At 40.1% G+C, this 441,559-nt stretch overlaps 7 protein-coding genes and 3 long non-coding RNA genes across 13 annotated transcripts; 4 read left to right on the top strand and 6 right to left on the bottom strand.

Moving 5' to 3' along the window:
• Positions 1-6,126: 6,126 nt before the first annotated feature.
• Positions 6,127-11,968, bottom strand: LOC309712817. Its single transcript, XR_014278384.1, has 3 exons — positions 11,729-11,968; positions 6,657-6,841; positions 6,127-6,558 (listed from the first exon to the last, which is right to left on the bottom strand). It is a non-coding gene; the product is annotated as an uncharacterized lncRNA (long non-coding RNA).
• Positions 11,969-18,460: 6,492 nt separating this feature from the next.
• On the bottom strand, positions 18,461-28,273 carry slc35g1 (solute carrier family 35 member G1). Its single transcript, XM_082543402.1, has 5 exons — positions 27,635-28,273; positions 26,066-26,246; positions 24,576-24,710; positions 24,218-24,414; positions 18,461-22,801 (listed from the first exon to the last, which is right to left on the bottom strand). Exons 1-5 carry the CDS (start codon positions 27,948-27,950, stop codon positions 22,389-22,391), a joined length of 1,242 nt encoding a protein of 413 aa, XP_082399528.1. The 5' UTR covers positions 27,951-28,273; the 3' UTR covers positions 18,461-22,388.
• A 512-nt stretch (positions 28,274-28,785) lies between these two features.
• Positions 28,786-47,278, bottom strand: lgi1b (leucine-rich, glioma inactivated 1b). The gene is made up of 10 exons (XM_082543326.1): positions 46,567-47,278; positions 46,403-46,474; positions 44,144-44,215; positions 43,562-43,633; positions 38,244-38,315; positions 33,903-34,072; positions 33,650-33,814; positions 32,790-33,010; positions 31,491-31,737; positions 28,786-30,518 (listed from the first exon to the last, which is right to left on the bottom strand). Exons 1-10 carry the CDS (start codon positions 46,815-46,817, stop codon positions 30,169-30,171), a joined length of 1,692 nt encoding a protein of 563 aa, XP_082399452.1. The 5' UTR covers positions 46,818-47,278; the 3' UTR covers positions 28,786-30,168.
• A 1,176-nt stretch (positions 47,279-48,454) lies between these two features.
• On the top strand, positions 48,455-68,490 carry fra10ac1 (FRA10A associated CGG repeat 1). The gene is made up of 14 exons (XM_082542990.1): positions 48,455-48,542; positions 50,546-50,625; positions 50,824-50,916; positions 51,145-51,190; positions 51,361-51,437; positions 51,627-51,710; positions 51,857-51,941; positions 54,191-54,236; positions 62,647-62,760; positions 65,049-65,091; positions 65,511-65,644; positions 66,241-66,291; positions 67,237-67,321; positions 67,945-68,490. Exons 1-14 carry the CDS (start codon positions 48,525-48,527, stop codon positions 67,985-67,987), a joined length of 999 nt encoding a protein of 332 aa, XP_082399116.1. The 5' UTR covers positions 48,455-48,524; the 3' UTR covers positions 67,988-68,490.
• A 1,011-nt stretch (positions 68,491-69,501) lies between these two features.
• pde6c (phosphodiesterase 6C, cGMP-specific, cone, alpha prime) lies at positions 69,502-83,053 on the bottom strand. Its single transcript, XM_082545276.1, has 23 exons — positions 82,814-83,053; positions 80,043-80,875; positions 79,301-79,453; positions 78,353-78,442; positions 78,072-78,212; positions 77,903-77,977; positions 77,722-77,786; positions 76,781-76,847; positions 76,505-76,552; positions 76,263-76,412; positions 75,863-76,006; positions 75,478-75,543; positions 75,203-75,358; positions 74,594-74,701; positions 74,388-74,497; positions 74,219-74,306; positions 74,027-74,127; positions 73,786-73,893; positions 73,561-73,624; positions 73,177-73,251; positions 72,968-73,051; positions 71,752-71,905; positions 69,502-71,662 (listed from the first exon to the last, which is right to left on the bottom strand). The coding sequence occupies exons 2-23, from the start codon at positions 80,508-80,510 to the stop codon at positions 71,610-71,612; spliced, it is 2,568 nt and encodes an 855-aa protein (XP_082401402.1). The 5' UTR covers positions 80,511-80,875; positions 82,814-83,053; the 3' UTR covers positions 69,502-71,609.
• A 3,858-nt stretch (positions 83,054-86,911) lies between these two features.
• On the top strand, positions 86,912-89,487 carry rbp4 (retinol binding protein 4, plasma). Its single transcript, XM_082545116.1, has 6 exons — positions 86,912-87,046; positions 87,329-87,431; positions 87,542-87,678; positions 87,791-87,897; positions 88,452-88,664; positions 88,917-89,487. Exons 2-6 carry the CDS (start codon positions 87,330-87,332, stop codon positions 88,952-88,954), a joined length of 597 nt encoding a protein of 198 aa, XP_082401242.1. The 5' UTR covers positions 86,912-87,046; position 87,329; the 3' UTR covers positions 88,955-89,487.
• A 663-nt stretch (positions 89,488-90,150) lies between these two features.
• Positions 90,151-100,394, bottom strand: cep55l (centrosomal protein 55 like). 2 transcript variants are annotated; one of them, XM_082543400.1, is made up of 12 exons: positions 100,282-100,394; positions 99,542-99,761; positions 99,289-99,396; positions 98,299-98,454; positions 94,774-94,827; positions 94,475-94,619; positions 93,960-94,105; positions 93,450-93,643; positions 93,041-93,164; positions 92,646-92,717; positions 92,201-92,326; positions 90,151-92,056 (listed from the first exon to the last, which is right to left on the bottom strand). In XM_082543400.1, the coding sequence occupies exons 2-12, from the start codon at positions 99,728-99,730 to the stop codon at positions 91,844-91,846; spliced, it is 1,527 nt and encodes a 508-aa protein (XP_082399526.1). In that variant the 5' UTR covers positions 99,731-99,761; positions 100,282-100,394; the 3' UTR covers positions 90,151-91,843. The 2 variants fall into 2 exon arrangements, with proteins under 2 accessions (XP_082399526.1, XP_082399527.1); XM_082543401.1 differs by lacking the exon at positions 100,282-100,394 and adding an exon at positions 100,067-100,248.
• Positions 100,395-115,943: 15,549 nt separating this feature from the next.
• LOC309713454 lies at positions 115,944-117,284 on the top strand. The gene is made up of 3 exons (XR_014278586.1): positions 115,944-116,312; positions 116,396-116,476; positions 116,965-117,284. It is a non-coding gene; the product is annotated as an uncharacterized lncRNA (long non-coding RNA).
• A 37,498-nt stretch (positions 117,285-154,782) lies between these two features.
• On the bottom strand, positions 154,783-382,116 carry nrg3b (neuregulin 3b). 2 transcript variants are annotated; one of them, XM_082543324.1, is made up of 9 exons: positions 380,463-382,116; positions 274,538-274,673; positions 202,365-202,438; positions 186,384-186,410; positions 181,609-181,711; positions 179,343-179,469; positions 168,920-169,029; positions 159,093-159,275; positions 154,783-156,000 (listed from the first exon to the last, which is right to left on the bottom strand). In XM_082543324.1, exons 1-9 carry the CDS (start codon positions 381,295-381,297, stop codon positions 155,259-155,261), a joined length of 2,337 nt encoding a protein of 778 aa, XP_082399450.1. In that variant the 5' UTR covers positions 381,298-382,116; the 3' UTR covers positions 154,783-155,258. The 2 variants fall into 2 exon arrangements, with proteins under 2 accessions (XP_082399450.1, XP_082399451.1); XM_082543325.1 differs by lacking the exon at positions 186,384-186,410.
• LOC309712500 lies at positions 218,452-222,465 on the top strand. Of its 2 annotated transcripts, none has more exons than XR_014278306.1 (4): positions 218,452-218,745; positions 219,248-219,286; positions 221,047-221,136; positions 221,752-222,465. It is a non-coding gene; the product is annotated as an uncharacterized lncRNA (long non-coding RNA). The 2 variants fall into 2 exon arrangements; XR_014278307.1 differs by having other exon boundaries at positions 218,452-218,883.
• Positions 382,117-441,559: the final 59,443 nt, after the last annotated feature.

Raw genomic sequence — 441,559 nt, 5'->3', positions numbered from 1 at the left:
CTTTTTAAATGAGCTTTGTCCCAGAGAACCAGTGGCTTCTGGGTATCGTGCTCACATGTGGCTTCCTCTCTGCGGGACCGAGCTTTAACCTGCATTTGTTGTTGGCATGGTGAACTGTGCTCCCAGGCAATAGTTTCTTGAAAGTGTTCCTGAAACCATGCAGTGATTTCCACGAGACAATCATGCCTGTTTTTACTGCAGTGCCACCGGAGGGCCTGAAGATCGCAGGCATCCAATACCGATTTTCACCCTTGCGCACAGAGATTTCTCCAGTTTGTACGATTATATCATGCACTGCACTTGATGAGATGTTCAAAGTCTTCACAATTTTATATTAAAGAACGTTATTCTGAAACTGTGATGAACTTCTGCTCATCTTTACTTCTGAAACTGTGCCTCTCTAACACACCCATCATTTTATATCCAATTATGTTAACAATCTGTTGCCAATTAACCGAATTAGTTGTAAAATGTTCCCCCAGCTGTTTCTTCTTAGTACCACTTACTATTCCAGCCTTCTGTTGCTCCCATCCCAACTTTTTTGAGACATGCTGATCCCATCAAACACAAAATAATAATAAATTTATAAGATCTGATAAATTTTCAGTGTTCTATTGTGAATTTGAAAAAATGGGTTTGCGAAATATACAAATTGTTGCATTACGGTTTTGCATGGATTTCTAACTTTGTTGAAACTCTGGTTGTACAAACAGCATGAACTGTGGGAAGACTCATTTTACACTCATCAACCCAGCTGAAGCAATGGCAATAAAACAGTTTATCTTCATCTCTTAAGGTATAGCACTTGTGCAATGTGCTCATGCACATAGTTGTGTTCATGAACAATTCATTTTATGGCTAGCAATAATCACAAAACATTGTTCAATAAATCAGGACTCTTGGATCTCTCTAAAGTGACATAAAGAAAAATTCATTTCACTTTTTTTGCTAGCACAGTTGCAATAAAGTGAGAACATTTATGAACCATGTTACTATGAAATATATCCTTAACAGATATAGTCAACCACAACATGTACACATACTAATTGTGTGGTGTATGGTATCGTCATGGTGGCCAGCAGTGAATAAATCCAAAAACTAGCGTCCAAAGCCTCACAATTAGAGTGACCACAGCCCTTTATTCCCTGCCAAAATGTGTGGGCCTCAGCAGGAATGTGGGACCGACACAGAGAGGGTGGACCAGCAAGACATTTAGAGTGTGAGTTTGCGGGAGAGAAAAAGGACTACTGATACAAACACATATCAAGGTGAATGTGTTTCGTGTCTTTTCAAAGCTCCATGCTACTTTCAATCAAACAGAACTTTGGCTAAAGGGATGAAAAAGGACAAGTGCTCCATTCATAAGCTGCAGTGATATCTAACCACCATACCACAACTGCTGCTTTGCAGCTTAACAGTTGCTTTTTTGATCGGACTGATTTGATAACTGAATACAGGAAATCTTATAACCTTTAAAGAAGCCACAGTTACAGAAGGCACTGCTTGATTTTTCCTCGCTTTACTCAATACCAAACAGATTTCACACAAACGAAACAGACAGTGCACCAATGACACGGCATTACTCTTATCAGTGCTGCAGAGAACAGTTTAAAAGAATAAAAACTAGCTACCAGGATATGCCAAGACGCAGGATTCCCTAAATACAATTTTAAAATAAGTAGACTTTACAGTTTACATTTAGAGACAGATTTACTCAACAGGTAAAAATACCGTGTGAGCACAATCCTCAAATAGTGCTTAGAGGTGTGGTTAGTTTTTACAGATCATTTACAAAAGTTATTCTGTTTTCTAAACATGGGTACGGTCTGTTCATTTCAATATCAAGTGCAAAAATTAAGAAAAATTAATTTTTCCCTATAAACTATTCGAGCAATTTGCAGTAAAACACATAGTGCCCACATGCAATCTTGTCATTGTGCTCTCTTTGTAAATATCGACAGAACTTAAATATAAAAAAGACTTTTTTTAAAAATATTTTAACACTATAATATAGCAGCTTCTGAAAAGACAAACATGCTTTATATAATATAATAATTTAATGAATCCTAGCAAATAATGTTAATATTGTGCTTATTAATCGAAACTCCAACACATGGACACAAACTGCCTGGAGCAGTCTTTGACATTTGCTCTACTGACATGGCGATGAGATGAGACAAATTTTCACCTCACTTGTGTAATATTTTCCAGAAAAGCCTCAGCTACTGTATGTTTAGGCTAAGAAAATCCAATTCAACCCCCAGGAGCTGATATTACTATCACTAGCAGCAAGTTGTCATGGTACTAGATACGATTATTTTTATTACTTTGACAAAGATCGTTATGGCAGTCTGCGCCAATGAGAATCTCTCGAACCTATATGCGTCACAGTTAACCAACTGGTTTAACCAGACACATCAAAAGTTTATAAAATGTGCAACATTAGTCACCTGCCAGAGTAGTTCCCGCTACAGTATCTGTTGTAACGTGGTCACTCCTGCTAGATATGAACTCAAATGAAATGTTTCACATTGCATTTTCTAAATAATGACTACAAAAAGTGTTAATTATAACACAATATTACTAAATATTCCTGCAAACCTGTGTGTGCCTGCCTCTATTCACAACTGCTCTAAATCCCTAATCAAGTTTTGCCTGTATGATGTGTAGAGCACCTGCTATTGAACTTGGGTGTGGTTTAACAAACTCTACAGCAAGTCATGACAATGACAGTAATCAAAACAACACAAAAAAAATGAAAAATGGAAGAGCGGAGAAATTAAATATGCAGAAGACATCTTCAAAAATATAGAAAGCACTAGTATCATAAATAGAAACCACGTGTTCATCATCTGCTGCTTAATGTAAGTGTATGAACAAACTGTCTTATATCTAAACTGTGACACATGTTAGGGCATGAACCTGTCCAAATATGTGTCATGAGGGCAGTGCTGGGATAACACTTCGATTACTCAAGGCAAAAACCTGCACGCTGTAGCTTTAAATCCTGAGCCATGTGCATGATAGACAGCTGTTGTTGCCATCAAATCACTCTGAAATTAGCAACAGGATAGCATTTCCACACAGCGGTTGCTTAAAATGGATCTGTGTGCAAACAAAGTGAGATTTGGCATTCAACTCATGACTTATACAACAACTAAATTGTTCCTATGCGTTCAAGAAAGGTGAGATTTACAGACTAGAAATGGCTGTTAAACAGACAAAATCTCCGCAGAAAGTGAGGGTAAAAAAACAACCGTGCACTCAAACACACACATAAACACGCACTGTTTAAAGTAGCTCTCGTTATCAACTGAACTGTGACCCTGGCTGGGAGAGTAAATGGCTCATCCAGCCTAAATCTCAGCCTAGAGCTAAAAGCGCAGACACACCCGCGCTGGAAATCAGGTCACATACTGTGACAAGTGCACTGACCAAGAAAGCACTCAATCACTTCTACTTCACTTGTTATTAAAATATTTTCCAGCAATCCTCATACCAAGCTTCTCATTTAACTTAAAAAAAGAAGAAAAAAGCTAAGATTACAGCATTTGATTGGAATTATAATGAGGCAATACTTACATTTAAAGTTAGATACGTGGCTCTGGGTGCTTTCTGCGTTCTAATTCTCCCGATTTACCAGGTGATTCAGGATTCCCGCTTGCTGTCTATCGGAAAGAGAGAGAGACAGAGACCAGATCAATGCAAGAGAGCAAGTGTGTGAGTGTTAAACAGAGCGAGAGTGTGACAACAAATGACATGAGGGATGGCCTTTAAACACCAAGTTCAGCAGCTAATCAAAAATGTTTTCTTGAGTCTGAGCATGGTTCCCAGAAGTTTTGCTTTCACATCCAAGTGAATGACACAATGTAAAAGCTGGCAGCGGCACAGTTTCCTCATTGTGAAATATTTGTGAATGGCTTCTTCTGTCAAGAGGTATGCACTATATGTCAGTGTTTTGTTTTGGGTTTTTTTTTTTCTTTTTTTTTGGGGGGGGGGGGGGGGGGGGGGATAAATGATGATCACTTCTTATCTCTAAAGTGAAACTACTTCTATGCCTACAGTATATTCGTTAGGACATTAATCTTTGTAGAATAAAAAACAAAGTGGGCCTGTTTCTCAACCTAAAGTCACATCCTGAAGTTTTCTTAGTGCCATAAGGCTCCCAGAAACCAATACCGAATATTTACAGTTTTAGACATGATGACAAACAATAAAGTAAAAAGTTCAACAATTGAATGAACTCTTGCAGTTATTGAAAGCTCGCATTTGTTAACACGACCCAAGGAAAACTTGTGAACATCAACCACAACAGTGCAAAGGCTGAAGGTTTCTTTCTATATACAACTCTATCCAATAGGATTCATTATTTCCCATGCTGCAATAAAGTGCAACACATGGTGATGAAAGCAAAAGGGTATGATCTCAGCACCTCTGAAAGTCCTGAAAAAAAAACAAACTGGTCTAATCACAGTCAGATGGTTGACAAAGAGCTGAGTATGTGTTTTTATGTGCGTTGGCTGTTCCCTCGTTTATCTCAACAGTCTGGCTTACAAAGCGGAGCGCATGAAATATCGAGTAATTGTCAAAAATACAGCCACTGATAGCTTTTGCTTATCAATCAACTTAAAATTAAAAATTTAGTCAATAGAAAAAAAATTTTTTAAGTAGACTCTGGCACAGAGTTTAACAGTTGCACACGATTTGTAGATATTTAGCAGCTGGATTTTCCCAACCCAGTCTTCCACAACAGCTTTTCGGAATTTAGCCTCTTCTTCTGTGTCTTTGTAGAATCCCAAACAGACTCGTTTCATGTTGAGATCAGCGCTCTGTTTTGGCCATGACATCCATCACAGGACTCCTTCCTATTGCTGTCACTAAAATGGTTCTGTAGATCTTAACATTACTAGATATATCAAAAAAATAGTATGTCTCTAGTCCACATTATTCTGTAAACTTATCTGGAACATTGATACATAGTACTAAAGATTTTTTTTTTCCACGTGGTACAAAATTGAGACCCATTTACTTTAAAAAATGAAGTTAAAAAATTTATGTCAAATTATTGTATTACCATTTTAAAGGCACTTCTCATATCAACCAGTCAAAGGAGACCTATTATTCTTCTCCTTACTTTCTGGCATATCCATTCATCTATCCATATATATGAGTATGAAATTCTTTGAAAGTTTTAGGTTGTTCTCCTTTCTAAACATGGCCTTGTGCGACGTCAGTTTGAGTGAAAATCTTAAATATGACAGACAAGTTTGTCTGCCAACCAGCTGGTCAAACCTTCTGCCTGCAAAGCAAATCCAATCAGAACAAATGCTGGCCATAGGAGTGCGTGACCTTGAAGGTAGCTAAAGCAGCTTATTTCGGGCACTAGATGAGGGGCTACAACTTAAGCACATAAGGATTATTTTGAACTGCAAGTTATACAAAGCTACTTTCATACTCGGAACATATGTGTTGAAGACAGAAGCAGTTAAACAGGTTTGGTATTATTAAATGAAATGTGAAATACATTTCCTTGAGATCTAAAGTTACAGTCGATTAATGGCCAGATAAATTATTTAGAAAAAAAGCCAATGGCCTGATATTGGATTCAGAGTTAGAAATATAATGACAATTGGACAGATTTTAGATTGAAGAAGTATGAATCATGTGTCACTATATACTGCTATGTTAGCTTAATGCCATAATTGAAATTTGACATTTCAAAGTAAGCAACTTTCTTAACTGAAGACATTCCACCTATCAAAATTGTGGATTTGAACACTAATGCTCCTTTTGTGTAACAACTCTTTGTTTCATACATATTAAACAAAAGGAGCTGCAATTTAGCTAAATGAGTTTGTCTCAGGAGGTAGAACAGCCTCTGAATCTCTGGCCTCAATCACTCTATGTGAATCCCCTCAAGAGGGGGCTTGAGTGTTGCATAAAAGCCTTTTTTTTTTTTTTTTTTTGTAATTTTCATTCAGGAGGGATTATTTCACAACTCATCCACACGATGACTCACAGCCCAGGATGTGATTAGATTCACCCTTAAATGGAGCACAGGAATGCAAATGCCAATCAGTGAGGTAGAAAGTCACAGAGTGGGTAGTGGTTTACAAAAAAAAAAAGAAGAAAAAAAGCTCTTTACACTTGATTACTACTATACGATTACTTTTTAAACAAACTTTAATATTGCTTAGTAATTGGGAAAAGGACAATCAGAGAAAATGGAACTGAAGAAGTTTGAACATAAAACGAGATCTACATTCAAACAGACCTGAAATGCCACTTATCCTCCTGAGCCTCTAAAATACTCTCCTAAATACTGCCCAGGGAGGTTTAACATTGGATCTTTAGCATTCCAACAGCACAAAGAGTAGACCAAGGAGAGAAGGAATCCCCTCCTCTGTTGTGCAGGGCGGGGGGTGGTCGCAGAAAAAAAGAAAAAGGATGTCACAAGAGTACAAAAGGATGACGCATCACCCAACTGTACACAGTAAAAATCCAGGTTTCAAGCAGATTATTTCTTTAGTCACAAATACCTCGCTGATGCCAAGAGAACTGTAAAGAAAAAGAACAAGAAACACAAGGTTGAGGTGCCATAATGGGAAAGTTAAAAAGAGTCTTCTGGAAACCAACAGAATCATGAAATCACTTACTTTTGAAGAACTCAGGACATACTTTAGACTATATAAGTTCAAGCAAATGTTTAATAATGATGTGGAGCTGTGCTGGAAATTCAAACTGTGCTATACAGCCAAGTGCAAGATCCAGTAACAGAAACTCCTCCTGCAGTTTGCACTCTTTGGGACAAAGAACACCCCTCCTTCTCTCTAACATGGGGCTGGAGAAGAAAAGATGCATCATATGACTACAGCGAATACAATAGAATCACATTCCTTAAAGGTTTTCACAGTTGAAAAATGAAAGAAGAAAAGAAGGTTGGAGTTGGTGGGAAGATTTAAAAATAATATGCATTTCACAATGTAACAGAAACCACATCTGACAAATAAAGAATGAATGTTTCTATTTACAACATGTGCAAGGCATCTTTATTTGTGGGTCGGTTTTTTTGTTGTTGTGGGGGTTTTCTTTGCATTTTGGGCAGAGAAGTACTGATCTGGCTCAAGAAATAGGCATTCATCCATAAGATGACGTGGTTCCGGTTCCACCCCGAAAAAGGTTGTGTTACAACTATGCTAATGCCCGAAGGTAATCAAAAGAAAAATCTTCTGTAGTGCTTCTGCTGCTAAAACATTACGATATTACACAATTTTATCTTTAAAAAATGTAAAGATAGGGAACTGACCTATACCAGGCAGGCAGAACTTGGCCAAATTTGGAGCAGAAATTTGAAATTGATTTCCACTTGGCCTGTAAATAACAATACACTGCAGTTTATCCATAACCAGAATAACAGGATACGATCTCCCTTCATTACAGTAATTTAAGGCGTGTATCAACAATTATTCAAATCAACTACTGTTAAACATTTGGGACCTAAAATGAATCACAGTCCAGATTCTGATGGGTGTTTATATAACAAGAGCGCAGGTTATGGTTACGATGACTTTAATGAGCGAAAGTGGGAAGGTTTCGGATTCATCCGAAGAGGAAACCTACGTACACCGAATCCGTCATGAACAATCAAAGCTAAAGAACGGAATTTCTTTGATTCTTTAAGATTGGACTAAAACCCATCCACCAGATCAGCTTATAAACAAGCAGACAAGTGCTTGAGAAACAGGAATATGAATTGGATTATGGATTAAAGTGTGAACCTTCCCGTCATTAAAATATATTGCTGTCAAATTGACCTAGATAGTGCCCAAAGAGCGAAACAGAAATTCAAGTCTGTAGTCTTTCGCAGGTTAATTTTAATTTTACAGTGACTCCGTCTGTCAGTAAGCAAGTGGCTGGTTTCACTGAGAACAGAACAGACTTTTCATGCAAAGGATCTGGAGAACATATGGCTTTGATTAGAGGGCAGGGCAGAGAGAGACGCCAGTGGAAACTGCAGAAAGAGAAAAAGGTGCTGTGTGAGTGCATGTGTGTGCATATATCTGGTTGTGTGTCCAACGGTTAGAGGGCTGCTTCCAAGAATGTTGTCACGGTGGATGAGCCCACGCACACTAGTGTAGATGTGGCGTGAGCGTGTGCTCGTAAACAATGGCACAATAAAAGATGACTCAGAAGTGGGATTGCTTTGTAAATATGTGTGTGTTTTTGCGCGCGTGTATCAGCAGCAACACAAAGAGCGCTGTGGTGGCATGACAAATGTACCACCGTGGCCATACAGCGCTTTGCATATGCTACAAAACTTTCACTATAGCCTTGTGTTCTCTGTACAACAACATCAACGTGCTTCTGACTTAAAATCAAATGAACTTCATCTGTGAAGTCTCCTCCCTGTAATCTGCTTTTTTTTCTCCAAAGCACATAAAGTTTTTGGGAAAAGGCCAATAACTGTGTGAGAAAATATATGCTTTAGCTACAGCACCAGTCAGGATCTCTGTAAAGTATTTATTCTGTGCAGATAATTAGTTAATTCCCAGTTGTTGTCAAGACAAGCCCAAATCAAGGTAAGTTCAAACCTGACAATCTGAGTTAATGGAAAACTGGTTTAACACTCAGACCTGTTGCATAGGATCTGGACTGGTTGTATTGGTTTCACTAGACAAGACCGAACAAATGACATAAGCTTAGTGACACATCGAATAAAGCAGCGTTTACAAATCTTCAGCCCCATGGTTGAGCTCAACATTTTGAGGACTGTGAGCCTCATCATCCAGTGGCCCAGCCCTACTGGCACACAGCAAGCATTAATAGTCCGGTATGGCATTTGTGAGTTTGGCGTAGTGACACATGGAGCTGGAGTTTCTCCACCAAGAGCAGATATCTGAATCAGACATTGGTCTCATTCTGATTCAAATAGTGAGATCAGACATGGGTTATATGGGACAGATCGATTTTATTCCAATCTGTGTTTAACATGCAAGTGGTGCACTGGTTTGGAGGTGTTTCACGTCTGCTATGCCAGCACCTTTTGTCTGTATTAGAGGTGGAACGATCGACCGGCCAGGGACCGGAGTCGGCTGTTTTCCAATGTTCTTGGCCCGGACCGGTCGACCGGCTGGTCAGCCTCACGTATGCCCCATTACAAGCTGGTCTATTTCATGCAGCATACACATGCTTTATACACTGGCCCCAGCTGTTTGTGCGTATTTCACTGAAATAACTCTGCATGGTGATGGTTTGTAGAGGCAAGAGAGTGATTTCCCAGCAAAAGACAAGCAAGGAAAGTGTTTGTAAGTAACCCAATGTGCAGCATAAGTCATAGACACTCATATACACTTTATCAGTACTGGACTGGACCCCTTTTTTGGCTTCAGAATTGACTTAATTCTTCATAGCACAGATTCAGGATGGTGCAGGAAACATTCCTGCAAGATTGTGGTCCATATTGACATGATAACGTCACCCATTTGCTGCAGAATTGTTAGTTCGACATCTGTGATGACAAGCTCTCGTTCCACAATATCACAAAGGTGCTCTTTTGGACTGAGATCTGGTGACAGTGAAGGCCATTTCAGTACAGTGAACTCACTGTCTTCTCCAAGAAACCAGTTTGAGATGATTTGAGCTTTCAAGTCATGTAATGTGTTATCCTGGTGGAAGCAGCCATTAGAAGGGATGGACATGAACAGCAAAAATATTCAGGTAGGCTGCAGAGTTTAAATGTGGCAAAAACACATCCCCGCACTTCTACACCACCCCCGGTAGTCTGAACTGTTGATACAAGGTAGGATGGATTGATACGTTCATGTCATGTACACCAAATTCTGGCCTTACCATCTGAATGTAGCAGCAGAAATCAAAACTAATCACACCCGGCAACGTTTTCCCAATCATCCATTGTCCAGTTTCGATGAGCCTGTGTGATTTCTTGTACTTAGCTGACAGGAGTAGCATCTGGTGTTGTCTTCCGCTTCTGTAGCCCATCTGCCTCAATGTTTAGCATGTTGAGCAATCAGTGACGTTTTTCTGCATACTTTGGCTGTAAGGAGGGGTTATTTGAGTTACTGCTGCCTCCCTGTCAGGTCAAGGCAGTCTGGTCATTCCATTCTCCTTTGACCTCTGACATCAACAAGGAATTTTTGCTCAGAGAATTGCCACTCCATGGATGTTTTCTCTTTTTTAGACCATTCTCTGTAAATCCTAGAGATGGTTGTGCGGAGAAATCCCAGTAGATCCCCTTTTTATAAAATACTCAGATCAATAACCATCATTCTCATGAATCATTATACTTTCAGCAGGTTGCCTTGACAATGTTTACAGGCCTAATTGCACAGAGTCTCTGCTATGTGATTGACTGATAAGTAATTTGCACTAAGGGGCAGTTGAACAGGTGCACATACTAATGATGATATGTTGAAAAACAAAAACTGGTCCAGTGGTCCTTCCTCACATGTAGCAATCCAGAGTAAATAGTTTGCCTCAGACACCGCACCACATGCTTTAGGTGAAGGAGCAACCTGGAATGCAAGCATGCATGGACACACCAGACACATCTGCAGGATCAAACAGACTTTGCACTTAGGAAAGTAGAAGGTTAAAGACCAGCTAATATCAGGTCTGACTGAGTCAGGCAAGGATCTCTGTACTTTACTTCCTCTGTACATGCCTGAGTTTATGGATGGGAGGATGCACAAGTAAACACCAGTTTTTTAAAAACAAGTCCAACCAGACCATTCTTGTCTCTCTCAGATTTCTATCTCAAGACACCATGTTCCCCAACTCCAGTCATGTGCCATGATGTGATGACGAAACACACAAACTGGGTGGAACTTAAATAAATATACAAAAACAAACCATATTAATGTGCGAAGAGGAAAAAGTTGTATTTGTAAAATAAACCATCCCCTCTTTACGAACGCTGTGACGTTCAGTTCTGTCAATATCCATCTCGTTCAATTTCATGGTGATTTTTTTTCCTCTGGCCAGAAAAAGATCTACTTACTAGCTCAAAAACACCACACACTACTGATGTAGAAGTATGTATCTCACTATATGCTTGCATTTCTCACTGTGGCATGTTGTGTGCACTATTATCCTTATATATCCTTGCATATTTATTTATTTTCAAATGTATGTGTGTCCTTCCTGTTTCTCGTTCATTTGAATGCGGAACAGATTCACCTGAAGCAGCATCACATGCAACTGAGGTTGAGGTCGCTTTTGCCTAGGGGTGTCTGGGGGTGGGGGTGTAAACAGTGACCTCACCTGTCATACTCAAAAATAACACACGTGAGAGGACACACACCTCAAGTAAAAGATCAATAATAATAATAATAATAATAATAATAATACATTAAAAAACACAAAGCTAACTTTAGATATAAATAAGTTATCCATACAAAACACTGCAGATTAAAGCACACGTGCTGCTTCTACTCGTTAGAAGCCAGTAGAAGCCCATTTTTAACACAGAAAGGTGAAACAATGTCAGCCTACATTCATTTCTAGCACTCGGTTCAAACAATGCAACAAGTTTTATTAACGGGCTTATTTGGGTACATGCTGAACTCCTGGCCATCAGTTTGGGAACCACGGATGCTACGAGCCAACTTTACAAACAAGCCGCGCGCCCTCAACCAAAACACTCACCATAGGTTACCTAAACTCAACGTGAGTTGACTGTTTGAGGACACCGTGACACAAACTTACTTACCAGCCGTGTCAGATCCACTCAGCATCCACCTAAACGCCGCACGAAGACATGTACGGCGCACTTTGTGCAAAGTTTTCGGTGACCGACTCGCTTCACAACTCTCGCCGATACAGTTGATGGAGCAGCTCGTGCTGCGGTGGGAAAAACCGCTTTCTGCTGTGCTGCATTCAGTGGCCCTCGGAATACTGCACTCCAAATGCATGCGCAACACTAAGACAGGGATATCAAACTCATTTTACATAGTGGGCTAAATACAGCCCACTTTGATGCTAAGTGGGCTGGATGTTAAGTGGAAGTCTCTCATTGTAAAAAAGTTTAATTACACATTTAATCCTTAGATATCTTAATATAACAAAACGTGTAATTTCAACAGGACATCTCTACTTGATAAACAAAAGCTGCTGTAGAAAATTAAAGACATCTGGCAGTATGACTCTTTGTGTTTAAGTTGTAAGAAATACTCGTGTAAAACTATATAAAACTTATTTAGTTATTGAGTTATAAAATAGAAAGTATTTGTTAATTCACTAAAATATAACAACATACATTTCTATTGTAAGTGGAAAAAAGAGGAACTTTACTGTCATTTCTTTTTCTTTCTTCTTCTTCTTCTTTTTTTTTTTTTTACCAAATTACTTTGGTGTAGCATGGGTTTATCTTTGTCTGTAAAGATAAAACTATAAAACTTTTCAAACTATAGTTCAAAGTCCAAAATTTATGTCTTCCTTCACGTTTGCTAAAGCTGTCCAGTTGGACAAGATTGGAGTATTTGCATAGCCAATTCTGGCACCCACACCTTATGTTTGACACCCCTGATTATAGAAAGTATATCAAAAGAACATCCTGGGCTTTCTAGTGGTACCACATTCATGGGGGTTTAACTTACAGACAAGACGGAAATTTGTTTTTAAAATGCTTTTATGGGAACGAATTAGGTTAAGTAATAACATTTTTGTAGCTACTATGATTCTATTGCTACAAACCAAATTGATTCCTCAATTTGAGATTATGAATGTCAATTTAGCAGGATTTGAGAAATGCACAGTAAATTTAACCCTTTCAAAGCAAAACTTTTATTCATTGTTCTTTGTGGTGGACAGCAGGACATACTGCCTCTCATCAAGAGATGAGATGGAGGATGGCCAGTCAAGAGTGGGAAAGTGAAAGCTCAGACAAGAACCAGCTTTTAAGTAGCGTGAGCAGGAGTAAAAGTGATGGTACCTATCATCCATTGTGGATACAAAGCAATGTGTAACCTAGGGCTCTAAAGTTTTATAGCATTACAGTGTGTAGAAGGTGAAATAAAAGCCTTTCAAACTGAATTCGCACACATATACAAACACACTTGTATAAATGTAGAGTACATAACCAGCTAAAAGTCTGACTTCTCAAACAATTTGCTCTGCTCATGAATTTATTTTATTTATTTACTTTGCTAAAAGTGCAAATCCACCTCCCCTTTCTTTTGTCAATTCAGTTTCAAACAGACTGAAACCAAGGCGACCTGATTACCAGATTTATCAAAATATGCCAGAAAACACAAACCAGAGGGAGGTGCTCGTCGCTGAAGGCAGCCTCAAAGCTAAAAACGTTCTTTAGCACATCTGTGCCCATGGCATGACTCGGATACCCTAGCATCAAGCTATACTGGGTCCTAGTTATAGCCATTTCAATAAATCAGGACAGATTCTTCAAGATCAGGCAGTCCATCAATGAAACAAATGATCTTGATGTCTCTGATAAGGGTAAAAGAATAAAGCCCTCTGGAAGGCGATCTGCCTCAATCTGCCGGGATCATGGAGGGCCTGTGGAGATGAGCAGATGATTCCCTTCACAGGCTGGCGTCATGTTCTGAAGTTTGTGCCAGATCCCCCAACTTAGCCTACACAATACTTATCCTTAATGAACTCCAGGTGTTGTTGTTTTGCGCCAGCTTGTGCTCCTCAAAAGCCAGTATGTCCTCCTGACCTTTCACTTTCCTGCTCTACTGTCTGGCCCACCTTGACTTTATCTCCTGATAAGTGTGACTAAGTCAGTCCTTTCTCACTGACTCAGCCCTCTGTCATCAATGTTAATGGATCTAACAGCCTAATTATGGTGACCATTTGGTGTGCAGGGAGCAGTTGAATCAAAAAGCTCGCCTACGACAAGTTATTTGTTAAAATCATCTTTAGGTATTCAGATGTGTTTCCTTCATTTAACTGTTTCTTTCAAACACAATACTTAAATTAGCTATGAAATGAGATGGCAAATCTAAACATGTTAGTCTAGTTAATATAAGTACACTGGGTTGGGTCAACCACGCTTTTGCCTTCAGATCTGCCCAGATGATTTGTGGCCCAGATTCAGGATGATGCTGGAAACATTCCTCTGAGATGTTGGTCCATATTGACATCTTTACATCACACAGTTGCTGCTTATTTGTCAGCTGCACATCCATGTCATGAATCTCCCATTGCGTCACATACCAAAGGTGCTCTACTGGATTAAGATCTGGTGGCGGTTAGTTGAGTACAGTAAACTCACTGCAGCCTTTGAGAAGGCAGGGCATAAAAGGATGCACATTATTAGCAACAACTCTCAGGTATATTGTGACATTTCAATGATGCTCATTTGACAAAGTCTGCATGTCTAAATGCACTGATCCATGTTATTGGGTGATTACATAGGCATGTTAACAGCAGCTGAAACACTATACCCAAAAAAGTGGCCAGTGAGTCGTTTGTTAGTAATCAAATCAAATCAAATCAAATCACTTTTTATTGTCACATCACATGTGCAGGCACACTGGCACAGCACATGCGAGTGAAATTCTTGTGTGCGAGCCCCACAAGCAACAGAGATGTGCAAACACAACAACACAAATGAGCAAAATACAAGAATGGCTAATCTGAAACTAATAAATATATGTACAATATATAATAGTATATGCATTTCTGGATGTGTATACTAAATATTTTCCTACGTGTGTGTGTGTGTGTGTGTGTGTGTGTGTGTGTGTGTGTGTATACACATTTTTACAAATTAAATAGTAAAAAAAATAATAATAAAATATATAAAATATACAGAGGTTTGTAGTTGGATATTGTGCAAAACAAGTGGCATTTATATACAGTATGTAGTGCATAATGTTGAAGTTCCAGTAGTGAAGCTGAGGTGTCTATGACGTGTTCAGCAGTCTGATGGCCTGATGGAAAAAGCTGTCTCTCAGTCTGCTGGTACGGGACCGGATGCTGCAGAACCTCCTTCCTGATGGAAGCAGTCTGAACAGTTTATGGCTGGGGTGACTGGAGTCCTTGATGATCCTCCCCGCTTTCCTCAGGCAGCGCTTCCTGTAGATGTCTTGGAGGGAGGGAAGCTCACCTCCAATTATCCGTTCAGAGCACCGCACTACTCGCTGGAGAGCTTTGCAGTTGTAGGCGGTGCTGTTGCCATACCAGGTGGTGATGCATCCAGTGAGGATGCTCTCAATGGCACAGCGATAGAAGGTCCTGAGGATGCGGGGGCTCATGCCGAATCTTTTCAGTCTCCTGAGAAAGAAGAGGCGCTGCTGCGCCTTCTTCACTGTTTTGTTTGTGTGTACTGACCACGTAAGATCCTCAGCTAGATGTACTCCAAGGAACCGGAAGCTGCTCACTCTCTCCACAGCAGCGCCGTTGATGGTGATGGGGGTGTGTACTTCTCTGCACCTCCGGAAGTCCACTATCAACTCCTTTGTCTTTGCGACGTTGAGGGTGAGATGGTTGTCTTGACACCAGTGGGTCAGGGCGCTGACCTCCTCCCTGTAAGCCGTCTCATCACCGTTGGTGATAAGACCCACCACTGTAGTGTCGTCCGCAAACTTCACAATGATGTTGGAGTTGTTAGTGGCCGTGCAGTCGTAGGTGTAGAGTGAGTACAGGAGAGGGCTCAGTACACACCCCTGTGGAGCGCCAGTGTTCAGTGTGATGGGGGATGAGGTGATGCTGCCCAGTCTGACCACCTGGCGTCTGTCAGACAGGAAGCTAAGGATCCAGCTGCAGAGGGAGCTGCTCAGTCCTAGATCCTGCAGTTTCCTGTCCAGCTTCGAGGGAACGATGGTATTGAATGCTGAGCTGTAATCTACAAACAGCATCCTCACATACGTGTCTCTCTTCTCCAGGTGTGACAGGGCAGTGTGTAGTGTCAGGGCTATGGCATCATCAGTGGACCTGTTGTGGCGGTATGCGAACTGTAGAGGGTCCAGTGAGTCGGGTAGTGCAGAGCAGATGAAGTCCCTGACCAGCTTCTCGAAGCATTTGCTCACGATGGGGGTCAGGGCTACAGGTCGCCAGTCGTTCAATGAGGAGATGGTGGAGGATTTGGGTACAGGGACGATGGTGGCCATTTTGAAGCAGGCTGGGACTACAGACAGAGAGAGGGAAAGGTTGAAGATGTGTGTGAACACTCCAGCCAGCTGAGCCGCGCATGACTTGAGGACGCGGCCGGGAATCCCGTCCGGACCAGTAGCTTTGCGCGCGTTCACCTTCCTGAAGCACTTCCGCACATCCTCCTCAGACACAGTGTGCGCACTGACGTCATCCGCGGTGCGCACACTGTCCGGTCTCATGGTGTTCGCTGTGTCGAATCTAGCGTAGAATACGTTTAGATCCTCACACAGGAGGCCGTGGTCTGCGGTGTGCTGGTTTTCCCTCTATAGTCTGCGATCTTGTTTAGTCCCTGCCACATACTCCGAGGGTTGTCAAACTGTTGCTCCACCCTGTCCCTGTACTCACGTTTGGCTGCTTTGATCGTCTTCCGGAGTTGGTAATGTGCGTGTTTGTAGTCCGATGTGTTCGCGGAGGCAAAGGCGGTGTTCCGTGCCGCCAGTGCCGCGCGAACATCTCCGTTAATCCAGGGTTTTTGATTTGGGAAGGATTTAACTGTTCTGGATGGGACGACATCTTCCACGCATTTCCTGATAAATCCACAGACTGAGTCTGTGTACTCATCAATGTCTCTAGCGGCCACGTGAAACATTTCCCAGTCCGCGTGATCAAAACAGTACTCTGTGTGACTCAATAAAATTGCAAAACAATGAGTGCCACTGTTTGGCTCGTATCTCAGTTAGAGTTGGCAGTATGTTATCTTAGGCGGGACCAAGATCCGATAAAAATCCTGCCAAAGTAAAGGTCCAAAGCCAAAAATTCACTTATCTCATTCTTTTTATAATTATTATTATTATTATTATTTCACCTCTTTTTCATCCATTCCTTATCTGCTCAAGAATTTGCTCTACTAAAAGTTTACTTTACTAAAAGTGCTAAAGTTTGAGAGCTGCATCCGTGCTGTATTTCTTCTTTGCCTGCTCTCGTCATGACTGTTTTTTTAAACACATCAAGCCAAACCGCAGTATTTCCCGTAACTGCAATATGGCCAATAGCACCTGAAGGCAGCATTGCTTTCCCTCATTTAGCCAACTGAGCCGTAGACAGGAGGACAATAACACTTCTCCTCTGTAGCAGGCCTACTGTGTGTGTGTGTGTGTGTGTCACTCTATTGGAATGTCTGGCAGCAGTTCCTTACCGTAGCCAGTCATTCACTTATTTATGCCGCATGTCCTATACATTGTTGCTACTAGCCCAGAATGATTCACTCCAGTCAAACGTTTGCAAAGCTCTTTACGACCATTTGGTTTAACTCAGGGGGCAATCGCAGAAATCATTTTGACAGCCGACTCCGGTAAATAGCTGCCCCGGTGCAGCGTCTGTCCGCATGCTCCATCAGCTGCCATCCTTTGATGTGTCTCACACACAGAGATCTCACCTCGGCGAAACAGCCGGATCACTGTGAGGCACTAGTTCAATCAAAAGACGAATAGTTTTGGAATCGCGCAATGCTTTCTTCCGACAGATAAAGGCGGGATTCATGGGAGTGTCTTGATTGTGTCATTGTTTTAAACGATTATCGTCGCCCGGGACTTGAAATGAGCGGTGGCCCGAAAAGCACGTGCTCAGCGTATTACTGCATCTATTTCAACTTGGAAAATGAGGGATTTTTTCCCAATCCCCCCCTCTCCTCACCCACTCCATTGATGGGAAATCTGATGCCATCCGACAGGAATGTGCAACCCTTCCATCCCTCCAACTCTCCTCCACCCAGGAGCGTGCAAAGTGCAAAACCTTTGGGAATCCCTGGTTCCCTGATGATTAAAAAAAAAAAAGGGGAGAAAACAAAAGAGAGCGGGTAGCTCTTCCAACAAGTCAAATGTGACTTAAAGCTTCCCCACACTACTTTAAAATCTGATAAAAAATCTTTATCCTTTTGAAAATTAAAATCGGAAATCTAACTGAAGCATTAAATGCAATGCAGGATTTCTTGGGGAGAATATTATCTCCCGTATTTTTGTGGAATATAAGGAATATAAAAAAATGAATAAATAATAAGAAGCAGATAAAGGAAAGACACACCACTCTTTTCATATTTACATATGTTTCAGATATCTTAAAAAAAGAAAAGAAAAAGAAAACAGTTTTTATGCTTAACTGAAGCGACAGTCAGTACATACACATATCCCAGAGGGCACAGTCTCACTTTGCTGTGGAAAAGTCCTCCCATTTCTCACGGAGTTATCCAGGAAACCTTAGCACGTGGGCAAAAAAGCCTCTAGGCCTCGACAAACTCAGGCATGCTTTGAGTGTCATGACTGCCCGGAACAAACAGCGACAATTTTTATTTTTTTTTAAGCACTGTTTTTCCTGGATTCTGTTGCAGGCGCAGGGCTGCTCCATTCTTCCACAGGTGCTGGAACTTTGTAGATACATCTCATCTGCAGTGCTGGACCAGGTGTTTCGTGGAAGATGACTTTTGAAACATAGGTCTGAAGATACCATGTAGGGAGGAATGGATTATGTTACTGACTTGATGCCTGTGAGACACTAGAAAACACAAGTGAAATCGTACTCCACAACCATTGCTTTTCTTTTTAATCACTCTCTCACAATGTGAAGCCCGTACTATGCGCCTGTGGCACTTTTACTTTAACTGTTGTTTATTCACTGTAGAGTGGACTACTTTTATTCCTCATCCTCGTCTACCCATCCACAGTTTTAAAGTGGCACTACTGATGCGTTCAAGGGCACGTCCTTATTTTTGTGGATCCTGCCCTCTGCCGTCAGAACATAACCGTTACATATGCATGACCGTCTTGCTGTCCCGGTGATGTCATAATGAAGAGACTGATTGTAGCTGAAGCACAAACGCAACTAATAGCAGAGTGGAAACGGAGCCATCTGCTGCTGTGATGAAACATATTTATCCAGATGCTGGATCTCTCCAGATACCTTGCTGGATGACACTGCCTCTTTGGGGCGTTTTTTGCCTTTAATTTGCCAATTTATTCTTTACCTCAAAAACAAAGAGCTACTCTGTTTTAGTTCAGCCTTTTCACACTTCACCTAGCTCGGTGCCTGGCTGAAGAATTACCCTGCAACTGTGCCTAAACCCAAGGCACAAGTCTTTGCTTTTTGCAAGATATGAATTCTACTGTGGTACCAATGCAACTCTGTTATCATGCATGGAAAAACACAGCCCTCACAACTGTGTGTTGTGTGATAAACAAAAGCCACAGTATGAACACACAAGTGTTCACTCAGCCAGGTGCTATTCTGAGCAGTACAGCTACCTGACTCAGTGGTTTGTTGAAAGCTTCTTTGCCCGTGGCCTGGTTTGTACCATTGTCGCCTATTGAGCCGTTAGTGGAGCATCATGGCTAACACCACGGGTGTTTGGACAATAGTTTAAGTAGAAACAAAACCTCTACACAGTTTGGGTGCTTTCCGCAAACTTCTGTCATATTTAAATGATTTAATAAGAAGTGATGATCAAGTGCTTTATGAGAGAAAAGACAGGAGGCAGAGGGTAAGACTTATAAATTTAAATAAGATTTATTTTCAAGTTATAATATACTAAAAAGTTATTCATCACTGTGTGGAAATACATACATCTGAGCTTCTGTAAAACATTGCAGAAATAATAATAATAATAATAATAATAATAATAATAATAGTATAAAAACAGCTTCAGTAGGTTTTTAAGGCTTGTAGGTCCTGAGACTGTTCACCTTACCAGCTCATGAAAAACAACACATTGTGCTCACACTACCAGCATTCATGCCATTTAAACTAATAATAATAATAATAATAAATTCATTGTAAAACCAAAACACACTTAAGAAAATTAACTTGTGGACATTTGATGTGACCGTCACATGCATGAACAACTGACAAATGTCACAGTGCCTTTATTTTCTACTAGTTCCTTAAAAAAAAACAAAAAAAAAAAACAGAGTGAGACAGCTAATATGTTTTTTTGAATCAGTAATTAATTTTGGCAATAAAACTGAGTTCTTCTTCTTTACATAATATCTCAGAGCACGGCTGGGATTTACTTCAACCACAGCAAATTCTGTAGATAAAATGCATTTTTATATTGCACACAAAGTTTGTTGCTTTAGTCTTCTACAGCTCACTGTGTCATGTCCTACAGGACCAACATGAGCCAGCTGGACTTCTTATACAACACAAGGAAATAGTTGTCGCATTGCATAGAAGCAACAGTGTGCACACTAACATTTACTGCATAAGTGGAATAATTATAGCAGGAACGGGTGTTGACTGTGCAAGTTGTGCTGCAGACACAGTTCTCCACAAGTTGAAAAAAAAAAAAAAAAATCCAGAAAGAGGAGAGTGTGAAAAACAGCAAAGACAGCACCGCAGGATATAGCGTAGCAGTCTAGCACCACTAATTGCTTTCCCTTTCCAGCTGTATTGGACCCAATTAAATTGTGTCAAATACGGGACTGCAGTTGCGAAAATGACCTCACTGGTCGTGCCACTGGGAAACTTGTTGTTAAATGTTAGAAATACCAAAATAATTTCTACCAGATACAAAACATAGAGACAGCTGTGCTGGAGAGCCAGATTTCTAGACATAAATCATACATCAGAGGCAGAAAAAACACTCTTTAAGCGTGAAAGAAAAAAACAAACTACTGCTTTTAGCAGAGAAGCTTTTATATTTGTGCTTTAAAATATTTAAAGTCTCTAGAACTTTTGCTGGAATTTTATAAATCAACTAAAAATCCCAAAACTGCTTTACCAGCTGAACGCCTCTGGACTGAAGATACAATGGATCCACTTATAATCACAGGGCGAGTGCAAACGTCCAGAATCTTAGATGCTAGTATTGAGTTGCTAAGGCTATCATTAAAATAAAACAAAGAAACGAAAAAGAAAAAACCCTACTAGGCCAAAACCAGAACATGTGCCTTTATATAGAAGACTGAGTCTAACTGTTTGCAGATATTCACCTGAGTAATGAGGGGTTGAGCACGGTTATATTAACAAAACTGCACTTCATTGTGCCGTTTTACCTCTCATTATTTAGCTTTACCTCCTTGAAATAAATGAGCAAGATTTCATTGTAAGACACTTGAAGCGATCTTTGTGCGCAGTTGTTTACCAGCTGATTTGCTGAATTATTGTGACAGCTTACTCACACTTGCTCTGCGCTCTGGCAGAGACAAAGCGCAAATGACATCCCACTTCGAGCATCACAGAAAATATATTTTTGAACTGATTATGCACTAATTGCCTGCTAAAATGGCACAAGGTGATGACAGGATCTGACTCTCGTGTTGATAAAGAAATCAGTGCAGCCTATCGCAGGGGTGGGGCTTAGTGTTTTAGCTACAAAATTCTCTTAGCACCCTAATTCTTATTCATTTTCATGTGTATTTGCACAGTTATCTGAGAGTATCTTAGGACATGCTACTGGTTACTGAGCCGCTCTATTAAGGAAAGCTTTCCTACATAAGGCACTTTAAATATTGCACAGTGCACAGCTAGAGGTTGGGCTGCAAAGTTGAAGACAGGGAACCTGGAGAAAAATGCACAGGGAGGACATACAAGTGGTCCACTGACTAGCACTAGGAGTGCTAACCAACATCACACCCTGCTGAGAAATCCCTGAGAAAATAGTACAGCATGACAGTGTTGGAATTTATTGTATTGTTTGTAGTGACTAACTGCATTAAAGTGCTTTTCTTGAGTTTGTGGTTTTTTTGTTGTCATTGTCGATGGCAGAGCGATCATAGTCGTAGTCTTAGCATGAACAGATTCAAACATTTTTCTTTTTTTTGAGTAAAATCATAATAAAAATCTAAATTTGCACACTTTTTAGTACAATATGGTTATGCCATCCTCTCTTTGGCTATTTTATTCAGGTTAAAGTAAAAGGGGAGTAAATGGGATGTCCTTCATTGTATTTATACTGTGTACATATACACACAAGTTCCAGGGATCAGCGTACAGTTTTTAGGAGAAGTCTTTTTTCTCGTTTCTTTAAAAAAACCTAAACCTGTTGATTAATTTAAAAAAAGATACAAGCATTAAATTGCACAGGTTGACTCTTAGAATCAATGTGTATAGATGCACTGACTTCATTTCTGAATACATCACAAGCCAAAACAGCCCCATATTAGATTGGGTCTGATCTATTTCTGCTTCTAACTCTATAAAGAGCTTAAACTTCCACTCAGGTTTGCATATAAATAACAAGTAAAATAAGAAGTAAATTAAGACCATATGATGGTAAAGAGAAAAAAAAAAATCAATACTTAAACTGACGATACGTCTGCTCATCAGTTCCTACGGGAACTATTATACCACTTCCTTATTGCTACTCCACTGGTGCTCACCGCTATGCACAGCGCTCCGCCGAGGCTCCACCATGTTGGTGCGCGGCTAAAGAAAATGAACTGGTAGATGAACGCCAGCACCACCTCCACAGTTTTCATCAGGGCTACGGGTCCGGCCTTCTCAACCTGCAGAGCCTTTATGAGGAAGGTCTGGCCTGCGATACCCAGGATGGCGATCAACATCAGCAACCAGCGGTCGCGGCCACAGAATGGGATTTTCCATTCACCCAGGACGGATACGGTGATGATGCACTCGATTAACCCGATGACAGCGTAGTACCACACGGAGACGTAGTAGTGGACACTCTTGCCCAGCTTGCGAAGAATAACAAATGTACACGCAGCTCCAATTGCTCCTATACATAAATTAACCATTGAGAGAGACACAGAATGAATCAATCAATCTGCAGGATAATAAGAATGAACAAATCCATAAGAACCACTTTAGACTTGAAGGACAGCTAAAGGGTATGTTCGGCTCTATTGCTTCAGAGCTACAAAGCTATTATTAAACTGATAGAATTACTTGAATTAATGAGGTTAAATGTTGTCCTAAACCCGTATGTTTCAGGTTCATCGTGTGACATTTTGGATCACATTATTACTTATTGTTATGTAGTATTAACATCTATGCATTTCTAATCATTCCTGCTGATTCAAAGATTTAAATTTCGAAATGAATGAGTCCATAAAAAGTTTGCCAAACTGTTAGTCAGTGAGAATCCAATATGGGTATCATGCTTTGAAACCTAATGGACCTCTTTTACAGAAACTAATAAGCTGCTACAAAAGAAAGGAGACAGCTTTGAGCCCAGCCACAATTGACTGGAAACAATTTATCACCCATGTTTAGCATTCAGTCGAGCAGCAACGTGCTGGCTCTTAAAAAACATACCATATAAAGCCAACATGGAAGTGCCAAAAATGGCAGTTCCTTGAGTGGCCACTTGAGGCGGACTCTAATAAAAGTCCATCCACACAGACCCCAGTGTAACTTCACTGGTATGAAAACAAACAATTTTCATCAACATGGCCAATTTTTCCCTTCACTTTCATGTTTAAATCACTTCAGGGTTTCTTTTCATGCATTATGCCACTAGAGCATAGGTGTCAAACTCTGGCCCGCGGGCCAAATTTGGCCCGCAGCCTAATTACATTTGGCCCGCGAAGCCATACCAAATTACTATTAGAGCTGGCCTACTGGTATTATACAGCTAATATATATATATATATATATATATATATATATCGTTTAGTGTTAGGCTTTGCTTGTTCCATATTCAGTTTTTCAGCAAAACTTGTTCGAGTCCATAACAAAAGATTCATTCTTATATCTGGAGGAAGATTTTTCAATAAATATTAATGTTAGCCCGTGACTTTGTTCCAGTTTTGAATTTTGGCCCACTGTGTATTTGAGTTTGACACCCCTGCACTAGAGAGTGGCATAGGAGGCTCTTGTGTAATTTGGAAAACCTTTTCACTCTGCAACTGAGTGTCAGTAAACAGTAGATGGATAATCCTAAGGTCCAGATACATCTCTTAGGTCTTATGTCAAGTCTTTGCCAAAATGTTTCCTGTTTCATTAGGACGTGACTTTCAGATACTGTTCATCTTATCTACCACATATCCATTTGTCCTCCATTCATTTTGCACTCCACCCTCTCATCCAAATGTGGTTCAGTTCCCCTGGTTGCCATGGTCAACTTGACCATGAGAGCAAACAAAATCCTCAGCAAAATACTCAGTGTAAATGTTTGGATAAATCATATCACCTCCAAATGCAGCAAAAGTCCCCTTGATGTGGTTCGTGTAGTCGCCCTCAATGCCATGAACATTCTCGCCGAAGAGAAATGGCGGTCGGGCAATGAGGATGACTCCGGTGAGGGTAAAAACAGTGAAAACACAGTCCCAGATTGTACATTTCTCCTTCAGGAAGATCCAAGCCAAGAGGGAGGTAAAGACTGGATTACTGGAGGCAGGGTTCAATGAGAGAAAGAGTTAAAAAGGAAAAAAAAAAAGCATGGAAAAAGTGTAAATGTAGCTGATGAATTCAAGGAGGATGCAATGCATCTGTAGTGTTAACATAATCTGAAGTGATCTGTAATAAATGAGCTTTGAAGCAGCTCTCACCTGAATGTGATAACGGTGGCATCTGCCAGCGGCATCAGCTGAACTGCATAGAAGAGCAGGATCATGGCATTGGAACCAAGGAAACCCCGAAGCATCAAAACTAAACGTTTATCTCTGGGACCAAGAAAACCTGTCCTGGAGGAGCACAGATATGAGGATGATGGATGAAGGGATGGCTGAATGGAAGGATGACTACAATGACTGATAGAGGAAGTAATAAACTGAAATTTCAGGGAGGGACAGATGGAGAAAATGCAAGTACCGTAGGGAGTTAAGGGATGACAAATTAGTGGATGGCTAAGGAAAATGATACATTTAGGTAATGTGGGAATGACAGTGATGGATGCATGAGTGGATGCTGCTGAAAACAGGGAAGAGAGACAGATCTGTAAATGATAAATCAAAGTTAAAATGTATGTGGAGGATGAACAGAAGGATGGGTGAGAAGGTTCAATGCCTTTTTTAAGTTATATTTCTCAGTATTAAAGGAATCAAGCCAAGCTAGTGGAATAAATTGACAGGGGGAAAAAAAGAATTCAATTTTATTTATACGCCTCCAAATAACAACAACAGTTGCCTCAAGGCACTATATATTGTAAGGTACCCTACAATAATACATACAGAGAAAAACCCAACAATCATATGACTCCCTATGAGCAAGCACTGTTCCTGTTAAAACTCCCTTTTAACAGGAAGAAACCTACGGCAGGACCAGGCAGTCATCTGCCGTGACTGGTTGGGGTGAGAGGAGGAAGACAGGACAAAAGATATGCTGTGGAAGAGAGCCAGAGATTAATAACAAGTATGGGCACAAGCTAGATTTACTCTTTCCCCAAAGGGAGGGAGCATTTAATCGTTTCTGTTTGTCTGTCTGTCTATTAGTAGTCTAGGGTCCACAGTTTTTAAGATATCAGTTTCAAATTTTCTCTGATGACAGACACCAATAACTGCTTGAGATTAATTCCCTTTGGCCAAAAATCGGGCCAAGGTTAAGGTAACACCAAATGTGAAAAAAATCTGTTTGATTATATTTTGTTTGCCTGTTGGCATATTAGTCTATGTATGTGTAAAAATTACACCTCAAGTGGTTTGTTTAATATACTTGACTATACTTAAGCTCTGATTATGAAATGGGGAGTTAATTTTAGGTGGCTATATAACTTGATGTGGGAGTATTATTCAAAACCCTTTCCCACACTGAATTTAAATGCACATTTTTCCATCAACAACAGTGAGGGGAATAAAACAAATCTCTAACAATATTTTGTAAACCTCATGTTTGGACCGTGAAGTCAGTAAATCTGGTTAAAGGCGATAAAATGACAGATAAATTACAGGTGAGGATATGCGCCATCTCTTTGACTGTATCCTATTATAATCTGCTCAAACCAAAAAGATTGTTGGTTTGAAAATGTACAAACAAATACTGGTCTTAATTATTTCATATAGTATACAGCGTGTGTAAATCTTAAACCAGCTATTGTGCTTACTTGTGATAGATGATTACTGGTGCGACAAACAGCATCTGAAAGAAGCATCGTATGGCACTGATCTCTATAGCATGAATTCCCTCTATAGTTTTCACCAAGAGGTTGATGATGGAGAAGAAAACTGTGGACAGGAAAGCATAGAACAAGCCAAGACCTGGGCATCTATTTGGTTTCTCTGGGCCTGTGGAAAAAGAGAAAAGAAGGCATTAGTTTAAGTAAGTCTTAAGACAAAAGAATGTAAGAGAAGGGCCATGAGAGGAAAATCACTTACATTTTTAATTATAAAAATGTATTATGTTGTTCTTAATACAGCACTCCATATTGGATGGCGAAGCGAGGAGCAGAATATGTTATTGAACCCCATGTGGCCTGGGTAATTCAGCTGCAAAGATCACAAACAAAAGATATGCCAAATTGTGGGCTGTGGTGTTTGCAAACCCTGACTGTGAAACAACTGATACGTGTGCAGGGATAGACTTTCAGCCCGAGGTTAAACAAGTATTTTTATTTGTACTCACCAGTCCGTTTGCTTTCCAAACTTTGTACCAAGCCACAAGCGAGGAAGAAGATTGACAATGTTTAGTCACAGTAAAGCAGTACTGTAAGACTTGTTGTCATAGAATCATTTTATGTTAGGAATTTTCTTTGATTTTAACTACATAATAGTTTAATTACATACTTTAAGTCAACCTCTGTAGAAACTTAAGTGTACAGCTGGACCAGATGGGAGTTCAATTTTATACCCTGTGCTGTTCTACCCTAGCAATTATGCATCAAATACAAAAGTAACCAAAAAGTAATAAACTAAAACTGGTATGTAAAGGTCCTGAGGAAATGTCTTACTTCCTTGTCAATTTCTAATATAAACCCCCTTCTTCCTTGTACAGGATTATACCAGAGGGAAGACAGGACCAAGCCCTATACAAGTTAAACTAGTTTTAGAAAATTGACATCAGCAGCCATATGTATAAACCACCTCCTGTTTAAAAATAGGCACGTTTTTGGTTAGTTTTTTTTCTTTTGGAAAAGTGCACAGTCATGCATCCGTTTTATAGCACGATGGAAAATGTTAAGCTGGCTTATGAAACAACTGAGCCACCAGCTTCACCAGTCAACTAGGTTCACTACTGGGCAGAATCACTGTAAGGGGAACATTTTTCTTAATCATATTTTAAGTATAATTTGGTGTACAACTTTATTTAACATTACCGTTTTATTCTGAAATAAATAACATACAATGAAAATGGGCTGTTTTAACGGATGTTTTATTATCAAATACCCCCCCCCCCCTCCCAAAAAAAAGATGTTATAAGTTTATATAAAAATTGCGCGTAATCCAATTTGACTGTATTACAGTGTATAGGCCAATAGCATACACGTGATATCGCCGCTATCACCGATACGTGACGTTGAACGATTGTATAACGTGGTGCTACGCAGGAAGTCACTGTTTGTGTATTAGTATATTATTTATTCACACGACGAAGTTTATCTGCAGGAGAAAGTCGTAAAAACGGGGGATGCTGACTACTTTATGCTAACTGTAAGTGCATGCGCGTGCGCTTCTACCTTCTGGGGATGGGGACTTGTTTCTGACGCAAAACGCCGGTGGGCACGACGTTTTCTCCTCGCCGCTGCTTTCCAGTGAATTTCCTCTTGCGCCCTCCAGTTGCTCATCATCATCATCTTCTTCTTCATCATACTCGCACGAAGCTCGGCCCTTGCTCCGCAGATGAATCCTCTCTGGTGCCCGGTCGTTTGTGCCGGGCTCTTGTCGGTCGTAGGCGCTGTTTTTGTCATGGCTGTCATCTTTGTAAAACGCCACCGTAACGTCGTCCTCTACGGATAAAGCCCGCTCGTGCGTGCAGTGGTTACAGTCTGCCATGCTAAGATGCGACGGCTGAGCGGTAGCATGCCTCAGTGAGAGTACCGCGCGACTTCCCCGGTGTCCTGAGTGACTGAGAAGACGAGGTTAATGAGTAATCTTATCTCAGGGGGCAGGTTGCTAACGACTGTGCGGTGTTCAGTTTAGCCACAGGGGGGCAGAAGTGGACTCAAACCAAGTCTCCTACCTAGGCAACTAAAATGTTCCTAAAAGTCCATGCCCATTTCATACACTTACATTTTTGATTAAAGAAGTTCTGCATACTGGTGAACTAACCATTACAGAAATATAGATTTTGTCATTTCCGATACTGTTATTGTAATGGCAGCTGTGGCATAAACCGTGCAATGGTTGGCGATCTCTCTCTCCACACAAGCAAAAGTTTACAAGTTCTATTTGTTTGTATGTCTGTATTTATTTTATTACTTGCATCCTCGAACAGAAAAATGAGTTTTAGTGTTTGTCATTCATTTCTGAATGTGAGCCTAGTTCACAATAATAATGAGATTTCAGGATTTTATTTATTTAGCTTGAATTAATTTTGACAATATTTTTTTTTTATCAAGAAACACATTTTACTCAGTAATAGATTGGTATCCTTGTGAAAACAGTAATGTTAAATCCTTTATTCCCACCACCATGTGGTGTCCCAATACAGTTTTCACCTCAGGACTGGATGCCACTGTGGTTAAAAAAAAAAAAAAAAAAAAAAAAAAAAAAGGAACACTTTTTTATTATCAAGTGAAGAGAATCAGCTGAATACAAATCAAATCATAAAGACTAAATTCATTCAGTTTGTAAGTATAATTGAACAAAAAACAATACGAGAAGTTGCTTGCTGATTTAGTATTTTATTACCACTGTACATAAAATAAAATGCGAAAAGAAGGCAAAGGGACATGTAATATCCTCTATCCTTACTCAACTAGATAAAAGTGACACAAGTAAGTCTACAGCAGAAGTATCACGTTACACCAAATCTTATCACTATATCTACACCAAAAAAAGAAGCATCGAGTGTGGTCCCCTCTACATACAAAAGTAACATAATTTACACAATATTGTAAAAACGTAAACATTATTTTTTTGGCAAATTGTTCTCAGTGAAGTTTTTAATTGTCATCAAACTTCTTTTGTGTCAGAATAAGAGGCGCACATGAAAGCATAGGTAGTATGTGCGGCACAGTGGTTGGCTTTTCGTTGCAGAGTAAAGACAACAATGGCTTTGTCAACGGGGGAGAAAAGGGGTAAGGTTGCAGTGAAAGAGAAAGGGCTGGGTGACACAGTGGGATGCTTCTAGCGAGGCATTCATCAGAAATCAACGCCATGAGTGTGTTGCGCACACAGTCTTGTTCAACTGAGAGCAGAGAGGAAGCAGTTCTTTTTTTTTTAAACTCAGTTTCTCACAGTGTTTAGCAGATTTGTCGTTCCATTTATTGAAGTGAAATAATTACAAGCTGCCAACTAGCTGCCATGGAAAAGACACGGTTCTTAGCAAGTAGTCCAATTTTTACCTGCATTTGGTTGAAAGTAGTATTATTATGAAGCTCAGGTGTCAAATACTGACAAAATGCTTTATTGCTAAGTACAGCACTACATCTATAATCATAGATTTAAAGGTGAAAAGGGGGTTTTGTACATTTGTCAGATTGTCTGTTTTCTGTAAGGTATCTGTCAAGCCTGTCAGTTGAATGGCTCATGTGACAGGATGAATGAGACTAACCTACACAAGCAAATAAATCAAGTACTTAAACACAACACAGCTATTAGTATTGTAGGTTAATGTCCCATAGTCTATAATGTATTTTCCATTATAGACCCCATTTCCAAAAACAAAAACAACAACAACAAAACATGAATGGTAATCAGCACTATCAAAATCCTATAGGAGAAACAAAACTGTATGTAGATTAATAGCAAACTCATGTGTGAATGTCTTCTGCCTTTGGAGTTGAATAATAGACAAAGAAGATCACTGACTTCACAACTTTAAATGGAAAATAAGGCATTTCCAAATATTAAGGGATTGAGATATAAATACAGGACTTGCAGACCACTGCAGCTGATCACAAAATATTTATAAGTTTAGCTACAAACTAATCTACCAGGATTTTGACAAATCTCTCTTTTTGTTTGAGCAAAGGTGGAAATTGTTGATTGATTAAAATGGGACTGACGAGAGCGACAATCTCGGGGAAAAGGCATTTAGACGATGGGCCTAATTGCTCAGATCGATCATGAGGTGCTCGTATATCTGAGTTTTTCCCTTGAAGCTAGATGCCAGTAGGAACACCCGGTCGTCAATGGAAACCAGAGAAAATCCCCGAGGCGCCTGGATATTCAGCTCCTGAGATGGGACAAACTGGCCCCTCTTGGTGTCCCATTGGTAGACCTGCGTCAGTGAGTAATCGCTGCCCAAGATGGCATACTGCCAGTTGCCGGTGGAGACGGGCTGGAACACCATAGAGCCACGGGAAGGAAATGTCTGGACCTCTTTGAACATGGCACCGTCCCAGCGCATCACCTTGGAGTCCCCGATGAATCTTGTCAAGCATATAAACAGATCACCTTTGAAAAGGACAAAGATTTCAAGAGGCCGTTTAGTTTAGACATTCAGCCACTAAATGCGGATCTGACACAGGAAAGCTCACAAAAAAAACATTATGTAATCCCAAATATAATTCATTGTTTGCTACAAATATTTATTCAGCTGTGGGAGACATTTCGAGCTACATTATTCATGCACATTCACTCATTTTATATTCACACATTGTGTGCTGTGATCTTGAGTCGTGTCTTCCCTGTCTGCTCACATAGCAGAGTTGGGCTGATCTCAGCCTTATGCACTGTTTTGGGAGAAAGAAGAAGTGGATGCAGATGTTACTCTGGGATTGATGACAGATAAAGCTTTCTCTCAGTTTTTCTTTCAGCCCTAACTAGGCTAGCTGTTATGGCAAACCCATAATATTCTCATAATATTATGTATACACCCCAGATTGCCTGTTTAGAGAAGGCTGAGCGTGTCTCCTGGTAGGCAGAGCGCCTGGTGTACCACATTTCTCTCTGCTGGGAGGTCTAAGGTGAGGGAGAAACCATAAAGTTGGAATTGCAAATTAATTCCCTGTCATTTGTCTTTGGAGACCTGTGTCCAGTACGCATACGGAAGCTGTTGTAAACCTCGAAAGAAAACTGCTTTCCTTGAACTAACTTTTCCCTGACATCAGCTAATAGCCACTAATAGGTAACCTGTTAATATGAGAGAGAAACCCCCACCCCACACTATCATAATGTTTTACAGTCTGATTTGTGTGCAGGTTTTATGGCAGTGACATTGCCTCTTATCGCCTTCAAAATAAATGCCGACGATATGCAGCGGGAAAATAAAGAGTAATAAATCAAGTCTAAGAAAGTAGGTCATAAATGTTTTTATTAACCACACTTAAAAAAAAAGTTGAGTCCAATATTAAGCATGTGGTGCACTAAACTTAATGGATGCAACTAGAAGTTTGCACAGTGTCCTTTTGCTTGCATGGATCTCACCTTGAACTCGGAAGTGTTTGATGGAGAAGACGTCCTCCATGTCCGGTATGTCAGTCCTGCGGTCAAACTTTTTCTGGCTCCTGTTCCACTGGTACACGACAGGCCTCTGGGAGCTACTTGACAAAATCAGGTGGGGTTTGTTGGAGATCTCTAGATATTCTACATCTGTATCCCTGTACCAAGGGTGGAGTGACTGGTGGGAATAAAATCCATTGCCGTTCCATTTGTACACCGTTGTGGAGCCCGCCTACAGGAAGAACATGTACAAAACATCAGCTCAAGCCAACTACATTCAAAACCTGAACAAGCATTTTAATTAAGTACTCAATAGTGATTTACAGTTGAAAACAATTATAGCTCAACATGAAAAAAAATTAGGCAACAAACTTCAAATTTTGCATGAAGCCAAACACCAGAGTGTGGTGGTGTGTCTGTGCTTGTGTGCCTGAGTTGTCCCCAAGCATATGTGAGAGCATATGTGAACATTTGGCAATACAAGCTAATCAGCAGGAGCAGACACAGACCGACATGCTGCAGAGAAGGACGCCCGGGGAAGGACTGGCTGACGTGGTGGGAAGAGTAGATTAGAGGATATTTATTCATACAGGGGCTGGATGCAGTAATAAGGACATGTCTACAGTATTGTTGTTGTTTTTAAGTCAAGTCAAAATTGATATCTGTTTGCACATTTTAACAACCCCAGCTGACCAAAGTACTGTACAAGTTATATAGAATATACAGTATATACAATGATGGCTAAATCAACAATAACTATGCACTAAAAATCAAATAAAAGAAGTAAATAACACTGTGTTTGCACACTAAAAGCCAGGATACTCTGCTCAACTAGATTTGAAAGCAAGCGAGAACAAATAGATTTTAAAAGGTGTTTTAAAATGATTGAGGGACGTGGCAGTTCTTAAGTAAAAAGGTAAGTTGTTCCAAAGATTAGGAGCCACCACTGAAAAGGCCCTAACGCCTCTGCTTTGAAGCCTGATTCTAGGAGAGTTCAAGAGCCGCTGGTTCAAAGCCCTCTGTGCTTTGAACCAGCGGTTCAAACCAGCGGTTTGAACCTACTGGACCCTACAGTCCAGTAGGACTGTAGGGTTTCAAAAGTTCTGTTAAGTAAGGGAGTGCTAACCCACTGAGACTTTAAAAATCAAGTAATGCAATTTTAAATTGAACCCTGAAATAGATTCATTTAAAAAATAAACCGTCACTAGCGAAATGCAAATTTATGCCACCTGCCATGAAATACTTTGTTGATTTTGAGTGACAGTGAAAGAAAACAGGCCCAACCTTAGAGCTGTCAGCGATGACAAAGAAAGACTCTCCGTCGATCATGAAGGTCTCGATGTCGTTGGGTTTGCGAATTTTTAGGATGTCAATGTCCTGGATCTTGATGAACTTGCTGGCGGAGGTGTCATGCTTGTAAATGTGTGAGCCCCCAAACAACTGGGCCACAATGACAAAGAGGTGGTTCTCAATTAGCATGGGCTTGCAGACGACAGTTGAGGTGCCTAAAGAGTAAAAGAGAGAACAAAATACACATTCAGTACATGCACAGAACCCAAGCAACTGTTTGTACTAGAATGTAAGAACAATTAGGCTCACTAACCTTTTTTTCATCCAATAAAGAGTGTCTAACTACAAATACTACATGAAACCCGTAGTTCCTTTTTTCAAGTACATTTATCTAAACCTTATCAAAACCATTTAATGACGTAATGTGGTAACTCTGAGGTTAAAGTAAATCTCTGTGACTGATAAAAATATTATGTGCATCACTGTTGGCAAAGATCTGACTGACACAAAGTAGTGCTAGGATCTGATATCTTTCTACATCCAGGCACTCCATTTATGCCTGGATGCAGAGGAAATTTTCTGCATTAGCGGGTATGCTGTGTCAAACATCTCTTATTATACTGCTGGCTTAAACGGGTAATTATTTTGAATGGGAACTAGTAATTACATCAATCAGATATATACTCAACTGCAGTCACTTGAAAAAATGTATTGTGAAGTTCTACAGGGAAGCCAACTCTGACTGAGACCAATATAATCCATACAGGGTTTCTTATACATTTACATACTACACATTGAGGTCATTCCAGGTGAGAATATTTACACATTCTCGTACTGACTTGAGAAAAACTCACTTTCAATGGTGTCATATGTTCTGAAGGTCATCTCCACGTGATCCCATTCTAAGAAGCTGCATGTCCCAGCAAAAGGCTGGGCAAACACGACATATTGTTCATTACCAAGAGTGAAGGCATCCACCGAAATGGACTCAAACTTCAGTGACTGATAGGTGGCAAACTCTGAAAGGTGGGACATAACAATTAAATAGACATGAAAGAAAGATGCTGTAGATGCTGTGATACAAGGAGATGTGCAAGAGGAAGGTACCTGCTGCGATGCAGTCAAAAGAGTGAGGCAGCAGGTCGTTGATCTTCTTCCCCTGGTGAATGGGTGGGCCACTGCAGTAGATTTGGTCTAGAGTGGCATTGGTGTGGTGCATCCACTCCACCAACCACTTGAGCTTGCAGTCACAGATCAAATTGTTGCCTCGCAGATCCCTACATGAATGGATCACAAGTAAAATACAGTTCAATTTTCTTTATACAGTTTCCTCAAGGTGCTTTACATTGTAAGGTTAAGACCCTCCAATAACACAAACAAAACCCCAACAACCAGATGGGCTCAATCAGCAATCAGTGGGAAGGAAAACTCCACAGAACCAGAACCTGCCATGACAATCAAGTAAAACACTAACGTTACAACATGAAATCGTTAATATTTATTCTTTATTTCTTGCTTTCTTTATTCTTTTTAAAACTTACAGGCCTCTTATTTCCAAGAACTGTTCAGTTTGCTAAACCACAGCACGTGTCCCATCTCCTGGGTAGTCTCTGCTTATCACACACTCTCAGTTTGAATAGCTATTAAGCTTGAATGTGGAGTCTAGTGAATCTAGAGACACAGGAATTAATCTAGCTGATTGTGTCAGTGTGACCTAAGCCAGTATCTAGTTCTTTTGTTGTGTAATTGACTTGCTGACCATTTACCCTGACATTGTAGCATCTTAACCCAGCCTTTCCTTTCTCTAGATTTCTCAACCGCAGTATGTAATAGCTTCCTCTATAATGATTTACTTTCTCAGACTATTCTCTCATTTTCCTTCTTGCACAGTTATTGTTTCTTTCTTTGAAAAGAAGGAGAAATACTAATATTGTTAGGTGACGGCTGTGTGCAGACAGGAATAGGACCCAAGGTGCAGACTCCGGAGACAGAACGTAAACCAAAACAGCTTTAATGCTGAACGCAAACATAACATAACTGGAACAAAACTCAAAATAAACTAACACCAGTGGATGGGCAAAACACACAGCAAAATAAACGGTAGATCGCAACACGGACACAGAGAAACACAGGGCTTAAATACACAGAGGGAGCAATCAGGGAATGAGTAACAGGAGGGAAACACAGCTGGGGCAAATCAGAACTGACGAGACCAAAGAAGCGTAAACTGAACACACTGAGAAAAGACAGAGACCTTCAAAGTAAAACAGGAAATACAACACAGACTCACATGCAGGCACTACAGAGGGAACAGAGACGTGGGACCAGGGCAGACACAAACACTGACTGAACACGGGGATATAGGAACTAAGGATACACATAGACGCAAACTAGACAAGGGGATACAGGTGATAGGGGAGACAGAGCAACTAAAGAAGACAGAGACATAAACCATAAGACAGAACTCAAAGAAACCAAAAACTAGAAAGTATAAATAATATAATAAACTCAAAAACCCTGGGTCAACGACCCAGGCATCCTAACAGTACCCCCCCCCCTTAAGGGCTGGCTTCCAGACAGCCCAAACCAAAACATCAAAACAAAAAAAACAAAAACAACCCAACCAGGGTGGGCGGCGGGGGAAACAGGATGGAGGGCTCGAAACAAACCAAACAAGGAGCCAGAAACAAAAAAAGAACAAACAACGGAGCCCGGAAAGCAACAGAACAAAACACAGGAACAAAGTCCAAAACAACAGCACCAAGGCCCAGGCATAGTCCAAAAGCAAACAAACAAAAGGGCTCACGAAAGGCGCATAGGCCCAGGCAACAGTGTCGAAAAAGTTCAGGGGGCCAGCCCGGAGGCTGACGGCACAACAGTCCAAACCCGGGCAGGTCAGGGGGGCGGCCCGGAGGCTGATGGTCCAAGAGCCCAGTAAACAGGTCAGGAGGCCGGCCAGGCGGGAGGCACCGACGGCGACCGAGCAGATCAGGAGGCCGGCCGGGCGGGAGGCACCGACGGCGACGTAGTTCAGGGGGCCGTCCATGACGGCGGCGTAGGTCAAGGAGCCGGCCATGACGGCAACAACATCCAGTCATCGGCCGGGCAGGACGTGCAGGACGAGCAGGCTGGACAGGGCGAGCAGGACGAGCAGGACGCGCAGGCCGGACAGGACGCGCAGGCCGGACAGGACGCGCAGGCCGGACAGGACGTGCAGGAACAGACAGCATGGAGACCTCAGGAGCAGACGAAGCTGAACACTCGAAGGCCGGACCAGGCGGAGCTACAGAGGCCGGACCAGACGGAGCTGCCGACTCGGAGGCCGGACCAGGCGGAGCTGCGGAGGCCGGACCAGGCGGAGCTGCGGAGGCCGGACCAGACGGAACTGCAGACTCGGAGGCCGGACCAGGCGGTGGAGCTGGTGGTGGCTGAATGGCCTCGCCAGAACCATCAGCAGACACTGGGACGTGCTGGCTGGGTCCTCCCGGACCCCCAGCTGACGAGGCAAGAGGCTGAACGGGCCCCTCGGATCCTCCAGCAGGAAGAGATGGCTGAAGCGGGCCCCTCGGATCCTCCAGCAGGAAGAGATGGCTGAAGCGGTTCCTCGGACCCTCCAGCGGAGACAGGTGGCTGAACGGGCCCCTCGGGCCCTCCGGCTGACGTGGCGTGAGGCTGAACGGGCCCCTCGGGCCCTCCGGCTGACGTGGCGTGAGGCTGAACGGGCCCCTCGGGCCCTCCGGCTGACGTGGCGTGAGGCTGAACGGGCCCCCCGGGCCCTCCGGCTGACGTGGCGTGAGGCTGAACGGGCCCCCCGGGCCCTCCGGCTGACGTGGCGTGAGGCTGAACGGGCCCCTCGGGCCCTCCGGCTGACGTGGCGTGAGGCTGAACGGGCTCCCCGGGCCCTCCGGCTGACGTGGCGTGAGGCTGAACGGGCTCCCCGGGCCCTCCGGCTGACGTGGCGTGAGGCTGAACGGGCTCCCCGGGCCCTCCGGCTGACGAGGCGTGAGGCTGAACGGGCCCCTCGGACCCTCCAGCGAAGACAGGTGGCTGAACGGGCCCCTCGGACCCTCCAGCGGAGACAGGTGGCTGAACGGGCCCCTCGGACCCTCCAGCGGAGACAGGTGGCTGAACGGGCCCCTCGGACCCTCCAGCGGAGACAGGAAGCTGAATGGATGACCGAGGAGAGGAGCGACGGTGGCGTCGCTTCCTTTTAGATGAGGGAACAGGAACCCGTGGAGAAACGGAGACCTCCTCCTCATCCTCCGACCACACAGCCGCCAGAAAAAAGGCAGGCGAACGGACAGGCGAACAAGGTCCCGGCTGGCGTGTGGAAGGGGAGGAAGCCTGCAGTGACGATGAGGCAGAGTGTGCGTTGTCCTGCGGCAGCGGTGGGGAAGATGTAGTGAGGGAGAGAGCAAGCTCACTCGCCCTGACTTGCTCTCTCCAGGCAGTTATGGTGTTCCCCAACTCAGTGTCCTTAGCAAACTGGCTAAGCCGGGGATTATGCCGAACGATGGCCTCCACCGCGCTCAGCCCCACTGCCATGGTCCTTAAATCCGGGGACTGGGCGATGCGGTCGAGCAGGCTCACCAGCCGCTCCATCTCGCCGTTGAACTCTGAGAAAAAGGAGTCTGCAGGGTCCATGTTCTGGTCGCGATCTTCTGTTAGGTGACGGCTGTGTGCAGACAGGAATAGGACCCAAGGTGCAGACTCCGGAGACAGAACGTAAACCAAAACAGCTTTAATGCTGAACGCAAACATAACATAACTGGAACAAAACTCAAAATAAACTAACACCAGTGGATGGGCAAAACACACAGCAAAATAAACGGTAGATCGCAACACGGACACAGAGAAACACAGGGCTTAAATACACAGAGGGAGCAATCAGGGAATGAGTAACAGGAGGGAAACACAGCTGGGGCAAATCAGAACTGACGAGACCAAAGAAGCGTAAACTGAACACACTGAGATAAGACAGAGACCTTCAAAGTAAAACAGGAAACACATAACACAGACTCACATGCAGGCACTACAGAGGGAACAGAGACGTGGGACCAGGGCAGACACAAACACTGACTGAACACGGGGATATAGGAACTAAGGATACACATAGACGCGAACTAGACAAGGGGATACAGGTGATAGGGGAGACAGAGCAACTAAAGAAGACAGAGACATAAACCATAAGACAGAACTCAAAGAAACCAAAAACTAGAAAGTATAAATAATATAATAAACTCAAAAACCCTGAGTCAACGACCCAGGCATCCTAACAAATATAGATTTAGTAACTACTTATGTTTTTCAAACTGTGTGAAAAGGACTAAACATACAGCATATAAATAGTAATCAAACACAAATACAATGAACCCTTGATGACCATATTAGTAATAACTAAAGTGTATATTTGCATTGTGAGGATGGATTAAGGAAAAACAGACTCACACTTTGGTCAAAGCATCCATGCCCTTAAAAACATCTTTGGGCAGTGTCTCAAGGTTGTTGTAAGCCAGACTCCTAATCAGCAAAAAGGAAAAAAATAATAAACAAAGTGATTACATTAGATGTAGAGTGCAACTCTTCTGACATATCCATTTCCCTTAATGTATTTTTCATTGGTTGGTGGAACAGAATGACTTGAGAAACAGAATAAAACCAAGGACATTACAAACAAATAAACATGTCACAAAACCTGACTACTTCTAGATTCCTCTCATGACATGTAACAGGTGCTTGAAATGGAAGGCAGTAAAAAACACATAAACGAATTAAGATGCAATATGTTTACTTTACTATACTATTTGTCCCAGATGTGGGATTTTTCTTTTGATACAGCAGTTTGTTTGTTTTTTAAATGTAAAAATTTAAATTAAAAAAGAGCAATCACACCGATCTGTCCTTCACATACCTGAATTGTGCATTACTGTTCTGTGTATTTTGTTCTGTTAACACTGGTCACACTTGTGTTCAATTTATTTCAAATCTTCTAAAAATATACAGTTCATTTAGCAAAGAAAAGAAAAAAAGTACTATACAAAATAAAACAAAATACATTTCAATATTGCTTCACCTGTTCTGATTCACTTACATATTAAAAAGGAATGGGAAGAAGTGCACACTTATTTAATCCCGCCTCCTCGCCATAAGTTATCAGTTAATATTTATTTAGCTTCCTTACTGATACAAACCGCAGTAATAACAATGAAAATATTTCTAATATAACGTATATGACACATACAGTACAAATTATCAGAGCATTATGTTTTTGTAGCTCTATAAGCCTCCACACAACAAAGCCAATACTTCCAGTTTTGAAAAGTTAATTATACAAATATAAAATCATATCTTTATAACTATCTTTGAACTGCTTTATGTTTGGCCAACTCCACACTCAAATTGTTCCACAGTTTCACTCCATGCATAGAAAAACAAAAACTTGTTGTTTTTTGTTCCTGGTATTACTCAAACTCACAGCTTTCAAGAAGAAATCCATTAAATTACGGTATAGCTTCCTTGTCTCAAAAAACAAAAAGAAAAAACATGTGTTGAATGTCACCTGGTAGTTCTGAACTGCTTTTTTTTTTTTGAAGAATAAAAAGAGAATCTAATGTACTTTTATAGTCATTGCCCCAGACCTCTGCACAACAGCTTATAGAATATGGAGTGATACAGTCTAATGCCTCCTTTGTCTTGTTCAGTATTGCAATGTTTCTTAATACTCTGGAATGAATATATCTTATCTGTGCTCTCTAATTAAGTATCTCATCTATTATTACCCAAAGAAATCTATTATATTGACTCTTTCAAAATGAACACCATTTATTTGAGTTTTTACATTTATACTTAATCTGCTCTTTCCAAAGAACAGTTTTATTAGGTAGTTTTATTCAAATGTAACAGTAATTTGTTTTTAATCATGCCCAAGCTTTAATTTAATTATTTCATTAGTTACCTCATCAAATAAATGCAGCAGATCCTCACCAGTGCAGAAAATGTTTATATCATCAGGAACAGTACCATTTTAACACTCTGGACACTTCACACATGTCATTGATAAATTAAAGAATCTAGGGCCCAAAACTGACCCCTGGGGTACACCACAGGCAATGTCCATGCATACAGAGCAACAACCATTTAATTTCACAAACTGCTTCCTGTCTCTTAAATAACTCCCAACCCAATTTAAAACTACCCCCCGACACTATAATGATACAGTTTTCTTACTAATATATCCCGATCTATTGTGTCAAATGCTTAAATCTATGAATTATCCAGCCACATATTGCTTTTTGTCTATAGAATTTGTGATGTATTCTATTGAATCTAATAGTGCCAGTGATGTTGATCTGTTTGATCTGAGCCCTCAGGCTCTCGGTGAGCAGTTTATGTTTATCTATATGTTTTTCCAGTCGATTGTTATACAGTTTTTCAAGATTTTCTAAGAATTGACATAGTAAAGAAACAGACCTGTAGTTTTTGAAATGGTGTTTGTTGTCAGATTTGTATAAAGGTTTATCTCTTGCTATTTTCATTCTGTCTGAAAATATACCAGTTTGAAATGATAAATTCCAAATTAAATCTTAAAATAGCCTTAAGAGCTTTCTTAACTACTGACTTATCAATATCATTAAAATCCAAGGATTTCTTATTTTTACATGTTTTAACCATTTCAAAAACAACAGCTACATGGACCATGGAATAATGATTTCTGTCTATCAAGGTATCCAGTTTTTCCTCTGTTATCTCAGGTTCAGTGATGGTGTAGACCTACGTTATACAACGCTGGTCAGTATTTCTCATATCCTTTTAATATTATTTTTATTTACTCATGTTTTCTATTATATTGCATTATTGGACAGTTTGTATTATACAGTAATGTAAATAATCTAAGGAATTCATCATACTTACTTGGCATCTTGTTTTTGATATATTTCACCTGTTTCTGTTTCATGAAATGGTTTTTAAAAGCATTTATTGATTCCTCTGTTCTGAATCGTGTGTACTTTTTTTCTGTCCATATTTTTAATCTTGTAATTCCTATCACAGACTGTAAAAACAGGAAGATGGTCACTGATGTCATTAATCAGAAGTGCGCTTACTGTCTTATTTTCAGTGTCATTTGTAAAAATGTTGTCTATGAGAGTGGCTCAATGTGATGTGATTCTAGTAGATCTGGTTACTTTAGGGACCAGGTTCATGCAGTACATTGTGTTAATAAAGTATATACGTGAATTCATAACCCTTCAGTTCAAAGTCCATTCCTTTATCCATGTTAATACAAGTTTCAGATATGGTAATGACACTGAATTGATGTAAAAACTGGTTTAGATAATCCTTGTTATTAATAAAATTTGTATATAGACTTCTACAGTTAAACTAGATAATTGACCATCTCACCCCAGCCCCCTGGTTGTACTGTTGATTTGTATAGTAGCAGCAGTTGTTATTGATAGAAGAGAAGAAGTTGCCTGGGTCTATTTCATATTCCAAGTTCTGTGTTAATTAAATGTTTTGACTTCAAGTTGATCATGTTCTGCACGTATGTATCTGACTGATGCAGTTGTTTTTTTCCCCCCAGATGTAGCCGAGTTGTTCCTTTCAGAGTATGTCATAAGTGAGTGTGTGGTTGTTTGTTACCTTGTATATAGTCTAGCTTCTCCGGTGCTGTCAAATGCAGGGTATTTTTTTGGCCAACAGTACAAAAAAACCTACAACAAAAACAAACCCTGGAGCTAGAGACTGAACTTCAAAACACACAGAGAGATGTGAATGAAATGAAATGTTGGCGTAATCCATGAACACTGCATTATTTATATGAAAGTTGGTTCTCCAAGGAAGAGAGACCTTTTAACTTTACAGTTTATGCAAGAATGCACTAAGCAAACACATGAGGTTAGAGCAGAGTGGAAAGGATTCCAATATAACTCCTTGCAGATGCCCTTTAATAATGTATTTACTGTGTGTGATGCTCTTAAAGTGTCCTCTGATACTGCATGTGGTATCAGCGTTTGTTTACTTTTTTCTAGAAGGGAACCGAAAAAGGGCATCTTCACTGACATGCTATGGCACTTTCTGAGTCATGTTAGCAATATAAAAAAATCTTAGCTGACAGTTTTAGCGCTTCATATTTTATTGCATACATTGTTATTGGAAAATGATTTAATTCTAGAGCAGTGATCCCCTACTGGAGCTTGGATCTGACCTTCCCTTTGCAGTGAATTATCTTGCCTACAGGAAAACTCCATTTGTAAAGTTATAACTTTGACAAAAGCAATTAAACTCGTTACCTAGATAATTATTCTTATATAGACAAGGTTTTATTATGTTGCTTTTATCAGAATATCTGTTGGTCTACAGTACCACACCATGGATTTGTTAACTCTGGCCTGATTCAGGTATTACTGTTTTTGAAGAGGGCTGGTGGACAATGTATCCTCTGTTTGATTGGTTTAAGTTTATTCATGTGTCTGAGTTTCCCAATTGTTATTCCCTGTTGTATTTTTCTATTCATTTTTCTGATGTCTTGTCTTTAGTTTTACTTCCCCTCTTGTCTCACTGTTACTGATTGTCTTTCTTTTTCTTCCCCCAGCTGTTTGCACTCCCCTGATTACCTTCACGTGTATAAATAGTCCTGCCTTTCCACTCAGTCTTTGTTGCAGTATCTGTTTACCTTTCTTGCATGTTTGCTGCCTGTTTTGTAGAAGTTTGGTAAAACTTGATTCTTAATTCTTCATCCATAGCACATTGAAGTGGATTCACTTTCAGTGTAAATCTTTTTAAAAACCATTTGCTTGTGATTTCTTGTAGATCAAACTATTTTCTATACTTTGCTGATGTTGGGATAAATGTTTTAATCTCTCCTATTTGACTTTTATTCCTCTTCATAACAATATATAGTTTAAAAGATGGTGGTGATCATAAGGATGATGAAGGGATGACAAGGAAGACCAATATGCTAAAATCTTGTTTGCCCTGTGCTGCATGATGTTAAAGGGAAAACATGTTGGAGAGTCACAGAGTGATAGGTCACCCGGTTTAAGGTTACAGCACAGTTATATTTAACTTGACCGATAAGTCACTCGCGCTCTCACCTACCTTTAGTTCTGGCAGGCTTTGAGGTGACATTGTCACTGTGTTTAGAAAAAACACTGTTAAGAATGTGTTAGCATATTTCGTATAGTTTTGTTCTACAGGACAGAATAGTGGTTTTATAAATTGTCTAGGCAGATTTTGAGCAGTTGTATCCAATATTCACACTAATAGCTTCTTTTTTTGGTTTTAGAAAAATCAAACTTTGACAAAATCAAGTCTATTTTACTGTCTAAAATATATGAACAGCTTATCTGCAATGAAACATCCAGACCTGCCCTTCTGCAACCTGATCCAGCTGATATCTTCAGTCACCTTGAGAAATGATTACTGGCAGCAGCGCTTTTGCCTACCTTTTCATTCCAGACAGTGACAAAGTGAAACGGGGACAGAAAAGGCAAACTGATGGAGGGTATGTCAGGATACCTCGAAAAATAATGTTCAGTTACTTTTTACCTCAGATTACTCGAAAAGTGAAACAGACGTGTGAAAGGGACAATGCAGATGTTAATGTGAAGAAAGGAAAAAGCCACAAGTTCTAAGAAAATAGAAAGGAACAAACGAGAGATGGGACTATTCCCTGGACAGGGATTAAGGAGAAGATAAGTAAAGACTGGAGGAAGAAAGAGGATAACAAGAACTGAGTTAAAGTTTTTTCAAACCAAAATACTTACAGATGTACTAGAGCTTTCAGGCCCCGGAAAGCATATGGGGATATTTCAGCAATTTTGTTGTTTTCAATAAATCTGTGAATGAGAAGCAGAATGAATGAGAGTAAGTCATGAAATCCTACACACAATGAATACTGACATCTATTGTGGTCCTGTAAGAAGATGAGATGTTTACTGCAATCAGGCTATGGAGAGTTTTACATGATCGCTAAGGCTAGTAAAACACTGGGAAAACATGTCAAAGTAAATTATACTGTAAACACATTCAAAATGCAAACAAGTGTTTTCAGCCATTTAACTAGCTGTGGTTGTAGTTGGATGGAGCACCCAAACAGGGAACATTAGTGTAAACATGCTTATGGGTAAAGCCTCATCGTTCAGATAGATTTATATGCCATCATGTAACCAAGCATGCACTACAGTAAGGTTTTGAGTGCAATATTTCCGCACAGGTTCACATAGTGCTGTTATTAATCAGCATGTGCCTCATATTTGTTTAATACAAAAAATATGCAATTATGATACAGTGTTTCATACAACAGCACACAAATGTTTTCTGCACATGAATTAAAAACAGTTACTTACAGGTATTCAAGATGTGGTAAACCTTGAAATGCATCCTCATCAATCAGGTCAAATGAGTTTGCTGTGAACAATCTGTGAAGGAAAAACAAACCAAAAAAGACATAGATAGATAGATAGATAGATAGATAGATAGCTCTCATAAGAATAACATCAAAATTTGATATCACTTTTCTGCGTTCATACTTCAATAGATTTTTGACAACACCGCTGGCTGAAATGCAATAATATGACATTATATGAGATAATATTTCTCATAAAAAATGGCAAATATGACAGTCTTTTACAGACAGTTTCAAACACTCACTGTTGCACCTCTCTCCTGACCTCCTCCATACATGAATAGAGATGAATGAAACATTTCAAATTTAGATTCATCACTCTGTAACACAGATCGCTGCGGTTTTTCAGTTCATTTCTTGTGTAATTTGGCATACCTGAATCTTTTTCTGTTTCCCTATGAAATGCTCTTGACAGCCACCCTTCCATGACATTTCTGATGAGGCTTCAGTGAACAGACGGATCAACTAAAGGGCCAGATGCATTTTTCAGGTTCTGTCAGGTCTTGGCACACTGTGCAGTGTGTCCTTTACAAAGTGTGTCCACAGGAAACAAATTATGCACCTTTGTGGCAGGCTAGTATAACAGTGCCTAAAAATGAAATTTAAAAGTAGCTCAACAACAAAAGAAACATTCCTCTGAAAAGGGTCAGGTAGAATGACTGGAATGAAAATGAGTGAAAAAGCAGCCAATCTCCAACGTAAACTTTTGAAAGGTCTTCGGAAAGCCTGGAAAACTGTTGATGAAGACCACTTTAAAAATTATAAAGATATTATATAGATAAAGTCTGGTTCTTTGGAAGCAAAATATAAAGGATGGAAGCGTTTAGACTAATGCAAATTGCCATATTTAAAGCAACTGTACATAGATTTTTCTTAACAGCTGGTTGTTTGTGTTTCACAACTTAACTGAGATGAACTCCAACAAGATATTGATTTGTGTGGGCTGTGCACAATAAGAAAAGGTCATGGATGTTTACGTAATGTCAATGGCAGTAAGTCTATTGCAAAAAGCAGAGAAATTGGACAACACTCATTCACTACTTCTACCCACTGTGTATGTGGTCAATGAATGACTCAGATTAAACAGAGAAACAACCACTCACTCCTACATGTTTCTCATAAGAAATGGCAAAGAATCAAGAATCGTGTCCATCGGCAACATATTGTACACCTCATCTCCACCAGATTATTAAAAATCTTAAAGGGTTTTTGTTTATTATTAAGCTGGCATTTGGTTACTGTACAGAGCGGCTCTTTTCTTTTAAATATTGAACAAAAGTACCATCAGTATTATTTATTATTATGTCAAGGTTGAAATATTACAATCCTAAGATGTTAAAGTCTTTAAAATGAGGAAGCCAGTTACCCTGACATTTGGCTAATGCAGACTACAAAACAGTGGCACTGATCAAGCATGCCTTAATGGAGGTTAAGATGCTTCAAGTCACCTTTGCAGGGAAAAATAACAGATGAGGCAGTCCACTTATTCACTCATCTTCAGTTACCTCTCTCCTAACAGTCACGAGCTCGGTCTTCAGATGCGTGATGCTACGTCCTCCTACGTTTGAGGCTTCGTGCACATTTAGCCTCGACTTCACCGTCATCTGAGAGAATGAAGGAACCGGTGCCAGGAAAGCTAGACTGACGCTTGACAGCATGTTATTATGTGCGGCGTAGAGTACAGTTAAGTCTGACCTTGCTGTTAATTTGTGGATTTGCAAGAACGCATTTGCTCAATAGACTCAAGTCCTGTCAAGATACTAAATAATGAAGGCCATTAATCAACAGCACTGTTAGGAGAAGGTGAACACTCATGTGCACGCCTGTTATTTGACTACAGATTAGGGCTGAATTCTTCAGGAGAATAAGAGAACATGCTCATTGTTTATCTCAGCCACCCTGTTTCTAAAGAAGATATGCACACACACACACTGTTCCTCTTGCTGTTAGTTGCTCTAGCCATGTGGTCTATTGCATAATCCAGACACCATTACAGAGAATTCCCCCTTTAAAGCTGAATCTAAGCCTGTGTGCAAGTTGCCTGTTAAGACACAACCTTACTTTTAAATCAAGGAAGCAGTGAGACAGACAGGCAGACATAAATTATAAATAGACAGATAAATAAATAGGCAGACAGATTGACAGATACATAAATTGATAGATACATAGATAAATAGATAGATTAAAAGCTATTACTCACAGCAGGTGTAGGGTAGGTGTGTGCGCAAAGCTTCCTCCAGTAATTTCATTAAATCCAGACTTGACAAAAGATCTGATTAAAAGGAGAAACAAATCAAAGTGGAAATATGACACAGAATGTATTAAGCTTTCTGACACTTCACCACTTCATGCAGCATCACTTACAGTGAAACGACGTCGGATGGGAAAGTGTGGGGCACAGATCGGACACTCTCACATAGGGCATTATCTTTTGTGCAGGTGCATCCGTGGGGGCATCTGGGCTGCCTCACTCTCCGTCCGTCAGCTAAAGCCAAGCTGACAACAACGACCCAAACCAAGAGCGTCCATCCTTTCCGTCTTCTCCATCCCCTCACTTCTCTGCTCGGGTATCCCATTCCTTCTGTCCCGAGCCGAGTACTTCCACTCACGAACATGCAACTTACAAGCAAAATCTGCGACGTGTAAAGCCAATCGGGAAATATTAACTTGACGCTTTCAGATTGTTTTCTCGTTTTGCTTTTAAAAGCCGAGGTCCTCTGTTTTGTTTGCTCTTAATAGAGCGCTCTGAGGCTGTCTTCTATGCTTCTAGCGTCTCAATAGGAAGGCACGAGTCCAGTGGATTTGTTCTGCAAGGGGCAGGATTACAAATGCGGGGCAGATGGGACATAATAGCAGAAAACATCTCAGATTTTTGTCGTGCCTAAGTAACAGGCAAGGGTAAAAATCTGGCTTTTTGGAGTTGTCCCGTAGCCTAAATGCTTTGCTAAAAGAAAAAAAAGAAAAAAAGAAGAAGAAGATGACCTTAGAGAGAGAAAGCGAGTGGAAGAAAGAAAGAAAGAAAGAGAGATGGAGGGGGGGAGAGGGGGAGAGAGGCCCCAAGGTGCGCTTTTTTTTTTTTTTTATCAGCGGTGCCAGCTATTATTTATGCGCGCTTCAGAGCCGTGCATGGCTAATGGGGGAGCAGCTATTCATGAGGCGCTCTGTGCAAATGCACCTGCCCCACTCATTCAAATGCTGCCTCTTTTCTTTCCTTCTCTGGCATAATAATGACATTAAATGTGAAAATATACGGTTAAATATACATCAAAAAGACTACTCAATCAGATATTTGTGCATAAGAAATGGCTGGTAAAGTCTGATCTCCAGACTATCATTACACAGGGGGGAAAAATGTAGAGCAGTATTTTATATTATGTTCATTAAAATGAATGTCGTGGAATAGCATACACGGTGAAACATATCATAGGATTTCATGAATAAAATATTTTCAAATAAAAATTTCCATCCGTTTGGATTGCGTGGTTTTTAAACTCGTTTTAAATCCTTATTAAAACAGACTGTTTGCCTGACATGTATGCAAAAAGCCTTTTGTGTTGTTTATCCAACTGGATGAGTACGCCTATGTGTGTTTAAATAGCTAATAGGACGACATATTTTTTCAGTAATAAATGACGAGAGCTGTGCCGTTTCTTTCCTGGATGAGGTCCTTTGATGGGTTCGGTGGGTTACATGGGAAGTCAGGGAACACTGCATTTTTGTTCCCGGATTGACTCATAACCCCGAGTCCGAATTAAACTCAAAACATTCACACAGTACAATGCCCTCTTTATTTTCCGTCCACAATTCAAATACATCCTCCAGTGTCACTCAGCGGAAGTGAACGATATGAATCAATTGCCGGTTGATCCGTGTAACTGGGCCATTTGTTCTAAAATGAATGTCGATGCTCGATGTTGTACTGCACCCCCTTTCATCCCCAATAGATTATTCATCTCACCTGGTGACGCTGACTTGCCCCCTGATAAATGGCTAATTAGATAAATTGGGTGATGGACAAACTGATAAATTAGAAAAGAATTAGATGCCCGATTAAAGAAACTGTTATCAGCCAATTACACTTACACAGAATTAGACTTTAGAGCCTCGTTATTGACTACAAACCAATGTAAGCTTTAAAATCATAGAAAAAAAGGAAATGATAAATTATTCTTGGACTTATTTCTTGATTTTTCTCAGATTCTTCTAAATATAATTCGTGTAGGTCTGCGTCATCATACCGCGACTTACTTCCTACGTCATCACATGGCGATTACATTTTGTAAACAGTCAGCGGCAGTTCATAGGGAGGAAAAAAAGAAGCCATGGATGATCTTGTGAAGGTAAACTTTTATACATGCGATATAGTCGCGTCTCTTCTTTTGCAAACAAGGCTGTGAGGACGCGTTCGCGTAGTTGTTAGCAGCCAGTTATCCCCCTCACAGATACGTGTGTCGGTGCTGCCTACTAACGCCGTGTTGGTTCCTGACTGCTTCACTGGTCACAGTCAGGGATGAGCGGTGTCTGTGGCGCGTGACAGGTCCAAAGCGGTCAAAGCACGAGCTAAAGCGCGTGCCTGCGTGAAATTCACAGCAGTCAGAGTCGCCGTGCACCTGCTACAGTGTCATAGCTCGTTTCTGATGACGGGACCTCCAAAATATCTCACTTTATTCACTATTTCATCCATCATTGAGCACTTGCTCTGCCACACCGAGTGAGGGAAAGCTATAGTCTCTCGTTGTAACAGTTACTCCATTTGTCTTCTTTTAGCCAGACATTTGGTGACTTTGAGAGATAAATTACACAAAAAAAATTTTTTTACATCATTAAAATGTGATTTCCGATTTCTGGGTGTGTTCTATGGGTAATATCGTTGCTTATATTGATAAATAGGCTTCAGCCAAATAGATTTCTGAAGGGGTTACATATAACATAAAGAAATGACCTGTTTTGAAAGTATTTTTATGACTCTGCATTATTGTACCAACCTTTTGTTCAACATTATTATCAGTACAGACCGTTCTGGCCACTTTAAATGTCTCTATAGAGGTATTTTGTTATATTTGTTGCACTTTTATTGCTACACCCAAGGCAGGATCTTTCTTGACAAAGACATTTTTAATGTCAAGGAAACTTTTCACATGGATAAATAAAGGCTAAATAAAATTTACATTTCCAAATATTGATTGCAGCTTCTACTTGTGACAGGAATGTGTTTTCTGGGTAGAAATGACTTTATATCATCGAGCTATGCAGACATGTTTGACAGATTACAGGCCAACCGGATATTATTTTTTTCAGCAGACAATCACTTTTGGGGCGAGACACTGGGTCAAATTCATCCCATATCCATTAAGATGAACTTTTAGATCAACCAGTCTGGGTTAAATAAATGAAGAGATGATTTTATGGAAGCTCGAAACATTCATGAGACATGAAAACTGTCTGTGTTCCCACTAAATTTGGAGGCCGGCACTTGTGGAATAAAATAGAATGGGATCATTCTAGTTTTTATGTTTTCATGTCTTAATTATATCGGACAATTATGTGATAATAGATGCTTTTCTCCAAAAAACAGTGTTGTGAATACCTAAAAACCTAACAATAAAATCTCTCTCCTACTCTCTGTTTATTCATGTCAGACAGGAAACTTGTAGACACTTATTATAAAGGAATGCTTGGCCTGAGACAAAATTGACCTGGATCAAACTATAAAGGCATAGAATATGTTCTAGTTAACTTAAACCTGACCTGTTATGCTTCCTGTTTTCTTTATTTTCTGTTATATTTATACCCTTACAGTATTAAACATGATTAATGTTTGAAAGAATGAGGTGAGACTGCTGCAGCCGAGTTTCTGTTTTATGTTTTTTCCCCCACCTTTGGGTCTCTATGGTGTGAAAGTGAGGAGCCATCTATAATATGGTTAATTTAAGCACATAGGAGCTCAGTCCACCTGCTGTTTGAACCCATTCTTTATCAACAATCAAAAGAAAGTTGACTTAAACTGATGGGGTCTGTTTTGTTTCAGACACAGAAAGCACTGATCAGAGGAAATATGCAAAAATGCCCTCCCTCATTCAGAAATGCATACTTTAATGGTTTTATATATATGTGTGTGTGTATATGTGTGCAGCAGATGTTAATACATAGTATCATGTTTACTCTAAGATCAGTCATTACCCTATTTGTGTCACAAGTTGCAATACATGTCTCACAGTTAGGATGTACAGTACAAGTGTACGCATGCATTTTTTAACTAATATGCCTAATTTTGCCAGAAAGTGTGTGGATGATTCACAAATCATCAGATATGATTCACAAATCACTTCCTGTGTTTCCTCAGGTTCACGGGGGCGGCGGTTATGACTCTGACTTCAGTGATGAAGATGGACAGGGAGAATCCTCACAGAGAGGCCTTAAAAGGTCAAATGAAGGCTACAGAATTATTTAGGCTCAATGATACTTTTTCGCTTTATTCACATTTGGCTCAACTGAACTCCTGGTACTGTATCTGTGCTGACCAAATGAGATGGGATTGTACAGATGATAATATGAATAAACACAAGTGTTTTTAATCCATTTTTTTCACAAGCTTTCTGCTATTATGTGTACCTTCTACAGGAAACATGAGGAGGAAATCTTACAGAAGCCGTTTCAGAAAGGTCGCCACTCTAAGGTGGCTCACCGCAGCTTGCACTCAAATGAAGTGGACAGGTATGGTGACTAATAGCAGATCGAATAAGTGCTAATAGCTTTTAGCTGCTCGCATTTTACCTATGCACACTACAGTTAATGTCAATTCTTATGGGCCAATCTGATTAAATGCTCTCAGTGGATTGTTTTTTCTTTGCAAGCTATCACACATGATCTTCTTTTGTTTTTTTGTCTTTTTTTGATTAAAAATGCATCATTTATATTTATATATATTTTTGTTTTGTTTAGAGAAGAAGCCCGGAACAGACGAGCCCATCTGATATCCATGAACGCCGTATCCTTTCTCAATTTATCATTTCTTTCGGCTGTGAGTAGACGACGAAGAGGCTGATGAAACGTAACTTTTTAAGATATTAAAATGTGATGCGGTGGGAAATTTTAGGCTGTTTACAGTTGCAAAAGTTAACATTGAACAACAGAATGACCTTAAGCAGATGTCTCCAGTTTGAGCGGCACAAGAAGTTTGTCGGTGATTACATACTGTACTACGGGGGACAGATGGTTGACTTCAAGCGCTCAGTGTGAGTAATCTTACTCACAGTCAACTCTGGGGAACAGTCAGCTTCTGTCACTCCAGGCAAAATAATGGCAATATGTCTATACATCACTGCAATCCAGTTAATCATTTCATTAAAATTGATAGTTGCAGAAGTTGTTTTTCGGTTTATGCGCGCTCATAAACGTTGTCATTTTACATTTATTCCCCGTAGAGCCAAGGACAAAACAGATCTAGACGTGCTGCGTGAAAACCATCGTTTCCTCTGGAGGGATGAGGACGAGGAGGACATGACATGGTGATCAACTTAGTGGCATCAGTAATAATGAATTAGTTTTTTACCTGTTCAGTTCTCTTCCGAAAAGTCTATACGTTACATTAGAAGTTAGTTAATGATGTGTGTGCTGATTTTCTTAGTTGCTTGTGGGGTTTTTTCTGTGGCAGGGAGAAAGAATTGGCCAAAAAGTATTATGACAAGCTGTTTAAAGAATACTGCATAGCTGACCTCAGCAGATACAAGGAAAACAAGGTGAGAGGAATGGAAATATAATTGATTTCTTATTAATTTTTAAACAGTAATACAGCTTATGTAAAGCAGTTTCTGTATGATATGATAGCATTTTTGAATATTTGAAAGCATTTAAAAATTGTCATATAAAAAAAGGCAGTTTCACACAAGGTGCAGGAATTAAAACCTTAAATTACAGTTCAAATGAAGGTAGCACTTCATGATACCATGCTTAACCCCTGGGGGGTCTTGGGTCGATTTGTGGCTCTAGGTCCGATAGTGTATGCATTTTTCTAAGACCCCCCAGGGGTTAATAAATTATACATTTATAGTTAAATAAACTTTAGTATAAAGTTGATATAAAGTGAATGCTAATGTTAGCTAATCATGAGTAATATTCATGTTACTTATGTAGTTTTATTTATTGCATTATGTCAACGAATGGATTATAATTACAGTCTGACAACTTAAGCACACATGACATTTACTATACTGTAGTAAACTACATGTGTCAGTTATTACCAAAAGGTAATAACTCAAGTTTAGCCCCCTATAGCATGTCTTAGTAACACACTTGGGCCATTATTTTCCCCAAAATCTAACCAAGCAGCCAGTTAAAATCAAAGTAAACAGAAGGTAAAACAGGGAAAGGATCAGGACACATCTCCAGGTTCACAATGTTGTGACTGCTTGCACAGTTAGGTTCAGAATCTGTTGGAGAGACAGAGGCTTTCCTCTGAACGTCACAGCAGTTGCCTTTAAATCAAACACTCAAGATGTGATGGAAGTGCCGACTTCAGCTTTAATTCGGAGGCTTTTACACAAATGTTTTCATTTCTTTTATGCAGAGTCTCTCATATTTGGAGGATCAAAATTAATTGGACAAACTGACATCATTTTAAATATAAATATTGTTTTTAATACTTGGACGAAACTCCTTTAGAGTCCATGACTGCCTGAAGCCTAGAACCCACTGATGTCACCAAATGCTGTTTCTATTCTTGAGATGCTCTCCCAGGATTTTACTGTAGCCTCCACGGTTTGCTGCTTGTTTGTGAGTCTCTCTGCGTTCAGCTTTATCTTCATTAAACTGAAAAACATGCTGCATTGAGTTGAGATCAGATGAAACTCTCAGGGTGCTTTTGCACCATACTTTGGGTCATTATCCATTTGTACTGTGAAGCACTGTCAAAGCCATCTTCTGTGGGTCTTTCAGGCTTTTTAGTGTTGCTGAGCTGTCCACTACTCCTAAACTTTCTACTGTCCCCCTGATAGGTTAATGTTATTTTTTGTCAATTAAAATAAGTCCACAGATCAGTCGCATCTCGATTGTTTGATTTCAAATCCACTCTGGTGGTATACGCAGTCAAAACTACAAAAATTATGAACCAATTTCTAAATCCTAGAAATCGATTTATCACTAACGCACCTACATGCGCTATAAGATAACATTACAGTGCCTGTAGATACCTCAGCAATCAGCGTTACAAGGACCTGCTCCAGTATTCCAAAAAAGATTACACTAATTATCCCTGCAGTGTTGCCATGTGTAAAGGTTAATATTACCTAAGTCTCACTAATCTCCATAATAGCGAGCCCATTTTAGCCTGAAGTTGGGGGTATGATGTGTTCTGGCGCTCTGCTCTGTCTCCAGTGATCGCTGAGCCTTTTTGGAGCGAGGCCAATGTTTAAAACTGATGAAAAGTGGCACACGTGGGGCCAACTCAGTATCTCCTGCATTTGTGCTGATGAGTTTTCTGTGCACACATCTCTTTTACGCTTACACCTCCGACATGGCGCACAATACACAATACCTGGAATTATCTATGTTTATCGGAGGCACTGTAGGTAAATTGAAACATTTCAATTTAAAAAGTCCAAGCCGCTAAACACTAAAAGGTTGTGCACTTGATTTATTCACTAGTTATTCTAAAACGCCTACGAATAAAAATATAAAGGGCGAGTTGCAATACGTGGGGTCAAAAGGACACCACTTACTATAGATGTGTTTACATTAACAAGTTAATGTGCATGCACAGCATTTAATAATAAGAGTGCATGGGTGAATAAACACAAATATATGCAGTCCTTATATTCTCAGTTGTTTTTCTGATCCAACTGCCTTCGAAAACTAATAAGCATTAAAAGGTGGGAACAACACAGCTATGGCTTGCAAGCTATATGGATGGAAATGGATCTGATGCTTTAGTTGGTTTCGTGTATATGATTTTGCTCATTTATGCTCATTTAAAAAAATCTGTGCCCAACAGTTTGGATTTCGATGGCGGACAGAGAATGAAGTCGTCTCTGGAAAAGGTATGGCATACACCTGTTATATGCTTGCATGGTCCTGCTAATGTTGCTGTGTCAAGCACTTGCATTTGATTCGTAGTGAGAATAAGGAAGAGAATAAGCTGGAAAACAGCCTGGAGAGGTGGAGGTATGCTGCGGGGAGAGGAGGGATGCAAGTCAGTTGAAGCAACACAGAGTAGGTGTGTGTGTGTGTGTGTGTGAAAAGGGGACGGGTGCAACAGTCATGCTGCAAGGAGCAAAGGTAGTGAAGGTAGAATAAAATACCTGGGGTCAACCATCCAAAATAATGCAGAGCTCACAGGGTGGAGTGGGTGGAGACGAGTGTCAGGGGTGATTTGTGACAGAAGGAAGAACAAAAGGTAGAAAGAAGCCAAGCTGGAGATGCTTATATTTTTAAATGGGAGTGATCATGATGGACAAGATTAGAAATTAGGCACTTTATATTGTAAGGTAAAGACCCTACAATAATACAGTAATACGCAATATTAGCCTCCTAAGACCCGAACTCTTCCACGTCATGCATTTTTAATTTCTCTTTGGTATTTGGGCTGATTGGGGCCCGATGAGTGTAAAAACAAAGAATTACCAGATTATTTTTTTTTTACCTTATTTTTGTTTTTAAGAAAAATAAGAGCCACATATGAGGATATTCATTTAAAATTTTGATAGAACAGTAGCAGTATAATGTCCTTGTAAGTGGATATCAGGCCCTTGTAGAGCAAAATTGAGTATTTTGGTCTAAATAACCCACATATGTAGGTCCTAGGAGGTTAATAATGAACCCCAGTAATCAGACTACCCCCTTTGAGCAAGGCGACGGTGGGACGGGAAAAACTCCCGCTTAACAGGAAGAAACCTCCAGCAGAACCAGGCTGAGGGAGGGGAAGCCATCTGCCACGACTGGTTGAGTGAGGGGAGGAAGACAGGAAAGGCAGCATGTAGGATATGCAGGGCGGTGGTGGTGATAGGGTGAAGGGAGGAAGATGATCTGCTGTGACGAGCCCTAAGGGGAGAAGTGATCTTAAATTGCAGTAAAAAGCATACTTGTTGAGCAAAGAGATCCGATTTAATCAAGAGGCTGGAACCGAATCCTTATTGCATAATATTCTATGTAATGCTGACATAAAGTCCGGATTCAGGGAGGTGTTGGAGATATTTTAATCACTATTTGTGACGTTTTTGCTTGCAGTGATGCTCTAAATTCACATTTTAGTGAACCTCAGTGAACCATAGTGAAGTGGGATTATAGCTTTCTCACCCACACCTCACATCCTTCTCCACTAGATGGAGACAGAGATAAAGACAATTCACACAGCAGTACATCAGCTATGATTGGTGCTTCCCTTCAGGAGTCTCTCCACATGTCAGGCTCTTTAAAAAAATCTGCCTGCTGCAATTTGGTTTGACTTTATGGCTCTCCAGAATGGCGTCATAAATCTTTAAACGATTTGACCTTTCATCTGAATTTTCTTTCCGTGTTTGCTTGTGGCTTCCCATCTTAAGCAGCCGCGGATTAATCTGTCCATTGATACCCAACACTGTAGCTTTCTGATAGCGCTGGACTAGCTTGATGGTTTGGCAGTGGTTCCATGATTACTGTTGCTATTATTGCTCAGGATTAGTACAACACCTCTCTGTCTACCGCTGCGTTTGTGTGACAGTGGTATTTATAAGTTTACCTGGAAGGACAATAGCTGCTGCTCAGCAAGGGAGCCTGCCTTGACAGCTCATTAATAAAGTGAGCTTCACACACATACACAATCTCATATACACACATACACATATGCAGAGTCATTTAACATTTAAATTATTATTATAATTATGTTTATACCAGTACAACCTCACAAACACACAAACAGCGTGTCTGGGAAAGCTGACTAAACCAATATGTTGTTCCGGATTAAGACAGTGTAATCTTGGACTCTGACAGTTCAAGCCATGTAGCAGTACTCTACAGGAAGTGGGATTAGATTAGGTCAGATGCACTGCACTTTAGCTGCCTCAGCTGTGATTTGTGGACATTAATAATTACTAGAGACATGCTCCTTAAGTACTGTTTAGAGCATGGGACTCTAAACCCTCTCCAGTGAGATCAATACTAAATAAATTCTGTAAGTTGGGCCTGACGCCCCCGTTCAGACGTGAAGAATACACTGGTGCAAATCTTTGTCATGGATTGAGTGTAACATGAGTTTGATTTGATTTGTAAGCTGATATAGGGTGTCATCAATCACAGACACTTGAATCTTGGCAACAATCTGTTGGCGAGTCATCAACGTGAATGTTTTTGATTTATTGTTCAATTACCAGCAGTTCCACTTGGACTAAGTGTTGCTAGTCCGAGCTCGTGTAGTACTGCTTCCCGTCAATTAAACTGATCTTGTACCACCTCCGATGGCCACTTTTTACTTTTGCTCTGGCATGAATACCTTTTTTGGAAACCATCCCCTTATCATCGCTGCTTTCTGTGCACCTCAGATCATGCTGGTGGATAATGCAATAAGGTTGGATCACGAAGAACACTGACCTTTCTTTTCATTGCTATAGTGTTATATTGGATCAAGGAGTGCACAGTACCAAAAGGTTTCATTCTCTCTTCTTTTTGGGGGGGTTCACAGGTTATCCTCCCACTGGAATCTTGCTGCCGATTTTTTTGAAGAATGAGATGTACTTCTAGTCCTTGCTGATAACTTTCTCTCATCTCAGTGCCTTTATACTTCTGAAAGTTCCACATGAATTCCTGTAGTTGAATATAACAGAAAGCTACAAATGTCTCATATTAACAGATCTTAAAGGTACTTTCTTGGTTTTCTTTTTTGTCATTTGTGTTTGGGAGAGTAGCATGAAAACTTCTAGAGTTATACTTGGTTGCATACAAGCGAGTATAACTGTGGACTGTGGCTTTCCATGGAGGGTACATGGACATGTATTCACCCTCTGCCTATGAGATAGATATGGATAGCATTGCAATAGTGACATATTCATATAAACAATGAGCAAAGTTTCAGAAAATGAGTCGAGACTGCTATGAACATCTTTTTTTTTTTTCGTGCTCTTGACTGCAAACACACAAGCATGAACCACTTGCTGTTCATTTTTAAATATGCGGGGCAGCCAATCAGAAGACAGTTACTTTAAAGTTCAAGAATAAAAACATAAACAAAATAGCTGAGGCTAGGTTGTTGTAGGTGGGCCTCCTGTCAGGGTACATACTGACACAGCAGGAGTTAGGTTTGACCCAGCTTCTGCTGCCTTGGAATAAATGCCACTGGTAGCCGAAATGTGAAGCCACTTTTAGCAATATACTACTGTCACACTTCAATGAGTGGTTGAAGACTGGCAAAACAAAATTAGGGCCAGGTCTGCGACTGCTTGCAATCACTGCCGTTAAAACCACATTAAGATGTTATTAGTTTGCAATTGATTGCATGCAATTGCTAACTTGACCCCAATCTGTTTATGATAATAGGGCAATGAACTGTGTTGTATTGCAAAAATCTGCTGTTTAGACACAGAAATTGATGTTTCTAACATTCAGAGTTTAGCCAGAAATTCCTCCACAAGTGTTATATAATATCAAATTAAAATTACTGCTGGGATCTGCTAAGTCAAGTCAACTACTGTAAAGCTGTTCTCACTGGCGCACATTGCCAATAATCAGCTGGGGTCAATCTGTGTGCGTTTGTAAATGAGATTATTTGCAAACCTTCACCAATCTGTCACAGAGAGTCACAATCAGTCGCAGTCAGTCTGCAACTGTTTTGAGACAAGTTGCCTCCCAACTGGCAACCTATGCAACTGTTTTGCGTTTGAAAGCTGTCGACCACACGCTGTGGGTGTTGCAGGCTCAAACTGTGGGCGACCAACTGATCACTGCAGCAACTTGCAGTGAAAAAATTCAGTGCAGTTACCAGGCAACCACAGATTGGTTGATTTAATTATTTTACGGTCGCAAAAAGGGTGCCATGACATGCTGATTTAGTTGATATGATAATCAGTTTCCTTTTTTTGGCTTTTCATTGTTTGGTGTCACATTTTTACTTATTTCATTTTGCTCTGTCCTGGATTTTCTACTGTTTGCTTATCTAAACGTTTGATCCTGCCTCTGCTCCATCTACATTTATTTGTTGTTGTCAGGTTCATATAAAGCAACTACTCCACCCTTAAATGAGCAAATTCAAATAATGTTATATACTATCCTACATCCTGGTGGTTTCCTTTCAATTTAAATAAAACAAAAGTGACAAGCCAATTTAATTTAAGGGGTGAGATCGTTTCTGTTGCTTTAAATGATTCCTTCGGCTCGGCCTGTGTTCTAGGCAGGCTTTGCACGTAGTAAGTATATCCTGCTGGGCTCTCATTTGCCAGACAAAATACATCAGCTCCAGAGAAGTAACTGAGTGTATTTTAAGTGTGAGAAGTGGAAGCTCATTATCCGACAGTGCTCAAAGCTTTCAGAGTTTCCCAGTCTAACAGCGGCCAGTGTCACTGTCTCCATTCCTATTGTTTCAAAGTGTGAGTGTCAGAGTGTACCCTACAAATGTCAAAATTTGAATATTTCTCTGTGTTTTAAAGAGGGACACATAGATGTAACACAGATATTCTTGTGCAGATAGAGTATAGAATGCTTTCATAGTACTTTGTAATGCTATTTAGTCTGAGCAGTGAACTCAAAGTCATTGTGGAAGACAGACCCCATAAAAACAAAAAGCAGGCTAAACCTGATCAAGCATCAGAGGTAGGAGTGGGTGGTCAGAGAAGCATCCATCTGATTCCTAGTTACATTTCCAATATTTGAAAAGTCTCCCTGAGGGAACCATATATTTTCCACAGGCTGCACTTTTATTGAAGGCATTTTACTTTGGGAATAGGCAAGGTTAGAGTCCTGGTGAGTATCAAGATTTAGCTGAAAAACAACAGCGGATGCAGACACTCACAGTGACCACCTGAAGTCTGCATCCTCACAGGCTTTTCAGTCACTAAATGATCTGAAGGGTCATTTTGAGTTATTTAAGAGTACAGTACAGTCCATGTACCTTTGAACAGAGTCAGCTCACTGTGCAGCAGTAGAAGCTGTTGCATGTGACAAGCAGTTTTGTGATGATCGTGATATTAAACAAACAGGTCAGCATTATGGGAAACTTGCGTATTTGCTTTTGCTTACAGCCCTGACCCTAAGAAACAGGAGTTGACGTGTATCATCTCTCTGTCTGTTTGTCTTATGGCAATAAAGTCCGCCTGCCAGCATCTCTTCATCTCTATTCATCAGTCTGTTTGCTGCCTCTTAGGAGTAGCAGTCTAAGCAGCCTCTCTCTCTGTCTCTCTGCTAACATCCTCCAGCTCATCTGGGTGGGGGGGACACAAAGGTGTTCCCAAGCCAGCCGAGAGAGCATGTCCTAGGTGTGCCCTCGCCTAGGAGGCGTCCAAGATGCCAAACGACCTCGACTGGCTCCATTTAATAATGAGAAGTACCGGCTCTACTCCAAACCTTTGCCGAATGACTGAGCTCCTTACCTTATTTCTAAGGGAGAACTCAGCCACCCTTTAAAGCCAATTACTCGATCTCATTCTTTTGGTCACTACCCAGAGCTCGTAGCCATAGGTGAGGGTGTGAACATAGCTCAACCAGTAAATCGACAGCGTCGCTGTTTTCACCACGAGCGACTGCTACAGTGCCCGCATCACTGCTGGCACCACACCAGTCCGTCTGTCAATCTCCCGCTCCACCCTCCCCTCGCTTGGGAACAACTCCTCCGCTTGGGGCACCAATTCGTCCAGACCCAGAGTGGGCACTCCACCTTTATCTGGCGTCACACTTGGAGGTGCTAATTCTCATTCCCACTGTCCTCACAAGTGACCTCGAACCGTTCCGCTGCGAGTTTCACGCCACCTTCTCATGAAGCCAACATAGCCAGATAGTCCACAAAACACAGAGATGAGATCCTGAGCCCACAAACGCAGAGACGCTCCGCAACCTGGCTGCGCCTAGAAATTCTGTCCATAGAAAATCAAAATCCCTTCATCTTACTAATTAAAAAGTAAAAGAAAACAAACTACAAGCATTGGTATTTGTGATTTTAAGAAAAAGTTTTTATGGGATTGATGTGTTAGACTTTTAAGTGTGTTCAGTGACTTCGCTCAGCTGGATGCCTGCCAAGCCCTTATAAGAAGAGAAAAACTGTCCATGTTTGTGCTCGGTTGGTTGTGTCCTGTAAATAGTTTTTCATAATAGTGGTCTTTGGCCAGAGTCCTTTTCTGGCTGCAGGGGATTTTTAATGAATTATTTTTTTTATTTTTTACTGCAGCACCGCTAGTGACCACAGGGGAAAATGAACAGCAAGACTAAGGTGTGGTTCTGTGTGCAGCTCTGCTAATGTGTGTTTCCAGAAGTTCCACACGGTGCTAATCTAAGTTAATTGGCTCCCTTGTTGTAGCTTTACATGAAAGTGGATTGGATCTTTTTTGTCTAACCCAGCGCGGCACGTCCGGTCTGATAGCAATCCCTTTGATAGAAGGGGGGAAAAACCCAGACAAATGTGTCATTTCGCATCATCGTGTGGACTTGGCAGTTATCCAAGAGTGAATAAAAAGTGAATGCACGCTAGTTCAGGTCACTCCCTTTTACATCATTAAGTTAGTGTTAATCGTGCACCCATCTGTCCTGTGGTAATTATCCGTCTTGATCTCGGGTCGCTGGCTGGTGGCATTATTAACCAATGACGTAGGAGGACCGGAGTTTCCTCTCCTAACTGGATTCATCGGCTTTTTTCTTTTTCTCTTTCATGTGGCACGTGAGGCTCACCTGATGTGTAAAAAAAAAATACCTGGCGCCTCTCAACAGTTGAAATCCTTCTTTTCTTTCACCAGAAAATCCGATATAGCTCGCATCCATCCGTCAGTTTTTTTTAAAAGCTTACCGCAGTTGGCTTTGGGTAAAAAGAAGCGGTGTGCCACCCCGGTCAGGCCACCACAGTTTTATCACTGTGTATAAAACTTGTTTTATAAAGCAGCAATTCTCTCTGCATCCCAGTTTTTTGTTTTAAACCAGTTTTCCAAATACAGTACCAGGGACTTGTTGTAAGGTTTCAAGTGTGAAATTTCTGGGCCCAGGGACTGAAAACTATCAGAAATACGTTGACAAACTACTTCCTGGCCTTGATTGTATTTAGTTTTTGACATTTATTTGTCAAAGAAATTGCCTGGAAACAGATTTATATTGGCTCCACTCTCCCAGGGTCACATTTGTGTGTAGCTGGAGGGCTCCACACATTCGAACGCTCCATGTTGTAACCTTCGAATAAATCACATTCTTCTCTGTTTTACACTGAGCTGCTTCTCAAAGGGAGCAAGGGGAATCAGAATGATGTTCAAGGGCGCTTCTTTATTTTTAATATGCAAAGCAGAACCCTTTAGAGACTTTCTTTACACATGTTACGTCCGGCTTTAACAACAGATAAGAAAATCATTTTTTTCCATAGGCATCGTGATCGTCATTGAGGTCACAGGAACAGGATATGCTGACATTTTCGAGTAATATAAATACTTTTAGTGACATCCTGACGTTCTCTGTGACATCACCGAGGAGTTGATATTTGTGTTTTGACTGGAAATTGTTGGATTCTTTCACGGGTCTCTTTTGTAAGTACAGTGTCTTCCCCTGACACATAAACTCAAGTAAACCTCATTTGAACCGTAGCCAGAAGTGTCTTCTTCTAAGCTGACGTCACTGGATCTTAATCTCATACAGCACGTGAAGAGAGAGTCCGCCCTACGGCTCAAAGTGGCCCGAGTCCACGAGCCCTGCGTCATCTCACCTGAATGTTTACAGAGTCGCAATCCTTTCCAGGTGAGGGCAGGCATCACTTTCCTTTCACGGAGTTAGGAATTCGTGCCAAGACTGGATGGCTCTGACGCATTCGCTCCCTCTGCTGCAATCTGGAGGAACCCCGGAGACCAGATCAATGCCACCTTAAGCTCCTCTGGGGATAACAGGCAGCCTGTACAGCGGCTGGAGGGAGGCCTGAAGGGATGAGACGAGGGGAAGAAAGGGAGATGAGAAGGAGAAAGGGGATAAGGAGGAAGGGGTGTAGAGATAGACTGCGGTGGGTAAAAGTGAGCAGCAGGGTTTGAAGGTTGTCTGACAGAATCTTTTTGGAGATTCTTAGTCTGTCACTACTAAAACACATCCTTCTTATTCTGTTCGCTTTTCTAGTGTAAAGGTTAGAATTTCACACGATAATTCACAAGTTGCCTGCAGTTTGTTCGAGCCCTCACTCAGTAATTATATCAATTAAAAATGCATTTCTTTGCTTCATGAATTGGTGTTAACAAGAGAGCTTACAGAAAAAAGCGGGCATGAGTGTAAACATGTGAAATATTCAGATTTGTACATGTGAGCTTCTTCACGTTCCAGGTCAGTTCCAGTGTGGAAACAAGCACTGCGAGAAGGAGGAAGGCCTCAAAAGCTGGGAGGTGAATTTTGCCTACGTTGAACACGGGGAGAAGAGAAACGCACTGGTCAAACTCAGTAAGGAAAAAAAGAAGAGAATTATCTCTTTATTTTATAGCCTCATTTTTTGGAAAAGGTGTGGCTGTGGCCCAGCAAATGGTCCCTATCTATGACCTTAGTCATAATGATCCCCCTTCAGGTTATTATACTGCTGAAAATAATTACTGTAGTTGGAGGAGTCAGTTAAGCAGGAAATGAAAGACTTTTAACAAGCTGGTCTTACAGGTCACGTCCAGGTTCTTTCTCCTCACAAGAAAAAATAAATCCCACTTTGTGCCAAATTAAAATTCATTCTTTAGACAGTCCCTATTGTTTAAACAGTAATGAAACGTGATTTGGCAACCCCAGTGCCTCAGCTTTACTGAAAAAATATGATCCATAAGGATGATGATGCATTGGTTCATGAGCAGAGTTATTAGGAATCTTTTTTTGTGTTTTGGGAGAAAAACATGAGCTCCACCGGGTTCTTTCGTGCTTTCTTCTCTGTAGTTTATACACAGATGATTCATTTTTATCAACAGCATTCCCTTTGTATTAGAGGTGGGAATCACCATACAACTCGCGATACGATATTATCACAATACTTAACGCATGATACGATATTATTGCGATTTTTTAAAAATATTTTGCGATATTTAAATTCTGCACATAAAGGTAAACTTTATCAATATTCATTTTATCTAATATCAAAGTCTCACACTCAGTCTTTCTCTCATTTCAGTCAGTTTTATTGCTGACAAACTGAACGGTTTGTATTACAGTCTATTCCAACTTAACTGAATGCAACCATCTGGTACAATTATAGCTATTCTGAACTATGCAATTTATGAAAACTATGCAGCCCCTTCAGCAACTGAAGAATTTGAAAGTAAATTAAAAAAATATATAATTTTACATTAAATAAAAAAGTTTTAAACTTAATTAAAATTAAACATGTCTTAAATTAAAATAAGTAAACTGTCATGTTTATTGCTGCCAAAAAAAAAGTTAAACACATTTGGACAGTGAAGGAATGTCAGGACTCTTGCTCAGAAAAAGGATCAACATGCTCTGAAGTCAACATGCTCTGACTCCAGAGCATGTTGACTTCAGAGAAAAAATTGTTTGTAACAAAATATCGATTTCTGCTGTCCCTGTATCGATACATTATTAGCAAACAAAATATCACGATACTACACAGTATCGATTTTTTTCCCCCACCCCTACTTTGTATGTGCGCAATACTGTTATAGACTGCTGAGCAAAAATCTTGAGCCACCGCTATTTTCTTTATATGTAGCGAGGAAAATGGGTCCATAGATCTATTAAAAATGTGCAAAAAAGAGAGAGTTTGTACAGTTCTAACAAGCTTGAAAGTCAATATTTGGTGTGACCACCTTTATTCTTCAACACAGCCTGAACTCTCTTATTCGGGCTTTCTTCTCTTTTCTTTAAGTAGTCTTCACGAATAGTTCCCCAGGCTTCTTGAAGGACATTCAAGGCTCTTCTTCAGATGTTGGCTGCTTTTGTTCTGTTCTCTGTCCAGATCATCCCTTTCCTTTTGTCCAGTTTGATTGAATTTTTTTTTAAGGACACATTGCATAACATGCTGGGATATGCCAAGGTTTAAGCTAATAGCTTCCAGCAAAAATATTACTACTTAATGACTCTTAACATTTTTTTATTAGATAGCGATGGTGGAGACAGAGGAGGGAAGACACGCAGCAAAGGGCCACAGGTCAGATTCGAACCCAGGCTCAAGTTACTGCGTCTTGAACGGTGTTAGCTTTGATCAAATTGTGTCATTTTTGCTTTTTTCATCAATTCGACTAAGGAAATGACAATTAGTTATGTGTTTTTGCGACGGGATACATATTTAACAATTTTAAATCTGTCCTTTGATAAAGCTGTGTGTCATGTATAGGTACTAATATTGGTCCATCGGTTGGGTGAGGTGACTTTTCCCACATGGGAATTATTCAGAGTTCAGTGTTAAATTGCTTGAAAAAAAACAAACGTTCCTCTGGAAATGGAAGCTTCTTGGAAGCCAAATATAAAGAAATGAAGGGTGACTCAAGACTTTTGAAGACTCAGCACTGCATATGAATCAGGTTGAACATTTTCTAAGTGTACACCGGGGTGATGCTGCAGTTACTGTATCTTCTATAGAAGCATCATTTTCAACCACTAGTAGTTACAAAAAGTGTGAGCAACAACACAGAAGCACCCTGACACTGTCACTATAATAACAATCGCAGGAGTAACAGTGGATCTATTTTTAGAGCCGCTACAATAGATGTGAATATGTCGTGTTGTTTCTGTTCTAGGACTTTGCCCTGAATGTTCTTTCAAACTCAACTACCATCACAAGTAAGCCGACTTTCACTTCGCCTTTTTCATGAACATGTAGCTCTGTTTGCCCGTGAAGACTGATTTCTGAGAGTGCGCTCGTCTGCTAAAAGTAGGCCAGTTCACCATGGACAGTCAGCACGTGTTGTTTTGTTGCTTGCAGAGGTTTAGAATTCAAAACATGATTCATATCTCCTGTCTGACCTTACCAGAGTGTCATGATTTTATCACAGTTTTTTGAATCTGGAAGCAGCTGTGTGCATTATAGCGTCGCTTTAGCTGCTGAAGGATGGCTGGAAGTCTTGTATTAGATGTTTTCATTAAAGCCGCAGTTTACTCGTGTTTTGGATGTGCCATTCAACCCACACGAAGGGTTTCACGTAATAGCATTTGAAACAGTGACTTGGCTGACGGTTTGGTCAATTTGTGATTCTGTTCAGGAGGAAGGAGGTGAAAGCAAAAGCAAAGACTGAAATGCTCTTGGATCAGAACCAGAAGCCAGCGAAAGCAAAAGCAAAGAAGAAAAAGAGATCGTCGTCACATTCGAAGAAGCACAAACACAAGAAGCACCGAGGTAAAACTCCTCTGCTCTTCTTTCTGAATAAACGTTCCTTTAGAACAGTAATAGGATGAAAAAAATACCCTTGGGAGCAACCTTGTTTGCATTATGTTCTTCGAAATTATGTAATACCAACTTTTCTTTTGTGTTTGACATTTAGTTTTTTTTGTTGTTGCCATAATTTCCATTTGATCTCATCTTATTTTATTACAAGAGCTCCAAGCTTTAAAACTGCTATTATTTGTTCTGTTTTTTCCTCTTTCACTAAATTGTTTGTGCAGCAAAAACATTCATAACTAAAAACATACAGTTTATCCTCCCCCACCACATTAAACTGGAAGTACTGCACCCATAGGTGGTGCTGTAGGAGTCAGGTTTATGTTTTTAGCAATTATGCAAAATGTGTTGCCAGCAGGGAAGTTGCATGCAGAGTGCCCTCTGGTGGACAGAATGTGCAATGTTAACGCTCATAACACAGTTGAAGGGTGTCTCTCCACTGTGGGGCCAACAGTGTGGCAAGTCATGCACATAGTATTTTTAAAGTGTTCATTAAGGTCAGCAAAGGCCGGTAGCTGTGACTCTGATCGTTGCCTCTCTGTGTTTCTCTATAGATCGCTCCACCTCTTCCAGCAGCTCAGAGGAATTGCAAAACTCGGATAAAGGTAATGTCACGATGGCCTGATGCACACAGACCCACAAACAGCATGAAGTGAGGTATGACTTTGCCCCCTTGTCCCTGTTCTGTTTGTTCAGCCAAGGTCTGGCTGGATAAATGTGTTGGTAGGTGGAGGTGTACACTCTGAGGTTATGTCACTGAGTTCCACATGCAGGTCCATACACAAAAACTCTTATGCTTTCTTTCTGCATCACACATGCTCAAAGCAATTGTATAAGGTTGGAGAAGATTAAATTTCCGACTCTGGTATTTAGTGTAATGTATAAGCAGCACTTTCAAAGAGGGGGGAGAGATTTTTAATATCAGGGAAGCACTTTGTGCCCTAGAAACTTTATATTAATGCCAGGGAAAATGAATGGAAAAATATGCTGCTTTGGCCCAGTATAGCATCACATAATTAGTGGCTTATGCTGATAACATATTTGTCTACTACAACCTGCCAAAACTTGTTTCTGAATAAATTTGTGAAGGAGGAAATAGGCCACGTTCTTGAAGAAGAACTATTTTGTTTCTGCAGGGTTTAGAGTTTACTTCCTAAACATTCACTGGTTGATCAGAGGCTATATGAGTGACAAATTAAAGGAAAACATCAACTCTTTATATTTATATTAATAAAGGGTTTCAGTGGGTGTGTTATGCGCATGATGGAGGTGATTTGGGTCAAAACACTCCACTCCTCTAACTGAGGTCTTTCTCTATTTAAAGACCTAAAGAGGTGATCGTGGCTCAAGAGTTTGGAGTTCGCCTTGTAATCGGAAGGTTGCCGGTTCGAGCCCCAGCTCAGACAGTCTCGGTCGTTGTGTCCTTGGGCAAGACACTTCACCCGTTGCCTACTGGTGGTCAGAGTGTCCAAAGGTGCAAAGGTTACCGGTTGACCCAGTTTTTCTTTGCTGTGAGTGCGACTGACTGCTCTCTGAAACTCTCCTACTAGACTCTGACGCTGGGGATGAGCCAGAGGACCAATCAGAAGGCGACCACTGGCGAGGACCTGCCCCTGCAGTGGAGGAAAAGTCGAGGTGAGGTTAACAGTTAGTGCTCGTTTTAAGCTTCCCGTTTGTCACAGTTACATGGGTTACTGCTGTCTATATAGCACTATGAGAGCTGCTTGCACACACTGCGTAAAGCTGCTCACAAAATCTTGGACACGTTTATGTCAACTTCCACCGAGCTTTGATAGGATAATGATGGTAATGCTTCTGAGCCATTTCACTGGCAGCAAATGGCTTATTACTCGAAATATTGGCTGTGCTAGTTTGGGTTTTATAATCCGTGTAATGAATATTATTGATGTTATTATAAAATAACGTCAGGGAGAACATAAAGACCTGCCTCTTACAAATCTGACATTCGTATAGATTGGGTTCTACTTTCAGTCAAGAAAGCGATAGTGAGTAACTTAAGTGCATTTCAGGTCTGTTTGCTTTGTTTAAAAATGTTCAGTCTCTCTTGCTTCTGCCCCTCACTGTGTATTTGTTTGTGTTCTGGATCAGTGTTGTCAACATCATTTTATGCTGTATAGAGAACTGACACTGACCGAGTTATGCTGGGGTCCCCCCATAAGAAGCATCTAACAGTTTGTGTCAGTATCATGCATGACAGGAACTTACATTTCTGTGTTTTGCTTGTTGTGTCTCTTCAGGGAGGAAGAGTTTGATGAGTACTTTGAAGACATGTTTCTTTGAATCTGCTGGAATCAGTGGCTTCCCTGCTGCGACTACACTTCTGTGTCTTCTGAATACTTAAAGGTGTTCTGTTTGAGTCTTGACTGTATGTAGGTTTATTTCACTGCGAGTTCCATTACTGCCAATGAAATAAACATCGTGTTTACATGGCCTGTCCCTGTCACCTTCTCTTTATATCTGTTTTTGTTTTTAATGTTGCAAATTTTACCATTTTAATGTCCCTTTTTACGACCCAGCACATACAGGAAATGCTCTTTTTCTTTCCAGCCGTGGAGCTTGCCCCTTGCTTATGATGCATAACTTAATTAAGTCTTAATTCAATAACCTTGTCCCTAAGTCCCATTTGCAACTAAACCTGCATATATGATTGTTTTGTGAAGTGTTGCATAAGAGTCAAACCTTCTGCTCCTTAAAAAAAAAAAGGATTATCTTTAACTGCAGAGGGGAACTACATGTTGCTGGGGATTAAAGACCTTGGCTTAAATAAAGACAATTACCACATACTGCTCTGTCTGTGTCCTTTTTTACTTTCTGCTTTCTCGGGAGCACTCTTTCACTGTGTGATTCATGGCAATGTAAGCTAACAGGTAGTTAAGTACAGTCCACTGAGCAATAACAGCTTGTTTTGGAGTTTAGGCAGGATGCGATTCAGCCTGCAGCTACACTTGTACACCTTTTCAGCTGATCAATTGTGCTGTCAAAGTCCGTTTTCTTGGATATGTTGCTTATGTTTTTCCCTCGTGATTTAGAAGTTGAAAAGTAGCACCAATTTTTCGCTCTCATTGAAGAACCCAGAAAAAGTCCAGTCTGTATTCAAGTCCAAGTTTCCACAAAATAGATTCTCCTCAAACTAGATATTGGTTACTTGTGTCTTAACATCAGCTGAATCTCAGCCATCCGAGTTATAATAAGACACTAACTTTTTATTCCAGTAGAGGTGGACTGTGAAGAGAGTTGCACTCGCCGACCTCTAAACTCTCCGGGGATCGAAGGGTCGCGTTGGCGCAGAAGCGTGCGGCGAAATGATAAATTACTGCTCTGTGTTTCATGTCACATATTTCACATTGTCAGTGGAGGCCTCAGCAGCATCCTGTCCTCTCTATGCAACGCACACGCTGGATTGCACTGCTGCAGCCGCTTTTAATTGTGTTATTTTCCTACACTTCGATGTGCAATTTCCAGCTTTCTCCAGGCGGAATTTGCACACAGCAGGTCACAGGCACAACACTGAGCAGAAAAGTGAGATGGTACTGAATCGGGCAGGGATCACAACCAATCCACTGATCCTCTTTCCCCAATGGCTCATCCAGCTTTGGAGCCTCTAAGATCCCCCGGTGATATATGGCTTTCCGACGAGCACTGTCGCAGCTAAGCCCAGAGGATCTCAGGTTCACTCTCTGCCTGTGTTTAATTTTAATCGGCATAACTCAACTTGCGAAGAAGAGAGAAAACGTCGCCTCTGCACGTGCTGTCCTATTTTCAAGCCCAAAAAAGCGATGCTCTTTACTCTTTTGCATCCATAATATCCTTTATTTGCTTACACATATTACATCTCATGACTCATACAGAGGTCATTTCATACATCAAATGATAGAGCTCTAATGTCTGAATGACAGTTGATGGATTAAGTAGAAAGTATATAGTGCTTTTTTGTGTCACACAAATGATCCAAAAGAAAAGCCAAGGGGCTGTTTTTTTTTTTTACATAACTGGAGACAGAACTGATGGTGTAAGATTTCATATAAAATGTGTGCAGCAAGATAAGATTATGAAATCACTGAAACATATCTCTCACATTTCGTAAATGTTTGTTTTCTTGCACAGTTTTGGATCCAGGGATTACAACGGCTCCTCGCTTCACCTCAAGCAGCAGACAAGGTAGTTTCCAGGTACTCCCAAAGCCCTTCTGATAGGATCAAGTGCCTCTGATTGATGCCACATTGATTAGAGGAGACATTGCGTAACAGGGAGATGAAAGCCACAGCCGCAGTGCTAACAAGAAAGTGCACTCTGCTTGCACTGTAAACTCTTACGTTTTCAGCCCAGATCGGTTCAATTTGGTTTTACGTGGGTGGCATAGATTTACACTGAGTTGAGCAGTTATTGCCTTATTTGTCTCACGGTTACATCAATGAAGAAAGAAGGAGAAGACTTTGGCCTGTACCACCGTACAATCAATGATGCTCTAGCTGCATCTTCACAAAAACAAGTCTCTGCACATATATATGATAAGCCTTTTTTTTTACCTCCTCAGTAAGACGGTTATTTAAAGCTGTGTGGATCGCAAACACTGGCAGGCAATCAAATCCTCTTACAGAAGAGGTAGATCTACTGCAACGCTCGCCTGCTTACAAGAAGCAAAAGTTGCCTTTACAACCTTCAATAAGTTTATACAATTTACATTTTACAATTCCTATGCCATAAACTATAAACATGTGAAATCATTCACATTTAAAAAGACTTTTAAATGGAATCGATAAGAAATTGTAAGTTCAATCTTAATACCCGTGTAGTAAAATTGTGTCTTTTCCCAGTTCAGCGCAGCTCAGAGGAATTCATCAAAGCTGACGATAAAGTTCAAAACACAGACTCGACGTCTGGATGTGATTCTAGTGATAATTTGTCCTCTTTCAAAGCTCCCCTCCATCCTCCTTCCAAGACAGTCCAAGTACAAAATACTCAAATAATCAAAAAAAAATATAAGTATATATAGATATAGTTGCATATTAAAATACAAACACCTTCACACAGCTTCTTAGTGCCTTTTGAGGTAAGAGACATCGGTCTTTATTTCAAGACAGTGCGTTTCTCACTATTACATGCATTCCTTGCTTTTCACCACTAAAGCATTAACAGATCCCTCAGATTGCAGCTTTCCTACTCTTAATGTGAAGGAATTCATTTCATACATTCCCTTTAGCCCCTTTCCTCAGGTCCGTAGCCATGACGTTACATTACCCTCACTTTATCACGTCTGCCACTGTCAAAATAGCAGCAGCTAAGTGCGTTGTGCGACCTACAGTATTAAAATATACTGCGTGTTAACTGACTGCCAACAGGAGCGCTCTCTGAATTGTCTACTGCAGCACTGTACATGCTTTGGCATGTGTACACCCCACACGCTGCACCCTATCTGAACTACACATAACTAGTTTTTCCTTCCTGAATATTTAAGTTTATCCAGCCACACTTTTAAAACATGTCAGAAATATTTTTGGTTAACGCTAAGGAATTTTTGCGACAGTATGATTTTTCTTTAAAAATGTCCACAGCATTGTTCAGCAGGAAGGAGAAACGTGTCTTTCAAAGTCGAACAGCTTCTCTTCCAGGTTTCACGGTGAAGTCTCTGACTCTTCCCTCCTTGAAGAAAAGGTTAGGTGGGTCTATTCCAAACTGCAGTGCAGACCAGACCTGGCAGGCTACACAGAACCAGACTAGACCATACAGGGCTGGACCGGACTACATGAATGAAACAGCGAAAAACCAGAACTATAGCGGTGTAGGCGAGACCACACCGAGGAAAAAGCTTCGATGAGATGAGCTTTCAGACCAGGAAAGACTAGTGTTGTCTAGATTAGTCCTAAACAGACTGTTTCAGTTCAGATCCAAGCACTGGTGGAACTTAACAGATGGTGCACGTCTTTGATTTCCCTCCTTCGCCGCCGCCACCACCAGCTAAATATACAAAGAAGAAAAAAAGAAAAAAGAAAGATGAACTCTTCTGTCGAGCCAACAGATTAATGATCGCACAAAGATATTCTTACCTTTCTTGGCTTCCTCTTCTTCTAGTTTCTTCTTCTCATCCTCAATGGCCTTCATCTTCGCGTTGTATACTTCAGCCAGCTCGTTCCAGTGTGCCCTGTTATTGTTCAGGCCGTCAAACATAGGCTGGATCTCTTTGTGGAACCTTGAGAATTCCTGGGAAAAGAAAAACAAATGAAATGTAAGTATGTGTTACTTATGTTATATAATAACTGGAAGAATGCAGTTTTTTCCCCCCTCTTGCACTAATATGTTCTGCCTCTTACAGCACCGGCCTGCAAGGACAGCAGATTCATGGATGTAGCCTATGTGTTTATTCTAGTGTAAATACCATCTGGTGACAAATTAACAGCAACACTAATTACTTATACACGCTTTCCAGTGATGTAGAACTGGTGCCCAAACTTGAACCGAGAAAGAAATGGCTGGGCTTAAAGTCAGAACCAGAAAGCATGCTGGGTATTTGAAGGACGCCTGCTATAAATTTACTGATCAGGTACAGACAGAGTCCTTTGTTTCTTTGTGCCATGATTAGGAAAAATCCCAAAGGTGATCACTCAGAACATGCCTGTGTCTCTTCTCTGTGGACAAACAGACCCAAACCACACCAGCACGGTGTCCCCAAAGGTCCTGTAGTTTCTTTAAATTTCTTCACCTGTCGTGTAGCTGGCCTTCTGGGCTCAACAGGTAATCTCAATACATCCTGTTACACAACCTAAGATGGTTGATGCTGCTGTGCTGCTTTCTGTAAAGCTAATAATGACACTGCGTGTGAAATTGCCAGTTTGCAATCGGCACCAATGTTTTTGCTCCTGCGCTGTGCAGTGACGTTTTGGTGTATCGTTTTGGTGTTCAACTTTATCACCACAGAGTCCTCTCTGTTCTAATTATTATTTATGAAATATGGGAACACTTACACCTGGCTTTTCATCGAGCTGTTCAGGAGGGCTTGAAAATAAATATTATTGCCTTGGAAACACTATAAAGGCTCCGAGTAAAATTAATGACTGTGCTAAGTTATTTTTGTTTGGCTCTGCCTTTCTTAAAGGCCCCTCACAGTAGGATTACACAGTTGCAGTAGTATTAGCGCTTGTTTAAAAATACAGATAAACTACTGCAACATAGACCAGACTTCCTTTCTTGTCTGTTTCACTACCAGCCTCCACTAGTCATCTTTTGGCACGGCGGCACAGTGTAAAAAAAAAAAAAAGTTTTCACCTTGTACACAAATGAGCACACAAAGTCGATGAAACCACACTGCATCTTGGGGAGCTGTTCGGCACAGTTTCTGTCCATCATGGGCTGAGAGAGACAAGAGGAAGAGTTTTCAGGTGAAAGAGGGTCAAACAGTTGCTCTGTAATGCTAAAAAACAAACCAAAACGTGAACGGACAAGAAGAAAGCCACAGGAGGGGGTGCGGCTCTTACAATTGGTTGCTGGTCCAAAACACTTCTCTCCAAATCGCCCTGTTCCCAGAACTCAGCAGCCACCATCAGAGCCACCTGCAGACAAAACAGGGCGACAAACAGAACAAAGCGTGATGATGCAGGGAAATCAAAGGCACGCAGTGGCGGAAGTACAGCATGAGCGCGTCGAGTTATTTTCAGTACTCTTCAAACTACACATGGGATTTCACCGGCTCAGGTCAGGATGTCTTCTAGCAGCTATAAATATGGAACTTTTTTACTGATATCAAACAGAATAACACAAATAGCTTATTTCTTCCCGTATTAGTGAGAGTTTTTATTTTCTTGTGAACTTCACCTGATATTTTGAAATCAGGCCATGTCAGCGCTGCAAAGGTCACCCACCTTGCTCTGTACCTCCCAGGGCTTGGTGATGGCTGACAAGTCACAACCTGTCATCATCATGGCCCTGAAGGTGTGAGACAAACACACAGTCAGAGGGACAAAGAAAAAAAAACAGGACGTGCAACACGCTGATGATTTGCCGTGGCCTGCTGTCTCAGAAATCTCCTCATCTTTCTAAAATCAACTTGACAGACTTTTCTCAGCACGTTAAATCAGTTTACATACATGACGATTTCCTTCCTGATGGGGTTGGTGGAAACAAAAGCCGTGGCCTCTTTTTCGTCTGTCATTGGCTCCGTGGCATTCACGATGTTTTGGAACATGGTTCTCTTTCTGTGTGGAGAGAAACAGGTCACATCAACTGGGCTGCTTTTTTACAGCTTTTGCGATCACGTCTTCGACTAGCCGTTGTTTTACGTCTCGCATTAACTGTGGCTGCAAAACGGCCGATCTGCAGCAAACCTACTTGAAGTAAAGCGCCAGATCTGTGGCGATGATGCAGACGTCGAACAAGTGCTGCACATTCTCAAACTGACGCTTCTGGAGGTTGCAGAAGATGTTCAAGCTCTGCGGGAGATCATAAATAGTGATCAAACGCGTGTGTTTTTCCTTTTTAAATATCACAACTGAAATTACTGGACAAGAAAAAATGTCGTACCTCCTCCCCCATTAGAGTCTTGCTGTACTCCAAATGGTGTCTCTCCATGATGGAGGAGCCATGAAGTCTGGCCAGAGGAGATGAACTCCTACAGGGGGAAAAAAGAGACAGTTTAGACACTGGTCCATATATTGCCAAACACGATCATAAAAGAGTCGGTTTGACTTGCTTTGTCTGGTAGAGGTTGTTGGTTCCTCTGTGGTCGATATCATGGCAGAAAGCAGCGGCCACCATGGCAAAGGCATCGAGATCAGTGTAGTATTTCCTTAGCTTTCCTGTCTGTAGTAGAAGAAAGAGTCAAATAAGAGCTTAGAAAAGTTTAAAAGGCTTGTGCTTAATCTATGTAGCAAGAACTAGATGTTGTGCAGGCCTTACCTGCAGCAGGCAGAACATAGTGTGGCCTACGTTGAAACCGTGCCTCCAGTTGTGGTAGGTAATGGCACGATAACCCTTCCTCACGGTGTACATCCACCTGGTCAGTGTCTGAGGGGGAAAGGGAGGGTTCGGATTTAAAAACAAAGCAAAAAGGAGAGGAAATTGTATAGCTGGTGCACTTTCTTTTCATGCCTAAGGAAAGCAACTCTTGCCCTACAGCACTACAGAGAATCACTCATATTTGTAACTGCAGTACAGCATGGCACGCTTCGACAGTCTAATTAAGGATCGCATCCACTTCTTTGTTCCCAGTGAAACAGAGCCATGGCAGCTTGCCTGTTGCCAAAAAAGATTCACAGATGATGGCACGAACATTCTGTGTCCCCAAGGCTCGTCTCTTCTCTCATTATTAATAAAATAGCAGCAGTTTTAAGTTCCAAAGGATTTGGAACATGATGATCATCTTTATGTTTGCATCAGAACTTTGCTTCGGGAGCATTTAAGGACAAGAACGCCACGTCGAGAAATGATAAAAGAACTGGGAGAGCAGTTCGAGCGCGTCTTGTTTGAACAGGTTTATCAAAGCAAGCGTCTGATTATAGGACTCACTTCTGCGGGAACTTTAAACTTCTCGACGACTCCGAGTTCGAAGAACATGCGAATGCCGGCTTTGATGAGGTCGAACTCGGTCACGGGGAAGTCGCTGAAGGAGAACAGGTACAGATTCTCGCCGTTGACGTTGTCTGCCACCGGGATGTTTGCCCTCTGAACAGAAACACATGACATGCGTGGCTTATTCCCTGAAATGCTTACAGTGTCTTTCTTGTGGACCAACTTTATTTTGGTTCAAACTAAATGAAACGATTGACTGATGAGCAGCTCACCAACAGTTTGTACATCTCTTTCTGGTCGCAGTCTTCAGGATCAGCATCAAACTTCTCCTTGGTGTTCTGGTTGTAAACGAGAGAACAAGCATTTCAGCTGACATTTACATTGCATGTTATGTTATACTTTCAGAGATTTCAGACAAGTACTCCCAGAAGTACCCTTGTAAACTCTTGTCAAATCTTCTCTTGCCAAGTGGATATATCATCCATTAGACCTCCTATCAGTTCCCTAATAGCTGGTAATGTAGGACTGCTACTCAATAAGCTTTTCACAGTGCATTACCTTTTGACTACTTTAAATCCCTGCTTAAATTGCTTCTCGAACAAATGCGGAGAGGTCAGAGGTAAGTTTCGGGAAAGAAAAAGGCAAGGTGACGCTAACCAGAATGGACTGCAGCTCATCTGTGGTACATCTGGTCTGGTACATGAGCATCTCCTGGGCGATATCCTTCCTCCACTCCATACGGTTCAGCTTGTCATAGGTGTCACAGTTCAGCACTGACCAGCCGAGGAACTGTGTCAGGGCCTGGTGCAAACAACGAGATCAAGAAAGCATGAGAAAAAAGAAGCAGGATCTACTGAGCTGTGACCCCGCATAACCCTGATTTACATCAAACTCCTGTAAAAACACTTTCCCTCGTGTAATATATGCGTAGTAATACAGCCAACATGCAAATTCATGCAGTTTTCTGCTACAGAGAAGGAGTGCTAAAGATTTACATACAAACAACAACATGACATTGTGTGTGAGGGTCACAGCGAGGGTGAGAGAGGACGCCAACCTCAGTGATCTGTTCGTCATATTCATCGAACGGTTTGCCGTCTTTCCTGTTGAAGAACGTGGCGATGCCCACGATTTCTTCCTTCTTGTTGACGATGGGCAGCGACAGGACGTTTTTGATGACAAACCCCGTCTCGTCCACAGCCTCTTTCTGAAAGACACGGCGATGTGTTTTATACGTTTTATGTTTTCGTGTAATGTGCATTAACCATCCAAGCACAAAGAGAGGAAAAAGTCCCGCACCTGGAAAGTGAAGTAGTCGTCTGCAGCCACATTCATCATGTTGCAAATCTGCAAGCAGTCACAAAAAAATATTTTCACATGTATCAACAGTTTTAATCAATCTATCTTTGATTGTTGCATGTGGCCTTTAAAGTTTGCAGATTGTATTCCACATAAATGCACCGGTTATATGCACAACTGGTTTTTAATCAGACCGCATCAGTTGTTGTTGGGTACACAGGTTACTTTCATTCTTTGCTCGTTTTGGTAATTCAGCTAAAAAGAAAATGTACTTACAAAGCCATTCTCTGCCACATAGGTTGGTAGGCCGCTAACCAAAGCCCAGTGATCGGCTGGGGGACCACTGCAAAAAGAAGCACACGCAGCAAGGTGAATTTGAGTGAGACACATATTAAACAGTGGGCACTCTTTCAAAGCAGACTTACTCATATACACCTTCTTGTTAGTCTTCAAATAACATTCATCAGACACCCCCCCAGAATTACTTCTTATCTAAATAGAAGATTAATGTTGTGGGCAAGCGTGACTGCTTCATCTATTTTAAAATGTACTGACTACCTGCAATTTTGACCATTTTGTACATGGACTAGCTAGGACTTTTATTTTGAAAAATATAGCCTCTCAAATTTATAATGTTCTCAATTACAAGTCAAGGACACATACTCGCAAAAAAATTATTTGCTCCCATAAACATGAGGTAATAGTTTTGAGTAAAATGCAACTGAAATATAAAAATGAAATGTTTATTTCTTAAAATAATTCATTCTTGTGGTAAACTGACTCAAGTAAGTTTTATTTGACCAGATTCCAGTCGATTTAAAGTTGTAGTTTGCACTTATGTAACACAATTACCAGGACAATTCACATGTAATCAAATTGTTTATTAAAGTAATTGTACTCAATTTAATTAGTAGTTTGACTTGTTGTTAAATTACTAATTAAATTACAAATGAATATCATGATCCTAACGCACTGCTGTGCCAAGACGAGCTCTTTAAACTCTCTATAGGCTCCTCGTTAGTGACTTTATTTTTTTTTATTATTCATTTTGGGTAATGTAGTGATGCCAGAGCTGACAGGCGGGAAGGAGAAGAAGTGATAAAGAGCAGAAAATTACTTACTTAAAGTCAGCGGTTTTGGGAAGTGCACTTTGGCTTTTATGTTGTATATTGAAATGAAATGTTTGAGTGCATTTGTATGTAGCCGGTGTTGCTCACGGTATGACTTTGATTTCTTCTTTGCCTTCCAGGAGGTAGTCAATGATCTTGTAAAAGTTGACTTCCTGTACAAAAAGCAAATGATCTTGATGATGATCTTTGCAAAAAAAAATGTAATTAGGTAAAAATGCCACATGGAAAAAGAGAGCTGATTTAATGAAGATATAAATGAAAGTCTTACCCTGCCGTCTGGTGTTTTGGGTCCTTTATAAGGTTCCACATCTCCAAGTTTCACCGGCCATTCATCATAAAATTCCTGGAGGAAAATAAAACCCAGGAAATGACTGCATCGGGTTATTTATGTGTGCAGCTACCTAACTGCATAACTGAATCAATTCTGCAAAACCAACCTTCTCTTTGGTCATGTCCAACAGACCGACTGAGTATCTTTCACACTGTAGATAGGTCCTTACGGTGTACAGTGCTTTGTGGAACTGTCTCTCAATGTCTGTCAACTCCTCAAACACTTTACTGGCTGACCAGAGCAGCACCTAAAGTCAGAAGTAAAAACGTGAATGCAGGAAAGCATGTGGGGGAAATGCTTGTTTTTGTTTTTTCTTTAAATACAGATTTTAAAGGAGACAGAATCATCAGTGATTTTAGACTGAACACACGGCACAGTTGGGTTTACCTGACTTCTCCTGGATTCCACATTCCACATGTAGGCTGTGTAGTGCTGCAGGGCGACGACTTGAGCAAAGTTCATGTACTTGTGGAAGAGCTAAGGACCAAATCAGATTAGACAGCAGGTTCAAAGCTGTGACACATGAGAACCTTTACTGCTACAGTGCAACTTCGCAACACGATTTTGCGTATAACGGTAACTGTGTAGGAATAATATGATAGAAAGCAGGTGAAATCTCATTTCACTTTGATCCTAAGTGCGTGGGTTTTTTTTTTTCTTAAATGCTGGAAATTACTTTTGTATGGTGCAAGATTTTCATCTTAGGAGTTAAAGGCTTTGCCCTGCACATCATCAACCAATTCTCTCCTTCTGAAAATCATCACTGTTACCAGACACTATCGCCAGACTCCCAAGAGTCTGTAAAAAAACCACAATTTCCTTCTGACCCAGTTTAATCTTCCAGTAATTGTACCTCATTGTGAGCGTATGGCTTCAGAGGCAGTAGTGAATGGTCTCTGATGCAGACTACAGAGATAACAGAATCATATTTAAATCTTTATGCCTTACTTAAACGTTAGTGCTCGAAAGCAATCGCACCGAGTCACTCAGGTCTGATTGGCTCCCACTGACATAATTGAAGTGTTTTGCACCCCACTGGTAAGATGTAATTACGCCAATAACCTTTATTTAGCTGCACAGTTCAAACGGCTTGAGCGCAGTAAAAGAAGTAAAAGAAGAGCAACTATGCATGTGTTTAACACAATTACTGCCAAATAAGATGCAGTTTAGACGTTAAGACAAAGAGGGCGTAATAATCGTTTGATGACACTCTAATAACATTATGTAATGCCACACGCTGAAAGCCATTAGGGATAAACCCATATATATGTATGTATATATATATATATATATATATATATATATATACACACACACTTAAGCTTGTATCCTTACCGCCTCATCTTCTGGAGTGAAATGCTCTGCTCCTATTTTGTTTAGCGCCATGACGACTCCAAGGCACTCTTTTTCAGCCATCAGAGGGAAGGTCATCATGCATTTGGTCTTGTATCCAGTCTGTTTGTCCACGAAGTCAGAGAAGTTTTTATTCTGAGGGGAGAGAAAAAGCAAATAACTTTCAGCACATCTTATTAAACCAAACTATTTATTTGAAACTACAAAGGCCGTGAAATTTTCATATGTTCATCAACTACCAAAACCTTTCATTTTCAAACAAACAACTACATTACATTTTTATATAATTAGTAACTGTCTTCAGTTAGAAGATGAAAACAATCAGTGCTGCAGGCACATTTTTGCAGTAGGTGCAGACACATGACAAATAATTCTGATATTTACCTGGTTTAGAAAAAACATGGCACGATGTGAAAAATATGTGAAAAATATATGTTTCCTCTCTGTTATTAGCTTATTTCGGTATTTACTATAGCAGGACCCTTATTAAATATAAATAATACAGGGAAGATGAATATAAATGTAGGAAATAGATACAAACTATGATATTGCCTCTTTTATATAGTAGCTGATTTCTGTATGAAAGCCTTTATTTAAAAAAAAGAAAAAAATATTTTATTTAGTCATTATTGTTATTATTTATTTATTTTTAACCTAGATTATTACTTTTTCTTTGAGTTTGTTTTGTTTATTTATTTTAGCACAAAACGTCACAACTCCTCACCGTTGACACATCAGGAACATTCTGCGTTTTTTTGGAGGTGGCGGTAAAACCGACAACACCGATATCCAGAGGAAACACGATTTCGGTCTGCGGATCGACCAGGTTAGCCTCATACTTGGAGGTCGGAGTCACGTCAAAGAGGCTGGTGGCGAGCTCAAGTGTTCCGTTTCTGCCTCGACACATGTAGTAACTGAGCCTGTCAGCCTGTATGATGAGGGCCACTCTCTGCAGCACTTTGTGGAGGGCCTGCTCCATGTTCTCCGGCTTCTGCAGCTCCTTGACGAGCTCGAAAATGATGGCGGATTCTAGCACGGCGTTAACATCCTTGAACGAAGCGGTGTCTTTGATGTCCACGTTGGCCGAAAAGGCGGCGGTGAGAGCTTCAGCGCGCAGCTTCTTATCAAAGTACTCTTTTGCAAACTGCGGGTTGTTTTCCAGATATTTTTCCACACTATCCTTGTCTGCCATTTTTTCTTTCTTTTTTATGCCACAGTCCCCCCCTTTTTTGTTTTTGTTTCTTTTAAAAAAGCATCACCTGCAGGGAAAAAAGTGCCAAGCTGGAGGGTAGGAGCTGTGCTGGGGCCTGCAGGGGTGGATGGATCAATAGTGTCCGTTTGAGCCTCTGTGCATCCTCCTCCGCGGTCCCCAAAGGGAGTAACGCATCTCGTGGCAACCGACAGACAGAACAGGGCAGAGTGCGGCTAAGAGGCTGAAAGGATCAAAGTGGCGCTAATTAACGTGACGTCATGACATTAAACCTCCTGCTTTAAGCGTCCTTAGGCCGCAAATCCCAGCCTGATCATTTTATATTGGGCAATCCTTGCTATGTGAAGCTGGAGGGAGGAGAAACAGATTGTTGTCAGGTCAGATGTCAGACTGGGCATGGTGGAGAGGTAAAGAATAACAAAAGGGAGCTGTCACTGAAGAAACAGGGTGTCAGGCATTTTCGCGAGAAACTAAAGTCCACAGACCTTAGTTACCTTTAGGACAGGAACTAGCAACACAGGTGTTACCAATAATGCTAATTTATCCCCTGCGGTTCAATAGGACAGAAGCTTCATTAACGTCTTAGTAAGATGCTGTTACCTGTATTTATCTGATTCGGTTAAAAATAGCTGCCATGAAATTGGTTGATACTTGCATCCCTGCAGCTGTAGGGGGATTAAATAGCTGGCCAGCACCCCAACTAAAAATTTGCCCCCAAAATAAGTGTTTTTTTGCCCTAATATTCATTTCTAGCTGTATATAAGAGTCACATCAGTGAGGATCCATCGTCTAGTGGTTTACACATTCAGCAAACAGGTGAAAGGTTGCTGGTTTGATTCCAGCCTGAGACACAAATCCCCTGTGGGGTTGTGTCAGGAAGGGCATCCGGCGTCCAACTCTGCCAAAACAAAACATGCAGAGCTGCATGCTGTGGTGACCCCGTGTGACAGCGAGCAGCTGAAAGTAGCTTTCTACGAGATACACAGCAGTATTCTATCACTTCCTCCACCAACCTACAGGCAAGCCATTCCCAAATTCAGTTTTATTTATACGGCACCAAATTACTACAACCGTCTCACCTCAAGGTGCTTTGAGATATAGACCCTATGATGATACAGAGACAACAAAAAACAGTCAGATCAAGTCACATCAAGAGTGCTGTGGCCCACTCAAAAACCACAAACTCTCATGGGGCCCACTCAATCTTAAATCTTCACTCTAATCAAAATACAAGACAAAGTGATGTTTTACCTTGAAAATATTATTTAATAAGCATAAACAACACAGACTGTTGGCTATAAATTACTGGCTAGTGCTACCCAGTAGTAATGTTGATATCAATGCAACACCAAGCAAATGCAGAGCCAGTATTGCTGATATCAATACTGATAGTAAAACCTTTAACTTCAAAAGGCAGCTTGTGTAACTGTGTTATGATCTATTACATGAATCATCAGCAGTTCGCACATTTTGAACACATTTTAAATGACCATCAAATCAATGTGACTTTTACTTTCCACAACAATTAGTTAACACAACAAAACAGCTTTTTCGGTGCTTATTATATTTTGAAACTGTGTTTTTTGGGTTGGGAGTTTTTTGGTTTTGTCTCTTAAGCACTTTGGGTCATTTTTCATAGTGAGTGTTTGAGGTATATTATTGTAATTTCCAAATAAAATAATTAATTCAACACAACTCAGTGGCCTACATCCTGAAATAATAGGATAGAGACTGGTATCCTATTATATTGATTGATACTATTGTGCTAGTATCACTACTACCAATACCTGCATCGGTATTGATACTATCAATATTTAAATAGATCTGCCCAGCTATACTACCCAATGCATGAACCACTCACCACTGGGACACAAACTCCAATAAATCTAGGTCAGAGTAATGAGTAATATCAAAAACTAAACATCTCCAATTACCAGTTTTAATTCACTTTTTATATAAATAAATACATTTATGTAAATATGTAACGGTGCATACTGAGTAAGCAGTTTTGAACTAAATTTATGTTTTTCTGCAGTCCACCAGGAGCCCGGCCCACACTTTGGGAATCCCTGCTACAGGCTAATGTGCAGTCACTGTTAACTTTATGAATTAAATTGAGGGCTTTCCTAGCGAGCCAACCTTGCTTTAGGTTTGTCACTGTTGTGTTATTGTGGTTGCTGCTACAGTGGAGGAAGTAGTTTACTTAAATAGCATCAGTCTCTGGCAGCGATTGTGTCCCTGGCCATAATCGTCTATTTAAAGCTCACAGTGTGTGGGCAGCCTACCTGCGCTCTAATGAAACCTTCGTGGAGGCATCAGTGCTGGAACTGGAAATTGGTCAATTAGCTGAACTTGGATGGGTACAAAACAACCATGGCTGGCTATTATTAACCGAACGCCACTGTCTGGTTAGCTGCTGGCAGGTCTTTGAGAAAAGGAGTGTCCCATTTTTTTTTCTACTTATTTATTTATTTTTTTGTTTCTGCTGTAAGGATTAAGGAGACAAGCCTATCAAAAGTGAGAACTACAAAAGGTGTGTGTGTGGGCGTGCGGATTTAGCAGGGTTTGTGGAAATAAATTAGACTAGTCAATTTCACAGCGGGAGGAGGTGGTTGGCTTCTAGTGTGTGGAGGAGGAAGGACAGGCAGACAGAAAATCAGCTATCAGATGGGTATTTTCTTGGTTGTGTATTCATATGTGTTTTCTACAAATATATAAAAAAACATTTTTATTATATTTTGTGTGTTTTGAGTACTTTTCAGGATATGACACTGTGGACAAAAGGACCAGTTATTTTGATCTCTCTGCAATTCCATTCATTCAGTAGTAGTTCAGTAGCTGAACATTTGATACCAACATAATTCAGGTCCTGTCGGAATGTATTTGCACATTTATTAGACGAAGCACTGTGAGATCAAACATGTCCAAACACAAATTTTCTAACCATTGCACTTTATCTGCCCACCAGCACGGACGGAAAGCAGCTAGCTAGTACAGGCCTCAGGTGCATAAGCATTATTAGGAATTGTTTCTTTCTGGATACAAAGACACCAAATTTGTCAGTCTAATATACTTTTTCTTTCAAATATGCCCTCATTTTATTCATTATCCTTTCTTTTATTTCCTTTTTTGTAAGATTTTTTCACCTTTGATTAATAAGCACACACTACTCAGGTGTTTGTTTGTTACTTTTACATGATCCATGCATACTAGCAAACAGAAGGAGATGTTTTTATGTGCAGTGCATGCTACTGTAACAAATCTTTTTGATCTTTCTGATAGTAGTAGGATATCAATGAGGAGGTAAAGTTGTGTTTAAAGGAGTCATTCTTCGTGACATGGCAGTATGCATTGCCAGCGGATTATCATTTAAGCACATTTTTATCTATTAAAGCCATCCGTCTTTTTAGTCAGTTCAGGTTTGCATCTTGGCTGGAGCCTATCCCAGATGTCATAGGGCGAAAGGTGGTGTACACCTTTGACAAGTTGCCCATCTATCATAAGGGCTAACACAGAGAGACAGAAAAGCACTCACACCTACAGCTAATTTATAATCACCAATTAACCCAACAGCATGTTTTGGACTGTGGGAGGAAGCTGGAGAACCTGGAGAGAACCCACACAGGTACAGAGAGAACACGCAAATGCCAAACAGAAAACCCACCTGGCAGCTCAATGGATTCACATCCAGGATCTTCTCAATGTTCTTCATCCATTGGTGCTAACCATGCCCTCTATTAAACATAAACCTATATTTAGAAAAGGATCGGCCATGGCAAATTATGCACACACCAGGCAGCTCAGCTGTCACACATGAAGTCACACTGTCAAAGTTAAATCAGTTTTGATTAACACCAGGTATCTTCAGGAGTCCTGAATTTGTCACAGCTTTTATTTTATTATTAGCTCATCTAGCCAAAGGACCCATGAGCTTGTGGAATCCATTGTGTGTCAAGAGAACGAAACAGTATTAGTTTGAATTTAATCAAAATTACATACAAGGATCTTATACAGAGTCTTCAGCCAAATTGTGCCCAAAGTCCAGGTCATATTGTTATTTTACAGACACATTTTCACTCCTCAGACTATTGGCTTGTATGTTTATATGTGTCTATGTGCTATCTCCATACAATCTGGGGCATGGTTAACATTAGATTCTTGATGTTAATAAAATGTGGATACCATAACTGCATATCGTGATCATGGAGTGTTTTTACTACCACTTCTAAAGACCCTAATGATATCACACGTAGATGATATTCTTAATGTAACACTAACTATTACCTTTTGTTAATGTCCACATATGGTAACATTACCAATAACAAATAAATCATGAACAGAATTTGTAGCAAAATCAGAATGATTTTATAAATAATGCAGACAGCCGATTTGTGTTGATAATTATTCATTCACTGTTTGACATCATTGTGTTTTTGGACCTTAAGCTTCACAGATGTGAACTTGTTTTACCTTGGTTACACAATGTGTCCTCTCCCCCCAACCCCCACGTGCACTATCCTTTATATATCCCAAAAGGTTGATTATGTACATCTGGACGTAGCGTTTTCAGTGGGAGAAATGTTTCGTCACTCATCCGAGTGACTTCTTCAGTCTCTGTGCTCAGTATCCTTTATACGCTTACATAGGTTCAAGCTTCAAGGTTCTTTATTTGTCACATGCATAGTTATACAAGTATAACACACGCTCCTCGACATGTGCAAAAATGGGGGGTGGGGGTGGGGGTGGTAGAGGAAGAACATTATATATATAGTATATACATTAGGTGAATGTGCAGTAGTAGCAGCAAGCAGGTGAATTCTGTACATATGTAGAGGAATAGAATAATAACAGAAAAGACAGCAATTAAAAAAAAGATACTATAAAATAATTATGAATGCCAGTAATTGGAACATAAGAAAGTTGTAAGCATTTTGCTAAATAGGTCGATTAATGATTAAAAACCACTGCACTTAATGGATCCTTGTGAATGATTGATCTGTTTGGATAAGATGAGATGAGATTTGCAAATTGCACTCCTAATCATTTAATCGTGATCAAATCTGTACAATGTATATCCAATACATCTTGACATTGTCAGTCCTACATTTTGGCCCTTAAGGGCACAGGTAGGGGTGGAATTTGATTGGATTATGTTACAAGGGGACATACTACTCTACCCAAATTCAATCGGCGCGTGTTCAGTGCTTTTGCCCTCTTCAAAGCTCCAAAGTTCAGATGGGGACTGTGGATGTAGCCATGAGGTGTTTTACTCAAGTTCCAATTTTATACAGGGATTTTTACTAACTTACTTTTCCATGAGAAAAAAGAAACTCGCTCTTACTTCAAGCACTACATTCCTATTCACCAGCACACAATAAATGTTTAACGCACAGACAAATCTGGCAGTGCAATGTATATAGCTTCTTGGCCAGCGTTCACAACTGTGAAATGTTACAGCACCTCTGGCCAAATTCCAGGAGCTATTATTTCTACTCAAGAGTGATTGCCCTGTTTTTCAGCTGGCCAGCTCTTTGGTTATGCAATCTGCAGATGTTTGGCTTCACTTTTGCTCTTCTTTATTCAGCTGAGCTCTCAGAAGACCGGTTTTACGATCTTAGTGAAAAACAACAGCATCGATGTATTTAAAAGAAAAAGCCCCAGCAGACGAAAAACAGACCTGTCTTAGAGAGTAGAGTAGGTATTTCTTTTTTATGCCAAAGTGTATTTTAACTGTGCAAACCTTTCAAAAAAACAAAATAATACAAGCGTGAAACATTTGGGAAACATTGTTCATGCCTGATGGCAATCGAGCACGATCCACTTTCTTCAGCACAAGAACCAATCGATAAGCTTCTTTTGTGTTCAGCTATGATCGACAGCATTAAGCGCTCTGGATTTCATTGACATGGATTAATCCCAAAGGTTAAAATACATAAAGATCAGCTTCCATATATGTTGTGCTAACAGTTCCTATCATTATTGACCTCCGTTTGAAACTTCAGACTTTGCTTTTAGAAAAGACGTAATCACCTTTCTTTCGCATTGATTATTTTCTGCCGAGCGTGGACTCTGAGCTCCAGTTACACAAACACGGAGCTGGAAGATGAAAACAACTGATGCAATAACACAGATGCTGGTCAAAGCGTGTTTTATGATTTCTTTGGCAAATACAGAAAGAACCCTCCCCCCTCAAAAAAAGATATACATGTAGATCCGATCTTTCTGGTTCTACCAGTCATTGCATTGATAAAAATAGGAATCCTTTAGCAATAAGTGAAAAAACAGATATTGTGGTGGAGATTGGGAGGGGTGGTCCACCAAATGTGCAGAACACATAAATCAATAGGAGTGGGGTCTGCGGTTATGTAAATGTTTGTCCAATGGAAGGCAAACTCGCTGTGGGGAAAGCAGGGGCGCTCTGGGTCTCCAGAAGTTATTATGTAATACTGGCCAGCTGTATTTAAGGCCAGTCCAGACTGAAAATCAGAGGATTTCTTTGGAGTCTTTGTGGTATCAAGGTACACACTCACATGGATTGTTTTTTGGGGGGTTTTGCTTTTACATTTTCAGTCAAATATTTAAAGATATATCATTTTTTCTGGTATTGGTTTTATTTTTTAAACACTATTGTAGCCCTGTGGAAGTACTTTTTGGAGTTTCATCACATTCTGCTCGTCTTGAGGACTTGCAGTGCAGTGTGCATGTCTGTATTTCTGTTGTTGTTCTCCATTATGCCTCCTTTTTTTCTCTAACTGTCTGTGGTCTGTGCCTTCTTTCTCTTCTTCTTTCCTCGGAGGTAGAATGCTTCGGTACGTTGTAGCCCTCTCTCTCCTGGCACTGTCCTGGGCACAGGACTGCCAGGTAGCCAACATCAACGTCATGCAGAATTTCGACAAAACTAGGGTGAGTTGAAAAATATTAACTACGTTGTTATTTAAAAAAAATGTTTTACATAATTTCTGAGTAGTACTATTCCACTGTGATTTTTCTTTAATGTGTTCTTCTACTCGTAGTATGCAGGGACGTGGTATGCTGTAGGGAAGAAGGATCCAGAAGGCCTGTTCTTGCTTGATAACGTCATAGCCCAGATAAATATTGAAGAAGATGGCAAAATGACTGCCACCGCCCAAGGCAGAGTCATCATCCTCAAGTAGGCTCTGTTCTGTGGAGGCTTTTGCTTTGAACGTGTGCAATTTGCAATATGAGATTTTTTTTTGTCTCGCATTTTTTGTAATGACTTATTCTCTCTGTTTGACCTCTAGCAACTGGGAGATGTGTGCCCACATGTTTGCCACATTCGAGGAGACTGCTGACCCTGCAAAGTTTAAGATGAAGTATTGGGGAGCTGCATCCTACTTGCAGACAGGAAGTAAGTTATGAAGTGAAAAGCACCTTTAGCTTTCATGTTGAATCAAATTTGTCTTTGTTCAGACTTTAAAAAGAAATCCTTTCAACAATGAACGACCAGACACTGTAATTGTTACTTGATAGTCACCACCAAGGGGGTTTTGACCTTAAGCCAACTGATAATATAACATAATTATCAACTGCTGCACTTAATTCGTGACCCTGGACACTGGAAAATGAATAGTGTTTTGTTGAGTTCAATTTTAACGTCAGGGGGTATGACTATGTATTTACTGTGTTATTAAAGAAAAAGGAGGTTAAGTAATAATTTTAGACACGGGATGCAATCACTAAAACATCAGTATCCACCACTGGATCAAACAGCTGTATTATTAATATTACTTTAATGTTTTTTTAAGTGAAAAAATATACATATATATATATATTTTTTTTTTCTGTTATTTTGGCTTCATACTTTCTTTGTTGTTTTTTGTTTTTCTCAGTATGTAAGTTGAAAATTTGTAAATGAATGGTTTTGCAAAAGTAACCTCTCCTCCACACTCTCCGTGCTCTTAGATGATGACCACTGGGTTATTGACACTGACTATGACAACTACGCAGTCCACTACTCCTGCAGACTAGTGGACGCTGATGGCACTTGCCTAGATGGGTACTCCTTCATATTCTCTCGTCACTCAACTGGCCTAAGGCCAGAAGACCAGCCAGTTGTCCTCCAGAAGAAGACAGACCTCTGTCTGTTGGGTAAATACAGACGGGTTGCACACACCGGTGAGTTGACTATGCTTTGATTCTTTGATCTGTGGCTTTTATCAGTCCGTCATTCAATAGGGTAAAAGACCAAGTGAATAATTGACTAAATTAAAAGGTGAAAATTCTTGTGGTCAGTGTCTGCCCGGCCTATATTGCCAATATTTTCAGAAATATAGGAAAATAAAATGCTCAGTACTAACGCATGCAGGAGATAAAGATGTTTAAGCTACCATATAGTTAATAATGCTACTTATCTCCCTTGTGTTGCAGGCTTCTGTGAGAGTGGCACATCTCTTGACCCACAGTGACACTTTGCTGATCTTGGATTGAATCCCACTGCTTAGTCACCTCTTCTGTCTCCATCTCTATTATAAAAAAGCAGCACATTCTTCTTTAAAAATGAACCAAAATTGAACTATGAACAGCCACATTTATATAGCTGCAATCTCAAATTAAAAGGAAAGATGGTTGTTATTGTTCTCTTCCTATATTCCCTCATGAGTACCATTAAAACAATCAGAATGACAGAATTATGCAATCAGCCAATCAGCTCTCTCTCAATGTGACAAACAATTATCTGTTAACCTGGATTTTTAGCAGTACTGCAGCTCTGGGTAAGAACCACTATGTTTATTATAAAGAAAACACTGGTTCAGTGTTCTAATGAATGCACAGTATCTTGTAGTCCTCGAGGAGATATTGTTTTTTAACTATACATACACAGATACACATTAGCTCATGTGCTATATATTTATAGGGTCATAAAAGAGCAGTTAAGTTGTTTCTTCTTCATATGACGTTTGCTTCTTGATCCAGTTTTTGAAATAAAACATTCATACCACTGTGGCTCACTTCATTCTTTATTGCCCTTTAAATATTTATCTACGTTCCTGGATCGCAAATAATGAATTCGTGTCGTTGCTTTTGGATTCTGTCAGACAAAACACATCAAAAGTACAGCCAAGTAGAATTTTTTGCTTTTTTAAATCTTTTATAATTGCGCTACAAGAAAACAAAGCAAAAGGGGAAAAACACAATGGTACAAATTAAGCTTCTAGCTATGGCTTCTTATATGTTTGTTAAGCAACTAGCATGGAAAAGTGGGAAAATATATTTATAATTTACACATACTGCACATTCTGATCAGTGGTGAACATCAGTTTATTTAATATGATTTTTGTGGAAAACAAGAAAATGATGCTACCATCTTTTTTTTTTTTTTTTTTGTAAATGGGTACGAATTGCTAAATTAGTAAGCATGGGGTGTGAACTTCTTTATGCTTCTGCAAGTGAAGTTGCCATAAAAAGAAATAACACAAGAATCCCTGCTTTAGCCGATAAGCTTTGTGAACACTGTACATGCAAAATAGCAACATGCTAGCTGACATTTGCATAGGTTAAAGTTTGCCTGGAAAACAACTGATCTTGTTGTATAGATTGATATGAACCCCTCCAAAATATCAACAACTAAATAAAAGAAAGAAAAACTAAACAGGGGAAGATGTGCTGGGAAGAGATTTACATCTTTATTGCACATTTTTTGTACAGTACAGTACAGATCATGGCAAAACTACTTTGGTGTACATGATTGAAATAAATCAGGTTTAAAACAAAAAAACAAAAAAACAAAAACAAAAAACAGGTAAACTTATTGATAAAAGTTGGACTCTTGGATCTTCTATGAGAGCTAGCCCAAATAAAAACAACCACATATAAGATGCACAGCAGTGTTCGTTTCATGTCAACTGGTCACACTGCCAAGGCTGCAAGAATAGACACCTTAACCTCTTTTTCCCCCCTACCGGGAGGACCTTTGGTAATCCCTGCCTTAAATAGTTTAGTACAAGGAATTAACTCATGCAATCTAATTCCAGCTTTAAATGGCCGCAGGCTTGAAAAGTCAAGGTGGAGATGGAAGTGAGCTTCACTTGAACAGGAAAGAATACAGGGACAACCACCCACATGTGACTAGATAAGCTCCCGACTGCTGTACATTTTAAGTCTGGTTCAGTTCAGGCAAATAAAAACTTGGTCATGGTTTGGGATACTTTACACAGCTGTTTACACGTTAAACAGAGAAATGCTTTAGCAATTGCACAAACATCACTGACATAACCGAAAACACATGGCTAATTAGGTAACATAACACTTTCGCATAAAGCCAGGCAAAAAGAAACATGACTACTGCTGCCGATGATGATGGAGGGAAAAGAAGAGGAGTTTAGAAAGTGTGTGTTTAGCCGTTTCATCAGTGGAGTATATTAGACAGGCTTGTAAACTTTTATGCAAAATAACATAAACAATAGTCCCTCGATAGAAAGAAGGCCATTACAAAAGCAAAACATTGTCTGGTGATACACACTGAAGCAAAATAAAACTAAATCACTGAAAAGAGACAGTAGTTCACCAATTAAAAACAAAAACAAGAATAAATACTGTGATATACACACACACACACACACATTTACACACCAAAACAACATTGATTCACCAAGAGTTTAACAAACAGCAAAATCTAAACAGAGACCCCAGATGTAACTATATGGATGGAGTATTAAAGTTTTTTTTTTTTTTTTAAAAACTGTAAATAAGAAGATGTTTGGTGATTTTCTAATGGCAAAAAGAGCTGAAGTACATGTTCGAGCGATTTGCATGTTAAGAGTATCCTGCAAATCCCTTCTATTTAAAAAAAAAACGTATCTACACAAGCATTCAAGTATCGCACCTGTTTGGATATTGAATGAGAAAAAGAAAAAAAACAGAGTAAAAAAGCCAAAATACTGTTATAAAATAAATTTAAAAATCATTTTTTAATGGACACCGTAGACCCCATCATTCTTGGAAAATAATGCACAATATGTCCCATGATTTCTTACATAAATGAATATTTTATACATTTATGTTAAATGATCATTAAGGCGGTATTTCTAACTTTGCGATAAAAGAACAGGATCGAATGCAAGTGGTCTCCAGTGACTTCAAGAAATATCTTATACTCTGTTATCAGTGCTATGTTTGTAGAGTCAGTGTCTAAAACTGCCTGTTCATTGTTTTATTTTACCTAGATTCAAAAACACAAATTTCCTGAATGAATCAGAAATCTTGTAGAGTGATCTTGTGTTTGTTTTTACCCCTTTGAGTAAGCGGAGGTCCGGACATGCACACTGAGAATCACTCATCTATGCTGATGTGTTAGCTTACGCAAAGCAGTAATCGATGTGAGTCAGCAGCTCCCTGTGACGACTGGTGGGATAAGGGGCCCGACACTTTGGGCACTCCAGGAAACTCTCGTCCAGGAGGTTGGTGACTTTAGATGGGGATGTAGGGCCAAGAGGGTTTTCAATAGTGAGACGCTCAAACTCGAGGCTATTATACGAGCTGGGCTCTGAAAAGCGAGCATTTGGCTGCTTCTGAAACACAAAACATGACAATACATTCATTTAGCAGAAGCCCTGGTGCTTTAATTGGATACAAAAATGGGACTGAAGTCTTGCATGCCAGTGTTCAACAAGAGCCATCACATTTCTTCCCCATTATTAAAGTCTAACACTTACAGCAGATTCCAGCTTTGCAATCTGATCACGGGCCTTGCGAAGTTCCTTCAGCACCTTATGTAACTGGTGCTGCATGCTCTGACGATCAATTTTTTCATTCTCAAAGTCCTTGGCAGAGAGTTGGATCTTAGGAGGGGCAGAAATAAACAGGAAGTAGAGACAAGTGGGAACGGTTTGGATTGCAACTCTTAAAAAACACAGCTCAAAACTGTTACAACTCCACATCACATACTACCCAGAAGGGCCGTGCTGACAGAATTTCCACTCATAAGTGGGTGGTGAACATTAAGGTTGTGCAATCAGTAATTACTGATCTCAGTTTTTTTGACTTCTCACAGTTCCTAGTGATTATATATTTGTTTTAATAAATCCAGCCACTCAATTACAAAACAAAGACTTCTATTAATAGGAACAATTTGGGTAACATATAAACACAGAGTGTTACCTGTTGCTCCAGTGCTGCAATTCTTCTCTGCTCTTCCTTCTGGCTCAGGACGGACTTCTGCAGCATATTTACCTGTGAAGCACATGATCAAGGCAAGGCAAACACACTTGTATAGCACCATTAAAGAGTAACACACATGCTATCATTCAGTTCTTTTCTTTTCAGATAACCCTGGAGCTGTATTTTATTTAAATATGCTGGTACATCTATTGTGCTCTTGCACTTTATTTATTAAATATAATTGCTAACGGATGAGGTCTTTCCATTTTATATGCAACCCTATAAATGCAGACTTTTTTATGCATTACAAATGTTTTGAAAGAAAAACTTTGATAAATAAGTAAATATTACTGAATACTGACTAAAGGAGACAAATCACTGAATGGGAATCTCACCTGCAACAGAAGCTCAGCAGATCTCTTCTTCTCCTCCTCCAATCTGATATCCATAGTCTCCAGTTCCACCCTCATTCTGTCTGCACGCTCAGACGACACCTTTCTCTCCTCACAGACTGCATGTCTGGATGAATGGTTTATTTATTCCATAAAAGTATCAACAATATTCATATTTGTAGTACTTAGCAGCAGTTAAAGCCATTAACAGTCACTATGTGTGGATTCTTAAGGGCTCTTCAGTGTCACCCCTCTGTATTCAAGAACCTGGGCTTGTAAAGTACTTTGCATAAGTTGCAAAGCCAGTTGGAATCCATAAATAAACCAACCAACTGTTTATTCAAAGGAAGTGTCCCATTTAACTTTTAGTTTGGCCACATCCGCTTTAGTTAGGTGCTAGGACTTTCTTTACCTGTTGCTAAGTCGCTCTGCCTGAAGATCCATCTTGGCCTCCTCCAGCTCTTTGCACTTGTCTTTGTACTTCCTCAGTAAGGACGACAGCTCGCTGCACTTGTCGTCATACTTCTTCTGCAGTCCCAACATCTCCTCCTGAACCCTGGTGACCTGCTCCCGCTGAGAGTGCAGCTCAGCCTGAGCTTTCAAGGCCTACCAGGTGCGGACAAGCCAAATTGTAGGATATTTTATACATTTCGCCTTCTTCATTCTTTAAAGGAACGCTTTAGCTCAATTACAAAGACATCTGAATTCAAGAAATGCTTAGTGAAACTAGCCCAGTTGCTTTCTTTTAAATAGATGTGAATTTCAGTGAATTTGCACATTGTTTGATAGAGACTGAAAGTATTATCAGCATGAGCAGCACAAGCCACAACATGGAGAATATATAAAGAAAGGGGAGCAAGCTGGCAAAGTTGTTAATCAAAATGAGTAAATGGTGATTACATGAAATCTGTTTGGCATTTACCTGCTCCCGATGGACACCGAGCTCCTGTCTGGCTCTGGTAACCTGCTCTTTTTGGCTCTCCAGGTCTTTCTGCATCCCAGACACCAAGTGGTCATATTGGCTTTTCAGCTGAGATTCCTTTTCTGGATCTGCCAAGTTGGCAGGAGCTGAGACAAGAAGTGTTAGCAAGCAAATGAAGAAACATTATTTGCAGTGAAAATGTTAGGATTATCTTTGTGAAAGCTGTATGGAAAGCTCAATCCTGACCGCTACTGGATTTGAACACATTTTTATTCTGACATTATTACCCATTAAATCATTTTCTAATTCAAAGCCTGTTGCTGCATTTTATTTAACTTAAAAAACAAAAAGTACATTCATTTTCCTGGCTTGCCCCTTTCACTTTCCATGCCACATGTGTCTCAAAAAAAGCTGCTTGTTAGGCCAAAAGAAAGTTTTCCATTTACTGTATGATTGTTGTGAATAATAAAGGAATAGTGAGCAAAGCCAATTCAGTTCCCCCCCACACTTCCTACCCTCTGGACTGGCCTCTTGTTTGGTTTGTTGCTGCTTTGCCTGAGCCAGCTGCTGCTCCAGCTCTAAAGTACGGGCCAGGACAGACTGCACATAGGCCTCTCTCTGCTGGTCGTACACCAGCCACTGCTGGTTCTTCTCCAGAGCCTGGTAGGGAGAGAGGCACAGCCTACAATGACAAACTGCATCCTATACACGATATGTGAACTTTTCAGCTGCTCAAATTCATGAGCACATCATTCGGTAGCAGGATATACATGATACGGTTACAAATAGGTGAACATCATCTTGCTGGACTCACATCTTTCAGTTGATCTTGTATCATTACGAGGTTTGCAGCAGGTGCCTGTCCATTCTGAAAAGAGAAAACGTCTTTAGGTTCACTCGAGTTGGCATCAACACTTACATCTGATCTAGCCATCATAAAAATGTTAATACTTTCATTAAGAAAAGATTGGGTTTCATTTGTATTAGCAAATCCTAATGATAAAAGGTCTATCCAATATGCATCCGAGCTGTGGAGCTGCTGTCTGCACCTGTGCTTTCCTTTTACTATAATTGTTCTGGACATAGCAGAGTCTTAAAGCTGAATTTTTTTTTTTAAAAAGGGGGCTCAATTCAAGGCAGCCAAAGCTCACGGAAAACAAAGAGACCCTGTCATTCCTCCAGCAATACAAGAACCAAATCACGTGATGATTGTAGCTTGTTTGTCTGTCCATTTGCCAGGAGATCGCACAAAAACCGAAGACAATGAAACTTGGTGGAGAATTGCAGCGTGCAAAGGGAAAACAGAAGGAGGCACTCTCAGAGCATCCTCTGGTTTTATAGTACTGCAGGTCAGCTGAGTTGTATGTGCTGCATTTGTGTTATTCAGTTTATCCAGCTTCAAGGGCAAATACTCACACACTAAAAACTTCAGGTTATACAAGGTTGAGACAACAAAGGTGTAGCGGGTTTAGGTTTTTCCATCTTCTAAATGAGAATGAAAAGAAAAACACTATCGATAGTTATCAGCACAAGCACTGGTTTTAATAGACTATGAGAGACGAGGCTATCAAATCTGGTGCAAATTCTATTCATCGCTAGAGACACAGTCATCTCCCAATTCTGTCACCCTAACTCTGATGCCTACATGGCCGATCCCACCAGCAGATCCTATAAAACCTTCACAGAGATGTTGGAGTTTGCATCTAAATGATCATCTCTGTGCTAAAGCTCTGCGAGGAACGTGATGGATTTGAATGTGCAGCCCATAAACTATGCCCACTAACAACTTTTCCAAATTCAAGAAGAAGAGAAATAGGTGGCGTGGTCAGATTATATGTAGTAATTTAAAACCTGCTAAACGAAGTGGAGAGTATTGCTGTAAAAAAAACAAAAACATAACCTTGAAGATATTAAGACATAAGATTTAAAAAAAAACAAAAAAAACAAACCCATAAAGCTCTGCATGAAAAGACTACAAAGGCAACAAGTACCAACTACTCCTCCCACATATCAAGTAACTCAAGTATTGCACTGTAATGCTTTCCAGCCTTGGACTCAAGTTAGACTTGAAACAGTATAAAAACAATTTAAGAGCATTTACATTCAACCAGCATTACAACTCTTCTTGCGACCTTCATGAGTAACAAAAAAAGGAAAAAAGAAGAAGAAAGAAATAAGAAATCTCTGGGCTTCTTGTAAAAAAAGAAACAGAAAACTACTTTTGATTTTGAGTAATATTTGACCCACAATGGAGAGCAAGGAGATAAAAAAAATAAATTTTGTGATAGTGCTGTTTTGTACATCACTGAATAATGTTTTCTGTGTGTGTGTGTGTGTGTGTGTGTGTGTAACGGATTATGATTAAAACGGCAGGAGTTTGATAAAATATACTGCGGGTGAACTCCATTTAAAACACAGGCTGAATTGATTTTTACATTTGTAGTACTATGAGCAGGGCTTCAGCACCCCCATCTCTAGAAAGGTACTTTTGTCCATAAAGGGAGGTATGACATGACTGAGTCTTCCTCAAGTCCCTACTTGTGATTTTTGCCACCAAAGCCTCTTCAGAAGCCAAGAGGAATCCTGATGGGCAGCAGGACCAGCTGCACTCAAAGCATCAAAGGGCTACATTTAAGAGCCTACAGTGACAAGGGAAGTGGCACCTGCAGACCCACTGAAGGCTCTCACACTGCTGAATATGAATCATTTGATGCTTTAGTCAAAGTGCTATTTGAACAAAGATGCTATTTTGTCTTTCATGACACTATTGTAACGGCTGTGATGCTACCAGGGGTGTTAATAGTTGGCAAAGAAGACAAAGGGAAAAAACATTTTCATTATAAGCAACGTGTAATGTGAGACTTTCATTAAAACAAATTATTAAATCTGCTGCAGCTAATGTCAGATGATGAAGAATATAATTGGAGGTCACACAGTGCCACCTAATGGACAAATAAACAGCTGCACTTGGATTTTCAAACAAACTTCATCTCATGAAGTAGTTATTGAAGAAAAATAAATAAATAAAAGAAGAGAAAAAGCTCCTGGTGAAATGTGAGGGAAAAAAATGAAAATGAAAGTCTAAGGTGCATCAACCTCAGATCAAAACAAAAGCCTTATCATGAGCAAATATTACACATATTTTACTTTTAGTCAGCCTCCAGTTTTGTAACACAAGTCAAGCAACAGCTAAAGCTGAATTTAATTTGACCAGATTGTTACAAAACAAAAGAAATAGCTCTACTGCATCAGCACTATAGATACAGAAGAAGGGAAAAAAATAAATCAGAGGAGGATATTAGAATGGGAGGCAGAGGACAGAAAGCTGTTGCAGGATTTAATCCGAGACCAGGGGGAAAATTTGCTGTCAGAGGAAGGGATATAACTACTCAAGCAACTCTGTTCCTTTGCGATTTCTTCCAAAAAGAGGGCGCAACTTTTTCCTCAAGTTTTTCTCTTTTTCTTCACACTCAAATAAAATGATTTGTGCTAGCCCAGGCGTACTCATAAATGCAGTCACGGTAAAAAAGAAAGTGCATGTTGGGTTTTACAAATTAAGACAATTAAAAAAAAAGTCAGGTTCTTTTCAAGTTCTACATTTTTAAAAAGCCTCAGATAAAAAAAACAAGATGTGATTTACACCGTGTATTTTTTTAACAAAAAGGAAGCCAAACTGTAGAAACACTGTGTGGGAAAAACTGAATAGAACTTGCGATTGAGTAGCTTGTAAAACCACATTTAACAGCAAAAGATTGAAGTAATTGCTTTCTGCATAACTTTATCAGTCTCTTACATCATTGTATCTGAACTTTATGTGATTTCAACACACTGATTCCTTTCTTTCTTAGCTATTCTGTTGCAGATTTGGGACTATTGTTCTTCTGCGTAAGCCAATTTAGGCCAAGCTTTAACTGTCAGACAGATGGTCAATTCGATCACTGCAAAGCGCCCAGGCTCTGTGACTACAAAACAAGCCCAAATCATCACTCCTCTATCACCATGCTTGACAGCTGATACGAGGAGTTGGTGCTGATACGTTTGGTTTTCACCAAATGTGGCGCTGTGCATTTGGTCTTGTCCCTCCAAAGTCTTGTTATTTGCTCAGATCTAATTTTGCAAAACTAAATTGTGGTTTTTTTTAACAGCTTCTCTGAGCATTGCAAAGACTTACCTTAGGGGACAGTGGTATGCACTTATCAGTGTAATAAAACGAATACCACTGTAGTAATAGATATAAAAAACAACTAGAGTAGAGTACAGATTAGTAAGGCAACTGGCCGTTTGTAAAATGAGACACTGACCCTGGCTAATAAAATCAGAGGTTATAATATCAACCTACCGCCACCTGAGTTTCCAGAGTCTGACATCGGGCAGAAACAGTGACCAGCTTGTTTTTCAGATTCTCCGTCTCTTGTGACAAACTCTGGAACAACGTGTCTCTCTGCTCTGCTTCTTTCCTCCGCTGCTCCAGCTGGGCTTGCAGCGACGCCACCACCTGAAATGCACACAAAACAACACGAAGCAAACAACAACTTGACTAGCCTCCAAAACAACCTGTAGCCAAAACAACACAATTCTCTTCAAGCAGGGATGGTTTGTGTTTTCCAGGCAATTATCCCCTTCACACAACTAACATAGCACAGCTGGCTGATCCACACAGCAGCTCCAATTTCTTTCTTTCTTTTATTGGTGCATTTCTTAATGAAGGTTAACAACCGCAAGGCAAATGTGATTAATGTCTGGGTTACATAAAATATTGATATTCTATTTGTCAGAGTGTGTCATTTCCATGTTTCCAGCTAGCCCAAATTAAACTCCAACAAAACTTCAAAAATAGACAAGAGCAAAGTCTACAGCATAGCAGTAACTTGTTTTGAATGTTAATCCACGCAAAAAGACCCACTGCAGACAGATAGCTTATGAGTCAAGTGAACAGCTCATAACACCATGTGTTAGTATGCCGTTTCTGTTAGTCGTCAAAACTTCACTTTGCTGAGCTGCTGTCAAGATGAGATAGAAGCCATTTCCCCCCAACTGTTTTTGTGGCAGCTTACTGGAATTCTAGTACAGTCTTTTTCCTCTCTCTTTTTGACAGTTGTCTGCTGCTAGCAATACATATGCCACCAATACAATGCCACGAATGCAACATATCTTGAAAAGTCGAGTACTTTCAAAGATACAGCTGCAAGTCTATCTTGTCACTCTGAGCAGAAAAGTGTCCAACTATCTGACCACGTTCACAGAGGACTTCTTGATGGATAGAGCTATAAGAGTCGACTGTATATGTGATTTTTAACTGTGTATTTCTGTAGAGAGGTGTTGTGTGTACCTCTCCTCCTTTAGCTGACAGCTGCTGTCTCAGAGTTTCCAGCTCCTGCTCTTTCACCAGCAACTGCTGGTTGTTCCTCTCTCTCAAGGTCTCAAGGGAAAGAATCCTCTGAAACAACCAATATTATACACACACACACACATATATATATATATATATATATATATATATATATATATATATATATATATAAAAAACAAGGAAGTGCTACAGGTGCTTAATGTTACTGAGAAAGCCAAGATTTCCTTTTTACCTCCAGCAGCTTGCTTTTGTCCGCATCAGGCGGGTTGATGTGCCGTTTGGCCAGGTCATCAATCTTTTTTCTCAGGTGAACATTTTCTTTCTTGACTTTTTCCAGCTCTGCCTCAGCCTTGGAGCCAGAGCTGCTGGATTTGAAACCCAACTTGGCAACTATGGTCTCTTTGGCACTTTTAGATGTCATGGCTGCTTCTGTTGTTACTAAGTGCAGTGCTCTGGGAAGAAAAGTAAAGTGACTGTGCTGGTGTTGAATCCACCAGAAGGTACGCAGTTTAATTTCAATCAAAGAATTTCGTGCAAGCACTCCAAGTGAAGAGCAGCTCAAAACACACCCTCAGCTAAGAACACAGCGAAATGAAAAACAGAGACAGAAGTGGAACTGACTATTAATAATACATTTTACAAAAGCAAGTTGAGTCAAAATCGACACACCCGTCGTGCTTTCAATGAACATCAAAATTTCCTACATTTTTTTTTCCAAATTTCATTTATTGAAATAGGTTTAATTCCTCACATTTACCTTACATAGTGCCAGGAAAAGAAAATCCTTTCATGCTAATTAAACATGAGAAAAATAAAATAAAAACATGACAGTTCTACCAATTCTCGTGCGCATGTCAATGGTAGCTAGCAAACACAAATTAACGTAATATTATTTTTTCTGTCGTACATGTAGTGTTGAAAACAAACGCTATAGGCATGCACACACAACCAAAGAAAATATTTAATACTTACAAAGAGAACACGGAGACGGAAGTTATCCACTAAATATCGTCTGTTTTGTGGCGAGACCGTTTTAAAACGACACTTTCGTTTCCTGAAGTTTGAATTGGAGCGCGCTGACGTCACACCCGTGACGTGCGCCGCGGTGCGCATGCTTATGTAGCCTTGGATATCCCGGATAGTGAAGTGTTGGGCGGTTCAACGGGGGCAAAATAATCTCTGTAAAGGTAATTTGAAACGCTATTTATTTAATGTCATGCATTTACATACTAGAACCCTCAGAAGTCTAACCAGTTTGGAAGTAGAGTCATAGTTTATTTATTTAGCTTTTTAGCCAACGGCTCCTCGTTTCGTTAGCCCGGGCTGTCTGCTGCACTTTATCAAACGAACAGACAGATTAGCGCTAGTTTGGCTTGTTGAACCTGCATGTCAGAAACAACAGGCTCTTGCCTTTACAATATACGAAATATTTAAAGGCCATTTTATTGAAAGCTCCGAGACTTATGATTTCTCAGTGGTTGATACTGAAGTAACATTGGAAATCTATTCGGATCAGATACTGTATATGAACAGTTATCTGAATACATCTTTTTTAAAACCTCCACTTCAATGGGTTTAAAATAAATGAGATTTAATTGACAATGAGGAATTTCAGCTTTAGGCCATTTAGCATTTCGGATTTAAAAACACTTTCCACTGGGTTCAACTAATGTTGTGGTGTGCAATAAAGAGCCATTTTTAAATTTCATCCATCCATCCATTCGCTTCCGCTTATCCTTTTCAGGGTCGCGGGGGGCGCTGGAGCCTATCCCAGCTGTCATAGGGCGAGAGGCAGGGTACACCCTGGATAGGTCGCCAGTCTGTCGCAGGGCTAACACATAGGGACAGACAACCATTCACACTCACATTCACTCGCACATTCACACCTAGTGACAATTTTGGATTATCCAATTAACCTATCCCCACAAGCTGCATGTCTTTGGACGGTGGGAGGAAGCCGGAGTACCCGGAGAGAACCCACGCAAACACGGGGAGAACATGCAAACTCCACACAGAAAGACCCCGGCCTGATGGTGGAATTGAACTCAGGACCTTCTTGCTGTGCGGCAACAGTGCTAACCACCGTGCCACCGTGCTGCTTTTTTAAATTTATTATTATTATTATTGTTATTACTATTATTATTTTGCCTAATAACCATCAGTTAATCTGTGATTAATTTCATTCACAAGGCCTAGTTTGAGGGAATCCATCCATCTTTTTCTGGTTATCCAATTCAGGGTTCCAGGGGGGCTGCAGCCTACACCCGCTGTCATGGGGTGAAAACAGACCTTGGGCAAGTTTTTCTATCGCAGGGATAACACATAGAGAACTAACTTAGAATCACTATTTAACCTAACATGCATGTCTTTAGACTTGGGGAGGAGTACCTGAGCAGAACCCATGCAAGCACAGGCAGAACATGCACTAGTAGATTCAAACGCTGGACCCTCTTGCTGTCAGGCGATGGTGCTAACCACCACTGCACAATCATGCTTAGCAGCTTAAAGAAATTTTGTGTGCAATTATTCTTGGTCTCAAACTGAGCAAGCTTTCTAATCTTAGTGCATCTTGAAGCATTGCCCTCAGCTTTACACTCCTGAAGCCATCTTGATTGTAGACTTGAGCAGTCATAACTCCTGGCGAGCATTAGACTGGCTAGATATGGTGAAGGCTTTTTCTTTTCCTTACCACAAAAATAATTCCGCAACTATGTATTTCAGGGTTATTTCTGTGCTCTTCAAGGCCTTTGTGGTGCTACTGTTCATTTTATATTTTTATTTTTTAACTGTAATGATGCTCTTTAACGTCACTCGGGGCCACATACTGAAAGATCCCGTGAGCAGCTACTAAATGCAAATTCAGCACTTGGAAGTCAACTCCTGACTTTTTGTTTCCTTAATCTATTTAGGAAATGGCAAAGAATCCCCGGACATCTGACCACGACTGTCTTTTGAGATTGTAAAAATCAGGGGAAAGTGTCTGTATTTTCCAAATAGATAACCCATTATTCAAACCCCTTGAATTATAGCTGGTCACATTTTGATTGCCTCATTTCAAGCCCATTGTTGTTGTGTACAGAGGTTGTGTACAGAAAAAAATATGCCACTGTATATTTTTTTCTTTTTAAATAACCTTGTTTTAAACAGCAGCGAAAAACAGCACTCAATATTTCAGCTCATGCCTTCATCAGAGTAAACAAACGTAATGAGGAGTCGGTAAACATGAAATAATCAGCCTTGTCACTCATATCAAGCACCGATTCTTGCAGTCAGTTTCGCACACATGCTTTCTGATTCTTGCTGCATTTCATGTAAGATCAGAAGATTCTGTGAGAATCTGGCAAAATGTGTCCAATAAATTTCCACTATCTCTAAACTCTGTAACTCTTTAACACATATTTCATCAAGCCGATATGTGCACACCGATCACGAGCAAAAATCGGTTTATAAATGCGAATGTAATTATTAAGTCATCCAAAAAGACTTTGCTTTTCCAAAGTAATGCACCCAGATTGCCAATTTGCATTTGGGAATTTATTGTCAGCCAGGAAATAAATGTGTGTCTCTGTTCCAGAAAATGTGAAGTTGGGCTCGTTTTCTCTGCACTTTCTGTTCTGGGATCTAAAGTTTTACTTTTTGCCTTGTTTTGTTCTCCCACATACACGATCTACAACCACAGGGGTCTTTAAGCATATAAATAACTCTACTAGTAGGGCAAGTAATGCACTTCCAAACAAAAAACAGTCCTGAATTGAATCTTTTTTATTCTTTATGCTCAAAATGTTTCTTCAGTGGGCTATTGTGGAAATGCGTCGGATCTTTTCAAACAAGATAAATCTAAAAAGCCCTTCAAGGTTTTCTTTGAATTTATTTGAAGTAAAGGGCAAATTCTTCAAAATTCAATATGGATTTGATCGAACAAAGGTGAAAACTTAAATACGCAGAGTATTTGTGCAAGTAAATACACAGCAATGGTTTTATTTGATATACTGCTAGCAGCCAATAAGGCTTCACTCTAAAAACAGTCAAATCATTTTACTAAGATAAGACCTTGTTGGACACTTGACCTTGCATCCTAACCAAAAACACAATTTTTATTAATCTGGAAAAAATGGTGAAGAGGCAGCTAGGTTTTAAATTCCTTACAAGAAAACAGCTTGAAATCAATAGAGCTTTCTTATCAGTGGTCAAGTGTAGCTAGTGGTGGACAATTGTGAAGTCTACTGTTTATTTTCAACACAGCATGGATTTCATATGTGAGCACAAGTTGAACCAAAGTTGCACAACGTTAACTTTGACTTCATACAAGTGAACAGAAAATGTCTTCAGAAACAGATTATTGCGTTAATTCAGGCAAGCCACAAAACCCACCTCAGCACACAGTCAGTGCTGTCTACAGCTGCCCACACTGGAAGTGAATTGCTCATCATGCATTGCTTTGAGGCTGACAGCTGGTTGATTTCTGACATTTTGGGCTTTGGTTAGGAAGGTGACACTCTGACGTACTTACTACCGGGTCATATGTCAATTATACTTTATATTTTATACTTTTACTACATTTACTATGGTTTTTATGTTACTATGCTGCTTCTTGTTTTATTGCTGCTGGCCTCTGTGAGCTACCAAACAAATTTTGTTGTATAACTACAATTAGGGCTGTTCGATATAACGATATATATCGGATGACAATATAAAAACGTCTATCGTTTCATTTTAGGCTATCATTTGTTTCATGGTGTCCCAAAATAAACTGTTTACGGCAATATTTTTTCATCGTTTTGATGGTCACTGTAGTGGCTCTATTAATTTCTTAAAGTTCTCTCTTTCTCTTATATTTTATATAACCACACTACAGACGGACAAGCGCCTGTTTTTATATGGTAACAGCATCACGTGTCCGCTTGTTTCTGTTCCACATAAACCTTTCACAATAAAGCTCAAGATCCTGTTGAGACTTTTCAAAATAAACTGAATCACGTGAAAGAGCAGATTATTATGAGAAGTAAAAAAGAGCTGCCAGGTGCTAAAAAATAAACCTTAGACTCAAACGTTAGAACAGGCTTTTCCCCGCAGCACGCTGTGTAATGAATGCTCACAAAGAAAACAGCGGCCTTTACAACTTATGTCTAAAAATGTATCGTTTCATGCATCGGTTAAAACACTGGACTCCAGCTACATGACGCGCAGCTGGAAACACTTCCCGCAAGACGAGCTGCCCGAGATTCACAGAATTTACAGAAAATGTTACCTTTTTGTGATTTATATCGTTATCGATGATAGAATTCTTATATCGGGATATGAGATTTTGGTCATATCGCACAGCCCTAACTACAATGACAATAAAGTTCCTTATCTTATCTTATAATTAAAGGTATTCTTTACTCCCACTGGTAATCCCTTCAGTTGCTTGTCAATCTATCATAGATCCTAACCACATCTGGTTGCCAGCGGGTATTTTACTCATGGTTGGCTCTCTTCCACAGTGTGTTTTTTATCCTGTCTTCCTCACATTCAGCTGATCACAGGAGATGGCTGCTCCTCCCTGAGCCTGGTGCTACTGAGGGAGGAGCAGCCATCCTCCCTACTGGTAGTTCTTCCTTTCAACTGTCACCAAGTGCTTGCTTAAAAGTGGTTGTTTAATTTTGGGGATTTCTCTCTATTATTGTAGGGTCTTTACTGTACAATACTGTATGTTGTTGTAATTTGGCACTATATTAAAAAACTGAATTGAATTAAAGTTCATTCACTTGATCTGGTTTCCAGTTGCCACATTTCTGCAAATCACTTTCAGTTTGTATATAGCTTAATGGGTGATTTTCACATTGGGAACGATATTTAGGTGTCCTTAGTCCGCTTGCAGTTGCTGTTTTAAGGTTCAAGCCGCATTGTAACCTACCCCTCCATTGCTGTTCCTCTTTTCTTTTGTCGGAATCTATTTTTTTCTACTCTGGGGTCTTGCTGCTATTTTTCCTACCTTAGCCTTTGAGAAAGGCAGTAGGTCCCAGTCTAGACCCATGCTGTCAGATATACTCTATTGGTCCTGATTGAAACATTTTAGACTGTTGTTTCTGTTCTCTCTACTTTATTTGATTGATAGTATTGATGGGTATCCTGTGTTCTGCATGATGTAAACTTCTAGTAGATAACTATTCATAGCTGTAATTATGGTGTTTGTTTTCAAGTGGTTTCTTACCATTTATTGTTATAGGAAAATTGGTGAAATAAGTTTTTTTTCAATTATAAAATGTCTTTTAATTAGTTGGCTGCTTTCTCTTTCAGCTTATGTGGATAAGCATGAGGCCTTCTCACACCAGTAATTGCATTCATCGTCCCAAGATACAGTCAAAACAAGGTGTCTATAGTTCTGGCCCTTGGAGATAAGCAGAGAGATGGAGAATTGCAAAAGTACCAATCAGTATGGAGCTCCAAAGGTCTGGAGCTAGATCTGCCATGCCAAAGCCAGAAAACTCTTCCCTGCAGGTTTACTCAGCCAGTTAATTAAAGACAACAGTAAGACAACAGAATGGCAAGAAACATGTCTCCACATTAGGGAATCTGTAAAAGGACTTTCCGGATGGAGTTAAACATGTCGGTTCATTTTCAACATCTGTTCCTTGACTGATTAGCAGAACTGTCTGTCCCCAAGTTTCCTCATCACAGCCAGGGAGGAACTCGGCTCGTGGATCAGTCCCCTGGTGAGCCATGTCTGCATCATCAGCAGAGTGCACGCACCTCTACCATTTTGCAGCAGAACTCCTGCTGCTCTGCATCACTGACTGGCCTTGCTCCTATCGCCTGGAGCTGGGTTTCTGACCTGAGCGAGGTACACTTCTACACACAGCCTTTCAGCGGAAGAGATTTTGTGCCCACAAAGAGCCATAATGCGTGAGCCAAATCATCCTGATTAGATCAGATCAGATGAAACAAATGAAATTGGCCTGAAGGAAGTAAATAGTGAGAATTTTGCACGATCTCCTGTGTTCCTATTCTATATTTTGCTCCTGTACTGAAAACACAAAGGGGTGGAAGAGCTTAAATTTTAAATTTTTTCCTGTGAGCATTATTCAAGTTAGGTAGTCTGGGTAGGATGTCCCCAAGTCTTGTGGCTCTGTAAAGTTACATAATAAAAAAACCCCATCTTCAGACACCCTTAGTTCTGAAATATTACAAAGAAAAACGCCAAACCATATGTGCATAATAAAAATATTTAGCATAAACTTTGGATTCAAACCTGCAGTACTTCTGCAAAGTGAATTTCTTCATCGCCCGATTTGGTGTAAATGACCAAGAAAAGATTGAGATGGTAAACACTGAGCCGTTGTACCGGAAATAAAAACTTAACTGACACCATTGACTGTGACATCAGCTCAGCTGTGAAAGACTATGACAAATATAAATTTTACAGAGGAATCCACCTACAGATCAGCAGGCTGCCTGTCCAGGCTGAAAATGAAAACCGCGACGCATTCCGCCGCAGATGAATTCTAGTAAATCACTGACATTTCCTGTCTGCACGACAGAGCATTTTTAATGTCTATCACTTTGTTTGTCTATTAATTGCTTGAAATATGTGTTTCTTTCTCTGACAATGCACCACCTTTATAGTTATTTCTTGGCTCCTGACAAGAAATAACTTGCTGGCTTCTTGCTTACTGCAAGAAGAAAGAAGATAACAGTGATTTTTAGCTGAATTCTTGTGCACCAAAGCGAAAAGGTCCTGAAAGTCTTTTTTTTTTCTTTAAAGCAGCTTATTACTGTGACTGATGGCGTCCTGCATCAAGATGTATTTTTTTCATAACCTGTGATTCTGTGCTTTTCTCATGAGTTTGTCTTGGACAGGGCTCAGATGATGAAAAACAATGACATGCAGTTCTTGTGCATCAATCAGGAATTTAGCAGCATTTAGTGACAGCTGTGAGCTTTTTGCCTGTCAAACATATTTGACGAGCCATCAGGCAGCCTTCACACCTCCAACGACCCCAACAATAGAGGCACTTTGGACACTCATTCCCCCACCTCTCCCCCCTCCATAGAGCCATCACCACCTTCAAACTGTTCACCTGCAACACCCGCCCCCTCACCCCACACAAAAGAGGATTTCACACCACCTCCTCCGACCACAACTCTTCATATTCATGAAGCAGATGTGAGGAAGCAGTTTAGGAGTCTGAATGCTCAGAAAGCTCCCGGCCCAGACGGTGTGTCTCCTGCCACCCTCAGACACTGTGCAAACGAGCTGGCCCCAGTGTTTTCTGGCATCTTCAACTCCTCACTGCAGGCATGTCATGTGCCTGCCTGCTTCAAGTCCTCTACCATAATCCCTGTCCCCAAGAAACCTAGGATCACTGGACTAAATGACTACAGACCCGTGGCTCTGACATCTGTGGTCATGAAGTCATTTGAGCGCCTAGTTCTCTCCCATCTCAAGACCCTCACGGCCCCCCTCCTGGACCCCCTGCAGTTTGCATATAGAGCCAACAGGTCTGTAGACGACGCCATCAACATGGCCCTTCACTTCATCCTGCAGCATCTGGACTCCCCAGGAACCTACGCCAGGATCCTGTTTGTGGACTTCAGCTCTGCCTTCAACACCATCCTTCCAGACCATCTCCGAGGCAAGCTTTCCCAGATGAATGTGCCTGATCCCATCTGCCGGTGGATCACTGACTTCCTGACGGACAGGAAGCAGCACGTGAGGCTGGGAAAGAATGTCTCGGACTCCCGGACCATCAGCACCGGCTCCCCTCAGGGCTGTGTTCTTTCTCCTCTGCTCTTCTCCCTGTACACCAACTGCTGCACCTCCACCCACCAGTCTGTCAAGCTAATCAAGTTCGCAGATGACACCACCGTCATTGGGCTCATCTCGGACGGGGACGAGTCTGCCTACAGGAGGGAGGTTGAACGTCTGGTGTCTTGGTGCAGCCACAACAACCTGGTGCTGAATGCCCAGAAGACAGTGGAGATTATTGTGGACTTCAGGAAGCACACAGCCCCACTCCCCCCCATCATCCTGACTGACACCCCCATCACCTCTGTGGACTCATTCCGCTTCCTGGGTACCACCATCACCCAGGACCTGAAGTGGGAGCCCACCATCACCTCCGTCATCAAGAAAGCCCAGCAGAGGATGTACTTCCTGAGGCAGCTGAAGAAATTCAACCTGCCAACACGGACGATGATGCAATTCTACACTGCAATCATCGAGTCCATCCTCACCTCCTCCATCACCGTGTGGTACGCTGGAGCCACTATCAGGGACAAACAGAGACTGCAGCGTGTTGTGCGCTCTGCTGAGAAGGTGATTGGCTGCAGACTCCCATCTCTGCAGGACCTGTACACCTCCAGGACACTGCGGCGTGCAGCCCGGATCTCAGCTGACCCTTCTCACCCTGGACACAGTCTGTTTGACCTGCTCCCCTCAGGCAGGAGGCTCCGGTCCATTCGCACCAGAACCTCTCGCCACAAGAACAGTTTCTTCCCCTCTGCTGTTGGACACATGAACAATAACCACATGACTGTCCCCGCCACTAACACATGACCCTACGCTGTGTCACTGCATCATTTCATGTTTGGCACTGATCACCACCTGCACTCATGTATATATCTTTCTACGTAGCACTCATAATTCTTATTCTCATGTATATATCTCATGTATATCTCATGCACATATCTTTCTTTCTACATAGCACTTTAATTCTTATTGTCTGCACTGAAGCACCGCAGCAATTTCCTAATGTTGTAAACCTCAACATCTGGCAATAAACCCATTCTGATTCTGATTCTGATTCTGATATTTAGATTTTTGTTTATATTTAGCATTGTAGAAAATCTGAAAGGCAATTTTAGGAGCTACATTAGTTATGTGAGTACAGGTGAGGAGTTGAGGACCTAATAGGAGTACAAGGCAAGAAAAATTTCAACAAAAATACAAAAAGCTCCAAAAAGGGAATAGTAAATGTACTTGTGCTCACAGTATATAGCACCTTTTGTATTCTGTGCACTCAAAGAGCTTTTTACTACAAGCTACATTCACACAGTGCTTTATCCTATGCCTTTAAGCACTTTTTTAAATGTCACACGCACAGTCACTCTGATGGGTGCCATTATGGGTTCACTATTTTGCCCAAGAACACTTCAGCATCCAAAGTGGAAGAGCCAGGGATTGCACCACAGATGATTGGTGGAGAACCCACTCTACCTCTGAAACCACATCCAAACAGAAAACCAAAAGCCATCAGAACATTACTCAACAATACAAACTTTAAGATAAAACTTGTGGGTTTGACAGTAAAATACTGGCAGCGGGCTCTCCAGCACTTTACTTTTAAATTGTACAGTGACCAGACTGTAATTTATGTACTTTTTTTAAAAAACTGCTGCTAAAATAAATATAGTGACAAAAGGTTTGATATTCTTTTCAGCACATCACGTTATTTTAGTACAACCATAAACTATGTACACAAATGGCAAAATGTTGATCCATACCGAAAGCTTACCTTATGTATCAGTGCCAAAAGCTCCTCAGTGTTCACTAATGATTGCATTAGCAACAATCAAGCTAACCTTAACCTTGCTAGCAGATGATAAGCAGTGATATATGTTTAACGTTGCTTTTAATGCCAAATTTAAAGTTTCTAAACATAAAGACTAAAAAATTTAAACTTACAACCACTAGAAAACCTTTCACTCACTGCTGAAAATTCTCAGGACTGTTAGAAACCCATTATGCATTTGTAAATTTAAAATTTGTATTATAGGCTCTATATTAACTAAACTGCCACAAGCTCCCAGAATGCATTGTTATTTACAGCATATGACAGTGTGGAGGTAAGCATCAACGACACAGAGCTCTCAGTTCTCACTCCTTTATTCGTCTCCAACATCAACTGCGCATATCGCGCCATAAAACACAGGAACACACTTCCTATACACTGGGTGTGAGTGGAGCCCTCTAGTGGTCCACCACACATGCCCCCCCCCCGAACACCTAGCAGAACTAGTCCAGGACCCGGGGCTTAAGCAAACGGCCGGAATGGCTGAACTGGGGGGGTGGGGAACTGACAGAGGGCAACCCAGCCCGGGAGCGAGGCTGGCACTGACGGTCAGAAAAAGCTACAGACGACTCGGACTCCGTTGATTTTGGGTCGCTCCTGGGGGAAAAAACAGAATCCATCAGCCCGGTGGCAGGTGGGCGGCCGCGGCGAGGGGCCTGGGCCGGGACCACCTGATCCTCTTGCATAACATGTGCAGGCTTAAGTCTGTCAACAGAGACAACTTCCTGCCGACCGCCAAAGTCCAAAATGAAATGTTTGTTGCCTGGTTTAAGAACCCTGTATGGCCCGTCATATGGTGGACGCAGCAGAGTCCTATGGGCATCGTGCCTGACGAAAACGAAATGAGCAGAGTCCAACGAACTCGGAACAAAAGTGTCAGGCAGGCAGTGGTGCACAGGACCAGGAACAGGAAATGAGTCTCTTGGGGGGCGAAAAGGCAACAAAGAGGTATCGAAACATGGGGGAGGGCTCTCAGGTAAGAATTCCCCGGGGACCCGGAGAGGCTGGCCGAGGACCAGTTCAGCCGGGAAAACCCCGAGGTCTTCTTTAACCGCGCTACGCAATCCCAGCAAAACCCACGGAAGACGGTCGACCCAGTCGCCACTTGTTAAGGAAGCCCGGAGCGCGGCCTTAAGTGACCGGTGAAACCGTTCGCACATCCCATTAGCTTGCGGGTGGTATGCTGTGGTGCGGTGGACCTTGACTTCCAGGCCGTCAGCCATAGCAGACCAAAGCTCGGAAACAAACTGGGGGCCCCTGTCCGAGGTAATGTCAGCAGGGGGGCCGAAACGTGAAACCCACGTTGACAAAAATGCCCTGGCCACCGTCGCCGCTGCCGTGGACGCCAGGGGTACCGCCTCCGGCCACCTGGTTGTGCGGTCCACCACAGTCAAAAGGTGCGTGAAACCCTGTGACTGCGGCAAGGAACCAACCAGGTCCACATGAACATGATCGAAACGCCTACCCGGGACACGGAAAGGTTCGAGGGGTGCCTGTGTGTGCCGGTGGATTTTCGAGCGTTGGCATGGGATACAAACTGCCGCCCATTCTTTCACCAGCTTGTGAAGGCCCGGCCAAACAAACCTGGCGCTGACCAGCTTGACCGAGGCCCGGACGCCGGGATGAGAGAGGGCATGCACCGAGTCAAAAACACGACGACGCCACAAAAGGGGAACCACCGGGCGGGGGCGGCCGGTGGAAACGTCGCAAAGAAGGTGCGGACCGCCATCCCACACCGGGGTGTCCTCCAGCACGAGGCCCGTTTTTGTTGACTGAAGGGCAAGGACGTCCGGGTCAGCACGTTGCTCGGCGGCCATGGCAGCGTAGTCGATGCCGACATACACCGGAGAAACCAACACACGTGAGAGACAGTCAGCGACGTGATTGGACTTACCAGCCACATGCTGAATGTCTGTGGTAAACTCTGAAATGGCCGCCAACTGGCGCTGCTGGCGTGCGCTCCATGGGTCAGAGACCTTGGACATCGCAAACGTCAAAGGTTTGTGGTCAATGTACGCAGTAAAGTTGCGACCCTCGAGGAAAAAACGAAAATGTCGTGTCGCGAGATGCAGGGCCAGCAACTCCCTGTCAAAAACACTGTACTTGCGTTCAGCATCCCGGAGCGTACGACTGAAAAAGGCAAGCGGTTGCCAGAGACCTGAAACCCGCTGTTCCAACACCCCACCCACTGCCACGTCAGAGGCGTCGGTGAGGGCATAGCGCCGAAGAAGCAGCTCTTTGAGGGCGGCGTAGTTCCCTTGGGCGGGTGGGTCCCGGAGAAGCGCCATCGCGCGACGGGTGGCCAGCGGGTCGAGCGAGGCCACCACATGGTGATACTTCGTGTCGTCAGCCGAGATGCCGCGAAGGGCGAACTGAGCCTCCACGTGTACAAACCATGATGGGGGGTCATGGAGCCAAAAGTCTGGCAGTTTCAGCGCCACAGCGAACGTAGCTGCAACAGGAGGCGGAGGTCCGGCGGCCGCTGATGCATCCATAGGGGAGTCTGCGTTATCTACGGCCCGTTGCATGCTCGAGTCAGGGGTCACCAATGTGGAGGTAAGCATCAACGACACAGAGCTCTCAGTTCTCACTCCTTCTTTATTCGTCTCCAACATCAACTGCGCATATCGCTCCACAAAACACAGGAACACACTTCCTATACACTGGGTGTGAGTGGAGCCCTCTAGTGGTCCACCACAACAGTACTTTTGAAAGACAGCCTGCTTACTGTAAAATCACGTTAGAATTCATACAGCAATTTGTTACAGTACAGATGGCATAACAAAGGCAATACATGATTAGGAAATAGGAAGGGAATGAGACACAGGCGTATACAATTGATAGGAATAAAAAGAATAAGGGAGGAGAGGGCAGCAAAACTAACACAGGACATGAAAGAAAACTAACCTTTAAAGTTAAACAGGCCATCAAGTAGCTAAATCATGAATGCAACAAGACAAAGACAGGCAAAAAAGAAGCACTAAGGAGACCAGTACTGCTACTAAAAAACACAAAAAAACCCCAAGATGATGCAAAAACTAAAACTCATTACTGAAATACAGATGAAACGTACACACACAATAAAGGCTAAATAGAACTGAGACTTATAATATCCTAAAACAACAAATTAAGAGAGAGCGAGCAGAGATTCAAATCAACCAATCGGATGATGAAATTCAGATGCATCGTATGTCATCACTCTGTCACTTTGAGTCAGTTAAGCAGTAGTCGGTAACCATGGTGATGGCTTTCTGTGTGGCTGACTGTAACCAGCTGTCATAAGTTCTCTGAAATGGGCTTGGCACTTCTCTTGCAAAACAGCTTATCCAAACTGTAACTCAACTCGACCTAGTTTAATAACCCAGAGTACCCTAAGAAGTTGATCAGTGTTTTTCCGTTTTTTGTGGGGGTCCTTCGTGTTAAAATTGTGTGTCATGGGTTGCGGTCTCTAAGAATCCTCGATCGAATTATAAATGATCTCTACGGGTAGTTAAATAGCACTCCTCTAATTCAAATGCCTACAGATCACAAATTGTAAGTCTGTCAACTTCGAAAAAAAGACATTGTTTGGAAGAAAATGAATTTTCCTTCCATTTGGTGCTAAAAATTAAGCCTGCAGAGTAGAAACTGTGGGCTCAGCAGCAGGTCAGAGAGGGGAAAAAAAAGAAAATAGATATTCTGCTTCTCCAGCTCTGTTGGTTAATTTGTGCGTAGTATCAGGTGCAGTTTTAAATCTGAAAAAATCAATTGGAACTACTTCGATTTCAGTTCTTAATTCATGAGGCAAATAAGCAGAAACGGATGGATAATGCATCCACACAACCAGGAAAATATAACCAATCAGAATAGAAGTCAAAACATTTAAGATTGAACTCATAATACTTGTATCAACATAAGGTCTGCTAATAAGGACAATACAAAACAGTGACACATTTACTATGGCAATTACACATACAACAATTAATTAAACATTCCAGTGATATTAAGAGTTTATTACTGTATAAGTGAGAAGCGCTTACTTGCATACTGTGTATTATTTATGTTCAGCCAGTTATTAAAAGTCTTTCAGAGCTCAAGTTGTAATTATATATTATGTGGGGTGATGACTTGCAACGAATAAATTAATAATTGTTTGTCATTATCGTCGCTTTTGCTTCCTTTATTGTTATTTAAGTCCAGCTTTCACGCCCTTCATCGCTCTCCCATCACTCCTTCTTCCATCATCACCCTCTGCAGCCTTCTCTCTCCCTGCCTTTCATTACTTTGGCTCTCTTACACTTCATCTCTCTCTCCCATCATGCCTGAAAGACTTACGAAAAAAATACGTCTGGCTAATCACCAAAATGCACACAGGGCAACATCTATTAAAAATGCAACTTTAACTGACGCAGTTTTCATATCATCTAACTCTTCACCAGTCCTTAGAAGGGCTGGTGGCCGCCCCAGCTGACACTGGACACAAGGCAGAGTACACCCAGGACAAGATGCCCATCAAGTCATCATCCTCGCATTCATACAGACTTCTGATTTGAAGCCACTAACTTCACCTAACATGCATGTCACATAATGTATGAACTCCTGCAGAAATAAACGCCCACTACAGCGGGGAAAGCACTCCACAGTTTAGTGCCCCAGGTTCACGTTCACACCCAGGTAACGGTACTACCCACTGTACTGCTGTTAAATAAAATACATGAATTTAAATGTAATTTCTCAGCGAATGTGAGCGACATTTGTTTATCCTTCTCAAAGAAGCACATTCATCCACACCTCCTTATATACGGTGTCCTTGTGAACTCACAGTTCCTGTTTGAAACCTTCCCAGTCTAATGATTAAATTATTGCTCTTCACCCTCCACAAAACCAGCCACAGCCATGCATGTTATGACACTGTGCACACTAACAAGCCAGGCTGGAGGAAAGCAGAGTGAAGAGAAAGAAGCTGGAAAGATTGAGATGTGACTCAGGCCATGAGTTTGCAATCAATTAGGGGCCTAATAGATATTCCCCAGGCCTCTATGTTTCAAGGAGAAAAAGGAAACTTATTTTCAATACCCTGACAGCTTGATTAAATGTTCCACCCAATGACATTAGAAAAGGACCGGGATGGATATTTTTGTGTTGCTGTAAAATAAGCAGCCATTATCACACCAATGTAATAATAATGTTCCACAGAAATGCTCATTACAAAGCATAATTAATGAACAACCAAATCCTGCCAAGCCCAACTCCAATGGATTCCAGGCTTGATTTCCCCATGCTGTTCCATGTGGGCAAATTTAACTGAGATAAGGCTAATGAACTGCTCTGCTTTCTGCTAGAGAAAAACGAAGCTCACGCTGTTTGAGACTTCTTTTTACACTTTCGACAGCCAGAGAATAAATTAAAGGAAGTTATATTGTGTCTGGTTTGCTTTTTTCCCCACCCGACTGTAGATGAACCAAGTCCAAGTCTGACTCGTCAAGGACCAAATCTCAAATATTCCCTTCAAAATGTTAAAGAGAAAGTGTAGAATATAGTCTTGAAGGGGAAAATTAAGAACACACTTAGATATGATGAGGCCTGAAATTTAGAGTCAAAATGATACTTAAATTTTATTTTTTAATTTAATACAGAATGTTTCATTTTATAATATTAACCTATCAGTTTGAATAAATCTGTGGAGGCGATTTCAGAATACTTTTTCCTTTATTAATGAAAGCATGCGCTCAAGCTGCATCTTCTGCAAAGGTCTGTGCAAAAGCTTTCCCTGCACGATGTGAGAATTTTCTAAAGGGCTTTGCGTGGTGTCAGGAATACTTGACTTGCTCAGATTTTAAGTGGCACACAAAATTATCAGCAAGGTTTAGGTCAGGTCACTGCGACTGCTACTTCTCCTCCGAGATAGCTACAAGGCAGACTTCTTGAGTTCTTTAGTACTAGTCTCGACAGTGTAGACAGAATTGTTTTCACCTTTTGAGTTTGTGTGTGATGATATCAAACTATGATGAGGACCTGGGAGGTTTGAAGTACTTTGGCAGGTGTCTTTTTCTCTCGCTGTCTGTCTCGCTGTTTCTCAACACAACAGTGCCACAAATATACAGTTGTAGCCCAGATGAAAAATATCATACTTATTCTCTTTATATTAACTGTCCACATCAACAAGCGTCGTATTTCCTATGACCATTGAATGCACCTCTCAGTTCACCCCACGTGAGGGCACCTAGCTCAGCAACCAATCAGAGCCTACCCAGGCCGCATTGACCCTGTCAGCCAGGAAGTGAGGTGGAGGTGCATGGTGTCCCGGGTTTTTCTTATCTCAGCAAGAGGAGTGGAGGCATCTGCTACTCAAACCGAGAAATCCACAGACAAAAGAGAGGAAAACTCAGGATTGAGAGGAAGGAAAGCCAGCCTACTTACCTGCTGGAAGTCCGGAGTCGAGTGGCTGGATGAAGGAGAGAGGCAACGTCGGTAAGACGAGTGTTATTCTGATGGAAAAAACTTGTAGAGACTTACCGTCGCGATCATGCTAATGCTAGCTCGGTGTCTCACAGGCTAACCACTCACCTTTCATCCGGAGAGCTGCTGCAATTCCAACGCCAGTGTGTGTTGGGCTTTTGTGAAACAGAGCAACGGTGAGCAACATGTTCTTAGCTGCTCTAAAGCTAAATTTTGTCAGTTCACTGTGAGTTTAAAGTAATCTAGAGGGTAATTTTTAGTGCATTTCTCTCTCACGAATAGGCCTATAGCGTGGAGAAATTAAGCACACTGCTTTAATGCCTCTGAACTGAACTCATATGTATATTTTGTTGCTTATTTGCACATAGTTCTGAATTTGTTATGGTGTATTGTATTTTGAGTGTCAATGGTTACTTACCATAAGTATTGTTTAATTAATGTTTACATGAATAGAGAAATATTTGAGCAACTTAGATGTTTAGTTCTCATATTTGATATGCTTGAAAATTGAATGTTGTACAACAGAACTGTGAGATTTGATAAGATTTAAGATGTTGATGCAATGAATATGAGGTGATGCAATATTTTGATTTTGTATTTTAACCTTAAACAATGCATCTGAAACAGACTGATTAGAATGTACATTTTATGACCTGGATTATAGGTCAGGTTTTTTGGAGAGGACGGAAAAGTCCAAGGACCAGGACGATATTCTGGTTGTGATAGATGGCGAGCCAACCACTTTGAGGACGATCTACCCCAAAGAAGATACACACCACACACTCATACATTCCAGTTACATTCACAAGGACCTTTGAAGTTGGCTATCGCCAGCTTAACTCTAAATTCTTAAAGGGCCCCAACGAGTACTTTTATTTTGTTGAGTGTGCACACTATTTATTTTATTTTATACTTTATCTGTACAAATTGGACAAATACCTGTTATACTTTGTAACAATACAAGAGTGGCTACTCAAAAGTTAACATTGTGTCCAGGTCATTATTGCTGCTCAATACTTTGGCTCCATACGAATTTGGTGTCTTCTGATTCTGGCCAGGGTCTTATTACGAGCCCAAGTAATTATTGCGCTGTAATTCACCTTTATACCTTAAAGTTGGTTACACAGTCATGAAACTTTAAGTTATGGTGGGTAAGATCAAAAGCAAGACAGTTCAAAAATTTGTATAGTCTGAGCCATGTGTACTGAGCACTCCTCTAATAATTTAGTAATGACAGTTGAGTACTCCAAAGATGGCAAGTTTTGGTGTTCATCTTCTAATGCTGTGATTACTTTGGGCTGCCCGATTGTTTCTTTGGATGGAACTTTTCCAGTCCTAGAGGGACCCGTAATGCTAGCTTTCAGTCTAGCCCTCATTTGACTGTGACCAAGCCCCATATGACATTCTGACACTTTTACTTAATTCTGATGCCACATTATCTGGGTAAACTGAGGACAGGGTCATATTAAAAGTAAGTAAATAATGGCTACAAGTGGATGGGAAGTGCCCTCAAGAAGCCTGTCATTTTAAATTTTTGGTGTTTCATAATTACAAGTAAAGTAAGGAACATTTATATATGTTACATAAAAAAAAAAACCCAAATTGTATTTATCTCAGATGATCTGCAGCCTTTTTAAGCTTCACTTTAGTACCTCTAATCTGATTTAACCTATGGCACACACAGTAAGTTACATAGTGTCACATCATCTCACTATTATTGAAATCAGTATGCAGTTTTAAGTTCATCTCTGTTTATCAGACCAGCTGAATGTGTAATGGCTTTAAGTCTTTATATAGTTGAAGTGAAGTTTCCTTTGGCGATTTGTGTGCAAACTTGAAAATTGACAAGCTGCCATGAATAGACAGCTGCAGAGCTCCTTAACTACAGCAACATAAATATATGCTAGATTTTCTTCAGGCAAGGGCCAATAAAATCTACTGAGAAGGATTTCTGCAAATGTACAGATCTGATGTCTAAAGCTGCAACAAATATCGCCCATATGATCTTCACTGCCCTATGCATAGCCAAGAAAACAGTCCTCATGAACTGGAAAAATAAAAATAATCTTAATTCTAACCAATATAGAAATTATCTATTAGATTACATTAGTCTTGACACAGCCTCTGCCACCACATTAGATCAATTGCTCTGGGCCCCTTTTATCAGCTCCATCACCTAGTGGGGGTGGGGGGTCATAGTTTGGTCCCGCCTTCACTGTTGTGATTGGTGAGGGGGTAGGGACAGGCTTAGGGCGTCGGGGGGTTCCCCGGAGGCATCTTCCTTGGGGGGCTCAACCCGGGGTAGCGGTCACGTCCGGTTGGGGGCTCTGTTGGCTCTCAGGTGACTGTTTCCTCGCGGCTGCGTGCAGCGGGGCTAGGGGAGGGTCTGTGCTGACGGACGTGGGTTACTGACCTGGCAACCTGGCTGCCCCTGGGTGGGTCCGGGATGGGCGTGAGGTTCTGGGGGCACTCCGTCTCTGGGCTGGGGCCCGGGCCGGGCCTCGGGGGCTTGGGTCCTGGTTGGTGTGTTGCCGGGGTTGTGGGCGGGTGGGTGCATGGGGGCCCGGCCCTGGAGCAGGGTGCCGCCGGTGCGTCGAGCCGCCTGGGGGGCTCTTCAACTGGTGGGGGGGATGGTCACATCTTGCAGGAGCTTTCTTCTCTTCAGGAACTCTCTGCAGGAGGGGGAGATACAGGAGAGGTGGAGGAAGATCTCAGCCTGGGCGTCTACCGTCTTATGTAGTCTGGAAGATGTGTGGATGGTGGGGTGGGTGCAGTTTTCTCTGTGGTGGGGTTGGGTGGACTGTCCAGGGCTCTGTGGAGCCGGAGGGCGCTACTGCACTGGGCCCCGGTCTGATGGGCCTGGGCCCCCCTTCCCTGGCGGGTCGCGGAGGGTGGGAGTGCCTACTGGGGTCAGCGGGGGAGCTGGCCCCAGGGAGGGGTTACCTGCCCCTCCCTTCCTTCCCTCCCCATCTCCAGCTGCCTCCCTCTTCCCGCTCCTCCACAACCACCCACACATGCAGGGCCTTGGAGTGGGGGTATGTCACCAGGGTGCAGAGGAGGCTACCCCCCCCCCCCCCTGTCCCCTTCTGGCTGCCTCTGCCTCAATTTTATCCCACAACTTAGACATTCACATTATTCACACTCTCATTACACATACATATAGGATCTTGGGGGTGGGCACAATCACGGAGTCCAAATTACCATCAGGGTGTATACCTCACCCCTGACGTCGTTGCCCACCTCTCAATTTTAAATACACTTAGTCATTGAGGGCTAGCAGGAGGGACTATGCGCTTACCTGCTGCTCCTTGGCAGGTAGTTCCATGCCCTCCTGGGTTTTAATTGCACCTTAGAACACATATGCATCAACACTACAATGAGCGGGTGGAGGGAGGTTTGGAGTCTTCTCCCACCCCCATTCTCTGCGGCCTGCTGGAGCGGGAGGGCTAGTAGGAGGAGTTGGCCGTCCGACTGCGGTCTGGGGTGTGGGGCCTCCCTGCTGCTGCGGAGTCGGGGTGGTCTGCCTCTCCCCACCGCAGGGAAAAGGGTAACACCACCTGGGTCTGGGTGCAATTCCCCCCTCCAGGGGCAAGGGTACCTAGACCCGGTTTGTAGAGTACGCTTGGGGAGTGTGATCGTGTGTACAGCGTCTCTTTATGTCTGTCTCCATGTTGGTTGAGTGTGGAGTGAGTGCATATGAGAGCATGAGGGTGGGAATGGATGTTTGTGTCTGTGTGTGCCTGTATGTCTGTGTCTATATGTCAGGTTGGGTATCAGACGCCACCTCTCTGGGGACACCTCAGGCCCTCCAAGGTTTGGAGGCCTATCTCCACCCACCACCACTTCCCCTGCCGGTGGCGGACTCCCTCAGGTGTCGGTGTGTTGGTGGTTCTTTGTGTCTGGGGGTGGGCGTCCGGGTACACACCGGCTCACTCCTTGGCGGCCGCTTGTCGGGGCCTGGGGCCTGGGGCTCGCTCGGGCCCCTTTGGAGGTGGGGTGCCCCCGGCCTCTCGGCCTGGGGCTCGGTCACTCAGGCACAGCTGGGGGCCGGCGGAGCTCACGGGCGCGTCACTGCAACTCCCCCTGACTTCTGCTCCGCGGCTGCTGGGCGAGCCCTCATCTGGGACTCTCCTCAGCTCTTACTGGAACAGTGGCGCGGCTGCCCCTCTGTTGGTCTTCCATGGTCTCTTGTGTTCTGGGGGCCTCTGGATGTCTGGAGTTTTGATCTCCTCCATACCCGCTTCACACCCTGGAGGACGGGGCTGTGGCCCCCCCACACTCCCTAGCAGATCATTACATGGAGAAACCTTTGGAATGCAAGCATGCTGATCCACACAGGTATGCACACATGGGTATTCACAGACGCGGACTAAAGCTTTCTTGGCTGCTACCTCAAAGCACACTGTGCGCTGTCTATCTTGCGTGCTGCACAATATCGTTTATTATTTAGTAAATATTGATATCTATGACTAGCTAGTTTATTGTGACGGTGCTTTGTTTTCTCTATTATTATGTTGCTCTTTGTTGTTTGCTGTCTCCTCTGTTTGTTTTTTTTGTTTGTTTTTTTTTTTTTCCTCCATACAGGTGACCCAGGAGTTCTTTTTTTTTTCTCTCTCTTCCCCCCCCTTCTCACCGTCTCTTCTCCCCTTTGGTTTTCTTTCTTTCTCTCCCCCTCTTTCTCTCATTCATTCCCCCTGTCCTATTTATTAAAAAAAAAAAAAATGACAAAGGATGAACTGAAGCTCTGCCATCACGTAATGTCGCATACTGCTGTTTCTGATGTCATTTAGAAAAAAAAAAAAAAGCCTGTCATTTTAAATTTTTGTGTTTTTAGCGCGATAATTAATCTATTAAAGTTGGCTGAACTAAGAGTTTATAAGATCTTCGTGTCTCTACCCTTATTTTCTGTACGGAATGGCTATAAGAGTGCCGATTGACATCTGTATTATGCGATAAGCCATAAGTGTGGGAGTTTAAGGAAACATACATTGAATCATATTTAATAGTAGAACCTTTGCCTATCTATATTTTACATGATGCCTCTGTCTATATGATGTCTTGATCTTATGAAACACATTCATCACGTTATTACTAAACATTTATATCTATCCCCAAGGCACCATTTTTCTTCTTCTTAGCAGCATGAAAATGAGCTTGACCCTTCTATAGCTAGATTGCTCATCATTAACAGTATGCAGTGTATTACCATTGTGCTGTATATCCTGAATAACAGCCATGCAATTTACTGCACTCAGGTTCTATTTAAAGGACTGAGAGTCCAGGTTTGAGAGTCCAACTGAGTTGTATAACTGTAATTTATAGGAGGCAGGGTTGGAGGGTCAGCTGCCAAACAGCACTGCATTAATGAGATTTGATCAAACCCCCAGCACAGACGGTAAGCACGCACTGACATTAAGAAGTTAATGTTATTTGAGTAGTTTTCAGCAGCCTTCTTTTCCCCTGACTCTGCACGTAGTAAGGTCCACAGCTATGCACTGAGCTGTACACACATCTAATAAAGGTTGAAGACATGGAGCAGGGCTTTGAAGTCTTTATTTGAAACAGTTGTCAAACTGTAAAAGCAAGAGAAAAAACTGGCGATGGAGAGATTCAAAGAAAAAGAGATAGTTCTGATAAAGTAGGATTTGCAAAAATAGCTATTAACTGCCACGGAAACACAATAGGGTAATTAACTACACGGGTTAAAAAGAGTAATTATCAATTAACCCAACATTAATGTAACAGCTACTTACTGTATTCACAAAACAATAGTGACATACAGGTAGTTGCTGGCTTGCTTAGCGGTAAATTGATAAAAAACATGGCTAATCAGCAATCACATAACACCTCAGGTATACCAAAAAGAGTGCCTCTAAAGACTATTCTAGTAAGGGCATTCAGGGTTGGAGTGTAGATGATTTGCTGCTTAATATTTCATTGAGATTCCCTGCCTCTGCTGTCTGAGTTCATGAAGGTTTAGCTTTTAACAGGAGATTAAAAATTAAATGAATGAGCAAGTAAAATACTACACTTAAATATTAGGCAAATCTTTAAAAGGCTAGAATTACTGGTTATGTGATCGAAACAGAGAAAGGTTAAAAAGAAAGGTGAAAGAAACTATGCTATTTAAGCTAGCTAAAATAGTTAGCATTTGAAGGCTAGCTACAAATGCTGAAAAACAGTTTGAATAACTGGTAGACCTAAGAAAGGGTGAAAGGGATGTTAATGTTTGTATTTTGGAATTTATTAGAGTTGTGGAAACAAGTAGTTTACGTGAAGTTCATTTACAATAGCAGAATCCCCCCCATTTTGCTACTGTGTATACCTATGCCTAACAAGATTTAACTTCTGCTGCTTTCAACATAATTATAGTCAATTTGTTTGTCTTTTATGTTATCCAAATTGCTTCTTTCTGTAATTGTTGTCAAGGGTTTTAATTTGACGTGCTACGCTTCACCCCATCTATCAACACTAAATGAGATATGGCAAAATTAAAGGTTAATACAATAATTTAGGTAATGTAGTCTAGCAGATATTTAACTCAACTTTGGCCAGAAATTTTATCTAAACACTAACTTTTCATTTGAACAAATGTCCACTTCATATTAAATAACATTTATCTTAAAGTCAGTTCAAACGAACATATCTGGATTAGGTTAAGTAGGACTGTGTGGGTACACTGGACAAAAAGATGGAAAACTTGGTTTGCAGTGGTGACTGTTTTATGTAGGAGTAAAGCAAGATTGTTTTAAAATCTAAATCTGCCCCATCCAGCATTGCCCATAAATTAATCAGAACCTACTTCCTCTATTGTTTATTCCATTGTTCTTGAGAATTTTAAATGAGCTGTAAACATGAAACTGAAAAACAAGCGAGCTGTGCGTGATCGATAGTACGATCAGCAGCCAGCGGAGAGCGGTTTACACTATCACAACTGGCTCACACATTACTGAGAAATCTTAGTAGGTATAGCCCACTACACTCACTGAAACCGAATGAAGTTAAATACCTTGAAAGATGACAAAAGACCAAAGATCAAATATTAAGGAAACACGTTTTGCTTCAGAGATTATTCATGAGATTTTCCTTCTGCTCCACATTTGTTCTGACGCTTCTCTTTGTCTGAGGTGATTCAACCTAAGTCTAAGTTGAATTAAGGACATTCATTTCTTTTTCATTTCCCTTTGTCCTTCTTAATAAAAATGTACCTTGAAATCATTGTTTTACCTGTTTGAGAATTCATGCTAGATAATCTTTTCTTTTGAATGGTGATCTGGCAACTCTCGGTGGTGGAGATTTTTTTTCTATTAAGAGGATGAAAGATTATTGTACGATTCTTGCAACAGTGAAAAGAGACCTTAGGCAGCCGGCGTTATTAGTGTGAAAAGTGAACCTTGTCTACCTCAGTGTGTCTTGACTAGTCAGTCTCAACCACAATCAGTGAGCTCTCTAAGCCCTTTCTTTCACCAATCCTCCGTAACTCTAGTTGATTTGGCTGTAATCGTAATGACCGTGAAGAAAGTACTAGGTTTGCATGTACTAAGAAAGGCACAAATCACAGTGATGATGCATATGCAGAATTGTGCCCAATTACCAACACCTCTCATGCAAATGTGGTTGTTGCAATTTTGATGCTCTCTGAGGCTGGATTGTGCACGAAACACCTCATTAAATGGAAGAACAAAGAAGGATAATCATGGAAGGCCTGAAAACACCCAAAGAATGTTTAGTTCATTATGTCACTGCTGGTCATTTTAATATATTATATTGCTGATTGCTGATGTTTTTTCCTACATTTTTGTCCACATCATCTTTTTGTACCCTCCAAATGCAGGTACTCACATATACCATTAAATTGCTGTAATTAGAAGTTAAAGCTCAACTTTAATGCTGTGTTAGATGCTAGAATATTCCTTTTGGAGCTATAGTGGTGTTTCATAATTACAAGTAAAGTAAGGAACATTTATATATGTTACATAAAAAAAAACCCAAACTGTATTTATCTCAGATGATCTGCAGCCTTTTTAAGCTTCACTTTAGTACCTCTAATCTGATTTAACCTATGGCACACACAGTAAGTTACATAGTGTCACATCATCTCACTATTATTGAAATCAGTATGCAGTTTTAAGTTCATCTCTGTTTATCAGACCAGCTGAATGTGTAATGGCTTTAAGTCTTTATATAGTTGAAGTGAAGTTTCCTTTGGCGATTTGTGTGCAAACTTGAAAATTGACAAGCTGCCATGAATAGACAGCTGCAGAGCTCCTTAACTACAGCAACATAAATATATGCTAGATTTTCTTCAGGCAAGGGCCAATAAAATCTACTGAGAAGGATTTCTGCAAATGTACAGATCTGATGTCTAAAGCTGCAACAAGTTGCTCACTTTTTGATGAGACTCGGATGAGCTGCTTAATGTTGTAATACCAGCACATGGTCTAACGTTAATACAGTCTAGCTTGTCAGTCCTGCAGCTAGTCTAAAGTGATTCAGCATAGACAGAACACTCAATGATTATTAATGAGGGGAAAAATATATATATATTCCTCTCTTTCTGCTCCTCATTCACTCCCTGTTTGTCTCGTCAGTGCATTTGAAATGTCTGAAGCAAAGTGTGTCCATAGTGACACACTTTGAATGTCAAATATTACTGCGCGCTGATGAAATGTTTACAGCCTTGCTGTCAACTTCATGTATGTGCAATAGCCAAATGGTTACATAAACATGTAAAACAATTTATGATGCATAACCAGACTGGGTAGTATATCAATTTTTTAAACATAGCATTTCAAATGGGGTTTTATGTTCTTATATAAGTAACCTAAGACCACAACTTAAGAAGGCATATGCAGACAGAGCAAATACAAATTAGGAAAACATCTTCATATCAACATATTACATGCCAGAAGTGTTCACAACATCAGCAAGGTCGGCATGTTTGACAATGAAATTTCATTGGATGCAAAAACGGATAAATCCATTTGGGCTTGTTATTCAATGCTTTATGATTCCTTAGGTTGTTGGTTTGTTAATGGTGCTAAGAATATGTATGTTTTTTTTTAATTTAACATATCTTATGTGTGCATCCACAGTGGACTGGTAAACATACAGGGAGTACAGAATTATTAGGCAAATGAGTATTCTGTCCACATCATCCTCTTCATGCATGTTGTCTTACTCCAAGCTGTATAGGCTCGAAAGCCTACTACCAATTAAGCATATTAGGTGATGTGCATCTCTGTAATGAGAAGGGGTGTGGTCTAATGACATCAACACCCTATATCAGGTGTGCATAATTATTAGGCAATGTCCTTTCCTTTGGCAAAATGGGTCAAAAGAAGGACTTGACAGGCTCAGAAAAGTCAAAAATAGTGAGATATCGTGCAGAGGGATGCAGCAGTCTCAAAATTGCAAAGCTTCTGAAGCGTGATCATCGAACAATCAAGCGTTTCATTCAAAATAGTCAACAGGGTCACAAGAAGCGTGTGGAAAAACCAAGGCGCAAAATAACTGCCCATGAACTGAGAAAAGTCAAGCGTGCAGCTGCCAAGATGCCACTTGCCACCAGTTTGGCCATATTTCAGAGCTGCAACATCACTGGAGTGCCCAAAAGCACAAGGTGTGCAATACTCAGAGACATGGCCAAGGTAAGAAAGGCTGAAAGACGACCACCACTGAACAAGACACACAAGCTGAAACGTCAAGACTGGGCCAAGAAATATCTCAAGACTGATTTTTCTAAGGTTTTATGGACTGATGAAATGAGAGTGAGTCTTGATGGGCCAGATGGATGGGCCCGTGGCTGGATTGGTAAAGGGCAGAGAGCTCCAGTCCGACTCAGACGCCAGCAAGGTGGAGGTGGAGTACTGGTTTTGGTTGGTATCATCAAAGATGAGCTTGTGGGGCCTTTTCGGGTTGAGGATGGAGTCAAGCTCAACTCCCAGTCCTACTGCCAGTTTCTGGAAGACACCTTCTTCAAGCAGTGGTACAGGAAGAAGTCTGCATCCTTCAAGTAAAACATGATTTTCATGCAGGACAATGCTCCATCACACGCGTCCAAGTACTCCACAGCGTGGCTGGCAAGAAAGGGTATAAAAGAAGAAAAACTAATGACATGGCCACCTTGTTCACCTGATCTGAACCCCATTGAGAACCTGTGGTCCATCATCAAATGTGAGATTTACAAGGAGGGAAAACAGTACACCTCTCTGAACAGTGTCTGGGAGGCTGTGGTTGCTGCTGCACGCAATGTTGATGGTGAACAGATCAAAACACTGACAGAATCCATGGATGGCAGGCTTTTGAGTGTCCTTGCAAAGAAAGGTGGCTATATTGGTCGCTGATTTGTTTTTGTTTTGTTTTTGAATGTCAGAAATGTATATTTGTGAATGTGGAGATGTTATATTGGTTTCACTGGTAAAAATAAATAATTGAAATGGGTATATATTTGTTTTTTGTTAAGTTGCCTAATAATTATGCACAGTAATAGTCACCTGCACACACAGATATCCCCCTAAAATAGCTAAAACTAAAAACAAACTAAAAACTACTTCCAAAAACATTCAGCTTTGATATTAATGAGTTTTTTGAGTTCATTGAGAACACTTGCCTAATAATTCTGCACTCCCTGTATATGACAACTTTCAGCATTTAATTGTATGTCATAAAATGAAGATTTGAATTGCCAGCCTAAAAATACACAAAAAGCAAAGGTTAGGATTACAGCAGACAAATGTGTTAATTATCAGTAGTAGCAGCTGCTCCTTTATGCACAAGGGGTTGCAATAGTTGGTAGCTCCTCGTGTTCGATTTGAGTTTTTAGCATGACCTCTTGCTTGCCAAGTGAATACAGGAAGTGCAGAATTATTAGGCAAGTTGTATTTTTGAGGAATAATTTTATTATTGAACAACAACCATGTTCTCAATGAACCCATCATGTTTTTCTTGAAGGATGCAGACTTCTTCCTGTACCACTGCTTGAAGAAGGTGTCTTCCAGAAACTGGCAGTAGGACTGGGAGTTGAGCTTGACTCCATCCTCAACCCGAAAAGGCCCCACAAGCTCATCTTTGATGATACCAGCCCAAACCAGTACTCCACCTCCACCTTGCTGGCGTCTGAGTCGGACTGGAGCTCTCTGCCCTTTACCAATCCAGCCACGGGCCCATCCATCTGGCCCATCAAGACTCACTCTCATTTCATCAGTCCATAAAACCTTAGAAAAACCAGTCTTGAGATATTTCTTGGCTCAGTCTTGACGTTTCAGCTTGTGTGTCTTGTTCAGTGGTGGTCGTCTTTCAGCCTTTCTTACCTTGGCCATGTCTCTGAGTATTGCACACCTTGTGCTTTTGGGCACTCCAGTGATGTTGCAGCTCTGAAATATGGCCAAACTGGTGGCAAGTGGCATCTTGGCAGCTGCACGCTTGACTTTTCTCAGTTCATGGGCAGTTATTTTGCGCCTCGGTTTTTCCACACGCTTCTTGTGACCCTGTTGACTATTTTGAATGAAACGCTTGATTGTTCGATGATCACGCTTCAGAAGCTTTGCAATTTTGAGACTGCTGCATCCCTCTGCAAGATATCTCACTATTTTTGACTTTTCTGAGCCTGTCAAGTCCTTCTTTTGACCCATTTTGCCAAAGGAAAGGACGTTGCCTAATAATTATGCACACCTGATATAGGGTGTTGATGTCATTACACCACACCCCTTCTCATTACAGAGATGCACATCACCTAATATGCTTAACTGGTAGTAGGCTTTCGAGCCTATACAGCTTGGAGTAAGACAACATGCATGAAGAGGATGATGTGGACAAAATACTCATTTGCCTAATAATTCTGCACTCCCTGTATTGTGTGTTGGAGGACATAAAGTTGTGAATTTTCACGACACATTTCTTTTTGTAGCCATTTTAGTGTATTTTAAATAAAATTTGAATTGTGTTTTAAAATAAAAAAATACTTTGAAATCAACAGATAGCAAGCTCGATCAGTCTGTCTTTCTTAATAACTACATAATATTAAACTTTTCATCATTACTTCTTTTCCCTATATTTACTACTAATTTGCAATTTTCTCCTTTAGTTTCATCAAAAAATGTTGCTGTTTCTGCTCGACTCAACTCTTGAATGATATTTGGTGCTAGTTTTGAGGCAGCATCCATATTGATTAATTGCCATTTAAATTGTTTCATTTACCTGATTGGTCAGATCACATTGCTGTGAGATTTTTGATGAGATTTAATTGATTACATACCTGATTTGCCATGACAAGTAAGAAGATGAGTTATGGGGGAGCACACACAAAGCCAAAGAAGTAATACTGTACCTAATCACCTGCTAAATCGCTACAGTTTTGGTTCGTTTCTGATACTCTCTAATCACTTGCTACATCTTCTATTTAAACTGCACAATCCTCTTTCCAGGGTTTTTATAATCCGGTTATATGGAGAATGACTTGGCAAGCTTTAAAATTCTCCTGTGGGTTAAATGTCTAATTTTACTACACACAATACACATCCCACATTTTGAGAAATACCCAACACATTTAGCAGAACAAGTGAAACACTTTGAACCTCCCGAAAAGGCAAACTGGTGTGTTAAGGAGTTGTTACTTGGCAGAGGATTGCTTGAGAGTCTTACATTCTCCCACAGAACATGCTGTTAACTTGTGCCTAACTACACAATGTGCCAATGTTATCTCTTATCCAGTAAAAAGCAGCATTAAATCCTCTGCAAAATGAGGTGTTTTCATCATTAACGCTTCTCCTGGCAAGGTCTACATGCACCTCCCTTCACTGGTGGCCTATTCTTCAGCAGTGTGACTTTTCCCTTCCTTCTACATCAATTTCAAATTCTCGACACTTAACCTTGTCAGGATGGAAAAGATTACCAGAAAGATACCACCACTGAGTTGCCAAGGGCAGCTCTGCTGTGGGTACAAATGTGATATTTTTGCAATTGTTGGACCTGATCTCATCCAGTAAATTTATTAATATCTGTTGTCTGTTATCATAAACCTCATTTGAAATGAGGATGGAATAAAGCAGTGAAAGAACGGAGGTGACTTGCATCATAATAATTGAATTGAAACCCCAAAGATTCTACTAATCTCCAAATTTCCTCTTTACTGAGAACAGTTTGTACCAAAAAAACCCTTTATATTGAATTAAAACTAGTTTTTAATATAAATTTTATGTTTTTTTCCCTCTTTTATTTACCAACCCGAGACTCAGATTTGCTGTCAGACACTAAAAGAATAAAGATTTACATGGGTACTGCTTAATGAATCACCCCAAATATGTGATTGTCTTTTTGTCCAAACTGTCATCACACAAACAACTCACTCAATGGCCACTTTGATTACCTTGCTTCTACATGGTCGGACACCTTTTATCTTCAGAATTGCTTTAATTCTTCATGGCATTGAGTCAACAAGGTGCTGGAAACATTCCTCAGAGATTTTGCTCACAGTTACTGCAGATTTGTGAGCTGCACATTCATGACGCAAATATCCCATTCCACCAAATCACAGGGGTGCTCTACTGGATTCAGATCTTGGAGGCTTGGAGGCTAAGTGAGGGCAGTGAACTAGTGAACTAATTGTGATGTTCAAAAAACCAGTTTGAGATACTGTGAGCTTTGTGACATCTGTGTTATCCTGCTGGAAGAAGGCAGAAGGTGGATACACAGTGTTTATACAGGAATGGGCATGGTCAGCAACAATACTCAGATAGGCTGTGGTATTTAAATGGAATTCAAGGGCTCAGAGTGTGCCAAAAAAATATCCCCACACTGTTACATCACCAGCAGTCTGAAGCCTTAATGCAAAGCAGGATGGATCCATGATCTCATGTTGTATATGTCAGATTCTAACAGCACGATGCAGGTGTCACAGCAGAAATTGAGACACACCAGACCAGCCAGTGTTTTTCCAATCGTCTGTTGTCCAGTTTTGATGAACCAGTGTAAACTGTTGCATCGATTTCTGACTCTTAGCTGACAGGAGTAACATGTGGTGTGGTCTCCTGCTGCCATAGCTCACTGCTGCAATTTGCATATTTTCTCTCTTTTGGACCATTCTGTAAACCCTAGAGTTGATCGTCCAGGAAAGTTTCTGAAAGACTCAGACAAGCCATCTGACATCTACAGTCATGCCATGTAAGTCCCTTAATTACCTTCCCCCCCGATCTGATTCTTACTTTGAACTTAAGCAGAGCATTTTGACTGTTTTGTCTTCATACCTAAAGGTACTGAGTTGCTGCCATGTGATTGGCTAATCAGATTTGTACTAACAAGCAGTTTAACAGGTGTACCTATTAAAGTGGGCAGCAAGTCTATAGTGCTTGTTTTTTTTAAATAAAAAAAATCTTTTAATATACTCCTTTACATTACAACATCCAAATTCACTGTTATGACTTTTAAATTTGGATAATCTTTTAAAAAAGCTTAACATAAGGATCTTAAATGTATCTAAAATAAGTGTGTTTTTATTGGGCTGCTGAACCAACATGAGAAATTCAGATATTTTCGAATGAATTTCCTTGACTATTGACTTTAGCCATCTCACCAAAAGGGAACCTTAAGAAGATTACTAACAAGGATAATTAGCATTGCCTGTAAGTGGTTTTATTTTTATAATGAAATTCTTTTTGGCTCATCAGTTAGCTTTACACTAATAAGGTGACGCAGAACAAAATAGTAGATTGTTTATGAATGGCCACATGAATTGTGTTTTACTTGGTGAAGGCATCATAGGGGAAATTACCCTGGAGCATAGCATAGACAGCTACGCTTTGCCAACGTTAAATTTATACAGGACTGAAGAATCTTATATCAAGCACCTATTATTACTTTTTCCACGCAGAGCTCTCTTTATTTGTTTTAAATTGACAAGAAGTGACATGACATGTGTCATGTCAATCTCATTTTTCTCTACAACTTTATAAAACAACTCGCTTCTTGTTGTTTTACCGCAGAGAGGGACTATCGCAGTGAAGCTATTAGTACCCACATGTTGTCACTGCCATGCGGGAAACCACACTTTTCACCTGCAGTGAACTCCGAATGGAGGCAGACGTGCCAGCTCTTTCATATGAGGGATTCTCGCGACCAGCTTCTCTCATCTCGTCGCCCCTGTTGCCCCAGATTTCTGCTCTGGCTTGGCAGGCGTTTTCCAAAACCTGCAGAAAATTCTCTGTGAAAAATGACCAGCAAGAAGAAATTAAAGAGAAAAAGAAATCACAGGAAAGAGGTGCGAAAACTGCCTGAGGGGAGCAGAATCATTTGACTTGAAGATTTAGCTGACCAGAGATTTAGCAAGCAAAGCACACCTGAATTGTGAAGAAAGCACAGAAAGTTCTCTCTCTGCATATGGACCACCCAGCCCCTCTCTATCCTTCTCTTACGCTTTATGTTGAATGTCTTTATCATCGGGCTCATTGGGAATGAATCCGATGAGCCTGTTTAAAAGATCACTGAACCAACAGAGAGGAAACACACTGCGTAGACTCAAACTGTTAAACGTCTACAGTGCAGTGTGCATCGGTACTGATTCCCCTCCACAGTAGCCGCAGCACTCCCTCCCACTAAAGTCAGAGCCCAGCAGAGTTCCTTTGCTGCCCTTCAAGACATTTTACTTTCCACGATCCTTCCACAGGTGACTTTCCTCATATCAGCCCCCAGCTGACTTGACAGGAAGCAGACAATGTCATTAAAAACACACTGCATCTGCCGAGGGGGTGGGGGGGAGGAATGTTAAGTGTCCTGAGATCTGCCACTTAATGTGACAAGGGCATTTCAACACACGGCACAGAAAAGGGGACTTCAGCCTAAATGATGCTGCACCGTAGGCCATGCTGTGAGCTTTACCTCTAAATGTTCTTCAATTATCTTTTTTTCTCTCTCACAAGTTCTGTATTCAGGGAGATAAATTAAAAACACAGTTTAAATAACCTTGTAATTTTTAGGCCACTGCGTCACTGCTAAATCGTGGCCTACATGGTTAATACTACAAAGAATACTACATTTTTTTACTTTCTTTTGGCATATATTAATTTTTTCCCATTATCTCTAATGACAACATGTAGTAGTGTATTAAACAACTCATTTGCACAGCTCAGGACATGAATTTTGATCATTTCCAGCATCCCAACCTCTGCACCAGGACCAGGAATAACACAGTTGTTATTATCAGTCAAGTTAACCTTCCCTGTCACCTCCTCAGCTGCTTCTTTTCGGGCCGCTGTGCTGAAATCCAGGCACAACTAATGTCAGCATTTGCATCTGATGAACACATTATCTCACTGGCACAACCGTTTCCCCAATTTAGAGTAATCCCACAAATGTAATCAATAAATAAATAAGCCAACCTTAAAGTTATTCTACATACATACATATTCTACATTCAAACTGTTAAATCATTGAATTTTAAATGGATCCACTGGCCTGCTGTTTGTAAGCCTATAAATACAGCCTTACAATAAATACTTACTTGCTTTGCTAAGTTACTAAGTAGTCTGGCTCTGCCTCAAGGCAACACATTTCTCTGTCATTATTGAGGTTTTCAGGTAATCTGGAGGGTATCGTGAGACGAAGTACTTCTGGCACTAACCATCAATAAAACTTTACATTAAACAAGCAAAGTATAACATGTTGATTCATGAGCTTTAGTGGATTTAATAAAGAGCCACTCCAGCTGTTTCCCCCTGTTCCCAGACTTTATACTAAAGATAAGCTACAGTAATCTGTGGCTGGCTGTAGCTTTATAATGGGCACATATGAAAGAGGCTATATTAATCCTCTCATCTGACTCACTCACATGTATAATGTTCAAATGTTTTTTTTCTAGAGTAGAACGAATTTACTTTTGAAAAGTTAATATTTTCCTGGAAACACATTGAACTTGTCTGTCTGTCTGTCTGTCTGTATGTAGTAAAGATTTTTCTTTACTGTAGTTAGCAATTGCATTTTTATCCAGGTCTATTTATTTTGTAGGTATACTGCTGACCTTTTATTTGATTTTACATCTTTATTAATTCTGCTTGTGCCTATCGTGAAAGAAAGACTGCATGTACGATGTTGACATTTGGCATTTAGTATCTGAATGCAATTCTTTTCGCAACCATCCAATTTGAAGCTTTGAACCTTCTAGAGGAATACCAATACCATTTCCCCTCCAGGTCTGATGAGAGTACCTCATACTTCCTTCTGTGGATCTACTGATGCTGAATACTGATCTGAGTGTATATATATTAGTCATGCTGCCATCATGCGTGAGTGAATTTACTGAATGTGAATGCTAGTATGTATATTTAGCATGTAGGGTCTCAAGCTGTCGCTCCCAGTGAGCAACCTTCCTTAAAGTTACCTTTGATTAAGGATTTAAATAATCCTAATCCTGGCCCAACAAATGACTTAAATTACAATTATGCAAATAGGAATGTATACACAAATGTTTTGTGATTTTCTTTCTTTCTTTCTTTTTGTTAGTCACTCTGTCCACATTCATATTGATAAGAAGCTCCTCAGCTGTTTTGGATTTTCTGCTTTCTAGACGCTTCCACCATGTGGCCTTGCTGATATCTTGAATTCTAGCCATGCACGGAGGATAAATCAAGGTCACACTCACATCACATGGAATTTTCTGTGTGTGCAAAAGCATGTGGCCATTAAGTACAAGGCACTATCAAGTGAATCCTAGTGTGGCCATTTCTTTGATAGTCAGTGTCCAGATGTATACATGAATGCAGTGCTCAGAGGTCCTGCTGGTATGCAGCAGTAAGATAGCCAAAGAAGATCGCCTATCAAAATGAAAGCATGAAGAATTTTCTAATTGTATTCACAAAATCAAAATAATAAAATATGAAGGGTGTAGTATGTTAATTCTTGCAATTCATTATTATCAGGATGTCCAAAAAACTCGCTGAAAAGCCTTCAGCTAATCCAAAATGCTGCAGCAAGAGTCCTGACAAGGACTAGCAAGAGAGAGCATATTTCTCCTGTTTTGGCTTCTCTTCATTGGCTTCCTGTTAAATCCAGAATTGAATTCAAAGGTCTTAAATAATCAGGCCACATCTTATCTTATTGACCTTTAGTACCATATCACCCTATTAGAGCACTTCGCTCTTACTCTGCAGGCCTACTTGTTGTTCCTAGAGTATTTAAACGTAGAATGGGAGGCAGAGCCTTCAGTTTTCAGGACCCTCATCTGTGGAACCAGCTTCCAGTTTGGATTCGGGAGACAGACACTATCTCTACTTTTAAGATTAGGCTTAAAACTTTCCTTTTTGCTAAAGCAAATAGTTAGGGCTGGACCAGGTGACCCTGAATCCTCCCTTAGTTATGCTGCAATAGACGTAGGCTGCCGGGTACCGGCGACTTTTGTTGTGATTTGGCGCTATATAAATAAAATTGAATTGAATTGAATTGAATTGAATTGAATTGATGATTTCGCTTAGCATTAGCATTCCACAAACCCACTTGTCTCTCAATTGTTCCCGAATCAGGATTAACCACTCCAACTAAGTGAAATATGACATTGGTAGTCATTTTGCATACTACCCAAGCTTTGATGCCCTCCTCATCTGTGTCACTGCGGGACAGGAATTGAGTTTCCTCTGGAAGATAGACACATGCTGCTCCCTGTCATGTTTGTCAACAACCCCTACTGATACTGCAATGATGGGATATTGCCAATCTTGGGGAGACTTCTTCGAAAAAGGATTTTATGACTGAATAAAAAGATCATCCTACATATATGTGAGCATTAACTAAATCGGTCAATGAGTGGAATATATCTTCATAGGTTAAGCTGAAAGGTGTTTTAACATTACAAAATTATTTGACTAGGCCAACAGTAAACCTGGTGTGGTCATCTGCTGCTTCAAACTTCAATGTGTTGTGTATTCAGAGATGCTCTTCTGCATATCTGGTTATTTGATTTACTTTTGGCTTTCCTGTTTGGCCATTCCTTGTTGACCTCAAATGTCAGCAATCCAGTTTCTGCTATATTTTCTCTTTTTTGGACCAAAATGCATTAAGTTGCTGTAATGTGATTGGCTGATTAGGTATTTGCATTAACGCGCAGTTGAAAAGGTATGCATAACAAAACAGCCAGTGAATGTATAAACCCAACAGGGACCACATGATTAGTTCAACGGACAGAAATTTTTTAGTCCGTAAACAGACTTCAAAGGCAACAAAAGGCCTCTTTTGAATTTACTTTGTCCAAAAAATAAAGTGTGGATCTTACTATTGTGCAATGCTGCTGCATCATCAGTTTAGTCAGAGTAAAAAAAAAAACGTCCTGCTTCTAATTATTGAATGATATGAATAATCTACACAGAGAGATGTAATTCTGTAATAAAAGCGCCGTGCAAGTGATTATGCGAGAAAAAGAAGCTTTGTTCTGTATTGCGATCTGAGCATCTCAGTGTGAGTTCGGGAGAAAAGTTGGACTAAATCAATTTTATGTTTGTTAGAGGACAGCTTATTAATCGAGAAAGCTCATGTAAGCCATTCACATCTAATGCCTCGCTAATTCCCAACATTTGTTATCATGTGACCTTCTTGTTTCTGTCTCATATCAGCTAAATCATCACCATGACAAATGATTACCCTGATAGTTTTTTTTTTCTTCCAATTTCATTTGAGCATCAGTGCAACTAGAGAGAACCTTATGTTCCTGGAAACGGTTTGTTTTGAATAAATGACAGACTGCGTTTATGAACTGCGCTGGAGTTGTTACAGAGTGGTTGGAGTGGATTGAGGGCCTACAAAGTGCATGATCTCCAACAGAGATTTTTATTGAAAATCCTGCTTGCGGTAAGGCAACAAATTATTTTCAAACAGAATATAATGCTGCTGCGATTAGGCTTCCTTTAAACCACGCCGCCTTTTGTTTTGCAAATTGTGATCAAGTACCCTTGTTCACTAAAGGAGATAATATATGGCTAAAGATTAAGTATAAATGATTTTCTGTTCTGTAAATATTGAGGGAATACAAAGAATATTTCAGATCTTCTGCATACTGCAATTAAATCTTGCATAAGGAGAGAACTGTAAATGTGATATAGAAATGCAAACACGTGTACCCTCAGTATTGCCATTAAATAGAATAAATGCGCTTTCCTGCAACATCTGCTTTAAAACATTAATTTGTTTGGTAAATTATGACTTCTGGATAAACATAACATTAGTTCTTGAGAAAACTTTTTTTTGTAGCAGCAAATAACTCGTAACACATCGGCTACAATAAACTCTGTAGAGCTATCAGTCGAATGTTTTTGTCATTGCTTTGTCAGATTTTCCTGTACTTCACTGAGATATCCAGCAACAAAACATGAGTGGAGTTCACTGAAAGGATCAGAGGCATCTACTGACCCATAAGGGTGCTGTTCAGCATAACCATGAAGGAAGAGGCTCTGAGGGTCTGCTGGCACAGCGGCGCTGACAAACTTCCGATTGCACTGGTGACAGAATTTATCATTCTTCAGCAGAAAAATTGGATCCCATCTGAGATGACTGTTGAGGAGATGACAAACATGCTGGTTGAGCAGAGCAAATGCACTCAGAGAAGTGCAGCTCAGGGAGTTTGAACTTAGAGGAGGCTGATGATGCTGATGCTATGTCCCTTTCCATGCTAACGTGAGAGGTCAACGAGAGCACTGCCATGACAGACAGTGACTCCAAACCACAAAAGTTGCTCAGCTCACCCAAGTGAACTCCCCGTGTTTACAGCATAATAAACTCAGAAGTGTGCAGCAGCAGGTGTCTAGATAAATACACTAACACGGAATTATGCAGCAAAGAAAAAAATAATAAATAAATCTAAATATGTCTTATATTTAGATTCCTGAAAGTAGCCACCGTTTGCTTTGTTGTCAGCTCTGACTTCTCTCAATGAGCTTCATGATGTAGTCACCTGAAATGGTTTTCACTTCACAGGTGTGCCTTGTCAGGGTTCATTTGTGGAATTTCTTGCCTTCTTAATGGGGTTTAGACCATCAGTTATGTTGTGCAGAAGTCAGGTTGGTACACAGCTGACAGCCCTATTTGACAACTATTAGAATTCGAATTATGGCAAAAACCAATCAGCTAAGTAAAGAGAAACGACAGTCCATCATTACTTTAAGAACTGAAGGTCAGTCAGTCCGGAAAATTGCTAAAACTTTGAATGTGTCCCAAAGTGCAGTCGCAGAAACCATCAAGTGCTACAGTGGAACTGGCTCACGTGAGGACTGCCCTAGGAAAGGAAGCCCAAGAGTCACCTCTGCTGCTGCTGAGGATACATTAATCCGAGTCACCAGCCTCAAAAATCGCAAGTTAACAGCACCGTAGATTACATCCATTAGGTTTAATATGATGTCAGCTCACTTTTAGTACAACTTCAACCCTTCCAAAAAAGTTTTCCAAAACATTTACAAGTATGTTCATGGGTTATGCATAGTGCCGACATGGGACAGTTTGCAATTTTGTTGTACTATTGTATAAGGTATGACTGTGCAATAACAATAAAGACGTATCTTATCTTATCTTACCTTAGACCATTATTCCAGAAGAGCATTTGTGAGATCAGACACTGATGTTAGATGAGAAGGCCCAACTCACAGTCTTCACTCTGTTTTATCGGGTTGAAGTCCGGACTCTGTGTAGGCCAGTGAATTTCTTCCACATCAGACTAGCTAATCTGTCTTTATGACCCTTGCTTTGTGCACTGGTGTGAAGTCATGTTGGAACAGGAAAGGGTCATCCCCAAACTGTTCCCACAAAGTTGGGGGTACAAAATTGTCCAAAATGTTTTGGTATGCAATGATTGACTCGCTTTCACTTTGTTATAATACCAGTAATAGTTTACTGTGGGATGTTTAGCAGTGATGAATTTAAATGACTGGACACCGTCACCTATCACGGTACCAGGTGGGAATTCACTGTTCTCCTGAGGGTGACCCATTCATTCACAATGTTTGCAGAAGCAGTTTGCATGCCCAGTTGCTTGATTTACAACTGCTTGATGTACAACTGTGGCCATGGAAGCAATTAGAACACTCGAATTCAATGATTTGGATATGTGAGTGAAAACTTTTGGAAATATAGTCTATGTAGTGATAAGTGATATCTGTGACAGGATCCTGTTCTCTTACACTATGGAGTGCATGACATGATATGGGTCCTATTCCCTTTTAGGCATGGGACACTGCAAATCAATAAAAAGTTGTATGGAATGATCACCTTTATCCTGAATGTTTCAGTCCTCACTGGACTGGTCTCTTCCAGGAGAAAAATGACCCCATTCAGACCATTAAACAGCTTTTTAAATATGAACCAAACATTATGCTCACAGTAACCAGATCTCAGCAAAATACTTGACAGCACTTTGTTTACCACAGGCATCTAAACATCAAATGAAGGAATATCTTTTGGAAGAATGGTTTTCCATCCTGACAGTAGCGCTCCAAAAACTTGGAGAATCCTCACCAGGTGGCATTAAATCTGTCGGTGCAGTTGGTGTTACTCTCGCTTTGTCACAGTTCTTCTTACACTGGTGATGCAAATGCAGAGTGAGTGCCTTATTACACATTTTATAAACACCTTAAGGGGTGTAAACACGGGAGGATATAAGCAACAGTGTGGCGTTCAGAGAACGTAAAATATTAATGCAGTTTAACAATATGCAGCTAAGACAGGTGACTGTTAGCAATATGAAGCGGGCAGGTACCGGGTGAACAAATCTAATTATAATCTAGCGTCAAACTGTCAGCAACAAGGAGACGGGCTCCAAGGAAATCTCTTCATATCTGAAAGGAGCTTTTTTCACATAAACAGTAAATAAATACTGCAATGTAAAGCCTGTAATGTGCCTTACTCCTATTATTTAAAACTTGGAATACACCATAAAAATGTATATTAAAAAAAATAAATATATAACTAAAAATCCAAAGAGGCTGGTCTAATAAGTTCCCAGTAAATAGCAACATGAATGATTATTTCAATAGGGAGAGATCACTTGGAAGAATTAAAGATCATTTACTGAGATAGATAAATGAATGTATTTTGCAATTAGATGACCCATGATCATCCCAGCAGTGATAGGATTTAGGGCAGGATCCCCAGGAGTCTAGAAATTGGTGGTGGTGAAGACGAAGACTGAGGCTTGGAAGGAGCTCTGACGGAGGTGTGAGGTGGAGAATGACATGTGGGAAAGCAGTAGTCAAGTAAAGCAACTTATTGAACTCATGCATTAGCTTCATTTTATTATATTATTTTGTTTGAAGTTTGGGGAACAGATCAGCATTCAAACTGTAAAGGAGGCCTAAAAGTCACAAATCTTAAGCTATGTTTTGTACTTGCAGATCTTCTCTATAGATGACACCAGGGAAGAAGGTAACATGGTAGCCAAGTAATTAAAGCCTTTGTCTCCCTGAATGATTGAATAGGAATAATTCTGTTATAAATAGCACATTAAAACTATCAGCTCATATTTCACACCTGCAGTGTTACAACTGTTGACAAATCGTGCATGTATAAAGTAACTTGTCTGAACTTGTGCACTTTAAAGGAGCCTCTTCTAACACTGGTGGCTTCTTGCACAGTGTCATGCAGCAATGACAGTAAATTGAAAAAGCTGTCAAGCTGTCATATCAGCCTTTCAGTACGAACAATACTTTTTAATGTAGCGGGGTGACGACTATTTTTAGAACTTGTCTTATATTTGTAGCTCTCGCTCCGTAAAAAGGTACCACTTCCTAAATTCAGAAAGCACATAGCAGACAACTGCTTAAATAAACATGAACAAGGGAAGCCAGCGGCACAAAAGGAGGGAGCAAAGAAAGGGGAGACGCACTCGAGCTCACATAGGTGCAGCTGCATGTGTATTCCAACTTGTGCACCACAAGGGATGACAATGAAAAATCCAAACACAGATTCAGCATTTAAAATATATTAAAAAGAGACCAGAGATAAGGAAAAAAATATCACTACATGTCTAGAAAATAGAACCAGATTTGACTGACGGAAACAGACTGCAACGCATACAACATTTTGAGGAATATCCTTGAAGTTATAAATAAAAACCAAAACGTTCAAGTTTGCTGTATAATGCACCTTAAAACTGCAAGCTGTGCGGCTGGGGGTGTCAGGATTATGCATGTAATATGCATTATCAACCATCCAAAATGGTGTGACTTGTGCTGCTGGGTTAATGGGTGGTGTGTCATTGCAAAGTAAAGAAAGTCTCCACGGGAGACAATGCTTCAGCTTGTATTGCATTGTGCCATCTGGGTTATGTCTGATTGCACTCAGTTCATGCACTGTGACATCCCCCGTTCCCTCTCCTGGACTGATTGATTCGCTGTGGCAGTGGCTGTGTAAGTCTTAAAAAAAGTTAGCTCAGGTAGTACACACCACAGGTTCTCACAGGTGCTTTATTTATGAAGGTGACTTCAGTTCCTATATCATCATAAAATCATACTGATTTCCTGTCTTCTTCTTATTGGGTCTCACTCTATTTGCATGGCACGTCTGTATTTTACGGCTACAGTTAAGAACTTGTAGATTTGAAGAGCCTGCACTTGATGCAATCTTGTAAAAAGTGAGTGGCTCAAGCTGTAATTTCCCTTGCAGACAAACAGCAATTGGTTCTATGTGTTACAGTGTAAGATTGCTCACAAAAGCCTTCCATCATACATCCATTGTGACATGTGGAGTCCAGGGAATGCAGCGGGGCTTTTACAGCCATCTAGAGTGTGTGTCCAGCACTTAAGCACACGGTCATCTGATTTGTGCTTTCCCTGTCCGCTGGTAGTGATCCTACTGTACCCTTCATTTTCAGCACTCATTATTATCTGTTCTGAAGCAGCAACATCTGTCATATTGATCCTTCTTAAAGCAAATGAGCCAAAGGCTTATCTAGTCGAACTCTGTCAAGATTTGATGAGTAGGAGGTTGTTATGTTGACACATTAGTAAAAATGGAAAGAAGAGAAAAACTGCAGTTTTCAAACACACACACACACACACACACACACACACACACACATACATATGTATATATACATATGTATGTGTGTGTGTGTGTGTGTGCGTGTGTGTGTGTGTTAAAATTGTGGATGATTAAGGACGCCACTGCTTTAAGTGACAAGGAGGGCACTGACAGATGGCTACACCGCTATCTGTCTCCAAGATGCTTCAAAGCGCAGTGGCTACATCCATCGTTTTTCTATGACTCCCACACCACCAAGCAAAAAAGGGAAAAATATGCTAAATAAATTCTTTTTTCTTTGCTCACACTTTTTCCTCTTTTTAATTCCACGAACTGGCAGTGAGATAATCCCTCTTCAGACTACTCTAGACCTTTGTCTAACATACATTAAGCATCATGAGTGTAATTGACCACCTAACCACATAAAATCCATTTTCGGCTCAGTTCATATTTTTGTAAAAGTGCTTGAAAATGTGGTCATCACTGCTGAACTCAGTGCATCTTTTTTTTCCCCCCCTGCAGCAAATACAAAACCTATTTCAAAAGCAGATACAATGTGAAAATGTCCTAATGCAATAATGATGTAGCTCTTCAAAAATGATTTATTTCTTCATGATAATAACTGTTAATGAGTATTTGGAGTATATATACAGTATGTCTGCTGTGGTCACCAAAATAACATTTTCCCTTTTATTAATTAGCTTCTGGGTCTAAATTAATAAGGAAAAACACATTAAAATAGTCTGTGTAATCACTTGTGAGATTAACAAAGTCTGATAATACTCCTGATTGTAGACTGACATTAAACCAACACAGCTCCAGTTTGTACAATTTTCATGTAAATTTAACATTTAGTAACACCTTCAAACATTTGTTATTTAAATGAAACCCCAAAACTCCTGGTTAACATTTGATATTGCATATTAAGTATATTGGTTGCTGATAACTCTGAGTCTCAGAGTCTATGGGACAGATCAGCAGGTGAAGCCAAACCTACACTACTGCTTATCACACTGTTTTGATTCTAACACTGAGACTCACCCATGTCAGCAGTGTTCCTGCAAATGCAGGCTGTATAGCAGATAAGCGTGATGGAAAACTCGAACATCAGCTGCGAGCAGAAGAGTATGGAGTGAAGAGAAAAGAGTGATGGGCTGCAGATGTAAACTGAGGGGAAACAGATTACCCTCGGCTATGGACTACTGGAGAAAACTGGCTGAAGTTAAGCAGCATGAGTGGGCAGGTTGCAGAGGTTAGGTCGCATACTGATGATTGGGAATAGAGACTTATGCTCAGTATGCAGCAGTTTAGACAACAGCAAGACTTGACAACCTGACAAGAAGTGCCAAGAGATTCTGCCTTAAATAGACTCGAGCAATTAGGAGCAGCTGCTGAGTAATGAGGACAATACAGGGCGGGTGAGGTTGTGAAAATCCAGATAAACTCAGGTGCTATCATGATGTGTGAGGACTAGATGGCAGCATGATTAGAAATAAAGTTTGTCTTATAAGGACTCCTGTATGATGGACCCAAAGCAGACAGCTAGCTTAGCAGAAAAGCTGGAAATCATAGACTGTATTTAAAAGATGGCTGTAACAACTGTGACATCACCTAGTGGTTGCTGAAGATTTGACCTTTTTTTTTTATAACTAAAGGTGACATATAAGAGGTAGATGTGACCAATAAATCAAGCTAGTTTGACTCTAATAGGGATTATAGTTCACAACATAACCATTTTGTTCTATTCATTAAAACCGGCACTTATTCATTAAGTATTTTCTCACATAATATATTAAGGGTCATTTACTTGTGGCCTTCTTTTTGCAAACAGTGGCAAACAGATGGGTACCGGTATCGGTTCTGACATAAACGGTAGTAACCAGACCGAAAAGCAGCGCACATTTCGGTGCTTTATTTCGGTGCTTTTTTTTCCTGAGATGTCGTACACTTTGGATTCTAGCCAATCATTTTACCTTTCCAAGGATAGTAGGCGGGCCTAGGTACGTACGTTCTTTTAGAGCAGAGCTACAGATTAAAAATGCCCAAGGCGAAGCGGTCAAAGTCTGGCTGTACTTCACAGCAAAAGATGCAAACTCAGCAGCCTGCCACAAGTGCTTTAAGGTGATACTGTGATACTGTCCAAAGGAGGTAACACCTCAAATCTGATGAAACACCTGGCGACGTATAGCATTTTGTTAAAAGCCGAGAAATGCGCCGTATTTGATAGCTTGCTGCGAGACCTCACACCGAGCACATCTACTGCGGGTGTGGTGCCTGTTATCAAACCTGGAGTTAGCAATATCCCCCAAAAACCTGAAGAGTACAGTCCTGGACCCTAGCCCTGCCAGTGTAGCAGAAATGATGACGGATGATGATGGCAGCAGCAGCCGTTCTTCTCTGCGTGAGTAGCTTAATGTTGTTCGTGTGTAAGCTAACCACGTTATTAAATTAATGCATGTAAGGTGAACTAGCAAACATGATCATAGCTACATGCGGCTGTCTTCTTGTTTGATGGCAGATACTCCCTTCACCCTGGCCAAAAATGCTAAAATGACCAAAGAAAAAGTGGAAAACAGCTGAACATGAGAGGTTTTTGGACCGATTTTGTGTTCTCCATTCTTTATGCACCGGTTTGAGCACCGTTTAAGCACCGGCACCGTTTCAAAAGTACCGGTTTGGTACTGGTATCGGATAAAACCTAAACGATACCCATCCCTAGTGGTCACACTCTGCTGGCTGCTAAAAGCAAAGGTGGATTAAAGCACTTTTGCACTGACATCACTTTTCAGCTTGCTAATTTTTACCTTTTTAAAAGAACAAAAAAAAAGTATGTCTGAAACTGAAGTGCAAAAGTAACAAGCCATGTCTTGTTATTTCTTGACTGGAAGCAATATGGTCCTGAGGTCCTTTTTGTCAATGTTTTTCAAAGCTTGCAATGTAACTGGAGGAGCTACATCCGCTTGCTGTTGGTTGCAGCTTCGTAATTACTAGACAAAATTGACACTGGTATTAGTCTTTTTCTTTAAAAAACAAGGATATTTCTCAGAAATCCATGCTTATGTTATAAATTGGTTATTAAAAAAAGACTGTAAATGCTGAAACAGTAGAGATGCACTGTGAAGATTGATACTGAATTTAACATTGAGCCTGATTGCATCAATTAACACAAACTGCCTCCACCATGAAACAGTTGCTAGAAATCACTGAATGTAGAAATACAGAATTTGACAGAAATATTTCCACGCTTTCTCTCTCTCTGATCATATGACATCACTCCACTTTGAACTCAGCAGTTCTGAAGTCTGCATCTTGACAGCCTGTGCATAGGGAACATCCTGATTATAGCACAGCCCCAACCAGAGTCAGGAGGTCAGGACCACAATCTGTCTTGCAGGCTGACTTCAGAGTCTCTCAGGATCAGAGGGATGCAGCTTGTGGATGCCCCATCAATGACAGCAACCCTAAGGGTTTCTTTGTATGTGATGGGGGTGGGATACATGAAGTGTCCCTGTCATTCCTGCACATCAGAAGTATAATAGCGTATTAAAGAGTCTTCTGAAGAGTAATTTTTCTGGGAAAATTCCCCTGTGGCAAGCATATGTAGTCTAAACTCCTGTATTAAGTCTGGGCATACATCTCCCAGCAAAGGTTTGGACTTACATTTGAATGAAAAGCACATTTGTTTTCATCTAAACTGATCAAACATCTTGAAAATAATAAGTCATAAAATAATAGAGTTCTTAATGTTTTTACTAGAACGTCTTTGTAGTTGTATAGGGGTCCATTTTCAGCACAAAAATACTCCCAACAATGATGCCTTGTTACTTATTGCAGCTTTATCACGTTAAAATGCTAACTAAGCACACTAACAGGAGTAAAAACAGTTTCTTACAAAGTATAGCTAATACTATTTGTGTTTGAAGGATTGAGGGCTGTTTCATGCACAAAGGTTCCCAAATATTTCACATGAGAATGTGAACTGCTCCCTTTCCTTTTCCAGCAAAATATCTGGTTTTATTCAAAACAGCTGCTAGATGACAACCTGCGAGGCATTTGTTTCTCTGACTAGAGACTCTGATGTATTTGTCCTCTTGCTCAGTTGTGCAACTCTGGTTAGAGCCAAGTTGTGCTGTTCTGTGAAGGGCACAATACAAACCATTATATGGAAGCTTCACTTTTTTTTGGCAATTTACTCCCTGCGGAGTAGCCTGCATTTTAAGAATACTGTGATGGGCTTTGTGATGGGAGATGATAGTTCCCAAATTTATTGCTTATTTAATCAGCAGAACAATTTTCAGCTGCGCTAACATAATTGGAAAATGTTTTTCTAATGATCAATCAGCCTTTTAACAATGATAAACTTGCATTAGGTACCACAATGTTCCACTGGAACGCAGGAGTTGATTGCTGAAAATGGGCCTCTGCACTGCGTAGGTATTCCATTAAAAAAAAGAAGCTCTATGATTAATGATTCCTTTAATCATGAATTGTCATTTCCAATACTTGTGATTACTTTCAGATTATATTAGATATAAACAAATATTTTCCTTTACAAACACAAGTGTATTTCAAAGTGACCCAAAACCTTTGAGCGCTTTGTGCTTAATTTTAGTTAAAAAAAGAAAGTAATTATAATTCATTTCCCTAAACAGTACCTGTCTTTGTAAAGGTAACAAAATATAACAGTGACAACACTAAAACAACATCTTAAAGTACCACACTGGCTACATATATGGAGCTAATTGGGAAAAGAGCTTTGTGGGTATTGATCCAACCTCTTGTTAATAGCGTGGCCATGTAGGGATGAAACACACTACTCTGTCTGTCAGCCTCTTTTTTTCACCTTTGTTATTTCTCCTTTGCCAAGAGAATATTTTACACTGGTGGGGGTAGCATACAGTCATTTGAAAAATAATTCAGTAGCTTGTAGAAACACCAATAACTTGCAGCAGTCGTTCTCTGTATGACTTTATTAGTCTCTCACATCATTGTACATACCACCACTCTTAGCAGTTCGTATGAGGTTTTTGTGCTGAAAGCCTCCATTTGTTTTTTGCAAAGTAGTGATGTGCATTTTGGCCACACACATCTCCACTTTGGTCTTGTCTGTCAAAAAGTCATTGTTCTAGAACTCCAGTGGTTTGTTCTTATGCAACTTTGCAAACCAAGGCTGTGCTGCGTGTTCCTTTTAGAGAGAAGAGGCTTTCTCCCGGCAATCCTTCCAAACATGTCATACTTACTCAGTCTTTTTGTAGTTGTACTTTCATGAACTTTAACATTTAACATGCTAACTGACGCCTGAAGAAACTTAGATGTAGCTCTTGGGGTTGTTGCAGTTTCTCCAAGCATTGCACAACCCCAAGAGCTTGCGGTGTATGGGGACATCCACTCCTAGGAAGATTGTGGGATTGTGCTAACACACAACTGAATGCTCCTGACTAGCAAACTGAGAAAGCTTCTACTTTTATAAAAGTGCTAACACTTGCTGATGATTAATTAATGAAGATGTGTTTGATTAGCAGAACTTGGTTAATGCTTTGACTCTGATTCTTATGGAACCAGTAGGGGTCCATAGAGTCTTGTGAAAACTTGACTTCAGACCCACTTTCCACCTCTTTGGTCCACCTGTGTTATCTAAATTACTACCTTGAACCTTTTTTATTCCTATTTTTGAAAGGTACCTTGTACTTATTATGTTGTCTGGCTTTGCAGCTAACAGCAACAGCACACTGCAGGCTAACATGCTTGGGAGCACCCTGTTTTGTCTTAGATGTAATATGAACATGGACCTACCCTAGGCCTGTGGCCTGATGAATCACTAAGGATGCAACAACTTTATCCACAAGTATTTACCTTGAGAACTGATTGACATACATGCTGCCTGGTATGTCACTTGATGATGTATGTGCCCGTAGGAGCGTCATGATTGAAAACCAGCCCAAAAACGCTGCACATTACTCAAGATATACATTTTTTGAGGACCCATTTTTTACCCCTTTAAAAGCAGGAAATTTAAACCGTCAACTTCAAGGAAGCAGCAGCGTCCAACCAAATGAACCAAATGAACAGTGTGTTTTCGGATGTCTTAATTAGTTCTCCGCCATCCATATGTTTGGGCTGGTCATTAAGCGAGTGTAGTGTCAAACTTTGTCTGAAAAATAGTACATGATCTGACAATGGTGTGCCTAATGATCTGAGCGTGCTTTAAGATGTATAATGTTTTTGCACTGTGGTTTTTAGAAACCTCCACAAAATAAGCCTGCTGTTTTTGTTCACTATGGAGCTCATCACTCACACTCTCCCTCTTTATATTACTAGTGCATGAATGCCATTTTTAGGAAGAAGTGTAATGCTGCAGTGGCATTATTAAAACTCCTGTCTTGACTTTTGGTTTGAGCAAGTGAAGCAAATGATCACATACATTTTACTTTATGGTTTCACACTGAAAGAATAACAGAAGTTTTGCCATCAGTGTAAGAAATTTTGTGGGGAAAAAAAATTGCTTAATAATTCTGACCCGCAATGTCAGGACAGCAGTGTAGCGAGGGGGAGCAAATGGACTATTGTTGCTAACATAACAATAGCACTGCCCCATTGATAAACTCCCAGCATTTTAGCAGCTGCATTGTTCTGATAATCCCTCTACATTTAAATGGAAGACTACACAAGATATTATACTGCAAGAATGCCTTACGGATAAAAAACAAAAAAACAAGCCCTTGTCTGAAATCACATGGATAATTGACCAAGCTGGGATATCACAGTGACATGGTAGCAGGACAGCTAGATTACCGTTTAATAAGGAGAAAAAAAATCAGCTGTCAAAAACCATAATTGTTAAATGCCAAGTCTTGTCAGCTCCTCAGACTGAAAGAGAAAGGTCTTCTCTCCGCTCGCCATTTTGAGCCATTGTTCAACAATCATGCAGCGATGCCACCTCTTATGTTAATAGCAGCGGACACAAAGACAAGATTGGCTGGGTTTTGTCACGCTGTCTTATCTTGACTCTCTTTTTCCACCTATAATTCTAAAATGTAATACTCTGGCATTGTTTATATGTGCAGCATTTACCCATCTTCAACAACTTGTATTAATTATACTATGAGTATAAAACATTCTTGAAAATGACAACTGGGGCTGAACAATTAAGCAAATGCCAAAGTGGCAATAATTACTATTCTGGGAATGACCACTTGATCCTGGGATCAATAAGTATCAAAAATGGGATCAAAGAACACTTTTATTACATTTAGATTAATTTTTTCGCTTTTTAAAAAATGTAATTCACCTGTTTTGATTGTACTTATTAAGCAATGCATTGCAGCTGTAGCAAGTAGTCATCTGCTCAACATCACCAATGAATCTGAGTCAGAGCTGCACTTTGTTTTTGGTGGTACTGACTTTTTAAGCATTTTTTTCATGCAGTCATCAGGCTAATAGGACGGCTTGCTCTGGGTGAGTGAATTTTTTAGCATTATTAGCACTAATTAGCTCTTCATCTGTGATTCATCTGTATCAATAAGCCGAACTCAATTCTGTTCAGTGTTAATTTTATCTCTTTATAAGCTTATTGGTGTGGCGCTCCAGAACATCCCAGTTCCCTGGTGAAAACTAATTGCCCACTCCTGATCAATAGACTCCTTTCTCTCTCCTCACTCGTTTATTAGCTCTGAAGCCCATTGTCCAACCGTAGACAGTATGAAAGATAGATATAGCTAGCATGACATCACCCACTGGTTACTGAAGTCCCGCTGAGATGACCATTTTCACCATCGCCATCTTACAAAATAGCCATTTGTATTGAAAACATGTGTGCCATAGCTAAGCGCTATCGTGAAGCTAAACATAGCTCCCCTGCCACCTTGCATTTGATTGGTCTTGAACATAACTCTTCCTGCCATATGGGGCAGTTTATCTAAACTGCTGTCTCAGATGATGCATTGCAGTTCATCGCTCAGCACAATAACACCTGCTTGTCTGAATGATTATTTTTACTGTTAAATGTATTTTATGAACAAGCTAATATGACAGCCTTAAAAATACAAAATGATGTTTATGGTAAAACTTCAGTTATAAACTCTCTACTATAATATTTATAATTGTTATATTGTTTAGAGGATGATTACGAAGGAGAATTTGATTCTTTTAAACAAATAATGAACAGATTGCAGTATATAAACATTAGCAACATTAGCATGTTTGTTGGCATTGCTAAATAAACTGTCAAAGTATCCAAGTTTTGTGTTTGTGCTCCATATTACCTTTGGGTAGTCAACACTAGACTCGTGACTGTCATTAGCCAGTGCGCTTTCTTAGCACAGTGACCCTCCATACTGAACCATTGTTTCACCAAGATTTATAAAACAGACATTTTTCTTTGTCCAATATTACCCAAAATGAGTGATTGAGTCCATTAACTCAGAAAAAAAAATGTTTGCAGAGGTCAAGGCAGAAAGCTGTTCTCCCATCGAACTTCTATATGTCCAGAAATCTTTTGCCACAGCTTTTCTCTTCTGGTAGTCTTCAGATAGAATGCAAGTGTAAGCCAGTTCCACATTGGCTTTATTTATGCTAATACTTATCATCTTGATTGATCAACCAAGCATTGTGACATGTAAAAGGAGGGAACCACGTGTAACCGGAGGTAGATTGGCTCGTCTACTAATCAAAAGGTCAGCAGTTCAATCCCCAGCTGCTCTAGTCTACATGCCAAAATATACTTGGGCAAGATCCTGAACACTGAGTTCGCATTCGTCAGAGTGTGAATGTGAAGGTTAGTTTAAAAGCATTTAAGCACAGAAAAAGTCATTTCTATAAATGAATGGGCGAATGAGGCGTTTAATAAGAAAGCACTTTAGGTACTCCAATAAAGTAGAAAAGTGCTATACAAGTATCAGTGCATTTACCATTTGCATAATTACGATTGCATTCCGTTTGGGTTACTTCTGGTCTTGTACATGCCAGTTCATTGAAACTGTGAGTTCTTATGCAGACATTAAAAACAGATACAGGAAGCTTCAGCTTCAAAAACATACTGCAGGAGATCCTATCTTAGCTACTAAATCTGCTGCATTCACAATGTCAGCAGCTGTCACTTAAGAACAAACAAAACATATTTCCTTTCAGGAGAGAAACTTCCACTATCAACATGGCCACTGGCAATGTTAAATATCACCTGATACCCCACATCGAGGGGAGCCTGTGAGAGATGCTAGGAGACATCCACACTGGTAGCTCTGCATTACACATGCTGGCCTGCTGTCATCATAATCTCTGTGCCATCTGGCGGGGAACTTCACAGTCCCCTTGCACCCCTGGTTCATTAGTATTCCTCTCACATTGAGCAGGAGAGACCAGTGCGTATGTGACATTCCTCAGAAACATAAAAGAGTCAACACCTGCGAGGATTAATTGAAGAGTTACAGGGTAAGGGCCCACCTCCAACAAACCGACTCATTTTAGGCAGTGAGAACACTTAATTTTTCATCCTCCTCATTTATGTGCTGCTGTCCCTTCACAATGCCAGCGTCTTCTCCCGTTTCCCACAAAATGGATCCACTACTTTTGTTACATGTGGACTACTGATATTAGCTGATTAAGTCTGGGTGAGTGCTGCCTGGATCCCTGGCTCAGATGTTTTAGAGGGAGAACCCTGTCTGCAAACAGTGAGACTGCGACTCTTTAAAAAGATGCTTCAAACAGTGCTTCCAGCATTCACTGTGAGCTGTGATCAAAGACTGATCCCGGCCTTTTCAAATCCACACGGCCTCTCATTAGTGCCACATGGGAAGAGCCTTCTCTGACAGCAATCTATTATTTCCAGCTTTATATTTGACTACAATCGTGAGCTGATTAGAAAGCTTGCCATTGTGTCGTTGTGATTTTCACATTGGTCGTTATGTAATTTTTTCAATAAGAAGATCAGTTAGCATGTGGTTCAGAGCTTGTATGTAAGTAGCATGGCCTCGCAGCTGGCAGTTTTCCATGAGATATGATCAGGGATTTTCAGAGCTTTGGTGTCCAGTGTTGACTGTATCCACTTCAAGTGTTTGGTGGATTATTGGATAGAGACACTTCAGGCTTCTTTGCTAAAACAGCAAAACAGTATCTACAGATTTTTTTAAACACTACCTAAACTAACTTAAATAAAAAAATAGATGCTACATTTTCACTAACAGAAAATGTGCAAAATGTGACAAACTAATCTGCTCAACATCTAAAATGGTAGAATATAAGGTAATTTGGCAATCCCAAAGTGCTATTCACAGATATTAGGCCATTTGAATTAGATAGACAAATTAGGGCCATGGTAAATTCCTCGGCCACCATTTCCTTGGTGTGCCATTGCATTGATACTCTGCTGAAACACCACTCGTCCAAAAGATATTTCCCACTCTGCTGTTTTGCTGATGGTAGTGAAGAGTGTGCCTAAGACAAAATCTCTCATCGTATTCATCTGGGTTGAGATAGAGTGACTGCAAAGGTCATAACAAACAATTCACATCATTTTCATACTCATCAAATCATTCAGTGACCCTTTCTGCCATATGAGTTGGGGCACTGTCTTTCTGGAAGAGACTATTCCATCAGGATAAAAATGTTTCATCACAGGATAAATATAATCACTCAAAACAATGCTGCATTGATTTGCAGTGACCATTCTGTCTAAATGTAGCCACACCATGCTAGCAAAATACTCCCTTGAGTTGATAGTTTTTCCTTCTATATTATTTGGGTTGGTCCAGTGTGCACCCAATGCCTGCATTTTAGCTTAATGATGACTCTGCGTACAGCATAGTTGTTACTTTAAATGGTAAGGGTAATATACTACATTTGCTTCACGCTATTTCCTGCAAATATCACTTTGTTGCTGATGGTAAAGCATGAAACGCTGATGGATAAATGTGCATCCGAATGATGCATTCAGAAATGTGATGAACTGTATTTTAGTAGGCAATCGTGTTCCATCATTAGTCTTATTTCATGTTTAGAGTGCTGTGAAACACGTCAGTCCATAATCTTTTGCATGCTATGAAGGAAACAGCATGCCCACTATAACTTATACCCTCTATGGAAATATCAGCATTTAATGTGCTCTTTACTTTATTTATTCACTTTAAAAATAAGAAAAGAAATACAACTGTATTCGCACACCCGGGCACCTTTTGTGATCAGGTAAATATCCTATGCAAATCTCCATCAGCATCTGAAAATTCAGTGAAAAGTATAGTAAATTCTGTCTTACCAGCTTTTACTGTATGCATTTGCATTTAGGATGCAAGTTATTTTCTATTTATGGTAATTTTATCTTTCCTTTGCAGCTGTCTTGGCTCTATTTCTCATCAGGGATCAATGAAGTTCATTTTAATCTTCACAAAAGCCTTCTTATAGACTTAAGATAGTTTTATTCTGCAAAAAAAAAAAAAAGTGATGAAGAAATCTCAGTAATACCCATTTGTAAGTGCTGTACAATCTACCTTGCCAGCAGTCATTGCAAACCTGAAAGGGAGGAAAGTGAGATATAGTGAATTTGACGTAAATGAGGCATAAATAAAGAATTGCGTTCAGCTTGTATGCTGCCGTGCTTCATTTCCAACCACAAACCTCATGGCCATTGTTAGAATTCATCACTGTGGAAGGAGGTCTTCTTTTGTGCTCATAGCCTATGGATACGGCCCAAGGTTTATCATAGGAAATAATGAATAATGAGCATAATTCTGCACTCAGTGAGAACATGGAAAATCTTTGAAGAACTCTTATCATTCACAGTATCTGAGTCACCTTTTTCTTCACATACACAATCGTTCCATTACCAAAGCTTTCCCCATTATCCTCGGCTCAATTTACATATTTTTTTGTGAGATCCATTATGGAAAACCTGCGTGCACACACATGCACAAGCAAAAAACACCAACCAAAAAACAGTAAATTTTAGATTTAAAGGGAAAGGTACCATTCATCACCACGGAAACTTTGTATGTTGATACGGCAATCAATACTCCTATACCACTCTCTATATTTTGAAGTTTCGTGGTTGTGGCTCCAACTATAACACACTGGCAAGTTCACCAGTCATCTCTTTCATTTTAACATCATAGGGTATGAAGGTGTTTGGTTATATGCCTCAGAGGTAAAGGGCTGTGGTAATATTGATATGGTTCAGCACTTGTAGCAAGAGCAGTAGTAGCAGCTTAGCTGTGCTCTGAAGTTTATAGTTTAGTTTGTGTTTTGCCATGTTTGTTACCCCCAATGCTCTTTTTATCTGTGTTTTGTCTTTTGCTCTTCCTGTTTAAGGGCAGTTCTTCCTCCCCGCATTTGCCAAGTACTTGCTAAAAGTGTGATTGTTGGATTGTGTACTAACAAAACACCTTTATCATATTAAGAAGGCCTTTATTGTTAACCAGTGAGCTACATAAATAGAATTTCACTGAACCAAACCAGAATCTTTATACACTTATTAAGTTTGATTTCTAGTCCCAAAAGCTCCCATGGTTTGCAAAAACAAATCAGTTCCAATAAAATGATAAAATATTACGTTTAACATTTGAAAAAGAGGAGTTAGCTCACTAGTTTTTGTCTGAAGGTGATGCACGATACTGTTCTGACTTCAGTATTTAAAAAAACTGACCCATTGGGTTGGTCATCATTTTGTTACTGTGTGGTTTGAATTACTCGCTATGCCAAAGTTGTAATCTTAAGCTAACACTGAAATCTTTTCTGAAGCATTCAAGTATTTGTTGTCTTGGACACTGTGAGCCCAAAGGCTGTAGAGTTTTAAAAAGATGTGTCGCACATCTGTAAGAGGGCTTTCCTCTGTTAAATAAAACAAAGGATTGCAACACGTTAAAAAGCCAACAGCTTAAACAAGTGAAGTAGGAGCTTGGAACCAGCAAAAGCTTGATATATTATCATTCGACAAGCGGATTACTGAACATACAGTACCTAAACCAACTTGACCCTTCCATTGTGAAGGACGGATAATCCCTCACAAAACACTTAGTGACAGCCCTGTGACAGTCTATCCACAGGCCGAGCTGTAGTTGTTGCTTATTTAATGGCAATATATAAATAAGTTCATTAAAACGGGCTCCCAAGTTAACAGCTACAAACTTTAAAAACAACAGCAAGTGTTGCCATTTTTAGTCTGGCAAAATCCCATCAGCAAGAGACCAGAAGGCTGCACGATGGCTTACTAAAGCAGCCAAACATGGTGCACTGCTTTACTTATAAAGAATCTTGTTTTTGGTGCTTCCTGCATTTCCTGGTGATACCCTGTTTATTTTCAACTACCTGCTTATTTGCAACTACAGTTTCACATACAGTAGAAAGTGCAGCAAAGAGAACTCGTATGTTTGAAATCTGATGTATTTCCAACAAATGCAACGATCTCCTGACAGCTTTGTCGTTACTTGTAATCGTTCGACTCGACTTCGATATTTGTCCAGATTTATTTCAGAATGCCGATTAAGTCACGAAAATGGATTAAGATGAATAAAGCCCATAATTAACACTGTTATCTTAGTCTTTATTTTGTCACAATTGTATGTCAAATATATATATGTCTATATGACATATATTATATGACATATATAATTTCATTTCTTTACAATAGAGAAACAACATAGAGATAACACACTATTTTGGTTTCTAAGTAGAAGCTCCTTGTAATAGTGGCATTTTTTTCAATACACTGTTTAAGTCAAGCTCCCACTCAAGTCATGGTTTTGTTTTCCTTTTGAGTCACATTTATTCACAATGTGTGTTTGTTTGTCTCTTTTCCTTTTGTAATTCGATGTCTTTTGTGTCAATATTTTTCCCCCCTCGGGAATTCAATCTGTTCGTGTTCTTTCGAAAACTGATGGCCATCTGTTATTGGTCCATGTGGCCACACAGATGGTCCCACCTGCTAGCCATACTGAGCCACCAGCAAAGGTATACATTTATTGGAAACGGTGTCTTCTCTTTACAGAGTTAATCCAATCAGCTCGCAGAGGGCTTGGCATAAGTGTTTCCAATTCCTCTGCAGATGGGTCCTTTGGTGGCCAAGTCTGCTCCTCCGTACACAAGAGATGTCTGACCTTGGCAATGTCCCCGGGTTCCTCTTTGGCCTGCTGCCTTCCATCCTCTGGTCCCGCTGCCTGTGTGCAGAACTCTGGGGGAATACTGGACACTTTTCCCCTCTGACTCGCGTGCCGTCTTCTCAAGAGTGTTTGTGCCACCGTGGTGGATCTCACTGTGAGACCCAGACCTTTTCATGGGGCTGCAAAGGCTTTTCTGTTTTAACTCCTGCGCGAGTTCCACTGTAATTTCAAAGGAGCAGGGTGTTTGAGGAGAGCCGAGATTCTTCTCCAACCCCAGGAGAGAAGCGGCGGCGGCGGGGGGGCTAACGCTGCTGGGCATGACACTGGTCGCCAGCACGACGCTTTCAGGGGGAGAGGGAGGATTGCTAACGGGAAGGCCCGTCTTTCCAGCCAGCACGGGGTGCCACTTGAAGAGCCCCGCTTGGTTCCGGTCACTCGTGACCGGGTGGCCGGCCTCAAGGTCACACGTTTGGAGCGAAGGGATGATGGGCACAGATCGGGTGCGGAGGGAGGGTGGCAGGAAGGTCGTACCTTTATCGAGGCGGGTGCAGGGAACCTCAGTCCATCCTTTCCTGGCTGTGAAGTGAGAGAGTGAGGTCCTGCTCAGGAGGGCGCCGACCCTTCCGCCGGCAGAATCACACCTTTGGGCAAAGAGAAAAGGATGGAAATGTCAGGGTGAGGAAGTCATTTATAATTTGACCTTTTCATCTTAGACACTTTCCTAATTTTAAATGAATAGAAAAGCCCGAGCAATAGAGAATATGAAGTTACCTTCCATATTTAGAACACCAAGATGACATTCGTTGTGTTTTAGAAAGATGCCAGTCTGTCAAGGCTTCACCGTATCATTTCACACCGGCACAAAAATATCTTGTACCAAACAAAATGATCACTATTTAGGTATTGTTGTTTCATAATCTACGTGTAATTATGTATAATCCTTGGCATGAGCGGCGTCTACTGTTGCTGCATGAATGTTTAACTGAGAAATCCCTCTGCTCATCACTGCCTTATCAGAGATTTAAGGCTTTAGCAGTACAGCAGGTGGATTCCTGACCCGCCCTGTGTGACTGTTGTATGTAGAAACAATACACGGCTTCACACGGCTTCTAATTTCATTTTATTGTAGTTTTCACACAGCAAGCAACTAATCAGATGGGCCCACGATGTAACATTAAGCAGGGTTGAACGGGGGAGTAAGTCTCAGCAGGTGCATTTGCATGATGATGCATCCTCCTTCAAACGTAGAGAGCGGAAGCAGATAAGCTTGAAAGGCATTATCGTCGGCCATGACAGTAACACGGCAGAGAGGGGAAACTTATCTGGAGTCAAGTGGGCAAGTTTGTGTATGTTTGTTAAAGTTGTTACTGAAGCCTCGACTCCCATTTAGAATCGCATCCAGTGTTATTGTCAGCCTTGAAAGATTGTTGGCAGCGTAACCAAGTTTAAAAAATTGAATTACCACCCCACCCTCCTCCCCCACCCTTGGTATTAGAAGGGCAAAAGCAAGCTGGAGGTAAATCCGACAGATCAAAACAAAACCTAAAAATAACTCCAATAGCAAATTTGCTTTCAATTCCTCCGCTAACCGTGATGGGTAAATATGTTTTGACACCAGATGATGAAACTGACAATACTCTGTGGGGATTTGTTGTCACAAAACGGAAAACGTAGAAGAGTGCTCTCGCGTCTGTTTGTGGTTCTCGCCTCTTTATTAGCACTTTCCACCGCGCCGGACTCGGTGCCTCCATCTTTACTTCTCGGCTCAGTCCTCCTCCTCCTTTCCTCACTTTCCCCTCTCGCGTTCTCTCACTCTCCTTTCCACCTCCCGTCTCTCATTTCCAGAGATGAGAGGGTGTATCCATGGCAACACGGGAGACATGGGGGCTGGAGGAGGAGGAGGAGGAGGAGGAGGAGAGGGCTGTAAGCTTGGTGTTGCGTGGCTTGTAAGTCGAGAAATAGGTCATTTCAACCACCAGAAGGCCAGCGAAAGCCATATTTGAGTGATGGATGTGTGGGGGAATTATCAGTGGCTAATGAGATCTAAATTGTTACTACACAAATGCAATTTTATCCCCAAGAAGATGACAAGCCCTCCTATTTCAGCTCCTCTCCTAAACATTTGACAAAGTGCGGCAGATTTAATTGCCTATAGCTTTACAGATTTCACCGTTGTGAAAAAGAATTCTCGTCAGCTTCTTTATTAGTGTGTTTCGTTACTCCTTATAAGTGCGAGCGTGCATGTTTGTGAGTGTGTGTGTGTTTAGAGGGAAACTGCTCCTGAAGGATCTTTCTGCACAACCATTTGAAAGAATTGCTGAGCTCCGTGGAGCTTTGTTTAAAAATGTAAATTATGGAAATAGGTCACATAAAGAGTTTGGCAGCTTGCAGTGTAACTTACTGTAATGCTCAATCAGGTTGGCATGCTAATAGGAACATTGCTAGGCACTTTAAAGTGTGTGAAATGCACAGGGGACACTGCTGCTTTAATGACAGACGTTTCTGTTAACAGTGCTATTGCTCAAGTTCCACACAGTGACAGCAAATTAGGCTGCTTCTGAGTCATATGCTAAACAGGACTGTCTTACGCAGGATTAAGATGCTCTTGTCTGCATCTGTAAATAAAACCTACACTTATTTAATGTTTACAGTGTTTTGAAGGAGAAATGCCAGTGGAGCTGCTTGACATTATGCATCAATGCACCGAGGAATACAAGCACCTCAGTGATAAATATTTTCCGTCTTTGGTGGTCGTTACGCAACAATCAGCCTGAAAAAAGGGCAAAAGAAAAGTTATAACTAATGCGAAAAGCTTTGTTTTAACATAAAAAAATCAGTATGTCAGAGAGGATTTCACATCACATCACATTTTAGCAAGCGTGACCAGTCTGTACTTTTTAAATGTGTTTTAAGTCTGCAGACTAGGCTGTGCCAAAAGTCCCTCTCGCTTCGAATGCCTCCTGAAACAGCACCAGTAGCTGCGCTTCGCTCGGGATGGCCGTCAAAATAGGCCAGCTCGCTTCACTCGACATCAGCGGGAGCATGGGGGCAATTCAAGATGTGCAAAAGCCTGGAAGTAATCCATTTCAACATGTAGCCTGTTCTAAGAGGCCGCAGTCATCTAATGTACTTTATACTCAGCTTGTAAATTACAGAAATTTAATCATTTTGTTGATATGTGAACTATGATGCTTCCCATGCTTGATCATTAGCCAAAATCAAACCGTTTTGGATAGCTAGAAATTCGTGTGAACCCGTGCATCATTTGGTAATTAGCTTTGGCACAGCCGTTGTATTTTTAACCCTGTTAACACATGCAGATAAAACAAATTTTCATTCACAGCAGCAGCCCAGTGGCAGCGAGGATTACACACATCTTTCCCAGCACCATGATACTGTTGCGCTTTTGGGATCAAGTGTGTTCTCCAAATTAATTGTGACAGTCCCAGCTGAAAGAGGAGGGGGGTAGGGGGGGCACTGCAGATCTCATTTATTTCCCTGGATCACATTTCATAGGCTGGTTCACGGATTTGAACTGAGAGTCTTCCAGTCATAAACTCATTTCTCCCTAAATTATCCCTCTGCCACTCCGACTTAACCTTAGTTAGTCCAGAGGTCTGTATCACTGAACCGGCTATTTGACCTCGGCGTGGAGGGAGGCGAAGAGAATTTCCTCTTTGCTGGCTCAAACAAACATGACAAAACTAATAACGAGACAAAGAAATAGTTTCACCTTCTTATGGACTCCATGTCCGATGACTCATCCTCCTGCAAGTGTTTGTAGACATGCCCCGCCACTCTGGATCCGTCAATAAGATTTGTGGGTATTTTGTGTTTCCCTCTGGAAATGGGTGGAGTCCTGAAGTAATTAGTCTCTCTCCGTTGTAGGGCTGGGCTGAGTGAGAGCGAACTACTCCTGAAACCAGACAGCATGCAAAAGAGATGGGTCAAAATCATTAGGTAAAGACCGTTCACTAATTCATCTGTTGTATCAGCTATAGATGTCCTTTCTAGGGTTTCATGATGTAAAAATGGTCTGGAGTAAATCGACCTTTGTGCTTGAGACTTGAAAGGGGAAAAAACAAAATCCAATCCCACCTTCAATTGACTCGACGCGGAAATTACCCTGGTATCGAAGCTTATGAGACAGATGAATCAGATACACGTGAAAGGAATCGTAAGTTATCAATAAGCAATACAATTTACATAAGAATGGAATCATTTCCATTCATCCATCCATTTTCATCTGCTTATCTAATTCAGGCTGAAAGGCTTGGTACACGGCAGACAGGTTGCCAGTCTATCTCAGGGCTAATGCAGACAGACAGACAAACATCCAACCTCACATTCGCACCTATGGCCAATTTAAAATCACCAATTAACCTAACATGCTTTGGATTGTGGGAGGAATCCGGAGCACCCAGAGAGAACCCACGCAGGCACAGAGATAACATGCAAACTCCACACTCTTCCCACCCCCGCAAGAGAGGAGGGAAGGAACTATGGGAGAAATCTCAAGCTGTGTCTTAAAGGGAAACACGAATGCGCTTGAAACGCCACCCCCCTCCAAAAAATATCTTTAGTGTAAATGTTTTAATTTCAAGATTAGTATGCATTCCCTACGCTTTCTTTTTTTCACTCCCTTCTACCTGTTGAAAAGGGGGCTTAGATTAATTCACATTCACAAAGTGCACATGTAGCATAGAAAGATGGTTTTCATGCCAAGCATTCGTTCATTCATTCTTGGAATTGGCTCACCTACGAAGAATGCAGCTGTTTTTTCATATTACAAAAATACACCCGTGCTTTCCCTGCAATATGTGCTGTGAAAAGGTCTAATCCCAAGGAAAATGTGGAGGTTAGCAGTGTGATGATGCTCTGTTTTTGTTGCCTGTGAATGTAAAGATGCAGGACTAGTTTCTCCCTGGGTTTTATTGAACAAATCTCACAGAGATTTTGCCTCGAACCAGGTGCCGGAGAAGAGGCTGTGTACTTACTGCGGTGCATTCTAGGAGAGGTGTGTTACACTATTAAACACATACTTTTTCATGTACTTTGAGGGCTGCTTTAGAATTAAAAGATTAATATAAAAAGTTTTTTACATACATGCTTAAATGAAAAACCCTTTGCTGCTTGAGAGGAAACAGTGCAAAAGTCTTGAGTCTCTCCTGGTTTTTAATGTCAATATTTTAAGTTGGTATTTGGTACGACCACCTTTATTCTTCAACACAGCAATAGGGAAGCCTTCTTTGAGTAACCTCACCTATCGTTATGAGCTTTGGTTAGTGACTGAAAGAACTAGATCGCGGATACATGCGGCGGGAATGAGCTTTCTCCAAAGGGTGGCTGGCCTCACCCTTAGAGACAGGGTGAGGAGTTAGGCCATCCGGGAGGGGCTCAGAGTAGAGCCGCTGCTCCTCCACATCGAAAAGAGACAGTTGAGGTGGTTCAGGCATCTGACAAGGATGCCTCCTGGGCGCATCTTGAGTGAGGTGTTCTGGGCATATCCCACCTCTGGGCAGACCCAGGACATGCTGGAGAGATTATATCACTCGGCTGGCCTGGGACCGCCTTGGTGTTCCCCCGGATACGCTGGAGGAGGTGGCTGGGGAGAGGCCAGTCTGGGCTTCTCTGCTTATCCTGTGGCCCCTGCGAGCTTCACCCGGAAGAAAATGGATGGATGGATTCATGGACCGAACATTCAACATTTTAAACAATCATTTTTGAATTAACATCTGTGTTTACACATTTTATTGTCAGTGATGGATGCTGGAAGCTGGGAATCACCAAGAAGACAATGTCACTCCTACTTGTAGAATTTGATTATTTCCATAATTTTTGATTTAGCCATTCAACGCAAATTACAGGATAATTTACAGTTTTAATGTTACATTTTAAAGTGTCATTTTGATCCAAAGAGCCATGCACTAGCATGGTTAAGCAAGTGCTAACATGCAAACGAAGTTTCCATACAGACCTTTATCGTCCAGAACATATAGAAAACACTGCTTTAGTGTTTTCTTTCTGTGAACTTCAAATAAATGCCATGTATTGTTAGGGGTTATCCTGCACCTTGAAAATGACCTCTAGCTTACATACTGATATTCTACTGCTGTTAATGATAGAAGCAGCTGCCTTTAGAGACTGAGCTTCCTGTTTAGGCACACAGTTTTTAAATTGGTCTGTGGGCAGTAGGTGGTCTGCCTCAAAGCAGATCCCTGGATGTCTGCAGTAATGAATCAAATCAAATCAAATCAAATCACTTTTTATTGTCACATCACATGTGCAGGCACACTGGCACAGCACATGCGAGTGAAATTCTTGTGTGCGAGCCCCACAAGCAACAGAGATGTGCAAACACAACAACACAAACGAGCAAAATACAAGAATGGCCAACCTGAAACTAATAAATATATGTACAATATATAATAGTGTATGCATTTCTGGATGTGTATACTAAATATTTTCCTACGTGTGTGTGTGTGTGTGTGTGTGTGTGTGTGTGTGTGTATACACATTTTTACAAATTAAATAGTAAAAAAATAAAATAAAATAATAATAATAATAATAAAATATATAAAATATACAGAGTTGAATATGTGCAAAACAAGTGGCATTTATATACAGTGTGGAGTGCATAATGTTGAAGTTCCAGTAGTGAAGCTGAGGTGTCTATGACGTGTTCAGCAGTCTGATGGCCTGATGGAAAAAGCTGTCTCTCAGTCTGCTGGTTCGGGACCGGATGCTGCAGAACCTCCTTCCTGATGGAAGCAGTCTGAACAGTTTATGGCTGGGGTGACTGGAGTCCTTGATGATCCTCCCCGCTTTCCTCAGGCACCGCTTCCTGTAGATGTCTTGGAGGGAGGGAAGCTCACCTCCAATTATCCGTTCAGAGCACCGCACTACTCGCTGGAGAGCTTTGCAGTTGTAGGCGGTGCTGTTGCCATACCAGGTGGTGATGCATCCAGTGAGGATGCTCTCAATGGCACAGCGATAGAAGGTCCTGAGGATGCGGGGGCTCATGCCGAATCTTTTCAGTCTCCTGAGAAAGAAGAGGCGCTGCTGCGCCTTCTTCACTGTTTTGTTTGTGTGTACTGACCACGTAAGATCCTCAGCCAGGTGTACGCCAAGGAACCGGAAGCTGCTCACTCTCTCCACAGCAGCGCCGTTGATGGTGATGGGGGTGTGTACTTCTCTGCACCTCCGGAAGTCCACTATCAACTCCTTTGTCTTTGCGACGTTGAGGGTGAGATGGTTGTCTTGACACCAGTGGGTCAGGGCGCTGACCTCCTCCCTGTAAGCCGTCTCATCACCGTTGGTGATAAGACCCACCACTGTAGTGTCGTCCGCAAACTTCACAATGATGTTGGAGCTGTTAGTGGCTGTGCAGTCGTAGGTGTAGAGTGAGTACAGGAGAGGGCTCAGTACACACCCCTGTGGAGCACCAGTGTTCAGTGTGATGGGGGATGAGGTGATGCTGCCCAGTCTGACCACCTGGCGTCTGTCAGACAGGAAGCTAAGGATCCAGCTGCAGAGGGAGCTGCTCAGTCCTAGATCCTGCAGTTTCCTGTCCAGCTTCGAGGGAACGATGGTATTGAATGCTGAGCTGTAATCTACAAACAGCATCCTCACATACGTGTCTCTCTTCTCCAGGTGTGACAGGGCAGTGTGTAGTGTCAGGGCTATGGCATCATCAGTGGACCTGTTGTGGCGGTATGCAAACTGTAGAGGGTCCAGTGAGTCGGGTAGTGCAGAGCAGATGAAGTCCCTGACCAGCTTCTCGAAGCATTTGCTTACGATGGGGGTCAGGGCTACAGGTCGCCAGTCGTTCAATGAGGAGATGGTGGAGGATTTGGGTACAGGGACGATGGTGGCAATGGTATTAAATCCAAGGTACACCGAGCCATAATGCAATCTGATGTGTGAGCACATCATGCAAAGACAAACAGCTCCCAATGAATATGTAATCACAAAATACACTCAATTATTTTGATGTTATTATGAATTTCTTTAAGACACCGTGGCTACCCTGATCGTTGCTTACCAGCAAATCCTCTGTGATCAATATGTCAGTTGATTGTCCTAGTTAATCTGAACCACTGAAAAGAGCTGAAACATATTATTATTGTCGTGTAAATAACTTTTTTTTGTATTGAACCATTAAACAAAAATCAGCACCACACGCTCTCACAGCTTGATTTTGGCTCTTGAATAATTTGGCGCAGCACAAAAATAGCTTGTGTATGAAGTGCTGCATTGTTTGATTCTTCTTGTTATTGAAATAGTAATCAAGATGTTCAAACTTTAGGATTTTCTTGCCAGTCATTAAACTGAACTCCCTGATTCCTTTTCTTTCATGCAGTCCAGTGGATGACTGCTTAATAATTGATAAACCACTGGAACACTGAAAAAAACAACAACAAAAAAACGCTCTGCTACAGTAATTTGCTGATGTCCGTGGCTGTGGAACAAAAAGCATACACAATGTTGGCTCTAGTGTTTGCTGGCTTTTATATCGACTGATGTTGTAAAAAGTTGATATGAATACAGCTAAATATTGTCCGTTTTGTTGGCTATTAGCGTGCTGATTTTTTTTAAATTAGGATTAACTGGAAAAAACATGAAAACATGATTTTTTTGGGGCTGTTGTAATTACTGAATGATAAAAGTTGAACCTTTTAAAACGGAAAGGCAGCTGCTTATCTCCACAATTCAACAAGACTGTGCAACCCCCTGATGTTAAATGGGTAAGCCTGGTTGGTAGGGTAATCCAGTACTTATTTAAACCACTTCCTCCCTCTGTTAATGCCTTTACCGGACATATCGCAGAGAGAGAGAAACGGCAGGAAAACAGAGGGGGATGGCATGTGACAAAGAACCTGAGGTGAGTTAAAAAAATGGAAAAAGTATGCCACATTTTCAGAGTAAACACCATTTTCTACTAAACCAGCAGGAAACACCCACATAGCACTTCTGATATTCACTATGGATACTGATTATGTCCCCTACTCAACATGTACAAGCCACACGTGGCGGCTTTCAGCACATTGATTAGGCTTCTTACTACAATTTTCTCATAATACCATCATGACAAAGGAATCATTGTAATCAACTGAATTTAAGTGAAAACAGCAATTGACTTGTGTCAGCAGGAGTCCACTGTTTTCATCAAAGCAACTCGTACATATTACCGCATTCAATAGGACACGCAAGTGCGAAGTTACGAATCGAAATGATTTTTGCCCTCTAAACATTTGATGAACGATGGTTGCCTTGAGCTTTTTTTCTGCAATCAACAGGCGTGTAGTTCATTTAACTGCAGGAGCAGAAGAGCAGGAAAAACAAGCTCAATACATCCTTTGTCAAATATTATATCAGGTGAACAAAATAAAGATTTAATTGCTTTTGGCGCTGATGTGCTAGATAACACATGGCACAAGGTTTTAAGTTCATATTTAACCAGCATTGTAATGCCAATTATTCTTGGCTGAATGACTTAAATCATGGAAATCAGGGCTGAAAAATCTCAGTTCTGGAGTCAGAAATTCCCAGCTGCCATCAAAGGCAGCATACCCACGAATAGGCTGAGTATGACAGGGCAATATGGGCAAAAATATTTATCACGATATATAAATTGAAAATTTGCGATAACGATATAACTGATGATATAATTAACACGAGACAAAATAATTTACAACTCTGCAACTTTATTAGTGCAAAAAAACAAAACCAAAAAACCTATCAATGTATTTTCACTTAAACAAGCAGCTGTTTTTTAATGCAAATTCCTTGCTGACAGTTTAACCATTTCCAGTGAAAATTGGCCGACATATCCTCAGCATAACCATGTATAATATCCACAAAACTTAAAAAGAGGTTATACAAACACAATACGTTGAAGCACAGTACGTATCACTCCGCGAGGCTCCTGCCTACGATACCTGTAATGCTCCGACAATCCATCAAGCGGTGCGGCTTCATAGCTTATCAAAGTCATACTAAAACATTTTTTGACAGATTTTCGAGCGCCGTGTATCACATAAAATCGGTTCAAGGTCAGTAAGCACAACCAGAATTCATACACCGGATTATAAGGGGCACTGTCGCTTTTTCAGAAAATCAAAGGATTTTAAGTGTGCCGTCTTTTCTGAAAAACACGGTAATAACGACGGCCTACTTGCATGCTCTACCAAAAATTGTGCTTTGGTGTGTATCTGACGGACGAAAGCTAAACCAATTCCACACCACTGAGGTTGCAGCATTTTTACAAACCAATTCTGGTTCATCCGTTTCATTCAACGATCCGTTTTTGCCCTTCTCATTCTGCAATGGTAGTCCTCAAAGGATTAATTCTACTTAAGTTGATTTACCTTACAAGAGATCTGGATTCACACGAGATTCATAATCACCAGAGAATCCATCTTACTAAGTTTGTCAACTACTGCATGCAATCAAAGGCGCACTGAAGTCGGTGAAATGGGAGTCCTATGAGGAACTATGGGGTGTATAAGGTCAACTAAAGGTCTGGTTTACCTTTAATAATGGATCTTATATGTAATCACCTAACAAAGTATTTGTTAACTATCTTTAGGAGTCCTTTATATGCATATTTTCTTTAAGAAATCTTGCTAGCTTTCAAAGCTTTCAAGGTCTTCCGAATCTGTTGTTTTCTTCCCCTCATTGATGTTCCTTGGTTGTCCTGTGGCTTGTTGATCTGCTGTTTGAGTTTAGTCCATGGTGGGGCTATTGCGCAGATGGTTCAGTCAATCACCTGTCTTTTTTGAAGAAGACTGTCCTAACTATTTTTCACAGAGAAGCTCTCTGCAACAAACCATGTTTCAAAAATGTTGATAAGATCTTCTGGATTTTCCACTAGTGCAAACGTTGGATGATATTTATGGGTTTTAAACAAATATCTTCTATTGCAGACATTTCCATTGACTGCAAGGCAAGATATTGCTAATGCCTTTGGTGACGTGTATTAAAGGATAACGTTTGCTTGTGCAAAACAACAAATCCTGTCAGCCTTAAATGTGCTTAATGCTAATTACAGAAGGTTCAGATGCACTAACGTATTAATGCTAAGTTGGTTAAAGATTACGTTACAGCTGTTTTAGAATCGTATTGTGACATTTAACAAAATCTCAGCTCAACAGAGGCAATCTGCATTACAAATGAATCAGTTTGCATATAATCCAGCCTAATTATAAACCAATGAGACACAGGTAACCATTTTCAGCAGTATTGATAGGCCATATTGACACATGTTTATGGTGCAGTTCTCCTGATAGCTCACGTTGTGGTCCACTTTCAGGTCAATAGCTGAAAGCATCTCAACATCATCCATCACAGTCTAGTTCTCCCCTGCCTCGGCCTACTTTGAGAGCAAGCTGAACAGATGATTGACTGTCAGCTGCCCTTCATGAGGCACCTGCACGACACTGCGGAGAATAAAACACCAGAGGGAGATGGTACCATCCCCGCAGCCACATATGACAACCTTTTTTTGTAAAAAACTTTCCTCTTTGACACAGCACTGGTCCATTAAAACAGAATAACTGCTGCCACAGTGGGGCTTTCACTAAAGGTGGCATCGCAGTCAGCCACACATAAAAAAAAACCTTCCTCGGCATATAGAGACAAGCTCGCCATTCACCGTTTTCTACCCTAACATAGGCTCTTTTAATCTCTGTACATTCTGTATTCTGTGCTTTTGATGCAGAATATGGAAAATCCATCACGCTAAACCAAAAATAATGAGGGTTTAAATAAATATGTTAAAACTTATGCACAACAGTTGTGTTTAAAAGTATTGAGTCACCCCGATTTCTTTCTATTTCTCTTTTAATGAGCCAGATTTTCTTGTAATTTTATGAAAGTGGTGGTTTTTTTTGTCTAGCCACAACACTGACCTATAAATTCATTCAAGCATAAAAAAGGCACCTGACTCAAGGGGTGAATCAGCATTTTGTCCACACATAACAACTTGGCAAAAAACTATTTGCAGCTAGCTGCAAAAATAGATAATTTGCTTCCCTTTCTTTTGTTGAATCTATGGAAAATGTGAACGCTAATGCAGTTTGACAAGTCATAAAACAGTATTAGAACTATTTAACCAGTATAAATGGAGGAGATCCAGAACATTGAGTGTCTACAACCATCTTTAAAACATGGTGGAGGCTCTGTGGTGGTTTGGGGCTAAATTTCAGCCAGTGGCGTTGCCGATCTTGTCAAAACTGATTGAAAAATAATTACATTTCAATCCAGCGTGTAATACCATCTGGAAAGCATCTGATTGGAAACGGCTTTATATTTTAGCATGAAAATGATTCAAAACATATTCCCAGTGAAGTTCAAGTATACCTGAAAAGAAAGAGCACACAATGGAGCACTATCAGTCATAGACTGATCTGGCCAGAGCCCAGACCTCAATAATACTGCAGCAGTGGGAACATCTTGACAGAGAACAGAACAAAAGGCAGCCAACATCCAAAGAAGAGCTTTGAATTTCCTTCAACAAGCCTGGAGAACTATTTTTGAAGACTCCTGAAAGAAGCTAGAAAGCCTTGCGTTTGCCTGTTTGTGCTTCATTTCCATGCATGTTTGCAAGTTTTAATCACTGCAATTATGTACCATTTCCCACGCAAAAATACAAAGAAAAGGGTGGCTCAAGACTTTTGCACAGTGCTATATCTTGCATTGTAACATAATGTGCAGCTCCAACACTGTTATTCAGATTTGGTACCAATCATCTCAGGTAACAGGCAACAAGTATGAGGATCAACAATCCGTGTAATAGCTTCTAAGGAAAATAAACTTCTTTGAAAAGATGGCAGGCTTACATGTCGTGTGACTGAATAGCATTAACTGTCAAAGTGTGCCTGCATCCATATCATCAAAGCAAATGAAACGTCTCTGTAAACAGCTCAGATGAGGCCATTGTAGCGCGGCCTATATCCACATCCCTGTGTTCTTCTGAGGATTGGAAACTGCAGCATTTGGTACTGAGTGCTGTGATCACAAAGCAACCCTGCTTGCGATATCCCTCGTAGCAAAAAGCAAAAACGCTGTTCATTTCCTTGAATCTTCTGTCATTTGAAGGATGGCATAAAAATTGGGCTGAGTCAGTGTTTAACTCTGGACATTAAATTCACTTCTCCTTGGAGGAGTGTTATTATGTTCGCTCCTATCTGCGTTCAACTAGTCATTTCAGGAGATGCCCGAGGACACATTTAATTACTTTGAACAATTTACTTGAATGCCATGTAAATAAAGACGTCTCCATCCTCAACTAGCTTGACAGCCTCTACTCTGTTTTTTCTTTTTTATGTCATGCTCGCTGAACCAATAATCATACAATAAAATGCACGCAGATATAAGATCTAACCTCTATGTGTATGTGATCTGTTTTCTTTTGTTAGCGGCCTCGACGATATACATATTACACTACATGGGATGATTAAATTTTTCACCTCACTGCCCCTTATGGCTCAAACATGCTGACTCAGCCCCAGATATGAAACAGGGCAGGAAAAAAAAAAGAGCATGTCATAATTGTACCTGAAGCGTTTCCCTTTAGACAGTGCTTTGCTGAGAATAGGTGGAGCTACTGTTGATGCCCCTGGTGCCACTTTGCCGCCCTTAACAGACGATCCGTGAGAAGTGCAACTCTGCAAGAAATAAAGAAAGTTGCGCAGGCAGTTAGTGAAACTCAGATACTCAATTAGTTATACTCAGCAAAAGACCCGGAAATGTAGCTAGATTCCACTGCTGTAACGATTAAAATGAAAAACAAAATGTCCAATGTAAGTAGCTATGTAAGTACACAGAAGTGAAGCTTAGGATATAACACATAAGGCTGATAATTCTCTATGAGTTTAGCAGCAATCCCCAGTCAGGTCGAGCGTGTTCTCTCGCTGATGTATCCCCGGTTAGTCAGGCAGAGCGTCTTTAATTGCATTTTACATTTTAAAGCGGCAGATTAGGAGGGGACACTTTGTGAATAAACTCCACACTGGCCCTCACAGCACTCCTGATTCACTCAAGAATTAATCCAACACAAGATTACATTAATGGTTTCCTAAAGAAATTGCCCTCTCAATTCTTTCCCTTTATTCTTATCAAAATTAACACTATTATCTTACAACAGGCTGCAGTCAGAGCTCTGGCACAGTGACCGTGAACGCCCCGAGACCCCCTCTGTGAAACACTTAAGTCATGAGATAATTCTGTCATTCCAGTTACAGCTCTCTCTCTCTTTCGCTGTCTGATTGTACATCACTAAAGCAATTGCATGTGACTTAGTGCTGGGTTCACGGTTCTCATGAATGATAAGCCTCTTTTTTTCCCCATACACCGTTTGGCTCCCAGAAGAAGCTGTTACCGCTGCTCACTAGTTGTGCAAGAAAATAGTATCATTTGGCCACCCTCTCATATACCCTGCGGGGGGAGAACACCTCACTTTGTGAAACAATTGCCATGGCAAAGCTTCCTGGGGGAAGATATCTATGTCAGGAGATAAAATAAATAGCTGTTGGCAGTCTGCCATGCCATTCAGGTCTGCCACTGGCAGACAGTGGCGTAGCCCATTGGCGTAACCCAGTTTGCTTGTTCCCTCCCATCACAATTTTGCCTTGTTTCATGCCACTTGTGAACCTTGGATAAACACAGCGCAATGTTCACACACAAGGAAAATACAAGAGAAGGAGAGAGTGACAGGAAAAAACCCTCCCCCATCAATATGTTGACTATCACCTTCATATTAAGAAGTAAAGCAAACCTATGCATTCAGAGCAGCCATAATCCCCCTTGTATTACGATCAAATCACAGGTCCTGAACTGTGCATAATAGGATATTTGACCATTCTTCAACAAGGACAGTCTTTGAGCTAGCAGCTCAAAACTGCATGTACGTTTACTGAAAGAGCATGTCTTAACACTTCAGGCCAAGGTGTGAAGATTTTTAATGGACAACAAATGCGACTCTACCCCGTATTTAAATGTTAACAAGTTCATTCAAATTATGCACTGCCATGCTCAGATTTGGATTTAACATTCAGGCTGCACTGTCCTTTCCTTTTAATAGTCGCTGAGATACCTGTAGAAGTTATCATATCTCCCCTTCAGCTGACACAACACCCCTGCTGAACAAGCGGCTAATAGCCCTGATCCATTTCGTACTCATAATTGTACTCTGCTTGATTATCTGATGGCAGAAGCACAGCTTCAATACTTTACACTTTCACACTTTCTGAGACATACTACATGGGTGCTAATTGAAGCTGTTCCATCAAACCTTTCCCAGATGTTTGAAGTTCATTAAACAACGTCAATCTGATAAAAACTAATGAATCAAAATGAACGATTCTCTAATTATCTCGAGAAAGTCTTTGGCAAACAAAATTAGACGAAAAACACATTACTTCATAATATTAATAATAATAATGAAATAATAATAAAACCGACTATGGTTCAAGAGAACCTAGCCTTGAATCACACCGGAGCATTCATTAAAATATTCTGATATGATGAAGTATTTATATAGCATGCTCACTCCTGAGAGGGACTCTTCTTAGAAGACTAGTTAGTTAGAACCACTCAAGCTTCAAGCTGATGCCCTCGTTGCCTGTATGACCCTATTCCTTCATGTCAGCGCATGTCTGTTGCTGTGCAGCCTGTCTCATGGGTGTATAAGCCATCTCTTTCATTTGACACATATTATTACCACAGAGGTGTTGATTCAAATAACAGTGGACACAGAGGGGTGTTTCAGTATGTACTTACAGTTCATTTTCTCTTTTTCGTTTCATTTCCTTTCCTTTGTAAAATACTTAATATATACAAGTCCCAGCTGTTTACAAGTGTGTATTTGAAGTAACTGTTCATGTGGAAATGTATACTCTGAATTGCAGATGGAAGAAACATATGCACAGAAATAGCTACAGATGTGCATATAATGCTTCATGTTCCACTTCAGGTGCCCTATCAAAACATCAAAAAATAATAATCATCTGTATTTCTTAAGGGGTGGTTAAAATGATGGCTATTTACTTGGGCAACCTCCTGTAGTCATGTAAAATATAAACCCTTAAATCTTTTCGGAAAGATGGTCATCGCCTCAGGCATAACAAGGAAAATGGTGGAGAAGGTTGCTGTCAATACAGGTTTGCATGCATGTGCTTAACATATAGCTAATACACTATTCTTACATGTTCACAAGACATTTTATTAGATACATCTTGCTAGTAGCGGTTTGTTTCTTTGGCAAAGCTAGCTTAATTCTTCATGGCTTGGATTCGATGAGGACATAAAAACATTTCTCTGACATTTTGGTCTATATTGACATGAAAGCATCACACAGTTGCTTCAGATTTGTTCCACCGCATCGCAGAAGAGTTCTGGTGGCCGTGGAGGCCATTTGAGTATAGTGAGTACAGTACAGTTTGTAATGAATCAAATTGAAAGCACTTTGTACTAAGGGGCCTAAAGTATGCCAAGAAAATATCTTGGTTTGAAAGAGGAGTAAAAGAGGCCATTTATGTCCACTGTGAGCGACCATCTTTGAACAGAGGCGGTGGCTTATGACACAAACTTTCTGAAATCTATAATCCAGTCCCTTCCCAGACGCCTTAACGCCCACTCACATCTCGGGGCATCTGACCTCAGGAAATCACATGATAGGGTGGGGCCAGGTTTCACAATGAGCTCACCCAAAACCTTGACTGATTGTGACCTACACCCGTTTTCACACCTTGGCTCGTGTGATTAGGTAGAGGATCATTAGGGTGTCGATTTGTCCCTCTTGGGGGGAAACTCCCACAGGGTTTAAACCTGGGACTCTCCACTATTTGACCCTAGAACTGAAGAAGCTTCTCAGATGAGAGGTGAAACGTCTTCAAGTTCAGACGCTTTTCTTTCCAAGCTCCTTAGACTACGATGACCTGGATGACTGAGAACCTTCACAGACAAGAAAGTATCTCCCACACCATTATACCAGCAGCCTGAACTCTTGATCCAAGGCAGGTTGGATCGATGCTTTCATGGTATTTACGCAAAACTCGGACCCTGCCAACAGCAAAAATCGAGGCTCATCAGACCAAGAAACACTTTTCCAATCTTCTACTGTCCACTTTAGGTATGCCTATGCAAATGTTATGCTCGGTTTCTTGACAGGAGTGGCACCTGATGTGGTATTCTGCCACTGTAGCCCATCTGCTTCAAGGTTCAATGTTGTGTGCATTCTGCATACTTTAGTTCTGACGAATGATTGTTTACTAGTGATCAGTTACTGTTGCCTTCCTGCTCAAAGCAGTCTGGCCATTCTCCTCTGCCCTCTGGCATCAACACCATCAATTTTCACCCAGAGAACCGCAGCTCACTGGAAGTTTTCTCTTTTTCAGACCATTCTCTGTAAACCCTAGAGATGGTTGTTTTGGAAAATCCCAGTAGAGCACCAGATTTTGAAATACTCAACCATGCCACATTTAAAGTAATTGAAACTGCCTTTCATCCTCATTCAGACACTCAGTTTGATCTTCAGCAGGTTGCCTTGACCATGTCCATGCATGTTCTTAACATATGGCTAATGCACCATAAGGGTCTAATATAACCCAAATCATTATATTTTCCTAAAGCTAATCTCTCCATAATTTCCATCTTGATGTGGATTTTGTAGGTTTTTACACAGCTTTACTGGCGTCGCCACCATTTACATCAAATGCACACCGTTTCAAGAGTGTGCCTCTTAGGAGTGACGTTATGCTTTGAATACAAGAGTTAAATTTATTCTATAAGGAGTGTGAAGGTGACCAGGTGTATATTTTTAAAAAGAGCTGAGGGTTTAATTTGCCTTGCATATGCTTTCATCATGTCAGCATATATGTCTTTAGTGATCACACCTAGAGGGGAAATGCCTTTTTCTTTAATCCCAGAATTCAAAGAGTGAATAACAACTGAGCGCCGCATTAGTTTATTAGAGACTTCAAATGGAAGACAATGACTAAAAAAGGACTTCAGTTTTATCCTCCCCTCTTGCACCTGCCTTGTCAGAGCCAGACATTTTTTTCTAGCTCGCTGCACTCATCCTCCATCCTACTGCCTTGAACACATGCACAAAAACCCCCATTGTGCTTTGACGCTGGGTTATGCTGCATACACCAAATGTTTTGAGCCTATTTAAGAACACTCTGCTCTGTTCTTCCTTTGAAAGTATTTTCATTTTGTCTGTGTAACTTTAAAGAAAATAGAGATATTGTAGGACTACACCACCCACACCCACATGTCCTCTCCCTAGATGGTTACAAGCTGAGGGAGTGGGTGGAGAGAAGCTGTGGTCTGGGGTCATTGTGTCAAATCTGTGGAAAAACAGGTTTCACTTGTTAATCTTTCGTTGGTCTGTACAGCTCATGCCCCCTCCTGGGTGCTTATAGCCAGTGATCTTTCACATCCCACCTTAAGCTTCCCTCACACTGTTCCATTATAGCTTGTGTTTCCGTGTTGTCTTTGCCTTCCTCCTGGCTTCCTTCCTTTGTCTAGCATTCAATGCATTTCGTGGTTGGATGCAGGGCTTCACTGCCTCACCCGCTGAGCCCTAACACATTCCCGATACCACCATCTGAGTCTCCCCTTTTTTAGGTTGCTGTTGTGCTGGTTATTGTGCTTATATGAAAGCATTTTTTTAATATTACTTAAACACAACTACTTAACAGCTTTTTTAACATTTGCATCAAAGGTGGTACAGCGTCTTAGCGATCAGCTGCCCAGAGCCATGATTTTCAAATGACACCCTCGAAAAGCTTTCAGATGGTGCCAACTGCAGATCCGTGGGTGGGGTTAGCTTAAGGGGTGTTTGTTTCAGTGGGTGACACCAGACAGTGTTGAATTATTAAAGAAGCCTCCATATACAGTGGTGTGAAAAAGTGTTTGCCTTCTTACCAATTTCCTAGTTTTTTGCATATTTGTGACACTTGCATGTTTCAGATCACCAGACTCATTTTAATATTATACAAAGATAATCTGAGGAAATACTAAATGCAGTTTTTAAATGATGATTTCATTCATTAAGGGAGAAAAGGTTTCCAAAACTACCTGGTCCTATTTCGAATTAACTGTGATTAACCTTTTTTTTTGAAAATCTGAGTTCAGTTTCAGTAAATACATTCAGGGATGATTACTGGCAGACCTGCTGAATTAAGGAATCACTTACATAGAACCTGTCTGACAAAGGAAAGCAGCATAATAGATCTCTAAAAGCAACACATCATGCCACAATCTAAAGAAACACACGAGAAACAAAATCACAGACATCTACCGGTGTGGAAAGCTATTTCTAAGCCTTCGAGCTCCAGTGGATCACAGTGAGAGCCATTACACACAAATGGAGAAAACTTGGAACAGTGGCGAAGCTTTCCAGGAAAGACTGGACTACCAAAATTCCTACAAAAGCACATCGACGACTTATCCAGGAGTAGGGATGGCTACCGGTATCCGGTGCCATACCGGTGCCATAGCGTTTTTTAAAAGCCGAGAAATGCACCGAGTTACCAACATCCCCAAAGAACCTGAAGAGTAGAGTCCTGGCCCGTAGCCCTGCCAGTGTAGCAGAAATGATGACGGGTGATGATGGCAGCAGCAGCCGTTCTTCTCTGCGTGAGTAGCTTAATGTTGTCCGTGTGTAATTTACGTTGAGTAGGCTAACCACGTTATTAAATTAATGCATGTAAGGTGAACTAGCAAACACCGTCGTAGTTACATGCGGCTGTCTTCTTGTTTGATGGCAGATGCTCCCTTCACCCTGGCCAAAAATGCTAAAATGACCAAAGAAAAAGTGGAAAACAGTTAAACATGAGAGGTTTTTGGACAAAGTTTGTGTTTTTTCCATTGATTAAGGACTGCTTCCAGCCAAGAGTGATACCATATATGCCCTATAGCTGCAGAAAAGGCTAACATTGTTATCTTTTTACAAAAAAACAGCTGACCATGAGAGGTTTTTGGACCAACTTTGTGTTCTCCTTTCTTTAAGCACCGGTTCGAGCACCGTTTAAGCACCGGCACCTTTTCAAAAGTGCCGGTTTGGCACCAGTATCGGATAAAACCTAAACGATACCCATCCCTATCCAGGAGGTCACAAAAGAAAGTAAAACAACATTAATGAACCGTAGGGTTCACATGTTTCAGTTAAGGCCAGAGTTCAGGACACTCTGCAAAAATGGTATCCATTGAAGAGAACATAAAGGCTTGTCTCAGATTTGCCAAAAAACATCTTCATTAATGTGGCTGAATTACAACGATTCTGCAAAGATGAGTGGGCCAAAATTCCTCCACAAGCGCTGTAAAAGACTCATTGGCAGTTATCGAAAAGGCTTGATTGCAGTTGTTGCTGCTTAGGGTGGCAAACCAGTTATTAGGTTTAGGGGCCAATCATTTTTTTCACACAGGGACACGTAGGCTTGGATTTTTTTTTACCCTTAATAAACAGCTTCATTTAGAAACTGCAGTTTGTGTTTACCTGTGTTATCTTTGACTAATATTTAAATTTCTTTGATGATGTGAAACATTTAAGGGTGAAAAACATACAGAAAATAAAGAAATCAGTATTATAGTATTAATCAGTATTAATAACCTTGCTACCTTAGTACCCATACATATTAAAATGAGATTTGTGGAAGCTGTAAACTATTTATGTTTCAGAAGTAGAAACGTCAAATCTATAATTGATCTCTCTATCGTTTTAGCATTGATACATGAAGGACTACTACTCCATATAACTTCCTGAAATGATAAAAGAAAGACTGCACACTGAACTTCTTTAAAAACAAAAACAAACAAAAAAATCCATCTAATTAAATAAAGAAAGTAGGAACGCATTATGCCAAGCGGTCGCACTCTTTGATGAAACCTTTACAAGTGTGCAGTAGAGTGCAATTACCCCTCTGTGGAGACATTAGCGTTATCAGTGCCATCCATGTCTTCTCTCTGCTTTTTCTAAGAATGTCTGGGTCACTTGTTTCCTCTGCAGTGTCTGCTGCTGCTGCAGGCTGTGGTGGCTTCTAATGAATTCTGAGCCACTTTTTCTTCTATGGTTTGCCATTTTTTTTCTTAACCAAGAATTATTTGCCCGCCTGGATGAAATTTTCTTCCTAGAGCTGATGCTATGTGTTTATTAGTTGATAAATTATTACATAATATTAGTCTCCTTCAGTTTTTGAGTTGGTTGAGGGTTATGTAGTTCAAATTTGCAAAATCCAACTTTTTAAACACATGAACCTGCTGTAATGTACAGTTTTGTGCTCATTGTGGATTATGACTGTGCTGCTGTGCTTGGATGTTGAATTCAGGATTCATGATCCAGAGTATGGGCACAACTTTACATTCTTCTATTTAAAGAGGTCAGAATTCCAGCAACGTTTACTATGTAGATCAACTTCATTGGCTGGGGACTTTTACTATCAAAAGAGTCATTTTTAGGTAAATGTAAAACACCCAAAATCTTATTTATTTAGCCTGTTATGTATAATTGAGGTAAATCTTTTTGCGTATTTTGTTGTTGTTGTTAATAGTTATGATAATGCAGTACTTTAACTTGGCATTTTGATTATAATAGCACCGTGTTTCTGCCATTTGGCAGTGGCACAAAGTTGTTGTTTTTGTGCCCTTTGCTGCTTCAGTTTTATTTAGATCTTTTTTTAATGTTTATATTACATAGTGAAGAACAATCACAACCACAATTCACAAGTTTCACAAACTTTTTATTGGCAAATAAATAAAAATTGCCAATAAAAGTGCTCAAAAGTGTAGAACTGCAATAACTAAAATTGTTATCACTCACTTATTTTTTTAACCACCAGAATGGAATAATTGTGAAGGAAGAAATGTCTGGCAGAGCAGCTATAACCTGTGTTTTGCAAATTAAAAGAATCCTGCTCTGATATATAAAAAAAACAGCAGCCAGTGAAAGTGAAAGTAACCAGACGTTTCATAATATTTTACTTAATTTTAATTTTAGTTTGATTTAAGTCCAGCAACACATCAAACATACTAGTTTACCAGCAAATATGGTGAAAGCCAACAAATGTGTCTATTGTTAAATTCTCTATTCCCCTCCACAACTTTTTTTTCCCCTCAATTTTTAGTCCATAGCCGATGGGACTCAGGACTAGACATTTAAGTGCATACATTCATGCTAACCACCAAAATTGAGATTCTGCATAACTGATAAGATATATACATGTATACATCAAAAAGCACCAATCCCATATGTAACCATCATCACCATATACAACAGTTACCCCTTATTTAGCCAGGGAAAACAACTGGCCTGAACTTACATGACTTATGTCTAATGTACAGTGCTGTGAAAAAGTCTCGAGCCACCTATCATTTCTTTATATTTTGCTTCAACGGAGTGATGCTTGGTTGAAATTGCAATTGTTCTGCATGCTTTCCGAGGTTTTCCTTTCATCATTAGCTGCTTTTTAACTTGTTTCCACTTCAGTTCTCGTGCCTGATCATTCCCAGAGGAATCTTTCTTTGTCCGTTTGTTTATTTGTAAAGCCAATTAACACTGACATATAAATCATTCAAGCATAAAAAAATGCACCTAACTTAAGGAATGAACCTGTGTTGTGTCCACTCATAACAGCCGACTTAGCAAATATACATTTTTAAATTTTATCTCTATGCACTTTTTACTAGGAGCCTGTCAAAAAGAACACCCGCTTTCTTTGGTTGAATCGACAAAAATGCCAAAGATAACAGTTTGGCAGGCACAAAATAGGAGTTTTGCACAAATAATGTGATTCCCAAAGGTCTGTTAGCCAAATACCTGGCATATCTGGGCATGGTGTGCAGTGTGTCCTTTTAAAAAACGAGGAAACTGGACAAGAGGCTGACAAAAGAAGAAGTGGCAGGCCTAAAAATGATCTACAGCAGATAAACAGCATCTAAAGGTCATGTACTTAAGGAAAAACTCCAACGACCTTATATAGGACCTGAGAGAGGCATCTGGCCCTTTACTTGTTCCATTTACTGTTCACTGAAATGATCTTGATGCATGGCTGTCGAGAAGCCATTCTTAAGGAAGAGAAACCAGGAAAAAAAGGTGTATTATGCCAAATTACACAAGACCTGGACAGAATATTGGTGGTAGAATTATGCACAGTACTGTATCCTTGTACACCGTAAAACAATGTTCATAGTTACTGCTTACTAAGTTAAATATTTTGAGCTTTGTCACTTCTGACATTTTCTACCTTTCCTTGATTTGATTTGCTCCACTTTAAAGTGGAGCGCTTCTACTCCTTCAACATCAGTATACAGTATGTGTCTGACGTCACGATGTAAGTGCATGTGGAGAGGGATAATAGGAAAGCAATCAATCAATCAGTGTAAGCCCTGTTAGGCTATTGAGAGTATTATGCATGCAGTCGTAGATTGTATTTGTTATTATTGCTGTATGTGGTTGTTTCTGGAAAGCATTGGTTTTCGAGGAATGTCTAACTAACTCAAAATTTAAAGTTTAGCAGCCGGCTTCAAACCAATCACTTTAAAATGTTATTTGTGATATTACTAAAATGAATATGCACAAGCACAATCACATTTAGCTATCAATAAAGTTCTGCTGGATTTCTTTAGAATTCAGGATCCTTGACACCAAAACAGATTATAATTTCTACTCTGCAGTTTGTCACAGGAATCTGTCACAGTGAACATGGCAGGCAGATTTTTCCTCTGTAATGTGTGATGCATTTATTTTAAGCTATAATTCCCCACTGCCTCTCAGCCTATGTCAGATACGAGTGTGAACAAAAGACTCGAGCCAGTAGAGAGATTATTAAGACGTATTTTAGATCATAAATCATCCTGTCAGGAACTCAAAAGACTATAATGTGTATATGAAGTACTGTATATATAAAGAAGAAGATGGTGACAATGATGATTAGGGTGTGACTGGAAATGAATAAATACATCATTGATCAAGACGCACCTTTTGGAGCTGAAGGCTGTATTGAAGTCTGGGGGTAGATTTGGACATGAGGCCGGAGGCATTGACGGTACAGTCTCTGAGGCTGCGGCTGTCGGAGAAATGAGCCTGGAGTTTCTCCCTGTGTCTCCTGTGGAGGAAATGTGCCGGTGAAAAAGGGAGAACAAATGTAAGTCTACAACAAAACTAAAGAAATAATCCAGAACAATGGATAGACTGATGACAATACAGCATGCAATTAGGAAAACAAAGGGATTTCTATGAGGCAGAAAAAACCTCCCTACAATAGCTGCATTTGCTCTGCTGAAGATTCATTCTTCTTTTTCGTTGTTACACAGTTTAATAACGGTTTCTTTTTAGGTCATATTCTTCACACGCATCTAATGGCAACGTTGTTACATTTATTGACTTGTTACCATTTATTTCTGAGACTCACTTACAGATCACACATAGTAGACAAGATAGGCCCTGTCAATGAATTTCACATCTACTCACTGAAGACAGACACACACATATGTGCGAATTGTGACGATGAACTAATATATGCATTTTTTGTTATGCAGCGATAAAACATCCTTTGACAGTTTGAGGTTTTTAAAACGGTGAAATTTAACATTTCTGGAACAAACCATAGCTGAAAGTGACATTCAGCGTTCAACTGTGATTACTTTTCCGAGGTGAAACTTAAGGTGGTAAATGTGCGCCACAAAAATAGCTTTAAAATGAACAAAAAATGCATGAAAATAAAATTTAAAACTACATGAATTTAATCAAGGAAAGTTAAAGTAAAAGCGATAAATACAAAGGTTTTATTGATTTACTATGAAAGCCAAAGTTTGGATTCTCTCATCTTTGCAGGGAGAGAGGGAGAATTCACATGCAGTGATATCCATACATACAGCAAGAAGCCTTAAGTTATAGCAGTGGGAACAGATATAACCTAAGGAATTGAAGTAAAGTCAAGTTTGCTGACATGAGCAGACATTCCACTTTTCTTAAACTACTTAATTTTAGTTGTTCTGCCACATTTTTACCTACTCTGGCTTTTCTCTTTACCACACATACACACAAAAAATGAAACAGCAAAACGTGACAAAAAAAAAGTCAAATTCTTCTGCTATGATAAATTTTTTTTAAAAAAGGAAAAAAGATGATACCGTTCTTTCATTTCGGATTAAAATTTGATTGCATTAAAATGACTTTTGGATTAAATTTTAATTCACCATTAAATGTTCATTTTTAAATTCTAGAATGCAAAATTCTGTCTGCAGCTGAGACTCATTAAGTGTTTCCTGCATAAAGGATGATGGCGAGAAGTAAAAAAAAAACTTTTTAAAAATGTGGAAAGCAACAAATCGTTGCATTGGTTTACAGGGTTAACAAACTATAATCCAACCACCTAATGGCTTGGAGGGATTAAAACGTGCTGCAGGAACCCACTCTAATAAATAATAATAATGACGTTATACCACCTGAAAGCAACCTTTCTGAAAACTTTACTAATCTTTTCTGAGAAGTACTGATACAAACAAAATTTCGCATTTTTTCTTGAGAGGAAAAACAACCACGGAGTTTGAAAAGCTATTTATCCACGGTAGCCTGGCGCACAGCTATTTTTTTTGAAGGAAAGATACTTATTATCACAGGACTTGTGATTTTGGATAATTTTCAGTACATTAATTCTATCTGTGAGCCAGGACTATCTGTTCATGTTGACCAATATGTGCTGCACTGCTCAGGGCACTACACTACTCAAAAATAAAACCACCTTTTTTTGTTTTTGTTTAGCAAGCTTAATTTAGCCAGCACAGCATTCATTCACTCCTACTGAATGAATATACATACACACACTCTTCCAGTTCTTTCCCTCTGCTTTCTTTTTCCTTCTTCTTTGGTGCCATGCATAATTGACTTTGGTGGTCTGCTTCTGAGCCACCAGGAAACCCTCTTATCTTGTCACACACATGTACACGTGCACTTAGGGTCTACTGTACTTGAACTTGGTCTGTCTCTTGCCATATCTGAGTATTTTGTTTTGTGTGAAGCATTTTGTGACACACCTGCTTGCTAAAACCACTTTCAAATAAATCTTACATGAGTATCTGTCCCAAATGCATCCTACACTATTTAGATTTGTTGCCTTGCTAAAACATCCTCTAGCTGACTCACACTTAGAATTTCATTGGGCTCCATGCCATGATAGTAAAGTGCTCTTTCTGCACAGCCGGGGGCATACGCTACTAATGTGGTTCTCGCTGGCATCACTCACTTGTTGTGGCGGTAGAGAGCCATACATGCCACTCCAAGAAGACAGATCCCCGAGGCAATGCTGAAGATGGACAGCACCTGCCTCTGGTAGGTGTCACCACTCTCTGTGGAGGAGAGAATACAGTTCAGTCCAATGAATTTCTGCTGTGACATAAACGATATGGACTATGGTTGCGATTGAGCTGAGAGGAAGAGATGGATCATGATGAATTAACATACCAAATACACATAAAGGGTGGAATGACATACACTCGAAACCGCGCGCAGACATCTGCCCACAATCTGCATTTGCATAAAGCGACCAATGCTGCTGTCAGTAAATGTCACTGTTTGAGGAAGAGATAGGGACATGGCAGACACAGGCAGGGCTCAGTGACGTGCTAACTGAAGTGTGATAATCATTTCGTTCAGACAAACCCAGCAGGGACCGATGGACTGTCTGCACAGCAGGACCAGCACTTGGTGTGTACGTGCATGCAAGGGTTGCATATGTGTCAGCATTCAGAGACTGATGGCGACAGGAAATTAGCAGCAAATGAATGCTCCCGGAGCTTCTTGTCAGACCCCTGCACGTCAGCGGCAGAGGCTTAAGGTCACAAGCAGCTGGGACAAGTTGTAGTTGATCCCAGCAAATATCTGTCTCACTGAGCAACTGGATTGTGGCGCTGAAATACTTAGCACGGTGCACGGTGTGGAGTTCAAGGGCACGCACCCACTGGCTTAGCAGAAACTCTCATGACAATACTATCTCATGATCAAAATGAGCACAATCCATAACCAGCAACTCATATCACTAATCCACAAAAGTCGCTGAGAGTTTGAGACACTTCTCTGATCCACCAGCATCCATGACCTTACGGGCAACGTCCTGTGGCATTACTTGATCACTCAAAAACAACAAATCCCCCTGTGTCTGATTTTACTACCTTGACATCTGCAGGGGAAAGTGCAGAGAACATCACCGCAACCTGCTCCTGACCTTTAAGGGCTTGTCTGTGGCTTTTGATGTTGTCAACAGAGAACTGTCCTGGGAGGTCTTCTTGAGCCGTACTTGTCGGTCCAGGTTTATCAACTTCCCTCAACTCTTGTTTTTGAGGGCAGATACTGCTGGAGAGCGTTTTTGTTCAAAGCTAACGTTTGAGTGCAACCATGCCTTCTGTTTTGCACCGTTTTTTTCCCCTCGCCCCACCGCTTTCTTCCTCTGCATTACATCAGTGCTGCATCAACACAATTTTTGATAGTATGATGTAACTGAGTTCAAACAGGAGAGAAACCTTTTTAAAATTAGAGTGCTTCTGGCAACAGATAAAGATAAAATCTGAACATATCCTGGAGTGACAGTATGTGAATATATATATAAACATTGGAGGTCCAAACTACCCACTCAGCTCCCATAGAAGGGAAGCAGGATGAATTAAATATAGAAGTGATCCATAGAAATGCTGCAGGAGTGGCCTGCTGTGGCCTGCTGTGGCACATGATTGCTTATTTAACCAATAAATAGTGGGGGTTAGCTTGGTTAGGCTGGATCACATTTTTTACTGTTAAAACAATAAATGTTCTGAAATGAGAAATTATTGAGTTGGAAAAAATAGTCAATCGACAATATACTGTGTAATGACGCAAATATAACTATGTATATATATGAAAAAACCCAATATAAGCTCCTGAATTACTGAATTGTATAGTCTGCTTCTATCCTATAATTTTAAAGGGATTTAAAAAAAAATGTGTTTGTTTATTGCTGTGCAGGTAGAAGAGGAGAAATGTCCTGCAGCTGCTCAGTAAAAGTTGGCTTTTTTCTTTGTTTATAAGTAATGTGCCACTTGGAAATCCATGTCCCTGTAAAGCCTCCAGCCTTTACCATCAGTGAAATGACCTCTGCATGGTTGCATATCTGAAAGATATTGAAAAATTTTTTTCCTGCTCCTGCATTATCAGTGCTCATGTGGAGCACCACCTGAGACAGGCCTTTGCCTTCCCCCCCCCCCCCCCCCCCCTTTTTTTTTTTGAGGGATGAAAAAGGCTTTTCCATAATGTGAACATAAAAACAGCTGTCTACAAAGCTCTGCTGAATGGCTGCAAGGAAAACCGACATGCAGTCTGTATATAAAACCATTACAGGCCTTTCATGCCAGATGCCTACAAGGCATTCTTGAAATTAGATGCGACAGCACGTTATAAAAGAACCCCACCAAAGTGAAGAGTCTTAGCTATATTGGCTAAGCCGTGTTATTTTGACTCAAAGACAAGACAATCCCATATGGCCGCTATGCCAGCGATGCACTCTACACTTGACAAGAATAACGTGCTATAATGAAGTTCATGCTAAAGAATCCATGAGAAAATGGGGTATTCAGCCTGCAAAACATCAGAGTCAACTATTCTGAGTCACAAAGAGCTTCAGTTGCTGGGCTAAAAAAAAAAAAGCAAGAAAATCAAAAGACAAGATTACTTTTAGAGCGCTCAATTCTACTTCAAACGGAGCTTTGCTGTAGTCTGACAGGCTGTCTCAGACTGTCACATATCAGACTTATATAACAAGCTATCAAACAATTCATTGATAAAGAAAAGACGAACTCATGATGGAACACAATGAATAAGAAACCCAACCAAAAAAAAAAATAATAATCCTATCTGTACCTCTGTCTGTCACCTGTCCGGCTATCAATTGATCAGTCCTGCTCTCATTTTCTCTAATGCATCCGCCCACCTCCAGTAGCATTCTGAACTAATTTAGTCCCCCAGATTAAAGTTACTGAAGTGAGGAATGCTGTTTGCAGGGCATACATCCTCTCCCTCCCTCTATTTCCTGGAGCTAGCGTGTGATGTGACAGCAGTGTATGAAGCCATGTTAATGGAAAACTTCATAGCATGCAGTGTTAGTTTTTATGTATGCACAAAAGCAAGGCAGAAAGTGGAAAAAAAGATGGGAAAAGAGAAAATGAAAAACGGTGTTGCAGTGTATGTGTGTGTAGTCTGGGGTGATGAGACTGTCTCTCGCCTCCCTTGTTTTTTTTCTCTTAGTTTGTTGACAGTCTGTAGGAAAGTAGAGAAGTACCTAAAGTAACTCCAATGAAAATCCAGAGAATTAAAAAAAAATCTATATGCACTGCTTCTCATTTCAGTATTTGACCTTCTGTGGATTTTTATATTTTATATTATACTTTAGATCCTATTGTTAAACTTGACTAAACATCTACACCAGAAAAAGGCTCAGCCTCCTAATTGAACTTGGTTTGGTTTTAGGTTATTTAATCTAAAAAAAGAATAATGTACTCATGAATACACATTGATTAGTCTGTAATTATGTTCTCTAACAAAATGATACATTCACATAAAGTTTGGATTAACCCATTACATATACACTGGGTTGAGATGGCCAGGAAAAACAGCAGTGCCTACTGAAAGAAAACTTCAGGATATCTTTAACAACTCACCTCACTATTACTGTCACTGGACAGAAGTGACCTACACCGACTCATCGAACCATATCAGTGAGTAGATGTGAATGCTCGGGCTATTGATAGCTGAGGTTAACAGCATACTGACAACCTACACTCACTGCAGATGAACGGCAGCCAGAGGTTTGGAAGTGACTCAGCAGTAAAAATGTAAAATACAACAAAATATTTTATTTGTGGTTTATTCAAGTGTTAATATTCAAATATGTTAAAACATGCCGGCCAAAGCAGTTATCGAGTGCAGTCTAAATTTGACATTTCTAATCTCTCTTAGCTAACTAAAATGTGTTTGGCCTAAAGGGGCCACTGTAGTTAGGGTTATGGCTAGGTGCTTGAATTGGAAGAGGTAAAAAAAAACTGAATTCAAATGACTGCAATCTGTGATCTACTGACATCCAGTTGTGAGATTTTACACACTGTACCTTTAAGAGTACTGACGGAGACTTGCTTGAACATGGTCGACACTATCTGAAGAATAGAAACTAAATTGCTTCTACTTTTAAAATGAGGGTAAGTTCAATTTTAACTTTCTACAGAACGACTACTAAATTTTAGTAATCATTAACTTCATAATGTAAGGGGCTTTTGTCTTTGTAGCTACTTAACAGCTTGTCAGTAACACACTGTTGTTGCTGTTGTTGTAGATGCTGCTGTGTGTCTGAAAACTATCCGTCCACTGCATATGTGTCAGTTCAGTCATGCAAACAAAATATTTTGTTCATTATAAGCATCGCACAATTCAGAACGCTGTAAGCTTCTATACAAGACTTTTCTGTTGTTGGGCTTCTTGTTTTACTATCTGCTTAAGACTTAGTGAATTATACATAGAGCTGTGTCTTATATTCAAACACAACAAGTACAGAAAACCAAATGTATTATGTAAATCTGCAAATCAAAACTGCAGATTCAACTTGGAATATTTTTGTCAAAATAGAACTTGGTGATATTATTTGCTTCTTGAACATTTCGACTAACTTCATGGAAACCGCGATCATTTTGGACATCGCTACCGAGATATGAAATTTTCACATAGTACACAGTAGGCAAGTAGACACGGATTTATACAGTACATGAATCGCTTTCTTTGCTCCATACTCATTACATCACTCCTCTCTAACGGTACTGTTCTTCATGCAGACAGAATACACCTAATTCACCACCACGGTGTTTCCATGGCGACTAGCCCACATTAATTTTCCAAGGTGAGCGGCCTTGTTGTGCTGGTTGTGTGTGTTTTGTATGCAGTATTTCACAGACGTGAGGCACACGGAAAGATTGAGCACTCGGCACAGTCAATGAAAAGTTGTCTTACCCATGAACTCGATCCCAAGTTCATCCGCTGTTCCATTCAAGGCGGGATAGCATGAGAAATGAGGGTGGGGAAAAGAGAGAGAGACAGAGCATAAAATAATTACAACATGATGCGCCTCAGTTTTTTTTTTTCTCAGAATTCACCTTAGGGGTGAGACACTTGGTGCAACTACACGGTACAGTTGGCTTTGCTGGCTTTTTCTAACACGGCTTCCTCTTTTGCACCAGGTAATGAGCCAGCCAGCCTCGGATGCTTGGAATGCTTTTCCATGATACTCACACAGCTTGCAGTGGCTTTGATTGAAGCAAGAAAACAACGCAGATGTGGGGGCTGAGAGGATTAGAGGAAGGATCATGAAAATAAAGTTGGAAATGACATATCATGTGGCTTTATGTCATTGATGTTGCTTTGCACAGGCCTTTTATATTGATTTGAGCCTGAGGCATTGCAGTAATTGTCCTCTTCTGTCTCCAAGCATAGCTTTTCACTATTCACAATCTGGTTGCTTTAGGATGCGTCACTCTAACACACACACACGCTCAAATGCATGTGTAACCCAGTGTTAAGAACGGGATTAAAAGTATAAATAAATATTGATAAAAACAAAATTAATTATAATAAATACTGATAAAAAGCATGTAAACATAAGTTTAATATGTACATATGTATATGTGGTATATAGATGGTGTGGGGGCAGGACTTAGTCCTTTAGAGTGTGTTTGTCAGATCCACTGAGCGACCAATCATTGGCCGGTCTGACCCTCCCCCAGTCTGTGCGCTGCTCAGACACCTGCGTGTGCCTTCGTGTGCCAGTCAGATACGCCAGAGACACAGACGGTGAAAGATCAGTTTACCCGTGCGGCAAAGAAGCTAGCTGGATAGAGAAAGTCCTTTTTTCGGCAAGAATAATAAGAGTGATACTGTATTCCAGAGGCCGTGAGCCAACGTGAGCACTGTGAAGCCCCGTGTAGCATTTGTTGCTTCGCATGGTAAGTCCCAGGCAGCACACGTGCGCTAGCATAGCATGCTACTTGCCGCTAGCTCTGATGCTAACTTCCGTTAGCCATTTTGCAATGAAAGTGCCTTTTCCGAGGCTAAAGCAATTAGCACTGAGTCTGCTGCACTTTATATGAGATGTTCTTTAAAGGTTTATGTCACATTACTGTGGTATTGATGTATAATGTATGGTGTTGTGCGATGTTATGTTAGCACATGTTCCCTTTTCTCATGGTGCTAATTATAGTTCTGCACACTAAGTATTAGCAATGTGAAATTAAGTGCCTTCACCTGCACTTTACTTAGCTGAAACTTGATAAGTCTCAAGCCAATGTGTATTTTTAATGCACTGCTGAGCTATTTTGTATTGTTTTAAATGTGTGTTTCCTATGCACTTTTTCCCTTTGAAATGAGAATAATTTGTTGTACAACATAGAATATTTTGAAGAAAATTTAGAAGCACTACAAGCAACCAGTAGTAATAATAAGTTACAGGCATGATAGCTTAAATGTTGAACTACTGTGTTCTGGCCTGGTCCCCAGGTCAGGTTTTTTCCTTTGCTTATTTGGATTGGATTGGTTTTGAGGACCTGAGAAGAATCGAGGATCCCTTTTCCAGTACTGGATGGCGAGCCCAGCCCAAAGAGCCGGATGAACTGGTAGATTGTAACCCGACTGGTTACAAACACACTGAGTGACTACTGAACATTGAAAGACTGAAATTGACTTTTAAAAAAAAAGACACAAAAGACAATATATCCTTAGGTCGACCATTTGTGGGGTTTATTTTATTTTGTTTTCAAGAAGCGCGCTCTACTTTTGTTAAATGTGCACAACTTTAATAATTGTTAATAAATGCAATTGTGTTTTCTGCACCTACTGTGTACAAGTCCTCTGTTGTCATACACCCTTGGCTCCTACGAATCTAGAACATGTCTGATCTGGTCCATATTTCCCTTCTGTCCGCGTACTGTGGTTAAAGGTAACTATACTGCCCGCACTACATGCAAAGAAGGCAAGAAGTAGCACTAACAGGTCTAGTATTGCACCACCAGTGTTACATAAGTAAAAGTGGCGAGCCAGCCAGGAGCCTAGAGTGTTGTGTGACAACATTGGAATCCTCTTTGACCTTTGATCAAATGCTCACATACTGTGAAAATGGATTTTGTCGAGAAGTATGCCGTTAAAGTACCAAATGCCATTATTGTTAGCGGTGTTACAGATAGAGAGAAAGACAAAGAGGTATTTGAGTTTCTGGAGCAACATGGTACTATTCGTAGAGTACTCGCTGTCGATGATGACTCTTCTGCATTCCACAAAAGCCAGATTGTAGAGTTCGAGTCCGGTGCAGCCGTTGAAATATTAGCACCTAAGCTGCCTTACCTCTTACAGTCCACTGACAATCCAGATGTCAGTTACCGCATTCGAGCCTTAACTGACGTCTATACTAAGACCGTAGGGGGCAGTGTTACTGAGGCTTACATTAGCAACCTGAAGGGTTTAGCCAAGTTAAGTGGGAAGGATTTCGAAGAAGTGTTGCGGGAGGCCCTATCCACAATAGGGAACACCATTGAAGCTGCTGAGACAGCTGAGAGAAACCCTGAAAATGATGCTGCTGATCAGACTTGCCCTGTGGTAGGATCCACACAACTTGGAGCCTCACCTTCAGTCTTAACTGAACTGCCTCACCCTCCTGAACCCATTCAGGGCACATTCCAACGCCCCATGAGACCAAACTTGACACCTCAAATGTTGAGTCCAACTGACCTCAACCCACCAGAGGTTCAGAAAGTAGTAGTCGAGCATGTTGTCAAGAGTGTTGAAAAGACATCACATGCTCACTCTACATTAAGACTCAGAGCTTTCTCTGGCAAGATGCCCAGACCTTACAGCGAAGCTGACTATGAAACATGGCGTTCTCATGTTGACTTGTTGATGGAAGATGCTTCTTTGTCCGAGTTGGGAAAAACTCGTAAGATTCTTGAAAGTCTCCTTGCTCCCGCTTCTGATGTCATCCGCCCTCTTGGGCCAGAAGCCACTCCTGCAGACTATCTTAAACTTCTGGATTCAGCTTTTGGCACCGTCGAAGATGGTGAGGAACTGTTTGTACGCTTCATGAACACCCTCCAAGATCATGGTGAAAAGCCCTCTGCTTATCTGCTTCGTTTGCAGGTGGCAGTCAATCACACCGTGCGCAGAGGTGGGCTTGAACCACATGAAGTAAATAAGCAGCTTCTTAAACAGTTTTACAGAGGCTGCTGGGATGATAACTTGCTAACGGAGTTGCAATTGGAGCTAAAGCATAAGGAGCCGCCCACTTATGCAGAGCTATTGCTTCTCCTGCGTACTGCAGAAAACCGACAAGAAGTTAAAAACACGCGAATGAAGAAACACTTTAGCGCCACGAAACCAAAAGCAGTGTCTCATGAACAGACGGTCACTGAAACAAATGCAGATGTTCGCCAAGCACAGTCAGATAGTCTAGAAGAGCTGAAAAAACAAGTTGCCGATCTAAAAAGCCAATTAGCTGCCGTTTTGAAGCCAAAGAAACAAGCAACACTGAAGACAGTTCGAACAAGGAAACCTGAAAATAAAAAACCTGACCATGCCAAACCTGAAGACTCACCTCCACCCAGCCGCCCCAGTACTAGGCCCAAGCCCTGGTATTGCTTCCGCTGTGGGGAAGATGGACATATAGTAGCCACTTGTGAGTCAGAGCCCAATCCTGCCCTTGTAGTTGCAAAACGAAGGGAATTAAGAGTGAGAAGGCAGATATGGGACAGGCAGAATGACCAGCTTTCTTTAAACTAAATTCTGCCTCCGTTGCGGGACAAATGGAGGCTGATGCTTTGTCAACCCGTCCCACCCAGGTTAAACAAAAAGCTTCACCTAAAAAGCGTGCCAGCCTAAAGTCACACACAAGATCAGATTCCTTCGACTTTCCTAAAGGTCTAATTGGTACGAAGAGTACTGCACAAGTGAAAGTTAATGGTCACACAGTGAGTTGTTTGCTAGATACTGGTTCCCAGGTGACTACAGTCCCCGAGTCCTACTATCGTCAGCATTTGTCCTCTCATGAGATTAAGCCATTGTTTGAACTTTTAGAAGTTGAGGGTGCCAACGGTCAGTCTGTGCCTTACTTAGGCTACATTGAACTGCATGTCACTTTCCCAAAGGACTTCCTTGGCATTGAAGCTGAAGTGCCGACACTTGCCTTAGTTGTCCCCGATGTGCGCACAGCTTCTCAGTCCTTAGTGCTAATTGGGACAAACACATTAGATGTACTTTATGAGCTGTACTCTAACACATGCCATGAACTGCAGCTGAACCTGCCATATGGCTATAGGGCAGTTCTAAAAGTTCTTGAGTCACGACACAAACAGTCCAAAGACAGTAGTCTTGGTTTAGTGACGATGCACAACAAAGAGCCACAGTTGATTCCAGCAGGCCAAACCGTTGTTCTAGATGGTGCTGTAGCTGTGTCAGCCGGTAACGGTGAAAAGTCTGTCTTGTTAGAGTATCCACGAATGTCAGCCTTACCTGGTGACATCCTTGTGAAACCTTGTCTCATAGACCTACCTGAACGAGCACCTTACCTTGTACCAGTTATACTCACCAATGAATCCGAACATGATGTGACAATCCCTCTAAATTGTGTCATCGGAGAAGTCAGTGCATATCAAAGAGTTCTATCTCACGAACACTCAGTGAGAACTCCAAGATCCCGAACTGAGCAGAAGTCAAATGTAACATATAACTTTGACTCTTCCCCTATTAGCGCTGAATGGAAGGAGCGCATAACCGAAAAACTAAGCCAAATGCCCGAAGTGTTTGCACAGAATGATCTTGACTTTGGAAAGACGGATCAAGTGAAACACACAATCAGATTGTCAGATGAAACACCGTTCAAGCATAGAGCGCGTCCCATACATCCGAACGACCTGGAGGCAGTCCGTAAGCACCTCAAAGAACTGCAAGAAGCTGGCGTGATCAGGGAATCTACCTCCCCTTTCTCTTCACCCATTGTAGTCGTGCGGAAGAAAAATGGTGAAGTCCGCCTCTGTATCGACTACAGAAAGCTTAACGCGCAGACTATAAAAGATGCTTACGCTCTCCCCAATTTGGAGGAAACGTTTTCCACCTTGATCGGGTCACAATGGTTCTCTGTCCTGGATTTAAAATCTGGGTACTACCAAATTGAGATGGAGGAGCTGGACAAACCAAAGACGGCGTTCGTATGTCCCATCGGCTTTTGGGAATTTAATAGAATGCCCCAAGGCATTACAAACGCCCCCAGCACATTCCAGCGGCTCATGGAGAAATGTATGGGCGACATGAACCTGCGCGAAGTGATCGTGTTTCTCGATGACATCATTGTATTCTCCAAGACACTTGAAGAACATGAGGCTCGCTTAATGAAAGTTCTTGATCGCCTGAAAGAATATGGGCTCAAACTCTCACCCGAAAAATGCAAATTTTTCCAAACTTCTGTCAGATATCTTGGGCATATTGTGTCCAGCAAGGGAGTGGAGACTGACCCTGAAAAGGTGGAAGCCTTAAGTACCTGGCCTGTGCCCCGTGATCTTAAACAGCTCCGCTCATTCTTAGGCTTTTCAGGGTACTACAGGCGGTTCATTAAGAACTATTCGAGTATCGTTAAGCCCCTCACTGACTTAACATCAGGCTACCCTCCTTTGCGCAAAAGCACAAAGCCTAAAGCTAAGTCTGTCCAGTACCATGACCCCAAGACACCTTTCGGCGAGCGATGGACTCCCTCTTGTGATCTTGCTTTCAAAACCATCATTGAAAAGCTCAGTACTGCGCCTGTATTGGGTTTTGCCGACCCTAAACTGCCATATACGCTCCATACCGACGCCAGCACTACAGGGCTTGGCGCCGCGCTCTATCAAGAGCAGAATGGCCAGACTAGGGTGATAGCTTATGCAAGCCGTGGGTTGTCTAGGAGTGAATCTCGTTATCCCGCCCATAAGTTAGAGTTCTTAGCTTTGAAGTGGGCAGTAACGGAAAAGTTTGCAGATTACTTATATGGAAATCAGTTTACTGTCGTAACAGACAATAATCCTCTGACGTACATATTAACTACTGCTAAGATGGATGCCATGAGTTACAGATGGCTAGCTGCCCTGTCAACGTTTAGCTTTAAGCTCCAGTACAGAGCAGGCAAGCTTAACTCAGATGCAGATGGCCTTTCTAGACGGCCACATGGCGAGTTGCTTAACGACGCAGTGTCCCAAAAAGAGCTCGACCGCATACAGCAGTTCACACAGACTCACCTGTCCCTACCTGACAGCAGTTTAAGTCCTGAAGTAGTGTCTGCCATTTGTGAGAAACACCTTGTATGCAGCTCTCAAAATGACACCATCCCTTTGGTTCACTCGCTAGCCATTTCTGCAGCTGCCATTCCAGGTGACTTTGTCAATGAAAATGACTGTGGTGGTCTTCCTGTTATACCCCATATGTCCCTTGAACAGATCACAAACGAACAAAGAACAGACCCTTGTCTGAGGGAAGTTATTGCACAAATTGAAACTGGAGAAAAGGTCCCACCAACTGTGCGAGCTGAACTTCCTGACATCAACCTTCTACTCCGAGAGCTCAATCGATTGGAGATGCACAATAACATCCTGTATCGAACTCGCCAAGATGGAGGAGATGTTACCTACCAGCTTGTCTTACCTGAACAGCTCCGTGACTCAGTCTTCCAAAGCCTCCACTGTGACATGGGCCACTTAGGCACTGAACGTACCTTAGATCTTGCCCGAACAAGGTTCTATTGGCCTCGCATGGCAGCATATATAGAACATAAGATCAAAACATGCAACCGCTGTGTAAGACGTAAAACTCCTCCAGAAAAAGCAGCTCCATTAGTGAATATCAAATCCACCAGACCCCTTGAACTAGTCTGCATGGACTTCCTGTCCATTGAGCCTGATCGAAGTAATGTAAAGGATGTGCTTGTATTAACCGATCATTTCACGAAATATTCATTAGCCATCCCTACCAGCAATCAGAAAGCTCAGACCGTTGCAAAAGCCCTTTGGGACAACTTCATAGTCCACTACGGGATACCCGAACGATTGCATAGCGATCAAGGTCCCGACTTCGAGTCCCACATTATCCAAGAGCTTTGCAAGATCATGGGCATTCGTAAAATCCGGACAACACCCTATCACCCCAGAGGAAACCCGGTAGAACGTTTCAATAGAACGTTACTAAGTATGCTAGGTACTCTTGAGGAAAAGGACAAAACTCAGTGGCACAACTATGTCAAACCACTCGTTCATGCGTACAATTGTACGAAAAATGATACAACCGGTTTTGCCCCATATGAGTTAATGTTTGGCCGTCAGCCAAGATTGCCAGTCGATCTAGCATTTGGGCTGCCCTTTAACAACAAAAGTTTCAAGTCGCATTCTCAGTACATAACAAAACTAAAGGCAACTCTACAAGAGACCTACAAACTAGCAACAGACCATGCTAACAAAATGGCAGAAAGAAACAAAACAAGATTTGATATGCGAGTGAAACCCTCAAAACTAGAGCCAGGTGACAGAGTTTTGGTGCGTGCAGTCCGTCTCAGAGGCAAGCACAAGCTAGCCGACAAGTGGGAGACTGATATTCACGTTGTGGTGAACCAAGCAGGTGACTTGCCCGTCTACAGTATAAAACCCCTAACAAAAGAGGGCCCAGTCCGCACAGTCCACCGCGATCTCTTGCTCCCTTGTGGTTTTCTTGCCCCTGTTGAAGAGAAACCTGTCCAACCAACTCATGTACGCAAACCAAAAACAAGGCAATCACCTAAACAACATGAGGAATGTGATCATTCAGAACTGGAAGATGAGGATATCTGTTGGTTCAGAGAGGAACCTCTTCAAGAGCCCATAAAGGTCACTCGAGTCTATGAGATTCCCCAGCCAAAGACACACCCTAATGATCACGATCATACTGAAACTCATTTGCCTGGAGGAGACAACTTACATGAACATGACAACTTGATTGGAGCTGACAATTTAACCGGATGTGACAACTTACCTGAATGTGGAAATCCACTTGGATATGGAAGCCTAGAGGAGAGTGAAACCATGGTGGAACACTCAACCACTGACAATGAAAGCGAGAGTGATGCCAACTTACCCGATGGATCTACCTGTGATGGGCCAGTGGAAGAAGACAACTCAAATGATAATCAAGCAAACTCAAGTCAGCCAAATACTGAGAGTGAAGCCACAGCGACTGTAAGGCGCTCAGAGAGAACAAGAACCCAACCAGAACGACTGCAATATAGTCGGTTGGGAAATCCTCTCGTTTCCATTGCCCAGTCCCTGTTTCAAGGTCTAAGCCTGGCTTTTACCAGTGCCTTGACAGAACAAGATTCTGTGGTCATCCCCATGAAGGCTGGTTCCCCTGTCATTACCGTTTAGCTATCCCATGCAAAGGGACTTGCATGATTCTAAGAGGGGATAGTGTAACCCAGTGTTAAGAACGGGATTAAAAGTATAAATAAATATTGATAAAAACAAAATTAATTATAATAAATACTGATAAAAAGCATGTAAACATAAGTTTAATATGTACATATGTATATGTGGTATATAGATGGTGTGGGGGCAGGACTTAGTCCTTTAGAGTGTGTTTGTCAGATCCACTGAGCGACCAATCATTGGCCGGTCTGACCCTCCCCCAGTCTGTGCGCTGCTCAGACACCTGCGTGTGCCTTCGTGTGCCAGTCAGATACGCCAGAGACACAGACGGTGAAAGATCAGTTTACCCGTGCGGCAAAGAAGCTAGCTGGATAGAGAAAGTCCTTTTTTCGGCAAGAATAATAAGAGTGATACTGTATTCCAGAGGCCGTGAGCCAACGTGAGCACTGTGAAGCCCCGTGTAGCATTTGTTGCTTCGCATGGTAAGTCCCAGGCAGCACACGTGCGCTAGCATAGCATGCTACTTGCCGCTAGCTCTGATGCTAACTTCCGTTAGCCATTTTGCAATGAAAGTGCCTTTTCCGAGGCTAAAGCAATTAGCACTGAGTCTGCTGCACTTTATATGAGATGTTCTTTAAAGGTTTATGTCACATTACTGTGGTATTGATGTATAATGTATGGTGTTGTGCGATGTTATGTTAGCACATGTTCCCTTTTCTCATGGTGCTAATTATAGTTCTGCACACTAAGTATTAGCAATGTGAAATTAAGTGCCTTCACCTGCACTTTACTTAGCTGAAACTTGATAAGTCTCAAGCCAATGTGTATTTTTAATGCACTGCTGAGCTATTTTGTATTGTTTTAAATGTGTGTTTCCTATGCACTTTTTCCCTTTGAAATGAGAATAATTTGTTGTACAACATAGAATATTTTGAAGAAAATTTAGAAGCACTACAAGCAACCAGTAGTAATAATAAGTTACAGGCATGATAGCTTAAATGTTGAACTACTGTGTTCTGGCCTGGTCCCCAGGTCAGGTTTTTTCCTTTGCTTATTTGGATTGGATTGGTTTTGAGGACCTGAGAAGAATCGAGGATCCCTTTTCCAGTACTGGATGGCGAGCCCAGCCCAAAGAGCCGGATGAACTGGTAGATTGTAACCCGACTGGTTACAAACACACTGAGTGACTACTGAACATTGAAAGACTGAAATTGACTTTTAAAAAAAAAGACACAAAAGACAATATATCCTTAGGTCGACCATTTGTGGGGTTTATTTTATTTTGTTTTCAAGAAGCGCGCTCTACTTTTGTTAAATGTGCACAACTTTAATAATTGTTAATAAATGCAATTGTGTTTTCTGCACCTACTGTGTACAAGTCCTCTGTTGTCATACACCCTTGGCTCCTACGAATCTAGAACATGTCTGATCTGGTCCATATTTCCCTTCTGTCCGCGTACTGTGGTTAAAGGTAACTATACTGCCCGCACTACATGCAAAGAAGGCAAGAAGTAGCACTAACAGGTCTAGTATTGCACCACCAGTGTTACACATGTGTACCCACACAATATGGTATAAGCTTGCACGTGTTTTTGGTCTTTTCTGCACAGGCACACACTTTGACATTCACCCTCTCTTTCACTCTCCTCCAAAGACACACAGTCTTTCTTCATTCAGTTATGTCTTTTCCCACAATCCCAGCGCTGGGGGAAACAGATAAAAAGGAGCACTCGTGTTCTTTCCATCCTGGCAGTGCCCCCTTTTCATGTCACTGTAATGTAATCTTATTTAAATTAAAATGAAACCCTCACTAGTAATTGCTTTTCTGACAGAGGTGGTCTGAGTTTTAAATAGAAGATGGCTTGCCAAGCCCTGACAGATTATGTGTTGGAACCTCTAAAAAAATGTCTATAAAATAGGGGGAAAACTCTTGTTGCCACAAAGAGTTCGGAGATATAACTGTGAAATCAAGATATGGCTACCACTTTTCTTACTTTTTTTTTTTTTTACACTTTTCTGACTCGCCCTTCTTAAAAAAAAAAAAAAATGAATGCAGCATCTTTCTGACGTTACTTGATCTGTATTATACATTCAAGCCTTTTCCTGTGATTGCCCATGGCAACAGCCAACCCTTCTCCACTCTAAATCGCCCTGACTGTCATAGCCTGTGCAGATGATGTCATTACAACTCTGATACACATCCCTTCCTCTGGCATTGCCTTGTCTGGAGACATTCACCAATCATAATATGTGCAGGCTCCCAATCCTTCGCACTGGCAACTCGAAGCACCCGGGGGAATCATTCACGGCATCTTATGGGAGCCTTGAGCAAGCTTGGAGAATACCTGTGCATCATGTCAGATGCTTTTGGCCCGATTAAGAGGCAAGAATCTGGCTGGTGGGAGAGACAATGGCAGGAGTGAATCAAATCCTTAATCCCCTCCCTCACTTGGGTGAGAAGGGAACTGCAGAGTCAATGTGTGTCTGTGTCTGTTATTGAATTCGATATCCTGTGTAGCTACTTACTCCAGGCATAATATCTACAGAAGATCAATAGTTCAAATTAGAGGATTGCCTCCTTCCTCTTTGTGAGTAAACCGGGTAAAAACCAAAAAGGCCCATCTTTCCTCCGCCTCCTCTTCAGTCTTCTACCGAAATATCCCCTCTGTAGTCTCAGAAGTGCGACTTGCCCAACTGAACACCATTAGTGGGATGCTCTAAACTTTTTCATGGTTAAAAGAGAAACTCAATCCACATCCTCAAGCAGTTATAAACTAAATTGCTACCTTCCTACTCTGCCATCGCTCCACTTAAAGACTCCACCACTTCCCCTGTGCACCAATATGTTAAACTCCAGCATTATTTCCAAAGCTGAGTTCACTGCAGTACAGCTCGAGTGTTACAGAGAGGACTTAATTCTTTTAGTCCATGTGGTTCTGTCATGTGCAGGATGGACTCGGTTGTAGAAAAAAAAAATCAATATTGTGATTATTTTGATTAATAGCGAGATTACTTACTACTACATTTACTTTTTCTTTTTTTTACACTGGATTATTTTTCCTTTATCAATGTATATAATTTAAGTAATAAAAATAATTTTTAAAAAGTCCCTGTTAACTGTAGTCTCCATCATGGGAGTTTTGTGGGTGCAGACAGTGGCAACAACATGTCCACGAGGCAATTTTGTTATGTGACCTGACAGACCTGCACAAAAGTCACAAGCAGAGAGCGAGTGAGGGCTGAGTGACACAAGTGTATTCTGACTATTACTTCGTCTCAATAGATCTTGTTGACCCAAGACTCCTTTTTTCGCCATGTTGCCTGGAACTGAATTAAACAAGGAGCAGGTCTGGGCTTTCAGGGAGGGGCCACAGCACTATTGTGATAACGACTGACGCATGATAATCGCTTTATCTCAATTACCTTGTTTTCATAATCATTGGAGCCAAAAATCATAATTGAAATTAAAATTTGATTAAACTCTAACACGCCTTCGCCTGTGATTCTCTATCTACTTCTGTGAGGACGTGTGAATGAGTGAGTGACTGAGCGGCACTGTGGTCCAAACTGCTCTTTTGAGTATTTTACCAGTCGATACGAAGAAAAAGGATAAGGGGCAAGAAATGATTTGTGACTGTAAGGTGCTCAGATATTGATCCAAAATGAAAGCTGAAAGCAGAAAAGCGTGGCATGGCCCGGCAAAAAAACTACAGTTGCTTATTTGTACACACGCTGAATTTCATCAGCGCTTAAGATTTAGCTGTTGTTGGTATATGCATGTATGTTTGTGCTGTATGTTATTACATGATTTGGATTTTGGAGGCAGGATAATCCTCCAAACCCTTGGTAATCTGGGTAAATTTTAGATGAGTGTGTATCAACACAGATCAAAACTAGGCTCCATTCCCCTCCGACTCTCAAATCTTCCTGTGTTATTGGTCACGGTCACTGGAAGCTGTTTTCTGTGGTTAACTGTTGTGGCCATTGAGAGGTTATGCAAGACAAATTCACAATAAAGCTGTCAGTTTCTTTTTTTTTTTCTTTTTCTTGTGAAGGTCAGGGGTGTACTCGGTGCACCGTCTTAACCTACTACTGAAGATTTCTTCAGTAGCTTGTTTGTACAGAGCATTTTATTGATTCTATTTTCCAGCACAAGAGAAGCATTCTGATTAAAAACGCTAAGCAATTTTTTGATTTTCCATACTCCCTGATATATAAAGCTCTTCCAGCACTCCTCTGATCATTTCTATTTGTAGATTGGAAGCCTCTGAACAGTGCATTCAGTGTGAGAAGGAAAAAAATAAAAAGGCTTTTGGCCCATTGTCCACATCTAATAAACATTGACGCCAGCTTGCTAATGGCTAATACATTTGTCTAAAGGGTTCATAAGATGAATGGGGGTGGACTGACCACCAGAAAGATCAGTAATTTTCCTGGTAGGTTAGTCTTTAGCTGATTAGCCCTTTATCTTGAACCTGCCATTAGCCTATTTACACTCACTGGCCACTTTTTTTTAGGTATATCTGTTCAACTGCTTGTCAACACAAATATCTAATCAGCCAATCAGGTGGCAGCAACTCATATAGGCATGTAGACATGGTCAAGATGACCTGCTGAAGTTCAATCAGAACATCAGAATAGGGAAGGTGAGTTAAGTGACAGCATGGTTGTTGTGCCAAACCTGTTTGAGTATTTCAGAAACTGCTGATCTATTGGGATATTACCACACAACCATCTTTAGAGTTTACAGAGAATGTTCTGATAAAGAGAAACTTCCCACTGAGCGGCAACTTTTCTGGGTAAAAATGTCTCATTGATGCCAGAGGTCAGAGGAGAATGGCTGGACTGCTTCAAACTCAGACAACATTAAGTCAAATAACCACTCATTGTGACTAGAGTATGCTGAAGTAGATCTCTGAACACAAAACATATTGACCCTTGAAACAAATGGGCTAAAACAGCAGAAGACCGCACCGCTGCGCCCCTACTCCTCTTGTCATGTAAAAACAGGAAACAGAGGTTATAATTTGTGAAGGCTCACTAAAATTAGATGATACAGGACTGGAAAAACCTTGTCTGGTCTGATGAGTCTTGAAGTTGGCTGCAACATTTGGATGAGAAAGTCGGAATTTGGCATAAACAACATAAAAGCTTCACGCTTGGATTAATCCTGCCTTGTATCAACAGCTCTGGCTGCTGTTGGTGTAAGGGGGAATATTTTCTTGACACACTTTGGGCCCCTCAGTATGATATGAGCCTCTATTAAATGCTGCTGACAATGTTTATCTCTTTGTGACCACAGTCTTCTGATGGCTCTTTGCAGCAGAATGTCACAAACCTCAAATCATCTCAAACTGGTCTCTTGAACATTAAAAGAGACATGACATGAGTTCAGTGTACGAAAAAAAAACTACTAAAAATGTTAGTAGTTATTATGAAAGCAGTCGTACAGCCAAACATGGAGGAGCATGTGGCTCGTGGTTCAGATATAGGAGAAACAAAATTGTGCCAAACCCTGCAACACGAGGTAATGGATTTATTTAAGTGATGGGGTGCAAGTGATGACAGTTGCAAGAGGCAATTTTCTCTTAAACTGCTCATCAGTCTTTTCCGCATTACAGCCTAGCATGTAATGCTAGGATACCTAGCTGACGATGTAAACAAACAGGTGAACGTGGCTCTGAACAAGAATGGTGATCAATCAGATCCATCGGCGGGGCCCTGTTCATGTCTGTCGTCTGTTTATGAAGTAACAACATCATTTATATGATCAGGTTGGACAAAAGTACCGTTCGCATTGCAAGAAATCAAACATTTCTATCAATGCAAGGCACTTTATCACAAATGTAATGAATGCACGTATTAGAGGTAAGTCAAATTAGATATGAATTAATTTACCACCTTTAAGCGATAAATATTTCTAAACTGTATTTTTGACAGAATTGTTGATAAATATTTTGCTGATTTCATAAAAATCCAAATGTGGTCATTTGTGTGAGCTTAATTTTGTGTTATCAGATGGGGCAGTTCTCTAGGTTGCTTATTGTTGCTGGTTGACTCCTGACTGAATGACACAGTGAAACTGTTACAGTAAGAGCAGCAACTCCTTAACAGCTTAACAGCTCAGGGATTGCTTCCACAGCCTGGGAGATCCTTGCTCTGAAGTGTTGTGCTTCCCTCATGCTAATTAAACTGATTTATAGGTCTACCTATAGCCACTGTAAAAGATGCTCGCCCCTGAAATGCAAGTTTTTGTCTTCTGAACGATACGGTGTAAAAACTTTACCTTTTTGTTTCATATTTTGCCTTCTGAGGCATATTGTCTTATATATTTCAATAAATCTACAAGTACCACGGCTGTGTTGTAATTCACTGGTTTGTTTGAGAGTCCGTTTTTATCCAAAGCACAGTAGAATTCGGCTTATTTTAAATAGCATCATAAAAATCTCTTGAGCTGGACACGCTGGAAAATTAATGTCTGCCTATAGAACATAAAACAAATCCCAGTGTGAAAACTGTGTGCCATGCGAGAGCATAAAACAAGCTTTGTGACACTGGCTTGTGACTCCATTAATGGACTCTCAGCGGGCCTGATGGAATCAAACAGACGGCAATAGGAGTTAAGTTTTCTCTTTGACTCTTGGTGCGGAGGAGACGAGTCACTCCATAAAACAGTGTGAATTTGTAAAACTGCACTCTCACGGGAACGGCTCTGGGCCTCCAGTTTTTCTTCTTTGTACCTGTGACTTTTGCTTTATTTTTTTTTTTTAAGTACACCACACAGCTGTCATCACTTTAGGGGAACAGTTTTTCACGAACACCAGGAAAGTGAATACTTTCCTTCCTTTAGGCTAAATAAAAGCATGATTATAAAACATGCAAGGGATTTTTCATGCATCTATATGAGGGACATTCATGTAGGCCAATGAAAATAAATCTATCGGGATACACATTTTACCCGGTAACTAAATAATATCTTTGACTGCAGTAATAACTGCTTGCATTAATATTTAAATGAAAACCCCCACGTTTGACACAATATCCAATGTGTGATCACCTCTGTAGATATAGTAGGAGATATTAAAGTAAATGAAAAAAATATCTTTTCTTTATTGAATGAATTCAGTGCCGTAATACCCTTGCTTTTTTATTTTCAATGCACACGTAGCAGAAAAACTTTAGCATGAATCTTAACCTTTTACCCCGCTAAGCTGAACATTTTTCTTTGACCACCTTTGTCAACTTAAGGAGCGCCTGGAGGTTCTCTGCATTTGTATACTTCAAAATGACTGAACCATATTGGAAATGTTAGTTTTTTCAATATAAAGTCCCACACAATACTTTAATCACATAGTATTACTGTACAAGACCAACAGACTTAAACAGATAACAGTTAATCTAAGGCTAATTTGTCTTACTGATAAATATAGTACAGTAAGAGATTTGCACAAGGGCATGTAGCGTGCACTTGTTATGAATTTGTTTTTATGTTTCAGATCAATACACCAAGACTGAAAAATAAAGGGTAGAATAGGGAGCGTACTTGGATCTGACAAGATAGCATCTGTCTTGGGAACAAACTGGTCACAGCGTAGTCCATGGTAGCCCTCTTTACACCTGTCAGAGAGAGAGGGAAAAAAAGAGACACAGAGCGAGGTTTGAGATTAGAGGCAAGACAAACAGAGCAAAAAGTACCAGTATGAACTATCAGCTGAAGGGACTTTTAGATAAAGAAAGTTGAAAACAGGAAGAGCCTAGACAGATGAATGAATGGATTGCTAAAAAAAAAAAGTGGAGTGGAGTGCTCGCTAAGGACCGAGGTGGTCAAGGGAGATACACAGCAACTGTGGAGAGGGGTGGAGTGAGGACAGAGACAGAGAGGGGAAGATAGTTGGGCAGGCCCAAGAAGTGCCTGCAGTCTCACTGATAGCACATGACTGGCAGGAATGCCACGTCCCAGAGGAAGAAAATGGGATACTGGGAGTGGATAGTACTTGGCATGGATGCAGCAATGCAAGATTTTCAAGGGAAGGGAAGCTGCCATAGTTTGAACAATCATATAAACAAAGTCCTGGCATGGTCCAAATATTTACCTTCATCATCAAATAAATATGCCTCTACTGCTGATTCCTGCAGATCCTTGAGCAACTGTTATATACCTACTAAAATTATGACAGTTGATGACTGATTGGGGATATTTAGCAATACAAATATCAATTTTACTTTATTGGCCAAATCGGACCTGTAGAATGCACAAATGAATGAATGAAAACATACATATAGTTTCATAATTTAAAAAAAAGCGTGACAAACTATATTCATCAAGTTTTTCAAAACAACTCATAGTTATGAGGAACCAAGTTTGGCACAATCCTCAATAGCTTTTGTCTCCAAGAGACTTAAATACTTTTATTTCTGTCTTCAATAGTGGGCACAGTGCGGGGACATTCAGTAGGCTGATCCATCCCTCTGCTCTTTCAAAGATTAGGTGAGACAATTGGAGGATTTGCTTTGATGTGCCGTTTCGACATAAACTTGTACATGAGCGAGGGACATGTCAGAGTTGTCTATACTTTCGCCATTCCATCATTCGGTGCTTTATTGTTGGTAGACGATGGGGGATTAACACCGCCACAATATCCATCAATATCTGTCCACCATGTTTCCAGCAGTGCCAAACAACCCCACCCAGCAGCACTGTCCACCACCCACCACCCCAATGCAGTTTAATGCATTGGATGAGTGACACGCAGAAGTGGACCATTCAGTCTCTCTTAGCTTGGCTTGAAATAAATTAATAAATAAATAAAAAGAAAAAGTGAACCATATTTTTGAAGAAAAAAAAAAGAGTAAGCAGCAATGGAAATGGGAAAGTCAGAAAAATTGTTATAAGGTTGTAAAAAATTCCTCTGTTTTTAGGTCTTTGGTGGACGTTTATACTCCATAACTCAGCTCAATAGGTGCAGTTTTCCATCTTTATGTAAATGCTTCTACATGGTAATGTTTATTTTGTAGCCAAATTATTGAATCTGCACCGATTTGGTGAGTCTGCAAAAAGGCCAGTGAAATTTCTGCATAAGTTTAGGACACAGAAAATAAGAAGCAGTGTTTTGCAAAACGTTAAAATTTTATATGTATTTTGAAAAAACAGTATATCAAATGCTGAAAACATTCATTCGAATTTCTAAAAGCTGTGTCTGAGGCATATTTATGCGTCTTTCTAATGCAAAATATTTCCCTATTCTTGCTTGATGTAAAATTTCAGCTTTTCAATACTTCAGGGCTTTCTTTGTCATATTTCTTATTTCAGTGAAAGCGGTGTTTTCAACAGGTGGCAGGTCTGCACCTGGATTCTACTAAAGTACAGAGCCATTTGTCATGGTTCTGGGATTTTGAAATCTAAGCTTTAGTTTGTTGGGACTAGGTTATTGTTAAATTCTCTCGTTGATTATAGTTGTCTAATTTTGCTGTTCTTATAGCTGTTTTTTTTTCTTTTCACTTCTGTCAGTCTAATATGGTTTATCATTTCTAGTCACTTCCCGTTCTTTATATTCTAGTTTGTATTTTTATTCTGTATCTTCATTTTGCATTAGGTTCATGGTCATAATGTTTAGTCCTTAGTTGTTGTTGCTTTGTATTTTTTGTTATTCATGCTAGCTTCATCGCTTTGATGTCTCCTTGTATCTTGTTGTCAAGTCTTTGTCTTGGTGTCATATTACTTCCTGTTTTATGCTGATAGCCATATGTCTCTTGGGCCATGTTTTACGTTCTCCTACCAATGTTTCATTATCAAAAAAAAAAAAAAAAAAATGTTTCATTATCTGATTAAGTCCAGCTGTGTCTAGTTTCCCAGGCGTCTCCATTCTGCCCCAGTCACCCTTATGTTTATAAATCGTTGCTGTCTCCCTTTGTCAGATTGCCTGTGTTCCAAACTTGTTTTGTTCTCTCTGTTTGCTAAGCCTTATGTGCTTTTGCTTAAGCCTTTTGAACCCTTCAGTTGATTTTCTGTTTTGGACCTCCACAGTCTTACTACTCAACCTGAATAAAGGCTGATTTTCTGTTTATCATGTTCTAGATCAGCAGCCTGCATTTGGGTCCTTTTCTGCACCGCATGACACTATGCTGTTGCAAATGTGTACCACTCAGCATTATTGGGGCCTTGCTGTGTGCACTAATCTGATCTAGCTATCGAGCTGTTTACTGTTAACAAGCAAACATGTATATGAGAGCCTAGTTTAATTTTCTTTTAGGGGTGCATCATTCATGATTTCCAAAAATTGTTTTTATATTTTTATTCATGAGATCATGGGGCAGTTTTCTGCTTCACCTCAGTTCATCTTTACCAACCTCTGGCCCAGTTTTGTCTTAACATATGCTTGTTTCTGTGCACGGTAGAGACAAGTATCCACTTGCATGTGAAGACAGAAGGTGGCATTGGATTTCAGAAGTGGTTCTAGAGCCCATGCATTGATTTCTACCACAGAATTGTGTTTTGTTTTAATGCATTGCAGCCTGGAGGTATACAGATGATGGCTATTCAATACTGGTCTTCGGTCTTGACCTCTGCGTACCAGGATCGACATAAAATTCTACATTGTTTATTTTTCTTTTATTTTATTACATTTTATTTTCAATTCAGACTTTAATGATTTTAAATTTTCATCACAGTTTGTTTTTATTGTTTTTTTGCACATCATCTCAACTATTTTTGGGAACTCCTTTTTGGGTTTGGTTTGCTGTCCACTAAATTTATCTGTAATTGTTGCTTTATGTGAATGAGCTAATTGCTAAAGGTTTTAATCTGTCGTTTGCAGTCCGGACATCTGTAACTGTTCAACTTTTTTGCATATTGTGTGCACTGACAGATGCCCTGATAAATTGATCTTCACTACAAACCACCCCTTTCACATCAAAGTTATTATTATGCTAAGTTGCACTGAAATGTATAAAAACATCTTGAATTACGGGGGTTGTCAAAAGTCAGTTTGAAAAGCTTTTGACATCTGTGTTGCCTTCATAACGAACAACATCGCTGTCAAGCTGCAAGGTAAGATCGTTGAAAGGGCCATTTTGGTGTTATGTGGCAGTAAAAACCTCTCTAACTGCACCTTTAAATAGCGAGACTCATTACCGTTCAAATGATGTGTGAAAAATACCCTTGAATTAAACCCTCTAAATCTTAAAACTCTGACTCTTTGTGTCATTTCATTTCCAGAGTAATAAGCAAAACACACAAAACCTCTATAGTCCTCTGCTCAAGAAACCAAAGGAGGATGAAGGACTCCATTCTCTCTTGTCATTGTCTCTCCTACAGCCAGACTCCTGCCTCTTAATCAGCCTGAAAAATGACTAATTCAAAACTGAGGATTCTCCAAACTCTGCAAATCTTTCTTTCATACAAATATACACAACTACACAAAGATTCTCGCAGCGTGGCTCACGGCCCTATCAATACCCTGCACTAGCTCTAAACATCTGAAACATCGAATATATTAGGCAAAAACCACAGCAGAAATGCTTGTATAACTCCCAAGAACATTTTAGGGAAGAACTATTCCGTGATAGATAACTAGATGCAAAAATGTTTGTGGTGAAGAGCATCAGGTGGATTCTTACAATCATCATCTACTCACTATGCATTTTAGGAGACAAAAGAGACAAAAGCCAACCTAATTTAAGTGATCGCAAATGAAAGCTTTGAGAAATCATATTAAATCCAACACCCATCTAAAAATTATCATTAATCACCATAGAGATAGACTATTAAATCTGATTGAACATTTTACAGTGAAAATGGAATATGCAAAAGAACATGCCATGCGATGCGTAAAGCAGCAGTCCAAATGACTGATGCAAACAGCTTAGATTTATTACCACATTAAAGCAGCTCGGTATGTGAGGTTTGCAATGAGAAGGGCGTGGACACGAAATGTTATTTTGCATCAAATGTTAATGTGACGTTTCCATTACCTTTATGTTAAGAACTTATTAAACACATACCAAAGGAAATGAACCCACTCTCACTCCAACAGCGCCAAATATGACACTTTTCAAAGCCGCTTGTGTAAAAAAAATATGCACAATGCATCCAGTGACACTGGTGCTGTGACTCAATAGCTAATAGTAATCTTCCTGAAACGCTGCGTAGGGGAATTTGTGAAGGGTCCTTTAGCATTACATTAAAAATGCAAAGGGTGCCTTTAAGTGTGCGAGGGTTAATGCTGTGAATGGATGTATTTTAACCTAATCCATGATCTTTTCTTAAATGAAATTGTTTTGTTGCATAAACCAAACAGCCAATAAAAGCAAAACTAAACAGAACTGTCATTCGCACTACAGCTATTCCCTTCTACTCTTTTCTCTGGACCTTATCGCTTCATCAAACAGACCATTAGCTCCAATATTAGTCCAATATTGCTGCGAGTGCTGATTGAAGGAACTATGAGAAACGCTTCCTCTCTCCAACGCCAACGCCTTTTGATAAAATGACAGATTGTGGCACATTTTTAGCAGCCAAACAGAAACTTAGAGAATAGCTACGTTCTTGATTTCCTTGTTTAGCTGTGAGAGATATGCACTGTCCTTTTGTTTTTGTCAGTATGACAATCTTAGTCAAACAATGATGTTCAGAGAGGGAACTGAGATGGCGAGCAAGATTTCAAGGGTACGCTTTCCCTCCCCTCCCGCCGCTTGGCTCTGCCCTGCATCACACCTTCTATCCCTGGGTGTGAGCTGAGACGCCTTGTTAGTATTCTGAATCACAACCCCAAAGGCAGAATGCCTGTCTGGCTATCTGTTTACATCTGGGCTTCCTGTCTGTTTGTCTACATCTCTCTCTCTTCCTGTCATCTTTGTAGTACTGTGAAATAAGCTCAGAATTCCTCAATGAAATATGAACAATGCTTTGTAAATGTGTTTGCAGGAAAATGGCGTTGAATGCCTGAATGGATGATAAACAATGTGAGATAATGACATGCTTTGAGTATATGTCTGGGTTTTGTATCTCCAAAGAGGGAGGGAAAAGGGAGGAAAAATCTCATATCTATGTTTGCGTGCATTGTTGGGATTCAAAAGGTGGGAATATCTCAAAGTGAAGTGTGTGTCTGTGTGTGTTTGCTTATACCCTGTAGTCACTGTGTATATGAACAGCAGCTATAGACTCAGAGCGTGTTTTCCCCTACTGCTCCAGAGCTGTCTTTGACTACCCAGCTGCTTTTAACACATGTTCCAGTCACAGAAAAAATACACCTCTGAGTCTGGAGGATGACAGGAGGGTGGGGAGCTCTGCCTCATAACTAATCACCATTCTGCCTGTTAATTAGCAGGAAGAAAAATGAAGGATAGTTTCAGTGCAAGGGGAGGGAATGGAGGTTCAAGGAGGAGATAAGGGAAGGGAGTGTGATCATGTCAACCAAACTTCATTTACCTTCTGACACCAGTGCATATTAGCTTCCGCATGTTCTATAAAATAACTCCATATGCTACTGCTGATGAGGCACAGAGGAGGTGCCAAAGCCTACTGTCAGGGGATAGCACTTTCTGACACGATGAATGATTAAGGCTTTGAACCTATGTTGCCGCTATAGGTTGCCTGGCTAAGCAGGTGAGCCACATGCCAAATGGCTGCAGGGGCTTGGGTTTGATTTCACACCGGACTGTTTCTTGTGAGTCATTGGCCCTTGCTCTGGCTTAATGTTCTTAAATGTTCTGCCCAGTAAAGGCAAAATAACCCCCCAAAAGAGGATTTCAACTTATATGTGGTTAAACCCATCATGTATTTTCATAAGCACACTGTCAGTAATAGTTTTAACTAGATAAATTGTTTATTACTGAATTTAACAGGGGATTAATAGCTTGCTTTTTTACTAACATCTGTTCACAGGCAGCTGTAATGATGTGGCAATTTCTGTTGTGCAGTTTATGGAGTTCTTTAATTGACATTAAAGTTTTACAAGTCATTTTAGCTGAAATTACCTTTGAAGCTGCAGTTATGAGTGCTAATGCAACCAGCTAGCTTTTATTAGCAAAGCTGCTAAGCTAATCTAACCTGCTGTAATCTGATATTTACTGTACAAACTCAAGTGTGGCGATTCGATCTAACGCTCAAAAATAAGCAAGGAGCTCCTGAAATACAAATTTCAGAAGATTTCATTCCAATCTTGACTGTAACAACTGTACGTTAAGAATTTTGTTGAACTCCATCCAGAAAAAAGGAGGATGTCTTAAACTATACAAATGTAAACATTGCTTCTAGCAATGGACTAACAAATATACATGACCTTTTTTGATATGTATTCTTATTAACAGACACCCCCCCCCCCCCCCCCCTCCTTAAACTAAATTCTTTTATAAGATAGCATACAACATCCTGTAAGGATCAATACTATGATTGTATCACCTTTCACTTGAAATCTGGAGCTGAACACACCTATAGTCTCTAGCTCAGTATAAAATGTATCTGTGCCTGAGACAATTAGTCCACATGTGACTAAAGCTGGCTAACCCAGAACTGCAGGAAATTACAATTTCCAGCTGTTAGATGTTGGATCATTTTGCCACAGTGAAATTAACAACTTTTTACGCTGGCATGAACAGATGCCTTAGAAAAATTAGCAAACATGAGAGGGAGAGACGCCGCATGTTACCGAAATTTGGCGCTTTATCTCGTCTGTTCACAATAATTGCATGTAAACTTAAAGTATCTACATATAATCTGTAACACAGGTAATGTTGGACCGGACCAGGTTTTCCCTAATTACCTGACTTCTTGGAAATGATTTTCTTCAGGCTCACTATCAAAGGCAATCATTATTTGGCAGCAGGGGTTCTCGCCACACTCAATAGACACATTTATCACACTGCACCGAGTCTTTTGACTCGCTGCCACGTTTCATATGGCACACCAACTGGTGCGGTTGATGTTTTCAAGTATTACTGAATTGGGCGTTACCCCTAATTTCCATAACTTGACCTACAAGGCACGCATAATAAAATCAAGATTTGCATATGCATTGAAGCACAGATGCAATATGGCATTAAGTTAATTGCTAAATATTGAAATAAATTATTTAAAATCTATTCACTGTGTGGGGCTGGTGAATGCTGTGGTATTTTAATTTGCTCAGTTTTGAGATACAGCACCTGCTGCAGTCCATGATATAGTCCTGTTGAGTGTATGAATGCATTACAGAAGGAGGCTGAGGGCATGCGGCTGATTTAAGCCACATTTGCTTTCCACCACAGTCTAATTTTTACCACTGGGAAGGTCAGGATGACTGACAGAAATCCATTTTATTATCCATTCTTATAAGCGGAAAAAAGCAGACCTCAGGAATTTCTTTTATAATAAGAAACACACACACACAGACGCACACTCTCATACACACAAACAAACAAACATGTACACACGCAACCATCATTGCTTCACTCTCAATATCAAAGCATAATCAGTGGCTGACACTTCTCTCATTGTTATTGATGAGCTTATGGGGGAAGAATAGGTATGAGCTGGCTGCAGTGTGCCCCGATTGTTCTAAGCTGAAAAATAAATAACAATAATGCCAAAACGTCTCCAATGAAGACAGTCTTTTACCTGTATCTCGGCGCGCAGCGGCACATTGTGCGATCTGTCTTTTGCAGTGGTGGAGCAGAGCAGGTAGAGACATCATTTATACCTTGAGAGAGGTTTTATAGATGTCTACTGTTACATGTGAGCTGTTTACATACATAAGTAATATGCAGCTGCTGGGATGTGCCTATCCTCGAAACGCATATGACAAAAAGAAAAGTACAGGAACTTTTGTTTGAGTTAAATGTATATAATGCTACTGTAGTAGTAATAGTAGTAGTAGTAGACTATTTGGCGTAATGAATGTAAACAACTTAATTAAGGTGATGACATAACAATCTGTTAATAAGCTGTTTCACTGTCTGTGGACGTGTAAAGTCTGTATGATGTACGATTAGATCCATAATATAATGGTGTGATTAGGATATACATTGTCAAGCCAAAGAATTACAGGGTCAGAAATTGCACATGAAAACACAGCCACAGTAATTATGGCTTCATTAAGGTTCTCACTAATGAGCCACTTTACTGCTGAAGTAAATACATGGTGAATATAGTTAAGTGAGGTTATAGTGTCCTCATTTCTCTTCCCCCCCTTTTTGGATGGTATCCTGAATACATTTTCCATCCCTGCTAAATAGTGTTTACAGTACACTACATTTCCTTGAGCTGTACCCTGGTGTAATTGCTGCTGCGATGTCCCCATTTTGGTGTAGGCACCATTACATTTTTATCAGCTAAGACAGTAAACAAGGGTGCCGCGACCATCTCATCCATCAAGTAAAAAAAAAGAAATCTACCCATCAAATGTGAACTAACAAGCAAAGCAAAACATTGCAGTAAGCGCGGGGGCATAAAAAGAAAACCAGCACATGACGCTCTGGTCTGGCGTGCCCTATCCAAATGCTCCAAGAAGTCATTAAGCTCTTGGAGGATGAAGACATCCCAGCTTGTTTGCCTCTCACATAAGCAGGGCTGAACTTGAAACTGGGAGCTGGCACTGTATCACGCAGGAGTGTGCACTACATCATAACGGAGCTCCCAAGATGCAAGGCTGTAACAGGTGCTGTTTCAAAGCACTAGAGATAACAGAGAGGAAGAAAAAGGGCGAGGGGAGACGGACACAGTGAGAGAGAAGGGATGCTGCTAAAGGAGATGTACTCCTCTTCACCTTCAGAGATGTCTTTTTGCTTTTATTTGCGAACGGGAGTATGTTTGTGCATGGGCATGCAATTTGGAAAAAACAAAAAAAACAAAAAACCCAAGCAGAAACAAACTGGGAAATTCTAATTCTGTTTTGAAAAGATGAATATTTAAAGCTATACTCCTCAAGCATAGGGATGGATTTACCAGTCGTCCATATGGATTAAATATTCATAAGATTTGCACTTCTAGTCCTAGTATTATTAACCCTTAGGTCTTAAGGTTTTTGCACTTCTAGTGATTAAAAAAATAAACATTTACTAGAATTAAAGCTATGTATTTCCCTACTGAACTAAAGGAAAATAAACACAACCAAGTCCATTGTTTCAACTATCTTGAATATCGAGTAACAGCCATCTCTGAATGCATTTTCTTATGCTTTCTTTTGTGAACGGATCAATTTTTGAGCAAGGTTTAGAGAGAAAACCAGGAAAGGGCTTTGTCATTTGGCTCTCAGGGGTCAGGTTTTGCATTTTACAGGCTCAATAATTGGGGCATTTAGAAATAAGTGTAACAAATTTCTCCATTGAGTGATTTCATAATGGAGCCAGGCATCAAAACAATTCATAATGAATTTGCACACCAACCATCACCAGAGAATCGCCACCGGGATACATCCACATTACTTATTTTTGTTCTTGCTACTTAACCCCTCCCACCCCTCCGACTCTTTGCTATCCAGGCCACTTAGTCACCGTACTCCACACTATGGGTAATATCATGTATTTTTCCTAACAAGGAAAAGGTAAGGAGGAGTTTAACAGTGACTAAAATGCACAAACAATTTCAACTTCAACTGTGCTTGTTTATACAGTATGGCACATTAGGACTTCTAAGCCGTTAGCAGTGATAACTGTGTGAATATTTGGACTGAGATAATCCTTGCTATTTTAAAGATACCACAGAGCTTGAGAGCCATCAAAACAATATCTCCCTGAACCACCAGAGACGTGTCTGTGACTTTTATTATTCATTAGGCTTCTCTTTCCTGCAAGCGACTGCCAGCACCAGACAGCCACAACACATCCTTTTGGCTGTCTCCACTTCTGATGCAGGGGCATTACAAATTTAGCAGGGGGGTTTGAACTGTACCTTGAGAGGACATAATGTGATTATTAATAATAATAATATCAATAATAAAGAAAGATGACTAGAGAGGGGGGAAAACCCACTCAGGGCCTGCACCGTAAACGAGGTGCGTAAAAGCGTATTCTCTTTGATATTATTTACATGGCCCTTTAGGAACGGCGCCAGTGGAAAAAAAGCGATTAAGTTCAACTGTGTTGCTTTAACCCAGCAACTGGAGAAAAGCCATTCTTGAGACCATACATTGCTTGTGAATGATTTTTTGTGTCTGGCTAAAAGGTGCCAAGAATTGTAGCATCATCACAGCAGGAGTGAGAGTAGGGTTGCCAACCGTCCCTTAAAATACGGAATCGTCCCGTATTTAGAAACAAAAGTACACGTCCCGTATTGAGCTAATAAGGGACGCACTTTGTCCCGTAATACAGTGAGAATCAAAAGTAGTCTATAAATGTTAATTGAATTAACGCTTTGTTGGAAAGCATAATTCCCAGCCCCTCTCCTGCTTTGTGACCAATGAGCTGACAGCACACTTATGACAATTCGAGTATGACAATTCAGATTACCGCTCATCTCATTGGTCGATGAAAGGTTGCTTACGGAGAAAATACCGGAAGACAACAGATGACCACAATAGTGATGGGATTTCCGGCTCTTTTTAGAGACCCGGCTCTTTCGGTTCGGCTCACTAAAAAGAGCCGGCTCTTTCGGCTCCGAACCGGCTCTTCAGGTTGTTTTGTTGCTTTAATTAATTTATTATTAACAATAATATAAAATTATGCACAAAAGGAATTACTAACGTAAAAACAAGTGGTTTTATTTATATATGTTTATATATAAATATATGCGGTGGCCCCTAGAGACAAAACACGTACAAACTCCAAAACACATTTCTAGCATGAACTGAACTTCCAAAGCCGAGCTACTAGATCACTTAAATTACACAATTGAAAGCATGTGTGTATTGTTTGTGTATTTATACACAGGCACTCATATATATATTCAAATAATTTAAAAAAAAGTTCATTTACCTGTTATTACCACACACCAAATCCGGTTGTTGGTACTTGCTGGCTTGTGTAGCCACAAGATAACAAAGGCTCAACATTGCGCCTAGCATCCTGGAGCACTTCTGTTGTCTTTTGTACGTGTTTTGAGTTTTTATGTGCTTCTGAGTTTTTACGTGCTTTGGAGTTTGTATGTGTTTTTACGTGTTTTGGAGTTTGTACGTGTTTTTACGTGTTTTGGAGTTTGTACATGCTTCAGAGTTCGTACGTGATTTGAAGTTTGTATGTGCTTTGTCTCTAGGGGCCACCGTAAATATACTTTTATTTATTCACTCCACATAAAATGTAATAAATAAATCATATAATACAAAAATCAACTATTCACATTTCAAGTTTTAACTATTTAAATTTCCAGCTTTTTCCTTTCACAAATTTAAAGTGAAAAGAACACAAAACACTGCAAACCACAACACAATTAAATATAAATTATAATATGAAAACTAAAAGAACATGCATATTCTCTGTCATATGGACCTGCATGAATAAACTTTCTCAATCCTTTATCATCTGCAACCGAAAATAGTTGTGGATGATTACTATACCTTTCTAATGTTGTTGTCCCTGCCTCTCTTTCTCTCTCTCTGGCTCTGTTTCTGTGCTACTGAGTGTAACTACCGCCCCTCCCCCCTCTGCCCAGCGTAAAGCACAAGGCTCGCGTGCGGAGTGAAGTGGAAAAAAAGTGCGAGAGAGAGGGTGAGAGAAAGAAAAAAAAAAAAACCCCACGTGACGGCTCGCGTCGTTCACGTCAAAGAGTCGGCTCTAAGAGCCATTTCGTTCGCGAACGACCCATCACTAGACCACAACAAGAAGCATGGCCAACAGGGAAACAAACGCCGACACTGCGGTGCAAGTCTCGGACGACAGTACACCTAAAGCTGGGCAGACACTGTGCGATTTTCAGTCACGTTATTCAGCTCCTGCTCAAACTGCACGATTGACTCGCAGGGGTTAGAAGTTGGTAGGTCACGATGCAGGTCTCACACTATACCGCCCGATGCTCTGATGCGACCTGAGTGCTCACACTGTGCCTCCATAACATGAAGGTTATAACAGAAAATCTGTCGCTCTCTCTCTCTCTGTCTTTCACTCACACAGACACACACACCACCACCATCAACTTTGCTAAATTGCTAATGAAAAACATGATCAGGCAGCTGTGAATGAGCAGCAATGTAAATCCAACTATTTTCACGGTTGTTGTGGTCGTGATAATTTTGTGATGCCACATCGAAAAGGCTCGGATGAGCTTTCCAAAGTTCTACAAGTTGTGCCTCCATCACTTGTGTCCAGATCACACGCTGCACAGCCGTGCTGCTCCGTCTTTTTCACCGACGTTTACGTGTTTGCGCGTGAGCAGTGTGAGCGGCTCACGAGCGATTGATGATCGGGAGCTGCTCGAGGTGTTAATCGCTTCTCGTTACCCCACGTATACTACACGATGCACGATGAGGGCCAAAATCGGGCCGATCACCAAATCGGTCGCACGACTCAAAAATCGGCTCAAAATGGGCCAAAAATCGCACAGTGTAAGCCCAGCATTAGAGCAGCAATGTTTGTTCGCTCAGAGAAAGAAAAATAGGCTGCAAAAGCACAGGGAGGAATGGGAAAAGGAAAACACCTGGCTGGGAAAATACACCATAACACCTTTAAAGCACACTGCACTGTGTGCCGGCGCACTTTTTCCATAGGCATGCTTCTAGTGGTGGGCACATGAAGAACATGAGGGGCGTGAAAGCTCGGGGAACCCTTAACCAATTTCTTGTCCACCAGGCCACGGCAGAAGCAGATATGGAATGTAAACACTGGTTTGTTGTTTAAACCCTCTGGTTAAGGTTAATATGGGCATGTGCAGTGAATATCAGCGCTATGTGGCCAGAAGTGTGATAATATAACTTATTTTGTGTAATAAACAACTGCAAGGATAGATGATTACAACAAATAGATCACTAATACATAAAAGTAATACATAGATGAATAATGATGGTGAGTTATGATGCGTAATCATGGGAACAAGTGGGTTTACAAACCTGATTAGCTTTAGAAAAGCTGAAATAATACCTCAACTGAAGCCAGTTGTACTAAATGCACTAAATGTGCACAGTTACAAGAATGATTTTGTTCTATTGTTTTCTATTAATTTATATAATTTTAAGTTAAGCAGGACAGAGTTCTTTTAAAGAAAGATTTACTTATATCCTCAAAAGCTAAGCATGACAGGCTTCTGTTTAAGAAAGAGACCTGTTTTACTGTGTTAATGTTGTCATTTTGAGCTAAAAATAAACGGCTAAATGATCATTTGTTTCCCATGTGTTCATATCACAAAGAATATGCATCTGCTTAAATCAAATTCAAGTCAAATGGTTAAAAAATAATTTCACACACAAAAAAAAGAGCTACCACACTGGGAAGGGTGAAGACAACTGGGTTGCCCGGCCCTGGCCACGAGGTGTCCCTTATTTATTTTTCAGGGAGTTGGCAACCCTAAGTGAGAGTGACCTAAATAATTCACCTCCTCTCTGTAATAGTCAAAGATGTATGTAGCATCATAGTCTTGTCTAGACAGATCACATCAAGTGGGAGAGCTTTGTCAAAAAGTTGGTGATACTTTTAGGATTGAGAGAAAACATGATGGGCGGATTTAAATCTTAATGCGCTTAAAAATGTTGGAACTTGTGTACATTTTACAAGCATTTACTTCACATGTTTTAAACGCAAACAAAGTAGTAGCTTTATTAAAAAAATATTATTTATGTTTAAATCATTTATTTAAAAAAAACACACTTTGCAAGATTTTGTGTAGGATGGTGCTCATTGTTGTGTTATAAAATCTTTGCCACCACATCAATCTTTAAAAATCTCTATTTCCCTGCATTATCTTTTAATAAGGTGTTGCTGCAAACAAATAACGGAGAAGAAATTACCTTTATCCGATAAAGTGCTTTAGCTTGTAAATAAGTGCGACATTAAATGCAGATGTCTCTTGGATATCATAGCCCGAGAGGGATGTTTTGTTGTAGACTAGCAATTTAGTCTTGAAGAAGAGGGCATTGCCATTTAAACGTGATTATACTGTGATTATAGGATGAGAGAGTATAGGGAGAGAAACTGATCTGCTTATACATTACATTTGACTAACACTTGACACAAAGTATCAGCAGTTCTTTAAACACTGTCATCTCCAGGAGACGAAACATTAACCCCCTGTGTATCACAGCTTATTTTTGATTTTACCTTTTTATAAGAGATTCAGTACTGGCTTTCCTGTTTTACGCTTTTTTCCAGATATATAGGGAGTGCAGCGTCTCTCTTTTTTGGCCTGTGTGTGTTTTGGTACTACGCTTTAGGCTAGGGCTGTTCGATATAACGATATATATCGGATGACGATATAAAAACGTCTATCGTTTCATTTTACGCGTTTGTTTCGTGGTGTCGCAAAATAAACTGTTTACGGCAATATTTTTTCATTATTTTGATGGTCACTGTAGTGGCTATATTAATTTCTTAATCAATGCCACTAAATTCTTGGATGACACACTACACCAAATAAACATATGATATATGGATACTGTAGTTACAATACATTAATCTTGCAAAAAAAAGTGCTTAAGTAAGTACTTACAGTAAGCCTAGTGGCTATCTTCAGTCTGTCACACGCTTCTGTTCCATCTTTATGTTTACACTAACATTCATGCTTCTAATTAGTAAGTATGAATGCAGTCACCATCATATGCCACATTTAATTAATTTTTACATTAGAAATGGGTGGAAAAAAACTGACACTTAGAATGCACTCAAGAGCTTTAAGTATCATCTGTACAGGATTATGCTGTGGTTTTCTCTGTAAACATCAATATAATGATGTATGCTTAGTCTCCCTTCTTGGCCTACACAGTCCCAAATTTGTCTCTGGGTTTTAGATCTGGGGGATCACTCTGCTCTGTCATGCGCAGCAGAGTGCAAAAGCCACAGTGCAACATAGCTCCAGGTGCTAATGCTAATCGGCATTCGTATCAGAAGCTCATCAAGAGGTCAGGTCGAGTTAACCTTTTCCCTGAGACAGCCGAGCCCCCCTCCTCTGCGCCGCGCGCAGGCCAGCCTTCTCCTGAAGATGGATATTGCATTTTCAAGAGCTTTATTAAAAGGTGTTTCTTAAAGGAAAGCGGACACTGCTGCCTTTTCTGTCCAGCATTTTGGATGCTGTTGACATCTACAACCTTAATCCTGTCGGTGGCATTCAGCATGATTGAACTCAAATCATTGTAAATGCTAATGGACTTTAAAGGGCCTCTGCATACTCGCCATAAAAATACACGCGCGGTGACAAATACTCAGCCGCACACTGAAAGTGTACAACACTGTCAAGGTAGAGCTTTGTCTGTAGATGAACTGTCTTGAAGTCAAACCCTCCAGCTCAGCTACAGTATCATCTGTAAAAGATGGATTAGAGTTCCCTATAACTACTCTCTCACTGAGGCACAATGTAATAATGTGAGTGTGTATGTGTGTGTGTGTGGGTGTGCTAGAGAGAAGAGGGCACATCTTAAAGTGACTGCACACAGCTACCGTGCCTACTCTGGTACGTTTACTTCTGCAACCTGCCTACACTGAAAAAAATGTTTTTTTGGCCCTGTAATTATTATTTCAATTAGCTATATAAATTTTACAAAAAAATACAAATTCAGTGCTATTACTCTAAAATAGCAGTTTTTCTTGTAGTGCATTACTTGAGGATTGTTTGTAATTATGTGTCCTCAGTTTTGTATGTAAATTGAATCATTCGATCCAAGTAATATTCACTAAACCAATTCATTGGCTTAATTAGTTGATATTTCCAAGTAAAATGTAATGGAGTGACATCAGTGAATATGGCCACCTTCTCTGCATTCGGAGCATGACGTCAAAGCCCCTCCCCACATTTGAGCGGTCTTTCTTCAGACATACCATGGTTCACATTTCGACGGTTGGCAGACTTGACGGAAATGGGAAGAAGTAGAACCATGAATGTAAGTTTTAAGCGGAACAAACTTTGTACGTTCCTGTTGGCTCACCTACTTAAGTCAGTTTCTCCGCACTGAAAGAAGCTGCGCTAGCAAATAGTGTATTTTCCTGCTAGACTTGCTGACTAACTTTCCTGGCAGGAGGTATGTCCAGAATTTCCCACAGCACTTTACAGCTTAGATGGCCACCTAAACAACACACGCCTGCTGCCTTAACTAACGTCTTTGTGAATAAAACGACCACGGTCCAGTTTAAAATAATTGCTGCACAGCTGCCATGAGGTGTATTTTGAAAAATAACAAAACAAAAAACGATATACGCACTCGATTTCACTCAAGTCTTCATATTGACCTGTTTTAAATTTGCCACCGAACTAACATATGTAAAAAAAAAAAAAAAAAAAAAAAAAAATTAATATCAGTGTGCATCCTTGAGTTAGTAGAAATTAGTTGAAAAGCATATAGATAACCTTTTTTCTTTTTTTTTTCTTTCTTTTTTTTTTTACAGAACATAGGACCTTCTGACTGCTAATTTGAACTCCACAAGGTAAGATCAAATTAGTAACGATTAGGTTTAACTTGTCACATAATTTGTCTGTTTAAGGTGCCACAACATGAGATGGATGTGTAAGATATGTAGCTTTGAGTCAGAGAAGAGGTTGGGATTGTTAAAACACTACAGACTAAAGCATGGAAATGGTGGTCGCAGCCAGTCAGTCCCTTGTCTTCACACTGATTGCCCTTGCTCGTTTAAAACATTTAATGCCCTTAAGACCCATTTGTCTCGACACCATGTGAAGATGGTCACACAAAGTGGACCTCTTTCATTTACTTGTCTACTTTGCTGCTCTGTTTTTTTTAATTCAGAGAAGCAGTATTTTGAGCATCTTAACAACCACTTAAGGAAGTTTGAAGTAGTTGCATGTGTCTTCAAAGACTGCAACTTCAGTACAAATATTTATTCCACCTTTGCTACACATAGACACAGAAAACACCAGTCACACACCCTTGAGGATTTTAAAACTGAAGTATTAAAAAGCAAACCTAATGAACCCATGTTTGCTCAGGATGAGACCTATGTGGAAGAGAGCTTAGAGCTTTGGGATGGGGAACCACAGGAGTTGTCTCAAGATATAAAAGAGAAATTTGGCCATCTATTTTTAAAGTTAGAAAGCATGTTCAATGTCCCAAACAAATGCATTGATGAAATAGTAGATGAGCTTCAGTTTATATCCACCTCTGCATCTGGTCCACTTTTAAGAGATGTGGTGGTGTCCACCTTGAAAAGCCATAACTGTGATCTGGATCCAGCCATTATCTCAGATTTAGTGAAAAATCTTTGTGAGACACACCCTATAAGTACTGCCTTGGGGACAGGTGGCCCTTTCACAACTTATTACAAGAGAAGAGAATTTATGAAGAAGCATTTTTCAGTTGTTGAACCAGAAGAACACATACTTGATAAAAAAAAAAGGGCAAAACCTTCCAGTATGTCCCAATATTGCCCTCCTTGGTGCAGGTCCTAAGTAAGTCTTTTCAAGAAAACACATTTGAAGGTGAAAAAAAAACTGAAAATGACTTTAAGTACCAGACATTTCGTGATGGATCTCACTATCAAAACAACAAGTTTTTCTCTGTAGAGGAGAACAGAGTGAGTCTCATCCTGTACATTGATGACTTTGAGGTATGTAATCCTCTTGGGACATCTCGAAAAAAGCACAAAGTCACAGCTGTCTATTGGGTGTTGGGAAACATTCCGGTGCAGTTACGTTCCACATTGACATCAATCTACCTTGCAATTCTGTGTAAGGCTGAAGACACCAAGCAGTTTGGATTCCAGCGAGTTTTAGAGCCACTGTTAACAGATATCCAAAGCTTGGAGAAAGATGGTCTTTTTGTTCCAGCGTTAGGGAAAGCCATTAAAGGGACTGTGGTCAGTGTGGTGGCAGATAATTTGGGGGCGCACTCTGTGGCAGGATTTGTTGACTGGTTAATATTGTGATAGGAGGTACTGATATGTTGCAAAAAATTCATTTGCATGTCCAGTGATGAGGCAGAAAACTTTCCTCACTGGGCAGAGACAGTTTCTGGACCCACAGATTATGACATGCACTGGACTCTTGTCTTAACACACATCGTTGAGAAATTCATGTTAAGTTGTACACTTCACAACGTTAGAATGTAGCTGCAGGCTTACATTCTCCATGGGTAACTTTCTGTTTACATCTGTATGTGCTGTTATGTATGTATGTTACATATGTTATGTTGTGTATTTTCTGCAATAAATTTTCTTTTTGGGTTTAATAGCATCATGTCGATGGCAGAAGGGACATTATCATTCGTTGCTTAGTTGAGTATCTTGGAGAGAGTGGAGAGGAGCTGATCAAAGACCATCAGGTATCTGATGATCATAATGACTGTATTAAAATTGTCTAACCTTATAATCTGGTCTTCACTTGTGATGATATATTGAAGGTCAAAGATTCTCTACACTCGTGATGTTTTTTAAAAAAGACTCAAGATTAATATTTTCAATCAGGCTTTTAACTAATTCCTTAAATCTTTATGCTCTTACCCTTTATTTTTTAAATCATATTTAATCTTTATCTTATCTGCCTTAAACTTTAACTTGCCTTTTGTCTGGTTTTTTTCTGACTATTTAACGATCACTTATTAACTTTATTTTATGAGCAAAAGAGTATTTAATTTGATTATACCTTTATAACCTATTTTAATGATTTAATGGTTCTGGTCTACCAACACGCGTGCCGTCCCATGGACAGCTCCAGGCTGGATGGCCCCCAAAAGGGATTTTCTTTGTCTCAGGGTCAGCCTCTGTGAAGCACGTTCTGTAACTTTACATATGAAAAGTGCCATATGAATATTGTTTGATTTGAGTATACTAAATTGAGTATACCTCTTTTTTATTTTTACATTTTTTTTCTCTTAACCTTTTCTTTTACTTGGAATCTATTCTAGTTATTTCTAATTGTGGTTTGTTTGTTTTCACAGGAGGACGTCAGCCAAGAAGCATTGAAAGAGGACTGCAGTAATCACATGATGAAGATCATCGTAATCCATCCCAATGTGGCACAGGAAAACCAAGATCCTGTGAACGTGTCGGTCATCATTGAGGGGACAGAAATTCTGGAGGACTGCGGAAGTGTGACAAACGCTTGCCTCCTGCTCATGGGTGTCATCTATGCTGTCAACTTAAGTTACCCACTGAAACTGAAATATACGTTTGAGGTATTTCAGAAGCTGTTTCTTGAGCTTGACATCCTTAAAATGTCACCAAAGGTCCAGTCTCTCCACAAGAAACTTTTAGCGTGAGTGTTCCAGTGTTATTTGTGCTTTTGTCCAGTACAATTAATTTGTTTGCATTTTGTCTGTTTTCTGACAGTAATTTCAAATGTTGCTCAGTTTTATACAAGTTCTTTCTGTCCTGAACGTTCTGAGAATGTCTGCAAAGGTAGTGATTGCAACTGTTAATGGACAGAGTTGATGTATGTGTTCTGAAAGTTGATTAGAAGAAAGGGGACAGTGCACACTGAGTTTTTGAATAGCATGTTTTTTTTTTTTTTTGTATATGTGTATATGCTCTGTTTTGAAATTTGCGATCAAGAAGTTCTATGGCCATGTTTTTTGTGGTTATAATGTTATGTAGATATTTTAAATATATCTATGCCATTTCAACTGTGAAATAAAAGTGTCTCTTAAGCTGCAAATATTTGTTTTGGAAAATATTGATTTATTATTTAATAGAATAATAAGAATATTTATTCAATTCGATTAATATTAACTAGTACATTCATAATAAATATTACTTAATAATTACATAGAATATAACAAAGAAAAGATGAGTAAGAAACACAAAGAAATATCAGCAATGTTCACTTGGGTTTTGTAATTGGATGCAATGGTATTCTGAGTAAAAGTTACAACCTATAGATGAGTATTGCCAGTGCAATTTACTTGTGTATTTCACATAAAAAATAGATGGTTCTAGTAAGTAAATATTACTTAGAAATAGCCCGAGTAAAGATTACAAGCACTTTCTGTGTGGAAAAAGTTGCCTAGCTTTTTTTAAGTAAATGTCACTCCAATTTTTTTTCAGTGTACAAGTGTGAGAGGTTTAAAGGAGTCTGCTCTGATAGAGACAACTGGAACAGCTTACACTGCTCCCTAAAAAAAAGCAAACAAGTGTCTTGGGGGGGGGAGGGATTGCTCTTGTTGTGATCAATCTGACTGCCTTAGCCAACCAACCTTGAATAGATGGCCACATTTCACCCTGCAGGCAGACACAACTATGCAGCACAATGTCGCGCAGACTGAATGACATCCCACCCCGGCTTAAAATCTGCCATCAACCTCTTCTTTTCCCTTATGCCCATACAATTGTTTACACAATATCTCACAGCATAATAGAGGCTAAACGCTTCCTAAATGTGTCGAGATCATAAATGTGTGCAAGTAAACAACACAGTTTATAAGACCTGGATCTTGTTAGCCTCTTTATTACACCTGTGGTTACTTGAAAAACGCCCGTGACGATGGCTGCAAATAGAAAACACTGTCAAACTCCAAAGACCGATTGCTGCAATCACCCAGCGAGAATTATAGTTATCACAAACAGAGACCTTTCATAGGCATAACAAAGACTTAGCAACAGCAATATCGCTGCCAGTGTGAGAGGCCCAAAACAATGTATCAAAGAAATATGAAAAAAACAGCCACACGTTTCAGCTGCTTTGGAGAGGCGAGATATCAAAGAAACTTGCAGATCAGTGAGGCTGGGTAGGTGCTGCACTCTCGAGAATTTTCATGTCATAAGGAACTGTCAGGTTCTTCGATGCAGAACACGGCATTCCCACTGTGGAACTAGTGAAACCGATCTCACGGAGGGAGCGAGATCCGCGTCGAATATTCACGATCAGTACTTCTTGGCATCGCTTTAAAAGCAGCGGGTACAGTACCGGTAATTTCCGGTCATTAAAACACGCAAGATTAAACAGGTGTGCTCTAACACAAACCACAATCCCTTCGCAAACATCACCAACTGAGTTTGATGCTTAAATGTAACCTAGCAACAAGCGAGAGCAAACTAAACAGCAAATGAAAACAGAGCACAAGAAAAGAAGGAAAATGTTCTGAACTGGTTACAGTGTGTCCAGTGTTACCACGGCAGTCAAAGCACCAGTTCTCAAGGACATCTTGTGCATACCTACAGTATGTGATACTACTGTGTGCTGTTAGAACTGATGCATCTTTATTTTATTTTCCTCATTATCCATTCTCAAGCTTGCAAATTTTTAAATATAGATGTTGTACTCAAGATGCCGCCTACTGTACTTGACTGAAACCTGTAAGAAATGCACATAATCTAATGGACTTGCTGTATTCAAAAATCACACATCCGTTGCTTACTGATGACCTTTCGATAAACACCGATTGCTTAACAGTTGGCATTTATTAAATTTAATGCTAGTATGAATAGTACTGTAGCTCACAAATGTTGCATAAGAGCAGGAAAAGATGCAGGAGCAGAGCATACTTAGAACATCTTGTTTCCACTCTTGCAGCGGTCTGAATGCCCTTGAGGGATGTTTTTAAAATGACAGGTATGCCTCCTTCTTTGTTCATACCAGCTCTTATAAGCTCCTTTAAATATTTAACATCATGCATCGACTTCATTTAGCATTCGGACAGTGTATTTGAAAGATCCCAATTAAAAAAGTTTAGACTTTTAGCCATAGTAAAAGACTCATGCAGTTAGAATTAACCATGCTGTAAGGTCATGGTTTTTGCACAGCACTGAGCCCCAAGATGCAGCTGGGAAACATAACAAATATGGTCTTTAGGCAGTGAGAAAACAAATTCCATCTAAAAGATTTAAGAAATGGATTTCATTCACAGTTAGAAGTGAAAAACAAGGCACCAGACCAAAGTTATAGCTGCAAAGCTAATTGGAGGAGAATTGAGCTGGAGAAATAACCTCGCAGTCTCACTGCCGATGTCAGCCATTATAGATTTTCTGTGTGGACAGTGATATATATTTACTATACACTCTAAATACACCAATGTTTTATGATTTACCTATTGGCGAGTTTTTGTGTGAGCAAAGTCTATTTTTTAACTCCAGGATGGCTATGAATTGGTATCGATTAAATTCTAATTCAATTCCCCTCGTTTTGCTGTTATTGCCAGCAGAAGCTCAGATGCACCGCCTGTCTAGGCAAATGTAGCTCGAGCACAGAAATAGATGACCTCTGTTGCTTTAATTACCCTCAGCCCATCCAGTGTGGTGAGTCTGACTTGCTGGACTATATATTTACATTAACGGCATTAAGGATGGAAAACTGGCATATCGAACTGCCAAAAAAAAAGAAAAAGAAAAGAAAAATCTCAATTATCTTGCTTAGAAATAATTCAGCTGACAATTATCACCTAGTGAATGTTTCACAGTTGATTTGAGCTGCTTTTCAATGAAATTACACCATTTTGTCAGAGAGCATTGCACTGCAGCGAGAGCCAGATGATTCTCTCCTCCGTTTGTTTCACTCCCCGGTATCAAAACAAACTCAAATCCTATATCCATCTGAGGTAAGCTGGGCTCCAACTATATAGTTGTCAGTGGATTCGCTTCCATGTTTAGCCTTTGGTTAAATTCATTATAACCATCTCTCTCGTAGTTTGAATCATGGCTAAAAGGAAGAGCATGAAAGTGATGGGCAAAAGAAGTGAAATTGAAGGCTGGGTGACTCTGGGAATTTTAAGAGGGAAACCGTCAACGTAGGGTGCATCAGTGTCAGTCAAGCTCCATCCCCAATGATGGCGGCTAATTAGATTTTCCTATGCTCAACAAATCATGCTGATGGGGAGAAACATTTTGCAACTCAATAGCCAGCTGACATGTACTGATAGCATTGTCAGCAGAGTCAGCTGTGCTGCCTGCTAACATGGTTCAAGTGGAGGATTATGAATGATATTACAGATGCATGTTCTGTTTACATGCAGTGACAGATTCCATGAGGGGAAAAATGCCTATAATGAGAAATGAATGAATAAATGGATGAGCGATATCATACTGCATGTTCAGAGGCATCAGCTAATTTCTTTATATTATTGGTACTATTATTTCCTTACATCATCTGTCTGTCTGTCTCTCTATTCATATCTATCTGTGCTGTTTGCTCTAAATTATTCATCTCTTCTCCAGTCACATCCTTGTTTGACCTTGATGATGCAGACAGTGTTTCAAACACTTTAAAGGAATTTAGTTCAAAATGAGCCCAAAGACTCTGCCTTGCTGGATGCACTGCCGGAGTGGTAAAAATCTTCAGTTGTAGCTCTGACTTGGCTCGAGTTTTCATTTGGATTCCAAGATGTGGCAATTCACAACAGATACTTGGCTTTTCCTTCATAGTCACATTAATGAGGACAAATAAAAATAACAGACACTAAAATGGTCAAATTCACAGAAGCCAAATGACCTGGAAATTGTGGAAGGACAGACTCTTCCACACTATACAGTACATTCAAACAATAATATTTATTTCATAGCTGATGGTATTTTAGAGGGGGCAATTCTGCAGAAAAGCACTGTGTTTTTCAGCTTCAACTGCAACTGTCAACTCATGCACATAATTTCTCCCTCAACTGCTTTATCTTGCTTGTGAGGTGCTGCTAGGTACTAATTACTTTCTTATGCGCTGCTGATTAGCTCTGCCTTGAAGTCAAAGCTCCAGAGTGTGTATGTGTAAATTTGTGAGTGTATTCATATGTATGGGTTCTAATCGCTTCTATTTGACTGCAAAAAGAAAAATGACAGTTTTTTACAAAGATGACAAATCAAGGTTTGTCCTGCAATTTTTTGATGCAAGATCATGTGTGACTGGGGGAAAATCAATCATGCTGACTTAACAAGAAGTGTCCCTCACTCAGTTCTTTCACTTCGAACGAGTAATGATGAGATTACATTGTCTGGTAATCAACGATAACCTTTAGTGTGTCTCTACCAATCTATCTGTTTGTTCACATCTCTGACAGTGACTTATTAACCTAGAGCAGCTGCAGTGACAGGTATCTGATTAGCAACCAAATTATTCTGAAGGGTTTTCTGTTGTTTTTTTCATTGTGTAGGATGATTATTTATTTATGTGAGCAATTTCTTGGCTTTCTTTGCTATATGTTTATAATATTCTTGTAGGCTAACGTGCTTCCTCAGGCAGTTGGCAAAATTCTTCTACTTAAGTTAAGCCACCGACATATTTGTACTAAAATAAACCAGCCTCTTTCATTTGTAGGAATTTAGCATTTCTTCAGTTAAGTATTGTTATTGCACTAAATTACGCTAAATAAAGAACTTTATGGTACTGTGGAAAAGTCTTGAGCCACCCACCATTTTCTTTTATATGTACACATCTTCATATTTTACTTCCAAAACTGGAAGTTTTTCTAATTTTTTCCCCCCAAAGTGATCTTGAGCTTTCGTTCTCCAGATTTTCTGAAGGTCTGACGCTTTCTTTCAACAATAGCTGCTTTTCCCTTATTTTCAGTCCAGTCCTTATACCGGACCATTTTCAGAGGAATGCTCTTTGCCTTAACACTGACAATATGAATTTTTTAAGCGTAAAAAAAGTGTTGTGTCTGCATATTTAGGCACATAAGACAAAACACAACTTGGTCCATTGAATCGATAAAAAATGACAACAGTAGGACAGTTTGATAAGCGTAAAATAGTATTTATGAACCAGCATCGTGGTTCCTGAAGAAGTACTAGATGAGAACTTAGCATAGCTTTTTCTCTTGTTTGGCGTGTCCTTAAATTACTGGACAAGTTGAGGATAAATGAAGAAGTGATAGGGCTAAGAATCTATCTGCAACAGATGGACACTATCTGAAAGTCATGCTGAAAGATACATCTGGCACTTCAGTTGATCCATCTACTGTGCCTCATCAGAAATGGTCTCAGTGGTAGGGTGGCTTTTAAGAAGCCATTCTTAAGAGCCACCCTACCTGAGCTTTTTTTGTTTTGTTTACCAAATTACAAAAGAACTGGACTGAAAATTGGTGTGAGAAGGTTTATGGAGTGATAAATCCAAATGTAAAAGAGGTCAGACAGTGAGGCCTACAGCCATCAGTGAAAAATGATGGTGGCTATGTCTTGGTTAGGGGTCGAATTTCAACCAGTGGTGTTGTGGTCTCGTCAAAACTGATGGAATTATGAGTTCAGAAAAGTACCGTCAGATTTCAGTCTGCAATGGCTGCATTTTTTTCATACATCAATGATCCCACAAACACTGCCGATGCAGTAAAAGCTCACCTGCATAGAAAATATACTGTCAATCATGGATTGGCCTCAGCAGAGCCCAGACCTTAACATTATTGAAGCACTGTGGGATCATGTGTTCAGAGAACAGAACAAAAGGCAGCCAACTTTTAAAGAAGAGCTTTGAATGTCCTTCAAGAAGCCTGGAGTACTATTCTGAAATAAATTACCAGAAACCTGTGTTGAAGAATAAAGGTGGTCATATTAAATACTCCCATTTTTGCCTCATTAACTGCATTTCCATGCATGTTTACACATATTTGAATAAACACCTATTTTAATTTTTTTCTGTCTCTTTCTGGTAAGCAAACGCCATCACTTAAAAATAAATCGTGACGTATCGGGCTGATAAAAAAAACGTTAACTGCAATTTCTGGGGTGTAAAAGTTACCACGTAGCGCATTAGCTATGAGGTGGGAAAGTATTCAAAATAAGGTCACAATGGAAAAACACAACAATCTCTTTTACTGAAAAGCAAGATTATCTCAGAGGATTTTCAACCATGTTATTCTTTACATGACAGCCTCCGTTAAACAGGTGAGCAAAATAACAAAGAATACTTTATCAAGGCAATTATCTGAGCAGAACTGCACTGGTGAATGTATTCCACTCTTGACTTCTCTTTGATGAAAGCAGCAGGAGCCTTCTCACTCCCTCCTTCTTATCACACTGTCAAGGCAGCTTGCCTGCTCCCACACTGTGCTTGCCAGCAGAAAGGGCACTGCTCGTTAATGCCAGTGAGCTGGAAATGAGTCACAGCACCTTGTCACGTGGCTGATCTGTACCCCGACGGCACCCTCTGCTCGGGAACTAAAGAACATGGTTTTCCCCGCTCGTTGACATTCAGTGCTGCTTTCATGACTGTTGTTCTCATCAAATTGAGGGAAAAGAGCAAGTGTGCACATGGAATAAGACGTGCTGAATTGAACTGCAAGGTTGGCGGTGTGGCTACTGGATCCTCTGGTCTTACATATTGCAGTCTTCAGTAAAAAATATGCACTCTATGGACTTCGCAATGAAAAATGGTGTGTAAAAGGTGAAAAAATAAACACTTCTCTTTTTTTGGGCTTCATCCGAGCTCGTATATGGTACAAACACCGGGGAGTCGTGCAACATAACTTTAGTTGTGCGTCGGTGTGGTGAGATTATATAAACATTCATTCTCTCACAGTTGATTTGTTTCAACCGGCTCCGTGTTTTCATGTGGGGGCTTGGGAAACATTTGATATAATCAGGTTATCTTCCACAGTTTTCCAATGTTCTGTGTGGAATATAGAGACAGTTTTCTCAGTGACTTCACATCAGTGCCATATCTTGTGCAGGCTTTGAGGGACCACGCTCACCTTGAATTCTGTGCTAATCTCCAATGGCGTGTTTTTCAAATGCGCTGAAGACGAATCTGCACAATCTGAACTCGGACACTGTTTCTTAGCCTCTCTTTTCTCAACAACCGTGAAAACATTACGTCTGTCACACTAAGTCGAATCTTCATAAAACCCCAAGCATAACACAAAGATAGAAAGCCATCTAACGGGCCGAGCACTGAAAAAGGACTTCTGTATTGCTGCATCTCACAGTAAAAGACCTCGCTAGAACCATGAGTATGAATTAATGTAAATTACTTTCCAAGTGCTAGTCCTGTCCGCTGCAACATAAAAATAGCATAATAAAAGTAGAAGCCTAAAGGCAGAGTTTAAATACAGAAAGCTCCCGCATTAAAGCAGAAAACTCAGGATCAGAAGCTGCTATCATTTCCAATGTTGGCCTGTTCTTAACACAAGAGTCAAACAGCAACAAAGTCAAATTTATAAATTATTGATGCAACTGTAGGTTTACTTCACCACACCAAATCATACCAACTCAGTGGTCTTCTGGTCTAAATGCAAGTTGATGCTAGAAAAGCATTGTGTAATATTCTGTAATGCAATTACTGCAGATATTAATTATTACTTGGCATTGCTGCTGCTAACTTCTTCTAAACGGTTATAAATTAGGCTTTTAAAAACACCTTTATGAGCCCAGCTTATCTAACATCCTTACTAACGTGAACAGATGGTGATGGACTCACAGCTGATTCACTCTGTGTGGCCATTTCTCAAGCTGAACACAATGTCTTTTTATTCAATCCTAACTCGATGTTAGTGTTGTAGCTAAGCAGTCATGTTACATATCAATATTAAAGCATTCTGAAGCACTACTAGGAAACTGTGTTTGTAGACACATGAACCAGCGTCTTTAATCATGGCAGCTTTCTTATTTTCCCAATTTCAATGCTTCATAACATAATGACTTTACTGTAGTTCGCAAATCCTGTTTGCAAACCAATATTATTATTCAACTTACTCCAGGAAGCCCTAATGTTGCTTTAAATCCAGGAAATAGTCTGCCACAATGATATATTTAAATATGTATGCATGCATGTGTTTAGTAGCCATTACAGATAAACATTGTAGTAATTTCATGGACCTCACTGTGTTAGGGCCCTGGAAAGTTAGCTACACTATTCCACTTTGTACAACATCCCAGATTCATGAAGTCACATTACCATTACCAAGGCCAGGCCCTCAAAATAATACATGAGAAAATGATATGAGACAGCAATTAGTTTGATCATAATTGTAAATTCATAAAAACTACTTAGACAAATTATTTTGTGAGTTTGCATTCATTGCTTTCTAGAAGTTAATATGTGGTAAATGCACATTTAGCCCTTTTTTTGTATCCACTTCCTCTAATTTTAACTGATTTCCTTTCCATTCTTTGAATTTATATTCAGAATTAGGAAATGAACACTTAACTTTAACTCTGTCAGTGCACCAGTGTAGCTGTCAAGCACCACTCAAGCAAATCTGTGGGGATTACCAAAAAAGAAGCCTTTTCATTTTTATTGTGCGCCGTCCTCTCTCGGGAATAGGTGACCCAAATTCTGAGTGAGAGTGTAAGCATTCTTTGATAATCTGTTAAAAACACTGTTATATAATCTTTAAGAATGCATAGGTTTGATCATGGGAAATTTGTGAGACTAACACAGCAACATTTATAGATTTCCCCCCGAGGAGTTTTCCTAATGACACAGTTATTGAATAGAATATCTTAGTTAAATGCTAAATTATGCACGGCTAACATGCTGATCCTTTCAATCTGTTATGGTAGAACGTTATCAATTGCTAATTGATGCTAATACCAAAACACAGCTGTCTTTAGTTTTGTTGGAAATTGGTCTTAAACCAAAATTTTGACATTCTTGATTAAAGTAATATTAATAATAATTATATACCAATCTGGCTATTATTGTTATTGAGATCTGGAGCAAAGTGGTGGACAGCTGGCAGTATGACTCCTAGAGGCACACTATTAACATGCCACATTTTTAAAGCCTTTCAGCAAACTAAAACTATAGATGTCAACTCTGCTTAGTGGTCTATCTGTCATGGTCCGGGTGTGTGGCTGTAAAATTTCACTGAAGGTCTGGACCTCCCTGGTATCCACCCATGGGCAGGGCCTGCAGCTTCCCTCACCTGAAGCTGATTGAGGCAATCAGGTTGGAGATTTAAGCTGCTTGCTGACACTGTTTCCTCGCCAGTTCGTCAACTACCCTATTTACTCCTGGAAATTCCATCACACTGAACCACTCATCTTGGAAATCTGGTTAACCCGCCTGCTTTCAGAATCATCTCCTTGCCTCACCTGCCTGCCCTCCTGCCCTTACACCATCTCGGGACCTTCACCGCCCAGGACAGCTGCCACACACCACCAAACCCACCTGGACCGCACCACCTCTCCTTCAACGCTTCCACCTCCCACCTGCACAGTAAGACGAAGATTTCCATAGCTTCCACCCTCTCCAGAACTCCTCATTGGCTACCGCTCAAACACTGCTCTCCTCTCTTCCAGTGCGTACCTAATCACCAGCCAGCTGCCGTTGCTTTCTTGGACCTGTCCCCTTGCTTATCCCTCTCCCCTGGCCAAGACCCTCACGCCCCATGTGTCAAGCCTTAAGTCAAGTACTATTGCAAACGTCAATTTTGTGCTAGTTAATAAACCTTTGTTAAACCCTTTCCTCTGCCTCCGCTTTGGGTTTTCTGCACGTGGGTTTGATTTTTGGTACTCGGCCTCCGGCCGTTTTGTGACACTAGCTTGCTTTAGTCCTCAGAAAAGTGGCTGTGTTTTGGCATTGCTTCCATTTTTCAAAGATAACTTTGCCTGTGATCTTTCCCTTTTGTTTGTCTTTGAAATAAGCTTACTACACGCAGCAGATCAAATACAGAAAGCACAGTGGGCTTACTGAAAGCGAATTGTTAAGAGGTAAATGGTAAATGGCCTGTATTTATATAGCGCTTTACTAGTCCCTAAGGACCCCAAAGCGCTTTACATATCCAGTCATCCACCCATTCACACACACATTCACACACTGGTGATGGCAAGCTACATTGTAGCCACAGCCACCCTGGGGCGCACTGACAGAGGCGAGGCTGCCGGACACTGGCGCCACCCGGCCCTCTGACCACCACCAGTAGGCAACGGGTGAAGTGTCTTGCCCAAGGACACAACGACCGAGACTGTCCAAGCCGGGGCTCGAACCGGCAACCTTCCGATTACAAGGCGAACTCCCAACTCTTGAGCCACGATCGCCCCCGAGGAGTACTACTTACTTTACAGACCAGATCAATTTTTCTATGCTGCGAAATATAATTTCTTAGAAGGATCAGCAGTGGGTATAAAAGAGTTGGGGTCGGATCACAAACATTCAAAGAGACTGGAAAATATAAACTAGCCCTGGCTGAGTGTAAACAAATGGAGCAGGAATTTCTTGATCTTTTGAGATAGTGGAGGTGAATTGAAATCAAGAAAAGTGCCCAGTTTAAAAAGATAACACAGGGAGCTGTTTAAAGAAAGGATGAATGGTGTAATATGTCTTCTAAATTGAGAAAGCACAGTCGACTTACTGTAAGCTGTGTATTCTCAGCCAGGTGTAATGGAATGATTGAAGGATAAAGGCCTTGAATTGTGAAAGGCCTGCTTGTTAGAAACAAATTCAGTGTTTGTGGTTAAAAGAAGCTGCTTGGCTAGATTCATCAAGGTATTATTTTAAAATCTGCAGCACTTAATAGCGTTACAATACTGGTAGTTTGAAAGCTTTTAAAGGTTACAACAAAACTACACAGCAACTCTGATTACTGCTGTAAGAAAAATAAAAGTTTGCTGTATTGCCTGGTTGCCTTTGCCCTTCCAAAAATGAGCTCATTGGTCCTAATAAAGTCTGTGCTTTGTCCTTGAGCTCTTTCTTGTAAAGCAGGAAGGCAGAAGGCTGGGAGACAGTAAACAAATAAACAAATGATAAAATTTTTAAAGAGACTGAATAAACAGCCCTTAACTGATTTTTCTTAAAAATATTCAAAACAAGTAAACTATGGTCAAGGACTGACGCTGGGCCTATATTAAAAATGTGTTTTTACTGCATTTATTATCTGCGACTGCATCACAGTTAGAAATATTTAACTACATGTAAAGTGCTTAGGCTATACGATATATAGCAAGAACTAGTGTTGGCTAGTATACATATACATGCACTCACCATCATTAAGACACACTAATAGTTTAATAATAAAAAGCAAGCATGCAAGGTCAGCAGAAAGCCTGTGAACTGTATGGACGGAGTCTTATTGTTATTTATGTCACATTCTTGATGTGTCTGTGGCATCTTCCCTCTTTTTTTAATCCTCCATCTGTCTTTATTGTTCTTGAATATAGCTACATACAAAGTATGCTATACTGTATGCTAATATGCTGCTGTTCTAGAAGTTAGAAGATGGTTGAAAGGCCAAGCTAACTGTGACGTGAAGTACAAAACATAATGCATTATAACGTAATGGATAGTCTGTTTTATGATCCATATATGCAAACATGGCAGGGAAAGCGGGTTAACGTGTTTTGATCCATATTAATCTCCATTTAGGCCCTAATCACGTGTTTTAAGCGAGCAGTACAACCTACAAAACCACCTCAGTCCTCCAATGAGCCACTGAGTAACTGGAGCAGATTGGGATAAAGGCTTCACTCCCATTGTTTTTGAGACACCTTACATATTAATTTCTACCACCTACAGTATATTTTCAAACCTGTACAACTGGGCTCAGCAGTCTCATAGTGCGAACAGGTTTCTCTAATTATTGTGTTTCTAGCCAAGAGGTCATGAAACTGAGAAACTAGTGAAACAGCTGAAAATACTGAAACATATAACTATGGTATTACCGCAAAGCAGCCACAGCACGAGCACTTATCTCTCTCTCTCTTTTCCCTCATAGTGCCTACAGTGTGGTAATAAAACAAGCCATAACATTTAGAGTTAACTATCAAATATGTGCTATACATGCTTCTCTACATAAATTACACTGAGGGCTCTACAGAAATACTTAAATAAATGAATATGTGTAAGCAGACTTCAACAAAGTCACTCACATGGCAAACATCATTAAAATCTAGGGCTGTAAACAGAAAGCCAGCAACACAGCTGAAATGGAAATCCCAAAAGCATCCAAACTTGCACGCATGGTCCACAATAGATTGGCTCAGAGCCTAATTGGTCAGTAAACAAAAATAGATCTTTATTTTGAAATGAAAGTAGGAGTCTTTCCTTTGCTGTGCCATAATGTAATGTGTATATATAAGCTAATTAATTAATACATCGATTCTTTACTCCAAAGAGGATAAAAACAAAAAAACCAAGACAGTCTAAGGATGCCATACATCATGGTGGTTTAGGTGGTCAGTGTAACTTAATTACTGATGAAAGCAAATGAATTTAATCTGAGTCAGTTTAAACCACATATTTGAAAATACGTTTGGCTGCTCTGTATAAAATGAAATTTTCCTTCTGATTAGAATTAAGACCCTAAATATTAAGCTTTCAGTACTCATGCACGTCAACATTTAGATGTAAAGTCTGTTGAAATGTGAGTTATTACATTAGATCCGTATCTCAGATTATGTGAAGGTTAGCCATAGAAATGTGCTTGATCAACATTACACATCAGCAAACGGAATCAAGCTTTGTGCAAATTAGTAATGTTAAATATTCTGAGCTGCTAATGATCAGATTACTAGATGCGAACCCAGGATCCCTGCGGCATGCGTCGAAAGTACGGGATTGGTGGCATGAAAGCAGATGAAATCTCATTTAAGCAGTGAGGCGATTATTCATGGGTTAACCTAGCTTAATGTAATGCAAGAAAATAATGCTTATACAATCAGCTAATTCAAATGACCCAAAACATCCGTCTATACACATGAGGATAGCATGCTCAAATAAACTGCATTAAGCAAACAAACAAACAAAAAAATGAATATACATATATACAGTTATTAGATGATGTGTGTAATTGTGCCAGGACTAGAGGACTAAGCATCAGCACTTTAGGGATCTACTGTATTTCAGTGACTGTTTTGGTTATATGACCTTCGACTTTGGTTTTGAGTGCAATCAAACCTGATTCTAACTATGGCAGACACCGAGCCATGTAGCTGTCCAAAAGCTAATCAGCAAACACACAAAGTCAGCGGGAAGCCTGCGAATTGCATTAGCCTGTATACGCTTACTTTATTAGGCACACCTGTTCAACTGCTCATTAATGCAAATATCTAATCAGCCATTCATACGGCACCAAGTCTACACTCCCAGTGTATCTAGGCATGCAGACATGGTTAAGGCGATCTGCTGAAGTACCAGAATGAAGAAGAAAGATGATTTAAGTGCCGGTGATACGGTGATATTCTGATGTTCTATAAAAGAGAAAATATCCAGAGAGTGGCAGTTCTCTGGATGGAAATGCCAGAGGTCGGAGAAGAATAGCCGGTCTGCTTTTAGCTGATAAGGAAGCAACAATAACTGAAATGACCCCTTGATACACCCAAGGTATGGATAAGAGCATCTCTGAATGCACAACACATTGTTTGGATGTACAGCAGCAGAAGACCACACCAGGTACCACATTCAGATGGCAAGGTTACAATATGATGGAAACAATGTGAAAGCATGGGCCTAATGAATTGTCCAGGGAGTGTATGTTAATACTTTGTGTCTGTCCAGTGTACAAAAATGTGGTAGCTTGAGATCTTAATTGGCCTTGAAAAAAAACCATTTTCTTTCAAAAGCTCTCCTACGTAAGTGAATCAGTACGACAGTTTTAGGTTTTTGTGTTGTTGTTGTTGTTGTTTTTTTGTTGTTGTTTTTTTTTTCCATTTTTAAAGTGGAAAATCTGTAAAGGATGTTTTCTTTGTGTTTGGCACATACTCATTATGTTACTGACAATAGAGAGAGACTTATAAAAACGAACTATAGCCGCATCCCATCTTGAAAAATCTCTGGCCTGATAATTAGAAGTGATGTGGGAAGTTGCCATAGCAACTCTGTAATCCACATCATGTATCTCTATTCACAGACACAGCACAGGTGATAGCCAATGAAATAATTATGCAAATGCAGCCCTGCATATTTAACACCTACCAAATTGATTTCCTATGCACCTGACGAAGTCAAGCGTACAGCATTCTTGTCTTGATAGACTAGCGAAGGAAAAAAAAAAGTCTTTCCTAGGAAATCATTTGTGAGACGAGGTGCTAGAAAAAAAACGTGTTTGAATATGACATTGAAGCACTAATTGAGCAGGAAATACTGCATCAATCAGAAAACAAAACAAAAAACAAATAGTTAAGTGGTCTTTCTTTCCCCACCACAGCCAATATGACAAAAAATGTGAAAATGAAATCTTCCAACTTCACTCAGTGCTCCTTTACACACAGATTGGAGGATGTAAAGTGAAAATTAATGAGATAAGAGGAAACCTAATTAAGTACAAAGCCAGTGGAGGGTGTCTGGGGGATTGCATGGCTTCTAAGCAAGAAATTTCCTTCACATCTGCAGGTCAAAGCTTAGTTTAACCTGACAGGGTGATAACATCAACGTGACATCCATATTTTGGAGCGCTGGTTTGCAATTTTGTCTTGGTGTGACAATATAAGCAAGCTCCCAAAGTATCCTCTTATCCAGGAGGTGACACAAATATCCACTCCATCAACTCAACTCAACACAACTCAAAATGAAAATTGCGAAAGTAATACCACTATATAAAAGTAATGACAAACACAGTTTTACCAATTATAGGCCTAGTTCTCTACTGCCTCAATTCTCAAAAATTCTAGAAAAACTTTTTAATTCAAGATTAGAAAAATTCCTTGAAAAACATCAAATAATAAATGTTGGTCAGTATGGTTTCAGAACGCAAAGAACCACTTCAATGGCGATAATTGAGGCAGTAGAAGAAATTACTGATACACTGGATAAAAATAAATATGCAGTTGGTATTTTTGTTGACCTCAAAAAGGCCTTCGACACAATCAATCACTCAATTTTACTGGATAAATTGGAAAGATATGGTATTCGAGGGAAAGCTGGTAACTGGTTAAAAAGTTACCTAACAGGTCGGGAACAATATGTTAGCATTACCATTCAGAGAAACTTGGTATTACATGTGGTGTTCCCCAAGGGTCAGTGTTGGGACCAAAACTTTTCAATGTATACATAAATGATATTTTTGATGTTTCTCAAGTACTTAAACTCATACTGTTCGCAGATGACACCAACATATTTTTCAGTAGCGATGATTATACTGATCTTGTAATGACTGTAAACAGGGAGCTAAAATTAATAAAAAAATGGATGGACATAAATAAATTATCATTAAATATAAATAAAACTAAAGCAATGTTTTTTGGTAATTTAAAATATAATATAGAATTACCAATTATCATTGAAGGTGTACCAATTGATAATGTGAGTGAAAACAAATTTTTGGGAGTTATAATTGATAACAAAATTTCATGGAAACCCCACGTCAGACACATAAAAACCAAAATTTCCAGAAGCCTCGCAGTTTTGAACAAAGTGAAACAATTCCTTGATAAAGATGCACTTCGTACTCTGTACTGTACCCTGGTTCTTCCATATCTTACATATTGTGTGGAAGTGTGGGGAAATACATATAAAAATACAACTAATCCATTAGTCACAGTACAGAAACGAGCACTGCGTATTATTCACAAGGCTGGTTATCTAGATCATGCTCACAAATTCTTTCTTCAGGCAAAGTTACTTAAATTCCAGGATCTGGTTAATTACAATACATCCATAATTTTGTATAAAGCTTTTACTAAACTTTTACCGGCAAATTTACAAACTAGATTTGAAATTCGAGAAAAGGTTTATAATGTGAGAGGCTTTGGAGAATTCAAATTACCCAGAACTCGAACAACCCGTAAAGGCTTTTGTGTGTCTGTATGTGGTGTGAAAATCTGGAACAGTCTGAGTTTACAATTGAAACAATGCAAAAATATTCATAGATTTAAATTTCTCTACAAACAGTTGGTCTGGTCACAGTATACTCAATGATGGGTTTAGTGTGCTCTGTAATGTCTGTCCTCTTACCATTGCTGGTATGGATTCCAAAATAAAAAATAAAAAATAAAGTGTGCGTATGTATGTACATATATGTACTTGTGTGTGTAGATATATATGTATGTATATGTATGTGTGTCTGTTACTTGTAGTTATTACTGCCTGTTACCTGTGGTAATGCAATTTATAATTTATATATTCTGTATTCAGTTATGAAGGCTCTAATTGTTGGTTGCGAGCTGCCGCTTAGATGCTTGTATCTGCCCGGGGCTGTTGATGGGTCTGTATGCAATGATGGGCGTAGCTGCGGGAAGTTTATTGTTTTTTTTTGTTGATGAGTGAGTATAGGGGTGGGATTTAATAAGTTTTCTTCGTCCCACTCCTTTTTCAGGCAAGTTTTGTTTTCTGTTTTGTGTATTTTATGTTCAATATAGGTATTTGTTGTGCCTGAAAATGAATAAATAAATGAAATGAAATGAAATGAATGTGCAGAGGGTGCCCCAAGTAGCTCTTATCAACACCCTAACACATCCCCTTTTGCCAGCCTGCACTCTGGATGTAAACCCCTCAGTCACCTCACCATGCATGGCGCACAGCCAAAAGTGTCAGCAAACAGCCTGAAGAGCATTCAGTTCGGGAGGTTGAAGCCACACTGGCTCGTTTATGGGTGGCAACAGGTTAGATTAATGTTGTTTAGATAAACCCTAATTATTTTAATTTTAGAAATATACAAAAAAAAACATAATATGTTTTTACAACTGTTATTTTTAATAGCTTGTTGCCATTTGAATGTATGAAGTGGTCGAACAAGGAAAATCCTGGCATACTCAATATTTTCTCCCTTTCAGTAAATCCTGGAAAATGACTCTTCACCTGCCGGTGAGGAGGAAACATACCGGCTATACTGTATCTTTGGGAGTGATAACAGCTTCTAACAGCCATTCGGTGGGCTGATATAACTTCTGAAAAAGGTGACTAAATGTGTATTAAACCGCAGTGCCAAACAGGCGGCGCTGTGCACTCCTCTTTGAGTAATGTGGGGTAAAAACCACAGCGTTCAGCTGTTTTAGAAAATTACTTTATACTGTATCTTGTGAAAACATCAATCCATCCATTTTCTTATCTGCGTAAGGGGGCTGGAGCCTATCCCAGCTGACGTTGGGCGAGATGTGAAGTGCACCTAAGAGAGCCAGACCGTTAAAGGACCCCGTCTGAAAACCAAGCCATGCATTTTTGACCTGTTTTAAAGACTTATGTGATCAGAAACAGCACATGATGAGAGGTTTAACTGGCAAAGTTAAGCTGGTTTGGTTTGCTGACAAAAGCAAACATTTTAATATAACATAGGCTTATCTTCTAAACCCTGATAATAAAATAACAAAACTGCTAAACAGTATTGACGCAAGAAAGATAATTATGACAAACTGAATTAAACTAATTACTTATTAATAGTGAAGGCAACAAGAAAAAGGCATAATTATACATGCCTGACTGACTAGTTTATAATACATTAATGTCTACATGTTATTTTTGGCCAGGAAACTACGCCAGACAATTGATGTTGCAGCTCTGTGTTTTGACTTTAATCTGGGTGGGGTTCTCCCTGGCTTGGATCGCATGCGTATAAGTTACTTTGAGCTTGTTTATTACTATGTGCTGATGTGCCCGTGCCCATCATGACTGATCTCTTCCTTTTTCACAACCTCCCTTTTACTGGCAGACAACCGGCTAATGAATAATTTAAACCGCTGCTAACGTCCTCAGCTTAGACAGAGAAAATTGTTTCGGAAACACATGAATGTTTAAAGACAAGTCACTGAACCTCTCTGGTGTCTGGAGGGGCCTCACTGGTGTCATTAATTTGTGCCCAAACTGCTATCAGAAGGTTGAAGCAACAGCACGAGGCTCCATGCAAATTCAGCAGAAGAAAGAAAATCCCTTTGATTTGTTGGGTGGAATTGTTTGTTCGTGTGCTGATACCTTTCCAGACTGATACAAATGAGTGAGGAGCTTTACATTTCAGTGCAAAATGCCAGGCTGCAGTCGGCTGCAAGGGGGAGGGGTTGGTGGGCGGGTGAATTTTAAGCCACCTCTTAGCATTGTTGGCTGTGTCTCTGCTTGGTTTGGCAAGAGTCCCTGTAAGCTCTGCATACAAGGATTCAGTGTGCATGTCCATAAAAACAAACTTTTTTATCACAGCCCCACTGCTGTGCAGGGTATTTATGTCAACATCAAATGAAACGAGAAATGAGATGATAAAATTAATGCTTGCCTCTTTCACCGCTTGACATAGCGGATGGTGATGGTTTCAAACGTGATGCATTTCGGCTTTTATTGCAGGAAAGCTTTGTATAAATCAGATGTTTTATTTGAAATGCAAACGAACAGCTCTAGATTACGTTTAAATAAATAAGTGGACGAGGAAAAAGTGGGCTATAGAGTCTGTGTTAAGCTTTCCATTTGTCAAAAGAGAACCAGATTATTATTGCTATAATATAACTCTTACAGATGCTGAACGAGGCCTGCGCTCTTCTACTGACATCTGTAAATACAGTGTTTAAAATACACACACAACACGAGCTCCTTTTATGTCATTTCAAACCTTTAATTAACAGTCGGGCTGCTCAGTCTCAAGTAACATTTCAAGCTCCATCCTTTTTGCCATTTTCGTGCCCCAAAGTGTCTTAAACTACACAAAAGTCTCTGGGAAAAGTTCAGAGCTAAGATGAGCATCTCTCCCGGCGCATTCTCAGATATTTAGGGTGTCTGTCATAAATTATTGAGTGCCGTCTAACCACTCACAGAAGGTAGAGCAACTTTAGAAAGCAAGAACTTTGTGTTTGTCTTTATCTCTGATGCCATCTGTATATAAAACTGATGTTTGGAGCAATATTAGCGTAAGCTGCCCGACTGTCTTATATTATGCAAAATAAAAACTGCAAGACGGACAAGGACACAGAAGAGAATGAAATTATTTCGATTCCTTGAATAAATCATTGGGTTGCTTCTGTCAAGTCTTTACTAATTTAAATGAGCTATTTCTATTGCTTTCCTCCCCCCACTTCCTCCTCTCCATCATGTAAAGGTGCTACGATTGCACAGCTATCATGTACAGCAGAGCCGTCACAGAAATGACTGTGCATCACTTAGAAAGAATATGGACTGGATTTCTGCCTATTTTGGCTTCATTAGTGCAGACTATAGTTAAAAGCTTTCTATCTGCACCTCAATTTCCTATCAAAGGTCTTTTGATCTTGCGATTCCACAACATTCTTTTATTCTATTGAGCAATTTTTCTCACCAGCTGTAACCCTAGCTATTACTTTAGGGTGAACAAAAAAGCTCCCAGGGAACGGTTGACACTGAAACACTCTGAACTCGGCAGATTAACCTTTCTTGGCCTAATACAGTATAAAGGGCTATGGGGCACCGCTGCCCAGATGTGTCTCACTCATCCACACGTAATTTTTGCTGTAAGAAGAAGAAACCACTGCAACGCTGTGGATATTCACGTCTGATTATAACATTACATAACTACTGCACTGCTTCTGTGTTTAATACCACTCCAAGAAAAAATATTCTCTAATCTTACCAGCATGTGTGAGTGCAGATCAGAGGAATAACAGATGACATGAGACAAGTGTGCCTCATATTTATATTCTGACTAATCTTAGTCGTGCCGGTTCCTTGCACTGACTATATGTAATGTAAACTGTATGCTTGAATACAAAAATAAAAGAATCCAGCAATTAGTTTGAAACCATAACAAAAAAAATAGTTCCTTTGTTATTGCTCTTGGAAAAATACTGATCATTTCTGATACAATCTAACGACTAATCCTCGTTTTTCTTGTTATATTTTCGCAGTAAATATATAGAAACATATTTTGTCGTATCGCAATTATTGAGATGCCGCTTTGTGCAAAAGTTTATTAAATTCTTGGCTGTGCTGCTTTGTGCTGTGTTGTTGTCTAGTCCCAACAATAATGAAAAGCAATTCCATATGATCATGGTCGTCTTCTAAAAAACTAATTTCATTTCTCCATTCCATTTGGTTTCAGTTAAAATATTCATCATGTATGGATGTCCCAGTCATATTTTTCTGGCTTTGATTTTGGAGTGAGAGTCAACTATAATAAATCACTGTGAGAGCAACCTTCTCTGTAAAATACATAATCACTTGCAAGCATATGCACATATATGGAAAAAGCGAATATCTTCCATTGTTTAAATAACAGCAATTCGATACACAATATTTACTGATAAAATCCATTCTAGTCTACATAAATCGGCTTCTCGCTGCATATTCTGGTGATTTTTTTTCAAAGCATGATTTAAACATAAGCATATGGGCTCACTAATTATATTCTGTTAATGTACTGTAACATAAAGAATAACATTTCACTGGTAAACACTTTTAAATAATCCAGATGTAATCCCACTTGCTGCTCACAGGATGATTCCGGCATACGACAGATATCAACTTACATTTGGGCTTCATGTGCAAGCAGACAAAATAAGCATTGATAGAAGCCCATAATTAAAAATTAAGTATAATTTTGAAAGAAAATTCCTTTTTTTCTAAAAATCACATTCAATTCAATAGTATCTAAAATAGTTTGTTCTTTACGAGTGAAAACCTTTCATGTCAGCTTGAAAGTGAGACGATATATGACCATTTAAACATATAAAATAATTTTCAATAATATGACATTCAGCAAATTAAAACTGATATCAGCCTAAAGCAAATAAGTAAGTAATATTATGTCAGCACAATGTCAAAGTAAACATGGTCATGAGTTATCCAGGTTTTTTTCCTTCATATCCGGCGTGTTCATCGTTTATATAACACTGTAGATGGCTTTAGATAAAAGGCAAAATAAGAATAATCAGCATAACTCATTTGAAAATTACATGTTTCTTTCAACAGCAGAACTATAGCGGAAAGAGCATACTATACTTCACATATGTTCAAAGACATTTACTCTTATCCACATTTTGGTTTCCTGTCTTTTACACTCACGATCAACAGGGCTCCATGAATGCTAAAATATTCAGTGTTTATGAAACCTTTGAAGAAGCTCCGTAGAGTTTTTGACCACTATCTGCACTAGGAAACAATTACTAATGGGACTTTTCACAAGTGCATTGCCATGCTGTTTGTCTCTTGTGCTCAGCCAACACAAGAGTAATGTGATGGACAGTTTTGCTGACTGCAGAGGCGGCATTGGAAATGCGACACGGAATGTAAATGACAACAGAGTGGAACAGAATAAATGTACAAAATTCACGTCTTGTATAAACAGTAGGTTGGAGAGTGCAAAGAGGAGCATCTGCTTTCCACTAGATAGCATACAAACGCTATGGTGGTCAGGGAGAAGGTCTACAAGCTGACAATTTGTGTAATTTTGACAGCCTAGCAACTGAAAGTGGATCACGGAAACCTAATGAGAGGACAGTTTGAAAGATGAGATATATTATACAATCCAAGCAGTTGCTATGGGGAGGGCATCTAATTTGACAGCAAAGTTAGGTTATACAGTACTTCCATATAAACAGAAAAGTAGGATCCCTTATTGAGACGTGAAAAAAAATCTCTTACATGACACATACAGGAACTCTTCCACCCAAATATAGGACTTCGAGTTGCACTACATGGTACATTAACAGAAGAGTGTCTTTTCTTGAGCAGAGGCTGAAAGAGGCAGACTGTAGGACAAGGATGAGTGGGTTCCAGGAGGTATGCGCCTTACATAACAATACAAGATGAACTCTGGCAACAGTGTTATGTGATTAGGAAGAACATTTTCTCCTGTATGTGAGGAAGATCTTTGGGTTTTAAGATAACCTTCTAGCGTAGCTTCCGTGCTATTGTCCACATAATCACATGCTTAACCGGTCAAAGGGAAAAAGGTTGATATCTCATTGTTGCAGTGATGCGCAACTGTGTAATTCTGTTCAGTTGTATTACAAAGGGATCCTGTCACAAATGTGACTCTGGAGCTATAGATTTTTGGGTCAATTTTCAAGGCAGCCAGAAACTCTGCTCTACTTTAATATTTCCTCAGAGAAGATTAAGATAAGCATCTTCGTTCGTGTCCTAAATTCAATGAAATGACAGCCCCTACTGCGCCCCTGGTTCTGAAGGGAGAGAAAAGCAGGGCTGTGATACGCCTTGCTTAAGCAAACGGGGACTCAATTTTGAACAGATGTGACCTAGGTCAGATTTTGCTAAGACTACCCTCAATCCAAGACTTTATATGAGGAAAACCCTCAAAAAGGACGGGGATAACTTGGATGAGTGGAAGTGTTTTCACAAGGAAGTAGTTACCCTGCGGTTCCTTTCAATATGAGTTCTTTTCCACAGTCATGCCAGGATACATTCATTGACAAGTCTCGATACATAAAAATCGGATTTTGCTCGCAGCTTTACTGCACTGTCAATATCAGAAATGAATGAGATTGACCTCGTATTTGTGATTCGAATCCAGTACTGGAGCACAATGTGTGTGTGATATATGTCAAGATATCATCACATAGAGCAGGAAAAATAATGACCAAACTCAAAGGCGCACTAAACTGTGGATATGAAGTTCAATTTAAATTCATGCCTCGCGCCCCATAAAAGAAGTTAAAGTCACGTACACGGGAACCAACAGCACCATGAAAACCAATTTGTTATTTAAAAAAAAAAAGAAATATCACCAACAACAAATCTAAAACTACGAGATCCAAGTATATATTTTTTGTTTATATTTATTTTGAGCATAGAAAGCTCAATAGGTGACGTGCAGAGACATTTCACTTGCTCATTACGTGGTTTTCAGCGAACGGTCTCAACATCTGGACGTCACACAAATTTTATAGAGAGAATCAAGGAGCTCTCTGGGGCCGATTCAAACTCTCCTGCATTGTATTGATCTGCCACTGACATGGCTCCTAATGGAGGGTGATAAAGTAACTTTAAACCTGCTGTAACCTGCCAGTGTATCACTGTAAAAACAGAGAGTGGCAAACGAGAGCAGCAGGGGGAAAGCAAAGAGATGAAGATTTCCAATTTTTTAGTACTCCCATTAAAGAGACCTTTTATGGATTGTTTTTCTTTTGTTGCGAGGATGACAATAGCAAAGCATTTCACCACAGAGAGCAACAAATGGGGAACGCTGAGGGGGGTCTTTTGTGATCTCCTAAAAATGTAATCTCGACGTGGTGGTTACTTTCCACTTAAGCCTTAAATATGCATGCGTTGAGCTTGGCGAGGGAAAAATAGTCGGCCTTTTTGTTTGTTTACCATGTCTCACGGGAATTTTTGTAAAATGGCTGAAGAAAGCTAATTGCCTTTTTGTTACTCCTAACCTTTCACATTTGAATGCATGTAACTTCCTGCAATTACACTGTGTGCCAAAGGATATGTGATTTTTCCCATTAGAGTTCCGTAATCTTTTCCTTTTGGAGTAAGCCTACAGTGATGAGAGGTATGCAAGCCCAGCAGCGTAATGCAATTAAAAACCAATGTTATTTGAAAAATTTCTGTCTTTACAAAATATTATAGCTGTGAGGGGCTGAGTTACCATCACCAATCACACGTGTCACTTGCAAAATAGTAGTGTAATTATTATCGATTCCCACAGAGGAAGTCAGATTTCAAATTTACTCTCCTGCTGCAGGGATAAGCGTCTTGTTCAAGGATGCATAAGCTCTTGTTTGTCCAGTTGAACAATCATTTCTCTGGCCCTCCAGCTATCCTATATAAAAATGACCACATATTTATTTCTTATATAAGAACAATGTAAGAAAGGAAAATACTTGTTTACCTCTTTTATAAAGCTGGACAACTGAGAATAGATTAAATAAAAGTGGTCAATATTGAGCACACAGAGGCAAAAAAACATACCAACACTTCATCAGTAATATGGGCCGAGCTGTATAAACATTTGATCGCACATTTCCCACGATGTAACTTTATAACATTTCATGTGTCTCAAATGCCCAACTGAATAACTCCTTTTGCAATATAAGCTAAACATTAAAGTTCTAACCCCAAGACAATATATTATTATCTTTTCATAGGAAGTGAAAAGCAAATAAAATAACAGTATGGCTCTTTTCACATTCACTACACTCACGTGAAAAAGAGAGTTTTTACTGGACTCCATGCAGTGCTATGAAAAAATACTGCTTCTGTTAGAGTTAAGGGGTTAAGTAGCAGCAAGGTGCAACTAATGAAATACATCTGATTAACTGATCATCAGCAAGTGCAACCATGTCTGTAAAAGCACAAAGTCTGGCAGTTTGCCGCACTGGAGCATCCAAGTGTCTGTTAACACGATGCTACAATCTTCCCAAGAGTGGGCGTCCCAGCAAATTCACCCCAAGGTCAGACAGTGCAACGCTCAGAGAAACTCCAAAAACCAAACAGATACTTCTCAGACTCTACAGGCCTCAGTTTATGACAGGACAATTAGATAAAGACTGAACAAGGATGGCTTGTTTGGAAGGGCTGACAGGAGAAAGCCTTTTTCCGATAAAAGGGACATGGCAGCATGGCTTAGGCTTGCAGTGTTTCATCTAAACAAACCACAAGACTTCTGGAATAATCTCCTTTAAACAGACGAGACCAAAGTGGAAAGGTTTGACCAGGAAGCACTGTGCCATATTTGCACTGTGGCACATTATGTGAGCATAAACACCTCACATGCACTGTGATGGTGTAGGGGTAATGATTAGGGCATGTTTTGTACAATTTGACAGGACAACGATCCCAAGCAAACCACGAAATCAGCAGCAGAGTGGCCGAAAAAAAAAGAATGGAGGCATCCCAATGGCTCATTTCGATTAGGTTGGAGTCCAGACCTCAAACCCCTCACACTGCAATGCTGTGGCAGGACCTTAAGAGAGCTGTGCATATATGAATGCCTGCAAACGTCAATGAGCTGAAGGAACGTTGCGAAGAAGAGAGGGCCAAAATTCCTCCGTAATTATTTGAGAGACTGATAAAGTGAGAGACTGATAAAGTGAGAGACTGATAAAGTGATGCAGAAACAGATAACTTCAAATTACTGCTGCCTTCAACAAGCTAATGAATCATAACAACTGCCATGTTAAACACCATTTGATGTCAAACCTGAATGAGTCAGACATTTGCCTTCCCCTATGCAGCTCCACTTGAGAAAATTCAGGGATGCAGTTCGTGTGTGAAAAAGACTACTATACAAATTATTTTTTTTAAACCACACACTGGGTACCCAAAGGTACAGTTAGATTGTGTCCTCAAATTTTCCCTCAAGGATAATACACCATATCAGCAGGGGAGCATTAGTAAAAGTTTTATCAACACATTGTTGGAGTAAGCTCTGGATGTAACAGGTATTTTTCAAGAAATTATCCCAAAGAGTAATATGTGGTATGATCACAGTTTTGTTTTTGCATTGTGCAAAAAGTTAAAAAAGAAAAAACACAGTTTTAGTCATCTAATGGTAGGCAGAATTTCATTTTGCAAGAGCTTCAATTTGTTTAAGGTTACTACCAATTATTCAAAGGTCACAGCAATTCATTTTAAACAGAAATGAATTGTGACACTGAAGGATAGTTCTAAAGAAGATGGATACCGGGTAGCAGGCATTTCATCGCTCAAGTCAGAATTAGTTCTGTTATTAGTTGGGTAAAATCATATAGCAGAGCTCTCATACATCTGCAGTAGCTCACAGTGAAAAGCACTTAAGTGAAATAAATGTTTGGTACGTGTAGCACGCACGTCATAAATAAATACTCTATGTGTGTGCACATTAAGCCTGTTGATGATGTGTTTTGGTATGAAAGACTGACAAACATTTGAAAATAATTCCCATGGAAACTGCAAAGAAAATGAAACTTTTCCATTAATTTGAATTTTTTCTTTTTTTTTTTTTTTAGCTGCAAACTGTTTAGCCTGATAATGCAAGTGCAATAATTCTATTTATTATTAGGAAGTCAGCAAAGGTGTTTTCACACATGTATGATATGACTGTCAAGCAAAGGTGCCACACTTTTCTTCAAATTCATATTTCTTCCATATCTCCCAGACTGACTGCAAACACTTTTGAAACTCAAACATTCATTGAGCTTTGCTTGAGCATAGAAATAACACATGAATCCTTAAATTGACTGCTAAACACAACCTCACCATTTTCTGCAGTGCTATCGATGGCACCCACTCTTTTTTTTGTGTGTAGTTTTCCTGCAGTGTTACATGGACGCCTGATAAACAGCAGATTTCTATTAAGATGATGTATAAAGTTTTTATTTGTCCTCTACACCGCTCTGTCAGGCTCTTTCACAGCGTAATAACATTCACTTTGCTCGGTTTAGCTTCCAAAATGTTTAGGTTCAACATACATCATGCTTCACACTATCACCACCTGGCAAAATAACCAGGAGCATCTTTCCATCCTTCTTACTTCTTGTCCACGCTTCTCTCGCTTCCTCCACTTGACACTCTTTTTGTAAAGCAACTACACTAAATCCATATCTGCCCCACCGCCACATTTGACCTTCTCTGCTCGCTTTCTTCTGTATTTCCCTGTCAATCCACCTGACTCCTTGCTGTCTGAAGCCTTGCAAATGGAATGAACTCGAGTTCATGTTGCTCTAAGTAAGTGGCTCAAATCTGGCTTGTCTGATGACCTGTCTCACTCTTACTTGCTCCTCACTTTCTTATCAACATTTCTTTCAGATGGCACCTTATCCCACTTTGTGTAATTCCAATCCCATGCTTCTAACCCCAGCAAATTAGTCTCCCTACTGTATATCTCACATGCCTCTAAACTCTCTTAATTCTGGAGGCTGTGTCACACACACTCCCAAGAAGTTTAACAACATTCAAGGCTTTTTCTACCAGCTACCCACAACTCCTGTCCTCAATTCCCCTCACCACTTCCTCTGCTGACCTGACTGACTTTGGTGTAAATTATCTACCTTCTTTCTCCACAGATGAGGTCCTGAAACTGATCCGCAGTCTTGCCACTCTTCCCGATTGCTATCATCAGCACCTCTTTGACGGCGGACCGATTACAATCTGCCTTCAACTCAGGTGAAGCGCTACTATGGGAACACTTCACAAAAAATGGAACTTTACAAGCTTCAGGAAAGTTATTGAATATAAATAACATGATTCTTATTATACACTAAAATATTTCCAGTAAAACCTAGTGGCATCATAATATATCAGCCAGCAGAGAGAAGAAAAAGCATATGTGGGCAATCATTTATAGACTATATAGTCATTTATTTTAGTTAGACCTACATATGTTGAATGAATGTTTGAAATAATTACTAATCATGAAAAAATCTTCATCGCAAGTAACTTAAGATACTGTACCATTGTCAAGTTTGATTTATGGTCCTGAATTTGTATTAGATTTTGTAGCTCCCAAGGTATGCAGAGAGTTGCATTGTGGGAATTCAAGCCATGCAAATGTTACAGAGAGGCACTTGTGTGCAGTCCTCCAGCTGCAGGTAACCCTTGCATTATGCAAGGGTTACCTGCAGACTGGTTGAAAAATTGGCCTGGTCACGACAGGGAAAGAACACAGCAAGGCTCACCACTGATGATGGTGGTGATGAAGTGCAAAAAACAGGAATAAAAATAGTAAAGAACATGCGAGGAAAGCCTATACAGTGACTGCAGGGGACTGTTTTAATAGCTTTTTTTACACTAGATTTTACTTTGCTTCAAAAAAGATCATTGTAAGTTCGGACCTCTGTTTTTCCCTCAGTAGGCAGTGAGCTAAAGGAGAGCAAACAAAAGTGGCCCAGACTACTGGGTGTGCTACATATTTCACAGTGTCGCCAAGAGGCAGTACCCAAAATGCAGATGTGGGTCTGCAAAGCTATGTACCACGTCTGGACCTTGAGTCGCACCAGTATACAACCCTTACCAATTATGCTTGGTTAACTTAAGCAAACGGCAATATTAACGAAACACAGTCGTTTCGAGTCTCAAAAAGAGTCACAAGCTTTTAACATTGTAAGATTCATAAATGTGGTATTTCTTGCTTGGGTGTTGCATTGGATTGCATTATGCACTATATTTAAGATCTGCACATTCTTCTATCTGCCACCGTGCATTTCAGTGATAATGACTTCCCTCTGTGAAAAGCTCATGAATGAAAATAAAAAAATATATCAGTTTAAATCAAGTACACCTTGAGATAAAATATTAACCATCTGCATGGATATTTCCATAATGATAAGACATGATATTATGTTTAGAAAACTAAACTAAATATCGACTTGACCCAGCAAAGGTGGGTTGGGGTGAAATGACCTGTTAGGCATTCGAGCCCAAACAACTGCCTCAGAGAGAAAAAAAGAAAAAAAACATAGCTTATATAAAGAATGTTAAGCAAATCATACACCCACCCAAGCAGAAGTCAACAGGGAATGTCAGTGGCCTATGGTAACCATGCTCAAACCAACATGGACCATAACCAACCAGCTCAAACAGGAGTAACTTTATTAATGTTCTCTTTCACCCACAGTGTACTGAGCAACATGAAAACAATCAGTAATTAGAAAACAATATAGCAATTTGACAGCAGAGGCTACACCGCTTTATAGCTGTGAAACATTCTGAACGTAGCCAGCGCACTCTCTTTAAACTCATGCAAACAATGGCTCACCAACGTGTAGCTATTACACATTTTTTTTAAGAAACATCTTGTTATGTTCATTATATTGTTCATTTGAACAGTCACATGGTCACAATCGCACAGTGCGCCTTTTCTTGCATCTAACAAGCGCGATGCTTTTTGAAGCTATGTGTGATTTTGTTTCCTCCGAGTTATTAGTAACTTGCTTTTTATCTCTGTGTCATCTCTGCATTTTAAGACACTGGCGTCTGTCGCATTTTCATCACTTCGGTTCGCGCGCACGTATTTTGAAGGGAGGTTTCAAATATTAAATTACATGTGGTTAATTCGATTTCAGAGAACGCACTAGTAAAAACTCTTTTGAAAAAAGTGTTGCTTTTTTATAACACATTAAAATGCATGTGTGTAAAAATGGAGACGTTAAAAGGAGAAAAAAAGGAAAAATGTCTGTGCATATATCCATGAGAGTCGTGTGTGTGTGTGTGTGTGTGTGTGTGTGTGTGTGCAATACTGTGAGATTCTGTAGAGGCGACTGACAGATACACTGCATGGCAGTAGATAAAAGAGACCGCCTGACAAGGTGGGAGTTAAAGTAGGTTGTGCGATGTACTGAATAAACGGAGACTGGACTTAAATACTGAGACAGTGTCTGCTTCCCTAATACTTGTGGGAGGTTTGGGGGGGGACAAGGGTGGGCTGTTATTTTTTGGTTCTTTTGTTCCCAAATTGTAACTACACTACGCATGTATTTTCTGGATATTAAGGCTGCATATTCGTGCATGGCTGATTTATGTGTGTGGGTTTAGTGTTCAAGAGGCCACCGCAGCAATTCCTGAGGATTCAGCTTCTGAATCAAAATGACAGGATAACTAATACAAATATCTTAAATTATAACCAGGCTTTTGTATAATGCTTAGATGCAGCTGGCAAAAAGTCACTGTTATTGAAAGAAGTGTATTGCCTCCTTTGATGTTGCATACCACAATTACAGTGACAAGAGCACATCTATGTAGTGTAAGTGACTGAAAGGAAAGAGAACTAGCATAGCAGGATAAAGCTAAACTTTCGTGACTGTGGAAAATAATCTAAATTTGTCTAAAAGTTCTTTGTTATTTGGGTTTTAGCAAAGCCAGCTGAAGGTTAGTATGACCGAGAGCAAAAAAAATAAACTACAAGCTACACTTGAGTCAAAGAAAACAAAGACTAATGCAGATCCCTGGTCAAAATAGAAAGTCATTTGTTAGTTTCATTATAGCTGTCTCAGTGGTCCTGTAGACTGCACTCTGAGGCAGATTTGGCGAGTTGATAGATACTGAGAAAATAAGTGGGCTCAAGATTAGAAATTGGTCTGTCATTTTTCAGACTTCACTGTTGCTGATGAGCTTTTTTTTTGTAACAGCAGCTTAAACTTGCTACTTTTTCAATTAAGGAACAAAAATGACAAAAAGGACCTCTCAGAATACTATTTATTTATTTATTTATTTATTTATTTTTAACTGAAAAATGTGAAATATTTCTTAAAGCACGTCTGGGAACAGCAACCGTAAAGTTCGGGACGATTTGCAAATCATCTACATAAACCGATGTAGAAAAACGACTAAGAGAAAAACAAATCGGTGTAAGTAGAAACTCAGTAGTATATACTGTAAGTGTGTAAGTATTGAACAGAAGAAAGAAATGTCAAATTGATTTTGTAGTCTTGCTTGTGAGAATGGAACCAGCTAAGCTCCGAGGCAGCTGACTGTATTCATAACTAGGCTGTGACTTCCATCTCCCCCTTCTTGTCGGTGCCAATTGACACTCGACACTGCAAAGGCTGCTTTTGTCTCTACTGACATTTCAGCCATATCAGTGATGTTACACCGCCACTTAATTGCTAACTATAGCTGGGCACTAACTGAAGCTTCATTGTGTCACTTTCTACGAGATTTATCCATCCCAGCAGTCAAATGTGAAATCCCTTTTAGAGTTTTGGCTGGGAGTGATGGTTAGTGCAGATTATCTGGTATAATAAAAGCTTATTCACTCGAACTGACATGGACTGTTCTGGGCTATACTGATAATATGACTGCTAGTTACCAGGATCTGAAAGAGGCTTTTAAAGAGAATCGGTGCATCTCACCTGCCGCTGCAAAGTCTGCTTGTTTTTCCCTTATCGCTGCATATTAAGTTATGACATATTAATGCATAATGTATGTGAGATTAGAGGTCTTGACTTTATTGCATCAGTGACATTTCAGGAGTCAGGAGGATCATCTTCAGTATATAACTGTGTATGACAGCTACTTTTTTCTAATTAGTGAGCAAGAGATTTGAGATTGAAGATGTTGAAAAATGTAAAAATCAGTGGATTCTGAGATTTAATTAATTTTGAGAATGGATTTTAAAATTTTCCTCATGTGGCTCCAGTATTTAAAAAGCATCTGTTTTTCTCAGTCTACCATGAAATTATGTGCTCTCTCTGTGCTCATACGCCCCCCATCTCCCTTTTTGTGTGGAACCATTATTCATCTTATCACTCATTTTGCCACACAGTTGTTAATTATTTTGTTTTACAAGCAAAGTTTTATTAAAGTAGTTAAGTGCCGCGAAATGGATTATTTTGCCATCTTTCACCACACTGTCTATCGATTTATGTGTCAGCTAAGGTAATTGGATCATTGATCTGTTCATTCATCCCTTTATTTGTCTTGCCACATGGTGGAAAACTGTTCCCTCTTCAAAGTTTTGCTGAATTATAAAGCCTATGTTTTGTGTAATTACGTTCGGGCCTATCGAGCTGAAACTTAAGTAAACATTTTGGGTTTCATACACACAGATTATCATCATAACATCATATCATCAGCATTAATTAAGACTCTGATTCTGTTAGCTGCGCTGCTATTAATTACATTCATAAAAGCATTTTTTAAAGCACTTGATATTTCACTGTTAAATATGAAATAAATATTGATCACACAAACATTGTGACAATTCTTTATGCTACACATGTTCTCGTAGAGTCCTGTACAGTCTTGTTTGGGTTCCGGTGATTTGGACAACTACTGTGTTAAAAACACTCAAACTTGCCCAAACTTTCACTATTTATAGACAAACACCAGCCCAGAATTTTGCTCAGCTTCAAGTATTCAGCGAGAGTTTTAGAGGGTGGGTGCACACTCATTTGCACACATTTGCATGTGATTAGCACTTCAAACCTACAAACTTGAAAGGCTTTCCTTGTCAAGACACTCTAATCTTCCTCTCTCTCTCTCTTCGTCTCCCTCTCTGTCGTACTCTTTCCCAGGTCTCTGCTCTCTCACACAAGTAACGATTAAGTAGCTTGGGACATCAATTAGAAAGTTTAGCCTTCTGTTCACACTTATGACAGTTTCTAGGATATTGAAATCAATAATATGCTGGTGTTTGTCTTCAGCGTATTTCAGCTTAGAGCCTGAGCCGCATCAGAATCAAAAAAACAGAAATAAACATTTGAATTTCAAAGCAACCCAGTGTTTAAGTTAATATAACCAATAGGCAGCTGAAATGATTGCCTCCTAGAAGTGTAAATGGCTAAATGGTACTGTTACAATGTAGCCTTGGTTCTCTGAGTTCCATATTCCATTGTTATGAGATAACTATTAAAGATACTTTGAACTGAGATATTGCAGCCTGATATCCCAGTCCATTACAAAGTAAACAAATGAATTATTTAACGTACATATTTCCAGGTCACTGCCCTTGGCTCTTGTGATGGCCAAGCTGAGCGACCCACTTGCAAGATGCTAAACTGACCAAGGAAATAATGCTGGGTTGTCTACTGCCGAGACACACCCAGCACTTGCAAAGAAGAGGCTGGCTGCCACATTAAGTCAGGAAATGTACTTGTGTGTGTAGATATATATGTATGTATATGTATGTGTGTCTGTTACTTGTAGTTATTACTGCCTGTTACCTGTGGTAATGCAATTTATAATTTATATATTCTGTATTCAGTTATGAAGGCTCTAATTGTTGGTTGCGAGCTGCCGCTTAGATGCTTGTATCTGCCCGGGGCTGTTGATGGGTCTGTATGCAATGATGGGCGTAGCTGCGGGAAGTTTATTGTTTTTTTTTGTTGATGAGTGAGTATAGGGGTGGGATTTAATAAGTTTTCTTCGTCCCACTCCTTTTTCAGGCAAGTTTTGTTTTTTGTTTTGTGTATTTTATGTTCAATATAGGTATTTGTTGTGCCTGAAAATGAATAAATAAATGAAATGAAATGAATGAAATCGGACTCACAAAATCTCGTTGAAACTGTACAAATGGCCAACAGGGGAGCTCCCTTCCCTAATTCCCATGAGGTGGCTAAACCTTGGGTTGAATGAGCCCAGACTCCAGACAGAATGGGAAAACTCAGGAATGCAAATGCCTGTTCTCCTCAAAACACCAGGGTTGAAGCAGATGAAAAGTTAGTCGGTCTTCCTAATAGTGTCAGAGCACCTGATGTACTCTGATCCGAACACGGCACAGAGTAGCCTCATTTGGCTTCCAGCTGGGACTGCAAAAACTGCAGGATGGCCTGCACTGGAGCCTTCTGGGGCATGTCTGGTGAACTGAACACCAGGTGGTGAACACTGCTCAGTGGTACCAGTAGGCAAGCCAGGAGACCTGTGCTCGAGACTTGTGGACAGTTTAGCTCTAGCATCTGTAGGCTTGAAGTGTTTTCTTCACCAGATCATTGTCATTTCTTTAGCATGGACTCAATAGAGAACTTGCTTTAGGACAGTGAATAAAGGAATGTGTAGATGACGGTGTAGGGGCAATGGATGTGAAAAGGGTGGATCTCTGCACTTTTAAAAAGATGTCACATCTATTCAACCATATGAGGATGGAATCTGTAAGTTGGACTAAATTCTCAGAGACGTACAACAACCTTTCAATCACAGGTCAACACATTTTAGATTGACACACCCTGTATCTAACTCAGCACAGGTGCTTTATAGGTAAGCCATGGGGTGTGACCAGGAAAGCTGTAGTGTCTTAAAGAAGTATCCACATGGCCTTGACTAGCAGGATGAACTATGGTTTAAAATTCACCTAGTAATTTCAAGATGAATTGTAATCAGCTATTTTCCATTTTTCTGTTATCAAATTTCATTACAAACTTGGTATTCAGTCGGGGGAGATTTCTGATCTATTCTTTCGATTGCAGACAGCTGTTTCAGTTTAGTATCTGAGTGTGTGGTTTTTAGCTCATGCTTTCCTGCAAAACTTACTTTTCTCTCTCATGATCTACAATGCAAATTAACTAAATCGACTGTACGCGTGTGTCTGCGCATGCGAAACAGCAGAGGTGTGGACTCGAGTCACATGACTTGGACTCGAGTCAGACTCGAGTCATTAATTTTATGACTTTAGACTTGACTTGAAATAATGTTCTAAGACTTGTGACTTGACTTGGACTTTTACACCAATGACTTGGGACTTGAATTGGACTTGAACCGGTTTACTTGAAAAGACTTGATATTTTACCCCAAATATAAAATTTAACATGCATATTATATAGAGATTGAAAATGTGACGTCATTCACGGGTAGAACCGCAAAGGATTCTGGGAACTCGTGGCAAGCGGTACTAGCGCACGCAGGCTTTCAATTGAAACCAGTCACACAGCGATAAAAAGAAACACAAAAATGTCAAGAAGCTGTTGTATTATTAACTGCAATAGCTGGTCGCATGACAGCCACGGGAAGCCGACGGGTAAAGAGATCGGTTGTTATCGGATTACGTCGTTGAAGAGAAATTGTTCGAGCCATGTTTCCGAAGTAACAAAGAGGCGACTGGATTGCAGCCATTCAAAGACCAATTATAACGTCCCAGAACACTCCAGCTCACATGTTAGTCTGCTCCAAGCATTTACACAAAGGTCAGTCTGCTGTTGTAGTTAATGCGTCATTTTTCTTAACATAATTGGTGATATAGGTTACAAGCAAGTCTGGCGCTGAACAGAAATTGTCGCGCTATGCTCCTTTGTTTATTGTGCATAAATAGTGAATTGTCCTGACAGAATATTGTGTTTCGCTTCTGTTATTATGGTACATTGACAAAAACATATACTTTTATTCACAGGGTAAAACAGTTGTTTTGTATCACTAATTGTCCAGTGCGATTACAGCATACAGTATTATTGTCACTGCTACATTTCTGTGATGCTACCAGAAATTATTTCCACTACTAATTAATTACCGTTGAGCTCAAAGGTCCTATTAATAAACGGTCAACGAATGTGTATTTATGACGACGATTTGTGAGACTGGTAAACTTATGATACGTACGATGGTCTTTCGTTCTACACGGTGCATTTCAAGGTCCTGCACCCATCCGTCGGTAAACTGTACCTGGGCTTGTTGCAGTGACCGGAAGTTACTAAACTTCATGAGTGTATGCACTCACTCCAAGAAGCGTATAATTATAAATATGCATATAAATATGCTACGATGAGATAGCTGACTTCATCTAACTAGCAAATGTTTTCCAGGCTACGTTGGTGATGCAGTTTTTTTTTAAATTATATTTTTTTTAAAATATCATTTATTTATGTATGATATTTTTGTCATGCGATTTTAAAGCCGGTCCTACAAGCGCATCCAAGAATAACATGCAGCTTATCTCAGAACTGTCGGTGAAAATTATTCTTGGAGCTAGGTTTAATTGAGCTGCATTTTAAAGAGGTGCAATTTCACAATTTGTGTATATTTTCTAAGTTCACTATTTTGTCATGTGTTGAGAAAAACACAGATTTAAAAATTACATGGTCTAATATTTACATTTAGCATATAACTGCAACATGCTTTTTTTCGTTTTTTTTTTAAAGACTCGAAAGGACTTGAAATTCAAAATTTCAGACTTGTGACTTTACTTGGACTTTTACACCAGTGACTTGAGACTCGACTCTGACTTGCCTGACATTACTTGAGACTTGACTTGAGACTTGAGGATAAAGACTTGAGACTTACTTGAGACTTGCAAAACAATGACTTGGTCCCACCTCTGCGAAACAGAGAGGGACTAGAATGCAGTACTTACTTTACAATCAACTACTCAAGATGGCCTAATTGTTATTACTTTGTAACCATCATCATTATGCAACTCTGATGAAGTATTTCAGGTACAGTTACCTCCTGCTTTCTTTAATCACTTTCAATTTAAAACACACTCACACGTACATGCACATGTAAATAGAGTATATAGATTTCTTTTTACCATACTACTGGGAAACTCATTAACTCCATTATTGCACTGAGAAACAAGTATGAATATGATTTAGCTGAGACACATAAAAATCCAACTTTTTATCTGCCTTTTAAAAAAAAAAAATCATATTATACAAGATTTCTTTTTTTTTTTTTTACAAAATGACAACATCTAATTATAATATGGCAGGAACTTTCATGAACTGAGTTACACTGAGATTAACAGAAACTGCAGTGACAAGTACCAGACTGGCACACTTGATGGAGTTGAAGCTTTGTTGGTATTTTTTCAACATCTAAAAAACCCCAAAGGCATTTCAAGACATGTAATCACTGTCACGCTCTCCTGATAAAAATGTTTCCATCCACTGAACTGTTTGAAAGATGCAGACTTTGACAACATTACCCCATTTCTTGTCACAAGTTCAGACAGCTGCTTCAGCTGAAGATAACTTCTCAGCAAGGACAAAAAAATATTGGTCTTATGGTCTTTATGTGGCTTTTACAAAAACAAACAAATGGGGGAATTCTCCTTAAACGGTAATGAACTAATATTCATATACTACATTGTATTGAGGTCTTTCATAGAAATTCAGTAGGCACTCTATGAAAGGCACTTTAGCATAACTGATTGAATGAAAGTAAGCATCCGGCGCACAGTACATGCTAAGTTAAGCTCAAGTAACAGAATCACCAATAAAAAACAAAAACATACTGACAGATTACCAGTGCAGGGCAGTCCCAGAGAGGCCAAGGCAATCCCTTAGTTCGCTGACAACTACGTACTGAGGTCAAGCAGAACACGGCCCATTAACTGCTATCTCCATTCATCAGAGATTGCTTGTAACAGATAAGCGACCTGGAATTAATTTTGAGCTTTTTTTATAACAATGAAGACAAGCTCAGAATTCCCACACTCTCAACAAGCATACAAGTAAATTCTCTGATCCCAGTTATTGATGCAATGTCACCCAAAATGTCAGCCTTAACAGTCAGCAGGTTGCTGTTATTAGGAGCTTGTTTTCAAACCCCTCTTTAGCTTGTTTTACTGCCTGTTGTGCTTTCATTTTAACCACGATATAAATGTACTGCGGTCAACAATATTAAATGTTTCTGGTGCTCACAAGCTGCTAAAACGAATAACTGACCATTCAAATAAAATGTTACCACACAAGGTAGGACACTTTGCAAACTGTGCTGCATCTTATGTAACAGTGAATGTCATTCACATGGACATAGCGTTAATCTCTGTCTTTACGCATAATATTGTGTGTATGCGTTAAGTGCATATTTGGACCCCCTGTAATAAAATGAGTGAGATAGCAACAGTGTTTTCACCTAATGCACAAAGCTGATGGCACCTTAATGACCTCCACTTGATAAAATCTGCTAGTGGCAGCTGGTAAAGTCAACCATTGTCAGATGTAAAAAGGAGGCCTAAAAATTCTAGGTTGCATAAGCGCCACTGCCATCATTGTGAACTGGACATCGAAGATATAGCAACCCTAACTTTAGAGTAAGTGACTTTGTAAACAAGTTCCTTTAAAGTATGAATATTACAGTGAAGCATAAAAACATAACACTTTAGATGACATGCTGATAAACTTACTGCAGACCTCTTCTTCTGTTGAGTACTTTGTAATGACACACATGAAATACAGTGATGGGCTCCCTAGTAATCATTAACAAGAGCTGCGATTGCTTAGACTGATATGTTTAATTAAAATTCACTATGCTTCTTCAGATGTGAGGAAATCTGCAGTCTTGGGTGTTGTAAGATTAAATCTTTAACTTACATTGGTAATTGCACATAATCAATTTCAAAAATGTTACCCGTATATCAACCAGTATTACATTCAGTCCCGTCTTTAAAAGTTGTTGCAGTACAGTGTTCACATTAAAATAAGTTGTGCTTCCTTCTCTAACTTGTTTAAATTCCAATAGTTATTATATAGTAATTTAGGTAAAGTCATTTATTATAAATGTGTGAAATATGTAAATCTGCTTTAAGAGAATCTAATCAAGAGCTTGTTTTTTCATGTAACTGGTTAAATTAGGTTATACCACACGTTTTTTCTTAGATTTCTGCCAAAATTTGGGTTTTTTTTCTTAAACTATTTAAAAAAAAAACCCCGACACATTAAAGAAATATGAACACAGTAACCCGCATGTCTTGTCGCTATTTAACTGCTATTTCCTCTTCTCCACGTTAGCTTTGTTAGTCAACATCAATCTTGTATCGACAAATAATTTCCATCCCCAGTTTGCTTGTTGTTTTGCGGAGAACATGTATTAGACTAGTCCGTTGCTTGATAATTGATCTCAGGCTGAGACAGGTTAAGGTGGAACAATGGGATTTCTTTCTCTCTCTTTCTCTCCATCTCGTTGTGTGTGCGACTTTCCTTAATTAAATTCAAATTCAATTCAGGAGTGTTCTATCAATAAACATGGACGGTTCTCGTGGTGCACTACCAAAGCGAATCCTCTCGTGGAAATGTAGCGTGCATATATCAGGAAAAATAAAGAAACATTGTCAGATCATTTGATGATAAAATACCTCGTCGGGTTTCTTTTTCTTTCTTTTTTTTAACCATTTTTCTCTTCTTTGTTTTTTTCCTCTCCTCAGTTTGCTCAGTCCTCTGCCTTATGTTTCCCAACAGACCAATGTACTTATCCTATTTGACACCCTTCTGAGGATAAAATGTGCAAGTTGCAGCTCAGTTAAAGTCCATAAAGATGCTACAAATAGGACTGTAATTTACTTGTGACAGGGAGGGAAAAAAGGGAATCACAAGGGAGACTGTAGGGAAAATGAAGGCGGTGTTTATCAATATAATAGAGGGAAAAGAAAAGCTTGTTATTTTTATGCTGTTTAACGTAATGTTATTTGATGGCCCCTTGCCCTTATATAATGAAAAAAATACAACACTTTATGGATATGCACTTGAAAATATTACTATGTCAACATAAGGACACCCCCCCAAAAACAAAGTAGAATAGGTCTCTTCTAAGTATAATTATGAAATAAGTGGAGCTCCCTCTGCTGGGGTAGAGGTGGCAATTCTTAGCACAGTTGATGAATATATTTCAAGGTTTGGCATGCACCTGAATCCCAAACTATCATCTGATACCCATGTGATGGAAGGGAGCTACATGCATACTCCCACTATTCCCCGATTAAAATATTATAGATCTACATGTAGTTGTTATACCACATGTCCCTTTCCATTGCTTTTCCTGATATCCTAATTACAGAGTATAATACACAGAAGTCTAGGCAGCTCTTCAGAAACCTTCAAGAAGACCCCATGTGCATGCGATGGCTACAGAGATATCAAAGTCTGCTGTCAAACGATCTTCTGTGCTCAAGCATGATGATGCAGCCAAACCGAGTCTACGCTGTGTCCACTGCTGAAAATCATTTAGTCTAAACATCAGTAATGAGAAGCAGCTGTTATCCTTCACCAGCTGAGCTCATGTCGAAATTGCAAGTAAAGAGCTGCAGGCAACTAACTAGAGCTCTACTGCTGCCTTCAAATCCAATACAGTCTCTTTGCAGCGGTTACAATCAAATGCTCTGTAATTGCTTCTTTATCAAAGGTCTTAGGGTACATTTGATGTGGGAAAGGGAGAGTGGAGAGAGATGCTGTGTTGATGTATGCGTTGGTTGTTGTTAATTTAGCTTTTGCAAATGTGATTGTGGACGTTCCTTTTTTTGAGATGCATGTTTGCCAATAACGAAAGGCTATAGTGATGTGAGTTGAAAGAAATATTTCTAATATTAGCTTTTTTATTATTTTGAGGGACGGCGTGCATTTATGCATTGTCCGCGGGTAAGACGTCTTAAAGTCAAAATGAAATTTGTTCTCGCCTCAAAAGTTCCAAGAGAAGAACCATTTTAGCCAAGAAAATGGTTTCTTTTCAAACAAATGCCCAACAACTTCCAAACTCGTTATTCTACTCTGCTGTGCTACCAAACTAACAGCCAGCTGCTTGAATGAAAGCACATAAACACTGTGATGAAAAATTGCTTGATTACTATGTGATGAAATGTAACATTAAGCAGTGCAGGTGGCGGGTCACTGATACTGGACTGTTTAAGCAATACACTTCACTTAAACACACACTGCCGGCAGCTCTTGTAGATGTTCATTTACCAAATATGGTAAACTGTAGCTATTACATAGAAGAAGACTCCTCACACCTGATGATTCACACATTAGAAGCCATGTTGCTTTGGATTCTTCTTCTCTGCTACCTTGGAGACACGTGCTGTTACCCTTTGGTTAAGTCAAAAGCTTTCAGCAGTTGATGGTTAATAACTGCTTTGCATTTTGAGTTGCAGACCTCGTAAGGTACGTTTCTCACACATATGAGAAACCATATTTATGTTAATTTAGCATAAAAGTGCAGATACATAATCAATGAGATTATCACAGTAATTCAAGTAAACCTATGTGTCAAAGAATTATGAGACATTCAGCTTAATGTTAAAGTAAAACAATGAAGTATATATATTTTTCCACTCAATATCAGAAAGTTGTGGCATATCACATGTTTTGTCAGCAAACAGACATATCTCTCAGCTACTCATTTGTAAGCCTTCCTGCAAGAAAGTAAACTCTTTTATTTGTCTTCTTCATCTTATCTTTATTTGCTAAAGACATTCCCAGTTCGGTTAATTCAACTTGGTTTGTGCCATTCTTTCTTACTGAACAGCAGTTTTCTGAATTTAAATAACCCTCAGAAATCAAATCATCACTGCTGAAAAATATACATTTCTGACTTACTGATGACGGAAATATTTACCTATTAAGTGCAAAACCATGAAAACAAACACCAAGGATATATATGCAGAGTTAATGAAATTCATATAGCATCATATCTTTATCGCTTCAGTTGAAAAATCAGTCCTCGAATACTATATTAAACAAAAAAACATATACTGCTTGCAAATGTAAAATTCTAAAAAGCAAATTAATTAATCTTTAAACTGAGCTGAATATGTAAAACAGCAAATGTAGATTAACATTTTGTGAAAGCTGTAACTGACTTCAGCCTTGGTGAATTATCTTAACAACATGTCTGTCCCATGCTCATTAGTCTTTTATATGGAAAAAAACCAAGTCTTTGTTAGCTGAACATGGACATGGACTTTTATCTGCAGCGTTTGTGATGGGCCTGCATAATTTAAAATATAATGCTGAAAGAAGCAAGACGAATGCAAGGGCGGAAAAATTAGTCATCTATTAGTAATAGGATATATGTAGAATGACTAATGTCTGACTTGGAGTCAAAGCCAAATGTTTTGGAAAAAATATCCCTTATTATGAGATAATGAGAAACAGAAACTGTATTTCTTCCTGGTCAGGAAGATATAACACATGGGAAGTCTAAATATACTTTCAGTTAATAGATGAGAATTTATTGGTATTGCCAAGCATTGCTGTTCAGTACTCATGTTCTGTGCTTTATAATCCAATTCCTCACAATTGAACATGTGCAGAGAAATGACACTAAATAAAGTTTTGTAGTCAGGCAATGCTGGTCTAAACTAGCTTTACTGCCCTTCGTCAGTTTACCCAGGAATCAAGCTAGCTGGCATGAGAATCAAGTCTACAGGTTCACAACACTGCTCATAAAAATGACAAAACATACCTGGTAGGAATCTCGCCATTCTCTGTTTCAAGGTTATGTTCTTGGGCAGCGCTGCATGACTTCCAAGGTTATTCCTATTTTGAGATTGTGACTACTTGGTACTTTTGAATCTGTAATGGAGCCTGGATCCAAGCTTGGTTATAATTTTGGGGAGCGGACAAAGGAAGAGAAATGTGGAGTGCAAAAAGATTATGTTGGCATGGCAAGAAACCATGCATTTTCAATGTTTTATAGCATGTGCCATAGTTTGGGTCAATACAGCTGTATGTCCTTCCTCATTACAGTATGTTAACAGTTTTCGACATCTCCTGAACTGATGTGCCTTCTTTGATGCTGAAAATGTCTCTTAACAGCAATGGTCCTTGATGTGATTGCAAGTTTAGTTTGATGTGACCTTTTAGAGAAGATCGATCGGTGTGCTATTTCTAAAATATTTTTACAGGCTTTGTGATCACAATAAATGCGGTCCGTAGCTCATTTCAGAGTTGGGTGGCCCGGGAGCGTACTGATAAGCACAGAACCGAATTACAGTTTTTCTACCTGACGTTTTGACTCTGAAACTCAGAGGGGACCGCCTGTTTGAATCAGAAACCTGATGTGCCAATTGAGCTGAGATCCGAGGCCAAGTGATGGCCCTATCAGGAACTGTTGCCAACAGGTAAGTCTGCTCCCACGTGTGGTTGCTTTCATACGGCTGCTAGGGGCGGGTGGTGGTGGTAGGTGGTAGGTGTAAGGGGGGTGGGGGGGGACATGGCCCATTGGCTTTAAGCCTGGAGTACATCCTCCCTAGCAGGATGGATCAGCAAAGGAATGGCAGCATCGTGGATTAGTGCAGCCTGTCAAGGTCTGATGGTGCAGTGACAATTTAATCGCTGAACTGGCTCCCCATAGAAAAAGGAAGATGGGAAGAGGAAAAACAGGAAGGGAAAGTTAGGAGACTGTGGTCTTCATTTATATGATTCATTTTGTCATATCAGATTCTGATAATACTGCTGTCAACGTCTCCCGGGTCCTGGAAGAAAAAAACCAAACAAACAGGCTCATGGAGACAGCAGACAGTCTCAGCCTATCCTTAAGCTTAGCCCTACAGAGAAACTACCAGTGTAGAAACAGCTTTCTTACTCATCAGGAACAAAGAAATGCATTTCATTTGTGAGACTTGTTGTTCTTCGTTATATCAGTATAGATGAACATTCAGCATGAACACACACAAACACACCGAATACATCTTTTTTGAAATTCTAGCTTTAAAAGCTACAAATAGTTCTCTGTCTGCACAGATGGGGTTTCGAAGGAACAGACATAAAACAAATCAATGTTCTTTTAAATATGATCGAATGCCTTATGCCAGCACAGCTTTGAATGAAGCAATCAAATGTGCAAATATTTCATGAATTATTTACGACTGCAGTCATTCATACCATTAGGGGGCAATTATTTTAATGTCTGATCAGTCAGAATCAGTGCAGAAAGTAGAATGCAAACAATAGAGCATTTGAATTTAGCTGCCATTGCAGTCTCACTATAAGTGAGTCAACAATTATTTTTTTCAGCTTCTGGCTTCACACTAATGAGGCAAGAAGTTACCATGGTAATAGTAGACACGAGCTACCTTTCCTTGCCAGGCTTTTAAAGCGCACGCTCAAGCACAAAGACACACACACACACACACGCACAGAGAGACACACACATGCACAGGGGAGAGGGACTTCATTGTCCAAGCTGAGGAGAATAAAAGCGACACCATTAAATACGTACTAATACTGAAAGGCGTGGTAAAACATACAGACGTGGGCTGCAGTCTGATTTTTTTTCCCCCTCTTGATCATCATTATTAAAAGCAGCAATTAACAGCTCTTTGCCTTTTCAGTGTCTGACATCCAAACTGAATTTCCTTGACTTTAAGTAAACATAGCATTCATGACAAATCTGAACTGCTGAAATGTATGCATTTAAGCCTTTCCATCATATTAATGTCTTAGACTCTGTCTGGAGATGTTACCAATTTAAATCCACTATAGCAATAATTTTACTATATTAAATTAACTGGAGAAATTACACTGGTAAACAGCCATTGTTTAAATGACCTATTAGAATATATATATATATATATATATATATGTATATATATATATATATATATATATATATATATATATATATATATATATATATATATATATATATATATATATATTCGGGGTGCAACGATACGCAAAATTCACGGTTCGGTTCGTTTCGATACTTTGGTGTCACGGTTTGATATTTTTTCGATACAAAAAAATGTTCATGCCTTTTTAATTTGTTATTTGTTAAAATTATAAATATATATTTTAATTCAAAAGTACAGTTTTTAAATTTAATGTTGCTGAAACAACAAAATCATAAAAAACAAAATCTATCTGATCGAGGAATCACTCATCTTTGGAAAAGAGAGTTTATTACAGAGAAATGGCTCTTTCCAAAATAAAAGCTATACTATTCGCTTCTTCTGGGCTATACTCTCAGCAGCATATTAAACATATCAGGTCCCCATAAGGAGAATCATGTGCTAACGGCTGTCTAAATGACTCGGGTAAAGTTTGTAGCATGCGTGCTTGTTGTTTTTGTCTGCTTTCACTTGTCTTTGCACTAGGATGATGTCGGCGTAAATGTGCAGTCATATTCGTTGTGTTCCCACTAGTGCTGTCAGCGTTAATCTCGTTAAAATGACATTAACGCCATAACGCGGCAAATCCCCGTTAACGAGTTACTGTGGATGGCCCCGTTCGTGGGGCTGGACGACGTCAACACGTTAACAAGCTAACTGCGCTAACGCACTAATTCCCACCGATTGAGCATTGCGTGGCACATCCGACATACTGTTTTACTTTTGTCCATGACGTGCTTACCATCAGGGTCATACGTCACATGAAAACCAAGATAGTTCCAAATGCCAGATCTGAATGAGGGTGGGGGAGGTTCAATTTCAGGTAGCGTTGAGTCAGTTGCCATGTTGCAACGAGCTTAGCTTCTGTCTCGCTAACTTGCGTTGCGCTCAGTGGATCTGCACTTGACAGTGCAGCCTAGGCGGAGTAGTCGAACGCAGATCCACTGAGCGCTCAACACAGACAGCATTGTCAGAAGAAAAGTTAAAATAAATAAAAAATGTTGTATTGTTCGATACATATGCGTACCGAACCGAAAGCACTGTATCGAACGGTTCAATATCGATACGAGTATCGTTGCACCCCTAATATATATGTAACTGGAACAATAACAATAATGCAAACCATTTATATATTTACTCTCATGCTACTCTTCATTCTGTTTCAACTATAAAGCTAACTTGCAGTAGCTTTGCATCATCTTTGCAACACAAGCCAGCCTCTGTGTAATATGCTGTTGAAACAATACCCATACAAGTTAGGATTCATTCTTTTGAAAGGAAGCAATTTTTTTCTTTCAGTGAACATCGACTATTGCTGCTACTGAAATCTGCAAGCAAAACCTTCTATCCAGAAAAGAAATTGGTTTCAACGCATGGGACAAGAACGCAGCAGAAAGAATACTGGTCTGAAAAAGCTGATGTACTGCACACAAGTCCACATACAGCAGCCCGGAATTCATGCTTGCTGTATTTCATGCCCAAAGCATGCACAGCATCCTGAATATTATTCCTATTGCTGTGTGTTACCAAACTATGACACAGTGCTGCAGGTGGTGGCCAAAGAACTGCATTGGATTTTCATTGCAACTAATATATTCCGCAATGCCCTCCAACCAAACAAACTCTCTCTGAGCAAGGAGAAGAGAGAGAAAGTGCTTCCAAGTTTTCAGTCATAACTGTATACGCTTGTGACTCTGTGTTGTGAGTGTTACTCAACCCAGAACAGTTAGCATGCACCATTATTCATGGAGTGTGGTTTGTTGAAGTAACTGTCAGGCTCTGGCAAGTCCATCCTGCACTGGCATAGCCTAAGTATCCCAAAATTCTGCAGTAGGGCCTATGTAACACTGAATTCTTCCACTGCAAGGATCACTGGATTATGGACTATCATTACCATGGGCATCCTCTATTCTAGAACAGTACTTAAGGTGCAGTTTTATTCTAAGACCTACACCACTACCTGCCCAACTGCTGTGGTGCTGAATATAGCACTAAGAAAAAGATGACATGATTGCATATGACAGCCATCTCTGCTACACCTCTTGATAATATATTCCTCCTCCTTTTTTTACATGGAGTTCTTTTTTTTCTGTTACAGAATATATATGCTTTCTACCTTTGTGCACTTAGTGAGCTTGACATCTCATGGTAAAAAAAAAGCGTGTTATCGTTTTCATGTGGCAATTCATGTTAAATGCTAAATGTATGAAACAAGTATCTATGAAACAAACAAACACTGAATAAATCTTTTTCATTTCAGACCTATTTGTTAGTCACACTATTAGAAAAAATTAAATTTTGCAAGGAGAATGGGAAGCTCTTTAAGACCGGGAAAAATAGTGGCTGTCTGGTGATTACATGAAATTTCTTTTGCATTCAGCAACCAACTACAAGTGGTTGTGATAACCAACTGGTTACCAAGAAGTTGTATAGCAACACCCATCAACTTCTGGGCAACCTTGCAATTGAAAGTCAAGTCAAGTGTCCAAATCACCCAGTGGGAGGCAATCTGTATGGTGGCCCTGAGAGGTCAAATGTAATGCAACTTAAAAAAAACACCAGCAAATAGAAAAAAGCTGCAAAAGAACACAAAAGGAATGTGTTTTTGGTGTGATAATAATGTGACAGACCAACTGTGGCAGTGATAGAAACCAAAACGTGAAGGATTGTACTGAGATGTGCTTGAAAGAAGCGGAGGATTCTTTAGTGCTGTGAGGGGGGAAAAGGACCGAAGGTAATATGTGATTTAATATCATGATTTGAATAATACAGATACAGGTTTACTGTTAGCGTGTCACCTCCGCAGCTGAACTCTTCTGTTGTTTTCATTCAACCTCCAATTTGTTTTGTGCGGCTTTGAGGCAGTTTTTTATTCACTGGTCTTTTTCTAAGTTGCAGTGCGTCTGACCTCTCGAGGCCACAGTAAACAATCACTGGCAAAGTTCACAAATAACTGCAGTCCAGTTTAAACACATACTGAACACATTATAATCAATCTGAGTTAGATTGTGCAACTTGTCTGTGACACATTTCTTTGGAGTTGGGGACTTGATTCAGCTGGTTGCCAACTGATTGTAGTCTGGTTATATGCCTATATGAAAGCAACGTGAAAAGTGCCTCATTTGTGGTTAATTTGCAGGAACTGCAGAATTTCAGTTTCTTAATTTCATAGGACAAAGTTTACAAGTTCATTGTACATGAATGAATTAACTTTTTCATGCCATTGTTTTCCAGCTGCTGTTTTCCCTAATGTGACTGCAGCATAGCACATACCATTTACCATGGTTGGAGTTTGAGATAAATGTTTTAAAGCTTCATCCCATCCAGAAGAAAAGATACCCACTTCAGTATTTTGGTCATTTGCCTGCGCCACTAAACCAAGTAAAATTTTTGGTCCCCTTAGGAAAAACGGGCCGCTGATCTATCAGCAACATTAAAATCGCTGACAGCTGAAGTGAGTAACATTGATCATACTCAATGAATTGTTCTGCACGGAAATTCTGTGCCCTGGAACTCATGTGGATGTCAGTTTTCCACCTCCACATCCCCATCATAATGCCACTGCCATAGCAGGACAATGCGCCAGCCACGCCCCAAAAACTGACCTGGGAAAAATGAGTTCAAAGCAATAAAGAGTTCAAAGATTTGATCCAGCTTTCAAAATTGCCAAATCTCAACATAATTAAGCATTCAAGAGATGCCCTGCAGCCACATTCATGGAGGTCCCAACCTACAGTCCACATGATCCAAAGCATCAGCTGCCAAGAACCCAGTGCCAGACACCGTACCCAGAGGTCCTGCGCTCTGTCCTGGCCGTCACAGCTTTTCCAGTAGTGGGTCTACAACATATTAGGCATGTCACAGTAAATGCCAAACATGTTCTGGTTTGATCTGTGAGAAATTCTTTTGCCATCTTCTACAAATAAAAGAAGAAAACCTTTTGTAAGGGTTTTTTTGTTATCTCTTTTGTGATAATCCTGAATGTGACTAGGCTGTCATGTGTTGAGCCTCACAAGACTTTTGAATTCTTGTACATTTATTGTACAAAAGGCACGGCACTGATGTGAAAGTAGGTCTTAAACTCGCATTTGCATGTTTATTTTGGGAGCCTTATTAGCATTGGCAAACATGAACATCCGGCAGAGTGGTGGGAGAAGGGGCTAGGAGGAGGAGAGCAGAGGAAATGTTTCATAACAAATTAAATTGATTCCTAAGTTCAAAACGGTGTTTCCCTACAATAATTCAAATGTTTAGAGACGATTCTGACATCTTTAGCTGTCACATGTTGGAAAATATCCAACCGGCTCTGAGGCCCTGGAGGTCTGGAAGAAAGCATGACATCAAACAAGGCAGCGATCTTTAAACCTTTCCTTTTTCTGTATTTTAGTGGGAGAGGTCACAGTTCTCAGATCAGGACACTGATATGACTTTCCTTGAAGGGCTGATCGATCAGCAGCAGCATCTCCAGCACCTTAAACCTGACTGTGAAACGCCAGCCTCGTATATTTATTTATCTATTTTTCTTGTTTTCTGCAATGTGCGAATTTACTTTCGTGAACAATATCTGTGACAGGAAGAAGGCAAGAAGATAACTATGTATAGACTATAAGACGAAGATGATGGAATAGCAGCGTCTTTATGTGTCTTTGTTTGTTTGTGGGGTTTTTTTTAGCTTTCAGCTGGTTGTTATGGTTTAATCCTCAAAAAATAAAACTGCGGGCCACCATTTTCAGCAAACAAGCTCACACAAGCTTATTGTACACTACAACTTCAGCATGAAATGACTGAGTAGAAGATCAAACGTAAACAAATAACTTAACAAGCCATAAATGCAGCCACACGGTTGAGGAATCTGTGCATTAAACAGGAAAGAAAGTATTTGTAAATTTTGGATTAACATTTGTTGTCACAAACAATGGGATGTTCCTGCTGTGAATATTTAAACACACATTTGCTGTATTTCATGTAACTTTCTGTATCATTATAAGTTAAAAATTATATTCACGTTTCTTAAAATGCATTTTAAAACATCTGATTTCAACTTCAACTTGCAAATTTTGTCTTTATGTCACCGCGCTGCTTTGAACTTGTTGTGACCCCCCCAAGAGCTCAGAAATCACCTTATGCAGCTTTAACGAAGAATGGGAGTTTTCATTTATTCCACATGACTTCCTGCAAGCTTTGATGTAATTTCTGTCTTAGATCAGAAGCCCACTTGGACGCCCCTCCCAGTAGCAATATCATTAAAACACAATCCACTTGGCAGTGATTTATTTATTTATTTATTTATTTATTTATTTATTTTTTGAGTGAAATGATCATATTTTTTTCTGACTTACTGCTTGGACTTCTCTCTGGAAAAAAACAACAACCTTTCAATAAAAGTACTCACAAACCTGTAATCATTCTTTCACACAACAGGCACTCCGCTGTGTCTCTAGGTCAGGCCCTCCAGTCATTCCTGAGTCCTATATTCATCATTCAGCTGTCGCTAATTATAGCCCAGAGTGTAGTTGCAACAAGTCTTCAGGGTGTCTTGATGCTGTCACACAGGTGACATGCTCGAAATTATTGTAGCTGCCACAATAATATGACATGAAACACACACTGCATTGAGCTTGCATCATTTAATAATTCCCAGCATCAGCTGTATACTTTTTTTTTAAGTTAACACAACTTATAATTACACTATCAACTAAACTGCCAGTATATTCTGAAATAAGAATAATTTTACATTTAAACACTTTCTAGTCATTTCCTATGAACATTATGCTTGTTTTATTTCATATTTCATATGTTATATTTTACAATACATTGAATATTGAATATTTGGCTAAAACCTGATACAGAAATTTGCAAATTTGTCAAATTCTGTAGCTGTTTAACGTCTTAACAAAATGTTATCAAGAATCACTTTTTTTTCTCATTTACGGAAAACCTTTTAACTAAAGCAGCACCTTGACTCTCTACCTCAGTACTCAGTGAAATTTCGTGACATGTACATTCCAAAAATCCAAATAAATGTTAGGCCCTCACTGAAGGCGGTTCTGACTATGAAACGGGGATCGACAGCTGCCTGTTCCAGCTCAAGACAGCCTTCACCAGATTTGCAGGTCAGATGGGTGTTGAGGCGCAGCGAGAAGCAGAATGTGACAGGATATCCACACAGAAGCTGTGGGGAGAGTGATGGAGGGCTTCTGCAGGTTCACCTGTGCCTTAACAAGATTTCTCTGGGTCCTATGGAAGCCTTGTCACAACTTTTTTCCCTCTAGGTAGATATTGATTGCCAGAGGCTCTCCTTTGGCACAGCTGAACTGAACAAGTAAGTTTGGACTTTGCAGATATTTAAATCACAGAACAAAGGACGGCATCGTTGCAAAAAAATGAATTATGCTCAGTAACCAATATCCAGTAATGGGTCATTTAAAGCCAGAACTGATATTTAAATCAGACTTGATTAACCACCCACATTGACTTTTTATAGCCAGTTTATGTTTTTTTTCCCCTCGTAAAACATTGTATGTTCTGTTTTGAGAACACCAGTCAATTCTTTAAATTTAGCTTCCAGGGAGCCAGACTTTCTTGTAATAGTTTAAAGTGGACTAGAGCAATAATTCTCCAGGCTTTCTAAAGATCTTTCAGAGTTTGTTCTTTGACCATTTTCAGGTTTTTTTTGTTCATTTGTTAAATCACTTAAACTAAACTGTTAATCATTCAGGCAGAGAAAAGGTACCTAACTCCAAGGATGAACCAGCGTTTTATATATAACAGACAACAAAGAAGCCATTTTAAATTGTAACTTTTGGCACTTTGTTACTAGGAGCCTGCCACAAAAACACATAATTTGTCCCAATTTCAAAATGGCAAAGATAACACACTTTGGCAGGCATAATTTTTTTTGCTTCAATAAGGTGACTCCCAGACAGCTGTTAGCTAAAAACGTGGCATATCTCAACACTATTTGGAGTGAGTCCTTTAAAAGATTTAGGGAACTTCGGGACAAAAGAAATGGCAGCCCTAAAAGAAAGTCACAGGTATGGCACATTACAAAAGAACTGGACTGAAAAATCAGACACAGCAGGTCTTACAGACTGCTAAATCCAAACTGTGTCCAACAAGTATGGAGGATGTCAGGAGTGAGGGCGGTGCAGCCATCTGGAGTTGCATTTTAGTCAATAGTTTTGAGCATTTTTTCAAATTGGAGTTATGAATGCAGAAAAGCACCGCCAGATTTTGATCCACTATGCAATGGAAAGCTTTCACTGCCGACGGCTTCTTCTTACAAGAGGAGTGGAATGTCCTTCAAGAAGAATAGTTCCTGAAGCCTACTTAAAGAAATTACAAGAAAGCTTGCCCAAGAGAGCTTTGTTGGAGAAGAAAGGTGGTCATTCAAGTTTGTTAGAACTGTAGAAACTCTGTTTTGTGTGTGTGTGTGTGTGTGTGTGTGCAGATAGATCAATAACCTGCTTCACCTGTGGAAATAGAAACAAAGAGGTGGCTCAAGACTTCTGCACAGTACTGTATAAACAAGTGATACTTTTTATCTATTACAAATGTGAAGCAAATTAATTAAACTGCATGAGAGAGACACACAGTAGATGCTTTCTGATGCAGGTGAATAATTTTTAATGTCAAAGGCATTAAAAATACCCTGGGGCTGCATTGATTTCCTCAATAAGTTTAATTGAGTTAATTGACACCAGTTTACTTATTCCTGTCTGGTTACATGATGTGTCAAGGGTGTACTTGCTTGCTACCTTTATTTATTCTCTTGTGCAGTCACAGAGTGAGTGTCAGGCAGAGTAAAACAAAAGGAATACAGCAAAGATGATCATGTCACAAACGAAAGGCAAAAAAGAAAAATCAAGGAAAAAATCAATTTCTTTCAAGTGAGATCAAAGAAGGATATAACAAGAGCTGCTTCTTAACACTTACCATTAAAATGTGGTGCAGACTGAGGGGCCATGTCAGACAAAAAAATTTTTTCCAAGCTTAATACGGAAGGAGAAAGGCCTTTTATAAGATTGCTATCATCATTACTACTTTTGTCAGAGCAAAGTGAAGACAGAGGTTTCGTCACGTTCACTGCTCCGTGGTTGAATCTGCAACTTTTTTTCAGAGAATTAGCATCTGTTCAGCTAAAGTATATCCGATCCCTCTTCTAGTGGTTCAGGTGATAACAGATCTTAATTTATTGTGCATTTGCACATTGATCTTCCCGTTTCATGGGTTTCATCACTTCCAGAACTAATTTAGCTGGACTGAGTGAAAACGAGTTGAGACTAGTGAATGAATTGTTGATGGATTGGGGGGGGACAAAGAGCGTTTCAGTGCCGAGACAGAAACACGGTGCAGCCTTCAAACTCACCTGCAGTGTCTGTGAACCCCAGCCACGGTTTCAATGATCGAACACTCTCCCTCATTCAGACAAAAGGCTAGGTCCTTGTCTTCCACACATGGCTTGAAGACCTCCGAACGAAGGCTGGGATGTGTTGGGGCGAGCGCTGAAGAAAGACAAGAGGAAACCAATTTAGTTCAAATTGAACAGTTTTATATATTTTTAAAAAAATCCTCTCATTCTTTAGCAACTTAAATCAACAGGAACATTTTTCTAAACTTCTTTCATGTGAAGTGGCAAATGTCATTCAGCAGCGATTTACTTATTTGTAATGAAACAACCACTCTTGTTAGATTGGAAGAGAAGATTTCATTCCTCGCTCCCTTGCGAATCTCAGTGGGCTAAAAGCAAGATAGCCCAGGGAATGATTGTGTTTTATTAAGGACTGATTAAAATTGGTGTTTTCAGCTTGAAGAGACAAAGAGAGGAAAGTAATGATGACTGAATTAACACTTGCACTGTTTTTGGTGTATGTGCTCGCATCATTATTAAATACCATGTATTATGCCTGCTTTTTTGTTGCAAATGAAGCCGTTTAACCACAACTTCTAAGTGAAATTCCCGTTCTGCTGCTTTAGTAAACATAGCTGAAAAACTCGGGAATATATTAACGAGGTAAGGCAGAGAGATGTGAATACGTTAGCGCTGCGCTACCCAGAGACACAACACAGAGTGATGGGCTTGGTGATGCAACTTTGATTTTCTTCTTCTAGTCTGACCCTGAGCTGCTCTCACATAAAGAGCATGGCTGCTGTGTACGAGCACCGCAATGCAGGGTTCTCCACCCTGTGAAATATGCACAGCTGTCAGACATGTCAGCACCACAACTATTACGTGCAACCACGTGCAAAATTTGTCCAAACACTATCAGAATTACCCAAGCACACATGTGTGTGCACAATGACACAGAGCACTGGCAATTGGATTGACTAGTATTATACCCCAATACCTTGCCAATACAACTGGATTACTCATCTGATTCTGCTTTCATCCATTTATGTGGTGCACAGACACACCTTTTTAACACCATGTTCTGGTAATTGTAATTCCTTTTGTATGAAGCTCCCACATCTTTCATGCCTGATCCTCTGTACGCTGTGCAGCACGCTTTGGCTGGCAAGTGGCATTTTTACAGCTGTGCCTCTAGTCACCATGCGCACACGGAGGGCTAAAAACTTGATAATCTGTTTGTTGTGCCCCAGTGTCCAGTTCAATCGATGTTTTGTTTATGGCTATTGATTGATAAATCTGGGGCTCTTGATGTAAGGCCCAAGAGCTGATGAGAGATCAGAGAGAACACAAGGAGATATGTGTTGCTCCTGAGGCTACCCGAGACTCTTCTATGTCAGAGTAAAAACTTTGGAAGACATTATTTAAACTACTTATTGTGGCGGTTTAAATGTAAACTCTTTAGTAGTAAAAAATACCACTGGTATCTTATAAGGTAGACACAAACACAGTAGAAAAGTAAAACATTTTTTTACTCTACAAAAGTAGGCCTCAAACCAAAGTTGACTCTTTCACTCTCTAGGCTTTAAAAGACACAGGGATTATATGGTGTATTATTAATTCCACAAACTCCCAGAGTGAATCATTAAAAGGTTATCTATTCAAAGATGTAACTTTATTAATAGAAAATAGAACACAACGTCCCCCTGTGGTATGCACATCCCTCACAATAATTGTCACGGCTTTTAAAGCCTCCTGGATATTTTATTCAGAAAGCAGCAGACAGTGACTACACGTGAGAAGTACCACAATTGATATTCAAAGACAACACCCACTATGCCAGGTCAGTGGTTCAGCTCTAAGCATGTGAGGCAGAGGGTTCCAGCTAAAGAGGAAATTGATTTTGTGCTGTAAGGCTAACCGTTGATATATTTACAATAGAAAGCCAAGGTCATCCAGATACCAAACACCTCCAAGTACCTGCAACACAAGGAATCCGATCTGTGCTGGAAAAAAATCAAAAACTTTATTCTTCAAAGTTGCCATTGTATTTTATGCGAAGCAGTCTCTACAGCAAGCTTTTCCTGATATATCATTAGTTTATCATTTCCTGCATGAGAAGTGGCTCAAGCATAGCACTGCTTCCAGCTTCCAGTTTGGATTCGGGAGACAGACACTATCTCTACTTTTAAGATTAGTCTTAAAACTTTCCTTTTTGCTAAAGCATATAGTTAGGGCTGGACCAGGTGACCCTGAATCCTCCCTTTATGCTGCCATGGGCATAGGCTGCAGGGGGATTCCCATGATGTTTTTCCTTTTTAGTCACCTTTTTCACTCACTTGGTGTTAGTAGACCTCTCTGCATTGAATCATACTTGTTATTAATCTCTTTCTGTCGCCAAAGTGCGGCTCATAGGGGCTCATTTGATCGTTGGGTTTTCTCTGTATGTATTATTGTTGGTGCTGTTATTATTACCAGCACCTTGAGGTGGCTACTGTTGTGATTTGGCGCTATATAAATAAATTTGAATTGAATTGAATTGAATTCTTAAATCCCATGTTGGTAATGGAGCTGAAAAGTAGGAATTGACACATACACATATATATATTATTTATTCTCCAAGAGAAAAAGCTCTCAACAGCACAGTCCAAAAGCACCTTCTGTATACTATTTCAATTTTTCAGACAGACAATGTGTCAGTTTCACACCCAGAAGGGGAGAGGCTGACATAAGCTCCTAAAATTAAACATATTATGGCAAAAAGATTTCCATAATAGCTGATTTTCAAAATTTTGTGTGGGCTGCAGTGATTCATCCAAACCTATAAGATGTGGCAGTGAATGCAAGCATTTCAACACGTTGTCCGTTTCTTTAAAATACAATGAAAAATGTCTCAACCGTCAATCTACAACTACCTAACAAAAAACAAACAAACAAACAAACACATAGGTTTTTTTTGTTAAAGTCTTTAAGGATTACATCTACTCTCTTAGCCCCCTTGTCCAAATCAGGAAACAAGTCATCTTCAGATATGTTCGTCCTTGAGCGGTACACGCTGTCAATTTCTTATGGGTTTCCATTTCATCATCCTTGACAGGCAAGAATTGGTTTCAAAAAAATCTGCAGCATAGCAAGCACAACTCAGGGACTTTTGAATGAGCACATGTCAAGCTGGAAACAAGAGCAAGTTAATAAAGGGATTAGAGGGTTTCTTGTTATCAAAACAAGAAAGTGATAATCTGTGTTTGAGTTTTTGGATATTATGTTTACTGCATTGCCATTCCTTGACATTCAAAGAATTAACCCTGAAAAAGTCTGTGTAAATTCGTTGGCTGGTACAAGTACTTTAATGAGTTAAGGACATTTTTCATATCAAACCAGTAGTGGGAGCGTATCACACTTTTTTCAAATTAATCTTCATCTTCATTATAGAGGTAACAGCTGATAAATGAGGTGTCCCTCGCTTTTAGTTTTTATTAAGATTTAATGTCATGACTAATTATGACAACCACACAAGTTAGTATGACGTTCATTTATCAACACTTTTAATGAAGCATTTTACAAAATAACCCCCCTGCAAAGCAAGCCTCTAGCAAACTCTATGAACCTATGTATGCTAGGTAGCTGTAAAAACCATGGTGGAAAATGTGCTAATAAATGGCAGCTGCAGTGGGAGCATGATTCATCCTGGACTCTTTGAAATCATTTTCACGTCTCTCACTCTCCCCGTTGCACAAAGGCAATCCAGATTGCTCAATCCCTTGGTAACTTTCAAGGAATCTACTGGCTGGGGATCACAGATTCAAATGATGCTTGAAAGATCAGAGTTATCTGGGAAGAATACCAAGGCTAGTGCTTTTTCTCTCCCTCAATACAATTAAGTTGAAGTGTATAACTTCAGTAAGTTCAAGAATTTGCACATAATCGTTCTTCACATTAGAAAACATGCCGGGAATGTAAAGATATGCTGGTCTAAAATAAATGTAAAGCAACTCCACTTCCATAACAAAAGCAAAGTCTCTGGAGCTAACATTTAAACTGTGCAATTCAGACACATCATGACTTTAGATGTAGTAAAACGGAAAGTTGGTGTTATAAACTCGGGCAAAGTCAGCCTTCAGATTATATGCTACACGTTGTAGCATCCACATTGGCGTGAAAAGGGGGGTCTCAGGGGTTTCTGCAGTCCTGTGCAAAGCTAAGTACACCCTTACTGCTTCCATAGCAATTAAGAGGGTAAGTAGCAGCCAGGCACTGCCAATCTAATGCACTTCATTTTTTGGATCATCAGCGAGTGTGACTACCTCTATAAAAGCAAAGATTTTGGCAGTTTGCTGGTCTGGAGCATTCAGGTACGTGTCAACACAATGCAACAGTCTTCCCAGCAATTTTACCCTAAAAGTCAGAGCAACTGCAAAAACTGCCTCAGTTAGCATATTAAATGGTTCATTACAGTATAATTAGAAATGTACTGAAGAAGTATGGCTTGTCAGGAGAAAGCCTCTTCTTTCTAAAAAGATTATGGCAGCATAGCTAAGGTGTCCAACGTTTTATCAAAACAAACCACGAGACTTCTGGAATAATATCATTTGGAAAGACAAGAATCAAAGTGGAGATGTCTGGCCATCACAAACCCATCACAGCATATCAGCACAAACACCTCAGACTAACTGTCAAGCACAGAAGTGTAGAGATGATGACTGGGGCTGGTTTTGCAGGCACAAGACCTGGACATCTTCTAGTCATAGAGTTGACCATGGACTCTTTATACCAAAGTATGCTACAGTGAAGCATGAGGGCATCTGTCCAAGAGCTAAAGCAAATTAGGTCATGCAGCAGGTCAATGATGCAGCAGAATGGCCAAAAAAAAATCTAGGTGTTGCAATGACCCAGTCCAGTCCAGACCTCGAATAGATGCTGCGGTGGAACCTGAAGGAATATTGTTGAAGAATGGTTCAAAACTCCTCTACAAGGATATACAAGCTGATAAAGTCATGCAGAAAACAAAAAATGCAGAAAAAGGTGATTCTAGTAGCTATTGAATTAGATTGCGTGCTTAACTTCTCATGACTATAAAAAAGCTTTCTGGGGGTAACTAACATCTACAATGTTTGCCTTTACTCTTTCATAGTAAGCATAAAATAATGTTCCATAACATAAGCATCATTCTTAACCAGTGCACTCACCTTGACATATGAAAATTTGACCTGCCCGTGAAGAATGAGCTCTAACACCGTTTTTTTCAGGCAGGTAGAATTGTTCTGCATCACTTTTCAATGCCCTATAATTATCTTAAATGGAATAACTGGAGAATGATTCATTTGTAATGGTTTGCTGCTGTTATTGTCGGTGGCATATGTCACTTCAGTTTCACAGTGCCATGTTCATTTTTTAGTTCCAATGCTTGAATCCCCTCAACTGTTAATTATAGTGCAGCTGAAAGCTGTGGTTATATATTTCGATTTTTGCAGCTTAGCTTCAAATTCACATTGTGGCATCATCAACTTTAAAAAAGGAATTGCACTGTTCTGGTCTCCATATTTAGTATATACTCTGTAGACATTTGCAAGACTTTACACACAGTGCAGTGGAATGCATAAACACCAGCACGTCTCATAGTATAGACAGCATCTTTGTTATATACAACACAAGAGACAATTCTATTTACAACTGTAGCATTTTCCTTCTATGGCTTCCTTCTAATGCGCTCATTAGTGTTCTTGTGCTGAGTCTCATCCCTCAGGAGACTGTGGTTGGGAGAGAACCAGCTGTGTTTACTGCAGCACACATCAAAGAGGGCCTTACAACGTAAAGGGAAAGTCTTAAGGGGGCCTGCTGATTGCCTACCCATCATGCACTGCTGCCTTTTGGACAGAACCATATTCAAGACTGTATACAGTAGAGTGCAGTGTGTATGGACAGCACAATGGCTCTGACAATGCCATCTATCATAATGGTTTGGTGCTTGGATTTTTTCCCTCGGAAGCAGCACTTTAAACTTTGAAGCAAAAAATATATATATATATAATAATAATTTCTGGATTAATTCAAGGGAGAATAAATACTGATTGCACTGCTTTTCCTCATGGGATACATTAAAAGCCCAGTAGCTTATGCTTATCTCAAGATTCAAGTAACACAATAAGTATGAAAAATAGATAAACCAACTACATTAAACAACGCTTCAAAGCTTTTGCAAATGTATGTAATATGGAGGGCAATATGAAGGGAGATTTCCTTCTTTGTGAGAGTTTTTTGTGGTGGGTGGATCAAGGCAGTTAATCAAAAATGATTTTCAATTGTTTTGTTTTATTTAGATTCCAATGATGATGTGCTGTATGCACGTCTGAGCTTGAATAAGCAGGTGAAAAATATTGATTTGAATAAACATAGCTTTGGTAGAGAAATTAAACATTCCTGTCAGTTGTTATTGATTAATAAGTAGTGTAGGGTTTTTGCCTGCTACCAGAAGCTTGAGAAAGAGAATCTGCGGATAAAGCTGCTGGACCTGAGCCATCATTCGCTCTTGTGATGGCCCGTGCCAGTGTCCGAGATGAGCAAGGCTGCCCTGGGCCTTGCTTGCTTACTGTGGAGGAGGCTGTGGACACTGACAGTCGCCCTTGTGAAATGAGACCCATTATGCAAAACAGAGTAAGTCAGTTTTGTTTTCAAGCACTGTGAGACACAGAGTTGTTTTTTTCTTCTTGGATTTATTAACTCTCCCCAAAGTAATTTATTCCATCTGCAACATATGATACAAAATATGCTATATACTGTTTGTTACATAAGCCTAATATATGCATGGACAGTGAATACAGCAGGATGATGAAAAGTACAAACTTTAGCCATTTATTTTTGTCATAAAAAAGCCCTGATGAACACATACTCAGCTACAGGTCAGAGAGACAGCAGAGGTCACACTCGTACACAGGCAAATGCACATACATACTGAACTATGTCATGCATGATCATAAGATTACAAGCCTTAGGAGACCTTCTGTTCCCAACATGACAGAAAACAAACAGTCGTTGACCCCCGGGACAGTTGGTTAAAGGTGGCAGTCACTATGTGTAAGCAGGGTTGAAGAGCACAGGGCCTTGGTTACCATGACAGCCCAGTGACAGGCACTTGGTGGACCATTTGTCACAGGTACTCAGGCCGCCCTTCATTCTAGTCCAATGTGAACTGACCTTAAAGTCCCAAAGCTGTGAACCACTATAAACAGTGTGCAGTATTTGGTTCATAATGTAATAGAAAAATCCACTTACATACATCAAATATTCCTTTATTTTCTGGCCACTGAGACATTTTTTAGTCTAGTCATTATCTACATGTAGTAGCATCACTTCTTGAAGAACTAAAAAGGCTTTTGAAAGTGTGCCAGGCCCAAAGCAGCAGGTTAATAAAGTAGACTCCAGAAAACATCACACATGCATTAAACCTCAAGGGAGCAATTCAGCCCCTAATGAAAAGCTTTAATAATCTACATTATCTTCTGACCCTGTGTCACAGGAAGCTTGATTAAACCGCGGATGACCACACAAAACACACACAACAACTCAGCCCCTGCAGTTTCAAAGCCATCTTTCTCCCAAACCAGCTCCAAACAAGTCATAAAGCGACGTTAAAAATTCACTCCACACCACACGCAGCAAAGTGCAAGTATTTTGCATCCAGGAGATCGAACCCGAAAGTCCAAATTGCCTATACCGCGCTCGACCCTAGCTTGTTGTCTGATGTGTACTGTAGCTCTGCTGGAGTTGAACATGTCTGCACTGTCAGACATAAGCAACATCTCCAGCAGACGAGGATGTGCAAACATTAGCGCAGCCAGGACCGGCATGTAAAGTATGCAATCTCATAAAAGTATGTGTGACAAAATCCAAGGAAAAGTAGAAGGGTGTCTCGGAATCTATCTGAAATTAACAGGCTTTTATCAGTTTCAGAAACCCTGGCTACGTCGCCCAAGGCCTTAATTGGCTTAAAAGATAATTTGCCACCTCAGTTGCACAGTTCTCTCACTCAGTGGTGGTTATGAAGCCTCAATACAAACCAGAGGATGTGAATACATGATTTCACTTCTTTAAACCTGCAGTTCTTATTGTTTCTGAACGTAATCTGCCAGATGTAACCGACTCCCCATTTAAGACTGGAATTAGTAATGATGTTTATAAGAATACTCAAACACATAACAATATTATTAGATGCAATTCCTCCTGAGCTAATTTGTCTTCACAACCCATATGCAGTAATATGGAAGGAGACAGATAATTTATCCTGATTCATTGATTGTAATTTGGGGTGTAATTAACATAATATACCACCAGGAGGGACAAAATGATCTTACTGCTTATGATCTCATGGAATGAAGCAAACATGCAGTTTGCTATACTGTAGCTGGTACTTTATTCTAATGTTTTTAGCCATATTTCTTTATTTTGAGACAGAAAAGAGATGGAGATGAACTGTAATAGCAGTATGTCCAGTAGGTCCATGAACACACAGAGAAATGGATATGTGCCTCTACCTTGCGTTGTGGATGATGTACTAATCATTAACGTGTCATTATTTCCATTATTTACAGAGGAAAAACAGCAGCTGGGGAAACAGATCTGAATATTTCAAATACATATTTAATGAGGGCGAACTCCTTAGGGCTTTTGCCACAGCAATAACATTAAAATTAAACTTGGATTCCAGGAAAGGACCACAAAAAGTGACCCAGAAATCAAAGCTTTCTGGAGTCAAGATACATAATTGTGGTATTGCTTGAGGAAGGATTAAGTAATTAATATTCATTTTTTTTACACATAGAACATCATGAATTAGGCTGTGAAAGCAATGGAAAACAAACAAATGTGCGAGAAGCCACGAACGCAGTCTTGAAAGAACATTAGATATATATTCATGTTTAAAAATGAGCTTAGGTATTACCTGGTGTGGCCTATTCATAATTAAAAGTTAAGAAAAAACAACGCTGAACTCTGAATAGCACAGGTTTAATTTGGCAATTACCAGTGTTAGTCAAAAGTTACAAATTAAGACATTTAAATTAATATCTGCAGTCGCCATGTGTGTAATTTTGCACATTACATGCCCATCAATAGGTTTTTTAATTTATTTCCATGAGAAGTCCTTTTGTTTTTCCACGACAATTCATTAGCAATGCTAAGAAAAGCATTTATTAAAAGCTGAATATTTGGCTTGTGTCTTAATGTGCAGCTAACTGTTACCACACTACGTCCTGTCTTGGCAATGTCTATCTCCATCTGCCTTTTTTTTTTAAAGACTATATTTAAAAAGATACCATAAAAATTTAATCCTGGGGGTTCTAGAGGATTATGCTGTGCCAGCAGAAACTGGCACAGACTAAGAGGTGCAGTCGGACAAGTACCTAATTGTGTCTTCATCGGCTTACTGTAACATCTTCACTGACGTGATGACTGAAGCAAGAAAATGCAGATTTTTATGAACTGAAGAAATGTTATCAGCATTATGATCACTACACATTTTTAGGATAATGCTCTGCAAAAATACACATATACATATACATATACACACACACATATATATATATATATATATATATATATACATATATACACATACACACACATACATATACATATATATTTCTCTTCAATCAGTATTCACTGCGCTCTCTCTGTGTGGCCAAGAAGCATATGGCTTTGAAAATAAGTCAAAATACTGTGTTCTTCCCCTCTCTTTGCCTCCCTCTCTCTTTATGGTTAATCCAACAAGATGCAAGCAATTATTCACACCTGAGAGGGCAACATGAAAGGAGGGGCTGTATGCAAAGCATGAGAATATGATAAGAAAAACAACCAGACACCATTTAAAAATTCTCCTTGGCCTCATCACCATACTGCACTCTTTCCTTGCCAATCAAGCTCCTCAAGGGAACTCTGTGAAGTTAAAAATATCTAACATCAACATGCATCCTCATCGCCGCTGGAATACGAGTAAGAGAAGAGGAATTAAATGATTCACCTACACAGACCAGAGAGTGGCTTCCTGTCAGTGCAGTTGATTAAAATTCCTGGGACTAAGAACGCAGGGTGTGATGTACGACGAGCAGGTGGTGTGGGTTTAATATGCATGAGCAGACAGCTCCTGCATCTGCAGATTGGCAGTCACTGAGCTTGTCTGTCCACTCCCTTGGCATCTCTCTTGGCATATGGAGCTGCTGAGGGCATACATGAGCATAGCAGGGGGGCTGGTCTTAGCGCCCACTGATACACATTTCACTTTTTGTGACTCTTGAGATCAGTAGGATGGCTACTAGTTACTTTTGGTGGCTTTGGTCTGCTCAACATAGCTAAGATAAAGAAGGAGAAGAGCATTTTTCCTCCTGTTTATTTTATTGATTTTTAACAAACAGCAGGAAACATCAAAAGGGGAAGGATTAGAGAAGCCTGTGTAAAAATTGACTTAGATGTGGTTGGGGACTTAGGCTTACTCAAAGGAAGATGTGATTAGCCCCTGCACTCTCTCGACTGGTGATTCTGTTGATATGAAAAACAAACACAGTCCCACTATACAATTTGAAGAGTGGAAATATGAGCATAGGAACTTCTTTGACACATAAACTGTGACTTGGAAAGGTTGTTTGAGTTGCTGTATAAAATCTGATTCACATGCTTCTTTGTTTGTTTAGACACACTGAAAAGCAATATTTTTCAGCTTTTTTTCCCCTGTCCCTGTTATTTCAGTCATTTGCTGCGAGATCCAGTAGGAGGAGAGGTGCAGTAGGGGGTGTGGCACTGGCGACGCAGCAGCGCACTGTAATTTTGATGTCAGGTTTGTCCACAGTTTTTGGAAACAGCTGCCTGTCTGCAGGTCAATAGGCCACTGCGTATGCCACACCCACATTTTGTTATATTGTCATTATATTGTGGGAGAGCACTGTGACAACTACCATCAAAATCTGAAAATCACACAAACCCACTTTACTCATGCCTGAGTGACTGTTACACTTTTGCATCCCTCAACTAGCTGGACATAAAATGAACAACAACAACAACAAAAAGCACAGTCAGAAAAAAAATTCTTACATGTATGAGCTTATATCACCAATGTTTGAGCTCGAAATACGAGATAAAGCATTATAATAACGATAGTAACTTGTTGGTTGCACATTTTGATGCAATTTTCCTGTTCCACCACGTCCCAAAGGTGCTCTATTAGATTTAGAGCTGGTGGCTGTCGAGGTCATTTGAGTACAGCAAACTTAAAGCCATGTTCAAGAAACCAGTTTGAAATAATTTGAGGTCTGGGGCATTGTGGATTACCCTGCTGGAAGCAGCCATCATACGATGGTCCACTGTGGTCATAAAGGGTGGACATTGCCAGCAATAATACTCGGCTAGGGTGTGGCATTTAAATTATGCTCAGTTGGTGCTAATAGACCCAAAGTGTGCCAAATCCACACCATCACACCTATAGTGCCAAACCTGAACATTTGACACAAGACAGGATTTATCCATTATTTCATGTGGTTTCCTAAATTCTCATGCTACCATCCAAATAACACAGCAGAATTTGAGACGCATCACATCAGGCAAGCTTTTCCATCAATGCAAACTGTAGTCTGACTTTCCTGTTCTGAGCTGGCAGGAGTTGCACTGCAGGTGGTCTTCTGCTGTTGTAGGCCATCTGGTTCAAGATTATACATGTTGTGTGGTCAGAAATGCTCTCCTGCATACCTAAGTTGTAACAAGTGGTTATTTGGGGTACTTTTGCCTCAGTTTAAAGCAATCTGGCCATTCTCTTCTGAAGGGATTTTAACCAGAGAAATGCTGCTCATTGGATATTTTCTCTGTTTTGGACCATTGTCTGTAAACTCTAGAGATGACTGCATGGAATCCCAGTAGATCAGCAGTTTCTGAAATAGTCTGACTAGTCTGTCTAGGCACCAACATCACTTAAATTACCTTCCTTCTCCATTCTGATGCTCTGTTTAAAACTCAGGAGTTTGTCTTGACTATGTCTATGTGCTTAACTACACTGAGTTGCTGATTTGTATTTGGCAGTTGAACAGGTGTCAGGCCTGTATATGGCTTACAAATCAATTAGCAAAAATGACTGTATGTCATTTTGTTGCAAAATGTAAAACAGCAGTCTACAGATAATGATGGTCATTTTAAGGCATTTGCAAACTTGTTTTCTTACTACCACATTTAGCCATCGCACAACATCAACACAACATCAACTAGCATTCATATAAAACTGAAAAAATGATGAGGCCCGCTAGCAGTTTTGATTCTGCCCTTGGGGAACTGTTCGGTGCAGTGAGAGTTGAGTATTAACTCGAGAGCTATGGCTATAATGATGCAGTCTAACTCAACTCCTATCTCATACAGAGCAGCTAGTATGCTGTCCAAAAGTTCCCTTTTCATCAATGCGTGGATGGAAGGGGCATTTCAATTGAATGCATATCGAGTCACTTGCACTGTGAAAGCATGTGCTCCATTTTGACTACTGCTGTAAGTAAGTTTGGAAAAACAGCCACAGAGGCCCTTCATGTTCTCATGTCCCTTGATTGCTCTCTCAGGAAAAATAACAGCGTCAGATGTTTCGGGGGGGAAAACGTAAGTTCACCTGACAAAGCCATTAACGTCAATAAAGCGAATCGGTCAGGTGAATGGATCTGTCAGCAAAACGTTAGACTTGATAGTGAGTGCTGTCCGTTTTCTGTTTCCTACCAACTGTCAGCACTTGCCAGACCATGAGAGTAATCATCCAATAATGAATATGGTTCGCCAAGTACGTATTTGAACCCAAAGAGATAAGTCAGGAAACACTTTGATGAGTTTCTTTTAGAGATGATTAAAAAGAACATACTTTGTTGTTTGATGTGGAAGATTGGCCCCAGCACCTTGATCAAAAAAACGTGTTTTTTGTCCAATAAAGTGGTCATTAAATAGGCAAAGGTTTGCAACATATAGTTAACAAAAAATACCTATTTATTACAGTGGAATATTGGGTATTCATGGAAAAACCTAACATCGAGTTATATTTCCCAAAGAATCCTAACCTCGATATAAACATAAAGAAGTGCATGATTATTATTATTTTTGGTGAGCTAGGTATGGGAAATTAGCGACATATATAAGTCCACACCTGCAAAAGAATCCTTCAGAAATAGATCTGTCAATACAATGAATTGGAACTAATTGGATTACATTAATGATAACTAGCTTGGAAAAACTCACCAGGGGACATCAGTTAATCCTAATTATAAATCCCTCTAACTGTGTGGCTCATGGACAAAGAAAAGCCCCGATGAGTCTCGTTTTTCTTTAATTGAGGCCGTTTTCCCCTGTTACCACATTCTGCCTGAAACAGCCATCCATATCTTTGAGGTGTCTTTCTCCCTCTCTCACTCACTCTCTCTCTCTCTCACAGTGTATCCATCACTGATGAGGCCAACACACTGACTTACTATAACCTCCACCCTAATTGCTACTTGCCTAACCCTAAACTTCACCTCAAGCTAACCTTATTCTAACCTTTAAAATTGTGTTGACCTTAGACTTTAATTATTTAAGTTGTGTGCTTTTTGTCCCCACAAGAAGACATGTTCCTATTAAGTGGCCATAAACACATTCAGGTCCCCACTACATGAGTAATTCTTGAACCCCAGGACCACACACACACACACACACGCACACACGCACAAAGAAAAATAGTGTCAGGAAATTTTCCCTGGCATTATCGCCCCAAAGCTCAACAAAAATAAACACAGGTAGAAAAAAAAGCAGAAACACCCTCACTCGCAAATGCCTGCTGCTCTCAATGGAGCATTGGGAACAGGATTACATGCCTTTCAGACTGCTCACTCACAGCAGAAAGACACAGCTCTGATCCAATCAGGGTGACACAGGCGGAAACAAGGCAAAGGATCTGGCCTGGCCTCCCTCAGGAGGCAACTTGTTATCAGTACTACTTGACAAAAAAGGAGAAAACATTGACAAAACACTGATAATGTGACCGTTTTAAAATGATATAGCAAAAAGATATGTGGGAGGAGATGATTGGCTACAAGATTGTGAGACATAGTAAGGTAATACTCACCACTTTATTCGTGGATATGTACCTAAAGGCACTACTTTGAAGAAAAGCTGCCAAACGCATACTGTGTGGTATCTCTAACTGAATAGAGAAGCCAGACTGGCACTGGGAATGTGGTGGGTATGCAGTGGGACTGGCAGTGCTGGCCCTGACAGTGGATCAGTGAAATCCTGTTTAGCCCCCCCCCCCGGCCTTCAGGGAGTGCCTGCCATCTAATTCAAGCCAAATCATGGCCTGTTTAACACCTCACCACCTGCTACAATTATTTGTATTTATGTGTATGTGGAAGAGAAAGACAGAAACAGGGTGTGTATGTATATGTGTGTGTGCTTTAAAAAATAGCTTGGTAGCTGAAGGTCTAGCGGCTTTTTTCTCGAAGATAAAGAATGGCTGTTGGAGACGCACATGTTGTCAAAAATGTCTCTTAATTGGATGGTTTCAGCATGGCTAACATGGGGATTTATTCTTTCCATTTTTATGAAAGACATGCAGCATGAAAGCATCCAATGATCAATGGAGATGCTTTCACCTGTCACATAGGAACTGTTAAAAATCCCTGTAAAACAAATCGCTTCCCCAAAATATTCTTCTCCCTTCCACTCTATGGTCCCCATCAAACAACGTATCAAAACATTAAACCTGACCAACAAAAGAAATTTGTACGTGAATGATGGTTGCTTTCAGAAAGTGGTTCTCTTTGGTGCATATCATTCCCTAACAGACATTCATCAAAGAAGTTTTGCTTAGAGCCATTTGGGGAAACATACAAACAGTCCTCTCATTCCTCCACACAACGTTTCCTCCGCTTGATGTGTCACATTCAATGGAAGCCACAGGCAAATATATTTTAACGACTGGATGTCTGTCATCAAATTACAGCAAAAGGCTTTCTCTTGAGGAAACAAAAGGTAGAGAATCCAAGCTTCGTGGGTATGCAATCTTGTTAGGTTTCCTGCATTTTTCTTTCTTTTTTTTCTCCATTGAATTTGGCACGTTTGCAGCAGAATATAAGGCAAGTTGCTCAAAGCTGAGAACAGAAAACTCCCTAGCTGAAGCACAAGATAAAGTGCTTTGAATAGCAAACAAACAGAGCTTTGCAAGAGAGTGGCTAGGGATGAATCAGTGACAATTGTTCCTGACACTCACAGTCACCTTAAACTGTGACCATGTAACAGGAAAATGGTTTATCCTAGCAAAGTGCAACAGAAATGTACAAATCAACATTTGTTTCATTCCAGGATTCCAGCATCTACATTCATACTAGCAAAATATAGCAGACATATATATATATATATACTATAAAATTAATCATAATAATAAATAAATCCTTATATTACTATAATGTATGAGTTAATCTAAATTATGCTTCAGTAACAAAAGAACCATTACATTTTTTTTATCAACTAATTGTGGAAAAATGAAATTCTTAATGCTCAATGCTCAACAAAGTGGGCTGTATCTCTGCATTATTGTAATTGCAAGTACTTTTATAAGCTGAGAAATAGGAATGCAGAAAAAGGACAGCAAAGAGCAAAATGGAAAATGGCATACTGAACTTTCGATAAACAATTACATAAGTCAAAATTGACTGTAACATCAAAATGCTCTTAAAAACCGTATTAAGCATTTTTCTTTGTTAACATTAATATTATCCCAGCAAATAAATGATGCCAACATTGCATTATTGAGGGAAATGCTCTAGCTGAATCTCACTTCGTCGCTACTGACAAACAGGAAAGCAGCTCAGCTTAAGAAATGACAAAATGTGCAGTGCACCTTAATCCAGTTACACCACAACAGCAGCTGACATTACCAGCCCGAATGCAACATAAAGTAGGGCCTTCCTTTGTGCCTCCAGACCAATTGCAGCAATTTTTGTGGCAAAAGACACATTTAGAAATAACAGCTTCCATAAATAAGCCGCCAAGCCTGATGCTGATTTTAGATAATGGTTAATGTGGCCTTTGACTTGACAGGACTGCTTCACTGTGACACCCCAACCAGCCTGAAGTCTTTATTCCTGTCAGAAGGGTGGGCGGGGAGGTGGGGTGTTTAAGCAAAAACTGGGAACTTCTGCCAGAAACTCTACTTGTCATGTTTACTATTTTCATTCTAGCAGATGTAAAGGTCAAGTACGACTGTGCCATGTTAAGATAATGGACACGGGTGTGCACTGGCTGGGAGCAACTACATGCAATCAGTTTCAAATATTGCATTGATATTTTATTTACTGGGCCACGCTTTTTGGCAGCAGATAGAATATAAAAAGCACACAAACTGTGGTTGACACTACTAATAAAATAGTAATATTTATGAGTAAAAACAGTGGCAAAGTAAAGAAAGAAATCCCTTTCAAAGCACAGCCATGTAACAAAGGAGGATGAAACGCCACCACATTGCAACACTACTGTCTGCCTTGCCCAGGCTCAAACAAACAACAAATACTGCTGGTGGTAGTTACAGTAATTCCCATGCTCCAGTGGTCTTTTTTTGGGTAGTTTTCCCAAATTGACATTTTTAGCACTTGTAGCAAATCAAGCTTTTAGTAGGCTTTGACTCCTATCGAAGTGTCACAGTGCTTAAGCTAGCAAGCCTATGTATTTATTATTGTCATTATTATTATTAGTAGTAGTAGTAGTAGTATTACACAGAATTTGTTGCACATATATCAGTATAAAGGCTTCTTTCTTGAAAAACCAAAATCAAATGATATGTCCATTTTCTCCCATGTCACTCTAAAAGACATATATACTGCCTTCAAACTATGACAGCCATCCACAGCTAAACGCAAGTAAGACAGACGAGCTAGTAGAGGATTTTCACCAAAGCCACTGACACCTTTCATCGCAAAACACATAAATAACAAACTGGTCAGACTGACTGGGTTGACAGAAGCGTTAGAATTTTCTGCTTGGGAGGTTCGGTCCTTTCAGTGTTTATACAATGCTAAAGACTGTCAATCACTAGCTGCCTGTGCCCCAGAAGTGTACTAAGGATGCAACATAAAAACTGTAAGTCAAAGGAAGGTTTGTCAAACCATGTAAAGGGGTTCTGCATACCGTTGGTAGGATTACTGAACCGTAAAAGAATAAATAAATGAGGTGTGTTTATATGAAAAAACTGGGTGTAAGTATGCTTTTGAAAAACAATCTAACTGCAGTGTGTTAGAACACTGTAGCGTGTCCGCCTCACCGAGAACAACACACAGCATATTACTTGCTCATTTGTGTTGACAGCAATCAGACTGCGCAATGGTTCCAATCAAAACAGCCCCAGACTCAGCCAATTAACAGTGTGCTGAGGCAGGATGCTTTCAGTGCCTTTATAAACTATTCAGAATTTATTCTAAGTTCACAGTTTTAAATTCTCTGCATCTGCACCGAGGCTGCATTGTATTCATTCTCCCAAATCTTGAAAGTCTTGTCTGGCTTGCTGCACAAGTACAGGATATATCCAGGTCCTAATCTTTTCAGTACATTTCAGTTTCTCCTTTAGATTACTGTGCACAGTGTTTTGACACTTTAGGTGTGTGGGTTCTTATCCCAGATATCTCATAATTTTGGTTGAGATTTTAATCATTTACATGTCATCTTAACTCATGGTAACAATATCTTCTGAGTTATTATTAATAAGATTTTTTGAACAAAAATAGTGGCAGTAAATTTCAGCACTATGTACCATAATGGTTGACTGAGGCCTATCACATACAGTACAGTTTGGTCTATATAAGCAAGCTAAGGCGTAATAGTGTAATATGTGATAAGCTTTGAGGCAAATACTGTATATGACCTGTATATGATATATAACACTTAACTTATGTACATGTTGTCTGGCCATTAAGTGCAAACCAAAAACCAACATCCATTAATGTCTTTACATCTCAGTCATAACAAAATTGAAGATAACTTTGCATTAATGCTAGCATAAAGGTTCCTGCATATAGTGTGTGTGGTACAAGAACCAGTGGGACAAATTTACAGAGAAACTTAGACTCTGAAGGTCCAACAGTTCAAGCAACTGACTGAACTGCATTATGTACTATCTAGCATTGTTCCTCAGTGTAATGGTAGATCAGAGTGTGGCAAAAACAGACACGAATAACATCAGATTTCTGCACTGTGAGGTATATCACAAACGCATTACTTGCAGACATTAATTTTTAATTTCATATAATTTTGTTGCTCGGTGCCTGCAATAAGGAAAACCAACACACTTAGTTTAATTTTATCCAGTCCCACAGTCCCATATGAATCGAGTTAGCTGCTGTAGAAACTAAATCCTACATTAACAAGCTTACAGCCTGTACTTCATGCCTGAAAGTGGCTCTTTGAGGCAACATTCGCAGCATGCTCTCAGATGATATGCATTACTTTGACCACCAGCTGGTATCGAAATAAACAGGGCTAATGTATGTACACTGTTCAGCTCGAGAAGTCACACAGCACACAGAAACGCGCAGGAACGCGGCAGTGAATCAACAGAATGCCATTTGCATCTTGCTTATGGCTGTTGTTGTAGTTCAACACATATCTGTCAGAGTTGGACATAGTTTCTAAATCACAAAGAATACACCCTACAGTAAAGCTGTGTGCAGCTTTAAGTGAACCAGATTTGTGCACAGACGCACACACACACTCAAACAGCAGCCAGGCCCTCTGCAGCCATCAATTCACAGCAGTGAAGCAGACTGCAGGCTGCTCCGCTCTCTCTTCCCCTGTACCAGAATTAATTTCTCCCCAGAGCTGATAGGCTACGCTCTACTGCAGCCAATCCATATAATTAGGCCGTCAGCAATGTAAACCCCTGGCTCAGACTTCAAGTCCATTTCAATATTAGGTGCAGACATGACAATGGCTTCATCAAATGTGAGTTTTTCCTGTAGTAATTTGATAAATTGTTCTTTCTTATCCTTCAACAATATGTGGTTTATCTCTTCACACAACTTGCTAATGTTTCAGTTCTGTTACACTAGTTCCACTTTTTGGGCTAAGGGGAATTGTAATCTTCTTCTGCTACACAGAACGCTAGATGTGTCCCATCTTCCTTTGGGTTTTATGATGCATTTCGATGCTCATAACTAATGAATCACTTGAAAATGTTTTAATGGGCATTTAATATCGGTGGATGTGGAAACCAAAGTGTCCGCCCTCAACATTTTCTCCCTCCCCATTCTCAGCCCACTTACATAAGTATTTTTTCTTGCTGAGCCAATTATGTTGAGTTTTGACGGCTGATCTCACTCCATATGGCGACAGCTCTGTTAATCGCCACCTCCAAGAGAACTGCTGCATGACAGTCTGCGTGTCAAAATCACCATCAAAACGGTGAGGCGTGGAAAGGGGAGGGTGGGAGATGAATGGAATGTGTGTTTGTGCATGTGTACATGTGTGTGTGTGTGTGTTTGGGGGGACAGGAGGCGGGTAGCGAGGAGAAAGGAAAAATTAACCAGAGAAAACAAAGTCAATGAGGCATGAAGGAGGCTCCCCTCTCCTGTGTTTTGTCGAGGTAGTCATGCCTCCTCATTCACCGTTACCACCACTCCAGTGGAGAGGGGAGAAAACTGCAGCTTGGGAGGAGGGAGGGGAGGGCGGACTGGTGGAAAAACAGTGAGGCTGTAACAGGATTCTATGTGTTTGGATTTTACTTGGTCTGGTTATGGCTGCTCACTGAAGCAACACTTGACAGAACAGGCCTCCAATCCTCTGAGCAGAGATTCACTTGTATAGTGCATTTGCATTTCCACCAGTCACAGTGGATCTCCTTGGATTGAAAAACACCTTCGGGATGGCATGTCAAGAGAGCATGTTGAACACAACGCTACAATATCATGGTTCGAGGCTATTACAATCACAATGGCCTGCTTTGTGCGTTGACTGATTACCACTGAAGAAGTGGGAAACAGCCTACATCACCTTAAATCGGCCTCCTACACATATTTGCTATGGTAATAGCTATATGACACTTAGCGGACAAAAGACACAGTTTCGTCGAAGAAATGCGACATTGTAACTATAGGTGAAACATTGTGGCTGCTTCTAAAATCCACCACATGGTTTTTGCATATTTTTTGTCCTCTACTTTTCCCTAGAGAAAACCAGCATCTAATACAACCTTTACTTAAAGAGATTACAAAATTAATACTTGTCTGCACGTGTATTTCTTTACAATTCCCAGTGAACTTGCTTAAGCACAAAGGCATTATCCATATCATAAAGGTCTTGCCTCTGAATGTGATGCGATTAAAGAGAAACACAAGAACATTTGCATAATTACCTCGACGGGAAGTTGATTGGCTGGTTGTTGCATGCTTAACAAACTACAAGTGGCAGCTTGTGCTTCTGATTTGGATGGCAGCGGGGGGTGGGAGGTGTTTGCAACATATACAAAAGCGTGACAACGATTTATTTGGCTTCTAATTATCACGACTTTTTTGATAAGCGTAACCTTTAGAGGCAGCTGGCAAAAGATGAGCATAAGTCTAGATACCTCTACTGACACAATCGAGTTCTATTAGCATTCTGATTTTGCAACAACTATAACAAAATATATGCAGTATATGTAAGAATTAAAACTGAAGAAACCAAATAAGTGGAGGTGAGATCTGAATATAGTATAGTTGATTGGTATGAGCTGCACAGAGTCTGAACCACTCGAATTGGTTTAACTGCTTTGATCCACTAGTCTGTGGGCACTGCAGATAGGAATTATATGTTATACCGATGAGGTGTAAAGTGAAGCAGCATAAATAAATCAAGATACAGCAAGAAGTTTCACCACAGAACAAAGTGTTAACCTAGGATTGGTAGAATGTGATATCAGTTACGACCACTAACCTCTAGGGCTAGTCTCTAAAATCACTTACTACCTACAGAAAATGGACTTTTTAGTGAGTTTACCATTTTCGCCAACCCAAAAATTAGTGTACACCCGAACACATTGTGTATAGAACTCTCATGCACTGTGCCTAACTCTTTAACCTTTGAAAACCTATTAGGAGTAACCTTTGAAGTTATGTCCTTAACCAAGCAGTTTCTGTCATATTTCAGGCCTGTTTATAGAACAAAACGACAGGGTTTGCATCACAAGTTAGTGAGGATGGTCACTGCCTATGCAGCTACCATTGCAAAAGTATTGTAATGGTTGTCAAACCTCGTCTTTATTGATATATTTACTAGTGTGTCAAAACTCACCATTGAAGGTACTTGGGAGGATGTCAAATGTCTTCTTTATGGGAGGAAAGAGTTAAAGAAAAAGAGTAGACAGATTAGAGGAAAGAGAGCAATGCCTCACAGCACAACCTGCCACAAACTATTAGCATTTATTAATTTGGAAAAGTATGCATGTCACTATTTATTTTTTACTCCATCACTTTTATCACTGATATAATTAACAGCATTTAGCTCTATAAAAACTACAGCTGTAGTAGCAAAATTATACATTAGTTCTTTTATTCTTTGTAGACTGTAAATGTTTTTAATTTCCAACAGAGTTATGACATCTTTTCCAATGAATTATTTTTTTAGCGGTAGCTTTTTTTTTTTTTTTTTTTTTTTTTTTAAAAGCTACTGCATTATATAATTTCTATTTTTATTCATTTTTTTATGTCAGGTACAGTAGAAGTATAAAAGTATACTACAATCGCACAGGACACAACCTTCCATTGACTTCATACTTTGCCAACTGCTTGTGGCGATTTCCATCTTTAGGCTGTTTGAACATGAATAATCATTTTCTCTGAACCATGTCCAGCATAACCTTTCTGATTCCGTGAGTGAAGTTTACTAAAAACACCCAGAAGCGGCTCAGTGATGTGAACATTTTGAATGCTAGGTAAGCAGAAAGTACATGACACTGTTTAGTCAGTGCGCACTGAGGGTTAAAGTCCGACTGAGTCACTATGGCTCATGTCAGAAGGCCTTAGAGTTTGCCACCTCACACAACACACAGGCGTAAGGTCAGTGTCAATGCCCTGCCAAGTGCTGACCTTTGATCAGTTAGAGGAGTGTAAAAACTGCCCAAAGGTCTCCCTGGGTATATCTCAGAGCAGGGGAAGGAAAGGACAATGACAACAGCCTTTAACTACCCCAGCAAGACTCTCTCTGCCAGTAAAAACGTTAAAATGCTTTGTCAACATAGAGTAGTGGTCTGAATCAAAGCACAACATGAGCCTATTGCCAAAGCCAAGTACTACACATCTATTCTCATTACCAGGCCAACAAATATTGCCATTTTGTCAAAGCTTATGAAATCACTGCTAAGATGTCCTTCGGTGTCACTGCTTTTTAGTTTCACTTGTATTAGTTCATGTTAACCATACACACTGAAAAATGGTACTAAAGGGTACAAAGTGCACTGGAATGTGGTGTCAAGGGGTTCTGCCCATGCTTATCTGAAGTCTTGAATCTGACTGCAACAATGTAACAGTGCGCTTAGAAAATACTACAGTGAGCTTTTATTTTTGGTGTTCATATGGGTTTTCTTTCATATACTATTGTAAGTTTTTCGATTTCTCTGAAATATGATGCATATACAGGGAGAAAAGGGAAAATTATACATGTGGCAAGCTTATGGCGGCTATAGCGAAGATATTTTAATTGGATTTTCTTTGAAAACAGATGTTTCCGTCTCTTGGCCCCAACACATTGAGCTTGCAGTGTGCGCAGTACATAATTTCTGTCAGTAAGAGTCTCTCATCGGAAATAACAACAAAAGGCATTGTTTGATGGTGGAATTGTGGGAGTCACTTGTTTCATTACCACTGCTGATGAAAATCTGATGAGTCTCATTTTCAGTTGGATATTATTGTCGCTTTTCTAATTCACTCGTTTTCGTGTGAATGCTCGGCCACTAGCCTTTTAAGTCACATATTATTGCAATGACTACCACTGAGAGTAATTTCTAATTGTGGAGCATTAACACTGCAAACACTTCCTTTAACTAGCAGGGCTGTAAACATTATGGACAGATTGTTTTTAACCCAAACTATGACCTTTCCATAGACCAAAACAGAAAGAAAAAGTCAAAGCAGAAACAAAATAACAGCAAGCGAAAACAAACCTTCCAAAAGAGAGATGAACCACAGCCTCCTAGATGGCAATCAATTGGTTTACACCACCTCCACCCCTCCTGCGGACTTGATTGTGCTTTCAAACAGGACTGTTAGCTTTCGCTGTCCAATATTGCTGAGGCACAGACAACAAAAGATACCCTGGGCATATCCCAGGGATGCTTTGAGAAAACATCAGAATTAGCAAGGACAGAATAGGTTTTCTGATGCGACTCTGGCAGAAATCATCTTCTTGAAAGCTGTAACTTAAACCTGTATATTCATGTTCTGTCAACAAAATATATAACACTGGCCTTTTTAAATCAATTTTAATGCCAACATGTTCCATATGAAACCTTTAAACTGCTTTAAACAGTCAGTCGCGGAGTGACTGCTGTTAAAAAAAAAAACAGAGTCATATCATTTTCACCTCACACACTGTTTAAATTCCCATCGCACATAATCAGATAATCTTCCATCCACAGCAACTACAGCAGGGAGGCATGATATTGCTCCCCGTGTGCAGCTAAATGAATATTCACCCACGTGTCCAAGTTTTTTTTGGGGTCGTTTTTGCTTGATGTGATTTTCACCGGACCGTTGCGACACAAAAAGCTGCACAGGCAGGCACCTGTAAGCATTAGCATTTGAATATTTAGAATAGGAGTGGAATTTCCTTTTAGTTAGTTATTTCAGTGGGGAAAAAGGTCAGCAATTATTAGGAATAAAGCATCAGCTCAATTACATCTGTAAAAGCCTGATTTTGAAAAAGTATTATAGTTCAGAATGCCATGTTGTAAATGAAATGACCGGATCTCCTTCATCTCTCATGCTAATTATTGCTTGCAGCTTCAAAGTGTCCTACGTAGTCCGTTTGCTGTTTAGTGCTGCTGACTAGACACCAATAAAGCTCAACTCTCCTGTGCTGCTATCAGAAGCTGTCTTGACCAATCAAAATGTCTCGTTGTTTATATTAAAGTGGTGTAGGAAGCAAAAGTCAGCATTTCCTGCTGCGAGAGCTATTTTTAGACTCCACTGGAGAGAGAGAGAAAAGAAGAGAGACCACGAGAATGCATGTGATATTACATTTCCGATTTGCAGGGAGAGTGAGGAGGAGGAGGGAGATGAAAAGGGGAGGGGAAGGAAAGACACTGATGTGAAACAGAGGCGCGGGGAGCAAGGCAGAGAAAATGGAGACAAAAAAGAAGAGATGAGAGAGAAAGCAAGCAAGAAGGAGAGACAGTCACACTTGGTTTGCCTCATCTCTGGGCATATCATCTGGCTTGCAGGGGGAAAATTACTGTACCAGTCCCCCAAGGGCCAGAGTGACTTCCTCAACCACTTTAATAAACTGGAAGAGTGTGATTGCCCAGACAGTGCTGCTGTCAGCGTGTTAATTAGACACACTACTTTATCAGAGCTGGCCACTCATGAACCGACCAAGCATATAACCATGAATGCTTTACTATCAGCCTACATAGGAAAAAGCTCAACTTAAGGCTTAATCTAAATTCTTTTGTTAAATTTTATGTTACCTGCTGAATGAAAACGTACAGCTCGATGTGGCTCGGCTGTCAGCTAATTAAACAATAAAACAACGTTCAAAGAAATGCAAGCTGCATTTGTTTTGAAGTAAACATTCCAAATGAATGCAGCCTTTGAAACATTCCATAGTTTGCAATCCTCATTTCCAAACCACCTCATTATACAGTGGAATCCAATTATATGTTCACAAACTCTGTTTGCTCGGTGCTTTTTCACCTATAATGTTTTTCTACATCTGCTTATCAGCATGTTTTTAATCCTCAAATTATCGCCCTTCTAATTTGAGATTCCTAACCGGAATTATATAAGCTGTAAACCAAGTGCATGGTGTTTATTTCCCACTGATCAGCTGTTAATTATAAGTTGTATTTATGTGCATAGCATGTACGGTAAAGCAGCATGCAAGACATGAAGAGCATCTACAGACGTGCTTTTTTATTTGGCTTAATTCGATATTTACCATTTAAGAAATAGAAAATCTGAGAGTGTTTAGAGGAACTCATAAAATCTGTAACATTTTCAGTAAATCATCCCAGGGAAATGCTTACATTCAGGTCTGATCTGTAAATGCCATTTTAAGCCTTTAATGTTGGCTTTTAGTTTTGCCAGTGGGAAAAGGGATAATGCTTGGGATAAAGCGAGACTAATTAGGCAATACAGTCGACCGACTCTATACGTTCATGTTTGATAAACAATTTAGAGGAACAATCAGAGCGCCTCTCCCCTCAGAAAACAAAACGAAACACAACAAACTAGGAAAAAGGAGAAAAAAAGAGACAAACAACTTGCATGGTCATTTCTCCCGTTCTACACTTTTGAAATCACACCACACAGTATGTCAACACAGCTTGCAGCTACTTCACATTGTAGCTGATATATTCGTCCTCTTCAAGCACAAGAGTATACAATGGGTGGGAAGCAAAAGCAACACTGTTTATTCACCCTGAAGACAGTAGATATAATAATCACCTCCAGCCCAAGTTTTTCACAAAAAAAAAAAAAAAAAGAAACTAGGCTAGTGAATAATTCATAAGCTCTGAGTGTGTGTCACCAGCTCAGCATTTAGCTTGAGGAAACTGTGGGAAAACTCTGCGAGGGATAGTATTGTTCCCCTTTCATCTCTTATGTGTAACTCTGTACTTGGTTTATTTGAAATTCACGTCCTCATAATGAGAGACAAAAGCAGCCATCCCTAATAGAACCGCATGTCACTGACGCAACTGCAGATGTCCTCCAAAAGAAAACACTTACAGTTTGTCAATTTCTGCTAAATACATTTTGCTTGGTAGATCCCCAGTCATAAAAAAAACCCAGCCAAATATTAGTATTCATGCTTTACAATTCTCTTTATTTGGTCTTTTTCTTTAAAGTCAAAGTTGAAGCTGGCTATTCTGCATTATTCATTGGCATTTTTCTTTGGGCTAAACCCATTTGCTAATTCATTGCTTTTTTACAGGGTGCTATAATTTGGATCAAAAGAAGCTGTATTAGGCTTTTACAGACTTGAATTCGACTTAATTTCACCCATTCAGTAATTTCCCACTGAGCTATTTCCTGTGGATTAGAGCACTAAAAGAAAAATGTCTAAAAAGGCGCATACCTTTGGTTTAAAGGCGACATCGAGATGAGACCTACCCGATTCTCAAAAGTGAGAGACTGACGTTTTTGTTTTTTAATCAATTTGATTAATATTTGGCTGTGAAATGGTTGCGATTAGATGGCTACACAACATCCACTCTAGGTACACTGAATATTTTCTATCAACCTTAAAAATGGATGCATGGGTTTTTCGAGCCTTTTCGTGTTTCCACTGAGGTTGTGTTCAAGAGTCACCAAACACAGTCCTGGGTTAAGGAGAAAAAGACCTGGACTGTTGCTCAGCGGTCCAAAGTCCTCTTTTCAGATGAAAGCAAAGTTTTCATTTCATTTAGAAATCAAGGTCTTAGAGTTTGGATGAAGAGTGGAGAGACCCAGAAAGCAACGTGTTTGAAGTCCAATGTGAAGTTTCCACTGTCATGATTTGGAGTACTATGTTATCTGCTGGTGTTGGTGGTGGGTGACCCACTGTGTTTAGTCAAGCCCAGAATCACACAGCCATCTACCAGGAGATATGGAGCATTTCACACTTCCACCTGCTGACAAGCTGTATTGAGATGCCGATTTCCTTTTCTAGGACTTAGTACTTGACTAGCATGAAACGATTTGCTGATCATGTTATTATTGTGCTTGACTGACCGGTCAACTCTCCTGGCAGGAATCCTGTAGAGGGGTTTGGTCCAGAGGACGAGGTACTGAGTGTCTACATGAACTTTTTTTCCCAGAAGTTTCTGAAAATATTTCTGCATTGAAAATCATTTTTTGATTAATCTTGTCTAATGCAGTCATAATAATTACAAAAAACATCATTAAAACAAAAAAAACTTAAAAGATAGGAAGACGTAAAGGCACATTTTAATATTTTAAAAACAAGACCCAGTGTCGCTTGCAACAACCGCAAGAACATTGCAGCTGTTGGACAAAACTAGGCCCACTTTGTAATTGCCTGGCAAAATTAGATACTGTAGATTGCATCCCCCCCTCCTCCTCCTTAAGGAAAACAGTCTGAGAGCTGCAAAATGAGTGACAAAACACACAGAGGTTTGACGTAGTGAAGAAGTGGTCTGGGAAATGAAAGGGAAGATTATCCCCCTGAAGTGCGGAGAGGAGGTAGAGGGGGTGGCTGTGCAGGGCACGTCTTAATCTATTTCCAGAAGCATTTGCCTGACTGCTTGCCCTTGAGCCCATTATTTCCCATGTTGTGGGTGAAAATGAAAGATAACAGTTCATAAGCAAGATACCTGATGGTGTAGGAAGTCAAATGAGGATATGGCCCATGCTGTATTCAGAAAAGGAATATCTTAAAAGAATGGAAATGAGAATATTCTGTAAATCTTAGACCACGATGACTTGGAAATGACTTTCATTCAAAAATTGAAAAGCCAAAGAATATGGCCGCGACAGGCACCGAAATTGAAAGCCTTTTTTGTATATTCCTTCATGTGCACCTGGTGTCTCACCTACATACTCAAAGCCTCGTATAGAAGCAATGTGAACTACTCAAAGCTATATCTAAAGACAAAATGTTAAACCAAAACTAAAGAGTGATGTGATCTAAGGAGCAATAAAAAGTACTAAGAAGTCATCCTATGACAAAATGTATTAAAGGTTTTAAATATGGCACAATGACAACTATGAAAGGGACAAGTTCAGCAAGTTGAGCTGAGTTTGGAAGGTGGGGATATTCTACATACATGAGGGGATCACCAGATTTTAGAGTTTAAACACCAGACAGCGTACATATTTGCAGAAGATATCCTGAGGCTTAGAGATAGTGAACTTGTCGAGAGTGGAGACAGTTTCAGAGTTGTACTAGAGGTTCTGGAGTCACATTCATGCTGTTTCAAGCGTCTTAAGTGTTAAGTTTGGTGGGTTACTCTCACAATGAAAACTGTTCCAATTTGGCCAGCAAGCAGGAGAGATCTTTATCCATCCTCTCCGCTCGCTGTTCTTTGCTTTGAAACTATTTGTTTGTTAAGACATTGTCTAAGAGGAGGCACCACAAACAACAAACACCAAGTGCATGTCCAGTCAAGAAGTGGAGAGTCAGGAGTGGACTAGCAGGTCACAGAGGTACATGTACTTAATTAACCCTACTTGAAATCTGGCCCTGCCTCAGTAGGTGGTGCCAAATGGGCTATGGAGATACAAAGTGATTTGATTAAGTGTGAAGCTGAAGAAAAGATTGGAAAGGAAAGTTATTCCTGAGCTCTAGAGTACTGTGAACGCTGTGAGTCTTTCATTTTAGCTGCATGTTTCATTGTACTGGTGCAGAATAAAAGATAGACAGAACAAGATGCACATTTCCTTTGTCCTTGCTTCTATTTTAATGGCAGTTTCTGGATTTTATAAAATGCAATTTTGCATTATCCACTTGAAGGTAAGGCCAGAATAATATGAGGTGCCGTAAGGGACATTATTACTGAAACGCTCTCACACACACTACTGAAATTTTAGCTCTCACACACACTACTGAAACGCTCTCACACACACTACTGAAACGCTCTCACACACACTACTGAAACGCTCTCACACACACTACTGAAATTTTAGCTCTCACACACACTACTGAAACGTTCTCACACACACTACTGAAACGCTCTCACACACACTACTGAAACGCTCTCACACACACTACTGAAATTTTAGCTCTCACACACACTACTGAAACGTTCTCACACACACTACTGAAACGCTCTCACACACACTACTGAAATTTTAGCTCTCACACACACTACTGAAACGCTCTCACACACACTACTGAAATTTTAGGTCTCACACACACAACTGAAACGCTCTCACACACACTACTGAAATGCTCTCACACACACTACTGAAATTTTAGCTCTCACACACACAACTGAAACGCTCTCACACACACTACTGAAACGCTCTCACACACACTACTGAAATTTTAGCTCTCACACACACAACTGAAACGCTCTCACACACACTACTGAAATGCTCTCACACACACTACTGAAATTTTAGCTCTCACACACACTACTGAAACGCTCTCACACACACTACTGAAATTTTAGGTCTCACACACACAACTGAAACGCTCTCACACACACTACTGAAATGCTCTCACACACACAACTGAAACGCTCTCACACACACAACTGAAACGCTCTCACACACACTACTGAAATTTTAGCTCTCACACACACTACTGAAACGTTCTCACACACACTACTGAAACGCTCTCACACACACTACTGAAATTTTAGCTCTCACACACACTACTGAAACGCTCTCACACACACTACTGAAATTTTAGGTCTCACACACACAACTGAAACGCTCTCACACACACTACTGAAATGCTCTCACACACACAACTGAAACGCTCTCACACACACTACTGAAACGCTCTCACACACACTACTGAAACGCTCTCACACACACTACTGAAATTTTAGCTCTCACACACACAACTGAAACGCTCTCACACACACTACTGAAATGCTCTCACACACACTACTGAAATGCTCTCACACACACTACTGAAACGCTCTCACACACACAACTGAAACGCTCTCACACACACTACTGAAACGCTCTCACACACACTACTGAAATTTTAGCTCTCACACACACAACTGAAACGCTCTCACACACACTACTGAAATGCTCTCACACACACTACTGAAATGCTCTCACACACACTACTGAAACGCTCTCACACACACTACTGAAATGCTCTCACACACACTACTGAAACGCTCTCACACACACAACTGAAACGCTCTCACACACACTACTGAAACGCTCTCACACACACAACTGAAACGCTCTCACACACACTACTGAAATGCTCTCACACACACTACTGAAATGCTCTCACACACACAACTGAAACGCTCTCACACACACAACTGAAACGCTCTCACACACACTACTGAAACGCTCTCACACACACAACTGAAATTTTAGCTCTCACACACACTACTGAAATTTTAGCTCTCACACACACTACTGAAACGCTCTCACACACACAACTGAAACGCTCTCACACACACTACTGAAATTTTAGCTCTCACACACACTACTGAAACGCTCTCACACACACTACTGAAATTTTAGCTCTCACACACACTACTGAAACGCTCTCACACACACTACTGAAACGCTCTCACACACACTACTGAAACGCTCTCACACACACTACTAAAACGCTCTCACACACACTACTGAAACGCTCTCACACACACAACTGAAATGCTCTCACACACACTACTGAAATTTTAGCTCTCACACACACTACTGAAACGTTCTCACACACACTACTGAAACGCTCTCACACACACTACTGAAACGCTCTCACACACACTACTGAAACGCTCTCACACACACAACTGAAATGCTCTCACACACACTACTGAAATTTTAGCTCTCACACACACTACTGAAACGCTCTCACACACACTACTGAAACGCTCTCACACACACTACTGAAACGCTCTCACACACACTACTGAAACGCTCTCACACACACAACTGAAATGCTCTCACACACACTACTGAAATTTTAGCTCTCACACACACAACTGAAACGCTCTCACACACACTACTGAAATTTTAGCTCTCACACACACTACTGAAATTTTAGCTCTCACACACACAACTGAAACGCTCTCACACACACAACTGAAACGCTCTCACACACACTACTGAAATGCTCTCACACACACTACTGAAATGCTCTCACACACACTACTGAAATGCTCTCACACACACTACTGAAATGCTCTCACACACACTACTGAAATGCTCTCACACACACAACTGAAACGCTCTCACACACACAACTGAAACGCTCTCACACACACAACTGAAATTTTAGCTCTCACACACACAACTGAAATTTTAGCTCTCACACACACTACTGAAATTTTAGCTCTCACACACACTACTGAAACGCTCTCACACACACTACTGAAATTTTAGCTCTCACACACACTACTGAAATTTTAGCTCTCACACACACACAACTGAAACGCTCTCACACACACTACTGAAAAACCAAGACATTTCAGTTGAACAGGAAGGCATTTCAGTTAAACAGGAAGGTGTTTCAGTTGAAGAGGAAGGCATTTCAGTTAAACAGGAAGTTAATTCTTGACAAGGAAACTGAAGGAAAAAGTGTTAGATTTCAAACAAACCACTACACAGATGTCTACTCAGCAACCTGTTAGTTAGGGGTGGGTTTTTATAATCGATTTATTGATTAAAATCGATTCTGGCTTTGGATAACGTGAAATCGATTCATTAAAATCCTGAATCGATTTTTTTAATATAAATTTATTTTGCCCGAAATGCCAGAATCTCTGGTGAAACCTCACAAAATTTCAAATTAATATTTAGGGAAATCGAATTTTTTAAGTTGCACCAAATACATTGTGTGATAGGGCATAGAAAAAAAAAGATGTTCTAGGGTTTCATTTTCATCAGTACAAAAAGAACACTGATCCACCTCAAAGCCAAATCTCTTTTTTTAGAAATTCTGCCACAGTATTAGTTTTGTTTAAAGTGTGTTTCTTTAACTTTAGGTAGAATAGGCTATTTCATAAATTTTTAGTATGCTTTATCCAGTGTATATGAAATAACTAAACTAGAACCATGCCATGTAACCATTCTGTTGTAACTATGAAATATTTTGTCTTTGAAGAAACTACTAACAAATTTCTTATTGCATTTTTATCAAACAGCTGACATTGCCCTAGCAATAAATTTGGGAGCACTGATGAGAAATTATTGTATATCATAAAAATTTTAATCAAATGAAGCAGAGGCAGTGGGACCAGTTCACAAAATTTGTTATATTCTCTTTGAGAACAGTTTAGACAATATTTTTCTGAAAGTTCTGTGTAACTTAGAATGACACCGTTATCATCCAACAAATCTGTTATGAATATAATATTTTTGTTCAAACCAGTCACTCTTGAAAATTGATTTTTGATTAAGTGTTATTACCCTATTATTCCATAAGGTTGAATTATGGGGAGAAGTTGTGGGTAAATCTCATTTTCCCAAAAATGCAACGTCTGTTTTGGAAAGTTTGATATCTTTATGGGGATTTTATTTGCCGCAAAATCACATTTCAAAATAAAGTCTAATCCTGTATACTATTTTATTAAACAAGAATCATGGGATGTGGAGCTAAGTAGAGTCTGGCTGTGACAGACAAGATTTTAACCATTTAATTCTAAGGGTGCCAACCATAAATTCTAATTCTGGAGTTTTGATACCACCTTTATTGTATCCCTTCACAAGCTGAGATCTTTCTATGTAATGGGTTTTATTCCTCCACAAAAATTCGAACACATTTCTATTTATGGTTTTCATGGTATTTATCGTTTTTTTATTTTTATATCGTTTACGTGGCGCAAAAAAGGTTGGGGACTGCTGTACTAGCAGGTTGCTGAGTAGAAATCCTTGTAGTGTTTTGAAATATACCACTTTTTCCATCAGTTTCCTTGTCAGGAAACAACTTCCTGTTCAGCGGAAATGCCTCTGGTTTCAGTAGTGTGTGTGAGAGCGTTTCAGTAGTGTGTGTGAGAGCTAAAATTTCAGTAGTGTGTGTGAAAGCGTTTCAGTAGTGTGTGTGAGAGCGTTTCAGTTGTGTGTGTGAGAGCGTTTCAGTAGTGTGTGTGAGAGCGTTTCAGTAGTGTGTGTGAGAGCTAAAATTTCAGTAGTGTGTGTGAGAGCGTTTCAGTAGTGTGTGTGAGAGCTAAAATTTCAGTAGTGTGTGTGAAAGCGTTTCAGTAGTGTGTGTGAGAGCGTTTCAGTAGTGTGTGTGAGAGCGTTTCAGTTGTGTGTGAGAGAGCGTTTCAGTAGTGTGTGTGAGAGCGTTTCAGTAGTGTGTGTGAGAGCTAAAATTTCAGTAGTGTGTGTGAGAGCGTTTCAGTAGTGTGTGTGAGAGCTAAAATTTCAGTAGTGTGTGTGAAAGCGTTTCAGTAGTGTGTGTGAGAGCGTTTCAGTTGTGTGTGTGAGAGCGTTTCAGTTGTGTGTGTGAGAGCGTTTCAGTTGTGTGTGTGAGAGCGTTTCAGTTGTGTGTGTGAGAGCGTTTCAGTTGTGTGTGTGTGAGAGCGTTTTAGTAGTGTGTGTGAGAGCGTTTCAGTTGTGTGTGTGAGAGCTAAAATTTCAGTAGTGTGTGTGAGAGCGTTTCAGTAGTGTGTGTGAGAGCGTTTCAGTTGTGTGTGTGAGAGCGTTTCAGTTGTGTGTGTGAGAGCGTTTCAGTTGTGTGTGTGAGAGCGTTTCAGTTGTGTGTGTGAGAGCGTTTCAGTTGTGTGTGTGTGAGAGCGTTTTAGTAGTGTGTGTGAGAGCGTTTCAGTTGTGTGTGTGTGAGAGCGTTTTAGTAGTGTGTGTGAGAGCTAAAATTTCAGTAGTGTGTGTGAGAGCGTTTCAGTAGTGTGTGTGAGAGCATTTCAGTAGTGTGTGTGAGAGCGTTTCAGTAGTGTGTGTGAGAGCGTTTCAGTAGTGTGTGTGAGAGCGTTTCAGTTGTGTGTGTGAGAGCTAAAATTTCAGTAGTGTGTGTGAGAGCGTTTCAGTTGTGTGTGTGAGAGCGTTTCAGTAGTGTGTGTGAGAGCGTTTCAGTAGTGTGTGTGAGAGCGTTTCAGTAGTGTGTGTGAGAGCTAAAATTTCAGTAGTGTGTGTGAGAGCGTTTCAGTTGTGTGTGTGAGAGCGTTTCAGTTGTGTGTGTGAGAGCGTTTCAGTAATAATGTCCCTTACGGCACCTCATAGAATAATACTTACTGCATTAAGCTTTATATCTACTGTATGGATGGGTTTTATTTTGTTGAAGTGTAGGGGTAAATGTGCACTAGGACTTCCAGGAAGAAGCATTTTGAATACTGACAGTTGGGATTGTTATATGGCTAATAAAATACCTTGAACCCAGAAACTTGCTCAATGGCGTAGCTCGAAGACAAGACGAGTGCAGAGCAGAGTCTGATAATCTGTGACACAGTTCACACAAGGGTTAAACTAATTCTGAAGCCACGCTCGAGACCTCGGTTAATAACAAATTATTTCATTTGTTTGCTAAAGTGAACTATGTACTACATACAACAAATCTGTCTGCCAGACGCTCATTCGGGCAAGGCATTTGTTTTCGTAAATCTCTCTCTCCATTACAGCCTCTGAAAATACAAAAGACATTATCATCAGTGTGCAGGCAGAAAACGTATTGTGGGTTCCCGGGCTGTGATGAATTTCACTAATTAATGAAGTGTAAGGGCATCAATACTCACAAATATATTAGAGTGGATATGACATTGTGCCTTCATGACTGGCCTTACCCACTTTCAAGACACTTACTGTTGAACTTCCGAAATGTAAGAAATGTCCTTAACAACACGAACAATCAAGCTTTAATTAAAATTCACAGCAATGGCAAGACAACACTTTGTCTTTACAGCCCTCAAACAAACATCATGGTCAATGCCCCATAAAACAAACACTTGAATTTTTAATCAGTCATAAACATTAATTGTGGCAGCTTTCGTTTGGCATAAACTGTAATTGAGCATAGAAGTCAGTTTATGCTATGAGGACCTGGGAGAGGCGGATGTGAATCTTTTATTTTCTGATGGGATATTTGCCGTTTCTGCTCCTATGACCGCGAAAACGTAGGGATCAAGAAAACCTGGAGCCTGTTCTCGGTGCAAATCACCACCACTGTATTCTTTGATTTGTTGAGCGACAGAATCTGCACCAGCTCGTCACATCAGCCAGGCCGTAGGCCCCGCACGCAATCCGCTGTCTCTACCCTTTCAAATCGTTGTGTGTCTCTCTCTCTCCCCAGCACTCCCACACTGCTCTCAAGTGAGATTGCTGCTTGCGGGGTGGGAGGATGAGACATGATCTCACTCTAGTAGGTGATGACATTGACAGGAGCAGCCAGTTACTCAAAATTGTTTAAACAGGGCTGAAGTGCGGGCTATCTGTGGCTGGAGGAGGGAACTGAGGGCGAGAGGTTGATGATCCTCTGGACTAGTCAGAACAAACATGTCCACTTACGGCTAGATGATATGATGTGATGCCTCCCCTGGCCATGTGAAAGTAACATGCAGAGTCATGACCTGAATTCGTATCCTTTGGCGACGGACAGCTCTGCAGTATTTATCTTGAATTCCCATTGTTTGCATAGTCATATTCACTGAAACTGTACTTGCTTGTACTTTCAGTTAACAGTTAACTTGATTTAAATTGACTTGAAGTTTTGAATAGATTTTAATTTCAAATTTTTACTCGAAGGCAAATGAAATTAATAGTGCGCCAATAACTTGCTCCAAAAAAGGACTGGTACCTTTTCTCTTACAGTTTCAATTAATTTTCCTATACTGGTTGAAGTAACAGATTTCAAATTTAATCCAAACTAATAGGGCTTAGAAAGAACAAAGTGTAGGTTGATAACCGCAGGCACACTTGCAATATCCGTAAGATAAGACAAAAGCAAGCTTCGGTATTTGAGTTATAATATGTAAGAAATATAATATGTAAGAATGTAAGAAAACCTTTGAATGATTAAAAATATACTTTATTATCCTTGAAAATGGTTGTGAGCCCTTTCGGAGCCTTCTACCTGTTAATATTCATTCAAAGCAGTGTAAGGCTTGGTGAGTTGCATTTCCTGGTGTTACAGCAATCCTGGATACTACTGAAGGTCAACAAAGGACCTGACTTTAAAAACAATGTATCTGTTTTTAAAATTTGGCAATGCCCATATTGGTAAAATAACAAAGCTGCACTTAAGAGAGCATTACTGAGAGACTACGCATAGAAGGATGATTTCTCCAGGTTTCAGCAGCTTGCTACTGAAAGGCTTATTTCTGCCTTTGGGATCAGATGGAAACCCATTGAGACTGGGCTGGCACGGCCCCGTAATTGGAGAGTAATCATAATCCTGTTGGGCTAATAAAGGGGGACAAATTTGAGGAGCACAGACTGGATGAGATTTGGACAGACGAGAGAGTGTGTTCCTTCACAGAGGATCTATTTTTAAACCATGACGTCTAATGGTGAGTAGGGGGTAGCTTTCTTTTCTAAAGGTGCTCTGGTTTTTTTTAGTGTTTTCTAACTGGAGTCAGCACCTCTGTTTCAGATCGCATGGATCAGAGGCCAAGAATGAACAATGTGAGCAGAGCTCTGGCACAGAGAAGCGTCAGGACTGCCAGCACACTTCATCCATCCACGCTGGCACCCCGTCTATCATTCACACTCTGCAGTAAGCCCCCGCCTTCCACACACATCACCAAAGCAGAGATTACTTTTAGAAACATGATACTACAACCAATGCCATGCAACAACCGACTAAAACAAGCATAATCACCCACAAGCACAAACATCGCTGTGGCTTTTCACTTCAGGAGCACGGTCAGCTCTCTGCAGTTCCGGTCACTTCCATCATTGTGTCTAATAATCTATTGGCACAATCATCTCCAGTCAATGAGAAATTTTGACAGCAAACCAGCCAGATAGCCAATGTGCTCTTACCAATAGCCACTTCAGACCCCGCTGTTGGAGGGTGAAGTGTCACTTGACTGCTTCAAGCATCTATTATCGATTTTTCCCTCCCTGCTCTCATTTGTTTTTCCTACAATATCCAATGGCATCAACACAAAGGTTGGCACACATGCAACTCAAATTAGTGCGCCATCTCTGCAACCTTATTCGACCATTACATCTCCTTCACAGTAACTATAAGTACTACATAATTTGGTGCTTACATTTCCTGTGTGTTCCCTTGTGTTCTCATTATCTGCCTTTCATAGGATGCAATTCTGCAGCTCAGCAGCAAACAAATTCACTGAGCATGTAATAATAAAAAATACAGGCGACTTGCTTTTCATATGAAAAAAGGACGTGTTCTCTGGTTTTGGTACGGTGAGATTTCGGAATTTTTATTTTATCGTTTATTGAGATTTTTGCTTCAAAAATGTATGTGCTTCCTGGTTTACCGATATTGGAAATGTCTTCAAAATTACATAGCGCAGGCATCTGTAAGACTATGTGAGTGTGACAGCAGTGTGAGAGGTAAGAAGTCTCATATTTCTGTAGTATTTCCTGTATAATAATAATATTTGAGCTTGAAACAGAGGTGAGTCTATAGGGGTGCAAGAATTCGTTTTATTTTCCTGTTTCTTTATGACAAGAAAATGACAATTTAACAGGATAGATCCCTAAAATTTAGACTGTTTATAGAAAAAGTGCATTCTGCTAAACTCAAAAGTTGCGTATTTGATCCAAAATGCTTGTAACTTTGTTAGTGAATGTTCCGAGTGCTCTGTGGCTGAACACATTTAAAAGAGGTAAGCGAGTACATCCTGTGTGTTTCCCGTTGCTAACACCCATGTTCTACTTGACACTTTGTTCACAGTCCAAGAGCTGCACTCAAGAAATCTCCACATCCTTTTCTCTTCATCACGACCGCCTGCCCACTGTTGGCGACACCTCGTTTCTTGCATCAGCTCATCTGCCCTCTAAGAGCACGGACTCCTACATATCACATGAGATAAAAAGGCTGCCTGAGGAAACAGAACAAGTTTCAAGTTACTTAAAAAAAAAAGAAAACAAAAATAAATCACTGAAATCTTAACCACTGTGTTTTCTCTCGAACGCTCTCTTGGGTCTTGTACCGTTCAGAAGCTAACCCCTGAAGCTGGATGATTATTATTTCCTCCGTTAAAACCTGACACTTGTGTTATGTGTCTTCATATCAGGTGTTCACTCTCATTATGCACATTTATTTACATTGTCACAGTATAAATTTAGTTTTTATTGTTATGGGTGAAATGGAAGCGAGTAAGCGTGTAAGTGAATACACAGTAAAGTTTAGCATAACTCATATAGATAGTTTCTAGCAAGTGAACCAATGAATAAAATGTAATAAATTACACCTTCAAAGGACCTACTCTGTCTGCAAGAGCACACAATTAACCACACTCTCCTACATGTGCCACAATCCTAAATTTAAAAGCAGAATAAACAGGTACTATAATTCAGATTCTGCTTTGTTGTGCTAAACTGTTTAATATGATTTTTTCCCACTCTCTTTTGTTTTAACAAGTGTTATTACTTACAATAAAACCCATTTGGGTGCTTGCTTCAAGAGTAAAACACTATTGATAATGGGTTTGATTCAGGCCTTAAAGACTCGTTATTTCATGATGAAAAGTTGTTTTAGAACATTCAGTAGTGATTTTTGTGAAATACAGCCATGCCTCCATTCAAACTGAGTATTTGCTATCAAGGTTTGGCAAATTATGCTGAGCTAACATGCCTCTGTGAATAGCATGGACATTTCTTTCATCTGTGAGAGCAAGCAGCGGTATGTCTTTGGTGCACATTGATGTCCTCTCATGTGGAAGTCTTGGGCCTGGGATTCTGATTTTCTGTTGTCCAATCCTGTAACCACTAGAAGGCAGTAGAGGACAACCACTATATATATATATATATATATATATATATATATATATATATATATATATATATATATATATATAAACTTTTTTAACACCCAGCACGCCCCTGCGGGCGGTTTATCCTTCAAGCTCGGGTCCTCTACCAGAGGCCTGGGAGCTTGAGGGTCCTGCGCAGTATCTTAGCTGTTCCCAGGACTGCGCTCTTCTGGACAGAGATCTCCGATGTTATTCCCGGGATCTGCTGGAGCCACTCGCCTAGCTTGGGAGTCACCGCACCTAGTGCTCCGATTACCACGGGGACCACCGTTACCTTCACCCTCCACATCCTCTCGAGCTCTTATCTGAGCCCTTGGTATTTCTCCAGCTTCTCGTGTTCCTTCTTCCTGATATTGCTGTCATTCGGAACCGCTACATCGATCACTACGGCCGTCTTCTTCTGTTTGTCTACCACCACTATGTCCGGTTGGTTAGCCACCACCATTTTGTCCGTCTGTATCTGGAAGTCCCACAGGATCTTAGCTCGGTCATTCTCCACCACCCTTGGGGGCATCTCCCATTTTGACCTCGGGACTTCCAGGTTGTACTCGGCACAGATGTTCCTGTACACTATGCCGGCCACTTGGTTATGGCGTTCCATGTATGCCTTGCCTGCTAGCATCTTGCACCCTGCTGTTATGTGCTGGATTGTCTCTGGGGCATCTTTACACAGCCTACACCTGGGGTCTTGCCTGGTGTGATAGACCCCAGGCAATCAATATATATATATATATATATATATATATATATATATATATATATATATACACATACATACATGCATACATACATACATATAAAACCTGTGGAACCCAATTAAAATTTGATGTGATCCCATGATGTTTAGGTGTCTCCAGATTCAGAATCATTTAAACAGAGATTTAGATTAGAATTTTTTGCCCTGTGGCAAATGATTGACATTTTGTGCAAGCACACACACACCCTTAAAAACCTGAAAGATTTGCAATTTAGCATCGCCAAGGTCTATAGATTAAAGTAACCAGAGATCATATTTGTTAAATTGTAAACCCAGACAACTGTGAAAATGCCAACAAAATTGCATTGAAATTAAAATTTTGTTTGCCACATTTGATTATTATAACGAGACTAGAAGCATTTTTATTTCTGCTCTAAAATTGGGTAATTTTTCATGAAAATCCATGGAAATGGCTCTCTTTAGAAGCAAGCCTCAAGTGACCATTAGTGAAACTGTGTTTTAATTTTCATGTTGGCTCCATTTTTCAGTCCCAGACGTTGCTGCTTGGTGTCACCTTTAGACAAAGCCAGACAGAGCTCAGATTTTCTTATATTGCCAGCCAAGCTAACCACCTACTCAGTATATCTTTATATAGTTATGTATGATTTAAATTGGTACTCTTCTATCTGTCTAAATTCTGGTAAAAAGCAGATAACTGCTGAATAATTAAAATAATAACTGTATGCTAATTGAAAAGATACATATATTGAGGTTGGAAGTGGTCATCCCAGCTATTTGCTGTCAGGAAATATAGACTGATATAATCTAATCATTAGGGATGTCACAATACCAGAAATTTATTAGTGCCAGCAGAATAACATTGTTCTCTATATCTAATTTATACCATGGTGAAAAAAGAGAAAAACAAAACAAAACAAAATGATTCTCCCAAGTACTTAAACACAACAATTTCATTAAACCAGAAAGATCCGATTAAGATTAAAAACCTCTTTTTCAAGGGAAAGCTGGCCAAGATAGGCAGCAGCAAATACTGGTGGTGGCCAGTCGTACCCCTCAGCCTCGTAGTAGATACACCTATGTTATCAGATTCAAACTCCAATGCTGCTTTGTTCCCGAATTATTGCATTCATAAGATTTTCTGACCTTGACAGAAAATCTCATCCCAGATTTTTAGTGGATGCACCTACGGTATCAATTTGAAAATCCCAAGTAACTTCTTTCATTGCAAACTATTTAGCATATGGAATAAATGGCAAAATATCCCAAAACAACGAAAATTACTCCAATTGCTGTTTTCATTATCTAGTTCAATTCAATTCAGTTTTATCTATACAGCGCCAAATCACAACAACAGTCGCCTCAGGGCGCTTTATATTGTAAGGTAGACCCTACAATAATACATACAGAGAAAACCCCAACAATCATATGACCCCCTATGAGCAAGCACTTTAGAGACAGTGGGAAGGAAAAACTTCCTTTTAACAGGAAGAGACCTCCGGACGAACCAGGCTCAAGGAGGGGCGGGGCCATCTGCCTCGACCGTTTTAGGGAGAGTACACATATTGTGGCAGCTGCACTAGTCACCATTTTGCTTGTGTAGTTTTTCGTGCGCTTGTGGGTGTCCTTCTTCAGCGCATATGGATAGTATCCATAGTTATTGAAACGCATCATAAATAATCAGTTCTGATGATCTCCTTGCTGCTAACACCTGTGACATTCATCAGCTGGAAGTATTATGGTAACGGTTTAGATTGAAAAAGCAATTGTAGCCAGCAAAGACACTCGGGTCTGGGTTTTCAGGTGAGTTGCTCAGTTTGACAAACAATTAAAAAAAGAAAAGAAATCTATGTGTATTTTTACATTGTAAAAGAAAAAAAAGATCCACATAATTTTAGATTGTCCTAAAATAGACATAACAGGCACTTTAAGATCACTTCCTTCTTTCTTTTTACAAGAGCATCAGTAGGGAGGCGAGGCTCAGACAGTAGTACTTTTTACCCTGCAGGGTGAATTTCAGATGACATTTTCAAAAGCTGTAACTGTCCATTTGATGTTTGTGTTGTTTCAGCATTGCCATAAAAAGTCCAAATAAACATAGAGAGGATTATATGTCTTGCAGACTTCCTGTTCAATACTACATTTCTGAATATCACTTCAAAGTCCCTGAACATGCATTTCTACAGTGCGTTACTGACATAAAACAAAAAAAAACGCCATTGATTCTCAAGCGCAGTGAAACAACAAAAGGCTCGTTTAAGAGTACGCCATGGGAGCCTCAGTTGGTTACTGGCGTTTAGACCTGAAGTGCTTGTCTACACAGTATTCTGATTGCAAGTGCATTTTTCCTTAAAGATCGCCATCAAAACCTCAGTGGCATTGGTGTTGACCAGAGCAGAAAGCTGGCGTGATTGAAAGACTGAGAGAGCGATAGATGACGGGACACAAAACAGACAGCAGAGAGGCAGATTAAAATAGGAGAGAAGGGGAGCTTAATCTTTTTTAATAAGAGGATTCAGGTTTAATTTTTGAATTTCGTATTGCTGTGTCCCATGCCCTCTACCCATGCGCGTGTGCAATGTATTGTTGTTGTTTTTTTATTTGCCATGCATGTGCATGAATTCATTGCTCAAATGGAACAATGCTTAAGAAAATTGCCCCACACGGGTCGCCAAGTGGGTGGTTTTGTTTGTTAAGAGCTTTTGACTGATATCAACTTGTGCTACGACAGTTCGCTGCTGTCCCATTAGTCGAGGGCAGGTTGGCACAACATCCAACTACGAAGATGGCAAACAAATCCATCCATGTTCTCAGGACAGTGATAATCCCCACTGATCTCCTCTTCACCTCTCCTCCCCATTCTCCCCACCCATCAGACAATAGGAAGGGAGGAAGTGAGGAGAGGAAGGAAAAAAAGAAAGCTGAGAGAGGTAATACATAGTAAGAAAACTGTTGTGTAAGAGACAAGTAGAGATGTCATGAAAGAAATGTGGACTGAAAAGCCTCACATCTGCCTCCCCCGTAATGTCACAAAGGCTCACTGCGCTGCCATGATGCACATGATATGCCGGAGAGGATTAAGCAGTAATCACAGGGGTTTGGCTGTCCTCATAAGGGAGTATCTAAATCCCTCCTTTCCCACTAGCAGCTGAGCCCTCTGCTGGCTTATTTGAGGGATGTACCTGGGCAAACAGTCAGTGCTGTTAGAGGATTTAAAAGACACTTCTAGGAAGCATTCTGTGGCACCTTAATCACAAACACAAAAGGGGCTTTGGTCTGGAAGCAGAGAACATGCAAAACTTGAAAGGCGTGCTCTTCATTTACAACCTAGATCTTGGGTATTAAACAGATTCTCAATGTAACTCTAATATTTCTACTTGTAACAGAACAATGGGCACACCTGAAATTTCTTTGAAAACCTTTTTCTTTTTTTAAATCTCTGGAAGTTGCTAACAATGTCATCTAATTTTGACATTTTTTTACCACTTAAGTGGAAAAGTAAATAAAAGTTAATGTTAAAATGTCACTGCTTGAACTCCACTCTGTGTTTAAATAAATCATTTTCTATTATCTATATTTCATAGAAATGCTTAAACAAACACACCAAACAAACCAAATCCGCCACTGCATTCATGCCAAACCAATTCGCTTTCGCCATGCAGTTTAACTGAGGTAACACTGTAGTCGCATTAAGAGTGTTCCCAAGAATTTGCACTTTAAGGAGAAAGCACTTCACTGAGGAGCTTCGTCATTCTTGGTGGCAGGGAGTTCACTGCAGTAATGAAACTGTTTTAGGTGCAGTCTTCCTCAATGCTTTGTTTTGATCAGAGTCATTACAGAAAAGGAGGCATCACACAAATAAATGGATTGCTTGTTTCACTGAGTTTTCAGCCGAATTGCTGTTACATTGAAACAAAAAAAGAAAGAAAGAAAAAAGAAATGTCGTGTGGCAATAAATATGTGAAACTGGCCTTCAGCTCAAAGTGATTAGATTTGTTGGTCTGTGATGGTTTTGACAGGTTATGACTGTCACACTTATTTAAATATAGTTAAATTTCAGTGTTAAACTTACTTAAATATAAATGCAATATTATAGTATACATTCAATATTATAGTAAAGACTAAAGCACCAAGGGCTACATCCTGAGCTATAGTCAACTCATGGTTGCAATAGCTGAATATATGTTGAAATTAGCACTAGGACTGGGCAATAAGGTCTCAAAAACAAAATAAATATTTCATTATTTCTAAAGAAAAAATACTGATCTACTTTTTTATAGACAATTGCACCTTGTGTGTAGTAGCCTGTATTACAGTGAGTTACTGTCAGTGATGACACATTATGTAATTCAAAGTGTGAATCTATTTCCACAAGGTGCCACATGCAGCAGCATTTTAATAAAATAGTAGTGTCAGAAATATAGAGTGACACAGCATAAGTCAAATGTAAGTACAACAGTAAGATTGTCTCTTTTTAACACTGTAGTTTAACAGTAGTAACCTAATCTTATCTTTAGACCCGAGCACAATTTTGTCACATAAAATTCAAATTGAAAAATATATTCTACCTAGGATGTTGTAACCAGGGTCCAGCCTTGTAATCAGCTGCTACAAGCCCTGGTTCTCCATCATGTACCCACATTAGTAAGTTCCATCCACTGTTTTGCACTTTTAAGTCATGTATGCCATATAAAACGGCCCTAAGCACAAGACTGATAAACCCTGGGGTCATGCTCCTGAGACCATCGCAGCACATAACAGACGGGTGCAGGATGCTAGCAGGCAGGGCATGCATGGAATGCAATAACCAAGTGGCGGGCATAGCATAAAGGATCATCTGAACTGAGCAAGATGATGATAGATGTAGCTACATTTAGTGATTGTAGCATCAAGAAAAAGGAACGCATGAAATCTGAAAAAATTCCAAAAGCCTAGAGAAAACGCTAGAGAAGATGTGGAGGGTGAAGGCAAAATTGGTCCATTTGATATTCGGACCACCTGAAGAAGTGACCCCAAACTGGGCAAGTGGCTCCAGCAGATCTCAGGAACAACACCCAAGTCCTGCCCAGAAGAGCGAAGTCATAGGATCAGCAAATATACTGCAGGATCATCAAGGCCTCTGGTAGAGGACCCTTATTTATTTTTTCATATAAATAAATGTCTAGATTGATGACATGATATGGCACAGCTCTAACATCTAATCTCCCAAATGCTGTACGTTTATTAAATTTTGTACTTGGATGAAGTAAGTTTTCTTCACTTTTGTTTCTGAGTGAAGTTTAAAATCTCTAGGATAAAGGGGTTTTAGAATGACTTGTTCCTCTAAATTCATTTCTAAAAGTACGCCTACCTGCATGCTCCATTTTGTTATTCACTGCAAGTCCTCATTCTTTCCAGTTGTGCACTGTGATATAGTGTGGGATAGTGAGGACCAGACAGCTCAATCTGCTCATTTTTATATGGTATGTAGGTGAAAAACACCGCAGCAAGGCAAAAGATTGAAAGAAGAGATTTTAAGCAGAGGTGAATTTTGCTAAAAAGTTTTAAGGTTCCTATTTCTCACTATGCTGAATCAAGCATAGCAGCTAGAAAGAAGCACCCATAGCCTGCAGAGGTAAAGTGAGCTCACACAAGTGAACTATCACCCCCCACATCTTCGCTGTCAGCTCAAATCAGGATCTCGCAATTATTCCTGCAAATAGAATAAAGTCGTGAAATGCCTGCGCAGCGGAAATTGTGACACAAATAAAAAGGGTTTTAAGTGGCATGATAAATACATAGATTTATTGGCTTTCTATGCATCTGGTGGTTCTAATTCCTATTTGATCTTTCTGGCATTTCTTGAAATTTACTTGACATTTAGCTGTGCTTTTATGAGAGCAGAAGGCCTCCTATCCACCAAGTATGTTGTCTGAGGCAGCACAGCTGGCAGACCCCACCCCACTGACACTGGCCTAATCACTGATCCCTGGTCGCCAACATGACCTCTCCAGTCCCCTTCGTGCTTCCTGCTTTCAATAGTGTGCTGTCTGTCAACCTTTCTTATCTAGCCTCTACTTTTCTAACCCTACCTCTGCTGAGTTTTGGCTTTTCCCCTCCTACTATTTATGAGATCCATGTTTACCCTAAATACATTTTTATTGAACTGCATCAATAAATCAACATCTAATCATACAGTTATATCACTCTTTTTTTAAAAAAAACTTTAAAACATCGAAGCAAGCACAAAAAGTGAAAGACGTCAATATGAACCATATTGTTTATCTAATCTCTGAAGCAGAAAGAATCAAAGCACAAAAGGGAATAAGATGATCCCCAGATGGAAACTTGTGATGTTATTCCCTGGTCACTAAGGGCATTTTGAAATTTGATGTTATTTGATGAATCACATTTTTTAAATGGTTAATATCTTTATTGAGATAAAATGACAATCATGGGATCTGATATCACTGGTTTGCGAAGCCTAACTGATCTAGAATTTGTCTGTATAGCAGCTTACACTTCTACTGCTTCCCTTGAGTAGCAAGACCCTCATTTAAGGAGGCCCAGCAAGTACAAGAGAAAAAATCTTTATGCATCCATTCCCACTTTCATATTAAAATGATTCTGATTCAAGATGTCATTTTAATTTATTTCCCATTACACTCCCATACAACACGTCCCCATACCTAAATGACAAAACAGGTCGACTGCCAGCGACTGTAGAACGAACACGCATGAGTGTTTCCACATTTGCAATGCTAACATTTCTATTGTGGATAAGGGAGACAAAATTCACATTTAAGATGATGTGTAGTTTGGAACAAGAAACTTACTCTTGATGATTAAGATTTCAGTAGTTTTAGCAAACATTGTCCACTATATAGATTTTCTTGGAGTCTAGCATGTGATGGAAATGAATTGTTTCAGGTGACAGCGTTTTAATAGCAATGCTAAACTAAGTAATTTATGTAAAAGGCAGACGGCTTTAGGTAATGAAGTTGTGCACATCCATCAGTGCTACTCACAGCTTTCTATGGATCTGTTACATGCAACCATAGGACGTCAGTCGAGTCATAGTTTTGTGGTGTTTTGTTGTCATCTTTATTAACCTGCTCTTTTCTCTCTCTGATTGGTTGCTGAAGAATTGCTGCAGGACTATCCGGTCGTTAAGTCTGACGTCACTAGCCATGTCTGGGCCTAAACTCCGCTGCAGGTCCATATATCAAACAATCACTATGGCATTACTGAGAGTTGAAAAACTGTCTAAAGTCTTTCATCTTTAATAAAATGATCAGCGTTCTGCTCTACCAGGTGTAACAATTGAGTTTAACATCCAGGCAGCCATGAAAACGGAATTTATGGCATTTAACGGAGTTAGAAGTTAGCAGGGAGTTAGCTCGCTAGCTTCTGTCTAAATACAATATAGCATGTCCTGACTGCGGGGTTTTGGAAACAAATTAAAACGTACAGCTCTGTTATCACTTCCAACATAAATGAAGACAGAAAACTAAACAGCAGTGACGTTTGTAGGGTTACTGAAGTTTGGCTAGCTGGTATATAATGATGTGCTACGTGACCGCTAGCGACACAGCTATGTTAGCATAATATAAACAAGCTAACTTTTCTTCCACTCGATAAAAGTTAATGTGAGTGTTCTCGGTGGTCAGGAACAAATGTAATCGCATGGCAGGATGCTGTAAAAGGACCAAACTTCAGCCAAGAGAATAACTGAGATAATCCATCCACAATACGAGGTTAGTCATTCATATACTGCTGCTGGGCTGGGCTGTAGTTACATCCTAAGGTTTTAAAAACTGAGCTTAAATAAATGATTATCGGTAATAAGATAAGATAAGATAAGATAAGATAAGATAAGATAACCTTTATTAGTCCCACACGTGGGAAATTTGTTTTGTCACAGCAGGAAGTGGACAGTGCAAAAGTTATGACGCAAAAATTAGAATACAATAAGAATAAATACAGTACACAGCTGTACAGAATAGAATAAAATAATATACTATATACAGTAGAATAAAATAGAATAAAAATATACAATAAGATAAAAATAGAATACGAATGCTATATACAACTGAGTAAAAATACAACGATGCCAGAAAAGATTATTGCACTTAGTGTTATTGCACATGTGTGGATGTGTGTGTTTGTTCAGTTAAAGTCTTTGTTGTGGAGTCTGACAGCAGTGGGGAGGAAAGACCTGCGAAATCTCTCCGTCCCACACCGTGGATGCCGCAGTCTCCCACTGAAGGAGCTGCTCAGTGCTGTCACAGTCTGCTGCATGGGGTGGGAGACGTTGTCCAACAGGGATGACCGCTTAGCCGCCGTTCTCCTGTCACTCACCACCTCCACTGGGTCCAGAGGGCATCCTAGAACAGAGCTGGCCCTTCGGATCACCCTGTTCAGTCTCTTCCTGTCCCCAGCAGAGATGCTGCCGCCCCAGCAGACCACACCATAAAAGATAGCAGAAGCCACCACAGAGTCATAGAAGGTCTTCAGGAGTGGGCCCTCCACCCAAACGACCTGAGTCTCCGCAGCAGGTACAGCCTGCTCTGCCCTTTCCTGTAGAGGGCGTCTGAGTTATGAGTCCAGTCCAGTCTGTTGTTCAGATGAACACCAAGGTACCTGTAGCTGTCCACAGCCTCAATGTCCATACCTTGGATGTTCAGTGGTTGCAGTGGAGAATGCTTGTGCCTGCGGAAGTCTACCACCAGCTCCTTGGTTTTACTGGCGTTGATCTGGAGGTAGTTCAGCTGGCACCAGTCCACAAAGTCTTGAGTCAGTCCTCTGTACTCCTTGTCGTCCCCATCAGTGATGAAGCCGACTATTGCAGAGTCATCAGAGAACTTCTGCAGGAAGCACTGGGTGGAATTGTGGGAGAAGTCTGCAGTGTAGATGGTGAAGAGGAACGGAGCCAGAACCGTTCCCTGTGGGGCCCCCGTACTGCAGACGACCCTGTCCGACACACAGCCCTGAGTCCTCACATACTGTGGTCGGTCGGTGAGGTAGTCCAAAATCCAGGTAGTGAGGTGATGGTCCACTCCAGAGTTCTCCAGCTTGTCCTTCAGAACCGAGGGAAGAATAGTGTTGAAGGCACTGGAGAAATCAAAGAACATGATTCTCACAGTGCTTCCAGCGGTCTCCAGGTGAGCGAGGGAACGATGTAGGAGGTGAATGACGGCATCATCCGCGCCAATGCCAGGCTGGTAGGCAAACTGAAGTGGGTCCAGTGATGAGCTTGTTAGGCGCCGAAGCTGAGCCAGGACCAACCGCTCCAGGGTCTTCATCAGGTGGGATGTCAGAGCCACCGGCCTGTAGCTGTTGAGGTCCTTGGGGCGTGAAGTCTTTGGCACTGGTACAACACAGGAGGTTTTCCAGAGCTGTGGGACTCTTCCCAACCTCAGGCTCAGGTTGAAGAGGTGCTCCATCACCCCACACAGTTGGTCCGCGCAGGACCTGACGACCCTCGAGCTGATGCCATCTGGGCCCGCTGCCTTCTTGCCATTAACCCTCCTCAGTTCCCTCCTAACCTGGGTGGTTGAGAGAGACAGGCTGGAGCCTTGTGTTGAGTGTGTATTGGATGCTGTTGTTGGGGGTGGGGGGGAGTGAGCAGGGTGAATAGAGGAGGTGTGAAGTGTCTGAGGTGTCAGAGGTGGAACAGCAGCAGTGGGGGTGGGTGAGTCTGCAGCCGATGTTGTAGACTGTCTCATGGTTGAATCAAATCTGTTGAAGAAATGATTCAGTTCATTTGCCCACCTCACATCCCTCCCAGGCAGAGAGTTCTGCTGTTTGTGGCCTGAGATGGTTCTGAGGCCTCTCCAGACTTCACCAACGTTGTTTTGCTGAAGCTGGTTCTCCATCTTCTGCCTGTAGCTGTCCTTCCCATTCCTTATCAGTCCCCTCAACTCTCTCTGCACCCTTTTCAACTCCTCTTTGTCTTTGGATTTGAAGGCCCTCCTCTTCTGCTTGAGGACAGCTTTAATTTCTGGGGTAATCCAAGGTTTGTTGTTGGAGAAACACCGTACAGTCCTGGTAGGTACGGTGTTATCCACACAGAAATTAATATAGTCAGTAATGCATGTAGTAAGGCTGTCGATGTCCTCTCCATGGTCGTCACAGATCACCTCCCACACAGTCGACTCAAAACAGTCCTTAAGAGCCTCCTCGCTCTCCTCTGACCATCTCTGCACTGTGCGGGTGGCTGGTGGCACCCTGCGCACTAAGGGCTCATACACAGGGACAAGGTGCACCAGGTTGTGGTCAGATTTGCCCAGTGGAGGGAGAGGTGATGAACTGTATGCCTCTTCAGCATTGGCATACAGTAAGTCCAGTGTTTTATTGTCTCTGGTTGAGCAGGTCACATACTGGGTGAAGGTGGGCAGTGTGGAGTCCAAAGAGGCATGATTGAAGTCCCCTGATATTATGAGAAGGGCTCTCGGAGATTGTGTTTGCAGTCTGCTGACCACTGAGTGGAGAGTGTCACAGGCTGCATCCGCGTTGGCCGAGGGGGGGACATACGCTGTTATTGCGATAACATGCGAGAATTCCCGGGGCAGATAGTACGGACGCATGCTAACGGCTAACAGCTCAATGTCTCTGCTGCAGAGTTGTTCTTTCACAGTGATGTGCCCAGGGTTACACCATCTGTTGTTCACAAAAACTGCCAGTCCCCCTCCTTTCCTCTTACCGCTCTCTCTCGTCCTGTCCGCTCGCAGCATCTGAAATCCCGGTAGTGTCACGCTTGTGTCCGGAGTTAGCGGTGTTAGCCACGACTCCGTTAGCATCATGATGCTACATTGCCGGTACTCCCTCTGTGACCAGGTTAGCGACGTGAGCTCATCCATCTTATTGGGCAAAGATCTTACGTTTCCAATGATTACAGAAGGAAGAGATGGTCGATAACGTCTCCTTCTCGGGCGACGGCGCTCCTTCCCAGCACGACACCCCCGTCTTTTCCTCCTCAGCTCGCTGGGAATGTCGGGTCTGTCCGCCGGCAGTACCGCTGCGGGACGCAGCGCTAACAGCTGATCCTTACTGTAAACAAAGGATCCCTGCTCTGGGTCCCCAGACACGCGTGAAAAAGTAGAAATAAACTAAGAAAAACGACCAGAACTAGCACAATAAAAGCCGAGGGAGGTCAACAGTGATCACTGACTGTTTTAGGAGCTTTTTGAGATTAAATAGAAGAAAATACATAACATTAAACATGTTAACAACACAAAAGCCATATTAAACACAGACTACTTTAGGCCCAGAAGTAGGATCCGTCACGTCATCACTTAACGACTGGATAAAGCCAGAGGAGGCGGAGCATAGGGTTGGTCTCGTGGTTGGTTGAGGATGAGATGTGTCCTTTATTGGTTTTTTGACTGAAGTTTTGAATGAATTTGTGGCCCAGCTATACTTTTCCCTATGCAACTTTCATAACTGCACTAGAATAACTGGACAAAAACAGGTCGTGTACATTTTCTGAGGTAAAAATGTTTTATTCCACTCTTCTGCCTTCTCCCTTGATGCAGTCTTTGTAAAGAGACAGGAAAGAAGCTAAGCACAACACACTCAATTTGGGGTGGAGCAGCCCAAAAGCAAACAGCAGAGCTCATAACAGCGGTGCAAGCAGGATTTGCATCCACTGCAGGTCTGGAGGTATAAAAATCATTCTTTTTCCTTTTGAATGAATATTTTGCTTTGCCCATGAGAATGTGGTGCAGCTCTTTTTCATAATAATATCAATAAAAGTAAAGGAAAAGGCATCCTTGTAGTGGTTAAGGTAAGAACTGGTAGACGAAGACTTAACCTATTGCTTTCAATCCGTCTTCATAAATGAAATACGAACAGTATTGAAAAAGAAAGGCAAACTGTCCATTTCGGTGAGTGCTCAGTGGAAATAATGAGGTAGACTGAGGAAGAAGCTTAATGTGCCTCACTAAGACATGCCTATACCGAAATACATCAGACTCTGCAACAGCTCTGGAAGCCCTCCAGAGAATGCAGGCTGACAGAAAGAATGAAACTGGCAAGGGAAAAGCAATGTGGTCTTGCCTTTTTTTGACAACAACAGATGTTGTAATCCCAGCTGTATAACAGTAAAGGCACATATCTGCAGTCAGGATTTTGCACTGTTGGCCAGGGGTTTAAAGCAATGCTACTTTCACAAGCCATTGCTCTCATTGTTACAGCTCTGCAGTCACTTCATGCAGATGTTCCATGTAATGTTGCGCAGTAATCGCAGGGTTATGAATACTGTAACCAGGTGCCATCGCGCTTTCAACATGCCTCCCACTCTTAACATTTTTCAAACTTTGACAGACACATTTCTGTTTATAACTTTAATCTGCAAATACAGCGACAGCAGGGCTTCACGTAGACAATTGTACCTGCTGTCAAATCATTACATTTATGACATCTGCCCTATTTTCTATCCTATTTATTTCTGTTGCAGTGACTAAACTTCCCTGCTGGGGTCATTCAGACTCCGACTATAGTGGTAAATCAGGGAGAGAACATATGAAAGCGAAAAGAGAGGTATACCAAAAGACAGAATGACATAGAGGCAAGGAGAGGGAGAGGAACACAAAACATTATTTTTGGCAGCCCCTCCAAGCGTCCCCGTCAGTCACTCTCATTACCATCCAATTGTGAGAGAAGGGCTACTCCATCCAGCATAGTGGAGCACAACCTGGCAGCTGCAGCTCTGTAGGACAAGCCAGAGCTCCTCCACTGAGCCAGGTTTGTGCTTTTGGCTGTCTTTGTTCTCTTACCTATGCAAGTGTGCCACTTAAAAAATTTTTCAAGTAATTTCACAGCGATGCGTATTTATAGTTTTCATTATCTGCAAATTAAAGTGCGTCGAATGACAACTGCCCTGTTTTAGGTCCAGTTCAACTCTATTACTTATTTAAATGGTTTTCACACTTTTCGTATTTAATTGCAAAACAACTTTTATCTTCAGCGAGGCCTTCCCCTTGTGATTATATTTCATCTATACTGGGCATTTGTAGGCTTTGCCACAACAATGCTTACTGTTGTGTTTGAATTTAATAGTGCATTATTGCAACACTGCTTTAAACAACCATAAAGTAACGTAACAGTATTTTCTTATCTCAATAATCTGGCTATAGCAACAGATACCAACCAATACAGATTCAATATTCAAGGCAAAACATAGATGGTTAATTTCCCAAAGCCAAGAATAGTAAATGTGGCACCCCTCCATGCCTTGAATTAATTATTTAAACTAAAGCCCCTTCAGTGGAGCTGTTCACTGGGCGACTGTAGAAGACTGGGTTTGAACTTGCTTTGAACTAGGCCCCTGTCTATAAAGCCTACATTTCATTTTATGAATAAATAGCAGGATGGTGCTTTTAAATTGCCGCTCAGAGATTAATATGACTTTACCTCGAGGAAGATTTTGTTAAATACTGAAACAGGCAGTCTAACAATTCTGCTCAAGAGAAACTCCAAAAGTTTTCAAATGCATACATGAAAAAAGATGCGTTCAAAAGGTCACTTTATTTTGCAAAGCTCTGGACATTTTTTCTATTCGTTTGCCAAAAAAAAAAAATAAAAAAATAAAATCCTTTATCAGGCTGTGTGTGATCACTTAAAAGATGATCTGGATCACTGGCATAGCTCTAGCCAACAGTCAAATAAATAAAAAGCTTGAGACAGAAGTGAGTCACAAAAGGTAATGTGACCACAGCACTGCGTGAGTCAAGAGCTTACTTTGCCTCTGTTATTTGGAGCATCATTACACATCGTCTCTTATCCTTGTGTTCTCAGACTAACTGTACTGCTCCGGCTTCTTATCGTACCGGCATTACTGATACCCAACACGACATCCGCTGTCTGCGCTTGTTATATCTTCACTGGTAATAGCGGAGTGAGGCAGAGGCAAACATGAACAGGCGAGATGGCGTGTAGTGAAGGAAACCCGTGAATGTGTACTTTGCATTGGCATGAAGCACTACAAATAACCAGAAACCATCCAAGCTCAATTGCCAGTGATTACCCCCGCTGTCTGGAGAATTGTTCAGAGCATTTCAAAGATGATGAAAAAAAAATCGACAACCTCCAACGTCTATAAATTGTTCCATTAAACTAGCTTACAAGTAACCAACATCCAAGATCACCTGCTAGCTGATCTGAAAATGTGCATGCGATAATGCCGTAATTGGCAGGTGTAAATTCCCTCTCGCATTATCAAAAATGCCCTGAACACTATAGGACCCTGCATCTCACTTCTAATGAATTCATCACTCTTATCAGGCTGCGTCCCTGCTGTGTTCAAACATGCAGTCGTTCAACCTGTTATCAAGAAAAGTAATCTTGATCCTAATGTCCTCTCAAACTATAGGCCGGTTTCTAAACTTCCTTTTATGGCTAAAATCTTAGAGAAAATAGTTCTTAAGCAATTACAATCCTTCTTAGAGGCAAATGGAATCAATGAAAAATTCCAGTCTGGTTTTAAACCTCACCACAGTACCGAGACAGCCCTACTGAGAGTTTTTAATGACCTCCTTGTAACTGTTGATGCAGGGCGTCCTGTAGTTTTAGTTCTTTTAGACTTGTCCTCTGCCTTTGATACGGTTGATCACGACATCCTCCTTTCAAGGCTTGAACATGTAGTTGGTCTTAAAGGCAAAGTACTTTCATGGTTCAAATCATACTTAACTGAGAGGTCTTTCTCTGTCTCTATGGGGAATCATTCTTCCTCCTCCGCACCCCTCCGCTGTGGTGTGCCCCAGGGGTCTGTGTTAAGTCCTACGCTGTTCTCCTTGTATCTGCTACCCCTGGGACAAATTTTCAGAAATCACAATATTTCTTTCCATTGTTATGCGGATGATATCCAAATCTATTTTCCTCTGGATTTGGATCTCCAGTTCCCGCTATTGCCTTTGTTCAACTGCCTGCGTGATGTTAGAGACTGGCTACTGCACAACTCCCTCACCCTTAATGAAAACAAAACAGAAATGATCATCTTTGACAGTCACATGCCCTTGAAACAGCTATCGGATACCTTGGGATCCTATGCCAGTCATCTATCGTTTACTGTCAAATTAGACAAGCAAGTGGCTGCAGTGGTGAAAACCAGCTTCTACCAACTGCGCCAAATTTCTAAGGCAATGCCCTACTTACGACATAATGACCTTGAAAAGCTCATTCATGCTCTTGTAACTTCGAGATTGGACTACTGTAATTCTCTTTATTTAGGCCTCCAACTTTCCCTCATCCAATGCCTGCAACTAGTCCAACTAGCACGCCTTTTAAGCGGCACCAGAAGACATGACCATATGACATGACCTTGAAAAGCTCATTCATGCTCTTGTAACTTCGAGATTGGACTACTGTAATTCTCTTTATTTAGGCCTCCAACTTTCCCTCATCCAATGCCTGCAACTGGTCCAACTAGCACGCCTTTTAAGCGGCACCAGAAGACATGACCATATCACTCCCACCCTCGCCAACTTTCATTGGCTTCCCGTCAATTCCGTATCGTTTTTAAAATCCTTTTATATACTGTTAAAATTTTAAATAACCTGGCACCCAGTTACTTAATCGACCTCCTTGACCTATACATCCCCACGAGAGCACTCAGATCCTCTAACCAGGGGCTCTTAATGCAACCAATGTCTCAACGGAAGACTAGGGGGGATCGTGCTTTTGCTTTTGCCGCACCAAAACTCTGGAACAGCTTGCCGATTGATGTCCGTGCATCGGAATCCATACAATCCTTTAAATCACGTTTAAAAACCCACCTGTTTATGCTTGCCTTCCAAACAACTTAGTTTTTAACTTTTCCCCGGTTCATGCTTGTTGTCACATCACCATTTTATAACTGTATTTCTTTTGCCGATAATTGTATTTCCTGCTCCTTTACTGCTGTAACCCCACAAATGTGGCTCGTCTGTGAAGCACTTTGATGTACCTGAGACTTTTAAATGTGCTATAGAAATAAAATTGAAACTGAAACTGAAAATATGGGTAGTCGACTATGAATTGAGATTTGATCTGATTTAACCGATGAAGGTCTTGTCGTGTTTGTCATTTCAACATCTTTTGACATACAGACAGTAAGCTTGGAAGCCATGAAGTTTTGAAAGGCTTATTTTCATCTCTAATATAGACCCAGGAATATACAGTAGGGAATAAAATATAAATTCACCCACTATTTTACCAAAGGGCTCTAATTAATTTTTTCTAAAAGACAACATTTCTATCTGTATATGAAAGGCTCCCACTAAGACAGGGAGTGCCTGAAATGAACTAATTTGAAGAGTACTGAGATATTCATAGATTTAACTATATATATTTTTTAATTTGAATAAAATTTAAATTAGAGCTTCCAAAATAAATCATTTGATATTTTTTCTTCTCTTTTTTTATTTTTCAATGCCAGTCTTTGAGCCGTTCATTTATTTCTTGCGCCAAAAGGATTAATGCTCTGCAAGAGAACTAAAGAAATCAAGGGAAGAAAATGGTATCCAAGGATCTCTGACTAGGTCTGAACTGATTAAAGCTGAAGAAAAAGCTTGTTAACAAAGCAGCATTCTGCTCCAGAGGCTTTTAACCTGATAAATAAAGGAAGTTGTGTGTTTGCCAGTTTTAATTCCGAGGAAGGTTATTGTGTGGGTGTGTACAATTTTTAATTTACTTTGTCTATGCACATGTTGGGAGTCTCTGAATTCCTGATGTGCAGTACTTTGTCTAAAAAGGATTAACATTATAAAGAACCTGATATAATACCTATTATGCCTATTTCCATATGTTGTATATACAATGTCAAGTGTTGACCTGAAACTCCATATTTGAAAACAAATAATGAAAAGAAAAACACCTTTATGCAAATTGTAGCACTCACTGATAGCTTGACAAGAGCCCACACAGTAGTAAATTAACTGGAACTGCAGCAGTGATATTTAAACCTAGGTCATCAAATTTCATAACTGATTTTAGAGTTGGATAGTTTACAAAGAAACTAGCAATTTTTGCAGGCCACCTTCTCTGTAATCAATTACAGAGATAGTTGATTTTCTCAAGCGCAAGTCTTTTGTGTGATTATATGCATAAGAGTGAATTTTCAAACGCTTGAATCGAATAAATCCACCCTCGCTGTCAGTTACTAAATGGTCTCTGAAGCTTCAGAGCCATGTAAGGAAACCAATGACTAAAAAGGTGCTTTTGGAACGCAGAATCATGAGGCAACGATGCAGAGGGGAATTTATTTTACAGTAAATTTCACAAACAGTCGAAGAAATCTCCTGGCTACATCATTTCTGCAATTTCCAGGTGCCACTCATCCAAAGACTGGGGGTGACCCTTTCCATTCCATTTGCACTTCCATCCTTCAGAATCAAATTAGAACAAAAATAGCTAGCCTCCTGTGCACTGTAAAATAGTCACTGTGTGTTTTATGTCTAACAGCCCGATATGTATACGCCAATACTCTTTGTACCAAAGCATAACTAATCCTAAATTAGTTGTGCTAGGTTACTGACCAGGTCAAAGCAGATTCTGATGAATAAGGTAATAACCTGTCTTTAAATCAATAACTGCAGTAATTAAAGTGGACCGATTGAATCAGGTGGCGGAGAGAGTGTGCACGCAGCAAAGTATGCGCAGTCATTACTCAGCTAGTTAAACTGTAACAACACATACTGCATCAAAGACCCCTGCCTGAGATAGCTCTAATTTAAGATTCCATTTAATTTAAAATAATGTCTAAATGCAGCATAAGTCTTATTTATTTACATTGTTCAGTCCACTCAGTTTGCCAAATGAGTAGCTCACCAGCTGGATTCAACCGGATTTACTTCTCTGTTCTGCATGCCAAGTGTGTTAACCGTGTGGCAGAGCCTATGAGACAGGTAAAGAGATCTTGTAATGGTAATACTGTGCATGCTCTGCATTTAAACAAGGTGCAAGGCCTTCACCAGCCCTATATTATCTTGTGTGGTGCATAATAATGTTGCATTTACATCGACCCGTTTGACAGCCGTCAAAATTGCATAACGAACTAGAAGCACATGCACACAAAGGTGGCGCGGAGCAGAGTATAGATATTTAAAAAGTCCCCGTTATAGGTATTCCCACTCATATATTATGTAGTTAATTAAGACTGAGCAACGCAGCGTTGATGATCCAAATTTGTCTGTTTCCTAAAGCTATAACTCCAGTCTTCACATCTCACTTCAAATGATGTTACTGTGGGAGTACCTTTCTTGCTCTTCAGTTGCTGGGTTGGAATCTGTAATTTTCACTTCTTTCTTTTCTTCACTTGCTTTTTTTCTTAGTGTGGGCGAAGGGAAGGTATTTGAGATTTTAAGGGTGACTAAGGGCTCCATGCTGAGAAAAAAAACACTTTAAATGTGGTTTTGGTCTTGATTATTCTTTCAGAAAACACTATCGCAGGAATGCATCCACTTGACAGGTCTACTGTTGTGCATTTGTGATTTGCAAATAGATGAGAAGCCATTAGCTGTATATGATGCTACTTGCTGCTCTCTATGAGGTGTCTTGTTTTAACTTACTACATGATTCGACTCGAAAACACTCACATGGGTTTCTGCAAAACATTATCTAAGGACTAGTTGGATATTTTTGAAAATACTTTTGCCTTGTTTTTGTGCCAAGAATTATTTTAGAGGACTGACATTACCCTCATCCCATGATTTAATTGTAAATTAAAAAAGAAAAGAAAATAGAGCTACTGGCAGCAGCTGGTTAGCTCTGCTTAACGTAGACATATTTTTTAAAGGAAAGAGCTGGTGTTTAACTTCTTATAAAACCATAATGTTATGTTTTGGCACACAAACCAAAAAAAGAGAAAAAAAAACAATGGATTATAATTGGATAGCTTTGTGATGCTAGTACGTAGTTGCAACCTGGTATAAGGATAAGTTGCTCCCACTCAAGGTCAGTAAAACCCCAGCTCCCTGTTTTTCACTCTCCTAATCCACTCTGACCTCAGGTCAGAAGTCTCATTCCCCCTCCTGACCCTCTCTGATGGCTCTCTGAGCACAGTGTGGTGTGCTCACAGCAGACACAGAGAACTTATTTCTCACAGCAGCTACCAGATTTCTCAGTAAGCGAGAACACGACACAAGTCAAGTAATGTCAAGTTTTGTCTTTTCCCAGACTTGCTTTTCTCAACAACAGGAAGAACATAGCAAGCTACCGCCTGATGCTATTTCTCCAAAGACATCAAAGTAGCAACTGTTTTTTTGTTGTTGTTTTGTGTTGTTTTTTCTGACAGGGAAAAACTAAAAGTCTAACCGACTATGTGTGGACTATAACTCTCCCCACCTTATTTCAGAAATAACCAGGTCAAGCTAGCTAAATAAATGAGCATAGCACTGCACAACACAGTTCATGCAAAACTACAGACATGCTCATCCCAAATCAGTATAGATACAATCACAAAGTTTATTTATGATAATGTTGCTTCGTATTTACAAGATTTCTTGGCAAAGGTGATATAATTACATCTCACACAGATGCAGAGTCTTACATGCCAACTAACCATCTTCTTTGCTAACCAGGCACTGTAATTAAACATGGCCCATCCACTGAAATGACTTCATTTTCCTCACAGGTGGAGAGGAAATTTAACGCTGCCCACACAGTCCTTTCTTTTTTTATTTAGCACAGTGTGCAATTTGTTTTGTTTTGTTAATATATGCTACTCTACTTAATGTTGCACTATAAAAATCAAGAAATCCTTCAAGCATTAAAAGCTACGTGGTTTCCATGTTTAATATGTCCATAACAGCGTCATTTTTGTTGTAGTTATTAATGAGTTTAGTTTAGTTTATGAAACTGAAGAAGCTTGCATTCCCATTTATTTGTAATATTTTAATTATTCATGAAAATTCCACAACATACAGTCAATAACTTATTAGAGCAAGTAACTGATTTATAAATTTTCCTTCAATCAGTGAAAATGCCCTAAATTATTCTGATTTTACAAAACTGATGACAAGTTAAAAAGTTAAACAAGCTTTGTTATTAAAATATTATCTTAAGACGGTTGTTCCTTCCTGAGACATTGCACTGTGTATAGGGATGCGAGTACATGAAGGCACTGGGAAATCATGAGAGTAATGAAAGAGAATTAGGACAGAGTGCAGCAATACACTGCAGGTTTGTGTTAATGGTGTGTTTATGGCTCTTGCTCCAGGCGCTGTCTAGGCTACTTTACAAAGCAGGTAATGAGTCTACTCCTAATTTACTTACCTTAAGCCACCTTAACCATTCATGAGATGGCAACACTCTGTTTGCCTACATAGTTTGGGTAAAATTCAACTTGTTTTCATAGGAAAGGCGGGGCTTCATGGTTTGTTGACAGCTACGGGTGGCTGTGGCTACAATGTAGCTTGCCATCACCAGTGTGTGAATGTGTGTGTGAATGGGTGGATGACTGGATATGTAAAGCGCTTTGGGGTCCTTAGGGACTAGTAAGGCGCTATATAAATACAGGCCATTTACCATTTACGGTTAGCAGTTATTGTAAGCAGGCTTGCAGAACGAGAAAACACAAGGGTAAGCGTCAAGCCGAGTGGCGTAAATATTGAGATGTGGACTTAAGATCTTCTCCTAGTATGCATAAAAATGAGATGACATTTTGATGAGTAAAAGGACGTGTGACTTTACAAGTAAAAACCTAGGTATGCACCAAGAAAAATAGAAAATGCACAGTGTTTTGTCTTCATATAACAGATACCAAACAGCAACCTCGAGTAAAAATAATTTGCAGTTCATCTTCATGCCACTCTCGTATTAAAATGTCCTTATAACCTGGTACAAAAATAGTTTTGGCCTCTATGGATAGTTCTCCCCCACTTAATTAGGAGTTAGACGTTGAGAGTCAGGAGCATGACTGCTTCGATATCACTGACTGCTAGGTCTAACTGCTAACTGGAGTCAATAAATGTATTTTTTGCTGTTGGTGCATTTTCGAAAATGCATTTTATACATTATCTAACAAATTGCATTAACTTGCAAACCCCTGCACCCTTTTATCCAAATGAGGTCAAATATGACAGTGTAAAACTGAAGCTTGAAAATATTGAGATAGTTAGTTGGTGGGTCTTTTTTTTATTGCTGCCTGCACAAGCTGATCTCAGCAATCTGCACTATATTTGATATATTTTCTATTACATGCATGAAAGTGAAAGCCATATTAAAATTTGCTGAACACTTGCTTAGCAGCCCATTTCCTCTGTTGGTCATGCAGCCAATAATAATTGAGCCAAATTTAGATATTTAAGAAAAATATGGTGAAAATTTGTGATTTGTTTGGAGCAGCTCACAAAAAAAAGTTTCAATAATACATTTTTGTTGTAAATCTGCCTTCTGGTTAATAGCTTGTTTCTTTGTGTAGTGTGTCGGGCGTCTGTGTAGCGTAGTGAGTGGCTGCTGGACCCCAATGCGGTCGCTGCATTGGTCGTTTCATTTGCAAACTGTGACATCACCGCAGCCCCATCACCATTTATATAAAACCCAACCACTGCATCAGTAGCAGTGTAGGTGCAAAAGTTGAAACCAGAAGCAAAAAAATCAAAAGTTTTCACCAGAAAGTCTTGTTTTTTCACACTGTTGCAGCATCTCCCTCTGTACAATGAGTTTCTGTATATCATTGAAATGAACCCGGCTGAATAAGCCATATGAGCCAAAACGACACCAAAGCATGGCCTACACCAACGGATATGACGTCACTTGTGGCGCACAGCGCTGAGGACAAGGACTATGAGGGTAATGGACGCATCAGGAACTGTCTCACAGCGTAGGCAAAAGTTACATCTGAACCACTAATTAGCAATTCCTATTTTGTAAACTCATACTGCTTTTATGGTTTGACTTTGACTTGAATTTCATCTTTACACCCTGCACAATTAATTCTCACTATAAAAGCCTCACCAGTTAACAAATAAAGGCGTGTTGGACTTTAGAATTAGTAATCATCTACATACTTGTGTCTGTGCAAAACTAATTTATTAGTGCAAGCTCTTAAGAGACTTACAAGCAAAAAAAGGGAACATGTCAGCATCCACCAGCAATCTCTTAATGAGTCCTGATACAAAAGACCTGTGTTAACAGACCATGTAACTAAACCATGATTCTCTGTTTTTTTTTCAAAACATTTAAGAATGCAAAAAATGCTGTGAACAGTTCTTAAAGACATACTAGATATTATTCTTAAAGCCAATGGATTGCAGAAATGTTAAGAAGTATGTGCTCTCTCAAGAGAAAATGCAAACATGTCCCCAAATACCTGCCCCTAGACTTATTGTGCATGCACTGTAACCATAACTTGCTAAGCCAGCAGTGTTCACCCAAGCATGTCAGGACTGGCTGTGATGTAATTAAGACCTGCTGGATGGGGCTTTCACCTGCCTCCTCCATGATACTACTGTATAAGTTTGCTATCACGCTAAAAGCAATTTATTTTGGGCACTCACATGTCCTATTGCTTCATTCCCCATGTGTGCATCGTGCACTCAGTGTTCACAAAATCTTCGCAAACACCAACACACACACACACACACACACAAAATGCAAACATATATCCAATTTCAGACCTGTGGATGCACCCACACGAAATAATATTCAATAACATACCAGACAACACAAATGTGCAAATAGTACCACAAAACTGTCAGCCTACACGCACAGTGCCACAGCCGCGGGCCTCATTCAGCGAGGAACTCCTGTGCTCAGAAGCTTCCTCCCTCCCTCTCAATCACGGCACACTGATTTTAAGAACCTGCCGCTTGGCAGCTTTTCATTTCATGCAATTACGTCTGAAAGCACTGCTTATTTCAGCTAAGCTAAAGCCACAACTGGGTAAACATTTTGTCCTGCTGCATGATGATCATCATATCTTGCATGAAGTCATACGACCGTTGTAGCACCGTGCACCGTACATGAATTGTGCAAAATGTAAAGAAAACATTTCATGCTTCCCTGAATCCTCGGGCATTAACAGAGACGTGAGGTAAAGAATGAAATCTCTACTATAATTAATGTTCTCTTGAGCGGCATAAAATGCTCAGGCATATTTTGGTACATGAAAAATTATTGGAACTAACACAGTGAAGCTTAACTGTGACCAACTCTGACCAAAAGGTGGAAGAACAGCCCACTGCTAAAACAATATCAAAAGTTGGACAAAGCACAACTTTCCACAGTTGAATGAGAATATTGTTTGGCCCTGCAGCTTTTGTCATCACCCAGAGCTTGGATCTGTTATCCACTGATGTCAGGCCACATGGAAAAAACCTTGGAGTGATATTTGCACTCTGAAATTTGACAAACAGATCAGCTCAGTGAAAAATGTATTCAGACACTGTCTGTCTTTTAGCGCATTCATACCCTCGCAGCTACTGCGGTTCTCTCTATTTTCATATGAATCAGCTGCTGGTTATTGTTCAAATGTGAAAAAGGCACCACATTACACAGATGCTAGCCTCTTTGCACTTGTTCCAAATCCTAAAAATTTACTGTTTGTCTTCACACCTCTGCATGTTCTCTGAGAACTTCCCCCACAGTAAAGTACAATCCCCCACAGCACCGCTGAACCCCTCAGATCCTCCCACTAGGGCTTTCACCATAACAATACTGAGAATCCAATAGCTGCCCAAAATACATAATGTTGGTCCCCTTGTATATGTATTAAAATAATATTTTTGCAATATATGAGTATCTCAGCTCTTTCATACATCAAGAAACAATCATACCTCAACACAAAATAGCTCACGGTTCATATTTCAGGCAGAAATAAGGAGTAAATTAAAGTTTAAAAGGAAAAGATCCCAAATTATTCTCAAGTTTAATCTGCATTCCCTTTTTCTTCATGCAGCACCACCTCTCCTTCTATGTGTGACTTTAAATGAGGATGCTGAGGTCCACAGCATCTTTGTTATGTCTCTGGTATATGTCCAACAAACAGAACAACATAAGAAGCCTGTGGACATGTATAGTCATCTCTCTTGACCTATCCCCTCGCAGTTTTTGGACATCTTAAGGTAAGATAGTATCCTACATGTGGATTGGCTGAAGCAGAAAAAGGCATTTTTTTTAAAGCTGTAGGAGGAAACCATAATCAACTGGCTGTAAGTCATTTTCAGGAACCTTATTTGACTTTTGAGTGAGTTTTACCATTTCTGGTCTCTTCCAAACCTTAGGCAAGCCTGGTTTTCTGCTTTTTAAGTTTACTTATGAAGCATCGCACGGATTGAGATTTGAAAGGAGTGAAATCCACATTTTCTTCCTGTCCAACTGTCCTTAGACTTCCCTTTTCTTGCAGTCAACACACAAAAAAATATTTTTTCCTCCAATTCACATCAAACTCATTTTTGTTTAAGAATGTATTCATGCTGAGAAGATTACGCTTGAGGCTTTAGAGAGGGGTAAAAAAAACATTAAGTCCTAATGTATTCCATCAGAAGTTGTAAATAATATGTTCACAAGAATAATTTTAAATCTATCTATCTATCTATCTATCTATCTATCTATCTATGTGTGTGTGTGTGTGTGTGTGTGTGTGTGTGTGTGTGTGTGTGTGTGTGTGTGTGTGTGTGTAGCTTTAAAAACAACTTGAAGCTGCACTGAAAATTTATTTTAAATGTATTAATTAAAATGTATTACTTCTGGGATTAATAATAATGTTTTCTAATTCTTATTCGGACATTAATAAAACATTAATCACAGGGTAAAATGTACCTGTTTCACTCTAACTAGTATATTTATTTATAAATGTAACATATATTTGTTCGGAATATCGGGTAATAAATAAGAAAAAATAGTAAAAAATGGGCTCATCTTATGCAATCATACTTCTGGCCACCACAAAGATTTGATGCACTTCAACATTGGTTTTAGTGTTTTAGTGTTCAAACCTGGAGGCTACATCAATATTTTCCAGTAAACACAGTTTCTGCTTCACATTGCTTTTACAACAGACACTGTATGTTTTCCTCAGATACTGCACTCTAAAACAAGCTAACTAATAACCTACTAATAACGTAAAGCTACAGAGTATATTTTTGATCCAATCTCTAAAAATGTTGAAGCGTCCCTTTCCTCACCACTGGATGAAAAGTCCTTATATTTAACAATTTCAATTTTATTTTATTATAATCCCTTTAATATTGATTTTTGCACTTCACAAAGATAAAATGAAAAATGAAGTGAAGTAAAACACTCACCCTTTCAGACCAAGTATCAGTCTAGTGCTTTTATTATCTGTCATAAAGTTAGCGCATTTGGTGAGAGTAATTGCATTACAGATATTTAATGAATTATATATGGAATTATGTTTTGCCTAAAAAACTATTATAATTCTTTTGGCTATTACTTTGTGACAACACAACAGCCCAAACCTTCATTATGGCCTAAGGGTTGCATGCCTCTGCCAACCAGTCTCATATAAAATGCTGTTTTTAATGGAAAAACTGGAAGAATTGAATAGGTTAGTCTTAATGTTAATATCTGACCAATTGTCAAATATGGTTCCAATCTCCCTTTTAGTTTTAGAGAAGGTATTAAATAAAGGCCAAAAAACTGTTTGCACAGAACATTATGATGTGATATTGAAGGTGACCTTCAGGGTCCTGGATAAAGGAAAAGTCATAAATTTATAATTCAATCCATTTAGACTTTAGAGTGATTTCCCCCCCTAATTCAGCAATTAAATGAAATCCTGTTTTAAGGTCAAAAATGAAGAAGAAATTCCTTCAGGGCACCCAAGCAATATTGCAGATGGACAACTCAAGAACATCTCGCCTATGGCTAGAGCTGGTGCAAGAGGGAATGCATAAAAATAACACAGCTGAAACCTAGCTTAGTGGAAAAACAAATATTAAATCAAAGGTAGCTGGAACTTACTAAAGTAACACAATGCTGACCTTTGTGGCTTCTCAGGAACGTTGAATCAGCATCTGGAATGTTTATAAAATAGTTAAGACTAAAATTAATGAATACAACTATATAATGTAAATTCTTTGCACACTATGAAAAAAGTGGTTAAAAATCTAAAATTTCACGTTCAAGCCTTATTTGAAGAGCGTTTCCTGACATGACTACAGAGGATCAGTCTACTGCCATCTGTCTGCATTACTCATTCAGTAATACAGGGATCCCCTGCTTCATATCTGCTACTGAAAGATTACATGAATTCACAGTAACTGAATCTCTGCACTTTATTTTTTTTAGCAATAGCAAAGATGTAACATTAAAATGCTCAAACCTGTAGAGCTTGCATAGATCTATGATGCCTGGAAAGATCTGCGAACGTTTTATTTGTGCAATCATTGCATCCAGAAATTTCTTTAATCAAAAAGTTTTGGTTATTTCGTTGGTATAATGGTGATTCCTATGTCACGGTCCTTGGTCACAATGCTACATTAACAGAGCTCCTTGATAACAAACAAGTCAATGACCCTTGAGAAATGCCCCAGACAAGCTGCCCCCTTAGTGCTTCGGTGACAAACGACGCAGTCACCAACCGAGGCCAACCAGCCTCAACATTCATTTAGGCTTGCCCACAGGCAAATGGAGGACATGGCACTTTCTGATTACTTTATATTGACTCTTTTCTTTTAGCCTGTAGAGGTGAAGTCCACTGAGGCCACTCTACCAAAAACCAACAATCTAGGACTTAGTGTTAGGTACCACACACCGTTAGTTACTGTAGCTGATCTAGAAGAAAATCCTTAATGTTTTTTAACCACATCTCCAGGCTAGGCTGGCAATTTGTAGGTAATATCTAGCTTGGTGGGTTGCCACAAAGTTGTGAAATGTAAGTTTTGCTAACAAGCTAACTTTTTTCCCTCTTTTTGCCTGTTTTGAGAAAATTTCAAACTGTGTTTCCAACAATTACAATTATTATTTCTTATCATGAAAAAGTGCATAATACACTTTGGAAAGGAATGTTTTTTCACCTTGTGTTGCATAATGACTAATTCTTTTTTTAAGTATTACTTTATTTGAAAATAAATTACCTGTTCTTCCAAATTCATCAAAGGAATTATACAAGGTAATTTTGGAAAAATGGAACAGTAATTTAACCAAAACTAGAAGCTTGGGAACAGATACACATTGTACAAAAGTGCAAGTATATTGCAATAAAGCTAAAAAATTTGCAAACTAGATTGTAGTTTTGCTGGTTTATTGGCACATTGGAATCAAACAAATTTGAAAGCTCAATTTTCATAATTTCCTCTGGCAGAACGTGTTTCTTCCTCCTGACCTTTCTCGTATTGAGCTAATGACAGATTATCTAACACTGGGAAGGTTTATACGATGACTGACATTGCTGCACGCCGTAGTCTCAACAACATCCTGATGTAGCAGCTCAGTGCTAGTACTGACATATTTCATTGCGCTGAGTGACAGCAGGTTTATCCCGTTACGTCCAGACACACTTCAGTGTGGCCCCATTTATAATTCCCACTAGGAAATCACAACTGGACATTAGCATAACACCCTTTTTCAAATTTGCTCTTGTTCTTGCTCTCGTCACAACTACAACACTCCACTCACAGCTCTTCAGTTTACAGTTGAGAAGTCGTTTTCTGAAAACGAGGGAAATCCTCAGGAGTGGCAGCAATTTGTTTTCCATATACTGTGTGAAATATTTTATTCTGAGGTTTCATCGCAAGAGATTTCGCACTGACTACAGATGTGCCATAATAAAAACACTACAAATCTATATTTACTCAACCAGACTTAATATATTGTTGCAGGCAAGAAGAAGTCAGTGAGGTCTGAATTAACTGCCCGCAGAGGCCTGTGGATGCCTTCCCCTCACACTACCTTTGATTACTGCATATCTAACCCTACGACCTGCCATCACTTTAATCAGGCTGGTCTCCAAGATTCTTGATATGTGCACCCACATCTGCTGCCAATCCACATCCACTCCGTCACGCTTTCTGACAGTAAATTATAGATTATGTTTTTATGCGTGTACGGGTACGGGTGTGTGTGTGTGTGTTTAAAGCTGCAAGGAGACATTCTCAAAGACTGGTTTCCTTCCTCTGCATAGGAATTACCCTCCACCTCAGCACCTTTGGAGTTCTTGTGCATGCTGACTGGATATTTTCTATGTAATGTTGGGATCAGCATATGCTTGCACATACTGTAAGACTTAGATTCTGTAAGAATTATATATATATTCTACTAAAAGCAGCATATATATATATATATATATATATATATATATATATATATATATATATATATATATATATATATATATATATATATTAGCAATGCACACATTTCATTGAAAGTCTGCCAAGTCATAAACTGTGAAGGACACATTTTAGACGGATGCGCCAGCTGCATGACGTGCCTCTCATCTGCTCTATAAACCCTGCAAATGGCAGGCAAAATCCCACCAACATTTAGAACAGAGTTCACTAGACTTCGCTGAGACTTTCATTGCTGCACACTTAAATGAATATCCAAAAAAGGCATAAAAATGCACCTATATTCTCTGTATCTACAGGTGTGCATAGGAAAAAAGGAATGGAAAATATGCCTGTATACAAAATTTAACGATGTATGCACTCTTGCATTCTGGTGGCAAAGGTGTTCCTCTCCCATTGGTATTCAGTGGTTGAGATCTGGTAACTACAAAAGCAAAAGCGTATAATTTATATCATTTTACTGCTCATCAACTGACCCCTTGTACCTTATAGATGGCTCTATTGTTACCCTGGAAGAGAGCACTTCAATCAGGATGGAAATGTTTCATCATAGGATAAAAGTGATCAGTTCAACAGCAATTCTGTATTGATTTGTAGTCACCCGTCTCTCTAACGGGATCCCTTCACTCGTTTTTTTTCCTTTATTCTGTCAACTTTCTCTATTTCAGTGCAGTTATCAGAAGAGGGACAACACAGAAGATGTATGCTCTATTTTCTAACCCTGGATTACATAATGCTGCAAATTAATCTTACCTCCGGCAGCAACAATGCACGAATGGTAGCAGTAATCCTTGAGTGATTGCGCCACTGCTACATTTAAAACTTTACTTACAGGGCTTTTAATGTTTTTTTAGGGCATTGTAATTAATCATGAGCTGGCATTCCCTTTGGATAATGTTAAAAGCAGCTCTTTAAGGCTGTTAGCTTGAAAGGGAGAAAAAAGATATCAGGATTTGACGATATTAGAGGAAACAAGCAAGTACGAAGGGAATTTGCTTGGAAAACTATTCTATGGTCTATAGCTGGTGATTTAAAAAATAGATATGAGGTAACCAGCTCTATTTTATTATATACTAAGTATCTCAAAAAACATTGAAGGGGTTGTTCTGTGCCAAGCTAGATTAAACTACAGTGCTTCTGTGCCTCAGACAGATCCAGACTGAAAGTGTACTAGTGCAAGCAGTCAGTGTTTCACTCTTTGAGAGATTCATTATCTTATCAGATGCATACATTATGTTGCAATGCCCTTCTGAGTAAGGAAGCATGTGTGTGGGCAATTAAACTGACGTATAAAGAAATAACATTGTCACTACATGAAGAAGCAGAATTGCTCCCAGTGGTCCCACCAAGAGTTCAGTTTTACAGTTAGTAGAGCAATAAAACTGTGAAATGAAAACATATGCAATCTTTTGTTTGCAGGGACTCACATTAAGACCCCAACATGAAAAATAAGTAATATGGTTTAAGGCATATATTATATTTACCTCAACAGGAGATAGATAAGATAAGATAAGATAAGATAGAACTTTATTAATCCCTCGGGTGGGTTCCTCTGGGAAATTCGACTTCCAAAAAGCACAGCAACGACCGAAGTTACAGTTACAGAATTGTTATATATATATATATATATATATATATATATATATATATATATACACACACACACACACACACACACACACACACACATATATATAATACAGAGACAAATATAAATAAAATATACAAAGGGGATAAATAGAATAAATAGGAATAAAAAATAAAAAATATGCATTTACACAAGCGTGACCGCGTCCTGGACCTTTTCAAAATGATTATTCCGTTCCTAGAATGAAATGTTTTAAGAGTTCTTTGTATTAATGTGAAACATCCATCCAGCAATTTAGCCCTGGATGCAGCTTATGTTCTGGGATATTCGTGTAATTTGGTTATTTTTTTTCCAGTGCAAAAATTCTCCCATTCCCTCAACAAACACAAATTTTATTAGCTTTTAAAATATGAACAGCAACGCCATGCTGTGAATAAATCAGACAAATAAAATGGCAACACAAACTGGCTTTATCATAAGGAAATTAACATAACTAGATCTTTATATTGTTAGTCAGCTTAGTTTTGTATAATTCTGTTACATCTTCAAATAAGAAGAAAGACTACAAGCCACACACATCGTTCCATTACTTCACAGGAACTACATTCATTTCCTGAAGTCTTCTTACTAAAATAGAAATATATTGCAATATGCCTTTTGTGCCCAAAAGAGACTCTAAACAGATTTACATGCCAGCAACCTTAGAAATACCATTATACTTTTTTATGTTTTTAAATTATCTCTTGCCCATTGAGCGGGGATGAAAAGATATTTTCAGATAAACATGAATAATGAAAATTGAAACTGAGGCATATTTCCTGAGAATATTAATTTAATTTAAGCCTCTTGTTTATCTTGTTTACAAACTGTGTCATCCAGCACAGTATAGTAATCGCACCATAATACGTGTTAGAAGGATGGGGGCACGAGTTCGCCTTTATCGGTAATTTTAACTGGGACAGAAGTGCTGGTGTTGAAACAGACCTTATGAATAATTAATTCTGGATCATGCAGATGAAGGGCTGGCTGCCTGATGACTGCTAGCAAAGTGAACAGATTATTCTCTGAGTCACCTACCATGAATTGAACGGTCTAAGCTCCCTCTCTCATTCAAGGTCACTGCGAGCTCAACATAGCCGACATCTAAAATTCCTCAGATGTCTTCAAAGTATTGACCCCAACCTGCATCCGCATCCTGCATGCTTCCTTAAATAAGTATAAAGTCTGATGAAAGTTCATAAACAGAACATATCAAACAGAAATCACAAACAGATCACATTGGTTGTCCATTTACTTATGCTCAAGTTTTTTCTTATACTAAGCAGTATTTGCAACCTTATTCATTATGTCTGAACTTATGAAGATTGTATTTGATCTGCAAGTATCTTCCTCTTCATTTTGTGATCCGACTGGTCTCATAATCTAGTTTCGTTGCCTGTCATTAATGTAAAAGGGTTGTGGGTGTAAGGCAGCCATTTTGAGGGAAAGTCAGGCATCTGTTGCACAGAGATTAAGAAAGATCAGAAGATCACAAATGCTTTCAATCTAGGTTTCAGAAGGGACTGAAATGACCTCCCTCTTTTAGCTCAATCACACATGAAGTCCCCAAACAGCCTTTACCATCCACCTCCTCCCATTCTCTCTCTCCATTTCTCTCCCTGTTCCTCTCACACTCTCTATTACTTTCACCTCCCTGGAGCTCATCAGTTTTTCTAGGGAATAGTACTCAACAGTATCTTCAAAAAGCCTCTACAAAAAGAACCTGCTTTATTCTACAAAAAGCGAATAAAGCAGGTTTAGGTTTGCGGCCCACATTTTTGAGAGCCTATGTGTGATTCTTTGTCCTTTAACATGCTAAAACATGCCTATTTTCACCCATATTTTTAATGCTTTTAAGTATTTTGTTGTTGTTTTTTTGCAATACTAGTAATTTCCCCTAAAAGTAGAATACTGCATTCACCACATACAGCAGCCCTGTAAAACTGCCATTTGTTCTATACCATCTTCATCTGATGTGGAAATGAAAATCAGTTGGCTTCTGCTAAAACAAAACAGAACAGTGCTGGAGGCCAACACTTGGCACAAGTTCTATCGTTACTGCTGCTTAATCATTTTGGCCTCTGATTTTAATAAAAATGCATAAATACAAAAAGTTTAGCCAGTCGGTAATTAAAAAAGCATTGTACCTTTACAAAAAATAATAATAAAATAAATAAATGCTGGTTGTTTTTGCTGCTTTCTGCTGTCCACACAGAACAGCTGGTGCAAAGCTGGCAGGGATCAGTGTCTTGCTCAAGGATGCTTAAGCAGGGTGAATGCTTACCAACACTGAAGCTTAAACCTCCAGTTGAGGGATGGTGTCCTTTTCACAGTGGCATCCAGCCACCTCTAAACAACATGCACCCGAGCTGGCTAAAGTGGCTTTAGCCTTTCAGATCCTAGTACATGAAGACGAAAGTCCAGCTGTTTACACTATCCTTTCCGTGAGACTGCTTAATGTAAATGTCTTTTATATAATATTAAATAAAAATTGTACTATTTTCTTTTAATTTATAACCCTAAAATCCCTCCTTGAACTTCCATGTCCCTCATAGTTTCAATGTAATGTATGAGATGGGTAGCAAATACCGGTAAGCACTATTGCCACAAATACACAAGTACCACAAATGCAACACCAAACATTGATTTTATCCATTTTTATTAATCTAGTGACCTTTCTCTAGCACATTTACCTTAGGATAAAGTATACAATATATTATAGGATGTATAAAAGAGGCAGGCTGTGAGGCAAAAAAAAAATGAAGCCAAAACAGAAGTGCCAAAAACAGCATTTCCACAAGTGGCCGCTTGAGATTAATCAAACAGTGAGTGACTCCACACAGACTCCTGTGGTAAAATGTCAAACTTTACAACAGAAACAAACATGTTTACACCTCGGAAAAAAAGGAAGCACTTTTAGGCTTTATAGTTCATGTTCCTGTCCCCTTTACAACAATTGTACAGTGGTAATTTATTTTTTATGAACTCTGCCTTTTAAATTATATTAGTGCTTAAAGTTTTTAGAGGTGTTGCCGTTTAGACTGACATATGGATCCTGACACGGGCAGTTCTAGTCAGCAGCTTTTTTTGTTTTGTTGTTATTATTTATAATTTAGAGGAACCTGTTAATAGACATTAATATAGGAAAATAAGAGATGTAAACATGATAGATTTGAGCAAAAATGTTAATTTACACCCCTAGTCCCTGTGAAAGTCATATAACACTACCCAGTGAAAATAAAACAGATATACAACAAAAGACACAAACAACCGACCAAACACAAAAAAACACCCTCAAAAAATGAGTTAAACGATGTCTGGTAAGTTTCACCTCATCTGATTTTTTTATTTTGTTTTACTGAGCTGAACTTGTCGACCATGTTTGCGAAGTTTAAGCCTTTTGTGCATTTTCAAAGCAATCATCTGAAAAATAACGCGCTTTGTCATGCAGCAAATTGAATAAACAGCATGTCCAAGAAGTCTGAAGTCTTGTACTTCCAGCGAGTGAAATTCTAGTATTATATTTGAATATTACTTGTCAGTGAATTCCACCTTAATAATAAAGCATTGCAGTGTTAGATGATAACTTAGCACGCCACCCTCGTGTCCAAATATCTTCACTTCTGGATATAAAAAGAAAAATAAATAAAATTGAAAAAACATGACATCACTGTACTTCTGTCCATCTCTTATATACAGTCTGTGTATGTGTATAATAAGGGCTTTCATTTTGCTGATTTCTTTCCATGCATAAAACTCAAGACAATTTATAATTTTTTGTGCACTTCTACAAGCTATAGGCATCTACTTTTCTCTCTCACACTGCCAGTCTTTTGACGCTGTGTTTCCTGAGCAGACAGATGCTGTAAAGTGCACTTTGCATACATCTTAATCTGTATTAGTGTTCTTTTTTCTAATTGCTGAAGTGGTCTTTGTCATCATTTTATTATTGGTATCATTTGTATGTTGATTGTAAGAAGGGTGAGAGTTGTCTAATCCAATCTCTCTTTAACTCTCATTTGAATATTAGTCATAATCACTGAGGTTCAGTGGTGTTCTCTATAATCTACCACATCTGAAGTGAAATTGTCAAAAGTGCTCCATTTAAAGGAATGTTCATTTTCAAAAGCCAGATTACTAAAGAAGGAGAAAACCAGAATTGGCAAAACAAGACTAATGTTGTTTAGCGTTATCAGTGTACATATGACAGCATACTAAATGTTACAGCATCAAACCCTACATATCCCATAAAGCATTGTTGTTGTCTAAGATTACAGTAAATTACAGGAGTATAGTAGCAACAGAAGGTAGCAGCAACATCAGTAAACAACAGTTTGTTATAAGCAGCAGCACCAGAAGCAATTAGATGCAGAAGGGCCTTTAAGACGCTTGACACCAAAACACCAAAATCTCAGTTATTAGACCTCTGCTGAGGCACTGTTGTTAAAAACAGCATATTCATGGCGCACAATTTGTATTAGACGAGGAAACAAAGGTGAGTCATAACAATGATCATTTCTGTGGGTCTCTAAGCCACACCAGTGCGCTGGCATGGTGAATATTGCTGAAACTACACGCAGTGCACCTATCACTAACAAAGAAGAAGCTACTTTTGGCTGCTGTCTTATCCACAAGGGGATTGCTACAGCAGGAAGGTCTGCATGTTTGATTTGAAAGAGTTCTTCTGCCTTTCCTAACATGACCCAAAAGGGATTTGTCTCTCTTCTTATGATCGCCTTCCACTTGTTAGGCCATTGATAAACCACTACACTATGGAGCCACTTCACTAATAAAAGGTATAATAAATTAGGTCACCTAGATTTATATAAACAGTTACGTATGTGATGGGAATAAATAAATGGCTAAAGTATTCATTGAAAAAATGACTCCATTATTTCTACCTGTGTGTTTCATAGTTAAAACTGCTTTACTCAGATATAAAGATACAATATATTGAATAATATCAGATTATGTTTTTAGATGAAGAAAATAGAAACCAAAAACATAAAGGGAGGTTTTCAGTCAAGCCCAGCCCTCTGCACATTAAGTCCTATAAAGAGGTCTAATGATCCAAAGTAAGTGAAAACACCAGGAGTTGGGCCTTTAAATAAATTACATAGGTAAATGTGTGTAGGCGAAAAGATGGCATTTAGGGAGTTCATCCAATGCTCGGCTTATATGGATGGCATTAATGACTGTGTTCCTGTCTGAACCTACGCTATGAGCTCCATTTGTGCTTCCTCGTCTACTCACTCCTCTTCCGTTCTCCACTCTGTGACCTATGAATCGATCAAAGGCCACCATTACCGAGGATGTTCCAATCAGCTAAATGTAGCTCAGATGAGATGAGCAGGAAAGGAAGAGATCTTCAAGAGGATCTTAGAGGCATAATACACAGTTGTATCATTTTTTATTTTTTTTTGCAGAGTCACAACACCAGAGTTGAAATCTGCTTATTGATCAGCCACTGCAGCTCATATGATCCAGCTATAAAAGCAGTGCGACTGTACAACGCTTGCTATCAGGGCAAAACAACTACATAAATCACAGTGCTATAATACTTCCACTACCACACTACAAACTGCAATGTATTAGGTGTGTGTTAATCTAAGTTGTAAATGAATGATAATAACAATTTTCACATTCTCCTTTCCTAATTAATTAACCAGCCCTTTATCTCTATAGTAGCATTGTACTACAACTGTGTGAATGCCAATCTTAAAAAACTCCACTTTTATCCTTTTGAAAACCAGAGCATCGTGTTTCAAATGACTTACTTATGTTTGAAATTTTGATTGCATACATAGACATAACAGCCAAAAACTGTGTCCAACACAGTGCACTTCTCACCACTTACTGTTTTTATCTTGGTTACATAGCAAAAAGGAGGGATTAACAATCAGTTTTTTGGCCAGCAGATTTAGGACACATTTGCAGTGCCGCTAGCTAGCTAGTAAAGGTCTCAGTCACACAGGCCTCTTTGAACCTTCCCAGGAGTTGGCAAGCGGTTGCTAGAGGTTAGTGGGAGTTTTTGGGTGAAATCAGTTTCAAAGTGTGTTTTGCATTTAAAAAAAAACCCTCACTGCTTCCTGCTTTGTTAGCTAGCAGCTTGTTAGCTTGCTTTGTTAGCTAGCCCGTAGTTTGAATTGAAGACACAGACTTGTCTGCAAAAACTGCATTCAATACAAAAGTGTTATCTTACTGCTGAAACCAACATGTTTCAAATGGTGCAAGATTTACTTTGAAGGTGAACAGTCTCTGCTTCCACTCAGCAATGCACTCATCAGTTTTACTCCAGAGAATTCAGTGTCGTCTATAAAAGCTACAAATGGAGCAATCCTTTATTGACCAAAGCAATCGCAAAAGGGATTTTCATTGTATGTGACAGCGTGACCTAGGGACTGCCATCTGCAACCACCTGCCAACCAGTAAACAGGAACTCCTAAGGTGGTTGCCAACCACCTTAGGCCTGCATGACCAGGACCCCAGAGAGTGAATTTATCAGGCACTGGCGTGAAATGTGTGGTGGCATCATTTGGTGTTTATGGCTCTTAACTGCCTTCTTCAGCTGAGAAGACTTTGCTGTTATATTTTGTCAGAGGGAGGCCAAAATGTAGCAGCTGCTGTGTCAATTAGTTTCAAATACTGTAATCATCATTTCTGATGAGCATACAACTTGCCATGTTTGATATGAGACTAAGAAACCCTGTTGAAATTCACCAAGTATGTTGTGTACATAGTGTACGACATGGGGAGTGTGTCTCAGCTGAGGCAGAGGAATGGACTTGATTTAGAGCTAGCAGTGCCATATAAGACCTCATGCCACTTCTTTTTGTGATACAAGTGGTTTTATTTGTGTTATTTTCATTTAATCACAATCTGTGATGCCTGCATTTGATCTGCCATCAGTATTGAAACCATAATTGATCACTGTCAAGCAGAAATACTTTTGATATCATTTTCCTAGCTCTTTTTTAAAAAATAAACTATGAATCATTCACACAAAAAGCATCATGACATTAATCAGAATTAATAAAAATGAGAAATGATTAAAACAAAAAAGAACAGCTGTTACATTTATTATGAGAAGTAAATGACTTTCTGATCTTATAATTCAACCTGCATTGCTAACTCGTGGCGCCGATCTGCCCACAGTTTATTGAAAATCGACAATCCTGATGATGGTCTGTGACATTTTTAATGTGCTTAAAGTTTAATCACACAGCATGCCTATTTGAAAAAGTATTGATGGATGGCCTTTACAAGTAATTTCTTATTACACAAGGTTGAAAACACAAGCATGACCTAACTGGGTTTTTTTTGTTTTTGTTGCTCTTACAGAACTTTCTGTGCTTGTATAGGAGCACAGTTCAGAGGTGAAGATTAATACTTACAACCAGAGCTTCAAAACGGCCATATTTGTAGTATAAAATGAGAAAAGGAAGCTTATTCATACATACATATATACATATATTTGGATCTCCATTAGCTTTCACTGTGTGGTTACTACTCACCCTGGACCCCAGGGAGGACTAGCTACAACAATAATGATTTCATTGCATCATTATGGCATTGTGACATGCCATTTGTGACTTTAAAGCATTCTGCATCTTTTAAGGATGAATTCCAACTGTTCAAATGTCAAAAAGTAGCTTTGTCTGGGCTTGAAGTGGAAAAATACAAAATGTTGACAGCCTCTCAAGAGTAAAAGCCACAAGCGATTAAGACCTTGCCTGCAGAAATGTCGTACCCAGGTCTGATCACTTTCAGTCTTTTCTAAACGGACCACTATGAATCGACTCTTAAAGGTCAAGCCATCCCTGATATAAGGACAAACAATCAGGTTTATGCATTACTGTGCTCTCTGATCCCCTCGCTTGTCTAAAATGATGTATTCATTTACTGTTATTTGCCGTTTGCAAACAACAGAAAACAAGGTGACGAGAAATACAGCAAACATAAGGGAATACCGTATCATGACTGCCCGTGAATACCCTCACATGGCTCCTGCTAATATGGCTAATTAATGAAGGTGACATGAGACCTCTATGGCTTTAAGCAATGTTATGGCTGAGCTGGCAGAGGAAGAGGGAGCGCTTCCCTCTTCTTTATTCCACATTAGTCAGGACTGTGACAAGAGCAATAGATCTGGAAACCCTGTACAGTAGCTGCCCAACCACAATTCTTTATCTCATGCCTGTGGGGTCCTTCTGGTTTGGATGCTATCCCTCTAATCACCTGGAATTAGATAATACCTGCCAGTTAAATACAATAATCTTGCTCTTTTGAATAGAAAATCTTAGTAATTACTGCATCATTCATGAAGATCTTCTCTCGCTCCTATCTTGAGCACTGTGTTTTCAGTATTTTTAGCCATGTTTTCTGGTGTCTCATTGCTCATCCCCTGGTCAATTTTGCTGGCCACTTTTGAAACACCTTGAATTTAGCGCTAATGAGAAATCTAAGTATGCTAACAAGCCCAATTTAGATTTTGATAATGAAGAGGCAGAAAATGACCTCTTACTACCATTTGGTTTATTTTAACTGAAAAACACTCACATTGCACTAAAGCCTAACTGGTACTAGATTTGCAGGGCTGATATAAATATCCCACAAATTCGTTTTCATATTAATTTATCAGTACACAAAATCCACATTGCCGTTATAGTGTCTTTACCGTACTGTGTTAAGATAAATGCAAGTGATTTGGACCTTGTTATATGCAGACAGTATCTCCTAGTGGATCAATCACTTTTTCATCGTGGTGAGCCTTTCTCGCTGGCTTACATCCCTAATGAAGTTCGAAAATTCAACTGACTATGATTACAGTTTGAGTTGTACTCAAACGTGATGGGGTCATTTTATATTAACTTTCCAGAATTGCATTTCACAAACTATTTAGCAAGTTACCCCCTAACATGCCACTTGATTCCGCACCACCATCTGCCCAGCTGTGATGTGTTGCTGAGTATTCCTAGCAGACTGCATAAAATGGGTCCACTTCAGTGTGCCCTCAGCTGCATCACTTTAATCAAAACATCGCCACATATAGTCAAACAAAGCTCAGCGCTCAAGTGATGGAGAAATCCTTCGTGCTTTGAGGTCAGCAAGACAGTCCAGGGGTGGTGGTTTAGAAGAGGTCCTCTTCACAGATTAGATTTGGTGAGCTTATTTTCTCATGAGCACTCAGTATGTTTGTGACAAATGCCTGGCAGAATGACTGTGCAGCTCAAGATTCCCTCACACTAGAAAAAAATGGTAAAATACTGCACTGCATTGTATTGTACAGTCAGGAACTGCAATATATATGATTTAACACTTATTAAACTTGACTTGTACTTTCCTCCTAGTTTTCATTACGAAGAATTGATATGAAAGTGCTTTGGCGTATGCCATTTAAAACATGGTCTTCATTTAGTGCTCTGTCTATATTCTAGTATTGAGAAATGGAGTCAAATGAACAGTGACAGAGGGCCAATTACAATTGCTATACTAAATGGCCTTATTAAAATGATAACTAGTTATAATCAAGACATCAAGGAAACTTGACAGCAAGAGAGAAATGCATTGATTATCTCCCACATTTCTGTGGTAACAAGATCAAAAATATTGACACTGCGGTCAGGAGCGTCAGAGCTCCTCGCAACCCAGAATCTGTCAGTAACCACAACAAATTTGCGTTTGGATTCACACTCAAAAATAATGGGAAGAAATCCACAATGGCAATGCTAGGAGATAAGGTGCACTTTTTCTGAAAGTGTGGGAGGATAAATGACCATCTGTCCTTTCAAATTAAGATGTACAGAACTACTTCAGAATGGAAATGGCAACTCCCTATCTGCAGGCCAAGGAAAGAGCACATCGCACTGGCAAAGCAATCAGAAAGGAGCTGAAAAAATAATTGAAAAAAACAAAACAAAACTCCATTATGGCCTCCCATTGCCCTGTAAACCAAATGAGAATATTGTTACGGTGTTTGCGGTGAAGAGAGCAAATCTGAGCAGAGGTGTGCCATTTTTCTAGCTGTGGCAGATCAAAATTAATGCTGTTAGGAAACAACACACTGATGTACAATAGCAGGAATGAGAGGCTCTGGCTTATATAAACTGTCATGGCTGTTTCAGAGAAAAAAATCAACAACAAATGAATATGACAAAAAGGTTTTGTTTAATTTTCATTGCTATATGGTTCTCACTACTCAAATCTGTGTTTTATACTTTTTCTAAGTACGCCCAGTATTCTGGAATAAAATGTTTGAGATACAACATCCTCGTAGGATTTTGAAAAAAAAAATTTTTATATAACTTTTTCCAACCAGGAACTTTCATGCATGCCTCTCTCTCTAAAAAAATAAATAAATCACTGACCTATTTAAACTCCTCAACTAAAAAAAAAAAGCTCCATGCATCGCTACTGTATAAACACATAGTAATTTGGCCCACCATGACATATTATTTATTCATCATAGTCAAATATTCAAATGTTGCAATTTTTATCGAGAAAACTATTCATATTTTACACTGACTTATAGTCGACCTGGTTAGTAAAGGATTTATCCCTTTGCAAAAAAATCTTTAGAAGCACACATGTTTGAAATGCACAATCGTGACCATTTGAGACCTCACCCTGTGCTCTCCATTTCAAAAGAAGCCCACTGTTGCCAATTTAGCAGCCAAACTAAATTGGCAGCCAAGCCCCCAGATGTGGGGATTATCATAACCCTTTAAGTTAAACATATTCCAAATGTTGCAGGATATTGCAACAAAGACACCACATATCCTTTAATGTTTTATTTTAGTTTGCCAACTGCGCATCCTGTAATAAAGGTTACATGATATTTATGCCATAATCATATAAGGCTCATCACAGCCATTACAAAACTACCATCAGGACACTCCCTCTCTATTAGGTTAATAACCTGATGTTGCTGCATTATCATCTATTACACTGAAACTAAAGACCTTATGTGAGTACTTCTGTGTATGAATAGCTTTTATTTCTTTATTTCATCAGCTCTGTGCACAGCTCGAGGTTAGACGGATGTAATGAGGTAATTTGAAAAGGTTTTGTCTAACCTAAAGGAAATAAACACATTTATATGTGGAATCATTCTTTTAAACCCACACGGCATTGTTAAGCCATTAAAAAACTCGCGCATCGCTTTAAATGAGCTGATGTAATGCGACTATATGCTGCTGTATAGCTGATGTTATGTGTTGTCATCCTGGGTTGTGTGCCGAGTCTCGTATTGTTTATTCCAAACCACCTTTTGTAAGAAGTCACTAGCAAAAGCTCTCCAGAATTCTGAGTGTGGTTGCCATAGAGCATGGCTTATACTGCACACACGTACATCCCTCTGGAATATTAATCCCATCCCAATGGGGCAGCTCAGAGTATGAAAACAATAAGATCCCAGTGCTCGAAAATCCTCAGGAATTGACAGGCACACCCATTTAAAAAAAGAAAACAGCGTGGAAAAAAATAAGACAATAACCTTGCAAAGCCATCAGTGCTTTTCCCATAAGAGTTAAGGTTTTAATTCCATCAGCCACAGACACAGAAGCAAACACTGAAAAGCAGTTTAGTATCAGTGAAATACAGATCAATAGCCGGCAAGAAATTAGAAGAAGCAAATATTGCAGCCAATAACATGTGAAGCATGCATGTGTTAAATTGCTTCACATTCAGATTTAAGTGAATCCTCTTTCAATTCTTAACTGCTCTGTAATGATGAAGCCTGAATGGGCTCATAACCCCGGTAAGCACCTGCTGCAATAGCTGGAATATTACCATTACCACACCACAACTCTAATGGTTGCCACTCTACGTCATTATGAAATTGCCCCCAAGTGCACCAATGAATGGCGTTAATGTGGTCCCAATTTCCTATTGCAAGGTCTGCAGTGTACTGTCATTGTGGTGAGCCAATGAGGGGTTTAGTGGACAGAGATAATTGTGGTACTGCTCATCATGACTACTGCAGTACTTAATCTATTGTATATGTAGCAAAACAACATACAGAAAGCTTTTTGCTCCTTCAGTAGACCGCTGCTCTCCGAATTCTCATCGTGTTACTGAGTGATTGCAGCGTGTTCCCCCAGATGGTTGGCCCAGGCGTACTGGGTGTCATCACCTCACTGAAGAGCAATTTAACAGTTAACTTACTCCACGCAAACCCAATTACAGGTAAATCTAATCCTGGATTAGACAATATGCAACTAGTCTTTGTTTACAAGGCTGGGGAAAAAAGGGATGCCCGATCTGGAAAAATTCCATTTAAAGGCCCCGAATAGATCTGCCCCGACTTACCACTGTGATCGACACCATTCCCTATTGCATTTACTTTGAGAAATTGGAATATTATTGAGTTGCTAGAAGCGACAGAAACGGAGAAACAGCACAAGTGCATTTCTTCTACTTCACTGCCACCAGACTTGGAAATAAGGTCATATTGTATAAGCATTAAAGCGGCTTGATTTGACTTATCAAATCTACCGCCCTGATCTGTTTCAGGTATTGTCCATTTGCCGCACCAAACGTCACATTCTGACACTGATAGGTATTAGTGTTTTCCTCGTATCTGGACACATTAACTTTGAGAGTCGACCCTGCCTCTCTCTGCTCTGCATTATTTCCCTGCATGCCAGATGAGAGGAGGTGAAATGCAGTAAATCAAATCAGTATTTGACACGCTATCATTAATGTGGCAACTACTCTACTATTGGTATATTTCCAATCTACTTCTTCTGAGCTTATTTGAAAACTTTGCATAATTATTCAGTGGATTGGGGCTTTCTATTCATCTGTCTCTTTATGTAACTGCTGATTTTTCTTTACAAGAGTGTCTCAAATTTGGAAGTAAATTTATTTCAGAGCCAATAAATTAAGTTAAATTATTCCAAAACCATTTCATTCTATTTTGAAATCCTAAGCAAGTTGGTTGTTATTCATTTTTTTATGGATTGTTAAGTTATAATACAACTTTGGGATAGCTGAAACCTAAATATTACAACTTTCCAGTTTTTTAGTCTCGCGTCTTTCTTGTGTGTTTTTTTTTCTGTCTGTACAGACAAAAAGAAAGTAGATTCAGGGAAAAGCAGCAACATCAATATATTAGAAACCACTCCAGTTGCCCTCCAATCTGCTCCACACATTCAGACACATGTGTGTTTACTCAGCATACAAGGTCATGGCTCCAAAGACACAACTGTCCACAAAAAGAGAGAGTATTGAAATGAAAAGCTGTGCCTAGAAATGAAACGTATTATATGAATTATAAAACAGCCTAGCGACATTAGCAAAATGACATCAAATGTGAATAGCAGAGTGCAAAGAGAAATTAGATTTCAACTGAACTGCAAACAGGGACATGTATGCACACTCTACATCATAACCATCTGCCTTTTTCTAATATTTGCAGAAGCCTGTATGTTTTGGGAGGAGTCCATTTTGGCAGCCGTAACCTCGCTCAGTCTTGGACTAGAAGCCAACCTGCTGTATATCCCCACATGCAACGCATTTGTATCATTTTAAAACTACAGTCTTGGGCAGGTTGTTGGGCAGGAAACCAGCTTCTCTTCCACCTCCATCATTCTTCTCCCCGCACCCCCTTGTGGATACAAACACACAACAAACACAAACGGCGCACTTGTGCAGCAGCAGTGTCATCTGGTCCTTTCAGCATCACTTCTCTCAAGGATCTTTAGCCAAGGCCAGCAAAGGCCACAAGAGATGGAACGGGTACTGTCACGCACATCTAAAAATCTTTGATCCCATCCATGTGTTTAAAATTTCATACACAGCCATTAGCTTGTGGTAAGTTGGCTTTTAAAGGGGACCACAGAGGAGGAACCATTAAAGTACATCTGGGAATTCGCTGTCGTGTGCTCTGAGCATGCCCTAGTTAATTTTCCAGCAACAATCAAATTAAATTAGATTCAGACATTTTTGATGTTTGAAAGTCTTGCCTGTCAAGGAACTCAAAAAGTAGGCAGCACATATTTTTCATCTATGCTGCAAAATTTCCCTTCATGCTGAGTGATGTCAAAAGATGTTGGTCCTTTGACATCAGTCGAATATTTTTTAGACAAGACCGGAAGCTATTAAAGACGGCCTGTCTCGATGGGCTGGGTAAAACCTCATCATTAATGTACTTGAATATTTAAGATATTGTCAGGATGTCTTGCAGAAAGCCGACACAGTTAATTCATTATTGCATGCATGACTTTTGCACAGCCGATCCTTCATTCATACTTTCTGTTAGTTAATGCTGCCAGATTAATTCGATTTCCAGCAAACATCTTTGCTGTATTTTTGTTGTCTGTTGCTGTTATTTAACACAGAACTTGCTCTGTCCTGATTAGATATCACTGATTATGTGTTTCCATTTTTTTCTTCTTTTGAATAGAAATCAGTGAAATGTAATTAGAATTTCATTTAATTTGGTGATGAAAATTATATCGTAGCAGAGGACCGAATTTGAGCGTTTTGTACCGACACATTTTTTTTTTTCATCGCTAGCACTGCACCTTGATCAGTGAATATCATAAGCATCCCTGACTTTTTAATCCAAAGTGATATTAGCGCTACTCCAGTAGCTTAAATCTTTACTTCACCGTAATAACAAGCAACATATTACTATAACATAAAATCAGTTTTAAGCCTACGGAGCTAACACAATGGAGAAAAACAGCATCAGGGAAAGAGCATTGGGTTTAAAAGTAAATAAAGGTGTAGAGAGAAATAAAGGGGATTTTACTGGGGGAATAGAGGCAAGCATGATGCAGAGGCAAAAGGTGACAGTGAACCACCATTTGTCATGGTTGTCAATTAAAGACTGCGGAGCTTTTTAAACCAAATTCGCATCCAGTTAAAGAAATTGAATGCAGAAGCTAAAACGGAAACGGATAGAAAAAGAACTCTGATTCCATTTATCGGATTTAAAAGTGAATTCACAATTGCCTCTGGTGCCGTCTCGCAGTTTGCTGTAGATGCGTATAATTTATCCCCGGTAAGGGTCGCCCCATAGACACGTAAGCCTATACATACACACAATTTCAGTCCTATTGAGGGGATGTTTGTGGTGCTTGAAGGTCACATTCAATAATGAATTTAGTGGAGTTGTGGCAATTATACACACAAAGTGTTCATTCACACACACAGACACAAGGGGGCACATGCGGGTGCATGTGTGTGCGTGTCCCTTGACTCCCTTCACTCCAGTGCAATGATGATTGGGTCTCTCCACTGGACTAACTCCACTCCTGCTCTGCCATTTCACTCAGCACAGTGAGAAATCACCTAGTCAGTCTAGGACTATTACAGAGTAATTGGCCTTTTAAAGAGGGGTTCCACCATGTGAAACAGTGTAACTGAGAATGATACTCTTGTTGCTGAATTTTTCCATTTTGTCCTCGATTCTCCTACTCTTACATTCCTCACCCCTTCTGCCTTTCCTTCCCGCTTTCCTCCCCCCTCCACTCTCCTGGCCAGCTGCTCTCAGCGTGTCTGTGCCTTTCAGCATCATGTTCGAGCTGCACCCTGTCTTCTGCTGACTCTCGCTGACCTCTAAAAACCTACGTTACCTCTTTCAGCACCGGACAGCTCCCCCGACTGGACACACCAACTTTTGAATTTTGAAAGAAACATCACAACACGGCTGCAGATCAGAGCAGAAATTCGCTAGCAACGACATGCCATTACTGCCAGCCACGGCACTAGTATTAAAGATGACACTGTCCACGCAAAATGGCTAAACCAACCAAAACAGCAACGAGAATAGAGACAGCAGAAAAAAAGTTGATGTTAATAAAAGAGGAAGAGCAGTAAAAAAGAAAAGAGAAATGCAACAATGGGAAGATTCTACAGCCATGCTTGTGGTGCAGTGAGGCTGTGAGCTAAATACTAAATTATTGAGTAGTTGTTGAGACATTTGACTCGTACCCACAAATCAACCTCATGCAAGTGATACCGGAAATATAAAAATGTGACTTACAGCATAGATTCATTCAAATTTTATTTTATACTATGAAGCAGTCCAAACCAAAACAACAGGACAGAACTGTCACAATGCTAAATAATTATCATTTTGAATAAATAAATCATTTTGAATCCTCCTGAACGTATGACTGAAAACATACATGCCTTTATGCAGGTGAGAAAGTCCTTTATGAGATATAATGCAAAAATAATTGACTTAATAAGATAAGATAACCTTACAGAGGTTGTAGCTTTTTAAATATATATTTTTAGTTAAAAAAATGTTAAAGACAGAGTTTGAACTAACTGATTCAATAATCAACTCAATGATCAATAATCACTGTTTATGTTTGAGCATTCAGAAAATAAAACTCGCATTCGCAACTAAATGATGGTAAATTCTGTGTTTTACAGCAGCAACTATATTGACATATAGAAAATCGGAGCAGAATGAAGAAATAAACACTTAAAAAAATGCATTAAATGCTTTCTGATGTATGATGCTGATGCTACTGCTGCTAATAATCATGATATTGAGATTTGTTTGTGCCGAATTATTATCTGGAATAATCTGAAATTATCAACCGGAATTTCAAGATGGTTTTCTTGTCATTACCCAAACCTTTTTTTGTCTTCGCCAAAAAAATGATATATGATTTTATTAATTTTTCTACTTATTTTTTATTCATTTATTTTTGTTAAATGCATTATGAATCAGTGTATGTTTCATGAGAGAGAGTACGAGTTGGTAATGCAGATGTGTTTTCAGTATTTATTGATGCGTTTTTAGCAGGTGGGAAAATTAAAACCTGGAGGACTTTGCTTTGCACTCAGTTTCTTGACACTGGTTAAAGTATCTTCATTACTTTCCCATAATATGTGTTTGCACGTGCATGGCTTGTGTATTCACAGAGATAGGGCCAGGGAGAGAGCTGTGAAAAAGTGATACGGGGGAAGAAAAGGGAGTAATAAGGGGAAACAAGGGGAAGGGGTGTGTGTGTGTGTGCATCAAACACATCAGCACATTAGCAGACTGTTTGGCTTAGAAGAAGGCAGGAGGGCTCCCAGGAGATGAATCACATAGGTGTGTGTGTCTATGTGTGTGTGTGTGGGAGAGAGAGGGAAATGGAGAGAATGGGGAAGACAAATGGCGGGAGGAACAGAGAGAAAAACAATGCATCTGAGAGTGGGTATAATGAGAGTGTGACCATGTGTCTCTCCGTGTGCCTATGTGTGAACATGTGTTCTTTTGTGCGTGTGACATGTGAATCTCTAGAAGTGAGGAGGAACAGGATTTGGGCCCTGAGAGAGGAAGTAAAGAATGACATCTTTAACAGTACACATCAGCTGAAAACCATAGGAAAAAAACAAAACAAGCACAATGTGAACCTGCCAGCACAAGCTCCATATTTTAACAGCACTGAAGGCATAGGTTTAGTCTGGACACATGTAACCTCTCCCTTTGGAGATTTACTGAGCCGAGAGGAGACACAAAGGGTCTGACCCAAGACACTCTGCAGGGAATACGTCTCCCAGTGGCACCAGAGGCTACGCTAAATCCTAAGAACCTGCAGCAGAAAAGCAGGTCTGGATTGCTCTGCATGTCATGTTGTCATGGTGACCCTGACCTGCACATGCTATATATTGGGGTGGCTGGTTAATGGCATCCAGTGACGTGAAATAATTATGGAGATTGTACTTTGAACAGGATGACCCAGGCAGTAAGCATCTAACTTATTGATATGCTGTTTTGAAACAGCTCAACACGGATTAACCTGCAACAACATCAAACCAAGCCTTCATGTGCAGGGATCAGAAGCAATTTAAGCATAGTGGTTGTGCCAAAAGATGCAAAAATAAAATGTGTGTGTCTGTGTGTGTGTGTCCTATAGGGCAACTCAGTGTCTTTAAGAATTTTCATTCAAAATACTGAAGTGCAGATGCATCATTTACATTAGTTTCCTGTGTTGGCAGTAGTGTGTTGCTCAGGCATAAGCTTTCTGTGGGACTGTTTTCCTACCGTAGCTGAAGAATCTTATGCTAGATTTCACCAGTAGAACTACTGACCTGCTCTATCACAGCTTACGTCCAGCAGCAAATTAATCTGCTGGCATTTTGCTTTCTGGAGGTGGCCTGGGGATGCGCTTGAGCTTGGACGTGTATTGTTCATTTCTTTGTGATGTAGAATACTTTGAGAACAGCCCTACTTTTCATCACAGCACCCCTGACCCCCCACTCCAAACAAAAAAGAAAAAGTCACATTCTGGCAGAAAATGCCACTCACTACAGCTTACTACAAAATTGCCAACTTGTTCACTTTAGTATACATGAAAGGAAATAACTGAAGTACCCCACTATTTGTGGGGGAAAGTAGAAAGGAGCATATTCAGTGCTTATAATACTTTTGTTTAAAATCATTTCTGGGGATTTACCTATGATGACATCATTGTGTGAGCATGAACCAATGCCTGGACTTATCATTGTTCCTTCATAGACCAAAATTATTTGTAGTTTCAATGGTTAACTACAGAAAACAACAACATACATGCAGATGAACTGCCAGAAGGTACTGCAAAATGTTGTTCAACTGTTCTATTACTTAAGTTACTACAGTTTTACTAGTTCACTACTCACAGCTGATCAGATACATGTGGTTTGTCCGTTTTAATCTTCTTAGGGTGGATTTACTTTCCGACAGGCATGTTGAAAACCTATGCATGGCGTAATATATGATATGTTGCGATCTTTATCCAGGATAGACGTCAGAGAATCAGATTAAAAATGGATTTTTCTGACGTTTGAAGACAGTAGCCATCTGGTCGATAACTCTCAGTGCATGTGTGCGGCTCTCCCGCATAAGAAAAAAAAAGGAGGGGAAAAAGAACTCAGGGATTCATTTAGATTAGTCGCTTGCTGATCTTCCACTTCCTCTGACAATGAGTCGATAGAGTGGCTTTTGGACAGGGGAAGCTACCTCTAGAAAACACATTCATGCTGCTAGCCAGACAGGAAGACATAGGGAAAGAAAGAAAGGGTGAGAGAGCCAGCAAAATTCCGGCCTACTCCTAGCCAGAGAGCGACAGAGAGAGGGAAAGAGGGGAGGAGAGAGAGAGAGAGGGAGGGTGGGGTGGGATGGGGGGATAGGACAGGGGAGGAGCAGGAGAGCAGTAATACGTTTTCATCTGAAATATTAAAGCCTCTGCATTAATCTGTCTTCGCTCTCCCCGGGGTGCTGGTGAAGGCTCTCTCTGTCCTAGAGTTCCCCTGGAAAAGGACAGAGGCTGACTGCCACACCTCCTGCCTCTCCACCACTCCTTTCATAATGGCCATTTAAGTGTTTGAGTGGGAGTGGGCAGTGCGCTAAGGTTTTCTGAAATGGCCGCTACAGGCTGCAAGCGCCAACTGACCAATTTTGAACTTAAGGACAATGGTGATGGGATTTTTTCCACACTTTGAAGAGTTAAAAAGTTCAATACCTGACAAGCTGATGAATAATGGCTGAATATTTATAGTTTTTTAATATCAAGTAAAACGTGTGTTTTTTGCTTATTATCATTATCATTATTATTATTATTATTATTTAGATCAATATTAGAAGTTGATAAATCAATTATTTAATTTGTTATTAACTAATTGAATGAACAGTTTTAGCAATTTACAGCGAGCAGATACAAATTGACATATATTTTTAAATTTTATTAATTTTCTAATTCATTTTTTATCTATTTTTTATTTTGTAAAGTTGACAAATTACTTGATACTGGAAATACTTCCCTCATTATTTCAATTCATCATTCTGAGAAATTTAATAGATAGCCAAAATTAATTAACTTTTACTACAGCTGAGTAAGTAAGTGCAAGTCTGATGCATCAATGGCATAATTAATATTTTAACCTTAAATGGATGCCGATGCCAAAGTCAGCAGGTCAGTTTAAGAGTCTTCATTAACGACTTAAAAAAAGGCAGGTCGTAATGAGTGCTCTCTCGGCTGGATTTTTGGTCCATCAAAGCCTTCAAGCTTTTAACACCTACTCTAAATGTTCTGCTGGCATCTCATGAAGGTGGTGGCACCCATCTAGTCTTTATCTAGGCCACCAGATCCGCAGCTGGACCCATCTGGCCCAGCTTTCCTCATTCTGTCGCAGCACATACACACTTGCACATGTGGGCACACACGAAATCCATCACGTACGCACACATACACACGCACTCAAACACACATACACACACACCAGCTGTTGTGGATTACCAAAGAACAAGTGCAGTATTTTCTGACTTCTGGCCAGTGTTTGATGGCCTCACCCTGGATGTGACCCAACACAAAAGCACAGGCTTGGTTATTATTACATACAATAACACAGGGTGCTTTGCTTCATGTGTGCACTGGTGACAAGCTTGTGGAAAGAGGGAATTGTGCAAAATAGCAGGTAAGAGTTTGTAAAGAAGTAGTTATCAGCATCCATCATGCTCACTGAAACCCAAAGACTTTGCAAGTTAGCAATAAAAAGCACATCGTATAGATAGTACCAAAAGACTTCACTGTTTGTGGTGCAAAAATCGGACAACTTAAAACAATCCCAAATCCTCTGCCAAGAAGAAGCCCATGAATTATGCCTTGTGCTTTCTTATCTGATGGAGCGCTAACATGGCCACTCAGAGAAATGTGGGTTATTTTAATCAAGACGGTTTCCACTTCTGAGAAACAGGAAATCTGTCTGGCCTCACCTCCATCTATCTTAACTTCCCTCCAAACATTGATCTTTGCACACTGACCCTCCAATCTTCCCACTACCCGATCTCAGCTTAATCTTCATTATTCTCTCTAATGCCACAGACTCTTTCTGGATGGAGTGTCAGTCCCATCTTCACTAACCCTCACAGCATCCAGCGGTCCCATGCCACCCTTATTTGAGACACACACACACACTCCACAAATTCTGTAAAACAGACGGTTTAGGAGTAACAACATGCAAAATAGTCACTTGGGTACCCAGCTGAGGCTTTAAAGCTTAAGTTATTATGAAGGGGATAGGGTGAAGCCGCTGGACTGAGGCAACCTCACCAACTGCTTTCCCACAACTGCAATAAAATATTCCGTCATATCCCTCAAGCATCCCTGACTCCAGCTGGGATCAAAGAGTATACTTGATGACTGAGAGAGGAGTGCATATTAGTGCCAACAACGGCGCTGTCTCACTTGCACCGAGCTCTTCATTCCGTTCCATTAATGGTTCCATGGATGCATTAGAGCAGAAGACACATCGGAGCACGGAAAAGTCTTTGCATGTCGCTCACATGCTCTGTCATGGAATTATAACGATGGGAATTTATGTTACTTGTCTCTGCTGCTGGCTGGTTTGTTTGCACTGACTTAGCAGTCGACAACAGTGAAAATCTCACCTCCCAAGCACAGCAGTAAACAGAACAACCTTAAAATTATGAAAGGCTCAATATGCACAACTTTTGCTATTCAAGAGATCAAAACAGGCTCCACATCTCACTGTGGCTGTATTCCTTTCAGGCCGACTGTGACAGGTGTTTTATAGGAAGGAGCACTGTTGTTGTGGATGTCCTATCAATGATTCAATGCTGCACATCAGATGGAAGGGAGAGACAGAGAGAAAGATGTCTCTGCCTGGATGTTCGGAGGCGAACTTTCAATATATAATTCATTGAGTTGTCTGACGGATAGGGTGTGAATGTGATGGATGCTCTTTCAGTCTGGTGAAGATTCAGCGTACTTAAACCTTGGATCTCTTAGGCCACTTTGAGTATGAACTACACCACTGCCAAATGTCCTTTTATGATCTTTTGATCCTTACACTGTACAGCTGAAGAACCGAAGCACTACACACACGCACACAAAAAGCACGCACCGAACAGGTAAGTCGCTCTCGCACACGTTCCTACAGAAGATAACTGACAGCCGGTTCTTCCAATTAAACCGGGAGAACAGCAGAAACTCTCCAGTAACTCTCCAGTTGAGTAATCAAACGCACACAAGTGCAGTGAGTAACAAAAACACTTCATCCAATTTAATACTGGCAAGTGTGACGTGTGATAAATGTATTTACTCCCCATTGATTTTATTGATGTGCATTACAATAACAGCACCTCCGCTGACTACGCACCGTTTCCATGAAAGCCTTTGTGGGTCAATCACGGATTTGCAATTGTGTTTACTCAAGCAGAAAAGGGTGCTTGACACAATTTAAATGAAATAAATATCATTTCAGAACACCTTTTTTTTTTTAGATAAAAAAGCAACTGAGCAAAGATCCACAGTCCAAAGAGTGTGAGTGTTTATTGTTATGTTTAATCGGCAGGCTCGGGCAACAAATCCATGGAACGGAACCACGTAAGATGGCAGATTAGGGGAATACGGAACACACTCTGGAGTGATCGCTACGCTAGGGCTTTTGTCTTGTTATCTTTGGGAGAGAGTTGACATTATCCCCATGGATAAGGTTTTACCATGCATGGATTACCGCATGAAACAAGCTGTGTACGCCCCCAGGAAAATAACATGAGAGGACCTTAGTTGATCCCATCTCCCTCTCCACTCGGGCTCCATCCCTCACTATTCATCACTGACATGATCGGCACACCTGGGGCTTCTGACACTGTGTTTGAAAATAATGACATCTGCTGTAGTTTCACAAGGAGCATTAGGTCATTTTTCACTGTATACTGAACAATGGGTTGTGCAAATACTTAAACAAGATTTTGCTTAGTCTTTGAGGCCACGTTAAATGTACATTCCTGCACAGATCTTTTCATTAATAATTTTTCAATCAATTTACACATATCAGGCTTGAAACCGTAAGGCAGGAAAATGGCCGAGCTAAAAAGAGACACGATCTAAATTTTGTATGAGCAACATAATACTAAATAAAAAAAGACAAGACGAAACGTTATTGAAAGGGACGTCCTTTAAAGCGCTCGACTGAAGTAGCCTCCTTAATATCTTCAGAAATGGTATTCCACTGTTTGGAATCTGAAAGCCTAGTTTTCTTTCTTTCTTTTTCCTAGTTTTTAAGATCTAACGCAGCGAAGGATCAGACTGACTTGTGGACAAACATAAAACAACACAGACTCTTCCATGCAGGCTGGTCCTCAGCCTCTTAAAGCTTTGTGTACAATGAGAAGTACTTTAAAGATATGCCCAAACGATACATGGAGCCAGTGCTCTTCAAAACACAGTGCTGCTCCACTTCAATTAGCACGATGCGCCGTCTGGTTTTAGTTTTGATCAGAAGTCTTGCAGCAGAATGTTGAATATTTTGTAGCTTCTCAAAGGCGAGCAGAGCATGCTATCAAGACAGCTTCTTCTACACAACATCTCATCCATTTGATGAATGCACAAAAAGTTGCTGAAAATAATTTCACGAGACTTGAAACAGGACCTTCGTTGTGACAGCAAAGTCTTTGGAAGGTTTTAAATAGAAAAGAGGCCATTTGAACCTCAATGTCTAGGTCAGGTTTGTGTAGGAGAGACTCAACGACTGCAGCAGCTCTGCGTCTGGAAAAATCCTATTGTCAGGGCATGTGTTTTTAATTTTCAGGACATTATCTGACACTCTGTTATAGTCATGCTTAAAAAAATCTAGTGAGAAGACAGCACGGAGAGGATTTCCTTTCATCTTTAAAGGCTTTTTAAGGGAGGAAAATCGATGTATAAACTCCTGGAGTATGAAGGTAGTATTTCTTTGTGAAAATATCTCTATTTGTGCAGTAATTTGATTGTTGGAAGAATTTGGTAATTCCACCCCTTGTGCCATTTGGGGCCTTTACATATCACCATTATGTAATGCCTCACAAAATAACAGATGAATTGGATAATCTATTTGTAATCCCATTTCACATTTGCGGCAAGGTGCAAAAAGACGTGAATGGAAATGATTGCATAAGGAACTGAGCTGTTATGGAAAGCAATGGCTGCTACACCTGTGCAGCTTAAAGGTTTAGCACAATATGAACAACTAAAGAAATTCAGGGTCCTATTTTGAGCACAGCAGATATCAGCGATGAAATAGGCTCGATTTCTTGTCATAATTTCCTTGGGAATTCTTCTGGAGGAAGTGGCGACAGCAGCTAATATGGAATGATGAATGATACCCTTATCTCTTCCGGTACACTCCTCAGATAAGAGCTCTTATTGGCTGGTAGTCATATTATCAGTGATGTGAGGTGACTGGAAAAAAAAGGGAAAGAAAGCCTGCAAAGAAGAAAGGAGACAGAAGAGAGAGGCGTGACTTAAAATAGAGGACAGAAGGATGAGAATTTCAAAGAAAGAAAGAAAGAAAGAAAGGAGAAACTAAGTTTAGAGGCTTGAATGATAGTGGGAGGGAGGCGAGAGAGGATGAGAGAGCAAGAGGTGACCTCCATCTTCACCTACACCTCCACACGCCAAAACAACCCTCTCCATCTCAACCAGGGCATCATGGCACGTTTCCCGTCACTGGGGGTGGCAGCAGGCCACACATTGCAGTGAATCAATCTGACTGCTGCAACCTCCGCAATCCACACTCTCCTGCAGGCTCGTCATGTACCCAGATGCTATGTGCGAACCAGGAAGTGAGAAATCATGTTCTACATGCTGCACACGCCTCCGTTCAAAATCGTGATTTAAACATATCTCTGTGCTGAAACAGCTGAGGTCTAGATACAGATAACTTTGGAGGAAATGATGAAACGCTGTCTACTTTACAGCAGGGGGTTTATGTTTATACCAACAAGATTAGTGCTAGTTGGAAATTAACAAAGGAGTTGCAAATTATTTTTTCTTTCTTTTTTATTTTTTTTAATTAATTATCTATTTAAAAAAATAAATGTAAACATTAATACAATCCACAAGCATGCTATCGTATGTCTTACTCACAGTGTTCTCCTTTTATAACCCCTCATGCAGCTTTAGAGGATTTGTAGGCCGTAAAAATGTTTTTCATAATAGTTAATGAAGGTTTTATGCAACCACTACAGCTGTAATTTATCCAGAATGGAATCCATTTATCTAACAGACTAGGGAAGAACTAACCTAGCTAACCTAAATCACAAATGGCACTGCCACTTACAGTCCCCTGGCAGACAAAAATTGGACGTTATTAGATTCATCGCATCCCACCAAAACCTGCCTCAAAGCCACCATCACCGCCAACGCGTCGAGGCCCCACTTCCCTTCTTTTCTGCCTCTTTTGTTTGCAAATTGATAACAGAACCAGAGACCCCACAGGGTCTGTAATTCAATATTGGGATCTAACAGTCTCAGATCAGATATGATGGACTGTAATGCTCTCTGAACTTCCACATCCACACACGCTCCTATAGCTCAGAGCCCCTCGAGCTATAGGGAAGTAACTGGGTAACTCTTTGCATCGATGAGCGAATAACTAACTGAATGAATGAATGAATGCGTGAATGAATGATGGGGTTTTTTTGAGAATTAGAAGCAGACATAAGTGAGTAAGTGAGTACCCACTGTGTTAGACTTGCATTTGACAGCTGGTGATTGAACTGAGCCTTAATGAGCATTCCCTAAGGTCATGCATATCACCACCGTCACTAAACCAAGCCTTTAAAGCTGCCTCCACTACTTATTTCTTTCAATTTGAAAGGATATAAAGTGGGAGACGCATGGTCAGAGACAATAATGTCCACTGTTTACTTTTCATAAGGATTATTCTATCCCTTAGGCTAAGAATACCTTTATTTCTCTGTGGAAATATTAATAACAACTTCCTCTGTGGGGAGAGATATTGCCACAATTATTAAAAAACAAAGAGCAAAAACAAGCTAAATCCTAAAGTTTTCCTGTGTTTGCATCCAGGGCACTTATGAATATTGATGCCATTGACCCTGAATAGCAGCCTATTGAAGCTAAAGTCCATGCACTTACATCCTTCACATGTTTTTGCCATAATAGGATCAAGCACAGGGCAGGTGAAGTGCTTTATAAAAGGGAATCTTCATCAGTTATGCACATTTCCCGGCAATACACATTCCACATGGTATTCTTTGGATATATTAATATTTCACCTCCCTGAATATAATGCTACTCCTCGCAGCTATCTCTCAGTGGACATTTTGTCCACATGAATCACACAGTGATCACACAGCCACTAAGATGGCTTCGTTCAGTACTTAAAGTAGAAAGGTTTCTCCTCAGTGGATAAACAGGATATGGATGACTGCAGTGACACACTGCAAATATACTTGTACCCAGACAGAAATGGCTGATTGATGAGTCACATTTCAGGGCAGCTGAATAAAAAAACAAAGCAAAACAAACAAACGGAAAAATCAAAAGAGTATAAAGAGATTTTTTTTGCTTCTCTTCAGACATTTTTTAAAAACTTTTCTGTCTCTTTAAGGTCTTGCCTGTATAGCAAGATTGACAGGGAGTGAGATACCCGTCTCGAGCCACATTCCCTCAGGAATCACTGACCTTTTACCACCAGCACGAAAGTCATGTATAATTTAGGTTCCGGGAGCTTAAGGTTAGGGTCGGGGACATTGTTGCAGTTAGGCTCATATTTAACCATCAATGCTATCTCTTTTTCTAGAATGTTCTCAAAAGCCGACACTAATAGAAGCTGCCGATTGATCAGTTGGGTTGATATCATCAGCTGATATTTTCTATTTGTGGCACAGTGCTGTGGTGGTTAGCAATGCTGCCTCACAGCAAGAAGGTCCTGGATGCAAATCCACTCTGACGCCATTCTGTGTGGAGTTTGCAGGTTCTCCCTGTGTCTGTGTGGGTTCTCCTTGGGTAGTCTGGTTATCTGGTGATTCTAAATTGACTGTAGGTGTGAATCTGACTGAATGGTTATCTGTCCAGGGTGTTCCCTGCCTCTGCTCCTATGAGAGCTCCAGGTAGCCCTCAGAAGAAGACTGATTAGATATTTGCTGATCTATACTAATGCTGGTATTTATGACATTTGATAAACATTAAAAAAGTTGGCCCTGAAGAAACACCCTTCAAGTATCTTATGAGTGTTGATATTACATAGTTTGTCCACCACAGTGCAGTTTGAAGCTTCGCTGTTAGCAACACAAGTGTTTGAAATATCACAAAAACCAGTTTAGAGAAAAAATACCCACTGATACAGACGAATATCAGATTTTTATATCACCAAATATCACTATTGGCACGTCTTTAATATCTTCTGTCAGTCGGCCTCTAGAGGCTAGCAGCAATCCACAATCCAGCTTGATAAATTGACCATTGTTTTCTCAATTTTGACATTTTTGTTTCATACAGAAAATCTCAAAAGTTTCAATTTTCTACAACATAACAAATGCAAACATCAAAATTCCTCGATTCCTCCCTATTTGAAAAGAAAGAACTTTTGTTATTTTTACTTAGAAGGTGCACAGCAAATTCAAAAGTGTTAAATGTTTTGGTGTTAATAGTCTCCTTGCAAAAGTAGAGTTAATTTTACTCTAAGCAGAGTCACATTCTTTTAATGTAACTCTGAGGTGCAAAATGATAGTAGTTAAAATCGAGTGTTAAAAATGAGTGTTTCTCTGTCAAATCTGGAGGTGTTACAATGGAAACATTAACTCTTGACCTCTTAACTCTGAACTCCTACAGGGGCTATGACACCAATAGAGTAAATTCACAGACTCCGCCCCCAGCACGGCTCCAATCGAAGCTGAAGTGAAGCCGTTTCAGAACATTTTGCTCTACATATTCGAGTTGTTTGCCATGCTTGGTAAGTCATTTTTTCAAAGATTGTTTCAATTATTATTATGAGCTTTTACTTCTGTGGCTCTTTGGAGTTGAGACAAAGCTGTGTGGAAGGCATTAGCCATGTTGCTCGCTGATAGCATAATATTCTGTTTTAGCTAGCTGAAAGGTGTTGTTTGCGGGCAAATACCACAGCCTTGAAAAAAAGCTTGCATGTGAATTTTCAGTCAAACTTTTGGTCAAATACACCTAAAACAATGTCTAGAATGTGAAATGTTGGTATAATGGTGCTACTTGAAGCCTGAAAACGATCGCCCATTAAAAAAAAACAAAAAACGAGCAAACAGCAGTAGCTGACGTCCTGACTGGATTCTACGTTAGCATAGATCCCTCCAGAGTTTTGTGCACACGGTTTAGGTAAAAATGAAAAAGGTTGAGGTTTTACATTTAGTTCAGTATTACCTGTTGCCTGTGTCCTTGTCTTTTGGGAAAATACTTTACACAAGTAATGGCTCAAAGAGGATTCCTTTTTTTTTTACTGTGCTGCAGTTGTTTACTGGATTATTTGTGCCATTAATTAGTGTCAACTAATTTTTATTCAATCTCCGCACAGGATATGCTTGTGAAGATGGAATACGGGGGGGGCAGAAGTGCGTTGAAGTTCCACAAAGGGATGAATGAAGGACATGCATATTGTATAATAAGTGATGAGAATGCTGTTATTTGCATTTACCATGTCAGACCTTTTGATAAACAAAATTCTAATGAAAGTGAGAACATGTACACTGTTACATCTTTCAGAAAATGTTTTGAAATTGTGGTGCACAGTTCAGAATAAATGTTTTTCAAAAACCATTGCATCTTTTTAGTAAATGTTTATTTCCAAAAGAAATTTCTAGAAGTTCAGAACAGTAAAATTCCCGCTTTTTAGAATGAATTAGAAGATAACTCTTACATAGTTAAACTAAAATACTCTTTGAGAGTTAATATATAAACTCTTAACACCAAGTGTTAAATTATCAACTCCAGACAGATTTGGTGTTTAACACTAAATCAGAGTTAACGTACCAACTCTCCAAAAAGAGTTAAATTAACACTCTCTGGTGTGGACCCATATAGACACTTTAATAGTGTTGAAATCAAATCCGACAGTGTTAATTTGGACATGCTGGATTTGCTGTGTGAATCTGAAATACTGGCCATTTTTCTTGAATGCCAGAATCAACTCAAAGAGTTGCACAATCTTACCAGAAGTTGGTATAGTGCATGCCTTTCCCATTTATCTACATAACAAAAAAACCAATACAGCTTCCCACACACATATGCATAAAATGTATGTGTACTGTATACAATAATACACTGATACACTGATAACTTTGACTGATTTGCATTGCTTGCTGATTCAGTTCAGTATAGAACAAACCATGCAGACATTGCGGTGACAGGACAGAAATGAAATACTTGTAAAATTCAAATGCGGATAATACCTTCAGGGCAATCTGCATAAAAATGAGAGATAATAATAGAACGGCTAGAATGGTGGTCTGAGATATGTAAAATGTCTGGCTGAGGCCCATTCAGTTAAGTGTGATGTCTCTGTGCTTTTAACTTGTATCTGGATCCTCACTTCTGGGGCCTGCTCTTGAAGTTTTTGACAGTTTTTGCGCCAATAAATTTTAATTTTTTAATTTTTCTCTTTTGTATCCAACATACCCCATTTCTCTCCTCATGCCATCGTTCATTCTTCCTCTCTTCCTCTCTCCTAGCCATCCTTACTCGAGGCTCGCTCTCCTGCCCTCTTCCTTATTGATTCTTTGAGGTTCAGTGAATAGAGCAGAGCACCAGCAATGGAAAGGGCATGGGATCAATTCCCACAAAATTTCAAACATTCACTGGGCTGTCACTCTAGGATAATGTGTCTGCAGGCTTTTCTTTCTGCTTTGTTATTGGTGCCCATCAGTGTCAAGTGTCTCTGCTAGATGTTCAGGGCCACCACTGCACAATACTGCACACATCTTCTACTGTCTGATGAAACCAGGTAATTCTAAATTCATAACTCCCTGATATTTTTTAAGATCTCTGCTTTATGAACTTGATAAAAAAATTAATAAAAGGTTGTTGTTTTGATATTGTAGGTGTACAGTTGTTTGTATGTTAGAAACACTAATGGAAGCCATTTGGTACAGTGTCAGAAGAATTATAGGTAGTGCAGTATGTCTGAGTGCATGGCCTTTCCTAATGCCTTCTATAGCAGTGCAAATATGAATAATTTCTATTTGTGTCATCTTACCGTTCACACAAACAATCTATGGATACAGAAACAGCTCCTCGCTCATTTTAAGCAATTAAGCATCTAAATAAGTGTTTGGTATACAGCTGTGCTAAACAAAGCTTTCAAAAAGCTAACTAGCATTCACTTTAACAACATCAAAATATCTCTACCTTAAATGGGACCATCATGTTGCTCTTCTGAAGCCAACTAGCTAGACTAAAATGTAACTTAATGACTTTCAGCCTCAAATGATAGAAGCTGGGGCCATATAAGCCTGCCTTCCAACTAGGAAGGTATTTGTAAATCGGTGCAGCTGCACACACTGTGCAGAGGCAGCCTTGCTTGGGCCGCCCTCAGCGAACAAGCAGAGCATGTCTCGGGAGAGACAGAGGGGCCTCAGAGGCAGCCTGGCAAATCTGAGCCTGACCTCCCTGGAGAGAGCGAGAGAGAGGCAAACTGGATTTATATCTTTGTTTTTAATCCCCCTTACACGCATCACTTGTCCTACAGTAATACTTTGTGCAGGCTTCGTGTATAGTCAGGAAGCAACAGAAACAAACAAACAAACAAACAACAGCAGAAAAATCAGGGCTTGCATGTCAAAAAACCTTTCTACTACTTTTTTTTTCAGTAACATCAGAGAAAACAAATCATTTACGGTTATGGTCTCTTTTTTATTGTTCCTACATCTGTGAGGTACTGTAACTGGCTCGCTTTTAACCCTAAAATCATATTGTGATGTTATTCTGACTCAAATGAAGTAAGTACAGTTTATTTGAATGGCACATTTTCAGTTCAATTGTATTTTTACAGCCCCAAATCACAGAAACAGTCACCTCAAGGTGCAAATTTAAAGACCCTACATTTAAAACCAAAGCGCTTTACAATAAATCAATGATAAGAACAATACATGAAAAGTAAAAGTTGAATAAATCTAAAATAAAAACGTTCCTAAAACACACTGTTCACATAAAACAGCATGGCACCACCAACCTACTCTCCAAATAGTTCCAGAGATCAACTGATTCCAAAAGCCTGACCAAAAAACGCAAATCTTTAGTTCAGATTTAAAGACAATCCCAGCCTTTGATTCTTGTCTGAGGTCATTCAGGAGATCATTACAGAGTCTTGGCGAAACAAGAGCAAAGGCACGACCCCCTTTTTGAAATAAGCTTCGATCGCAGGATGGTTAAGGCTGATTGGGGACTAAACCTTAATGATTTTGAGCAAGTGTATGGACGGAGCATATCTATCACATTCAAGACCATTGAAGTCTTTAAAGGCTTTAAATTTGTGTTGACATTTACTTCTTATTAAGCTTTTTGCGTGTGTATTTATTTGGCTGGGGCCCGTCACTGTAACTGAGATGCCCATCTGTTTAATGACATTTCCAGGTAACAATGAATCTGTCGAGGCTGCTAAAAATAAAAACGTCCAGATTGTCATTTATCATGATCAGAGCTTTTTATGCCAAATTATTTCGTAAGATATGTGTTAACAAGCTCAAAAAATCTGTTAATTGCATACAGGAAAAAAAACAAGCAGCTTCAAGATGAAGGACTAAGTAAAATTCCATTCCCTTAAGTGACAAGGGAGCCAGGCTGATCATTTAAACCTATAGGGAATAATAACAACAAGACATTTTGGGTTTTTTATGCCTTCAGTGCTCAGCTGTTTTGATTTAATAGCTGTTTTTTTAGCCAATTGAGTTACAACTGCCTTGATGGCTCAATTTCTAGCTTTAACACACTTTGATCATGTTCCCCAAAATGTAAAAAGTGCTGATGCAAACTGGGACACTTCCCACATATAAAGGCGCTGACTGACTCTGCTCTTTCTCTAAATGAGGAAATAGCCATTGATTGCAATAAAGAGCAAGAGAGACCTTTGAGTCGCTTGCAAAAAAAAAAAGAAGCAAAATTTGAATGTGGCTGGTGATTCACAGGTCTGTAATCAGGCTAGTGAGATGTGGACGGAATTACAACCACACTTTACTGAAGATTTCTTACAAATGAGGCGAGAGACGCATGGGCCCCGAGCCAACACAGAGTCTCATGGTTGCCCAACAGACATTCATTGTGCACTGCTCCATTTGCCTGTTATATCCCTGCTTGTATGTAGAGAGTGGAGCTGCATACATAACCTCACATAGAGAAAAACAGACGAGGGATTCATGCGTACGGGCACACACATGCTTCACGGTTTCCTTTGTGTTCACGAGTACGTATCGGCAGTTCAGCGACTACTCATGGATATGAGCTAAGGAGCTAAAGTAAAAGGGGGACAGAAAGCACAAAAGCAAAGCAAAAATAGATGGTGGAATACAATGACACAGAGAGCGGACACAATAACCACGGGGAGAGAGGGAGATGGGGGGGAAAGGGAGGAGAAAGGAATACAAAAGGACTAGGTAAAATATGTCATTATCCTCAACAGACAAAGATTTTCTGTCTTCCAGGACACAGAGATTCGTTTAGATCTTCACCAAACGTAGCAAGTGGTAGTGAAGTAGAGGGAGAAAAATGCTTTGGAAAACCTACCTCCTATATGTCGTCAACTTGAAACCAAAGACTGTACATTATAACAACTTAAAAAATGAAATCCCTTTTATCTGAAGTCACGGTTTACAGGGCATTTTATCACCTGCCAAGAATTTCCCTGCGTGTTCTTATGTTGTACTGCACAACTAAAGGCTCCTATAGCAAGCGTGATACAACTGAGCCTTAGAAGAGGCGATGTTTTCCTTTTTTGTTGGGGTTTTGAGAAAAATAAAGCACATAAAGACTGAGCAGGTTATGAAATTAAATGTAATTAGCAGAAGGGTTGTGAGAATGCAAGTGATATCCAGTAAATAAAATGCTTCAATATTTGAGCCCAAAGCAACACCGCAGGAGACGATGCATAGCAGAATAACGTAGCAACAAGAAGCTTTTCAACACTGAGTGCAGCCTTGACTTGACAGAATAAGCATCAACAGTGGTTGAAATAGACACTGAGAACTAAGCTGTACATTCCTGGTGTCTATCCTGAGGGTTACAGATGTTTGAGTTAAACTTACACAGATTTACTTTGACATTTCAAAGTATATAGATATAAACACATAAATATGCACATATATTGGCAATACTGTGACACTAAGAAGTCCATATGAACTTCATTTCCTCCATAATGTCATTGAAATAGGAAATTTTCACATTTTTTACATTCATTTATTCTGAAAATGTGATATCGGATATTTCAAACATTTATTGCTTTAATTTAGATGCATATAGCTTATAAATCATGAAGATAAAAAAAAATCAGTATCTTAAGTTGGTGAGAGGTTGGGTATTTCTCATCATTGTTTAACAGACTCTCTAATAGGTTCAGGTCAGGTGATTTGGCTAGCCAGTCAAGCAGAGTTATGTCGACACATGGTGAGCAAACCATTTGGTAGTAGTTTTGGCACTGTGGGCAGGTACTTAGCCCTGCTGGCAAAGGAAATCAGCATCTCCGTGAAGCCCGTCACCAGGTAAAACCTCCTGGTAGATGTCTGGGTTGATTTTGGACTTAATAAAACATAATGGACTAACCAACACCAAGACATGGCACACCGAATGATCACAGACTGTGGAAACTTCACACTGGACTTCAAATCCCTGGCTTATGAGGCTGACTGCTTTTCCTCGAGATGCCTCAGACTTTGATTTCTAAATGGAATACAACATTTACTTTAATCTGAAAAGAGGACTTTTGGACCAATGAGCAACAGTTGGGTTCTTTTTCTCCTCACTCCAAGTAAAAAACTGCTGACATCACTGGTTCAGAAGTGATAAGATATTAGGAATGCAACAGCACAAGCCTCAGTGCACTCCCTGTCAAGTTCTGGAATCAACTTTTCGTCACAATCAAGAAAATCAAGATTGTAGTCATCCACGTTACTTGTGCACCTCTTCCCACCACACTTTTCCCGTCCAGTCAACTATCCATGAATACAGAAAGCTTTGATATGGCACTCAGAGAACAGCCAGTCTTTTCACCTTCTGCATTTTTCCCTCCTTCTGGAGAGTATCAGTGGCCGTCATCTGGACAACTGTAAAGTTGTCTTCCCCATGATTTTGTTGTGTGGACAGAACTATACTATGAGACAGATGCTATTCGTACGGTTTAAATTGTAATGTACTCAAACTTGAAAAGAATGAATCACGATAGTGGATTTCTGATTGGCTGATCATGGGCTACAAGCTGTCATTTTTCACACAGGCTTCATTCAAGTTTTGTTTTAGGAGAAAATCACTTTTGAATTTGTAGATGCTCTGACAATGATCAGCTGCTGTCATGGTTTGATAAATCTAGCTGTAAGATTTTCTGGTGAAGTACCTGGCTGTTAAAATGGCATTACTCACTGTAGAAGCGCAACATATTTTTATTTCAAATAACACTATTTCTGGCATTGTGAACTACTACCAAAGAGCTTTCTAAACTCTCACAAGTGATTTTGAGAAACACGACAAGGGCTTAAAGTTTGTAACCTGGATTTGTTGTTCAAGGTTATAGTTTGCATTATTATTTTGTATCACAGAGATTCCTAAAACATTAGCCAAAATCCATACTTGTTGCTTTCAAGCTCAATAAGCCCCGTAGAGTTGTGTTTTGGTGCCAGTGAAGTGCCACCTGCAGGCTTTACTAAAGGATTCAACAAGTGGGCCAAAATGTCAGCCCACTCTGCATGATGTCAACAAGTGGGCTAGAAACTTCTATAAAAAAAACAACACCAAATAAAACAGCATCAGCCACCAGTGAAAATTACGTTTACATTTCAAAGCTTCTATTAATGGAAGGCAGCTTTACTAAGTATGCTCTAGCTTGTGAAGCCTGCGCCCTTTTATACAATAGAGTACAAACGGCTGCTTCCTGATGTTCACACAAGGGGGTTGCCCACTTTGGCAGCTTTCAGCTGTTTGGCAGCTCTTTGTGGAGTGATATAATTGACTGTGGAGCAGTGGATTATTCTGCAGGAGAAGTCAGAAGACTGTCTTTATGCTATTCCTCATGCCACAGCTGTTTTCTGGCCAAACAGGTTTACCACAGCGCCCATATTTGGGAAAATGAGAAAGGTAGCACAGCAGGGGTTTTTTTGTTTTAAAAAGGTGGTTTAACATCCAATTTCCAAACAGCTATGCAGGAAATATGTTGCCCTAAGCTAAAGAAAAATATATCACTTAATCACTGTCAGTGGAGTATTAGCCACTGACGTGTCCGGCGACGAACACGGAGATAAGAAATAACTTGTAGTCATCCGGAACTGCTGTCCAAACATATGAGCCATAGCAGAAATGTTGAGAAATGAAGGTTCATGTTGTCATCGTGATACTTTGTCACTGCCCTCTGGAGAAGTAGGTTGAAAAAAGAACAGGAAGCTATCCAAAAATACTCTAATGGTGAGTCCAGTTATCGGAAGTGAAAATGCAACTGAGCCAGAATAGGGCACTAAAATGAAAGACCCCTACTGAAATCCCAAAATGCTCCCAACATCAGTGAGTTGAAAAAAAAAGTTACATTTTACGTAGTCATACCCAGTTCTAATGATTACACACACATCATGCTCCACCCACATAAAAAAAAGAAAATCTGTGTGAAGTTCAGAACATGTCCCTTGTGGAATTGATCACGAAGCCTTCTTTCTTTACACAATGCAAAATATGCAAAATTCACAGCTCCCCTGCTTTAAACCCTATCTCCCTATAGCCTTTCCCTCACTTAGCCCTCTCCATCTGCCATCTCTCTCTTCTCACAACTCCTACTCTTCAATTTCCTGCTTTGTTGTGCTTCCCGCATTCACTTCCTTCCTTCGCCATCCTCTTCAACTTTATGTTGTTTTCAAAGCATTTCTCATCTTTTAATCCATTTCCTACCACATATATTTCCACTTGTCCTCGCAAACGTCATTCTCATCCCTGTACCCATCATATTTCCCCCTCTCAGTCTCTTTTTTTATTAGTATCTCCTCCTCCTTGCCTCCCTGCAGTGTTAAAGCTGTACCTGCGGCATTCTGCTCTCAGTATCCTCTCATCTAAATGGGATGTGTGGCCTTGTTATAACTGATTCCTCTAGACAAGAGGTGAGAGCTAACCTTTCTCCTGCTTCCACACCTCACCCGCTCCTGTTATTTGTTTTCATAACACAAATATGCTGTCCTCGGTCACAGCATCCATCAAAAAGCTTTAACATCCCAACTCTAGCAGACAAAACAAAATAAATTCTACGAAATGGAGCTCTGTCTTTAACGGTGCTTAAACCACTGTGTGAAAAAAAGAAAAACCTCCTCCGGAGGTAAGATTCATATCGGATTAATGCACAAGTGAAAGATAAAGACAAGAGGGGTGAAAATACTGAGAATATCCTCGGATATCTGCCTGTGCTAATGAATATGATTAATGTTAAGCTGCTAGAGTATCCACTTTCCATGTGGATATCGAAGGGAAAAAAATTATATTCTCAGCCCATGAGTTACAACAAAGCATATCAGACGAAATAGGTTTTCTTTACCAAGGCACACAGGTAGAGATGATAACTCGTTACTGTAGTCAAATACCATCCTTCCTGTTATAAAGGCCCAGAGAAAAAAGAAGCTCTTGTGGTACACTCATCGGGAGACTCACACGCATAACCTCACACAGCAGTACTCACTTATACAATTCCATAAATTCAAAAAGTGAACTTACGCGTCCGGAAGCGGTGGTGTGGGCGTGTGGCCGGGCCCTTGCCTGGGCGTCCATGATTCCAGCGTGACGTGGGCTTGACAGGGACTGGCGGTTGAGAGGTGGTCGGCTGTACCTTAGCAGTGGCCTTCAGTGTAGCTGTAGTTGTAACAGATGTGGTAGTGGTGACGGTAGGAGAAGTCTGCCCTGGCTTGGAGTTGACAGCTCCATTACGTCCATTGCTGTTTCCCTTTCTCACATTACTTCGAGGGGTGACCTCCCTACCGCTGGATGGTGGAGTGAGTCGGGTGGCACGAGTAGCAGAAGTGGTAACAGTCCCGCTAACGCGGGTGCCAGCACGGTTATGAAGGTGTGGGGCACTGTTGCCATCTCCATTGGCAGTGCTGCCATTGGCCGAGTGATTAGCTGGAGGCCCTGATCTAGTTCTTGGCGCTGGGGCGGTACCGTCTGCAGCTAGTGGCGTGGTAGTTGACACCATTGCTGTCGTAGAGGCTGCTAAAGTACTGGTGGCAGTGGAAATGTCAGGCCCCTTGGGCATGGCACTGGGTTTAGAGAGAAATATAGGATCCTGTCCAATGCTACCTTTAGGATCCACTAGATCAGTGGGGACATAGTCTTGGACGGATCCCACCACAATCCATTTTAGCAGCATAAGACTGAGTCCCAGTCCCACAAAGCCCATGACTAGGGGCACGGCACAGAGCCAGGTCTGCTGGCGAGGCCACACGGCACAGGGGCCACAGCGGAGAGGGCCTGGGGCTCGAGGAGATGCCTGTTCTGCCCCTGGTTCCTCCAGCGTCATGGCTGCTAGAGTACTTGCACCAGAACGATCGCTCATCCTGCTGGAGGTTTTTTTTGTCTCTTTTAAGGTACTGGGAAGGTCAAACAGGTGGCCAAATTACACAATGGCATGTAAGAGGAAGGACAAGTGGTGCAGAAGAAATGCTGTGCATCTTAAGTAAATAGTACCCACACAATACCTGGTCTATATGCCTTCATGCAGCAACATAAAACACGTACTAATGCACAAGCACCCACAAGCAGAGCAGACACGAGATAGCCTAAGTTACTCAGTCACGTACTAGGTGTAGGCTTACTAATTAAAAGCTGGCACGGCACTCAAATGCATACACGAGCAATATAACCTACACTCCCTCTGTCGGACAACAAACCACATAAACTCACACAGACACAGAAATGCACAAGAATATACACACAAGCACACAGGTTATGGACAGGTGAGAGAGAGAGAGAGAGAGAGAGAGGCGGGGAAGAGGGAGGGGGGTCGGGGGAGGGCGCCTCACTGTAGTTTAGCGCTAACGAAGCGATGATAAATCCCAGGATGCTTCACTCCCTTGTTAAAAAGCCGACGCAAAAAAACGAAAGATATCGATCCGTTGCGTGGCGAGCTTCAGATTGGAGCTGTAAATCCATACGCGTGTGTGTTCGTGCGCAGACCAACAACCTGGGCTAAAGGCAGCACCCTTCTCCACTCAGCTGGATGATTATCGGCCGAATAAGGTCGGCAAAAGACAAATTCTTCAAATCACTCTACTCTTGGGTCTCATCGGAGTTTACTTTACATTAGAGCCCGTAGCTTATGTGCAGCCTACTAATGGGCTCCCTTTCCCACTTGCAATGTCTTTGTAGGCTGCTCCAACTTTGCCCCTCACAGCCCTTAGGAACGGCCACCCTTTCGGTCGCTCCAGCTGTCGATAATCCAAGCCGGTGAAAGCCACCGAAACTGAAACGAGGCAGGGCAGAAGGGGATCTGATGTGATCTGCCAATGAGACTGGGGCGGTGTTGCTGTTGGTGGTGCCCTGAGAAGCGGGCTAAATCCAATTGATCCTGGTCTAATCCATACGCTGACCACCCCGCGCTGATTTCCCGGAATGACAGCGGCGTGTCTCCAGAGCAGTCTGACTGCAGTCCGTCCCTGGGATAATAGATCCGGTGTTTGGTGGAGGAGAGAGAAGAGAAAGAAGAAGAAAAAAAACAGGAGCCCCTTACGATTCGTTTACCTTCGCTGCATTCCCACAGTGGTGCAAGCAGCAGAAAGGGAGACGGGTAGAAAAGAGGATGGGGAAGAGAGAGAGAGGGAGGAGGGGGGTACTGCTGCTCTGAAAAAATGATGCGGCGGCTGTTCTTGGAGGCTGCAGACTAGGGAGAGACAGAGAGTGAGGGGAGAGAGGAGGAAGGGGAGGGGAGGCTTGCTCAATCCGCGGTGAATGATGTGGGTTTCACGGCTCCTATCCCATCCGGCGCTCTCCTCCGGTTCATCGCCGTCCTCAATACTCCAAAGTGACGAATAGTCAGTGCCCCATCTTTCCCCGTAGACTCCACGGCTGTAGGTGTGCTCTGACTCCCTTATCAGCAAGAGAAGAGAAGAGGAAAAAAATAGGAAGAAAGTGACAATTGTGGTGGGCAAAAGCAGAAAGATAGCGGGAAAAACAAGACAGCACAGATGCGTGTTGGCTAAAGCTCTGCAGCAGATGCAGATAGGAGGCAGAGGGAGGAGGCGGCGGCGGCAGCAACAGCGGCGCGCACCACACACGCACGGCAACGAGAGAGGAGAGGCGCTACCATAGACACACCCCAGGGAGCGGTGGAGCGAGGGAGGGAAAGGATGAGAGGAGGAGGAGGGAGGCGCCACCCCGATGTCTTCCACCAGTGGCACACAAGAGCAAGCAAACCAAACACCGGGCTCATAATTTAGGCTATGGGCGAGTTGGAGCACTACTTCAACTTGATACTTCCGCGGGCAGTAGATGAATCCCGTATTTAACAGTTCACAGGGGACAGCGGTGCTTTAGGCACACAGCCAGCGTGGTTTTATGGCCAGTGCGACTTAGTGAAATGAAAAATGTGCGTTCGTACTTTTAGAAAGCCTACAGTTCAGCAGTGAGACGTAAAGTGCCCGAACCATCAAGGCCTTTGGGACCTGCTGTATGTAAAGCATAAATGCAACGCAAACAAACAAATGTGTGTGTGCACAAGTAAACTTGGACGACATAGGTTAAAGGCATTCAGCGAACTTGTATCGTCTTTTGAATTCTGAGATATAACCACCATTCGGCATCACTTGGAGCAGTCGTCTGTATTCTCTTCTTCGTTTTAAAATAGCTTGCAACTTTGTGGCAATAATTTCCTACTTGCGGGAGCTTTGGTTGTCACCAGAGACACATCAGTGTTGCTGTTATTTTACTACAGTACCTTTTCCCTGTTCTTCCTCAATTAATTGCAGTTGTATTATCATTAATCAAAAAAGTGGCTAATTTTACACAGGTTGGACTCAGTTAAGGGTTACTCAGTCAGTTAGACGTCTCCAAGCCTGCAAATCGTCTCAGCTGTCCCCTTTTGTTATGTGCAGAGAAAGACGTTTGCAAATACAGAGACAGTCTTTAGTTTCACATGCACCGTTGCTTGCAGTAAGGACTGTGGTCTTATTTAAGGCTGCCATCTGCTTCTTTGTATCATGATTGATTCTTTTTTAAATAGAGAAACGGGAGTAGTCGACAAAATCAAGAAAACCGTTTATCATTTCGAAATGTGGGTGCATCTATATTGCTGTACATTTGAAAAGAAGGCTGAAAATGGGTGCGTGTCTTTGTCTAAGTATAAAAGGAAGTGAGAAGGAAAGGACCAAGATAAAGGGGTGTCTTGGTCCTTGATGTGATTCATCAAGTATCCAAAACTCACAACAACTCAGAAAACCCTCCAAAAACTTAAACATCTGATATTGCATTCTGTCTTCTTGCATATGGCAAAAAGTCACATTTTAAACTTCTTTTTTTTTCTTTACATATTCCTTTACATTTTAAGCTGCTGCCAAAGCGGTTCCGCTTTTTTATGGACAATAACAACTTCCGTGACCCCGAAGTTTGCTTTTCATTTCATTTTCATAAACAACAGGAAATGACACAACCACAAGCTCCTTTTATATTCTTGCAGTGATCACATTTTTCATTTGTGGCTTTGCTAATGTTCACGATGAGTCTGACTGCACTGTTTACTGCTTTAGGCGCAGAGGTAATGTCCCGCTCTGAAGATGCTTTTGAACTTGACAGGCTGTCGACAGTCATTCTCTCCCAGGAATATACTGTGCTTCTTACCCCTCTCAAGTATTTGAAGATTCTTAAGAAGTGGAAAAAATGTGAGGATTTCCAGCAGAGGAATCTATTCAAGTCATTGAAATGTTGGTTCCATTTCTGTACGAGTTTCTTTTTGTTTTTGAATAAAGTTTCAATGAGACTTTATTAGACTTATTAGAGTATTATAACACCACATAATGTTTCATATACTATTTCCCAATATTCACTCATACATTACTAATACTGTAAATGCAAATACATTTTAAAATGAATAAATTCAACCTGTAAAAAGCTGTTGTCACAAATGCCACAACTAAAGCATGTGCTCTGGACTTCAGCTTGTATTATGTAATGTAATTATAAATTATTTTATATAAGAAACTAAAAGTGGTCAAATGAAACTTTTAAACAACTGTTTATTTATGTTTAGTTTTTGTACGTTTCTTATCAAAGTGAGTCTTGAAAAATAAAAGTGAAAAAATAAATAATAAGCATAGTGGATATACTGATGCTGTCACTTTGGTTGCAGTTCTGTACGTGGGGTAGGTACCAAACTATGCGCTCTATAATGATTCAAGCCCTCTGAATGCAACATCCAGTGATGTCCTGTACTTGTAAGCAGGGACCAGAGAATTCCTTTCTGTTATGCAGAAAAGGGCATTAAGCTCACTGGCTGTGATGAACATCCATTGACGTAAGTTAAAGTTCATCTTGTTGCCATTTGGCTTATCCTGGCTGTAGAGGTTTGTCATTAGAAGCAGATATCATTTTATCTGGTGTATTCCCCTGGGTATCTCCTTGCCCAAGAATATTAGTGGTTCTATGAACCTTTTGCTCAGATGCAGGGTTACATTTGTGTCAGTCATCCTGTCTAAAACATGTCTAGTCTGTTTTCGACTCCGGCCAGTGTGCCTCTTGAGCATGACGATGTGTGTGTAAGGTCAATAGGTAATGGGTGAATTTACACTCTCTGCAACCTTCACACCACTATAAAAATAGCTTATAGGCTTCTTTCACTAACCTTCTTCACTTTGAGAGCATAAACTATGGCAACCTTTATCTCCGTATTGATTATTGCTCTCTGTATAATATTAAAAATCAATGTATTTTCTCTCTGAAAGTGTTTGCATTCAAGGAGCTCTAGGGAGCTAGAGTGTCCCCAATCCAAACCTGTAAAATAGGATTAGTGCTTAATGGGGTTCGCTAGTTTCTACTAGTGCTTCAGTGAGATGCTTAGTACTATCCCTCTTTGATTAATGCATTTGGCAAGATCCCTACCTGACCTCTGGAAGCAGGCTTTCACGAAGCACAAGAAAAGTTTTCCTCGGGTTATGAAAATAATTAGCTGGCACTTATATTGCAGGGAAATTCAATTTCAGGACTTCCTCTCTTAGCCACAGAAACCCATGCAAGTCCCTGGTTGCAGCGTCTCCTAAGTATGCCCCTCAGTTTATCTCAAAAAATTTGGACTTTTCTTATCTATGTGTCGCAGCATTTTACCCCACGACCTTCAACACTCAGTTAGACAACCTTATGAGCGTTAATCAGGAGACTCCACACTGTGCTGCTTGGCTACATGCATTCCTAATACTTGGAAATCACAGCTCTTGTGGGATCAGTGCACTTCAAATATACTTGAGATTTTGTTCACAGGCAGGTTTTCATTTGAATGTCAAATGGGTTACCTGTCAGAGCAGAACTTAGAAGTGGGGGTGCCCACTGCAGTGGAGTGCAAAGTATCTCGTTGGGCAATCTCCACATCTAAAGAATAGCCGGAGAATTCCTGCTAAATGGGAGGTCCAGGTTTTCTCGGTTTTTAAAAAACTTTTGTGATATACAACAAAAGCGAGTGGGATTAGAGCTTTTAAAATTTTTATTTTATTTTTTAATGAGGTTTTGCTTGTGACATTAAGAACATAACACGCAGGAACTGTTAACGAGTATACAAGTTAAAAAGGCAAATTGAAAGCATGTCATAGCCAAATCCATGCCATTCAAGCTACTGTTAGTCATCCCATAACCCAACAGAGAAAGAAAGCTTTTTTAGTGTGTTGTTGAACTTCTGCATCATGCTCTCAGTTGATAGTCTATCAGTGGCGAGTGTAAAAAGCCCTTACGTATTGGTGACAGGTAAGAGGTGAAAATCAGCAGCAGCACCTGCAAGAGTGCAGAAAAAAAAAAATCAAAAGCGCTGTCCATGGTGCTGATTCTTAAAAAAAAAAGTGACCAGCAAATAATCAACCAACCATTATCAGTAAATAAGCTATAATAAGACAATGCACAGTCTCAAGTGCTGTTTCTTCTTAATTTGACTTATAATATTATATTTTAATGATGTATGCATGATTAAATAACAACATCAGCGTTATGGTACCACAATAAATACAGTAATATCGCTCAAGGCATCAAAGTTCATTATAAATACATCTTAGAAACATGATGTGAAGTAATCTTATCATTGGGGTGTAGCAGGCAGACAATATTACATGTGTAGGAGTAATTAAATCATCTGTCCCCAACTGCAAACACCACATCATCATCTATTCTATATTGTTGAGGCAGCCGAGTCATAAGCCTACAAATGGGATCAGCTGTTCTCAGCTGTTGTTGCCAAACGCAGTGGACCTCCAACATTGCTGCCAGCGGGCACATTGCATCGTTCAGTTCCAAGGCCTCCTCTTTACCCCGAAATGAGAGGGTGGAGAGGTGTAACCCAGCTGGGGACAGTTGCACATGCTCTGTGATTTCAGTTTGAATGTGTCAACAGCGATATGTTTTGCCCATAGTGAAATTCACTTCTGTTTACATTGCAACTCTATGACTTTTGCCAGGGTGGATGGATCTTTATTCCCTTTGAGTATATATGCATTTCCAGCAAAACACTGGCTGAATAGCGAAGGGAATGGAACTCAACTGTGGTTCTTGTCTCATCTGGCACTTTCTGGGTATATGTTCCTATTATCTTATTTCCAATAAGTTCAAAAAAGAAAACAGAATCACAGTACTGCTAATAGGATTTCTCACTGTTTTCTTAGTATCATTAGATATTAGTACAAAGCACAGACCATTGATGTTTCAGTCATTAAAAAACAGCAGGATGTTGTTGTTTTTTTAAAATACTAAATACTTTTAAAAATCCATACACTTTTGTTATGTTATTAATTCATGCATTGGCTTTGCTGCGCTGTTAAACAGTCAGGGACATAAAGAGCAAATTGATTGCAATGTAGCAAACATTATCCTGTGTTTTTCTTTAAACACAATTTACAGGAATTTTGCTTTTTGCATGCAGTGTTTATGAGAGTGTCCTTCACACATAAATCCTTAAACAGCCAATACTTTGATTCGCTTCCCTTGATTAGCCACCAGTTACTTAGCTGCTAACGCTAAGCCGACCTTCAATGACTTATTGACGAAAGCTCTATCTGCAACTATTTTGTGTCTTACTCAAAGGGTGGCCATGTCTCTGGGGAGCGTAATCACTGGATGGTAAATCTTTGGAGAGAAGCAACTGCATTTCCTTGAGGTAATATTAGGCTCTCCATTCTGTCCCTTTGTATTGCTGCCTTTATCCTACCCAATGGTTGATTTGAAGAAACAATTTCCAAGACAATAATTTCTTTTGATACCAACGGACTTTAAAATCAACCAATTTCCAGAGTCAGGATTACAAAGGAGCATGTTAAACATGTCTTTTTCCACAGATTTGTTTCCAAGAATGCAACCTCATGTCGTGCGTATGTCAAAGTTTACCATGAAGAAAACAACATTACTGTTGAAAGCACAACAATCAATCCTAAATACCATTAATTCAAGCTGGAGGACAGCACCACACAAATATGTTCGCAGTTCACACTTCCCCTGTGAGAATAATTTGGGAAACACTAGCATTATGTTTTATTCAAACCCTGCTTAATAATACACGAGATATTGCATGATTTGGTTGTGTGATTCAGTGTGTGTGTGTGTGTTTCATGGATTTTCTTAATTGGCTAGAGAATGTAGCCTCGTGACCACTGTGACTGTGATACTGGAGATATAATGAGAAAAACTCATGGACTGAAGTGTAAGGCAGATTGGTGCTCAATGAAACTAGACTGATCCAGTTTTCAAAATCTGCTGTTTGATTCAGGCTGGTTTGAACTGTGGAAATGCTGGACAACATGCCTTCAAAGAGTCCAAGAGCTGAGCTGTCTGCCTCGCCAAATATACATTGTTGAACAGTCATTCAAAGTCTTTCAAGCCAGGAAGTGACTGCGTTCACAGTATGTCAGTATGATTTGTATTTCACAACTGCCATTTGTGGCGAACCACCTACGCTTTAAAGTATCTGTGACCGCTTTCTATTTTCATGATAGTGTATATCTACAATTATTGTACTAAGACATGTCAGTTGGATTGTGAGTAGATTTATAGTTTTATGATCAAACTGTTGAGGACTTATAATATAAAAAGGCACCATGAAGAGAAACAATGATGATGTATTATGGTGATGTTGAATGCTAATGAGTTGTTGAATATGACCAAAATATGAAACATGAAAAACAAAGTGGATTTCTTTCTTTCTTTCTTTCTTTCTTTCTTTCTTTCTTTCTTTCTTTCTTTCTTTCTTTCTTTCTTTCTTGTCACATTGCAATTTATTCTAACTTTTGCTTAACACTACAAAGAGTCTATAGCTATATATGTAACAGCACGACAGTGCTGTGCCTCTGATTACACTTCTAACAGGCTACTATTAGCTGCTACTCACCATATTGACTTAGTGTGTCGTTATTAAAACATTTGCAAATTTGCAACTAAAACAAAGGGCCACAGAGGCTGATGGGAATGCTATTAAGTTTAAAGATATTTGGTTATTGTTAACAAGACTTTGACAAAAGCCGAACAGTCACTCCAAATTAAACTAGGACAGTTGTTTCACGTTGTCACTAAACTGCGTTGCGAAAGAAGCATAATTAGCACTCAAAGCGGCATCTTTTTCATGAATTGCACTTTCATAACCTAACAGGAAAATGATGAAAATATATTTTTTCTCTGACACAAAATCAAATTGGTTTTGAAATGTTAAATGAAAGCTTATTTTCTTACAAGTTTCACACTTTTCATACGAGCAGTATTGTGACGCTAAATGTTGCTACCTTTCAGTGGCTTAAACCATCAAAGATTCTCTGTCTTTGTGCATCGCTAAGAAATGTCTCAGTGATACACTAAGAATATACATCGTTCTAATAATTGCACAGACCTTTATGTAGGGAAGATACATAAAGCTTCTACTGGAGGGCTGCTGGTTTGCTGAATCAAAATGACATTTCACACATACAGTCGCCAACCTGATTCATAGTGAGTTTCAATGGCTGCCCCCGCCCGCCTGCCCACACACACACACACACACAAATCCCACCCCAGAGTGTGTCACCTGTCCTCCTACATTAGAGTCTGTCATGTTGCCCATAATACCACAGCAATCCACAGTGTGGTTTTAAACAGGAGAGGCATGAATGCGAGGCTTCCTGTTGCTATGTAAATTTACAGAAAGAATTCCACTTACTGGAAACGTCCTGTACAAATATGTCACACAATCAGTGACAAAGTCATAACTGCAGTTATGACTTTTTAATGCCATAATACTGTTCAAGATTAGATAAATTCTTTTTCTGCATCAACTGGAGTTTAGTGTGTGTCTGTTTTTTGATTTAGTCCATGCAAACGGATCTTTTTTTCTAGACTTGTAACTCAGTCCCAGATGAGAATATGATATAGCAATAAAAACAATATAAACACAAAGACATCTGACTTATAACACTTATGAAAATATAAAAAATAACATCACTATGATGATGAGTATTGCTAAATGATGTCATGATTATTTCCACTTTTTGCTTTAGTTTGTTCAACAGTCCAAAACACATGCTGAGTTTACAAAAACAAGCCTACAAAGGCAGCAAATATTCACAGTTGGCTCTAAAACCAAAGAATGACCAGGATGATTAACTCTTTTTTGAAACAACTGGTGATTAATTAATATTTTCTAGTAATGATTAGTTAATCATTTATCCTCAGCTGACAATTATATTTATTATACCCTTATCCCAGCACTAAATCATTTTGTACAACTAAAATGCTAAAACATTCTCTCATGATTCACATACAGCCGGAGGAGCAATGAGATCTTTAAAACTCAACCCACAGTAATCAGCGTATTTCAAACCGTTACAGCCTCGGTGATCATCACCTCGTCAGCTGCGAGGAACGCTGCTGCTTTACATCTACAGCAGAAGACATTATTATTTACAATCATTCTCCTACGTGTCTCCTACACGACATCGGTTTGACGTAAAAGCACACATGCAGAGAGACCAGTAAAATATGAGTCATTCTTTTTCCACACTTGCAGTCTCAGATCGGCCATATTAAACACCGCTCACTGATGGAAGGATGAAACATTAAACAGAGTATTATTGATTAAAACCATGAGTATAATTTAATATGCAAGTGTGACTTTTTTCTTTTACCTTCTTGGTGCACAACTGAAAGAAAGACTGACTGACTGAATGTTGAGTTTGAGTTTGCTTTTTTTGTCAACAGCTTCTCTTGGCAGTATCTGAAGTGTACCTCAGTGTGCAAACCTGTGCTGTGCGAAAAAAACCTTGCAGAAGAGTTTCTGAAAAGCAGATTCACTGTAGAGAGGATTAGGATATATACATTCACTAACAGCTTTATTAGGTTAATCATGCCAGTACTGGGTTAGGCCTTCAAAGCTGCTTTAATTTTGGTGGCATAGACTCAACAAGTTGCTGGCAACAGTCCTCTGAGATTTCGGTCCATATTGACACGATAGCATCACACAGCTGCTGCTGATTTGTTGGCTGTACATCCATAGTGTGAATCTCCCATCCACCACATCCCAAAGGAGCTCCATTGGACTGAGATCTTGTGATTGTTGAGGCCATTTGAGTACAGGGAACTCATTGACATGTTCAAGAAACTGGTTTGACACCATTTCACCAATAGCAGCAGTCAGAACTGTTGATATCATGCAGGGCGGATCTACAGTTGTTGTTTACACCACATTTTCACCCTATCACCCAAAGGTTGCTTCAGAAATCGAGAATCATCAAACCAGGCGTCAATTTGAAGTCTTCCGTTCTGACAAGCGGTTCATTGAGTTCCTGTTGACTTCTTATGATCTCAAAGCAGCCTGACCATCTTCTTCTGACCTCTGATTGTCATGGTCTGTGGGAGTGTCCAGGGTTTTTCCACCTGTAGGCTGCCGGTCTCCACTCCACCCATTTGGGGTGGAGCTTCCTACTTCTCACCTGGGCCTCATCTACAAGCATTCAGCAGGAGGAATTCTTAAACCAGAGCAACCGGCCACTCCTTGCCTGTTTATTATGTGCCTTCTGGTGGTAACTAAGCAGCTCTCTTCTGAAACTGTGTTATCTGACTTTTCCTCGTGTAAGCTTGTCCTTCCTGTGTACAGAGGGTGTCGATTCTCGCAAATTGGACTCACCTGGAGTGAACTTTCATTCCTCTGCTCTGGAAATATCTGACTGCTTTTCCTGCCTGCTTGTCTGCCCTCCAGCCTGCCACTGCACACCGGATACTCTGGCTGCTGAACAGCCTCTGGATACTCCTACAGACTTCCCCTCCTCAGTGCTTTCTGAACCCGGACCTGTAAGTTAGGAGTGCAAACTCACCAGTAAACTCTCCTCTGTGATCTGCTCATTACCTCAAAACAATAACCACTTCTCCATCCTCTTGCAGAACCTTCCTCGTTCCTCGCTGCAACCCCCTGTGATTCTGTCCCTGGGATCCCCTTTCCAATACCAGTTGCCATTTTGTCCCCGCAACTATACCTAGCCCAGGTCCCCTCTCCCTTATAACTTTTGTGTTTTAATAAAAACTCTTTTCCAGTCTGTAGTGTGTCTGCAAACTGCTTGGTTTATGACACTGATATCATTGAGGCATTTTTAAACATTTTGTTTGGACTTCTTGTTTTTAATTCAGTTAGTTTCCAGAGTAGGTTTGCTCATCTTACTTCAGTTCTTATTGCTGTAGTTTCAGTTTAGTTTTTTAATATTAATGTACGGAGGGCATATGAGGAGGCAGGATTTAGGATCAATGGTATTTCAATAGAAACAGAACTTTCTGAAAGCAGTTGATTTACAGTCTTGAGGACATCAAAATTCTCAATGAACGTGTTATTTCACTATCAGGGGCCACATTGTCAATTACATTTGACAACATGTTATGTAAGAGAGTGGCAGATGGAATAAGCATGGATCTGAGGCTGCAGTTGGGAAACTCTGTGAGGACTGGTGGTGGCTCCCAGGCTGATCAGACACCCATATACTAATGAGGGGTGTCAGAACTTAGGAAGGGAAAGAGAAGATGGACAAAAATGAAGACAAACCACCTGTACTCCTGGAATGCTAATATAGTGTAAAAGGTCAGAATCTGAAATTCAGGTAAATTATTTCCAATAAAGTTTCAGCAGGAAAGCTGTGAGAACAAATTTAATCTAATAGTTACCAAAAATAAAGTGATTTTCTGTATAGTTATTGGAGTTAGTTTCACAAAAACACAAAAAATTCTAGTATCATTTGAGTTATCTAAAATACTTCTTCCAAAGCTAATTAAAAGTTTTACTTTTACTACTAGTTTTAATTAACTATAGTTACAATGTTGGGAAAATCTCAGTAGACCAGCAGTTTCTGAGATACTCAAAATACTCTATGCAAGTCACTTTCATCATCATCATCATCATCATCATCATAATAATAATAATTACAGGGTTAAAAACTGTTAAAAAGAGTTAAAAACAATAAGAATATATTGTTTATATATTGATATTCCTATCAAGCAAAAAAAATGCAATATTTATAATTCAAGTTGGAAGTTTATGTATGGACTTAAGAGAAAAAAAAAGAGAATTAGAGTAACCAAGGTGTGAACAAGCTTTGACAGCACTGTTGGCTGAGACAGTAAGATGGAGCGAATTAATGTTAAAGAGAGAACTAATAATGTTAATGCCAGAATTTATTTATTTATTTTACCAGAATTTGATTTCCTGGAGGCAAACACAGAGGATAGTGGTAGCAGGTTTAGTAGACAGATAGAGCTGGGTGTCATCAGCATAGCAATGGAAAATTACATTTCCTTCTAAGTGTGTTTAGTTGATTCCATGCGACTGGCTGATTAGATATTTGCATTAATGAACAGTTCAACCCATGTGTCTAACAAAGTGGCTGGTATGTGTAGATTGTAATATAAAGAATATTATGATTATTTTGTGGTAAAACAACAACCGTCTATAAAACTTGAGTCAAACCAGAGCAACAGCAATAGTATTTAAGAAGTTCAATAAGGGGAGGTCAACATTATTTAAAGTACAGCAAGTCAGTGTGTAATCCTACAGACAGAACAAGTGCTAATTCACCTGAAACAATCAGTCTTTTAAACCAGAAGCTAGCCCAGTTCACTGGATGTCAGAGCACAGTAATTTCCCACATGGAAGAAGAAGTCAAGGTTCTCTTTTAACTTATTGCACTGAAGCAGAAACATAATTAGTGCAAAGTACATGATTATTGTGGTAAGAGAAACATTATCAAAAGAACCGTGGGGATAACAGCACAGATGGAAGGAAAACTAGCACCCTGATGCATTTTCAGCTGTCAAACTGTCACATAGAAAGCTACTGACACATGGCCCACCTGCCTCCTATGTTTCTCTGATATGACAGGCAGCAAGCTAATTTGCTCAACACTCTGTGTCTGAAAAGTCTGGAATCACTGGGAATTGGCCAAGTGAACAGCATTTCAAAGACGCTTGTCATGAGTGGGAATTGAACAATAGCTCCATTCAAAGACTAGAAATCCTCAGATCATTCAGCCATTGTAATGTATGCAGGGGAACAAAAAGATAAATAATGATATATTGCTCATCCCTAAGATGCTCGAAAATCCAGACTCCCCGATACCGATAGCATCAAGGTAGCTCCCACTGCTGACTTCTCCTTCTGTTTTTTTTCACTGCATATCAAAAGTACCTCCAGCAGCGACTTCACACATGGATAGGAATTCAAAGTTGTCATGTCAAGTAGGCCTGCTTGCAGTAAGGTGTGACAGTGATTCCACACACTATGGTCTGGCCTTGTCATTTTCTTTTGGTCATTGTAAAGGGCTTTGCTCCTCCTCGCCAGCGTCCTCTCTGGTGGCAGTGACACGTACAAACCCAAATGGAGGCCGCATCAGTGTGCGATCAGTGACTTGAGAAAGTGTTCAGTCTTTTCATATGAGACCGCCATGACATACCGCAGATGATGCACACACATACTGTTCAAAGGTAACCCTTAGTGATAGCATGACTGAGATTTAACTTAGCCCAGAGCTGGGGCTAAACAGAGGCTGCCTGGGTTTTGAATTTTCAACAGTTTGTGGTGGAATAACATTTCTTTTTCCAGTTCAGAGAACAGAGGGCCCTTTTGATAGATGTGTGTAGGCAGCAAGAAAAGGCACGCCTGAGCACACACTCATTTGCACGCACATACACACCGAGCGGCAGACAGAGACGGGAGCTTTTAGTGACTGAGGCACTCTGCTTTTCCAGGAATGCGCGGATGAAAACAGCACTTCAGTGTTAACCTTGAAGCATTGAGCAGTGCTGCCTTCAGAGTACATGAGAACCCAGAAGGACCAAAAAACAAATTATTGGACCTGTAGGCTGCAAGTAAAATTACTTCCCTTTCTGCCTCTTTATTTCCATGAGCAACCCTTCATCGTTTATGTTGACAGAATATTAAAGAGCCTGGTGAGGGAGGATGAAAAAAAGGGTACATTCATCACTCCATCTCCTAGTCAGAATTTATTTTCCTTCCTCTGTGGACCACTGCTTTCATGAATGACATCCAAGTGGACAAGCTCACACTTATCTTTCGGCCAGGATATCATCTTATCACAGCACATATAGTGAGGACGAGGTGTGTTGTCATCTTAAGTCAAAATGTGTTTCTCCTCAATCGAGTCTATCAGCGTAAAAACACACAGCATGTTCTATAGTGTTGACGCACTCACTCGTCCATTTAGTTCAATTTAATTTTCTGGATTTATGCAGCTCTGAGGACTACAAAGGTTTTGCAGCATATACTGTTAACTGCAAGAGGTTAACTGCAACCAGGAAAAATCACAACAGTTGAGCAACAAAAAAAGAGCACAAGATGCGATGTCTCCCAATATAAAATCCCATCTAACATTTATATGATTTCATCCCAACGAAAAGTACACAAGGTTTGTTTGGGACTAAAATATCAACACTGAGCAAAGGAAAGAGGAGACAAGCTCGTGAACAAAACAAGACAAGGAATGAGAGATTGGGATAATTTTACAGAATATAATTCAAATTAAACAGCTTGTGATATTCTCGTCAAAGCCTGACTGAATTTAAGACAAATACCTTAAATTAAACAATTCACCACTTGACACACTGAGTGATGAAAGAGACCCATGTAAATACTGCCTAAAAGTAATCATGGCGCTAAATTTATTCTGTATGCATTTCCACTTTAAACATATTCTCGAATATTTCTGCGGTTGGCTTTCTTTTCATTCGTAGCTTAGATTTATTATGGCACAGTTTAGAATTGGTTTCATTTTCTTCTCAACCTGTAGAGTCAGATAGGGCCAGAAAAGCTTAAAATCAGCTTATCGTATTCTCTCAAAACTCAACCCATCAAAAACTCAGACTTATCTTGTAAGTGTCGCACATCTCCATGGTATGAGTTGTCATTCTCTGGGAGGTAGTTGACCCCCGGTTGCTCCCTTCTGCTCCACTCCTCAAGGCTCCCCGAGGTATCGCTTGTCTGTGATTCACGTTCTTATCTCCTTGGTGCATATAGTGAGGTAGACTGCACAGACACAGGTCACAGGACCAATCGCATCCACACATCTGAGTGAATTATTCAAATTGCCGAGAGCAAGAGGAGCATGCAACCTTTTCCCGTTACGTGAGAGGAATGGCTGGTCAGGCACCAGTCACTGCAGATCAGAGCGTCATTTAGATTGGACAAAAATGTAATTTGCTCTCTTGTATCTGATTTTATTGTAATAGCTGTAATAGTGACTTGGTAATGACCTGGTGTCCGTCTTGCGCTGTGTGCAGCTTTAGTTAATGAAATCACCACGAGCAGTAGCTCATGTGTTCTAAATGAATAACATAGATCATATTTATCCCCATTACTGTACTAAAGCGCATGTATGTGTGGAGGTGTTGACACAAGGCGACGGAAAAAAGACAGGCAACGGTAGCGCTGTCTGAGCATCACAAAGACCGGAGCTAAAGGTAACAGGGTGGAAATCAATTACATGGTTGGCCCACCTAATTGATAGCCACTTCAGCATGAACATAGATAGCACCCTGAGCAATTTAAAAGCCGAGACTTCCTATGAAGAAAAAGACAATATTTTTGTGCCACCTAAACAATTTTGACTGAATACAGAAAAAGGTACTTAAGCATATCTTGATGAGGAAAAAACAAACAACGTTATACTTGAACACATTTTCAGCATAAGCATATATTCTGGTTTGGTGTGAGGTGAGTCTGAGAAGCAGTCTGGAAAGAAAAATGTTCACATCTTCAAAAGGTATTTTTTCCAGTGCTATTTCAGAGTTATATTTCAAAATATGTAATAGTTTTGTACTGGACCATTTGCCAGGAATGGTAAATCGCTGTCACTCTGTCATGTCTAGCTGAAAACAATGCCGATGTTACGCAGTTGCAGAAACCATAAATTTGCCTTAAACGGCAGTCTGTGTTTCCTTAGACTGGACAAGGAATACTTCAATGCCAAAAGCACCTCTCTCTTTAAAAAGAAATACTTTTCCACCAGTCTTGCATTGAACGAAAGAAAATATCCAGACTGAGGAAATAATTACTAAAGTTACAAAAAGTGAAAACTGTCATGCCAGGCAAGTCCCTACCTGCATGTGTGTCTTACTGATCTTTGCCCGAACCATTCAATTACAACCATATTACCATTATCACACTGCAAATGTTCAAGTGCCATTAAGTTTAGAGTATAATCCTTTTGTAACCTTCAACATTTCGATTGTTTCATTTCCACTTTTCATTGTAGTAATAAAGGTAATAATGTCTCTATAGCTACTTTTTCATAAGAGATATCATCAGTAAATGTAAGCAGTCTTGCACACCTGATTTGCTAATGATGCCAATACCCATCATTCAAACGATGAAATCGATTGAGCGCTTTCTGAAATCGGGCATCGGTACCACACAAACAGATCAAAACACTTCCACTTATCTGTGGGTTCGCTGAAGGTTTAGGTTTGCTATCCTTTTCCCCCTTCCTTTGGTAGTGTTCCAGCTTGCTCATTAGACAGCCCATCACTGCAACTTGTCTCTGCACTATTAAGAGTGAAACATATAAAGGATAATCCATTTTAAATGTTTGCTTTCGAGTCTTACTGAAGGTAAAACACAGAAATTAGTGGGCCGGAAAGGACATTAGGGATCTCCATCTTGCGGCCCTGTTCATCCATGCACATCAGTTTGTTTATGTGTTCATGTGTCAAGCTGATTAGTTTCTGGAAAGCAGCTACATGGAATGGCAGATTACCCCACAGACCATTATGAAGGTGTTAGCAGTCATTTCAGATTGATGGCTGCCCATGCTCACTTGGAAACGGAGTCCACAGAAGGGCAACTAAGGCAATTGGAAGATGAGCTACGAATACATGAAAAGTTGAAAGAAAAAAGGGCAACAGGCCTGCAGTGGAAGACAACGTGCTTCAAAAAACTGGTTGTGTTCCTCTGCAGGCATTGCTCTAGTTTACAGACTAATGAGGAAAACTTGTGTTTTCGGCTCTGTTGATGCCGGACTCAAACTGAATGATAATAGTTCCTACTAAGTAAAAGAAAACCTGCCACTGATGCCCTAGCCGTTTAAAAATCAGTAAAAAGAAAGTCCAGCATGGACACACCAGTCAACTCTTCATACAGTAAGTATAAGCTGTTGCACTGAATAAAATCGCAGTTCACGTGCTAGACGTCTTGTTTTTTGTTTGCTATCACACTCTCCTAGACAAACACATGAAGAAGAACATTATCCACAGACTCACACAAGTCACCCAGTGCATATAGTCCTAATGCAGTCACAAAAATGGCTGTGAACACTCACATTTAGTCAACCACAATAAAAAATGATTCACGATAGCACGATTTGTAAAACCAACAATTTAAAAAAATAAATGCACTTTGAGTTTCTTTGAAATGACCTCGTAATATCTAAAACAAGAAAAGAAAAACAGCTGAACTACCCAAAATCATCTGAAGAAAAGTCCCAGCAAATCTTTCAATTGCTCTGGCATCCATCTTTGAGCCATTGCCTCCACGCAGTGTGAGTTCAGTATAATAAGCTGTTAATTTGCGGAGGTATTCTGCGGGACTGAAATCTAATTGCTCACCTCCTTGGCTATCCTATGATGCAGCAACAGATATAACTAAATGCGACAGTGCAGTATTGACCTTAGTCCTGCTTTTATGTTTGTTGTCTTTAAATTCTTTGAAAGGGTGCCAGGGTATTCCAAGATAAACTCTTGCCCTCCATATGCCTGAAAACTGTTCCAAAAGAGCTTCATCGCTTGTGGCAAGAACTTTAAAGAACTGCCATATATCTATATATCTGTATACTGGTACTAAAAACCTCAAACGACATGCTGTGATAGACGTAAGAAAAGCCAGACAGAACACAGATGCGATCGTCTGCGACCTTGGTGTAGCATTTTCTTTTTCATTTTTTTCTGCAAAAATGTGTTGTTCTGTGGCAGTGAAACAATAAAAGACACATTAGATCCTAATTTTTAAACTCTTTTAAATTCATTATTTTGTATGTTACAAACATGACTGTTTTGCCAAGATTGCAAAGTCACTTAATCTTTATCCATCCAGTTTCTTAGCACTTTATCCAACTTAGTGTCGCTGGGGGGGTTGGAGCATAAGCCAGCGAGTCTATCTCAGGGCCAACTCTCAAATCCATGACCAATTAAGAATTGCCAATTAACTTGATTAAAAAGAAACATTAAAAAAAACAAAAACACTTTTGAATTACAGTCAATCACAGAAGGTGCATATTTAAGAAAAACAAGTTAAGTTCTTAAGATGATTTATAAACCTGTAAATCCTCATAACTAGATGGGGCCACACACGGACATCGAGCCAAGAACGCCAAGACAAGTCTCGTGTGCGTTATTACCATCATGCATACTCTGCAGCAACCTTTTTAGATTTAAATGAGAGCTCTGGATTCTTGAAAAAAAATCCTGCACCTACTGGACTGCAGGCTCAGCATGGTGGCGCAGCAGCAGCGAACGTCTATGGGGATTTGCGGTTTGGGATTACAGCAGAACACAGACGTTCTTCTGAAGCAGCCAAGAGGAGCTGCCAGTGACTGATTGAAAAGAAAAGACACCAGCTGGAGTGTAAAATATGGAAATCTATCTCATGACTATTCCAGGAACCATATGATAGCACAGATAAGAGAGCTAAAGTTAAGGTGTATATAATAATTATATAATATTATACACCTTGTGCAAATATTCCTATTTTTAGTGATATAACTAAATTTGCGGAGGGAAAATTCTGTTCTTTTGCTTCTCGTACACACACGTGAGTCACCCCACTCTGAGTGCTTTTATTTTCAGACAGGAGATCATTTCAGCATGCTAAGTTTTGATCAGCATCACAACAAACATTTCAACATTAGAGAGTCCAAAACAACGTGTGTTCATGATGGACAAGTCATGTTTATTCTGCAGGAAACAGTGTGGCTTCCATGGAAGCAGGCAAGAAAAATGTGTGTAGGCTGTGGCGCCCATGTGGAAGACCTTGTCACAAACCTGCTAATGATGTGTATTATGTAATTTAACTGCAGTTTCTTCTTAGCATTTATTAAATATTTTAGTGGCTTAATCTGTGGTGTACTGACTTGTACTGAATTGTAAGCAATCAGAATAATTTGTTTTTCATTTGCAACTACAAACAGTTTGTAGAATTTTATATATATATATATATATATATATATATATATATATATATATATATATATATATATATATATATATATATATATATATATATATATATATATCATTCTTTTGGTAGCTTTAAAAATAAAGGAGGGCCCAGCAGTTTCAAAAGGAAGTGCTCCCATGCACTTCGATAATATACATATTGATGCCAAACAGAACAGGAAGCTCATTATTTCAATATAAAGAGGGAGTGTGACCCTCTGCAAATGATGCCATTACTTTACAGTATCTGTGTATATTGAATATTTATATACAGGTCTCATGTATAAAACTGTTACATATGAAACAATAGGTTTGGTCATAATAATGATATTTAGACAGGTCCGGGGGGGGGGGGGGGGGGGGGTTTACATACAAAAGGTGTCAGATAAGATGATAAGATACAAGACAAATGCAGCTGCAGTAAAGACTGTGCCTAACAGTGCCTGTGTGGGCCCACACACAACAGCATAGCCACTAATCACATCCAGTCAGCCAGCAGTACTAGCACAGTCTGCAAGAAAGGAAAGTGAGGCCCGAACTGCAGGTTGCAAGCTGTGCTGGTCTAGAGTGGGGATTTGAAAACTGTCGAGTCTGAATCACTGGCAAGGACAAGCGCTTGTTCCTGAGGTAGGAAGCCCTATAGGAACAGCCTCTGCTCCCCACCTGTTTTAAGCTGCTTAATCATTATAACTGCATCTATTTAGGATGTGCCTTCCAGATATTATCCATTTATTAAGTTGTTAATTTCAATTTCATAGTGCAATAACATCACATTTTAAAAAATATCTTATAGACTTCAAAGTATGACATCAGTCCGGTGGAGCCAGTAGACCAGCTCCCAGTTTGGATTTGGGTTACAGACACCCACTCTGCTTTTTAGATTTGGCATAAAGGTTTTCTTTTTGAAAAAAATAAAAGCTTATATTTACATAAGGTGACCCTGAATGTACTTAGTGATGCTGCAATAGGCCTATAGGCTTGTCGGGGGCTTCCCATCATGTACTGCGCAGTTCTTCTTCAAGCATCTCTTTTCACTCTCTGTGTGTTTATACACCACTCTCCATTTAATCATTAGTTATTATTAATCTTTAGAGGCCAGAGGTTACTTCCTGTTAAAGGGCAGTTTTTCCTCCCCACTGTCGCAAAGTGCTTGCTCAAAGTGGGTCGCCTAAATGTTGGGTTTTCTCTGTATTATTGTACGTTCTTACCTTACAATATAAGGTACAATATTTTGCAATATAAATAAAATGTAGCCGAATTGAATTTTGTAGTGTAATACAAAGACGCTGGACAGACCTGGTGCACCTAAACGCGTAGTGAGGGTGTGCTGGGAACGTCTAGCAGAGGCCCCAGTCCGCGAGATCTTCAACGCACACCTCCGGCAGAGCTTCAACAGCATTCCGAGGGAGACTGGGGACATTGAGTCCGAATGGACCATGTTCAGCGTCTCCATTGCCGAAGCTGCTGCATTGAGCTGCGGCCGCAAGGTGGTTGGTGCCTGCCGTGGTGGTAATCCCCGAACCAAATGGTGGACACCAGAGGTGAAGGGAGCCACCAGGCTGAAGAAGGAGTCCTATTGGGCTTGGTTAGCCTGTGGGACTCCGGAGGCAGCCGACAGGTATCGACAGGCCAAGCGGAATGCGGCTCGGGCAGTGGCTGAAGCAAAAACCCGGGTGTGGGAGGAGTTCGGAGAGGCGATGGAAAAAGACTTTCGGACTGCCTCGAAGAGATTCTGGCAAACCGTCAGACGTCTCAGGAGGGGAAAGCGGTGCTCTACCTGCACTGTGTATAGTGCTGGCGGAGCGCTGCTGACGTCGACTGAGAAAATTGTCAGGCGGTGGAAGGAATACTTCGAGGACCTCCTTAATCCCACTGACACGTCTTCCGAGGAGGAAGCAGAGTCTGGGGATGAGGGGAATGACCCACCAATTTCCGGGGGCGAGGTCACTGAGGCAGTTAAACAACTCCTTGGTGGCAGAGCCCCTGGTGTTGATGAGGTCCGCCCCGAGTTCCTGAAGGCTCTGGACGTTGTAGGGCTGTCCTGGTTGACACGCCTCTGCAATGTTGCGTGGAGATCAGGGGCAGTACCTGTGGACTGGCAGACCGGGGTGGTGGTCCCCATCTTTAAGAAAGGGGACCGGAGGGTGTGTTCCAACTACAGGGGGATCACACTCCTCAGCCTCCCTAGGAAAGTCTATGCCAGGGTGCTGGAAAGGAGAGTTCGTCCGTTAGTCGAACCTCGGATACAGGAGGAACAATGCGGTTTTCGTCCTGGTCGCGGCACACTGGACCAGCTCTTTATCCTCTCCAGGATACTTGAGGGTGCATGGGAGTTTGCCCAACCAGTCTACATGTGTTTTGTGGACTTGGAGAAGGCATTCGACCGTGTCCCTCGGGGTGTCCTGTGGGAGGTGTTGCGGGAATATGGGGTGTCTGGCCCATTGCTACAGGCCATTCGATCCCTATACAACCGTTGCAAGAGCTTGGTTCGCATTGCCGGCAATAAGTCGGACTCGTTCCCGGTGGGTGATGGGCTCCGCCAGGGCTGCCCTTTGTCTCCGGTTCTGTTCATAATTTTTATGGACAGGATTTCTAGGCGCAGCCAAGTGGCGGAGGGCTTTCGCTTTGGTGGCCTCAGAATCTCATCTCTGATTTTTGCAGATGATGTGGTTCTGTTGGCTTCATCGGGTGAGGGCCTCCAGCTCGCACTGGAACGGTTCGCAGCCGAGTGTGAAGCAGCGGGAATGAGGATTAGCACCTCCAAATCTGAGGCCATGGTTCTCAGCCGGAAAAGGGTGGAGTGCCCACTCCGGGTCGGGGATGAGTTCCTGCCCCAAGTGGAGGAGTTCAAGTATCTCGGGGTCTTGTTCGCGAGTGATGGGAGAAGGGAGCCGGAGATCGACAGACGGATTGGGGCTGCAGCTGCAGTAATGCGGACGCTGCACCGGTCCGTCGTGGTGAAGAGGGAGCTGAGTGTAAAAGCGAAGCTCTCAATTTACCGGTCGATCTACGTCCCTACCCTCACCTATGGCCACGAGCTGTGGGTAGTGACCGAAAGAACGAGATCGCGGATACAAGCGGCAGAAATGAGCTTCCTCCGAAGGGTGGCTGGCCTCTCCCTTAGAGATAGGGTGAGAAGTTCGGCCATCCGGGAGGGGCTCAGAGTAGAGCAGCTGCTGCTCCACATCGAAAGGAGCCAGCTGAGGTGGTTCGGGCATCTGACAAGGATGCCCCCTGGGCGCCTCCTGGGTGAGGTGTTCCAGGCATGTCCCACCGGGAGGAGGCCCCGGGGCAGACCCAGGACACGCTGGAGAGATTATATCTCTCGGCTGGCCTGGGAACGCCTTGGTATTCCCCCGGATAAGCTGGAGGAGGTGGCTGGGGAGAGGGAGGTCTGGACCTCTTTGCTTAGGCTGCTGCCCCCGCGACCCGGCCCCGGACAAAGCGGATGAAGATGGATGGATGGATAGTGTAATACACAGTTTTTTTTTAATGGACTGGATAATATGATGTATGGCCATTAAGCCTTTTAGCATTTTAAACTGTGTTGCCAGGGAAACATCATCACAAAAAAACAAAAAAAGGCCTAATCTTTTAAAAAGTGGTTATGATTATGGCTGATTTCAATGATTTAAACACAGATGAAATCAAGTTTCTGACTATTTATCAATAATCATCTACTTTAGTCGTTTGACTTTAATTCACTGAAATGTGTTTGTGTGTGTTGAGTGAGGCAGTGGGGTAATTTGGCCTAATGCAGTTCAGAGAATTTGGTTGCTGTTGTTGTTTGAAGAGATTTCTCACTTTTTAAAGCCTGTTTTTTCCCCCTATTTCAAAAGATCCATCCAATTATTTACGTAATTATTTTATTCCAGTGGCATAAAAATAATTCAGTTTGTTCTCAAGATGAGTATTTATTTTGTTAGTTAGTATTTGTACTTGAATTAATTCAAGTTTTTGCATCATATGTCTCTTTGCATCTCTTGCATCTTTGATTATGTTGAATATTGTATGTGTGAATTTGGAGTGGGTGTACGCTTAACAATATCCAGCTGTGAGGCAGACAGATCTGTTGTTCGAGACCCACAGATGACATGAAGTACATTCTGTGCTAAACAGTGCTTGGTTTTACACGTGAGTCTCATCTATGCAAGTGCTTTGTGTTTTCTACCTTTTTTCCTAATAAATGTCAGTATATTATAGCTGTGCTAAAAACCAATTTGGAGAGATTCACAACGGTACTGATATGCCAAAAAGGGTTGTTTATGTTTTTCACAATCACGTTAATAAGGCAGGTGTCATTTTCTGATACTGTGATATTTACTTATTGAATTGTCGGTAGATGATTTCACACTTAATTCGTAACTGTTTAAGCATTTAGAGTTTCATCAATTAAAGTGCTTCACTGCAGGCACTGAAAAACTGAGACTGAATCTGCACACCAGGGCTATTCCTTCATTTCAGTTGGTAGCTGTTGTACAACAAAACTTAAACTAAATATACTATTGAGTATATTATCCAGCTTTTAAGCAGAAACAATTTTATTTCCTGAAATGTTTGACATGTTGCCACATACTTCTTTAGTATGTAAGGGCAACTTCTTTCTGAATGTTTTAGGAAGACAGCCAAAAGAGATTTTTCTCCAAGACAGGCTTTCAGTGCAGGCTGCTATGGGTTTTTTTTTTTTTCAGCGTTCTTCTTCCATTTGTTTTAAATGTTCACCTCTGTCCTGCCATCTTCTACAACATATTTTAATGTACTATTTTTTTTTAAAAAAAGAAAGAAATTACTAAGTGTGTGAGTATCCTGGGTGTGTTTTGTGCATCTTATCGTTTCAGAACAATGGATAAGGCCTAGATGTGCCACCTAGAGGTTAGTTGTAGTAACCTAGTTGTTACCAGAGGTTTCTAGTCGTTGCCATGTGACATTGGTCACAAAGACGATGCTGCACTAAAAACCTCTTTGTGGTTGTTTTAGTCATGAACAAATTGTCATGATCACCTTTAGTTTGCATCAAAGATGCTGACACTTGCCAATTACTAGCATGAAAAAGTGCGATACAAACCAAAAACGTGCCTCACCACTACAACAAGGCGCAACTTTTACTCTGATTGGAAATGGTGGCACGGTGGTTAGCACTGTTGCCGCACAGAAAAATGGTCCTGAGTTCAATTCCAACATCAGGCCGGGGTCTTTCTGCGTGGAGTTTGCATGTTCTCCCCGTGTTTGCGTGGGTTCACTCCGGGTACTCCAGCTTCCTCCCACTGTCCAAAGACATGCAGCTTGTGGGGATAGGTTAATTGGATAATCCAAATTGCCATTAGGTGTGAATGTGCGAGTGAATGTGAGTGTGAATGGTTGTCTGTCCCTGTGTGTTGGCCCTGCGACAGACTGGCGACCTGTCCAGGGTGTACCCCGCCTCTCGCCCTATGACAGCTGGGATAGGCTCCAGCGCCCCCCGCGACCCTGAAAAGAATGGGTGGATGGAAATGGTGTCTGTTTCCAGTTATGTTGCACTTTTCATTTTCATGACCACTTGGAAATTATTTGGCCAATGTTTGAAGACAAGTTGGTTTCCTCCACACAAACTACAGGGAATTCTCCTAGTGCCCAAAGCAATCAAAAGGCGATCTGCAATGCACTGACATATACTGCTTTGCAATCAGTTTCAACTTAAAACCGCCAGCAACCACTCTCCAACCAGTGGGAGGATACACATTTTCTCCAAAGTCTGTGTCTGTCTAAAGGTGTTTTTCACACCTGAAGAATTTAGTCCAATTAACACAGTAATTGAACTCCAAACCAAAACAACCACACCGAGACCCTTTGGAGGAGGAGGTTTCGAACTCATCAACTGGTTTGGACCAGTGTAAACAAACTATAGGTGTAAAAAAGCCATAAGATGGTGAGAAGTGTACAGATGACAACGACAATCAGAAACATTAATATTATTAGAATAATTTGTACAGACGTTTCATGTAACCACCATGCTGAAATATGATTAGGATAACCGTGACTGTGCATGATGATGTTTTGCTCAAAAGAGAAAACAGTGGTTCCACCTTTAATTAAGTTATCGCTCTGAATGGCATACTCATTAGTGAAATTACCAACATATGAACCCAGCCCAAACACTCAGTGTTGATTCTTGGATTGCCAGTATTTGCTTCCAGAAAAGTCTGAAGATGAAGTTAAAAAAAAAAAAAACTTAGGAAAGATGAAGCTTTAAAGCAAATTCATGAAAGACAAGTTTAATGTGAACTGGCTTTACTGTACACTTGCTAATGGCTTAATGGCCTTAATGTCTGCATGTGAGTCTAATTTTCACTTCTATCATCGTTTAAATAAAACTAGAGAGTCATTCAAACTATAAAGTGATGCCTTATTTTACACAGTTCCCTCAATCAGAACACCAGACACCTATATGTGCTAAATGGAGTCTAGGTGAATAAGCATATAAGAGCAGTACCAGACACGATTTATTAGAAGTGACATGGGATGTCACACCAAGATACAATATAAATGGTAGAAGAAAGTCACATCCACACTGGCAGTTGCTGCACACAGTAAAGCTGTTAACACCACTGCCTTTAGAGCAGGCTAATTTTAAGGTGTGATGTAAACAATGAGCCAGAGCAACATTGTTAAACTTGCTTTAATCTTCTAGTGATAGAGCTGCCTCTTAAAATAGGTTGTCACAATCACAGACATGTGTGCACACCCACAGTGGCAAGTCACTATCAAAACTGGTCCAGGAAGTAGCACATTCATGATAAAAATAGATATACGGGAACAGTTCATAATTTGAGTGCCAGCAGGTTTGGACACTGCATTTATGTCACAGGCCAAACAACTCATCGGCTCATCCCAGTATCCTCGGTTCATTTTATCTTTTGTGCTGCATTAGAAAATGTCCCCTAAACAGCAGAAAAGCAATCATTGTATCATTACACAGACGCCGCTCAGCTGAGTCAAAGACTGTGATCTTGCTTTCAGTGTTTGGGATTGAAAACAATAATTACTGTGAGAATGAATGTGAATTTGTGCTGCACATGTTACAGCACAGACGAGTGAAATTAGAACTTTGCATATGAAAAAAGCAACTGGAGCAGTATTTCTCCTCAGGCACATCCATATGGCCGTGAACACTGCCGGTAACCATAGCAGTGTTAAAGTGCAGAGAAAAGAGATGACTTAGTAGCCAAATACTTATGCATAGATACAGGTATGCGACTTTAAAAATGGAGCTGAGTGCTGGACACATTTGCAGCATCTGCTCTCAGATGAAATGTACTGTATCTTGGCAACCAGGTAAACAGGCAAACATCTGAAACTTGAGCTGAAATATTGCATTAGTTGATCAGATAACTGACAGGGAACAAACTGGACACTTATTTTGTTAATGTGCAAGAAAAACCTCACATTTGAGGGTATTTAGCATTTCTCATTGTTATGTCCCTGCAATATATTTGCTTTTTAAATCACTGAACAACTCTAACAAACAAAAAGGCGACTAAGAAAACGAAACTCGGTGAACGTGCAATGAGAAAGGACGGAGGAACAGGAGGGAAATGACACGACAGGCAAACAAATATTCGAGCAAATGCGTTCAAACTAAATATGTAGGTGAACTCAATCAGATGATAACAGATGCAGGAAATAAAAAGCACAGCAAGCCACGCACAAAAATGTCAGTGAAAAGAGACATGAAACATACCAAAATGGTTAAAGGGAATACTCAAAGCATAAAGGAAGAGAAAAATAAAAACTAAATGGTACAACAGAGACAGTGGTGATGTTAGTGTATTCAGAGTATTCTCCAAGATAAAAAGAAATGAAACTAGAAATGTTCAACAGAACTCCATCATTCTCTGATACTCTGTAGACAAATAATTAATAAACTGAGGAAATAATGTGCAAATTACTTTTTGCTGAAAAATGTATTCCAACAACAAAAAAAACCACCAAGAGAACATTTCTATAATGTTTTCAGTGGGGAAAAATTATAACAAAAAAAAAACCCCCACAGCAAATGCCTGCTGGGCGGCACAGTAGGGCAGTTAGCACTATTGCCTCACAGCAAGAGACTTGGGTCTTTTCATGTTCTCCCCGTGCCTGTGTGGGTTGTGGATTCTCTCCAGGTACTCTGGCTTCTTCCTAGAATCCAAAGACATGTATGTATGTTAGATTAATTGGCAATTCTAAACTGGTGGAAGGTGGGAATATGAGCTTGAATAGCTGTCTGTCTCTCTGTGTTAGATTTGTGAAAAACTAGCAACATGTCGGGGTGTCCCCTTATGGCAGATGGGATTGGCTCCAGCATCCCCTTTCTAAAAATCAGTTAAGTAAGCAGACAAAAAAGCCATTTAATGGTAACCCACCTATAAGTTTCAGTGACACCCAAACACTTCCCATTTGATTCTGGTCTAATTCAGATGGTTGCTTTTAGTTGTATAATGTTCTCTTTTAACAAAACAATGTTTAGATTTGGCATGATTTAGCACTCCCAGAGGTCTGTGTCTACAGAGTGAGGCGGACACATTTCTTCTCAGTGCACATCCTGTTTTTAATTAATATCTTTATCAGTGTGGAAAGTGGAAAGAGCCTTCAGCATGTGTGATGGACCTAATTCACTACAATATCCAGCTGAACGTGCTTTCTTGATAGCGATGGGGGAAAAAAAAACAGGATTAAAAAGAATACGTTTAATTAATGTGTGGTTAATGTGACTTGATCATGACCTATTTCCTGCTTGTTTTCATGAATGAATGGAAAAAATACACAGTTAAAATCTTGTTCATGTGTTTGTGATCTATTTCATTTCCATTTCTCTGTTTTGTATCATTTCAAGAGGCTTAGTGCACAAGGTAAAGAAGACCACTGTGTAAATATACCATCCATCCCTGTGTGTTATTTATTTTCCAGATAACAAAAATGTTTTGTAAAGCAAGAAGAGGCCTTTGAGATGATTAGATACTTTTATTTCTTCCTTCCGGCAACAAATTGGAAAGAAAATGATCTCTCGTGGTGATAGATAAAAAAAAATAAAAATAAATATTGCCTCAATATCAATGCCTGCTGGGTGATTTCCTTATTTTCTCCCTCATTTCAAACACTACACCTAGTAAGTGAGCTGGGTACTAAAGACAACATTCAATTTTGCTTTAAATCTCACAACTGTACTCTGTTTTCACGTCCAAGGTAACTCCGGGATGATGTCCCACGGCTGCTGGAGATGAAGGCTTTGCAACATGCAGCTATAACGTTCACACCCATAGTTATGACTGAGGAGGCTTTTCCTCTTATCTTTGTGTCTTTAATGGTTTTGGAGCATTCACCTGTGTTTTCATCCACCGTGAAGCACCCGCTTAACAAAATTTGTAATGCACCGTTTCCAAAACACAGCTGAAGCTCAACATAATTGAACGTTTTGTAAATATTTCTTCAGCAAAGCAAACTTGTCTGTTAATACATCACATTCTGAATGCTGTATAATACCTTTTCCCTGTTGTATCTCTGTTCAGGAGTGTTCATTATCATCTGTCATGTCAAATGCCTCAGCAGACTCTGTGTTTTCTGTTATTGTTCTTCCACAGCCTCTGATTTTTTGCCACAGAGGCTTTTATGCCAAGAGGAAGCTGCACATCTTCTCTGGTGTTTTTATTCCTCTTTTTTATGCACTTGTCTGTTCATTAAGTCCTGTTTTAAAAGTGAAAACTGATGCCTGAATCGCATGTGAAACATTCAAGACCCTTTGCTAAGAACAAGAAGCGGTGCAGCGTTATGCCTCTGTGTAAAATGTTTTGCAGATTGAAGCAAGTCATTCAGAATTTAATCGCTTTTGACAAGACCTTATTTTAAATTAAGATCATCCCCCTGTGTACTTTCAGATGCACAAAGACAATCCAAAGCCTCTAATCACGAGCAGTTATGTAAAATGCAAATGATTGGCTGTGACCTCACTGTAGCTGCACAAGAAAAACATCACCATAAATATCTTAAAACCTTAAACTGACAAACTTGGACACAAGTATAATAATCATAATAACAACTTTATAATATTATTATAATTATGAGCCAATAAACACTGGCATTATTGAAACTACCTGTTTGGGGAACACGTGTGCATCACTATTGGTTGCCAGGTGGTTGCTGGAAGACGCTGGCAGTCGAAAGTGATTGCAAAGAGGGATATGGTGCTGAATCAAAGCCCCCATTCTGACTACTTTTTGTTGCTAGCAGACTGCAGGGAAAAAGTCAACTTGTCAGCAAACAACCACCAAATACTCACAATGCAGTGAAACACTTCCAGCCATCCTCTTCCAGATCACAGGGGGGATGGAGCCTATCCAAGCTGTCTTAGGCCAAGAGGCAGGATACACCCTGGACAGGTCACCAGTCTGTCGCAGGGCTAACACATAGACACAGACATTCGCACTCACATTTACATTACATTATTTACATTATTAACCTATCCCCACTCACTGCATGTCTTTGGACTGTGGGAGGAAGCCAGAGTACCTGGAAAGAACCCACGCAAACACAGGAAGAACATGCAAACGATGATGGAACTGAACTCAGGATCTTCTTGCTGTGAGGCAACAGTGCTAACCACCGTGCTAACCACCAACCACTGTGCCACAGTTGACTGTGCAACTCAAAATGCAAACTGGAAACAGAGACCATTCATCATCAAAGTTAAAGTTAGCCTTTTAGAAACATGTTGGTTGCAGCAATAAGGTATGGCTTTTACTCTGAAGGCAAACATTTCCATTTTGCACTAGAGCTCAGGGAGCAGCTGGCAACAAATTATCATCTTCCATGCAAAATGTGGGCAACTGCGGCAATCTGCTGGTGACCAAAGCAATCAGATTGTAATCAATTTGACTTAGCGACAGCCAGCAACCTCAAAAATGAACTCACCAACTGATTAGAGAACACACATTTTCCCTAGCAACTGCCAGGAGGTTGCCAATCAGTCCTGGACTTAACAAAACAGGACCAATTACAATTTATGACATATGGTCAAATCCGTGTACAGGTGTGGTTTATGAAATACATGTGATGAGATTTACACAAATTTACAATCTCAATATAACTTAATAAAGTTAAGTACTAAAGCAAAGATAAATTAGATATTAATTAACCAACTATTTCTAGATCTTTAGATCTTTTCTAGATTTTTTTTAAATAATAAAAAATTATTATTTAGGGATCTTTTAAGAATTTAATTTACATAATTTTATGTCACAAAAAGAGCACCAGCTCCCCTAAACTGTTAAGTGTGCAAGCCTGATGCTCTGTCCTGATTTTTTTAAACTGAGACTGCACCAGTGGTTCTGATATGTCAAAAACCTTAGACAGCAGAATTCTCCAAAAGATTTAAATCATATCCAGAGTGCATTTACACTGCATTAATATTCACATCCATATGTCATGTTATTCAAATTCACTCCCCCACCCCCTCTTTCCTGAAATCACTGGCACTGACAGGATGTGAGAATTTAAAAAGAGACTAAAAATAAAGACTAAAAATAAGCAAAGAATAGAAAACAGTGCACTAATGACTAGAATAATTTTAACAGGAAAGAGGGATCTCAGTAAACAGTGTAAGGGGGAAAAATCACCAGAGCAGAGAAATGATGTCAAAGTTTACCATGTAAACATGTGCACATGCATCCATGCATGCCGACTTATTATCCTGTGCTGTACAATTGCAATTTCAGGAATATTTAATTAATTATGTGGTAGAAAGACGTCTGTTTATCTAACTATGTGGCCATTTATCTTTGTGTTTTCACACCATGAGGGCATTGACTAATGACTATTCTGTGAAAACAGGAGCAGAAATAGCACACTCTGACTCAGATCTTCTTAATTGCTCACGGCAATTCTCTCTAGTCTGTTGGCCCTCTCCAACAAGCCAACCATACTTTTAACTCAGCATTTCACACACAGTAAAGTGTGATGGGTCCACGTGCCAAAGTGAAGCGCAGACCTTTCGCTCACCAAATTTTGTTTTCCGAGGTCCCCTCGGGGAACCTGTTGGGCTCCAGTGGAGTTGGAACAGTCAGTACTCCTCACAAGGGTCTGATCTGAATTTTTTAAAATGCATGGCCTCGCATCAACCTGCCTGAATCAGACTTTTCATTGCAGAGCTGAGTGCATCGGTCATTCTTTTGCATGATTTTTAGAGTTAAATGGAATAGTTACTGTTGTCTTTTTAAAATATACAGTAAGTGTGAACTATAAAAACGTACAGTACGTAATGTAAAATTTGAATGACTGGAAAACACAATTTACTTACATAATTTCTTTACATAGTTAAGGTTCACTACCACTGAACACTAAAAGAAAAATATTTTCAGGACATGTTTAACAGATACAACAAACTTTTTAAATCACAGAGAGAAAAAAGTGAGTGAATTTCATCTAAGTGTTCAGTAGTGAGAGTTATCTCTTCCAAAGTTCCTGATCTTTGACTTGTCCTCAGGCTTTGCCCTAGAAGTGTTTTAGTGAAGAAGGACCAAAGGGGAACTGAACAGTGCTTCAAAGGGGCAAGGCTGAAGATGCCTACAGGTAAGGAGGGAACATTTAAAATTCTGGGGAGAGGTACACAGGCAGGAAATGAAGCAAAGCTGACATTAGTGTAAGGTCCTGGCCAAAGGCAGCTTATAAGCAGCTAGAGGCTTAACGACTTCATTTACATAATATCAAAATATCATGTAGGAGGATACTAAAGTTCAAAAAATAAGAGATGAAGAAACATAAATAATTAATTTATGCAATACTGCCCATATAGAGCTAGAAGACGGCTTTTTAGGTTTTGTTGTTGTTTTCGTTAGATTGTTGTGTGCATGAATATGGTGAGGTCTCCATTTTCATTACAGAAGAAACTTGTGTTTCCCAGGTAACACTGGGGAATCTGACTAATACCCAGATCAAAGTCACCACTATAGTTATTATAGTGGTGACTTTGATCTGGGTATTAGTCAGATTCCCCAGTGTTACCTGGGAAACACGAGGAGTTGAAAACAGACGGCTTTAACCTTGGATACGAAAAGCCTGGAAATATTACAGAGCCTCTCTTAAGCAAGATAAAAGTCATGTCATATAACTATGTTGAGTTATACAGTGAGATGGGTTCCCTATCACGAACTATAGGTCAACATGTACAACTATATTTGGATCTAAGCAGATTTAACACCTTGTTGCGAGCTTATGACAATGACAAATCCTCTATTTAGGATGGATAGAGGAAGTCATTTTCAGACTTTTTTTAAAAAAACTTTTTATTTTGGCAATTATTAAGTTAGTAGAGTTCAGTGGGGTGTAGTGAGTCCAATTGGACCGATTATTGGACAGTTAAAACATACAGTTTTGCGCTGCCTGTCTCTGTGCTTGTCCATGCCATCCTTCATGGTTGAGAAACTATAAACAATATTATTCCTTCTAGAGTTATCATCTAAATATTTACTATTAGCTGATAATGAGATTGGTGGATGAATATTTTTTACTAAAAGTAGAAATAAAACACTGTAGAACATAGGTGTCAAACTGTGGGCCGCGGGCCAGATTTGGCCCGCAGCCTACTTACATTTGGCCCGCGAAGCCATACCAAATTCAGAATCAGAATCAGAATGGGGTTTATTGCCAAATGTTGAGCAGGTTTACAACATTAGGAAATTGCTGCGGTGCTTCAGTGCAAACATAGTGTCATAAATAGCACTTAAATAGACATGGAAAAAAATAAAAGTAGGGATAAGAATTAAAAGTGCTACGTGGAAAGATATGTGCATGAGATATACATGAGATATATACATGAGAATAAGAATTAAGAGTGCTACGTTGAAAGATATATACATGAGTGCAGGTGGTGATCAGTGCCAAACATGGAATGATGCAGTGAACACAGCGTAGGGTCATGTGTTAGTGGCGGGGACAGTCATATGGTTATTGTTCATGTGTCCAACAGCAGAGGGGAAGAAACTGTTCTTATGGCGAGAGGTTCTGGTGCGAATGGACCGGAGCCTCCTGCCTGAGGGGAGCAGGTCAAACAGACTGTGTCCAGGGTGAGAAGGGTCAGCTGAGATCCGAGCTGCACGCTGCAATGTCCTGGAGGTGTACAGGTCCTGCAAAGATGGGAGTCTGCAGCCAATCACCTTCTCAGCAGAGCGCACAACACGCTGCAGTCTCTGTTTGTCCCTGATAGTGGCTCCAGCGTACCACACGGTGATGGAGGAGGTGAGGATGGACTCGATGATTGCAGTGTAGAACTGCATCATCGTGTCTGTGTTGGCAGGTTGAATTTCTTCAGCTGCCTCAGGAAGTACATCCTCTGCTGGGCTTTCTTGATGACGGAGGTGATAGTGGGCTCCCACTTCAGGTCCTGGGTGATGGTGGTACCCAGGAAGCGGAATGAGTCCACAGAGGTGATGGGGGTGTCAGTCAGGATGATGGGGGGGGGGGGGAGTGGGGCTGTGTGCTTCCTGAAGTCCACAATAATCTCCACTGTCTTCTGGGCATTCAGCACCAGGTTGTTGTGGCTGCACCAGGACACCAGACGTTCAACCTCCCTCCTGTAGGCAGACTCGTCCCCGTCCGAGATGAGTCCAATAACGGTGGTGTCATCTGCAAACTTGATTAGCTTGACAGACTGGTGGGTGGAGGTGCAGTAAATAGTAAATTACTATCAGAGCTGGCCTACTGGTATTATACAGCTAATATATATATTGTTTAGTATTAAGCTTTGCTTGTTCCATATTCAGTTTTTCAGCAAAACGTGTTTGAGTCCATAAGAAAAGATTCATTCTTATATCTGGAGGAATAAATATATTTCAATAAATATTAACGTTTTGTTCCAGTTTTGAATTTTGGCCCACTGTGTATTTGAGGTTGACACCCCTGCTGTAGAAGCACTTCGCTATACATAAAACTGTATTACTGGCTAATTGTATATAAAGTTCCAAAAGCCAAAGCAGTGTTTTATAGATTAATATTACCGCTGCAGATGTTTAACCATGAGCTCATTTTAAACATTTTGTATTCTGTTTCATCTACAGTACAGTCATTCATCATATTCTATAACATCATGTGTTTATACTGTAGCCGTCCTGGGAGGACCAGATATCTCTAAATGAACAATTTTTAATGAGCTCTGGAATACAAGTCTTCACCTTGATTAAATAAAATAGATTCAATATTCAAATAGTAGAATTAAAAGGCTTTGAGCACTGTGTGGCATGGTTAAGGGTCAATGTCTACAGGGATATTAAAAATAATGAAAAATGAATGAAAAATGAAGGTGATGTAGTAGCAAAATATCTTACTAAACTTTGCGATGTTAATCCATAAATGCTGGCTGAGCCTTCACCTGTTCAGCTAGCCTGTTTTATTAAACCAGACGCGGCAGGATTTGACGTCCGCTCTACATCATCAAGGTTTGCTTTTCTAATGAGCTAAAGGAGTTTTACTTTTTTTTATTTCACACTGCACTCTAAGTCCTCTGTATTATACATCTTGTCAAATCACAGAGAACTTGTTTACTTGCACTTTCCCACACAATGCTCAGTACATAACTGACCTGAAAACCTGCATTTTATCTGAATATAATCTGGCCACCAGATGGCGACAGCTATAGTTGCAAAAAGATTTGTAGTCCTATAGAAGTATATGGGAAATGGATTTGGCCTCTTTAAACAGCTTTCTGACAGTTTATGGACTCACTTGTTTTGGTTCATATTGAATGAAAAATTTTATATTTTGAAGGTGAGTATATATATATGGTGAGTATATATGGCTAGGTGTGCTTTATTGTATTTTAGACCAGCTGTCAAGGAAGAAATCTCTCACGGTTTTAAGTAAATTAAAAATGCACATACATGCATACCACTACATACAGCACACTGTTCTTCAAAGGACTTTGAGATACTCCATCAAAAAACAGCGTGCTACTTTGAGAAATGACAAAAATAACCTTGTTACTGCAATTCTTCAGTGCATGTTAATCCATTAGACGCTGGACATTTTGCCTCCAAGCAGCACCTTAATCCGTGGTGCACGTTTTGCTGTGAAATGCAAACTTGTAATTCCAGAGGTCGATATTATACATGTACTACCCTATATCAGGCAGCGCTGTCAGCTGACGTTTGTAATATTTCTGTCCAAGTGAAATACAGAAATCTCCAGTTTTCTCCCTTTTCTGTTAAGTTTTTTCTCAAAAGAAATTTATCCTCTCCTTAATAAAAAAAACTAATAAAAAAAACTTTTTGGTTGACTTTTGAACTGTTTCACTGTTTCTTCCATCTAAAAATCTCTTCCTGCCCTTGAACATTTTACTTGGCTCTCTTTATGCCCTGTGCTTTTAATGAATTTATTCAACCGCACATTTTGGCTCTCTGTTTGAACCCGAGGCTGCCGTCACTCCCTGAATAAATCTTCAGTTTTTAATCTTAATTGGATTAACCCAGGGAAGAGTAGGCAACTTAAAACAATACATAAAATGCTGCCTGCTACCTATACTTTTAGTTGTCAACATTTACAACCCGGTGAAGCGTTTTTACTTATTATCTCTCTGCAAAAGGTTCATCTGAGGTCCACAAGAGGCAGCAGTGCTGTCTGAAAGAAAAAAAAAAGGATTTTAATATAAAGCATGTAATTTCTAAGCCATTCTACTATTCTTATCAGCAGTCTCCACCTTTCCTTTGCTCTTAAAGGAAACGGAAAGCTTTGCTGGTTGACCCAGGCACTGTTAACTTTGATATGCTTTCTTATATTAAAAAGCGTGGTGATCTAAGAGGGCTTCATTTTGTTAATGATTTAATCCAAGGTTAAAGCCTAAGTTAGTATTTTTCTGTCCCTAGCAGCAGGTGCAGCTATTGATAATGATTAGACTTGCGATGTTAAAAGCAATTTTTATTCAAAACATCTCTTTTAGTATTAAGCATAGACAGGCAGATTGAGGATACACATGGAAAGCATAGAAACCCAGCAACTAAAAGCTTAACTAGGAAATGACTGGCCTTCTGTTTGGACCCTTTAGGCTAGCTGCACTCCAAAGTTAAGGAAGACTTTAAGATGTAAAAACCTCACAGAAACGCATCAAAGTTAAAGTACAGAGCAGAAAAACAAATGCATGTTTATGCATGTACCTTAACACTAAGAAAGTTGTTTGTTTGATGTCAGCAAATCATTGTTCAAGATATTATATTAACAGTAGAAGGGTTTATTTAGACCAGTGGCTTCATAGTATAGTAGTTGGAATCTCCTTGGAATTTGTGTCAGGAAAGTCTGGTGTGTGGGGTAAAACTCTGCCAAATCAAATATGCAGAGCTGCCTTGGTGACTGCTTGTGAATAGGAGACTAACTGAAAGTAGCATCTTTTTGTCTGTGTTTTAACCAAGTTACAAGACAGTATAGTCATAGTACTGGTCCAATTAAGGGGAAGGTTGTGTCAGGAAGGTTACAAAGCTTAAAATCTTTGCCAAATCAAATATGCGGATCATCAAGTATGTCACTTCTATACTAAATGGGTTTGAGGTTATGGTTAACAATGACCAGCTCTTGGTCACACGCAAAAGACAACAGAAGAGGAGAGGTTGTAGGCAAGAATGTGGAGGTGAGAGTAGTGACTTTAAATGTAGTGAATATGGTAAACGTAGAGAGATGGCTGATATGATGGCGAGAAGGAAGGTAGGCTGAGTGTTCAGAAAACCACATGGAGGTGAAGAAAGGCCAAGAGCATCAGAGGTAGTTGAATAGTGATGGAAAGAGTGTCAGACATGATCATGAGTTTGAAGCTGGAAATTGAAGGGGTGATGTTGAATGTGCTGCTCCACTTTCATCACTACTTACTAGTAAGTGATGATTAAAGAGGAGCAGAGTTCAATGGACATGAAGGTGAAGGGCGCAGAGGTGATGAGGAGGTCTTGGGTAGGTGTGGTGTATAGAAATCCACAAGAAATAATGGTGGACAAAAGGAAAGATGAAGAAGAAAGAATGTTGAGCAGATTTCAAGGAACAATTGAGACAGTCCTTAGGTGGTAGGGAAGAGTTACCTTGTGACTGGGAAAATATAGCTGAAGCTGTGAGGGAAAGTGTAAAGAAGACATCTGGTGTATTGTCTGGACAGAGGAAAGAAGACAAGGAGATTTGTTGGTGGAATGAAGAAGTGCAAGGTTAGGCAAAAGGCAAAGGCTTCTATCCTTATTTCTGTATCCTCAGCCAATCAATACAAGTCTTTATAATGGACTCGTATTGATTGGTTAGACAGAGAAATTGAGCTGGAAAGGATGTGCAGCAGATTAGCATGATTAAGGACAGAGATGGAACTGTACTAATGAGTGAAGAAAGTCTGCTGAGAAGATGGAAAGACTACTCCGAGAAGCGATGAACAAAGAAAATAAGAGACAGAGACAATTAATGAATCAGGAAGTGCAGAAGATTACTGAGGAGGAAGTGAAGGCAGCTATGAAGAGGATGGCAGTTGTTTCAGATTGCATACCTGTGGAGGGATTGAAATGTCTTGGAGAAAGAGCAGTGAACAAAAGAGGTGAAGAAGAGTGTTTACAAAATGGTAGTGACATCATGATGTATGATGTTGCTTCGACAAAAAAAGTTACAGGGGTGAAAGACAAACACTAATGTCCAGGTCTGTTTGTCTCCTGCTGTAGAAAGCCAAAGATACATTGTGACCGTATAAATAAGAGATGCTCCAGCTGTTTAGGGCTTGCCCTACATGTACCTGTACATACTGAGCTCAGCATGCAGCCAATATACCCAGAGTTTATAGTATAGCTATGGTTGTTAAAGCCTCTATGAACTGATGCTGTAACTCTGCAAACAATCAGACAGAAAACGTTTATTGTGAGCGCAAAAAACTGACATTAAGTTTTCCTTAGAGAATCTCTACATCCACTTAAAATGAAGATTGCGGTAAAAGTATGCCTTAATACACAGTTATGAAATTTTAGGAGATAAATGTTTTATAGTCTACAACATAGACTATAAAACATTTTTTCTGCACCATCATTGTACTCACTCCTAGAAAACTAGTGCAAATAATAGTTGAATCACATGTTAAAAAAAAAAGCACAGCACAATTATGTTGTCAGGTGGGGCTTACCTACTCTGTGAAATACTTGGATTTAGGTCCCAGTCATATAGGCCTAGAGACCAGTTGGAGATGACCACTTTCTAGGGAAATTATTCCCCAACTGGTTGTGAGTGGTTGCTGAAAGGTACTGGGACTCACTACGAAATCAGTCACTAAGCTTCAGTCACCAGACCCATGTAAAGAGGTTGTAAAGAGGTATAAAATGCAGCAGAAGAAACTCTTTTAGGAGATTGCTCACTCATAGGTTGTTAGGAAGTCATACGTGTCAGCAAACTCTCTCCAACTACTCGCTCAGTCAGTGGATTTGAAATTGTAAAGAGCATTATGTAAACCAGAAAATGAGACAGCTCCTCCTCAAAGTAAAAGTTATTCCTTACCGATGAAACCAATCAATTTCAGAAGATGCAACTTTTACTTTGAAGGTGAACATTTCATTTCTAGTTTGCCCTGCATTTTTTTTTTTTTAATTTAGCTAGCGAGTGTTTGCAGGCAATTGGATGTCTTGCATATAAAATATAGATGACAGTGTAAAATAAATAAATACAGCAAAACTATATTCTCGAGGAGGCTCACTTCTGACATTAAACATGATGACTGCATTACCTCAAAAGTAAGTCTGTTAAGTGAACACATTTTTTTAGTATATTTTAGCAGATTTTTATTTTAAAGCATTCTGTTATTTTGCAGTGCGACTAATACTGTTTGCTTGCTAAGCTGAATGTTTACAGTCCTTGTCCAGCTCCTCTCAGACACTCTTATACCTGACAATTGGCGCTTTCACCTCAAATATCTTTATGTAGATTACAGTGTATATGGAGTCAAAACAACTGGTGGCTAAACACTGTCTAATAGCTTCACGCTGCTTGAAGATTCAGACTGTGTATGGTGTATCGCTGGCATTACCATAAAAGTGTTGCCTTAGCTGTTGACCATGCAAGTAATTATGCAAAAGAGTGAATGCCTGTCTGTGACATTTTCAAAATGTCTGATTGATGATTCTATGAATAAATATGCCAAATGACAATCAAAGGCACAGGGATTTTGTATGTCAGTTACAGCACTGTTATGGTAGACTGCTTGCAAATTTAAATACTTATCTCCAAGCTATATAGTTTACATTTGCAACTTAGATTCCTTTAATTAGCATCAATTCTTTTTGCTCCACTGCAGGCAGAAGCAGACCTGTGTACAATAAATAGAGAACAGTACAGATCAGAGGATGCTTCATGCATTAGCAACATTAAGAGGGGTAACTATCAGTAGAATCACCAGGTGCAGAGATGCGTAGGTGGAAGGTGGGAAAAAATCATGTATGTGTTAAGGACACGTGGTTGAGAACCACTGATTAGAGGAACGCATCACCCGCTGAGACGATTTAGTTCACATGTTAGTACATAAAGAGCACACATCTAGATACACTTATAAATAGCTGACAGGTCAATACAACTTGATCTGAGCCATTTCCAGTAGAAATGGATGCAGTGACATGTAATGTGATTCAGTAATGACACACACTTTTATGCCGTGTTCCCACTAATAGCGTAGTTAAGTGACTTGTGGCGAGAATAAAATCGACCTGCTATGTTTTAATCATTTCATTGTAATAATGGAGAGAATGAGAATCCTGAAATACATGTTGGCACTTTAAAATCGACATCCTATAGGGTAAAGTGTTTGAAATGGATAATATTACATACATTCTTAATGCTAATGCAATGTAACTGACCTTAGCAATGTTAGCACGCTACTCAGTCTGTGACCTGTTGTCATGTCAGCAAATAACTTTATTTTTTATATAGAAATGGGTATTTTGAGTTGTGTAATCCTACTGGTACCGGTATCAATTAATACATGTCTGATATCATTACATCCAGATTGCTTCATAGTTTAAGATAACTCTTATTTATATTTGTCTGGGACTTGGTACACCCCCTCAGATAACTATGTGTCTACAACACTTTTTTTAGCTTCTCTCCCTTTAAGCAACATTTTTTGTCTAAGTTCTTGGTTGAAACAACTTTCATGAGCAGTTTGAAGCCTGGCCCTTAGGAATTGCTTTAAAACACACAAAAGGACCTTGTTATTTGAAACTTTAGCCATATTTTGTATGAACATCCACCACTGTTATGGTATATATGTAACAGAACAGAAGAAATTGTGCAATCCGCCCATTCAAGCCAATGAAAGTCCACTGTTTAAGCCATAGCATAAATGTCATGTTAGCTCTTGTAAAACTCTATTGACAATTAATATCTTGGGGGCAGAAGGACGGACCGATAACCATTGGATCTCTTGTTAAAGTGTTATCAGGGGGCTTAACAAGCTTAGCCCACGGGCACAGGAGATTACGGAAAGAAAAGCAACAGTAATCAAAGATCTGATACCATTCAGACAAAAGCTTGCAATAAGATCAGCAGGAGCAGCAGGGTTTAAATTGTTCCTGGATGCTAAGTAAAAACCTGGAATTATGCAGATTAGCTAAGTGTTTAGATAAGTGTTTTATATGCAGACATATGTCAGAGAGCAACTCTTGTCTCTCAGTTGAACAGATGTTGGGATTCTTTCAGGGTTATTGTCTAGCACTAAATTTGCACATTGTTCTATGAGAGGAAATTGCATGCAATGTCAATGAACAAATGTAACAAAACCAATCTAGTCCAGACAGGTTTTAGGCACATATTACATTGTCTAGTTGTCCTTGTTTTTATGATTAGAGTTTTTGGACAAGTGTGTTAATACTGAAGCAAGTGGCATTTTATGTTGGGAATTCAATGCGTGATTGGTTTAAAATGTGCCATTAGCCACCTGTCACATCATGGCTCCACGCAGTTCTCATTATACTTTGGGCAATATTGTTCAGTCTAAAAAATTCAAACAAGATTACTCCTGTTTTTAAGTCTACACTCACTGCACTGCTTTGGCAACATTAGAAATAATACACAGATGCCTTAAGGGCAGGCCAGACTGAGGTAGGTACTGCATTCTAGTTGCCATTTAGGTTGGTTTCTGGGCACCTGGAAGACCATGTGGTGATTAAAAAAAACAGAAGAAGAAAAACAGCACTACCTGGAAAAGATGCTATTAAAGACAAAACTGAACACAAAGGGCAGGGGAATAGAGTAGCTGTGCAAAATACCACAGCAAATCTGAGTCCTTTGAGTTTAATCAATTGCTGGGGCCGTATGCTCAGCCTGCCAGCCAATAATACTCCTACAAGGACCTCTTATTACTCACTGCAAGGACAATTAATGATGTCTGAAAAATGCTACCACTCATTAGCATCAACTGACCCCTGCAGACTACAATAATTGGCCATGATTATTATTTGTAACCCTTCACCAAAATCAGCTTTTTAACTAATCGAATGAAATGATCTGCAAATCTGGAGTTCACTTTGTAGTAAACCTTGTGTGAAGTTTTGGGTGAGGGGTGATGTACAGTGTGTGAGTCTCTTGCAACACTTTCGCAGAGTAATTGCGTTGGTCACTGTCTGTACCACATTAGTGTTTCAACACTTCAGACATCCATACATTTTTCACAGTATTGGACTGCAGCTGGTAGTCCGTGTTGTGCTCTGCAGCTTTGGTGAGTGCAGCACAGCAGCAGATTTCACCTGCTTAGAATGGCACTTTAGCTCACAGCAGATTTCCAGCGTAGAACAAAGATTACTGTGGCCAGCTGCTGTCCAAGACGTTTGAGCTGGAGTCCATCAGACTGCAGGAGGAGAGACCCACTGTAGAGGATCCTGAATGAAATTAAGGACCACCACAGCAGCAACGTTCTTGTCCTGTCAGTAGGCAAACACGAGAAAGGAGTTGCTGGGGTTTGCAGCGCCTTAAGCTAACTCCAGCAGCTGTATATGGCATAGTTCTCTTGGAAGGAAAATAACAGTACAAAATGCTTTAGTCCAACACAAGGCATCGCAGCAAGACAGACACTATTTACATTCATTTCATATATTCATAGCTATGGACAATTTGGAATCACCAATTAACTTCATTTGTGTGATAAACTGGAGTACCGTGGAAGCCTGAACCACAAAATAATTGCAAAAAAAGAAGAAAAAAAAGTACTTTTTTCAAACTGGGATGTTTTCTCAGACAAATTAAAACAAAAGCAATCAAAGAGAAAAGCTCTCGCCAAATTTTTCTTTTTACTCATTTTGACATTTGGTGTGACCTTAACCGAATTTTCGACAAAAATAAATCATCTCAAGCTGTTACTGTTATCTACCATCACACAAAATTTGAAAACTGTAATAGACTGCTAACAAACAGACAAAAGCTACATCCCTTTGGGAGGAGAAAAATGAATAAATAACAGTTTGTATACATGTGTTTTCATTTGTGTAGTTTTTGTTACACCTAGGTTTTTTCAGTTTGTTGCTTAAAAATGTATTTATTCAAACAATGATGCAGAGATCCTAAAAACTCACAAAATCCATGTATCAAATGTGACACTCTGGGCATTATTGGGTCAAGAAAACTCACACGGACACAGGCAGGCTTAAATCCAGTTTCCATTTGATTATCCTGGCCCATTCCCTGTTTAATATTTAGTCCATAAACAGTAATTACATCACAACCTTATTTTGGAGCAGTTGTTGCGTCGATTAGATAAAATATCCAAACAGTAATTGGCACACAGACACTAACACAATCACAAATGGTTCTGCTTGATAAACAGTGACACTAAAAGTGTTCCTGGTTCCACGGTTGTTTTGGTGATTAATTTTTAGTTTTCCACAGAATTTTTCCCACCATTAGTGTGCTGAAAACAACATTTTATGCTCAGTGATTAGATGTTTCCTGCCTAAATCCACCTCAGGAGTTTCAGTTTACTATTTAGATGTCTAGAAAGCTTTCTAAATGATCCAAGCAGTAGAGTGCTTCTGCTGTGAGTCTTGAATAAATTCATGGGATTTTTACTTCCAGAGCCAGGGTTGGCTAAAATAGCTCATTTCCCTTTGTAACTCTATTAGCTTTAGTAGTTAGAAAAGTCTTCTTCGGGTACATGCCAACTTCATTAACTGTTTAATCTGATTCATTGTTATAACCATTGCTCGGGGGTAGCAACTTAAAGAAGTAAACAAAATTGGATAAAGCAGCCTTTAAATTTAAAGCAAACAAACAAATGTGGTGGTGCCTCTCTCTTCTGTAGCATCTGCCGGCTGAGAGAGAGGCAGACATTTGCAGTAAAAGCGTTTTAATGCCTCAGGAGACAAAGATTGGTAAGAAACAGTGAACTGTTGGTCAGTTTTCATGAAACAAATAACCATAGCATTCAACAACGTAGTGTTCAGTTCAATTTAAATCTATTTATACAGCGCCAAATCACAACAACAGTCGCCTCAAGGTGCTTTATATTGTAAGGTAGACCCTACAATAATAAATACAGAGAAAAACCCAACAATCATATAACTTATGAGCAAGCACTTTGGTGACAGTGGGAAGGGAAAACTCACTTTTAACAGGAAGAAACCTCCAGCAGAACCAGGCTCGGGGAGGGGCGGCCATCTGCGGGACCGGTTGGGATGAGAGAAGGAAGACAGGATAAAAGATAAATGTATTCAAATTAAATGTTAAACGTTGTGTTAAATGTAAAACTTTAGTTCACCTTAAAATTGCTGTAATCCATTGCACATATTTCTTGCGTCGAACAAAAAAGGATAGCTGTTCCTATTTAGGTAGTGAAAATATTGAGCTACTGAAAATTAAAAATTGAAAGCTGAAGTGCTTTTTAGGTAAACGTAATTCATTCTAACATAACCAACCATGTTTGAGTGCTTTGACAAGGTGCCTGAGACACAGTTAGCGCTGCTTTTAAGCATTGCTATTCACTGATACAGCAGCATCCACGATACAGCAGCTATATCCATGACACAGCAGCATCAGTGGATAGAAGGCACGCGTCCCTTTAATTATATTTTGAATAATCAAAGATAAGGTAGAGCAAAATGAGAAAAAATGAAACATCACAGAGCTCTCCCCTAATTTAATTAAAATTAAAAAGTATTTTTTTATCACTGTTAAACAAGCATAAAATATTCATAAAAGCGATATTTTCACCTGCTCCGATTCAATATTGTTCTGTCTATGTCTGAATCAACAACAGTGTCTTAATTTGCTGATATAAGCTGTTAAGAACACGCCAAAACGTTAAGCTATCCACGTATCTTCAAATCTGCCAGATCCTTGGAAACTTTGCTACAGGCTGAAGTAACAGCCACATCCATTCTGCCTGGTAGTGATAGCAAGAAAAGGCATATCAGCCTGCATATATCCCTTCCCACATCCTCCCAGTTTGAATTTACTTGGGAGAAGCTAATTCCTGATGATGCAGAGATTATAGCACCTTAGCCCCAGAGGCACATGAGGTTAAGATAAAAACAAAATAATAATAACCCATCATTCGGCAACTAGAAAATGTGTGAAAAGAATCGTTAATCGCTGTTTTTGTTTTACACCGAAACGTGGCTGATCTGTCCGATTTAAAACCAATCATGAAATTACTCCAGTTTTACAGTGAAGTGGACAAACAGCGACAGAATCATGTGAGGCCTGTTTGCCTGAAACAAATATTGGCAAAGAAATCACATCAACAAAACACTATAATCATAATCTTGCTGAATAATGAATTACTAACCGAATACCATGAAAAAGAAACAACTTCTCTTATATTCTAGAAGCAATGAATGCCCATTAATAGCAACTATATTAGACATGCTGCAGAAGCTGTAACTAATTACAGTGCTAGGAAAGAAACTTTAATAACATTTTAATAAAGAAATCAGTCAATAATTGTTTTTCTTCCAACTCACCACGACAAAGCTTTATTTGATTTGATGTTGTTGGTTTCAAGCTGTCTTCTGTACAACATCAGTTACCTTACTGAGTTAGCCATAATGACATTATACTGTGGCTAATTGCTAATTTAACGTGGGGGGTTTTTTAATGCAAAGAAATGACCATGACCTGTTTAATAGGCAGGTTTCAATCAGTGGATGCTTTCAGTGCTAATCTACATAGATTTTTAATTAACTTTTAACTTTCAGTTTCCATATAAGGTAACTTGACATGGTTGGTGCTTTAGAGAACCGACGCCAATGTAACTTGGAACTTAATTTATGTTTCAATGTAACTTGAAATGAATACTTTCTTTTATTGCGTGTGGGAGCAGCCAAACACCATGAATTTCCTCTGGGATTAATAAAGTGTTATGAAATGAAATAAAATTTAAAAAAATAAATAAATAAATAAAAATTATAACATTTTCCATTACTATACACTGTTACTGTTCCGGGAATCAGTTTCTTCCTGGAATCATGTGTAGAAAGGAAATACAAAATAACTTAAGCATTCAAACAGTAAAGAAAATCAATAAATAGAATATAAACTTCACGGAATTGCTGAAAAGAATACAGCCTGCAAAATCCTTTTTTAAAAGAGTTTGCATGTTCTCCCCGTGTTTGTGTGGGTTCTCTCTGCTCTGACTTCAACCCAATGTCCAAAGACATGCAATTAGTGGGGTTAGGTTAATTGGTCATTCTAAATTGGCCATATGTGTTAATGTGAGTGTTAATGGTTGCCCGTCAGGTTACCCTGCCTCTCGCCCTGGGACAACTGGGAAAGGCTCAATACCCCACCCCACCCACTCACCCACCCCCACGACCCTGAAAAAGATAACCGGAAGAAAAGCGATGGAATAACATCTGGATGAATAACAATGAACAAGTCTTTTATTATTAATGATTTAATTTTAGATAATAAACTTGACTGTTTATTTTTAACTGAAACATGGCTGGGTTCAGATGCACCAGTTGTTCTCACTGAGGCCTCCCCACCAAATTTTAATTTCTCTTTTTCTATTAGAAGTGGTAAGAGAGGTGGTGGGACTGCATCTTTAACCAACAACACACTCACCACCAAACAAATTTTATTTGACCATTTTACCACCATGCTATTGTTTTTAGCAGTCCTCCAGTTTTATCTGCCACAATTTATAGGCGACAGTGCTGCTTTTATCAAAGAATTCTCAGAATTTTCTAACAAACATGAACTCAAAATATAACAAAATAATTTTAACCGGTGATTTTAACCTACACATAGATCCTTCTGACTCTACATCAAAAGAATTTTTAAACATTCTTCATTCTTCATTCATTCAAACATTCTTCTTTTTAACATCACCGGTTTTATTCAATGGGAGACCTCGGTGCGAACTGTGAGGAGGCGCTATCTAACCTCTGAAGTGGCTGCAAATTTTACCAGGGTTTTAGACGAATGCCCTCCTGTGATTTTACCTGCACCCTGTGATTTTATTTTTAATCATTTTAACAGCAAACTAAAGAAAAGTCTTGACTCCGTTGCTCCACTCACCACCAAAAAGATTAACGTAAAACATGTATCACCCTGGAGAAACGAAGAAGTCAAAAAACTCTTGCAGGGCAGCAGAAAGGAGATGGAGGAAAAATAAAAATGCAATCAACCATCAAATACTTTGCGAGCAACTTAAAATGTACAGTAATACACTAAGGAATTCAAGAAATTCATACTTCGCCAAAATAATCAGTAATAACAAAAATAATCCCAAGGTCCTCTTTTCCACCATAGATCAATTATTTAACCCTGATTTTAACAGCTCCCAAAGAACCCCCACAGACTCACTCTGTGAGCAGTTTGCAGACCACTTCAGGGGAAAAGTCAGCGCCATCAGATCTGATATTTTATCTTCTCGCGATATGATTTTAAACACATCTGAGGGCTCGATTGTACCTGAGGAGACACTGGACAGCTTTGTCCTGGTTAATGCTGAGAACCTTAAGAAAGTTTTCTCCACAGTAAGACCCACCACATGTCTTTTAGATCCAATCCCCTCTTCACTTTTTAAAACACTTTATGGATTTTTTGAAGCTGAGCTTTTATATATGATGAATTGCTCTCTTCAGTTGGGTGTCTTCCCTGCTGCCTTTAAAACGGCGGTGGTGAGGCCCCTTCTGGAGAAGAGCAATTTGGATTGTAATGATTTTAATAACTACAGTCCTGTATCCAACTAAATTAAAAAAAAATTTTTTTAAAAAACTTGTTTTTACTCAGATTAATGACTTTTTGAATGATAGACAGATCCTGGAGATATTTCAGTCTGGATTTAGGGTGAACCACAGCACAGAGACGGCTCTCCTAAAGGTTTTAAATGATCTTAGATGTAACTGGAACTCCCTCTCAGTCCTGGTGCTACTGGATCTAAGCGCAGCCTTTGATAAAGTAGACCACGCTATTCTTTTAAACAGACTGAAACACATGGTGGGTCTCTCTGGTGCTGTACATAACTGGTTCACTTCCTATCTCTCAGACAGAACTTTTATGGTGAGTATGGACACATGCTCCTCTAAGATCCATAGAATGACATGCGGTGTGCCCCAAGGGTCAGTTTTAGGCCCTGTACTTTTGAATTTGTATATGCTCCCTCTCGGCAGTGTCATCAGGAGCCATGGAGTGAACTTCCACAGATGACACTCAGCTGTACATCTCCGTGTCTGCTGATGACACCAGACCAATGGATGCCCTTTTTAACTGTATTTTAGATATAAGATCTTGGATGGCAGAAAACCTTTTACAGCTTAACCAGGACAAAACTGAAGTTTTAATCATCGGTCCTGAGGCTCAGAGAGAGAAACTCTTGTCTAAATTACAGGCATTTTCACTATGTCCTTCACTACAAGTGAAAAACCTGGGTGTTATTTTTCACTCTGAGCTTGGTTTTATCCCACATATTAAACATGTAACCAAAATTGGATTTTATCATCTAAAAAATATAGGCAGAGTCCGCCCTATTCTCTCTCGGGCCAACACGGAGATGCTGATGCATGCTTTTATTACCAGTCGCATTAATTACTGTAATGCCCTGCTCTCTGGTCTCCCCAAAAACAATATTTCACCTTTACAACTTTTACAAAACTCTGCAGCTCGTGTGCTGACGAAGACCAGAGGGCGGGCCCACATTACACCGGTTTTAGAATCGCTGCATTGGCTCCCCGTGTGTTTCAGGATCGATTTTAAAGTTCTTTTATTGGTTTTGAAATGTCTTAATGGTCTCGGGCCTTCTTATCTCTCACATTTGCTTTTACCATATGAACCCTCGCGGACCCTGAGGTCCTCTGGCACTGGCCTTTTTATTGTTCCTAAAGTCAGGACACATACTCCTGGAGAGGCAGCTTTACTGTCATGAATCGCTGTGCGGCAGGCAGGAGTTGGACCCAAAATGCAGGACTCACAGACTCGGGGAGGTGAACTCAAAACACAGCTTTATTTGCTGGTAGAACAAACATACAAAACTAGACTAAACTGGGAAACCATAAACTAAGAACTCACAGGGAGACACAGGGAGATCCACACACAGCATGAGGGACGACGCGACACTGACTCAGAGAAACACAGGGTTTAAATACACTGGGAAGTAACGAGGGGAATGAGACACAGAAGGAGGGCACAGCTGGGAAAAAATCAGGACTGACGAGACAAGCAAAGCAGGACGCATTCACATGAGACACGGACCATCAAAGTAAAACAGGAAGTATCACACAGAGACGCGAACTTGACACAGTGGAGACAGCAACTAAGAAATACAGAGACATAAACCATAAGGCAGAGGTCTAAGAACCAAAATACACAGGGAAATACTCAGCTGGGAACACAAGAGACTAGACTAGAGAGAGTAACAAAAAACCAACCATGAGAACATAATGCACAATGCAGAGTGACAGAAAACAAGAAACTCAAACATGCAAAGACACACAATTACACAGAACAGAGGGGACACAGAGAGACATGAAGGGCAAGGGATCAAAACTAGAAACCATAGAATAAATCACACACAAGTACAATAATACAAAAATCACAAAGAACTAAAAACGCTGGGTCAGGAGACCCAGGACCGTGACATTTTCAGTGGTATGGTCCTCGTCTGTGGAACAGCCTGCCGGAGGAGCTTAGGGCCATAGAGAACGTACATGTTTTCAAGAACAGGCTCAAGACCCACCTTTTAAGTTTAGCTTTTACCTAACGTTTATTTATTTTATGCTTATTTATTCTATCCTGTCATTCTATTTATATTATTAATTTAGGTTAGGTTAGGTTGGGGGTGTATGTATGTATCCATGATCGTTTATGTTAATGAGAGTGTGGGGAGTGAGTTAGAGGGCGGGGTTGGGTGGGCTGCTTTTAACCTTGTAAAGCACTTTGTGCTACATTTCTGTATGAAAAGTGCTTTATAAATAAAGATTGATTGATTGATTGATTGATTGATTGATTGATTGATTGATTGATTGATTGATTGATTGATTAACTAATCCAAACTTTAAAAAATGTGAGCATGTGATTTTTTTCAGTATAGTTGAATTTCATCAAACAGTTGAACTTCCTGTAAAGTTTAAGTAAAGTCGTCAGAAATAATCACTATTTTTCAATTGCATTGTGACCTGTTGCTACCTAAACCCTAACACTGGTCTCTGCCACACGAACATTGGAACTTTTATCATAAACAACAATAAAGCCCTAAACACAAGCTCACAACACTACAAATTATTTTTATATATAATATATATTATTAAACAGTGTTTTTAAGTATTTGCTTTCAAAAATGTAGAGAAAACTCATATGTAGCAAGTAAAAATCAAGTATAAATTAAATTGCGCTATTTAATTAATGCAAGAACATTGTTTGCATTTGCTGAGAAGTTTAAAACATTTTTCTCATGTTCTATCTAAATGGGTTGAAGTCTGAACACAGGCATTTAATTACTCTCCCCTCTCACAGATAGACTTTGACAACTCTGACCTACAGTGTTTGACTGACATGGAGGAAAAGCATACTTTCTAATTACTTTGAGCCAGTTCAAGCATTTTCCTTTAAATGTCATCCAATTTTCTGATCAAAGCTTATGTTCTAATGGTTAAACGTCAAAACTCCAGAAACTTGGCAGTACTGATTTGGCACATCAAAGACAATATTTCCATGATAATTCTATATTTATCTAGATGACAGCAAAGCCACTGCACAAATGGATCAAGCATGCACACTACTTAAGCGGATAACCTGTTATATTAATTAACATTTCTTCCGCCTGGCGTGCTGCTACAATGAAGGAGTGTCTCTTTAATCAGGCGTGAGAAGTCACTTTTTAAAAAAAGGATAATTCTGTAAGATTCTAAGTAATTAAGAACCTTACAGTTGATTGATTTTTTAAACAATCAATACACAAATCATCTGCTTCCAAATTAAAATTGCTCCTGCAATAGTTTTTCATGTCTCCCTCTTTTATAGTAGTGTTTTATTGCACCACACCACAGCATGCTAGCCTTCACTTCTATTTTCTCTTTCTATTTATCATCTATTTATCATGCCATCTGTTTATATATAGAATTCACAGTTTAAACCTCCTGCCGATTCCTCCTCTTAAATATGCAGTAAAAGACACAGCTGATGGATTGACTAACCCCAGACTCTTCTTCCTGCTCATACAGCACATGGCAGGAATGGATAATGTTTCTAATATCATCAACATCGAAGTGAAACGTGGTGTGAAATGAGCTTGGTATTTATTAGCGCCACTGTGAATGGCATGATTGCACCCTGGAGACTCAGTGTGATGAAGAACTAATCCACAAATTTGCTTCCCAGTGTAGATGGCACAAGCCTATTTTAAGCATTTGCATATGAACATGTGCATGTTGTGTAGGTAGGTAAGTGGACGGATGACTGTGTGAGCGCACTCACTATCTTATAGACGAGACTGAAGAAACGTGGGGAAAAGACAACTTTGACATTCTTTAACCTAACAATTCCCTCTGGTCCGCCCAAGTCAGCCTTTGTAAACGGAAAGCTCTGACATACATATGGAAACACAGATCCCACTTGATTTTGCTGCTAAATTATGTAAAATCCCAACTTCAGCTCAGTTTTGAAGTGATATGAAAGAACAGGAAATTGCATCTGAACATTGCTAATGAGCTTCGTTCATAATTCAACCTAAAAGAAAAAGAATTTATCTTAGTTGATGTTCAATGATATTTTCTGAAACTGATAAGTGAATATATCAGATGCACTATAAAGGAGTCCCAGTGAGCGAGACCTCAATATTTCACTCCGAATGTGTCAACAGTGATCTGATTTTCATATGTGCAGACATTTTTTGTTCACATAGATTCATGAGGTATTTCTGCATGCAGGAGATGCTGTTTATATATCATACTTAGAGCCAGGCACATATGCTGTATTTTCCCATATAGCGCAGTATGCACTGCATTATCTGTAGCAAATACTTAGAAAGAAGCACATTATGTTATGTTATGTTCAAAACCCTCAAATTTTCAGGAACTCCCAAACTGCTACTTTGACAAGCAGGAAACTGACCATTTATGCATTTTGCAGTCTATGGTTAAGAAAAAAATGTAGATTTCAACCCATATTTTGTTGAACTGCTCATGCAAGAGCAGAATTATAAGACGAAAAACACTACTTGAACTTCCAATGAATATTTTAACGCTCTGTGACAAAACACCTTATTCACTTTTTGTGGCTTTCAAAATATTACCGTATTCTTACCGTTATTACTGTATTATATTCTTTGATTTGCAATATTCATCAGCTACCTTCTTCTGCTTTAAGTCCTGGGGTCCTATTAGGCCAATATGAGTCACCAGCAGGAAAATTAATGTACAATATGTCCACTCTTATGGGCAATTTAGAGATTAAAGTTGATTATGAGCTGCATGGGTTTGGATAGTAGCAGGGATCCACAGCAGGCAGAGGAATTCCATAAAAACAGGTGGTGCAGCAGCCTCCAAAAAACAAGAAAAAAGCAAGGCCATGATTCAAATCCCAAAGCATCTTGCTGTGAGGCTACAGCTCAAACTGCTGGGCCAGCATACCACCTGTGTTAGAATACTTATAGCTTATCTCCGGTGTGTGCCTTAGCCCTTCGCAGGAGAAACAGGCAATTTAAATTAATACATGTAAAAACTGAATGCAAAAATGTGACATGCTTCTTTCCATTTAGGAGATGTATTTCCAGAAGCTTCTACACCCTTTGCTGGCTAATTGTGAATTCAGTTACAAATTATATCCAGCAGATCTGCAGTATCCCCATCCACTGCCAAGTGCTCCCCCTGCCAGCTTGAGCAAGATTTTTTATTGGATGACATATGTGAACGGCCCAGCCTTTTATCTGTCAATCTGTTTGATTATACTATTAATTTCCCATTTCCTACAACATGTGTGGGAAACCATGAACAGCCAATCACAGTTCTTGCCACAGAGCAGCTCCCATATATTTCATTTTAGCTGCCGCACAGCCCATAGCATACCCCTACAGGACTGCAGAGGTTTAAACTGGCCTTTCATGCTCAAATCTCTGGAAGGAGTAAATGTTTGGTTAATGGTGTTTTTATGGGGTCTTCTTTAAAAATAAATGTCAAAAGCTTGTTAATTAATTTATTTTTTTGAGCTGCCAATCTTACCTTAAGCTAGGCTAATCATGTCCTGGCGCCAGCTCCAAGCAGAGGCAGAAAAGCACTATCAGTAAACAGGATTTAGGGTAGAGCAGAAAAATAAGACTTAACCAGATCAGATTAAAAAGCAAAAACAGGTAGCCGATGCAGCAAAATTTCCTTGCACAAAACAACCAATATATGCTGTGTTTCTCTCAGCAGATCTATATTACTTCCTGCTTTCTCCCAGCTGAATCTCAGGAAACCCTGCGATTGTGCAAGAAAGTGTGTGCATTAGTTACATGCTGCGGTGAAGTGGGAAGTGAAATAAATAAAAGACTCTTCGTGTTTGGCAGGATGAAGAGCAACTAAATCCACAAAATTGATTCTTGCTCAGGGATTTGTTAAGGTGACATCTCCTACACTTAAATAAAGGACATTTAACACGTCTGAGTTCATTCCACGCTCATATACGCAGGCAGTAGTGTTGCCTCGGAAAATAACTTATTTACCCAAGTATCTGTTGTTACCATTTTTAATTTCAAACAGAAAAAGCTTGTTCTCTCTGGGGTATTTCCATCTGTCATTCTATCACTGCTACCTCTGCTTTCCTTTGTTACACAGGAACTGATGTTTAGCTACCGTCATGCTGACTGTCCCAATATTTTGACATCCATCATAGCAGTTTTGTCAGAGGAAACAGTGAAGTAACTTTTCAATAAATATCTTCACATGCTTTGGCCTTCAGCATATACAGTACAAGCTGCTTGACCTAAATACAGCATTCTGTAGTGTAATAATAAAGCCCATATCTCTTTTGTGCTGATACTATACATCAAATATGTATATGTCCTAGAAACTACAGAGACTTATACAGACTTCATCATAACCCTTCAAACATATGAAGGCTTTTTCTTTCCTATAACACTAAACACAAAATTCAAATTCAGAATAGATTTCATCATACACTATTTAAAAATTAGTTGCTTTCTGTAATTTAAATCAGTTGGGTATGATTAAACATGATTAAGCCTTAACTGGCTTGGCACTAGAGCCACTTGATATGAAATCAGTACTGATATTCATGATTATGCTTTTTTTTTTCCCTCTTTTCTTTAGAGTCTCATCTCAGTTCTATACAAATCTCCTCCTTCTGCAATACATTTTCCACCCCTCATTAGAGCCATACTTCCTGGGGAGGAGATGAGAGGTTGTGTGGGAGGAGAGGAACCAAGATGTAGGAAGACAAACAGAACGCAAACTGAATGCATATATGCTCCGCGATGGATGACAGCACTGACAAGGCAGCCTGCGAGATCAACATTTCGCTAGATTTATAATGAAGCCATTTCAAATAAGACTCCATGACCTGTGCAGGGTTCCCCAACCTCTGCTGTCAATAACTGGCAACAAAATCTTTAAGCGTCTTGGGTTACTTTAGAGACCTTTCAGTAGCACCGAGTTACCTCTCTTCCCTCCTGCACGACAAATGTGGATGTTTTTCTTGGCGGAAAAAAAAAATGCACAAAATACACAAATATTCTCATTAAATCACAATAGATAAAGCAAAAGATCCAGTGTTGTGGCTGAGTTCTGTTGGGCATACAGCAGAACTGGATGGGCATCATAAGGCTTAAATGGCGTTATCTCTCTCAGAAGGTAATGATATCCAAATGATTATTTTGCCGGCACATTGCACATACACACAAGATGAGACTGCTGAAAGAGTCCTCATAAAATGCTTCAAATTGCATTACAACAATAACACAATGGATTCTGTAAGAAAATTGCTCTATATGTCAAGGCATAGCCATTTGCTAAAGTATATTCTGCTTCAGCAACCACGAACAGGAAGAAATTTGCAAGTGAAGCCTTTATACCTGCTTAGCAAACAGATGGGCTTATTCTTGCCAATGACAAATATCTTTGAGGTCACTCATTGGTATTCCTTCCTTCCATGTTATCAGAGGTTATTATTTTTTTTTCTCCTGATGCTGTATCATGCGATTCACCTTTCACTAGGCCCTGAAGCAACGCGTGTCCTTTCATTTAAGTGACTCCCTTTATATGTTTTAGCTTTCCCTATCCAAGTAAATTACAGATGGGATGTTGTATACTGAAATTTAAATTTGGCTGCACATACCCAGAATACAAATATGGTTCAAAGGCTGCCTTAGATTTTATCCAGATTTTGGTAGCAATGTGTAAAAAGCTGTTTGGTAAATCTCTAAAAGACCAGACGAAGAATTAGTAATTTAGCAGTTCATTTGAAAGCTCAAACACATGAGCAACCATGAAGAGACTCAAACGATTCCTCACCTGAGCACAGAGCAGTTAAAGCGGCACAGTGTACCTGTCCAGCTGCATGTGTTGTAATGTAGCTGGTGACACTTCCTCTTGTCCCTTCAGGCTGAACTACAGCTAATTTCAGTGCAATTTCAGGGTAACTTTAGCCGCTGTTATCTCAGAGGACAGACCTGGTTGAGGCTGCTTTAACAGACCGCTTACTAACATACTCCAGGTTCACTTGGGACGAGTATATTTTACGCCCTTTTAACATCTGCTTAGAACATGTCAAACTTTAGCAACCTTTTTTTTAATGAATCTCAATTGCTTCTTGCATTGATGCATCTGAAACACCTGGAACGGTCAATGTAAATCCGGTCAGTGAAATAATGGGAGCAGTTTCATTTTACAGTAGTCATATTACCGGTGCTGTCCGAAAAGTTATAACCCTTCATCCTCACTGGAAACAGATGGCTAATGTTACTGTTGTTGTCATCGTCTAATAAAAAAAAAAGTGCATAGAAAGAAACAATGTTTAATCCTGCAGCATAAAACCACATTTTTGATCAACACTAGACAAACAAAGCCACTGGGTATGCTGTGAGAGATGCGACAAGTATAGCTGTTTCTTCATATAAGGGCTAAGACAGTTGTTTATTCAAAGGCATCACAAATGCCTGTAGCTGGGGATATATGTCCTGGCAGCCTAGGCCAAACAAACCTTTAAGATAAAAAAGTAATAATAATCGAATATCAGCTACAGGTCAAATTCAGCGTAACGAGTTTCATTTATAGACACCAAAGTGTTTAACTGAAAACGTCACCATCTCCAGCTTTAGTTTGTAATGTTTGACTTGATTATTTTGACCTTACCTGCGGTATATCACATGCTCATATGTTTAAAGAAAACATCCTACCCCAAAAACTTATGATGATGTTTAACTTATAAATTGTGCATCAGTCGTGAAGCTCTTGAGTAACACCAGAGTAAGAGTAAATAATGCTATTGTCACGGTCTGGGGGGCAGACCGTGGGGGATGTTGGAGAAAGGACCCAAACGCTGGACTTAATGAAATGAACAGTGGGTTTATTTACAGTGAGGTAAATGTACACCACACATTGAATCTCCAAAAGTGCTCCCTCGACTCCCGTGACGTGTCTTCTCCCAAGTGCTGGTATCCCGTGCTCTCTGCCCCTGTGCCTTCACACACCCCGTGTGTCTTGCAGTCCTGTGTTCCACTCTCCTGAGGAAAAAACACAGACACAGCCGTTATGGCACCAACTCCAGCAGGCATACACTGACCAGCACTACAAACACTGACATGGAGTCTAACTCAACGATCCTGCGCCGGAGGAAGCTCCATCGCTCTGTTAAGTAGCTCCCCCGACGATCCTGATCAGAAGCAGGTGTGTGGTAAGCTAGGCGTGACCAGCAGCTGGCGGGGCCACACCCATCAGGCCTGCAGGTGGCTGTCCTTCATCCTCCAGCCTCACACACCAGCATTGAACACAAGAACACAGTGCAGCAAACATACATCCAATAAACTAATAACAATAAAGGTCCACACTGTTCACGAACCCCGAGTCCCCGGAACCGGGTCCGTGACAGCTATAATGCCGAGCAAATAATTAGGACACACATACTGATTTGCATATTTGCAGCTCTAGGGCAAAGTACAACAAAGCTAGAGACTTACTTACATTTAACTCATTAAATATTCAAACATCTTTCATTTATTTATTTGCTTGGCACATACTAAAAAGTATTTTATTAGCACGCTTAGTGTTTCTTGTTTCCAGTTATGGGCATTACTTAAAAATACATGTGCTAGTTCACTGTGACAACTTTGAATTAATATATATAAATAAATCCTTCCATTTTCTTTCGTTTATCCAATGCAGGGCCATCCTGGCTGTCATGGGGCAAGAGCCAGGGTATCCAGGTTGTCAGTATAACACAGGGCTAACACAGACAAACATTCACACCTAAGGCTACTTTAGAATCAACAATTAACTTACCAAGCATGTGTTTAGACTCTGAGAGGAAGCCAGTGTACCCTGAGGGAACCCCTGCTGGCAGTAGGAGAATATGCAAACTGGTGGATTCATACCTAGTATCTGTTTGCTGTGAAGGGAAAGTGAACCAATAAACCACTGTGCCTTCGGTTTACATAAATGTGACAAATTTTCACCATAAAAAAACAATTCAGTTTCTCTAATGGGCTAAAAATCTCTAAATGTCTCCCTTTTGCTTAACAAAACAGTTTTCTGTTAGTCGGTAACAGATGAGGGCACAAAGGTTGCCATTGTGTTTCCATATTAGGAACACTTCAGTCAACTGCTGCCAGCCTGAGGCTAAAAGAAAAGAGAGAGATGCTGACATGGTGCTGTTGTCTGTGGATGTAGGTTATTTCCAGGCTGGTTGGCAAATAAAAATGATGAGAGCATTAAAAAAAATCCACAATGTGGCTCAACATTTTCAAGGAAGTTAAAGTATTTAGTGTGAAGGAAAAACAAGAACCAGATTTTTTATTTTTGCTTATTTTTCCCCCTTTTTTTTTCTGAAACAAGCTGATATTCATGTTGCAAGATAAATTGCATTTTTCCAGGGTTTCTTTTTTCCTTCATACATGACTCATCTATTTTAACACTCGAGTGGACAGAGATAAAAGCACTGCAAATCTGACATTTTATATTTCACTTTACATCACTGTCATATAGGCTGTAGCTTATGTGAGATATGGCAATATGCCCTCAATCTCAACATTCACATTCGATTTCATACAAGTTAAACATACCTCTCCTGTTGGGAAGATGTTATGGAAATGTAGGACAATGAGAACATTCATTTGCAGGAATCTAAGAGACATATGCAGTGCATGTAAAGCAGCTACACTTGTTGTGGTGCATCTGTAGAACTGTTTTGTGGAAAATAGGACATCAAAATTGAGCATTAAGACTCGCAGTATGAATTTGCCCATTACTGCCAGAATTATAACGCTAAACAAATTAGTTTTAGACTCTAGGCTGCTTCTTTAATGTGTCATCAATATATTCAAGGAGAAGTGAGAGTAAGTGCTGTTACATAAGGATGGCTACGCGAAGTGCACTACAAGTTAAACAGAGTGGGAAATGCTGTGCACTTATCACTCTAAGTGGTGACCATCTTGACTACATAGCATAGAGTAGCTAGTAGACTGAAGTCAGGTCATCAGTGCCGGTGACAATGTCAGTGGTAGCTGGCTTTGTTTCTTTTTTCTTTTCTTTTTTTGTAAGCTTTGATGTCACATGTTAGGTCATGTTTGGTATTTATGTGTGTCAAATTATTATCTTCAGTCATTTGTGAGGTCAGGTCCATTAAAAGTAGAAAATATGCACAACCTATGGCAGCTAGAATTACAATTACAGCCAAAGGTTACAATTATTAATTCTGTTAGTCAAATTAAATGTGTCATTGCACAAAAGACTGAAGGCACTCAGCATATCTTTATATTTTACTTCAAAGGAGACATTTTTAAAGCGGTCTTGAGCAACAGTTCTCTAGTTTTCATAAGATCTTTGAAAGGTTTCTTTGGACTGTGGCTGCTTTTTCATTTATTTTCAGTCCAGTCCTTGTACATGATCATTTGCAAAGGAATGTTTGTTGTTTGTAAAGCCATTTGCACACTGAGTTATTCAAACATATAAAAGGTGTCTAACTCAAGAGATGAACAAATGTTGTGTCTATACATAACATAGCCAACAAACAATGACAAGAAGCCATTGTTAAGGAAGGGAAGCAGGAAGAAAAGGCTTAGGTACGCTAAACTACACAAGACTGCTCTGTCACGTTTTGGGGCTGCATTTCAGCCAGTGGTGTTGGGGATCTTGTCAAAATCGATGGAACTATGAACACAGAAACCATCAGATATTGACCCACCGTGCACCATACAATTTGAAAAGTGTCTGATTAGCAGCTTCCCTTTTTTTTTAGTTTGACAGCGACCCCAAAAATACTGTCAGCGCAGTAAAAACACGCCTGAATTGAAAAAAATATATAATGGAAAAATCTTGGATTGTTCAGAGCCTGGACATCAACATTAGTGAAGCAGTGTAGGATCATCTCTACAGAATAGAACAAAAAGAAACCGACATCCAAAGAAGAGCTTCAAAGGTCCATTAAGGAGTGTAGAGAACTATTTGTGAAGACTACTTAAAGACATTCCAAGAAAACCTTGACTAAGAGAGTTCACAAAATATTGAAGAACAAAGGTAGTCAGACCAAATAGTGAATTTCAAAGTCATTAAAATTGTACAACCCCTTTTTTTTTAACCTCAAATTCATTTTCCAGGAAATCTTCTTACCCATCCTTCAATAAAGGATTAAGGGGTGATTCACGACTTTTGCAAGGTACTGCATGTAGACTAGGATACATAATGCATTACATAGATGTGGGTTAACAGATAATACGAATTCAGGCACAGACCTTTCAACTTGCTGGGTGGGCTGAAAATCATGATTTAATGGAAAATTAAAGAGCTTACCAGACGGTTTTTCACATTCCTTTCTCACTCTTAATATTTGAGACTTTAAGTAACCTTGTTTCCAGAGCTATGCAGTCCATAGTTAAAGAAGTAATAACTCTTTAAAACACATCTTGCACCCTGGCTGTCAACATAACTGACAACCTCTGCAGCTGACCGTTCAACCATGGGTCATCGCCAAGACACCATTAGTGAAAGAAGACAGGAGCACACAGTTAGCACTCAGCGAGGTGCTGCAGGGTCCACATATCACTGATCACTTCTGCTCCACAAGGACAACCCTAATGGCCACACACTTGATAGCTTGTTTTTGTTGCCGTTGTTCTATACTGCATCGTACACACAAACCAGACTCACATTACCACTGAGATCAACAGACACTATAAGCTCTGAGGTTAGTGTAACCACTCACAAATGGGAGCTTTTTGACTGCCATTTCTCTGGTGGCTTATAGGGAGTATCTGTCTTTTTAATGCCTAGCAGCACTATCCAACAGCCATAACAGTAATGAGATTT

This window comes from Aulonocara stuartgranti (genome assembly GCF_965226115.1).
Source record: "Aulonocara stuartgranti genome assembly, chromosome: 8".
Classification (NCBI taxonomy): domain Eukaryota; kingdom Metazoa; phylum Chordata; class Actinopteri; order Cichliformes; family Cichlidae; genus Aulonocara; species Aulonocara stuartgranti.
This window is presented reverse-complemented; position numbering and strand designations above follow the sequence as displayed.

Coding starts and splice junctions, on each gene's coding strand:
- slc35g1 (XM_082543402.1), bottom strand. CDS start 27,950: ATGGCAGACTGTAACCACTGCACGCACGAGCGGGCTTTATCCGTAGAG. Junction 26,247..27,634: donor CAAGTCCCCATCCCCAGAAG/GTAGAAGCGCAC, acceptor CTTTTTCCACAG/GCCCAGAGAAACCAAATAGA. Junction 22,802..24,217: donor GACTTTTGCTGCATTTGGAG/GTGATATGATTT, acceptor ATTTATGTATAG/GAGCAATTGGAGCTGCGTGT.
- lgi1b (XM_082543326.1), bottom strand. CDS start 46,817: ATGTTCGTGAGTGGAAGTACTCGGCTCGGGACAGAAGGAATGGGATAC. Junction 34,073..38,243: donor ATGGATGCTTTGACCAAAGT/GTGAGTCTGTTT, acceptor CCATTCATGTAG/GGATCTGCGAGGCAACAATT. Junction 30,519..31,490: donor CAAACACTTCCGAGTTCAAG/GTGAGATCCATG, acceptor TCCTTTTCAAAG/GTGATCTGTTTATATGCTTG.
- fra10ac1 (XM_082542990.1), top strand. Junction 51,942..54,190: donor GCAGATACAAGGAAAACAAG/GTGAGAGGAATG, acceptor TGTGCCCAACAG/TTTGGATTTCGATGGCGGAC. Junction 65,092..65,510: donor AAACTCAACTACCATCACAA/GTAAGCCGACTT, acceptor GATTCTGTTCAG/GAGGAAGGAGGTGAAAGCAA.
- pde6c (XM_082545276.1), bottom strand. CDS start 80,510: ATGGCAGACAAGGATAGTGTGGAAAAATATCTGGAAAACAACCCGCAG. Junction 75,359..75,477: donor AAGAGATGTACAAACTGTTG/GTGAGCTGCTCA, acceptor GTTTCTGTTCAG/AGGGCAAACATCCCGGTGGC. Junction 74,498..74,593: donor CTATGTTCTGCCTGCTGCAG/GTAAGGCCTGCA, acceptor CTTCTACTACAG/ACAGGAAAGCTAAGGAAATA.
- rbp4 (XM_082545116.1), top strand. CDS start 87,330: ATGCTTCGGTACGTTGTAGCCCTCTCTCTCCTGGCACTGTCCTGGGCA. Junction 87,679..87,790: donor GGCAGAGTCATCATCCTCAA/GTAGGCTCTGTT, acceptor TTTGACCTCTAG/CAACTGGGAGATGTGTGCCC. Junction 87,898..88,451: donor ATCCTACTTGCAGACAGGAA/GTAAGTTATGAA, acceptor CCGTGCTCTTAG/ATGATGACCACTGGGTTATT.
- cep55l (XM_082543400.1), bottom strand. CDS start 99,730: ATGACATCTAAAAGTGCCAAAGAGACCATAGTTGCCAAGTTGGGTTTC. Junction 99,397..99,541: donor ACAAAAGCAAGCTGCTGGAG/GTAAAAAGGAAA, acceptor TGGTTGTTTCAG/AGGATTCTTTCCCTTGAGAC. Junction 92,718..93,040: donor CTGCTGAGCTTCTGTTGCAG/GTGAGATTCCCA, acceptor TGTGCTTCACAG/GTAAATATGCTGCAGAAGTC.
- nrg3b (XM_082543324.1), bottom strand. CDS start 381,297: ATGAGCGATCGTTCTGGTGCAAGTACTCTAGCAGCCATGACGCTGGAG. Junction 186,411..202,364: donor TGCTATCTTGTCAGATCCAA/GTACGCTCCCTA, acceptor TGAATGGAACAG/CGGATGAACTTGGGATCGAG. Junction 159,276..168,919: donor TCTAAAGGGAAACGCTTCAG/GTACAATTATGA, acceptor GTCTGGTTTCAG/GAGTAGTTCGCTCTCACTCA.